Raw genomic sequence first — 576,716 nt, 5'->3', positions numbered from 1 at the left:
TGAATTTCATGAAAATCGGTTCACATTTAGATATAGCTCTCATATATATGTATCACCCGATTTTAACTTCTAGAGTCACAGCAAGCGTATTTATTGACCCATTCAGCCAAAATTTTGCAAAACGCTTTCCTTGACGACTGCCATAGTATCTGAGAAGTTTGCTCGAAATCGGTTCACTTTTTGGTATAGCTCCCATATATATGTTCGTCTGATTTTGAGAAATATTGACGGAAAGTGCTCAGTTTTTAACCGATTCTCTCGAGGATTTTCTCAAAAAGGATTTTCCTATGACTCTCGATATAAATCGTGAATTTCATGGAAATCGGCCCAGATTTAGATATATCTGTCACATATGTACTTCGTCAGATTTTCACCCCAAGAGCCAATGCAAGCGCATTGTTTGACCAATTTTGCACAACATTTTCCTTGATGACTATCACATTATCTTATTATTATTATTAGATATAGCTCCCATATATATGTTCGTCAGATTTTGGGTTATTTGCAATAATGTTGTCATTTGTCAGCCGTAGTTATTACAGTTTGAACATATTTGCTCACCGAGGTCCATCAAAATTGGTTAACAATTGGATATAGCTCCCACATTGTACTTTTAGGTTAGGTGTAGGGTATTATACAGTCGGCACCGCCCGACTTTTGCCCTTCCTTACTGGTTTTATTTGAATATTTTTTTTTTATCACTTAAATTGTTAATTCCCACTTTCATTGAAACCTCCAATAAATCTAACAATAGTATCTCCCAAGTGGAGTATAATCGCAGTCCACAAAAGTATACTATCTAGAATTTAATCACCATAATTAATAACTCTGCTTCCAACAAACAACACACATCTATGCCAATGAATAATCTCCTGTCTGTTGTGTAAATTGTCATTTAATTGTGCGAAAATGACTCAGAATTCACCCACAAAATGTTTTAAACTCTCATTATAGACTTTGTTTCAATGAACATCACCTGCAATTAGCTAAAATTATTATCCGATACTATAGAGACAAAAAAAGCTGACACAGAATACTTGCCAAACAATTTTATTAATGCAAATACAATTACAAAGTGACATTGAAATTTGTATTGTACAACCATAAATACCTGCTTACTATACAGACTGACAAGGCCTCGTTTTTTCTATTTTGCGGGGATAATATTTCAAATGACAATAAATTATAAACAAAATGAATTGTCATGGTGTTCCTTAAAACTCGATAATTAGGGGTGTCTAATTATTTATGTAGATTTTTTGAGTAATTTTCAAATGACTTCATTATCTATAGAACTAAATTTTGCCAAAAAAAAAATTTCAAAAGTTTTTTATTCACCCAACTGTTAACAGAAATTCATATAAAAACAAATTTTAAAATTTTTTTACCCTACACCACTATTGTGGTTCAGGGTATTATAACTTAGTGAATTAGTTTGTAACACCCAAAAGGATGAGAGATAGACCCATTGATAGGTATACCAATCGACTCAGAATCACTTTCTGATTCGATTTAGCTATGTCCGTCTGTCTGTCGGAGGCCACTGTAGCGCAGAGTTTAGCATGTCCACCTATGACGCTGAAGGCCTGGGTTCGAATCCTGGCGAAAAAAAAAATTTCAGCGGTGGTTTTCCCCTCCTAATGCTGGCAACATTTGTGAGGTACTATGCCATGTAAAACTTCTCTCCAAAGAGGTGTCGCACTGCGGCACGCCGTTCGGACTCGGCTATTAAAAGGAGGCCCCTTATCATTGCACTTATTGATATGTGAGAAGTTTGCCCCTGTTCCTTAGTGGAATGTTCATGGGCAAAATTTGCATTTTGCATTTTTATGTCCGTCTGTCCATGTTAATTTGTGTACAAAGTACAGGTCGCAGTTTTCAACCAATCATCTTAAAATTTGGTACAGATATGTTTTTCGGCCTAGAGACGAAGCCTATCGAAATCGGAAAAAATCGGTTCAGATCTGGATATAGCTCCCCTGGACCCCTAGAAACTTGGTCCCACATTTGGTTATCAGATTCGTATTCTACTCGCAAATACCTTTCATTTGAGTCCCATATTGCCATGGTCGGTAAATATGTCCGATTTAGGGGTGTTTTGGGGCTTGGGGTGGTCCCCCTAGCACTTGGTCAGACAATTGGATATCAGATACGTTTTCTTATCCTAAATACCTTTCATTTGAGACCCATATTGCCGTGATTGGTCTAAATATATGTTTGGTAGGTTTTAGGGTAGGGCGGCCCCCCTACGTACCCAATCCGAAATTTGGATACCAAATTTTTATTTTTAGGGTTCTATATGAGAGCACACAAAATTTGGCTTAAATCGCATCACCCATCTGCGAGATCTGACGTTTGTGAAAATTAGGGTTAGGGGGAGGGTCCGCCCCCCCTTCAAATTTCAAAAAATGTAGTACCCTATTTGCACCACGGGATCATTATGCACCTTCTATGATAATTAAAAGCAAATCGGTTCAACCGTTTCTGAGTCTAGGAACACACAAACAAACCTACAAACAAACACAAATTGATTTTTATACCCTACATCACTACTGTGGTACAGGGTATTACAAATTAGTGAATTAGTTTGTAACACCCAAAAGAAAGAGAGATAGATCCATTGATAAGTTTACCGATCGACTCAGAATCACTTTCTGATTCGATTTAGCAATGTCCGTCTGTCTGTCTGTCCGTCCGTCTGTCCATGTTAATTTGTGTACAAACTACAGGTCGCAATTTTCATCTGATCGTCTTCAAATTTGGCATGGACATGTTTCTCGGCCTAGAGACGAAGCCTATCGAAATCGGAAAAAATCGGTTCAGATCTGGATATAGCTCCCATATATATGTTCGTCCGATTTTCAGTAATAATGCAGTAAAATGGTCATTTGTTAACCAATTCTCTCGAAATTTGGCAGTAAGGATTTTTTTACGACTCTCGACATTACTGGTGAATTTCATGGAAATCGGTTCAGATTTAGATATAGCTCTCATATATATGTAAATCGCCCGATTTTCACTCCTAGAGCCACTGCAAGCACATTTATTGACCAATCTTCCCAAAATATGGCACAAAGCTTTCCTCGACGACTACTACAATATCTTGGAAGTTTGAACGAAATCAGTTCAGATGTAGATGTAGCTCCCATATCTCCCACATTAAGCGTAGTTATTACATTTTGAACATATTCACCCGAAACTTGAAACGGATTCTTTAATAACCCATCTGAAAACATTCGCCGAGGTCCATTAAAAATGGTTCAAAATTAGATGTAGCTCTCGCTTTGTACTTATAGGGTATTATTCAGTGGGCACCGCTTTTGCCTTTCTTTGCTGATTTTTCATAGAATTTTCTCTGTGCTTCCGACCGTCTATCGTTTATCAACAGCTGCCTGGTAGCAGTTGTGCTAGTGTGCCTGCCGTCCAAGCCTTAAGCGCCGTATTATAACTAGCCAGTCAATAAAAGAGCTCAATCTCTGCATCCACAATGTAGACACCAGAAACCTTTCTCGCCTTCGGCTAAGAACCATCCGTGCTGTTAAAGCTACCAGGTGGCATTCGGGCTGGGTTTCCTTCCGTTCATTCCAGCATTCTTGATATTCGTGTTTTACACTCCATCATTGTCCAATGTCGTCTCAGATATTTGGCACGTAACCCATTTCCCCTATGGTCACATCGTTTATCTGAAAATGGTATGCCATATAAACCGATCTTGGGTCTTGACTTCTTGAGCCTCTATGGGGCGCAATTCTCATCCGATTTGACTGAAATTTTGCACATAGCGTTTTGATATCACTTCCAACAATCGTGTGCGAAGTATGGTTCAAATCGGTCAATAACCTGGTATAGCCGCCATATAAACGGGGAAATCTTGGGTCTTGACTTCTTGAGATTTTAGAAGGCGGAATTCTTATCCGATTTGACTGAAGTTTTACACGTAGTGTTTTGATATCACTTCCAACAACTGTGCGAAGTATGGTTCAAATCGGTCCATAACCTGGTATAGCTGCTATATAAACCGATCTTAGGTCTTGACTTCTTGAGCCTCTAGAGGGCGCAATTCTTATCCAATTTGACTGAAATTTTGCACATAGCGTTTTGATATCACTTCCAACAACTGTGCGAAGTATGGTTCAAATCGGTCAATAACCTGGCATAGCCGCCATATAAACCGATCTTGGGTCTTGACTTCTTGAGCTTTTACTTCCAACAATTGTGCCAAGTATGGTCTAAATCGGTCCATAATCTGATATAGCTGCCATATAAACCGATCTTAGTTCTTGACTTCTTGAGCCTATAGAGGGCGCAATTCTCATCCAATTTGCCTGAAATTTTACACATAGCGTTTTGATATCACTTCTAACAATCGTGTGCGAAGTATGGTCTAAATAGGTCCATAACCTGATATAGCTGCCACATAAACCGATCTTGGGTCTTGACTTCTTGAGCCTCTAGAGGACGCAATTCTCATCCAATTTGACTGAAATTTTGCACACAGCGTTTTGATATCACTTCCAACAACTGTGCGTTCAAATCGGTCCATAACCTGATATAACTGCCATATAAACCGATCTGGGATCTTGAGTTCTTGAGCCTCTAGAGAGCGCAATTCTCATCCGATTTGGCACAGATTTTTACAACGGCTTCTCCCATGGCCTTCAACATACGTGTGCAATATGGTCTGAATCGATCTAAAGCTTGACACAGCTCCCATATAAACCAATCTCCCGTTTTTGCTTCTTGAGCCCCGAATCGGACTATAACTTGATAAAGCTCCACCTTCTCCTCCGTCCAGGTTCATTATTCTTTGTTTGCCTAGAAAGAGATACTGCGCAAAGAACTCGACATATGCGATTCATGGTGGAGGGTATATAAGATTCGGCCCGGCCGAACTTGGCACGCTCTTACTTGTTTTTCTATAAAAATAAGATTTTGCCAATCATTTTTATAGGAATAAAGTGTTGACAAAACTTTATGTAGAAACTAAAATTTTAGAGATTTTAATTTTACTCAATACTATGAGTTTCAAAACCATATGGTCCCACTTAGATATCGAAAAGCAATATCCATGTCAAATTGTAAGCTTCCTGTTACCAAAACCACCAGCACAACTTCAACAACAACAACAAAAATTAAAAGAACCTTTTTGGGGAGTTGCCCCAAGTCACATATCAGACATCACACAAAAAGGTCGATGTAATTTAGAACATTTCCTCTAATTTTCATGTAAGCTTACAAAAGGCATAAAACTCAAAAAAAAAACTTTAAAGTTTTTCTTTCCATACAACCACAAAAAAAAAAAACAATTTCCTGTATTCAGTCATTCAGGGGGCCACACCAAAAATAAATGGGAAAAAACAAACAAAAATGACTAAAATAAAGACTACGATAATCATTATAACATGCTACCCATTTTCTGGTTGTTGTTACAACAATTTGATGTAATATAATTATGTTGTTGACTCAATTGTAGTTGTTGTTCTTGCTATTGCACAGTGTGTTGCATTTGAAGTTGATGTATGGTGAATGACGTTGAGGCGATCAACAAGAGAGTGCAACAAAGTTGTTTGGCTTTTTTTACAGCCCATCATCGTCATCATCATCATCAGACAACGACGGATGGTTGTTGTTGTCTAGTTGCTTTTTTTTTGTATTGCTTCGATTTTGACTGACGTTTGAATGGAGTACCGCCATAGAGTCCATGCAACTGCCTACCTACCTACCGGGTGATCTACCTACCAACTGCAACATCATTCAATAGCTCCATAAAAGCACATTTCCTGTTTTCAAAACTCCTCTCTCCCTCTCCCTCTCTCGCTTTCCCTTATACCTCATTGATTTTTCACAAAATTTTTATATAAAATGAAAGAAAACAAAATTGAAAAATGATTTAATGAACCAATCATGCAGAACCTTTAGTTGCCAAAGCAAAGCCCCCCACTCAAACTCAATACGCATGCGCACTAGCTTATGCCCGCACCATTTGGCACATTACTGGCTGGCTGTGTGGGGTGGTAGCGCCACAAACATGATTAACGAAAAACGCTATGCTTTGAAAACACAGAATCCATTTGTGTTACTAAAAATAGATTGTTTTACCAATTTACTGTGTATTATGCTTCAAATATTGTTAACAAGAAAAAGGAGTTGCTTTTTCAAACTCCAACGAGTTAAATATTGATTTTCTAAAGCATTAAAGTACTTACGCCTAACGAGGTTGGTGGGCAAAGTTGGTGAAAATTTTGATTAAATTTTGTTTCTTTAAAAATATCTCCATTTATTCCATTCGTTTGTGGCATATCAAAATATTCATTTCTCACCCTCAAAAGTAGGTATTTATATTCTTGATTGTCGTAAAGACCATATTTCCATGTCTGTCTGTCCGGAAAGGTATTGGAAAGTAAACTACGAATATGGTAATGAAAATTTGGTCCAAGTAACCCGGGGCCACCCTAACCCCAAAAATCGCCCAAACAGACATATTGGGCGTGCATATCAACATGGGACTCAAATGAAAGGTATTCGGGAGTAGATTACGAATATGAAATAAAAAGTAGGTCCAAGTAATTAGGGGTCACCCCAACCCTAAAAAAACGCATTTCGGAGCAGATTACGAGCATGATATTATAATTTTTGTCCATATAAAATATGTTAATTTTATGAGCAGGAACCTCCTATAGACGCTCCCTACCAAACGGCTGCATACACCTATCACGACAATATGGGGTTCAAAAGATAACATAAGGTTGTGGACTGCGAATCTGATATCTTTAATCTGTAAAAGTTTTGCAAATGCAAATTTTTCCCACGAACATTCCATTAAGTGACAGGACCAATCTTCTTACATAACATAGAGTGCAGTCCGATTTAAGTTTTATGCTCAATGATAAGGGGCCTCCTTTTTTTAGCCGACGCCGAATGGCGTGCCGCAGTGCGACACCTCTTTGGAGAGAAGTTTTTACATGGCATAGTACCTCACCAATGTTGACAGCATTGGGAAGGGGAAAACCACCGCTGAGATTCTTTTTCTGATGCTCTAGCCAGGATTGGAACCCAGGCGTTCAGCGTCATAGACGGACACGCAACCCGCCCCACCCCCAAACCCTATCAAATATATCTATAGACCAATCACGGCAATATGGGACTCAAATGAAAGGTAATTAAGAGTAGGAAACGTATCATATATTCAATTTTCGGACGAAGTGCTTGGGCAACCACCCAAACCCGAAAATACCCTTAAATCGGACATATTTACCGACCATGGCAATATGGAACTCAAATTAAAGGTGTTTGCGAGTAGAATTCTAATCTGATATCCCAATCTGGGACCAAGTGTTTGGGGGGCCGCCCTTCCACAAAACACCCCCCAAACAGGACTTATTTACAGACAAAGGCAATCTATTTGGGGTGATTTTAGAGGTAGATCATAATGGGAGTAGATTGCCTACCGTCGATTTGATCCCCATATATCCATGATCGTTTCATATTCCCATTTTTGGAGGGAGGGTGGTTTCGGGAAATGGGCGACCCCCTATTACTTAGACCTCATTTTCAATGCAAACTCGTAATCTACTCCCGAATACTTTTCATTTGAGCTCCGTATTGGCAGTTTTGGACTCGGCCGGGCACCTAGGTACTTTGATTCAAATTTTCTCCAAATTTAAAATTTTATTTGTATAAAGTTTTTTTTTTTTAATTTCTATCTTAGGAATATGTTGTCAATATTTTTATGCCCTCCACCATAGGATGGGGGGGTATTCTAATTTCGTCATTCTGTTTGTAACTACTCGAAATATTCATCAGAGACCCCATAAAGTATATATATTCTTGATCGTCGCGACATTTTATGTCGATCTAACCATGTCCGTCCGCCCGCTGTCTGTGGAAAGTGCGCTAACTTCCAAAGGAGTAAAGCTAGCCGCTTGAAACTGTGCACAAATACTTCTTATTAGTGTAGATCGGTTGGTATTGTAAACGGGCCATATCGGACCATGTTTTGATATAGGGTCTTGGGTCTTGACTTCTTGAGCCTCTAGAGTGCGCAATTCTTATCCAATTGGAATGAAATTTTGCACGACGTATTTTGTTCTGATATCCAACAAATGTGCCAAGTATGGTTCAAATCGGTTCATAACCTGATATAGCTGTCATATAAACCGATCTTGGGTCGTGACTTCTTGAGCCTCTGGAGTGCGCAATTCCTATCCGATATGGCTGAAATTTTGCAAGACGTATTTTATTCTTACTTTCAACAAGTGTGTTAAATAAGGTTCAAATCGGTTCATAACCTGATATAGCTGTCATATAAACCGATCTTGGGACGTGACTTCTTAGCCTCTGGAGTGCGCAATTTCTATCCGATATGGCTGAAATTTTGCAAGACGTATTTTATTCTTACTTTCAACAACTGTTTTAAATAAGGTTCAAATCGGTTCATAACCTGATATAGCTGCCATATAAACCGATCTGGGATCTTGACTTCTTGAGCCTCTAGAGGTCGCAATTATTATTCGATTTGCCTGAAATTTTGTACGACGGATTCTCTCATGACCATCAACATACGTGCTTATTATGGTCTGAATTGATCTATAGCCCGAAACAGCTACCATATAAATCGATCTCTCTATTTTACATCTTGAGCCCAAAAAGGGTGCAATTCTTATTCGAATTGGCTGACATTTTACACAGGTCTCCAACATATAATTTAATTGTGGTCCAAACCGGACCATATCTTGATATCGCTCTAATAACAGAGCAAATCTTTTCTTATATCCTTTTTTTTTGCCTAAGAAGAGATGCCGGGAAAAGAACTGGACAAATGCGATCCATGGTGGGGGGTATATAAAATTCGGCCCGGCCGTACTTAGCACGCTTTTACTTGTATTCTTTAGAATATGTTCTTAAATTTAATTTCTGTCGCAAATGTTTTTGTTGAACATTTCAAATGACCCTCGTATATGTCTAAATCATAAAGGGTCAATGAATCGCCATAAAATGTTGGAAAATCCCAAAAAGTAAATCAAAATAACCCAACATCATAATAAGCTCGGACCGTTGAAATAAGAGCCTACCACAGTAGAACTCTTTAAATACTTTCAAACTCCAAACACGCACTTTCCACTATTTTGTAGTTGTTTTGTAAACATTTTTCATAAGAACCTCTTAATGGGCAGTACTAATACAAGGGAATATTGTTAGAGAACAATTAGGGAAAATATTGGAGTTTATTACCAACAATAACAAAGTCGAAATGCACTACTAATGCTGCGTGTCAGTAAAAAGTCATTGAACCCAACTTCCACCAGCAGTTTTCGATGGATATCCCCAATTGGGGTGGAAGCTAATTCCCATACCTGCCTGCCGCTTATTCATACTGGCTTTATGCCCAATAGTAGGAATCTTTACGCTCACTGCCCCTAGTAGATATTATTTAGAATTTGTGTTTTGTATTCAATGTTTGGCATAGAATGCCTTTTGTGTTTTGGTGACGAGTTTGTTGGACTAGCATTGATTTAAATGCGAGTCCATGGTAACCGTTATTATTGAAAAGCTTCAAATGCTAGCCAACCAGCCGCCCGTATAGTAGGGCTTGTAATAAAAACAAAATGTCGGTGAATTTGAAAGTTTGTCAGCGAACAAAGGAACATATTCACAACATTAAACAACTTCCGTCGTATTGACCCCCAACCCATCGGAAACATGGCATTTTATTCTGAAAGGTAGAGACAAAAGTTGAAAGTCAAACATTTTATTTTGTATAGAAATAGAATTCTGCACAATATTTTTGTTGTTGATTGTTTGCATGTTCTGTATAGACTCACATACGTTTGACCCTATATTCTTTAAATTGTCAGAGGTGGCGTAGAATGGTCCTGTGGCACAGTGGGATAAGAAAAAAATAAGTGTGAAAAAAAAAAATTCAAATTGAAAATATTATAAAACCAAAACTACTAAAGATATCGTTCTAATTTTTCACAAATTTGTACATGAATATCTTTTTTAAAAAATGAGTACAAATTTTGGCCACATTTCTTGATGAAAACACCCAAAATCTCCACAGGGGGGAAAGATGTTTGCAAAATTCTCATTTTTTTTTTTTAATGTTCGAAGAGATCTCAATCCTTGGATGGCGCAAAAAAATTTTTCCATGCAATTAGTTGGGGCAATGAAAATCTTATATCAAAAAATCAATTTGTGTTTGTTTGTAGGTTTGTTTGTTTGTTTGTGTGTTCCTTATATACTCAGATACGACTGAACAGATTTTCTTGAAATTTTCACAGATGGTGCATAATGATCCCGTGGTGAATACTACATTTTTCGATATATGAAGGGGAAGCGGACCCTCCCCTTAAACACAATTTTCAGAAACGCCAGATCTCGGAGATGGGTGGTGCCAAATATATATATAGATATATACATATATATATATATATATATATATATATATATATATATATATATATATATATATATATATATATATATATACATATATATATATATATATATATATATATATATATATATATATACAGGGTGGCTGATGAAAGCCGCTACCAAAAAAAAATGTAATAACTTTTTTTCTATTTAATAATAATAATTTAATAATTAATTTAATTAATTAATTAATTAATTTAATTAATAATAATTTAATAATTAATTTAATAATTTAATTTAACATGAATAAAAGAAAAATGTATTCCATACACCGAAAAAAAAATGTAGCAATATTCATCATTGTAGCAATATTCATCAGCCACCCTGTATATATATATATATATATATATATATATATATATATATATATATATATATATACACCAATCACGACAATATGGGACTCAAATGAAAGGTATTTCGGATAAGATAAGGAATCTGATATCCAATTCTCGGACCAAGTATTAGGGGGACCACCCCAACCCCGAAAACACCCCTAAATTGGACATATTTATCGATCATGCCAATATGGGCCTCAAATGAAAGGTATTTGCGAGTAGAATACGAATCTAATATACGAATGTGGGATCACGTTTCTGGGGGTCCACCCCTTCCCCAAAACACCCCCCAAACATGACTTATTTACTGACCATGGGAGTATGGAGATTAAATAAAATATATTTGAGTGTAGAATACGAATCTGATATCCAGATGTGGGGCCAAGTGTTTGAGGAGCAGCACGAATCTGATATCAATATTCGCCCCCACCCCCATAACACCACCCAAATAGGAAGTATTTGCCGACTATTGCAATAAGAGGCTCAAATAAGAGGGTTTTTAGAGTAGAACACAAATCCGATATATATTTTCAAGGCCAACTCACTGAGTTGCCGCCCATCCCTCAAAACACCCCCCAAGCCGGTCATGTTTGCCAACTATGGAAATATGGGGCTCAAATTAAAGGTATTGGAGAATAGTTTACCGACCATGTCAATGGGGAGGGTGAATGAAAGGTGCCCACGAATTGATACGCACTTTCGGGACCAATTTTCTGGGGGTCTACCCCTTTCCCAAAATATCCCCCAAACTGCCATATTTTACTGACCATCGCAATATGGGGCTCAAATAAATGTATTTGGGAATAGAATACGAATTTGATATCCAAATGTAGGACCATGTATTTAAGGCATCACCCCTTCTCCCAAAACACCCCCCAAAAGGTAAACATTTTTCGACCATGCCAATATGTGGCTCAAATGAAAGGTATTTGAGATTAGAAAACGAATTTGATAAACTATTTTGGGGCCATGTGTTTGGTGGTCGTCTCATCGTGTAAGCTCCCATTAACCAATGGTAATATGGGGTTTAAATCAATAGTATTTGAAAGAAGACTGATATTTTTCGGGGGACCTTCTCACCCCCGAAAACACCCCTAAATCAGATATCATGAGAATATGGGGCTGAAATAAAATATTTTAAGAATGGAGTACAACTTAAATCCAAACATTAAGTCTTCTTTACAGTACAGTAAAGAATAGGGCTGGGCCAAGTTTTCTGTATAGAGCCGAAACAATGAAATTGCATTTTTTACGGAAAAATTCCAAAAATTTACTTTTTTCACATTTTTTGATTTGTAAATCGCATAACTTTTGACTGCAAAATCAGACCTTAGTAGTAATAGTAAATTTTATTAGCTTTCTAAATGAGTTTAAAAGTTTGAAATCGGTTCAGAAAAGCTTTCACAAGTATCAAAATAAGAGACTAACCTCTGCGAAAATAAAAAAAAAAATTTTGTCAATTTTCTGGAACACTATATATGATATCTATATAAGATATCATTTAGACCTTTTTTATAGGGCTGTTTAAGCACTTTCCAACCAAAAATAAATTTTGAAATTCTGACCATAAATGCGCTTTTGATCGTTGTGGAGCCAAGGCGACCAACTTTGAAAGCCAATTAATGGGCCTCTGAGACGTCTAAAATTTTGCACATAAACTGGATAACACCTCAGCTATAACCATGTAAAATTTCATGATGATATCTGTATCCGTTCCAAAACGGCAGCCTTATTTCCACAAATTTTTTCCCCCATCCCACTGTGTGTAGGTAAACTGGGGTATCAAATTTTTCAATATCGGAGGGGTACGGAAATTCGAATATCCCCGAAATCAGTGGAGATATTGTATACCTCAAGCAGGTTTTTTTTTGATCATTCAATACTATCCAAAAAAAGAAGAAATTTGAAAATCGGACCACAAGTGAAGATTTAGCAGCCCAAACAATTTTGCGACAGCCGAAGTAACCAATTTTAAGGGCCTGCCAAGAGGCTGCCGGATAACCTTGAAATTTTGCATATTATCTCGATAAAATCTTAACTCTAACCATTTCAAATTTCAAAAAAATGTTCTCTATCCTCTTTCAAGTGACATAGTTTTTACTATTGGGTTGCCCAAAAAGTAATTGCGGATTTTTTAAAAGAAAGTAAATGTATTTTTAATAAAACTTAGAATGAACTTTAATCAAATATACTTTTTTTACACTTTTTTTCTAAAGCAAGCTAAAAGAAACAGCTGATAACTGGCAGAAGAAAGAATGCAATTACAGAGTCACAAGCTGTGAAAAAATTTGTCAACGCCGACTATATGAAAAATCCGCAATTACTTTTTGGACAACCCAATAGTTTTTTTTGATTCTATCCCACTGTGCAACTTCTACATATGTAGTGTATAGTTTTGAAAGATTGCAAAACATTTTTTTTGTGCAGCCGAAAATCGAATTCAATGCTTTTTTGTACCATTTTGCCGATTTGATGAGGGCTTTTTGTTTGACTGGGTTTACACCTCTGTTCGTCTAATGGCTGAAAGAAAAAAGAACTAAGTGTCCACGCATCCATGACCGACACATGTGTAAGGTTCACTCCAGACTTAGAAAGTACATCGGCCCTTTCATATAGTATAGTATTCCTGTAGACGCATCAGTAACTCCCGACAGCAGCTCAGGACTAATGTCTGAAAATTTAAATCGCCCTTTCTGACACTCCACCAATACCAATGTCCCTTATCCTATCTGGAACTCCCTATGAGATATCGCCGTGGTGCTATCCAATACGTGTGTGTCTCACTGGTTACCCATAGGCTGAATTCCCATCATTACCTCTAATGATCCAGTCACAGTAGTTCCTATAGCCCCAGAAACAAATCTAAAAGCGACTCTATTCAAATGGTTACGGACAGCCTTGGACCAATACTAGCTGCACCACTGCCGAAAATAACCCATGCATAAGCCTGGGCCTGGGCATAAGCCTGGGCCTGGGCATAAGCCTGGGCCTGGGCATAAGCCTGGGCCTGGGCATAAGCCTGGGCCTGAGCATAAGCCTGGGCCTGGGCATAAGCCTGGGCCTTTGTAATCTTTGACTCCATGTTCAGTCTCCAGTCTGCTGTTCAAAATCACCCCTTAAAACTTCCTCGACTGCGATAACTTCCACGCCATCCCTGCAGAGTAGATAGCCTAAATACCGGTTTCTTTCGCCTATACGTAAATAGAACCCGTTCCATCCTTCCCGCATTCACACCCAGTCCGCAATCTGTCGCCCATGTAGCTGTTCATCCAACGCACCATTCAACACTTCCGAAACCATGTACAACAAGTAAAAGCTTGCTAAGTTTGGCCGGGCCGAATCTTATATACGCATTTGTCGAGTTCTTTCCCGGTATCTCTTTTTAGACAAAGACATTGAATGTTGGAGCCCACAGTAGAAGTGTATGTGTAAAATTTCAGCCAAATCGAATAAAAATTGCGCCTTTTAGGGGCTCAAGAAGCAAAATAGAGATATCGGTTTATAGAGGAGCTGTATCGGGCTATAGACCGATTCAAACCTCATTTGACACATATGCTGGAGGTCACGGGAGAAGCCGTTTTACAAAATTTCAGCCAAATCGGAAAATAATTGCGCCCTCTAGAGGCTCAAGAAGTCAAGATCCCAGATTGGTTTATATGGCAGCTATATCAGGTTATGAACCGATTTGAACCATACTTAGCACAGTTGTTGAAAGTCATATCGAAAAAAGTCGTGCAAAATTTTATCCAAATCGGATAGGAATTGCGACCTCTAAAGGCTCAAGAAGTTAAGACCCCAGATCGGTTTATATGACAGCTATATCAGGCTTTGGACCGACTTTAACCATACTCAGCACAGTTGTTGGAAATCATAACAAAACACCTCATGCAAAATTTCAGCCAAACCGGATGAGATAGTGGCTCAAGAAGCTAATATCCAAGATTGGTTTATATGGCAGCTATATCTACATATGGATCGATATGGCCCATTTACAATCCCAACTGACCAACACTAATTAGAAGTGTTTGTACAAAATTTCAAGTGGCTAGCTTTACTCCTTCGAAAGTTAGCGTGTTTCGACAGACAGACGGACGGACAGATAAGGCTACATCGACTTAAAATGTCATGACGATCAAGAATATACTTTAAGGACTCTTAGATGGATATTTCGAGGAGTTACAAACAGTATGACGAAATTAGTATACCCCCATCCTATTGTGGAGGGTATAAAAATTTGCCCGTGTCCGCGTACGCAACCACTCCAATCTATCAAGCGGATTGTCTATCACGAGGATCCAGAGCAGGGGCGATATTACCCCTTCTTGAGCCATTTCCCTAATGACATTCACCTTCACCATCTCGGCACGAAAACTGGCCGCTACCTCCCTGCCCCGCGGCATACTTATTATCCAAGCAATCACACTAATCTCGAGATCATCCCCCCTAAGTGCTGCTCACATTGTTAAAAGCCCCTACCCCAAATATCCCACAACGCCGCCAGGTTGTAATCCTTCCAACCGATATCTCTTTTAACATGATGTGCACGGATTTGCCCTTAATATTGGCATGCTGACAGCGGAAGAAGTTAGGTTCCTCTCTTGCGTCTTGACACCAATTTCCACTGTTCTTTACTGAGGCTCTTATCTGGTTTCTTCTCGTCTACAATGGCACCTTTATGCAGATTCCTGTTGATTTTCATTTTCTTGAACATGGTGTCATCAGCTGAAAACGTATCCTTCTTTCTATCTCTCTTGAAGAACCCTGCTTCCTTGTATTCAAGGCGTAGTGGCCAACCTCTAGGTATTTCAGGCAGATTGGCCTGGCTGTCTCTTGTTGGCTGGCAGAGGGCTGGATGTTCCCAAGGAAATTGCCATATCTATTCCCTCGTTGGCTAAATCTTTGACTGATCCGGCTATGGCTAGATCGGGTTAATTATTTAAAAAAAGGAGACACTTATCTCTTTCATCTAACTAACCTTTCGTGGATGTGGGTGCTGCTCCGGCCATGGCTAGGAAGGCACTAATAGACACATGTTTTGAAATTATTTCGTTGTCCTGCTTACCCATGCTTGGGTTTACTGGTATACCAAGCTCTTTATTAGTTTGGTTTCATTTATTGATCGTGATCGATACCTTTCTCAGACTGCGTCTGCCATCTTCTGAGAGATCAGTCTTGGTTATTGACCCAAGCCTATTCTTAACCTTAAAAGCCTCCATGACCTTCAGAAAAAATGAGGATTTGGTAGACTTAATACCATTGATATCGCTGATCATGCCCACTCCTTTCATCGTATCGTGTTACTTTAATTTGCCACTTTTCTGTGTCCCATACTCCTCGATGATCTTCCTCGTGGAGGCAAGTCTACGGAACTTGCTCTCCTAAAGGGTGATTTTTTTGAGGTTAGGATTTTCATGCATTAGTATTTGACAGATCACGTGGGATTTCAGACATGGTGTCAAAGAGAAAGATGCTCAGTATGCTTTGACATTTCATCATGAATAGACTTACTAACGAGCAACGCTTGCAAATCATTGAATTTTATTACCAAAATCAGTGTTCGTTTCGAAATGTGTTCAAATTTTGACAAATTTTGTTCAGCGATGAGGCTCATTTCTGGTTGAATGGCTACGTAAATAAGCAAAATTGCCGCATTTGGAGTGAAGAGCAACCAGAAGCCGTTCAAGAACTGCCCATGCATCCCGAAAAATGCACTGTTTGGTGTGGTTTGTACGCTGGTGGAATCATTGGACCGTATTTTTTCAAAGATGCTGTTGGACGCAACGTTACGGTGAATGAACACATTTCGAACCGAACACTGATTTTGGTAATAAAATTCAATGATTTGCAAGCGTTGCTCGTTAGTAAGTCTATTCATGATGAAATGTCAAAGCATACTGAGCATCTTTCTCTTTGACACCATGTCTGAAATCCCACGGTATCTGTCAAATACTAATGCATGAAAATCCTAACCTCAAAAAAATCACCCTTTATCAAGATAGCAGTCTTTTGACTGCTATCTTGATTTTGTCGAACGGGTAGATGGTCACACGGAAGGACAGACATGGCTAGATCGAATCAGAATGACAAGACGTGCAACATTGTCGTTGGCGGTAACGTTTCTTCCAAGGACCTCTTTGAAGAAAAATGGACCATTGATAACACCATACTACACCAAACTGTCGTTTTTATACCCTCCATCATAGGAATGGGGTTATACTAATTTCGTCATTCTGTTTGTAACTCCTCGAAATATTCGTCTAAGACCCTATAAAGTATAAATATTCTTGATCGTCATGACATTTTAAGTCGAACTAGCCATGTCCGTCCGTCCATCCGTACGTCTGTCCGTCCGTCTGTCTGTCGAAAGCATGCTAACTTTCGAAGGAGTAAAGCTAGCCGCTTGAAATTTTGCACAAATACTTCTTATTAGCGTAGGTCGGTTGGGATTGTAAATGGGCTATATCGGTCCACATTTTTATATAGCTGCCATATAAACCGATCTGGGGTCTTGACTTATTGAGCCGCTAGAGGGCACAATTCTTATCCGATTTGGCTGAAATTTTGCATGAGGTGTTTTATTATGACTTCCAACAACTGTGCTGAGTATGGTTCAAATCGCTCCATAACCTGATATAGCTGTCATATAAACCGATTTGGGGTCTTGACTTATTGAGCCAATAGACGACGCAATTATTATGCGATTTGGCTGAAATTTTGCATGAGGTGTTTTGTTATGACTTTCAACAACTGTCCTAAAAATAGTTCAAATCAAACCAAAATTTTGTTTATTTTATTGGATGTAATGGGTTGCCCAACAAGTAATTGCGGATTTTTAAAGGAAAGTAAATGCATTTTTAATAAAACTTAGAATGAACTTTAATCAAATATACTTTTTTTACACTTTTTTTCTAAAGCAAGCCAAAAGTAACAACTGATAACTGAGAGATGAAAGAATGCAATTACAGAGTCACAAGCTGTGAAAAATTTGTCAACGCCGACTATATGAAAAATCCGCAATTACTTTTTGGCCAACCCAATACTTATTATTTTTAGCATTTTTTTTTCGATTTCAGCTACTTTCCAACAACTTTGAAAAATTGTGTTAATTTTTAAAACATGCGAATTTGTTGCTCTCACGTAAGCCTCAATTATATGAAAAGTTGCAAAAATAAATTCGAGGGTTGACTACTTGTTACCGTCCTGTGATTAACACACTCATGGTATGCTGTATTAAGAACGAGTGTTATTAAAACATATCAAATAGAGGTAATAATTATTCCGAAAAGTTCCACACGCAATGTTTGTAATTTAAAATATATGGAGCGACATTAATGTGTCGTTCTAGAAACATTTATTGCGTATTTTATGCAGCAATTGACTGAAAATGTGTGAGATTTATTTATTTTTTTGTGACACTATTTTTTATTACCCACCACAAATGGGAATGAAAGTACAGGGTAATTTTTCAAGTTGGTATACCCCCTCAGCCATAGGATTGGGGGTATACTAACTTCGTCATTCCGTTTTGTAAGACATCCAAATATTGGTCTAAGACCCTATAATGATCGGTCTGACATTTTAAGTCGATCTAACCATGTCCGTCCGTCTGTCCGTCTCTGGAAAGCACGCCTGCTTTTGAAGGCGTTTGAAACTTTGCATAAATACTTCCTATTATTGTAGGTCAGTTGGGATTGTAAATGGGCCATTCCAGTTCACGTTTAGATATAGCTCCAATATAAATCCATCTCACTATTTTACTTCTTGAGCTTCTAGAAAACGCAATTATTATCCGATTTTGTTAAAATTTTGTATTATGACGTTTTTTTACATTCAACATACGCGCCAAACGGTCCAAAACCTGATATATCTCCCATGTAAACCTGTCTTTAGATTATACCTTTTGAGCCCCTAGAGAGCGTAATTATTATTGGATTTGGTGGAAATTTTGCACAGTGACTTTTTCATGACCTTTAACATGCGTACCAAATATGGTCCGAATCGTTTTATACTGTATTAAGAACGACCTGATATAGCTCCATGCAAATCGATCTCTCGATGTCACTTCTTGAGCCCCTATATGTCGCAATTCTTATCGGATTTGGTTGAAATTTTGCACAGTGACTGTTTCTATGACCTCTAACATACTTGTCAAATATGGTCTGATTCGGTTCGTATGCTGATATAGCTCCAAAAGCATCGCAGTTCTTATTAATTTTCCTTTGTTTGCCTCTAAAGAGATACCAGGCAAAGAACTTGAAAAATGCAATCATGGTAGAGGGTATATAAGATTCGGCTCGGCCGAGTTTAACTTATAATACATCATACATCTGATTTTGCAATATTGTCGTTGGAGGTAACATTTCTTCCTAGGTCCTCTTTGAAGAAAAATGGACCATTGATACCACCGTACCACACCAAACTGTAGTTTTTATACCCACCACCGAAGGATGGGGGTATATTCATTTTGTCATTCCGTTTTCAACACATCGAAATAACCATTTCCGAACCTATAAAGTATATATATTTTTGATCAGCGTAAAAATCTAAGACGATCTAGACATGTCCGTCCGTCTGTCTGTTGAAATCACGCTACAGTCTTCAAAAATAGAGATATTGAGCTGAAACTTTGCACTGATTCTTTTTTGTCCATAAGCAGGTGAAGTTCGAAGATGGGCCATATCGGACTATAACTTGATATAGCCCCCATATAGACCGATCCGCCGATTTAGGGTCTTAGGCCAATAAAAACCACATTTATAATCCGATTTTGCTAAAAGTGTTAAGTCCTTCGACATCCCTCGTCCATTTGGCCCAGATCGGTCCAGATTTGAATATAGCTGTCATATAGACCGATCCTCCAACTAAGGGTCTTAGGCCCATAAAAGCCACATTTACTATCCGATTTTGCTGGAATTTGGGACAGTGAGTTGTGTTAGGCCCTTCGACATCCTTCGTTAATTTCGCCCGCATCGGTCCAGATTTGGTTATAGCTGCCATATAGACCGATCTTCCGATTTAGGGTCTTAGGCCCATAAAAGCCACATTTATTATCCAATTTTGCTGAAATTTGGGACAGTGAGTTGTGTATGGCCCTTCGACATCCTTCGTCTTTTTGGCTCAGATCGGTCCAGATTTGGATATAGCTACCATATAGACCGATCCTCCGATTTAGGGTCTTAGGCCCACAAAAGCCACATTTATTATCCGATTTTGCTGAAATTTGAGACAGTGAGTTGTGTTAGGCCCTTCGACATCCCTTGTCCATTTGGCCCAGATGTGGATATAGCTGCCATATAGACCGATTCTCCAATTTATGGTCTTAGGCCCATAAAAGCCACATTTATTATCCAATTGTGCTGAAATTTGGGACAGTGAGTTGTGTTGGGCCCTCCGACATCCTTCTTCAATTTGGCTCAGATCTGTCCAGATTTGGATATAGCTGCCATATAGACCGATCCTCCGATTAAGGGTCTTAGGCCCATAAAAGGCGCATTTATTGTCCGATGTCGCCGAAATTTGGGACAGCGAGTTAAGTTAAGCCCCTTGACATACTTCTGCATTATGGCACAGATCGGTCCAGATTTGGATATATCTGCCATATAGACCGATCTCTCGGTTTTAGGTTTTGGGGCCATAAAAAGCGCATTTATTGTCCGATGTCGCCGCAATTTGGGCAGTGAGTTGTGTTAGACCCCACGACATGCTTCTTCAATTTCACTTAGATCGGTCCAGATTTGGATATAGCTGCCATATAGACCGATCTGTCGATTTAATGTTTTGGCCCCATAAATGGCGCATTTATTGTCCGATGTTGCCGCAATTTGGGACCGAGAGTTAAATTTCTGCAATTTGGTCTAGATCGATCAAGATTTGCATATAGCTGCCATATAGACCGATATCTTCATTTAAAGTCTTGGCCCCAAAAAGGGCGCATTTATAATCCGATTTAACTGAAATTTGACACATTGACTTATGTTAGGCTTTTCGACATCCAACCAATTTTTTGTTATACACAATTGAACAATGACTTGTACTTATTAGTATTTGGTCCAAATCGGATCATATTTCGATATAACTACTATGGAACATAAGGTATGCAATTTTCACCGGATTTTGATGAAAGGTGGTTCACATATATACCCGAAGTGGCGGGTATCTAAAGTTCGGCCCGGCCGAACTTAACGCCTTTTTACTTGTTTTGATTGCATCGGTATCTCTTGTATGGCATGTGACTGTTCTTCACGACAGTGTTGCTTGTCTACGTAACCACTTAGCCAGAGCAAGAATTTTGATAATAAAATAAATTGTTGCTCGTTTGTGAGTTTCTCTCTGACGAAATGGCAGTGTATGTTGAACATTTTTCACTTTCACAGATGACATTTGGAGAAAATTATCAACCTGACATCCCGTGATTTTGTTTGAAATAAATCGAAATATTAATTTCCGGCGGGACTTAGACGACGCTACAGTCTTTAGACCCACCACCATAGCATGGGGGTATACTAATCTAATCATTCCGTTTGTAACGTAAAGGAAAGCCAAAGATAGCAACACACACCAACCATTATGGCACACGTTTCGTCTTTGGTTAGAAGACTTTTGAAGCATATTAGGTGTGATGGCTTCAAGAGCCGTACGTTACAATTACCACATTAACCACGCCTCGACAACCCTGTCTATTAGCTGTATTTTTTCCCAATGCATGTGTTTTTGTGTAATGATAGACTTTTTTTCTGTGGCAATTACACTACTTCCGTTGTAGACATGAATCTGTGCATCTGTTGAAAGTTGTGTAGATGACTTCGAACGCTAGACAACGGCAACTGCTCTCGCTGTTGCTCGGTGTGCCCAGGTTCGAATCCCAGCCAGGCTCTGCCGAATTTTTTTTTTAATTTTTTAAGATTTTTTTTTGCCTGTTAGGGCGAATATCATTAAATTTTACAATTATTTTATAAATTTTGTTTGTATGAATTTGTAGCAGAATCAGATTGGTGTATTTTCAAGATTTGGACCGGCCGAACTAAGCACGTTTTTACTTGTTTATTTTCATTTATTTTATTCGTATTTATTAGTTTTTATTTGTATTTATATTATATTTATTTCTTATCTTTATTTTAACTTTTTCTTCTCACTTTTATTACCTCTTGCCATGTGATTCATGCCAGTGCCATGCATAATCTCAATGGTGTCATTATTTAATCTAATGCGTTTTCTCGTCTTGTCTTGTATGCCTGGCCTTATCTTTAAAATTATTGGCAATTAGAAAAAAATGCATGCGGCTGGCATAAAAAAAAATTACCAGCCACACTAACTTCGCACAGATAAAGGCCATTTGCAAAATTTTTGGCCATTTCAAATTAATTTTTCTGCATCTCAGACAAAACCCAAAAAAAAAAACAACAACAACGACTCAAACTCATTTAGCACTATAAAAATTACTAGAAAATATTGCAGACCGGTGGCATGGGTCGTTAGACAGACAGATATGGTTGCAGCTGCATTTGTGGCCATTTAAAATTATTATTAAAACGTTTTTTCTAACGGCCTTGTCAAGGCAACTTCGATACAGTTTAAAAAGCATTCATGGTTCACATGTGGGTCCGTCGCATGCTGCTGTTTGAAGGAGACTTGGTTGGAGCTGCATAGGTGATGGTGGTGGTTGTGGTAGATAATAATGCGATCTATCAGCTATAAACATTTATTTCAATATTTGAAACACTATTCTATGAGAGACGGCAATTTGGTCTTTAAAAAGATTGCAAGAAAAGTTGTTTACTTGTCACATGGCTTGGCTGGCGGCAATGTCGAATTGCTGTTCTACTCTTAAAGTTTTTTTATGCAGCAGTCATAACAACATGTCATAAATTCAAAAACAAAAAACAGCCTTATTCTGGAGCAGCAATTTGTTGCTGTGGTACCCTACATCACTACTGTGAATTAATTTGATTTTCAGGCTAGATTTTGTCAAATTTTTTTATGGAAAATTTTAAAAAAATTTTGTTTTATGGAAAATTTTTCATAAAAATGTCATCAAAGTTTAATATTCGTAGAAAATGGCATCAAAGTTTGGTTTTCATAGAAAATCTCGTTGAAATGAAAAAATTGTCGAAATTTTATTTAAAACCAGCTGACCCGGCCTCGCTCCGCTGCGCCTTCTTTTACTTTATATGGAACAAAAGTTTCCTTGGAATATTTATTTTCGACAATTAAAGATCTTTTAGTGAAATATCATGGTACGAAAATAGTATATCGCTTGACTAACAGTTTAACAATATAAGGGCCTTTATCTGAATCCCCTATGAGTTAATTGGTCTACGAATTTAAGTTTGGATGTAAGGTGTACTCCATTCTTAAAATACTTCATTTCAACCCGATATTCTCATGATGTCTGATTTAGTGGTGTTTTCTAGGGAGAGGTGGTCCCCCAGATCTTGGCCCAGAAATAATCGTGCATCGTGCTCTTCTCTCAAATACCATTTATTTAAACCCCATATTGCCATTGGCTTAAGAGGAGTTTATTCATTTTGAGCCACATATTGGCATGGTCGAAAAATGTTTTTGCTTTGGGGGTGTGTTGGGAAAGGGGTGATGCCCTAAATATTATATTGTACAAGGTCTTACATTTGGATATCAAATTTGTATTCTACTCCCAAATACTTTTATTTGAGCCCCATATTGCGATGGTCACTAAAAAATAGCTGTTTGTGGGGTATTTTGGGAAAGGGGTAGACCCCCAGAAAATTTATCCCGAAAATGGGTATCAATTCTTACTCTTCCCCCCAATACCTTTCATTTAAGCTCCACATTGACATCGTCGGTAAATATGACCGATTTAGGGATGTTTTGGGGATTGGGTTGGTCCCCCAAACACTATGCCTGGAAAATATATCAGCAACGTGCTCTATTCTCATATAACTATATATAATTTATTTGAACCCCATATTGCGATTGGCCTCAAAATTGGATATCAAATTCGTTTTCTAGTCTCATTTAAACTCCTTATTGAAAAAGTCAGCAAATATGTCCGGTTTGGGGTATTGGCCCTAAAAACTATGAATATTTAGTTCCACTCTCTTTAAGACCCAAATTGTCTTGGTGAGCAAATACGTCCTATTTGGGGGTTGTTATGGTGGTGGGACGTCCGCTAGACAGTTGGCCCCTAATGGTGATATCACATACGTGGTATACTCCCACATACCTTTAATTTGAGCCTTATATTTCCATAGTCGGCAAACATGACTGGCTTGGGGGTGTTTTGGGGGATGGGCGGCCACTCAGTGAGTTGACCTTGAAAATATATATCGGATTCGTGTTCTACTTAAAAACCCTCTTATTTGAGCCTCATATTGCAATAGTCAGAAAATACTTACTATTTGGGTGGTGTTGTGGGCTTGGGGTGGCCCCGTAGACACTTTTCCCGAGTATTGATATCAAATTCGTGCTTTACTCCCAAGGAAGTTTCATTTGAGCCCCATATTGCTATGGTCGTAAATTTGTCCCCTTTGGGGATGTTTTCGGGGAGAGGCGGCCCCCCAATTTCTTGGTGCCATATTTGGATATCAGATTCGTATTCTACATTCAAATACCTTTTATTTAAGCCCCATATTGCCATGGTCAGTAAATAAGGCCTGTTTGGGGGGTGTTTTGAGGAAGGGGTGGACCCCCAAACACGTGGTCCCATATTTGGATATCAGATTCGTATTCTTCTCGCAAATACCTTTCATCTGAGTCCCATATTGCCATGGTCGGTAAATTTGTTCGATTTAGGGGTGTTTTGGGGCTTGGGGTGGTCCCCCTAGTACTTGGTCCGACAATTGGATATCAGATACGTTTTCTTATCCTAAATACCTTTCATTTGAGTCCCATATTGACGTGATTGGTCTAAATATATGTTTGGTAGGTTTTTGGGTGGGGCAGCCCCCTAGCCACCCCATCCGAAATTTGGATACCAAATTTTTATTTTTAGGATACTACATGAGAGCAAACAAAATATCGCTTAAATCGTACCACCCATCTCCCAGATCTGGCGTTTCTGAAAATTAGGGTAAGGGGAAGGGTCCCTCCCCCTCTTCAGATATCAAAAAATGTAGTACCCTATTTTCACCACGGGGTCATTATGCACCATCTGTGAAAATTTCAAGCAAATCGGTTCCGCCGTTTCTGAGTCTAACAAACAAACAAACACAAATTAATTTTTATATATTGGGTTGCCCAAAAAACTAATTGCGGATTTTTCATATAGTCGGCGTTGACAAATTTTTTCACAGCTTGTGACTCTGAAATTGATTCGTCCGTGTTACACTCATAAAGGCATGGTCACTACAATTTTCAACCGATTTACACGAAATTTGTAACGGAATGTAGTATTACCCATCTGAAAAGTTCAGCCGAATTTGATCAAAATCTTTTGAGATTTGCAAAAAGTTTTTTTTTTAGCATGGAACAGTCTTATATACATATATCCCAAATGGTGGGTATCCAAAGTTCGACCCTGAAGAACTTTATGCGGTTTTACTTGTTTGCCATGCTGTTTTGGTTCTGCCTGCCTACTCATAGAGCAGACGGTCCTAAGAATAGTTTTTTTTAACTAGTGCCAAAAAGTTGTTCCTTTTTTTGTCTATTGCAAGTGCAACCATTATTTGATGGCCAACATTAAAAAGATTTTGACGGCAAGCCAGACTAGTTGGAAACAAAACTGTTTGCTAAATGAAACATTGCCTACCATTATGGCCAACAGATCGTTATTGGTTGTGGTTAAAATAAATTCAAAGTTATATTTCTTTACCAATTATCCATGGCACTGTCGCAGTATGTGTACGTGGGTGGAAAGGTTGTAGGAGAGTCTGCGAAGTGAATTTCAAGGAGATGTGGGTCGAAGACACATAAATTTTCTAATGATGCACCATTATTCATTATTAGCAACAAATGAACTAGAATAAGGCTAACTTCATTAGACAGAAAATCTTTATTTATATATTTCATAAATAGACATTGACCGAGAAAACAAGCATAGATTGGATTTGGTATTTATTGTAGCTACGGAAACTCCTGTTGAAAACATCAAATGGAGAAAGACATCATGAAACTCTGTGTAAGAAATAGAGGAAAGCGTAAAGAATCAAGGCGCTTGGAAATCAATTCTGGGTTCAGTTAATGTAACTCATTAGGCGATGAAATTCAAATTGTTATATAATTTAATCTGACATACACATCAAACTCTTCCTAGGCTGGCCATTACTTTCATACTTTGCTTATATAAACCGATGCCACGATTCGACTACTTTAGCCCCTAAAAGTCGCAAGTTTTGTTCTAATTGTCAGCAATTGGCAAATGTCAGCAATGACATATTTAAGTTCAAATTATTCATAATAATATAATTTGTTGATATCGGAAGGGGGGGCGGACTCTCCCCCTTACCCTAAAAGTAAAATGCAAATTTTACCCATGAACATTCCACTAAGAAACAGGGGCAAAGTTCTCACATATCAATGAGTGCAGTTCGATTCAAGTTTAAGCTCAATGAAAAGAGGCATCCTTTTTATAGTCGACTCCGAACGGCGAGCCGCAGTGCGACACCTCTTTGTGGAGAAGTTTTACCTCACAAATGTTGCCAGCATTAGGAGGTAAAAACCACCGCTGAAAAGTTTTTCTGATAGTCTCGCCAGAATTCGAACCCAGGCGTTCAGACCTCTGCGCTACGGTGGCAAAAGTACCTCAAAAGTACTACCCAATAATAAAAGTGTACCAATGGGGACAATATGGAGCTTAAATGAAGGAATTCAGGAGTAGAGTACGAATTTTTTATAAAAAACTGGGTCCAAGTAACTGGGGGGCCGCCCCAACCCCAATACCCCTAAACTAGGTTTATTGGACGATCATGACAATATGGGACTCAAATGAAAGGTGTTCGGGAGTAGATTGCGAATATGGCCTGGAGGGAGGAACATGTTTTATAATTGGTTGATATTGGAAGGGGGGCAGGCACTCCCCCGTTACCACAAAAAACACCACCCAAAATCAAAAGAGGACCGATAAGGACAATATGGATATCAAAAAAAATGTTTTCAAGAGTAAATTGAAATAGATATGAACGTTCAATTTGTCTGCTTGGAGGAGTTTTGGTGTTAAGGCGACTTTCTGGGTACTTGGATCCAATTTTTAATATTATATTCGTATAGTATTAAAAATTGGGTCCAAGTACCCAGAAAGTCGCCTTAACACCAAAACTCCTCCAAGCAGACAAATTGAACGGTTATATCAATATGATGCTCATATCAAATGTATCCGGGAGTAGATTACGAATCTGACACAAAAAATCATTTCGAAGTGTAGGGGATCACCCCACCCCTAAAAAAACGCCGCAAATGGGCATATGACCCATCATGACTATGTGAGAATCGGTTTGTTTTTTTGTTTCGTAGAATCAAAAACGGCGGAACAGATTTTCTAAAAATTTTCGGATATTGTGCAGGTTGGTCTGGAAAGAAACATGGGCTATATAATTTTTCGGTATCGGAAGGGGGAAGGACCCTCCCCCTCACACAACCCAGTATCAAAAGTGAACCGATCGGGACAATATAGGTATCAAATTAAAGGTATGGGAGAGTAGAATACGAATATTAATTACCCATCGGGCCGCCCTTATCCCAAAACTCCCCCAAACAGACATATTGGTCTTTCATTTCAATATGAGGCTCAAATGAAAGGTATTCGGAAATAGACATCGAATTTGGCACCCAAAATCAGATCGAAGTATAGGGGGTCACGCCACCCCTCAAAAACGCCATTAGACCCATTATGACTACATGATACTTGGCTGAACCGATTTTCTTAAAATTTTCATAGATTGTGTACGTTTGTCTAGAAGGAAACATAGGCAATATTATTTTTTAGATATCGGGTGGAGGCGGACCCACCTCCTTAGCCCAAAAACGCCATCCAAATCCGAAAGTGGTCCGATGGGCACAAAAAGGGTATTAAAATTTGGCTTCAAGTACCCAGCGGAAGGCATTTGGAGTAGAGTACAAATTTGCCCAGGAACCGAGCAGGGGCAAACTTCTCACACATCAAAGAGTGCTTTTCGATTCAAGTTTATAAATGATAAGGGACCGTGCGACACCTCTTTAGGGAGAATTTTTGCATGACGTTGCATGGCATGGTGCCTCGCAAATAACGCCAGTATTAAAAGGGGATAAATGTTGTCCCATGTTTTCGCCAGGATTCGAACGCAGGCTTTCAGCGTCATAAGCGGATATAGGCTACAGTGGCACGAATTCGATATCCACATTCAAGGCGAAGTGTTCCCACCCTAAAATGATATTAGAGTTAGCTATAAATTTCATATTTATTTTATGACCATTTATGGTATTTATTGCTTAAATTGCTAACAAATGCGGAAATTAAAGTGAACTCCGCTATGCGGTGCCTTTGTTCACTTTAACTGTTTTTTACATCAAATTCAGTTTAGATATCGGGATAATAAAATGTTGACACATTTCATAGTGCGTTCATTGCGTTGCATTGCCTTTCATGCACTTTTATGACTGATATGTGAGTTGTTGGCTTTAATGTCTACTGACATTATTATGCTCGAGTTTTTAATTAAATACAATTTTTTTAATAGTTTTGCTGTACTTTTATGTTCATAGTTGTTGCTGTTGTTGTTTGTAAGGCCAATTTAGTTTATTTTACTATTATAAAGTGTGAACTGAGATGACAATCATTGTTGTGGGTTTTAGAAAATTTAATTCTAAAAATATTTGCGTTAGTAATTTTAACGATTTCAATTTGTTTTTATTTTACAAATTTTTTTGTTTATTTTTTTTTTTAAGTTTTTTCATTGTGTCATAACGGTTTGGCTATTTCAATTTTTTCCTACAAAAACTATTTTAAGCCGTGTTTAATGAGTTTGAAAATTGAACAATACCAACAATAGTAGCGGAAGTTGCTGGTAATTTGCGCTTTTTCTATTACAGTTTTCAGTTTTTTTCATGTTTTTATTTCTAGTCATATGAGCTAAGTTTTAGAACTTATTTCACACTTGATGAACACATCATTCTGATGTATTAATTGCAGAATGTTTCTATGACATGTATCGCCTGTGAAGCAGTAATTAGTCCTAATGAAAGACATTTTCCACAAATGAGATATATTTTCATTTTCCACAAGCAGTGATACAGAGCACAACATTTTAGTAACAATGTTGGTAAAACTCTGAGAACAAGTAGAAGAAGAAGAAGAGATACAACCTCCATTATGAGCACTGGAATATATTGGGTTGCCCAAAAAGTAATTGCGGATTTTTTAAAAGAAAGTAAATGCATTTTTAATAAAACTTAGAATGAACTTTAATCAAATATACTTTTTTACACTTGTTTTCTAAAGCAAGCTAAAAGTAACAGCTGATAACTGACAGAAGAAAGAATGCAATTACAGAGTCACAAGATGTGAAAAAATTTGTCAACGCCGACTATATGAAAAATCCGCAATTACTTTTAGGACAACCCAATATTTGTAGTTATAAAGAAGTTTTATACCCACCACCGAGGGATGAGGGTATATTCGTTTTGTCATTCCATTTGCAACACATCGAAATATCCATTTCCGACCCTATAAAGTATATATACTCTCGATTAGCGTAAAAATTTAAGACGATCTAGCCATGTCCGTCCGCCTGTCTGTTGAAATCACGCTACAGTCTTTAAAAGTAGAGTCATTAAGCTGAAATTTTGCACAGATTCTTTCTTTATCCATAAGCAGGTTAACTTCGAAGTTGGGCTATATCGGACTACATCTTGATATAGCCCCAATATGGATCGATCCGCCGATTTAGGGTTTTAGGCCTATAAAAGCCACATTTATAATCCGATTTTGCTGAAATTTTTGATAGTGAGTTCTGTTAGACCATTCGATATTCTCTTTCAATTTGCCCCAGATCGGTTCAGATTTGGATATAGCTGCCATATAGACCGATCTCTCGATTTAAGGTCTTGGGTTCATAAAAGGCCGATTTGTTGTCCGATTTCGCCGAAATTTGGGACAATGAGTTGTAATACGCCCTTCGACATCCATCTTCAATTTGGGCTAGATCGGTCTAGATTTGGATATAGCTGCCATATAGACCGATCTCTTGATTTAGGGTTTTCGGCCCATAAAAGGCATATTTATTGTCCGTTAACGCCCAAATTTGGGACAGTGAGTTGGGTTTGGTCCTTCGACATCCTTCTTTAATTTGCCTCAGATCGGTCCAGATTTGGTTATAGCTGCCATATAGACCGATCCCTCGATTTAAGGTCTTGGGCCCATGAAAGGCATATTTATTGTCCGTTATCGCCGAAATTGGGAACAGTGAGTTGTGTTAGGCCGCTGGACATCTTTCTTCAATTTGGCCCCGATCGGTCCAGATTTAGATGTAGCTGCCATATAGACCGATCCTCCGATTTAGGGTCTTAGGCCCATAAAAGCCACATTTATTATCCGATTTTGCTGAAATTTTGGACAGAGAGTTGTCTTAGGCCCTTCGACATCCTTCGTCAATTTGGCTCCGATCGGTCCAGATTTGGATATAGCTGCCATATAGACCGATCTCTCGATTTAAGGTCTTGGGTCCATAAAAGGCCGATTTGTTGTCCGATTTCGCCGAAATTTGGGATAATGAGTTGTGGTACGCCCTTCGACATTTATCTTTAATTTGGGCTAGATCGTTCTAGATTTGGTTATAGCTGCCATATAGACCGATCTCTCGATTTAAAGTTTTGGGCCCGTAAAAGCCGCATTTATTGTCCGATGTCGCTGAAATTTGGGACAGTGAGTTGTGTTAAGCTCTTCGACATCAATCTTCAATTTGGGCCAGATCGGTCTAGATTTGGATATAGGCTGATCTCTCGATTTAAGGTCTTGGGCCCATAAAAGCCACATTTATTGTCCGATTGAGCCAAAATTTAGGACAGTGAGTTGAGTTAGACCCTTCGACATCCAACTTCAATTTGGGCCAGATCGGTCAAGATTCGGATATAGCTGCCATATAGACCGATCCCTCGATTTAAGGCCTTTGGCCCATAAAAGGCACATTAATTGTCCGTTATCGCCGCAATTTGGGACAGTGAGTTGTGTTAGGCCAATGGACATCTTTCTTCAATTTGGCCCCGATCGGTCCAGATTTGCATATAGCTGCCATATTGCCCGATTTCTCGATATAAGGTTTTGGTCCCATAAAATGCGCATTTATTGTACGATTTTGCCGAAATTTTTGACAGTGAGTTGTGTTAGGCTCTTCGACGCCCAACTTCAATTTGTGCCCCGATCGGTCCACATTTGGATATAGCTGCCATATAGACCGATCTCTCGATTTAATGTCTTGGGCCCATACAAGGCCCATTTATTGTACGATTTCGCCGAAATTATTGACAGTGAGTTGTATTAGGCCCTTCGACATCCTTTTTCAGTTTGGGCCAGATCGGTCCACATTTGGATATAGCTGCCATATAGGCCGATCTCTCGATTTAAGGTCTAGGGCCCATTAAAGGCACATTTATTGTCCGATGGCGCCGAAATTTGGGACAGTGAGTTGTGTTAAGCTCTTCGAAATTTTTCTGAAACTTGACCCAAATCGGTCCAGATTTGGATAATGCTGGCATATAAACCGATCTCGATTTAAAGTCTTGGCCGTATAAAAGGGACATTTATAATCCGATTTCGGTCAAATTTGACACATCCGCGTCGTATATCGTTTAGATCGGACTATATTTGGATATGGCTACCACAAAGACCAATATTTTGTTCTACAAAATTGAACAATGACTTGTACTTCTTAGACCACTCAATGTCCGGGTTTAATTTGGTCCAAATCGGAGCATTTTTCGATAATGCTGCTATGTTTGGCATAAATTATAAATTTTTCATCGGATTATGTCGAAAGATGGTTTACATATATACCCGAGGTGTTGGGTATCCAAAGTTCGACCCGGCCGAACTTAACGCCTTTTTTTACTTGTTCTCTTCTGCGACGTATTTAGGCCAAGGAGCTTTAAGTTAAAGGGATAATCATCGAGGTTGCTAGACATGTATCCTTAAACCTAACCTGATTTAAGGGAATTCCCATATTTTAAAGTTTTGAAAAACAAAATTTAAATTAAAATAAACTTTTGTTATAGAACCACAATAATAGACAAGGGAGACTAAAATCTAATATTTTAAGATTGAGCTACACCTTAAAAAACCTATGGGATTGTATTTCAAATCTCCTATAAATCAAATCATGGTGTATAATACAAAAAGTACAAAACAAACTTTCAATTTAATTTATTTCAATATCACCGTTGGCAAGTAGCAAATGCAGTGAGTGAGTGAATGACAAATTTATTGTCTCAACGATATGGACCAAGTCGGATGCAGATGCAGATCCAGGCACCACCAGCCAGAGACCAGACCAGACCACACCATACCACACCACAGCACTCCATTTAATTTCTTGATCTTTATCAAGTCCAAATGAGTGAATGCAAAAGACATGTAAATTGCCCATCTACTCTTAACATTTATTGCCAATTATAGTTTATTGCACTTTAAAAGGCAGACAACGACAACATCGTCGTCATTGTTGTTGTCGTCGTAGTGGTCGTCGTCATCGTCAATGAGGAAAATTAAAAACAAATTAAAATAATTTATTCACTACAAACGCTGTCTGTTTACAAAAATAATGGGAGCAATAATTGTCCAGCAGATAGTGACAATCTCAACGTGATTGCAACCATTGGCTACCATTCATTCCGACTGTTGTTGCTGATGATTTTATTATAAAATGTGATTGGGTTTTATAATTTCCCAATGATTTAGATCTAATAAACCGTAATTAGGTGATGGCGACACGCTGCGCATGGGCAATAGCAACACAATTGCTGCTGCCAACAACTTGTTGGCCATAATTGTGGATTCATTAAAACAAATGTTGGAGAATGTTAAAGTTTTGGCATCATGATTACCGTTTTGTTTGTCAACAGAACAATAGTTTCATTAATTTGAGAATCGTTGAAAATTTACAATACTACACCCTCTTTTTCCTTGTTACTTGCAATTTGACAAGCTCCCAGCTTAGCAATATCAAATTTATATGCAAATTTAATAATTCCCATTTTAAATTGGTTTTCGTTGTTGGAAAATCTCCCAAACAAGCAGTTGTTCAGCTATGGGACAAAGTTTAAATCATTGTTTCGCCCGAAACAATGGAAAATGTAATCAGAAATATTGCATGCATTTAAATCATTTAATAAACCAAAACGACATTTCAACAATAGGCTCTGCATAAACCTTACAGGCAAAAAAACATTTAAAAAAATATTTATGGGGTATTTTTGTTCATAAAAACCTTGTCGTCGCTTGCTTTTTATAGAAAATCTCGTCGAATTTAGATTTTCATTGAAAATCAAAACTAATGTTCATAGAATTTTTTTTCGAAATTTGATTTTTATAGAAATTCTTGTCAAACGTTGGTTTTCATAAAAACTCTAGTTGAATTTCATAGAAAATCTAGTCGAAATTTTATTTTCGTGGAAAATCTTGTCGAAATTTGATTTTCATAGAAAATCTTGTCGAAATTTGATTTTCATAGAAATTATCATCAAAATTTGATTTGTATAGAAATTTTTATCAAAACATGCATTGCATAGCAAATCTCGTAGAAATTTGATTTTCACAGAAAAACTCGTCAAAACTTGATTTTCATAAAAAACCTTTTCGATTTTCAAAAAAAACTTTGCCGAGGTTTGCTTGTTGTAGAAAATCTCATCGAAATTTTGTTTTGATAGAAAAAACTATTGTCGAAATTAGATTTTCATAGAAAATTTCGTCTAAGTTTGGTTTTCATAAAAATTTTGTCAAAATTTGGTTTTAATAGAAAATCTTGTCAAAACTTGTTGTTCAAAGAAAATTTCGTCAAAATATGATTTTTAAAGAAAATCTTGTCGAAATTTGGTTTACATAAAAGTTTGATTTTCATAGAAAATGTCGTCGAAATTTAATTTTCATAGAAAATCTTATCGAAATTTGATATTCAAAGAAAATCTCGTCAAAATTTTGATTTACATAGTTGTCGAAATTTGATTCTTATAAAAAGTTTTGTCATTTCTCGCCGAAATTAGATTTTTATAGAAAATCTCGTCGAAATAAATTTTTTATAGAAAATCTCGTCGAAATTTTATTTTTTATAGAAAATCTCGTCGAAATTTTATTTTTTATAGAAAATCTCGTCGAAATTAGATTTTTATAGAAAATCTCGTCGAAGTTAGATTTTTATAGAAAATCTCGTCGAAATTTTAGTTTTTATAGAAAATCTCGCCGAAATTTTATTTTTTATAGAAAATCTCGTGAATATGTTATTTTCATAGTAAATCTGGTCAAATATTGATTTATATAGCAATTTTTGTCAACATTTTCAGAAAAATTTTGTTAAAATTTTCATTAAAAATCTTGCCAAAATTAGATTTTTGTTGAAAACTAGCTGTACAGGTTCCGCTTCGCTGCATCTTTTACTCCATTATTTTATCTGAGCCCCATACTGGTTCGGACAGGAAAGAAGTCCTGTTTGGGGTTGCTGGTACGGCTCTTCAGATATTTCGCCGCAGTGTGGATTTCATATTGGTGCTCTATCCCCAAATACCTTCCATTTGAGCCTTATGTTGCTGTGGTCTATAAATATATTCCATATTGTCAGTATTCGTTTATATTTCCATTTGTCGAGCTTTGGAGGTGGCGCCGCCTTCCCTAGATATCCCACCCTAAATAAGGATACCAAATTTCTGTTTTTGAATTATTATAAACAAAATAAATTTCTTTTAAATCGCCCCACACATTTCCGATATCTGGCGTTTTTGAAAATAGGGTAAGGGGAGTGTTCGCCCATTAAAGTTTGAATGTTAGATTTACTTCATTGTTTTGGTTTTGGTGGTGGAGTAGTCAAACCCATTACTCTGAAAGTGGATATCAGATTCATACCCCACTCCCAAAAACTACATTTGAGCTACATATATATGTGTGATTAATGGGGAGTTTATGAGGTGAGACGTCTCTGAAAAACTTGGCCATAAAACAGATATCTGATTTGAGCCCCTATTTGCCATAGTCCACAAATATGTCCAATTGGAGAGGTGGGACGGACACGCACACACTTAGCCCTGACAAAATATCAGCATCGTGCTGATATTTGTGTCCGTTTAAGGGGAGTTTGTGGGGTGAGACGACTACCAAACACTTATTGCCTTAGTAGGGAAACACGGTCGGTTTGAAGGGAGTTGAGGGGCCGGACCCTGAAATAATATCAGCATCGTGCTAGAGCACGCTTTTGTTTGAGCCCCATGGCGTCAAGTATTTTGAGCCCTATAATGTCAAGCATTTTGAAGGCGGCGATCAAGATATTCTGGGCTACGGGCCTCGTTCAGATCCACATGAATTAATTTGGTTTTTGTGTTGCTTATCTATCTTATATTTCAAAGCTACCACTTGGAATACGCCATTTTTAAAGATTCTCAAATCCTGCTGAGGGTAAAAAGTGTAATCTACTACCAAATACCTTTTATTTCTGTCCTATTATATCCTGATCGACCTTCACATATTTCTTTCAATTCCTCTTTTTGGCTAGGATAGGGGAGGGGATTGCCCTCTGACACATTCTTTTATTCGAGTACAATATATTATCGGTCGTCCTACATGACAGTTTAGTGTAGTTTTTATTGATCCCCCTGACGCTAAGACCCAAAAGACAATTTATATCATATACCTTTATTGTTGCGATATACATGATATGACCTAGATTCTTAAATCCTTATATCAACATTAGATTCGAACTCTACTGACATAGACCTTACTTTTAGTTCACATATCCCGGTCGAAGGGTAATTAGTGGGTGGGCCGGTCCCAGACTATCCCCAATATGTATACCAGATTCGTAGTCAACTCCCAAAAACCTTTCATTTGATACCCATTTTGTGACGTAGGACATCCATGCCCATGTAAGGGGTTTTGGTGTTGGGGAGGCCCGTAGACACCTTGAATCAAATTCTTATAACAGATGTGTACTCAACTTCCAAACACCTTTCATTTGATATCCATATTGTCTCAATTCGTAAATATGGCTTGTTGAGGAGTTTTGGGGGGTGGGGAGGCACCAAGGCATAAATTTTTATGTCAGATTTGTACTCTACTTTTAAATACCTTTCATTTGATACCCATATTGTCCAAAGCGGTGAAAGAGACCTGTTGGGGGGTTTTTGCGGGGTAGGGGCCTTTCGAACACATTGGGCGAAGTTTGTATACCAAATTCGTACTCTACTCTTAAATATTTTTCGTTTGATACCCATATTTTTGCGTGCGGGGGATTTTGAGGTGTGGGAAGGCCCCTCAGACACCAAGGAATATTTTTTTTATTTCAGATTTATACTTTGCTTTTATTTACCTATCATTTGATACCCATATTGCCCAAAGCGATGAAAGAGTCCTGTTGGGGGTTTTTTTGGTGGTCAAGGGACCTCCCGGGCACTTTAGGCGAAATTTTTATATCAAGTTTGTACTCTACTCTAAAATACCTTTCATTTGATACCCATATTGTTCCTATCGTTAAACATGACCGTCGGGTGGGTTTTGGGATGGGGCGTCCCCCTAGATTATTTGACCCAATTTCTTGTTTTTGAGGTACCATAAGATGGCATACAAAATTTCGCTTTAATCGGTATGAGTGCACCGATTAAAGCGAGATCTGGCGTTTATGAAAATTGAGGTATGGGGGAGGGTCCGTCCCCCCTTTGGTTATAAAATATTAAGTACCCTATTTTCACCGGGGGTCTAAACTCTACCATCTGTGATAATTTCATGGAAATCGGTTCGGCCGTTTTTGTGTCTATACGGAACAGACATACAAACAAATAAACAAAGCGCAACATTTTGATTTTTATATAATAGAAGATTTTGTAGAAATTAGATTTTCATATAAAATTTCGCCAAATTTGATTTTTCATTGGAAATTGCGTTAAAATGTGGCTTTCACGTGAAATTTTATCGCAATTTAGTATTTCTCGAATATTAACTAGATTTTTAAGATAAAAATTTTCACCTTTTTCCCACTGTGCTCCTTGTTTTGAACTCTTTCAAATGTAATTTGAGAGCGTTTGTTCAAAAATTAACAAAGTACTCGTTATGTGGTAATAAGCAATTTAACCGTTTTCTAAACAAGATTTTTTTTTCTCTCGTTTTTTCTTCAACAGCACTGCATTGCAACAACACAGCAGCAGTAACCAACTTCCAACTTCAATTCTATGAACATGACAGTGGCACTACCCGTATTGGAACTCTCATCGGCGGTAAGTAACCATAAACATGCATAGACATGTTAATATGTTAATTTCCGTTTAAGGCTGCCAAGTCAAGTCAATCCAAAGCAATTCAATGCAAACTTGGAAGAGAAATATCAAAGTCGCCACTAGAGAACGGCAAGAAAGGTACAATTTGCGTCGCGTACAAAATGCCGTCAAACGGCAATAGCGCAACAGTAATTACGGCAGCCGCAGCAGCAACAAAAACGGTTAGAGAGCTGCTAAATCGTCTGGGGTAATCTTAAAAGTTCCAGGCCGCGAAAATGCGGTAGCAAATCATTTTGAAAACACACAAAATAATCAGCCACAATGTGAATTCATATGCATGGCAGTATGTAAAACGCCTCGAATGATTAGGGGGTTATAAAAAAGGAATGACATTCGGTAAAATTTTTTACAAAAACTAAGTTTTGACGTAATTTTTATGTAACTCTAATCCCGACGATTTTGTTTTACGAAAGTCAAATTTCGATATGACTTTCTATGAAAATCTAATTTGACGGAGATTTTCTATGAAAATTAGATTTCGACGAGATTTTTATGAAAATCAAATTTCAAAGAGATATTTTTGAAAATCTAATTTCGACGGGATTTTCTAGAAAATTAAATTTCAACGGGATTTTCTAGAAAATTAAATTTTGATGAGATTTTCTATAAAAATCAAACTTAGACGAAATTTTCTTTGAAAATCAAAATTCGATTAGATTTTCCATCCAAAAGAAATTTCGACGAGATTTTCAACAAAAGACAAATTACGACGAGATTTTCTATGCAAAAGAAATTTCGACAACGTATGCTATGGTAGCAAATTTCGACGGATCTTCAATGAAGACCTAATTTTGATGAGTCTTCCTATGAAAATCAAATTACGACGAGATTTTCTACGAAATTCAAATTTCGACGAGATTTTCTATGAAAATCAAATTTCGACGAGATTTTTTATGAAAATTAAAATTCGATGATATTTTCCACCCAAAAGAAATTTTGACGAGATTTTCAACAGAAGCCAAATTTCGACGAGATTTTCTATTTAAAAGACATTTTGACCAGATATGCTATAAAAGCAAATTTGGACGAGATCTTCAATGAAAACCAAATTTTGCCGTGACTTTCTATGACAGTCGAATTTAGATGAAATTCATTTCATAGAAAACTGAAGCTTCGAAGAATTTTTTTTTGGAAACTAAACTTCGATGAGATTTTCTATCCAAAAGAAATTTCGACAAAATTTTTAACAAAAGCAAAAGTTCGAGAACATTTTCTATGCAAAAGAAATGTTGACGATATATTTTGTGAAAGAAAATGTTGACGAGATCTTCAATGAAAACCTAATTTAGACAAGAAAATCAAACTTAGACGAAATTTTCTTTAAAAATTAAAATTCGATGAGATTTTCCATCCAAAGGAAATTTCGTCGAGATTTTTAACAAAAGCCAAATTTCGACGAGATTTTCTATGCAAAAGAAAATTCGGCAACATATGCATGAAAGCAAATTTCGACGAGATCTTCAATGAAAACCTAATTTTGACGAGACTTCCTATGAAAATTAAATTACGACTAGATTTTCTATAAAAATCAAATTACGACGATGTTTTCTATGAAAATCAAATTTCGACGAAATTTTCTTTGAAAATCAAACTTGGACAAAATTTTTTATAAAAATTAAAATTCGATGAGATTTTCTATCTGAAAGAAATTCGACGAGATTTTCAACAAAAGCCAAAATTCGACGAGATATTCAATAAAAATCAAATTTCGACGAGTTTTTCTATAAAAATCAATATTCGACGATATTTTCTATGGAAGCAAATATTTTCTTTGAAAAACAAGTTTCGAAAAAATTTTGTATGTTAACCAAATTTCGACGAGATCTTCACTGAAAACCTAATTATGGCGAGACTTCCTATAAAAATCGAATTTCGACGAGATTTTCTATCAAAGTAAAACTTCGACGAAATTTTTTATGAAAATTAAAATGCGAAGAGATTTTTCATCCAAAAGGAATTTTGAAGTCAAATTTCGACGAGATTTTTTATGCAAGCAAATTTCGACGAGATCTTCAATGAATTTTGACGAGACTGCCTATAAAAACCAAATTTCGACGAAAACCTAATTATGGCGAGACTTCCTATAAAAATCGAATTTCGACGAGATTTTCTATCAAAGTAAAACTTCGACGAAATTTTTTATGAAAATTAAAATGCGAAGAGATTTTTCATCCAAAAGAAATTTTGAAGTCAAATTTCGACGAGATTTTTTATGCAAGCAAATTTCGACGAGATCTTCAATGAATTTTGACGAGACTGCCTAAAAAACCAAATTTCGACGAAATTTTCTATGAAAATCAAACTTCTACTACATCTTCTTATATATAAAAATCAATTTGTGTTTGTACAATAGGTTAGTTTGTGTGTTCCTTATAGACTCAGAAACGGCTGAACCGATTTTTTTGAAATTTTCACAGATGGTGCATAATGATCCTGTGGTGAAAATAGGGTACTACATTTTTTGATATCTGAAGGGAGAGCAGACCCTCCGCCTTACTTTAATTTTCAGAAACGCCAGATCTCGGAGATGGGTGGAAATTTTGTGTGCACTCACATAGTACCCTAAAAATAAAAATTTGGCATACAAATTTCGGATGGGGTGCCCAGGGGCCGCCCCACCCTAAAACCTACCAAACATATATTTAGACCAATCACGACAATGTAGGACTCAAATGAAAGGGATTTAGGATAAGAAAACGTATCTGATATCAATATGTCGGACCAAGTGCTAGGGGAACCACCCCAACCCCCAAAACACCCCTAAATCGGACATATTTACCGACTATGGCAATATGGGACTCAAATGAAAGGTATTTGCGAGTAGAATACGAATCTGATATCCAAATGTGGGACCACGTTTCTGGGGGTCCACCCCTTCCCCTAAACACCCCCCAAACAGGACTTATTTACTGACCATTGCAATATAGGGCTTAAATAAAAGGTATTTGAGTTTAGAATACGAATCTGATATCCAAATGTGGGATCAAGTGTTTGGCACGCCGTCCCTCCACAAAAACATCCCCCAATGAGGACAAACTTAAGAACATAGCAATATGGGGCTCAAATGAAAGGTCTTTGGGAGTAAAGCACGAAACTGATATCAATAATCGGGAAAGGGTCTATGGGCCCACCCCACCTCCATATTTGCTGATCATTGTAATATGGAGCTCAAATAAGAGGAAACGAAAATTTTAAGAAGAACACGAATATGCTTTGTACTTTCAAAGCCAAGTCAATGACCGCTCCATCCCCAAAACACCCCGAAACCGGTCATGTTTGGAAATATGGAAATATGGAGCTCAAATAAAAGTTATTTGAGACTAGATTACGAATCTGATATCAACATTCGGGACCAACTGCCTAGGGGACATCCAACCACCATAACAATCCAGAAATAGGACGTATTTGCTCACCAAGACATTTTGGGTCTTCAAGACAGTGGAGTACCCTTTCCCAAAATAGACCACAAACTTTGGCAAAATGTTTGAATTTTTATTTCCATTGTATTTTTGCTATACCCCTTTGCCATACAACGCATATGGACCATTAAAAATTGTAAAAGCTGCCAGTTTTTGGTTTTGAGAATTTATGTAAAAATCCACAATTTCGTCTAATGCCTGTTGGTCAGCCTATTATCCGCAATTGATTGGCTGTTGCGCATGCTCAACATCAGACACCATACACATGGCTGATATATGTGGTTGCCACACATTGTCGAAACCACAAATTGGTCAGTGTTGCAATTGTTAAAACGAAAATCCATGCTTTAAGGGTCTTCGTGGCCATTGTTTTCAAACATGAAATAACAAAATTTAAAATTTTTGTAATTGAAGATAATCATTTTTTAGTGTTACACTCCATGACGAAAAAGAAAATAAACAACAACAACAACAATAACAAACCAATAAAAACCCATAACATTTAAAGATTGTTGCTGTTTTATTGTTGTTGTCTCTACTCATAGAAAAGCTTGTAACCGATGCTTGTGTTTTTAATGCTTCTTTTGTAGGTTTTTGTTGCCAAATCTCAATTCAAATGCCACCACCGCCATAACCATGGCTCAAGCAAAATGTGTGGCATATATAGTATGTATAGAGGTGGCATTTTCCTTGCTTGCCACATCTGTGTTGCTACATTTGTTTTATGGCCGTTTTTTTTACGGAGTTGCTTTGCTGCTGCTGTTGTTCGTTTTGCAAATACATGCATAAATCAATGTGTAAATTGCAATAAATTCCAAAATTGACATTTCGATTTATTTGCTGAAAATCGTATTTATGCATTTCTTTCTTTTGTGAAACACTATGATGCGGACATGGCCAAATGCCATGATTTACACCAAGAATTCACACTTTGCACAACTGCAACTTTGTTAAAAACTCGTTGAGTATTTCAGGATTTTATCCATTAGCCATTGGCAAATAATGTTGGAAAATTTAATAAACCAATTTTATTGTGTTATTATGCCTTAGGTGGTATTTTTTGGTTGATATTTTTTGGTGTTGATGGTAATTTCCATGTGGTCGCATAAGGTTTTACAATGCATTTTTAATTTGATTGAGAAATTGAAAATTTAAATTATTTCCTGTGAAAAGTTTATCACTTCATAGGCCGAAATTAGTTTTTATTGAAAATCTCGTCAAAATTCTAACAGACAATAGTTCTTATCACAACTTATTAAATCCTTGACGAAGTCCATCGAAATTTTGAAGAAAAATGAAAGAAAGATCATTAAATATTTTTGTTATAATGGACCTATAGCCGAAACAATAAAAAAAATTGCAGATATTTGAAAACATTTCAACAATACCCTAACAGAGAAATTGGATTTTCGTAGAAAATCTCGCTGAAATTAGATTTTTATAGAAAATCGCACAGAAATTTGATTTTCATGAAAAATTTTGTCGAATTTGAATTTTTATAGAAAATCTCGTCGAACTTTAGTTAGAAAATTTCACAATTTTCATAGGAAACTTCGTTGATATTTTATTTTCGTAGAAAATCTCGTCGAAATTTGATTCTCAAGAAAAATTTCTTGGAATTTTTTTTTCATTGAAAATCTCTTTGAAATTTGATTTCCTAGAAAATCTTGTCAAAAGTTTATTGTCATATAAAATCTCGTCCAAATTTGATTTTCATTGAAATTCTCGTCCCAAGTAGATTTTTTTTTTTAATTCATTGAAATTTAATTTTCATATAAAATCTCGTCGAAATTTGATTATCATAGAAAATCTCGTCATAATTTTATTTTTATAGAATATATCGTTGAAAATTGATTTTCATAAAAAATCTCGTCGAAAGTTTATTTTCATATAAAATCTTGTCCAAATTTGATTTTCATTGAAAATCTCGTCCTAAGTTGATTTTTTTTAATTCATTGAAATAAAATTTTCATATGAAATCCCGTCGAAATTTGATTATCATAGAAAATCTCGTCCAGATTTTATTTTTATCGTTGAAAGTTGATTTTCATAAAAAATCTTGTCGAAATTGAAAATCTCGTCCAAATATGATGATATTTAACAAAATTCCCATTACAATTGGAGATTGTTGCTGTTGATGTTTTATTTTCGTAGAAAATCTCGTCGAATTTTGATTATCATAGGAAATCTCGTCCAAATTTGATTTTCACTGAATATCTCGTCAAAATTTTATACTCAAGGAAAATTTCATGGAACTTTTTTCATATAAAATCTCGTCGAAATTTGATTATTATAGAAAATCTCGTTCAAATTTTTTTTGTATAGAATATCTCGTTGAAATTTGATTTTTATCCAAAATTTTGTCGAAATTGAAAATCTCGTTCAAATATGATGATTTTAAACAAAATTCCCATTTCAATTAGAGATTGTTGATTTTTTATTTTTCTTGAAAATCTCGTTGAAATTTAATTATCATAGGAAATCTCGTCCAAATTTGATTTTCGTAGAATATGTCGTCGAAAGTTGATTCTCAAGGAAAATTTCTTGGAACTTTTATTTTCATTGAAAATCTCGTTGGAATTTGATTTCATAGAAAATCTTGTCGAAAGTGCGTCGAAATTTGATTTTCATTAAAAATCTCGTCCAAATTTGATTTTTATGGAATATCTCGTTGAAAGTTGATTTTCATAAAAAATCTTGTCGAAATTTTCATAGGAAAACTCGTCGAAAATTTAATAAAAAATTATGTCAAAATTATCATAAGAAATCACGTCGAAATTTAATTTTCGTCAAAATCTCGTCAAAATTTGATTTTCCTAGAAAATCTCGTCGAAATTAGATTTTCATTGAAAATCTTGTCGAAATTTTATTTTCATGGAAAATCTCGTCGATATTTGATTTTCATAAAAAGTCTTGTTGAAATTTGATTTTTATAGAAAGTCTCGTTGAAAGTTGATTTTCATAGAAAATTTCGTCGAACTGTTATTTTCGTTGAAAATTTCATCGAAATCGGTTTTTCGGAGAATTTATAGTCAAAAGTGGATTCTCATTGGAAATGTCGTCGAAATTAGATTTTCATAGAAAATCTCGTCGAGGTTCGATTTTCACTGAAAATGTCGTCAAAATTTTATTTTTATAGAAAGTCTCATCGAAATTTGATTTTTTCATTGATCACTTTCACCCTCCTCGAGATTTGATTTTCATAGAAAATCTTGTCGAAATTAGTTTTTCATTGAAAATCTCGTCGCAATTTGACTTTCATTAAGAATCTCATCAAAATTTGAGTTTCATTGAAATTCTGTCGAAATTTGATTTTCACTGAAAATCCCCTCAAAAATTTTTTTTTTCATAGAAACTCTTGTCGAAATTGTATTTATAAAAAAACTTGTCGAAATTTTTATAGGAAATCTCGTCGAAATTTTCATAGAAAATCTTGTTGAAATTATCAAGAAAATCTCGTCGAAATTTGATTTTCATCGAAATCTTGTCGAAATTTGATTTTCCTAGAAAATTTTATTATCATAGAAAGTCTCATCGAAATTTTGATTTTCATAGAAAATTTCACAGAAATTGATTTCCATAGATAAATTTGCCGAATTTTGATTTTCATTGAAGAACTCGTCGAAAATTGATTTTTTAACAAATTTCGTCGAAATTCAGTTTGTAAGAAAATTTAGAAATTTTGTCTGAATTTAACATTCATGGAAATCACGTCAAAATTGCATTTTCAGACGAAATCAACTTGAAATTTAATATGAATAAAAATTTCATTGACCTCTAATTTTCATAAAAATTATTAACAAATCTTAATTTTCAAAGAAAAATTGGTCTAAATTTTATTTTCATAGAAAATCTCGTCGAAATTTGATTTTCAATGAAAATATGGTCGAAATTTGATTTTCAAAGAAAGTGCCGTCGAAATTTGATTTTCATCGAAAATCCTATAAAATTTTATTTTTGTAGAAACTCTCGTCGCAATTTTCATAGAAAATCTTGCCGAAAATATCATAGAAATCTCGTCGAAATTTGATTTTCATCGAAATCTCGTCGAAAATTTGATTTTCATAAAAATTTTTGTCGAAATTTTATTTTCATTGAAAATCTCGTCAATATTTGATTTTCATGGAAAATTTCGTCGAAATTTGATTTTCATAGAAAGTCTTGTTAAAAGTTACTATTCATAGAAAATTTCCTGAACTTGAAAATTTTATCGAAATTTGATTTTCAGAGAAAATCTAGGAAATGATTCTCATAGGAAATGTTGTCGAAATTAGATTTTCATAGAAAATCTTGTCGAAATTTGGATTTTATAGAAAGTCTCGTCGAAATTTTATTTTCCTAGAAAATCTCGTCGAAATTTGATTATCATTAAAATTCTCGTCGAAATTTGATTTTCATAGAAAATTTCGCCGAAATTTGATTTTCATAGAAAATTTCGCCGAAATTTGATTTTCATAGAAAATTTCGCCGAAATTTGATTTTCATAGAAAGTCTCGTTGAAAGTTGATTTTCATAAAAAATGCCGTCGAACTGTTATTTTCGTTGAAAATTTCATCGAAATTGGATTTTCAGAGAAAATCTTTTCGAAAGTTGATTCTCATGACAAATTTTATTCTAATTACAAATCTCGTCGAAATTTGAGTTCATAGAACATTTTGTCGAAAGTTGATTTTTATATAAAATCATTTCGAAATTTGATTTTCATAGAATATCTTGTCGCAATTTGATTATTGTAGAAAGTCTTGTCAAAAATCCATTTTCGTAGAATATCTCGTCAAAATTTGGCTTTAATAGAAAATTTTGTCGAAATTTGATTTTTAATCAAATTTTTGTTGAAATTGATTATCAAAGAAATGTTCGTCGAAATTTGATTTTCAAACAAAATCTCAACGAAATTTGATTTTTATTGAAAATCTCGTCGAAATTTGATTTTCATAGAAAATTTAGAAATTTCGTCGAAATTTTAAAATTCACAGAAATTTAATCGAAAATGGATTTTTGGAGGAAATCGAGTTTAATTTTTTTATAGAAATTGTCATTGGAATTTTGCTTTTCATAAAAATTATTGACAAATTTGAATTTTCATACAAAAATTGGTCGAAGTTTGATTTTCATTGAAAACTTCGTCGAAATTTGATTTTTATAGAAATTTTCGCCAGATATTCATAGAAATTCTCGTCAGACTTTGATTTTTATAGAAAATCTCATCAAAATTGAAAATGATTTTTATAGAAAATTTTAAAAAGATGGTTAAAATTTGCTTTTCCTAAAATTTTCATTCAACTTGGATTTTCGTGATTAATTGTTGTTTAAGATTTCCTCTGGCTTTAGGGCCACCATTAGGCAAAGACATAACCAATTTTATAAAAAATATCATCTTTTCAATCGCTGTATATTTTTTGCTCTATGCCTCCTTCTCAATGACTTTGATATTTTTTCTCAGAATTTAATGCAACTCACAGCTTTGCCCTGTAGCCATAGTTTGGTTGTGATTAAATATTGACATTTGGCGTCTGGCCAAATATCAGCCAATATTGAAACTATTATTTCCTTTTTTGTTCATTAAGTAAATTAGCTTTAAATTGTGAGTTTTATTTGTGTTCTTAGCAAATGTTGAACAAATGATTCTGAGTACACATTAAAAAATATTGCCCAAAAAAAAAAAAACGAACAACAAGCAAAGCTCGCAAATAAAGTTCAAATCATGATAATAACAACTTTATTAAGGTCGCTTTATTACTGCATAATAATGCATAGTTGGGGCAAGTAAACACAAAAATTACAAAGAAATAGCACGCTAATAATAAAAATAATTTAATCGTATACAAATTATTTGCGGCACTCCTTGTACTTGGGCGGCATTAAGAATTAATCAAATGTTGTGTTTATTTACTTAAAACTCAACTGGGCATGAGCACGGAATATATTTTAAGAAATTGCACTCACGATATCACTTAAATCAATAAAAAATGGGGTTTTCCATTATGCAATCAGCCTTCGACATTCTAGTCTAGGAAAATGGAAGGACTATGTTTTTTAAAAAAAAGGCAAAAAAAAAACACTTTTTCACATTTTTTGACTTACAAACTGTTGAACTGTTAAACTGAATAATCAGATGTGGACACTTGTTGGGGCAAAGTGGTTGTAAATTTTGTTGCAAATCTAAATTATGCTTATAAATGTAAATAGATCCTCAAATGCTTTCGTAAATTGCAAAAAACGAAGCCAAAAATTCAAGAAATAAAACTAAAAACTCGTATATCCCCGAAACCGATGGTAAACGTCAAGCGTAATCTCAAAAGTAATCTCGCAAAAGAAAATTTTAAGTTGGGAATTCCGTGCTACTTACAAAATCCCTAATTGTTTTCGATACCACTCCCTTAAGTTGGTTCATATCTGGTATCGTGTCCCTACCTAAGTTCCGGTTTCTGTTAGCTGCAAAAGTCGGGCAATGACATAGGAAGTGCACCAACGTCTCATCATCTTCCCCACACATGTCATCGCCTGCCGCACCGATTTTGCATAAGTGAGCTCGTAGTCCTATGTGTCCCGTTATGACACCAAAAGCTATACTGACCTCCTTCTTACTTCTTTTCAATAATAGCCTCGTCCTCTCATGATTCGTATCACCCCACAGGATTTTCGTCGCTATTCCATAGTGCAACATGTTTCGCTATTCCATAGCGCAACATGCGCGTTTGTCGCCCACGTCCTTATATTGGACTGCGTCGACCCAAAAGGCTTTATCGACGACAGTTTTCTGGCCTTCAGTGCCAAATCGTCTGTCCTTTCATTCCCCTAACTCCGTTATGGCCCGGCACCCAAACGATGCGGACTATGCCATACACAGAGAAGACGTTAATCTCCTTTTTACACTCCAAGACTGTTCGTGACCTTACGGTCCTGGTTGGTATTGCCCTTATGGCCATTTTACTGTCCGTAAAAATGTTCACACTCGACATCCTCGCTTTAGTACCACACCACCTCACGCATTCCGTGATCGCCCGGATATCTGCCTGCAAGACCGTATTATGGTGCGGCAGTCTAAAACAGATCTCAGTCCCTGGGTTCTCATTGTAGACTCCCAGGCCCACTCTTTACCGTAGCTTTGATACAACCTTGTAATATGATCATCCAGAGGGCAATATTAGGGTTCCGTTTGTCCAAGACTGTGCCGCTGGCAGCAGTGCCTTGCACTCGATCTTAAGTGCCGTTTCAGGTATCCCATCGGAAACCTATTCCCTTCATTCCAGGTTTCCTATCGTTGCCTCGATTATACCCCGATAGTATGAGCTGCTCCCATTCTCAAACCATTCTCCCATCGGCTTAAGTCTCTTAGCCGCTGGGTTGTCTTACATTTAATCTGTATGTCAATGAGTGGGATATCTGGAATTGTCTCCAATGCCCTAGTGGGCGTGGTACTCTTTGCTCCGCCTATGCCTAGACAACATGTTCTCTGAACTTGTTGTATGGTCCTTACGTTGCCTTTTTTCTCCATAGCAGTCCACCAAACTACTGAGGCGTAAATAAGTATTGGTCTAATGACGCTCCTGTAGAGTCAGTGAACTATCCTCGGATTCAGACCCCATTTCGAGCCTACGGTTCGTCTATGTAGTGCCCAAAATCCTTCCAGTACGCTCCTGAATGTGACACTTCCAATTAAGTTTCCTATCCAAGATCACACCTAAGTATTTGACCTTGTCAGATATCGAAATCGTTTTATTAAGGAAACGTGGCGCGTCAAATTGGCCCACGTTCGCCTTTCTCGTGAACAGGCATATTTCTGTCTTCTCTGAGTTAACACTGAGACCCCTGGGTCTAGACCAGTCATATGTCATATGCAAGAACCTCTCGGCCCTTCTGCACAGCTGGTTCAGATCATTACACCTAAGAAGTATTATAACATCGTCGCCATAGCAGACGGTTTCAAATTCCTCCTCAGTCAGTATCCATAATAGGTTATTTATGGTGGTCACCCCACCCACCATGTTGCGAATCTCCCGGTCATCCAGCACTTTTCTTGGGCTAATTTCCTTTCTCGAAGAGGACAACTATTTTCGAAAGACTGTAATCCTGGTGATATTGTCGTCAATGTCTTCTATGCTTGGACAAACAAAATGATCATGCCCAAGTCTTTTTCTGAGTAGTCTTCCGAATTTTGGCCAGTTGGTTTTCAATTACGGAAGCCTATCTGTTTCGGCGTTGGCTGTGCTATTCTAAACCTAATATAGCGATGGTCTGAGAAGGAATGCTCCATGGAGACCCTCCAATCCTGAACCGCATCGATGAGATTTTCTTAACATATTGTCAAATCTAATACCTCCTCCCTAATCCTATTAACAAACGTAGCGGTGTTACCAATATTAGGTGTTAGTAGATCTTTGGTATTTCAGAATTCTGCCAGGGCTTGGCCCTACTTATTAATGTTGGTACTAACCCACGAAATGTGAGAGTTCGCATCGCACCCTATTAGTACCTCATTTCCTGCCCATTTTACTTTCCTCACCAATCGTTGCAGCTCCGACGCGGGTGGCGGTGTCGGAGAGTCGAAAGGCAGGCACATTTGACGAATACCAAAAAACGCATATAAATCCGGACTCTACTCATTATGCCACACAGTCACAGAGGTTAAGTCATGACCGACTATTACAGTAGACCCACCCTTACTAAAAACGTGTTGTCGAAACATCTGTTTTTTGAAACCTTGAAATATGTATCAACCTCTTCAGAGTCTTGTACACACAAAGGATGTCAGACTATTGGTACACTGGAAAAAAATTGCCCGAAATTTAAGATTTTTCCTTATGCGTAGGATTTTAGCAATGAAAACGAGCCAAGGAACCAAAACTTTAAAACTAAGATGCTATCTTTAAATTTAATTTTCAAATTACTTACGGACATGACTCTCCGTTTCAAAATTTGGTCGCCGGTAGATTCTTATTTTACTTCATAGATTAGTGTCCATTTATTATTTTTTTGCAAAATTCTTTTTTATACCCTGCATCACCACTGTGGTACAGGGTATTATAGATTTGTGCATTTGTTTGCAACGCTAAGAAGGGGAAGAGCTAGACCTATTGATAAGTATACCGATCGACTCAGAATCACTTTCTGATTCGATTTAGCCATGTCCGTCTGTCCGTCTGTGAGTCCATGTATTCTTGAAATCAAACTGCAGGTCGTATTTGTTGTCCGATTGTCACGAAATTTTGCACATGTCACTTTTTTTGGCCCTAGGACAAACGCTATTGATTTTAAAAAAAACATCGGTTCAGATTTAGATATAGCTCACATATATTTTTTTCAGCCGATTTGGCTTTTTAAGGCTATAGAAGCCACAACTTTTGTCCGATCTTCACAAAATTTGGCATTGGGTATTTTATTTGAGGTCTACATATGTGTGCAAAATTTGATAAAATCGGTTCAGATTTAGATATAGCTCCCATATATATCTTTCATCCGATAGCCATGTCCGATCTAGCCATGTAAGCGTGCTTTCGAAGGCTTAAATCTAAGCGCTTTAAATGGTGCACAAATACTTTTTATTAGTGTTGGTCGGTTGGGATTGTAAATGGGCCAAATGGGTCCATGTTTTGATATAGCTGCCATATAAACCGATCTCGGGTCTTGACTTCTTGAGCCTCTAGAGTGCGCAATTCTTATCCGATTTGAATGAATTTTTGCACAAAGTATTTTGTTATGATATCCAACAACTGTGCCGATATAGCTGTCATATAAACAGATCTGGGGATTTGACTTTTTGAGCTTCTAGAGGGCGCAATTCCTATCCGATTGGGATGAAACTTCGCACAACGTGTTTTGTTATGATATCCAACAACTGTGCTTAGTATGGTTCAAATCGGTTCATAACCTGATATAGCTGTCATATAAACAGATCTGAGGACTTGACTTCTTGAGTCTCTAGAGGGCGCAATTCTTATCCGATTAGAATGAAATCTTGCACGACATGTTTTGTTATGATATCCAACAACTGTGCCAAGTATGGTTCAAATCGGTTCATAACCTAATATAGCTGCCATATAAACCGATATGTCATCTTGACTTCTTGAGCCTCTAGAGGGCGCAATTCCTATCCGATTAGAATGAAATTTCGCACAACGTGTTTTGTTATGATATCCAACAACTGTGCTAAGTATGGTTCAAATCGGTCCATAACCTGATATAGCTGTCATATAAACCGAATTTGGGTCTTGACTTCTTGAGTCTCTAGAGGACGCAATTCTTATCCGATTTAGCTGAAATTTTGCATGACGTATTTTATTCTTACTTTCAACAACTGGATCAAATAAGTTCAAATCGGTTCATAACCTGATATAGCTGCCATATTAACCGATATGGCATCTTGACTTCTTGAGCCTCTAGATGTCGCAATTATTATCCGATTTGCTGAAATTTTGTACGACAGATCCTCTCTTGACCATAAACATACGTGTTTATTATGGTCTGAATCGGTATATAGCCTGATACAGCTCCCATTCAAAGGGCGCAATTCTTATTCGAATTGGCTGACATTTTACACAGGTTTCCAACATATAATTTAATTGTGGTCCAAACCGGACCATATCTTGATATCACTCTAATAGCAGAGCAAATCTTTTCTTATATCCTTTTTTGCCTAAGAAGAGATGCCGGGAAAAGAACTCGACAAATGCGATCCATGGTGGAGGGTATATAAGATTCGGCCCGGCCGAACTTAGCACGCTCTTACTTTTTTTAGTCTACAATATTTCTACTACTAAAATGAAAAATAACTCCATATATGTTGATATAATTTTTTTTTAGAATATATTTCCCTCTCTATCTCTTCCATGGAATGACTTATATCGCATAGAATTGTTAAAAGCATTATTGATGAAGCAGGAACCGAATAATAGCAAAAGTCATATGCTGATCCATGTGCGAAAGGGTTGAATGCAAACCAAAGTCCATGGAAACTTCTTAAACGTTTCATGCAGAACAAACACTAGAAAACGCTAAACATAAACGCCCATAAAGTGGATAAAAAATATAAAAAAAAATAAAAATAAATTAAAAATATGAAAAAGAATCGAGATAAGCTCACGACTAAGGCATAAGAAATCACAACAATGGACAAAATAATGAATTACAATGTGTTTAGAGTAAAGACCACAAGATAACACAAAAAAGGAACACAAGGGACACTATGAATGCCACAAAACAACATCAAAGACTTCAAAAAATGTTGTGTGTGTGTGTTTGTTTTTTTTTTGTTTCAATATTATAATTAATAATGGCATGGTAACAAAACTCTAGCTGTCTGTCTCTTTGTCTATTGGCTTGTCTATCTATTTGGACAAGGTGATTCAGAGGCAGACATCATCTGAACATCTATCATATATTCATGTTCGCATGGATACGGAATATACAGTTGTATGTTAATTAAATGATTTGAAGTGTGTTATAACAAAAGAAAGCCAATTCAGCAGAAACTAAATGAATGAAAATCGAAATCATGTTCAAAAATTTGTTTTGTCTAATTGTTACTTGGAATTTGAAAAAAAAAAACAAAAAAAAAAAAATAACGTTCCGCAATTATGAAGAGTTGCGTAGCATAAAAGCAAATAGGAAATTAGTTTTTTTTTTAATTGTTCAATTAAAAAAATAAAGCATTGAAATTGAAATTTGTGCCATTGTGTTGAAGGCGCAATGCATTTTGTTTTCGCCTGACTCTGAACATCGAAAGATTTATTGAGGTATCAAAATACAATCCATCTCATTAAAATTGCTAAATAAACACAAAAGATCAGTGGGTAGTCCCAAACTATCCCGAGACAACTTAATCAATGTGGTGCCTCATCTTTAGTTTCACTTCCGTTTTAAAAGGTGATTTATCATCTCAATAAAATGGGAGCTTCAAATTGATACAATGAATGGAGAGAAAATGTTACAACCGCTAAGTTAATGGGAATTGACCGTAATTTAAATGTTATGAGGAATACACCTAATTATTTCTGTATCCGAAACTGGAATATGGGATGGTTTTGGTTTGGACCACAATTAAATTACATGTTGGATATCTGTGTAAAATGTCAGCCAATTCGAATAAGAATTGCACCCTTTGGGGGCTCAAGAAGTAAAATAGAGAGATCGATTTATATGGAAGCTGTATCGGGCTATAGACTGATTCAGACCATAATAAACACGTATGTTGATGGTCATGAGAGAATCCATCGTACAAAATTTCAGGCAAATCGGATAATAATTGCGACCTCTAGATGCTCAAGAAGTCAATATTCCAGATCGGTTCATATGACAGCTATATGAGGTTATGGACTGAAGAAGTTTTACAATGAAACAAAACACGAGACGTGCGTGAGCTGTTTAAACCAATGTTGCCGAAAGATAATAGCTTAAAAATCAGCCTAGTAATATAAATTGTACATGACATCCTTTGGTTTCGGTTGAGTATTGAACAGTAAGCGAACTTTTGGACTGCCGTCCACCTGATAATAACACCATATAACATGATGTCTCTGGCATGTTGTTTAAATATCTAAAATTTTTCACTATCCCTTTTTGTTACCTTATATATTGTATTTTAGCTTCAATTTGACACCAATACACTATGCTTATCAAAAGACCCACCTAGTGTTTCCCATTCCTTGATGATGGAGTTCCATTTTCACACAAATATTATGCTGCGTATGCATGTTCAACTGACCCAAATTCGAATCTAAACAACCAAGTTAGTGGGCTTTTGTTCCCATTTACCTATTTCCTCTTTCAATCTTGAATAGTCTAATATTACGGACTTTTCTCACTTCACAATACTCATTTAGTAAAAAATTCCCATTGAGATGCGTTTAAAGTCTTCCTTATGTGTAAAGTAATTATTTCGACAACACTTGCCAATACAAAAAGTTGTGCAACAAACGAATTTCCAACTGGCGGAAAATAAACTAAGCAAAAAGACTGCACTGAAGATTGTCCAACTGTGCGCATGCGCATGGGCCAAACAATGAAAGTGGTGGCACATATCGCACCTCATCACACATTTGAAGTGATATAAGAAAAAAAAAAAAAAAACAAGGAATAGACTGTCATGTCATGTTCCAACTCCATATTGAAGGTATCCATTGAGCCCCCTACTCTCTAGCAACTTACCATGAGTTGGAGCTACTACGGGGATAAATTTATGGAAAATTTAAAGGCGTAAGCAACAATGTTGCCGCTATGGAATATTTATGAATGATTTAAATTTATGTTTGTTGAGATAATTTTTCATTTCATTCGCCCCTCTTTGCCGCAAAGACAACAGCAAGACTAAAATATCACTTTAGCTCTTTGGCATCACCAAGTGTATGATAAATCTGTATTTAAAACCAGCAAAAAAAATAAGAAATATTGTTTAAAAAACGCACACACACAGACACACATATTCAGCCAAAGTGATTAAATTGCATTTTGTCTCGGGCATGATTTCTTGCCACCAATCCATTTGTGAACAATGGTGATGACGTTTGCGTGATGCCAGTTGGCTGTGAATATAACGCTGATGTTGGTTTGCCGTATAGTTGGTTATTTATATGTCCGTTTTGCAAAATTTCACAATTGTCATTGCAGTGGGATGGACAATGCGCTTCAGCGCAGGAGGTTCAGGAACAAGAAAACAACTCAAGCTTTCCTGATTTATTTTTTGTCTGTCAATCGGCGGTAATGATGACATAAACAGAATGTATGGGAAAATATTGATGATTATGAGATGAAATTATTATTGACTAGAGCTTGGGTAAATGACAAGAAAAAAACGAATAAGAATTGCGCCCTTTGGGGGCTCAAGAAGTAAAATAGAGAGATCGATTTATATGGGAGCTGCATCGGGCTATAGACCGATTCAGACCATAATAAACACGTATGTTGATGGTCATGAGAGAATCCGTCGTACAAAATTTCAGGCAAATCGGATAATAATTTCGACCTCTAGAGGCTCAAGAAGTCAAAATCCCAGATCGGTTTATATGGCAGCTATATCAGGTTATGAACTGAATTGAACTTTATTTGACGCAGTTGTTGAAAGTAAGAATAAAATACGTCATGCAAAATTTCAGCCAAATCGGATAGGAATTGCGCCCTCTAGAAGTTCAAGAAGTCAAGACCTCAGATCTGTTTATATGACAGCTATATCAGGTTATGAACCGATTTGAACCAAACTTGGCACAGTTGTTGGGTATCATAACAAAATACTTCGTGCGAAAATTCATTAAGATCGGATAAGAATTGCGCACTCTAGAGGATCAAGAAGTCAAGACCCAAGATCGGTTTATATGGCAGCTATATCAAAACATGGACCGATATGGCCAATTTACAATACCAACCGACCTACACTAATAAGAAGTATTTGTGCAAAATTTTAAGCGGTTAGCTTTACTCCTTCGGAAGTTAGCGTGCTTTCGACAGACAGACGGACAGACAGACGGACGGACGGACGGACGGACAGACGGACGGACATGGCTAGATCGACATAAAATGTCGCGACGATCAAGAATATATATACTTTATGGGGTCTCAGACGAATATTTCGAGTAGTTACAAACAGAATGACGAAATTAGTATACCCCCCATCTTATGGTGGAGGGTATAAAAAGGAACACAAGGGACACTTCAAAAAATGTTGTGTGTGTTTTTTTGTTTGTTTCAATATTATAATTAATAATGGCATGGTAACAAAACTCTAGCTGTCTGTCTCTTTGTCTATTGGCTTGTCTATCTATTTGGACAAGGTGATTCAGAGGCAGACATCATCTGAACATCTATCATATATTCATGTTCGCATGAATACGGAATATACAGTTGTATGTTAATTAAATGATTTGAAGTGTGTTATAACAAAAGAAAGCCAATTCAGCAGAAACTAAATGAATGAAAATCGAAATCATGTTCAAAAATTTGTTTTGTCTAATTGTTACTTGGAATTTGAAAAAAAAAACAACGTTCCGCAATTATGAAGAGTTGCGTAGCATAAAAGCAAATAGGAAATTAGTTTTTTTTTTTTAAATGTTGAATTAAAAAAATAAAGCATTGAAATTAAAATTTGTGCCATTGTGTTGAAGGCGCAATGCATTTTGTTTTCGCCTGACTCTGAACATCGAAAGATTTATTGAGGTATCAAAATACAATCCATCTCATTAAAATTGCTAAATAAACACAAAAGATCAGTGGGTAGTCCCAAACTATCCCGAGACAACTTAATCAATGTGGTGGCTCATCTTTAGTTTCACTTCCGTTTTAATAGGTGATTTATCATCTCAATAAAATGGGAGCTTCAAATTGATACAATGAATGGAGAGGAAATGTTACAACCGCTAAGTTAATGGGAATTGACCGTAATTTAAATGTTATGAGGAATACACCTAATTATTTTTGTATCCGAAACTGGAATATGGGATGGTTTTCCCCTCACTAAGTAGAGAAAATTTCATATCAATTTCGTTTTTAAAGAAAATTTCATTGAAATTTGGTTTTACTCACAGATTGCCCACTAAAATAGTAAAAACAAGTAAAAGCGTGCTAAGTTCGGCCGGGCCGAATCTTATATACCCTCCACCATGGATCTCATTTGTCGAGTTCTTTTCCCGGTATCTCTTCTTAGGCAAAACAGGATATAAGAAAAGATTTGCTATGCTATTAGAGCGATATCAAGATATGGTCCGGTTTGGACCACAATTAAATTACATGTTGGATATCTGTGTAAAATGTCAGCCAATTCGAATAAGAATTGCGCCCTTTGGGGGCTCAAGAAGTAAAATAGAGAGATCGATTTATATGGAAGCTGTATCAGGCTATAGACTGATTCAAACCATAATAAACACGTATGTTGGTGGTCATGAGAGAATCCATCGTACAAAATTTCAGGCAAATCGGATAATAATTGCGACCTCTACAGACTCAAGAAGTCAATATTCGGGATCGGTTTATATGACAGCTATATCAGGTTATGAACCGATTTGAACCATACTTGGCACAGTTGTTGGAAATCATAACAAAACACGTCGTGCCAAAATTCTTTCAAATCGGATAAGAATTGCGCCCTCTAGAGGCTCAAGAAGTCAAGACCCAAGATCGGTTTATATGACAGCTATATCAGGTTATGGACCGATTTGAACCATACTTGGCACAGTTGTTGGATATCATGACAAAACACGTCGTGCACAATTTCATTCCAATCGAATAAGAATTGAGGACTCTAGAGGCTCAAGAAGTCAAGACCCAAGATCGGTTTATATGGCAGCTATATCAAAACATGGACCGATATGACCCATTTACAATACCAACCGACCTACACTAATAGGCAGAATTTGTGCAAAATTTCAAGCGGCTAGCTTTACTCCTTCGAAAGTTAGCGTGCTTTCGACAGACAGACGGACGGACGGACGGACATGACTAGATCGACTTCAAATGACATGCCGATCAAGAATATATATACTTTATGGGGTCTCAGAGGGTGGAGGGTAAAAAGGAATCTTAATCAGGAATTCCGTGCTACTAACAAAACAGTTTTGAATGGAAAAGTCTCGAATTTAGGCTCATTTCCCCTTAGGAGACATAGTTTAGGATATATACAGCCATTTTCAGTTTTCAATGGAAAATTTGATTTTTAACGGATTTTTGATAGAGTCACGAATTATAGTCCATATCCCTCAGAGTTTACTATTGACTATCAACGTGTGCGGTAGTTAATTAAACAGCTGATACAAAAAGGAAAATAAATAAAACAAACCAATTTGTTGGAATTTATTTCCATTAAAATGAACAATAAACGTAAACAATATTGGGGAAACAACCCACGATTCAAAGTTCCTAAGACTATGGATAGAAACTCTAATCGTTTCAGTTGTTTATCTGATCTCGACGAAAGTGACGACGACAGTTCCATAATGGATGCAAACCAAAACATTTCTATTGAAGATAAGATTCCACCAATTATTGTAGATAATTGCCATAGCTTCAGTTCAGTTATCAAACTTTTTGGTACCAAATGCAATTATAAGAGGATGTCAATTGGAACAAAACTTGTGCCGAGTACCCTAGCATATTATGATGAAATCATAAAATATCTGAAAGAAAAGAAAATGAAATTTTATACTCATCCAGTATTGGATAGAAAAGCTTTTAAACTGGCCTTATTTGGGCTTCCACAGCTGGAGACTGCTTTCATAATTGAAGAGTTCAACACGAAGTACAACATTCAACCAACGAAGGTTACAGAGGTTAAAACCGCTCGTTCCAACGTCGACGACGCATTATACATGCTTGAGTTTGATCGCACTAAAATTTCGAAGAGAGAAGTTCGTAAAATACGCTACGTTTGTGGAATCGTCGTTTACTGGCGAAACCCACAAAAAAGATCCAGGGGCCCCACACAATGCTCCAAATGTGCCATGTTTGGCCATGGTTCCTCAAACTGTTTTAGAGATAATGCGTGCTTGGGTTGTGGTGGGCCCCACGACTATTCAGTATGTCAATTACAAAAAGCCCCCAAGGATGATGCTGTTGTGTACAAATGTTTTAATTGTGCTAAGAGGAATTTAAAACATGTAAACCATCGTGCGGATGACCCACGTTGCCCTTCTCGAAAGGAGTATATGGAAATTCGACAAAAGGTAACTGCAAACCGAAAATATAACAAATTTATTCCGTCTCAAGACTTTAGCATGTCAAATGACGACTTTCCATCTACGAGTCGTCAAGCTGCGCAATTTCAAGTGCCTTCCTGGCCCAAGAATGACCACAACAGTAAAAATGTTCCATTATCGAACTCGAACAATAGAACTAATGACGATTTGTCAAACGATAAAATTATGGAAATATTTTTCGAAGCAATAGATGCATTGGAAAAATGCACAAATAAATTTGATAAAATGAGAGTACTAGGAAATATGCTTCGTCATGTCATATAATCCTAATATAATAAATCGATTAAATGTTATGCACTGGAACTCACAAGGCATAACGAATAGAAATTCTGTTATTGAATTGGAACACTTCTTGCACCAAAAGCAAATCCACATAGCCTTAATTAATGAGACTTTTTTAAAAGAGCATCATAAATTCAAAATAACCAACTATAAAATATACAGAGCCGACAGACCAACGCACGGTGGAGGCGTACTAATTGCAATTAAAAACAAAATACCACATCAAATATTGCCTCATATCCCAACATACGAATTGGAAAACATTTCGATACTAATTAACATTGACCATAGACCAATAAGATTAATTGCAGCTTATAGCCCGAAATATACAGCCAATTTTGCTCATGACATAGATAAAATGACGTCTATATCAGAAGATTATTTAATTTTTGGAGATTTAAACGCGCATCATAAAAGCTGGAATTGTTTCCACAACAATTCTGCCGGAAACTGTTTATTCAATAATCAACTTCAATCGAATTTTTACATCTATGCGCCTACAGAATTCACCAGATATCCACAGGGAACATTGGCGAAGCGCCCATCAGTTGTTGACATTTTATTAACAAATTCCAGCATTAATATTTCACCGCTTGAGACACATCCAGGTGAGCTCCAATCGGATCATGTTCCCATCACATGCCAAATATACGGCCAAGCTTCTGAAAGACGAATTTTAGTACCACAACTAAAACTTGCTGACTGGAATGCCATACAAAACTGGGCTGAAAATAAAATACAAAGCCTTAGCATAGAGCCTTTAAATATCTCATTAACAAATATTGAAATTACCTTATCCCGAATAACGAAAATTGTCCAAGGCGCCGCAGAAAAGGTTCCAAAAGTCGAAAAACAAGCTTGGCAGCAACGATTGTCTCGATTAACTATATATTTAATCGGGCAAAGACGAAGATATACCAGAAAGTTACAAAGATCCAATAATGTTCAAGAAAGAATCTACCTTACATGTGTCTTGAAACAGCTGTCGAAACTGATCAGCCGGCACACTTGTCAAGACAGAAATAACAGCTGGAATAATTTTCTACAAGGGTTGCCACCTGGTAGGAAAAAGTTTTGGGCAATAACGAAGGCCATAAAAGGGAAAAAATGCTCAGTTGGAAATTTAAAATCAAACGGAACTGATGTCTTATGCAACACAGATAAAGCAAACCTTATAGCTGACTCGTTTGAAAATGCACATAAAACCACTTTGAGTTCACATTCCTCTGTTGAAGGTAAGGTTGAAAAACATATTCAATGGTTAAATTCACAACGAATTCCAAACACTGCAAATGAAGCACTTACGACTAGTAATGAAATCAAATTAATAGTTAGCCAATTAAAAAATAACAAAGCCGCTGGAGTCGATGGCATAAAAGCAATATTTTTAAAAAAAATGCCTGAAATATTTTTTCATAAACTGGCCATCATTTTCAACTGGTGTATTTTAAACGGTTATTTCCCAATGCAATTTAAAAAGGCGAAAATTGTTCCAGTCTTAAAGGCTGGCAAAGACGCAAAGCAAGCAGCTAGCTACAGACCAATCAGCATTTTATGTGGTCTAGATAAAGTATTTGAGAATGTTATACACTCCAGAATTGTAGAGTATTCGGAGAACAATCGTATTATTAATAAGGAGCAATTCGGATTTAGAAGAGATCATTCTACTATTCACCAACTTAAACGAGTTTTAAATTATATTAAAACTAACAAGGAAAATCGGAAATCAACGGGTGTTGTTTTTCTTGATATAGAAAAAGCATTTGATTCTATTTGGCATAATGGACTTATTTTTAAGATGAACCAGTTTGGATATCCTATTTATTTGCAAAAAATGATACAAAGTTTTCTATTGGGAAGATCATTTATTGTAACAGTAGGTGAAGGAATATCCACAGAACGTTCAATTCCAGCAGGTGTCCCCCAGGGCTCAATTCTCTCGCCCCACTTATACTCCATCTTTACTGCGGACTTTAGTATCCCAAGAAATCAAAAGGCAGCGTTTTATGCGGATGACTCTGCCCTAATCACTTCTGGAAAAGTTTCGAATGCTTTAGTCAAGAACATGAAAAAGGCGATAACTGTTTCTCAAAAATATTTTGACAGATGGAAAATCAAGATCAACTCCGCCAAAACAAAAGCAATAATTTTTCCTTATAACAAATCGCCAAAAAGAATTCCTAGTATTCAGTTGTCGGTGAATAATGAGATCATTCCCCTGGAGGATTCGGTGAAATATTTAGGCGTGTTATTCGACAAAAAACTCAACTTTAATGCCCACATATCTTATATTTCTGGGAAAGCTATAAAATGCGGACGAGCATTGTTTCCGCTGTTAAACAGAAAATCAAAACTAAATGTCAAAAATAAAACACTAATTTATAAAATGTGTATCCGGCCGATCATTACTTACGGTTGCCCAATTTGGTCAACACAGATGACACAAACTAATCTCAAAAAACTTCAAGTCATTCAAAACAAAAACCTAAAATGTATCTTAAATCTACCAAGAAGATTTCCAACGAATACATTACATTCAAGATTTAATTTTAAGTTGTTATCTGAAATATTTAATGAAATTTCACAAAGATTTGAAGATAGATGCAGATCTTCACATATCCATTTAATAAGACATTTGTACGGTTAACCATATTTACATCTTTTATAACAAAAAGATGATTAAAGTGGTTGACTGAAAATTTCTTTAAATTTTGTAGATTATCAAAGGTTTTGCCTATCTTTTTCCTTACATGGCTCTTTTACTAGGTATTTATTTTTCTATTATATTATAAGCCTTACTTGATGCAATACTATATGTAAAATCTCATAATATGTTATATTGAAAATCTTATATTTTAACTTTGTAACATGGATAGTGATAAATAAAAAAAAAAAAAAAAAAAAAAAAAAAGTCCATATCCCTCCGTGACGTATAGTTTAGAATACACAGCCATTTTAAGTTTTCAATGGAAAATTTGGATTTTTAACGGATTTTCGATGGAGTTTCGAATTATGGCCCATATCCCTCTAGGACGCATAGTTTGAGAGAAATGACCATTTAAAATGGAAAATTTAGATTTTTGATGAAGTCACGAATTATGGCCCATTTCCCTCTAGGACGGATTATTTTGGGAGAATTAGCCATTTTAAGTTTTCAATGGAAAATTTGGGTTTTTAACGGATTTTTGATGGAATCATGAATTAAGGTCCATTTCCCTATCGGAGATACAGCCATTTTAAATGTTCAATGGAAAGTTTGGATTTTTAACGGATTTTAGGTCAGGTGAGAGGTCAGTCGTTTACGGACTCAGACAAATGTAAGTCCATTTTTGTTGTTGTAGCAGTTTGTTGTGTTCTATATTTAGTCTGCTTGATTCTGTTGAGTATCTAGATCTGTAATGGCCTGAGTAACTGGTCAGGCAGAGCTACAATCGATATTCAAGAATTTTACAAAATGACTCAGACGATGTCCTCCGGTTTTGATACACAGTCCGGTTTTGATACACAGACTTTTCCAGACCAAAACACCATATAGTCTTACACCATATTTATTAAGAGCTGTAGGAAAGTTAAAAAAAAAAAACATAATTCGGAAAAATGCATAACATCTTTGATAGTACGGTATTAATAATTCAATGTTTGAAAATTATTTCATGTAAATGTTGACCGCAACAGCGCCTCAAATGGTCCATCCGCTTAGTCCAATTTTGGCATACTCTTTGCAACATTTCGGCTAGTATCTCACATATAATTGCTTCAATGTTGTCTTCCAATGCGTCGATTGAAGCGGGTTTGTTTGTATAGACATGAGCTCTAACATAGCTTCACAAAAAATAGTCTAAAGGCGTTAAATCGCACGATCTAGATAGCCAATTGACCAGTTCCGAAGGTAAAATAAAATGTTCACCGAACTCGCCTCTCAATAAGTCCATTGTTACGAGTGCTGTGTGGCATGTGACACCGTCACAATCAAGCTCTTGCATTCACAGTCACATTGCGATTCGCATCGTCTTTGAAGAAATACGGTCCAATGATGACACCAACCCATAAACCGCATCAAACTATGACTTTTTATAGATGCATAGGTAGCTCCTGGAATGCTTCTGGCTGATCTTCACTCCAAAAATCGACTATTCTGCTTATTTACGTATCCATTGAGTCAAAAATGAACTTCGTAGTAAAATGGAAGAAACGCGCCGTGAACTTTCTTAGCAGAGCACGCATTTTGTAAAAAAAAATCTATAATATTCGAGCGTTGTTCGTTTGTAAGACGATTCATGGTTAAATAATATACCAAACTGAAGAAGTTTTACAATGAAACAAAACACGAGACGTGCGTTAGCTGTTTAAACCAATGTTGCCGAAAGATAATAGCTTAAAATCTGCCTAGTAATATAAATTGTACATGACATCCTTTGGTTTCGGTTGAGTATTGAACAGTAAGCGGACTTTTGGACTGCCGTCCACCTGATAATAACACCATATAACATGATGTCTCTGGCATGTTGTTTAAATATCTAAAATTTTTCACTATCCCTTTTTGTTACCTTATATATTGTATTTTAGCTTCAATTTGACACCAATACACTATGCTTATCAAAAGACCCATGTTTAATTAGTTTCGTCTTCATATATGTTAGCCATTACATTTATATTAGCACCTAGTGTTTCCCCTTGATGATGGAGTTGCATTTTCACACAAATATTGTGCTGCGTATGCATGTTCAACTGACCCAAATTCGAATCCAAACAACCAAGTTACTGGGCTTTTTTCCCCATTTACCTATTTCCTCTTTCAATCTCGAATAGTCTAATATTACAGACTTTTCTCACAAAACTCATTTGGTAAAAAATTCCCATCGAGATGCGTTTAAAGTCTTCCTTATGTGTAAAGTAATTATTTCGACAACACTTGTCAATACAAAAAGTTGTGCAACAAACGAATTTCCAACTGGCGGAAAATAAACTAAGCAAAAACACTGCGCTGAAGAACGTCCAACTGTGCGCATGCGCATGGGCCAAACAATGAAAGTGGTGGCACATATCGCACCTCATCACACATTTGAAGTGATATAAGAAAAAAAAAAAAAAACAAGGAATAGACTGTCATGTCATGTTCCAACTCCATATTGGAGTTATCCATTGAGCCCCCTACTCTCTTGCAACTTACCATGAGTTGGAGCTACTACGGGGATAAATTTATGGAAAATTTAAAGGCGTAAGCAACAATGTTGCCGCTATGGAATATTTATGAATGATTTAAATTTATGTTTGTTGAGATAATTTTTCATTTCATTCGTCCCTCTTTGCCGCAAAGACAATAGCAAGACTAAAATATCTCTTTAGCTCTTCGGCATCACCAAGTGTATGATAAATCTGTATTTAAAACAAGCAAAAAAAAATAAGAAATATTGTTTAAAAAAACATACACACACACACATACTCAGCCAAAGTGATTAAATTGCATTTTGTCTCGGGCATGATTTCTTGCCACCAATCCATTTGTGAACAATGGTGATGACGTTTGCGTGATGCCAGTTGGCTGTGAATATAACGCTGATGTTGGTTTGCCGTATAGTTGGTTATTTATATGTCCGTTTTGCAAAATTTCACAATTGTCATTGCAGTGGGATGGACAATGCGCTTCAGCGCAGGAGGTTCAGGAACAAAAAAACAACTCAAGCTTTCCTGATTTATTTTTTGTCTGTTAATCGGCGGTAATGATGACATAAACAGAATGTATGGGAAAATATTGATGATTATGAGATGAAATTATTATTGACTAGAGCTTGGGTAAATGACAAGAAAAAGAGGTTTAATAAAAACGAGTTCTATTCCCGGCATCTCTTCTTAGGCAAAAAAGGATATAAGAAAAGATTTGCTCTGCTATTAGAGCGATATCAAGATATGGTCCGTTTTGGACCACAATTAAATTCTATATTGGAGACCTGTGTAAATGTCAGCCAATTCGAATAAGAATTGCGCCCTTTGGGGGCTCAAGAAGTAAAATAGAGAGATCGATTTATATGGGAGCTGCATCGGGCTATAGACCGATTCAGACCATAATAAACACGTATGTTGATGGTCATTAGAGAATCCGTGGTACAAAATTTCAGGCAAATCGGATAATACTTTTGACCTCTAGAGGCTCAAGAAGTCAAAATCCCAGATCGGTTTATATGGCAGCTATATTAGGTTATGAACTGATTTGAACTTTATTTGACGCAGTTGTTGAGAGTAAGAATAAAATACGTCACGCAAAATTTCAGCCAAATCGGATAGGAATTGCGCCCTCTAGAAGCTCAAGAAGTCAAGACCTCAGATCTGTTTATATGACAGCTATATCAGGTTATGAACCGATTTGAACCATACTTGGCACAGTTGTTGGATATCATAACAAAATACTTCGTGCAAAAATTCATTAAAATCGGATAAGAATTGCGCCCTCTAGAGGCTCAAGAATTCAAGACCCAAGATCTGTTTATATGGCAGCTATATCAGGTTATGGACCGATTTGAACCATACTTGGCACAGTTGTTGGATATCATAACAAAACACGTCGTGCAAAATTTCATTCCAATCGGATAAGAATTGCGCACTCTAGAGGCTCAAGAAGTCAAGACCCCAGATCGGTTTATATGGCAGCTGTATCAAAACATGGACCGATATGGCCCATTTACAATACCAACCGACCTACACTAATAAGAAGTATTTGTACAAAATTTCAAGTGGCTAGCTTTACTCCTTCGGAAGTTGGCGTGCTTTCGACAGACAGACGGAGGGGCGGACAGATGGACGGACATGGCTAAATCGAGATAAAATGTCGCGACGATCAAGAATATATATACTTTATGGGGTTTCAGACGAATATTTCGAGTAGTTACAAAAAATATGACGAAATTAGTATACCCCCCATCCTATGGTGGAGGGTATAAAAAACAAGTAAAAATGCACTAAAATCGATCTGGCCGAATCTTATTTAGCCTCCAGGATCCCACGTTCTTTGGTTGATTTTTTTATACATATAGGAAATAAAGGGTGATTTTTTAGCTTTTATCTTTTTGACAACCCTGGTGTAAACAGCTCACGCACCTTTCGTGATTTGTCTCACTGACAAACATCTTCAGTTTGGTCTATAATTTAGCCATGAATTAAAAACGAAGAACGCTAGCAAATTATTATAACATCCACCATAGGATGTGGGTATACTAATTTCGTCATTCTGTTTCAAACACCTCGAAATATGCATCTGAAACCCCATAAAGTACAAATATTCTTGATCGTCATGTAAGGCATGCTAACTTTCGAAGGAGTAAAGCTAACCGCTTGAAATTTTGCACAAATACTTCTTATTAGTGTAGGTCGGTTGGGATTGTAAATGGGCCATATCGGTCCATGTTTTGATACAGCTGCCATATAAACCGATCTGGGGTCTTGACTTCTTGAGCCTCTAGAGTGCGCAATTCTTATCCGATTAGAATGAAATTTTGCACGACGTGTTTTGTTATGATATCCAACAACTGTGCCAAGTATGGTTCAAATCGGTTCATAACCTGATATAGCTGTCATATAAACAGATCTTGGGTCTTGACTTCTTGAGCCTCTAGAGTGCGCAATTCTTATCCGATTTTAATGAATTTTTGCACGAAGTATTTTGTTATGATACCCAACAACTGTGCCAAGTGTGGATCAAATCGGTTTGATATTGCTGCCATATAAACCGATCTTAGGTCTTGACTTCTTGAGCGTCTAGAGGGCGCAATTCTCATCCGATTTGACTGAAATTTTGCACTTGGGGTTTTGGTATCACTTCCAACAACTGCGCTAAGTATGGTTTAAATCGGTTCACGTTTTGATATAGCTCCCATATAAACCTATCTTGGGTCTTGACTTCTTGAGCCAATAGAGGCCGCAATTCTCGTCCGATTTGGCTTAAAATTTTGCAAGTAGTGTTTTGTTATGACTTCCAATAACTGTGCTAAGTATGGCTCAAATCGGTACATAACCTGATATAGCTGCCATATAAACCGATCTGGGATCTTTACTTCTTGAGCCTCTAGAGGGCGCAATTCTCATCCGATTTGGAAGAAATTTTGTACAACGGCTTCTCTCATTACCTTCAAGATACGTGTCCAATATGGTATGAATCGATCAATAGCTTGCTACAGCTCCCATATAAACCAATATCCCGATTTTGCTTCTTGAGCCCCTACAAGGCGCAATTCTTATCCGAATGAACTGAAATATTACACAATAGCATACTCTTATTCAATATTCTTTGTTTGCTTAAAAAAAGATACTGCGCATAGAACAAATGCGATATATGGTGGAGGATATAAAAGATTCGACCCTGCCGAACTTAGCACGCTCTTACTTGTTGAATTTTATTATCAGAATGCGTGCTCTGTTAAGAAAGTTCATCGCGTCCTTCTTCAACGACGAAGCTCATTTTTGGCTCAGTTGGTACGTTAATAAACAAAGTTGTCGATTTTGGAGTGCAAGAGCTACCAATGTATCCAGAAAAGTCACAGTTTGGTGCGGTTTATGGGCTGGTGGCATCATTGGACCGTACTTCTTCAAAGATGATAAGAAACGTAATGTAATTGTGAATTGTGAGCGCTACCGTGAGATGATATTCAACTTCTTTTTGCTCAAAATGCAAGAGCCAGACTTGCATGACATGTGATTTCAGCAAGAGGGTGCCACATGCCACACAGCACGCATAACAATGGACTTATTGAGAGGCGAGTTTAGTGAAAATTTTATTTCACGTTCGGAACTGGTCAATTGGCTATATAGATCGTGGGAATTAACGCCTTTAAACTTTTTTGGTGGAACAATGGGTTGTCTATACAGACAACCCCGCTTCAATTGACGCATTAGAAAACAACTTTAAGGCATTTGTTCGTGAGATACCGTCCGAAATGTTGGAAAGAGTATGCCAAAATTGGACTAAGCGGATGGACCATTTGAGGCGCAGTCACTGACAACATTTCCTTAAAATAATCTTCAAACATTAAATTATATAGACCGTACTATCTGAAAATCACCCTTTACAACTAGGAATACAGATCACACGTATTTGTCATGACTATTTGGTTAGGTAAGGTAAGGTTCAAACAAGTAAACGCGTGCTAAGTTCGACCGGGCCTAGTCTTATTTACCCTCCACCATGGATCGCATTTGTCAAGTTCTTTGAATTTCTTTTTCAAGCATATATGTGCTGTATCAAGTTCTTGGCGGATATGGACCGTACTTGTCATGCCGTAAAAGTCACAGAAAAATATCACCTCGAAAATTTCGAAAGGCTGAGAAAGTCAAATTTGGAGATCGGCTTATATGACAGATATATCAGATTATGAACCGATTAAGATCATACTTGCCACAGTTGTTGGAAGTCATACCAAAACGACATTCAGCCATATTAGATAAGAATTGCGCTCTCTTGAAGCACAAGAAATCTAATTAACATATCGGTTCATATGGAAGCTAAATCAGAATATGGACTGATATAGACCATACTTAACACAGTTGTTGGAAGTCACCAAAACGATATGAGCAAAATGTAAGCCAAATCGAATAAAAATTGCGCCCTCTAAAAGCTCAGGAAGTCTAACCGGGAGAGCTTAAGAAGTCTAATCGGGAGATCGGTTTATATGCCAGCTAAATCAGGTTATGGTACTGATTTAGACCATACTAAGCACATTTAGAGAAGTCATAACAAAATATCTCATGCAAAGTTTGAGCCAAATTAGATAAGAATTGCGCCCTCTAGAAGTACAAGAAATTTAATTAGGTGATCGGTTCATATGGAAGCTGTAGCAGGATATGGACTGATTTAGACCATACTCAAAACAGTTGTTGGAAGTCATACCAAAACAATATTAGTGAAATTTTAGCCAAATCGAATAAGAATTGCGCACTCTAGAAGCTCAAGAATTCAATCGGGAGAGCTTAAGAAGTCTAATCGGGAGGTCTGATTTAGTCTATACTTAGCACAGTTGTTAGAAGTCATAACAAAACATCTCATGCAAAATTTCAGCCAAATTGGCGAAGCATGGCGCCTTCTAGAAGCTCAAGAAGTCAAAAGCCCACCTAGCTTTTTACTCTCTCGAAAGTTAGCGTGCTATTTCAGTACAATATATTCTCGGTCATCCTACATCACAGCTTGGCGTTGCATTTATTGGGAGGAGAGGGTCGGCCCCCCGACGCAAAAACCAAACGACAATTTATTTGGGTCTTTTATTGTCGCTATACTGTCCTGCGGAACGGTAGGACGTGACCCAGATACTTGAATCCTTATACCAACATTAGATTCTATGACAGTATATTTCAATTGATACCCATATTGCCCAAGGCGGTGAAAATGTCCTCCTGGGGTGTTTTTTAATACCCATATTGCCGCAATCAGTGAACAAGTCCGTTCGGGTAGGTTTTGGGATGGGGCGTCCCCCCGATTATTTATTTGACCGCCAAATTTTTTACCAATTTCGTGTTTTTGGGGTACCATAAGGTGGCATACCAAATTTCGCTTAAATCGGTGCACGCATCTTCGAGATCTGGCGTTTTTGACAATTGGGATATGGGGGAGGGCCCGCCCTCCCCTTCGGATATCAAAAAATTTTGTATCCTATTTTCACCGGTTCTGGTTTTTAAGCCTATACGGAACAGACAAACAAACTAATAAACAAACAAATAAAAAAAAAACAATTTCATTTTTAAATATAAGAAGAAGATACTTTATAAGGTCAGAAATGGATATTTCGATGTGTCTGAGAAAATGAATATACCCTCGTCTTTCGGTGGTGAGTCTAAAAAGTCGTTACATAGGGAATGTTTAAGCCTTAAGGCGATCAAATTTGATCCTGGACCCAATGCCGTTAATGATACTGGGTCATTTTCCCATGTTTAAGTTTTCCTTATATTATTCAAACACTTTCTACCAAATGGAATAAAACAAAACGCTAAAAATGCCTACAAATGAGTTTTATATCTCCCCGCTTAATAGCTCGTTGAGATTAATATTTCATTCATTAGTGCATAACATGAGCTCCGTTTCATTGACTGGCAATACATTTTTTTATACCTTACACCACTACTGTGGTACTTAGTGCATTTGTTTGTAACACCCAAAAGAAAGAGAGATAGATCCATTGATAAGTGTACCGATCGACTCAGAATGACTTTCTGATTCGATTTAGCTATGTCCGTCTGTCTGTCGGTCTGTCCGTCCGTCTGTCCATTTTAATTCGTGTACAAACTACAAGTCGCACTTTTCACCCGATCGTCTTCAAATTTGGTACGGGCGTGTTTTTTGTCCTAGAGACGAGGCCTATTGAAATTGGAAAAAATCGGTTCAGATTTGGATATAGCTCCCATATATATGTTAGTCCGATTTGCAGTAATACTGCAAAAAAATTGTCATTTGTAAACCGATTCTCCCGAAATTTGACAGAATGGATTTTCTTATGACTTTCGACATTACTGGTGAATTTTATAGAAATCGGTTCAGATTTAGGTATAGCTCCCATATATATGTTCGTCCGATTTTGAGAAATATTGCCATAAAGGGCTCATTTGTTAACCGATTCTCTCGTAATTTGGCAGAAAGGATTTTCTTATGACTCTCGACACTACTGGTGAATTTCACAGAAATCGGCCCAGATTTAGATATAGCTGTCATATATGTATATCGCCCGATTTTCGCTTCTAGAGCCATTGCGAACGCATTTTTTGAGTAATCTTGCCAAAATTTTTCTACAACGCTTTTTTCGACGAGTACCACCATATAGCTTCCACATTTATGTTCATCAGATTTTGGGTAATCTGACATAGTGTTGTCACATGTGAATCGTAGTTATAACAATTTGAACATATTTGCTCGAAATGTAATACGGATTGTTTAATAACCCATATAAAAAACATTCGATGAGTTCGATCAAATTTGTTTCAGAATTAGATATAGCTCCCACTTTGTACCTATAGGGTATTATAAAGTCGGCACCGCCCGACTTTTGCCTTTCCTCACTGGTTTAATTATATTTTATTGCCCTTGTTTTAATTATATTTTATTGCCCTTGTCTACGCATGCTATTCATTTCCAACGAGGGATAACAAAATCCATTTCCATTATTATTTCCATTACATATGCCACCCCTTATTACCAATTTTATAACTTTTCTTTGAAAAAAAAAAAAAAAAACAAATTATGCAATGCCATACAAACAGATATTAGCTATAATCAAAAATTTGTTATTGCTATTTAGTTATTACTTGTGATTGGGTTCACCGCCATCAATGGAGCATTAAATTCGCTGGCTAACAAAAATATTAGCCATACTTTCATTTTTTATTTTGTTATCCAACTTTGGCTATTTTTCTTTTCTTTTCTTCTTCTTTTTTTTGTATTTCACGGCCAATTAACTTCAAGCATCCGCCAAAAAGGCAACAACTTCATGGCCCAAGTATCGTTTTACTTACTTGGCACTTCACCACCTGCCAATTATTTTATTGTTTGCCAATCTTCATTCATGCGATTGTATTTGAAATAATTGGAATAACCACCACCATCAGGGTTCAACCGCTAAATCCAAAGAAAAAAAGAAACATGGCCTAGCCATCATTATCTTGCTCGTGAATGGCTAAAGTTTATCAAATTTTCAGCATTCAATGAATGCCTATAGAGAAATGCAAAAATCATATCTATCATGATTTGATGTTACAAAATGCCATTTTCACCGAATATGGTAATATTTGAATGGTTTAAGCGTTAATGGGCATAAATTGAAGAGAAAAAGTGGATAAACTGAAAATAATTTCTTTATTTCTAGGAAACTTTGGCTTTAAAGAAAAGTGATTTTTTCGAGGCCACCGCAGCGCAGAGGTTAGCATGTCCGCCTATGACGCTGAACGCCTGGCATCGAATCCTGGCCAGAACATAAGAAAAAAAAATTCAGCTAAGGTTATCCCCTCCTAATGCTGGTGATATTTATGAGGTACTATGTTAAAACTTCTCGCCAAAGAGGTGTCGCACTGCGGCACGCCGTTCGGACTCGGCTATAAAATGGAGGCCCCTTATCATTTGGCTTAAAATTGAAATCGGACAGCACTAAGTGACATGTGAGAAATTTGCCCCGGCTCCCACGTGGAATGTTCATGGGTGAGTTTTAATTTTTTCGATTTTTCTAATTTTATGAAATTTTCAGTAAACAATTTTTTTTGAAGAAAAGATTTTCTATGAAATATTCTCTAAAAGTGGAATTTCTAAGAAATTTCATTAAGGAAAAAATTTCTTTAAAATTTTCTCTAAAGAAAAAATTTCTGTGAAATTTTCTTACTTTTACTTTAATTGGCTATGACAGAATATTTGTTCCACTAGCGGAACGTATAATAGCGTTCCAAGCGCCTAGATCTTCTGCGCTCAATCTAAAATCTCTGACTGTGAAATCTTCAATAAGGACGAAATTTCTAAGAAATTTTCTCTAAAGTCAAAATTTTTATGACATTTTACAGATTTTCTGGGCGAGCTTGGCATTAGCATGGAAAAAGGTCAGGGTGGTATTTACCCCGCCCAATCCGTCCATACTTTGTCATTTTTATGCTTAAAACACTGGAAAGACTAGTGGACCTGTAGGTAAGGGAGGGACTGACTACTTCGATTTTCAGTGGAGCACAAAATGCATACCTCAAGGGGAGGTCGGTAGAGACGGCCCTTCATAAAGTGGTACGAGGGGTCGAGATGTCCCTCCAAAAGAAGGAGAACACGATGACGGCTTTCCTCGACATCGAGGGCTTATTTAACATCGTGGAGATAGGGTCGATAGTCGCGTTCCAGGACTGTAAGGGGATCCACTAGTCTCCCGACATATGTATAAATGACATCGCGGTGAGACTATTAATGCGGACTAGGGAGAAAGTGTGTTCAGAAGGCGGCTGACAAGGGGAACGTCTCAATTAGCGGGTGTTCTCCCCAATTCTCTGGAACCTTGTGATAAACGAAATCCTATTGAATCTCAACGGATATGCATACCTCAAGGGCAGGTCAGTAGAGACGGCCCTTTTAAAGTGGTACGAGAGGTCGAGATGTCTCTCCAACAGAAGGAGAACACGATGACGGCTTTCCTCGATATCGAGGACTTATTTAACATCGTGGAGATAGGGTCGATAGTCGCGTTCCTGGACTGTAAGGGAATCCATTAGTCTCCCTACATATGTATAAATTGCATTGCGGTGGGATTATTAATGCGGACTTAGGAGAAAGTGTGGTCAGAAGACGGCTGACAAGGGGAACGTCTCAATTAGGACTGTTCTCCTCAATTCTCTGAAACCTGGTGATGAACGAAATCCTATTGAATCTCAACGGATATGGCGTGAGACTGATCGTACATGCGAACGACGTTGTCATATCGATTCGAGGCAGATTTCTGTAGACGATCAGCTTGATTATGGAAAGGTCACAGTGGAGGCTATTGAAATGGGCTATGGGAAATGGGTTGTGGACCAACCCAAAGAAGACAGAGCTGGTGCTCGGAGATATAGATACTGGATTTTAGACTCCCGTCTTTGGACGGGACCACTCTACAATTGTCAAAGGGGGCGAGGTACCTAGGCTCGTTTAGAAACTGTCCTGGAAAAGCAATACGGAGGAAGATGCCGAAAGGCGATGTGCGCTTTCTACTTCTGCAGAAGTATTTTCGCATGTACACAACCCAAGGAAGTCAGAGCTGGTGCTCGGAGATATAAGAGACTGGATTTCAGACTCCCGTCTTTGGATGGGACCACTTTACAATTGAAGTATTTTCGCATGTACACAGCTATTATGGAGGACTGTGTAGAAGAGTAGACGGACCACTTAACTTGGGAAGGTACAGAAAATGGCCTCCGTCGGGATCACGGGAGGATTAGATCAACACCGCCTGCGGATCTGCAGACGATAATGAATTTACAACCAGGTGATGTGCGCTTTCTACTGCCGCAGAAGGATGTTCGGATGTTCACAGCCATTGTGAGACAAGTGCTGATGTATGGAACACTGGTATGTTGGAGGGCTGTAGAAATGAGTAAACGGATCAAGGAACTTCGGAAGGAATAGAGACTTGCCGGCGTCAGAATCACGAGGGCGTTAAGATTCATACCGCAGGCGAGGTATATATTCGAGCCTGTGCTGCTAAGTTGGCGCTTATGCCGAGGGATCATGGCAGGCTGAAAGAAGGCGGACACTGCCACTGTTTCATTCTGGAGCCCATGGATGCAGCAGAATCACGGAGATCACGGGAGCGTGAAGATGCCCATCCTAAGATCCATACCGCAAGCTGGTCTGGAGGTGATGCTGAATTCGCAAACAGTTGAGGTATATATTCGGGGCTGTGCCGCTAAGTTGGCGCTTATGCCGAGGGATTGTGGCATGCTGAAAGAAGGCGGACACAGACACTGCTTCATTCGGGAGCCCATGGATTCAATAGGGTCACGGGGATCATGGTGGCGTTAAGTTGGACACCGCGGTCGGGTCTGGAGACGATGATGAATTTACAACCAGGTGATGTGCGCTTTCTACTGCCGCAGAAGGATGTTCGGATGTTCACAGCCATTGTGAGACAAGTGCTGATGTATGGAACACTGGTATGTTGGAGGGCTGTAGAAAAGAGTAAACGGATCAAGGAACTTCGGAAGGAATAGAGACTTGCCGGCGTCAGAATCACGAGGGCGTTAAGATTCATACCGCAGGCGAGGTATATATTCGAGCCTGTGCTGCTAAGTTGGCGCTTATGCCGAGGGATCATGGCAGGCTGAAAGAAGGCGGACACTCCCACTGTTTCATTCTGGAGCCCATGGATGCAGCAGAATCACGGAGATCACGGGAGCGTGAAGATGCCCATCCTAAGATCCATACCGCAAGCTGGTCTGGAGGTGATGCTGAATTCGCAAACAGTTGAGGTATATATTCGGGGCTGTGCCGCTAAGTTGGCGCTTATGCCGAGGGATTGTGGCATGCTGAAAGAAGGCGGACACAGACACTGCTTCATTCGGGAGCCCATGGATTCAATAGGGTCACGGGGATCATGGTGGCGTTAAGTTGGACACCGCGGTCGGGTCTGGAGACGATGACGAATTTACAACCAGGTGATGTGCTCCTTCTACTGCTGTAGAAGGATGTTCGGATGTTCACGGCCATTGTGAAACAAGTGCTGATATATGGAACACTGGTATGATGGAGGGCTGTAGAAAAGAGTATTCGGATCAGGGAACTTCGGAAGGTATAGAGACTTGCGGGCGTCAGGATCACGAGGGCATTAAGATTCATTCCGCAGGCGGGTCTGGAGAATGATGTTCTGAAGTACACGGCCATTGTGAGTTCAGTGGTGACATAAGGAGCACTGGCATGATGGAGGGCTGTAGAGAAGAGTGCATGGACCAAGGAATATGGAAAGGTACAGAGACAGGCCTGCGTCTGGATCACGAGGGCGTTAAGATTCATACCGCAGGCGGGTCTGGATGTGATGCTAAATTTACATACAGTTGAGGTATATATTCGGGGCTGTGCCGCTAGGTTGACGCTTAGCTAGAGGGAACTTGGCATGCTAGAAGAAAGTGGACACGGCCATTGCTTTATTCCGAAGGCCATGTATGTAGCAGGATCACGGGGGGCGTTAAGATGCCCACCGCAGGAAGGATGTTCAAAAGCACAAGGCCATTGTGCGACCAGTGCTGACATATAGAGTCCTGATATGGTGAAGGGCTGGGAGAAGAGTACACGGTTCAAGTAACATCGGAAGTAAGAGAGGCTGGCCTGCGTCAGGATCACGAGGGATCCTCGCGTTAAGATCCACAATGCAGAGGGGTCTGAAGGTGATGCTGAATTTACAACCAGTTGAGGTATATATACGGAGATGTGCCGCTAAGTTTGCGCTTAGGTAAAGGGAACTTGGCATGCTGAAAGAAGGCGTACACGAGCACTGCTCTATTCTCGAGGCCAGGGATGCAGCAGGTAGGCTGAGGAGGGTCTCAGACTACCTGTCGCTCCGACCGATTCGGGAGATGTTGTGCCGGATACGATTTCCCGGCAGGAAAGTGAAGTCAGGAACGGCTCTAGGATGGAGTCAGGAACGGGTCTGAGGTTTACTCGGAAATACTCGACATTGGTATGTCGGTTAGACAGCCAGACGAATGCATGATCTTTCAGGGCGACGTCTGTGCCATTGCGAGGGAGATTATTTCGGATTCGCTTTGCCGGAAGGGAGAAGTTGGACGCCGCTGCTTTTTTATGAGTTGGATGAGACTTCGTTCTTCCCTGGCGGCTCAGGGTGGAGCCAGAGTAGGGACTGGGGTTTATCAAGGAAACACTCGATGTCGGTATTTTAGTTAGACTGGTGGACGAGTGCACGAACTTTCAGGGATCTGTGCCATTGCGTTGGCCACTAAGGATAACCGGAGGATGGACCTGACGCTTTCGAAACTCAAAATATATGTGGACAATATGGCGGTCCTCGAGGCTTTAGATTCGAGACAAGGAGGTTGATGTGCTCGACGTAAAGTTTGGGAGCCCTATACGGGCTCCCGGCTCATGACGTTGTGTTGGCCTTGGTTTCCGGGCACATCGGTGTTATAGGAAATGAAAAGGAGGACGAGGATGTCAGGAGGAGATGCTCCGCGGCAAGCAGACCTATGGCCGGTCTTGCACTCGTGGCTTTTGTCGAACAACTGAATAGATAGTATTGAGGCATTGGCAGGGTGGTAGTCTGTGGATAGATGTCGGATTTCGAGGGGGCTCTGGCCAGCTATTGAGCGGAAGAAGACGAAAAAAATGCTGGCCCTTGATCAAGAGTCACTGAGTACCATTACAGGAATCATAACCGGACACTGTTCGATAAGTCATATATAAACCTGGGAGGTAACCCTTTTTCTAACACCAACACAAATAGGTTAATCAAAAGATTGTGAGTGGTTAATCAAGTGAGAGGTATTTTTAAGTAAAGCACAAACCTGAGATCCAAGTTTGTGCTAAAGGTCAAAATGAGAGCAGCAACAAACTTTGGCAGAATCAAAGCTATTGGCTCACGACGTTGTGCTGCTCCTGACTATTGGCTCAGGTCTTGTACACGTGGCTTTGTTGAACTTCGAAACATATTAAAGGTGATGGCCAGTGCAGAGGCGGTCGCAAAGTGGAGTTCTGTGCATGGATATCTGATTGCATGGACACTTTGGCCAGTTTTTGAGCGGAAGAAGATTGCTGGCCTTGATAATGGGTCACTGAGTACGATTAAAGGAGTCATAACCGGACACTGTGCCATATGGGCTATTGGCTCACGACGTTGTGCTGCTCCTGACTATTGGCTCATGACTGACTACTGGCCCATGACATTGTGTTGGCCTGTATTCCTGAACACATCGGTGTTCTGGGAAATGAAAAGGCGGACTAGAATACCTGGAGGGCATCCGCTGCGGCAAGCAGATCTGTAACAGGTCTTGTGCACGTGGCTTTGTCGAACTTCGGAACATAGTAAAGGAGATGGCCAGTGCAAAATGGGTCGCAAGCTGGAATTCTGTGGATGGGTGTCTGATTGTCTGGACACTTTGACCAGCTGTTGGCTAAAGTAAGACAAGGGAATTGCTGGCCCTTGATAAGGAGTCACAGAGCAAGATTACAGGAATCATAACCGGACACTGTGTGACAGGCCATATGGGCGCGCACATGGCAGTCCAACACAACGACTACTGACGTCGCTGTCTTGATGAGCATAAGGAGGAGACGATCAAACAACTGCTCTTCTCATGCCATCCTAGGCAGGCAGTTTTTCTCCGATCTCGGCGAACTTGCAGATGTGTCTCTAAGAAGTTTCCAGAGAAATGTGGATAAGACAGATTTGATTCAAAGAGAGAAGCGAATAATTAAATATGCACGGACAGATGTGGAGCATCAATGCTTAGCATTCGTCGAGTGAATACTTGAGCGATTGTGAGCTTGCAAAGGCAAATTTGCCCATGATCAGTGACAAACTTCTCACATATCAACGACTGCTGTCCGATTCAAGTTTAAACTCAATAACAGGGGGCTTCCTTTTTATAGCCGAGTCTGAAGGGATTGTCGCAGTGCGATGCCTCCTTGGGGACAAATTTGTACATGGGAAAGTACATCACAAATGTCGCCAGCATTAGGAGGGGATTACTACCACTGAAAATTTTTTCTGATATCCTCTCCAGGATTCGAGCCCTTGCATTCAGCGTGATTGGTGGACATGCTAACGTCTGCCCCAAGGTGTGGGCCTACGCTTTGAGAATGCACCCGCATTGTGGTGTGATGGATAGGCGCTTGCTCCCTTTTCCATTCCTATGTTTCTCATACTTTTCACATCTCGTCATCTTCGTCTCTCGCGTTAGGGACGAAGGGGGACGAGTGTATTTCGTCATCATAATTTTTCACCAAGCCTTCCTTTTTTCCTTTGCTTCTTTTTCACAATGACCAGGACGGACTGCAAGAAACCCCATTTCTCGAGATGGTTACCCATTTAACCTAAGCCTACCAATATATATTGGGTTGCCCAAAAAGAAATTGCGGATTTTTCATATAGTCGGCGTTGACAAATTTTTTCACAGCTTGTGACTCTGTAATTGCATTATTTCTTCTTTCAGTTATCAGCTGTTACTTTTAGCTTGCTTTAGAAAAAAAGTATATTTGATTAAAGTTCATTCTAAGTTTTATTAAAAATGCATTTACTTTCTTTTAAAAAATCCGCAATTACTTTTTGGGCAACCCAATAATTTCATGCCAGCCTCTACAATCATTATATCTTATTCCATCTTTCATAGCGCCTCAAAGTGTTTTTGTTTTGCCTCTCCATCTTATCATGGACATATTTGGCAAATGTTGTTGAAGATAAGACACTACAACTCAATGTCCATGTTTGGTTAATCTCAAAATATTTTTAATTTTTTGTTTAGACAAAAACCTACTCCATCATTTATAAATTGTTCCGCATCATATTGCGGATATTAGCGAAGTTTCTTTGTACATTTTCGCTTTAATTGAATTAAAGCTCCTATAAGCGTTTTCACAATTAGCTCCTTTTTGGGATCATAACAAAACGATATCAGCAAGCAAGCATTTGCTTGTACAAAATGCGGAAAACAAAATGTGGAACATGCCATAGTTTTCACTCTTCATGATAGAGCACCATACCCATAGCCAAACAACTCATGTTCATAATGCTAAGCAAGCTTCCTGATGTTTAACAATTTGAAGACAATTTAATTGCTGGAAAACGAGAAGCAACTAAGTAACAACAGTAACAACAGTGAAACTGAGTTAGTGGTGGCTGCAAGCAAAAGAGTGAAAAAAAAAAAACAAAAAAATACAACAACAACTATGGCAATCTACAAAAACAACAACAATGTAGATAACAAAAGCCATAAATTGTTATAACCATTATTTGGATAAACTTTGTAAGGTTCTTGGATTACAAAACAGCAGGCCTTACCATAAAACGAAAGACTTAACACACGAACTTGTTTTATGCAAACTCCCAAGGAAAAAAAAAAACAAAAACGAAAAACCTGTTGCAAAATGATGCGACCATTTCGGTGTCACAGATTTCAATTGAAGCGAAAGCATTGATGAGTTCTACTTGCTTTTATAAAGAAAAAATTCTCACACCAAAGTGTGAAAATTTCTTACAAAATTCCTTAAATTTCAAACACATTGTAAGAAACTCAAAAACATTTTCCTTCACATCCTTGGAATTTTGTCTCAACTTTACTCTCTTTCAAGCTTTGAATTACAATCATGTAGAACCATTTATGTTTTGACAAGCCTTGAACATGTTCATTGGCTCGCTAACTGTCCGTTGGGTCTCTGACATTGTTGTTGATGGGGCCATTGCTTGGACACTCCAAACATTTGCGGTATTTGTCAGAGTCCAGACAACAGATACTGACAAAAAAAAATTACTGAATTTCTTTGTCTCGCTTTGTGTGTGCAATTACAGGTGCGCGTGCTAACATTCAACTTTATCACCTTCAATCTCCCTAACACAAAAGGCTGAAAAGAGTCAACAAACCTTTTTGCCGTTGCCTCTGAGTTTTTTATTTTTGTCTTCCTTTTTAAAGGAAAATTAATTGCTGTTTGCTTTGTTGGAGTGGAGTGCTGCAGTGCAATGCCTTTATGTTTGTGTCAGTTATGCTTTGTCGTCTCAACTCCATCAAAAGCTAATAAAGACTTTATGTAAAATTTTCTCATATCTTCGCTTACATAAATATGCTTTGATGTTTTGGAGACAAAAGCAATATATGACGGAGGATTTAAAATTCAAAACATATTCATGGACTAAAGTAAGAGACATCAATGGCACCGTTGGAGGTACGCTACTATTGAAACGGAACTGTTTATTGGGTTGCCCAAAAAGTAATTGCGGATTTTTCATATAGTCGGCGTTGACAAATTTTTTCACAGCTTGTGACTCTTTAATTGCATTCTTTCTTCTGTCAGTTTGCTTGCTTTAGAAAAAAAGTGTAAAAAAGTTATTTGATTAAAGTTCATTCTAAGTTTTCTTAAAAATGCATTTACTTTCTTTTAAAAAATCCGCAACTACTTTGGAATTTTTTAAAAAAAATATGAAAATTTTAAATTTCCCAAAAATTTGAGTTGAATTTTGATAATCTTACTTAGGGGCGTGGTATGGAAAATAATTAGGAATTGTTGTAAGTAGCACGAAATTCCTAACTGGGAATTCCTTTTTCGTGGTTACTTTTTATTAATTACAAGCCGAACCGGGCCCGCTCCGCTGCGCGTTCTTTAACTCTCTAATATCTCTTTAGGGTGGGGACACTTCGCCCTGAATGCGGATATCGAATTCGTGCCATTGTAGCCTATGACGTCGAACATGTCCAAATCCTGGCCAGAACATCGAACAAAGCGGTGTTTATCCCCTCTTAATGTTAGCAACATTTGCGAGGTACAATGCCATCCATGGTAATTTAAACAAGTAAAAGCGTGCTAAGTTCGGCCGGGCCGAATCTTATATACCCTCCACCATGGATCGCATTTGTCGAGTTCTTTTCCCGGCATCTCTTCTTAGGCAAAACAGGATATAAGAAAAGATTTGCTCTGCTATTAGAGGAATATCAAGATATGGCCCGGTTTGGACCACAACTAAATTATATGTTGGAGACCTGTGTAAAATGTCAGCAAATTCGAATAAGAATTTCGCCCTTTGGGGGCTCAAGAAGTAAAATAGAGAGATCGATTTATATGGGAGCTGTATCGGGCTATAGAACGATTCAGACCGTAATAAACACGTATGTTTATCGTCATGAGAGGATTCGTCGTACAAAATTTCAGGCAAATCGGATAATAATTGCGACCTCTAGAGGCTCAAGAAGTCAAGATCCCAGATCGGTTTATATGACAGCTATATCAGGTTATGAACCGATTTGAGCCATACTTGGCACAGTTGTTGGATATCATAACAAAACACGTCGTGCAAAATTTCATTCCAATCGGATAAGAATTGCGCACTCTAGAGGCTCAAGAAGTCAAGACCCAAGATCGGTTTATATGGCAGCTATATCAAAACATGGACCGATATGGCCTATTTACAATACCAACGGTTTATATGACAGCTATATCAGGTTATGAACCGATTTGAGCCATACTTGGCACAGTTGTTGGATATCATAACAAAACTCGTCGTGCAAAATTTCATTCCAATCGGATAAGAATTGCGCACTCTAGAGGCTCAAGAAGTCAAGACCCAAGATCGGTTTATATGGCAGCTATATCAAAACATGGACCGATATGGCCTATTTACAATACCAACCGACCTACACTAATAAGAAGAATTTGTGCAAAATTTCAAGCGGCTAGCTGTACTCCTTCGGAAGTTAGCGTGCTTTCGACAGACAGACGGACGGACGGACGGACATGGCTAGATCGACATAAAATGTCACGACGATCAAGAATATATATAATTTATGGGGTCTCAGACAAATATTTCGAGTAGTTACAAACAGAATGACGAAATTAGTATACCCCCATCTTATGGTGGAGGGTATAAAAATGTACCCCAAAGAGGTATCGCAATGTGGGACGCCGTTCGGACTCGGCTATAAAAATAGGTCTCTTATCATTGGGTTTAAACTTGAATCGAAAAGATGTGGAGAATTTGCCCCTTTGCAACGTTCTTCCTTAGGGTAATGTTCACATAAGGGGAGGGATGGCACCTCAGACATTTCGACTTAAATATGGATATCAAATTCGTGCTGCACTTCCAAATCCCTTTAATTTGAGCCTCATATTGCCAGGTTCGGTAAATATGAACCGTTTGGAAGGTGTTTTGGGGCGTGGACAGCCACCGGCACTTTGCACTGAAAATATTGGGTTGCCCAAAAAGTGATTGCGGATTTTTTAAAAGAAAGTAAATGCATTTTTAATAAAACTTAGAATGAACTTTAATCAAATATACTTTTTTTACACTTTTTTTCTAAAGCAAGCTAAAAGTAACAGCTGATAACTGACAGAAGAAAGAATGCAATTACAGAGTCACAAGCTGTGAAAAAATTTGTCAACGCCGACTATATGAAAAATCCGCAATTACTTGTTGGGCAACCCAATAGATATCAAATTCGTTTTTTTTTTCCAACGGAAATGAAATTCAGTTTAGGGGGTGCTTTAGGGCGTACCCCAAAACGCTTGGCTCCAAAATTGGATATCAAATTCGTTTTCTACTCTCAAATGCCTTTCATTTGAGTCCCATATTGTCGTAATGGGTCAAATAATCCCCAATTGGCGTATCTTTAGGAGAAAAAGCGCCACCTAGACTTGAACGCAAATACTAATGTCATATTCGTAATCTACTCTCTAATACCTTTCATTTGAGTCCCATATAGCCATGGTCGGCTAATATGCTCATTAGGGGGTATTTGGGGGTAGAAGACCTCCCATTACTTGGACCTAATGTTTTATGCCATATGTGTAACCTACTGCCTAATACTTTTCATTTGAGTCGCAAATTGAAATGAACTTCAAATACATCTGTTTAGAAAAGTTTTGGGGGGGGGGGGGGGGGGACTGCTGGGTGCTTGGACACAAATTTGAATACCATATTCGTTTTCTGGTCTCCATTACCTTTCATTTCATACCCTTATTGTGCCCATCGGACCACTTTCGGATATATGTGGCGTTTTTGGGGTTAGGGGGAGGGTCCGCCTTCACCCGTTATCCAAAAATTGTATAGCCCATGTTTCCTTCCAGACAAACGTACACAATCTATGAAAATTGTAGGAAAATCGGTTCAGCCAAGTATCATATGGTCATAATAGGTCTAATGGCGTTTTTGAGGGGTGTCGTGACCCCCTACACTTCCATCTGATTTTGTATGCCAGATTCGAAATCTACTCCCGAATACCTTTCCTTTGAGCCCCATATTGAAATGAACGTCCAATATGTCTGTTTTGTCTGTGGGGGGGGGGGGGGGGGGTGGGTGATGGGTACTTAGACTCAAATTTTAATACCATATTTGTATTCTACTCTCCATTGAGGTTTTGGCATAAGGGGGAGGGTCCGTTCCCCTTCCGATACCGAAAAATTATATAGCCTATGTTTCCTTCCAGCCCAACCAACACAATCTGTGAAAATTTCAAGGTAATCAGCATGAATTTGTATGCCAGATTCGTTATTTGCTCCCGCATACTTTTCATTTGATACCCATATTGTCCTTATCGATCCAATTTTGATTTTAGGTGGTGTTTTTGGGGTAACGGTGGAGAGTCCGCCCCTTTCCGTTATCAACAAATCATAAAGCCTATTCCTACTTCCTACTTCCTGACCATGTTCGTAATCTACTCCCGAATACCTTTCATTTGAGTCCCATATTGTCATGATCGTCAAATAAACCTATTTTTTTAGGGGTTTTGGGCCTGGGGCGGCCCACCCAGGTACTTTGACCCCACTTTTATTATAAAATCCGTACTCTACTTTTGAATACCTTTTATTTGAATTCCATATTGTCGTTTTTTCACTTTTATTTTTGGGTTGTACTTTTTAAACCCATCACCGAAGGATGGGGGTTTATTCATTCTGTCATTCCGTTTGCAACACATCGTAATATCCCTTTCCGACCCTGTAAACTAGGTAGGTTGAAAAGAGGGTGCCGAAATTAATCCACCCCATGTCGCAATGGACATACACCTATTGGACATTGATGTGCGATCTAAGAAGAAAGAAGTAACCTCGAAAACGTAAATTTAAGTTAGGAATTCCATTCTACTTACAAAATCCTTAATTGTTTTCCATGCCACTCCCCTAAGTTGGTTCATGTCTGGTATAGTGTCCCCACATAAATGCCTTTATCTGTTAGACGCGAAAGCCGGGCAATGACAAAGGAAATGCTCCAACGTCTCATAATCTTCCCCGCATGCCCCACACATGCTATTACTTGCCGCACTGATTTTACATAAGTGAACTCGTGTCCCGTTATGATACCAATAGCTATACTGACCTCCTTCTTACTTCCTTTCAGTAATAGCCTTGTCTTTTCACGATCTGGATCCCCCCATAGGATTTTCGCGTGCTACCCACCATTTCGCTGTTTTACAGTACCATCATGCGCATTCGTCGTCCACTCCCTAAACTCGGACTGCGTTTACCCGAAAGGCTTCGGGTTAATCAAGGTTTTTGACGGCAGTCCTCTGGCCTTCACTGCCAAATCATCTGCCCTTTCATTCCCCTTTACTCCGTTATGACCCGGCACCCAAACGATGCGGATTTTGCCATCCTCAGAGAAGGCGTTAATCTCCTTCTCACACTGCAAGACTGTTCGTGACCGTACCGTCCTGGTTGTTATTGCCCTTATGGCAATTTTACTGTCCGTGAAGAGAATCATACTCGAAGTCCTCGCGTTAACACCACACCACTTCACGCAATCCGTGATCGTCCGAATCTCCGTCTGCACGACCGTATTATGGTCAGGCAGTCTGAAACACATCTCAGTCCCTGGGTTCTCAATGTAGACCAACAGCTCCACTCTGTCCTCTAACTTTGATCCATCCGTGCAACATGATCTTCCAGATGGTAATACTAGAGTTCCGTCAATCCAAGACTGTGCTGCTGGCAGCAGTGCCTCGCACTCGACCTTAAGCTTCATCACAGGTATCCAATCGGAACCTCTTCCCTTCCTTCCAAGTTTTCTATAGTCGCCTCGACTATACCGCGATGGTATGAGCTGCTCTCATTTTCAATCCATTCTCCCATCATCTTAAGTCTCATAGCTGCATTGGCTGCCTCACATTTAATCTGTATGTCAATGGATCGAATATCTAGAATAGTCTCCAGTGCCCTAGTGGGCGTGGTTTTCATCGTTCCGCCTTGCCGAGACAACGTGTTCGCCGAACTTGTTGTATGGTCCTTATCTTTGCATTTTTTCTCCATAGCAGTCCACCAAACTTCTGAGTCGAAAGTAAGTATTGGTCTAATCATGCTTCTGTAGAGTCAGTGGACTATCCTCGGATTCAGGCCCAATTTCGAGCCCGTCTACTTAAACCTTCTCAGTACGCTCCTTAATGTGACACTTCCGATTAAGTTTCCTATCCAAGATCACTCCTAAGTTTATGACCTTGTCAGATATCGAAATCGTTTTGCTGAGGAAACGTTTGCGTCAAATTGGCCCCACCTGCGTCTTCCTCGTAAATAGGCATATGTCTGTCTTTTCTGGGTTAAAATTGAGACCTCTGGGTCTAGTCAAGTCGTATGCCATCTGCAGAATCCTTTCGGCCCTTTTGCATAGCTGGTTCGGATCCTTACCCCTTAGAAGTATTATAACATCGTCTGCATAGACGGGCTCAAATTCCTCCTCGTCAGCATGCGTAAAAGTTTTTTTATGGTCGTCACCCATAAGAGTGGCCATAAAATGCCCCCCTGTGGCATGCTCTGTGCCACTTTTTTGTTTCTTTGCATATGGTAAACAGGCATATGTCTGTCTTTTCTGGGTTAAAATTGAGACCTCTGGGTCTAGTCCAGTCGTATGCCATCTGCAGAATCCTTTCGGCCCTTTTGCATAGCTGGTTCGGATCCTTACCCCTTAGAAGTATTATAACATCGTCTGCATAGACGGGCTCAAATCCCTCCTCGTCACCACCCTTAAAGGTTTTTTTTTATGGTCGTCACCCATAAGAGTGGCCATAAAATGCCCCCCTGTGGTATGCCCTGTGCCACTTTTCTGTTCCTTTGCATATGGTTTATCCAATCTCTAAGGACCTGGTCCACTCTGTACTGGTCAAAGGATTACAAAGTGTTACCAGTATTAAGTGTTATTAGGTCGTTAGTATGCAAGAACTCTACGAGGGCTTGGCTTAGCTTATTAGTTTTGGTACTATCCCACAAAAAGTGGTAAGAGTTCGCATTGCATCCTATTAAGCCCTCGTTTCCTTTCTGTTTTGCTTTCCTCACCAACCGTGGGAGCTCCGACGTTTTTGGTTTACCATAAGGGCGCATACAAAATTTCGCTTAAATGGGTGCACCAATCTCCGAGATCTAACGTTTTTGAAAATTTTGGTAAGGGGGAGGGTCCGCTCTCCCCCCCTTCGCCCCTTTATTTTCTTTGAAAATCTCTTTGAGTTTTTTTTCATGGAAAATCTCGTCGAATTTTTATTTTTCTAAAAAAAATTTTTTCCAAATTTGATTTTTTCGGAGAATAACTCGTTGCAATATGATGTTCATTAAAAAATTCCCCAAAAACTATATTTTTTAGAAAATTTCATTGAATTTAGATTTTCCTGGAAAATTTCGTCAAAATTTGATTTCAATATGGCATCAAAATATGATTTTCAATAGAAAGTCATATAACTTTACATTAATGGGTTTGTAGTGCTTTTCCATTTCGTTGCAATCTAACTAACCCCAAACGACACATTTTCATTTTCCTCACTTATTTACTTAGCTTATCGCCTTCTCTTATAGCATTTTGCCTAATAACTAAAACGGTTTTCATGCATGCACAACACTTTCCATTTCGATTCTTTCAAGCATAACCATCAACATCAGCATTGTTCGACGCTGCTTACTATTCGATCGATTCGAGGAACAATCGTTCGTAATCCTTTAATTTATGTCAGCATTTGTGCAATTTCGTGCATACTGCGACTTCAAACGGCCACAAAACCCATGGCTTGTACCATGAGTTTTGTTGGTTCATGGCAAAAACCAGTGTTATGAAGTTTGTCCAAGTGTTTTGGCATTTATGAATAGACCAGCAATGCTTATTAGCCTTTTAACGAATATCTTGGACAGTGTCTAAAGGAGATTAAAAGGTTGAAGGGGTCTGAATAATAAGTTATGAAAATAATGTTTTAACCTCCAACCGTAGCATGGGGATAAGGGTGATTTTTACCAAGAAATCATATGGCTAAAATCATAATTGAGCTAACGGGTTTTTTATGGCAATGTTGATTTTGTTGTTCAAATTGGGGCAAAACTTGTTAACGGTTGTTGCATCGAACGAATTTTGTAAACTGCAAAAATTTACCCTACCGGTCCCGGCGGTCTACTAAAGTGGTCATTTCGTTTTGATTTCTTTAGCCCTTAGAAACCTTCAATTCTTGTAAACTGAGCTATTCTCAATCAAACTGAGCTATTCTCAATTAAACTGAGCTATTCTCAATCAAACTGAGCTATTCTCAATCAAACTGAGCTATTCTCAATCAAACTGAGCTATTCTCAATCAAACTGAGCTATTCTCCATCAAACTAAGCTATTCTCCATTAAACTGAGCTATTCTCAATCAAACTGAGCTATTCTCAATCAAACTGAGCTATTCTCATTCAATGTTTACCTAAACTTCTAGTAAGATTCGGTACATTTTTATTATCTACACCTACAACCCACTGTGTTCTGCCACCATCGCCTGTGCCAGACTATGCAGCGTCAAAATAGCCCAACAGACTTCAACAAACGACTGAACTGAACAAATGCCACTTTGGCAGTGAGGCGGTTTTTTGTAAAAGACAGCTGTACTCAAAGAAAAATCACTTGGAGTTGTTGGTAAACAATTTTGTTTTTTTATACCCACCACCGTAGGATAGGGAGTATATTCATTTAGTCATTCCGTTTGCAACATATCGAAATATCAAGTTCCGACCCTATATAGTATATATATTCTTGATCAGCATAAAAATCTAAGACGGTCTAGCCATGTCCGTCCGTCTGTCTGTTGAAATCACGCCAGAGTCTTTAAAAATAGAGATATTGCGCAGAAACTTTGCACAGATTATTTTTTTATCCATAAGCAGGTTAAGGTCGAAGATGGGCTATATCGGACTACATCTTGATATAGCCCCCATATAGACCGATCCGCCGATTTAGTGTCGTGGGCCCATAAAAGTCACATTTATTATCCGATTTTGCTGAAATTTGGGACAGTGAGTTGTGTTAAGCACTTTGACATCCTTCGTCAATTTGGCTCAGATCGGTCCAGATTTGGATATAGCTGCCATATAGACCGATCCTCCGATTTAGGGTCTTAGGCCCATAAAAGCCACATTTATTATCCGATTTTTCTGAAATTTGGGACTGTGAGTTGTGTTAGGCCCTTCGACTTCCTTCGTCAACTTGAACCAGATTGGTCCAGATTTGGATATACCTGTCATATAGACCGATCCTCCGGTCTTGGGCCCATAAAAGGCGCATTTATTGTCCGATGCCGATGAAATTTGGAACAGTAAGTTGTCTTAGTCCTTTCGATGTCTTTTGTTAGTTTGGCTCAGATCGGTCCAGATTTGGATATTGCTGCTATATAAACCCATCCTCCGATTTAGGGTCTTAGGTCCATAAAATCCACATTTATTATCCGATTTTGCAAAAATGTGGTACAGTGAGTTGTGTTAGGCCCTTTGACATCCTTCGTCAATTTGGCTCAGATCGGTCCAGATTTGTTTATACCTGTCATATAGACCGATCCTCCGATTTAGGGTCTTAGGCCCATAAAAACCACATTTATTATCCGATTTTCCAAAAATCTGGTACAGTGAGTTGTGTTAGGCCCTTCGAAATCCTTCGTCAATTTGGCCCAGATTGGTTCAGATTTGGTTATAGCTGCCATATAGACCGATCCTCCGATTCAGGGTCTAAGGCCCATAAAAGGCGCATTTATTATCTGATTTTGATGAAATTTGGTACAGTGAGTTGTGTTAGGCCCTTCGACATGCTTCGTCAATTTGACCCACATCGGTGCAGATTTTGATATAGCTGCCATATAGACCGATCCTCCGATTTAGGGTCTTAGGTCCATAAAAGCCGCATTTATTATCCAATTTCGCTGAAATTTTGGACAATAAGTTGTCCTAGGCCCTTCGACATCTTTCTTCAATTTGGCTCAGATCGGTCCAGATTTGGATATATCTGCCATATAGACCGATATCTCGGTTTTAGGTTTCGGGGCCATAAAAGGCGCATTTATTGTCCGATGTCGCGGAAATTTGAGACAGTGAGTTAAATTAAGCTCCTTGACATCTTTCTGCAGTATCGCACAGATCGGTCCAGATTTGGATATAGCTGCCATATAGACCGATATCTCGGTTTTAGGTTTTGGGGCCATAAAAGGCGAATTTATTGTCCGATTTTGCTGAAATTTGGGCAGTGAGTTGTGTTAGGCCCTTTGACATCCTTCGTCAATTTGGCTCAGATCGGTCCAGATTTGAATATAGCTGCCATGTAATCCGATATCTCGATTTTAAGTCTTGGCCCCATAAAAGGCACATTTATAATCCGATTTCAATGAAATTTGACACAGTGACTTATGTTAGGCTTTTCGTCATCCGTGTTGCATATGGTTCAGATCGGTTTGTTTTTAGATATAGCTACTGTACTTATTAGTATTTAGTCCAAATCGGAACATATTTTGATAAAACTGCTATGGGACATACGGTATGAAATTTTCACCGGATTTTGATGAAAGGTGGTTTTCATATATACCCGAGGTGGTGGGTATCCAAAGTTCGGCCTGGCCGAACTTAATGACGTTTTACTTGTTTTTTACTTGTTTTTTCCTTTTTTTTACCAATATTACATTTGCCATAACTTTTATACGTTTTAGGTTTTGTCTTTTACATTTGTTTGGCTTATATGAGTACAATTATGTTTTTATTAGTTTATTTTTATGCATATTATGACCATTTTTGCTTGTTTTTTTTTGGTTTCCTAGACTTATAAGGCGCATTTTGCTGATGGCTGTTATAACTGCCAACCATAATCTTTGAATTTTTGTTTTTCACTGAGGTTTGTTTATTTGGCTATGGGCCGCACGATAATTTTGTGCGGTTTTTGGCCTATGACTGTATATAAAAAAAAGTCTGTCCGTATGTCTATTTGGCCCACGGCTAGGCCGCAAGTGTCTGCTGCATGTGTGTCTGGATCAGATAACCAATTAAAAGGATGTAAATTTGCATGTTAAACATTCATAGAGCGCCTTCTTTCGTGAGCCCATGTGCGAAGGAGTTGGCCCACAACTGAGTGTTGGCTGGCGGCTAAGTGGGAGTCTGTTGACTGTCTGCCTTCCTTTAAAGTAATTAAAAATTATGTCGTTGCCGTAATTGATACTTGCCATAAGTGAGTGAGCGAGCGATCGACCGAACCAACCTTTCCTTTTCTTATCAGATGCCATTAAAAGAGCAAAATTAAATGTTCAAATCTTTTCAAGCAACATAGGAATTTTCACACAAAATTCAAAAGTCATAAATGAAGGATATTTTTGTATAAAATTCAAATTACAAAATTATGCAGCAGTCATAGTTATGGCCATTTGGTGGTTTAAGAGTTCGCCATATTTGTCGTTAATGTAAAAGGAGCTGCCCTGAGTCATCATTGTTATCGTTGCCATCATCATATCCTTATTAGATTTTTATTTGTTTGTTATGGCATCGTTTTGGTAAATTTTATTTCGATATGTCATTAGCATTGCTAAGAGCGGGAATATCTGTAGGTGGTCATTATTGAAATGAGATTTGAAATCACATGAAAGTTTTAGTATAAGGAAATAATCCTGCTGATTTTAGTTTAATAGGATAGATGAAGTGCGATTAGGCTCCTCTTAAATGGTCACAATTGATGCCATGTAAATCCAAAGTGGCATACAATTTTTTATAGGTGGTATTCGAAGGATAAATTTAAATTATTTTCATATCATGTCTGAAATGATAAAAAAAATTCCTTAAAAACTAAAATACAAAGTTGAAGAAAATATTATCTCGAGACAAGAAATCAATGAAATTTGCAGAAAAGTCTAAAAAAAATTTGTTTACAAAAAAATTTCAAAAAAAGTTTATTTAAATCATAGAATATTTACGGTCCGCTTCACTACCCATGTTTTAGTAAAAGACTTTCGAAACCCATGCGGACACCCAGTTCGGCTACTGCTACTGACGTCCTCCGCGCACCGATTTTGCATAACTATATCCCGTTATGATACCGAAGTTAAACCTACCTCCTTCCTTCTTCCTTTCAGTAATAGCCTCTTCTTCCCCCTATCTGGATCTCCTCACAGAATTTTAGCCGTCCTATGGACCGTTTCGCTTTTCTACTGGTTTACTTGCGCATTCGTCGCCCACCCCATTCAATCGGACAGCGTTGACCTGAAAGGCTTCGGGTTAACCAAATTTATTGCCGGCAGTTCTCTGGCCTTCACTGCCAAATCGTTTGCTTTCTCATTCCCAGTCACTTCGCTATGGCCCGATACCCAAAAGATGCGGATAATGGCATCCTCAGAGAATAAAGCCTTCTCTGAGGATGGCATCTCCTCTTTACATTTCAAGACTGTTCGTGATCTTTCCGTTCTGGTTATTATTGCCCTTATGGCCCGTTTACTGTCTGTTAAGACAGTAAACGCACAATTTATCCACCTGTTCCTTAGCGAATGGTTTATCCAGTCTATAAGGACCACCCGATATTGGTCTAACGATTGGGTCAGCGTGTCGGTTCGCACATTCTTAAAAGCCCCCTCCATGTCAATGCAAACCGCCAGTGCACAACCTCGTGCAGGGCTGTCTCCACCGACGTTCCCTTGACATAGACATGTTGTTTATATTTGAGCAGTTCGCTGGATGTCTTACTCTTTACCATGGTGTCCACAATACCTTTCCTGGTTTTGAGTAAAAGGGACGTAAGGCTTATATGTCTGTTGGCCTTTTGTGTGGCATAACTTGCCTTGCCTGGCTTGGATATAAATACCACCCTTGCCTCCTGCCAGGCTTTCGGAGTATATGCAAGTCCTAGGCACGCTTTGAAATATTGGCCATGTTTGGCGCCGGCCTCCTTCTTCAGCGGAAATATTCCATCAGGTCCGGTTGACAAAAATGGTTTGCAATATTCCATCAGGTCCGATTGACTTAAATGGATTCCTTCGATTCAACCTCATTATTCCAAGATTCCTTGAGCTGTGTGTAATACACATCCCAATCAACTTCCACTTTTTTACGACGTGCTCTGTTAAAAAGTCTGCGGACCTCTTTCCCAATATTGCGAATCTCCCCGGTCATCCAGGGTGTTTCTTGGGCTGATTTCATTTCCCGAAGAGGACAACTATCTTCGAAGGACCCCACCAGAGCAGTCGTAATCCTGTTGACATTTTCATCAATGTTTTCTATGCTTGGACAATCTAAATTATCTTGCCCAAGTCTTCTTCTGAGTGGCCTTCCGAATTTTGTTCGGTTGGTTTTCAACTTATTACGGAAGCTTATCGGATTCGGCGCTGTCCTTGCTATTCCAAACCTAATGTAGCGATGGCCAGAGAATGAGTGTTCCATGGAGACCCTCCAATCCTGAAGCTCATCGATTAGATTTTCCGAACATATTGTCACATCTTAAACCTCCTCCCTAATCCTATTAACAAAGATAGCGGTGTTACCAATGTTGAGTGTTATTAGGTCGTTACTATTCAAGATTTCTGCCATGGCTTGGCCCCGCTTATTAGTGTTGGTACTATCCCACGAAATATGGTGAGAGTTCGCCTCGTACCATATTAGTTATTCATTCCCTGTCCGTTTTGCTTTCCTCACCAGCCGTTGCAGCTCCAACGTGGGTGGCTATGGCGGAGAGTCGAAAGTTATATAAAGTGATGCCAGGTATGCTCCACCGTCTCCCTGTCTCACCACTGTTGCATCCGACATTGACAACCCTGGGGAAAATATATAATTTAAATTTTTAGGACAAATAACGCAGGTTCTCGGCCGAGTACCAGTGTTAGCATAGCATAATTGGTAGTTGATATGGTTTAGTCCAGAAAATTTGTTCCGGGTCGTCCTTGGCTCCTGAATTACGCCAATATGTATCTTGCCTTTGCTGATTTTCTCCATCAGAGCGTGTGTAGCAATCTCGCTTCGGTGGAGGTTTATCTGGATTACCTCAATCATTGGTTCTGCAGTAAATGGGCATCTTGGGAGTAGATGATGATCTCATCGTCTGCTCCCTGTTCTGCATTGACTTTCCTGTTACTGCACTGCCTGATGTCATCGTTTTAGGTTCTTTGCCTAGTCTAGTCTTCCGACTCTTTATAAAGTCGGTAATGGTTCCATCGTCGGGTTCCTGTTCGTTAGGCTGCATTGAGTTTCCATTCCCTAAACTGCCTGATGTTTCAATACTAAGATCTTTGCTTATCTTAGTCTCCAAATCTTAAATAAATGGGCTTCTTGGGAGTAGGTGATGGTACCATCATCGGCTCCCTCTTCGTTGGTTCGCATTGAGACTCCTGTCGCTGCGCTCCCTAATGTTTCAACATTAGGATCTTTACCTATCCCAGTATTCCGAATCTTGGTGTCGGGTCCCTGTTTGTTAGGCTGTGTTGGGTCTCTCGCCACTGCAAACTGCAATTTTTGCCCATGAACATTCCACTAAGGAACAGGGGCAAACTTCTCACATATCAATGAGTGCAGTCCTTTTTATAGCCGAGTCCGAACGGCGTGCCGCAGTGCGACACCTCTTTGGAGAGAAGTTTTACATGACATAGCACCACACAAATGTTGTCATCATTAGGAGGGGAAAACAACCGCAGAAAATTTTTATTTATGGTCTCCCAAGGATTCGAACCCGGGCGTTCTCTGCGCTACGGTGGCCTCCCTGTTCTTTAGACGAACTCTCCCCACTGCACTTTCTGATATTTTAGTAGCTTATCCTAGTCTTTGAGAGAGGCCTGATTGTCTCGTTGTCAGCGCCCTGTTCGTTGGGCGTTGTTGAGTCACCTACCACTGCACGGCCTGATGTCTCAAAATGAGAATTTCTGTCTATCCTAGTCTTCCCAATCTTGAAAACACAGCTTTGCTCCCGTAGTGCGCCATGCCTTTGATCTTAGCCAAACTCGTCACGGAGACTTGATCAATGACAACCACAAGGAGAGTTCCTTCTTCCTTTTCCTCCCTGTGGAAGACATCCCACTTATCTGCAACCGAACCAAGAATCCCAACATGCGTTTCGTCGCAAATTTACTGCCCCATCCCTTAATAAAGACCTTCGCCTTTGGAAGCTGGGGGATATACATCTTTATCACCAGGTCGAGCTTAGCTCCCTCCCAAGGAGCCTGACTACCTCTGTCGAGCTGTTTGACGGTATCAATACATTCCGCTGACACAAAACGCAGCGTAAAGATGTCCCCTCTATACTCGCAGCTCATAATTTGTGTGGGTGGACCCTCTACAAAGTTTCACACATTTTTTGAAAATCCGATTGTCAACCAGATCCTCCATTTGGGACCGATGATCTGGTGGAATCCTACCGGATGCACAGCCGATATTGATGACTGTATAAATCAGCTCATCTCTGTTGTGCTTCCTTGCCACTATGGCGTAAGAGCGCGGCTCCTTACCATTCTCAGCGACCATCTTCCCCTTTCGTGATGGCTTTGGCCTCAATTTGGAAGTCACAGTCCTCCATGAAAACTCAGGGGCCGTGCGCGCTTCTGTTCCGACTTTGTCTACCTCTGAAGGACCCTTTCTGGAGTCTCCATTGCGGGATGGCTGGCTTGATTTTCCCAGAGTACTTGAAAGCGGGGAGCTCTTTTTCTTCTTCAGCAATTTAGCAGTGTTATGCTCTTCAGAGAGCATCCTCAACTTTCGCCCGATTACGCTGCCGGTACATACTCCTTCGTCGTGCACCGGATCGCTTTTTCTCGGTCTGCTTGTGAGCTTAGCAAAGGCATAGCTCATTTCTGCCGTCATTCCGATGCCCTCATCTCTCGATTCGGCTGCGATGACTGTTGACACCGTCGCTGTCTGAATCCGAGTCAGAAACACCACCTTTACTTAAAGGCTGGGGACGAAGTGTCCATCCCTCTGGTTTATCCGTCTCCTCCTCACTAATTAGTCTGACGACTAGTTGTGCGCTTGAAGCATTAATCTTGACTGCAGGTGCCAAGGCACCCACACCTAAAGGAGGGGAGGACAACACGCTACGGTCTGACGCCACCACCGCAGATGCTGAGTCCCTGGAGTCCATTTCAAGCCTACTCCAAAAGGCTTAAAAAATGTTTTGTAATAGGTAGTACCTATTCCGAGATACGGATATATTTTCTCTTTCATACCCACCACCGAAGGATGGGGTATATTCATTTTGTCATTCCGTTTGGAACACATCGAAATATCCATTTCCGACCCTATAAAGTATATATATTCTTGATCAGCGTAAAGATCTAAGATGATCCAGCCATATCCGTTTGTCTGTTAAAATCTATAGTCTTTAAAAATTGAGATATTGAGCTGAAACCTTGCACAGACTCTTTTTTTGTCCATAAGCAGGTTAAGTTCGAAGATGGGCTATATCGGACTATATCTTGATATAGCCCCCATAAAGACCGCTCCGCCGATTTAGGGTTTTAGGCCCATAAAAGCCACATTTATTATCCGATTTCGCTGAAATTTGGGACAGTGATTTGTGTTAGGCCCTTCGACATCCTTCTTCAATTTGGGTCTGATCGGTCCAGATTTGGATATAGCTGCCATATAGACCGATCCTCCGATTTAGGGTCCAAGGCCTATAAAAGCCACATTAATTATCCGATTTTACTGAAATTTGGGACAGTGAGTTGTGTTAGACCTTTCGACATCCTTCTTCAACTTGGGTCTGATCGGTCCAGTTTTGAATATAGCTGTCATATAGACCGATCCGCCGATTTAGAGTCTTAGGCCCATAAAATCCACATTTATTATCCGATTTTGCTGAAATTTGGTACAGTGAGTTGTGTTAGGCCTTTCGACATCCTTCGTTAATTTCGCCCGTATCGGTTCAGATTTGGATATAGCTGTCATATTGACCGATCCGCCGATTTGGGGCCTTAGGCTCATAAAAGCCACATTTATTATCCGATTTTGCTGAAATTTGAGACAGTGAGTTGTGTTAGGCCCTTCGACATCCTTCTTCAATTTGGGTCTGATCGGTCCAGATTTGGATATAGCTGCCATATAGAACGATCTCTCGATTTAAGTTTTCGGGCCCATAAAAGGCTCATTTATTGTCCAATTTCGCTTTAATTTGGGACAGAGAGTTATGCTAGGCCCCTCGACGTCTTTCTGCAAAATGGCATAGATCGGTCCAGATTTGGATATAGCTGTCATATAGACCGATCTCTCGATTTAAGGTATTGGGCCCATAAAAAGCGCATTTATTGTCCGATTTCGCCGAAATTTGAGAAAGTGAGTTTTGTTGGGCCCTTCAACATTCTTCTTTTATTTGGCTCAGATCGGTCCAGATTTGGATATATCTGCCATATAGACCGATCTCTCGATTTAAGGTATTGGGCCCATAAAAAGCGCATTTATTGTCCGATTTCGCCGAAATTTGAGAAAGTGAGTTGCGTTACGCTCTTCGACAACTTATTTCAATTTGGCCCAGATCAGTCCAGATTTGGATATAGCTGCCATATAGACCGATCTCTCGTTTTAAGGTTTTGGGGCCATAAAAAGCGCATTTTTTGCCATAATAGGCACATTTATAATCCGTTTTCGCTGAAATTTGACAGTGACTTATGGTAGGCTTTTCGACATCCATTTCGACATATATATCGTACCAATATTTTGTTCTACAAAATTGAACAATTTCTTGTACTTGTTAGGCCACTCAATATCAGTGTCAAATGTGGTCCAAATCGGACCTTTTTTCGATAAAGCGGCTATGGGGACATAAATTATGCATTTTTCACCGGCTTATGACGAAAGGTAGTTTACATATATACCCTATGTGGTGGGTATCCAAAGTTCAGCCCGACCGAACTTAACGCCTTTTTACTTGTTTTTCTTTGAGGAGCGAAATAAAACCTCGACCGCTCCACTCAACGGCTTCGTTAAGATTGAGTTGATTTTGTTGTTTATTAGTTAAATTAAAACAAATCAAAATAAAGAATTATTGAATTGAATCATTTTATTCTTTGGAAATCCCTTTGTTCTGTTTGCCATGCCTATCTAGTACCAACCTTCAATCTGTCAGGATGCCAAATAGGCAATTTCAATAATTATGCTGGCTGACATTTGGCTATGAAATCTGACGAGATTGAACAAAACAGTAGCATCATTAAGACCATATGATTGTTTGGTAGCACGAATCAGCCAAAGGCTATAGACACAAGACGAAGAAAAGATGAAACTATCATTGGTTCTACGCCACCGGCAATTACATTTGTAAAATTCCCCCAAAAACGATCATCATGACTCAACATGGCGACGAGAAGATGACTAATTGAACAAAAGGAAAACAAAGTAGAATTAAAATGTTAACCATATGATGAATGTCGAAGAACAAAAGGAATTGGAAGTAGAAATGCTTGTTACGTGCGGATAATTCCATTTTGTGTCATTGATATCCATTAAAGTGGGGATTTACCAGAAAAACTCATCATCATGGAAGTTAGGTTATAAGTATTCGTTCAGGTAATGTTTAATAAAGAGAACGTAGGGCAAGTGATATACAGCAATGTTATGGAGTATAGGCTATTACAAAAGATGCTTCATATGATATTCAAAAGGTTTCTTTCATTACCCAAAGATAGAACAAATGAAGTTAAGTTATCTGCCAATCTTTTCATATGCTGAGAGATAATCGAAAAAAAGAAATCTTCAATTCTTCTTCTCTCATTATGTCCTTTTCCCTGACCTAACATTAAATCCTAGCAAAATTTATTGAGGGACTTTTTTTTTTCTTTCTTCCATATTTCGATCCAACTTTTGAGCATTTCTCGCTTCATTCCATCTTAGCGAATGATTCAGGCTCCCAATGCATAATATCCCACTCATATCATATTCCATGGAAATCAGACCTTCACAACAACTCTTCTCAATCAGAACAATTCAGATGTTGGTCTTATTACTTCCACGTAAAATGCTTCAAATCATTGGAGGCTTATGAATTCTCATTTATTTTCTTCGTATTTCTTGGTACTTAACTAAAGTACAATGAAGGAGGCAAGGCTATGATGAGTATGAGGAGGAGTTGGAACAATAATTCATGAAATTATTTGTAGTCGAATTCTAACTGTGGGCAGTATGGATAGTAAAGCAATAAAGAGTCGGGTGATATGATCGAGAAATGTATTCTGGTCAGACTGCACTAAAATGATGATAATGATGATGACCATAAGAAGAGTGGTCTGCAGACTATCGATAATTATCCAACCCTTTACACGTCCGTCCATCCGTCTGTCTGGGTGTTTAGCTTGCCATCTCAATTCATTCATTCCAAATCGTGGGCCTTAGGTTTTGCTTTCCTTCTTGTTTGTTGTTGTTTTTGTTTTGTGGGCTTGAAATTACCAATGAACATCCCAATCCCACGCATCTTCTTTTCATTTACAGTGCAAACGTGTTGTACTTCATGAAATTAAATCGTTTTTGATCTTCTTTTTATGGGTTTTTGGGATTTTAATACATTTTTGTTTTTCATTCTTTTTATTTAGTAGTCTTCGAGAATGCGTTCTTTTCGTTAACAACCAACATTCACACGCAGTGTCAGAACACAAATTGAAGAGGGTTTTTTTTTAAGTTTTCGGTGGCTTTTAAATCATGCCATACGTCCATTGTCTGCTCTTCGTTTTAGATTGAAGTATTAGATGTTGAAAAATATGATAAAATTGCTTGAAGTGTTTTTGGTTTTTTTTTCATATTTTCGGGTATAATATGTGAAATAAAATTTTATTGCTCGACTTTAGATTTGCCGATGATAAGTGACTGGTGTTTTATACGAACTAAAAACGTTTAAATGTTTTAAAAGAATAGATGGCATGAAATACTTAAGGCACGCCAACGCTATAAGCAGTTGTATAGAAGAGCAATAAAAATGGGGTTTAGTTTTGATGGGAACTCAGAATACAATGCGGAACCCAGAATACGATTCTGTTTTCAACTTCTGTAATAAACTGAGACATTTTAATACAATTTTACTTATAATATGTAAAAACGGGGACACGGATGTCGAAGAACCTAACATGGCTCACTGTGTCGAATTTCAGCGAGTCAAATCATGGTTGGTGCGGTGTATGTCCTGTGGCTTTCATTTTTCTATTGTATAAAATGTTGATATTCTTCAGGAAGCTCTACGTTGTTGTTATTGTTGTAACCCCATTTCTTGTGGAGATGGCCATCCTCGTCAAGCTCCTGTAGGTGTGCAAGCTCGTTCTAGTCCAAAGGTCCGATCGCCGCTGAAATAGGGTGACCATTGGTCATTTAAAGGCGCCAATAACTTGCCTTGTCATATCGAGCATCATAGGCACTCAGTATTTGTGCAAGAGCCGGTGCCACCCGACCTCTCACTGAGACTCTCCACTCGATACCGCTGATTGTCCGCGACTGCCGTTGCAGCTGCTCCGTGTGAAGCATTCCACTAATCGCAACCTGTGGACGCGCCCGGTAGTTCGCAGCTAAGCTTCTCGTGGCAGCAATGAACACCACACAGATCGAAACTCAATGTGCCAGCTTGTGCGGTGCTCACAGCTATCCCGTGCCGGGGGAAGCTCTACGTGCCACAGCAAAGTGCGTACCGAAACTGGTCTAGGCGTAAATTCGTGAAAGAAAGAAGTGGTTCTTTTCAGCAGGGGATAAAAGTCACCTACAGTGGCACCTGTCTCCTTGAATGGAGAGTATGTTTCATTTACAGAAAGCGTAAAATACCTGGGTGCTGTGCTGCACAGGAAATTGAACTTCAAATCCAACATTTTGGAAAGTGCAAGAAAAACAACTCTTGCCCTATACACCTGCAAGAGAGCCATTGGTAAAAGTTGGTGGTTGGTGGACCGTGCGTCATGCATTGGGTGTATATTGCAGTTGTCAGACCTATAATGCTATATGGTGTTGTAATCTGGTGGATGGCCCTTCAAAAGTCCACATACTGGGTTATTTTTGCATCACAGCCACACTGAGGACGACACCATCTGATGCACTGAATCTAATGCTGCATCTAAAGCCTCTGGACATTGTGGCTAGACAAATTTTTGGGAACACTGCCGTGGGGCTAAAGAAACTTTCACTTTGGTCATGTGGCGGCTACGGTCACAGTGTTATCCTTCATACAATGTCCGATGTGCCAGACAGTGTGGATTACACTCTACCTGAGCCGCTTTTTGATAAAAAGTACTGTATCACTATTCCTGATAGAACCGATTGGAACTACGTTATCCGTGGTAATAGAAGTTACAAAGACTTCTACATGGATGGTTCCAAACTAGACGACCTGGTGGGCTTTGGGGTGTACTCTGAAAAACTAGAGCTGGTCATAGCAAGAAGTTTACCCAACCACTTCAATATTTGTCAAGCGGAGATCCTTGCAATTGAAGAAGTGGTGGAATGGATAAGGTAAATTTCAACGAAAACTGGATTAAATATCTTCTCAGACAGCCAGACAGTCATTTAATCTCTGTAGAACGTATTTCTGAACTCAAAAACTGCCCTCGACTGCCGTAGATCTCTTAACTAGATGGCTGAACAGTTCTATATTCACCTGTTCTAGGTGCCGGGCCATAGAGATATTCCAGGTAATAAAAAGCAGAAAAGTTTGCGAGACTAGGAACTACCATCATTAAATCTCTGGAGAACGTATTTCTGAACTCAAAAACTGCCCTCGACTGCCGCAGATCTCTTAACTAGATGGCTGAACAGTTCAATATTCACCTGTTCTGGGAATATTGAACATTACAATTCCCTGAGATATCCCAGGGAATTGTAAAGCGGACGAGTTTGCGAGACAGGGAACTACCATCATTAAATCTATAGAGAACGTATTTCTGAACTCAAAAACCGCCCTCGACTGCCGCAGATCTCTTAACTAGATGCCTGAACAGTTCAATATTCACCTGTTCTGGGTGCCGGTCCACAGATATATCCCAGGAAATTGTAAAGCGGACGAGTTTGCAAACTAGGATCTACCTTACACATTCCGGGGGAGTTGGAATCTGTGGGTATGCCACTAGCGACATGTTAGCTAAGTCGTCAGGATCAGTTCCGAAGAGGCTTGGGAATATTCCACAACTATGTGGCCTAATCTAGACTTGAAGAGGTCTACCGCTTTGCTGTCACGTCTCAGTCATTGTGTCCTTCATGACAGGTCATTGTCTGACAGACTGAACGTTGCCAATAACGACTTTTGCCGAAGCTGTGAGGACGTCGGTTGAGAAGAGACTATAGAATATCTGCTGTGTGTGTATCCCAGATTGGCAATCAGAAAGAGTTCCATTTTGGGTTCTCATTTCTTCGAGAACTTGTCTGATTTTGCGGATGTGGACATTCGCAAGTTGTTGGGCTTTTTAAAACGATCTGGATTATTCAACGGTAGGAACTAGAAGGTATCTTCCTTCTCCTGTTCCTGTGGTATCACAATAGACGAAAACGTCTAAGTGAGTCAGTTGACAGACTGCCACTATAACCCAGCCGCAAAACGATATCAGACAGCAAATAAGGACAGAAAAACGAATCTGACGCATAAAACAAGAGGAAAAACTCACCGTCGTGAGTATGACTCAGTCAGCCAATTCAGACCTCTATAGAACGCCAGAATAGCAAGGGAGCTAAGAGCCTGTAGGTAATCCAGGCTCGGAAACAGGTGTTCACCCTTTATCTTTTCCTTGCAATTGCGGGGCAGTGACACAACAGATATTCGACCGTCGCCAACTCCTCCTTGTCATGGCACATCCTGCAGAAGCCTATCTTTACCTACACCCAACGCGCCGTCATAGATCTGATGTTGCAATGGCCAGTCAAGACTTCTTTTGCAGTCCTAAGTAATGCTTTCTCAGCCCCAGCAAAAGGTTAAATTAGGTTAAGTTGAAAAGGGTGTGCGGATGTTAATTCGATCCATACCGCTAAACATGCTATCACTTGCAACATAAGTGAGCTCATAGCCATATGTCCCGTAATTGTACCCAAAGGTATATTGATCTCCTTCTTACTTCCTTTTGGTAGCCTCGTTGTTTTACCATCCGGATCTCCCCATAGGATTTTCGTCATCCTACCGATCGTTTCGCTGGACCGTTTCTCCAGGATACCCGACCATTTCCCCAGGATAAGTTATAGACCGATTTAGACCGTACTTGGCACGAATGTTGGAAGTCATAACAGCACGCTGCGTTTAGCCAAATCGGATAATTATTGCACCATATAGGGGCTCAAGAAGTGTAAACGGGAGATCGGTTTATATGAGAGCTATATCAGGTTATGGACCGATTTGAACCATACTTAGCGTGAATATTGGAGGTCAAAGGAGAACTCAGTGTTCAAAATTTTAGACAATTTGGATGATAATTACGTATTTTCCTATTAACGGCCAATTGCTGTAGTTCAAACTAGATAATAGTTAAGGCTTATAAAATTACCTTTCAAACAGTATAAATATTTGGTCGGACGAGGACGAACGAACAAATTTGTTTGGCGTGAGTGTTAGCGGTCATAGGAGGGGCCAGTATGCAAAATTTTAACCAAATCGGATTTATTCCGCCCTGTAGAGGCTGAAGAAATCAACTCGGAGGAGATTAATAAATCAATTATATAGACTCACAATTTTGTCAGGTAGTTTTGTCACAATCGCTGTTGTAAAATTTTAGAGCCCTAGATGCTTCCTGCTATTTGTTGCCTCTAAAATTGGTGCTTGGGTCCATAGTGCATGGGTGAGTATTAATCGAACAACCGTAATCGTAAATATTAAGTGCACCGTCCCCGACCTTAGGCCCATCTCCTTCCTATCGAGTAGCGACGTTTCTTTCCCTATTTAATTTTTGGTCAAGAATCACGCCCAAGTACTTGGTCTCCGATGAAAGCGGTAGCTCCACCCAATCCAGGACAGGTTTCTTAAATACACCCAGCTTTCACCTCCCGATGAAAATGACCAGTAAAGTCTTTCTAGGATTTATGCCAAGCTCGTTGGTCTTCGCCTTTTCGGGGAGCTTTCTCAAAGCTCCTTGAACGAGGTCCGTAATAGTAGAGAGGAATCGACCACCTACCATAATGACGACGTAGTTCGAGTAGTCCAATGACCTTCACCCTTTCTCTCTCTCGAAAATTATCAGAATCCTATTGATCATCAAAAGCCAAAATGCAGGAAACAAATCTCCTCTTTGTGGAGTTTCTTTTGTTACGATCTTCCTTATCGAGTCATTTGGCTTAGGCTCCAACTCCTTCATATCGAGATGCGACAGGAGTATAGCACATTCAGTCCCCTTTTGGCCCTTCTTTGACGTTTCTTCTCCAACGTAGTTTCTGTTCATAAACCACACCCAAGTACTTGGTCTCCGAAGAGAGCAGTAGCTGCACCCCATCCAGGACAGGTCCTTTAAAAACACCCAGCTTCCAGTTCAGTTAAAAAGGACCAGTTCAGTCTTTTTGGGATTTATGCCAAGCTCGTTGGCCCTTGCCCATCCGGACAGTTTTCTCAAAGCTCCTTAAACGAGGTCCGTAATAGTAAAGAGGAAACAGCCACGTACCATGATGATGACGTCGTCCGTGTAGGCAACGACCTTCACCCTCTCTCTCTCTCTCTCGGAAGAACTCAGAATCCCCATTGATCACCAAAAGCCACCCCCAGAGAAGATAAAGCAACTTCTTGCGGAGTTCCTCTGGTCGCAATCTTCCTTATCGAGCCGTCTGCCAGTGATGCGTCGATAATCAGTCCTTTCAGCATCGTCCGACCCTTTTTTTATACCCTCCACCATAGGATGGGGGGTATACTAATTTCGTCATTCTGTTTGTAACTACTCGAAATATGCGTCTGAGACCCCATAAAGTATATATATTCTTGATTGTCGTGACATTTTATGTCGATCTAGCCATGTCCGTCCGTCTGTCTGTCGAAAGCACGCTTACTTCCGAAGAAGTAAAGCTAGCCGCTTGAAATTTTGCACAAATACTTCTTATTAGTGTAGGTCGGTTGATATTGTAAATGGGCCATATCGGTCCATGTTTTGATATAGCTGCCATATAAACCGATCTTGGGTCTTGACTTCTTGAGCCGCTAAAGTGCGCAATTCTTATCCGAGAAAAAGACAATTTTTTTCTCTAAACCCAAAATGTCCATGGAATTTTGTCCAAAGACAAAATTTCTCTGACTTTTTCTGTAAAGATAAAATATTTGTGAAATTTTCTCCAAAGACAACATTTCTTTGAAGTTTTCATTCAACAAAAATTTCTATGATTTTTTTTTGTAAAAATAAAATTTAATTTTTCAAATTTTTGCCTGTTAGAGCGAGATCATTAAGTTTTACAATTTTTGTTTGTTTCTCTTTCGAGACGAGCTCAATGACCGGAGTTGCAAATGGAACAAAAATTGTAAAATTTAATGATCTCGCTCTAACAGGCAAAAATTTGAAAAATGAAATTTTATTTTTACAAAAAAAAAATCATAGAAATTTTTGTTGAATGAAAATTTCAAAGAAATGTTGTCTTTGGAGAAAATTTCACAAATATTTTATCTTTACAGAAAAAGTCAGAGAAATTTTGTCTTTGGACTAAATTCCATGGACATTTTGGGTTTAGAGAAAAAAATTGTCTTTTTCTCATGATAAATGTATTCCGCGAATTAATGGTTCGAAAACAACTTTTGTTAAAAAAAAACAAAAAAAAATTACACCCGGGCTTTATGTTATACGATGTAAGACCTTGCGAGAACTAGGAATCATAATTTAAACTTAAAAATACAATAAAGACAATATTTGTCAACAGGCCTTTAAAAACAATTTGACTTTTGGAAAGCCACGGACAAAAGGCAGCTTATACTGTTTCGATTATGAAAAACGGGGTACAACCATTACTGGGTTTTAGGGAAAGGAAGTTTTTGAAATTTTGATAAATGGACTCAGCATGTGGAAAATTCCAGACAACCAGTTGGAACTATTATTTTCCCCAAATATTAAAATAGCTAAGAGCGTCTACCAGACAGAAAATAGTTGCGAGTATATTTTTCCATTCTTTTGATTTTTTTTTATTTCCCTCTAATCTTCTTGGTGGACAGTGTTAATATTTTATTACCACATCGATTTGATTCTTTTATGCATCATTTAACCTTCACGCCTATTTTTATGTAACAATGAGAAAATTAATTCTCCACGCTGCAACTTAAAGGCAAGTTGGAACAGGTTGAACAACAACAACAAAAAAGAAACTCTTTTATAAAAAAAGTAAAAAATTAGTTAACCTGCCAGCCGAAGGCATTAATCCAGGGATTACCTAATAACAGTCCTTTCATTTGCTCTGACATTCATTGTCTTGTAAATCTAACACCTTTTTGACTGCTTGTCTGTCTGGCTGTCTGTCCACTCGTTCGTTTGTCTATTTTTGTATGTTGGCCTTTGTATTCAGAATTCTATAGGACGCCATGTGATCGAATGAACATGCAGGGAATCTCTACCTCTACCTCTACCTTTTTTTGTTTGGTTCTGCAGAGTTCCCATTGTCGCTCCTGAAAACATTGTAAACGATTATCACCTGCAGCGTGTGATTTTCCTATGCTACTACCAAATCAAACTGACAACCTTTGCCATTGGCTGACTTGTGGCGCAGTCTGCTGCTGTTTGGTATGACTATGCCTGGTGAGCTTCCCTTTTCTGCTGCTATTCAGAGACACTGTTGTTTAGAACAACTGCAAGTTGGGTTGTCTTACAAGTGTCCACACAAAATATTGGGAGTCTAAGGTTTTGATCATCTTACAATACAATAATGGTAATGTGCATCGTCGAGCAGCACAGTGGGATGGATTTCTTTTAAAATAAAAAATGTTTAACGAAAATTTCAATCAATGAATTTTCTAAGAAAATCACGGCTTAACGAAATTTCCCACTTAAAAAAGCCAACTATCCAGCCATGACCAACCCAAATCTAGTTTCAATCCCCTGATTTTCACCGTTGGACCCATAGTTAAATATATTTTTATAAAAATATTTTCATCTTTTTCATTTCATAACACTGTGCCACTCATTTAGATTGACCAGACTACAATGCAGTCCATACAGAGACAGTAGAGTGAAAGGATGATGACGCCACAGGGGTATTACCCTAAAATTTTTTCTAAACAAATAGCTTGACATTAAGGCAGGGATGTATGTAGAATGGTAAATGGACACTTATTTGTTCAGTTGTTGCTACTACTACTACTACTACACACACACACATGTATCTCAAAGATAGTTAGAACACAAAGTTCTCTGCCGTATGAAATGATAACGAACAAGGCGGCTTGCATGTAAGATCGCCGATGCTTCAATGAATGAATGAAAATTTCCCATATGTCTGAATGAATGATCGCATTTGGGATTGTGATGGAGGGCCAATATATGTATCGAATGATATGGGATGGGATGCGGTAAGAGTATTTTTTGCTTGTTAATCAAATGGGATGGGTAGCTGCTGGGACTGATGGCGTTGCTGCCATTGCTTACCAAAGCGCGCTATCACTACTTCAGAGTACGAGTGTAACGATACGCTAATCAAACGTACATTAGAAAATTATTTATGTAAATAATTCAAACAAAATACAAAAACAAAACGCAAATAGACCCTGAACTTGATTTGCCTACAACGCTTACAACAAAAATAAGTGTTAACATGAATTTCAACTTAGAAAAAAGAAGAACTGGAGGCACAGTGGGTAAAAAAAAGCAATTTTCGTAGGAAATAAAATTTCTTTTTAAGTCAAAATTTCTATGAAAAAAATATTCCATGAAACTTTCTCTAACGAAAAAATTTCTATGAAATTTTCTCTAACGAAAAAATTTCTATGAAATTTTCTCTAACGAAAAAATTTCTATGAAATTTTATCTAAAGACAAGATTTCTATGAAATTTTATCTAAAGACAAAATTTCTATGAAATTTTTTCTTAAGACAAAATTTCTATGAAGTTTTCTCTAAAGACAAAATTTCTATGAAATTTTCTCTAATGACAAAATTTCTATGAAATTTTCTCTAAAGACAGAATTTCTATGAAATTTTCTCTAAAGACAGAATATCTATGAAATTTTCTCTAAAGACAAAATTTCTATGAAATTTTCTCTAAAGACAGAATTTCTATGAAATTTTCTCTAAAGACAAAATTTCTATGAAATTTTCTCTAAAGACAAAATTTCTTTGAAATTTTCTCTAAAGACAAAATTTCTATGAAATTTTCTCTAAAGACAAAATTTCTATAAAATTTTCTCTAAAGACAAAATTTCTATAAAATTTTCTCTAAAGACAAAATTTCTATGAAATTTTCTCTAAAGACAAAATGTCTATGAAATTTTCTCTAAAGACAAAATTTCTATGAAATTTTCTCTAAAGACAAAATTTCTATGAAATTTTCTCTAAAGACAAAATTTCTATGAAATTTTCTCTAAAGACAAAATTTCTATGAAATTTTCTCTAAAGACAAAATTTCTATGAAATTTTCTCTAAAGACAAAATTTCTATGAAATTTTCTCTAAAGACAAAATTTCTATGAAATTTTCTCTAAAGACAAAATTTCTATGAAATTTTCTCTAAAGACAAAATTTCTATGAAATTTTCTCTAAAGACAAAATTTCTATGAAATTTTCTCTAAAGACAAAATTTCTATGAAATTTTCTCTAAAGACAAAATTTCTATGAAATTTTCTCTAAAGACAAAATTTCTATGAAATTTTCTCTAAAGACAAAATTTCTATGAAATTTTCTCTAAAGACAAAATTTCTATGAAATTTTCTCTAAAGACAAAATTTCTATGAAATTTTCTCTAAAGACAAAATTTCTATGAAATTTTCTCTAAAGACAAAATTTCTATGAAATTTTCTCTAAAGACAAAATTTCTATGAAATTTTCTCCAAAGACAAAATTTTTATGAAATTTTCACTCAAGACAAAATTTCTATGAAATTTTGTGTCAAGATAAATTTTGCGAATTAATTTCCGTCAAATTAATGTCTTTTCAAATGAAGGACCACTCCTTGGGGGCCTTCCTGGATTTTTAAGGTCATTTAATAATGTGGAGATAAGTCGAGCGCCGCCTTGAACCGCTAGAATATCTCCCAGTGAATTAGTAATGTGATGTGGGCAGGATTAACAATGCAATTCTGAAAAATGTTGGGTCAGAAGATGAGTGATATGGGTAACGACCTAATGGGAGGTATTTTCGCAGATTCTCTGTCCTATTGGATCTCAGCAAGGATGGTCGAAATGGATTAGCGGTCATGCGATGCGGACGATGCCGCACTGCCGATCCGAGAGAATCTGCTGTCAAGCAACTGCGGGTGCCTCTTCATTCGTATATGTAAGATATCGGATTCTGTACTTCCGTCCTGGAATGGGGATTCATCAGAGGTTAACATGTCTGCCTATAGAACATGTTTGATTTCTGGCGAGAGCATCAGAAAAATAATGTTCAGCATTGGTTATCTCCTCCTTATGCTGGCGTGGTATACTATTCCAAGTAAAAGCTTTTCCCCAAAGATGTGTTGCACTGTACACGCCGTTCGGACTCTGTTATAAAAAGGAGGACCTTATGATTGAGATTAAACTAAAGCCGGACAGCACTCATTGATATGGGAGAAGTTTGCCACTGTTTCTTAATGCAATGTTCATGGGCAAATATGCAAATTTGCATTTTTCCTAGGCCTAGTCCTCGATTTGCAACTGTCCTGGATGAGGAATTCGGAGGAAAGAAGACGAAAGGCCTTTTATTCCTGTAAAAGGATGTCAATAGAGAGGAATACCTACATCAGAGAGGTCGAAAAGTTGCAAATATTGGTGTGCATAAAAATCAATGGTATCGCTGAAATCCACTTCCATACAGGTGCGGAAGCTATACTGAATAGGCATGCTATTGAGGTCTATAATCGGGATTGTAATGCCAAGGTTGAGCTTAGGCTGAGGGCCTCCGGCAAGCTGAAAGAGAACGACTACATTCAACTTTCCCTTCTGGACCCAAATGGTGCTGAAGGTAGACCGTGGTAGATCTAAGACTACTTGTCACCGAGACCGATTCGAAATCGGATTTTCAGGATTCGCTTTACCGAAACATGGGATCTAAACACGAATGCTTTAGTTGAAGAAGTTGAGGTCTGGATCTTCATATATGACTTCTAGACACAATCAAGGACGGGATCAAAGGTCTATTCCGAGACACTCGATTTCGAAACTGAAGATTTATGTGGGCAGTAATAACGGCCATCCCGGTACATATGGTAGTCATTCGCCTATGACGCTGACAGCATAGCCCTGGGAAGAAAATCGGCATTTTTCTGCAATGGTTATGGAAGGGAATTACCAAATCAGACAAGAACTGTGCCTTCTAGGGTCTCAAGAAGTGCAATCGAGAGATCGGTTTATAAGGGAGCTATACCAGGATTTCGATCGATTCAGGCTATATTTAACACGCATGTTGGAAGTCATTGCAGAAGAAATTGTTCAAAATTTCTGCAAAATCGCAGGAAAATTGATCCCTCTAGAGGCTCAAGGAGTCAAATCGGGTGGTCGGTTTACATGGGTTCTTGACCAATTCAAGTCATATTTGGCACATATAGTGAAGGTCATAAAAGAAGTCATTATGCAACATTTCAGCTAAATCAGATAAGAATTACGCCCTATTTGGAGGCCACCCTAGCGCAGAGGTTAGCATGTCCGCCTATGACGCTAAACGCCAGGGTTCGAATCCTGGCGAGACCATCAGAGAAAATTTTTCCTATTGCTGGCAACATTTGTGAGGTACTATGCCATGTAAAACTTCTCTCCAAGGAGGTGTCGCTCTGCGGCACGCCGTTCGGACTCGGCTATACAAAGGAGGCCCCTTATCATTGAGCTTAAACTTGAATCGGACTGCACTCATTGATATGTGAGAAGTTTGCACTTGTTCCTAAGTGGAATGTTCAAGGGCAAAATTTGCATTACGCCCTATTGTTCAAAATTTCAGCAAAATCGCAGGAAAATTGAGCCCTTTAGAGTCTCAAGGAGTCAAATCGGGAGATCGGTATACATGGGTTCTGACCGATTCAGGCCATATTTGGCACGTATAGTGAAGGTCATAAAATAAGTCATTGTGCAACATTTCAGCCAAATCGGATAAGAATTACGCCCTCTAGAGGCTCAAAAAGTAAAATCGGGAAATCTGCATATATGGGAGCTATATCAGGTTATACACCTATTCGAATCATATTTGGTACATCCATTAAATGTCATTGAAAATGACATTTAATGGAATGTTATCCAAAGCGTAAATGTTATCCAAAGCGGATAACAATTACGCCCTATAGAGGCTCAAGAAGTAAAATCGGTAGATCGGTTTATATGGGAGCTATATCACGTTTTACACCGATTCAGACCATATTTAGCATATTTGTTAGAGATCATAGATACAGTGACTGTGCCAAATTACAGCAAAATCGAAAAATAATTGCACTCTCTAGAGGCTCAAGAATTCAAATCGGGAGACCGGTTTATATCGGAGCTATATCAAAACATGGACCGATATGGCCCATTTTCGAACCCAACCGACCAGTATTTGTGCAAAATTTAAAGCGCCCACCTTTACTCCTTTGAAAGTTAGCGTGCTTTCAACAAACAGACAGACGGACGGACGGACATAGGTAGATCGACTTAAAATGTCAAGACAATCAAGAATATTAAGGGTAATTTTTATGTTAAGAAAGTTCATCGCGCACTTCTTGTTCTCAGCGACGAGGCTCATTTTTGGCTCCATGGGTACGTAAGTAAGCAGAATTGTCCATTTTGGAGCGAAGATCAGCCAGAAGCATTGCAATAGCTACCAATGCACCCGGAAAAAATCACAGTTTGATGCGATTCATAGGACCGTACTTCTTCAAAGATGATGCGAATCGTAACGTAACCGTGAATGGTGAGCGCTACCCTGGGATGATGGGATGGATGGGAACAATGCAAGAGCTTCACATGCACGACATGTGGTTTCAACAAGACGGTGCCACATGCCACACAGCACGCGTTACAATGGAATTATTGAGAGGCGAGTTCGGTGAATGTTTTATTTCACGTTCGGGACCGGTCAATTGGCCGCCTAGAATATGCGATTTAACGCCTTTAGTCTATTGGGTTGCCCAAAAAGTAATTGCGGATTTTTCATATAGTCGCCGTTGACAAATTTTTTCACAGCTTGTGACTCTGTAATTGCATTCTTTCTTCTATCAGTTATCAGCTGCTACTTTTAGCTTGCTTTAGAAAAAAAGTGTAAAAAAAGTATATTTGATTAAAGTTCATTCTAAGTTTTATTAAAAATGCATTTATTTTTTTTTTTTAAATCCGCAATTACTTTTTGGGCAACCCAATATTTTTTGTGGGGGCTTTGTTAAAGCACATTGTCATGGACCATTTGAGGCGCAGTCACGTTCAACATTTGCATGAAATAATCTTCAAACATGAAATTATATGGACCATACTATCGATTCAAATAAAGATTTCATTATTTTTTCTTAATTTTGAGTTTTTTTCTTTTTGAAAAACTTTCCTATAACTCTTAAAAAATCAGCCTTTATATACTTTATGGGGCCTTAGATCAATATTTTGAGGTGTTAGAAACGGAATAGAGGAGTTAGTATAGCCCCATCCTATCGTGGAATGACTCATTCACGTTCTTAGGTAGTATACAAATCGGTCTGTTACCAAATATAGTTTCCATATAAACCGATTTCACGATTAGTTTTCTACAGCGCCAAGAAGGTTAAATTTGTCGCTGATTTGGCACAAATCGGTCTAACCAAATATATTTGGTTGCCCAAAAAGTAATTGCGGATTTTTCATATAGTCGGCGTTGACAAATTTTTTCACAGCTTGTGACTCTGTAATTACATTCTTTCTTCTGTCAGTTATCAGCTGTTACTTTTAGCTTGCTTCAGAAAAAAAGTGTAAAAAAATTATATTTGATTAAAGTTCATTCTAAGTTTTATTAAAAATGCATTTACTTTCTTTTAAAAAATCCGCAATTACTTTTTGGGCAACCCAATAGTTCCCATATATACCGATTTCACGATTAGTTTTCTACAGCGCCAAGAAGGTTACATTTGTCGCTGATTTGGCGCGATCTTTGCATTTGTGTAAATTTTTAGTAGAATCAATGGTTTCGAGTTCTCAAAATTCGGCCAAAATTCGAGTTCAAAAAATTTTATTACCTTCTGATTCTTATTTTCCTACCTACTGTAACCTCATTCGATATTCGATACAACCGGACATTTGTTTATATTACAAACAAGTTTTCTGTTGCTCTCGATCATCGTCTCCATCTCCATCATAACCATCATCAACGCCATCGTGTATGGGATTCTTCATGTTTGCCGTTGACTGCTGTGAGCTCATCAACACCGTCCACTTCATAGTCTTCTTCTTCGTAGTCATCATCATCATCATCATCATCGACCGTCACACGCCGCCACTTTGGCCTGAGAAAAATCAATATTTGAATACAACATTTGATCGCATTTTAATAAGTAATCAAATATAATCAAATCGAATGTAATCGAAACCATTCGGTGTTGGCAGCTACAGGGCAACCAACAGACCCAACTACCAACTCTACCAATACCATTCTGGTCGGCATATGCCAAGGGGGACACTTTGAGGAAAGGAACAATTCTAGGCTCTATGGTAGTCGTCATCGTCAGCATTGCAACTTCTTGTTGATGGCTTTTTGAAATCCAACACACAACATGGGGTAGGGTACCCCACCCATCTCCCAAAAACACCTCAACGTTAGAAGTCATGAAGAAGTTGTTCAGCGGTGGCGGAAGACTTTCTGGGGGTATCGCTGCATTCTTTGCCTAATGCGTTGTAGCATTGCTTGTTGTCTTTGTGTATGTTTTTCTCTCTTTATGACATTTCAGTGGGCCCTCGCTCAGTTTGACTGTGCCTTGGCGTCTTGACAGTTCTCCTAGGCGGCTGACTGTCATTTGTTTACCTTTTCGTTATTTGATGATTATAAATCTGCGCGCCGTGTTTGTTGTTTTATTTAGATTTTCTGTAGCTTCGCGCGCTGGCTATTTATGCTTCTAAGACCGTCACTAACTGTCAGCTATAGGGGCTACATACACACCACAATAGGGAAAGTTGCCACAGGGGGGCAAGGGAATAGTAGTCACACCGTCCCTTTGTGAGATATCAGAGTATCTGTTACTATTTTTTTTTATTTGTTTACCTTTTGTCTCTAATGCAGAGTGGGTTTTTGTTGTTGGTTTTTTTTTTGTTGCCAGCATTTCGAATGCATTCCCAGTTCATTATGTTGATGAAGTGTAGATACCTTCATATTAGTCAACTTTTATGTCTGTGGGATTCTTTTTTATTTTGCCTGTGTAAAACAAAAAAATAAGACAGGAAAGAGTTGTAAAGGTGATATAGTGACAGTATTGCAGTGGACCCTACCAGCTTAAAGAGTCTCACCTAAAAAAGCACGTTAATAAAAGTCCTTTTATTTGATTTTTTTACAGAAAATTTTTTAAAAATTTGATGTCATAGAAAGTATTCTCAACTTAGAAATTTAAGAAAAATGCAAAAAATCTTATAAAGTCTTATATTTTAAAAGCTATAGGAAAGTTAAAAAAACAAAACATAAAATTCAGAAAAGTTCATCAAATCTTTATTTGAATCGATAGTACGGTCCATATATATTGGGTTGCCCAAAAAGTAATTGCGGATTTTTTAAAAGAAAGTAAATGCATTTTTAATAAAACTTAGAATAAACTTTAATCAAATATACTTTTTTTATACTTTTTTTTCTAAAGAAAGATAAAAGTAACAGCTGATAACTGACAGAAGAAAGAATGCAATTACAGAGTCACAAGCTGTGAAAAAATTTGTCAACGCCGATATGAAAAATCCGCAATTACTTTTTGGGCAACCCAATAATTGAAATTTTCAAGATAATTTCTTGCAAATGTTGACCGTGACTGCGTCTCAAATGGTCCATCCGCTTAGTCCAATTTTGTCATACCCTTTCCAACATTTTCTCCAATATCTCACAAATAAATGCTTCAATGTTGTCTTCCAATGCGTCCATTGAATCGGGCTTGTCTGTATATATGTGAACTTTAACATAGCCCCATAAAAAATAGTCGTAAGGCGTTAAATTGAACGATCTAGGCGGCCAATGGACCGGCCCCGAACATGAAATAAAATGTTCACCGAAATCGTCTCTCTATAAGTCCATTGTTACGCGTGCTGTGTAGTATGTGGCACCGTCTTGTTGAAACCACATGTCATGCAAGCCAAGCCCTTGCATTTTGGGCAAAAAAAAATTGGATATCATCTCACGGTAGCTCTTACCATTCATAGTTACGTTACGATTCGCATCTTCTTTGAAGAAGTACGGTCCAATGATGCTAGCAGCCCATAGACCTCTACAAACTTGGTGGCATTGGTTACTCTTGCAATGCTTCTGGCTGCAAATGTGGTTCGTTTGTAAGACGATTCATGGTTAAATTATAAACCAAACTGAAGATGTTTGACAGTGAAAACGTGCCTGAGCTGTTTAAATCAGTATTGCCAAAAAGATAATAGCTAACAAATCACTCTTTATATAAAAATAAAGTTGTTTTTCTTTGATGGCTTATTTGTTTGTCCGCATAGAATCAAAAACGACAAAGCCGATTTTCTTAAAAGCTTCACAGATGGTGCATAATGATCCCGTGGTGAAAATGGGGTACTAAATTTTTTGATATCTGAAGGCGAGCGGACCATCCCCCTTACCCTAATTATCGGAAACGCCGGATATCGGAGATGGGTTAGGAGATTTAAGTGAAATTGTGTGTGCTCTCTTTCAGTAGGTTAGGTTGAAATGCGGTTGCAGATATTAACCTGCCCCATGCCACTATGGACATATTCCTAAGCCAGTAATCGGCTTTTTGTGCGCTCTTAAAACTATAAAGTAACCTCTAAAAAGAAAAATTTAAGTTAGGAATTCCGTGCTACTTACAAAATCCTTAATTGTCTTCAATACCGCTCCCCTAAGTTGGTTCATGTCTGGTATTGTGGTTCCCACCTAAGTGACGGTAATCGTTAAATGCGAAAACCGGGCAATGACAAAGGAAACGCTCCAGCGTTTCATCATCTTTACCACACGCCCTACCCATGCTATCTGGAGAAAAAGCTTGCAAAAACTCTGCCTATTTATAATCCGATTTGGATGAAATTGGAAACGTGGAGTTTTATTAGACCTATCCAAAACTTATTTGCTGGTGCTTTTTCATCCATGGCCTACCAACGCAAACGTAGTATTTTGATGCGTTTAACTATGCTAACGTAGTCAAACAGCTCATACAGCTCGTGGTTCATACGACGCCTATATTTTCCATTAACGCAAACTGGTCCATATATTTTTCAAAGAATTTTTCTCTCAAACACTGGAAGTACTGCCTAATTTGCTTTCGCAAGATCCCATGCTTTGGAGTGATACAACAGCACGGGTAGCATCAGAGTCTTGTATAGTGCAATTTTTGTCTGTCGAGAGGTGGCTTTGCCACCCCATCTGCTTGCTTAGTCCAACAACGTTTGTTTCGTTTACGGCGGTACTAAGGTAGAGATGAAGTTTTTGAATATTGAAAAGTTGTAGTTCCCAACTTTGTCCATTTATAGAGGGTATAGAGGGATTTGTGGGAGTTGATATCATCGTATCTCTATTAAGCGCCAAACCCACTTTCGTTAATTCTCTTTTGATACTTTCAATATCGATGTCGTCGGAATAGGCAAGTACCATATGTTCTCTTGTGAGTAGTGTGCCATGCCTATCTACACGTGCATCTCGTATAATCTTCTCCAGTAGGATATCAAAGAGATCACATCATAGGCTGTCTCTCTGTAATTGTAATTTAAGTAGTTTCCAAAAAAAAAACAAATTTGTTAAAAAGTTAAGTCAAGTGATGAAGAAACATGGTCTTTAATGACCAATTTAGTCGTTAAAATTTACATGCTTAAACAATTAATATTCAATTTTTGTTAATTAAACGAGACTCTTGGACAAAACACCATTTTCCATGCATGCTGGTGTCCAATTGTCTGTTCGGCTTTTGCTGCTGCAGCAGTGGCTGCGACAACCTCCCCAATAATGAATACGATGATGGTGTATAATTTTATATACAATTATGAATTATCGTCCCGTCCGTCATCTTTGCAATCGCTAAAAAAATTAATGGATTTTTTTAATGTTGATTTCAACACCCACCACAACGCCGCTAACAACCCTAAAAACCCCCCTCTGTGAGGAGAAGTACTACTATCGAATGTTTATAATTTTTGATTTTTTGTTGTTGTTTTCGTTTTCTTCTAAAACAAAATGTAAACAAATAACAAGTGTTTTTGTGTTGTTTTTTTTTTATCCACCTAAACGACACTCAAATTACGACTCACTCAAATGGTAAAGACACTTGTTGCTTAGCCACTGGGGGAGAGACCCAAAACAAATAACGACACATTCAGACACACTCATAGGCTTACTGAAGCAAAACCACTCAATCGCATTGTGGAGAGAGGGAGAGCTAATGAGAGAGTCAACTCACAGATGAATACAAACAGCATGAGTCCCCAAAAAGTGCTGCCGTTGAAGCGGATTTTTTTGATTTGTTTGTTTTGTTAATTGGCAAAGGTAATTTGAATAAGTGGAGGAACTCTTTTTAATGGTTAACGCTATGTTCGCTTTTTGCGAAGCATTATAATCTGCAATAAAACTTGCAGATTTCATTCAGTAGGACATTCCTCCATAATTTATGAAACAATTCTAATAAAAGTTTTAAGTTTTATTGAGTGGAAATTTGGCATTCATTAAAAGCGTGGACGAAACATTTTTCAACATTCGCACTTTGCATTTTCCTTCATTTTCGTTTAAATATTGTAAGAAAATATAGTTCTTTCACTTTTTTCGTGATAATACTACGCAAACAACACAATTTACCAAAATAATGTTGATGGTATAACATATGATGGGAGTGTTGCATGTACGTCTTTTTATTATAGAAAACGCTTTTTTGAGGATTTTTACAATAAGGAAACAATGTTTTGTGATATCTTTCCACAGTGAACGATCTTAATACCTACCTTTAAAGAAGAAACGAAATAACAAAAAGTTTAGAGTGGGTTCATTTAAAGCACAAACAAAAATTCGCATCACTGGGTCCACCCATCTCTAACATATCTCGAAATATGAGGACCCTACGTCTTTATATAAGGTTTTGTATAAAAGGACCCAAGGACAGTGGTTGAGTCCGCAGCCATTGTAATGGTTGAAATGGTTTCGAAAGCCATGGAGCACGCCAGGTTCTACACTGCGAGGTCCAACCCCAGAGAGGAGAGAGTGCGATTCAAACGAACTATACATGGACCACACGAGAGGATACTATCGAGACATGACAAGGAGGTGCTTGCGTCTACTTATCCGATGGACGGATGTGAAGAGATAGCAAACACTGTGAAGTCAACGATTACGTTACATACATGTTGGCAGACCATGGAAACAGCGATTGGCTATGTTTTGCCTTGGATAATTGCCCAAAGGATGTTGGAGAACTATAAAACTAAGAGTCGGCGATGAGATACACCGAACAAGATTGCAAATTGCAAATTTTGCCCATGAACATTCCATCTAGTATCTCACAAATATTGCTTTAGGAGGGGAAAACCACAGCTGAAAATTTTTTCTGATGGTCTCGCTAGGATTCGAACCCATGCGTTCAGCGCCATAGGCGGACATGCTAACCTCTGCGCTACGGTGGCCTCCTAGATTAGCATTTTTATTATGTTCAGCATATACATTTAAGTTTGTGAAACGATTTTGTTAAACAACTACTTAATTTTATAATTTCAATAAGAAATTGTCAGATGTTAAGAAAAAGAGCTGCCCAAAAATCCCAATAATAACCGGTATTCAATGCAAACGCAGTGTTGCATTTGAATTTGGAAGGAGATTTGCTGCAAATCTCCTCAAATAAGTAGATTTGCTCACATTGAAAGTGTATGGGAAACCTCGTTGCAAAACACGAGATTTTCGAAATCTTGTTGCGAATCTAGATTTGCTCCAAGTGGAAACATGGTTTTAATTATATTTTTAATTGTTTTTTTAATAAAAACCCTTACAGAGTTCTTCCTTATTCCAAACATTGGCAACCCTACACACTCAATGCCCCCATGCCTGAGTACAAAGCAAAAAATATGGTTTGTTTACATTTCTCAGTGAAGTTAAGCCCCCATATGGAGAGAGTTATTCAGCCAAGCTAAGTACTAGAGAGCAATAGACCACAAATTCAGCAATACTCCCCAAAGAAAATAAACATATGGTGAATAAGAACCCCCATTCAAACAACAATACGTAAACAGAACTACAAACAGTTACCAGCCGAAGAGTAAGAGAGCGCAGAGACACAATACACACACACACAACACTCCATGGCAGCAGTAGCAGCTACATGGGCTATCTTCAAAGTTGAAAACGAAATCAACGAATACAAGAAAGAGCCTCCTAAGTGAGAGTGTATGGGTGTTATTCGATTTCATATTCATACGTATGCATTGTTAACATTTGTTTCAGTTGCTTTACGCCGGTCGTGAGATCAACGTGTGACATCATCACTGCGATAGTAGAATCCCAAAAAATTAAAGTTTTTTTTACAAAAATCGAGTATTTAACGAGTTTTTTTTTATGCTGTTTAGTATTGAGCTTATTTGAATAAAATTTAAATAAATCTTATTGAAAACAAAAGAACCCTCCAAACGATACGAAGTGTTTTGAAATAAATAAGAATTAAACAAGTTCAAAAACGTAATATTGTCATAAAAAATTATATGACAGATATATAAGGTATAAATAAAATCGAGAAATAATAAATAAAAGAGAAAAAAAAAGCTGAAACAAAATTGTGTCGAAAACGTGCTTTGAAAAAATATACAACAAGAGAATCAAACAAAAAAAATCCATGTAAAAAAATATTTTACGATTTGAATATAAACAAACCAAGGTGCCAACAAAACAAAGAAATTTTTATAAATCCAGTCTGCTGTAGCGAGTTTTATTTTGTTTGCAAATTAATATCAGCCGCAATATAATCAAGAAAGAAAAAAAAGGAGAATTAACCTATCTCTGGGCCAGTTATTGATTCAAATTGCTAAAATAAAAAGTGAGCGCATTATTATTTGTTGTTCATTTTATCGTTATTGCTGTCGTTTTTGTACATGTGGTGTTTAATTCCAAGTGTTGAACGATTTCCATCACATGTTGTTGTTGATTTTGTCTTGAGTGTTTTTGTTTGTGTTTTCGTCGTCTCATGCATTAATTCTGTTGTTAACAAATAAACCATAATTCAAACTCTGTGAAAGATAATTATACGTTTATTTTGTTTTTTGTTTTTTTTTTTCAAAGTGAGTATTTTTCTTTTCAAACATTTACGTTTTTTTTTGCTTAATTACGGCATAATTTTGCATAGTTGTTTGTTTTTGTTTCGCTTCTCTACTCTATAATGTGTTAAAATGTTGTTGTTGCTGTTGTTATTGTTATTATTCTCTGCGGTTAGTTAACGGTAGTTTTGCCCATACACGTGAACCTGTCTGCCTGCCTGCTTGCCTGTTGTTATAGTTAAAGCTCTACTCCGTAGTTCATACATAAACCATCTCATCATTTCTCGCCATCCATCTGTTCATCTATCCAGCAATCCATTGGGGTATTCGTCTGTCTGTCTGCCTATTGGTTTTGTGAATATGAATGAGTGTTGCTCCACTAACTACTCTTTTTTGCTACCGGTAAGCTGTCTTATGTTTGGTTGGGGAGGAAGAGGGGTTTAATTCTTCTTTGCACTTAATTTGCCACTTCACTTCAGTGAGTATTGGCGATACCCTACAAAGCCTTTAGCGGCAACTCTTCTCTTTGTAATGTGAGAATTGTTTTTGGGTTGCCACCTATTCGTTGTATGGTATGGTAATAACATTAGGGTTGTAGACAATTTGAATGAAAAAAAAGGGAATATGCGAATATAAGGCATGTTTTAGGTAATTTTATGGGGACAATGATAATATACAGTGAATCAAAGTATGTAATGGAAGGAAATTCTTTAAATTATGTTAAAAAGAGCTACGAAATTTTAAATTTCGACGAGATTTCAAGGAAAGTTATATTTTAACTAAATTTCCTATGCAAATCCAATATCTTCGATATTTTCAAAGATTCGGAGATATCTTTTATATGAAAATGAAAGTGTTGCGCTTTGTTTGTTTCCATCTTTACTATAGACTCAAAAACGACAGGACCTATTTTCATGAAATTTTCCTAGATGATAGAGGATGACCCTGCGATGGGTATGGGTTAACCCATTTTATGAAATGCGCGAGGAGGGCGAATACTCCCTCTAACATCAACTTTCAAAAGCGCCAAATCTCGTAGATGGGTGCATCGATTTAAGGAAAATATTGGGCGCCCCGGTAGCCGAGTTGGTAGCGTGCTTGGCTTACTAGTGCAAGGGTCGTGGGTTCGATTTCCGCCAGAAGCCTTGGTCTGTCGCTACTGTGGTATCACATTGCACTTGAAATTGTCTAAGTGAGTCTGTAAAGGACTGCCACTCTTACCTAACCTAACCTAAGGGAAATATTGGATGCCCCCTTATAGTAACTCAAAACCACAAAATTGGTATAAAACTTTGCGGTCAAATATCCGTGGGGGACGCCCTACCCCAAGACCCACCCAAATGGACATGTTTACCGATTGTGACAATATGGGTATCAAATGAAAGGTATTTAAAAGTAGAGTACGAACTTGATAAAACAATTTGTCGGACGCCCACCCCAAGTGTCGGGCGCCCAATCCACCCTCAAAAAACCGACCCAAAAATATTTACCGATTGGGGCAATATGGGATTCAAATGAAAGGTACTTGGGTATAGTAGACGAAATTTATATACAAATTTGAGGTCTATTCCCAGGCGGGACGCCTCAACCCAATATTATGCCCCAAACGGACATGTACAACAAAAGGGTCAATGTGGGGCTCAAACGAAAGGTATTTGAAAGAAGAATACGAAACTTTATAAAAATTTTGGGTCAAGTCCCAGGGTGGGCCTACCTCAAAAACTATCCCCAAACGGACACGTAAGCCGATCAGTACAATATGGGATTCAAATAAAAGGTAGTCCCAGCCCAACTCAAAAACCACCCCAAACGAACATGTAAGTCCATCAGGACAATATGGGATTCAAATGAAAGGTATTTGAGAGTTCAATACGAAACTTATACAAAAATTGGAACCACTTCTGGGGAGAGGTCACTCCACTCCAAAAATGTGCCGAAAATGGACATGTATACCAAATGGCACAATATGGGATTCTAATTTGTATATGCGAGTTAAATTATTTTCAAATTTGGAACATTTTAAAAGGTGTAGCGAAGCACATCAGGCCAGCTAGTTTTCTATAAAAATTAAAATTGGACGATATTTTCAATAAAAATCAAATTTCTACCAGATATTTTACGATGGACAAACTTCGACGAAATTTTCAACGAAAATCAAAATTTAAACGAGATTTTCTACGATAATACTACTTTGATGGCATTTTCAACGAAAATAAAGTTTTGACATAATTTTCTATGAAACTCAAATTTGGACGATATTTTTTACGAAATTTCCGCGAAATTTTTGTGTTAAAATAAATTTTCGACGAAATTTTTCAAAAAATCTACTTTCAAGAAAATTTTCTATGAAAAAAAAATATCAATGCCATTTTTTTAATGAGATTTTCTATGAAGATAAGATTTTCATAGAAGATCGAATTTCGATGAAATTTTTTATGAAATCCAAATTTCGATGATTTTCTATGAAAATTAAATTTCGACAAAGTCTATTGAAACCCAAATTTGACGAGATTTTCTTAAAAATTAAACTTCGAAGCATTGGTTATGAAAATCTAATTTTTACGAAATTTCCTATAAAAATCAAGTTTTTGGCGCGATTTTCAATAAAAATCTGGTTTAGACGAGATTTTTTATGAAAATTTAACGAAGGATTTTCTATGAAAATTTAACTTTTCAAAATTTTTTAAAAAAATGCATTTTACCACATTTGTATAGAATCAAATTTTGACAAAAATTTTCTATGAAAACAAATTTTGAGAAAAATTTCTTTGAAAATCAAGTTTCGACATAATTTTCCGAAAAAATCAGCTTTTGTGGAAATTTTCAATGACAATCAAATTTTGACGAATTTTTCTATGAAAAACAAATATAGATAGTATTTTCTAGGAAAATCAAACGTCGATGAGAATTTCAAAGCAGATCGAATTTCTACGAAAATCAAATTTTGACGAAATCTTCCCCAAAACATCCACTTTAGGGGATATTTTCTATGAAATCAATTTCGTATAAAAATTTTCGTTGAAAATCAAATTTCGATGAAATTTTCTATGGAAAACAAATATCGTTGGAATTTTCTTGATGAGATTTTCTATGGAGATCAAATTTTGATGAGATTTTCTATGAAAATCAAATTTCGATGAAATTTTCCATGAAAATCAAATTTCAATGGAATTTTCTATGAAAATCAAATTTCGGCGAAATTTTCACCAGATTTTCTAAACAAATTAAATTTTGACTAGATCTTCTATAAAAATCAAAGTGATTTTCTATGGAAAATAAATTTCCCAAATTTTTTATGAAATTAAAATTTAAATTTTCAAAATCAAATATCGAATTGATTTTCTACGAAAAATGAATTTTAACCTAAGTTTCTCTGGAATATTAAATTTCGACGAAGTTCTCTATGAAGAGGAAATGATGACCAGATTTTCTATGGAAATAATAATTCGCAAAACTGTTTATGAAAATTGGAGACCGTCGTGGCGCAGAGGTTAGCATTTCGCCTGAGTTCAAATTCCGGCGTGAACATCAGAAAAAATGTTTAGCGGTGGTTATCCTCTTAAAAATTCTGGCTACAATTGTGAGGTTTCCTGTCATGTTAAACTGCTCTACCAAGTGGTGTCTACTACCAAGTGGAACGGTACGCCGTTCGGATACGGCATAAAAAAGGAGGCCCCTTATCACTGAGCTTAAACTTTAAATGAACTGCACTCATTGATATGAGAGAAGCATACCCTGTTCCTAAGTGGAATGTTCATGGGTATTTTAGTTTTTGGTTTGTCTATGAAAATCAAATGTCGACATGATTTTCTATGATAATTAAATTTCGACTAGTTTTACTATAAAAGTGTAGTAGCGCAATCGAGTGGTACAGATCCCCCCAAACGGATAGGTTTACTGATTGAGACAATAACAAAATCAAATTGTAGGTATTTGGGAATAGAAATTTTATGGTTACTGAAAAACCAGAAATTGTTTAAAAAATTTAAATTAACCACCAGGGGGGAACGCCCCACCCCAAAATCCGGAACGGACTTGTTAACCAATTGGGACAATATGGGTATCAAATTAAAGGTTATTGGCAGTAGAGTGTTAATCCGGTATAAATATGTGACCTAAAGTGCCTGGGGAAACGTTCCACCCAAAAACCTCCCAAACGGACATGTTCACTGATTGAGTCAATGTGGTGTCAAATGAAGCATATTTAGGAAACGAGAATATATCGGATATTTATACTATTGACCTATACATCGGATATTTATACTACAACCTCCCCTTTCCACAAAAGACACAAGTTTGCTTTAAAAATCAAATATCAACGGAATTTTCTACGTCGACTTCAGATTTTAATCTCTCACACAGTATGCTTGAAACTGCATTTTATGCGAAGGAAAGAAGACTTATTTCTCTCCAATTGCAATTTCATGGTAAATAAAAATCTGGAATTTGTTTTAAAAATTGAGGTAAATCAACAAGAGGTAAATCAAGACCTTAAATCTCGATTTAAGGTCTTGGGTCCATAAAAAGTGCATTTATTGTTCGATTTTGCTTAAATTTGGGGGCAGTGAGTTGTGTTAGACCCTTCGATATCCTTTATTAGTTTGGCTCAGATCGGTCCAGATTTGGATATAGCTGCTATATAGACCCATCCTCCGATTTAGGGTCTTAGGTCCATAAAAGCCTCATTTACTATCCGATTTTGCTGGAATTTGTGACAGTGAGTTGTGTTAGACCCTTCGATATCCTTCGTCAATTTGGCTCATATCGGTCTAGATTTGGATATAGCTGCCATATAGACCGATCCCCCGATTTAGGGTCTTAGGCCCATAAAAGGCGCATTTATTGCCCGATGCCGATGAAATTTGGAACAGTAAGTTGTCTTAGTCCTTTCGATGTCTTTTGTTAGTTTGGCTCAGATCGGTCCAGATTTGGATATTGCTGCTATATAAACCCATCCTCCGATTTAGGGTCTTAGGTCCATAGAAGCCTTATTTACTATCCGATTTTGCTGAAATTTGGGACAGTGAGTTATGTTAGGCCCTTCGACATCCTTCGTAAATTTGGCTCAAATCGGTCCAGATTTTGATATAGCTGCCATATAGACCCATCCTCCGATTTAGAGTCTTAGGCCCATAAAAGCCACATTTATTATCCGATTTTGCTGAAATTTGTGGCAGTGAGTTTAGTCAAGCCACAGATCGGTCCAGATTTGAATATAGCTGACATATAGACCGATCTCTCGGTTTTAGGTTTTCGGGTTATAAAAATCGCATTTATTGTCCGATGTCGCCGCAATTTTGGGATAGTGAGTTGTGTTAGGCCCTTCGACATCCTTCTTCAATTTCACTCAGATCGGTCCAGATTTGGATATAGTTACCATATAGACCGATCTCTAGATTTTATGTTTTAGGCCCATAAAAGACGCATTTATTGTCCGATATTGCCGAAATTTGGGACAGATAGTTAAGTTAAGCTCCTACTCATATCTCTGCAGTTTGGTCTAGATCGATCAAGATTTGCATATAGCTGCCATATAGACCGATATCTCTATTTAAAGTCTTTGCCCCCAAAAAGCGCATTTATAATCTGATTTAACTGAAATTTGACACATTGAATTATGTTAGGCTTTTCGACATCCATGTTGTATATGGTTCAGATCGGTTTAGTTTTAGATAAAAAAGATAAAAAGACCATATTTTGATATAACTGCTATGGGACACAAGGTATGCAATTTTCACCGGATTTTTATGAAAGGTGGTGGATAACCAATACACTGCAAATCGAATTCAGACACAGGCTTTCAGCATCATAGGCGGACATGCTAAACTCTGTACTACTTAGGCCTCCTTAAGTTTTCCACATTTGGAGTAGCGATAAGACGTCATTGCAAAAATGATGACTGTCAGCTAATCCAAAGAATGCAATCAGACTCGTAAATACATATGACGATGCTATATAAACAAAACATTATTTTGTGACTTCCATATTTATTTATTTATTTTTTTTTTTTTTTTGGCTAAAATTACCAAAAGCCAACAAGTGAACGAACTCATATTCTCTAAAACAAAGAAACTCCTACACTTATGATGATTCAACTATTTATATGGTCCGTTGAAAAAAAAGCAAAACGTTGTGCAAACAAAGATTATTTTCAAAATAAAAAAAATTAAAGTATTTATTATCATTAAAAGTGATTTCGATATCGTTTTGTATATTTTTTTTAAAGCTCAACTTACTTAGACAAATTGCTATGCAACAATCGAGGAAGAGAGAAAAATAAATCGTACAAATGATTGACTATAAAGTTTTGTTATATCAGCAAAGATAAGTGAAGAAAAGTGCTGGGGAGATTATTTTATTTAAAATAAAAACATACCACAATTTGTTGCTAGAAATACTGTTGCTAGATAAGACTGCAAAAAAATATATACAAAATTTTTCCTATCTATTGGGTTGCCCAAAAAGTAATTGCGGATTTTTCATATAGTCGGCGTTGACTAGTTTTTCACAGCTTGTGACTCTGTAATTGCATTCTTTCTTCTGTCGGTTATCAGCTGTTACTTTTAGCTTGCTTTAGAAAAGAAGTGTAAAAAAAGTATATTTGATTAAAGATCATTCTAAGTTTTATTAAAAATGCATTTACTTTCTTTTAAAAAATCCGCAATTACTTTTTGGGCAACCCAATAGTATTTGGAACAAATCTGAAGGAGAGTTTAAATGGCTAGGCAAAAAATATTTACAAATAAAAAACAAAACAAATAACACGTTTATTAAATATTTACAGAAAAAAAAACTGCATTCAAATAAAGTGAGTACAGTGTAGAGCCCAGAAGGCTTTAAATACGAAAAAACACAAAATTCTAGATTTTCCTTCTATTTATTTGCCTTGCTAGGCATTTGTGTTATCTTTTAGCAATTTATCGGCTTAAGTAAATTTTGCGATTTTTTTTTCTTTCTTTCTGGAAAAATATTCCGTCACATGCTTTTTTTGCCTGTGCTGCCTTCGATTTGTTGTTAGCAGCAGGTATTTCCTTTTTATCTCTTCTGTTTTGTTTACCAAATAATTTTGGTTTATCTTTTCTGCTGTTTTGGAGAGGTGTTTTTAAGCCATGCTTAGCATTCATGGCTGTTTGGGGCCAAAAGAATTGCCCAAACATGCAGACATAAAGAAAGAGGGAGAAAAAGACAGTGTATGGTTGGCCTAAAATACAAAATCTTTATGGGTTCTTGAGAATTTGTGGTTTTTGTCGCACAGACATTACATTTAATTTGTTGTTAGAATTTTTTGTGGTTTCTTTTATATCTCTTTAAACACTTTTGTCAAAATTGGGTTTTCGTAGGGAATGCCAAACATATATTTTATTACAAATTTGCCAAAGTTGGGTTTTTTTAATTTAAGTTTAAGGGAAAAATGTTTATTGAACTTTTAATTTTTATACCCACCACCGAAGTATGGGGGTATATTTATTTTGTCATTCCGTTTGCAACACATCGAAATATCCATTTCCGACCCTATATTGTATGTATTGGGTTGCCCAAAAAGTAATTGCGGATTTTTCATATAGTCGGCGTTGACAAATTTTTTTACAGCTTGTGGCTCTGTAATTGCATTCTTTCTTCTGTCAGTTATCAGCTGTTACTTTTAGCTTGCTTTAGAAAAAAAGTGTAAAAAAAGTATATTTGATTAAAGTTCATTCTAAGTTTTATTAAAAATGCATTTACTTTCTTTTAAAAAAATCCGCAATTACTTTTTGGGCAACCCAATATATTCTTGATCAGCGTAAAAATCTAAGACGATCTAGACATGTCCGTTCGTCTGTCTGTTGAAATAACGCTATAGTCTTTAAAAATAGAGATATCGAACTGAAATTTTGCACAGATTATTTTTTTGTTGTTAAGTTCGAAGGGTTCGAACGTGGGCAATATCGGACTTTATCTTCATATAGCCCCCATATAGACCGATCGGCGGTTTTAAGGGTCTTAGGCCCATAAAAGCCACATTTATTATACGATTTTGCTGAAATTTGAGACAGTGAGTTGTGTTAGGCCTTTCGACATCCTTCGTCAATTTGGCTCAGATCTGTCCAGATTTGGATACAGCTGTCATATAGACCGATCCTCCGATTTAGGGTCTGTGGCCCATAAAAGCTACATTTATTATCCGATTTTGCAAATATGTATTAACTACGGTTGACAAATGACAACAAATTACCCAAAATCTGACGAACATATACCTGAAAGCTACATCTAAATCGATTTTGACCAAACTTCTTAGATATCGAGGAAAGCGTTGTACAAAATTTTTGGGAAGATTGGTCAATAAATGCGCTTGCAGTGGCTCTAGGAGTTAAAATCGGGCAATATACATACATGGCAGCTATTTTCACCAAGGGCTCAAACTCTACCATCAGATAATATTTCACGAAAATCGATTCGGCCGATTTTGAGTCTATAAGGAACAGACAAACAAACAATTCGGGGTATACTTACTTAGTCATTTCGTTTGTAACACCTCGAAATGCTGATCTGCTGCCCCATAAAGTATATATATTCTTAATCGTCTCCTCATTCTGAGTCGATCTATCAATGCCCGTCCGTCCGTCCATCTGTAGAAATCACAATAGCAGTCGAACTCGTAAAGCTAGCCGCTTGAAATTTTGATAGGCCATATCGATTCAGATTTGGATATCGCTCCACTATAAACTGATCTTCCGATTTGACTTCTTGAGTCCCTACAAGCCGCAATTCTTATCCGATTGGGCTGAAATTTTCCAACACAAAGAATGGTCCAAATCGGTCTATAACCTGATGTAGCTGCCATATCCCTGTTTTTGTCTGGTTTGCTCTTCAACAAAATTTAATTTATGTAAAGTTTCAGCAGAATCCATGATTGTGGATCCAAAGGTTCGGCCCGGCCAAACTTTTCACGTTTTTATACCCACCACCATAGGATGAGTGTATACTTATCTAGTCATTCCGTTGGTAACACCTCAAAATATTCGTTAACGACCCCATAAACTATATATATTCTTTATCAACTCGACGTTCTGAGTCGATCAAGCCATGTCCGTTCGTCCGTCTGTCGAAATCCCGATAAAGGTCGAACGCGTAAAGTCGCAGCCGCCTGAAGTTTTGCACAGATACTAAATATCGATGTAGATCGTTAGGGCCATATGAGTTCAGATTTGGATATAGCTCCCATATAAACCGATCTCCCGATTTGACTTCTTGAGCCTCTGGAAGTGCCAAGTGCGGTCTAAATCGGTCCAAAACCTGGTATTCCTCCCATATAAACCGATCGCCCGATTTGACTTCCTGAGCCTTTACAAGCCACAATTTTTGTCCGATTTGCATGAAGTGTTTTATTATGACATCCAACAACTGTGCTCAGTACGATCCAAATCGATCTATAACCTGGTATAGCTCCCATATAAACCAATTTGAGTTCTTGAGCCCCTGGAAACCGCAACGTTCAACCGATTTGGCTTCTTGAGCCCCTGGAAGCCGCAATTTTCAGCCGATTTGGCTGAAATTTTGCATGTAGTCTTTTGTTATGACTTCCAACAACTCTGCCAAGTACGGCCAAAATCAGTCTGTAGGCTGATATCGCTCCCATATAAACCGTTCTCTCGATCATCCTTGTTCGGTACCTCGAAGCTTTAATTTTTGCTGGTTTGGCAGGAGTTTGGTATGTAGAATAAAATTATGCCCAACAACTTAAATTATTTTGTATAAGTTTTTAGCAGAAGCCATGGTGGTGGCTTCCCAAGATTCGGCCCGGCCGAATTTAGCACGCGTTTACCTACGCCACCACTGCCGTACAGGATATTATAACTCTGTGCATTTTCATGCAACGCTAAGGAGAAGAGCTAGCGCCATTGATAAGCATATCGATCGGATTAACATCACTTCCTGATTGGATTTAGCTATTTCTGTCTATCAGGCCACCGAAGCGCATAGGTTAGCATGTCCTCATAGGCGGACTGAACACCTGGGTTCGAATCCTGGCGAGACCATCAGAAAAAATGTTCAGTGGTGGTTTTCCCCTCCTAATGCTGGCAACTTTTGTAAGGTACTATGCCATGTAAAAACTTCTCTCCAAAGAGGTGTTGCACTGCGGCACGCCGTTCGGACTCGGCTATAAAAAGGAGGCCCCTTATCATTGAGCTTAAATTTGAATTGGACTGCTCTCGTTGATATGTGAGAAGTTTGTCCCTGTTCCTTAGTGGAATGTTCATGGGCAAAATTTGCAATTTGCAATCAGACCCGGTGGTGTAGGGTATAATATAATTTAATTTCATAAAAAAATTTTAACGTTTGTTAAAAAAATTTTTTAAAAATTCTTTTACTGAAAACAATTTTCTAAAATTTGTTACAATGGACAAATTTTTTTTTTATTAATGTTTTGGTGTTTTTTAAACCATGAAACGTAACTGTATTTTGTTTTAGATTTCTAAGCCAACTTCAAGCCTTTCCCAGCCTTTTCAGCCAATGTCTCTATGGCTAGCCATAGCAAGGCCTAGAGAAACACCGGCAGACGCACTAAACAGTATCGATGGCCTGAAATACGAAATTTTATGGAGATTCTTGGGGTTTTGCGGTTTTTTGCCATGAGGAAATCACTTTTAATTAGTTGTTAGATTTTGTACTGTGGTTTTCAATTCTATTGAATAAACTCACAACCCGTCCGTCCGCCTGTTTGTTTTCTCAATTTTTCAATTAACACTTTGCATCTATGCCACTCCATCGTAGTAGTTTTTGTTTTTTTTTTTTATTTTGGATAGCACCAATAAAAGATGTGTTTTTTTGTATCTTTTTCTTCGGTCATAAAGCAAGCTATTCTCACGCATTTGCTGTGTTTTCTGATGGTCTGTTGTGCGGTGTGAATTACTCGAAAATATTTCACACTTGTTGAGATCGAGCAGACAATTTGGAGGGTTTGTGTTATTTAACACCACTTTGCCATGAGTATGAGAATTAAATTATTGTAGTTAAATAAATAAAAAATAGATTAAATTCAAAGGGAAAAAAACCGAACGGCACATGTTAAATGGCTATCTGGGTGAAACGATGATACTCTTTAGGGTTTCAGGGTTAGCAGGTGAAAAGGTGTTTTTATTAGCACAATATTTAATAAATAAAGTCGAAATATACATAAATAAGAAAATTTGGTTTCAAAAATAAGATTTTTTTTTAGGAATTCTATCTCTATTGAAAATTTTATCTACTTTTTTTTGTCGTTTCTTGCAAAATTTTCTCAAACCTATATTTCTATAACAAAATTTTTAAAAATTTTATTTCTATAGAGAATTTTTTAAAAATTTTATTTGTATAGAAATTTTGGTAAAAATTAAACAAATATGTTTCAAAAAATTATTTCTATGAAGCATACAACCAGGCGTCAGACTAACAAATGAGGAAGATACGGATAAACCAGACGGATGCACAGTTCGTCCCCAGCCTTTAAGTAAAGGTGGTGTTTCCGATTCAGATTCAGACAGCTACAGTGTCATCGAAACAGTCATTGCAGCCGAATCGAGAGAAGTGAGCGTTGGCTTTGCTAAGCTCACAAGCAGACCGAGTAAGCGAGACAGAGGAGTGTGTACCAGCAGCGCAATCGAGCGAAAGCGCGGGATGCTGGAGGTGATATAACTGATATTCCAAGCACTTCTACGGAAGCTATAAAGAGAATCAGATCTTCCGAAGAGTAAAACACTGCCAAGACTTTGGAGAAGAAAAAGGGCTCCCCGCTTTCAAGTAATCTGGGAAGACCAACACAGTCCCCCCGCAATGAAGACTCCAGACAGTGTCCTGCGGAGGGAGACAAAGTCGGAAGAGCAACAAAGGAATCGCACACGGCCCCTGAGTTTTCATGGAGGACTGTGACTGTACCTCAGAAGGAGAAGATGTCGCTGAGAAAGGTAAGGAGCCGCCCTCTTACGCCGGAGTGGCAAGGAAGCACAACAAAGATGAGATGACTTATGCAGTCATCGATATCGGCTGTGCATCCACAGTCATCGATATCGGCTGTGCAGATCATCGGTCCCAAGTGAGGCATTTGGTAATTAAACGGGTTATCGAGAAGGTGTTGAATTCTAAGGTATTGAACATACGAATTATGAGCTGCGAATATAGAGGGGACATCTTAACGCTGCGTTTTGCATCAGCGGAATGTATTGATACCGTCAAGAAGTTTATTGTAGGTACTTAATCACCCTGGAGCGCAAAACTCGACATTGTGAGAAAGATGGACATCCCTCAGCTCACAAAGTCTTCATGAAGGATGTGGGAGGCGAAATCGCTACGGAACGCATGATAGAAGTCTTAAAAAAGGAAAACCAAGATTTGGCGATGGAGAAATGGCAGGTTTTCCACAGGGAGGAGACGGAGGAAGGAACTCGCCATTAATCAAGTCTCCGTGACAAATTTGGCCAAGAATAAAGGCATGGCTTACTACGGGGCCATGGCCATTTTTTCCGGATTTGGATGCCTAGGATAGACAAATATCCTCATATTGAGCCATCAGGCAGTGTAATGGCGGGACACTCAATAACGCCTAACGGGCAGGGGGCCGATGACGAAACAATCGCCTAATCTTTCAATATTGGGAAGACTAGAATAAGCAAAGATGATAATACTGAAACATCACGCAGTGAAGGGGCGATAGTCTTAACACAGCCTAACAAAAAGGGACCCCACGACGGAAACATCAACGACATTCTCAAGATTAGAAAGACTAGGATGGATAAGGAGCCTAATTCAGAAACATCAGGCAGTGCAGTGACAGAGAACTCAATACCACCTAAAGCTCTGGGAGCAGACGATAACCTACTCACAAGAAGCCCATTTACTCAAGATTTGGAAGGCTAGTATAGGCAAAGATCCTAATGTGGGATCATCAGGCAGTGCAGGAACAGTAGACTCAATACAGCCTAACGAACAGAGACCGACTTTCTCAAGATTCGGAAGACTAGGATAGGCAAAGGTCCTAATATTAAAACATCAGGCTGTGCAGTGACGGGAAACGCAATGCAGCCTAAAGAACAGGGAGCAGACGATGAGACTATCACCCACTCCACTTAGTCTATGTTAACACTGGAACTCGGCCGAGGACCTGCATTATTGTCATAAAAATTTTAAATATGTATTTTCCCCAGAGTTGTCAACGTCGGACGCAACAGCGATTTATTTATCTTTTATCTGCCTTTTGACTATCCCACATCGCCATCCACATCGGAGCTGCAACGGTTGGTGAGGAAAGCAAAACAGGCCTTAAATGAGATACTAATAGGGTGCCGATGCGAACTCTCACCACATTTCGTGGGGTAGCACCAACACTAATAAGCGAGACCAAGCCCTGGCATAATTGTTGAATACTAACGACTTAATAACACTTAATATTGCTAACACCGCTACCTTTGTTAATAGTATTAGGGAGGAGGTTTTAGATGTGACAATATGTTCGGAAAAGCTGGTCAATAAGGTTCAGGATTGGAGGGTCTCCAAGAAGCACTCCTTCTCTGACCATCGCTACATCAGGCACGGCCAGCGCCAAATCGGATAAGTTTCCGTAATAAGTTGAAAACTAATTGGCCAAAATTAGGAAGACTAATCAGAAGAAGACTTGGGCAAGATAATTTAGTTCGTCCCAGCATTGAAGACATTGAGGACAATGTCAACAGGATTACAAATGCAATAGTGGGGTCTTTTAAAGATAGTTGTCCTCTTGGGGAAAGGAAATCAACCCAAGAAAAACCCTGGATGACCGGGAAGATTCGCAATATTGGGATAGAGGTCCGCAGACTTTAAAAGAGGGCACGTCGTATAAAAGCGGCTCAAGGAATACAATAAGATTACCAGAGTGGCAAACGGCATGGGAGCGAGAGCAGAGACAACGGAGGGCATGTTGAGGCTTTTAATGAAAACGCATTTTCCACAGGATACGACGAGACTCAAGGAGACACCGGAATCTGGGAATAGTGAGGTTGATCGAAGGCTTATCATAACGGAATTTATGGTCAAGGAAGCCTTCAGGAGCTTCAAGCCATTTAAGTCACCCGGATCCGGTGGAATATTTCCGGCGTTACTACAAAAAGAGACCGACTATCTCGCTTCTCATCTGGCCACTATTTTCACACCGTGCCTAGGACTTGCATATACTCCGAAAGCCTGGCAGGAGGCAAGGGTGGCTTTTATACCCAAGCCCGGCAAGGCAAGTTATGCGACACCAAAGGCCTACAGACCTATAACCCTTACGTCCTTTCTACTTAAAACCATGGACATAGTTTGGTTACCATGATAAAGAGTAGGCCATCCAGCGAACTGCTCAAATGCAAACAGTATGTCTGTCAAGGGAAGGTTGATGGCGATGGCCCTGCACGAGTTTGTGCAAAAAATAGAAGAATCCTTCGATGCCAAGACGTAAACATTGACGGTTTGCATTGACCTCGAGAGAGCGCTTAACAATGTGCGGACCGACACATTGATCCCATCCTTAGACCAGTACCGGGTGGGCCGGATCCTTAGAAAATGGATTAACCATATGCTAAGGAACAAGTGGATAAATTGCGGGTCCCATGGCCTAAATATAAAAGAGAAAGTGACACAGGGCACGCCACAAGGGGGGTATTTAATCGCCACTGCTATGGGTGATCACCACAAATAACCTCTTACGGATGCTGTCTGAGAAGGGGTTTGAGCGCGGTTATTATGCAGACGATGTTATAATACTTCTAAGGGGTAAGGATCCGAATCAGCTACGTAGACAGTACGAAAGGGTCTTGCAGATGGCATATGACTGGGCTAGACCTAGGGGTCTCAATGTTAACCCAGAGAAAACTGAAATCTGGCTGTTCACGACGAATACGAAGGTGGGTCAATTAAACACACCACGTTTCCTCAATAAAACGATTTTGATATCTGATGGGGACCACGCCCACTAGGGCACTGTAGACTATTCTAGATATCCGACCTATAGACATACAGATTAAGTATGGCCAAGCCACTGCGCCTGTGGGATTTAAGGCAATGGGAGAATGAGTAAAGGATGGATGCAGGCCATACCATCGCGGTATAATCGAGGCAACGATAGGAAACCTGGAAGGTATGTGGGAGACAACCGATCGGATACCTGAGACGAAACTTGAGTCTTGGATTGGTGGAAGCTTATGCTATACAGATTGATCAAGGCTAGAGGACAAAGTGGGCCTGGGGGTCTATATTGAGAACCAAAGGACAGAGAGCTGTTGTAGACAACCTGTCCATAACACGGTCCTTCTGGCTAAAGACCCGTAATGCTTGAGGTATTGTGGTGTTAACGCGAGGACATCGAGTGTGAACATCTTTACGGACAGTAAGCTGGTAAGGTCATGAAGTCTGTGAGTAAATGAAGGAAATTAACGTCTTCTCTAAGGATGGCATGAGCCGCAAAGCAGAGTGTCGGTTCAAAGCAGAGAGAAGGCCAGAGGACTGCCGTTAATATACTTGGTTAACCCGAGGCCTTCCGACTCGACGCAATCCGAGTTTGGGACGCGGTCTACGAACGCCCGTTGAACGTTGTAGAACAACGAAACGGTCGCTAAGACGACGAGAAACCTATGAAGAAATCCAAATTGTGAAAAGACAAAGGTCCGTGGACACCCGTATAAAAAAACTACACCGCGGGGGTTCTCTAAAAAACTTCGGATGTCGAGAAAAGGTGCCCTATAGACTTGTTGTTGTTGTCGTAGCAGTGTGTTGTGTACTGAGTCGGTAGCCCTTGGCCAATGAAGGACACCAATGGATTAATTCGGCACGTAGAACCGGCTGCCATGGTATTGCTATACAGTTGTCGAAATGTGGAACGCATGGGTCTTTAAAATCTCTTTTCCGTAGGGGCCAAAATAACCTTTAATTGATTTAATTTAAGCACCATATTTGAAAATTTTTTAAGGCTCGATTAAAAAATGTTGAATCAATTAATTTTTTGATTGAAAATTACATAACTTTCAAAAGGCTTCAGATTCAATAAAAAAATGTAATCAATAAATTTTTTAATTGAAAATGGCAGAAATTTCCATCACAACTGTACTGTAGTTGGAAAATTGATATTCAATTTCAAAATGATTGAATCAATTAAATTTTTTAATTGAAAATTGTTTTATTTTCAATTAAATTTTTAGTTGAAAGTTTTTTTGCGATTTTTTTCTGTATGTTCAAATGGTATGGTATGCTAACTAAGGTTTTGCTGGGACTGATTCCTCAGACCATTTACAATGGGTTTAAGCTAGATTTTGGGAAACTTTCAAGTAATCGACAGAAACCGTAAGGCTTTTCCAAATTTTCTTCACATGTTGGGAAAGGTCCTCTGAACATTACAGGCGATATCGCGATCATTTATTCCTTAAATGCGAATTTCCCCGTGAACATTCCATTAAGGAACGTTTTTTAAATACAATAATGCAAAAGGATGTTACAGTGACGCAAAGTTTTGCATGTCCTCCTATGACACTGGGTGCTAATCCTAGCGATAATTTACAGCGGTGGTTATCGTCTCCATAAATCTGGCGATATTTGGGAGTTATCTAGCAATGTGCAACTTCTCTATAAAGAAGTGTCGCATAGCGGCACCCTCTCCGGCTTGAAAGAGATGCCTTACCGTTTAACAAACAGCATAAATCCGACAGTTCCCCTTGATATGCTGAAAGTCTCACTCTGTTCCTTGATGTAATGAGCATGTCCAGTCAAACTAGAAGGCATTCCGCTTATCTAAAGTGTCTTTCAGCTACAACGCCTCTTTATGATCAAGCGCTTATACTCTCTTTCAAATAGAAGAGACACAAAAGGCAAACAACGTAAACGAATCATCATTTTTGTGTAACAATGCGTCTTTTACTGTAAACAAATAATTTTTGCCTTAAAAGAATTTTACCATGTAAAAGGGTCATCCTTTTATACAGACGGAGTTTCTAAAGGTTTTAGCACACACGAGGCTATTTTTACATCTTTACTATGCCAAATTAAAAATCAACGTTCAACCGTGGATGGAAATGTTACCCAGTTACTATAAAAATAATACTTCCCCAATAAAATAGGTTTGTTTGTAGCAAAGACATTCCAAAGAATGTAAGGTCCTTTGTCCTTTTTAATATTTTTTTTATTAATTATCTGAACAAATATTTTAATTTAATTTTCATTTATTCTCTCTTTCTAGGGTATGTCTTGTTCTTAACAACTGTAAGTAATATTAAGATTAATTTTTTACTTATTTTCGAATGAGGTTTGTTTGACAAATTTGACTTGGCCATAAGAATGTCAAGTTTTAATGTGTTTTAGATTTTAAATCACTACTCGATGTCAATGTTATAGTCTGTTACTCAATATTTAAAACCATTTAAGGCCTTAATCTTGCTCTGACATTCTCGGCATTGATTTTTCAAACTGTTTTTCCCCCTTCCAAAAAAAAAAGCTTTTAATACTTTTTTAATCATATTTTCAATAGCGAATAACAAATACCCCAACACCCAATGTTCAATGGAATTGGTCAATATTTGAAGACAACAAGACGAGTGCTTTAAATATTTGAGTTTAAATCTAAGGCCATTTATGCTAACCGTTATTCGCCACATAAATCCATTTAGGAAGGCCAGCTACCGCGGTGATGGTCTGTGATTTTCTTAGCTTAACTTGACTTGACTTAACTTGGCTTCGATAGCCAATGCAGGTTTAAGTAGCCACAAAGATCGTTAAACCTGACATTTGACAATTTGATTGCATTGCTCTAAATTCGCAAAACAAATTACCAAACGAGCGACCGACAAACAGACATACGAAAGGAGCACCAGACGAGACGCTGAACCATTCACTCACTTATTCACCTGCTGCTGATGGACCATCAAAGATCCACTGAAACGGGAAAAATCTCAGTGTGGGGAACTTGGCACATGTTCGTCTCTCAGACGCAGGCAATAAACATTCAAATTTCCACAGATGGTTGCGAAAAAAAGGCTATGAATTTTCAATTGATTTTAAGTGAAGAAAAAATGAGTCTCAATAGCATTCATCTCCCCCAGTCTTTTTGGCACACCCCTCACCATAACTACTCAATTAGCCACAATCAGAGTTGCCACCTTCATGTGATGATGAAAACAAAAAATGAAAAATTTGAGAAAAATTCATCAAAAATCAATTAAAAAAAAATAGAAAATAAATAGTTAACATTAAATCTTTAAATACAAAATTCTCTAATTATACTAAATCTAAGATTGTGTACTACCCTTATTATGAACATATGTTTGCTATATGTTAGGTAGATCAGCTCTTGAACAGCTGTAGTTTCGAGGATTGTTGTTACTTAGGCGTAGACTAAGTACCGTTTTTTCATATGCATAACGGCGACAACTGTGATGATCAGAAGTGATACTGACGAGTAACCATCTCTTCTTCCTCCAACCATCCAAAAAGGTTAGCTTAATTGAATTTTTCAACAACAACCCTTTTTCTGCCAGTGATATTTCTAAGCACAAACCTCATTAGGCAGACTCTAACTCCACAACCCCTAACACTGGGTTGTTAAGGGTGATTTTTTTCAGAGCTATAGTTTTTCACGAAAAAAACGCATAAAATTCAGAAAAATGCATGAAATTTTTATTTGAATCGTCAGCACGGTCCTTAAAATTTAATGTGTGAAGATTATTCCGTGACTGCGCCTCAAATGGTCCATCCCCTTTGTCCAATTTTGCCAATGCTCTTTCCAACATTTCGGCCAGTATCTCACGAATAAATGCTTCAATGTTGTCTTCGAATGTGTCAATTGAAGCGGGCTTGTCTGTATACATAGATCGGCCCTGAACGTGAAGTAAAGTGTTCACCGAACTCGCCACTTAATACGTCCATTCTTACGCGTGCTGTGTGGCATGTGGCACCGGCTTGTTGAAACCACATGTCATGCAAGTCAAGCTCTTGCATTTTGTGCAAAAAAGTAGTATATCATCTTACGATAGCGCTCACCATTCACAGTTACGTTCACATCATTCACATCGTCTTTGAAGAAGTACGGACCAATGATGCCACCAGCCCATAAGCCGAACCAAACTGTGACTTTTTGTACCCACCACCAAAGGATGGGGGTATATACATTTTGTCATTCCGTTTGCAACACATCGAAATATACATTTCCGACCCTATATTGTATATATATTCTTGATCAGCGTAAAAATCTAAGACGATCTAGTCATGTCCGTCCGTCTGTCTGTTGAAATCACGCTACAGTCTTTAAAAATAGAGATATTGAGCTGAAACTTTGCACAGATTCTTTTTTTTTTTGTCCTTGAGCAGGTTAAGTTCGAAGATGGGCTATATCGGACTATATCTTGATATAGCCCCCATATAGACCGATCCGCCGATTTAGGGTCTTAGGCCCATAGAAGTCACATTTATTATCGGATTTTGCTGAAATTTGGGATAGTGAGTTGTATTAGACCAGTCGACATCCTTCTTCAATTTGGCTCAGATCGGTCCAGATTTGGATATAGCTGCCACATAGACCGATCTCTCGCTTTAAGGTTTTGGGCCCATAAGATGCGCATTTATTGTCCAATTTTACCAGAATTTCTGACAGTGAGTTGTGCAAGGCCCTTCGACATCTTTCTTCAAATTGGCGTAGATCGGTCCAGATTTGGACATAGCTGCCATATAGACCGATCTCTCGGTTTCAGTTTTTGGGCCCATAAAAAGCGCATTTATTGTCCGATGTCGCCAAAATTTGGGACAGTGCGTTAAGATAAGCGCCTCGACATCTTGCTGGAATAAGGCACAGATCGGTTTAAATTTGGATATAGCTGTCATATAGACCGATCTCCCGATTTAAGGTCTTGGGCCCATAAAAGGCGCATTTATTATCCGATTTCGCCGAAATTTTCGACAATGAGTTGTGTTAGGTCTTTCACCTTTCGTTATTAATTTGTCCCACATAGGTCCAAATTTGGATATAGCTGCCATATAGACCGATCTCTCGATATAAGGTTTTTCGCCCATAAAAGGCGCATTTATTATCCGATCTCGCCGAATTTTGAGACCATGAGGTTTGTTAGGTCCTTCGACATCCTTCTTCAATTTGGCCCAGATCGGTCCAGATTTGGATATAGCAGCCACATGGACCGATCCCTTGATTTCAGTTTTTGGGCCCATAAAAGGCGCATTTATTATCCGATTTCGCCGAAATTTGGGACAGTGAGTTGCGATAGGCCTTTAAACATTCGTCTTTAATATGGCTTAGATCGGTCCAGATTTGGATATAGCTGCCATATAGACCGATCTCTCGATTTAAGGTTATTCACCCATAAAAGGCGCCTTTAATATCCGATTTCGCCGAAATTCGGGTCAGGGAGTTGCGTTAGGCTCTTTGACAACTTTCTGCAATTTGGCCCAGATCGGTCCAGATTTGGATATAGCTACCATATAGACCGATATGTCGATTTAAAGTCTTGGCCCCATAAAAGGCACATTTATAATCCGATTTCGCTGAAGTTTCGCACAGTGACTTATGTTAGGCTTTTCGACATCCGTGTGGTACATGGTTCAGATCGGTCTATATTTGGATATGGCAACGAAAAAGACCAATATTTTGTTCTACAAAGTTGAACAGTGACTTATACTTATTGGACCCCTCAATATCCGTATCGAATTTCGTCCAAATCGGACCATATTTCGATTAAGCTGCTATGAGGGCATACAGTATGCAAATTTCGCCGGATTATAACAAAAGGTGGTTTACATATATACCCAAGGTGGTGGGTATCTAAAGTTCGGCCCGGACGATCTTAACGCCTTTTTACTTTTTCTGGATGCATTGGTGGCTCTTGCAATGCTCCTCGCAGATCTTCACTTCAAAATCGACAGCTTTGCTTATTTCCTTTATTTCAAAGCTATGCTAAAGTTGCCATAGTATGTGGATGGTGTTTCTTCTTCAGCTCTTCCTGGTGTTTGCACTTGGCTTTTTGCTATGGCAACACTATTCCCCATATTCCTTGGGTTCCAATCTCAGCATACGAAGCCCCATTTAATCTGATGTTAATTTGGTAATTACAATCTTTTTTTGTGCTTTCGACGCCTAAATTACCCCAAGACATGTGACATTTTTCAAAGTTGCGTGCCACAACTTCTCCTCTGGCTGGCTATGAAGCTGCTGCAACTGCTGTCATAGCTTCCTCTCTCTACCTTCAATCGTCAAGGAATTCAGGTATTCCTTCGTCAAAGAGGCAACTTGTTACTCCTTTAACGGTTAGATGCTGGAAAAAAGAATATTTATCTCACTTTTTATGGATCAACTGTGAACAGAGAGACAAAAAGAACTTCAAAAGCTGTCAGAAAGGTGGCTTAAGTGGTACGACTTTTGTTTCTTGTTTTCCTTTTTTTTTTGGTTGGTTGGAAGTAGTTTTCCTTGAAATTGGTGGTAAAGGCTGGCCATAGTTTTCTGATGTGTTTAAAGCTTGACTTGGCTTTTGTGCCTGATTTCAACTTCAACTGGGTTTTTGCCAAAGCAGCCAACCAAACAGCCAGCTAGCCAGCCTTTATTGTCTGCTAACTGACTTTGCGGTCTCTAAAAGAGTTTTGCTCTTTTGGTGTTTTTTTTTAAGAATGACATGCGAACATTGCCTTTGACGTTTTGTGTTTACTTCATTTGAGGCTCATTCATGCCGCATGTTGATATTATTTCACTTCTTTGCTAACTCTAATATTTGTCTGTCTGTTTGTCTGTCCGTTCGTCTGGCTGCCTGTTTGCCTTTCCGAGTTTTGTGGCGGGAGACCTCAACATAAATGATGGCAAATAATAGTTTGCTTTGTCTGGCCGCTTATGCAGTTTATGTTTTATGCTTAAAAAATTAATCCATAAAAACAAAATGGTACCGTGTTGCTGTTTTGCTTTAAGCTGGGCTTAAATAACTGCTACAATCCTTCAAACCTCCAATGGCAAATTAGTCATAAAACAACTTTTTTAAGAACAATTTTGTCTTGTGAAAAATTTTTAAAGAAATTTTAAACAAAATTTTGTTTTAGAATAAATGGTGTAACGAAAGTTTTCTAAAATAATGTAGTAATGAAACACTTTAAGAAAATATGTGTCATGAGAGAAATTTTCTAAAAAAATGTGTCATGACATTTTTTTTTTGTGAAAATGTGTGAGAGGCATTATTTTTCATAGATTTTATATCGTCACAACATTTTGCTGGGAAAACTTTTAACGTGAGGCAAATTTTCAAAGAAAATTTTGGCCGCGTGAAAAATTTTGCAAAAAAATGAGAAAATTGTTTAAATTTTTTTTAGAAGATGTGTGCCACCAATCACTGTTTTAAGAAATTGTTTGTAGTAAGAAATTACTCCCTACTGTACCACAATTCCTGATAGAACCGATTGGAACTACGATATATCTTGTAATAGAAGTTACATAGACTTCTATACGGATGGTTCCAAACTAAGCTACCGGGTGGGCTTTAGGGTGTACCCAAAAGATCTAGAACTGGTCATATCGAAAAGGTTACCCGATCACTGCAGTCTGTATCAAGCGGAGATCCTTGCAATAAGGGAAGTGGTGGAATGGCTAAGATATAATGTCATTACGACGATAGGCATAAATATCTTTTTAGACAGCCAGGCAGCCACACACAACACCGAACACAACCGCCCTCGACTGTCGAAGATCTCTCAACGAGATAGCTGAACAGTTCAAAATTCACCTGTTCTGGGTGCCAGGCCACAGAGATATCCCAGGGAACTGTAAAGCGGACGAGCGGACGAGGGGTCTGTGAGCATTCCAAAACTATGTGGCTTAATCTAGACTTGAAGAGGTCTACAACTTTGCTATCATTGGCTAGAACAGATTTCTCAATCATTGTGTCCATCATGACAGGTGCTATCATTGGCTAGAACAATCGTCTCAGTCATTGGGACAGTGAGTTGTGTTAGATCCCTCGACATTTTGTATGCAATAAAAAAAAATTCAAAGAACATTTTTTAGCGACACGACTTTATGTTTTCCATTCCAATTGTTTGCTGGGTTCTATACTCCATACCAGAAACTGGCATTTGTCTATGTCCATTTTGACTTCAAAAACCCTGTTCTCTCTTGCAAAGCATTTCTATATATGTCACTTCACTGATCCATGTCTCCGACCAGCTTTAACCATAGTGGGATTGCCATTGCAGTTGTATTTTTTTTTTTTTTTATTAAGAACCGCGTAAGAACTTTTCATCATCAACATCATCATCATCGTCGTCATTGTCATGATCACCAATAGCCGCTTCATCATCTACCGCATATGATTGTGTGGAAGAATGAATGGCCACTTTTAACTCTTCAAGATGCACAATGCAGCCACTAGAGTCAAGTCTATGGCCTAAGGAATTGGAATGGGAAAACTTTTGCTTCATCTTGCCATGGCATGCGGTCATCACTTGTTAACATTTTACAAAAGAAAAGGGGGAAAAAAAGTTGACAGAAAAGAAGGAAATATGCCGTTGTTTGTTCCACTAACTTCAATATCTGTTTTAGGGTTAATACCAGTTGGCCACAAAGTTGTCGCTAGCATTTGAAGTACGCGTAGAGAAAAGAGAGAACTCCAAATCATCATGCCCTTTTGGTAGAAATAATGACTATATAACAAAAAATTTTGTTGCAAGACAAAATTTCTTAGCAAATATGATGAGAGAGAAAAATTTTTACCCAAAATTTTTTTGGATGAGAGAAATTTTCTTAAAAGTTCTCTGTCGTGGGAGAAATTTTTTTAGAGTATTTTTGGGTGAGAGAATTTTTTTAGGAAATTTATTCGAGGAGTCAAGAATTTGTTAGGTGAGACAATGTTTTAGAAAATTTTTGTCATGGGACTAATTTTCCTAAAAAATTTATAACATGAGACAAATTTTCTCAAAAATCTATGACGTAAGATAACGTTTTGAGAAATATTGGGCGTGAAATAATTTTACTTAGAAAATTATTGTTATAAGACAAATATTCAAAGAAATTTTTTTTTGTGAAATAAATTGTCTTTAAAAATGTCTATCGTGAGATACATTTTCTTAGAATAATTTTGTTGTAAGACAAATTTTTGCTAATGTTATTTTCGATTTATATGCTGCATAGCCCATTTTCTAATTTTCCTAAAAAATTTATAGCATGAGACAAATTTTCTCAAAAATCTATGACGTAAGATAAAGTTTTGAGAAATATTGGGCGTGAAATAATTTGACTTGGAAAATTCTTTTTGTAAGAAAAATATTCAACGAAAATTTGTTTCCTCAAATAAATTGTCTTTAAATATGTCTATCGTGGATACATTTTCTTAGAATAATTTTGTTGTAAGACAAATTTTTGCTAATGAGATAAAGTGAACTAGTTTTTCGTAGCGTATTGACCAAATTATGTTCGATTTATATGCTGCATAGGCCATTTTCTAATTTTCCTAAAAAATTTATAACATGAGACAAATTTTCTCAAAAATCTATGCCGTAAGACAAAGTTTTGAAAAATATTGGGCGTAAAATAATTTTACATAGAAAATTCTTGTTGTAAGACAAATATTCAAAGAAATTTTTTTTTGTGAAGTAAATTGTCTTAAAAAATGTCTATCGTGAGATATAATCAATAATCAACAAAAATTTGTTTTCTCAAATAAATTGTCTATCGTGAGACACATTTTCTTAGAAAAATTTTGTCGTGAGACAAATTTTTGCTAATGAGATAAAGTGAACTATTTTTTCGTAGCGTATTGACCAATTTATGTTCGATTTATATGCTGCATAGCCCATTTTCTAATTTTCCTAAAAAATTTGTAACATGAGACAATTTTTTTTCAAAAATCTATGACGTAAGATAAAGTTTTGAGGAATATTGGGCGCGAAATAATTTTACTTAGAAAATTCTTGTTGTAAGACAAATATTCAAAGAATTTCTTTTTCCTGAAGTAAATTGTCTTAAAAAAATTCCTGTCGTGAGACAAATTTTTTTGGAAAAAATTTGTCGTGCGACAAATTTTTTGCTAATGAGACAAAGTGAAATATTTTTTTCATAGTGTACTGACCAAATTAGGTTCGATTTATATGCTGCATAGCCCATTTTCTCCGCGTGCTGTAGCAACTGCGTTTCGAAATGTCTTTTTAATGTCTTCTTTTGTTTTAGCCTTTGTTTTGCTACAACCAAATGCTTCTTTTTCTATATTCTGGCACAGAAATTCTAATTGTGGTTCTAAACTCTTTGACAAGTTTAAAACTACAAAAAGAGTGTTCATAAAAAAACAACCTAAAAACATTTAAGCCAAACATGTTCTTCCAATTTTTTTTCTGGTTCGTTTTCCTTCTAAAACAACATAAAACCTCGAACTTTTACAAAAGGTTTTTTTTTATTTCTTCGTTTTTTTTCATTATTTTGTATATGGGCCCCTTTTGCATTTGAATCGTTGATTTGTGTGGTTAGTTGTTTTTGGGGTTTTGTTTTGGTTTGTTTTTGTGTTTCAAAAAAGGTCGTTGGGTCTGTTTTTTGTTTTGAGTTTTCGTCTCTGTGTTTTTTCTTTTTGGCTTCCATTAATTTATATGTAAATTTACCTTGTTTGGTTTTCGTTGTATTCCATTTCAATGAGCGATTGCTCTTTTTTTCCCCAAATCGATAGAAAATGAATGCTTTGTTGTTTTTGTTTTTTCGTATGGTGATTTCTTAGATAAAATGGGAATATTTTAACAAACGCCCCATTACAGATCTTTCTCTGCACCTTCAAATAAATCTTTGTTTTTGGCCACCCGCCGCTATCTGTTTGGGGTGCCAATTGAAAGTTGTTGTAAACGATCGGAATACCAAATCAATCTAAGTTTTTGTTTTTTTTTTAAAGGCGAGGCCCCTAATCGTTTCTCTAAGTCTTCTGTCATAATCTCATTTTCTCACTAAATTGTGGAACATTTCAATTAGGTTTTGCTGCGAGTTTGCTCTAGTTTCTAAATTTTTAAGGTGTTTTTTCCGTTTTTGTAGTCTGTGTGCTAGTTGAATGACATTTCAGCTCAATAAATTGAGAATTTTATGGTTCATTACAATCAATGATTTAGAGGCATAAAACAATCATTGGTAAGGTTGGTTGGTTGGTTGGGGATAATATTCATTTATTAATTTTGTCGTTCCATTTGCAATACATCGAAATATCCATCGTTCGTAGATGGTCTTCCAAAGTGGAGTCGAGCTAAATAACCCTGAGAATTATGTCAGGTGGGATGAATTGAATGTTGAAAAGTTACTGAAGAGAAATTGTCAAATCAACAGAACTAGCCGCGTCCATCCGTAAGAGGGTGCTAAGTTCGACAGGGTCGAATCTTATATACCCTCTACCATGTATCCCATTTGTTGAGTTCCTTGCCCGGCATCTCTTTTTCGGGAAACAAAGAATAATGGATAAGAATTGTTATGTTATTGGAGATATATCAAGTTATGGTCCGATTCGCACCATGAGTGTATTGAATATTGAAGACCTTAGTAGATGTCATTGTTTAATATTTCAGTCCATTCGGATAAGAATTGCGCCTTGTAGGGGCTCAAGAAGCATAATCGGGAGATCGGTTTATATGAGGGCTGTATCAGGAAAAAAATCGATTAAGACCATATTGTACACGTATGTTGAAGGACATGAGAAAAGCCGTTGTACAAAACTTCAGCAAAATCGGATAAGAATTGCGCCCTCTAGAGGCTTGAAAAGTCAAGATCCCAGATCGGTTTATATGCCAGCTATAACAGGTTATTTACCGATTTCAACCATACTTAGCGTAATTGTTGAAAGTCATAACAAAGCACCACGTGTGAAATTTCAGCCACATCGGATAAGAATTGCGCCCTCTAGAGGCTTAAGAAGTTAAGATCCCAGATCGTTGTATATGGCAGCTATATCAGGTTATATACCGATTTGAACCATATTCATCGCAGTTGTAGGAAGTTACAATAAAATACTTCATGCAGAATTAAAAAAATAAATAAAAAAAAAAAATTTAAAAAAATTACAATTAAAAAAAAATCGAATAAGAATTGCGCCCCAGTGGCTCAAGAAGTCAAGAGCTAAGATCGGTTTATATAGCAGCTATATCAAGTTATGGACCTATTTGAATCATACTTAGCACAGTTGTTCGAAGCCACAATAAACAAGTTCACAGAAAATTTCAATCAAAACGGATGAGAATTGCGCCCCCTATTGGCTCAAGAAGTCAAGATCCAAGATCGGTATATATAGCAGCTATATCAAAACATAGACCGATTTAAACCATACTTAGCACTGTTGTGGGAAGTCATAACAGAACACTTCATGCAAAATTTCAGCGAAATTGGATAAGAATTGCGCCCTCTAGTGGTTTAAGAAGTCAAGACCCAAAATCGGTTTATATCGCAGCTATATAAGTTTATTTACCGATTTCAACAATACTCAATACAGTTGTTGAAAGTGATATCAAAGCACTACGTACAAAATTTCAGCGAAATCGGATTGGAATTGCGCCCTCTAGATGCCCAGGATCGGTTTATTTGGCAGCTATATCAAAACATGGACCCATGGACCGACCTACAATTAAAAGAAGTATATGTAGAAGTATAGAAATTGCGTGTGACGTCCAAATATTTGTGCAAAATTTCATCTAAATCGGTTCAGATTTACATATACCTCCCATATATAACTTTCGTCTGATTTGACCTATAAATGCTGTAGAAGCCACAATTTTGGTCCGATCTTTTAAAAATTTAGCATGAGGTGCTTTATTTAACATCCTCATATGTGTGCTAAATTTCATCATAATCGGATCAGATTTATATATATCTCCCAAGTATATCTTTCATCCTATATGCTCGTTTAATGCTGTAGTAGCCACAATTTTCGTCCGATTTTGCATGAGACGTATAAATCGACGTTCCAATACGTGCGCAAAATTTCATTAAAAATCGGTCCTAATTTAGATATAGCACCAATGCGCATATTTCACTCGAAATGGACTTTTAAGGCAGTAACATCCATAATTTTGGTCACATCTCTGCAATAGATGAGATGTTCTATTTCATGTCCCAGTATATGTCATTAAAATTGGCAAAGGTTTCGATATAAATGCCATATAATCTTTTATCCGATATGGCCTTTTTAAGATGTGGAAATCCAAGTCTCTTGTCTTCTTCCTATTTCAATTGGTATCCAAATTAAAGTCTGACTAGATTTCGAGATAAGTTTTACCAAAAAGTAATTGCGGATTTTTCATATAGTCGGCGTTGAAAAATTTTTTCACAGCTTGTGACTCTGTAATTGCATTCTTTCTTCTGTCAGTTATCAGCTGTTACTTTTAGCTTGCTTTAGAAAAAAAGTGTAAAAAAAGTATATTTGATTAAAGTTCATTCTAAGTTTTATTAAAAATGCATTTACTTTCTTTTAAAAAATCCGCAATTACTTTTTGGGCAAGTCAATAAAAAGTACTATATGCACTAGGTGGTGTAGGGTATTATATAGTCGGCACCGCCCGACTTTTGCCTTTCCTTACTGGTTTTTTATTCATTTTGTTTCATTCACTTCACTTAATTTTTATTTTACTTCAAATTCTTTTAGTTTTTGTTAAATTTGAAAATTGTCTTTCTTTTAATATTTTCATATAATTTCATCGAGTTTCAGCCTTTTTTATTATTTTTATATTTTTTTTTAACTTTGCTCAAAATCACTCTTCTCTTAAGCCTTAATCACAATCACTTGTCAATTAACAATTTCAAATTAGATTGTCACAATATTGTTTACCATGGTGCCAAGAGTGACCTTCTGTCTGCAACCTTTTCCTCCAGTCATGTTAATAATCATCTATCCATCATAAATTGTACAACTCATAGTTCCATGCCTTTCTCTGTCATTGTTTCCCCCATTGCACCCCCGCAGCGCCGTTTATATTACGTCCAATTCATTCCATCATTTAACATTTGTATGCCTATAAATTTCAATTAAAACCATTTCAATTCATAATTTTCTATGGTCTTCACGATTGCGAATATGTCGCCCCCTGCTATAGATGTCGATTTTTATTAGTCTTCTCATATTCAGGCAACCATAACATAAAGTTGTCATTCACTTGAGCTGGGGGTTTGGGCGGAATAAGAGTGCTGAGGCAGCATAAATGCGAGCAAAAAAAAAAAAAAGCAAAAAATAAAATAAACTCAAATACTATATCTAGAAAATGTCAATTGTCCAATGACCGTTTCGCGTGTCAATTCATTTAGCCCAAACTGTAAAAAAAAATGTTTTTACTTGAAATGAAAACAACATAATACGTCCACTTTTGCTCTGCTTCAGTTTTTGCTGATGTTGAGTTTGTTTCTTATTTCATTGGGGCAGTTTGAGTTGTTGTTGTCAGTTGCCTCTCAATTTTATTGGCTTTAAATGTCTGTATTTCAATTAAGTTTAATAAAATGTGATACGAACTCAACTCAAGGAGATGGAAAAAGGTTTCCCATGTCTTTTGTCATTTCAGTTGCATGACAAAATGCCTTAATTAGCAAAAATAACATAAATGTTTTGAATGTTGTGTGAGTGTGTGTGTGTGTGTTTGTAATGTGAAGAACTCGTTTTGGGGTGTTATGACAGATAACAAGCAACAGTGTGAACTCAATTTGAAATGGCATTTTATTGCCCCAAATATTACAGAAAATTATTCCTAATAATGTAAATGAGAGTCCAACATGCTAACCACTGCCAAATAACTGTTTACCTGAGAGCCCTTAGTGGGTTAAGGTTTTGCCTCCATGCCTGCTACCACCACCACCACCACGGGTACTTGCACATTTGTTCAGTTCAAGATTACAGCAACACCTATGACCACAAATCACCCCACAAGGTTCTTCTTATAACGTGTCGTGAAAAATCCACATCGTTTATATTTTGCTGTTTTTTTTTTTTTTCTTTTACTTTTTATTCTCGATGGATTGTCAAACATGAGTATTCATTTAGCAAAGCTGATATATATTTGTTACCGGTTTGTTATTTATTAGGGGATTAAATAAAAGCTTTTGAAAAAGATTTATAGATTTTAATAAATATTGAATTTTTGTTATTTTTTTCCCAACATAAATATCAAATGTCATGTTTTCTTGGCCTCAACTTTTACCGTTTACTGCCTTGATACTGCAAATGCAATTTTTGCGAGGAAAATTTTAGTAGGGAACAGGGGAGATGTTGCTCTCATATTAATGGAAGCTATCAGACTCCATTTTAAGTTCAGTCATTACGGATCTTCTTATAGTCGGTGTAACGTAAAGCGACTGTACTTAGAAAAGAGGTTTTTACCATCTGAATGCCTTAAAAATGTTGTCAGTATAAGTAAAAGGATAAACAACGCTGATATTTGTTCATATCCTCTAACACTAGCAACTCGAAATATTCGTCTTCTTGATCGTCATTACATTTTAAATCGATCTAGCCACGTCCATTCGTCTGTCGAGAGCACGCAAACTTTTGTAAGAGTAAAGCCAGCCGCTTGAAAATTTGAACAAATACTTCCTATTAATGTAGGTCGATTTGGATTGTTAATGGGCCAAAACAAGCCATATTAAGGTATAGCTGCCATATAAACCGAACTCCCGATTATACTTCCTGAGCCTCTAGAGGGCGCAATTATTACACGATTTGGCTAAAGTTTTTTCCATTAAGTTGTTTATGACCTCCAACAGATGATCCAAGTACGGTTCGAATCGGTCCAAATCCTGATATATCTCCCATATAAACCGATCTCCTGATTTAACTTCTTCAGCCTATAGAGGGCGCATTTTTTTTATCTGATTAGGCTGACATTTTGCACAGCACCCTCTACAATGACCTTCAACATAGGTGCTCAAATGGTCTGAATCGTTCCATTACCTCATATAGCTCTCATATAAACCGATCACCATATTGTTACGGTTTGCCTTAATGCAGCGGAATGACAACTATTGTACCAACTAGCCTTGATCGCTCTTAGGGGGACCTCCCCTACCATCCCGTTGTCCTTGCCCAGGGCCGTATCAATAAAATTGCATCATTTTCCTCAAAAAAAAAAAAACATTCTAACACTACTGTCCACAATCTGATATGTTGGGAAGCAGATGGTAACTTCCAGTTGCCCTTCCTACCATGGTCACTTCGTCTCCAAAACATTCTGTAGTGACTTCACAAAAAACAAAAGCTTTTCCGGGGGGTGCTCAGCCCTGTTAAGCAACTTGAAATCCGGGCAAGATTTGATCCATATCGGATCATATTTGGAATTAACTGCCATATTGAACTGTTATCCGAATTAACTTTTGGCTTCACAAATGGTGCTATTAAAGCGGAATTTTACGAATTTCGTTAATTTGTATATGTCTAAGGTGGTGGATAACCCAACTTCGACCCTGCCGAACTTAATGCCTTTATTGTTATTTTTTAAAACAAAATTTTATATCAAAATTTAAATTAAATTTAATTGTATTTAAATTTTTTTTTTTTTAGATACTGTGTTGATAAGTGCAATTGTAAGTACACAGACAAAAATAAAAATCGGTTTCAATCACAAAATTAATTGCTTCAATTAAATTTTAAATTAAAACTGCTTCAATCACGAAAATAATAATATCAATCACAGTTTCTTAAAACGGTAATTAAATATTTTTTCAATTAAAAAAACTGGGTATTCAATTAAAAAACTGTTTGAAAATTTTTGAAATTTCCTATTATTTTTAAGTTAATCCAATTAAAACAAGTAAAAAGGCATTAAGTTCGGCCGGTCCGATCTTTAGATACCGACCACCTCGGGTATATATATGTAAACCTCCTTTCGTCACAATCCAATGAAAATTGGATAACTTATGCAACCAAATTCGGCACGGACATTGAGTGGTCTTATTATATAAGTCACTGTTGAATATGAGCTTCAGATGTTTAACCTGCATATCGGTCTATATGACGGCTATATCTAAATACAATCCTATTTTTACCATATTTGGGTCAGATGGCGGTTGGTCTAAAACTACTTACTGTTTCAAATTTCAGCAAAATCGGATAAAAAATAAAGCTTTTATGGGCTTCAGACCCTTTATCGGGAGATCGGTCTATATGACAGCTATATCTAAATATAGTCCGATCTGGACCATATTTGGGCCCTATGTTAGGTGGCCTAAAACTACTCATTGTTTCAAATTTCAGCGAAATCTGTTAAAAAATAAAGCTTTTATGGGCTTCACATCCTTTATCGGGAGATCGGTCTATATGGCAGCTATATCTAAATATATTCCGATCTGAACCATACTTAGGTCAGATGTCGGGAGGCTTAAAATAACCCAGTGCTTCAAATTTCAGCGAAATTGGGCAATATATAAAGCTTTTATGGGCTTCAGACCCTTTATCTGCAGATCGGTCTATATGGCAGCTATATTTTAATATAGTCCGACCTGAACCATATTTGGGTCAGATGTAGGGAGGTCTAAAACTACTCTCTGTTTAAAATTTCAACAAAATCGGATGGAAAATTATGTTTTTATAAGCATTAGACTCTTTATCGAAAAATCGGTCTATATAGCAGCTATATCTGATTTGGCGCGTTCAAGAACTTAACCAGAGTGCATCAAAAAGACGTATCTGTGCCAAATTTCAGCTCAATATCTCAATTTTTGAAGGCTGTAGAGTGATTACAACAGACGGACGGACAGACACACGGACATCGTTAAATGGTCTTAGAATTTTACGACGATCCGAAATATATATACTTTGTAGGGTCGGAAATTGACATTGCGATGTCTTGCAAACGGAATGACTAAATGACTATACCCCCTATCCTACGGTGGTGGGTAGAAAAATGAATGAAATTTTTGAAAACTTCAATTAATTTGTTAATCGATCTAATATCCAAATAATCTTTTAATTGGAACAAATAAAAATTTAATTGAAAAAATACAAATGTTATTTTAAAATTTTTGCAAAACGCGAGTGGTATAGGACGCATCTTCGATTTCGATGCAACATTGTTCACATATGTAAAACTCCTGGAACGCGGATTTGTGATATATGATTGGGTCCTTGATCACTCTTAAGAAACAAAGCACATTCAGAGATTTTTCCAAAAATGCGACGGAAAATATTGTTTAATTAATTAAGAAAAGAAAGAGTAGCTACTGATATAGACTAACAGTAATTAATATATTTTTATTACAGTAACTTTATGAAAAATTATGAATTACCTGCATTGGTAAAATTTATCTTGAATGAGTTATAATTGGATCGATGCTGAAGAATCGATTAGTGGTGGAGTTTTATCTTCCATATATAGAAAGAATTTATTAAAATTTTAAGCGATTAGACTTTCCAAAACCCACAGTCATAACAGTGCTTTTGGATCTAAAAAACTTTCCGATACAATTAAAACAAGATTGAAAGAACTTACTGTCTAGACCACTAACATCTTTTTCTTTTTGTCACTCGATTTGTTTGCCAATTCGATGGAAACAGCTGTTTTCCTTTAATAAAATCATCTGTTTTCAATAAATTGGCGAATTAATCGAGTGACAAGAAGAAAAAAAAGTAAGTGGTTCAGGTCGTAATTGAAAAAGATACAATTTTCAATTACTTTTTATATTTTGTAAGCTTCAATTAAAAAAATTGTTAAATCAATTAACTTTTTAATTGCAAATTTCAATCACGATTGTAACTGAAAAACTGTTCACTCTAAATTAAAAAAATTATTGAATCAACTAATTTTTTGATTGAAAATGACAAATATTACAATCATGATCGTAATTGAAAAAAAGTTCAGATTCAATTAAAAAAATTGTTGAATTAATTAATTTTTATTGAAAATTGCCTAAATATCAATAACGATCGTTATTGAATAAAAGTCGGATTCAATTAACAAATGTTTTATTTAATTAATTTTTATAATTGAAAACATTTTTTTTTTCAATTAAATTTTTAATTGAACTCCAAGTATCTCCGCATGAGATAGATATATCTATTTTCAAAGCCCTTAAAAATCTTATAGGTGATAGATTGATTTTTCAATTTGAATTCTTGGGAGCTTTACCTTGTCATATTTTTACCATGGAGCTCATAGCGGAGCACTATGAAATTTCAGCCTAAACCGTTAAATATTGCACTCTCTAGAAGTCAACGACCGTTTTATGTGATATCTATGTTAGAATATGCACCTATTGAAACCAACTAACTTAAATGATAAAATTCATAACGGAACTCCAGATTCAAAATCTCAGCCATGTCGATAAAAACTGCGCCCTGCCGAAGTTTAGTTCGACAAATGTAGAGTTCGGCTTATGTGTAAGCAATATCTAAGCATGGATCGATGTGGCCCATTTACGATCCCAACTGAACTAATCGTTAAGCATTTTTGGATCTTTTGAGCGGTTAGCTTTACTTAATCGTTCAAAAAAAGAAGGAGGGACAACATTAGGTCCACCTTAAATATTCTGATGGCCAAGAATATAAATGATTAATAGGATCTTCGACGAATATTTCGAGATGTTACTAACGGAATGATGAATTAAGTACAACCCTATGCTATGATGGATGGTACAATAAATTGTTCTTCGATGATGGTACTATCCACTTTAATTTTGACATATCGTTTCCGGCATATCTTTCAATTTATTCTAAATCGACCCACATGACAATAGGTATTTGCTTTCATTTACCCAAAACCCATTTTCACTTTTCTGCTTCAGCAGTTTCGGATCCAATTACAGTTTGACACTCATTACATATTTACTTCATAGATTTTGGTACAACTAACTTAAAAGCAACATAACATAACAATATCAACTAAAAGCAGGTTCAATATTGAAATAAATACCTTACTAAGACTCACCTGAAATAGATTCTATAACAGTGAACTAATTTCAACTAAACTGTACAACTCTGTAATCAAAACACCATTCTACCACCATCTCAACTCAGCAACTCAACTCATGTAACCTTATATCTTAGCATATAAATTACAGCTATTGCATATTCATTCTTGCAACATGTTGCAACATTTTCGATTGCATTCATCGATCAATAAATCCAAAATCGATATTACATTCGAAACGTGTTGCAAATGTTAATGCTAAGCTTTTGTTCGTTTTCTTGATTGTTTTTTTTTTAACTGTTGTAAATAAACTCAGCTCTCAAAGGGGCGTTTCATTCACCCATCATTCTGTCCATCAAAATGATGATTTACTGCGCTGGCAAAACCATTTCACGTTTATTAACAAAACACCATTTCTCATCACCCCATAAAAATGGGGGAAAAAACAACAGACATTTCGCACAAATATTATGTAAAAGTTGATTCTCATGGATCATTTAATAAGGCTGCCATCACAAGTGGAAGCAAGATCATTGAACTCTTAGGTCTATGGCTTGAAAGAAGAACAACCTCGTGGTCTTGTAATCGCTGATTTAAGTTTGTTTTTTTTTTTTTTTTTTGCTGCACTCTTATTGAATCTGTGGGCAATACTTTCAGCTGACTCTTACAAATGTACCACATGTTCAGCTGATATAAATAATAACAAATTTAGTATTATTCAGTTTTGTGTTTTGGTGCCTTATCTTTGGTGTCTTCTATGCCATGGCTCTCTTTTAGTCGTGATACATGGTTTGTAAGAATGTCTTGCAGTCGTTTTGAAGTGCACCACAGCTTAAATTGGTGTTCTTAAATAACTCTTACTGTCTAAGAGTAGAGAAACAAAATTTGTGAAAAATATTTTGATTTACGTGGGTAAGCAGAGCTGGGGTATCCGAGGCACTCGCCAATAATTTGTGTTCAATTCATCAATATTTCGATGAGATATAATCGTAATGAAGAAGTTGGTATACTCTCACTCCCTAATGGAGGGTAAAAAAATGCCGTAACAATAATTTTAGAGCATTTGTAATGTGATATGGTTTCACAAGCGGAATTCTAGTATTAACTCGTAACTTAACATTTACGATACGTTTGGATTAATTGTGGGCAACGTTACGTTTCTGAAACGCTATTGATACTTTTAGTGACTCTTGAAAACTTGACATTATTGATCGGCGGCTCTTTAACATTTACGTAGCAATACAACAACGTAAAGTTTTGATTGCTATAGCGTTACTTTGTAATGTTCATAGGTTATCGTTATGATTATCCTACTTATATGTTGCTTACACTATCTAATTTTGTGATTATCGTTACGCGTAAATCACGTTTTCTCTACATCTTGGCATCACGTTATTTAGTAACTGGCATTTAAATTACTATAAGGGATTGAATAATTTTTAGCTAATTCTTTAATGGCAACACGATAAGATTGCATTACTACATTACGTTACTACGCTACATTACGTTATTACGCTACATTACGTTACTACGCTACATTACGTTACTACGCTACATTACGTTACTACGCCAAGTATGGTCTCTATAGTTTCATAACCTGTATTCGTTAGGTTAGGTAAGGTTTAAGTGTCAGTCTGCCATCAGACTCACTTGGACGTTTTCGTCCATTGTGATACCACAAGAACAGGAGGCTGAAGATGCCTTCTAGTCAATACCGTTAAATCATCCAGATCGCTTTAATAAGCCCAATAACTTGCGAATGTTCACATCCGCTAAATGAGATAGGTTCTCAAAGAAATGAGAACCTAAAATGGAACTCCTTCTGACTGGCAGAGCGGGACACACACACAGAAAGTGTTCTATAGTCTCTTCTTTTTCGATGTCCTGCCAGCTTCTCCATATGTCGTTATTGGCAACCTTCAGTCTGACCTCTTCAAGTCTAGATTAGGCCACATAGTTTTGGAAAGCTAACAGCCCCGTCTTTGTGACCATCTATCATTCGTTGTCCTTCAGGCCTAGTTTTGAAAGCTTAGTTTACATGTCGCTAGAGTTATACCAACAGATTCCAGTTTCCCTGGAATGTGTAGGGTAGTTCCTAGTCTCCCAAGCTCGTCGTCTTTACAATTCCTTGGAATATCTCTGTGGCCCGGCACCCGGAACAGGGAAGTCTGCGACAGTCGAGGCCGGTTTTTGTGTTCAGAAATAAGTTCTCCAGGGATTTAATGGCTGCCTGGCTGTCTGGAAAGATATTTGTGACAATCGTCGTTATGAGATTATATCTTAGCCATTCCACCACTAAATTGCAACGATCTCTGCTTGATATACACTGCAGTGGTCGGACAACCTTTTCGATATGATCTTTAAAGTACACCTCAAAGCCCACCAGGTCGCCTAGTTTGGAACCATCCATAGAAGTCTATGTAACTTCTATTACCAGGAATATCGTAGTTCCACAATGTTCAGAGCATAAGATGTATCATTAAATTCAGTGCATCAGATGGTGTCGTCCTCAATGCAGCTGTGATGCACAAACAAGCCATCCTTTGAATCCGGTTTTCTATTGAACAGAAGATGGATTTTTGAAGCGCCGTCTATCAGACCACAAAACATATAGCATTATAGGTCTGACAACTGCAGTATATACCCAATGCATGACGAGCGGTCTGAACCCCCCAAATTTTGCCAATGGCTGTCGTGGAGGTGTATAGTGCAAGTGTTGTCTTTCTCACCCTCTCCAAAATGTTGTATTTAAAATTCAAGATCCTCTCCACCAAAACACCCAGGTATTTTTCGCTTTCTGTAAATGGAACATTCTCTCCTACCAAGTAGACAGGTGCCACTGTAGGCAACTTGTATGTCCTGCTGAAAAGAACATCATATGTCTTGCAAGGATTTACACCTAGACCTTTTTCGTTAACCCACTTTGCTGTTGCACGTTGAGCTTCCACGAAGTGGGCCTGCTGAAAAGAACTACTTCTGTCTTGCACGTATTTACACCTAGACCACTTTCGTTAGCCCACTTTGCTGTTGCACGTAGAGCTTCCTCGAAGTGGGCTAGCGAAAGTGGTCTAGGTTTAAATCCGTGCAAGACAGAAGTAGTTCTTTTCAGCAGGAGATATAAACTGATATTGCTCCCATATACACCGATTTCGGATCTTGACTTCTTGAGCCACTAGAGGGCATAAGTATTATCCGATTGGGCTGCAATTTTGTATGAAGTGTTTTGTTCTAACTTCTAACAACTGTGCCAAGTATGATTTAAATCGGTTTATAACCTGATATAGTTCCATATAATTCGTTCTCGGATCTTAACTTTTTGAGCCTCTTGAGGGCGCAATTATTATCCAATATGGCTGAAATTTTGTATGAAATGTTTGGGTTTGACCATCAACAACTGTATCAACCAACTTGGTTAAAAACCTGTTATAGCTCCCATATAAACCAATCTCCCAATAATCCATAATCCCAATTGCGCCGCGAGATGGCGCATTTATTATACTTGGCTGAAATTTGGCATAAAGTGTTTTGTTATAACTTCCAATAACTGTGCTCAGTATAGTCCAAATCGGCTTATAACCTGACATAGCTCCCATATAAACCGATTTCGGATGTTGACTTTTGGGCCGCTAGAGGGCGCAAGTAATATCCGATTTGGCTGAAATTTTGCAAATTATGTTATAACTTCCAATAACTGTGCTCAGTATGGTCCAAATCGGGTTATAACCTGATATAGCTCCCATATAAACCGATTACGGATCTTAACTTCTGGAGCCGCTAGAGGGCGCAAGTAATATCCGATTTGGCTAAAATTTTGCATGAAGTGGTTTGTTTTGACTTCTAATAACTGTGCCAAGTATGGTCTAAATCGGTTCTCAACCTGATTTAGCTCCCATATAAACCGATCTCGGGTATCGACTTCTTGAGCCGTTAGAGGGCGCAAATATTGCCCCAAATGGGCCGTGTATGGTCTAAATCGGTTCATCGGTTGGTACTGTAAAACTGAATTGCGTGAAACAAGGATTTAGAGGAATTTAAATTCTGTTTACATTAGGCTTTGGTAACTTTTGCTCTATTTTTATACCCTCCACTATAGCATAGGGGGTATACTAATTCCGTCATTCTGTTTGTAACTACTTGAAATATTAGTCTGAGACCCCATAAATATATATATTCTTGATCGTCGTGACATTTTATGTTGATATAGACATGTCCGTCCGTCCGTCTGTCTGTTAAAAGCACTTTCGAAGGAGTAAGGCTAGCCGCTTGAAATTTAGCACAAATACTTCCTTTTAGTGTAGGTCGGTTGGGATTGTAAATGGGGGATATCGGTTCATGTTTTGATATAGCTGCCACATAAACCGATCTTGGGTCTTGACTTCTTGAGCCTCTAGAGGGCGCAATTCTTATCCGATTGCAATGAAATTATGCACGACGTGTTTCGCTATGACTTCTAACAACTGTGCCAAATGTGGTTCAAATCGGTTCATAACCTGATATAGCTGTCATATAAACCGATCTTGGGCCTTGACTTCTTAAGCCTCTAGAGGGCGCAATTCTTATTCGATTTGGCTGAAATTTTGCATGAAGTATTTTATTATGACTTTCAACAACTGTGCCGAATAAGCTTCATATTGGTCCATAACCTGATGTAGCTGCCATATAAACCGATCTTGGGTCTTGACTTCTTGAGCCTCTATAGGGCGCAATTCTTATCCGATTGGAATAAAATTTTGCACAACGTGTTTCGCTATGACTTTCAACAAATGTGCCAAGTATGGTTCAAATCGGTGCATCACCTGATATAGCTGCCATATAAACCGATCTTGGGTCTTGACTTCTTGAGCCTCTAGAGGACGCAATTCTTATTCGATTTGGCTGAAATTTTGGACGTGTTTCGCTATGACTTCCAACAAATGCACCAAGTATGGTTCAAATCGGTTCATAACCTGATATAGCTGTCATATAAACCGATCTGGGGACTTGACTTCTTGAGCTTCTAGAGGGCGCAATTCTTTTTCGATTTGGCTGAAATTTTGCATGAAGTATTTTATTATGACTTTCAACAACTGTGCCGAATAAGGTTCAAATCGGTTCATAACCTGCTATAGCTGCCATATAAACCGATCTTGGGTCTTGACTTCTTGAGCCTCTAGAGCTCGCAATTCTTATTCGATTTGGCTGAAATTTTGGACGACGTGTTTCGCTATGACTTCCAACAGATGTACCAAGTATGGTTCAAATCGGTTCATAACCTGATATAGCTGTCATATAAACCGATCTGGGGACTTGACTTCTTGAGCTTCTAGAGGGCGCTATTCTTTTTCGATTTGGCTGAAATTTTGCATGAAGTATTTTATTATGACTTTCAACAACTGTGCCGAATAAAGTTCAAATCGATTCATAACCTGCTATAGCTGCCATATAAACCGATTTTTTCGTTTATCCTTTTTTGCCTAAGAAGAGATGCCGGGAAAAGAACTCGACAAATGCGATCCATGGTGGAGAGTATATAAGATCCGACCCGGCCGAACTTAGCACGCTTTTACTTGTTCCCACTAAAAAGAATACAGGGGATCTTTTTCCAATGCGGTTGTCAGGTTTACCATTAAGATTTTGTAAAGACATTGCATTTTGCCCCCAATATTCCCCATTTCAGTTTTGCATTGCATTGTGTAGTCTATTTGTGCTCTCGTTATCAATTTTTCTCTTTCTCAGCTTGTGTTAATGCAGTTTGTGTAAATATTCTTCAACTTTAGATATGAATGTATGAACGTGTTTATGTAAAAAAAAAATAAAAATATTTATATGTACTCTTAGATGTGCTATAGTAAAGTAAATTCTTGCCTACTGAACGACCGAAAGACCCAGCGACTACTTGTTTGTCTAGCTGCTGCTGCTGCTGCTACAGCCTCTACTACTGCTGATTGCTAATGTTGTTGATATAACGACAACAACAGAGGAGACTTTGACGACAACTAGGAAACATCGGCAGCAGCAGAGCATTTTGGCCTACATTTAATCATGAACTGGTTGTAGTTGTTGGTGCTCTGCTATATTTTTCGCAGCCAAGATAGTAGTGCAGTGATGATGTTGCTTCTTCTTTTTTCTGATTTGGTTGTGGACACAAGACAATGCAGCAACAACTAAAGGCTGGCAGCAATTATGTGACTTCTGGGAAAAATAGTAGTGCAAAACAAAAATCATAGGGCCATGTAGTGGAATCTTCTTCCTTGACTTGGGGCCATTTGTTTTTGACTTAGTTTTCAGTTTCTTGTTTGTCTTTGGCTTTGTTTTTGCTTTAGTCAACTAGGAAATACAAAGAAGACAATGACTTTTTGATATTACTTTTGAGTTGGTTTTTTTTTGCCATTTGGTTTTATGTGCTGTGTGACAATTTTGTTAAGTTGACATTTTTATTAGAAATTTTCACAACTGAACTAAGCTTTGTCATGCCTTGAGAAGTTGAACAGTAGTTGTTCTGGACTTTTGCCAATTTTAGTTGTTGGCACAGTTTCTCGCAACTGTAAAGAAAATCACAAGCAAAGGCTTTTATTTGAAAGGGTTTGGCATAGGGAATTTCCAAATTTACCCACGAACATTCAATTAAGGAACAGGGAGGCAAATTTCTCAAATATCAATGAATGATGGTCGATAAAAATTTACGCTCAATGGTGGGGTACCTTATTTTTATAGCCGAGTCCGATAGGCGTCACTCAGAGTGACACCTCTTTAATTCATCACAAATGTGGACTGCAATAGGTGGGGATAACCACTGCTGAAAAATTTTTCGGATGTTCTCGCCAGAACTTGAACCCATGCATTTAGCATCTTAAGCGCACATGCTTATGCGCCTCGTGGAGCTCCGCACTCAAGAAGTTAAATTAGGAGTTTGAGTTATATGGGACCTCTAAAAGGTTTAGGACCGATTTGGACCATACTTGGAATATAAATTTGAGGTCATAACAGAGCATTACATGCATAATACTGGCTTTTAGTAGTTGTCTGTTTAAGCTGTTTAAAAACCCAATCCTTTTAAAAATGAAAAAAAAAACATCCCTATATGATCTTAAAATGTTAAACGAAAATCGTTATAGTTTTGCAAAAAATTCTATGTAAATTAAAACTGAATTCTATGCAAATTAAGTGACCGCTGTCAAAATAATGCACTAAAAAACTAGGGCAATAGTGACACTTTTTTCCTTGACTTGGGCGGCATACAGTATCTTTTCATAGTTTCTGCTTTCAGTTTCTATTTTGGTCAAATAGAAAATCAAAAGAAGACAATGACTTCGTTTTATTCGTGTGTTTTCTTGCCTTTAGATTTTTTTATTGCTGAAACAATTGTTTGTTTTGTTTTTAACAATCATGCTGAAACTTTTCACACATTCAGAAGATGTTCTGGGTCTTTGCCAAACTATTTGACCCAGATTTGACAATTTTTTAAGAAAGTGTATGCAAATAAAATGAAACCATTTGCTACGCAATTAAAATTTGCAAAATAGACGATTTGGTTGCCGATTGATTTAAAAAGAGGTGGAAACGTGCTAGGTTTGGCCTGGCCGAATCTTGCTGTGGATCACATTTGTCAGATTTTTGCACGGTGTTTCTTTTAAGGCAAGTAAAGGATAAAGAATAAGAATTGCTATGCTATTGGAGCTATATCAGGTTACCATAGTAGAGGTTATTGTACCAAATTTCAGGCAAATCGGAGGAGCTGCATCAATTAATGGACCGATGCTCAATGATGCACAATGACCCTGTGGTGAAAATAGGGTACTACATTTTTGGATATCTGAAGGGGGGGGCGGACCCTCCCCCTTACCCAAATTTTCAGAAACGCCAGATCTCGGAGGTGGGTGATGCGATTTAAGCGAAATTTTGTGTGCTCTCATATAGTACCCCAAAAATAAAAATATGGTATCCAAATTTTGGATGGGGTACCTAGGGGGCTGCCCCACCCTAAAACCTACCGAACATATATTTACACCAATCACGACAATATGGGTATCAAATGAAAGGTATTTAGGATAAGAAAACGTATATGATATCCAATTGTCGGACCAAGTGCTAGGGGGACCACCCCAAGCCCCAAAACACCCCTAAATCGGCATATTTCCGGACCATGTCAATGTGGAGCTTAAATGAAAGGAATTGGGGGGTAGAGCAAGAATTGATATCCATATTCGGGAGTACACCTTACATCCAAACTTAAATTCATAGACCAATAAAGATCATGTGGGATTCAGATAAAGGTACTCATATTTTGTCTGTTAGTTAAGTCGAAAATAAATATTCCAAGGAAATTTTTGTTCCATATAAAGTAAAAGAAGGCGCAGCGGAGCGGGCCCGGGTCAGCTAGTTAAATATATATTTTTTTATTTTAAACAAATTCTTTTGTCGGGTTAGTTGTTAAAATATGCATCCTACCATGTAGCACACAAGATTTATTTTATCATAACGGAGATGATGTCGGTAGGCTAGAGGATGCGTCCAAGACTACCAAACACTTAATCCTCCGCGGCGCCAAAATTATTGAAAATTGTTTTTAACGAGCAAGACAAACATCGCGAGCCGAACAAAAAAACAAGTCAAAAGGCGTTAAGTTCGGCGGGGCCGAACTTTGGATACCCACCACCTCGGGTATATATGTAAACCATGCCCCCATAGCAGCTATATCGAAATATGGTCCGATTTGGACCAAATTCGACATGGATATCGAGAGGTCCAATAAAGACAAGTCATTTTTCAGTGTTGTAGAACGAAATATTGGTCTTTTTGATAGTCCGATATCCGATATGAACCATATACGACATGATGGGCGAAGAGCCTAACATAAGTCACTGTGTCAAATTTCAGTGAAATCCGATCATAAATGTGCCTTTAATGGGGCAAGACTTTAAATCGAGAGATCGAAATGTATGGCAGATATATGAAAATCTGAACCGATCTGGGGCAAATTGAAGAGGGGTGTCGAAGGGCCTAACACAACACACTATTCCAAGTTTCGGCGAAATCGGACAATAAATACGCCTTTTATAGACCCAAGACCCTAAATCGAGAGATCGGTCTATACGGCAGCTATAACTAAACTGGACCGATATGGGCCATATTGCAGAACGATGTCGAGGGGTTTAACTTAACTCACTATCCCAAATTTCGGAGAAATCGGACAATAAATGGGCCTTTTATGGGCCCAAAACCTTAAATCATGAGATCGGTCTATATGGCAGCTATACCCAAATCGGGACCGATCCGCGCCAAATTGAAGAAGAATGTTGAAGGGTCTAACACAACTTACTGTCCAAAATTTCGGCGACATCGGACAATAAATGAGCCTTTTATGGGCCCAAAACCTTAAATCATGAGATCGATCTATATGTCAGCTATATCCAAATCTAAACCGATTTGGGCTAACGTGAGGAAAGATGTCGATTGACTTAACAAAACTGAAAATCGGATAATAAATGTCGCTTTTATGGGCCTAAGACCCTAAATCGGCGAATCGGTCTATATGGGGGCTATATCAAAATATAGTCCGATTTGGCCCATTTTCGAACTTAACCTGCTTATGGACAAAAATGAAATCTGTGCAAATTTGCAGCTTAATATCTCATTTTTATAAAATCTGTAGCGTGATTTCAACAGACAGACGGACGGACATGGCTAGATCGTTTTTACTTTACTTTTTAGGGTCGGAAATGGATATTTCGGTGGTGGGTATAAAAACAAAAAAAAAATTCGAAAATTTTTTTTCATAAAAATTGTTTTTAAATTTTTCATTTTCATGGAAAATCTCGTCGAAATTTGATTTTCATAAAAAATTTCACAGAATTTTGATTTTCATAGAAAATCTCTACGAACTTTTATTTTCATTAAAATTCTCGTCCAAACTTGATTTTCATTGAAAATCTCGTCTAAACTTGATTTTCATAATCGTCAAAATTTGATTTTCATAGAAAATCTCGTCGAATTTTGATTTGCATAGAAAATTTTCCAGAATTTAGATTTATAGAAAATTTCGCAGAATTTTTATTTTCATAGAACATCTCGTCAAATTTTGATTTGCATAGAAAACTTTGCAGAATTTAAAATTTCCAAGTAAATCTCGACGAACCTTTATTTTCATTGAAAATCTCGTCGATATTTGATTTTCAGAATTTGATTTTCCAAGAAAATCTGGTTCAATCTTGATTTTCAAAGAAAAGTTCTTTGAACTTTTATTTTCATTGAAAAATCTCGTCGCTATTGGATTTTCGTAGTAAGTCTAGTCCAATTTTGGTTTTCATAAAAAATTTCACAGAACTTTGAATTTCATTGAAAATCCTATCGAAATTTGATTTTAGTTCTAAGTCCCATTGAAATTTGATTTTCATAGGAAATCTGGTCGAAACTTGATTTTCTTTGAAAATCTCGTCGAAATCTTGCTTTCATTAAAAGTGTCGTCGAAATTTGATTGTCATAGAAAATATCGTCAAAATTCGATTTTCGTAGAAAATTTCAAAAAAAGATTTGAGTTTCATAGAAAATGAAGTCGGACTTTGAGTTTCATTGAAAATTTAATCAGGCTTTGATTTTCATAAAAAAATTTCGAGGTTTTTGATTTTCATACAAAAATTTCGTAGGTTTTGATTTTTATAGAAAAATTACCACAAAATTTGATTTGGGCTGAAACGGGCCTGTTCCGCTGTTTCTACTCTCAGCGTTTTGGGTGATATTTTGTAGATGACGTATCCACCTATCCCTTTGATATGACATTCGTGCTTTATTCTCAAACACCTGTTATGCGAACCCCATATTACCATGGTCAGTAATTAAGTCAAGTTTGTGGGTAGTTTTGGAGGTGGGGCTGTCTCCCAGACATTTGGTTCGAAAGTGGGTATCAATTTCATCCCGCACTACTAAAGAATTTTTTTTTTTTGAGACCCCAATTGCCATGGTCGTTAAATATGTCCGATTTTAGAGGTATTTTTGGTGGTGAAGCGACTCTTGGACCCAAAATTCTTTCTACTCCCTAATACCTTTCATTTGAGTCTTATATTGTGCTGGTTGGTGCATGTATTCATTTGGGCGGGGCTTTGGAGATGAGGCGATCGGTCCCACCATGTATTTCCCCCCAAAATTTGTATACCAAATTTTAGTTTTTAGGATCCTTTAAGTTTGCTAGCAAAATTTCGCTGAAATCACTCATTCATCCCCGAGATCGGGGTTTCTAAAAAATAGATGGGCGGACTCTCCCCGCACTGTCCCCCTTCACCGGATAAAAAAAAAAACGGGTGGTAGACTCTCCTTACACACCTGACCATAAATTTGACTGTCCCATTCTTTTATTTCTACCAAAGGACTTTCATTTGGCTGTCATATTGGCTGGATAGGCTTTCATATTCGCTTAAGAGCTTTGACATCTAGAGTATCCTGTAAGATGCCCACTTAGAGAGGAATTGGTCTTTCTTGATCCTTTTCTCCGAATAAAATATCAAATTTGTACTTTACTCCCGACTATCATTTCAGTCCCATATTACCTCGATTCGTCTACATGCCCGTTTGGTGAGGGTATGGGGACGGGCGTTCCCCCTAGTTAAATAAATTTTCTAAAAACTTGGTTTCCATTCAAAATTTTCTAATAAACCATATTTTTTAAGTTTTATGATTTCAAATTTATTTAATAACTATTGGTTCCTTTGTTTCTGTCAAATATATCAAATGCCTGTACTCCCTACTAGATGGCGCCAATTTACTCATGTTTCTATTTCTATTGAAAAAAAAATCAACATTCAAATTGAGGCCATAAGTTATGTCAAAATGGTTTCCTTATGCAAATCTTACATTATTTATATCCATTCCACTTTATTGTTTCTTGCCACATGCATAACTCCATAGCGGCGGCACGGAGTTCATGTTTCCCCCTCCATGCGAACATGGCAAAGTGAAAGGGAAAACTTTATTTTGTTTCTGTTAAGGCAGACAACTTAAATGGGGTATCCTTAGAAACTGAAACTGTGAAACGACAAAACCAAAACAAAACAAAGTGTGGCATAAACACATCTCCTCCAACTATGTGGAGGAATGATTTTTATTGTCTCAGCGATTACCTCACAAAACATTTGGAATTGAATTGAAGTTTCAATTTCAGTTTCATTTGGAATTGTTTTGTGGAGGCTCGAGAAGAAGTAGAAGCGGATACGAGAAAACCAAACAACCAGGGACTTGCTTCTTATCTCATCTCATTGTAGTTAGTTCACAATGACGATGGCGACGACAAAAGAAACAATGACAACGGCCACCAGAAGTAGAGACTGCATTTGCTGCATAACTAAACGAAAGGCGGACTGTCTGACGGTTTGGCTGGCTTTAAGTTCATAATACATATTTTATGTATCTGCATGTGCATCTGTTGCCTCCTCTAATGCGCTTGCCGCCTTTGCAGATGATGGCAAAGTTTTGTTTACTAAGCCACACTGCTACTTTTCCATTGGGTTTGTGTAAGACAAAGACCTTCTTATTCGCCGTTACACAAAAGAATTTTGATAAAACGATGCAAAAAAAATCGTCCCATTCATTTTCGTTTTCATTTCAGCAACTGTGTTTTTTTCCAAAGCCCATTTTTTCCTTATTTCAATGATTTAAAGTTCATTTGCCTAAAAATATCACTGCGCTGCTTTCAGCTTCTTCTACTTTTTTCTATGCGGGCTTTTGTTTTCCCGCAGAAAGTTAAAATCTATGGGTGGAGGCCAGAGTTGCCATTGCAATAAAAATAAATTGGGATAAAAATTTGCAAATTTTTCACTACTATTCACTTTTGTCAAATAGACAAAATTTTCCATGAAAATCAAATAAAGACAAAATTTTCCAAGAAAATCAATTATTGACAACATTTTCTAGGAAAATAAAATTTCCACAAAGTTATCTTTAAAAAGAAAATGAAAATCAAAGAAAGTTTATCGAAGACCTCCAGAAAAAAATTCTAGAGAACTTTTTAAAAAAAAGTTTTGAAAAAAATTTCCATAAAAGAAAATTTCTAAAAATTTTTATAAAATTAAATTTCTTACGAAAGTTCTATAAAAATCACACTTCTAAGTTTTTTTTTTTTTTGAAAATAAAACTTTGAAACAATTTTTTATGAATTTAAAGTTTTGACTCAATTTTATAAAAAAAAAGGTTTTAGAGAAATGTGGCAACACTGTCTTCAGTGCAGTGCATGGCTATCTTTCAACCTAGCTTCTTGTTGCACACTTGCCTTTGCCATATGCCACCGATATGAGACAGGCCGCCCGACTATTGTCCATAGGACAGTTTGCTGTTTTGTTGTGGTGTAAAGTAAAAGTGAATGTTGTAAGTATTTTATCGGCAACAACAGAGTTACAAAGAGTTTGGTCTGTTAGTTTGTCTGTCCATCTGACTTCTGGCTGGCTTTCCTATCTGAACCAAAGTCTTGTTTGGCATTTTTTTTTGTTTGTTTGTTTTTATTTTATTCCAATTCCTTGAGCTCACTGAACTCATGTGTCCATTACTATGAAAATTATTGGATTTTTTCTGTTGGCTGTTGTTTTTTTTTAGCAGTTTCTTTTTTTTTTTTTTGTATGAAAGTAAGAGTTTTGTTTGTTTTGCATTTTTGCTTTTGTATTTATGATATCACCAACAGTCGGTCATACTTACTTTTCTCCCAACTGTCTGACAGTGAGCATACTTTATTTCAACTACCACCATTCATCTACTTTTTATCTCATTCATGGCGATTTTCAATAATGAATTTTGAAGTTTTGTGTATTAGGGTGGGGGGGCGAAAAGAAGATTTTTGATTACTAAGGAACAGAGAAGGAGTAAAAGTGTGCTAAGTTTGGCCGTGCCGAATCTTATATACCCTCAACCATGGATCGCATATGTCGAGTTTTTTGCCCGATGTCAGTTTAGAAAAAATTCGATTTTGATATTCAAGGCTGTGTTTATTCAGCATAATTTAGGCATTTATTTGAATGACTCGTTTTTGTGGCAAACGAGTCGTTTTGTTCTTAGATATTATAAAGGAAAAGCGTGTCGTTTTCAGAGCATTATAAAGGGAAAACCAGTCGTTTGCTCCAAACAGCCTTGGTCTGAACATAGTATAACTATTGGGTTGCCCAAAAAGTAATTGCAGATTTTTCATTTAGTCGGCGTTGACAAATTTTTTCACAGCTTGTGACTCTGCAATTGCATTCTTTCTTCTGTCAGTTATCAGCTGTTACTTTTAGCTTGCTTTAGAAAAAAAGTGTAAAAAAAGTATATTTGATTAAAGTTCATTCTAAGTTTTATTAAAAATGCATTTACTTTCTTTTAAAAAATCCGCAATTACTTTTTGGGCAACCCAATATAAGTCGACATTCGGAAGCTCATTTTCCCACTTTTGATTTTCAATTTTTTTCCTCATTCCACCCTAATATACAACACATGCAGTTCATTTACTCACATGTCCATTGATAATTTATATTAAATTCACTTTTCGAAGTTTATGTTTGACTTTTGAAGTCATGATTGAATGCGAATACTTTGTATGAGGGGCACTTGGCTTGTTTGTTGTTAAGTGATCATTGAACTCAGGTTACCTTTTTGCCAAGACACAAAGCTCCTTTAGCCTCCTGCAGATTTTTCGAATATGTAGATAACAATAAAAGTTGGGAATGGGCATTCAAACAATTTTTTGAAAAATACCAAGCAGACAATGCAGGTGAAAGATATGCGGAATATGGGATCAATGAATTTCAACTACATTTTCAATGATAATCATAAGCAATTGAGGGTTGCAAAGAATAAGAAACTGCTACAAAATTTTCTAGAAAATAAAAATTTGCAGATTTTTTAACAAAATTTAATATGAATATCAAATTTTTGATGGTCCCTCCCCCTTACTTTAATTTTCAGAAACGCCAGATCTCGGAGATAGGTGGTGCGATTTAAGCGAAATTTTGTGTGCACTCATATAGTACCCAAAAAAATAAAAATTTTATATCCAAATTTCGGATGGGGTACCTAGGGAGGCCCCCCATCCTAAAACCTACCAAACATATATTTACACCAATCACGACAATATGGGACTCAAAAGAAAGGTATTTAAGATAAGAAAACGTATCTGATATCCAATTGTCGGACCAAGTGTTAGGGGACCACCCGAAGCCTCAAAACACCCCTAAATCGGACATATTTACCGACCAAGGCGATATGGGACTCAAATGAAAGGTATTTGCGAGTAAAATACAAATCTCATATCCAAATGTGGGACACGTTTCTGGGGGTCCACCGCTTTCCCAAAACACCCCCCAAACAGGGCTTATTTTCTGACCATGGGAATATGGGGCTTAAATAAAAGGTATTTGAATGTAGATTACGAATCTGATATCCAAATATGGAACCAAGTGTTTGGGGGGCCGCCTCTCCCCAAAAACAGCCCCCCAAGGGGACAAATTTACAACCATAGCAGTATGGGGCCCAAATGAAAGGTCTTTAGGAGTAAAGCATGAATCTGATATCAATATTCGGGAAAAGTGTGTATGGGGCCACCCCACGCCCCCCCAACAACACCACCCAAATTGGAAGTATTTGCTGACTATTGCAATATAAGGCTCAAATAAGAGGGTTTTTAGAGTAGAACACGAATCCGATATATATTTTCAAGGCCAACTCACTGAGTGGCCGCCCATCCCCCAAAACTCCCCCCAAACCAGTCACGTTTGCCGACTATGGAAATATGGGGCTCAAATTAAAGGTATTTGAGAGTAGACCACGTATCTGATATCAACATTGGGGACCAACTGTCTAGGGGACGTCCCACCACCATAACAACCCCCATTTTGTAATTTTAGCTTCGTAGTCTACTTCTACAACCCCCGCGTAATTGAGTACCACCTTATAATGATCGTTGGTTTTAGAAGCTGGGATGTGACCTCAAGCACTTGATATGTGACGCCATATTTCTATATCAGATTCGCTTTATTTTCCAATTAAGACACCATATTGCCATGACAGCGTCTTTCGCCTAACAACATCAAAACGGATATGTACTTTTTGGAGTTGTTAGGGGAAAGGCGACCTCCCGTATATACCGTTTTTATACCCTATACCCTACACCACTATTGTGGTACAGGATATTATAACTTAGTGCATTTGTTTGTAACACCCAAAGGGAAGAGATAGACCCATTGATAAACATACCGATTGACTCAGAATCACTTTCTGATTCGATTTAGCTATGTCCCTCTTTCTGTCCGTCTGTCTGTCACTCTGTCCATGTCGATTTGTGTACAAATTACAGGTCGAAATTTTCATCCGATTGTCTTCAAATTTAGTACAGGCATGTTTATTGATCTAGAGACGAAGCCTATTGAAATTGGAAAAAATCGGTTCAGATTTAAATATAGCTTCCATACATATGTTCGTCCGATTTGCAGTAATGAAATGGCGATTTGTTAACCGGTTCACTAGAAATTTGACAGGAAGACTTTTTTTATGACTTTCGACATTACTGGTGAATTTCATAGAAATCGGTTCAGATTTGGATATAGCTTCCATATATATATATATATCGCCCGATTTCCACTTCTATGGTCAATGCAAGCGCATTTATTGAACAATCTTGCCAAAATTTTGCATATCGCTTTCCCCGACGACTTCCATAATATCTAAGAAGTTTGCTAGAAATCGGTTCAGATTTAGATATGGCTCCCATGTATACGTTCGTCCGATTTTGAGAAATATTGCAATAAAGTGTTCATTTGTTAACCGATTCTCTAGAAATTCAGCAGGAAAGATAATCTTATGACACTCGACATTACTGGTGAATTTCATAGAAATCGGTTCAGATTTGGATATAGCTGCCATATATATATATATATACCGCCCGATTTTCACTTCTATGGTCACTACAAGCGCTTTTATTGACCAATCTTGCCAAAATTTTGTACAGCACTTTCCCCGACGACTACCACATTAGCTAAGAAGTTTGCTAGAAATCGGTTCACATGTAGATATAGCTCACATATATTTGTTCGTAAGATTTGGACTAATATTTCAATAAAGTGCTCAATCGATTCCCTCAAAATTTGGCAGCAAGGATTTTCTTAAGTCTTTTAATATTCCTGAGAATTTCATAGAAATCGGTACAGATTTCAATATAGCTGCCATATATAAATAACGCCCGATTTTCACTTCTTTGGTCACTGCAAGCGCATTATTGGCCGATATTGTCAAAATTGTGCACAACTCTTTCCTCGACGCCTACAATATCTAAGAAGAAAATCGGTTCAGATTTAGACGTAGCTCCCATGTATAAGTTCGTCAGGTTTTGGCTAATTTGCAATAATGTTGTCATTTGCCCACGGTATTAATTACAGCTTGAGCATAAATGCTAGAAATTTGATACGGATTGTTTAATAACCCATCTGAAAACATCCGCCAAGGTCCATCAAAATTGGTTCAGAATTAGATATAGCTCCCACTTTGTACCTATAGGTTAGGTGTAGGGTAATATTAAGTCGGCACAGTCCGATTTTTGCCTTTCCTTACTGGTTACTTCTACATTTGAATACAGTAAGTGACACCCACCCACCTCTCCCTTAATTTGATTAAAGTGGCACCCATCCACCTCCTCCCTTAATTTTTGCATACAACCTGTATTGTTGTCATAAGATTTTTTGTCTTGTTGTGCAGTCTCGCAATATAAATACAAACAACAACAAAAATGCAAATCCCAAAGACGAGCTCTTAGCAACACCACCTGCATGCCAAGTAGCACATCACACAGCAACAACACTTTCATATAAATAGTGGTACTCTTTCCCTCGCTTCTCTTACCCTCACCAGTTGCTTCTCTTGCTCTCACTCATGACATAATTACCAGGTAGATTACCTGGTAACAGCTGAGTACAATTTTTTCTTGCGTAGTTACTGTCTGCAAGCTTTGGTTGTCGGTGTGTATTATAGTTAAGAACGATACACACACAAACAACGAAAAAATATACGCAAAATCAAATTTGCCCTTATCACTGATTTTGACAGATAGTGCACTCAATATTTTGTTGTTGGGCAACTGCCTGTACCTGTAAATGAATATATCTTGCTCTCACTTATCATATGCTCCCACAATATAGCATACCATTCCCACAAATAACGGATGCTTAACTAGAAAGCAACAAAAATTTGCTGTGTTCCTGCTTCTTCTTGTTTTATTGAAAAATAATTTCTCATTTTCAGCGTTTTTCTTTACTGAAAATTCCTTTTCTTATATATTCTGCACATCTCTGGGATTGATGCCAATTTCATTATTCTGTGTTATTATAATTGGAGATTTTTTCGGCTTCTTCATAATAAATTATGCTTTGATCATGCACAATGCAATTAATTGTTTGTACAAAATATTGGGTTGCCCAAAAAGTAATTGCGGATTTTTTAAAAGAAAGTAAATGCATTTTTAATAAAACTTAGAATGAACTTTAATCAAATATACTTTTTTTACACTTTTTTTCTAAAGCAAGCTAAAAGTAACAGCTGATAACTGACAGAAGAAAGAATGCAATTACAGAGTCACAAGCTGTGAAAAAATTTGTCAACGCCGACTATATGAAAAATCCGCAATTACTTTTTGGGCAACCCAATAATACTTAAATATAATAAATCCCTACTTCATCAGCCAATAAGAGTGGAATAATGAACCAACAAATTTATCATTTTAATCACCACCAGTACTGGCCTTTAAAGAAAATTCTATTGAAATTGTGTCTCTGTGGAAACGTAAGGCGTATAAAATTGTTGAACGTTTAGTCAATTATAACTTAAATAGATCAAAGCTTCCTTTTATGGTAATGCATTAAAACTATGAATTGAAACTATGAGTCTGCTAAGACTTGGCAACAATTATAGCGGATACAATCGAAACGTCTGCGAACAACAGACAATTACAACAAAAGATTGCATATCAATTTCGTATTATTATGAAATAAATTCAATTTGTACTTTTCTGCATGTATTTCCCTTAAAGGGGCAATAAAGTGACAGTGAATGTTTTCCTCTTAAAGGGAGTGTAGCTCATTTTTATCTTTTTTTGTAATTAATCACCATTTTTAATCAAATTCTTTTTTTTTAATTTTTTTGCAGAACTCCTGAATTTGACTGATTCATCATTTCTCGCGTAATAATATCTTTATGGTAAGTTTTTTTTCAGATTTTTTTTTATGATTTGTAAATACAATGCGTAGGTTTTATACATTTTTTTTTGTGTAATCATTCCAAATTTCTATGTCTAAAGATAAGCCTACATTTAAAGGCGCCTCATTGTTTTGTGTGTGTTTTGGGTAACGCAATTTGTTGCCATTACTCATACATCAGCTACTTAGTGATTTTATTTGCCTTAAAAAAGTCATATAGAATTAATTCAAATAGATTATTTTTAAATTCACCATAAAACGGAAATAATGGTTAGCCAATTGAAAATCAAAATAAAAAAAAAATATTGAAATAAAATAAACAATTGTGAAACCCACAACATATGTGGGGCCCATGCCAGCAATCACGTTTGAAATCGAAACAATTGAAGTCCATAGTGACAAAAAAAAAAAGAATAAACGGCATTATATGACAAACATAAAGTGGTGGTCACGTTTTCAGCAAACTCATGTTGACATTGTGGGACTGTGGAAATTTTTCAAAAAAAATAAAAAAAATCAATAACAAACATGCAATGTCATTGGTATAAGACCCCTTATAACAAAATGGGCTTAATTTTATAACATTTTTTCTTTAAAAAAAAAATCCAAAATCCCAAAACTTTCTTTTTCACTTGCCATAAAACCTTAACAAAGCAATGCATGAAGTGTAAACACCATTTGACGATAAAAAAAAAACCACAGCTTTACTAAAATACTTAATTTTAACACTAACTAACTTTCATTATTAACTACTTTGGGTTGGTAAAGAAAAACGCCTTAAAAAATGCAAAAAAAAAAAAGTTTTTAAAAGCCATTTACAGCTGCTGTCCCCAAACTGGGTGTGCTTGTGTTTTTGTCACTATCTCATTCATCGCTTGTGGTGTTAATGGCCCCATAATTCTTTTCATAATTTGTGTTCATCATATTAGCGTCTGCTAACATTTCGTTTTTTCTTCTTCTTCCTTGGATTTAAACATCATTTATTACATTTCACCAAATTTATCATAGAGACTTAACCATCTGCCACCCAATGTTTAAGACTCACTTACACTCCTCTTTATCTTTTTGATGGTTTATGCTGATATTTGCCATTGCTGCATCCATAGCGCCTAAGTGATGTGATGTGAGTTGACGTGACACAACTTGAGTTTCTTGTTAACATTTTTGTGACATTTCCTGTTTTGTTTTCCCAACAACTACAACAAACAAGATGAGGAAGAAAACCTACGCTAATTATTCATGGCTATTTTTTCATAGATAAGATGATTTTTATTAACTTGGCCATAACTAACATTTGAAGAAAGTTTTCCTACTTAGTTTTTTGAAACTAGGAGAATTTTTGTCAAAACTTGCCCAAAATAATTATTTCAAGAACTTTGTGGGTCAGTTATGGGAGAATTATTCTGCAATGGTCATTACCTTAAACAAGTAAAATCGTGCTGAGTTCGGCTAGGCCGAATCTTGGGTACCCACCACCATGGATTCCCTTATTAAGTCAGTTTGTATTTAAATTATTTTGTAGCAATCAAATCCGGAATTGGTTCAGGCTTCAATGGCCTCAAGAAGTCATATCGCAATATCGGTACTTAGGGGGCCAATATCACCATATTGACCAATTCGGATAAAACTTGGCATTGTTGTTAATAATCAAAATAATATGACATTTTGGGCTAAGTTTCAGCCAAATCAGGTGAAAATTTAGGCTTCTAAGGACTGAAGAAGTCAAATCGGGGGGACGGTTTATATGGGGGCTATATCTGTTTATAGACCGATTCGGATCATACTTGACATGAACATTGGAAGTCATAACTCAAGTGTTTGTTTCAAATTTCGGATGAAAATTGAGGCTTCTAAGGCCTCAAGAAGTCAAATCTGGGAATTGATTTATAAGGGGGCTATATCTGTGTATAAACCGATTCGGATAATACTTGGCATGAATGTTGGAAGTCATAACCCAAGTCTTTGTTCCAAATTTGAGCTACATCGGATGAAAATTGAGGCTCCTAAGAGCTCAAGAAGTCACATCCGGGGATCGGTTTATATGGAGGCTATATCTGTTTATAAACCGATTCGCATCATACTTGGCATGAATATTAGAAGTCATAACTCAAGTCTTTGTTTTAAATTTCAGCCAAATCGGATAAAAATTAAGGCTTCTAAAGGCTTAAGAAGTCAAATCCGGAGATCGGTTTATATGAGGGCTATATCTGTTTATAAACCGATTCAGATCATACTTGGCATGAATATTGGAAGTCATTCCTCCAGTCTTTGTTTCAAATTTCAGCCAAATCGGATAAAAATTAAGGCTTCTAAGGCCTCAAGAAATTAAATTCAGGGGAATCCGAATCGGTTTATAAACAGATATAGCCCCCATATAAACCGATCTCCGGATTTGACTTCTTAAACCTTTAGAAGCCCCAAAATTTTCATCCGATTTGGTTGAAATTTAAAACAAAGACTTGAGTTATGACTTCCAATATTCATGCCAAGTATGATGCGAATCGGTTTATAAACAGATATAGCCTCCATATAAACCGATCCCCGGATTTGACTTCTTGAGCTCTTAGGAGCCTCAATTTTCATCCGATGTAGCTCAAATTGGTTTATAAGGGGGCGACTATATCTCTTTATAGATTGATTTGGATAATACTTGGCACGGATGTTGGAAGTCATATCCCAAGTCTTTGTTTCCAAATCGGGTGAAAATTGAGGCTTCTAGGGGCTGAAGTCAAATCGATTTATATAGGGGCTATATCAGTTATAAACCGATTCGGATTTTACTTGGCATGGATGTTGAAAGTCAAAACCCAAGCCTTTGTTCCAAATCTTAGCTAAATCGGATTAAAATTTGGGCTTCTAAGGGTTCAAGAAATCAAATCCGGTAATCGGTTTATATGGGGGCTAAATCTGAACAATTCGGATCATACTTTTCAATAATGTTGAAGTCTTAGATCCAAATTTCAAATCGGATGAAAATTGAGGCTTTTAAAGCCTCAAGAAGTCAAATTCGGGGATTGGTTTATATTTGAGCTATATGTGTTTATAGATCGAATCGGATCATACTTGGCATGGATGTTGCAAGACACATTGGATGAACATTGAGGCTTCTCAGAACCGTCGGAGGTAGGTTCTATGGCATCCTCCTTGCCACCCATAGTAGATACCAACACATCATAAGCTTACTATTGGAAACTGTTACCAGATATCCTCCCTCAGTGCATCTGGCAAACGATCGGCTCTTGCTGCCTTCTTGTTCTTGAGCAGGGTTAATGATAAGCTGATCTCATTTAGACTAATTTGTATACATTCTACACTATCATCAGGGGTTCGCTCCGTTGCATCCATGTTGTCGAATTTCTTCTTTATAAAGGCAATTTAGCAGATAATTAAATTATTCCACATATGAACCGGGTCTGTTTGCTTCAATTCTAACAAAAACCCATGGTGTTGGTTGTCCCAGGTTCGTCTTCCTAGATTAGATCTTTTCTATTTCTTTAACTTGCAAATGCAAGGGGCAAACACCTCACATGTAAATGAGTGCTGCCCGATTCGAGTTTAAGCTCAATGAAAAGGGCCTCCTTTTTTATAGCCGAGTTCGAATGGCGCACAGCCGGAGAAAATCGAAAAAAAAATTAGTAAAAAATATGGTCAGAGTTGAGGTGATAACGAGATAGTGGGCAAAATTTCAAGACCCGAGATTGTAGGTGCGCCTTTTGGTCAAAAAAGTATTTTCATTGATTATACTTGGAAAAACTTGTAAAAAAAACAGTAACAAAAATTTTACACATCAGACCATAAATGAAGATTTGACAGCCCGAACAATTATTCGAAATACCGACGTGACCGGTCCCTAAAGTTGGTCACGTCGGTATTTCGAATAATTGTTCGGGCTGTCAAATCTTCATTTATGGTCTGATGTGAAAAATTGGTGTTACTGTTTTTTTTACAAATTTTTTCCAAGTATAATCAATGAAAATACTTTTTTGACCAAAAAATGCAAAAAATACACTTTTTCTCATTTTTAATTTCCAAACTGTTTAACTGAATAATCAGATGTGAACATTTGTCTGCAAAGTCGTTGTAAATTTTGTCACGCATCCAAATCATGTATAAAAATGAAAATCGAACTGCAAATGCTTTCGCAAATTGCGAAATACGAAGCTGATCTCGGTCAAAATTGCACAAAAAAATTAAAGTAGAATATCTCCGAAACCAGTGGAGATATTGTAGACCTCAAGCGGACTTTTTGTAGGGGTTTTCGAGCACTATCCAATAAACAAATTTTAAAAATCAGACCATAAATGAAGATTTGGCACCCCGAACAATTTTTCGAAATATCGAGGTGACCAATTTTAAGGGCCTGCCAAAAGGCCCCCGGACAACCAACGGCCCTTAAATTTCGCACACGATTATCGTTAACATCTCAGCTCTAACCATTTCAAATTTCAAGGGGATATCTCTACCCGTTCTCACACGACATATTTTTTACTATTTTTTTTTTTGATTTTCTCCCACTGTGCGGTGAATAGTGTTACCCCGGTTCCGGCAAAATTGCAAAAATCGAAAATGAAAATGTGTATGAAATTTTTAACAAATCTTGCAAATCGTCTGGGTAATAATTGGGACCTCTGGAGGCTCGAGAAGTTAGATCGGGTGATCGGTTTATATGGGAGCTATATCAGCTTATATACCGATTTGGACCATACTCCATTTTTTTCTATATTGCACTCAAATATACCTCTGTTCAAAATTTTAGAGCTCTGTGTTAAGTCTAACCATTTTTGTCCAACAAATACATGAACAGGCAACACTGTGCGGCTTGCCGCAATGCAACACCTCTTTCGGAGAAGTTTTTATATGGCTGCCATACGAATGACGCCAGATGCCAAACTTCTTAGATATTGTGGTTATCATCAAGGAAAGCGTTGTCCACAATTTTAGCAAGATTGGTTAATAAATCCAATGGCTTTAGAAGGGAAAATCGGGCGATATACATAAATGGCAGCTATATCTAAATCTGAACCATTTTTCTATGGAAGTCACCAGTAATATTAAGAGTCAAAAGAAAATCCTTCCTGCCAAATTGCATTATTTCTCAAAATCGGATAAACATATATTTGGGAGCTATATCTAAATCTGAATCGATTTCAAGCAAAGCCTCTTGTATATTGTAGTGGTCATTGAGAAAAGCGTTGTATAAAATGTTAGAAAGATTGGTCAATAAATGCGCTTGCAGGGGCTCTAGGAGTGAAAATCGATCTAAACATATATATAAGAGCTTTATCAACATCTGGACCGATTTCTATGAAATTCACCAGTAATGTCGAGAGTCAAGAGAAAATCCTTCCAAAAAACCCAAATTTCGAGAGAATCGGTTAATAAATGACCATTTTATTGCAGTATTACTGCAAATCGGACGAATATATATATATATGGGAGCTATGTACAAATCTGAATCGATTTTTTCCAATTTCAAAAGGCTTCGTCTCTAGGCCGAAAAACATGACTGTACCAAATTTGAAAACGATCGGTTGAAAATTGCGACCTGTTATTTGTACACAAATAAACATGGACAGACAGACGGACAGAATGATAGACTTAGCTAAATAGAATCAAAATTGATTCTGAGTCGATCGCTATACTTACTTATGGGTCTATCACGCTTCCTTTTGAGTCTTACAAACAAATGCACTAAGTTATAATACCCTGTACCACAGTAGTAGGGTAGGGTATAAAAATGGTCTAAAAATCTCAAAACAGCCTAAGCGACTGTAATTCTCAAGATGGTAACTAGTGTGAGGTCACTGCCCATATTGGCTTGCAGCAATTTAAATTCGATTATATATGATTGATAATAATCTTCCGTTGGCATTGTGACGGACTATTCGAAACTACGGAAATGTCATAAGAGCCAAAACATAAGTAAAACAAGTAAAAGCGTGCTAAGTTCGGCCGGGCCGAATCTTATATACCCTCCACCATGGATCGCATTTGTCGAGTTCTTTTCCCGGCATCTCTTCTTAGGGAAAAAAAGGATATAAGAAAAGATTTGCTCTGCTATTAGAGCGATATTAAGATATGGTCCGGTTTGGACCACAATTAAATTATATTTATGTTGGAGACCTGTGTAAAATGTCAGTCAATTCGAATAAGAATTACGCTCTTTGTGGGCTCAAGAAGTAAAATAGAGAGATCGATTTATATGGGAGCTGTATCGGGCTATAGACCGATTCAGACCATAATAAACACGTATGTTAATGGTCATGAGAGAATACGTCGTACAAAATTTCAGGCAAATCGGATAATAATTGCGACCTCTAGAGGCTCAAGAAGTCAAGATCCCAGATCGGTTTATATGGCAGCTAAATCAGGTTATGAACCGACTTGTACTTTATTTGACACAGTTGTTGAAAGTAACAATAAAAAACGTCTTACGAAATTTCAGCCAAATCGGATAGGAATTGCGCCCTCTAGAAGCTCAAGAAGTCAAGACCCAAGATCGGTTTATATGACAGCTATATAAGGTTATGGACCGATTTTAACCATACTTGGCACAGTTGTTGGATATCATAACAAAACACGTCGTGCAAATTTCATTCCAATCGGATAAGAATTGCGCACTCTAGAGGCTCAAGAAGTCAAGACCCAAGATCGGTTTATATGACAGCTATATCAGGTTATGGACCGATATGAACCATACTTGGCACAGTTGTTGGATGTCAGAACAAAATACGTCGTGCAAAATTTCATCCCAATTGGATAAGAATTGCGCACTCTAGAGGCTCTAGAAGTCAAGACCCAAGATCGATTTATATGGCAGCTATATCAAAACATGGACCGATATGGCCCATTTACAATACCAACTGACAAACACTAATAAGAAGTATTTGTGCAAAATTGCAAGCGGCTAGCTTTACTCCTTCGGAAGTTAGCGTGCTTTCGACAGACAGACGGACGGACGGACAGACGGACGGACATGGCTAGATCGACATAAAATTTCACGACGATCAAGAATATATATACTTTATGGGGTCTCAGACGAATATTTCGAGTAGTTACAATCAGAATGACGAAATTAGTATACCCCCCATCTTATGGTGGAGGGTATAAAAAAGACAGAAAAATAGCTACAATGTTGTGGCGCATTACAAACATAGCAGAAAATCCGTTAGATATCCATATGGGCGTTTGAACCATCCATTTAATCATATATCGCTGTATCTGCGAATGTCCATGCATAACTAAGTGATACGTAACACACACAACGAATTTGATTAACATAAATTAATGGCAAATTATTTTTGGCAAAATTTGATTTGCCAAAAAACAAAAATAAAAAAATCATGTAAAATAGTCTAATGGCCCAACGAAAAACCAAAAACAACAACAACAACAAAATAGCAAAATGTTAATGAATTTTGAAGATATGGGGAAATAGTATGCGCCAAAAGATACCATACCTGGTATCGGACACAGGCTCTGGAGTGAAAGAAGAAATGCCGGCTTATACAAAATATAAAAAAATGCTTGCATGTGATTATCTAATCTTTGGAATAATATGTTCACACACTCATATGTATGTGCACACATGCACACATACATATGTATGATCATAATTCTAATTAAGAAAACACTGAATTAAATGCTAATGAGCAATGGAATTAGATAATATTTCACAACAACAAGTAATCGCACCAAGTAGTGTAGTGGCAGCATAAACGAAGTCAGCCACCTCTGACGAAATGGCCAAACAACAAAACGCCGGTATTAACGAACTTTGAAGAAAGACTTGGATGACTTGGAATGGGATGGTTTTCAAGTGTGATTCACCACCTGCCTTGGTTAATGACATTCAAGTCGCAACAAAGAGATACACATATGACGAACAGACGGACACACAGTCCAATATAAAAGCCAACCTTTAATTTCTAAACAATTGTTGCAAATCTAAAGACTATAATTAACCTTAAAAACAAAAACAACAACAACAAGTCCTATACACCACCATACATCAGCATTTGAAGTTCGCAACTGCTCACTGCATATGGCACATGAACAATGACTTTACAAAATTCGCTTAAATGTCGGCATATGAAAAAAACCATAGACAACAAAAAGTAGAAAAAAAAAAATAAAAAAAACTATATACGGTTAAAACTTTAAACAAATTCATAACAATAAATGTTGACAGACTGTCACATCACATTAAAAATATTGTTAACCCGAAAAAACAGACAATAAAAAAAAAACTTTGAGGACAGACAACTACCATTTTTGCCAGCTGGAGCTTCGTAATCGCTATCATCGTTTTTATACCCTACACCTTTACTGTGGGACAGGGTATTATAGATTTGTGCATTTGTTTGCAACGCTAAGAAAAAGGAGAGCTAGACCCATTGATAAGTATACAGATCGGCTTAGAATCACTTCCTGATTCGATTAAGCTATGTCCGTCTGTCCGTCCGTCTGTCTGTCCATGTATTCTTGTAATCAAGGCGCAGGTCACATTTGTTGTCCGATTTTCACAAAATTTTGCATAAGTGTCTTTTTTGGTCCAAGGACAAACGCTATTGATTTTGAAAAAAATCGGTCCAGATTTAGATATAGCTCCCATATATATCTTTCATCCGATGTGCCCTTTTTAAGCTGTAGAAGCCACAATTTTGGTGCGATCTCTACCAAATTTGGCATGGAGCGTTTTATTTAACGTTCTCATAGGTGTGCAAAATTCCATAAAAATCGATTCAGATTTAGATATAGCTCCCATATATATCTTTCATCCGATGTGCCCTTTTTAAGCTGTAGAAGCCACAATTTTGGTGCGATCTCTACCAAATTTGGCATGGAGCGTTTTATTTAACGTTCTCATAGGTGTGCAAAATTCCATAAAAATCGGTCCAGATTTAGATATAGCTTCCATATATATCTTTCATCCGATGTGCCCTTTTTAAGCTGTAGAAACCACAATTTTGGTGCGATCTCTACCAAATTAGGCAAGAAGTGTTTTTTGTGACGTCCTAATATGTGTGCAAAATTTTATTGAAATCGGTCCAGATTTAGATATAGCTCCCATATATATCTTTCATCCGATGTGCCCTTTTTAAGCTGTAGAAGCCATAATTTTGGTGCGATCGCTGCCAAATTTGGCACGAAGTGCTTTTTGTGACGTCCCAATATGTGTGCAAAATTTCATCTAAATCGGTGCAGATTTAGGTATAGCTCCCATATATATCTTTCATCCGATGTGCCCTTTTTAAGCTGTAGAAGCCATAATTTTGGTGCGATCTCTACCAAATTTGGCACGAAGTGCCTTTTGTGACGTCCCAATATGTGTGCAAAATTTCATCTAAATCGGTTCAGATTTAGGTATAGCTCCCATATATATCTTTCATCCGATATGCCCTTTTAAAGCTGTAAAAGCCATAATTTTGGTGCGATATCTACCAAATTTGGCACGAAGTGCTTTTTGTGACGTTCCAATATGTGTGCAAAATTTCATCATAATTGGATCAGCTTTATATATAGCTCCCATGTATATCTTTCATCCGATATGGTCTTTTAAGGCTGTAGAAGCCACAATTTTGGTCCCATCCTTACAAAATTTGGCATGGAGCGTTTTATTCAACGTTCTCATTGGTGCGCAAAATTCCATAAAAATCGGTTCAGATTTAGATATAGCTCCCATGTATAACGTTCGTCCGATTTGACCTATAAAGGCTTTAGAAGGCACAATTTTGGTCCGATCTATACAAAATTTGGCACGAAGTACTTTGTGTGACGGCCCACTATGTGTGCAAAATTTCATCATAATCGGATCTGATTTATATATATCTCCCATGTATATCTTTCATCATATATGGCCTTAAAAAGCTGTAGAAGCCACAATCTTGGTCCGATCTTTACAAAATTTGGCATGGGCCGTTTTATTTAACGTCCTCATATGTGTGCAAAGTTTCATAAAAATCGGTCCAGATTTAGATATAGCTCCCATCGAGCTATATGGCCTTTTAAGGATGTAGAAGCCACAATTTTGGTCCGATCTCTTTAAAATTTTTCATTAGATGGTTTAATTGACTCCCAATACATGTGCAATATTTCATCAAAATCGATTTAGATAAAACTCCCATATATATCTTTTATGCGTTTCGACTTTTAAGGCTGTAGAAGCCACAATTTTCGTACCATCGTAAGAAAATCGTATAAGGTTCTATTCGATATTTCAATAGGTATGCAAAATTAAAGTCTCACTAAATTTGAATACAAGTGCTATCTTCTAAAAGTATTACGTATTCTCGGTGGTGTAGGGTATTATATAGTCGGATCCGCCCGACTTTTGCCTTTCCTTACTGTTTTTTTTTTTAATATTTTTTATTGTGCTCTATGCTGTTAAGCGTTTTGGCCAATCACAAAAGCCCCTCAAACATACATAGAAGACTGATTACGCACGCTTTCACTTGTGACAATCAGTTTTTAATAACCTCTCCACAAAACAAACCAACAGCCGACATCCAGCCAGCCAGCCAGCCAGTCATTTACCAAAAAAAAAAAACATCGCACTGTTTGAAAATAAACAACAATGACAATGAAAATTTGCAATGCCTTTTACAGGTCACACAAAAAAAGCGCGACGAATGTGCAAAAGAAACATTTAAGCCCCATGTGGAAATGTGATAAATAGGAAATTTGTACCATAACATCAAACTATAAGAGTGTTAAATTTAAAGATTAACAAAATTAAAAAAAAAAAATTATAACAATACTGTTTTATATAACTTCGCCGTTTCAAATTTCATCAAATAGGAGAGCAGACCCGTGTAGACATTAAGCAATTGACAACTCAAGTTTTTATATAACTAATCAATCAAATTTAAATAAACATAGGACGACAGGAAATGAAAAGAAAAAAAATTGTATACCACCATCCTATGCTAAAAGCGTGCTAAGTTCGACCAGTTCGAATCCATGGATTCTGCTAAAAAATTACACTAGACTAGAGTTAGTTAAAGGGCATAATTTTATTCTACAATACATACGAAACTCCCCTCAAACCAGCAAAAATTAAAGCTTCTAGGAACCGAACAAGGGTAATCGAGTGACCGATTTATATGAGAGCTATATTAGTTTATAGACTGATTATTTGGCACAGTTGTTGGAAGTCGTAACAGAACACCGCATGCAAAATTGCAGCCAAATCGGACAAAAATTGCGGTTTGGAAGGACTCAAGAAGGCAAATCGGGCCGGGCAATGACAAAGGAAATGCTCCAACTTCTCATCATCTTCCCCGCATGCCCTACACATGCTAGCACTTGCCGCACCGATTTTACATAAGTGAGCTCGTAGTCCTATGTGTCCCGTTATGATGCCAATAGCTATACTGACCTCCTACTTGCTACCTTTCAGTAATAGTCTCGCCTTCTTACGATCTGGATCCCACCATAGGATTTTCGCCGTCCTGCCGACCGTTTCGCTGTTCCACAATGTTGCATGGGCATTCGTCGCCCACTCCCTTAACTCGGACTGCGTCGACCCGAAAGGCTTCGGGTTAACCAAGTTTATTGACGGCAGTCCTCTGGCCTTCACCGTCAAATCGTCTGCTCTTTCATTTCCCCTTACTCCGTTATGGCGCGGCACCCAAACGATGCGGCTTTTGCCATCCTCCGAGAAGGCGTTAATCTCCTTCATACACTGCAAGACTGTTCGTGAGCTTACCAGGAGGGTAAGGAGGGTTGCTATTGCCCTTATGGCAATTTTACTTTCGGTAAAGACGTTCAGACTCGACGTCCTCGCGTTAACACCACACCACTTCACGCATTCCGTGATCGCCCGGATCTCCGCCTGCAGGACCGTATTATGGTCAGGCAGTCTAAAACAAATGTCAGTCCCTGGGTTTTCAATGTAAATCCCCAGGCCCACTTTGTCCTCTAGCTTTGATCCTTCCGTGTAACATGATTTTCCAGATGACAATACTAGGGTTCCGTCAATCCAAGACTGTGGCGATGGCAGCAGTGCGTCGCACTCGACTTCAAGGCTCATCTCGGGTTAACCAAGTTTATTGACGGCAGTCCTCTGGCCTTCACCGCCAAATCGTCTGCTCTTTCATTTCCCCTTACTCCGTTATGGCCCGGCACCCAAACGATGCGGCTTTTGCCATCCTCAGAGAAGGCGTTAATCTTCTTCCTACACCGTCCTGGTTGTTATTGCCCTTATGGCAATTTTACTGCCGGTAAAGATGTTCAGACTCGACGTCTTCGCGTTAGCACCACACCACTTCACGCATTCCGTTATCACCTGCAGGACCGAATTATGGCCAGGCAGTCTAAAACAGATGTCAGTCCCTCGGTTTTCAATGTAAACCCCCAGGCCCACTTTGTCCTCTAGGTTTGATCCATCCATGTTACATGATCTTCCAGATGGCAGTACTAGGGTTCCGTCAATCCAAGACTATGCCGATGGCAGCAGTGCCTCGCACTCGACTTCAAGGTTGATCTCAGGTATCCGATCGGAAACCTCTCCACTTCCTTCCAAGTTTCTCATCGCCCGCCTCGAATATACCGCGATGGTATGAGCTGCTCCCATCCCCAATCCATTCTCCCATCTCCTTAAGTCTCATGGCCGCAGTGGCTGCCTCACACTTAATCTGTATGTCAATGGGTCGGATATCTAGAAAAGTCTCCAGTGCCCTAGTGGGCGTGGTCCTCATCGCTCCGCCTATGCCAAGACAACATGTTCTCTGAACCTGTTGTATGATCCATATGTTGCACTTTTTCTCCATAGCAGTCCACCAAACTACTGAGGCGTAAGTAAGCATTGGTCTAATCACGCTCCTGTAGAGTCAGTGGATTATCCTAGGATTCAGGCCCCATTTCGAGCCTACGGCCCGTCTACAAAGGGCCCAACATCTGTGAGCCTTCTCAGTATGCTCCTGAATGTGACACTTCCAATTCAGTTTCCTATTTAAGATCACATCTAAGTTTTTGGCCTTGTCAGATATCAAAATCGTCTTATTGAGGAAACGTGGTGCGTTAAATTCGTCCACCTTCGTCTTGCTCGTGAACAGGCATATTTCAGTCTTCTCTGGGTTAACATTGAGACCTCTGGGTCTAGCCCAGTCATATGCCATATGGAGGACCCTTTCGGCCCTTCTGCATAGCTCGTTCGGATCCTTATCTCTTAGAAGTATTATAACATTGTCTGGGTAGCAGACGGGTTCAAATCCCTCCTCAGTCAGCATCCGTAATAGGTCATTTATGGTGGTCAGCTATAGGGGTGGCGATAAAATGCCCTCCTGTGGCGTGCCCTGTGCCACTTTCTCCCTTATATTGTATTTATGCCATTGGACACACAATTTATCCACCTGTTCCTTAGCATATGGTGTATCCAGTCTCTAAGGACCGGGTCCACCCGGTACTGGTCTAAGGATTGGATCAGTGTGTCGCTCTGCACATTGTTAAAAGCCCCTCGATGTCAATGCATACCGCCAGTGTGCACGTTTTGGCATCGAACGATTCTTCTATTTTATGCACAACCTCGTGCAGGGCAGTCTCCATCGACCTTCCCTTGACATAGGCATGCTGTTTGTATTTGAGCAGTTCGCTGGATGTCATACTCTTTATCATGGTGTCCACAATGGTTTTGAGTAGAAAGGACGTAAGTCTTATGGGTCTGTAGGCCTTTGGAGTCGCATAACTTGCCTTGCCGGGCTTAGGTATAAACACCACCCTTGCCACCTACCAAGCTTTCGGCTTACAGGGCTTCAAGAATTGGGAGATCAGTTTATGTGGGGGCTTTATCAGGTTATAGACCGACTTGGACCGTACTTGGCACAGTTGTTGGAAATCATAACAGAACATTACATGCAAAATTTCAGCCAGAAATCGGACAAAAACCAATCCTGGATCTTGACCTCTTGGAACCTATGTAAACCAATCCTAGATCTTGACCTCTTGATCTTCTAGGCAGCGCAATCAGTATCCGATTTTGTTGAAATCTTGCGAGAAGTGTTTTGTTTTAACTTTCAACAACTGTGCCAAGTTTGGTGTATGTAAATGTTAATGTTAAATGTTTTATTTTAATTTCGAACAACTGTGCCAAGAATGGTTCACATCGGATCATAACCTGGTATAGCTCCCATATAATCCGATCTCGGGTCTTTACTTCTTGAGCCGTTAGAGAGCGCAACTTTTTCCCGATATGGTTGAAATTTTGCATGAAGTGTTCTGTTATGACTTCTAATAAATGTGCCAAACATGGTCTAAATCGGTTCATAACCTGGTATTGCTCCCATTAAAACCGATCTCGGATCTTGACTTCTTGAGCCGTTAGAGAGCGCAATTTTTTTCCGATTTGGTTGAATTTTTGCATGAAGTGTTCTGTTATGAATTCTAATAAATGTGCCAAGCATGGTCTAAATCGGTTCATAACCTGATATAGCTCCCATATAAAACGATCTCCCGATTATACTTCTTGAGCCTCTATAGGGCGTAATTCTTATCCGATTTTGCACAACGACTTCCACTTTAGTCTCCAACAGCCAAACCAAGTATGGCCCCAATCAGTCCCAAAAGCATTCTAATCCATTATCCTTTATTTGCTTATGAGAAAATATCGGTCAAAGAACTTGACAAATGCGATCCATGGTATATAAAATTCGGCCTAAATTGGTCGAATTTTCATTGGTTTCTCATCCATTGAGCATAAATTGACCGCAGGTATACCCGAGGGCTCTGTTCTTTCTCTTTCTCCTTCTCTTTTTCTTATTTTCATCAACGATCCATAGAGCCAGACAACGAATCCGATCTACGCATGGAATCCGATCTACGCATTTACAGTAAACTGTGTCATTCTTACTCATTCGACCATAGGCCAAGTCTTCGAGAGATTGAGGACAAGAGGCGGATTATGGACGATACACTCTACCAGGATTTGCAAGCCATTTTTGGGTGGGGTCGAATGAATCGAGTACATTTTAAAGCATGCAAGACTTAGTGCTGTTTGTTGCTACACAAACGATTCGCCGACCCATTACGATCATCTCTGTTGTCTATCAACGATGTAAATGTTGAGCAATCAGAATCTCCTGATGTTCTGGGCATGAAGATAAAAAGTGATGTCCGTTGGTGCTGAACATGTATTCGAAGTGTCGAAAGAAGCATTCAAGTGCTAAGGCTTCCCTTAATGAAGTAATAATCATTACCTTCTGATCTTCTTAACGTCTTTACCACTTTCATAAGGCCAAAAATGGAGTACAACTCACATGTACGGGCTGGAGCTTCAAAATCATCCCTGGAGCTACTGGACGGTGTACGGAGGAGAACAATGATGTTGATTGGAGATAGTATGGTATTCAACTCTATTGCCTCCCTTGAACATCGTCGCTATGTAATGTGGGTTGTTTGGCACTGTTCCAGCGGTACTTTCATGGTTTGTGTTCATCTGGTATTAGTCTTCTTATTCCTGATGTAAGAAGGACTAGCGGACCGGACAATGCATTACAGAGAGAAATCTCATTTCGCCGGACCGTTCGTATATGGAACCGACTTCCGACTAATGTTTTTCCTACCCACAATGGGTGCGACACTGGATTCACTGAAAGAAGGTTAGGTCACTTGCAAAATTATATAATGGAAAGGCCCCATAAATATCATTAACATAGGTTGTCAAATCTGCCGATTAAAAAAGTCATCAAATAGGAGAAATCTTAAACAAAGAATTAATGTTAAAAAAGAGAACACGTTGACATCCTCAATGCCAAGTACTGCCAAATATTAGAAAATTGTATGTCGACTGATCGCTTGGCTTAATCTTGTTCAGTGAATCCTGGGTGGGACATGACATTCAGGAATTTAGGACAAATGTCAGTAAACATTACATCCTTTTCCCTCCCTCCTATTCCTAATATCCATTCGCCAAGGCAATGCACTGCATTCATAGGGGACATCCCCTGCGTGTTGGTTGATAGAAAAAAATTTAAGCCGATACTCTGTTTCCGACTATTCTATGTTAAGTTGGGAGATCTTTTAATTTACCAATTCTCTGCATGCTAAAAATTCCACTTAAGTCGGCGAAATTATTCATCTATTATTGGTTGTGCATAACATTGTAAAAATCGATATTATATGTCAGTATCCTGCTAATAAAGTTTCCTAGCTTCTTTACCATAAAAAAGCTATGTTCCCATGTTTTACTCCATATTTTCCAGTCTTCTTTTTATATCCTTAAAATTGGTTGACAAGCTTTTATATCCCAATTTTTCTCTCAAATTTCACAAACTAGCATACAACACCTGCAACTCACAAAACAGATAATCTGTAAAGACATTTTTCCTGCCATGCATGACTTAACCTGTTATGAATTACTAGATCGATGTTCACTGGTATGTCACTCATTGTCTATGGCGAGATAAGATCTTGAAGTGTTAACAACTCATATGGCATATATCAATGCAAGAGTAGTCCCCATCATCAATCATGTTGCCATGATGCATCATAATGAGAATATCTTTAATGCATTTGCAACAATGTTGTAAATAATGTCAAATAGTTATTGGTGTGGAAACAGGTTGAAAAGTCTGTCAATGAAATGAAAAAAAATTTAAAAATTCTCCAAAGATAAATGTAGTTTTACGTACTCTTCAAAATGTAACTGTCAAATGATATTTTAACGATAGATATTGAATTGCAAGTATTCAGTCAGTTAGTCAGTCAGTTTGACAAACATCTTATCGCTAGGCCTTTGAGGAAAATCTTTAGGGGAGAAAATTGAGTTTTGTCGGAACAATACAGAAACACAAACTTGGCCTACTTTAACCAATGTATTGTATATGAATGAGTGAGTGAGTGATTAAGTCTCTGGCAACATTGTTGTATTCAATTAGTCTTTGGTTTTCTATACATGGCATATGAGGATGTATTTATGCAATGTTGAAAAAAAGCGGGAACTAGAAGTGGTTATTGAATAGCTGTGTTACGCCTAGTGCTCTACACACCTTTCGAAAGAGTTTATAGCTTTTACCATCTATAATTTATTTCAAGTTTCTTTATTTAATACAATAATAATTTTTTTTTATACAATATCATTGATTAGTTCAAAAATTTGTCCACCATCAATTCTGTCAATATATAAACGCCCACCCGAACTGTGATTGATCCACCATCAATTCCATTCTTCTTGGCCTTCTTTAACAACCTGTTTGTCTGATCCCTTTTTACTAATAAATCTCCATTAATCTCTGGGCCCACCATCCAAAACGCCCATGGCCATGACTCATCTTGAGGACTTATATAACGCCATTACAAAGTCATCTTCATGTTGTACTCTTGTACTTCATCTTCATTAACTTATTCTAAACTTTAAACTTACAACACTAAGAAGCAGCCACAACAAAGAAAGAAGAATTGAAGAAGAAAACCTACCCATGCTCATTCAATCTTCTTTTTTTCTACTTCTATATTCAAATTTGTTTGCGGTTTCACATTTTGAAGTGAAGAAGTGAGTGAGTGAATGGCTTATTCGCCGAAGATCTAGGGGCATATAGAATGGAAAAGGTTTCATTAGGATTTCCTTTAAAGCGTAGAGAACAACCTGAGTTTCTTTTAATGGTAAAATGCAATCCATTCATCATCTTTGGCTAAACAAATATGTGTGTTCTTCTTCAGGGAGTTCAAATACGAAAAATCCCCATGAACAACTCTCGACTTTTGCTTAAAAACCAGACGATGAAGATGCTAAATTGACTGGGATTGGGGCTGAGCAGAAGCAGCGGAAGCATTATGAATAAACAACAACCACATGACGCATTATTGTGGTTAAATGTGACCGACTACAACAGAACCAAAAAAAGAGATTGCAAACAAAGACCGCCAATAATTATTGTCAATTGGCACAGTGCTTAGAAGACAAAAGAAGAGTAAGATATTGAGTATGAGGTGATAGATTTATGTTATTAGAGAATATATCAGGAATATATGATAAGTTATAGTCTTCTTTTCACCACACCTGTTTGTTATGAGTTTATGTTAATTTTGACATTTGAAAAGTTTAAGTGAGTAGTTATCAAAATTGTGCCACGAGGGAAGACATCTTCAATAGTCCAGATATTATCAGTCTTTTAATGAAACGCTTAAAAAAAACCAGTGTCAGTATTCTGAGTCATCGCTCCTGTGGGTGACTACTAGAATCAGTCTACTAACTATTCTCAAAAAGCTGGATTTGAACCATGTTCTTATGCCAACATTTTTATAACCCAAGGGTTGCAACTTTAGCTCTGAAAAAAGAAATGCTCACTAGGAAAATTATGATTGGTCTATTACTCATTACTATTACAATTACTCATGCTTCCTAAACAAAATCATCTCATTTTAGGATAGAGTTAGATATCTGAGAGTAATCTTAGACAAAAAACTGAACTGGAAGTGGCGCATGCAGAAGTTTATCAAAAAAACCAACATTCAGAAGAGCCATATGATTGATTTGAGTAGAGAATCTCAAGATGGTCCATTGCTTCAGTAGTATGTTGGATAGCGATGAAGATACAAGTCAATACAGTAATACTACAAAAAAGTGAAAGGACTTCTGTCTTTACATAAATGGGCTTGTCAGAACCACCCAGATTGGAGACTATATTGAATGTACCAAGCTTGATTCGCAGCTAAAAGATGGAGAATTGATGAAAAGTGGGAGTAGATCGCACCATGGGTAAATAATCAAGATAATGACAGGCTCGAACCTCCACAATTTCGGACCGCATGCTTGAGTGGACGATGTTGATCGAGTATGAAACATGAAACACAGTATAGAAGAGCCATTCGTTCAATATGGAAACTGAATTTCTAGATGATACACTGTCTCTACGAAAGTACAGTAAATGGTTTCTGATGTATCGCTTATCGCTAAGGGGATCGCGATGAAGATTAAATGAAACATAAGAATTTACAAGTAAAGCTGTTATACCACGATATGTGCATTGCCTATTTATGTGCTGTCACTCCCTGTATCCAGAAAACTTTCCTTATGAATGTCAAATAATGGCGCTCTAATCAGCATTTATTTTCATAGGTTATGTATTTTTTATAGACATGTGTGAAATAACGTTTAACCAAACAGGTTTCATACTTATCGAAGATCAATTTTTATACACTCCACCATAGAGTGGGGTTATACTTATTTCATCCTCGCAATATTGATCTGCGACCGTCATGACATTTTAAGTTGATCTAGCCATGTCCATCCGTCTGTCTGTCGAAAGCACGCTAACTTTCGAAGGAGTAAAGGTCGGTTGGGATTGTAAATTGGCTATATCGGTCCATGTTTTGATATAGCTGCCATATAAACTAATCTTGAATCTTGACTTCTTGAGCCCCTAGGGAGCGCACTTCTTATCCGATTTGGCTGGAATTTTGCGTGAAGTGTTTTGTTATGATTTCCAACTACTGTGCTAAGTATTGTAGAGATCGGTCCATAACATGATATAGTTGCCATATAAACCGAACTGGGGTCTTAACTTCTTGAGCCTCTGGCGATCGCAACTTCTATCCGATTTGGCTGAAATTTAGCATGACGTGTTATGACTTCCAACAACTGTGCTAAGTATGGTTCAAATCGGGCCAAAACCTGATATAGCTGCCATGTAAACTGATCTGGGACCTTGACTTCTTGAGCATATAGAAGGCGCAATTATTATCCAATGAACACCTGAAGGGCGCAATTCTCATTCGATGTGGCTGAAATTTTACAAAATGACTTCTACTATGGTCTTCAACATTCGAATCAGACTATAACTTGATAAAGCTCCAATAGTATAGCAATTATTTTCTTTTATCCTTTGTTGGCCTAAAAAGAGATACTGGTAAAAGAACTCGACAAATGCAATCCATGGTGGAGGGTATATAAGATTTGGCCCGGCCGAAGTCATGCAAGTCAAGCTCTTGCATTTGGGAAACAAAAACAAAACGATTCGCATCATCTTTGAAGAAGTACGGTCCAATGATGCCACCAGCCCATAAGTCGCACCAAACTCTGACTTTTTCTCGATGCATTGGCAGCTCTTGCAGTGCTTCTGGCTGATCTTCACTCTAAAATTTAGAATTCTGCTTATTTCCGTACCCATTGAGCCAAAAATGAGCTTGGAAAAAGAAGCGCTGAAGAAGAAGAAGCGCGCGATGAACTTTCTTAACAGAGCAAGCATTTTGATAATAAAATTCAATAATTTGCAAGCGTTGTTCGTTTGTAAGACGATTCAGGGTTAAATTATAAACCAAACTGAAGACGTTTGACAGTGAAGCAAAACAAGAAACGTGCGTGAGTTGTTTAAACTAGTGTTGCCAAAAAGATAATAGCTTAAAAATCACGACAATATAGGACTCAAATGAAAGGTATTTAAGTTTTAGAAAATGTATCTGATATCAAATTGTGAGACCAACTATTTGGGTGACTACTGCAACCCAACATTGAACATATTTATCGATCATTGCAATATGGGGCTCAAATACTTAGAGGTATTTGGGAGTAGAGCATGAAATTGATACCCATTTTTGGGACAAAGTTTCTGGTGTTCCCCCTTTCTCCGAATCACCCCCCAAGCAAGACTTATATACTGACCATGGCAAAATGGGACTCATATAAAAGGTTTTTGAGGGTAAATTACGAATCTGATGTCCAAATGTGGGACCAAGTGTTTGGGGGTCGCCCCTCTCCCAAAGAAGACAGATTTACCGACCTTAACAGTATGGGGCTCAAATGAAAGGTCTTTGAGAGTAGAATACGAATGTGATATCAACATTCGGGGAAAAGTGTCTATGGGACCCCCATAACACCCTCCAAATAGGACGTTTTTCCTGACCCTTGCAATATGGGGCTGAAATAAAAGGTATTTTGGAGTAGAACACGAATCTAGTATATATTTAGTTGCCCAATCCCCTAAGAGCACGAATCTAATATGAAGAGAGAACATGATGTTGATTATTTTTGGGGCCCACCACAAACCGGACAGATTTACTGACTTTTGCTATAAGGGGCTCAAATGAAAGGTATTTGAAATTAGAAAATTTAATTTCCTACACTGTGCCATTTTCCAAGATCTAGGTAAATCTCATAAGGAAAAGAAATTCAAAATTTTTTCAAAATTTCGGATTTATAAAAATTTTGTCAAAAAAAATATACCCAAAAATCTTTTTTTTTAATTTTTCACACAGTGCACTTTCCTAAGATCTATGTAAATATCTTTAGGAAAAGAAATTTATGTTATTGCAACTAATTGCCTTTCCTCACGAATATCGCTGTTAGCCATAACATCGTTTTAATGGGTTTTTAAAACCCCCTTAACGCAAAGTGAGAGTTAGAAGAGCAATCCAAATAAAGTTAAAACCTTTAACATAATCAACTATCTCTCGATTCTTGAAAGTGATAGAAACCCCAGGCAAGTCAAGTAACTTGTAACTGTAGTGAACTGTTACAAATCATATCATCATCAACTTTAGATTTTTAAGTTTTATTTACTTTTTACATTTGTTAAACACAATAATTATCTTGTTTCCTCTTGGGGGGGAATTTTGTTGTTGGTGATTTTTTTTTTCTCAAACTTCTAAAGCTCCAGCTGCTTCTGGGCATTGGGGCTTTATTAATGGTCGGGGGTTTTGTTTTTCATCTTCCTCTGAACTGCGTTTGCAGAACCAATAAGAGAAAGTGTATTTATTTAATCACAGTGTTAACTGAGTTGTGAAAAACAAATAGATTTTCTTTAAAGCACAACAAAGCAACGCACTACAAACAATAACAACAAAACAAAAAAACAAGGCAAAAGTTGTTAAAGATAAGACAAATATACGCGTTGGCCAGCTATCGCACTCTATATCAGCAGCACCAGCAGCAGTCATGCCGGTGTTGAAAATTGAAAATAACAGAGTAACTTATCACCGCCAGGCATTGATTGCTGCTCTCTAACCACCAACCACTTCAACGACCCACCACTGCCATCATCATCACCATGAACGTCTATCTGTGCGTCCCAGCGTACATAGATTGCTGTTGGTGCTGGATGGATGAATGCTTGAACGCTTGCATGGCATTGCTGAAGAACTACCATAGAGTCGCCATGGTTGATAGCTTGCTGTGGATTTGTGTTAAGTTGTTATATCTTTTAATCTGTAGCTCGATATCACTCTGGGAATCTACAGATGAGATCTAGATGTGTAATGCAAGATATGAACATTTTGAAATTTGTAGAGTCGATGTAGAATAATTAGCTTCTGAACTCTTATGTAGTAAGACTGCTAAAAGAATTCAATTTAAACAAGTAAAAATGTGCTAAGTTCGGCCGGGCCGAATCTTGGGAACCTACCACCATGGATTCTGCTAAATATTTAAACAAAATAAATTTAGTTGAAGGGCATCATTTTATTCTACATACCAAACTTCTCTCAAACCAGCAAAAACTAATGCTTCTAGGAACCAAACAAGGATGATCGAGAGCAATATCAGATTATAGACCGATTTGGACTGTACTTAGCACAGTTGTTGGAAGTCACAACAGATTACTCCTCGAAAAAATGTCAGCCAAATCGGACTAAAATTGCGGCTTGTAAGAGCTCAAGAAGTCAAATCGGGAGATCGGTTTATATGGGAGCTATATCAGATTAAATACCGATTCGGACCGTACTAGGCACAGTTGTTGAAAGTCATAACAGATTACTACATGTGAACTTTCACCCAAATCGGACAAAAATTGCGACTTGTACGGGCTCAAGAAGTCAAATCGGGAGATTGATTTATATGGGAACTTCATCAGACTATAGACCGATTCGAACCGTACTTGGCAAAGTTGTTGGAAGTCATAACAGAACACCGCATGCAAAATTTCAGCTAAATCGGACGAAGATTGCGGCTTGTACGAGCTCAAGAAGTCAAATCTGGAGATCGGTTTACATGGGAGCTATGTCAGATTATAGACCGATTCGGACCGTATTAGGAACAGTTGTTGAAAGTCATAAAAGAACACTACATGCAAAACTTCACCCCAATCGGACAAAACTTGCGGCTTCCAGGGGCCCAAGAAGTCAAACGGGAGATCGGTTTATGTGGAAGCTATATTAGGTGCTAGACCGATTTGAACTGTACTTGACGCAGTTTTTGGAAGTCATTCCAGAACACTACATGTAAAATTTCATCCTAATTGGACAAAAATTGCGGCTTGTAAGGGCTCAAGAAGTCAAATCGAGAGATCGGTTTATATGGTAGCTATATCAGGATATAGACCGATTCGGACCGTATTAGGAACAGTTGTTGGAAGTCATAACGGATTGCAAGTGCAAATTTTGCCCATGAACATTCCACTAAGGATCAGGGGCAAACTTCTCACATACCAATGAGTGCAGTCTGATTAAAGTTTTAAGCTTAACTTTTTATAGCCGAGACCGAATGGCGTGCCGCAGTGCGACACCTCTTTGGAGAGAATTTTTACGTGGAATAGTACCTCACACATGTTGCTAGCATTAGGAGGGGAAAACCACCGCTGAAATTTTTTTCTGATGGTCTCGCCAGGATTCGAACCCAGGCGTTCAGCGTCATAAGCGGAAAAACTCTGCGCTATGTTGGCTTCCAGTCATAACAGATTGCTACACGCAAAATTTCAGACAAATCGGACAAAAATTGCAGCTTGTAAGGGCTCAAGAAGTCAAATCGGATGATCGGTTTATATGGGAGACTAGCCGAACCGGACCCACTCCGCTCCGTCTTCTTTAAGTCTCTAATATCATTTAGGGTTGGGACACTGCGCCCTGAATGTGTATATCGAATTCGTGCCACTGTAGCCTATGTCCGCCTATAACGCTTAACGCCTGCGTTCAAATCGTGGCGATAACATCGGACAAAATTTAAAGCGGTGGTGATACCCTCTTAATGCTGGCGACATTTGCCATGCATGGTCATGAAAGAAATTCTCCCCAAAGAGGTGTCGCACTGCGGCACCGCATTCGGACTCGGCTATAAAAAAGCCCCTTACCATTAAGTTTAAACTTGAATCGAAAAAAAGGGGATGGCACTCAGACATTTCGACTCAAATATGGATAACAAATTCGTGCTACTCTCTCAAATCCATTTAATGTGAGTTCCTTTGTACTTTTCATTTGAGTCCCATATTGACATGAACGACGAATATATACCTATATTGTGCCTATCAATCCACTTTTGGTTTTGGATGGCGTTGTTGGGGTATGGGAAGGGATCACCTCCATGCGATATCTAAGAATTATATAGTCTATGTTTTCTTCCAGACAAACTTACACAATCTGTGAAAATTTTATTAAAATCGGAACCCCTATACTTTGATCTGATTTTGTAAGCCAGATTCGTAATCTACTCCCGAATACCTTTCATTTGAGGCCTATATTGACATGAACGCCCAGTATGTCTGTTTGGAGGAATTTTAGGGTTGGGGCGACCCGATGGGAACTTAGATCCAAATTTTAATACCATATTCGTATTCTATTTTCCAATACCTTTCATTTGATACCCATATTGTCCCGATCGGTCTACTTTTTATTTTGGGTGTTGTTTTTGGGTTGGGTGCGCCCTCATCCTATTTCTCGCAATCTACTCCCGAATACTTTTCCTTTGAGTCCTATATTGTCATAATCGTTAAGGGAGTTTTGGGGAGGCCCCCAGTTACTTGGACCTAAATTTTATTAGGAAATTCGTTCTCTACTCCTGAATACCTTTCATTGAAGTCCCATATTGTCCCGATCGGTCCACTTTTATTTTTGGGGTAAGGGGGAGGGTCCGCCCCCCGTCCGATATCAAGAAGTTATATAGCCTATGTTTCTTTCCAGACCAACCTACACAATCTGAGAAAATTCCAAGGTAATCGGTTCAGTCGTTTTTGAGTCTATATGGAACAAACAAACAAACCGACAATAATTGGTTAATAAATGCGCTTGCAGGCGCTGTAGGAGTGAAAATCGGGCGGTATATATATATAAGAGCTATATCTAAATCCGAACCGATTTCTATGAAATTCGCCAGTAATATTAAGACTCATAAGAAAATCTTTCCCTCCAAATTTCGATAGAATCGGATAAACAATGACAACATTATTGCAATATTAGTTCAATCGGACGAACATATGTACATATGGCAGCTATATCTAAATCTGAACCGATTTTCTCCAATTTTAATAGGCTTCGTCTCTAGGCAGAAAAACGTGTCTGCATCAAATTTGAAGACAATCGGACGAAATTTGCGACCTGTTTTTTGTACGCAAATTAACATGGACAGACGGACAGATAGGCAGACGGAGACACAGACAGGTGAACACAGCTAAATTGAATCAGAAAGTGATTCTGAGTCTATCGGTGTACTTATCAATGGGTCTAGCTCTCTTCCTTCTGGGTGTTACAAACAAATGCACTTAGTTATAATACCCTGCACCACAGTAGTGGTGAAGTTTGTAACAACTAAAAGCGTGCTAAGTTTTGCTGGGCCTCACCTTATATACCCTCCATGGATCACATTTGTTATGTTCATTGTCCGGAATTTCTTTATAGGCAAACAAAGGATAATGGATAAGAAATGCTATACTATTCGAGCTGTCATGTTATAAACCGATTGGCTTGGATGTTAAAGACAATATCAGATCCCATTGTGCAAAATTTCAATCAAATCGAATAAAAATTGCGCCCTAGAGGGACTTAAGAAGTAAAATTTGGAGATTGGTTTGCATGGGAGCTATATCAAGTTATGGATTGATTCAGACCATATTTTACACTTTTATTACAAGTCATAGAAGTTTCCATTTCTGCTGTTTTATTTGTGAGATGCCATTGCGGCATGATATCCGAAAAGTAGTTATCTTTGTGGGAACTAAAATTAAAGCTGCCCAATTTTCCTTTACTTGATATTAAGAAATTTGTATCTTAAATAGCAGTACATTAGATCTTTAACTTAATCTTAGCCATTACTTAGTTTACACGTTTGTTAGAAGTCATAGAAATTTCTATTTCCGCTGTTTATTTGTGAGATGCCATTGGATAGCATGGTATCCGGATAGAAGCTGTCTTTGTGGGCACTAAAATTAAAGCTGCCCAATTTTCCTTTACTTGATATTAAGAAAATGATATCTTAAATAGCATTATATTAGATCTTCAACTTAGCCCTAGCCATAGCTTAGTTTAGAAAATGGATTTTGCGGAAAAAAAAGAAATTGTGAGTCACTTTAAATGAGATTACTTACTTTAATTGGCTATGACAGAACATTTGTTCCTCTAGCCGAACGTAGAATAGCGTTCCAAGCGGCTCGATCTCCTGCGCTCATTCTTAAATCTCTGACTCCAATTTTCGAAGTGTCTCCCACCACTTGATCTTTTCATCGGGCTTTTGGTCTTCCCAGTTTGCGTGTACCACCGAGTTTCCCTTCAAAAGACTTCTTCGCTGGAGGTTCTTCATCTATTCTGTCAACATGACCTAGCCAACGCAGTCGTTGTATTTTGATGCGTGTAACTATGCTATCGTCGTCATACAGCTCAAACAGTTCGTGGTTCATATGTCGCCTATATTCTCCATTAACGCAAACAGGTCCATATATTTTACGAAGAGTCTTTCTCTCAAATACTTCAAGCACTGTCTCATCTGCTTTCATAAATATCCATGCTACAGAACCATATAAGAACATGGGTAGTATCAGTGTCTTGTATAGTGTAATCTTCGTCTGTCAAGAGGTGGCCTTGTTTCTAAACTGCTTACTTAGTCCAAAGTAGCATCTGTTTGCCAGTATTATTCTATTCTTCTTTAAATGAGATTAAGTCAGCGAAATTTGAAACGTGTCCAATAAACGTAATGACTTAAATTGAAAAAAATCCCTACTTTGATGACTTATATTTTTTGAAATTAGTACCGAAATACTTCTATTAAGTAAAAACTATCTTAAGTTTTAAATCATTTTTGTTTTTTGAGTGCGTGCATGTGTTTATGAATATTCATACATTTTGGATCAAACTTAAGTTTCTACATTGACTTAATCACCTATAGTTACATATAATTTGGTGATTGATGAAAGTCCAACATTGAATATTTTTCTTTAAAAATTTTGTAAAAAGTTTAATTTTCTTAATTAAAAGATTGTTCTTCCTAAAATGTCATTGATTTCAGTATTCCGTTAACCATTTTCTATTGTCATTCATCATCTTTGATTGAAAGAGCTCCCACCCATCTAATCACTGTTTTACTTTTGCTTTTATCTTTAGATATTGTTGAAAATAGTTGTATTGAATTGATTAAAAAAATATTTTTACTAATTCCCAAAAATCTCTACACATTAACACTTTCATTAGTTATCTTAAGCAACTAATCAAAGATATCGATTAAACATTTCAATGGATTAGAAAACCAGCATCAAAACCACACACACATAATCTGTTCTGTAAGTCTCAAATATCAAAATGATTTATGATACAATTATAAATGATGAGGAGTAAGATGTAGATGATGCATTGACAACGAAAAAAAAGCATAACCTGACCCCCAATAAAAGCGATTTTATAAAAATAAAGATAACATAAATGTGTGTTGTTCCTTAAATGTGAAATTAAAGAAGATATGACTTTGTTTTGGCTTTAGACTGTCAGACATTTATACCAGCATGACTTTCTCCCCCATCAAATCACAAGAAAGCCCACATGTTGTCCCTTAAAGTAAAGTTGGCTTACAATCAATTCTTCTGTCCGTCCATCTGTATGACTATGGTTCTGCTTTTGCAGAAAAATCTAAAAATAACAACTTAACCACAAACCATCAACTATAGTCAAGGCATTTTATTTGGTATACATCGAACGTTTTGTGCTGATCGTTTTTTTAAAGAAGCATTCACTAATGAAAAACGTCATCGTTTTTGACTTCAAGAAGTCTGGGCGAGTGAACACTTTGCCGCATACCTAATTCACCAAGTTGTCTCGTTTCTTTACTTTATTTTCACAATTCAAAAACTAAAATCAACTGAAAAAAGAGTTTCTTATATATAAAAAAATCTAAGCACGTTTTATTTTTTATGCAAATTTTGAATTGATTGCAATGAGTTGGTGTGGTATTTGTATTTGAAGTTGAGACTTTGAAGTTTTCGTTTTTTTTCGCTGCCGCTTTAAGGTATTGTTTTTATTTCTGCTTAACTTATTGACATTTTCTAAAGAAATATTAGCGCTTCTTTTTTTTTCTTCTCTCATTTGTTTGTTTTTCGTGATTTAAAATGTCATAGCGAAATGGGAGGAGGATATGCCTTACAATGTATTGGCATATTGCTTTGAAGAGTTTCGTCTTTGAATAGCGCTTCAATTGAATGTTAAATGAGTTAATTATGCGGATAGATGTAGTATAAGTTGTGTTTTAATGGAAAAAGGTAAAAATGTCGTTAGGTTATTTAAAATTACACATGCTTTACTAATTAGCTTACTAGGATTGAGTACAACATATTAAAAAGAAAAATATTTTAACTTAACTCGTTAAGTTCAGCGAGACAAAATATTATATATCCTCGGTCGGTCCTGGTTATATCCAAACTCGAAATTTGGATATAATTATTCCTACCACCATAGGATGGGGATATACTATTCTAGTTATTCCGTTTGTTACACCTCGAAATATTCGTCTAAGACTTCATAAAGTATATATATTCTTGATCGTCTCGACGTTTTGAGTCGTTCTAGCCATGTCCCTCCGTCCGTCCGTCTTTCGAAATCACTAAAGATGTCGTACGCGTAAAGCTAGCCACTTGAAATTTTACACACATACTAAATATTGATGTAGGTCGTTGGGGATTGCAAATGGGCCATACCGGTTCAGATGTAGATATAGATCTCATATAAACCAATCTCCCGATTTCACTTCTTGAGCCCCTGGAAGCGGTAGTTTTTGACCGATTTGGCTGAAATTTTGCATGTAGTGTTCTCTTATGACTTCCAATAACTGTGACTAGTACGGTCCAAATCAGTCTATAACCTGATATAGCTCCCCTATAAACCGATTTGACTTCTTGAGCCCTTACAAATCGTAATTTTTATCCGATGTGGCTGAAATTTTGCATGCGGTGTTCTGTTACGACTTCCAACCAATGTGCTAAATACGGTCCAAATTACCTGATATAGTTCCCTTATAAACCGGTCACTCGATCCTCATTTAAGTCTTGTAAACACAAGTCTAAGAGTCATAGACGATTCCCCCGTCATGAGTAGTTACGTCATCACGACGAATCTTCTGGAAGAGTGTTCTGCTTATCGTCGATATGAGCTGCCAAAGAGTAAGTCAAAAAAGTCTGGGAAGATCTTACAATCGCCAAAGAATCGTGTGGGCGAGTAACAAATTAGTGTTTTGGGAGATTAATAAAATACTCTTCTAGAAGAGTTGCTCATTATTCGCCTGGACGAGTAACAAATAAGTATTGTGGAATATTTAATAAATATTGCTTTACAAGGGTTGCGCGTTATTCGCTTAGAAGATCTAAAAACGCATATCAAGATTAGTTGTTCATCAAGAACATAACGACAAAACTATAAGAAAAAACTCAAAAAATAAAGTTTGTGTTACTCGTCTTATTCATCATATAAGTATCAATCGTCATAAGCTAAGTGAGAATTCTGTTTTATGTTTTGGAAGTTGTCCATTCAAAACAACACATCGAATAATTTAATTCCATACAAGTCCCAAACGCAACTGGCATGAAAATAAAAACATTCGCTAAAAGTAAACTCAGGTGATAAATAAACAAATCTTCTGGAAGAGTATAACGCAATGGCTTGCATAATAATCGCCACGAAGAGTTGTTAAAACTTCCGCACACTCAAAGGATTGTCTCATTATAACCTAGAAGAGTGTTTTACGAATCATACGAATGATCATAACGCAACTGATTGTAAGAGAATCGTCGTAAAAAGTTGCTAAAACTTCCGCACACTCAAAGGATTGTCTCATTTTAACCTAGAAGAGTGTTTTACGAGTCATACGGATGATTATAACGCAACTGGTTGTAAGAGAATCGTCGAAAAAAGTTGCTAAAACTTCTGCACATACAATAGATTGATTGTCTAATGATAACCTAGAGGAGTGTTTCACGTGTTATACGGACGATTCTAATTCAAAGGGTTGTAAGAGAACCGAAAGAGTTGCTGAAACTACCGCACACGAAATGGATTGTCCAACGATATCGTAGAAGAGTGTTTCACGAGTCATACGAACGATTATAACTCAATGAGAGGTAAGAGGAACGTCGCAAACAGTTGCTTAAATTTTCGCACACGCAATGGTTTGTCTAATGGTAACCTAGAAGAGTGTTTCGTAAATAATATGGAAGAACAATTGCTTAAAAATATTCCAGAAGATTGTTTTATTCATTGCGGGGATAGAATAACAACAGATGTACGATACTTGTGGTTGTTGATGTTCACGCAAATCGAGGTAGAACAAGTAAAAGCGTGTTGGACATGGCTGGATCAACTTAAAGTGCCTGTACGATCACGAATATATATATACTTTATGGGCTCTTAGACGCATATTTCGAGGTGTTACAAAAGGGAATGACGAAATTAGTATACCCCCATCCTATGGTTAATGGTGTAATAAGTTGACCACTTAATGTTATAAGGCCCCCCTTCGCGGGGGATTTTAATCTGATGCTTCTACGATTACTGTGTCTTCGTGAATGGGTAAGGAACTCATAATCAGAATAACTTTAATCTCGCTGCTTTGTCAATCGAACAAGCTATCGATATTCAGCGATATAACGAATAACATCAAAAGGATCAGACAACAAGTGACACAGAGCAAATGACGGAGGGTAACTTGTCCATGCACAGCCAGTCAGTGTTGTCAAACGACAACACCCACTATAGTTAACCATGGCTACACTTGAACATGGCCCATTTATTATCCGATCTGGCTGAAATTTGGAACAGTGACGTCTCATTGAGTTTTGTCGAATTCGGACCATTATTCGATATAGCTGCCGTAGTTTCGTAGATGGGGCATTATTCATCAAATTTTTAAAAAGGCGTTTAATTTATTATTTATACCTTTGCATTCCCATTATTCTCTCAATTGGTATATATTTCAGCTTGACCTGTAGGGTGGCTTTTAACAAAATTTAAATATCGTTTTCGTAGCCTAATCTCAAATACCTTTCGTTTAAGCCTCATAATGTATCTATTGGTCTACATGCCCGTTTGGATAGGACGTTCCCCCTAGTTTCTTAATCCCAAAAATTCACCTTAATCGGTTGACCCAATTTTCACGAAATCTTTAATTTTTTAAAAATTAAGGTAAGTGGACAAATTCTCCACCTCTTCAGATGTCTGCCGATATTGTAAGTAAAAATGTCAAGAAAATCGTTTCAATAGCTTTTGAGGCTATATGTAATGGCCTTCACTATGTAAATTTGCCATGAACATTTCATTTAGGAACAGGGGCGAACTTCTCACACATCTAAGAGTTCTGTCCGATTCAAGTTTTTAAAGCTCAATAATAAGGGGCCTCTTTTTTATAGCCGAGTCCGAACGACGTGCCGCAGTGCGAAACCTCTTTGTGTAGAAGTTTTTACATGGCTGTCATACCAAATGGTACAGTACCTCACAAATGTCGTCAGTTTAAGGAGGGGAAAACCACCGCTGAAAATTTTTATGATGTTCTCGCCAGGATTCGAACCCAGGCGTTCAGCGTCATAGACGGATATGCTAACCTCTGCGCTATGTTGAGCGGATATGCTAACCTCTTCTTCCACCATACTATACCACATCATAATTGCTATAGGCAAGAAACTGAACGTCCAGGTTCAAATCCTTGTAGTAAATCAAAACTATTTTTGGTTATCACCACATGAATGGGGGAAATTTTAGAGGAAATCTTTGGAAGTAATATTATTTAGTGGCTATAAAAAGGTCCTTTGCCATATCACCAAAACTTGAAGCAGACAGCACCCATTTACATGAGAGAAGGCTCCGATGTGCCTTAATGGGATGCTGGTGCCCAAAATTGCTTTCTCCAAACCTATGTTGAAAAATGTAAGATTTTTATACCTACCACCGAAAGATGGGGGTATATTAATGTTATCATTTCGTTTGCAACACATCGAAATATCCATTTCCGACCCTATAAAGTACATATATTCTTGATCAGCGTTAAAATCTAAGACGATCTAGCTATGTCCGTCCGTCTGTCTGTTGAAATCACGCTACAGTCTTTAAATATTGAACTATTGAGCTGAAACTTTGCACAGATTCTTATTTTGTCCATAAGCAGGATAAGTTCGAAGATGAGCTATATCGGACTACATCTTGATATAGTCCCCATATAGACCGATCCGCCGATTTAGGGTCTTAGGCCCATAAAAGCCACATTTATTATCCGATTTTACTGAAATTTGGTACAGGGAGTTGTGTCAGGCCCCTCGACATCTTTCTGCAATATGTAACAGATCGGTCCAGATTGGGATATAGCTGCCATATAGACCGATCTCTCGACTTAAGGTATTGGGCCCATAAAAGGCGCATTTACTGGGACAATGAGTTGCGTTATGCCCTTCAACATTCTTCTTCAATTTGGCTAAGATCGGTCCAGATTTTAATATATTATAGCTGCCATATAGACCCATAAATAGCTGCAATGGGCCCATAAAAGGCACATTTATTGTCGGATGTCGCCGAAATTTGGGACAGTGAGTTTTGTTAGGCCACTCGACATCTTTCTGCAATAAGGAACAGATCGGTCCAGATTGGGATACAGCTGCCATATAGACCGATCTCTCGATTTAAGGTTTTGGGCACATTAAAGGCGCATTTATTGTCCGATTTCGCCGAAATTTGGGACAGTGAGTTGTGTTAGGCTCTTCGACAATTTTATGCAATTTGGCCCAGATTGGTTCAGATTTGGATAAACCTTATATCTCTCGATTTAAGGTTTTGTGGCCATAAAAGGCGCATTTATTGTCGGATGTCGCTAAAATTTGGAACAGTGAGTTGTGTTAGGCCCCTCGATACCTTTCTGCAATATGGAACAGTTCGGTCCAGATTGGGATATAGCTGTCATATAGACCGATCTCTCGATTTAGGGTCTTGGGCCCATAAAAGGCGCATTTATTATCCAATTTCGCCGAAATTTGAGACAATGAGTTGCGTAAGGCCCTTCAATATTCTTCTTCAATTTGGCTAAGATCGGTCCAGATTTGAATATAGCTGCCATATAGACCGATCTCTCGATATAAAGTTTTGAGCCAATAAAAGGCGCATTTATTGTCTGATTTCGCTGAAATTTGGGACAGTGAGTTGCGTTAGGCTCTTCGACATCTTTCTGCAATACGGAATAGATCGGTTCAGATTTTGATATAGCTGCCTTATACGCCGATCTCTCGGTTTGAGGTTTTCAGCCCATAAAAGGCGCATTTATTGTCCGATTTCGCCAAAATTTGGGACGTTGTGTTAGGCTCTACGACAACTTTCTGCAATTTGGCCCAAATTGGTTCAGATTTGGATATAGCTGTCTTATACACCGATTTCTCGATTTAAGGTTTTGAGTCCATAAAAGTCGCATTTATTGTCTGATTGCGCCAAAATTTGGGACAGTTAGTTGTGTTTGGACCTTCGACATTATTCTTCAATTTGGTAAAGATTGTTCCAGATTTGGATATAGCTGCCATATAGACCGATCTCTCGATTTAAAGTCTTGGCCCCACAACAGGCACATTTATAATCCGATTTCGCCGAAATTTGACACAGTGGCTTATTTTAATCTTTTCGGCATCCATGTCGTATATTGTTCAGTTCGCTCTATATTTGGATATGGCTACCAAAAAGACCAATATTTTGTTCTGCAAAATTGAACTTATTGGACCGTGTCGAATTTGGTCCAAATCGGACCATATTTCGATAAAGCTGCAATGGGGTGGTTTACATACCCGAGGTGGTGGGTATCCAAAGTTTGGCCCGGCCGAAATTAATGCTAATTTATGCGGTTTAGCAAAATTTTTATTTGCACAGTGGGAGCTGGTCTTTAATGAATCATTTTTTACGATTTACGATTTTTATTGGAAACATCCCGCTAAAACAAATTGTTTGTGTTTATGGCTTTGAAAGATGGTAAACAGTATTTAAAATGTCATTTGAAAAAACTGCTAAAATTTGATATTCATTTCAAATTGACAATAAACTAATATTTATATTTTTTTTTTGTTATTTCTTTGCAGCTAGACCAGAAAACAATAAATTTTATTGGTGCTCTACAAAAGAAGAAGAAACACGGAATTAAAAGCAAAAAAATCCCATAACTGCCATCTAAAAAATAAATAATAATCGTATATCTCATCGATAATAATTAAACGCGTGCCTTTATTCATACCAATTTCATTTCATAGTTTAAACAGCGTTTAATTTCTTTGGCAAATATTTGACATTTGAGACAAATCAAAGCCAACAGTGTAACAAACCAAAATAAGAGTCTTTTTGACCTCCTCGCCCCATAAGAAAATCGCATACAAAAGTATTTGAAGAAAAAATGGCTGAACGTCGTGGTACAAAAGCTTTGGAATTATGGTGCCGTCGCATGACAGAAGGCTATCCAGGTGTTAAGGTTGATAATATGACAACATCATGGCGTGATGGGCTTGCGTTTTGTGCAATGATACATCATTTTAGGCCAGATTTAATGTGAGTATTCGCTAAGTTATCACTATTATATTTCAAAGATATGTGTAGATATATGGACTTGTGAAGGTAAATAGGCTAACGGGCTTCATCTATATTTTATGTATGCGACAGCAGATTTATGACGATTTTTGGTAGATGTAAAATAATATCTTTAACTTCAATCTTTTTTAACTTAAAACCAACATTTCTTTATTATTCTGCATTTATTTCATTTTTATTTTTCTCTTCTATAAAACATAACCACAAATCCGCCCAAGGCTTGTTAACAGTATTATTTTTCGACCATAAATTTAAACTATGGCTATTTTCTAGTTTCTACGAATTAAGGTAATTTAACCAATGGTTAAATATGAGCAAAAGGTCAAAGACTTGGCAATGCCCCTCCACATATGCATGCATACATGCCATGACTAAACATGAAATGGGAAATATTAATAATTTTGCTTAAGCATTGGGTTGTCCCCAGAATTTATCTTAGATTTAACAACAGAAAAAGGCAACAAAAGTCTGTAAGCTTTTGTGTTAATATTTCTAACCCATAATATTTATTGCTTTTCTAATTATTGGTGTCGTGTCTCCTTTATGATAATCGCTTTTAACAATGATTGAAAATAATCACACTTGCAGTTGTGGTGGTAGTAGGGAATTTTTGTGGATGGTGGTGCTGCTGATGGTGTCGATTGTGATGTTGTTGATTGTAATAACTAGAAAAATTAATAATGTATGACACAGTGTCGTTTAGTTAATTGTTTATGTTTTCTTGATGCTCAAATGTCATTTTGACAAATTACTCATGCATGGCTTAAGCATATAGCCCCATTATGTTTCTGAGTAATTTATTAAAGCCAAAAAAAAAAAACAACACAAGAAAATATTGATGATATTATTTATACCTCACAAAACATTAAGGTCAGCCACATGTCCAATATGGTTGGTTTGACTTTATTAGGTTGAATGTTGATTTTTTCTAAATTTGTTAATGCTAATAAAAAAACTTAAATTTTAAAATTAATGGTATAAAAGAAAACTATATGTCAAAACGATTATCAAGGTCTGTTAGGTTGTTAACTAGGCAGGTGTTGAATAAAAGGGTGTATTACTATAAATAGCATGAAAGGGTGTATAACTTAATTTGGTCAAAAACCGGATGAAAATTCCGCCCTCTGTAAGCAAAATTGCAAAATAAGCCCACAAACATTCCACTAAGGAACGGGAGCCAAACTTCTCACATATCAATTAGTGCAGTCCGATTCAAGTTTTAAGCTCAATGATTAGGGGCCTCCTTTTTATAGCCAAGTCCGAACGGCGTGCCGTAATACGACACCTCTTTGAAGAGAAGTTTTTACATGGCATAATACCTCGCAAATGTTGCCAGCATTAGGAGGGGAAAACCACCGTTGAAATTTTTTTCTTATGGTCTCGACAGGATTCGAACCCAGGCTTTCAAGGTCATAGTCTGACATGCTAACCTCTACGCTATGGTGGCCTCTGCAAGCAAAAGATGTAAACTCAAAAGAAAATCCCGTGGAAGTCCAATCCTGTATGTCTGCTGAGCATGTTTGTTTCTTAAGTCTTTTGTTCCAGCTATTTATTATACCAACCACCACATAGTGTTGCCAAATCGAAAAATCTGGGAAATAATTCTGGAACTTTTGAACGGATAGAGATATCTACACGAAACTTTACATAGTCAACGTTAAGGTGTTTTCCAATAAGTACGCAAAAATTTGGGGAGCCTAGTGGGTCCAGAAACTGATCCATGGGGTTGAAAGTTGGTCGACGTCGAGTATGTCAAATTTTGTATTGCTTGCCGAACAGTCATTTATGGACCGATCGGCTTGATTCTTTGTTTCAAAGATAGAGCTCGTAAAACTTTACAAAAAACAGGCGGAAATGTCCAGTACATCTATAACGGTAAATAGGTTATTGGACTTATAAAAATTTTTTTTTATTGCATTTGTCTTGGCATCGTCGGTATTTCTTAAATTTTTAAACCGATTGAAACATTTTGACAACGTTAGTATGGTTATAAAATTCTATGAGTATTAAAAAAAATTGTGCAAATTTCCCCTTCGTAAATGCAAATTTTTGCAAATTTTGCCCATGAACATTCCACTAAGGAACAGGGGCCAACTTCTAACATATCAATGAGTGCAGTCCGATTCAAGTTTAAGCTCAATGATAAGGGGCCTCCTTTTTATAGTTTTATAGCCGAGTCCGAACGGCGTGCCTCAGTGCAACACCTCCTTGGAGAGTAGTTTTACATGGCATAGTACCTCACAAATGTTGCCAGCATTAGGAGGGGAAAACCACCGCTGAATATTTTTTCTGATGGTCTCGCCAAGATTCGAACCCAGGTGTTCAGCGTCATGGGTGGACATGATAACCACTGCGCTACGGTGGACCACGTTCGTATCAACAGTTATTCGCTTCTAAACTCTAAAATCTCCGAAAAAAATCAAAATTTTGCACTTTTTTTGCAAAAAAACGTAACATCATTATTTCCTACATAACTTTTTTACACCCTCCACCATAGGATGGGGGTATACTAATTTCGTCATTCTGTTTGTAACACCTTGAAATATGCGTCTAAGACCCCATAAAGTATATATATTCTTGATCGTCGTGACATTTTAACGAACTACCCATGTCCGTCCGTCTGTCCGTCCGTTTGTCTGTCGAAAGCACGCTAACTTTTGAAGGAGTAAAACTAGCCGCTTGAAATTTTGCACAAATACTTCTTATTAGTGTAGGTCGGTTGGGATTGTAAATGGGCCAAAGCGGTCCATGTTTTGATCTAGCTGCCATATAAACCGATCTTGGGTCTTGACTTCTTGAGCCTCTAGAGGGCGCAATTCTCATCCGATTTGACTGAAATTTCGCAAGTAGTGTTTTGATATCACTTCCAACAATTGTGCCAAGTATGGTTCAAATCGGTCTATAACTTGATATAGCTGCCATATAAACCGATCATGGGCCTTCACTTCTTGAGCCTCTAGAGGGCGCAATTCTCTTCCGATATGACTGAAATTATGCACATAGTGTTTCGATATCACTTCCAACAACTATGCCAAGTATGGTTCAAATCGGTCTATAACCTGATATAGCTGCCATATAAACCGATCTTGGGTCTTGTTTTACACTAATTTCGTCATTCTGTTTGTAACTCCTCGAAATATTCGCCTAAGACCCCATATATTCTTGATCGTCATGACATTTTAAATCGATCTAGCCATGTCCGTCCGTCTGTCGAAAGCACGCTAACTTTACAAAGATTCAAGTTAGCCGCTTGAAATTTTGACAAACACTTCTAATTATACTAGGTCGGTTGGTATTGTAAATGGGCCATATCGGTCCATGTTTTGATATAGCTGCCATATAAACCGATCTTGGGTCTTGACTTCTTGAGCCGCTAGAGGGGGCAATTCTTATCCGATTTGGCTGAAATTTTGCATGAGGTGTTTTGTTATCACTTCCAATAACTGTCCTAAGTATGGTTGCAATCGGTCCATAATCAGACATAGCAGTCATATAAACCGATCTGGGGTCTTGACTTCTTGAGCCTATATAGGGCGCAATTCCTATCCGATTTAGCTGAAATTTTGCACATATCGTTTTGTTATAACTTTCAACAACTGTGTTGAATATGGTTCAAATCAGTTCATAAACTGATATAGCTGTCATATAAACCGATCTTGGGTCTTGACTTCTTGAGCCTCTAGAGGGCGAAATTCTTATCCGATTTGAATGAATTTTTGCACGAAATATTTTGTTATGATATCTACTAACTGTGCCAAGTATGGTTCAAATCGGTATATAACCTGATATAGCTGTCATATAAACCGATATTGGGTCTTGACTTCTTGAGCTTCTAGAGGCCACAATTCCTATCCGATTTGGCTGAAATTTTGCATGACGTATTTTATTCTTACTTTCAACAACTGTGTCAAATAAGGTTCAAATCCGTTCATAACCCGATATAGCTGCCATATAAACCGATCTGGGATCTTGACTTCTTGAGCCTCTAGAGGTCGCAATTGTTGGGTTGCGCAAAAAGTAATTGCGGGTTTTTCATATAGTCGGCGTTGACAAATTTTTTCACAGCTTGTGACTCTGTAATTGCATTCTTTCTTCTGTCAGTTATCAGCTGTTACTTTTAGCTTGCTTTAGAAAAAAAGTGTAAAAAAAGTATATTTGATTGGGGTTCATTCTAAGTTTTATTGAAAATGCATTTACTTTCTTTTAAAAAATCTGCAATTACTTTTTGGGCAACCCAATATTATCCGATTTGCCTAAAATTTTGTACGACAGATCCTCTCATGACCATCAACATACGTATTTATTATGGTCTGAATTGGTCTAAAGCCCGATACAGCTCCCATATCTCTCTATTTTACTTCTTGAGCCCCCAAAGGGCGCAATTCTTATTCGAATTGGCTGACATTTTACAAAGGTCTCCAACATATAATTGAATTGTGGTCCAAACCGGACCATATCTTGATATCGCTCTAATGGTAGAGCAAATCTTTTCTTATATCCTGTTTTGCCTAAGAAGAGATGCCGGGAAAAGAACTCGACAAATGCGATCCATGGTGGAGGGTATATAAGATTCGGCCCGACCGAACTTAGCACGCTTTTACTTGTCTAACTTGCTTGCTTGCTTACAACAGGGTATAATAACTTGGTGCATTTGTTTGTAGCAGCCAAAAGGAAGAAAGATAGACCCATTGATAAGTATACGGATCGATTCTGAAACACTTTCTGATTGGATTTGGCTACATATGTGTGTCTGCCTGTCTTTCTATTTGGCTGCCTATATGTTTATTTGTGCGTCTGTCTGTCCATCGATCAGTTTATCTGTCTGTCGGTCTTGCCTTCTATCTCTTTCTCAAATACCTATTTTGGATACTTCTCACATATCAATGAGTGCTGTTTGCTTCAAGTTTAAGCTCAATGACGAGGGGCCTCCTCTTTGTGGAGAAGACTTTACATGGCAAAGCACCTCACAAATGTAGCCAGCATTAAGAGAGGACTACCGCAGCAAATTTTTTCTGATATTCACAAACATCAATAATTTTTGCTCAAATTATTTACCATAATTCCCAGTATTATAATTAGTTAAAATATTGGGTTGCCCAAAAAGTAATTGCGGATTTTTTAAAAGAAGGTAAAAGCATTTTTAATAGAACTTAGAATGAACTTTAATCAAATATACTTTTTTTACACTTTTTTTCTAAAGCAAGCTAAAAGTAACAGCTGATAACTGATAGAAGAAAGAATGCAATTACAGAGTCACAAGCTGTGAAAAAATTTGTCAACGCCGACTATATGAAAAATCCGCAATTACTTTTTGGGCAACCCAATATTAAATTATACATTTAAATCATTTAACACACATGGGTACATTGGTTATTTAAGCATGAAAATCCATACAACAGGCTTCCAGACCAATTTCAATCAAACTGAATTGAAACATTCACACCAAACAAAATAGGCAATAATTTCCATAACTTCTCCAATATAACAACACAAAAAAACCTAAATTTGCCTATCACTCCCATCAAAATCACTTCAAATTAAATATCGAGGTCATTTCTTTCTAATTTCGATTGCAAGTTAATCAAAATATGCCGGCGGGAGGATACCATGACCCATAAACCATACCATAAGGTTAGGAAAAATGATTTGTAACTCTCTTGAGCTCTTAAAACAAAAGAAGATTTATTTGACACAAAGCCATCAGTGCTAAGGCGGGCTCATCTTCTCCACTTAGTGCTGTGAGTGCACAAAAGAAAAGGGTCGTAGAAACACCGTTTGCCTTTGTTTTGTGAAATTTATAATTGCCTGTTGCTCTAGTGTGTGCTTGGTTATTGAAGTCAATGTCAATAGTTTTTCAAAGCTGGACTCTTCTTCTTCTTCTTCATGGGTTTGTGAAGATTTATTGATGGTTGGCCACCACTTCAAATGTTAAATCTTAATTGGCTTTTGTTTACATGTGGTGGGGTTTTTTGTTTTTGTTGTTGTTTTTCTCTTGCCTTTTGTTATTGAAGCAATTGCAAATGAAATTGATTGTCTATGACCTTGAATGTTTGTACACGTGCTTTAGGTTTTTTTTTTTATTTTTCCCATAACTAATTTGCTCCAATTTTTTTATGGCATTATTATGCAAAATTAAAAACGAAACGCCCACATACAATATTCAAATTAAAAAGGGGCACCTAATGATTTTGTGGGGAGATGATTTATAGGCACTGCATAGGGGATTTAATAAAGTTTAGATGAATTTGATTAGAAAATTACCATTTGCTTATTTTGGGTATAGCAAACATGTTTTTGGTCCAAAAAGACCCTAAAGTTGAACTTTAATTCAGGTCTTCATTTCAAATGAAAATAATGCTAAGCTTGCAACAAGATGTCACATTTAATATGAGAGGTTCGTTATTATTTAAAAAAAAATGTTATTGGGTTGCCCAAAAAGTAATTGCGGATTTTTCATATAGTCGGCGTTGACAAATTTTTTCACAGCTTGTGACTCTGTAATTGCATTCTTTCTTCTGTCAGTTATCAGCTGTTACTTTTAGCTTGCTTTAGAAAAAAGTGTAAAAAAGGTATATTTGATTAAAGTTCATTCTAAGTTTTATTAAAAATGCATACATTTTTCACGTTCGTTTCTTAAGTCTTTTGTTTAGTTACAATGTACTGAAGCATATACTGGGCACTACCGTAGCGCAGAGGTTTGCATGTCCGCTTTTGACGCTGAACGCCTGAGTTCCAATCGTGGCGAGAACATCAAAAATAAGTAAAAGCGTGCTAAGTTTGGCCGGGCCGACCCACCACCATGGATCACATTTGCCAAGTTCATTGCCTGGTATCTCTTTATAGGCAAACAAAGAATAATGGATAAGAAATGCTATGCTATAGCAACTATGTCAGGTTATGAACCTATTCGGCCCATATTTGGCTTGGATGTTATAGACAATAGTAGATCCCGTTGTTCAAAATTCTAACCAAATCGGATAAGAACTGCCCCCTAGAGAGACTTAAGAATTAAGAAGGGGAGATCGATTTTCATGGGAGCTATATCAGGTTATGGACGGATTCAGAACATATCTAGCACGTATTTTAGAAGGCATAGAAGAAATCACTGCAAAATTTCAGCTAAATTTTCCAGTGAAAGAAATCACATAGAAGAAATCACTGCAAAATTTCAGCTAAATTTTCCAGTGGAAGAAATCACATAGAAGAAATCACTGTGCAAAATTTCATCTAAATCGGATAAGAATTACGCACTCTAGAGGCTCAAGAAGTAAAATCGGGAGATACGTTTAAATGGGAGCTATATCAAGATATGGACCGACTCAGAACATATACGACAGGTTTTTTAGTGGTCATGGATATAGTGAGTGTACCAAATTTCATCAAAATCAGATAAGAATTACGCCCTCTAGAGGCTCAAAAAGGAAACTCGGGAGAACGATTTGTATGACAGCTGTAACAGGTATAGGACCGATTTAAACTATACCTGGTGCGTCCATTATATGTCATAAAAGACGTCGAAGTAAAAATTTTCATCCAAATCCGATAAGAATTGTGCCCTCTAGAGGCTTAAGAAGTCAAATCGGGAGGTCGGTTTATATGGGAGCTACAATATATCAGGTTTTGGGCTGATTGGGACGCAACTTGGAGGTCATTGGAGAAGTCATTGTGCAAAATTACAGCCAAATCGGATAAGAATTGCGCTCTTTAGCGGGCCAAGAAGTCAAGATCCATGATCAGTTTATATGGCAGCTATATCAAGACATGGAGCGATATGGCCCACTTACAATCCCAACCGACCTACACTGATAAAAAGTATTTGTGCAAAATTTTAAACGCCTAGCTTTACTCCTTCGAAAATAAGCATGCTTTCGACAGACAGGTCGGACGGATAGACGGACGGAAATGGCTAGATCGACTTGGAATGTCAAGACGATCAAGAATTTATATACTTTATGGGGTCTTAGATCAATATTTCACGGTATTACAAATGGAATAGCGAAGTTAGTATACCCCCCCTAAAAAAGTTCAGCGGTGGTTATCTCCTCCTAGAGTTGGCAACATTAGTGAAGTACTATACCATGCAACAACTTCTCCCCAAAGAGATATTGCATTGCGGCACGCCGTTCCGACTTGGCTATAAAAAAATCCCCCCATCATTGAGCTTGTATTTGAATTGTACAGCAATCATTGATATGTGCGAAGTTTGCCCCTGTTCCTTAATGAATAGGTCGTCTTGACATTTTAAGTCGATTTGACCATGTCCGTTTCTCCGTCTGTCGAAATCACGATCGGGGTCTAACGACTGAAGATATCCGCTTGAAATCTTCCTCAGAGACTTCTTATTGTTGTAGGTCCTTGGGGATAAAAAATAGCCCTTATCGGTTTAGATTTGAAAATAGCTCCCATATAAACTCGACCAGCTGATTTGACTTCTTGAGCCTCTGAAGCCGTAACTTTTCCGGTCCGGTATGGCTCAAAATTTGCATGGAGTATTTTGATATGACTTTCAACTACCGTTCCATGTACGGTTCAAATCAGTCAACAACCCCTAGTCTCGACAACTCATCCGCTCTACAATTCCCTAGGATATCTCTGTGAAATGGCACCCAGAACAGGTGGGAGATTTGCTATAGTAGAGGGCGGTTTTTGTGTTCAGAAATAGGTTCTCCAGGGATTTAGTGGATGCCTGTCTGTCTCAGAAGATATTTATGCCGTCGTTATGACATTACATCTTAGCCATTGCACCACTTCTTTAATCGCAAAGATCTCAGCTTGATACACTCTGTAGTGGTCTGGTAACTTTTTCGATATGACCAGTCCCTTTTCTTTAGAGTACACCCAAAAGCCCACCAGGTCGTCTAGTTTGGAACCATCCTTATAGAAGTCTATGTAACTTTTTCTACCAGGGATATGGAAGTTCCAATGGGTTCTATCAGGAATGGTGTTACAGTACTTTAGTACACCCAGCATCTCAGGCAGGGTGTAATCCGCGCTGCCTGCGATGTCGGCTATTGTATCAAAGATAACACAGTGTCCGTAGTCGCCGCATGAACAAAGAAAAAGCTCCCTTAGCCTCACAGCGGTGGTCAGCCACGATCTCAAGAGGCATTAGGTTTAGCATTACATTCAGTGCATCAGATGGTGTCGCCCTCAAAATGGCTGTGATGGACAAACAAGCCATTCTTTGAATCCGGTTGAGTAATGAACAGTAGGTGGACTTTGGAAGCGCCGTCCACCAGACCACAATACCATATAGCATTATAGGTCTGACAACTACAGTGCATGACGCGCGGTCTAAACCCCAACTTTTGTCAATGGCTCTCTTGTAGGTGTATAGGGCAAGAGTTGACTTTCTTGTCCTTGCTAAAATGTTGGATTTAAAGTTGAATTTCCTGTCCAGCAAAACACCCAGGTATTTTGGGCTTTCTGTAAATGGAACATAGTCTCCTTCCAAGGAGACAGGTGCCACAGAGGTAACTTGTATCTCCTGCTGAAAAGAACTACTTCTACCTTGGCTGCACTTACAACTAGACAACTTTCGATAGCCCACTTCGCTGTTGCACGTAGAGCTTCCTGAAGTATATTTCCTAGAGTGTTGGGAAATTTTCCCCTAACCACAATAGCCACGTCATCAGCATACGCGACCACTTTTACACCTTTGTTCTTACAGAGACAATAATAAATTGTTAATGGCTATATTCCAATGTAGAGGAGACAGTACACCTCTTTGAGTTAATGACCCTTCTTTTTAGATCTACAGATCCCAGATCCTGACGGTATTGTTGATGCCAAGAAAGACCAGCTCCTTTATGATTTACATCACACAGTGGGAGAAAATCGACCACTTCTTTAATTGCAAGAGTCTCCGCTTGAAACACAATGTAGTGGTCGGGTGTCCCCCTCAAAGCGGCTGGGATGCACAAACAAGCCGACCTTTGAATCCGGTTGAGTATTGAACAGTAGGTGGACTTTTGAAGCACCGTCCACCAGACCACAACACCACATAGCATTATAGATTTGGCAACTACAGTATAAACCCAGTGCATGACACACGATCTAAACCCCCAACTTTTGTCAATGGCTCTCTTGTAGGTGTATAGGGCAAGAGTTGCCTTTCTTGCCCTTCCTGAAATGTTGGATTTGAAGTTAAATTTCGTGTCCAGCAAAACACCCAGGTATTTTGGGCTTTCTGTAAATGGAACATTGACTCCTCCCAAGGAGACTGGTTCCACAGAGGTAACTTGTATCTCCTGCTGAAAAGAGCTACTTCTACCTTGCCTGGATTAACAACAAGACTACTTTCAATAGCCCACTTCGATGTTGCACGTAGAGCTTCCTGAAGTATATCTCTTAGAGTGTTGGGAAATTTTCCCCTAACCGCAATAGCCACGTCATCTGAAGATTTAGCAGCTCGAATAATTTTTCGGAATACCGAGGTGACCAACCTTAGGGGCCTGGCAAAAGGCCCCAGTAAAAAATATGTCATGTGAGAATTGCAAAAGTCGCCCAGACAACCTTGGGCTTGACATTTTCACACGATCGTCGGGTTAGCGAGATCGTGTAAAAATTTGAAGGCCCTAGGTTGTCCGACGCCTTTCGACAGGATGCCTTTTGCCATTCTCACACGAAATATTTTTTACTTTTTTTTTATTTTTTCGATTTTCTCCCATTGTGCTTTGGTTTTTCATTATTGAAAGGACCTTCAATGTCAAAAAATACTACCATTGTATATTCCTTGACACCAAGAGAACCCTGTATGTAGGCGGCTAAGTCGTGAAGCGCTGTTTCAGTGGATTTGCTTTTACTATATGCCAGTTGTTGCCGAGATTGGCGTTGGTTCTATCAACCTCTCTAGAGTCTTCAGCATAAAGGTTGACAGACTAATAGAACGAAAACCTCCGTGTGGTATGCTTTTCCTGCTTTTGGAATGAAAATGACTTTTGTGTCAATCCATTCCACAGGGATATATGACATGCTGATACAAGCATAGTATGTCTACCTAAGCCAAGGAGCCAGTCTGTCGAACACAGCTTGTAATTCAACCGGTGATACATCACCAGGGACTGCCGATTGTAAGGAGTCGCAATTTTTTATCGCCCAAAGGATTTTTGACTCAGACACCCCAATAAACTCCGACGAAAGCATACCAGTGACAACCTCTTCTGGTGCCACGTTGTCCGTTGGAGAGTTTCCCGGGAAATGAGTATCAACGAGTAGTTCTAGGGTATGGGCTTATCTGGATGATATTTTTGGATTCAGGTACCGAAAATCCTTACACAAAGTTTCACCGAAATTAAGCAATAACGACGTTTACATGGGATTAAGACCCTAAATTGGAAGATGGGTCTTTATGGCAGCTATATATAAATACGATCTGAACCGGATCATATTCTGGTCAGATGACGGGAGGCTTAAAACAATTCGCTGTTCCAATTTTTAGGTAAACCGGGTATTAAATACGGCTTTTATGGGCTTAAGACTTTACATCGGCTAAATCACAATATGGTCCGATTTAGACCATTTTCAGTTTGGATGGCGAGAGGCTTAATAAAACTCACTGTTCCCAATATCACCAAAATCGGTTAAGAAACGCAAGATTAATGGGCTTGAGACCCTATATCGGTTTATATTTTAAATATGGTTCCGTTTCAAACAATGGAAGGCCTAGTACAACTCACTGTTCTAAATGTTAGGGATATCAGGTAATCAATGGGGCTTTTATAGGCTTAAGGTCTAAAAACTGCTTATAAATGCTGGAGTTATGAGCTTGAGACCCTAAATCGGTATATAGTTATATGCCAGCTATATCAAAATATGGTCCGATGAGGACCATTTCAAGTTCAAACAACGGGAAGTCCAAGTCCATTTCAGTGTTCTAAGTTTTAGCGAAATCGGATAATAAATGAAGCTTTTATAGGCTTAATACCCTAAATCGGCAGATTGGTCTATATGACAGCTGTATCACAATATGGTCAGATCTAAACCATTTTCAGTTTGGGTGTCGAGAGGGCTAATACAACTCACTGTTCAAGATTTCACCAAAATCGCTTAATAAATGCAGAAGTTATGGGTTTAAGACCTTACATCGGCAGATCGTTCTATATGACAGCTATATCTAAATAAGGACCATATTCGAGTCGGATGAGGGGAGGCTTTAAACAACTCGCTGTTTCTAATTTCACGAATTCGCGTAAGTGATGCAGCTTTTATGGACTTTAGACCCTAAATCGGCCGATCGGTCTTAATAACAGCTACAACACAATATGGTCTGATCTGAACCATTTTCAGTCCGGATGGCGAGAGGCTAAATAAAACTCACTGTTGCCAATTTCACCAAAATCGAATAAGAAATGCAGGATTAATGGGCTTGAGACCTTATATCGGTTTATATTTTAGCTATTGGGTTGCCCAAAAAGTAATTGCGGATTTTTTAAAAGAAAGTAAATGCATTTTTTTATAAAACTTAGAATGAACTTTAATCAAATATACTTCTTTTTACACTTTTTTTCTAAAGCAAGCTAAAAGTAACAGCTGATAACTGACAGAAGAAAGAATGCAATTACAGAGCCACAAGCTGTGAAAAATTTTGTCAACGCCGACTATATGAAAAATCCGTAATTACTATTTGGGCAACCCAATATATTGAAATATGGTTCCGTTTCAAACAATGGGAGACCTAGTCCAACTCACTGTTCTAAATTTTAGCGAAATCAGTTAATAAATGAGGCTTTTATAGGCTTAAGACCCTGAATCAGATCGCCAGATCGCTCTATATGGCAGCTATATCTAAGCTTGGTGTGATATGGACCATATTCGAGTCGAATGACGGCAGGCTCCCTGTTTCTTATTTCGGGGATATCGGGTAATAGTCGCTGATTTTATGCACTAAGACCCCAAATCGGCATATCTGTCTATATGGCAATTATATGAAATTATGGGCCGATTGGGCCCGTTCAACAACGTAATCTGCGTTTGGAAAAAATAAGAATCTGTGCCAAATTTAAGCTCAATATCTCAATTTGTCAAAGCTCTAGCGTGATTACAACACTCACAGGGACATAGTTGAATCGTCTTAGAATTTTACGACGATCATATATATTTCTGATCGTCGTAAAATTCTAAGACCTTGTAGGGTCGGAAATTTATATTTCCATGTGTTGCACACGAAATGACTTAAAAAAACAAGTAAAAGCGTGCTAAGTTCGGCCGGGCCGAATCTTATATACCCTCCACCATGGAGCGCATTTGTCCAGTTCTTTTCCCAAAATCTCTTCTTAAGCAAAAAATGATATAAGAAAAGATTTGCTCCGCTATTAGAGCGATATCAAGATATGATCCGGTTTAGACCCCAATTAAATTATATGTTGGAGACCTCTGTAAAATGTCAGCCAATTCGAATAAGAATTGCGCCCTTTGGGGGCTCAAGAAGTAAAATAGTGAGATCGATTTATATGGGAGCTGTATCGGGCTATAGACCGATTCAGACCATAATAAACACGTATGTTGATGGTCATGAGAGGATCCGTTGTACAAAATTTCAGGCAAATCGGATAATCATTGCGACCCCTAGAGGCTCAAGAAGTCAAGATCCCAGATCGGTTTATATGGCAGCTATATCAGGTTATGAACCGAATTGAATCATACTTAGCACAGTTGTTGGATATCATAACAAAACATGTCGTGCAGAATTTCATTCCAATCGGATAAGAATTGCACCCTCTAGAGGCTCAAGAAGTCAAGACCCAAGATCGGTTTATATGGCAGCTATACCAGTTTATGGACCGATTTGAACCATACTTAACACAGTTGTTAGAAGTGATGCTAAAATACTTCGTGCAAAAATTCATTCAAATCGGATAAGAATTGCACCCTCTAGAGGCTCAAGAAGTCAAGACCCAAGATCGGTTTATATGGCAGCTATACCAGTTTATGGACCGATTTCAACCATACTTAGCACAGTTGTTAGTAGTGATACTAAAACACTATGTGCAAAATTTCAGTCAAATCGGATAAGAATTGCACCCTCTAGAGGCTCAAGAAGTCAAGACCCAGATCGGTTTATATGACAGCTATACCAGGTTATAGACCGATTTCAACCATACTTAGCACAGTTGTTAGCACAGTGATACTAAAACACTATGTGCAAAATTTCAGTCAAATCAGATGAGAATTGCACCCTCTAGAGGCTCAAGAAGTCAAGACCCATGATCGGTTTATATGGCAGCTATATCAAAACATGAACCAATATGGCCCATTTACAATACCATCCGACCTACACTAATATTAAGTATTTGTGCAAAATTTCAAGCGGCTAGCTTTACTCCTTCGGAAGTTAGCGTGCTTTCGACACACAGACGGACGGACGGACAGACGGACGGACATGGCTAGATCGACATAAAATGTCGCGACGATCAACAATATATATACTTTATGGGGTCTCAGGCGAATATTTCGAGTAGTTACAAACAGAATGACGAAATTACAATAGTATACCCCCCATCCTATGGTGGAGGGTATAATATACCCCCTATCCTATGGTGTTTGGTAAAACAAAAGACTTAAGAAACAAGCACCTAAATTGTATAAAATTTATATTGGCTTCATTTCACAATGGATTATCCTTTCAAATCGCTTTTTTTTGAGCTTTCAATTTCTTTAAAAACTTTAAGCCATACATTCTCACTCAATCACTTCCATTCTCATGAAATCATGACATTTTCACTTTAACCTTTTGTTTATGCATATCTCTTATCACATCAATGTAGTTTTTCGATTTTTACAACAACATTCACGGTTTTGTCATATCTCTCCCCCAATCAGTGTCCATCAACCATATGTTAGAGTTCAACATCAAAGCCATTTGTGAATGTAAGCAGAGTTAAACTCTAACTCTCATTTGTTTAGCTAAACCCTCATTAAGTCTTAAATGCAAGGGAAATCGAGATAAATCTTTGAGACACCAGCCATTGAGCTGCTGTAATACGCTGTGTGTGTTTCTTGAACGAAACGTGTTTTTCTACATGGAAAAATAATAAAAAACCAAGAAAACAAAAGCTGAAATCAAACACCTGAAAATCAAAACAAGCGTTTAAATGCAAATACTTTTAAATGCTGTTTTCTGTTTAAATTTACAACAATTATCGGTGTATCCGTTTGTCTGTCTGTCTGTCCATGCAACCATCCATGCAATTGGTTTGAACTTTTTCTCTATGCTCCGAGTGCTTAAAACGTTCTATTGTTTGTTCCCTTTTAGCTCTTGAATATCAGTTAATAAATCATCGTTCGTTCAAAAGAGCTCCATTGTGTTACGAAACCTTGACAAGGTCATAGCTACAGCAGAGTTTTCCATTAAAATCGAAAAGGAAGTTTCAAATGTGAAAATCGTGATCCATTGGCAAAAAAACACAAAACCAATGAAAATTTGGGTCAATCACAAATCTAAAGACAAAAAAATGAAACCACCGACAAATATCAAGCCAATAGCTAATTAAACTGCGAGTATAGCTAGCCGCAATGCTATTAAATATTGGAAATGTAATTGCTTAACAATGTGTTTCCATAGCACTCTGCTGCTGTAGTCACACTATGAAGCAAGGTTGAAAATATTATCAACCATTTTCAGCAATAATTTCAAGCAAAATTGGCCGAATTAGAAAAATTTGAAAAAAAAAAATAGTCATTAACTTGGAAGAGGTTATGGTCAGAAGATGTGAGATAAGGGGAACGCCTTAAAGAGGTATATCCTCGAAGAGGTGTGTAATTCGACTTTGATAGGGATTGCGCGACATAAATCGCATATGGGGACAATGTCGTACTGCTGGTATAAAATTCAATTTGTGTTTGTTTGTCGGTTTGTTTGTTTGTTCCGTATAGACTCAAAAACGGCTGAACCGATTACCTTTAAATTTTTAAAGATTCTGTAGGTTGGTCTGAAAGGAAACATAGTCTATATAATTTTTCGATATCGAGAGGGGGCGGACCCTCCCCCTTACCCTAGGTTAGGTTGAAAAGAGGGTGTAGATATTAATCCACCCCATGCCACTATGGACATATACCTAAGCCCCAGAATCAGCGAGCTGAATCTGGAAATAAACAGGGTAGTCAACGAACATAAGCGGATTTTTTGGCTAGAACACTTGGAGCAATGTAACTTAGGCACCGGTGTAGGTAAACTGTGGGCTACTGTTAAGTCACTCTCGAACCCCGGTAGACGGGATGACAGGACCTCAGTCAATTTTGGCGAAATAACCGTGACTGATCCGAAGAGATGTGCCAGGTTGTTCAACCGTCAATTTATTGTGCCTTTCGAGAGAGACAGGGCAAGGAGGAGAGCCATTCGCCGTATTCGTGGTCTCCGAGCCGATGAACAGCCATCACAATTTACCGTGGGCGAAGTTAAGAATGTCATCCGTGGCGCTAAATCTTCTAAGGCGTTGGACCCCAACGGAATCTCTACATTGATGTTGAAGAATTTGTATTCACCTGGAGTTGAGTACCTTACCACTGTCCTCAACCTGTCATTGAACAGAGGGCAGAGTGATCCCGCTACTGAAGCCTGGAAAAGACCCGAGTTTGGGGCAGTCGTACAGACCGATCTCCCTTCTCTCACCAGTGGCAAAGACGCTTGAGGCATTACTCCTCCCGAGCCTCCTAGGAGAATTTCCATTCGCCGAGCATCAACATGGATTTCGGAGAGTGCACAACACAACAACAACAGCTTTGCATGCCATCACCGCACACATTTGCCGTAGCTTCAATCAGCCTAGGCCATGTCCTCGTAGCACTGGACCTATCGAAGGCATTCGACACGGTCAGCCATGCCAAATTATTAGAGGACATCGCCAACACGTCCCTCCAGCCAGGCCTGAAACGATGGGTCGCGAATTATCTGTGTGGTCGCCAGTCATTTGGGGAATTTAGGGATAAGAAGTCGAAACACCATAGAGTGAAACAGAGAGTTCCCCAAGTTGGGGTGATATCTCCGGCACTGTTTAACCTCTACCTATCCTCCATTCCACCCCCTCCAGACGGCATAGAGATTGTATTATATGCGGACGATTGTACGATCATGGCATCAGGCCCCCCACCCATTGATGACATCTACGATAGGTTGAACGTCTACCTCAACGAGCTTGCCTCATATTTCGCTGCAAGAAATCTGAAGATATCCGCCACCAAATCTTCAGCCACATTGTTCACCACAAATACGCGTGAGGTGAATGCCGAGCTGACTATGTTGGTCGATACAGAAATGATTCCGACCACCAAGTGTCCCAAAATACTTGGCGTCACATTTGACAGCTCTTACTCATTTTCCTCACATGCCACAGCAATCTGCGATAAAGTCAAAAGTAGAAACAAGGTCCTCAAGTCACTTGCTGGCAGCACTTGGGTGCAGAAACCTTGTTGACCACGTACAAACCAATTGGCCAATTTGGGGAGTAATATTCAGATCTGTCAGAATGCCGCCCTCCGAACTGCGACGGGCTGTTTCCTCAGTTCTCATGTGGACAACCTCCATCAGGAGACAAAGATCATTCCAGTGCGAAGACATAACTACATGCTGTCCAAGCAATACCTTTTGGGCTGTTGTCGCAGAAACCAGCCAAATCATCATCTTGTGAATAGATACCCACCGCTTAGAAGCCCTAAGGTAGATCTACACGATCTAGAGCGTGAGATTCAGCGCTACAAGAGAGAACCTCTAGATTAAGCGGGTCTAAACAAAATTCATGCAGACACGGTAGCAGATGCGGTAATTGGCTACCGGGTGAATGTAGTCCTAGGAGAACAACCGCCTCCCATTGCACCTGAAGAAATTGACCTGCTCCGGCAAACCAGAGTAGTTCTGGCTTAATTACGTTCCGGCAGATGCAGCCGCCTCAATTCCCACAGAGCTAGGATTGATACTGACGTGCAAGAAGTATGTTCTGATTGTAACCAGGGACCGCACGATACACGTCACCTGTTTAGCTGCCCGGCCAGACCCATTCGACTCAGACCCAGATCCCTGTGGACGCACCCCATCCTAGTCGCAGAGTTCCTGGGTCTTGACACTCAACAGAATCAAGCAGACGAAAGATAGACAACAATAAACTGCTAAAACAGCAACAACAACAACCTAAGCCAGTAAAAGGCTAAAAAAACGCCTAAAAGTACTACCCACAAATAAAAGTGAACCGATCGGGACAAAGTGGGATTCAAGTAAACGGTGTTCAAGAGTAGAGTACGAATTTCACAATAAAAGTTGGGTCCAAGTTCCTGGGGGGCTGCCCCTGCCCCAAAACCCCTTAAAATAGGTTTATTTGATGGTCATGACAATATGGGACTCAAATGAAAGGTATTCGGGAGTAGATAACAAATATGGTCACGAAGTAGAAAAAGGCGTTATAATTTGTTGATAACGGAAGGGGGCGGACCGTCCCCCGTTACCCCAAATACACCACCCAAAATCAAAAGTGGACCCATAAGGACAATATGGGTATCAAAAAGTATGCGGGAGTAGATAACGAATCTGACTTACAAATTCATTTCGAAGTATAGGGGGTCACACCAACCCCACAAAAACGCCCAAAATGGTCACATTAGCCAATCACGGATATAGGGGACTCGATTTGTTTGTTTCGTATAGACAGAATAACGGCAGAACCGATTTTCTCGAAATTTTCGCATATTGTGTAGGATGGCCTGGAAAGAAACATAGTCTACATAATTTTTCGATATCGGACGGGGGAAGGACCCTCCCCTTTATGCCAAAAACACAACCCAAAATCAAAAGTGGGCCGATCGAGACAATATAGGTATCAAATGAAAGGTATTGGAGAGTATGGTATTAAAATGTGTGTCTAAGTAACCATCGGGCCGCCCAACCCCAAAACTCCCCCAAAAAGACATATTGGACGTTCGTTTCAATATTGGTCTCAAATGAAAGGTATTCGGGAGTAAATTTCGAATCTGGCATACAAAATCAAATCTAAGTATACGGAGTCACGCCACCCCTCAAAAACGCCATTAGACCCATTATGACAATAAGATATTTGGCTGAACCGATTTTCTAAAAACGTTCACAGATTGTGTACGTTTGTCTAGAAGAAAACATAGGCAATAAAATTTGTACATATCGGGTGGAGACGGATATATTCATAGTTCATGTCAATATGGGACTCAAATAAACAGTATTAGGTAGAAGATTACAAATATGTCATAAAACATTAGGTCCCAGTAAGGGGAGGTCTCCCACCCCCAAATACTCCCAAATGGGCATATTAGCCGACCGACTATATGGGACTCAAGTGAAAGGTATTTGTGAGTAGATTACAAAGATGACATTAAAATTGGCTTTTCCTCCTAAAGATACGTCTATTGGGTTATTTGATCCATTATGACAATGTGGAACTCAAATGAAAATAGAAAACTAATTAGATAACCAATTTTGGAGCCAAGCGTTTTGGGGTACGCGCTAGAGCACCCCCTAAACTGAACTTAATTTCAGTTGGGAATAAAGAACGAATTTGATATCTATTTTCAGTGCAAAGTTCCGGTGACCGCCCAGCCCCAAAACAACCTGCAAACAGTTCATATATACCGGTTCACTTCTCATTACCTTAATTTTTTAAAACACCAGGAATCGAGCACTGGGCGAAATTCTCACACATCAATGAGTGCTTTCCGATTCAAGTTGAAACTCAATGATAAGGGACCTTTTTTTATAGCCGAGTCCGAACGGCGTCTCGCAGTGTGACACCTCTATGAGGAAAATTTTTTTAAATATCCATGCATGGCATTTTGCCTCGCTAAATACCGCTTTTCCGGTGTTCTCGCCAGGATTCGAACGCGTTCAGCGTCATAGTTTACAATGGCACGAATTCGATATCCGCATTCAAGGCGAAGTGTCCCCACCCTAAACAAATATTAAGGAGTTAACGAAGGCGCAGCGGAGCGGGCCCGGTGCGGCTAGTATGATAGATTAAGGGAGGTCGAGAAGCTTTAAACACTGGCCAGAGATGAAATCACGGTAACGTTCCACGCCGCAGGCAGCTTGGAATTGTTGCTAAATATTGAGCATTCTTAAGTATTGGGTTGCCCAAAAAGTAATTGCGGATTTTTCATATAGTCGGCGTTGATAAATTTTTTCACAGCTTGTGACTCTGTAATTGCATTCTTTCTTCTGTCAGTTATCAGCTGTTACTTTTAGCTTGCTTTAGAAAAAAAGTGTAAAAAAAATTATATTTGATTAAAGTTCATTCTAAGATTTATTAAAAATGCATTTACTTTCTTTTAAAAAATACGCAATTACTTTTTGGCCAACCCAATATTTGGAGTATTCGGTGGCCTAAGTGGCGTACATGACTTACCACGTACGCCTGTTCTCGAGTACTGGCAAGAGTCTCTGAAAAAAGTTTACTGTGGTAGTTACCCCCTCCTTATACTGGCGATATGTGTGAGGCATTGTGCCATTTGAAAATTTGGTATGGCAGCAATGTTAAAACTTCTCCACAAATAGATGTCGCACTGCGATACGCCGTTCAGACTCGACTATAAAAAGAGGTTCTTCATCATTGAGCTTAAACTTGAATTTAATGTGTGAGAATTTTATTGCCCTTTTCCTTAATGAATTGTTTGTGGTAAATTTGCAATTTGAATGCGAAGTATTGCGAAAACTGTGGATGCGAAGGGAAGGCTGAGGATAGTCCTAGGCCACCTGACATTCACTTCAATGAATTTTTTTATCGGTATGTCGTTAGGACTTCCGAACAAATATATGGTCTTTTAGGCAGAGATGCGATAGCCGCAATAGAAATCCTATGAAAAGATCTCTCTCACTCTCAAGATTCATGTAGACAGCCTAGCTGCTCTCTATGTCTTAGATTCGAGGACACAAAGATATGCCGAGAAATGTATGGGCCGACAAAAACGCCAGGGAGAGGTCCTCAGTGAGCGAACCAGTATCATTTGTCCAGTTACTGAACCTAGTCAAAGCAATGGCGATGCCAGAGGCGATTGTAAGGTGAGAGTCTACACACATCGACCGGAAAACGGAGGACCAACTATTTGCCTTCGACAACAGGTCACTAGGTTTTATGATAGGAGCATTAACGTCCTTGGGCCCAAAAAATGTGATTCGATGAAAATTTCGTGACGATTGAAAAAAAAATGCGTCCTGTACCTTTATTATATAAACAAAGAGACAGTCAGACATGCAGGCAAACATACAGTCAGTCAGACAGGCAGACAGACGGTCAAACCGAGAGACGCTCTGACATATCTTAAGTAAATCAGTCGATGGTTCTCAGCCAATCGTTGCACTGTAATAGAAGAATATCTCCAAGGCATTTGATAGGGTCCGACATGGTGCACTACTATTAAAGCTCGTCGCATTTGGTGTCGGTAATGGCATCGTTCGATTTATTTTGAGCTTTCTCAGAGATCACATTATACGAGTCGTTATAGATGGGTTCTCATCCAAAGAGCATAAATTGGCCGCAGGTGTAACCCAACGGCTCTGTTCTTTCTCCTTCTCTTTTTCCTATTTTCCTCAACGATGGATTTGAGTCAGACATGGAATCCGATCTACTCACTTGCGAATGACGGTGATCCCTGTCATTCGTATTCATTCGACCATAGGCCGGATTTTCGAGAGATTTAGGAGGAGGGTTGTGGACGATACGCTCTGCCAGGATTTGCTGGTCATTTCTGAGTGGGGTCGAATGAATCGAGTAGATTTTAATGCACGGAAGACTCAGTGCTGTTCGTTGTCACAGAAACGATTCGCTGGCACATTACGATCATCTTTGTCTATCAACGGTTTAGATGTTGAGCAATCAAAATCGCTTGATGTTCGGGGCATGAAAAAAAAGTGATATCCTTTGGGCCAAACATGTATTATTTGAAGCGTCGAAAGAAGCATTCAAGTGCTAAGGCTTCCTAAAACGGTGTAAAAATTACTTCACTCCCTCTGAACTTCTTTACAACTAAGTCAATTTCATAAGGCCGAAAATGGAGTACAACTCACATGCATAGGCTAGAGCTTCAAAATCATCCTTGGAGCTACTGGACTGTGTATAGAGGAGAGCGATGACGTTGATTGGGGTATCCAACTCTATTGCCTCCCTTCAACATCGTCTTAATGTGGGTTGTTAGGCGTTGTTCTATCGGTATTTACATGGTGTGTGTGTTCGTCTGATATTCGTCTTCTAATTCCTGATGTAAGGATGTTTGTCAGAAATACACACCCGTTTGTAATTGATTTTTTTAGCTATTATCTTCTTGGCCACTCTGGTTTAAACAGCTCACGCACGTTTTGTGTTTTGTTTCACTGTCAAACATCCTCAGTTTGGTCTTTAATTGAAACATGAATCGTCTTGCAAGCGAACAACGCTTGCAAACTATTGAATTTTTTTTTATCATTTTTGGATCAATGGTTACGTAAACAAGCAGAATTGTCGATTTTGGAATGAAGATCAGCCAGAAGCATTGCAAGAGCTAACAATGCATTCAGAAAAAGTCACAGTTTGGTGCGGTTTGTGGGCTGGTGGCATCATTGGACCGTACTTCTTTAAAGATGATGCGAATTGTAATATAACTGTGAAAAATGAGCGTCACCGTGAGATGATATCCAATTTTTATTAGCCAAAAATGCAAAAGCTTGACATGCATGACATGTGGTTTAAACAAGACAGTGCCACTTAACACACAGCACCCGTAACAAAGGACTTATTGAGAGACGAGTTCGGTGTAGATTTTATTTCACGCTAAGGACCGGTTAATGGCCGCCTAGATCATATGATTTAACGCCTTTAGACTATTTTTTGTGGGTCTATGTTAAAGCTCATGTCTATACAGACAAGCCCGCTTCAATTGACGCATTGGAAGACAACATTGAAGCATTTATGCGTTAGATACCGGCCGAAATGTTGGAAAGAGTGTCAAAATTGGAATAAAAATTTCATGAATTTTTCTGAATTTTATGTTTTTTTTTTTTTTTTGAAAAACTTTCTTATAGCTTTTAAAAGTCACCCTTTATATATCATTTAGAGTACATATGTTGAGGAAACGTTTTTTTTAAATTTTTTTTAACTTAAAAATTTTATTTAAGAATTTTTTTTATGGTTGCGGATTTTTCATACAGTCGGCGTTGACAAATTTTTTCACAGCTTGTGACTGTAATTGCATTCTTTCTTCTGTCGGTTATCAGCTGTTACTTTTAGCTTGCTTTAGAAAAAAAGTGTAAAAAAATATATTTGATTAAAGTTCATTCTAAGTTTTATTCAAAATGCATTTACTTTCTTTTAAAAAATCCGCAATTACTTTTTGGGCAATCCAATAAATTCATTATAGCCTCCACCATAGGGTGGGGGTGTACTTATTTCCTCCGTCAGCATGTAAAATATTGAAATATTGATCTGAGACCCAAAACAAAAGAATGTATATTCGTGATCGTCGTGACATTCCGAGTCGATATAGCCATGTCCATCCCTCCGTATGTCGAAAGCACGCTAACTTTCAAAGGAATAAAGTTAGGCGATTAAAATTTAGCACAAATACATCCTATTAATGTAGGTCGGTTGGGATTGTAAATGAGCCATATCGGTCTATGTTTTGATATTGCTGTCATATAAGCCGATCTCGGATGTTGACTTCTTGAGGCACTAGAGGGCGCAATTATTGTCCGATATCGTTTTGGTGTGACTTCCAACAACTGTGCCTAGTATGATCTTAATCGGTACATAACCTGATATAGTCGCCATATAAACCGATCTCCTGATTTGATCTCGATCTCTCCGACTTGGCTGAAATTCTGCACATAGTGTTCGGCTATGACTTCCAACAACTGTGTTAAGTACGGTCCACATCGGTCTATTACCTGATATAGCTCCCATATAAACCGATCTCCCAATTTGACTTCTTGAGCGCTTACAAGACGCAAGTTGTGTCCGATTTGTCTAAAATTTTGCAAATTTTTCAAAAACATTGAGTAGTGGGGTAATTTTTTTTTTTTTTAAAAAAAAAACATTGCTCTTCAGGCAAAATTTTTTGCAGCCAAGTGTAATATTAAGCCACGCTGTTTTTTTTCTAGTCTTATTTTCCATTGAATAATATAACATGATACCAAGATATAGTCTTATCGCAGATTGTGGCGTTTTTCTGAGGAAAATTTACAACCGCAATAACCCAACATCAAATTAACCAACCAACCAAGCTGCCAACAAGCCAATTGCAGCAACAACAAGTTTTCTTTTTGAATCACTCGGTACATTATTTTGTTGTAATTAAATATGAAAATTTATTCTAGTTAAACATTTTTATGTTTGTTTATAACGTATTAAATAAATAAAAAATAATATAAAACGTATTAACAATATTAGTTACGTGGCTGTAGTGCTGCTGCTTGCCTGCATTGATGGTGCACAGTGGGAAAAAACCGCAAAAAATATGAAATTAAAAATTACAAAAAAAAAAAATAGAAATTTTATTTAGAGATATTTCACAGCAATTTTGGTCTTAAGAGAAAATTTCATGAAATTTGAACTTTGGAGAAATTTTCAAAGAAATTTTGTATTTAGATTTTTTTGGGTCTAAAGAGTTATAGATTATTGTTTCTGGAAGAAAAAGGTGTAAAAGTGGTCGCGTATGCTGATGACGTGGCAATTGCGTTTAGGGGAAAGTTTTCCAGCACTCCAGCAACAGCCAAGTGAGCTACCGTAAGTGGTCTAGGCGTAAATCCGTGCAAGACAGAAGTAGTTCTTTTCAGGAGGAGATACAAGTTGCAGTGGAACCTGTCTCCTTGGGAGGAGAGAATGTTCCATTTCCAGAAAGTGCAAAATACCTGGGTGTTTTGCCTGACAGGAAATTTAACTTCAAATCCAACATTTTTGGAAGGGGCAAAAACGGCAACTCTTGCCCTATACCCCTGCAAGAGAGCCATTGGCACAAGTTTGGGCTTTAAACCACGTGTCATGCATTGGGTATATACTGCAGTTGTCAGACCTATAATGCAATATGGTGTTGTGGTCTGGTGGACGGCACTTCAAAAGTCCACCTACTCTTCTACACTCAAGACAACTCTTGCCCTATACACCTGCAAGAGAGCCATTGGCACAAGTTTGGGATTTAAACCTTATGTCACATACTGCAGTTGTCAGACCTATAATGCTATATGGTGTTATGGTCTGGTGGACGGCACTTCAAAAGTCCACCTACTCTGCAGTTGTCAGACCTATAATGCTATATGGTGTTATGGTCTGGTGGACGGCACTTCCATAGTCCATCTACTCTTCTATACTCAACGTGATCCAAAGGATGGCTTGTTTGTGCATTACAGCTGCACTGAAGACGACACCATCTGATGCATTGAATTTAACGCTACATCTAATGCCTCTGGCTATATCTAGCCACAATGTCCAGAGGCATTAGTTGTAGCGTTAAATTCAGTGCATCAGATGGTGTCGTCCTCAGTGCGGCTGTAATACACAAACAAGCCATTCTTTGGATCCCGTTGAGTATAGAAGAGTAGGTGGACTTTTGAAGTGCCCTCCACCAGACCATAACACCATACTGTACTGTACCACTGTTCCTTATAAAACCGTTTGGAACTACGATATCCCTGGTTACAGAAGTTACATAGACTTCTATACGGATGGTTCCAAACTAAACGACGAGGTGGGTTTAGGGGTGTACTCTAAACATCTAGAACTGGTCACATCGAAAAGGTTACCCAACAACTGCGGGGTGTGTCAAGCGGAAATCCCCTCAATTAAGGAAGTGATGGAATGGCTAAGATATAATGTCATAACGACGATTGGCTTAAATATCTTCTCAGACAGCCAGGCAGTCATTAAATCCCTGGAGAACATATTTCTGAACACAAAAACCGCCCTCGACTGTCGCAGATCTCTCAACGAGATGGCTGAACAGTTCAAAATTCACCTCTTCTGGGTGCCGGGCCACAGAGATATCCCAGGGAATTGTAAAGCGGACGAGTTTGCGAGACTAGGAACTACCCTACACATTCCAGGGAAACTGGAATCTGTGGGTATGCCTATAGCGACATGTAAACTAAGCTTTCAGGACCAGGCCCAAAGGACAACGAATGATAGATGGTCACAAAGAGGGGGCCATGAGCATGGCAAAACTATGTGGGCTAATCTAGACTCAAAGAGGTTTACCTCTTTGCTGTCATTGGCCAGAACAGATTTCTCAGTCATGACAGGTCACTGTCTAATCGGAAAACATGCTGACAGACTGAAAGTTGCCAGTTGACTTTTGCAGAAGCTGTGAGGACATCGAAGAAGAAGAGGCTATAGAACACCTCCTGTGTCTGTGTCGCGCACTAGCCGTCAGAAGGAGTTTTACTAACGGTTCCCATTTCTTTGAGAACCTGTCTCATTTAGCGGATGTGAACATTCGCAAGTTATTGGGCTTTTTAAAGCGATATGGATGGTTAAAGGGTAGGAACTAGAAGTCATCTTCCTTCTCCTGTTACTGCGGTATCCAATGGATGAAAACGTGTGAGTCTGACGGCACACTGCCACTTTAACCTAATCTAGAACCTAGCACATATCTTAAGAGAAAATTTTTGTGAAATTTATTTTTCTAGAATTTTTTTTTATAAATTATGTCTTAGAGAATATTTATTAAACATTTTATCATTTTAAACAATTTTATAGATGTTTTGCCTTCAGATACAGTTTAATAGAAGTTTTGTCTTTGGAGAATATTACAGAAATTTTGTGTTTAAAGAAAATTACAGAAACTTTGTCTTTTACGAAAATTTCATAAAAATTGTTTCTTTGTAGATAGTTGCAGAGATTTCATTAAATTTTTTATTTGTGGATATTTTTTTTTTTTTGAAAATTGATTCTTTAAAATTTTCTCTTTGTACATGAGTTTTGTTTTACACTTCGTCCCACTGTGCATCTGTTAATTGTGTTTTAATCGCGTACATCGTTTCTTTCCTAGCTCTGATTTCTGTACATTTACTCTCTCACTTTGTTGTTGGTTTGGCTAAATTTTGTTGTTGTTGTTGTTATTGTATTACCATTCCCCCACTAAAAGTAGGTTAAGTGCAATCGCTTTAATTGCGTTAACACAAATTAACGAAAACCAAAATAGACAACACAAGCACGAAAATAAATGAAACCCTCACTCACTCACTCACAGAGTGCGCACAGAGCTACTAAACAAAATCGAAACTTAAGATATTTAGTCAATGAATGAAATGAAAAACCATAACTAATGGTTTGTCGAATTTGTGTTACAATGCTATTGGGTCACTTCATATGATTTTGCCTAGATGGCTAGGTTTGCTACAATTCCTACAACGACTGGTACTGACTCAACTGCCATAATTTGATATGGCATTGAATAGAATTAAGAAATTTAGAACAAACGGAAGTGCTTTATGGCGTCTAATTCAAAACACTTTCAAAGCAATTATGGCAAATTTCAAGAATGGTTGTTAGTATGCCCATTGGTGTTGGTTTGAAAATAACACACACCACTACAAAATGTTTTTAAGATATAAACAATGGTTGAATATGTCTGACCGGAACATTTACCGTATTACAAAATGTATTAAAGTTGACTGTAACAAAGGAAGCAAAGTTCTTACAAAAGCGATTGGTGTTCTCTAACCAAAATCCAATGTTAATCCGAAGGGTACATCTGAAAGTAAGTGGCAGTATGCAAATTTGATCTGAAGCATTTCATTGAAAACATTTCATTGAATGACTAAATGAGAAAATTCATTAGTCATTCCGTGTGCAACACATCGAAATATTAATTTCCGATCCTACAAAGGATATATATTTCGGATCGTCGCAAAATTCTAAAACGATTTAACGATGTCCGTGTGTCCGTCCGTCTGTTGTAATCACTCTACAGCCTTAAAAAATTGAGATATTGAGCTGAAATTTGTCACAAATATCTCTTTTTGATTCACGCTGGTTAAGTTCTTGAACTGGCCAAATCGGACCATATTTGTATATAGCTGCTATATAGACCGATTTTTCGCCCATAAATGCTATTTTTCATCAGATTTCGCTGAAATTTGAAACAGTGAGTATTTTTAGGCCTGCCGACATCTGATCCAAATATGGTCCATATTGGACTTTATTTATATATAGCTGCCATATATACCGATCTGCCGATAAAGGGTCTGAAGCCCATAAAAGCTTTATTTATTACCCGATTTCGCTGAAATTTGAAACAGAGGGTTATCTTAAGCCTCCCGATATCTGACCGATATATCCCGATATCTATTTCGCTGAAATTTGAAACAGTGAGTATTTTTAGGCCTGCCGACATCTGATCCAAATATGGTCCATATTGGACTTTATTTATATATAGCTGCCGTATAGACCGATCTCCAGATAAAGGGTGTAAAGCCCATAAAAGCTTTATTTGTTAACCGATTTCGCTGAAATTTGAAACATTGAGTAGTTTTACGCCTCCTAACATAGGACCCAAATATGGCTCAGATCGGACTATATTTATATATAGGTGCAATAAAGACCGATCTCCAGATAAAGGGTCTAAAGCCCATAAAAGCTTTATTTTTAACCGATTTCGCTGAATTTTGAAACATGGAGTGGTTTTACGCCTCCTAAGATACGACCCAAATATGGTTCAGATCGGACTATATTTAGATGTAGCTACCATATAGACCGATCTCCAGATAATGAAGGGTCTAAAGCCCATAAAAGCTTTATTTTTTATGCGATTTCGCTGAAATTTGAAACATGGAGTGGCTTTACGCCTCCTAACATAGGACTCAAATATGGCTCAGATCGGACTATATTTAGATATAGCTACCATATAGACCGATCTCCAGATAAAGGGTCTAAAGCCCATAAAAGCTTTATTTTTTCACCGATCTGCCTGAAATTTGAAACATGGAGTGATTAACGCCTCCTAACATAGGACACAAATATGGCTCAGATCGGACTATATTTAGATATAGCTACCATATAGACCGATCTCCAGATAAAGGTGTGAGGCCACTGCGGCTATGAGACTTAAGACGATGGCAAAATGGATAGAGGATAGGAGCAGGTCATACTATCCCGGTATAATCGATGCAACGAAAGGAAACCTGGATTAAATGGATGAGGTTTGGGATCGAATACCTGGGAACTCTTGAGGTCAAGTGTGACAGTGGCACAGTCTTGACGAAACTCTGTTAAAGCTAACAGGAACTTCGTGCTATATGGATAGATAACAGCTAGATGGCAGAATGGGCGGGGAGGTTTACATTGAGAACCGAGGACTGAAATGTGATTTCGACTGACAGATCGTAATACGGTCCTGAAAGTGAGGATCCTACGATCATGGAATGCGGGAGGTGGTGCGGCTTTAACTCGATTACGTCGAGTGTGAACATCTTTACGGACATTTAGCTAGCCATCAATGCTATAACAACCAGGTCTTTAAGCTCACAAACAGTCATGAAGTTTAAAAGGCGGTATGCACCTCACACGAAGTTTTCGTTGCCATAAGAAATTCATTGATCCTATCGGAAATTTTCGTTTTGCTTTGTGCTACAGGAGGATGTGAGAGCATTGTATACTTTTTTTTTTTGTTTCTTTGCATGAAAACGAATGCAAAGTTTTAGTCACCATGTGTTTGCTACCGAAAATTTCGCTTGAAGTGCATACTAAGCCTAAGAAGAAAATTAACGCCTTCTCCGAAGATGGCACTATCCGCGCATCGTGTGGGTGGCGGACCACAGCTTAGTATGGGGGAACGAATTGAACGTAGTGCTCAGAGGACTACCATCACTAAACTTGGTGAGTGTGAAACTTTTCAGGGAGACGCGGTCTGAGTTCAGATCTGAGCAACAACACTGTGGAACAGTAAAACTGTCCGTAGGACAACGAAAATCCTATGAGGCGATTCGGATTATGAAAAGACGAGGCTTTTATTGAAAGGTTGCAGGAAGGAGGTTAGTATGGCCTTCGTTATTATTATGGGTCCCATAGGACTACAAGCGCATTTGTATTCGCCGAAATTTGGCACATCGAGCTATATTAAAACCCTTAACATCCGTACCGAAAATTGTGTAGATTGAATTGTATTTGGATGGATTGTCATCAGGGAGGTAGGTAAGTTTTTACTTGGAGGGGGGGTCATATCGGAAGTACACGCCAACATTCGAAAACCAGTAAGGAAAGGCAAATGTTGGGCGGTGCCGACTATATAATATCCTACACCTAAAGTGGAAGCTATTTCTTGTTCTGAACCAATTTTGATGGACCTCACCGGATGTTTTCAGATGGGTATCACATTTCAAGCAAATATGTGCAAACTGTAATAACTACGGTTGACAAATAACAACATTACTGCAAACTACACAAAATCTGACAACATATATATGACAAAGCGTTGTGCAAAATTTTTGCAAGAGTGGTCAATAAATTACGCATGCAGAACCTCTAGAAGTGAAAATCGGTCGATATACATATATGGAAGCTATATCTAAATCTGAACCGATTTCTATGAAATTCACCTGTGATATTAAGAGTCATAAGAAAATCATTTCTGCCAAATTTCGAGAGAATCGGTTGACAAACGAGCACTTTATCGCAATAATTCCCAAAATCGGACGAACATATATATGGAAGCTATATATAAATCTGAACCGATTTCTATGAAATTCTCCAGTAATGTTGAGAGTCAAGAGTAAACCCTTCATGCCAAATTTCGACAGAGTCGGTTAAAAAATGACGATATATTTGCAATTTTAGACCAAATCGGATGAACATATATATGGAAGCTATATCCAAATCTGAACCGATTTTTTCTAATTTCAATAGGCTGTGTCTCTAGGCCGAAAAACATGCCTGTGCCAAATTCTAAGACGATCGGACGAAAATCTCAACCTGTACTTTGTACACAAATTAACAATGGCAGGAGGACAGACTGACAGACTGGCAGACGGACAGACAGACATAGCTAAATCGAATCTGTGAAAGTGATTCTGAGTTGATCGGTATACTTAGCAATGGGTCTATCTCTCTTCCTTCTGGGTGTTACAAACAATGCACTAAGTTATAATTCCTTGTACCACAGTAGTGGTGTAGAGTATAAATAGCAATTGGGTGCTCGGGTTCGATAGCCTCCCCCCTGGCTACGTCCATGACTGCTATATATATTCAGATCTACTGTTTTAAAGTATAGGGCCCGCACTTGTTGCCTGAGATCACCGAAATTTGACACATCGAGTTATGTTAACCATTCTTGACATCCGTACCGAGTATGGTAAAGATCGGACTATGCTTGGAAACAGCAGCTATCTCTCGATTTAAAGTATTGGGTTGCCCAAAAAGTAATTGCGGATTTTTTAAAAGAAAGTATATGCATTTTTAATAAATCTTAGAATGAACTTTAATCAAATATACTTTTTTTACACTTTTTTTCTAAAGCAAGCTAAAAGTAACAGCTGATAACTGACAGAAGAAAGAATGCAATTACGGAGTCACAAGCTGTGAAAAAATTTGTCAACGCCGACTATATGAAAAATCCGCAATTACTTTTTGGGCAACCCATATTATGCCCATAAATGAATGAAAGTTGGCACAACGAGTTATGTTAGACTTCTCGACATCCGTGCAGAGTATGCTCTAGACCAGACTACATTATATCTCCCGATTTTAAGTCTTGGGTTCAAAAAAGGGCCTTTATTGTCCTATTTCGTTTGAATTTCGTGAGCATAGTAAAACTCTTGGGCATCATTACCGCATACTGTTCAGATCGGACCATATTTGGATATAGGTGCCACATATAGCGATCTGCCGATTTCAGGTTTTGGGTTTATAAAAGACGCACTTATTACAGGACTAAACATGACGCAGCGAGTTATGTTGAACGCCTCTACATTAGTACCGAAAATGAGGAATTATTGGCGCCTTCAAATAACCAATGGCCAACATCAGCGTCTGTTTCCAGGTTAGGGGCGGCTGGAGGCGAGCGTCAGATCTTGGAGCAAGTGGCTCCCCACAACGAGGGATACATGTGCAATCCCTCAAAACCCATGCGGTTGGGGCGCTGGTTCAGTAATTCGCCCCCGGAAAACTATGATGAGAACTACGATGAGAAACAAAGGAAATTAAAAACGAAAATGGTCATGATGTGACTTAATTTGGATATAGCTGCCATACATGCTATTTTCCAGATTTAAGGTCGTGGACCCATAAAACGCTCATTTATTTCCCGATGTCACTGAAATCTAGCACAGTAAGTTGTGTTAGAACCCCAAACATCCGCACTGAATGTGATTCAAATCGGACTGAATTTGGATATAACTGTCATAGTAACCAATCTTCAGATTTAAGGTCTGAATTTTGGCACAGTGATTCGTGGCAGACCCTTCGTCGTCCGTTTTAAAATCAATCCATATTTTTTGTGAAGCTGCATAATGCTTTTTTGACAGGATTTTTAATATGCATATATGTCCGACGTGCTTTGTGCCCAAAGCTAGCCCCGGCCAAACTTGTTTAACTAAATTTTTACTCTCATACATATTTGTTGATTTTTTTTCTTTCTTTTCCATTTCAGTGATTTCGATAAACTAAATAAAGCCGATGTCTACTACAACAATGCATTGGCCTTCACAACAGCTGAAAAATATTTGGGTATCCCTGCACTGCTTGACGCCGACGATATGGCTGCCTATGAAGTTCCCGACAGATTATCCATCCTGACCTATTTGTCACAGTACTATCAAGCGTTTGCAGCACAAAGTAAGTTGACATTTGTGATTTAAAATAAAAAAATATCAAAAAAAATTCTGGGGAAGAGGTCTGAAATGAATTTTGATACAAATTCATAATTTTTCTAAGTTTTCTTAAAACAAAATTTCGTTACAATTTTTAAAAACGCTTCTCAGATGTGGATACATGTATAAAGATTAACTTGGCGTCCAAATAGTTAAAATAAAAAGTTGTTTATAATTTTAGGTTTGTTTAAAATTTTCTCAACATAAAATAGAATTTAGGGCCCCCATGACTCTCTATGTGTTTATTTTTTTATTTTATTGTCTGTTAAGTGATTGTTTTGGCGGAAATTTGTGTCTGCTTTTTTTATCAAATCTGCATTTTATTTCTTTTTTTTAAATTTTTTTTTTGTATGTTTTCCTCTTTAATTAGCATTGCATTTTTATGTTGATTTTTATTTTGAAAATCCAAAAGACTTAGCCTCCCCAAACTAAACGCAAACCCATGAAAATATCCAAAATCTACAAAAAAGGGGGAAAACTGATTTATGGAGAGCAAGAAGCTTTGAAATGATGGTGTTGCCATTTGGTTAGTGGTTGTTGTCCGGCGTTGGTTGGTATCCATAAAATGCATTAAAGTTTGCACTTAAAATTCATCATTTGTTTCTTTTTCATTTTTTTTTCTTTTCAAAATTCAGTTTCAAAAGACCAGCCGCTAATCCCCAGGCCCTCTGCAATGGTCGTTTAAATCGTTGCTTGCTTAGTTGGTTGCTCTAACTATACAAACCGTTGGCTAAAGTTTCTTTTTTTTCGAATGGCGCGATTGCTGTGTTACTGCTGCAGCTATAACCATTTGAGTTCCACTGACTGCACACCCAGTGATGCATGCCTCACTTGGCAGCCACATTAGCTTGAGTGTTAATTTTTATTTTCAGTTTTAAAGTTAATTTCAGTAGTTTTTTAGATTTTCTTCTCTTCTCTTCTATTCCGTTTTTTTTTTGTATTTTTTGCCTTCTCTTACTAAATAGCCCGCATTTGTAGTGGCTTCATTTCGAAATTGGGTGTGTAAATTTGAAACCGTAACGACTAGGCAACACAAAAAGTAACAGCTGTAGTTAAGGCACTTCAGAGGTTCTTTAGTAACCGTATCAATTATTTTTTTTTGTGATATGTGGTAGTTTTGTAAATTTTATGCATGAAATGGTTATGTGACGCATTTTTATTGCGACAAAAAGTTTGTAAAGCAATGCAAGAAATTTCCATGAAATTTTCTCTAAAGACAAAATTTCCATGAAATTTTCTCTATGGACAAAATTTCCATGAAATTTTCTCTAAAGACAAAATTTCCATGAAATTTTCTCTAAAGACAAAATTTCCATGAAATTTTCTCTAAAGACAAAATTTCCATGAAATTTTCTCTAAAGACAAAATTTCCATGAAATTTTCTCTAAAGACAAAATTTCCATGAAATTTTCTCTAAAGACAAAATTTCCATGAAATTTTCTCTATGGACAAAATTTCCATGAAATTTTCTCTATAGACAAAATTTCCATGAAATTTTCTCTAAAGACAAAATTTCTCTAAAGACAAATTTCTCTAAAGACAAAATTTCCATGAAATTTTCTCTAGAGACAAAATTTCCATGAAATTTTCTCTAGAGACAAAATTTCCATGAAATTTTCTCTAGAGACAAAATTTCCATGAAATTTTCTCTAAAGACAAAATTTCCATGAAATTTTCTCTAAAGACAAAATTTCCATGAAATTTTCTCTAAAGACAAAATTTCCATGAAATATTCTCCAAAGACAAAATTTCCATAAAATTTTCTCTAAAGACAAAATTTCCATAAAATTTTCTCTAAAGACAAAATTTCCATGAAATTTTCTCCAAAGACAAAATTTCCTTAAAATTTTCCCTAAAGACAAAATTTCCATGAAATTTTCTCTAAAAACAAAATTTCCATGAAATTTTCTCTAAAGACAAAATTTCCATGAAATTTTCTCTAAAGACAAAATTTCCATGAAATTTTCTCTAAAGACAAAATTTCCATGAAATTTTCTCTAAAGACAAAATTTCCATGAAATTTTCTCTAAAGACAAAATTTCCATGAAATTTTCCCTAAAGACAAAATTTCCATGAAATTTTCTCTAAAATCAAAATTTTTATAAAATTTTCTCTAAAGACAAAATTTCCATGAAATTTTCTCTAAAGACAAAATTTCCATGAAATTTTCTCTAAAGACAAAATTTCCATGAAATTTTCTCTAAAGACAAAATTTCCATAAAATTTTCACTAAAGACAAAATTTCCATGAAATTTTCTCTAAAGACAAAATTTCCATGAAATTTTCTCTAAAGACAAAATTTCCATGAAATTTTCTCTATGGACAAAATTTCCATGAAATTTTCTCTATGGACAAAATTTCCATGAAATTTTCTCTAAAGACAAAATTTCCATGAAATTTTCTCTAAAGACAAAATTTCCATGAAATTTTCTCTAAAGACAAAATTTCCATGAAATTTTCTCCAAAGACAAAGTTTCCATGAAATTTTCTCTAAAGACAAAATTTCCATGAAATTTTCCCTAAAGACAAAATTTCCTTAAAATTTTCCTTAAAGACAAAATTTCCATAAAATTTTCTCTAAAGACAAAATTTCCATGAAATTTTCCCTAAAGACAAAATTTCCTTAAAATTTTCCTTAAAGACAAAATTTCCATAAAATTTTCTCTAAAGACAAAATTTCCATGAAAATTTCTCTAAAGACAAAATTTCCATGAAATTTTCTCTAAAGACAAAATTTCCATGAAATTTTCTCTAAAGACAAAATTTCCATGAAATTTTCTCTAAAGACAAAATTTCCATGAAATTTTCTCTAAAGACAAAATTTCCATGAAATTTTCTCTAAAGACAAAATTTCCATGAAATTTTCTCTAAAGACAAAATTTCCATGAAATTTTCTCTAAAGACAAAATTTCCATGAAATTTTCTCTAAAGACAAAATTTCCATGAAATTTTCTCTAAAGACAAAATTTCCATGAAATTTTCTCTAAAGACAAAATTTCCATGAAATTTTCTCTAAAGACAAAATTTCCATGAAATTTTCTCTAAAGACAAAATTTCCATGAAATTTTCTCTAAAGACAAAATTTCCATGAAATTTTCTCTAAAGACAAAATTTCCATGAAATTTTCTCTAAAGACAAAATTTCCATGAAATTTTCTCTAAAGACAAAATTTCCATGAAATTTTCTCTAAAGACAAAATTTCCATGAAATTTTCTCTAAAGACAAAATTTCCATGAAATTTTCTCTAAAGACAAAATTTCCATGAAATTTTCTCTAAAGACAAAATTTCCATGAAATTTTCTCTAAAGACAAAATTTCCATGAAATTTTCTCTAAAGACAAAATTTCCATGAAATTTTCTCTAAAGACAAAATTTCCATGAAATTTTCTCTAAAGACAAAATTTCCATGAAATTTTCTCTAAAGACAAAATTTCCATGAAATTTTCTCTAAAGACAAAATTTCCATAAAATTTTCTCTAAAGACAAAATTTCCATGAAATTTTCTCTAAAGACAAAATTTCCATGAAATTTTCTCTAAAGACAAAATTTCCATGAAATTTTCTCTAAAGACAAAATTTCCATGAAATTTTCTCTAAAGACAAAATTTCCATGACATTTTCTCTAAAGACAAAATTTCCATGAAATTTTCTCTAAAGACAAAATTTCCATGAAATTTTCTCTAAAGACAAAATTTCCCTGAAATTTTCCCTAAAGACAAAATTTCCCTGAAATTTTCCCTAAAGACAAAATTTCCATGAAATTTTCTCTAAAGACAAAATTTCCATGAAATTTTCTCTAAAGACAAAATTTCCATGAAATTTTCTCTATGGACAAAATTTCCATGAAATTTTCTCTAAAGACAAAATTTCCATGAAATTTTCTCTAAAGACAAAATTTCCATGAAATTTTCTCTAAAGACAAAATTTCCATGAAATTTTCTCTAAAGACAAAATTTCCATGAAATTTTCTCTAAAGACAAAATTTCCATGAAATTTTCTCTATGGACAAAATTTCCATGAAATTTTCTCTAAAGACAAAATTTCCATGAAATTTTCTCTAAAGACAAAATTTCCATGAAATTTTCTCTAAAGACAAAATTTTCATAAAATTTTCTCTAAAGACAAAATTTCCATGAAATTTTCTCTAAAGACAAAATTTCCATGAAATTTTCTCTATGGACAAAATTTCCATGAAATTTTCTCTAAAGACAAAATTTCCATGAAATTTTCTCTAAAGACAAAATTTCCATGAAATTTTCTCTAAAGACAAAATTTCCATGAAATTTTCTCTAAAGACAAAATTTCCATGAAATTTTCTCTAAAGACAAAATTTCCCTGAAATTTTCCCTAAAGACAAAATTTCCCTGAAATTTTCCCTAAAGACAAAATTTCCATGAAATTTTCTCTAAAGACAAAATTTCCATGAAATTTTCTCTAAAGACAAAATTTCCATGAAATTTTCTCTATGGACAAAATTTCCATGAAATTTTCTCTAAAGACAAAATTTCCATGAAATTTTCTCTAAAGACAAAATTTCCATGAAATTTTCTCTAAAGACAAAATTTTCATAAAATTTTCTCTAAAGACAAAATTTCCATGAAATTTTCTCTAAAGACAAAATTTCCATGAAATTTTCTCTAAAGACAAAATTTCCATGAAATTTTCTCTAAAGACAAAATTTCCATGACATTTTCTCTAAAGACAAAATTTCCATGAAATTTTCTCTAAAGACAAAATTTCCATGAAATTTTCTCTAAAGACAAAATTTCCATGAAATTTTCTCAAAAGACAAAATTTCCATGAAATTTTCTCTAAAGACAAAGTTTCCATGAAATTTTCTCTAAAGACAAAATTTCCATGAAATTTTCCCTAAAGACAAAATTTCCTTAAAGACAAAATTTCCATAAAATTTTCTCTAAAGACAAAATTTCCATGAAATTTTCTCTAAAGGCAAAATTTCCATGAAATTTTCTCTAAAGACAAAATTTCCATGAAATTTTTTCTAAAGTCAAATATTCCATGAAAGATTCTCTAAAGACAAAATTTCCATGAAAATTTCTCTAAAGACAAAATTTCCATGAAATTTTCTCTAAAGACAAAATTTCCATGAAATTTTCTCTAAAGACAAAATTTCCATGAAATTTTCTCTAAAGACAAAATTTCCATGAAATTTTCTCTAAAGACAAAATTTCCATGAAATTTTCTCTAAAGACAAAATTTCCATGAAATTTTCTCTAAAGACAAAATTTCCATGAAATTTTCTCTAAAGACAAAATTTCCATGAAATTTTCTCTAAAGACAAAATTTCCATGAAATTTTCTCTAAAGACAAAATTTCCATGAAATTTTCTCTAAAGACAAAATTTCCATGAAATTTTCTCTAAAGACAAAATTTCCATGAAATTTTCTCTAAAAACAAAATTTCCGTGAAATTTTCTCTAAAGACAAAATTTCCATAAAATTTTCTCTAAAGACAAAATTTCCACGAAATTTTCTCTAAAGACAAAATTTCCATAAAATTTTCTCTAAAGACAAAATTTCCATGAAATTTTCTCTAAAGACAAAATTTCCATGAAATTTTCTCTAAAGACAAAATTTCCATGAAATTTTCTCTAAAGACAAAATTTCCATGAAATTTTCTCTAAAGACAAAATTTCCATGAAATTTTCTCTAAAGACAAAATTTCCCTGAAATTTTCCCTAAAGACAAAATTTCCCTGAAATTTTCCCTAAAGACAAAATTTCCATGAAATTTTCTCTAAAGACAAAATTTCCATGAAATTTTCACTAAAGACAAAATTTCCATGAAATTTTCTCTAAAGACAAAATTTCCATGAAATTTTCTCTAAAGACAAAATTTCCATGAAATTTTCTCTAAAGACAAAATTTCCATGAAATTTTCTCTAAAGACAAAATTTCCATGAAATTTTCTCTAAAGACAAAATTTCCATGAAATTTTCTCTAAAGACAAAATTTCCATGAAATTTTCTCTATGGACAAAATTTCCATGAAATTTTCTCTAAAGACAAAATTTCCATGAAATTTTCTCTAAAGACAAAATTTCCATGAAATTTTCTCTAAAGACAAAGTTTCCATGAAATTTTCTCTAAAGACAAAATTTCCATGAAATTTTCCCTAAAGACAAAATTTCCTTAAAATTTTCCTTAAAGACAAAATTTCCATAAAATTTTCTCTAAAGACAAAATTTCCATGAAATTTTCTCTAAAGACAAAATTTCCATGAAATTTTCTCTAAAGACAAAATTTCCATGAAATTTTTTCTAAAGTCAAATATTCCATGAAAGTTTCTCTAAAGACAAAATTTCCATGAAAATTTCTCTAAAGACAAAATTTCCATGAAATTTTCTCTAAAGACAAAATTTCCATGAAATTTTCTCTAAAGACAAAATTTCCATGAAATTTTCTCTAAAGACAAAATTTCCATGAAATTTCTCTAAAGACAAAATTTCCATGAAATTTTCTCTAAAGACAAAATTTCCATGAAATTTTCTCTAAAGACAAAATTTCCATGAAATTTTCTCTAAAGACAAAATTTCCATGAAATTTTCTCTAAAGACAAAATTTCCATAAAATTTTCTCTAAAGACAAAATTTCCATGAAATTTTCTCTAAAGACAAAATTTCCATGAAATTTTCTCTAAAAACAAAATTTCCGTGAAATTTTCTCTAAAGACAAAATTTCCATAAAATTTTCTCTAAAGACAAAATTTCCACGAAATTTTCTCTAAAGACAAAATTTCCATAAAAATTTTCTCTAAAGGCAAAATTTCCAGAATTTTGTTTGTTATGTATAGACTCAAAAACGGCTTAACTGATTACCTTGAAATTTTCACAGATTATATAGGTTGGTCAGGAAGATATGATATCGTGAGAGGGGCGGATTCTCCCCCTTACCCCAAAAGTACTACCCAAAAATAATAGTGGACCGATCGAGACAATATGGGATTCAAACGAAAGGTATTCAAGAGTAGAGTACGAATTTTATAATAAAGTTGGGCCCAAGTACCTGGGGCGCCGCCCCAGCCCCAAGACCCCCTAAAATAGGTTTATTTGACGATTATGACAATATGGGACTCAAGTGAAAGATATTCTGGAGTAGATTACGAATATGGTCAGGAAGTAGGAATAGGGGGTGGACCCTCCACCGTTACCCCAAAAACACCACCCAAAATCAAAAGTGGACCGATAAGGACAATATGGGTATCAAATGAAAAGTATGCGGTAGTAGATAACGAATCTGGCTTACAAATTCATGTCGAAGGAAAGGGGGCCACCCCACCCCCACAAAAACGCCCAAAATGCGCACATTAGCCAATCACGGATATATGGAACTCGGTTTGTGTCTTCCGTATAGACTGAAAAACGGCAGAACCGATTTTCTCGAAATTTTGGCTTATTGTGTAGGTTCGTCTGGAAGGAAACATAGGGTATATAATTTTTCGGTATCGGAAGGGGGAAGGACCCTCCCCCTTATGCCAAAAACACAACCCAAAATCAAAAGTGGACCGATCGCGACAATAAAGGTATCAAATGAGAGGTATTGGAGAGTAGAATATGAGTATGGTATTAAAATTTGAGTATAAATACCCATCGGGCCGCCCCAACCCCAAAACTCCTCCAAACAGACATGTTGGACGTTCATTTCAATATGGGGCTCAAAGGAAAGGTATTCGGGGGTAGATTTCGAATCTGGCATACAAAATTAGATCGCCATTAGACCCATTATGACTTTATGATACTTGGCTGAAGCGATTTTCTTCAAATTTTCATAGATTGTGTACGTTTGTCTGAAAGGAAACACAGGCTAAATAATTTTTAGATATCGGGTGAAGGCGGACCCTCTCCCTTATCCCGAAAACGCCACCCATATCCGAAAGTGGTCCGATGGGCACAGTAAGGGTATGAAATGAAAGGTATTGGAGACCACAAAACGAATATGGAAATAACATTTGGGTCCAAGTAAACAGTGGGTTATGGGCTCAAATTTAAGGGATTCGGAAGTGCAGCACGAATTTGATATCCACATTTGAGTCGACATGTCTGAGGTGTTATCCCTCACCTAATGAGAACATTACCCTAAGGAAGAACATTACCACCAGGAACCGAGAAGGGGCAAATTTTCACACAACAATGAGTGCTTTCCGCTTTAGGTTTAAACTTAATGATAAGGGACCTTTTTTTATAGGCGAGTCCGAACGGCGTACCGCAGTACGACACCTCTTTGGGAAAATTTTTTAAATGACCACCGCTTTGTCCTATGTTCTCGCCATGATTCGAACACGTTCAGTGTCATAGGCTACAATGGCACGAATGCGATATCCGCATTCAAGGCGAATGGTCCCCACCAATTAAATTTTGTATAAATTTTTCGCTTAAAACTAAATTTCTGTAAAATTTTCTATTAAAACCAAATTTTTATGAAATTTTCTCTAAAGACAAAATTGCCATTAATTTTTTTTTTTTCATTTTTTCTCCAAAAAATTATTAAAACCATCTCAGCTGCCAAGAAAAAACCCCTCTTACAAAAAATCTATAAAAATTTGTTTGCCATTCTGCTGCATATTAAATAAGTTATAAATCATTGTGATACGTTTTTTTTCCCTCCCCCCAATGTGTCTAAAGGAAAATAACATTTATTTCATTTGAAAAGTGCAATTATAACTTTTAACACTTTGCGCCATACCCCCACATTTGTTCAACTTCAAGAGGAAAACATAAAAAATTAAAAAAAAAAAAATTGGAAGTGGAAAAGAAATAAAATTTACAAATTACTACCTAGATCACCTTTGGCTTCAACTTCAATGGTTCAAACAGCCAAAGAACATGAATGGAAAACCCAAATATTCCTTAGCAGATAGTAACTTGTCTTCGATTGGCATTGGGGCGTATCATAAATCGTTTAGACAATTGTGTCTTAGAACTGAAGAATCAGCGTTCCAGAAGTGGTGTTGGCTTTTGTCTTTGTGGCCTTTGATTATCTCGTCGTCGTCGTCGTCGCTGTTGTTGTTACTCCTTCAATTTTCATTTCATAAAAATTTATTACAAATTTCATTGGTATGATTTATGGCTTAAACTAAGAGAACAAAAATCACCATTTTAGCCTTGAGAAAAAGAATAAAAAACAAGAAAGAAAGAAGTTTTTCTTTGGGTGTTTGCTATGAATACTCTGTTGGTTATGGGGGCATTTTTAATTTATTTATTTATTATTTATTTTTTTTTTTTGTTGATTGGTTGGATTTTTATTAGAAGTCTAGAGGTGATCGGTGCTAACATTTTTATGAATAATAAAAAAATAATAAAAATCAACAATAACTTCTGTATAGGATTTTCTTGGAAAGCCTTAAACTATAAAAATTAAAAAAAAATCATAAAACCTGTCTTGGGAAAATATTTCTTGTTGATGATTTATTTAAGACAAATTCTTACTACGCTTTAGTAAAAAATTAATAAAAGTGAAAACGACCCCTTTATGAGCCACCTGAGGGTTAAAGTATACTACAAAAATGTTTCTAGCGGTATTGTTATGGGTTGCCCAAAAAGTAATTGCGGATTTTTCATATAGTCGGCGTTGACAAATTTTTTCACAGCTTGTGACTCTGTAATTGCATTCTTTCTTCTGTCAGTTATCAGCTGCTACTTTTAGCTTGCTTTAGAAAAAAGTGTAAAAAAAGTATATTTGATTAAAGTTCATTCTAAGTTTTATTAAAAATGCATTTACTTTCTTTTAAAAAATCCGCAATTACTTTTTGGGCAACCCAATAGTAATATTTCTAAGGATACTGTATATCTGAACTGCATTGATTTCAAGAAGTGTTAAGTCAAATATTTTCAAAAATTCTCAAATGGGGCAGAATGGCTTACTTTTTATGGAGTTACCCTACGATGTCAAATTCAAAACTCCCATGTGTTCTCTTTCTTGTTTTACCTCTCTCTCTCATAATACACTTATATTTTTTTTAAAATTATTTGTTGCTGTTGTAGCAGTTTGTTGTGTTCTATCTTTCGTCTGCTTGCTTTTGTTGAGTGTCAAGATCCAAGAACTCTGAGACTTAGATGGGGTGAGTCCAGAGGGATCTAGGTTTAAGACGAGTGGGTCTGGCTGGGCAGTTGTACTGGTGGCATGTATCGTGTGGGCCCTGGCCACAATCGGGACATACAGCTTGCACGTTAGCATCAATCCTTGCTCTGTAGGAGTTGAGGCGGTTGCATCTGCCGGAATGTAATCGAGCCAGAACTTCTCTGGTGTGCCAAGGTAAAACAATTTTTCTTCAGGTGCAATGAGAGGTTGTCGTTCTCCAAGGACTACATTCACCCGGTAGATATTAACCTCATCGGCTACTGTGTCTGCATGAATGTTGTTCAGACCCGCTTGATATGCCACTTGATCTTAAGGTTCTCTCTTGTAGCGCTGAACCTCACGCTCTAGATCGTGTAGATCTACCTTAAGGCTTCTGGGCGGTGGATATCTATCCACAAGATGATGATGTGGATGGTTTCTGCGATAACAGCCCAAAAGGTATTGCTTGGGCAGCATGTAGTTATGTCTTCGCCCTGGTAGGATGACATGAGAACTGAGGAGACAGCCCGTCGCAGTTCTGAGGGCAGCATTCTAACAGATCTGGATATTATTACACTATGTGTCAAAAAACTAACGAGACCACACTGGCGCTGCATAACTTACCACAGACCGACTAATTGCTTGCAAGAAGGTTTCCTTGCCTGCACCCCAAGTGCTGCCGGCAAATGACTTGAGGACCTTCTTTCTGCTTTTAACCTTATCGCAAATTGCTGTGGCATGTGAGGAGAATGTGTAAGATCTGTCAAATATGACGCCGAGTATTTTGGGACACTTGGTGGTCGGAATCATTTCTGCATCGACCAACACAGTCAGCTCGGCATTCACCTCACTCGTATTTGTATTGAACAATGTGGCTGAAGATTTGGTGTTCAGATATCTTCAGATTTCTTGCAGCGAAATATGAGGCAAGTTCGTTAAGGTAGATGTTCAACCTGTTGTAGATGTCATCAATAGTTCGATGGGGCCTGATGCCATGATCGTACAATCGTACGCAAAAGATAGTATCTTTATGCCGCCTGTGGTGGTGGAATGGAGGATAGGTAGATGCTAAACAGTGCCGGAGATATTAACCCGCCTTGAGGAACTTCGACTTCTTATCCCTAAATTCCACAAATGACTGGCGACCACACAGATAACATGCGACTTAGCGTTTCAGGCTTGGCTGGAGGGACGTGTTGGCATGGCTGAATGCGTTTGATAGGTCCAGTGCCACGAGTACCGTCCTATCACATGGCCTGGGCTGATTAAAGCCACGGCAAATGTGTGCGGTGATATCATGCAAAGCAGTTGTTGTGCTATGCAGTCTTCGTGCTGATGCGCGGCGAATGGAAATTCTCCTACGAGGCTCGGGAGGTATAATGCTTCAAGCATCTTTCCTACTAATGAGAGAAGGGAGATCGCTCTGTACGACTCCCTCAAACTCGGGTACTTTCCAGCGGAATCACTCTGCCCTCTCTGCTCCTACGAGGCTCAGGAGGAATAATGCTTCAAGCATCTTTGCTACTAATGAGAGAAGGGAGATCGGCCTGTACGACTCCCTCAAACTAGGGTCCTTTCCAGCGGAATCACTCTGCCCATATTCCAGACATTGAGAAATATAAGACTGTTCAAAGACAGGTTAAGGACAGTAGTAAGGTACTCAACTCCAGATAATCCAGATTCTTCAGGATTTATCTGGAGTTGATTTGGCGCCACGGATGACATTCGTAACTTAGCCCACGGTAAATTGTAATGGCTGACCATCGGCTCGGAGACCACAACAGATACTGCGAATGGCACTTTTCCTTGCCCTGTCAATCTCGTTTGGACAACCTGGCGCATCTCTTCGGATCAGTCACGCTTACGTTGCAAAAGGTGACTGAGGTCCAGTCATCCCTTCTACCGGGTTTCGAGAGTGACTTAACAGTATACCACAGCTTGTCTTAACCGGTGCTTAAGTTTCACTGCTTCAAGTGTTCCAGCCACAAATTCCTCTTATCTATGTTGACTATCCCGTTTATTTCCAGATGCATCTCGCTAATTCGTCTGCGAGTTCGCTCTGCCTGCGCCAGTAAATTGGGCCGCAGTTGGGGTATTCGACCGGCTGGTATAAAGCGAGCGCCTACTGCGTTAATGATGTATCGACAAGTAGCACATCCGAGGGGGGTGTCAGTTCACTGAAGCGGCGATTGGTGTACTCTCTGATTGCTCCAAGTGTTCCAGCCACAAATTCCGCTTATATTCATTGACTACACTGCTTATTTCCAGATTCAACTGATTCTGGGGTTAGTGGGATCCTTACAACGAATTCCATCACGCTCGTCTGCGAGTTCCACTGCCTGCGGCAGGAAATTGGGCCGCAATTGGGGTATTCGACCAGCTGGTATAAAGCGAGCGCCTACTCCGGTTATGATGTATCGATATTTCTCGGCAAGTAGCACATCCGAGGGGGTTGTCAGTTCACTGAAGCGGCGATTGGTGTACTCTCTGAAGCACAATCGGCCTTCTTCTGATTGATAAACATCCGGCGCAGGTTATTAGATCGGGTGGTTGGTCGATGGTAAGAATTATGGGGAGATGGTATGACCACAAAGAGATGAGGGTTGGCCAGGCTACGTCGCTCACGAGATGTAATGGAAATGTCTGGCGAGCTGCTACACCTTCTCGTTATCCTAACGGGGGCATCCTCATTCATCGTGCAAAAGGTGAAGCCTTCAATCTACTCTGCCAAAGCTGGACGAACACGTACACTGAGGTGGCGACCCTTGCCGATGAAAGATTCCATCGGGTCATTCCTGTGCGTAGAACCGGCTGCCATGGTTGTGCTCCTTTGTGTAATTTGTCACTGATTTGGTGTATGTGTCTTAAGTCTTTTGTTTTCGTTGCCAATGTTTTTAAGAAAATATAACTTTTTCGCTGATTTAGTGTATGTGTCTTAAGTCTTTTGTTTTCATTGCCAATGTTTTCAGTATTAATAGGAAATATAACTTTTTATACCCAACACCATAGGATAATGGGTATACTAAGCTACTCATTCCGTTTGTAACACCTCGAAATATTGATCTGTGACCCTATAAAGTTTATATGTTTTTGATAGTTTGGACATTTTGAGTCGATGTCCGTCCGTCCGTCTATCGAAATCACGATTGCCGGCGAACGCATAAAGGTAGCAGCTTGAAATTTTACACAGATACTTGGAATTGATGTGGGTCGTTGGGGATTACAAATGGCCCATATCGGTTCAGATTTAGATTACCTCCCATATAAACCAGTCTCCCGATTTGACATATTTAGCCCTTAGAAGTCGCAATTTTTATCCGATTGGAAATTTTGAAATTGAAATTTTGCATGTAGTTTTCTGTTATGACGTCCACTAACCATGTCAGGTGCTGTTGAAATCGGTCTTTAACCTGACATAGCTCCCATATAACCCGAACTCCCGATTTGACTTTTTGAGCCCCTGCTTCGATTTGCTGACTGCGATTTGGCTGACTTCGATTTGGCTGACTTCGATTTGGCTGACTTCGATTTGTTTAAAATTGTACATGTAGTGTTCTGTAACTACTAACACCAACGGTTTAAATCGGTCTTTAACCTAATGTAGCTCCCATATAAACCTATTGGGTTGCCCAAAAAGTAATTGCGGATTTTTTAAAAGAAAGTAAATGCATTTTTAATAAAACTTAGAATGAACTTTAATCAAATATACTTTTTTTACACTTTTTTCTAAAGAAAGCTAAAAGTAACAGCCGATAACTGACAGAAGAAAGAATGCAATTACAGAGTCACAAGCTGTGAAAAATTTGTCAACGCCGACTATATGAAAAATCCGCAATTACTTTTTGGGCAACCCAATATCTTCCGATTTGACATATTTAGCTCCCAGAAGCCGCAATTGTTATCCGATTGGGCTGAAATTTTGCAGATAGTGTTCTGTTATGAGTTCCAACAAATGTATGAAATCGGTCAATAACCTGATATAGCTCCCATATAAACCGATTTCTCATCTGGATCCCCTGAAACCCCCATTTTTTCCGATTTGGCTATAATTTTGCAGGTGATGTTCTGTTACGACTTCCAACTAGTGTGCCAAATACGGTCCAAATATGTCTTTAATCTGATGTAGCTCCCATATAAACCAATCTCTCTATTATCCGGTTATTCGGTTCCTAGAGGCTTTAATTTTTACCTGGTTGTGGCAGAAATTTTATACATACAGTAAAATTTTGTCTTTCAATTTATTTTGTTTTGTGTAAATTTTACGCAGAATCCATGATGGAGCGTTTCAAAGATTCGGCCCGGCAAGACTGCACGTTTTTACTTGTTTCTTTACAATTGTAAGCTTTATACCTAAACTGTAATATTCTGATTAAATTATATTCTCCCACAAAAAGGTGTTATTTTTGTTGAAAAACGTTCATTATGCCGATAACAACTCAACCTTAATTACATCTTTAACAAAAAAAAAATGTGGCTTAAAACATAAAACCTTTCACTTCTCTGACTTGATTAGACATTGAAATCTACACTCAATCACTTAATTTAGCAGATGTTAACTAGCTCTTTTTCATTCACCGCTTACACATCAATCTGGGCTTAAATACAAAACACCAAATTACTATAACCGGTCAATATGGGTTAATCGATTTCCTTTCATCGTACCCCCGTTTGGTGCTGGACATGACTCAAGATTTACTTCAGTTCAGCGAAATGAAGAAAAAAAATCACATTTTGAGTTCATTGCCATCAATACAGTTTTTTTTTTTTGTTGATTACAACAGAAACGTGCTATGGCTCATATTACACAATATTATAAAAAGAAGAAGGAGAGACAAAAAAAAGCGACCAAGTTTAGCATCCACCAACCACCACCAGCATCATTGTCTCTGTATCGTTATTGCCATCAACCAGCCATTTCGAAGGAGAGAAAGTTCACAAGTACTTAATGAAAAATCAAGAAACTAAGAAACTTCAATGTGTCTTTCTTTCGTTTGAACTTCCAATTTCTTTTTTTCTTCACTGTCGTCGTCATACCTTTGTATGCAGACAACGTCATCGTTTTCGTCATCAACAAAGTCACACAAAACTCCAGCGAAACCTTTATGCACTTTTATTGCCGTTTGATTTGCTGGCAACAAAGCAAAGACCAAATGTTGAGGGGAAAATCGACTTAAAATACGGAAGACCAGTTGCCGCCACGTAAATCTTGTTGGTAATAAAAATTTGTCTTTATTGTATGATGGTCAAATGATTTTATTGCATTTTCTTAAATCTTTTATTGGTCTTGGATAAATGGATGTTTAGCTATGGACTTTGGTATAGAGTAAATTCTTTCCTTACCCTCAAGACATTGAAGGCAATAAACCAAGAAAATAAATAAAATTAAAACAAGTAAAAGCGTGCTAAGTTCGGCCGGGCCGAATCTTATATACCCTCCACCATGGATCGCATTTGTCGAGTTCTCTTCCCGGCATCTCTTCCTAGACAAAAAAGGATATAAGAAAAGATTTGCTCTGCCATTAGAGCGATATCAAGATATGGTCAAGTTTGGACCACAATTAAATTATATGTTGGGGACCTGTGTAAAATGTCAGTCAATTCGAATAAGAATTGCGCCCTTTGGGGGCTCAAGGAGTAAAATAGAGAGATCGATTTATATGGGAGCTGTATCGGGCTATAGGCCGATTCAGACCATAATATATACGTATGTTGATGGTCATGAGAGGATCCGTCGTACAAAATTTCAGGCAAATCGGATAATAATTGCGACCTCTGGAGGCTCAAGAAGTCAAGATCCCAGATCGGTTTATATCGCAGCTATATCAGGTTATGAACCGATTTGAACCTTATTCGACACATTTGTTGAAAGTAAGTATAAAATACGTCATGGAAAATTTCAGTCAAATCGGATAGGAATTGCGCCCTCTAGAAACTCAAGAAGTCAAGTCCCCAGATCTGTTTATATGACAGCTATATTAGGTTATGAACCGATTTGAACCATACTTGGCACATTTGTTGGATATCATAACAAAATACTACGTGCAAAAATTCATTCAAATCAGATAAGAATTGCGCCCTCTAGAGTCTCAAGAAGTAAAGACCCTAGATCGGTTTATATGACAGCTTTATTAGGTTATAAACCGATTTAAACCATACTTGGCACAGTTGTTGAATATCATAACAAAACACGTCGTGCAAAAATTCATTCAAATCAGATAAGAATTGCGCCCTCTAGAGGCTCAAGTTAGTATAAAAACGTATTTTTTTGGCTCAAGACCCTAAATCGACAGATCGTGTCCGTGTCTCATACCGTGATAAATGCAGCAATATCGTCAGCATATCCTACGAGAAAGGTTTCGTCTGGCATTTCTGTTCGCAGTTTTCCGATATAGTCCATCTTCGAACTTAACCTGCTTATGGACAAAAAAAGAATCTGTGCAAAGTTTCAGCTCAATATCTCTATTTTTGAAGACTGTAGCGTGATTTCAACAGTCAGACGGACGGACATGTCTAGATTGTCTTAGATTTTTGCGCTGATCAAAAATATATATACTTTATAGGGTCGGAAATGGATAATTCGATGTGTTGCAAACGGAATGACAAAATGAATATACCCCCATCATTCGGTGGTGGGTATAAAAAGAGTGAGAGAAAGGTCAGAGCCTTGTGGTACTCCTGCGGTCAATCTATATTTGTCAGATGAGAACCCATCTACAACAACTCTTATAGTCCAAACTCTGAGAAAACTCGATATAAATCGAGCAAAGTTATTACCGACACCAAAAGTGACAATCTTTGAAAGGAGTGCACCATACCAGACCCTATCAAATGCCTAGGAGATTTCCAGGGCCACGACCTTACTCTCACCCAACTGGTGAATAGAGTGACTCCAATGTTCAGACAGGAATTCTATCAGGTTACCCGTGGAACGATTTCTGCGGAACCCACACTGTCGGTCGCTAAGAAGCCTCTAAGTATATCACAAGATGATAATTGACCATGCTCTCTATACTTTTGAAAAGCCCGGATCATAACTCTATTGGTCGAAAATTTGCAGGGTCGGTTGCCTCACCCTTCTTGGGGATAGGCTACACGTTCGCAATCTTCCAACACGCCGGGAAAATACCCCCACGGTAAGCAAGGTTGAAAAGATTGCGTAAAGGACGAGCGAACGTCGAAGAACACTTGTACGAAACCAGTGACGATATGCCATCCGGGTCCGGGGACTTATTTAACTCGAGATCGGCAAGAACCCTTTTGACTGTGACTCCCCAAATTTGGGTACACGATTTCGGCTCAACATTCGAAGGCTTTTCATCACTTACTAACTTTAATTGGGAGGCCACCGTAGCGCAGAGGTTAGCATGTCCGCCTATGACGCTGAACGCCTATGACGCAACATTTATGAGGTACTATGCCATGTAAAACTTCTCTCCAAAGAGGTGTCGCACTGCGGCACGACGTTCGGACTCGGCTATAAAAGGGAGGCTCCTTATCATTGAGCTTAACCTTGATTCGGACTGCACTCATTGGATATGTTAGAAGTTTGCCCCTGTTACTTAGTGGAATGTTCATGGACAAAATTTGCTATTTTACTAACTTTAATTGGCTATGACAGACCACTTGTCCCATTAACCGAACTTAGAATAGTGTTCCAAGCTTCTGGATCTTCTGCGCTCCTTCTAATGACATCGCATATTGTCTCTAGCTCTGGTCTTATTAAAGTCCATTTGAGATTTGTTGTTTAGGTGGACGGCCCACTCAAATTTTCTCCAATTTGAAAATCACATTCATGCCCTTCTCCCATAGACCCTTTATTTGAGTATCATAAATGTTGATTTGGGATTTATTATTTGTAATTGGCGGCATCCCAGAAAATTGCCTCAAGTTTTAATATCAGATTTATTTCCTACACTCATTGGGGAAAATTCCCATTGGCGCTTTTTGGGGGGAGGGTAGGCTCTCTAGATACTTAGTCCTTAATATAGATATTCAGATTTGCATCGTTATCTCAGAGACTGTTCATTTAAGACCCACATGGTCCTGATCAGTTCTCATGTTCTTTGGGGGGACTTTTTTGGTGTGAGACAGCCCCTAGACTTTTGGAGGCAGATTAGTATCAAATACCTTTCATTTGACACCCATATTGTCCCAATCTGCTTATATTGCCGTTTGGATGGCATTGGGGTGGGCCATTCCTACAGCTTGATTCACCCTAATTTCGCTTCAACTTCATTTGTTTTCTGAAAAATGCAAGACTTAGATACCACACCACTGGAGGACGCGTTTCGATTACTAGTTTAATTATCATTTTTAACACCATCGTGAATCAGAGCCGTCCGATTCATCTTCCCAGCTCTTTAATTGTAGCACTGTAAAAACTCCCAATCAGCTTATATCGCTGTTTAGCTGGTATTGGGTGGGGCATTCCCACAGCTTGCTTCACCCTAATTTCGCTTCACCTTTATTTGTTTTCTGGAAAATGCAGGACTTGGATATCACACCACTGGAGGACGCGTTTCGATTACTGGTTAGATCATCATTTTTAACACCATCGTGAATAAGAACCGTCCGACTCATCTTCTCAGCTCTTTAATTGTAGCACTATAAAAACTCCCAATCAGCTTATATCGCTGTTTAGCTGGTATTGGGGTGGGCCATTCCTACAGCTTGCTTCACCCTAATTTTGCTTCACCTTCATTTGTTTTATGGAAAATGCAGTACTCAGATATCACACCACTGGAGGACGCGTTTCGCTGTTATAGCTGGTATTGGGGTGGGCCATTCCTACAGCTTGCTTCACCCTAATTTCGCTTCATTTCGGGAAAATGCAGGACTTGGATATCACACCACTGGAGGACGCGTTTCGATTAATAGTTAGATTATCATTTTTAACACCATCGTGAATCACTGTAAAAACTCCCAATCAGCTTATATCGCTGTTTAGCTGGTTTTGGGGTGGGGCATTCGTATATCTTGCCTTACCCTAATTTCGCTTCACCTTCATTTGTTTTCGGGAAAATGCAGTACTTGGATATCACACCACTGGAGGACGCGTTTCGATTACCAGTTAGATTATCATTTTTAACACCATCGTGAATCATAACCTTCCGACCAGCACTCATCGTCCCAGATCTTTAATTGGAGTTCTGTAAAAATATTATTTGTTCCGTCTTTGGAGGGTGCATAAAAATCATCATTACCTAACGAAATTTTATTATTTGTACATGTTACTATTTTTTTTTATTGTTTATTTAATTTTGTCTATCACACAGTACGTGATCTTTTTTTACGTTGAAGATAGTCCAGAGAAATGCAAGCAGTTGTTTAAGTAACCATTACTTAAACTTATTCATAAAATGGTAAAAGATAGCTGTTTAAAAGTTAAAAGCCGTAGTTTGAGATGCTTGAAAGACATGCTCGTATTTGGGGAGTGTAAATAGGTTATCATTGTCTTGCTTGCAATTGTTTCCAAAAAAAAAAAAAAAACATTTTTCTGACGATTTTGTAATGCAAGAAACATCCATTTAATGTTTTCGGTGCTAACTAACATTTGACAAGAAAATGGAAATGAAAATGGAATTTGGTTTTTTATCTTCTTGCATTGTTATGTTTTCTTTCAATTATGTAAATTTTTTTTCTCTTATTTTTCTTCTTTCTTGCTTAACTCCAATGTGTCTACAGCATTGGTTCGAGGTCAAACATGCCCCATGGCATGTTTAAAGAAAGTAAAAGTTTGCCATGGGGGGTATGGGGTAGTTCATTTTTGTTTTTGTTGTTCGTTGTCGTAGACAAACGTTGTGGCTCTTAACAAGAAGTACGATCTTGGAAATTTAAGCAGCTAGAGAGTTGAATGGAATGCATTTTGGAAAACAGAGATTTGATGGACAAGACTTGCATACAAAAGAGACATTATCTGGGAGGTGGTGGTGGCAATAAATGCATCACCAATGATTCAATTGGTGGAATGGTGGGCAATAAAAAAAAAAACTTAACTATTTAAAGATTATTTTAAGCAATTTGTAGCACACACCTCTTTTTTCCTTTTTTTCCTCCACAATGTGTCATAAGGCGGCAAATATTTTCTTATGCTCACCAAATTTCGTTGGGAAAAGTGTATGGCCATTGATGGACCCTCCAACTATCTTGTAGCCAGGAATGTGTCACATCGTCTGCTAACAGCTTTACCAGTGCAAACAATTTCAGTGAAAAAAATCTTCTGGGCGACTTATTTTCACCTGTTTGTCTTATTCCACAGTGCTACGACACTTTTTGGCTGGCACAGACACAAAACGGCTCCATTCGCCGAGCTCAGAATAGGTTGCCAAACGACTCGATCTTCTCAGCTCTAGAGCAATTGAATTTGTCTATTTACATACCATATGTAGATGATAGAGATGAATATCACTAGGATTTCAACATGTGTGCGAGGTATGGTTCAAATCGGTCCATAACCTGATATAGCTGATCTTGGGTCTTGACTTCTTGAGCTTTTAGAAGGCGCAATTCCTATCCGATTTGACTGTAATTTTGCACGTGATGCTTTGGTATCACTTCCAACATTTATGCAAAGCATGGTCCAAATCGGTCCATACCCTGATATAGCTGCCATATAAACCGATCTGGGATCTTGAGTTCTTGATCCTCTAGAGAGCGCAATTCTCATCCGATTTGACAGAGAATTTGTACAACGGCTTCTCCCATGGCCTTCAACATACGTGTGCAATATGGTTTGAATCGATCTATAGCTTGACACAGATCCCATATAAACCGATCTCCCAATTTTGCTTCTTGAGCCCCGAATCGGACTATAACTTGACATAGCTCCACCTCCTCCCCCGTCCATATTCATTATTCTTTGTTTGCCTAAAAAGAGATACTGCGCAAAGAACTCGACAGATGCGATCCATGGTGCAGGGTATATAAGATTCGGCTCGGCCGAACTTAACACGCTCTTACTTGTTTTTTTCTAATTTTTTTCACAGATCCTTCATTCAGATTTCAAAATCAATAATTGTGTATAAAATTATTTTTATATACATTTTTTTTTTGTTTGTTTTTCTGTTTTGTTAATATTCCACATTGAATATTATCTATTGCCAATCTCAAATTATTGGCCAACATTTCTACGAAATACATTAAAATCTTTGTTTTCATAAACAGACGTAATCATTGTTGCATCTTGTCTTGGCCTTATTGCACAGTCTGGGGTTCAACTCTACATAGACAAAGAGTTCTGCATTATTGCCAAACAACCATACAAGGAAGAAGACACAAAACGTGATAGACCAAAAGTGTTTTGTTATTAATGTCTTCGAAAGGTGAACGTTGCTACTAAAAAACGCAACAACAATAGCAACAACAAGCGCAACCAAAACCTCCGAAACCCCCAAAATTACAGCCAATCCCTCTGTGTGCTTTAGCCTCTCTAGCTCACTGTTAAGTCAAAATGTGGTAAAAATCAACTGCCAAGAAAAACGAATGCAATATTAACGACCAAATGGGATTGTCACTCATTCGACACCAGATTTGTGAAAAAAAAATAATAAAAAAAACTACAAAAACGAAAAGCAAAATTGTTTAGATGCAGATATAAACCAAACACGAAGTGTGTCATCTTAAGTAAGACTTACAATCCTTAACCACTAACAGCTGTGCTGGGTGCTGGATAGAGTTGCCATTAAGAAACATAACCAAAATAAAATATTTGTAAAATTTGTATGAGCTTTCCAAAGTTTGCAACGATTTTCTATGAACAAAAAAAAATTACACAAAATTTTTGAATAAAATAAAATGTTGACAAAATATTTTCATGAAAATAAATATTAAAAAAATTATTATTAAAACATAAATTTTAATAAAAACATTTCTTATATATTCGCGCGTTTCTATTCGAGCTAAATGACCAATCGAATATTCCACACACACGGAGAGATTACTTAAATCAGTTTTGAAAATAAGAAATTTGCAGTTTTTTCAAACAAATCAGGATACAGATACCACACCACTGGTGGACGCGTTTCAATTATTGTTTAAATAAAACTTACTACATAGCTAAATAAAAACAAACGGTGCGATGTGAACTGCATGTTGCTCAGATAATCGGATTTGATCCATGATGGTGTTGAAAATGAAATCCACATAAACTCGTATTTTCTAATTTGCGAAGACATTTGTAAACCGATCTTTAAGTTATTTAGTTTGCTTACAAAATTTTTTATACTCCGGTTCCGCCCGACTTTTGCCTTTTTTTACTGGTTGTTGTTGCTGTAGCCACATGGAGGTGGTGATCCTCGCCTAATTCCTATAGGTGAGCAATCTCGTTCCGGTCCCAAGGACCAATCGCCGCGGGAACAGGGTTTGGTTATTTAAAGGTGCCAATAACTCGCCTTGTCATATCGAGCATCGTAGGTGCTCAGTAGTTATACGAGAACCGGTGTCGCCCGGCCACTCGCTGAGACTCTGCACTCGATACCGCTGATAGTTCGCGACTGCAATTGCAGCTACTCCATATGATGCGATAGTCCGCTCGATACCGCTGATAGTCCGCGACTGCAATTGCAGCTACTCCATATAGAACATTCCACTATCCGAAACTTGGGGACGCCCCCGGTAACTCGTAACTAAGCTTCTCGTGATAACAATGAACTCCACACAGATCAGAGCTCAAAGTTCCAGCCGGTGTGGTGCTCATCGTTATCCCTTGCCGGGTTTTTAAGTTTAGTTCTTGAACGTGTCAAATCTCCTGATTAAAGGGTCTTAAAACCAATAAATCCGCTTTCATTGGCCGATTTCGCTGAAACTCGGAGCAGTGAGTTGCCCTAGGCTACCCCAAATCCAAAAGGAATGTGAACTAGAACGCACCATATTTAGATATAGCTGCCATATAGATCGATATCCCGGTCTTTGACAGCCCAATGACTGCCGCATATAATGCCCGATTTTGCTGGAATGTAGAACAAAACGTTGGACTATTCCCCCGTTGTCCGAAGTTAAGTTTTTGAAAGTGCCAAATTGCACCATATTTGGATATAACTACCATATAGTCCGACCAGCCGAATTAGTATCCATAAAAGCCGCATTCATTGCTGATTTGGCATAAATTTAGAACAGAGTGTTAGACTAGTCCCCTCATTGTCCAAAGCGGATATAATCCACATAGGACTATATTTCGATGCAGCCATATAGACCGAATCGGACTATATTTTGATATAGCTGTCATATAGACCGATCTGACGATTAAGTGTCTTAAGCCCTTAAAAGCCAAATTTTTTGTCCGATTTCGTTGAAATTTAAAACATGAAGTTCTACTAGAGACCGGATATTCACACCGAATATGGCCCACATCGGTCCATTTTTACATATAGCTGTCCTATAGACCGATATACCGGTTTTAGGTCTTAAGCCCTAACAGGCGCATTTATTATCCGATTTCGATGAAATTAGAAACAGTGAGTTGTGTTAAGCCTCCCGACATCCGACTCAAATATGGTTCACACGGGACCATATTTAGATATAGCTGCCATATAGACCGATCTGCCGATTGAGGGTCTTAAACCCATAAAAGCCGCAATAATCATCCGATTTTGCTAAGATTTGAATCAGTGAGTTGTTTTAAACCTCCCGACATCCTACTCAAATATGGTACCAATCAGACTATATTTAGATATAGCTGCCATATAGACCGATCTGCCGATTTGGCGTCTAAGGCCCATAAAAGCCTCAATTATTATCGGATTTCGCTGAAATTTGAAGCGATTTGATTAGAGCCTCCCGATATCTGACTCTAATATGGTTCAGATTGGTGTTTATTTAGTTATAGCTGCCATATAGATCGATCTTCCGACTAAAGCTCATAGTAGCCACAATTATTATCCGATTTCGCTGGAATTAGACACAGTGAATTGTAAAGGGTGATTTTTTTGAGGTTAGGATTTTCATGCATTAGTATTTGACAGATCACGTGGGATTTCAGACATGGTGTCAAAGAGAAAGATGCTCAGTATACTTTGACATTTCATCATGAATAGACTTACTAACGAGCAACGCTTGCAAATCATTGAATTTTATTACCAAAATCAGTGTTCGGTTCGAAATGTGTTCATTCACCGTAACGTTGCGTCCAACAGCATCTTTGAAAAAATACGGTCCAATGATTCCACCAGCGTACAAACCACACCAAACAGTGCATTTTTCGGGATGCATGGGCAGTTCTTGAACGGCTTCTGGTTGCTCTTCACTCCAAATGCGGCAATTTTGCTTATTTACGTAGCCATTCAACCAGAAATGAGCCTCATCGCTGAACAAAATTTGTCAAAATTTGAACACATTTCGAACCGAACACTGATTTTGGTAATAAAATTCAATGATTTGCAAGCGTTGCTCGTTAGTAAGTCTATTCATGATGAAATGTCAAAGCATACTGAGCATCTTTCTCTTTGACACCATGTCTGAAATCCCACGTGATCTGTCAAATATTAATGCATGAAAATCCTAACCTCAAAAAAATCACCCTTTATTATGCCTCCCGTCATCCGACCAGCATATGATCCAGATCAGAGTGTATTTAGATATAGCTGCCATATACGGAGGTGGGTATCAAAAAATCGGCACGGCCGATCTTAATACGTTTTTACTCTTTTTTTTTCTATGAATTTCAACCAAATTTTTATGTAAATTAAATTTCAATTGAATTTTTTTAAGCAAGCTGAATTTTTAATAGAAAAATCTGTTTTTGTAGTTTTTAATTTTATAAAAAATATTGTCAGAACTTTTAATTTATTAAAAAATATGTCAAAATTCATGTTTTCCTAAAAAAATTTTGCTAAAATTTATTTTTTATAAAAACTTTTGTTTGTCCCCGAAAAAACTTCCATGTATGCCCCATATTGCTATGAACGGTCAACATGTCCTGTTTGAAGGATGTTTTGAACTTAGACAGCCTTCAGACACTTAACCCCTAAATGAATATCAGATTCGTGCTCTACTCCTAAATACCTTTCATATTGCAATGTTCGATACAATTGACCTAATTGAAGGTTGCTATTGGAGTGGGGCGGCCTCCTAAACATTTGTAATATCTTTAATTTGATGGCCATTTCATACTGATCGGTCTATACATATGTTTGGGGGTTTTTGCGTGGCAGCCCTCTGACACCTTACCCCAAATTCGAAATAAGTATCCAAACCAAAAATTCGGGTCCGAAGAAATTTGTTATAGAAAAATTGAGTACCATAGTCTACACACACCGTAGATCACCGTAGCGCAGAGGTTAATATGTCCGCCTATAACGCCGATCGCTTGAGTTCGAATCCTGGTTAGAGCATCAGAACAAAATTTTTCATCGGTGGTTATCCACTCCTAATGCTGAGGTACTATGCCGTGTAAAATCGTATCCCCAAAGAGGTGTTGCACTGCAGTACGCCGTTCAGACTCGGTTATAAAAAGGAGGCCTCTTATCTTTGAGCTTAAAATTGAATCGGAGAGCACACATTGATATATATAGTTTGCCCCTGTTTTTTAAGCGAATGCTGCATGGGCAAATTAGCAATAGTTCACATCTGTTAAAGTTCCAAAAAAATCAATTCAGTCGTTTTAGAGTCTACGCTGAATATACAAATCTAGTTTTGGAAAATTTGGATTTTCAATGATAATGTTGCAGGAAAAATATCTTTTTTTTTTTGAAAAAGTTGGCAACCCTTTTTTGTAGATACCTCACGAAGAAGACCCATTTGAGCTGTTAAGCTCACATATTGTTTAAATAAACACAGCTGCTAATATTTAACATTATTTTTTTTGTTTAATTTTTTCCTTCATCGCTGGAATAACGATCTTTGGGGTAGAGGAAAAAACGTAAACATAAAGAAAAAACATTTGTGAAAAACATTTTCCTTCATTCAAAAACAAAAATCTGCCAAAGGAGAGAGAAGAGAGGAGAGGGGGTCCTTTCAAACAAGGCTATGGGTATTTCTTAATCAACGTCATGGAGTCTTAAGCTTTATATACGACACATAAACAATCTTTTGTTGTAAGTTTTTCCTTTTTGTTGTTGCTGTTGTTATTGTCATACTGTCATATTACATAACCATTATAAAGATGAGGTAGATGATGTTTTGCCTTTACGCTGGGGAGGTTTTTGTCATTAGGTTCCCACAGACTTTTCCATGGCACAGACAGAGACCGTAAAAAAAACAATGAATCTGCCATGACACCACCTCCAACAACAAAGTCACTTCTTAGATGTTTTTTTTCTATTTAGTTGCTTGATATTTGTTGCATGCAACATTATTGCCTCTTCTGTGGTGTTCTGTTGCTGAGGCTAAATAATGAAACCGTTTGGCGAAAAAAACAAAACAAAACACAAAGCAAAAGGCAAGACAGCATTAGAAGTAATTGTTTTCAATTTTTTTTTCCATTTTCCAGCCCCCAAGTGGTTTCGTTGTGGTTTTCAGCCAAATGATATTCCATGAAAAAAATAACAGTCAGTACAAAAACATAACACAATAAAAACCATAAATAAATTAACAAATTATGGCATGGCCCATGATGATGGTGGAGATAAGAAAAGTCTTAGGCAATTGCAGTTTTTTTTTGTTCGTCTATACCAGCTCCCATAAAAGGTTTGAACTTAAGGTCTTTGACCTTTGATATTTTTTGGAAGTATCACGATGCACATGTAACTTCAAGAAACAAAGTTGCAGATGGGAATAAAAAGGGGTTGGCATGGAATACAAATCATAAGAAAATTCTATCATATTTTCAAATAAAATTTTAAACAAAAATCTAGTTTTCTTTTTCTTTGCTTTGGTTTTAGTACCTTGGTTTTGTTATATAAGTAACTGCAAATTATTATGAAATCTTGAAAAAAGAAACTTTTTTCCCCAAAAAAAAAAAACAAAAATTAAATGAAAACTGGTTCAATACTAAACCAAGCTGAACACATAGCCACAACATATCCATCTTGCCTGCATTTATGTTATGGCAAAAACATTAAAGAGTCCGTCCAACGTAGCAGCCTCAGCCTGAATTTCAGCTCATTTTTAATTGTTTCTGTTGTCGTTTTTCGTTTTTCTCTGGTTTTTTTTTTGTTGGTTATCTTTTAGAGTTTCGGTTAACTTAAAGCAATTTTTGTGGCAATCGTCGCCAACAACATGTTATTAATGAATGATAAATGACTTCAATTTTCAACAATCAATCATTTTGTTGCGGGAAAATTACATGGTATCTTTCACCTACGGAGTACGCCTGATATTGCTCAAATGTAATTGTATATTTTGTGAATTTTTTCCTTGGAGCCTGTCAACAAATTTTAGTCAAATTTTAATAAATGTTGTAGATCTTTTTTCCAAGAGCCAGAGGAAACAGGACTTTCACTTTCTAAGATAAAGTTAAAAAAAAAAAAAAATTTACTATGCCCAAAACCAAGAGTTAATGGAAAAGCAAAACATAATAGTCTAAATCGATTTTGCCAAAAATGTCCGATGTGTCATACCCAGGCTAAGTTGTCATTTTGTTTAATATATGTGACGTTTTTCCTTATTTTGTCAAATTTTAGCTTGAAACTTCCAACTCTCCCAGATGGAGGCCTTAGCTTAGCTTCTCAGCTTACTTTTTTTCTGCTTGACGAATTATCCTCTGCCTTGTGACACTTTGAAGTTTGTTATTTTGTTACTTAATCATTAGTTAAGTCAGTGCCGCATTCTTGACTTGACTCCTGGCTAACAAAGTCATTTTGTCATGCATTCCTTTGTTGCAGGTATTTTAAAATTTTCACAGTCTATCTTGATGGGAGGTGGTATTCAAGCTAAAGGAAAGGAAATCGAAATAAAAACCAGTAAGGAAGGCTAAAAGTCGGGCAGTGCCGACTCTATAATACCCTACACCTGCTGCAAATTACCCAAAATCTGACGAACATATATATGGAAGCTATAACTAAATCTGAACCGATTTCGAGCAAACTTCTCAAATATTGTGGTAGTCATCAAGAAAGGCGTTATACAAAATTTTGGCAAGATTGGTCAATAAATGCGCTTGCAGTGAGTCCAGAAGCAAAAATCGGGCGATATACATATATGACAGCTTTGTCTAAATCTGAACCGATTTCTATGAAATTCACCAGTAGTATTAAGAGTCATAAGAAAATCCTTCCTGCCAAATTTCGAGAGAAGCGGTTAGCAAATGCGCACTTTATTCGAATATTTCTCAAAATCGGACCAACATATATATGGGAGCTATATCTAAATCTGAACCGATTTTGAACAAACTTCTCAGATATTGTGGTAGTTGACGAGGAAAGCGTTATACAAAGTTTTGGCAAGATTGGTCAATAATTGCGCTTGCAGTGGGTCTTGGGATGAAAATCGGGCGATATATATATATGACAGCTATATCTAAATCTGAACCGATTTCTATGGCAGCTATATCTAAATCTGAACCGATGTCTATGAAATTCACCAGTGGTATTAAGAGTCATAAGAAAATCCTTCCTACCAAATTACGAGAGAATCGGTTAACAAATGAGCACTTTATTTGAATATTTCTCAAAATCGGACAAAAATATATATGGGAGCTATATCTAAATCTGAACCGATTTCGAGCAAACTTCTCAGATAATGTGGTAGTCGTCGAGGAAAGCGTTATACAAAGTTTTGGCAAGATTGGTCAATAAATACGCTTGCAGTGACTCTAGAAGCGAAAATCGGGCGATATGCATATATGACAGCTATATCTAAATCTTAACCGATTTCTATGAAATTCACCAGTAGTATTAAGAGTCATAAGAAAATCCATACTGCCAAATTTCGAGACAATCGGTTAACAAATGAGCATTATATTTGAATATTTCTCAAAATCGGACAAACATATATATGGGAGCTATATCTAAATCTGAACCGATTTCGTGCAAACTTCTCAGATATTGTGGTAGTTGTCGAGGAAAGTGTTATACAAAGTTTTGCCAAGATTGGTCAGTAAATACGCTTGCAGTGACTCTAGAAGCGAAAATCGGGCGATATGCATATATGACAGCTATATCTAAATCTGAACCGATTTCTATGAAATTCACCAGTAGTATTAAGAGTCATAAGAAAATCCTTCCTGCCAAATTTTGAGATAATCGGTTAACAAAATCGGACAAACATATATATTGGAGCTATATCTAAATCTGAACCGATTTTTTCCAATTTCAATAGGCTTCGTCTCTGGGCCGAAAAACATGCCTGTACCAAATTTGAAGACGATCGTATGAAAACTGCGACCTGTAGTTTGTACACAAATTAACATGGGCAGACAGATGGAGAGACAGACGGGCAGACAGACGGATATAGCTAAATCGAATCAGAAAGTGATTCTGAGTCGATCGGTATACTTATCAATGGGTCTATCTCTCATCCTTTTGGGTGTTACAAACTAATTCACTAAGTTGTAATACCCTGTACCACAGTTGTGGTGGGGAGTATAACAAGTAAAAGCTTGCTAGGTTTGGCCAAGCCATATCCTATAAACCCTCCACCATGGATCGCATTTGTCAAGCTCTTTGCCTGATATCTCTTTAGAGGGAAACAAAGAACAATGGATAGGAATTACTATGTTATTGGAGCTATATCAGGTTATGGACATATTCCAACCATACTCGGCTTGGATGTTGCAGCCCCTAGTAGATGTCATTGTGCAAAATTTCAGCCAAATCGAATAAGAGTTTTACCCTACAGCGCCTCATGGAGTAAAATCGAGAGATCGGTTTATATGGGAGCTATATCAGATTTTGCACCGACCAATCTTTAGCATGTATGTTGAAGGTCATAGGAGAAGTCGTAGTGCACAATTTCAGCCAAATCGGACAAGAACTGCTCCCACTAGGAGCTTAAGAAATGTAATCGGGCAATCGGTATCTATGGCTGCTATATTAGGTTTTAAACCGATTTTGCCCATATCAGGCACGTATGTTGAAGGTTATAGGAGAAGTCATTGTGCAAAATTTCAGCCAAATCGCATAAGAATTGCGCCATATAGGGGCTCATGTAGTAAAATCAGGAGATCGGTTTATATGGGAGCTATATCAGGTTTTGCACCGATTCGAACCATATATGCCACGTATGTTGAAGGTCATAGGAGAAGTCATTATGCAAAATTTCAGCCAAATCGGTAAGAACTGCGCCCTCTAGAAGCTCAAGAAGTCTAATCGGGTGAACAGTTTTCATGGCACTTTATAAGGTTATGAACCGATTTGAACCATATGTGGCAGAATTGTTGAAAATCAGGTTGCTATATCAGGTTATAGACCGATTAGAACTTACCACAGTTTTGTTGGAAATCATAACAAAGTGCAACCTGCTAAATTCCAGCCAAATCGGATAAGAATTGCGCCTTGTAGAAGGGGAGATCGATATTCATGACGGATATATCCACATATAAACCGATCTTTATCATACCTGGTACGAATGTCGAGGAGCTTAATGCAACAATCTACCAGATATCGGGAAATAAATGCACCTTTTATGGCCTCAACCTTAAATTTGAGATCTCGCCCGTATTGAACAAAGATATCGACAGTCCTAACAAAACTCATTGCGCAAAATTTCAGCGAAATCGGATAATGAATGTGGCTTTAATGGACACGGAAAGGACCTACGGGGTCTTGAGAATTTTCAACCCTGTTAACATAGCAATATGGGTATCAATTCAAAGGTACAAAGGAGTAGATCGCAGGTGGGGTTTGGCTCCTAGGTGGGTGCAGGGGCCTTTGCCCTAAAACGAACTTTAAATTCGTGTCCCTGGGATCAAAATTAAGGAGGAGTGGAAAAAATTAAAAATTTCGGGGCCCTATGCCCTTTAAAGTGCATTTAACTTACAAAGCCCTGTAAACCCGATCAGATAAAGAAAATGGAGGAAGTTGGAAACTACAACTTTGAGATAGTCAGCAACTTTATCTTCCTCGGCACCGCCGTAACTGAAACAAACGACACTAGTTGAGGAGCAAAATAACCTCTCGATAGACAAAAATTACACTATACAAGACTCTGATGCTACCCGTCCTGTTATATGGCTCCGAAGCATGTATACTTGCGAAAGCAGATTAGGCAATACTTGGAGTGTTTGAGAAAAAAATACTTCGTAAAATATATGCACCAGTTGCGGATGAACCACGGGCTGGGTGAGCTGTATACTACCGCAGAAAACGGGTTTCTTTTCTTGTTCTCGCCAGCGTCATAGACGGACATGCTAACATCTGCCCTACGGTGGCCTGCGACTTACATTAATATGAAGTGTTTGTGCAAAATTTCGAGCACGGACGGACAGGCAGACGGGCGCAGAGACAGTCATGGCTTTTTTTTAATAGCAGACATGGCAACTTCGCTTGGTCAGATGAAAATCCACATGTGCTTCACTAATCAAAACTTCAGCCACAAAAGATAACTGTTTGGAGCGATTTGCGTGTCGGTGGCATCATTGGGCCATACTTCTTCGTCGACGATGCCAATATAACCGTTAATGGACAACGTTAACGCACAATGCTCACTGATTATTTTTGGCCTGAATTGGAAGATATGAACCTGGAGGACATGTGCTGACATAAGCTTCACAGCAAAAATCGATTTATTGAAAAACAGTATCAGGAAAACCTGATACTTTATGGGGTCTTATACCAATATTTCAATGTGCTATAATCGAAACGACGAAATTAGTACAGTCCATCCTATAATGGAGGGTATAAAAAGGTAATACATTTCGAATATTGAAAGAGGGTTAGATTAGGTTAGGTTCCGTTGAAAAGAGGATGCAGATATTAATCCTCCCAATGCCACTATGGACATACATCTATGCCAGTAATCGGTTTTTTGTGCGTAAAAAGTAACCTCAAAAAAGAATATCTAAATCAGGAATTCCTTGGAACTACTTACAAAATCCCTTATATTGGGTTGCCCAAAAAGTAATTGCGGATTTTTCATATAGTCGGCGTTGACAAATTTTTTCACAGCTTGTGACTCTGTAATTGCATTCTTTCTTCTGTCAGTTATCAGCTGTTACTTTTAGCTTACTTTAGAAAAAATGTGTAAAAAAGTATATTTGATTAAAGTTCGTTCTAAGTTTTATGCATTTGCTTTCTTTTAAAAAATCCGCAATTACTTTTTGGGCAACGCAATAGTTTTCCATACCACGCCCCTACTTTGGTTTATGTCTAGTATTATGTCCCCTCCTAAGTGCCGCTGTCTGTTAGCCGCGAAAGCCCGGCAATGACATAGGAAATGCTCCAACGTCTCTTCGTCTTCTCCATATGCCCTACACATGCCATCACTTGCCGCACCGATTTTCCATAAGTGAGCTCGTAGTTCTATGTATCCTGTTATGATACCGAAAGCTTGACTGACCTCCTGTTTGCTTCATTTCAGTAATAGCCTTGTCTTTTCACAATCCAGATCTTGCCATAGGAGAGACCGTTTGTCGCCCACGCCCTTAACTCGGACTCGTTGACCCGAAGTTTATTGACGGCAGTCCTCTGGGCGTCAGTGCAAAATCGTCACCTCTTTCATTCTCCCTTACTCCGCTATGACCCGGGTCCCAACCTATACGGATCGTGCCATCCTCAGAGAAGGCGTTAATCTCCTTCTTATTTACATTCCAAAACTGTGAATTTACTGTCCTGGTTGTTATTGGCCTGATCGCCAGTTTACTGTCCATATAAATGTTCACACTCGACGTCCTCTCGTTAACACCACACCATCTCAAGCATTCCGTGATCGCCCGGATCTCCTGCAGAACCGTATTATGGTCAGGCAGTTGATAACAGATTTTAATCCCTGGGTTCTCAATGTGGACCCTCAGGCCCACTCTGTCCTCTAGTTTTGATCCATCTGTCTAGCATGATCTTCCAAATGGCAATACCAGAGTTCCCTCAATCCAAGACTGTGCCGCTGGCAGCAGTGCCTCGCATTCGACCTCACGTGTCGTCTCAGTCATCCGACCTCTTCCATTCCTTCCAGGTTTGCTTTCGTCGCCTCAATTATTCTGCGATGGTATGACCTGCTCTTATCCTCTATCCAGTTGAAAGAGACTAAACGAATTTTTTTCTAAAAAATGAACAAAAATTTTTCTTGGTCTAATTTTGCTACCTTCATTTTTTTCAATTTCCCCCTAAATCTCCCCTACCTACAATATTATGCAATATGATTGACATAACCCCATCTTTGGTGGTCATACAAATTGACCAGCTCTTTAAACTCCTTGCAAAACAATCAAAATTTTTGCACAACCAGTTTTCAATCTCTCACTCTTTTCCCTTTTTCCCTTAATGGCACACATATTTGAAGGTCTGGGAAGAGCAACCAAAAAAAATGTTTTTTTTTTTTGAATTTTCTTAAAAAACTACATTATACAGACGACAACATATCTTTAAGGTTGTTATGACTTGGTCCGGGTTTGTTGCTTGTTTAGTCTGCTTTTGCCAAAATTCAAAATGCAGGGAGTTTGTTTCTTTCTCCTTTGTTGCTGATGTTTGGCGGCATCAGCAATAAATCTTCCAATAACTTATGCAGTTTCTTGAAATCTGCAAACCAGACAAAGAAGGATCTGGGTTTTTTTTTTTTTTTTTATTTTGGTTTTGAAACAAGTTTTGGGTTTATTTTGCAAAACGATGTCTTACGTATTAATTGCGTAATTTAAGCCTGAACAATATGGGTTTCCTTTACTTGGAAAAAGGCTTCCCAGCATCTCTCTAGAGCCCTTGGCAATAATGGGGCTGTATGCGTTCAAGTTCCAAGGATTCTGTGGCTGTTTTTTTTTTTCGTCTTTTTTGCTTGGAGGGAGTATTGCTTTACTTTGATACACTGAAATCAGTTTATGTTTCCTGTATATCAATGCATTATTATTTTCTTATTTTGTTGTTTTTTGGTTTTTGGGGAGTACACGTTGTTGAATAAATTTTAAATGTATTGCGTTTTATGCTGTCTCTTTTACTTTATTTTGTATGGGCTCCCCTCTTTTTTGATGTTTTGCGCGGCATTACAAATTTTGTTTCATGTGACGAAGTTTAAGAAAAAAATCTTTTTAATATGCTAGTGAGTGTGCGCACACCGTGGGGTATTGTCAAGAAAAGGGGAATGAAACCTAGAGAACTGTTGACATTTATAAAGACATCTTCTTCTTATAGATAAAATTCAATTTGTGTTTGTTTGTCGGTTTGTTTGTTTGTTCCGTATAGACTCAAAAACGTTCACAGATTGTGTAGGTTGGTCTGGAAGGAAACATAGGTTGTATAATTTTTTGATATCGGGAGGGGGGCGGACCCTCCCCCTTAACCCAAAAGTACTACCCAAAACTAAAAGTGGACCGATCGAGACAATACGGGATTCAAATGAAAGGTATTCAAAATTAGAGTACGAATTTCATAATAAAAGTTGGGTTCAAGTACCTGGGGGGCCGGCCCAGCCCCAAAACCCCTTGAAATAGGTTTATTTGACGATCATGACAATATGGGGCTCGAATGAAAGGTATTCGGGAGTAGATTACGAAATAGGAATAGGCTTTATAATTTATTGACAACGGAAGGGGGCGAAACCTCCACCATTACCCCAAAAACACCACCCAAAATCAAAAGTGGACCGGTAAGGACAATATGGGTATCAAATGAAAAGTATGAGGGAGTAGACAACAAATCTGTTATACAAATTCATGACGAAGTAAAAGGGGTCACCCCACCCCCACAAAAACGCCCAAAATGGGCACATCAGCCAATCACTGATATATGGGACTTCCGCTTGTTTGTTCCGTATTGACTGAACAAGAAAAAGGCGTTGGATACCCACCACCTCGGGTATATATGTAAACCACCTTTCATCAAAATCCGGTGAAAATTGCATACCTTATGTCCCATAGCAGTTATATCGACATATATTCCGATTTGGACCAAATATTAATAAGTACAGTAGCTATATCCAAAAATAAACCGATCTAAACCATGTACGAGACGGATGTCGAAAAGCCTAATATAAGTCAATGTGTCAAATTTCAATGAAATTGGACTATAAATGCGCCTTTTATGGGGCCAAGACTTTGAATCGAGATATCGGTCTACATGGCAGCTATATTCAAATCTGGGCCGATTTGATTCAAGTTGCAGAAAAATGTCGAGGAGCCTAACACAAAGCACTGTCCCAAATTCCAGCAATATCGGATAATAAATGTGGCTTTTATGGGCCTAAGACCTTAAATCGGAGGATCGGTCTATATGGCAGCTACATCCAAATCTGGACCGATCTGGGCCAAATTGAAGAAGTACGTCGAAGGGCCTAACACAACTCACTGTCCCGAATTCCAGCAATATCGGATTAAAAATGTGGCTTTTATGGGCCTAAGACCCTAAATCGGAGGATCGGTCTATATGGCAGCTATATCCAAATCTGGACTGATCTGGGCCAAATTGAAGAAGGATGTCGGAGGGCCCAACACAACTCACTGTCCCAAATTTCAGCAAAATCGGATAATAAATGTGGCTTTTATGGACCCAAGACCCTAAATCGGCGGATCGGTCTATATGGCAGCTATATCCAAATCTAGACCGATCTGGGCCAAATTGAGGAATGATGTCGACTGCAATAACACAACTCACTGTCCCAAATTCCAGCAATATCGGATAATAAATGTGGCTTTTATGGGCCTAAAACCTTAATCGGAGGATCGGTCTATATGGCAGCTATATCCAAATCTAGACCGATCTGGGCCAAATTGAAGAATGATGTCGAAGGGCCTAACACAACTCACTGTCCCAAATTTCAGCAAAATCGAATAATAAATGTGGCATTTATGGGACTAGGACCCTAAATCGGCGGATCGGTCTATATGGCAGCTATGTCCAAATCTGGACCGATCTGGGGCAAATTGACGAAGGATGTCGATGGGCCTAACACAACTAACTGTCCCAAATTCCAGCAATATCGGATATTAAATGTGGCTTTTATGGGCCTAAGACCCTAAATCGGAGGATCGGTCTATATGGCAGCTATATCCAAATCTAGACCGATCTGGGCCAAATTGAGGAAGGATGTCGAAGGGCCTAACACAACTCACTGTCCCGAATTTCAGTAATATCGGGTAATAAATGTGGCTTTTATGGGACTAAGAACCAAAATCGGAGGATCGATCTATATGGCAGCTATATCCAAATCTAGACCGATCTGGACCAAATTGAGGAATGATGTCGACTGCAATAACACAACTCACTGTCCCAAATTTCAGCAAAATCGGATAATAAATGTGGCATTTATGGGACTAGGACCCTAAATCGGCGGATCGGTCTATATGGCAGCTATGTCCAAATCTAGACCGATCTGGGCCAAATTGAGGCATGATATCGGAGGGCCTTACACAACTCACTGTCCCAAATTTTAACAAAATCTGATAATAAATGTGGCTTTTATGGACCCAAGACCCTAAATCGGTGGATCGGTCTATATGGGGGCTATATCAAGATATAGTCCGATATGGCCCATCTTCGAACTTAACCTGCTTATGGACAAAGAAAGAATTTTTGTGCAAAGTTTCAGCTCAATATCTCAATTTGTCAAGACTGTAGCGTGATTTTAACAGACAGACGGACGGACATGTCTAGATCGTCTCAGATTTTTACGCTGATCAAGAATATATATACTTTATAGGGTCGGAAATGGATATTTCAATGTGTTGCAAACGGAATGATAAAATGAATATATATACCCTCATCCTTCGGTGGTGGGTATAAAAACGGCAGCTCCAATTTTCTCGAAATTATCGCATATTGTGTAGATTAATCTGGCAGGAAACATGGGCTATATAATTTTTCCGTATCGGAAGGGGAACGGACCCTCTCCCTTATTCAAAAAAAACATCCCAAAATCAAAAGTTGACCGATCGGGACAATATAGGTATCAAATGAAAGGTATTGGAGAGTAGAATATGAATATTTTATTAAAATTTGAGCCTTAATACCCATCGGGCCGCCCAACCCCAAAACTCCCCCAAACAGACATATTGGACGTTCATTTCAATATGGGACTCAAATAAAAGGTATTCTGAGGTCGATTTCGAATATGGCATACAAAATCCCATCGAAATACAGGGGATCACGCCACCCCTCAAAAACGCCACTAGACCCACTATGACTATATGACACTTGGCTGAGCCGATTTTCTTAACATTTTTATAGATTGTGTACGGTTGTCTGGAAGGAAACATAAGTTATATAATTTTTAGATATCGGGTGGAGGAGGACTCTCCCCCTTACCCCAAAAACGCCACCCATATCCGAAAGTTTTGCGACAGGGACAATAAGGGTATCAAATGAAGGGTATTGGAGACCAGAAATCGAGTATTGTATTAAAATTTGGGTTCAAGCACCCAGCGGGCCCCCACCGCAACCCCAAAACTTCTCTAAACAGATATATTAGAAGTTTATGTCAATATGGGACTCAAATAAATGGTATTAGGCAGTAGATTACAAATATGTCATAAAACATTAGGTCCAAGTAATGGGAGGTCGCCCACCCCCAAATACCCTCAAAATGGTTATATTAGCCGACCATGGCTATATGGGACTCAAATGAAAGGTATTAGGGAGTAGATTACGAATATAACATTAAAATTTGCGTTCAAGTCTAGGTGCCGCTTTTCCTCCTAAAGATATGTAAAATGAGTTATTTGACCCATTATGACAATGTGAGACTGAAATGAAAGATATTTGAGAGTAGAAAACTAATATTATATCAAATTTTGGAGCCAAGTGTTTTGGGGTACGCCCTAAAGCACCCCCTAAACTGAGTTTCATTCCTGTTGGGAATAAAAAACGAATTTGATACGTATTTTCAATGCAAAGTGCCGGTGGCCACCTCAGCCCCAAAACACCCTCCAAACTGTTCATATTTACCAGCCATGGCAATATGGGGCTCAAATTAATGAGATTTGAAAGTGCATCACGAATTTGATATCCATATTTGAGTCGAAATCTGCCCCTAATGAAAACATTACCCTAAGGAAGACAATTACCAATAGGAACCGAGAAGGGGAAATTCTCATACATCAATGATAGTGCTTTCCGATTCAAGTTTAAACTCAATGATAAGGGATCTTTTTTTATAACCGAGTCCGAAGGGCGTTCCGCAGTGCGACACCTCTTTGGGGAAAATTTTGTAAATGACCATGCATGACATTGTACCTCGCAAATAACGCCAACATTAAGAGGGGATAAACACCGCTTTGTCCGATGAACTCGCCAGGATTCGAACGCGTCATTCAGCGTCATAGGCTACAATGGCACGAATTCGATATCCGCATTCAGGACGAAGTATCCCCACCCTGCAAAGATATTAGAGAGTTAAAGAGGGCGCAGCGAAGCGGGCTCGGATATATACAAGCCTTGACAGTTTTAGACAAAAACTTAAACCTTGCCAGGATTTTAACCCCAGCATTTAGCATCATAGACGGGCGTACTCATATCTGCACCAAGGTGGCCTGCTTCTGTAATCATGGCTTATATCTTAGCCAATAACCTCGAATTTTCTTTGTTGTTTCGTCCATGGGGACTCATTCCCCATTTCCAAGAAAGAGATTTTTTGAAAAGTTATTGAACTTGCCTTCGGAGAAATATTAGCTCTTAGTCTCCCCTGCCTTTAGCGTGTGTATGGAAGCATTTTATGTTCAGGAACACAATTTGGGAGTTTATTTATTTTTTAGGTGGTAAGCATTTATTTGAATTTATTTGCTTATCGATAATCTTTGCATACTTTATGCTTAAGGAGGGAGTTTTTGTTTTTTCTTAAAACAAACGAAAATCAGAAAAAAACCCATCACGTCGTAAACGAAACAAATAAAAACGCCACACCTTTGAAAAAAAAAAACTGAAAAAACAAGATTTTGTAGAAAATTTCCAACAAGGCCAACCTACCTCAGAAAGCGTCAACAAATTGTTGTTGTTGTTTTCTTTTTGGGGTGAAATTTTTCAAAACTTAAAAAATAATTAACAAAACTTCTGAGATTATTTTAATGAGCAGTGAAATGAAATCATTTTATAACTCTTCTCTGTTTTATTAGCCTCAGTCATTCATCACATACACATAGGCCGAGTCTAGAAAATAATTTAATTAAATTTTATTACCATTGCGTGTTGTGCGATAGTTTGCATTGCATGGATGAATGGTCTTTCAGAGAGTGCCATCTTTCCAGCCACTATTCGACTCTAAACCCATAACACTTGACTTTGGCCCATTAACTTGCCACCATATTCCATATTGGGTCGAGAATATCATCTGCTTTCATCATAGGGTTCTGCATCATTGTTTTGCTTAGCTGTGTCTTGTCTTTGTAGTTTGCTGAAGATGTTCTTGAAAATCATGGGAACCTTTTTTTTCCTGCTCATTGCTTACCTTGTACTTTATGGGTACTTTTATTACTTTATTGTTGTTGTTGTGACTCATAATCTGCAAGCGTTGTGGTGGATAAGAAAAAGTTGAAAATAAGTACAATTATGAGTTTCCTGTGCGGTGCCATGATGGATGACAGAGTTGAACGAAGCGGTGAGATGTAGTGGCCGTCTACATTGGCCACTTGCTTAGTGCTTATTTGTCTGCAAAAACAGATGCAAAATCAAGTGTGTGTGTATAATTCGAAGGACTGTTTTCGTAGTTTTTTTATGAATGCACTGTGAAAAATATTAACACCTAGGTAACATTGTTCTTTACTAGTACTGAGTAAATCCAAGTTTCTGAAAAATAGAGCTATTGGTCATCTTTTGGGATTTATATGGCGTTTCCTGCAGTGTTTCTTCATACAACAGTTGGCAACCCAATAATGCTGCATGGTGCCTAGGGGTCGCCCCAACCCCAAGAAATCCAGCAACAAGAAATTAGTCAATGCTTTGAGACCAAAATAAGAAGCAACAAGCGACATGGTCGAATCTTATATATCCTCCTCTATGGATCGCATTTCTCATGTTCTTTGCCCGTTATCTCTTAATAGGCAAACAAGTAAATACGCACAAGTAAATACAAACTTTGTATACCCACCACACATGAATAATTTTATCAACCTTTTTTATTATAACTCTACTAAATCCATATTGAATTGATCTGGACATATTTGTTTCAGCTACCAAAAAGCCTTATAAAAGTTATAGGTTAAAATTTTAGAGAAATCGGTTAATAAATGAGGCTTTTATGAGCGTAAGAGCCTACAGCGTCGGTTCGGAATAGACGGCAGCTATACCCAAATAAGGTCTTAATCTGTTCGGATATTGATTGGCATTGTGCAACTCACTGTTCCAAATATCAGCCAAATCGGGTGCTAAATGCGCTTTTTATGTGATTATGACTTGAAATCAGCATATCGGACTATATGCCCTAACGACCAAGAATTTTCGCTTTACTTGTCCATTGTATTGCTCATAAAATTTAATGTTTGAAAATTATTTGATACAAATGTTGATCGTGACTGCGCCTCAAATGGTCCACCCGCTTAATCCAATTTTGGCATACTCTTTCCAACATCTCGACCGGTATCTAACGCATAAATGCTTCAATGTTGTCTTCCAATGCATCAATTAAAGCGGGCTTGTCTGTATAGACATGAGCTTTAACATAGCCCTACAAAAAATAGTCCAAAGGCATTAAATTGCACGATCTAGGCGACCAATTAACCGGCCCCGAACGTGAAATAAAATGTTCTCCGAACTCGCCTCTCAATAAGTCCATTGTTAGGCGTGCTATGTGGCTTATGGCACCGTCTTGTTAAAACCACATGTCATGCAAGTCAAGCTCTTGCATTTTTGGCAAAAAAAAAAAAATTGGATATCATCTCACGATAGCGCTCACCATTCGCAGTTACGTGATACAATTCACATCATCTTTGAAGAAGTACGGTCCAATGATGCCACCAGCCCATAAACCACACCAAACTGTTACTTTTTCTGGAAGCATTGGTAGCTCTTGCAATGCTTCTGGCTGATCTTCACTTCAAAATCGATAATTTTGCTTATTTACGTTCCCATTGAGCCAAAAATGAGCTTCGTCGCTGAAGAAGAAGAAACGCGCGATGAACTTTCTTAACAGAGCACGCATTTTGATAATAAAATTCAATAATTTACAAGCATTGTTTGTTCATAAGACTAATCATGGTTAAATTATGGACCAAACTGAAGATGTTTGTGAAGCATCTTCAGTTTGGTGAAACAAAAGACGAAACGTGCGTGAGCTGGTTAAACCAGTATTGCCAAAAAGATAATAGCTAAAAAAATCACCCTTTATATGCTTAAGACGCTATGTAGGTAGATCGGTCTATATGGTGTAGTGTGATATGGACCAAACTCGGTTCGGATGTCGGGAGGCCCAATCTAACTCACTGTTTAAAATTTCAACAAAATCGGGTTATACATGGGGTTTTTATTGGCTTAAGATCCTGTATCTGCGGTTTAGTGAAATTTGAGGTAAATATGGTAATAAATGGAGGCCATCCAATCTCGACCATACTCCGTTCGGATATCGGATGCCCTACTGCAACTCACTGTGTGAAATTTGAGGTAAATAGGGTAATAAATGGAGGCCACCGTAGCGTAGGGGTTAGGATGTTCACCTATGACGCTGAAAGCCTTGGTTCGAATTCTGGCGGGTACTTCAGAAAAAATTTTCAGCGGTGGTTATTCCTTCGTAATGCTGGCAACATTTGTCAGGTTCTATGTCATGTAAAAACTTCTTCCAAAGAGGATTCGCACTGCGGCACTCCGTTCAGCACTTATTGATAAGTGAGAAGTTTGCCCCTGTTCCTTAATGGAATGTGCATGGGTAAATTTGCAATGCGCCTTTTATAAGCTTAAGGCCCTGAATCGGCAGATCGGTCTATTTGACAACTATATCTGAATGTGGTTTGATGTGGATCACTCTCTCTTCGGATATTGGGTCGCTCAATCCAACTCACTGTTCTAAATTTCGGCAAAATTGGATAATAAATACACCTTTGAAGTACCCTAAAACGGCAGATCGATCTATGTGACAGCTATATCCAAGTGTAGTCTGCTATGGACCATACTCGGTTCGAATATCGAGTGGCCTTGTCCAACTCACTGTTCCAGATGTCAACAAAATCGGGTGATAAATGCGGCTTTTATGGGCTTAAGTTCCTGAATTCGCAGGTCGGTTTGTATGACAACTCAATCCAAATATGGTGCGAAATCGACAATACTTCATTCGAATATCGCATATATTATTGGCTGAAGACCCTGAATCTGGGGATCGGTATTTATGGCAGCTAAATTGAAATATGGTCTGATCACGACCATACTTCTTTCGGATATCAAAACAAATATCGAATGCCCTACTGAAACTCACTGCTCCATATTTCAGCGAAATCGGATAATAAATGCGCTCAAGATTCTAAATCAGAACAGCGGTCTATATGGTACCTATGGGTTGCCCAAAAAGTAATTGCGGATTTTTTAAAAGAAAGTAAATGCATTTTTAATAAAACTTAGAATGAACTTTAATCAAATATACTTTTTTTACACTTTTTTTCTAAAGCAAGCTAAAATTTGTCAACGCCGACTATATGAAAAATCCGCAATTACTTTTTGGGCAACCCAATATATACAAATATTAAACGGGCCAAATTTGGCCCATTTAAGAACTCTTTCGTCTCAATTTTTGTAGGCTTTAAAGTCATTACAACTGAGGGAAAGACCGAAAGACACATGGCCATCGTTAAATTATTTTACACAGAAAACAAGTTTGGCCGGGCTGAATCTTATATACCCTACACCATAGATAGCATTTGTCGAGTTCTATGCGCGGTATCTCTTATTATGGAAACAAAGAATAATGAATAAGAACTGTTATGCTATTGAAGCTATATCAAGTTAAAGTCCGATTCGGACCATAAATGAATAAAATGCTGAACATTGTAGAAGTCATTGTGTAATATTTCAGTCTATTCGGATCCATTCGCTCCTTGTTGGGGCTCAAGAAACAAAATCAGGAGATCGGTTTATATGGGAGCTGTATCAAGCTATAAATCGATTCAGACCCTACATCACCGCGGTGTACAGGGTATAATAATTTTGTGAATTTGTTTGCAACGCTAAGAAGGAGACGGAGGCGCAGAGGTTAGCATGTCCGACTATGATTCTGAACGCCTGGGTTTGAATTCTAGAGAGACCATCAGAAAAAATTTTAAGCAGTGGTTTTTCCCTCCTAATGCTGGCAACATTTGCGATGTACTACGCCATGTAAAACTTCTCTCCAAAGAGGTGTCGCACTGCGGCATGCCGTTCGGACTCGGTTATAAGAAGTAGGCCTCTTATCATTGAGCTTAGTCTTGAATCGGACTGCACTCATTGATATGTGAGAAGTTTGCGCCTGTTCCTTAGTGGAATGTTCATGGGCAAAATTCGCAATTTGCAAAGAAAGAGACGAGGTAGACCCATTGATAAGTATACCGATCGGCGTAGAATCACCTCCTGATTCCATTTAGTTATGTCCATCTGTCCGACTGTCTGTCTGTCTGTCCATGTATTCTTGTAATCAAGGTACAGATCGTATTTGTTGTTCGATTGTCACAAAATTTTACACAAGTCACTTTTTTGGTCCAAGGACGAACGCTTTTGATTTTGAAAAAAATCAGTTCAGATTTAGATATAGCTCCCATATATATCTTTCGTCCGATATGGCCTTTGAAGGCTATATAAGCCACAATTTTAGTCTGATCTTTACAAAATTTGGCATGAGATGTTTTATTTGACGTCCCAATATGTGTAAAAAATTTCATAAAAATCGGCTCATATATAGATATAGCTCCCATATATATATATATATCATCCGATATGGCTTTTAAGGCTGTTGTAGCCCCATTTTTGATCCGATCTTTAGAAAATTTTTAATGAGATGTTTTATTGACGTCCCATTTGATGTACAAAATGTCATAAAAATCGGATCAGATTTGGATACAGCTCCCATTTATACCTTTCATCCGATATGGTTTTTGAGGCTACTGAAGTTACAACTTTGGTCCGATCATTACAAAATTTGGCATGAGATGTTTTATTTTACGTCCCAATATGTGTACATAATTTCATAAAAATCGGCTCATATATAGATATAGCTCACATATATATATATATATATCATCCGATATGGCTTTTTAAGGCTGTTGAAGTCACAATTTTGGTCCGATCTTTAAAAAATTTTTAATGAGATGTTTTATTTGACGTCCCAATAGATGCACAAAATGTCATAAAAATCGGATCAGATTTGGATACAGCTCCCAATTATACCTTTCATCCGATATGGCTTTTTGAGGCTACTGAAGTTACAATTTTGGTCCGATCATTACAAAATTTATCATGAGATGTTTTATTTGACGTCCCAATATGTGTACAAAATTTCATAAAAATCTGTTCAGATTTAGATAAAGCTCCCATGTATATCTTTCATCCGATATTGTCTTTTAAGTCTGCAGTAGCCATAAGTTTAGTCCGATTTTGAGAAAATTTAGCGCGATATGTTTCATTTGACGGCCCAATACGTGTACAAAATTTCATAAAAATTGGATCTGTTGGGAACTATATCTACTCCCATATACATCTTTCATCCAATATGGCCTTTTAAGGCTGTAGAAGCTACAATTTTGGTTCATTCATTATAAAATTGGCGTGAAGTGTTTTATTAAAAATCCTTGCACATATTCTTAATTTCATCAAAGTTGGTCCAGATATAGATATAGCACCCATATATATCTTTCATTCGATATGGCCCTCTAAGGCTCTAGTAGACACAATGTATAGGTCCTATTGATAGAAAATCTTAAAAGGGTTCTATTCAATATTCCAATAGGTATGCTAACTTAAAGTCTGACTAGATTTCAGCATAGGTTCCATATTTTAAAAGTATTACGTAGACTTCGTATTGTAGGGTATTATATAGTCGGCTCGGCACAACTTTTGCCTATCCTCAATGGTTTTTTGTTTGGTTTTATATCTTAAAACTTTTTTTGTTTTTAAGTGTATCATTCAGCGATAAGCAAATCATCATACATACATATTTTTGTTTACTTATGCTATTTTGTGCGGTTTGAAACCCTCTTCCTCTTAGCGGTTTTGCAAACTTCAGTTCAATGTAAATATTTAAGTATGTAGACTCATATGTTGGTAATAATAAACCCACCGTTATCATTTGCCATACTCATAAAGATATGATATGATATGATATGTAATTGTTATATTTAAGGTTCCCATCATGCCATTGATACCAACGCCGCTGTCGACGTCGTCATCATCGTCATCGTTGCTGTTGTAGTCGTTGATGGTGATTTTTTGTGTCTTCCACTATCTTCGCCATCACCATAACCATAATGGTGGTGGGTAATGATATTCATAATTAATTGAAATCTCTGGTAATACATGTCAACACCCCTCTTAAGTGTTTCATGGGCTTAATACAAAAATTGTTTTACCTTTTTAACTATTAAATACCGTTTCTCATATAAATATGAGAAAAGCAAAAACCAAATTATAGGTCATTTATACCTTGGGATGTGTTTTCTTATTTGTTTTTTTTCTGTCTTTTTTTTATATGAGTACTTTGGTTTATAAGAAATTTATATGAAACCAAATGTAGCAGAGGGGTTAAACTTGTCATATTTTGTAGTTGGTTAATGTTGTCGATGCATGTATGGGGTACAGTGTTTAGTGAACGACAGAAATTTTAAAAATATATTAAAAAAAATTAAAATAAACATCAAATTTTATATCATCCAAAAAAACATGAAATTATTATGGAAAATGGAAATATTCATAAAAATTAAATTTTATATTTTAAGATAGAAGATCTTTTATTTAGTCATTCCGTTTGCAACACATCGAAATATAAATGTCCAAACCTACAAAGTTTTATATATTGGGTTGCCCAAAAAGTAATTGGCGATTTTTTAAAAGAAAGTAAATGCATTTTTAATAAAACTTAGAATGAACTTTAATCAAATATACTTTTTTTACACTTTTTTTCTAAAGCAAGCTAAAAGTAACAGCTGATAACTGACAGAAGAAAGAATGCAATTACAGAGTCACAAGCTGTGAAAAAATTTGTCAACGCCGACTATATGAAAAATCCGCAATTACTTTTTGGGCAACCCAATATTATAGATCGTCGTAAAATTCTGGCACGATTTATCGATATCTGCGTGTCTGTCCGTTTAGTTGCAACAGTGAGCGTTATTAGGCCCGTCGATATCCGAATCGTATATGGTCCAGATCGGACCATATACTGCCGGCAATTGACTTGAGGACCTTGTTTCTATTTCTGACCATATCGCAAATTGCAGTGGTATGTGTAAGAGCTGTCAGGTGTGACAAAAATTATCCAGTGGTAAAACTAGTAAGGCCTACGTAAATCAGGTCTGATAACAGCGCTTCAAAGCCTTCCAGTGGAAAATGGATGGACCGTATGCTTTCCAAATGAAGCTTCCAAGAGGACTACCTTGCAATTCCTAAAAGTTTGAAAAGGAAAAATTGTGGCTTCTACAGCCTTAAAGGGTCATATCGGATGAAAGATGTATATGGGAGCTATATCTTAATCTGGACCGATTTTTTCCCGACGCAGGCAGTGGTACTCCTCGTCTGTGAGTACCACTGCCTGCGTCGGGAATGTGGGCAACCCTTGGGCTATTCGAGCGGCTGCTGTGTTAATGATGTCTCAGAATACCCTCTCGGTAACTGGCACATTTCAGGTGGGTGTCAACTCACTGAAACAGCGATTGGTGTTCTTTCTGAAGCCGATCCAGTCGGCCTACTTCTGGTTGATAAACGTTCGGCGATCAGAAGTGATGAAGTCGTGTTGTCGGTCGATGGTGAGTATTATTGGTGGAAACTATAGCGCAGATATCAACATGTCCGCCTCTGGTTTCGAATCCTGGCGAGAACATCAGGAAAAAATTTTCAGCGGTGGTTACCCCCGCCAATGCTGGCGATATTTGTTCTTCCCAAAGAGGTGTCAAGCTAGGGCACGATGTTCAGACTCGGCCATAAAAGGGTGCGGCTTATCATTGAACTTAAACTTGAATCGGACAGCACAAATCGATATGTGAGAAGTTTGCCCCTGTTCCTTAATGGAATGTTAATGGGTAAATTTGCATGAGTATTATGGGGCGGTGGTCTGATCCCAAAGAAATGACAGCCTGCCAGGATACGTCATTTAGGAGATCAGGTGATGCAATGAAAATCTCTGGCAAGCTGCTCATTCACCATGCAGAGCGTACAGCCTTCAAACTGCTCTACTAAAGCTATGCCCCGCTTGTCGTTATCTAGGGAAAAATGCCATAAAACGTGATGCGCATTAAGATCTCCTAAAACCAGACGATTATGGCCAGACAGTAGACCACTAATGTCGGGCCTATAAACTTGGTCATTTATTGGGTCACAACAACCAACCGTCGATATTTACACGTTGTATTGATCTATCTCGGCAGTACCGGACTTTACTGCTATTCCCATACATTTCATGTAGGGGTCACTAGCGCCAGGCGCAGGCGAGATGGGTCTGTACTGCACGAAATGCCGTATCATGAAGGCTAATCGTCCACCTAATGCGATCCTTTCGTAGCACATTGTATCCGTGACAACTGCGCAGGCTGCGCGTCTTGGTCAGTTTTGTCTCCTGGGAGCCCGGGAAAGGTCGGAGGGTCGCATAGTTCGACAACGAGGACGCCAAAGGCGACCACGCTTGCTATGTTCGCACAGCAATTTGCAAAATATTTAGTGCGACTATACTCCCATAAAGCGGGAAATGCACCCACCCCATGCGCCGGTTGCACCTCATCGATTCCGACCGTTGATGGATGCAAAAAATGAAAATTTTGCCCATGAACATTCCACTAAGGAACAGGGGCAAACTTCTCACATATCAATGAGTGCAGTCCGATTGAAGTTTAAGTTCAATGATAAGGGGCCTACTTTTTATAACCGAGTCCGAACGGCGTGCCGCAGTGCGACACCTCTTTGGAGAGAAGTTTTCACATGGCATAGTACCTCACAAATGTTGCCAGCATTAGGAGGGGGAAAACCACCGCTGACATTTTTTTTTCTGTTGGTCTCGCCAGGATTCGAACCCAGGCGTTCAGCGTCATAGGCGGACATGCTACGCTACGGTGGCCTCCTCCGTTGATGGATGCGGTCCTGCCAAATCGAACCGAACCTGGGTCGGGGGTTCTTTTTGCTTGTGGAGAAGGCACTCCCGGATGTACCTCTCCCATGACCTAAAAAGAACGAACACGCACACTGAGGCCACAGCCCATGTCGATGAAGGACTCAATCCGGTACGCGCAACTGGCTGCTATGGGATGTGGATCGTTGGGCATTGCCAGATCGGTTCAGATTGGGATAAGGCTCCCTTATAAATTGGTCCTTCGACCTGTATTCTTGAGCCCCTAGAAGCCGTAATTATTATCCGATTTGGATGAAATTTTCCACAGAGTGTTTTGTTGCGACTTCCAACAACTGTGTGAAGTATGGTTAAAATCGGTCTTAAACCTGATGTAGCTCCGATATAAACCGATCTTACAGATTGCCATTTCGAGCCCCTAGAAACCGTTGGTGAATTGGGATGAAATTTTGCACACAGTGTTATGTTATGACTTCCAATGATCATGGCAAGCATTGTAAAAATCGGTCCTTTACCTGATATAGCTCCCATATAAACCGATCTTCCGATTTGACATATTGAGCCTCGGGGAACCGCAATTGTTGTTCGATTTGGCCGAAATTTGGAACGTATTGTTTTGTTAAGACTTCCAAAGTCGATGGTAAGTTTTGACCAAATCTATCTAAAACCATATAAACCGTTTCCCCGATTAGCCTTCACGGCCCTGGTTTGGCAGAATTTTGGTACATAAAGTGCTACTATGCAGAATCCATGGTTTGGGTTCCCAGGATTTGGCCCTGCCGAAGGCTTTACTTGTTTTACATAATTTAATGTTGTAGGTATATTTTTTAGATTTCATATAAGCTTCCTTTCGTTTACCTAACACTGTTCCACACTTCGCTTTACTTCTCATTGATGGCAACATATACCAATTTTTTGTTGTACTTTTGAGCCAACAGCCAACACAAAGCAATATTGTTGACGTAGGGGTTTTTCTTTTCATTCGCTTTTGAACTTAAATGCAGTATCATTTTTCTTTGGTTTTGTTGCTAGCTTTCATTCTTGTATTTATTGCTGCATTTGTTTTTGTTGCTGTTGTTGTTATTTATGAAATGCATTTCTTTCAACACTCACTGGAACTCTGAAACCTATCTTGGCTTCATAAATGAAGTTCATGATATTTGTGGGGTAATTGTTGTCATCACTCGAAACCAGCATTTCACATGACAAACATTTCATTCATACCCGTAGAAGTCGTTGCAAGCGAAGCCTCAATCTAATGTAATACCAAGGGGGAATACAGCGAATTAGGGACAACACAGTGGATTTAAGATGTTTGTATTCGATATCACAGGCTTATGCGATGAGATATGGTGGGCCAGATAAGTAAGCCTGCTTTAAAACTCAGTCTACCGCCTGAAACATTTTTCTTCAAAAATTAACTTTAACGAAATTCGCTCTTAAAACAAAATTAAAGAGAATTTTTTTTAAATAATTTTTTTCTAAATGATATCGAAAGGGGGGCGGACCTTTCCCCTTACCCTAAATTTTCAGAAACTCCAGATCTCGGAGATGTGTGGTGTGCTTTAAGCGAAATTTTGTGTGCTCTCATATAGTACCCTAAAAATAAAAATTTGGTATCCAAATTTCGGATGGGGTACCTAGGGGGTCAGCCCCACCCTAAAACCTAACAAACATACATTTAGACCAATCACGACAATATGGGACTCAAATGAAAAGTATTTAGGATAAGAAAACGTATCTGATATCCAATTGTCGGACCAAGTGTTAGGGGGACCACCCCAACCCCCAAAACACCCCTAAATCGGGCATATTTACCGACCATGGCAATATGGGACTCAAATGAAAGGTATTTGGGATAAGAAAACGTATCCGATATCCAATTGTCGGACCAAGTGTTAGGGGAACCACCCCAACCCCCAAAACACCCCTAAATCGGACATATATACCAACCATGGCAATATGGGACTCAAATGAAAGGTATTTAGGATAAGAAAACATGTCTGATATCCAAATGTCGGACCAAGTGTTAGGGGGACCACCCCAACCCCCAAAACACCCCTAAATCGGACATATATACCAACCATGGCAATATGGGACTCAAATGAAAGGTATTTGGGATAAGAAAACGTATCCGATATCCAATTGTCGGACCAAGCGTTAGGGGGACCACCCCAACCTCCAACACACCTCTAAATCGGACAAATATACCGACGAGGGCAATATGGGACTCAAATGAAAGGTATTTGCGAGTAGAATACGAATCTAATATCCAAATGTGGGATAACGCTTCTGGAGGTCCACCCCTTCCCCAAAACACCCCCCAAACAGGACTTATTTACTGACCATGGGAATGTGGGGCTTAAATAAATATGGGACCAAGTTTTTCGGGGGCCTCCTCTCCTCAAAAACATCCCCCAAAGGGGTCAAATTTGCGACCATAGCCATATTGCTATGGTCGTATGGTCAAATGAAAGGTCTTTGGGAGGAAAGCACGAATCTGATATCAATATTCGGCCAACTCACTGAGTGGCCGCCCCAAAACACCCCCAAGCCGGTCATGTTTGCCGACTATTGAAATATGGGGCTCAAATTAAAGGCATTTGGGAAAAGGCCACATATCTGATATTAACATTCGGGACCAACAGGGGGCGTATTTGACAATTTGGGTCTTAAAGAGAATGAGGAGTTTACATGATATTAGAAAACGAATTTGATTTGACCTATTTTGGGGCCATGTGTTTGAGGGACGCCTCATCCTGTAAACTCTTCTTAATCCAATGGCAATATGGGGTTTAAATATTGGGTTGCCCAAAAAGTAATTGCGGATTTTTTAAAAGAAAGTAAATGCATTTTTAATAAAACTGAGAATGAACTTTAATCAAATATACTTTTTTACACTTTTTTTCTAAAGCAAGCTAAAAGTAACAGCTGATAACTGACAGAAGAAAGAATGCAATTACAGAGTCACAAGCTGTGAAAAAATTTGTCAACGCCGACTATATGAAAAATCCGCAATTACTTTTTGGGCAAACCCCAATAATTGGTATTTGAAAGAAGTGAACGATGCTGATATTTTTTCAGGGCCAAGTGTCCGGGGGACCACCTCAGCCCCGAAAACGCCCCTAAATCAGATATCTTGAGAATATCGGGTTGAAATAAAGTATTTTATGAATGGAGTACACCTCACATCCAAACTTAAATTCGTAGACCTATAAAGATCATATGGGATTCAGATAAAGGCATTTATATTGTTAAACTGTTAGTCAACAATTTTGTCCAATTTTTGTAGCATGATATTTCACTAGAAGCTCTTCAATTGTCGAAAATAAATATTTCAGGGAAAATTTTGTTCCATATAAAGTAAAAGAAGGCGCAGCGGAGCGGGCCCGGATCAGCTAGTAGACATACTATAAACAAACAAATTTTCTTTAGGGACAAAATTTCTTTGAAATTTCTTCGAAAGTCGAAATTTTTATGAAATTTGCACTAAAGACAAAATGTATATGAAATTTTTTCTAAAGTTTAAATTTCTATGAAATTTTCTCTAAAGACAAAATTTCCAATAAATATTCTGTACCACAAAATTCTCTCCCAAAAAATGTATATGAAATTTTCTCTAATGACAAATTTATAGGAAATTTATTTGAAATTTTTCTTTAAAAACAAAATTTTTATGAAGTTTCCCCTAAAGGACAAAATGTCTATGATATTAGGTTTTGATTTTTTTTGTCTGTTGTAATTGAACCATTTATTGAAAATTAATCGCTTTGAGAAACAGCCTACGTCATCGCCTTTAGGTTGTCAGCAATGTATAAAATTGTTGTTGTTGTCAGCTTTTCATCCCGATGATGATGATGGAGTTGTTTGGAAAGTGTGACAATTTTTTTTCACCTATCTTGAAAATGCTGCTTTATTTCTATTGATTGGGGTTTTTTTTACATTCAAAGATGTATTGTATTTTTGTCCGTCCGTCCATCCATACTTAGGAATCCAGCAGTTTGTCCCCTCTGTATATTTTTGATAGTGATACATCAACCAACAAAACGATTATGTTAATGATTTTCTTTGTGGTTTGAAAGTTTGTAAATCAATTTCTATGCATTGAATCTATGTGTGTGTGTGTGTCTGCATCTGTCTGTTTTCAAAGTACTATCTGTGAATCGGTAATAAAAGTTTTCTGAGAAAATTGCGTTGTTTGTTTTTTTTTTTTCATCACAAGAAGTAAAAAAAGTCAAATAAACAATCAATGGATGCGAGAGGGGAAATAGAGTAGAAGTAGGAAAAAAAAACTAAATTAGGGCAATCGTCTGTTGTTGTCTTGGATGCTGGGAAAGCTAAACTTGAGAAATTGAAACATAACATCTAATAAAGTAGATTCATTGTCAAGATAAGAGAAAATATTTAAATTTAAGGTTTTCGGGTTTCCTTCTTCAATGTACACAGCACTTTGTGGGTTGGCTTACAGAGGTTCTTAAGTTGCACATTGCAAGGCCAAAGACTTGATGGAAAAAGTTCTTGTAGAAGGAAACAATGAGAAGAATTTTTTGAAATTTTATGCATTAGACCATATTTATGAGGTGATATAAGCATTAGCATTAAGAAACCAGTAGGGAAAGGCAAAAGTCGGGCGGCGCCGACTGTGTAATACTCTACACCTGCCCGTGAAGTGCAAAGTTGAAGCTTTATCTAATTCTGAATCAATTTTGATGGACCCCGGCGGATGTTTTCATATGGGTTATTAAACAATCCGTATCAAATTTCTAGCAAATATGTTCAAACTGTAATAACTGCGGTTGACAAATAACAACATTATTGCAAATTATCCAAAATCTGATGAACATATATATGGGAGCTATATCTTAATCTGAACCGATTTTAACCATACTCATTAGATATTGTGGAAGTGTGTGGAAAGGGTTGTGCACAATTTTTGGCAAGATTGGTCAATAAAGGCCCTTGCCGTGGCTCTAGAAGTGAAAATCGGGAGATATGCATATATGCCAGCTATATCTATATTTGGACCGATTTTTATGAAATTCATCAGTAATGCTAAGAGTCATAAGAAAATCCTTCCTGCCTTTCGAGAAAATCGGTTATAAAATGAGCTCTTTATTGCAATATTTCTCAAAATCGGATGAACATATCCAAATCTGAACCGATTTCGAGCAAACTTCTTAAATATTGTGGTAACCTCCGAGGGAAGCGTGGTAAAAGATTTTGGGAAGATTGCTTAATAAATACGCTTGCAATTGCTCTAGGAATGAAAATCGGGGGATTTATACATAAACGAGAGCTATATCTATATTTGAATCAATTTCTATGAAATTCATCAGTAATGTCGAAAATACTTCCTGCCAAATTTCGATAAAATCGGTTAACCAATGACCACATTATTGCAATATTAGTTCAAATCGGACATATATAGGGGAGCTATATTCAAATCTAAACCGTTTTTTCAATAGGCTTCAACTCTAGGCCAAAAAGCATGTCTGCACCAAACTTGAAGGCAATCGGACGAAAATTGCGATCTGTAACATGGACGGATAAACATACAGCAAGACAGACGGACCTAGCTAAATCGAATCAGAAAGTGATTCTGAGTCGATGGGTTTCCTTATTAATGGGTCTAGCTCTCTTCCTTCTGGGTGTTACAAGCAAATGCACTCAGTTATAATACCCTGTAAATCTGTGGTGCTGTAGGGTATAAAAATGCAAAGGGCCTCATTTTTCGTTAAAATTTTTAAATTTTGTAAAGAAACACATTAACGAGGAATGAGTAGAAAAATTCCCCAAAATCGAGCTGACATAAAAGTTCGTATATGCTCTTATTCTGTGATTATTTCGAAGGTTAACTTTTATATTTCGAGATTGGGAAACCTTTGTGTTGCAATCTGCCAACTGACAGCTCTATCGGAAAGCTTGACATTTTTAAGGTTAAACGTTCTCAGAACGTTTTGACATACGAGCGCTATTTATGTTGTTTACAGTAACTTGATCTCACCCAAAAAATTGAATTACATCGTGAACATTTTCGTGCGATCATTTTTTACAAATTTCGACGTGGGTTAACTCAACAACAGTGCATCGATGAACTTAATTCAATTTTTGGCGATGAAGCTCCGTCAAGGACCAGTGTTTATCGATGGTATGGTGAGTTCAACCGAGATCGTAGTTCACTCCAAGATGAATTTCTTGAAGGTCGTTCAAAATTAGTTGTTGTTCCACAAACCATTGGTACTGTGCGCCAACTGATATTGCAAGATCATCATGTGAGCTTTCGTGGGATTGAGACATGCATAGGCATTATCGGGACCAGCATACATTCAATATTGCATGAATATTTGACCGTTAAAAAATGTTTTCGCGTTGAATCCCAAACAATTTGCCAATCGCTCAAAAAAAGGCTCGTATCGAAGGTCGAAAGAAATGCTCCAAAAATACGATCGCGGTGCTTCGAAACACGTCTATGACATCAAGACAGGTGATGAGTCGTGGATTTACGCGTATGAGCCCCGAAGTAAACAGCAGTCGACTGTATGAGTGTTTCAAAATCAGCCAAACCCAACAAAAGTTGCACCCACATGAAGCACTTTCAAGCATATGATCGCCTGTTTTTTTCGGAAAAACTGGACATGTCGCAATCGCACCACTAGAACAACGCAGAACAGTCAATTCTGAGTGGTACACCACCATTTTTTTGCCAGTTGTCTTCCAAGAAATCAGGAAAACCAACCGCCAAAGACGGATCGCTCTTCACAACGAAAATGCAAGCTCCCACACATCGACTCAAACAACTGAATTTTTGAGCACTCAAAACATCGATTTGATGAGTCATCCGCCGTATAGTCCTGACTTGCCACCGAATGACTTCTTCTGTTTCTCGTACGTAAAAAATAAAATGAGAGGTCAACGTTTTTCGACACCTGAAAAGGCGGTTGATGTGTTCAGAATGCAAGTTTTGAAGATACCTTTTATCTCAGTGGCAAAAGTGCTTCGGCAGTTCGGTTAGTCCCAAGGCATGCATCAGTGTATAAATCTTAATGTGGAATATTTTGAAAAACAAAAAATCGATTTTCGATAAATAATATTTGTTTTTGTTCTCTAATCCCGAAATATAAAAGGCAACCCTCGTAAATGAGCCTTTTATGCTCTTTAGCCCCTTAAGGCTGAAGATCGGTCTATATGTAAGCTATATCTAAATAAAACTCGATCTGGACCATACTCAGGGAAATCGGATAATTATTGTGCTTAAACCCAAAATCAACAGATTGGTCTATACGGCAACTATATCGAAATATGTTTCGATCGAGACCATATTTAGTTCGAATATCGACGGATCTAATAAAAATCACTATTCTGAGTTTCAGCGAAATCGGGCAAAAAATATGGCTTTAATGACCCTATCCTTTATTATCCCATTAAAGGCCTAAAACCCAAATTAGGGGTCTATACGTCAACTATATTTATAGTCTCCAACATATAATTTAATTGTGGTCTAAACCGGACCATATCTTGATATCGCTCTAATAGCAGAGCAAATCTTTTCTTATATCCTTTGCCTAAGAAGAGATGCCGGGAAAAGAACTCGACAAATGCGATCCATGGTGGAGGGTATATAAGATTCGGCCCGTCCGAACTTAGCACGCTTTTAATAGTTTTTTTCTTATTATCTCATGTTAAAGATCGGTTTTTAATGTTTTTGTCGTAAATATAACATATAAAATGTGTTTTGTCACATTTCGGCTAATGACTTATCTTTTTTGTATCGTGCAGTAGTTCTCTGTCTGGTTTTAGTTTCATTTTTGTTTCCATTGTTTTGTTTTGTTTCTTCATATCCATCTTAATTTAAAGAAGCTTAAGCCAATTTGTTAATTAAAAAATATAAACAAAAATATACCCAGACATGTTCAAAAATGAAGCATCAATAATAATTAAATATAGAAATTTCACTTTTCACTCCAGAAAACAATGCCAATGAGTTTTAAATCAGATTAAAAATTTAATTTAGTTAAAATTATGCACGCACACACACACACACACACTACGATCAAAGATGGGGTAGAAACATTTTAATTAAAAACGCAAAAGAGAAATTCATCATTATATTTTCAATCAAGGCCTAAAGATAAAAACTTGGGGGTAAATATTGATTTTGAGCTCCTTATAGTTAAAAAAAACAAACTACACGCATTTCTGTAAGAAGAGGTAGCAAAGAAAATTGATATGTTAGCTGTTAAACTACTACGTACACATATTAAGCTTTATGGCCTTGCAGTTGCCTAAGATCATCCTTATAGGCTCTGAAGACTAATTGACTCGCAGTCGTCTCATTCTCTCCACAGTAGGGTTTTTCTGTGGCAAGTGATAACTTCTCTTCTGGCATATCTTTGAATTTGATTGATATTTAAGTATTATGCAAATTATGTAAATTATGTTTTTAGGCTTTAAACTAAGACAAATCAAACCAAAAAAAAAAAAAAACAAAAATAACGAAAATGATGATGCTTGGTAACAGGGTTGCCATGATCACAGTACTACTACTACTAAATTTTCCATGAACGTTCCACTAAGGAACAGGAGTTACCTCTCTCAGTGGAGTGGAGTCCGATGAAAGTTTAAGCTCAATTATAGGGTCCTCCTTTTTTATGCCGAGTCTGAACGGCGTGCCGCATAGCGACACCACTTGGTAGAGAAGATTTAACATGACAGGATATCTTGCAAATATAACCAGCATTGTAAGGGGATAACCAACGCTGAAAATGTTGTTGATGTTCACACCGGGACTTGAACCCAGGCGTTCGGCGTCATAGGCGAATATGCTTACCTCTATGCCACGGTGGCCTCCCATGATCACAGTATTACCACTACTAAATTTCCTATGAACATTCCACTAAAGAACAGAGGATACTTCTCTCATATCAATGAGTGGAGTCCGATTAAAGTTAAAGCTCATTGATAAGGGGCCTCCTTTTTTATGCCAAGTTCGAACGGCGTGCCGCAAAGCGAGGATAGCCACCGTTAAAATTTTTTCTGATATTCACGCCGGGGTTTAAACCCAGGCGTTCGGCGTCATGGGCGGACATACTAACTTCTGCGCCACGGTAGCCGATAACTGTATGGTAAAAAAATTTAACTACATAAAATAAAACAAGTAAATCAAGCATATCCGCTTCTTAAGCTGAACGCCTGGGTTCGAATCCGTTGAAATTTTTCTGATGTTCACGCCGGGGTTTGAACCCAGGCGTTTGGCGTCATAGGCGGACATGCTAACTTCTGCGCCACGGTGGCTGATAACAGTATGGTAAAAAAATCTAACTAAATATAATAAAACAAGTAAATCAAGCATATCCGCTTCTAAAGCTGAACGCCTGGGTTCGAATCCTGGCGAGAACATCAGACATTTTTTTTTTCTGCGGTGGTTATCCCCTACTAATGCTGGCGACATTTTTGAGGTATCCTGCCATATTAAAACTTCTCTTCTTCTTAGGAGTGGATAACCTAATGCTGGCGACATTTGTGAGGTACTAGCCTTGTAAAAACTTCTCCCCAAAGAGGTATTGCACTGCGGCATGCCGTTCGAACTCGGCTATAAAAAGGAGGTCCCTTATCATTGAGCTTAAACTTGAATCGGGCAGCACTCATTGAGAAGTGAGAAGTTTTTCCCCTGTTCCTTGGTGAAATGTTCTTGGGCAAATTTGTAATATCAAGTTATTGACCGATATGGACCAGTCATAGAAAAATACCACCTCCAAAATTTCAGGCAAATCGAGTAATTATTGCGCCCTCGAGAGGTTCAAACAGTCAAATTGGGAGATCGGTTTACGAGTATAGGGCAGCTGTATCAGGTTATGAACCGATTTTGATCATACTAACCACAGTTGTTGGAAGTCATACCAAAACGACATTTGCGAAATTTCAGCCAAATCTGATAAGAATTGCGTCCTCTAGAGGCTCAACAAGTCAAGATCCGATCTCTATTTATATGGCAGCTATATCAGGTTTCTACCCGGTGTAGACTCTTCTTGCGACAGTTATTGGAAGGTGGAACCGAACACCTCATGTGAAATTTCAGCCAAATCGGATAAGATTTGTGTCCTCCAGAAGCTCAAGAAGTAAAGATCCGAGATTTGTTTATATGGCAGCTATATCAGTTTATGAACCGATTGGAACCATTTTTGGCGCAGTCGGAACAGAACACTTCATACGAAATATCAGCCGAATCGGATAAGAACTGCGTCCGCCTGAGGCTCAAGAATGCAAGATCCGATATCTGTTTATATGGCAGCTATGTCAGGAGATGAGCTTTGGTACCCCTTTTCATCTTTTTGTTGAATATCGTCCAGATCGGACCATATTTGGATACAGCTGCCATATAGACCGAATTTCCAGTATAGAGTATTGAGTGTATAAAAGCAGCATTATTCATCTAATTTTGAAGAAATTTGGCACATGAAGTTCAGGTGGACTTACCTTACACCTATTTGTTGAATGTGGTCCAAATCGGACCATATTTGGATTTAGCTGTCATATCTTTCGATAAAGAGCATTGAACTCTTAAGAGGAGTATTTTTCATCCGATTTCGATTAAACTTGGCACAGAGTTTCGGTAGACCTCTACCCATTGGATCATAGATATTTATTGGGTACTAACCCAATAAAGAGGCCACTGTAGCGCAGAGGTTAGCATGTCCGCCAATGATGCTGAACGCCTGGATTCGAATCCTGGCGAGACCATCACAAAAAAATTTTTTCAGCGGTGGTTTTCCCCTCCTAATGCTGGCAACATTTGTGAGGTACTTCACTATGCAAAACTTCTCTCCAAAGAGGTGTTGCACTGCGGCACTCCGTTTGGACTCGGCTATAAAAATGAGAGCCCTTATCATTGAGCTTAAACTTGAATCGGACTGCACTCATTGATATGTAAGAAGTTTGTCCCTGTTACTAAGTGGAACGTTCATAGGCAAAATTTGCATTTACCCAATAAATACTTTAGCATTGGGATTGTACCCGGTAGAAACCCATCTCTATTCATGGGTTATCGGATAGATATTTCAAGGTGTTACAAACACAATGACTAGATAAGTATACCAATGGTGATGGTTTTGTTAACCTGTACCCCACATTCTCACATTTTGTTTAACTAATCAAAATTTTTCATTGGCAACTCTGCATGGAAATAAATGATTGACTATTTCCCCTGCAAATACATCTGCAGTGGCGACTACAGTCTCGTGTCACGGCATAATGCAGCCTTCGGTCAATGTTAAACAGCGGATGTGTTTGAGGCCTGTCTGTTGGCTTGATGTTTTGGATATTTTCTTCTTTGAACAAAGCTTGTCATTGGTTTTTTTTCCTTACATTTGTTGTTTTTCTTATTATATTAATTTCATTTTAATAACTTAACAACCTATAATCGTCTCAAAAAATCACCTTCCACCGGTCAGTTTGTCTGTTGGCAGTCAAGCAAACAGCCGACCGCACTTACACTCAACAATAATAGCAACACTATGGTTGGGAAGGGGGAGGCTACTCTTATTCGTGTGATACCGATCTAACTTGGTCTCATGCAATTTCGTTTCTCTTGAAAGCACCTTCGATTAAACGAAGTGCAAGACTCTTACCAGTGTGTGTGTGTGAGAGAGAGAGAGAGAGGGAGCGAAAGGGGGAGACAAAAATCAATTAAAGTGAAATTAATAATAATCAAATGTATGTGAAATTATGGGTTAAGCTACTTTTTCTTTGTGTTGTTGATTTTTATGAACGCCATAAATTGTTGTTGCCGCTGTTGTTGTTGATGGTTGGCTGGCAGCACTGTGTGGGGAGTGTTGAGCATGAGCCCCTGTAAAAGAATACCTACAAACGCACCATTCGCATCATACACTTCACTGAATAATGATTGTGTTAATTTTTTTTTATATCACTATTGATATTATACGATCATCGGTGGGATTTAATATGGGCGGCACAGTGGGTTTATAATGGAAAGGAGTTGAACTCCATCAACTGGAGATCTAATGAAGAAACTAAATTAGACAAAAATTCTAATGCTTCGCTTCAGTGGCATTTCGACACTCCTGGTCACAATATTGGTTTCTTTAGATAGAAAAATTAATAAAAAAATCACAAAATTTTTTAAATTACTAAAAAAGAAAAATCAAATTAAAAACAATTAAAACGCTTGATTCTTTAAAATATTTTTAAAAATTCGGTCCATTTTTAAGAAACAATTTTCAATCTCAATTTTAATTTTCCAAAATTCGCCGCAGTTGAAATATTCCTATATACCTTGTATTCGGTGTCATTTCACTTGGGTGGATGACATATTTGGGGAGACGCCAGAACTTCATATTCGTGTTCTTAGGGTTTTTTTGAGGGGAAATACAAAAACTTTGTTTTGTTCGCGATTTTCCCTGTTAAATACCTATTTAAATTTAAATTCCTAAAATAAAAAGATATAGCCCCCATATAAACCGAGGGGTCTCAGGCCCATTTATGTCACTTTATTACTCGACTTCGACGAAATTTGGCGCAGTGAGCTGTGCCAGATATAGTCCAACATCTGTACCAAATATAGTCCAGATTGGACTATATTAAGAAATAGATGCCATATATACCGATCTCCCAGTGTAATTTCTTGGGCCTATAAAAGGCACATTTTTTATTCGGTTTCGCTGAAATTTACCACAGTAAGCTGCATTAGATCCCTTGACTTATGCATTTTTTACGGGATTTTGACGAAATGTGGTTATTATATTTCCATCACTCGGTTTCACTGAAATTTACCACAGTGAGCTGCATTAGACCCCATGACTTATGCATCTGGTTGTTATATTTTTATCCGAGGTGGAGAGTGTCCCAAATTCGGCCCAGCCGATTTCAATGCCTTTTCACCATTGTTTTTTATTTTTTCCTAGAGAAATAGATTTCTATACCCTCCACCATAGGATATACTAGTTTCGTCATTCCGTTTGTAAAACTTCAAAATATTAATCTGAGACCCAACAAAGTATATATAGGGTGATTTTTTAAGAGCTATAGGAAAGTTAAAAAAAAACACATAAAATTCTGAAAAAAAAATAATCAAATTTTTATTAGAATCGATAGAACGGTCCATATAATTTAATTTTTGACAATTATTTTATGCAAGTGTTGGCCGTGACTGCGCCTCAAATGGTCGAATCAATCTCACGAATAAATGCTTCAATGTTGTCTTTCAATGCGTCAGTCGAAACGGGCTTGACGGTATAGACAAGAGCTTTAACATAGCCCCTCAAAAAATAGTCTATAGGCAATAAATCATACGATCTAGGCGTTCAATTGACAGGACCCGAACGTGAAATAAAATATTCACCGAATTCGCCATTCAATAAGTTCATTGTTACGCGTGCTGCGTGGCATGTGTTGAAACCACATGTCATGCAAGTCAAGCTCTTGCATTTTGGACAAAAACAGTTGGATATCATCTCACGATAGCGCTCAACATGCATAGTTACGTTATGATTCGCATAACCTTTGAAGAAGTACGGTCCAATGATGCCACCAGCCCATAAACCAAACCAAACTGTTACTTTTTCTGGATGCATTCGTAGCTCTTGCAATGCTTCTGGCTGATCTGCACTCCAAAATCGACAATTCTGTTTATTTACATACCCATTGAGGCAAAAATGAGCTTCGTCGTTAAATAGAAGAAGCGCGCGATGAACTTTCTTAATAGAGCACGCATTTTGATAATATAATTCAATAATTTGCTAGCGTTGTACGTTTGTAAGACGACTCATGGTTAAATTATAGACCAAACTGAAGATCTATGACAGTAAAACAAAAGACGAAACGTGCGTGAGCTGTTTAAATCGGTGTTGCCAAAAAGATAATAGCTAAAAAATCACCCTTTATATTCTTAATCGTCTTGACATTCGAAGTCGTTTAGCCCTGTCCGTCCATCTGTCCATTTGTTGAAAGAACGCTAAGTTTAAAATAAAAAAAGCTGGCGCTTAAAATTTTTCTCGAGTACTTTCTATTAGTGTAGATCGGTTGGTATTGAAAATGGGCTATATCGGTCCATGTTTTGATATAGCTGCCACATAAACCGATCCTGAGTCTTGACTTCTTGAGCCTCTTGAGGGCGCAATTAATATCCGATTCTAACTTCCAACAACTGTGCTAAGTATGGTTAAAATCGGTTCATTAGCTGATGTAGCTTCCATATTGCGCCCTATAGCGGCTCAAGGATGGGGTTAAATAAAAACATGTAAAAGCGTGGTCAGATCAGCTGGGCCGAATCTAATATGCACTCCACGATGGATCACATTAGTCCACCATGGGATGGGATGTACTAATTTCGTCATTCCGTTTGTAAAAGATCGAAGTATTGATCTGAGACCCAACAAAATATATATTCTTGATCGTCTTGACATTCGAAGTCGTTTAGCCCTGTCCGTCTGTCGAAAGCACGCAAACTTTAGAAGGAATAAAGCTTGGTACTTGAACCTCTAGAGGGCTCAGTACTTATCCGATTCGGCTGAAATTTTGTATGAGGTGTTTTATTACTTCCAACAACTAAGCCAAGTATGGTATGAATCGGTTTATAACCTGATATTTTTCCCATATAAACCGATCACCCTATTAGACTTCTCGAGCCTCTAGAGAGCGAAATTTCATACAAAGACTTATACTATGACATTCAACATATATGAAAATTATAGTCTGAATTTACTTGTTGAACCCCTATAGGGCGCAATCCTTATCAGATTTGGCTGAAATTTTGCACAATGACTTCTACTATGGTCTCCAAAACAATTATGACCTGAATCGGTCCATAACCTAATGAAGCTCCAATAGCATAGTTATTTTTATCCGTTAATTGGCAAACAGCGTATTAGGAAATACCAGGCAAGGTTATGTTAGGTTTAAGTAGCAGTCTGCCATCAGCCTCCTTTATACGTTATCGTCCTTCGGATACCACAGGAATAGGAGGAGGAAGATGCCTTCCAGCCTTAAACCATCATGATCGCTTTAGAAAACCCAAAAACTTGCGTATGTTCACATCCGTTAAATCCGACGAGTTCTTAAAGAAATGAGCATACGAGACACACACAGCAGATGTTAGAAAACCGAAAAACTTGCCAATGTTCACATCCGATAAATCCGACAACTTCTTAAAGAAATTAGAACCTAAAGTGGAACACCTTTTAACTGCCAGTGCGGGACACACACACACAGCAGATGTTCTATTGTTCCTTCTTCTTCGACGTCCTCATAGATTCGGCAAAAGTCGTTACTGGCAACCTTCCGTCAGTCAGCTTGTTTTTCGATCAGACCGTGACTTGTCATGACGGATACTATGACTGAGACGTCTGTTCTAGCCAGCTACAGCAAAACAGCAGACCTCTTCAAGTCCTGATTACGCCACAAAATTTTGGAATGCTCACATCCCCGCCTTTTCGACCATCTATCATTCGTTGCCTTTGGGCCTGATCCTGAAGGCTTAGCTTACAGGCATACCCACAGATTCCAGTTTCCCTGGAATGTGTGAGGCAGTTCCTGGTCTCGCAAGCTCATCCGCTCTACACATCCCTCTGCATCGCGGCACCCAGAACAGATGAATTTTTTAACTGTTGAATAATCTCGTTGAGAGATGTGCGACAGTCGAGTGCGGTCTTTGAATTCAGAAATACAGGAAGTTAATGGCTTCCTGGCTGCATAGCTGTCTGAGAAGATATTTATGACAGTCGTCGTTATGACATTACATCTTAGCCATTCCACTACTTCTTTATTCACTATTTGATTAACACTGCAGTGGTCGGGTAACCCTTTCGATATGGCCAGTCCAAGTCTAGCACCCCAAAGCCCACCTGGTCGTCTAGTTTAGAACCAACCTTATAGAAGTCTATGTAACTTCTATTACCAGGGATATTGTAGTTCCAATGGATTCTATCAGGATAGTGGTACAGTTTTTTTTTATCAAAAAACGGCTCAGGAAATGTGTAATCCACGCTACCTGGAACTTTGGGCATTGTATCAAGGATAACATAGTATCCAAAAGACCAAAGAGAAAACTCCCTTAGCCTCACAGCAGTGATCGCAGCATTCTGTCTAGCCACAATGTCCGGAGGCATTAGGTATAGCATTAAATTCTATGCATCAGATGTGGTGTTGGCCTCAGTGCGGCTGTTATGCACAAACAAGCCATCATTTGGATCCGGCTGAGTAATGAACAGTAGGTGGAATTTTGAAGTGCCGTCCACCAGACCACGACACCATATAGCATTATGGGTCTGACAACTACAATATATATACCGAGTGCATAACACGCTGTTTAAACCACCAACTTTTACCAGTGGGTCATTTACAGGTGCATAGGGCAAGAGTTGCCCCTCTGGCTTTTTCTAAAATCTTGAATTTGAAGTTCAATTTCCTGTTCAAAAAACCACCCAGGTATGTTGCGATTTCAGTAAATGGAACATTCTTTCCTCCCAAGGAGACAGGTGCCACTGAAGATAACTTGTTCAACCTGTTCAACAAACCACCCAGGTATGTTGTGCTTTCAGTAAATGGAACATTCTCTCCTCCCAAGGAGACAGGTACCACTGAAGGTAACTTGTATCTCCTTTTGAAATGAACTACTTCTGTCTTACAATACCAGGCAAAGAACTTGAAAAATACGATCCATGGTGGAGGGTATAAATGATTCTGTCCGTCCGTCTGTGGAAATCACATTAGCGCCGTCGAACGCATAAGGCCAGCCGTTTGAAATTTTGCACTGATACTTTTTATTCATGTAAGTCGTTGGGGATTGCAAATGGGCCAAACCGATCCCCGGTTTTGATTTCTTGAGCCTTCAAAGCCTCAATTTGCCTCCCATTAAGCTGAATTTTGGCACCTGTTTGGACTTCCAACATTTATGATAAGTCTGATCCTAATCGGTATTTATTTTAATATATCCCCCATATAAATCGCTTCCCGGCTTTGCCTTCTTGAGCCACTGAAAGCCTCAATTTTCATCCGATTTGGATGAAATTTGGCTCAAGGACATATTTTACAGCGTCTAACCAAAAATAATCGTCTGTGCCAAAAATGATACGTCTCGGTATATAAACTCATATAGCGCCCATATAAACCGATCCCCTGATTTGACTTCTTGAGACCATAGAAGCCTCAATCAATACCTGATTAGATTTTTACAAAATAATGCAAATATTGGGTTGCCCAAAAAGTAATTGCGGATTTTTTAAAAGAAAGTAAATGCATTTTTAATAAAACTTAGAATGAACTTTAATCAAATATACTTTTTTTACACTTTTTTTCTAAAGCAAGCTAAAAGTAACAGCTGATAACTGACAGAAGAAATAATGCAATTACAGAGTCACAAGCTGTGAAAAAATTTGTCAACGCCGACTATATGAAAAATCCGCAATTACTTTTTGGGCAACCCAATATAAACTGAGTGAGGTCTATTGTTAGCAGAATCCAAGATTCGAACCAGCCGAACTTGGCACGCTTTTACTAGTTTCTGTTTTTTATTTTGTATTGTACCCAAAAAATTTATTTTCATGTTCGTTTCTTAAGTCTTTTGTTTTCGTTTTGTTTTTAAGCCTTACAAAAAAAATTTTGTTTCTTAAGTCTTTTGTTTTTCTTTAACATTCTTCAACATTTTCCTCCACTGTTCAATTAAATGATACAGGGGTCTTGTTTTTTGTATTTAATTTCATTTTCATTTCTATTTTGTTTATATTTTGTTGTTGTATTTTTTCTCTTCGTTTGTTTTGTCGAATAGTTTTTTATGATTTTTATTTTTTTTTCCCAGACTTTTTGGAATGCTTTATTTTTGTGTCTGCAAGCTAAGGCTGCACTTCGACACATGACTAAGAGGCGTACGCATTTTGGTCTGATATAATGATGATGATGGTCAATGCGATAGAGAAACCAATCAACAAATAATTAACCCAACAAAAAAAATCATGGTTTTTGCCCCCAAAATTTTCTATTTGTATATGTTTTTGACCAATGGTAACTGTATGTTTGTTTGCTTGACCATTATAGTTTTCTGTTTTCTGTTTTTTTTTTTCTTCGCCAGTTGTACAAAAAGTAGCGATTTTACCTACACTTTAATAACTAAATCACGTATATCCGTGTGTATTGTTTCGCGATATAATGATAATGATGATGTATAGGAGTAGTCCATATTCATTCATTTGTATGTGGTTGCTGCTATTGTTGTTGTTATTAAGGTGCGTTTACTTTTTATGGTTGAAAGTGAAAATATTACTATAATGATTTTTATTGATTTTTTTTCTCTTTATTTGTTCGTCATTGAGGAACTTTCTTTGTTGTGGACTTAACTAAATTATCATTTTGTTTTTTTTTTTTTAGATTCCCACAATCGTCTGAAGCGTCCTTCATCATCTGCCACTGAAAAGACACAAATTTCCAAACCCACTGGACCACCGCCCAAAGTAAGTTTGACATTTTTTGTATTATTTTGTTGTTGTTTCTTTCGTACTTATCCCTTGTAATTTATGAAATTTTGTTATTAGTAGAAATTTGTAAATAATTCGTTCATTCATTTGAAATCATTTTGCAATGTATAATAATAAAGGAAAAGTTCATCTTTGGAATCATTATCAAGGTGTTGGTCATAAAGTATTTTAAGCTTCACCATAGTATACGAGCATTTAAATTCACATTCACTTGTGTTGCATTTAAAAATCCTCACACAAACTAAGAAAATTATAAACATTAAGAAAATGTTTCTTAAGAATTTTTCTTTCTCAAAAATCCTCACACAAACTAGGAAAATTACAAACATTAAGAAAATTTTTCTTAATAGAATGGTTATACTTAAAAATACAAAAAAAAAAAACAAAACTGGAGTAAGGCCTCAGATATTTTAAATGTCATTGTATATTGCTGTCGATATGGATATGAACCTTACCACTAGCAGCATAAATCCAAAAAAATTTTGTCCACGAGTTACACCTTCATTCTCATATGGTACCTGGGCAAGAAACAACAACCACCCAGTTAAACCCCAAATTATTCAAAAGAGTGACTGAACCTTACAAAATTCCAAGGTTAGGTTAGGTTTGGTTAATGTGGGAGTCTGCAATCATACTCACTTAGACGTTTTCGTCCATTGTGATACCCACAGGAAGAGAAGAAGGAAGATGCCTTCCAGTTCCTACCGTTGAACCATCCAGATCGCCTTAAAAAGCCCAATAACTTGCGAATATTCACATCCGTTAAATCAAACAGGTACTCAAAGAAATGAGAACCTAAAGTTGAACTCCTTCTGAATGCTATTGCGGGACACACGCACACAGAAGGTGTTTTATAGTCTCTTCTTCTTCGATGTCCTTACAGATTCTGCAAAATTCGTTGCTGATAACCTTTTCAGTCTGTCAGCATGTTTTCCGATAAGACAGCGACCTGTCATGACGGACACAATGACTGAGACGTCTGTTCTAGCCAATGACAGCAATGCGGTAGACCTTTTCAAGTCTAGATTAGGCCACATAGTTTTGGAATACTCACAGCCCCCTCTTTGTGACCATCTATCATTCGTTGTCCTTCGGGTCGGGTCCTGAAAACTTTGCTTACATGTCGCTAGAGGCATACCCACAGATTCCAGTACCCCTGGAATGTGTAGGGTAGTTCCTAGTCTCGCAAGCTCGTCCGCTTTACAATTCCCTGGGATATCTTTGTGGCCCGGCACCCAGAACAGATGAATTTTGAACTGTTCAGCCATCTTAGGAGATCTGCCACAGACGAGAGCGGTTTTTGTGTTCAGAAATACATTCTCCAGGGATTTAATGGCTGCCTGGCTATCTGAGAAGATATTTATGCCTATCGTCCTAATGACATTATATCTTAGCCATTGCACCACTTCCTTAATTGCAAGGCTCTCCGCTTGATATATATTGCAGTTGTCAGGTAACCTTTTCGATATGGCCAGTTCTAAATCTTTAAAGTACACCCCAAGGCCCACATGGTCGTTTAGTTTGGAGCCATCCCTATAAAAGTCTATGTAACTTCTGTTACCAGGGATATCGTGGTTCCAATCGGTTCGGCGGTTTTTGTGTTCAGAAATAGGTTCTCCAGGGATTTAAAGGTTGCCTGGCTGTCTGAAAAGATATTGGGTTGCCCAAAAAGTAATTGCGGATTTTTCATATAGTCGGCGTTGACAAATTTTTCACAGCTTGTGACTCTGTAATTGCATTCTTTCTTCTGTCAGTTATCAGCTGTTACTTTTAGCTTGCTTTAGAAAAAAAGTGTAAAAAAGTATATTTGATTAAAGTTCATTCTAAGTTTTAATAAAAATGCATTTACTTTCTTTTAAAAAATCCGCAATTACTTTTTGGGCAACCCAATATTTATGCCAATCGTCGCAATGACATTATATCATAGCCATTCCACCACTTTCTTAATTGCAAGGATCTCCGCCTGATACACACTGCAGTGGTCAGGTAAACTTTTCGATATGGCCAGTTCTAAATCTTACAACCCAGTACTTATCTTAGAACCCAGAGTACAACCCAAAGCCCACCTAGTCGTTTAGTTTGGAGCCATCCCTATAGAAGCCTATGTAACTTTTGTTACGAGGGATATCGTAGTTCCAATCGGTTCTATCAGGAATAGTGGTACAGTTCTTTTATCAAAAAGCGACTCAGGTAGGGTGAAACCAACACTGCCTGGAACATCGGATTTTGTATCAAAGATTAGACAGTGTCCGTAGCCGCCACATTTCCAATAAGAAAGCTTCCTTAACCTCACGGCAGTGGTCGCTGCAATTTGTCTACCCACAATGTACAGAGGCATAAGATGTAGCATTAAAATTCAGTGCATCAGATGGTGTCGTCCTAAGTGCGGCTGTGATGCACAAACAACAAACAAGCCATCCTTTGGATTCGCTTAAGTATTGAGCAGTTGGTGGACTTTTGAAGGGCCGTCCACCAGATCACAACACCATATAGCATTATAGGTCTGACAACTGCAGTATATACCCTATGCATGACACGCGGTCTAAACCCTCCAACTTTTGCCAATGGCTCTCTTGCGGGTAGACGTGCAGAATTTGTGCCGAAGTGTATCCCAAACACATGAACATTCCACTATGGAACTGGGGCAAACTTCTCACATATCAATGAGTGCAGTCCGATTCAAGTTTAAGCTCAATGATAAGGGGCCTCATTTTCATAGCCGAGTCCGAACGACGTGCCGCAGTGCGACACCTCTTTGGAGAGAAGTTTTACATGGCATAGTACCTCACAAATGTTGCCAGCATTAGGAGGGAAAAAACCACCGCTGAACATTTTTTTTCTGATGGTCTCGCCAGGATTCGAACCCAGGTGTACAGCATCATAGGCGGACATGCTAACCACTGCGCTTCGATGGCCTCCTCCCAGTCGCATATTCTTCCACTTATATCTTCCGATACAAAGGTAATATCTAGTACCTCCTTCCTCTTTTCCGGTACAAAGTTCCAAAGTTTGTGCATTTTTTATGCTACGAAGATTAAGGAACAGGGGCAAACTTCTCACATTTCAATGAGTGCTGTCCGATTCAAATTTATGCTCAATGATCAAAGGCCTCCTTTTTACAGTTGATCGAACTGCATGCCGCAATGCTACACCTCTTTGGAGAGAAGTTTTACATGGCATAGTACCTCACAAATGTCGCCAGCATTAGGAGGGGAAAACCACCGCTAAAAAAAATGTTTCTTCTTATGTTCTCGCCAGGATTCGAACCCAGTTATTCACCGTCATAGGCGGGCTTACTAACCTCTGCGCTACGGTGGCCACCACCTTTTCAAAATATTCCAACAGCATCTATTTGCTATAATTTCCCCTCAGCCCAAATACGTTATCTTCTTTTCTTCTGTATTTTAATCACAGCTATTTGCTATAGACTCTCCACTTTCAAACGGTGGTTCAAATTATGGCATCCATAAAACACCCACCAGGAAGCAATACATAGTGCCTCTCCATCTACACTCCAAGTGTTGTAAGAAAGATAAGAAAGTCTTTGAATTTTCATCGCCACAAGAACATTTCAATTCATTTACAAGGATAATAAAACAAATTCCGCAAATGGCAACGATGAAAGGAACTTCAATTCATAGATAATTGAATTGAGCCTCTATCTGCTCAAAAAATAAGCAACACACAAACACATACTCAATTCTAGCGCTTAAGCGAAATGATGTCAATTGCCGATATAAAAAAGCAAACAATTTTCATTTTATAACCAAACATACTCAAGTAAGTTGCAGCGAAAAAAATCGAACGGAAAAATGTGGCATAGTATATTTGCCTTGCAACAAAATATACTGGTTCGGCCAATAATGGCCAAGGGGTCTTTGTATTGTAGCTGGTCTTCTCTTAGTGGGTTATATGGAAAGACCGGCCACTGGTGAGTCAATACAAATATAGAAATGTTGTCAGTCAGACCAGACCAGGCCAAGTCAATTGGCCTCACTTACCACTCGCTTGGCAATGATTGAAAAGGAAAAAGCGAAAATCAAAAATGCAAGTTCAACGCTAGAACATCATTATGGTCATACCCCCTACTACTGCTCATAAGAGTTAGTCACAAAGAAAAAACACACAATTAAGGAATCCCACTCAACTCAAGAATAGCCTTATGCTGCTTTTGTTGTTAATAATGATGGTTATGAGAGGGAGGTCATTCTTTTTGGTGGCAGAGTTCTGAAGCTAGAAACTTTATAATGCCACACAGGCTCCAAAGATGAAAAGTCATATTTTGGTACATTTGGAGCAAAATAGAAAAACTAAAGTACCAATCCTTAATATTCGAAGAAAAAATCGAAAAAATTGTCACTATGGATACTTTTTTATTAAAGTCATTTACTTACAAAATTTTTCATGGATTTCGCATGAAATTTTCTATGAAAAACTAATTTTATTGCAATTTTTTACAAAACTAATTTTTTTCGAAAAATTTTTTGCAGCTCACTATTTAGTGAGAAGTTTGCCTCTGATATGTGAGAAGTTTGCCTCTGTTCCTTAGTGAAATGTTCATGGGCAAAATTTGAAATTTTTGCACTACTTAGTGTGCAAAAGTTGCAAAAATTACATGCTTCCAGCATGTAATTTTGTGGGTCTTCGCGGACTGATGATGAAGCTTTGGTCAGCTTCGAAATCGCGATTTCCGCAGCCTGTCCAATGTATTTCAAGTACACCACCTTAACTTTTTAAAAAGGTTTTTGTTTTGCTTTCTATTCTAAAACAAGTTCGGCCGGGCCGAATCTTATATACCCTCCACCATGAATCGCATTTGTCGTATTCTTTCCCGGTATCTCTTTTTGTTTATAGGGAAGCTGTATCAGGCTAAAGACCGCTTCAGACCATATTTGACACGTATGTTGGAGGTCATGAAAGAAGCCGTTGTATAAAATTTCAGCCAAATTGGATAATAATTAGGCCCTCTTGAGGCTCAAGACGTCAAGATCCCAGATCGGTAGCAGCTATATCAGGTTATAGACTGATTCAAACCATATTTGTCACAGTTGTTGAAAGTTATAACAAATCAACTCATGCAAAAGTTCAGCCAAATCGGATAGGAATTGCGCCCTCTATCGGTTAAAGATGTCCAGATTCAAGATCGGTTTATATGGCAGCTAAATCAGGTTATGGACCGATTAAAACCATACTTGGCATAGTTGTTGGCAGTCATAACTAAACACGTGATGCAAATTTTCAGCCCAATCGGATAAGAATTGCGCCCTCTAGAGGCTCAAGAAGTCAAGACCCCAGATCTGTTTATATGACAGCTATATCAGGTTATGGACCTATTTGAGCCATAATAGGCGCAGTTATTGGAAATCATAACAAAACACCTCATGCAAAATTTCAGCCAAATCGGATAAGAATTGCGCCCTCTAGAGGCTCAAGAAGTCAAGACCCCAGATCAGTTTATATGACAGCTATATCAGGTTATGGACCTATTTGAACCATAATTGGCGCAGTTATTGGAAATCATAACAAAACACCTCATGCCAAATTTCAGCCAAATCGGATGAGAATTGCGCCCTCTAGAGGCTCAAGAAGTCAAGATTCCAAATCGGGTTATATGGCACCTATATCAAAACATGGACCGATATTGCCCATTTACAATCCCAACCGATCTACACTAATAAGAAGTATTTGTGCAAAATTTCCAGCGGATAGCTTTACTCCTTCGAAAGTGCTTTCGACAGACAGACGGACGGACATGGCTAAATCGATACGTCACCGAGATTACGTGAGACCTGCGTCGCATGTGACTTCCACTTATTCACTTCGCTTGTTTGCTCTTTGAACTTATCATTACTTTGACATACCTTCTTCGATGCTGGTCTCTGGCTCCTGCTTGCACACTGATCCCTATTTTGCTCGCGACCTTACTTAGATAGGCTTGGCGATCCCATAAAGAATATACGAGGGCTGCTATATAAGTTTGTGGCCTAGGCAACTACAAGTGAGTCCAGGTGCAATTTGACATTTCCGTTGGAAAGTTTGACGTTTTCCAGCTATCGTACTCAGAACGTTTTGACGTACGACCCTCATTCGGGTAAACAACACAAAGAAAAAATTAATTTCACAAATTTTTGTGCGACCATTTATCAAAACATTCGGCGTAGATTATTACGACAAGAGTACATTAATGAATTTAATCTTTTGTGTGGCGAAGAAGTACCAACCTACAGCACTCTTTGAAACTGGTTTAATGAATTCAGTCGTGGCCAACGCTCGCTTAAAGTCGGCCGTTGTACCAGAGAACTTGATGCCATGCGTGAACTTGCTATGCAATATCGTCATGTGATATACCGTGTGATAGAGGCATCCTTAGACAATTCTTCCACCAGCATATATTCGGTACTGCATGTACAACTTGCCGTAAGACAGGTTTGTTTTCGTTGGATTCCGCACAATTTGACAATCGCTCAAAAAAAGGCTCGTGTCGATAAGTTCTAAGAGATGTTGAAAAGGTATGATCGCATTGCCACCTCACAGGTGGTGAATGGGTGATTTTAGCGTATTAGCCCGAAACAGAACAACAATCGACAGTGTGGGTCTTCGATGAGATGAGGCATATCTAACGAAAGTTGTTTCGAAGCAAATTGTCGCCTGTTTCTTCCACATAACTGGTAATGTGGTGATTTGAGCTACTAGGAACTCAATTTTGAGTGGTAAACTACCATTTGATTGCCTGCAGTCTTGGGAGAAATTCGAATTATGAACTAGAGAAGACAAACTATTATTCACCATGACAATGTGAGCTCTCACACATCGCCTCAAAGCAGCCTCTGTTTGAAACCCCAAAACGTCGAATCGTTGGGTCATCCGCCGTACAGCCCTGACTTCAATTGAAATTACTGAAAGGAAACATAGGCTATATAATTTTTTGATATAGGGGGGGAGGCGGACCCTCCCCCTTACCCCAAAAATATTACCCAAAAATAAAAGTGGACCGATCGGAACAATGGGTATCAAATGAAAGGTTTTGGAAAATAGAATACGCATATGGCCTCAGCCCCGAAATTCCCCGAAACAGACATATTAGACGTTCATGTCAATATGGGCCTCAAATCAAAGGTATTCGGAAGTAGATTAAAAAACTAGCATTAAAAAATCAGTTCGAAGTATAGAGGGTCACTCTACCTCCTAAAAATGCCTTAAATGGGCATATGAACCATCATGACTATATGGAACTCGATTTTTATACCCTCCACCATAGGATGGGTGTATACTAATTTCGTCACTCTGTTTGTAACTACTCGAAGTATTCGTCTGAGACCCCATAAAGTATATATATTCTTGATCGTCGTGACATTTTATGTCGATCTAGCCATGTCCGTCCGTCCGTCTGTCGAAAGCACGCTAACTTCCGAAGGAGTAAAGCTAGCCGCTTGAAATTTTGCACAAATACTTCTTATAAGTGTAGGTCGGTTGGTATTGTAAATGGGCCATATCGGTCCATGTTTTGATATAGCTGCCATATAAACCGATCTTGGGTCTTGACTTCTTGAGCCTCTAGAGTGCGCAATTCTTTTTCGATTGGAATGAAATTTTGCACGACGAGTTTTGTTATGATATCCAACAACTGTACCAAATATGGTTCAAATCGGTTCATAACCTGATACAGCTGTCATGTAAACCGATCTTGGGTCTTGACTTCTTGAGCCTCTAGAGTGCGCAATTCGTATTCGATTGGAATGAAATTTTGCAAGACGTGTTTTGTTATGATATCCAACAACTGTGCCAAATATGGTTCAAATCGGTTCATAACCTAATACAGCTGTCATATAAACCGATCTTGGGTCTTGACTTCTTAAGCCTCTAGAGTGCGCATTTCTTATCCGATTGTAATGAAATTTTGCACGACGTGTTGTGTTACGATATCCAACAACTGTGCCAAGTATGGTTGGAATCGGTCAATAACTTGATATACCTGCCATAAAAACTGATCATGGGTCTTGACTTCTTGAGCCTCTAGAGTGCGCAATTCTTATTCGATTGGAATGAAATTTTGCACAAGGTGTTTTGTTATGATATCCAACAACTGTGCTAAGTATGGTTCAAATCGGTCCATAACCTGAAACAGCTGCCATATAAACCGATCTTGGGTCTTGACTTCTTGAGCCTCTAGAGTGCGCAATTCTTATTCGATTGGAATGAAATTTTGCAAGACGTGTTTTGTTATGATATCCAACAACTGTGCCAAGTATGGTTCGAATCGGTCAATAACCTGATATAGCTGCCATATAATCCGATCTTGGGTCCTGACTTCTTGAGCCTCTAGAGGGCGCAATTCTTATCCGATTTGAATGAACTGTGCCAAGTATGGTTCAAATCGGTTCATAACCTGATATAGCTGTCATTAAACAGATCTGGCGACTTGACTTCTCGAGCTTCTAGAGGGCGCATTCCTATCCGATTTAGCTGAAAATTTGCATAAAATATAAGAGAAAATCTTTTCTTTTATCCTTTTTTGCCTAAGAAGAGATGCCAGAAAGAGTACTCGACAAATGCGATCCATGGTGGAGGGTACATAAGATTCGGCCCGGCCGAACATAGCACGCTTTTACTTGTTTTTTATCAAATAGGTTAATTGACCCATTATGACAATATGGGACTCAAATGGAAGGTATTTGAGAGTAGAAAATGAATGTGATATCCAATTTTGGAGCCAAGTGTTTGGGGGGATATGAAGTTCAGTTTAGGGGGTGCTTCAAGGTATCACCCCCTAAACTGAAATTCATACCCGACTATGGAAAATTGGTATTTGGGGGTAAAGAACGAATTTGATATCTTTTTTCAGGGCAAAATACCGGTGGCCGCCCAGCCCCAAAACACCCTCCAAACGGTTCATATTTACCGACCATGGCAATATGTGGCTTAAATTAATGAGATTTGGGAGTGTTGCACGAATTTTATATCCATGAATGAGTTGAAATGTCTGAGCTTCCATCGCTCCCCCAAAAAAGCACTTCTCATTACCCTAATTTTTAAAAATACCAAATCTCGGAGATTGGTCATGCATTTCGTTCGAAATTTGTTTGCATTCTTACAGTCGCCAAGGAGTGTAAGAAGGAGATTAAAGCCCTCTCTGAGGATGGCACAATCCGCATCGTTTGATTGCCGGGCCATAACAGAATAAAGGGGAATGAAAGGGCAGACGATTTGGCAGTGAAGACCAGAGGACTGCCGTCGATAAACATGGTTAAACCGAAGCCTTTCGGGTTAATCGCGTGGGCGACAAACGCATGTAACACTGTGGAACAGCGAAATACTCGGTAAGACGACGAAAATCCTATGGGATGATCCGGATCGTGAGATGACGAGGCTAATTCTGAAAGGTAGTAAGAAGGAGGTCAGTATTGCATTTGGTGTCATAACGGGACACATATGACTACGAGCTTTCTTATTCAAACTCGGTGCGGCAAGTGATAGCATGTGTAGGGCATGTGGGGAAGATGATGAGACGTTGGAGCATTTCCAAAAAATTTAAATTTTCATCTTTGAGGTTAAGTTTTAGTTTTTAGAGCGCACAACAAGCTGATTACTGGCTGAGGTGTAAGCCTATAGTGGCATGGGGCAGATTAATATCCGTACCCCCTTTTCAACCTAACCTACCGTCACCAAAAACAAAAAAGGTTTCTATTGTTATAGTCTGGTGCCTCGGGGGCCGCCCAAAACCCTCCAAATGGAAATATAGACCAATCACGACAAATCAGCGTCATAGGCGGACATATGCTACAATGGCACGAATTCGGTATTCATATTCAGGGCGAAGTGTCCCCACCCTTAAAAGATATTAGAGAGTCAAAGTAGGGGCAGCGATGCGGGCCCGGTTCGACTAGTTTTTTATAAAAATAATCTCCTACACAATTTTCTACGAAAAAAATCTGGGTGAAAATTTTCATAACATTGAAGTTTAACAAAGTTTTTTATGAAAACCAAAATTCTGAAAAAAATTGAAATTCGATGAGATTAGATTTTTTTCTAAATCTGAAATGTTTTTTTTTTCTAAATTTTGTCCCTAGCTCATTTAGTCCCCTTTCAAGATTCCTTTTTATCATCCCTGACATAGACCACCAACGACAGACAACCAAACGGATGGACGTTCATTTCTCGTGCAGACCATTCAAAAAGTAAAAAAAAAAAAACTTACCAACAATTGCTGCGTACTGCTAACACATTGGCACAATTCCCTCGATAACGTAAAAATAAACAAACGAAACGAATTGCGAATTGTTTAGTTTTTCCAACATCAGATGATGAGGCTCGACCATTACTAGGCATAAGGAAAATAATGTCCAGAGGGCGAGTGCGCGTGGATGGTTATAGAACGGCATTCAAAGCAATGCGGAAAACGACACCTTTAAACACAGACATGCACACGCAAACAAGAATGCTGGGAAAAAGCGTGGAGGAAGATACAGAAAACCAAAAATAGCAGATAGTTTGTGTTACACACACACACACACACAATAGTTACAGCTTGTAGAACTAAAAACTTTATTTTCTTGCTGCCACAACTGGTTGTTTATGGTCATAATCCTTTTTTGGTTTGTGGTCATTCAGTTACTACCAACTACTCGCTCCCATTACTTCCTTTGTTTCCTAGACTCTTTCGAATTTGGAGCATCCATAGACAATTGTGGGACAAGACGTTTAGAATTGTGGCAAATACTTGAGAGCACAATCGTCAAAGAAAATGCTCCATATCAAACTTTTTTTTTTTTGCTTTAGCTGTAGATGATTATCTGTACAAGTTGTGGTAGTGTGTTTTGTGGGCTTTTGAAGAGGGATGGTTGGAAAATTTCAAAAATTAAATTTTTGAATAAAAAATTATCCTCACATCAATGAGTGATGTCCTAGTCAAGTTTTTACACAATAATAGGGGATCTCTAGCATATAGCCGAGTCTAAAAGAAATGTCGCACCTCGAAATCGCTTAGTTGTTCCGTCTTCTCTTCTTAAGGAGCTTGGCGTGTAGGATCCTTTGCGCAATCTAGATGCCTCAAGTTCTAACGCAATGATAAAGGCCTCCCTCTTATAGCAGAGTCCGAACGGCGAGCCGCAGTGCGACAACTCTTTGGGGGGAAATTTTTTGTGTTGCCTAGTACCTCACAAATGTTGCCAGCATTAGGAGCGAATAATCTGCTGAAAATAATTTCTGATGTTCTCGCCAGGTTTCGAACTCATGCGTTCTGCGTCATAGGCGGACATGCTAACCTCTGCCACACTAGTACCCTCTAATCCTCCCCAGAATTTCGCCCAGGAAATCCTCTTCGCCTCGGCTCCTTTTTGAACCTACCCAGGGCTTCACGATATTCGCTCAGGAATTGAGTGATGTCCGATTTAAGTTTTAACGCAATGATTAGGGCCTCCCTTTTATAGCAGAGTTCGATCGGCGAGCCGCAGTGCGACAACTCTTTGGAGCGAAGTTTTTGTACCTCACAAATGTTGCCAGCATTAGGAGCGAATAACCTGCTGAAAATATTTTCTGATGTTTTCGCCAGGTTTCGAACTCATGCGTTCTGCGTCATAGGGGCGGACATGTTAACCTCTGCCACACTAGTACCCTCTAATCCTCCCCAGAATTTCGCCCAGGAAACCCTCATCGCTCTTCTCGTCTCCTTCTTGAACCTGCTCAGGGTTTCACTATATTCGCTCAGGAACTCCTCGTCGCTCTCCTCGTCTCCTTGAACCTATCAAAGGTTCCAGATATTCGTTCCAGTGTTCTTTCTCTCTCTTTTCGCCCATTCCGCCCTTTCCGTTGGCTGCCGATAGAGCTCGCATACCTTCTACTCAATCATCATTTATCTCCCAATGGATTATCGACGCTAGGGATTGCTACGGTCCAGCATAGCCATTTGTAGTTCGGGCCCTGATGACTACCTTGTCGATTTCTTGACTCGCTGCCCTCAAGTGACAGTGCCTGCACCTTTCCACTAGGGCACCTTACTTATCAAAGTAAGGTACCCTAGTAAAGTGTGCACTCTTCTCACTACCCTTGGCGGCAGAATATATGAAAGGCCTAACCCTTGCGGTTATACTCCTTTCTGCTTCTATTACAGGCCGCAAGGACCTTTCATTTGCAGACTCGACATCGCTTAGTAGAAAAGTCTTACATGGGGAAATGCCTCAAAGAAAGGCGGCATCATAAGTGAGGGAATAACCACCATTGACAAAATGTTTTTGATGTTCTTGCCAGGATTCCTGAAAAAAAGCCGTCATCATAAATAAGGGAATAACCACCATTGACAAAATGTTTTTGATGTTCCAGGATTCGAACCAAAGCGTTCAGTGTCATGGGCGGGCATACTTACCACTACGCGGTGGCCTCCAGTGACATTTCTAACAGATAAAAACAATTTCAACCTAAAAGACTGCTTACTACCATGTATTAAAATTTTCAAAGCATACTTTTAGGATGAAAAAATTTTTAACAACAGATAAATGTAAATATAAATATTCACTATTTTTGTTTTTTGCACTTTCTATAAAGATAAAAATTTAACAAAATGAAAATTTAACGAAAATTAAATTGTTTGGTTGTAAAAAATTCCCTCACAACAACAAAACAAAAATGAAATTTTTTTTAAAAAATCATATTTACCACACCAAAGATTTTTATTCAATCGCTTTTTAAAAGCACCTCGTTTATTCAGACTCTCCCCAGAATCGCCAAAACAAGATGAAAGATGTTGAGGTTATGTTGTTGCAACAACCTTCCATTTATGCTCGTGTGTACATATATATGTATGTATGGATGTGGTTCATGCCGTCTTTGTGGGCTTCGCCATAGGCATGTCTAGGAGCGATTTCAAGTTTCAGTTTTCCGATGGTTATGATGTTGTTCTAGTTGGTAGTTGTTGTTATTGCTGTGATATTTGCCAGAAATTCTTAAGCTGGACAACATTCTTAGTATGCCAGTTATACGCGTTATTTTTGCAAAAACAACAACACACAAAGCTAACTTGTTTAGTGGTAGCAGAATGAGCGGCTATTCCTTGGCGACCGTTCCTATCTCACACAAAGATGGAGGATAATGGACACAGAGTAATGGTGATGGTGGAGTTGGTACATATAATAAAAGCTGTCGTCATCGCCTTAGGCGGCTCGTGCTTAAGTTTTGTGTGATTTTTTGTTCAGTTACCTTGCTATTTGTTCTTTTCCCTTCCTTTGGGGGCTAAGTTGGGCCTCTGCAAAGCAAGAAAAAAATATGTTATGTGTTTATGTGTAGTTCTGGTTTTTGTGTTCATGTTCTTGTTCTGGGGCTGGTCGCTTATTTGTTGGTCGGTGGAAAATGTTCCAGCCATAGATGTAGGAAAAGAACGCATCATCATCATTGCTGGAATTACAGTTAAGTTTTTGCAACGGCCTTGCATGCTGTGTACTTGTTTAGATCAGCATGTGTGTGTGTGTGTGCGCGCGAGTGTATGAGGCAGCAAGGCAGTATGCAATCTGTGGCATTCAACATGGAAACTGCTTCATGAATTCACTTGAGTCTTGTAGGGAAGGAATGAGTGTGCTATGCGGCTAAACCTGTAATCAAATTTACATTCTAGGCAACATTGTATGCCAGGAACAGTAACGTTTTGTGGGGTTGAATGGGCAATAAATTTTAAAAAGGCTCATTTACATTCTTTCCGCAGCAGACAATGAAAGCAATTTTAGCGACCAAGAGAATTGAAGGAAAAGTGGTGAATAAATTTGTAATAAATTAGAAATATCACGAAAAATTAATTAGAAGTAATCTAAATGTATATGAGTATAAAAAACCATACATTTTATTTTGCGTAATTTCATTTTAAATTAACTCTATTTTATTTTTCGTTTGAGTTTGATTGTATTTCAGTATTTATCTTAAAAAACGACATTTTAAAATTGCCTACTATAACGTATTGTCACAATTTTTTTATGTGGCAATACCATTTATTATGATTGGTTATACTTACCACAGAGTGGCTACTCACCATGCCGTCGGGTGGCTACTCTTCAAGCGGTCAAGTGGTTACTCACCCCCAAGTGGCTACTCCTTACCTCGGAATAGTGTGTAGCCAATCTGAACAACGTTGAGTGGTGCGTAGCTCTGATAACTTCACCACAGTTTAGCATATAAAAGAACCTTGTATGTTTTCAGAACATTTAGCTGTTAGTGAACTTCGCAGTTGGTAACTCAGATAAAACTAAACACAGCTTAAAGCGGTAAACCGCTCAACCTACAGTTGCCAACAATTATCTTAATCACAATCATTGATTTTTTTGTTTTTTTTTTATTAAAATAGTCACACACTGGAATTCTATAGAATGGGGTTATGAGCCTCTATTTATTTTTAAGAAATTTATAATTACAAAAAAAAAAAAATCAAACAGAAAACACTAAAAAATTAGCAAAATATAACTGATCAGATTTCCTATAAATATAAAATGAATACAAAAATTTTTTGAAATAACTTTCAATAGCTAAATATAAGTTTAAATAAAACTTTACTACAATTATCTGTAGAAAAAAAAAAATAAATTTCTGTGGAAATATTATTTGATAAAAAAATACTGAAAAACAAAATATAGAAACAATCATTAAAAATTTTACTTTAGATCAATATTCTGAAAATATTTTTTTTTTTTTTGTTTTTTGAAAAATTCTCTTTTACAATAAAAATTTTGGAAACATTGTTCAGAGAAAAACATTAAACCACATTTTTGGAAATTTATTATGTAGTATATATTCTTTATCGCCATAAAAATCTTAGACGATCGAGCTACGTCCGTCCGTCCCCCAATCTGTTGAATCATGCTAGGCTTTTAAATTGATAGGTCTTTTCGCGTACTGTTCCAGTGACAATTTGCAGGCAAAAACTTGTAGGGGAGTAAGAATTAAAGGTCTTGGGCCCATAAACGGCGTATTTATTACCCGATTTCTAGTTGTCTCACGAACGGAGTATGTGGTTGTTCCGAAAGATACGTATATGTAGTTTTTTTATATGGTTCACAATTTGCTCTGAATAAAATATTTTTCAAGTTGTTCGTTAACTTTAAATTTTTAAGCAGATTTAGATTTTGTGGCTTTGTTATATTAATTAATATTATTTGTAAAGGTTTTGTCTAAATATTCTTTCCACTTGCATTCAAAATTATTTTTAACTTGGTATAGTTTTTTTTTTTTTTGTTATATTTATCTCTTTTAAATTCAGCAACATTCACTAAAACGCTAACGCCGACAACCGCTTTTGTGTTCTGCCTTAGCATAGTTTCCTTCTTTTAAACACACAAATGGTTGGCAACGCTCACATTTAACGTTTCTTTCGCATTCTCTCGCTACCTCTCTGACTTGACAACACTAAACCAAGCATTTCACTTCCAACTCTTTCGCAGAAAACTTGTACGGTCGGTTGCAATTTTTTCTTTTTTTTCATTCGTTTTGTATAAAAAATCGGAGTCTATCTGTTCTAAATTCCATCTAGACAAAAAAAACCACACGCACGTCACATAATGATGATGTGCCGTGTAAATTTGTGAATGTTATGTGAACGTCCGCACAAGATGTAAAATGTAGTGCAAATTACTACTTTATTGCTTTTGTTTATTTGATTTTGTTGTTGTCATCGTTTTTAATGAAAAGAAAATTTACAAAGATTTATTTATGCCTCAAAGAATCGTCCAAAAAAGCAAAATAACAATAATCGATTTTTAACAGTCTTTAAGTACTCACTCGTTCGTCTCCAGTTGGACATATCTTTCAAACAATCACCGAGTGTAATGAAGTGAAACCTTGTGCTGTGTGTAATTGTGTTACTTTTGGGCGAAATGTGTATGGGGTGGTGAAGAAGAAGAAGAAGAAGAAGGGTCACTCTTAAAGCGGCGGTCCGTTTAATTTTGTATTGCCAAAATTGAAGCCAAACACGCTGTGTGAGTGAGTGTTTTATGCGGCTGTGACCAATTACATAGATTGTACAACAACACACTGTATTGGCATTCAGCAAAACAACAAAAATCGAAAGAAGCCACAACGCGAAGAAACAACAAAAACAAGATATTAAAGAAATTCCAAAGAGTTGGTTCGTGAGTTCGTGTTTTAATGACAAATACGTTTTGCTTTTGATTATAGTTAAATGTAAAGCTCTTCTACACACAATTCATTTAGTGGAAGTGTAATTTATTGTTATTGTTGCTTCGTTAACCTACCGCAAAATTGCTGAAAAAAGTGAAAATTATATTTTTTTGCTTTAATGTAATATGTCTTAATAACAAAACAGCAACAACACCAGTGCCAAAGACATAAAATAACAAAACCTCGCCGTAGCCGTCGCAGTCGTCGTCATCGTTAGCAGCGTGGTCGACAGGGAAAGGTGAGCACCCAACACAACACCCAAGCAGAGCAAACACAAGTTAAAGTACGACAAAACATTTCTCTTGATGTACTTTTCCTTGACTTTCATGTTTTTCTTGTTGGAATTACACACTCATGTTGTTGTTGTTTTTGTCATGCATCTTTCACTAAGTCTACAACAAAAACACCGTAGCTCATTGTACGCTGAGCGTCTGTTCAGCTGTTTTGTCTCAGAATCAGGGTTGCCTAAGGCATTTTTTTACGATTATAATCTGGGAGTAAATTAGATTTTTGTTGTGAAAATCTACGATTTTAATTATTTGAATGATTAAACCAAAACAAACTGATATCACACATTGGGGCAGTCTCTTACAATTTGTATAGTGGGGGCAAATGAGGTGATTATAGGTATGGATAAGGGCAGGTTTCTGATCGCATACCAGAAATGGCAAAAAATTTTCCATAAACGCAAATTTTTAATAAATTCTTTACTAAAAATATATCTCAAGCAAAAATCGTCAACCTTAAAAGGCCAAAGGCTGTGTAAGCGTCAGATACTGGTATCGATATCGAGTGCACAATAAAGCTGGCAAAATATCGATGCTATCGATATTTAATTTTTTGGCCGAATATCGATTGATATTTTTCCGATGGATACCGCAAATTTAATTTTTCTGCAAAACTAAACAAAAATAAGCAATCCGATACAGAATGTATTCTTTAAGATACATAGCGCCTATAGAGGGCGCTATGTACGGGATCGCAGTGCAATACCTCTTTGGGGAGAAGTTTTAATAGGGCGTAGTACCTCACAAATATCACTGGCATTAGGAGGGGATAGCCACCGCTGAAAATTTCTGATGTTCTCGTTAGAATTCGAACCAAGGCGTTCAGCGTCATAGGCGGACATGGTAACCTCTGCGCTACGGTGACCTCCGCTAACTTTATTAACCTTGGTTTTATTTGGTCTGTGCATTGATATTGTTTCTATATAAATCGATCTCCTGATTTTTACTTTTCGTTTGAAATATAGGTGATGGGAAATTTACGATAGTATCGATACTATCGATATTTATTACTAAAACTTTCGAAAATATCGAATGTTGCGATTATCGATATTTCGCCGGCTCTAGTGCACACGCAGCACTTTAGTACGAAGGACGACGATCGGGATCGAGACGAAACGAGGCTACTACAGAAAGGACCTAGGAAAAATATTCATATGGCTTTCGGTAATATAAGAGGACGCATAGAGCTACGGACGCATTTGTGCAGAATAGGCACATTTATGCAGATTAGTGACAGCTTGCGTAGATACACTTAAGCTTAATTTTAACCTTACCATGAGCAATTTTAACCTTACCATGAACGTTATTCGTATTTTGTCCGGGCCTGTTCACCAAATACTAGCTTTTTTCTTGCACAATTTTATTTAGCAATTCTCCCAACCTTGATCAGGTTTAATTATTTGTCTTTAATAAGGGTTTTCATTGCTTCTATTGCATAAGCGTTTTTATTTTTATACTCTCTACCATAGGATGGTCCGATTCGGACCATAACTACATAAGCTCCAGTAGCATAGCAATTCTATTCTTTTATCCGTTCGTTTCCTTTGTTTGCCCTAAAAGAGAGACAGGGAAAAGAACTCGACAATTGAGATCCATGGTGGAGGATATATAAGATTTGGCCCGGCCGAACTTAGCACGCTTTTACCTTTTTTTTTTAATTATAGTTTTATAGTTTTATAGATTTTTTTATTCTTTATTTTATTATATTTTATAAAGTTATTTATTCAATTTTTTTAATTAACTCTATTTTTACTTTATATTTTTCATATTTTACTGTTTATTTTTTTTTTTTTAATTTATTAAATTTTTCTATTATTGTGTATAATTATATATTTATTATATATATTATCATAGTTGTTTTTTTTTATACTATTGTACTGTTTTTTAAATATTTTTATTGCATATAAAACCGTATGTTTTGTTTTATTTTTTCTAGTTTATTTTTGAAATTTTTGGTTTATCTTACTTAACTTGAGTAGATTTCTTATCAATTTATCATTTTTTTTTTTGTTATTTGTTACTTCAATGTTTTTGTCCAAACCATGCGACCAATTACCAATCTTGTCGATGAAGGACTCTATCGTGTCAATTCGGTACAAACAACCGGCTGCCAGTCTTAGATGTACCCTTGCAATTTTGCTTAATATATAACAAATTGGCAACCCTAATTTGTATGTCCATCTTTATCAACATCATCATCATTTCATTTTGCTCATTAAGTGTCGATATATGAGAATATTGCGAGAGACAGAGAAAGAACGGTGTTGTCATATTCCCCATATGGAATTTAATGCTATACCACATTGTTGCTAGCATTATGATGTTTATTCAGGTCTTTGGTCAAAGAGCAAATTTGTCAGATGCATTTCCTTCCTGTTTTCGAAAAGCACATCATTATGACTATGACAATGACAGCAGTTGTTGCTGATGATATTTCTTCATGAAAAATGAAATCATTAAAAGTTAATGTTTCATTGAATTTAGGATATCATACGATATTCTTTTTGTGTGTGTTTATTCTTTTCTCAATGACTCATGCAATGGTTTTGTGTTATTTATTGTTGTAATATTTATTGTGGCATTTTGAAGTTTTGTTCTCCTTTTCTTCAATCCGTATTGTGTCACCCACCACATCCCCATTGGGAGCCCTTATCAGTAGTATGGTGACGTGCGCTTTTTTTTGTTTTTGGATATAAACATATGTGTTGTTACTTGAAGTAAATAAAGCACAAATACTCGCCCGCTTAAACCAATATAAAATTATGTCATAATACTCAAATAATAAGGAAGGTTAATAAGCTTTGCGGTGTAATTTAAACATTTATAAATATAAAAATTGAATTATCGATTAGAAAAAATTTCAGGGGCAACACTTAAAGAAGGGAAATTTTTCTTGACGATAGTGGGAAAGTTACAAATATTTGCCGACAGTGTAAATGATAACAACAGATTTATTTTCGAACGATCAAAGCTTCTGGTGAACTACATTGATAGTATATCTTCAAATCGAAACGTTTCTGTTAACTGTCATTTTACGTTTAAGAACATTTTTTTTGTTCTAATGGCTTTAGTACTTGCTATTTCTGTTTGGAAAAAAAATAGCCTTAGTGTTCTTTTCTACAGGAAAAGGCAGTTTTAATTTACTTGCTTGGAGAAGTTGTAGTTTTAGTGCTTTCCTCTAAGAAAAGGTTTCTTTAGTAACATTTCCCTTGGGAGAGGGTATTTTTAGTACTCTTTTCTTTAGGAAAGGACGGTTTTGTAACCTATCTTTTAGGAAAGGAATGGTTTTTAGGTCACTTTACTTTGGGAAAAAGTATTTTTGGTAACCCTTTCTTTAGAAAAGGGTGGCTACACGCCACTGTAGCGCAGAGGTTATCATGTCCGCCTATAACATTGAACGCCTGGGTTCGAATCCTGGTTGTAATATCATATAAAATTTTCGGCGGTGATTATCACTTTCTTTGGGAAAGGGCAGTTGTAGTATCCTTTCCTTTGAGAATAGTAAGATTTAGTGCACTTTCCCTTTGAGAAAGGGTAGTTTATTACACTTAATTTTGGGAAAGGGTAGTTTTAGTACACTTTCCTTTGCGGAAGTGTAGTTTTAGAACCCTTTCCTTTGGAAAAAGTAGCTTTGGAATCCTTTCCCTTGGGAAAAGGTAGTTTTTGTAACCTTTTCTTTGGGAAATGGTACCCTTTCAGGTGGGAAATGTTACGTTAAGATCCTTTTAATTTGGGAAAGAATATTTTTAGTATCCTTTCCTTTGGGAATAGGTGGTTTTAGTACCCTTTTTCTTGGGAAAGGGTAGTTTTAGTACCCAATCCTTTGGGAAAGGATCGTTTTAGTACCCAATCCTTTAGACAAGGGTAGTTTTAGAACCAGTTCCTTTGGAAAAGGGTAGGTTTAGTACCCTTTCCTTTGTAAAACGGTAGTCTTAGTACCCTAGCCTTTGGAAAAGCGGTAGTTTTAGTACCCCTTCCTTTGTAAAAGAATAATTTTAGTATCCTTTCCATTGAAAAAGGATAGTTTTAGTACGCTTTTCTTTGAAAAAGGGTAGTTTTAGTAACCTTACCTTTGGAAAATGGTAGTTTTAGTATCCTTTCGTTTGGGAAAGGGTAGTTTTGGAACCCTTTGCTTTGGAAAAGTCCAGTTTTTATATCCTTTCCTTTGGGAAAGTGTAGTTTCAATACCTTTTCCTTTGGGAAAGGGTAGTTTTAGTAACATTTCGTTTGTAAACGGGTAGTTTTAGTGCTCCTTTATTTGGAAAAGGGTAGTTTTAGTACCCTTTCCTTTGAAAAGGGTAGTTTTAGTACCCTTTCCTTTGGAAAAGGGTGGTTCTAGTATCCTTTCCTTTGGGAAAGGGTAGTTGTAGCACCGTTGCGTTTGGGAAAGAGTAGTTTTAGTACACTTTTCTTTGGGAAAGGGTAGTTTTAGTATCCTTTCCTTTAGAAAAGGCTAGTTTTAATACCCTTTCCTTTGTGAAAGCACCTTTCCCTTGGAGAAGGTTAATTTTAGTACCCTTTCCTTTGTAAAAGGGTAGTTTTCGTACTCTTTCCTTTGGAAAAGGCTAGTTTTAGTACCCTTTCCTTAGGAAACGGGTGGTTTTATTACCCTTTCCTTTGGATAATGGTAGTTTTAGTACCCTTTTCTTTGGGAAGTGTAGTTTTAGTATCCGCTCCTTTGGAAAGGGTAGTTATAGCACCGTTTCCTTTGGGAAAGTGTAGATTTAGCACCCTTTTTTGGGAAAGGATAGGTTTGGTAACCTTTCCTATGGGAAAAGGGTAGTTTTAGTACCCTTCATTTCGATAGGGTAGTTTTAGTACCCTTTCATTTTGATAGGGTAGTTTTAGTACCCTTTCTTTTGGGTAAGGGTGGTCTAAGTACCCTTTCCTTTGGGAAAGATCCTTTGGGAAAGGGTTTTGTTAGTACCCTCTCCCTTGGATTAGGGTAGTTTTAGTACTTTTTCGTTTGGAAAAGGGTGGTTTTCCTTCCTTTGGGAAAGAATAGTGTTAGTACCCTTTTTTTGTAAATGCACTTTAAGTTCCCTTTCCTTTGGCAAAGGGTACTACCCTTTCCCAAAGGTTTTTTAGTACTTAGTACTTTTAGTTTTAGTACTTTTTCCGTTGGGAAAGGGAAGTGTTATAACCCATTACTTTGAAAAAGGGTGGTTTTATTGCTATTTTTATTGGGAAAGGGTAGTGTTATTAGATTCATTGTCTTTGGGAAAGGGTAGTGTTGTTAGAATCCTTTTCTTTGGGAAGGGGTTTTCTTGTTAGAAACCCTTTCTTTGGGAATGGGTTGTCTTCTTCCATTTCCGTGGGAAAGGGTAATTTTACTACCTTATTCTTTGAAAAAGAGTCGATTTAGTGCCTATTTCTTTGCGAAAATTTCGGTTTAGTACCTTTTTCTTTGGGGAAGAGTCGACTCAGTACCTGTTCCATTTAGAAAGTCTGTCTTATCAACCTAGTTTGGAGCTCTTTTTGTCTTTAATGGGCTATACCTTACAAAAAATTTCAAAAAGGTTGATTTTAGTACAATGGGACCGGAAAAGTGATTCATATTCAGCGGTATTTTTTGCAAAATAAATTAATTTAAAAATAAGTTTTAAAGCTTAATTTTCTGTGGTTCTTGCCATTAGTTGGATAGATTACATAAATTTAGCAAGCAAAAATCACACAGCATCTGGTGGATACTTTAAACCACCTCCCTCAAACCACATAAACTCTGCGATTTAGTACTGAAAATAAATTTTCAGTATGTGGTTGCTCATTGTACCACAAAATGGTGGTGTATACATCAACAAATCTTTATGTAGTTGCAGTAGCCTGACGGCAAAACAAAACCTTTGATATTAAAACCAAAAGCCAACACAAAAAACTATTTTTATCATCAAATATTTAGCAACATGGTATAAAAAAAAACTTTACAGTTCCCTACTGTAAGACACAAACAAAGACTTCTTTCTTTCTTTTCTGCCAACAAAGATGTTGCATACATTCCTTCCATACAATGGAACAATTCCGATTTTCATCATCATGCACAACCTTGAATGGTGTGAAGTAAGTCGTTTGAATATACCAAATAAAAACATATTGAGAGTAGAAAAACAAAAATGTAGCACACAAAATTGACAAACGAAACACCCCGAACATTAAAAACTTTAATGACCAATTGCCCTTATTTGGGGGGGAACACAACATCAAAATTTACATGCAACTCAAACAATCGAACCACGAATTCGGTCAACTTCTTCAACCAAAAACAGAAATTTACACAACAATTTCGTTTTATTCACTGCAGTAACTGAAAAAAAAACAAAAAGCAGCTATTGAAACGAAACAAAAACGTGAATTGGATATGGTACTACCAATATGAGGAACCAAAAACGTGCCAAACTGGCGGCGTCTTGCAGTCAATCAATCCGTGCGCCAGTAATCTGAGGCAATAATGCCTCTCAAACATATTGTTTAGGTTGTGTATTGGATATCTATTAAAAAGAAGCCGCTGCTTGTTATACAAATTCACTTCAAGGAAATGTTTGAAGTGGCTGGTTGTGGCTACAATTGATCGAAATAGTTGAGTGATGTATAATCGATATCCATGACCTTTGCCAAAATGTTGGAACACCAAGTGGAAATTGTGAGTCATAAGGCAAACAAATTTTGCATTGAATTTTGTTTGATATGAGCCACATTATTGGCATTGAAAAAGAGTTACACAAATGTGAAAAAAGGGCATGGCTGGGGAAGAGATGTAAAAATATTCTATGTCGAAATCCGTATTAAAACAATCCATATTAAAAAAAATAATAATATTCTTTTACTAGTAAAATTTCTAGAAAAAATTTGTATGAAATTCACATTTTAAAAGAATTTTCTGTATAACAAATTTCTAAAAAAACTTTCTACAATTTTTTTTTCAATTTTTCCTTAGTGAACCCTGTCTCTTTGTCATCTCCTAATTTCTAGCCTCTATACCCCTAAAATATTGCCTACATGTATTTGCTCGTTTTTAGTACTTTTTTAAATGCCAAAAACAAATTGTAGCAAATATTGTTAGACTAATGATTGGACTATAAATCAGATCATGGTTAATTGCTAATATCACAGAAACACGGCACTGACTGTGTTTTTGTATATGTGGCAAAAGTGTCTTTGACTTGGTGAATATTCAGGGTACGCGCCCAATTCAAACAATAATGCCGTGTCAGACAACAGTCAGCCAGTCATCATTCAATAGCCACCGTATAACACCACTCCCAAGAGTTTTGAATCACTTCACTCATGAAATTCTTCTCTGGGTCGTTTGGTCGATCAGAAATAAAATAAAATAAAAATATGGCTTATTTTCCCTTCACAATCAACAGCCGCCACCGCTGTTGCTATTGCTGCGGCTGTTACTCCTGCTATCGCGCTAATTTTACACGGCATTTGCGATTTTTTCGGTCGAATGAACAAATGAAAGAACATATAAATGAATGAATAATGGTTGCTTTAATTATTTTTTACACTTTAAGCTGTACAAAATGAATGTAAGGCTTTGTGACCTAGGGTGGAACGAAAAATAAGAGGCTTTTGGATTGAAATTTGGAACAATCTCAAATATTTTCAGTAAAGAAAATGTTAAGATAAATAGGAAATGGTCGCAATTCGCTTTTAAACGCACCTATTTTTTTGTAAATTAGGGTGGATCCAAAAAAATTATAATTCTAACAGATTGACGATTGAACAAAATAAAGGTAGGCTTAGGAAATACAAAACTTAAAGAAATCGTTTTTAAGATAAATGTTCTCCAAAATTATGTTTATTGGGGTGGAACAATAAAATTGTTTTCTCTCAAGTATATTAAAATAATTTGTGTAAGTCATAAGTATTTTAGAATTAAGAAAACAAACTTTAACATTTAAATAACTTAATTTTGAGCTTCGTGGATTAGGGTGGTTCGATAGATATTAATATTTAAGGTGGAAAAATTTACATATGTGTTGAAACATATGGACAAAAAAAACTTTAAATGCATACTTAAAACAATTGTCGTGTAAACTAGGGTGAAACGATAGGTAGATGAGAAGATATAAAAAGGAAGTATGTAAATTTTGGTGAAAAAATTTACATATGTGTTGAAACATATGGACAAAAAATAAAGCTTTATATGCATACTTAAAACAATTGTCTTGTAATCTAGAGTGGTTTGTTACGTAGATGACGAGATATAAAAAGGTTGAGCGTTCACCCAGACGTCACACCCACAAGTATGTGCATCATCGGAGGACCACCGGTCCACTCCCAGCTTAATTATGTACTCGGTGTGTGTCAACCAATGTAACTGTGCGTCTACTCACATGCAAAATTTCATCGCGTAAAAAGAAATACATATTCAAGATCAACCTCAATAGACCCATATGTATGGCCTATATCACAGTGCCCACAGGTATAACTTCTTTAATAGAGTTCAGTGACCTATTATCAAAGCCAATAGTTTCTTAATTTTCCGAGGTCATTTGGTGTGTGCTAACCGTGTACAGATGTACAGATTTTCGCCCCACTAACGACTCTCCACTGGCCTTGTATGTTAAACCAGCGACTAGTGCGATCGGCGGGGATGAGCCCTTCCTGGTATATTCCCTCTTTCCGAAATACCATGGCGTCCGGAAATACAATAAAGCGCTATGTCATGAGCACGAAGTTAATTTTAGTATCCCTTTAATACCGCCACACACCTCGGCCTTTGTTTCCTCGAAACTAAGGCCTTTAGTGCCACTATACTTTCAACATAAATGTTGAGTTTTCAAATCGCTTTTCCGAGATTTCATTTGCTGTTATCATAATGCCCCAAATATCTTTCTGAAAGATCGCACACTCATTCGGTTGTCTCAACTACCCCGACTTCAACTTGGAGCCAACAGTGAAGAATGTGTTCTTATCTCTCCTTAACTAGTTGCTCCCTTTATCATCATGTCTCTTTCTTTATTTTACTTTTAACCCTAGTTCTAAATTAAACACATAGTATCTGCTTTCCAAACTTCTCTTCCAGAATAGCAAACACTGAAAATCTTATCTCGAATTCGTTTTGGTGCCAAGTCTTCCTCAGTCAATCTTTCGTATCTATAGTATCCAACATAGAAATGTGGCCGTACATGTCCTCCTTCAGCATGGCGGGCTCCCTCAGTCTGAGCTCAATCTTGGCGCAACAGTTCTGAACACACCCGCAAAAGGTAATAAGATGAGACCGTGGCGGAGGTGTGCATGTCCGCCTATGACTCTGAACGCCTGAGTTCAAATGCTGTCTAAAACATGAGAAAAAATTTTTAGAGTTTGTAGTTCTCTACTAAAGCTAGCTACCTTTCTGAGGAATTCAGCCGTGTTAATTTTCTCCATTAAGTGGTGTCGGTCAACGGTACCCCGCTTGGACTTGGAAATAAAAAGGGGGTTTATTTCGTTCAGCTTAAATTTGAATCGGACAATTCGGAAGGTGAATTACTACATTCGATTAAACTCCCCACTAGCTACCGAACATCCTCCTGCAGAAGTAGAAGAGACACGTGTCTTAAGCCTTTTTCCCTCCATATTTCTCTTATAGTACAACTAGAATAGAGGAAATTGCCTCCTTCAGAAAACTTTTCCAGACCGAATTCTTAAATCTGTTATCTCCGAGTTAAAAGCGTCTTCCTTGGGTAAGGCTTCAACCCATTTCTCTGAGTGTAGTATCTGGGCAGTCACCTCAGTGAATTAGCCTTAAGCTCGCTCATTATCGTCAGAAACTTGGCTCGGATATGTAGAACGAATTCGTCGGCATATGCGATTAAGTTCATGTCATTCTTGTTGGTTTCCAATAAGACTTCGTTTATCAGAGTTTCTAGAGATTCGTCTATCACATAGCCAATCACTACAGTCTCATCAGTGCCCTATCCCTGACCTCGCCGATTGTCGACAAAAACTTGCCACTGATAAGTAGCACGACATCGTCCGCATATGGGATTAGTTTCGTGGCATCCTTTTTGAGGTCTAATAGTAAATGCAAATTTGTCCATGAACATTCCGCCGCTGAAGAGTTTTCCTGCTTGGATTCGATGCCAGATGTTCAGCGTCAGACATGCTAACCTATGCTCTTCGGTAAACTCTAGAGGTCTTACAGTAGTGAGGTCGTTTATCAAAATTTTTCAGAATTGAAAAGCACAGCCCCTGTAGGCGTTCCTCTTGTCACCGCATTCTGACGATACTCTTCCAAGTCCGCATTTATAATCTTGAAACTTTACATATTCGTTCAGCGCGAGGTATATGGTAGGACTCCCGTGAGGTTCAGGGCGGCGATTATCGTCCCATCTTCTCATTGTTTAATGCCCCTGGATAGCCAGAGAGATCGCCATGGCGTAATCCTTTAGTTAGAGAAACGTCCTGGCCTCTCGTACCACTTCGTAAAGGGCCGTCTCCGCCGACCTACCCTTGAGAAATGCGTGCAGTGCCCCATTGAAGTTCTCCTCTGTCAGTCTTTTCCTAGCCTTAAGGTCTATCAGTCTTACCAGTGTTTTGGGGTAAAAAGATGCCACACAGAAAGTCAATAATCCTTTGTCGCAAAGTGATTTATTTTCACCCTGATCTGTCAGTCTTACCAGACTGATGTGATGTCTTCGACCTGAACGCCTGGGTTCGAATCCTGGCGAGAATATAAGAAAAAAATTTCAACTTGTAAAAACTTCTCCTGAAAGAGGTGTCGGTCTGCGGCACGCCGTTCGGACTCGGCTATAAAAAGGAGGTGCCTTATCATTGAACTTAAATTTTAATCGGACAGCACTCATTGATATGTAAGAAGTTTGTCCCTGTCCCAAATGAAATGCTCATGGGCAAATTTACATTTGCAGACTGGTGTGCCCATAAATCACGATGGAGATAAGGACCACCCTGACCACCCTCTCTCTATGCCCTGGTGTACCCATAATCCACCATGGAGGTAAAGACCACCCTCTCCCCATGCCCTCGGTATGCTGGACTATACAAGATATGCTCTGAAAATCTGTTTCATACAGAGCAATGTAGCTCCATGTGACCCCTGTTGCAGCGCCGGGTCAAATTCATTGACTGGAATTCAATTTCAAGGGTTGAGAAGTGTGAATCGCCTACAACACTATCTTCTCATCTTTGACAATCTTACCGATGAGATCTTCCTTAAAGGCATATCTTGTGGTTAATATCATGGTATTACAAAGCTTACTTTGCTCAAATTAGATGCCCCACTAGTGGGTTTCAATTCTCCATAGAATTGCGAACTTTTCTTCGCTCTTCTCGTCTCATACTTGAACCTGCCTGGGGCTTCCCGACATTCGTCCCCGCTCTCTGCAGTGTTCTCCCTTGTTGCCTTATTAAAAAGCCTTCTGATATCCTTTTTGAGTAACTTCTGTTCCTTCATGTCCACCATGACTGTTTGGTCATACGCGGCGGTACCAGCTCTGGACATGTCCTCAGAGGGGTTTCGTTCACCCAGTCCGTAATAAAATCCTTTATTGACTTCAGTTCTCTTGCGTCCGATGACGGCTCCCAGGGACTTTAACTGCCTATGATATCTGATTTTCTAAGTCGTTCCGGTAGCCGATTTGGTAGTGTGCTTAAATTACCCATATGTCATGGGTTCGAATTCCACAAATGGCCTGATCTGCCTCTACGTGGTATCGTAGTGGACTTGAATTGTCTAAGTGAGTCTGTTTAGACTAGACTGCCTCTCTAACCTAACCTTACCTTCTCTGAACCTTTCCCAGTTGGCCTAACTTTGAAGCAGGGCTGAGGAGTCTGATCCTCGACTCCGACCCTGGCTGGAGATTAAAGCGGAGTCGGAGAGCGGTTCGGAGTCGGGGCAAATGTGCTAAACTCCGAACCGTAGTCCGACTCCGGCTCAATAGTCCGACTTCGGCTCAAAGGTCCGACTCCGGCCTCAAAAACGTCGTCTAGGTAGCCCTGCTTGAAGTCTTGCTTCTTTAGCTCGAAATCATTAACAAAATTCTTCGATCAAGGAAAACATTTGTAATTTAAAGTTATTTTTTTGCGTGTAGCTTGTCTTTAAATGCGTTTCACCCTAATATACCAATATGTAATTAATTCATTAAAACCACCAATAAATTAATTTCTTCTTTTATTCTTTCGTTTGATTCTAGTACAAGTAGCTACACAGTTTTCTATGAAAATTGTATTTAGCACTTTCCGTTTAGCATGATGCGGAAATTGAATATAAAAACGCTATTATAGCTCCAATATACGCTTGGCCTTAAAATCGTAATGAAAAATACCATATTAACACGAAATAGCCGTGTAAAGAAATAAGCCTCTCTTTTATGTATGCCAAATTGTCTGATGATGATGATAGTCATGAACAACTGGAACTCACAAAAAATTTAACTCAAATCAAAACCATTTTTTTTTTAATTCAAATTGTTTGTTCAGTAGAGAGTATCTGAACCATTAAGCATAAAACATCAGCTTAGCTGTAATTGTTTGCTATGCCCATATTATAGCAATTTGCAATTACTACTATTTTGTGAGTGCATGGTTTTTTTTTTGGCTCCATGTTCGATAAGAGTACAAAAATTGGAGCATCACTTTGGTTTAGTGTAGAGCGTGTTTTTTCCATTCAGTAGCACTTTTTTCTATTGAGGTTTCCTTTCATGCTTCACCGAATATTTTGATACGTTTCAATGAATTGAGTTTAAATTTGTTGACAGTCATGGCGCGTTTGATGGTGATGATTATGATGACGATGATAATAATGATTGACTTGACTTGATTCTATTAGAGATTGACATTTGTTGACTTATTTTGCTACCGATTTTAATTGCTATCATAGAATATGGGTTAAAGTTTTTATTTTGTAGTTAGAAGTTAGAAGCGGCATGTTGTAAATAGAATGCTTCAAGGTGACTTTTTTAATGAGTCTATTATTTAATTAAAACAAATTGATTTTGAACTTTTTTTTTACCTTAGCTTTTGGAAAATTTCTGAATGTGGTAAAGGTGACTGTAATTTAAGAGAGTGAAGACAGAGTAATTTGGTTATAGACATTTTAACACGTTGAACACCCCTTTTGCAAACTGTTATATTGTTAAACTGTTGTACAGCAATATAGTTGAATATATTTTGGATCAAAAAAAAAAAATATATATATATATAAAAATATCAAAAATACGTAGATCTAATACCAAACTCCTCAACAGAGCGAAAGCCACAAGAGCACCACACGATTGGGACATCTATAAGGCTGAGCTAAGAAAATAAAAGGCTGAGAAAGGCTCAGAACAAATCCTGGACAGAATTCTGCAGCTCCGTGGAGGATACATCTGAGGCCCCTAGGCTAAGGAAGATTCTGTCCTTGAGATCTATTACAAAAACAACAAATGTTGCCCATGAACATTCCACTAAGGAACAGGGGCAAACTTCTCAAATATCCATGAGTGCAGTCCGATTCAATTTTAAACTCAATGATAGGGGGCCTCTTTTTTATAGCCGAGTTCGAACCGCGTGCCGCAGTGCGACACCTCTTCGGAGAGAAGTTTTACATGGCATAGTACCCCACAAATGTTGGCAGCATTAGGAGGGGAAAACCACAGCTGAAAATTTTTTCTGATGGTCTCGCCAGGATTCGCACCCAAGCGTTCAGCATCATAGGCGGACATGCTATCCTCTGCGCTACAGTGGCCTTCCCTTGAGATCTGTCGGAAGTCAGAGAATGTATGGACCACGTCTAGTGAGGAAACGCTAGAACTACTCGTTGATACACATTTCCCAGGAAATTCTCCAATGGATAACGTGGCGCCAGAATAGGTTGTCGTTGGTATGAATTCGTCGGAGGTTATTAGGGAAATTGTGTCAGAGCCGAAAATTCTTTGGGCCATAAGAAGATTCGACTCCTTTAAGTCGCCAGGCCCTGATGATGTATCACCGGTTGAATTACAAGCTGTGTCTGATAGACTGGTTCTTTGGCTTAGGGATGTACTCTACTTGTATCAGCATGTCATACATACCTGTGGGATGGAGGGACACACGTCACAGTCATCTTCATTCCGAAAGCAGGAAAACCTCACCACACGAAGGCGAAAGATTTTCGTCCTATTAGTCTGTCATCCTTTATGCTGAAGGCTCTTGGGAGGTTGATAGAAACATATTTTAGGGCAAAGATCTCTGGAGATCGCCTGTCCCTGGAGATCGTCTGTCAATGGTAGCATTTCTTGACATTGAAGGTGCTCTCAATAATGCAAAACCGACGTCAATCATATAGGAGTTGGAGTTTCTAGGCATCAACACTGCAAATGCAAATTTGACCATGATCATTCCATTTAGGAACATGGGCAAACTTCTCACATATCAATGAGTACTGTTCGATTCAAGTTTAAGCTCAATGATAAGGGTCCCCTTTTTATAGAGGTTAACCACTGCTGAAAATGTTTATGATGTTCTCGCCAGGATTCGAACGTTCGGCGTTCAGCGTTATGAGCGGACTAGCTAGCCTCTGCGCTACGTTGGCCTCCTCTCATCATCATCAACATAACCGAAAGAAAATTTATTAATAACATACTTAAAAAATGCATTACGACAGGTTTGTGATATGTGGATCTAAAAAGATGGGTCAGCAGAGAAACATAGCCATTAACTGGAATATAGCCATTAACAATATATTATTGTCCCTGAAAGAAAAAAATGTAAAAGTGGTCGCGTATGCTGATGACGTGGCACTTGCGGCTAGGCGAAAGTTTCCCAGTACTCTAAGAGATATACTTCAGAAAGCTCTACGTGCAACAGCAAAGTGGGTTACCGAAAGTGGTCTAGGTATAAATCCGTGCAAGACAGAAGAAGTTCTTTTCCGCAGGAGATATAAGTTGCCTACAGTGGAACCTGTCTCCTTAAGAGGAGAGAATGTTCCATTTACAGAAAGTGCAAAACGCCTGGTTGTTTTTCTGGACAGGAAATTGAACTTTAAATCCAACTGTTTGGAAAGGGCAAGAAAGTCAACTCTTGCCCTATACACCTGCAAGAGAACCATTGGCAAAAATTGGGGGTTTAGACCGCGTGTCATGCATGTATATACTGCTGCGCATGTATATACGGCGTTCAAAAGTCCATCTACTGCCCATTACTTAACCGGATCCAAATGATGGCTTGTTTGTGCATCACAGCAGCAGTGAGGGCGACACCATCTTATTCACTGATTTAATGCTACATCTAATGCCTCTGGACATTGTGGATAGACAAATTTCTGCGACCACTGTCGTGAGGCTAAGGGAGCTTTCTCTTTGATTATGTGGTGGCTACGGACACTGTGTTATCCTTGATACAATGTCCGATGTTCTAGACAGTGTGAATTATAACCTGAGCCGCTTCTTGATACAAATTACTGTACAACTACTCCTGATAGAACGGATTGGAACTACGATATCCCTGGTAATAGAAGTTACATAGACTTCTATACGGATGTTTCCAAACTAGACGACCAGGTGGTCTTTAGGGCGTACTCTAAAGAACTAGAACTGGTAACATCAAAGAGGTTACCCGACCACTCCAGTGTGTATCAAGCGGAGATCCTTGCAATTAAGGAAGTGGTTGAATGGCTATGATATAATGTCATAACGACGATTGACATAAATATCTTCTCAGACAGCCAATGCAGCCATTAAATCCCTGGAGAACGTATTTTTAAACACAAAAACCGCCCTCGTCTGTCGAAGATCTCTTAACAAGGTGGTTCAACAGTTCAAAATTCACCTGTTCTGGGTGCCGGGCTACAGATATATCCCAGGGAATTGTAAAGCGGACGAGTTTTCGAGACTAGGAACTACCCTAAAAGGATACTGGAATCTTTGGGTATACCTCTAGCGATATGTAAGCTAAGTGTTCAGGACCAGGACCGAAGGACAACGAATGATAGATGGTCACAAAGAAGGGGCTGAGAGCATTTCAAAACTACAATATGTGCCCAAATCTAGACTTGAAGAGGCCTAGCGCTTTGCTCTCACTGGCTAGACCGATCAGTCATTGTGTCCGTCATGATAGGTTACTGTCTAATCGTAATACATGCTGACAGACTGAGGGTTGCCAGCAACGACTTTTGCAGAAGCTGTGAGGACATCGAAGAAGAAGAGACAATAGAACACCTTCTGTGTGTCCCGCACTAGCAATCAGAATGAGTTCCACTTTAGGTTCTCATTTCTTTGAGAAACCTGTCTGTTGGGGTTTTTAAAGCGATCTGGATGGTTCAACGGTAGGAACTAGAAGTCATATATCTTCTTCTGTTCCTGTGTTATCACAATGGACGAAAACTTCTATGTGAGTTTGATGGTAGACTGCCACTTAAACCTAACACCAAATTTTAAGAAGCTCATTGCGCGTGGAAGTTTTCAAAAACTAAAGATTTAACTAGAATCGATCGCAGCCACAGTCAGGCGAAAATAACACTAATTATAAAAGCACATGTATAACACTTGGTCTGAGTGCAATATTGCATCGCATATATAAAACGAATCTGGAATTTTTCAGTGGTCTATGACCATTTTTTAGAAAGCTCAGTGATTAAAGTTTGCACTTAAAATGCAACAATTATGACAACGTGTTATAATTTTGCCACTGTATATTATTTTAAACAAACAATAAATCCCATGGTTTTCTATAAATGTTCTTGAACGTTTACAAAATGAAAAGTGGCCTTAATATTGTAACCCTGATATCAGTTTGCAAATTGACATTTGAATACAGGTCATTAATCATGCAAAAATGAAAGTCAAAGTTTCTCTATACGCATTTAAATATTCTTTCCACTTGAAATAGTTTCAAATGATGTTGATTAATGTCAAGGCTTGGATGGCCTTTTCCATAAATCCACAAACACAAAAACCAAAAATAAGTGCTCCAATAAGCAACATTCTACATAAGCTCTTAAAAAATGCATATTTCCGCAATTATCAATGACAAATCCCTCAAAGATTTAAAAACTCAGAAGAACAATGAGCGCCATTCAATGATGTGTAATGGGAAACCTTTAATCACACGTTCAAGACTCAACAAGCTTTTCAACAGTGGGTTGTAGTTTTCATATGGCAGACCATTTGAATAGGCACTTATTTGTGTCAAACAAGAGTCAATGCCTTCTTAATGAATAACCCAAACCAGCGTGGGTCGGTTTGGTCTATTGGTTGAATAGTTTTCCTCATTCTTTTGTCGTTCTTCATTGCTTCACACCTCTCTTCTTCTGGTAAGGTTTTAGCCTACATTTTTCATTTGAGGTTTCTGGGTTTTGTTTTGCTCAACCAATCGTTGTCGTTGTTTGTAGTCGCTACGTGTTTTAGTGAAATCTGCTAAGCCCACTAGGTGTGTGTAACGATGGCCCAGAAGTTGGACAACCCAACTGCCAGTCACTAAGTTAGTTAGCTAAGTGGACACTAACTGTCTATCATTAGCATGTTTTCCCTTCATTAGTCAAGAGTTTGATGTTCGATCTTGTGTGGAAAAATGCATTTGGTCTAAATTAACATCTAATTTTCTAACTTCCATCACATCCATTCACACTTGTGTAAAGAATAGAGTTTCTTTGAATGAATTGTTTATCTCTTTATCTTTTTTACATTTTTCTTCTATTTAATTATGAAGATAGTATTTGTTTATTATGTTTGTCTGTGGGTTTGGAAAAAACTAACTGTGTTTCTGTTAAAATTTCTGATCTCTGCGTGTTCGAAACCGGTCGTTGGTATAGGCTATAAAAAACCGTTTGTTCTGTAACCTGAGATATTTTGTTTTTCTTATGTTTATTTAGGCTAATATTGGTTTAGGATATCTTCTCAAGAGCTGGGAATTAACAGTGGTTATAAAATAGCAAATTTATGTTTTATAATAAGTTTAGTAACTATTTTGCAAACTGTTATACTGCTATACTAAAATATGATAGAATTAGAATTAAATAGAATAAAATGATAGAATAAAAATAAAATAATAGAATAAAAACTCTTTAAAGCTCAAAGTGTGTAGAATTAGTAAAATTTATATACTTTTCATAGTTGGTCAAATAATTTGAAAAAATTCTCAACTATTTAAAAGTGCATCAATTACACATGTTCATATTTCAATATTGGATCGCTTGTAGAATGATACTCAAAACTTTTCCAGGGATCTACGAGCACTTGTTAAAAGTTTAGAAAGTTTAGAAACAGGAAAAATTATAGACTTTGCCACATGCTCTCATTACTCCCCAATATGAATGTTCACGAATAACAGATGATTATAGGGCACAATTGCATCGCTTGTACAAAAATGCCCTAATTTAAAAAGGAGTCTACGATTTTTTTAATTTAATTTTTTAATAAATTTTTATCATATAACGCAGAAAAGTTGAATCTAAAAACTTAAAATCGCACATGTTTCAAACAGTAGGCTTATCGCCATAAATTTATTTTGTAATAAAGAAACCATCAAGTGCAATAATGCAATAATAATAAATCTCACTACCAAGAAATTTCAAAATTTTTTCTAGTTGCCGATTCTCCTAAAGTAGTACTAAATGTACCCTTTCTCGTTTTCCGTACGACTTTTTCTATCCTTTTGTTTAAGATGCCATTGCGCCATTGTGGACTAAGATAAATCATAATGTCTTATTTTGTAATAGTACCCAAAGGTACGAATTTCAGAAAACTCTTCTATTGCCTAATATATACTGGCAAGGAGAAACTGTATCCTAATTGTGAGAGCTTTAGCTCAATCCTTAAAGAAAGCACCAATTTGTAAGATATAGAAGGTAGATGTTCTAATTTCAAAACAATCTTCTAGTCGCCCGATATATTCTATTAAGGAGTTACTGTATGAGAGCTGTTGCTTAATCCGTAAAGAAAGTGCCAATTTGTACATTCTAGTACCTAGATGTACGAATTTCAAAAAAATGTTCTAATCGCCCGGTTTATTCTCTCAATGTGTACTTTTATCGAAAATTTCAGACCTCTAACACAGTCCGCAATAAAAGAGCAATTTTGTACGTCTTAGTATTCAAATGTACGAATTTCAAACAAAATGTCTTCTAGTTCCCTGATATGTTCTATTAAGGAGTAACTGTATCCAAATTTTAAGAGTTATAGCTCAATCTGTAAATAAAGTGCCATTTTGTACGTTTTAGTACCTAAATGTTTCTTACATCAAACCAATCTCTAAGTCGCCCGACATATACTGTCAAGGTGTGCCTGTACTCCAAATTTTAGAGCTCTAGCTCAATCCGTAAGTAAAGTACCTTTTTGTACGTTTTAGTACCTAAATGTACGTATTTCAAAAAAATCAGATTTGTTTCTAATACTCTCATGTTCGCTTACCATTGCATGGTCTTTCGTTCGATAAATTTCGTGCCAAAACATAAGAACAATACTCCTACACAGGAGTACAACTCTGTATGCGAAGGGTGAAGCTACAGCTTACGCTAGTGCACCGAAAATGCGCTAGTTTCAGCACTACAATATTTTGTATCGGAATAATAATCCACGAGTTAGAATAAGTAAACTACAGGTGTTACGCTCTCAAGTTTATTGAGAGTCTTGGTACGATCTCTCAGGCTCTCATTAGCTAGCGAATTGGTCTCTGATTGTCGTAAACTTTTAAGACGATTTAACGATGCACAGTGGTGAGAAATCGAAAAATCTTGGAAACAATTATAGAACTTTTGAACGGATCAAAGGTAATGTTTTTTAATATTTATGCAACAATTTGGGGGCCCTAGTGAGTCCAGTGGCTTAAAATTTGGTCACCTCAAGCATGTTAAGTTTTGAATTGCTTGCTAAACATTCAAGTCGATCAGCTTGGAATATGTCTAAATGTCTGGAATATCTCTAACAATTTATGAGTTACTGGACAATTTTTTTTTGCAAATTGCTAACTTCTTTTGAAAATTTCATCCTGAGGTATCTAAAAATCTTGTAGGTTGACCACGTATTTTGTGAAAAGATCTGTTAACCGATTTTTTAATTGTATACAGATTTACATAGTTTAAAAATTTTACAACAGTTTTTCCGTATTGTGTTTTAAAATCCGATCATTCAGTCAAAAGTTATGCGGGTTAGAAATTGAATTTTGTAACCTTTTGTAAAAATAATCTTGTGGAGATCAACTCCTGTCTGACTCAGGGTACGAGACGAATGCGTCATTGCTGGTGAATTAGAATTCTGATCATGAGTCGGTTTTTTGCAAACTTCCTTTTGATGGAAGGAGGAGTTGACGTTCTTCTCCTAAAATTCTATACAGTGTTATGGTGTGGAGGACGACACTTCAAAAATCCATCTACTGTTTAATACTCAACCGGATCCAAAGGATGGTTGGTTTGCATAAGAGCCACACTGGGCTCGCCACCATCAGTTGAAATGGTGTACCTTGCTCAATGTGGCTGGACAAATTGCCACTGCCGTGAGGTTATGAGTACTGTGCCACTATACCTCTGGTCGTCCCGGTAGCCAAGTTGGTGCCGTGCTCAGACTATAGGTACAGGAGTCATGGGTTCAATTCCCATCAGTTGTTCGCAGGGTATCACAAGGGACTTAAACAAGTACCTGATAGAACATGTAGCAACTACAATATCACTGATTTTTATCAACATTTTGAAAGCTTACGAGTAATTACGCATTAACCATGTTTTTTGCCTGAGCCCAGTTTAGGAGACATGACTGTTTTAAGGTTTAAACTACAAAATTCAACTTTCTGCCAATTTCTATCAAATTAATGCATTTTATCGGTGTTATTAAGAGTATTTTTGGTCTTGGTTAGGAAGATATAATCATATAAATCTTTCAAATTGAAAAATGCAACTTTCTGCGGTTTATCATCAAAAATTTGAGTTTGTTTTGGAGTTATCTCAAATAAGGCTAATTTTAGCTCTGGGAACCATAGTTTGGGACATATTGTCATTAAAAAAATTCGATATTTTTCGTAATTTTATCAGTAAAAACGAATACAACTTAAGCTAGTTGTATATATCCTCCTCTTTCTTCTCTTGTTCCTTTGGTGTCACAATGAATCAGATTGCTTTCAACGAAACTGAAGCCAGGTTACCACTAGTAAAACCTAATCAAAACCACAGTGCACTGACCTCTTAAAAATAAACGTGCTTCTACACCATAAACTATCAAAACTACCATTGGTCAGCTTTTTCTCTCCGATAGTTTGTTTGTCTGCAAATATTTGCTTAGTTTCCCAAGCGAGTTCATTGTTGTCTTTCATAAAAATTTTGACCATCATCACTTTCAACCTTTGGCTTTAGCTTTGACTTTAGCTGGTCAAGTAAAACAATGATCGTCTGTTGTGTTGAGTTGGTTGGATCTTTTCGAATGCAGTTTGCTGCCTTGTTGTTTAGTATCGCTTCAAACCCCATCCCATCCATTGTTGGGACGAACTTTTATTATATCTCAAGTGTTGTTGGTTTTCATAATAAAAAAATTTACATTTTTATATGGTCTAAGTTAGGAAAATGGGGGGATGGGTTTGGGAATATACAAATTTAAATTTTTATAGCCACTTTAAATGAAAATGCATCACGTTCATTTTTTTATTCTTGATAAGATTGTTTGCTTTATTGCTTGCTGATTTCTTCTTTTTTGGCTTTAAATCAAACATTCAAAGTTAGTTTTCAATCTGTCTCTGGGACTCTGGCGCATTTTCAAGTTTTTTTTCCACATTTTATTATTATTTTTATTTCTTTAAGCCAAGGGGGTTTGCATGAATGACTCACATTCTCGTTTTGTAGTGTACGTATGCGAATACAACACGTATTGATTTTTTGCTGCAGTATGACTTCATGTGCTGTGTATATTTTCGTTGAATGCATACTGTTTGAAAAACATTTTAAAAATAAAACAACAACTAAAAAAAAAAATAGCAACAAATCTCTTTGGAGTCATGAAGGTTTGTCATTGTAATGACGTTGGCCAGGGATCCGCAAATTATAATTTTAAAAATAAAACATAAAATGCCAAGGAAAAAGCAAATATCCGGTCGATTGGCGAGCCATGCTTGCAGACATTCTTAATTTATGAGAAGTAGGAAAAAAATTCAGCAACCAGCTTAGGATGGAGGTTTACTAATCTCGTCATTTAGTAACATTTCGAAATTGTGATCTGTGACTCCCTAATAAGCAAAGTCAGTCCAGCTTTTGGGGCGGGCTAACGCCCTCTGAACAGCAATAAAATTTGCAAATTTAATCGAAAACAATAAAATTTTTGAAATTCTGGGGGGGGGAGGGTTCTAAACCTTTTCTGGGGGGTGCTCACCCCACACCCAAAGGCCTTTCTACGTTAAGATTTTTCCAATCTACTCATGTCCGTCTCTTAAAATCACGAATTTCCGCACATATACTTTTTTTCCCCCAGAAGCCTCAAATTTTACCTCATTTGACTGAAAAATGGTATGTGAAGCACACTAAAAACCTTCCACACCCACACCAACTAAAATTTAGATAAGTTCATAAATGAAAATAGCCTCCACATAAACCTATTTAAAATTCCTTTGCCCCTAGAAGTAGAGCTGGCAAAATATCGATAATCGCAACATTCGATAATTTCGATAGTTTTTAAAAAATAATATCGATACTATCGTTAATTTTCCATCACCTATATTTCAACCGAAAATGAGAAGTACAAAATAAGACATCGATGATATAGAAGCAATATCAATCCACAGTCCGAATAATAACAAATTTAAAAAAATCTGAAGTCATGAGGGATATCATTGTTCAAAATTTTAACCCAATCGGCTGAAGATAGCGCCCTCTATAGGCGCAATGTGTCTTATAGATGCATTCAGTGTCGGATCGCTTATTATACCCTACACCACTACTGTGGTACAGGGTATTATAATTTAGTGCATTTGTTTGTAACACCCAAAAGGAAGAGAGATAGACCCATTGATAAGCATACCGATCGACTCAGAATCACTTTCTGATTCGATTTAGCTATGTCCGTCTGTCTGTCTGTCCATGTTAATTTGTGTAGAAACTACAGGTCGCAGTTTTCATCCTATCGTCTTCAAATTTGGTACAGGCATGTTTTTAGACCTAGAGACGAAGCCTATTGAAATTGGAAAAAATCGGTTTAGATTTAGATATAGCTCCCGTCCGATGTTCGTCCGATTTAAAGTAATTGTGCAATAAAATGGTCATTCTTCAACCCGGTTCTCTCGAAATTTGGCAAGAAGGATTTTCTTATGCCTCTTGATATTACTGGTGAATTTCATAAAAATAGGTTCAGATTTAGATATAGATCTCATATATATATCGCCCGATATTCACTCCTAAATCCACTGCAAGCTCATTTACTGACCAATCTTCACAAAACTTTGTACAACTCTTTCTACGACGACTTCCACAATATCTACGAAGTTTGCATGAAATCGGTTCGGATTAAGATATTGTTCCCATATGTATGTTCGTCCGATTCTGAGAAATATTGCAATAAAGTGCGCATTTGTTAACCGATTCTCTCAAATCTCGGCAGGATCCTTATGACTTTCGACGTTACTGGGGAATTTCATAGAAATCGGCTAGATATATCTGCCATATATATATTACCCGATTTTCACTTCTATGGTGACTGCAAGCGCATTTATTGCACAATCTTCCCAAAATTTTGTATAGCGCTCTTCTCGACGACTACCACAATATCTAAGTAATTTGCTCGAACTCGATTCAGATTTAGATATGGCTGCCATAGATGTGTTTCGCCCGATTTTTTACTTTACTGCAAGCCAATATTGCTAAAATTGTGCACAACTCTTTCCTCGATGCCTACCACAATATCTACCCATCTCTCGATCATTACTAAATTTCACATATAGAAGTCGCTTTTTTCTTCTCCTCAACGATAGTGAATCACTGCTACTTTATTGCTTTAGTAAACTCTCCCAGGCTGTTTTATTTACTACAAAATTTTCCAAGTTCATTTTCTGTTCGTTTTATTTAAATACGACAAAAGCCTGAAATAAAACTGAAATAATGGTATAATGGTCATTGTAAGCACACAAAATTGAGGTTGATTGTTTTTGTTCTTTTTGTTTTTAATTTAGACTTTGCGCGCATTGGACTTTTAAACGTGTTTTCTGATATAACGAAAACAAAATAAATAAAATTGCAAATAGTTTGCGCGTATGTATATCAATGATGACTGAATTGGTCACTCCTTGTTTAGCCACGAAAGCCTATAGTACTTATACAACCTTTTTGTACCGCAATTGGGATGTTGGAAATAATTAAATGATATATGATAACAAAACTTTAGATTATATATGTAACTGTTTGAACAGAAAAAACATTGCCATGGGATTAAAAAATCTTTTTCCAATGGAAAAAATTTCAATGAAATTTACTCTGACGATCAAAATTTCCTAGAATTTTTCTCTAAAAGCCAAAATTCTAGGAATTATTCTCTAAAAAGAAACATTCTAAGAAACTTTCTCTAAAGAAAGTGCCATTTCGGACTAATTTGTCCTTTTGAGTGTATAATGTAGAAATTTCAGAAAAATCTTGTAGTCGTTCAATATTTACTGTCAAGGTGTACCTGCTTTCTTAGTTTGAGAGCTCTAGCTCAATCCGTTAAGAAATTACCTAATGGTACCTATTGCGGCACTAAACGTACATCTCCCACTTTCGGTACGAATCTTTAATACCTCAATGTCCGCATTTTAGAAAATTTTTCTAGCCATTCAAAATTTGGATACAGCTATCCAAATTTTTAAAGCTCTAACTCAATCCGTAAAGATAGTACCATTTCGTACTTTTTATACCCACCACCATAGGATGGGGGTATACTAACCTAGTGATTCCGTGTGTAACACCTCGAAATATTGATCTAGGACCCCATAAAGTGTATATATTCTTGATCGTCCTGACATTCTGAGTTGATCTAGCCTTGTCCGTCCGTCCGTCCGGCTGTCAAAATCACGATAACGGTCGAACGTGTAAAGATAGCCGCATGGAATTTTGCAGAGATACTTAATATTGATGTAGGTCGTTGGGGATTGCAAATTAGCCTAACCGGTTCGGATGTAGCTCCCATGTAAAACGATCTCCCGATTTGACTTCCTGAGCCCCTGGAAGCCCCAAGTTTTGTCCGATTTGGCTGAAATTTTAAACAAAGTTATCTGTTATGACTTCCAACAATTGTGCTTAGTACGGTCCAAATCAGTCAAGAACCAGATATAGCTCCTATATAAAACGATCTCACGATTTGACTCCTTAAGACCCTAGACGCCGCAATTTTTGTCCGATTTTGCTGAAATTTTGCACAAAGTTATCTGTTATGACTTCCAACAACTGCGCGAAGTACGGTCCAAATCGGTATGTAACCTGATATAGCTCCCATATAAACCGATCGCCTGATTTGACTTCCTGAGCCTTAACGATCCGCAACTTTTTTTCGACTTGGCCGTAATTTCACATATAGTGTTTTGTTATTACTTCCAACAACTGCGCCAAGTACGGTCCAAATCGGTCTATAACCCTTACAAGGCGCAAATTTTTTTCCGATTTGGCTGAAATTTTTCGTGTAGTCATTTGTTATGACTTTCAACAACTGTGCCAAGTATGATCCAAATCAGTCTATAACCTGATATAGCTCCCATGTAAAGCGATCTCTCGATCATCCTTGTTCGGTTCCTACAACTTAATTTATTTTGTATAAATTTTTAGCAGAATCCATGGTGGTGGGTTCCCAAGATTCGGCCCGGCCGAACTTAGCACACTTTTACTTGTTAGTACCTAAATGTACGAAATGTAAACAAATTCTTCTAGTCGACCAAAATTTGCTGCCAAGGTGAACATGAGTCCCAATTTTGAGAGATCTAGCTCATTCTGTGAAAAAGCACCTTTTCGTACTATTTTATACTTTTTAATACCTAAATTTTTTTGGAATTTCGAAAAAATCTGGTAGCTGTCCATTATATACTTTCAAGCTGTACCTGTATCCCAACATAGAGAACTCTTAGCTTAATCCATAAAGAAAGTGCTAAATGGTACCAACTGCATGACTAATCATTACTCCCTCTTCCAATACAATATTTTTCAACTTTTTCATTTTGAGAGGCCTTGCGTTTACGCTCGGCAAAAACTTTCACTATTTTTGTACTATTTGGTAGTTTTTAGTACCTAACCGTACGAACCAGTCTTATCTTGCGCCTATGAGCCAGGATCAACATTCGTGCCAAATTTAATGTTTCTAGCTTTAGACTTTTTAGGCTGCCCTGTGATTCGCTTTTATATCAGATTCGTGCTGAACTTTAATATATGTACCTTCCATTTTAATCCCATATTCTTCTGTGTGGCCTACACTTTCGATTCGGCCATTTTTGCCTAGACCTTTAATTTGAGTCTCATTTTATCACAATCGGTTTAGATATCCATTTGGGACTTTCAATATGAGTGTCATTTGGCCCTAGTTGGCCGACATGTCCATTTGGGACCCTTAATTTGAGTCTCATTTAGTCCCTATCGGCCTGCATGTACACTTGGGTTTTTTTGGTTTTGGGGCTCTTGGTCCCCTGGTGCTACATTTTTATATCAGATTCGTAATCTGCTCTGAAATACTTTTCATTTGATACCCATATTGTCTTAATCGGTAAACCTGCTCGTTTGGGTGAGTTTTGGGGTGGGACGTTCCCCTAGGTTGCTTGATCTCAAAATTGTTTGTTTGTTTTGTCCACAAATTCGGGTTACCATAATATTGCAAACAAAATTTTGAAAATTAGGTTTTCTTAAGAGAAAATTATATAGAAAATGTTTTTTTTTTAAGAAAATTTCATTGAAAGTTTTTCTTTCAACAAAATTTTATATAAACGTTTTCTCTGAAAAAAAATTATAGAAGCTCTTTCTAAGGAAATTTTTCTTTAGAGAAAATTTCATAGAAAATTTTTCTTTAGACAAATTTTCATAGAAAATTTTTCTTTACACAACATTTCATACAAAATGGTTCTTTAGAGACTATTTCCGGGAAATCTTGTCTAAAGAGAAAATTTCATTTAAAATTTAAAATATGCCACTTTAGTGAAATTTTCCTATTTGCCACCTCACGTCTTCTGTCCTATCTCATCGAAATGTTCAGAAGACTGTTCTAATTGAAAAACTGACACATTACATGTCTTCATAATTAGCATCATTTTGTAATGGCGTTTTGGATTATATATTTGAAAACGTTGCAAATTGAGAGAAAGGTTCATTTTATTATCTTACTATGTGACGATGACTAATTAACACCATGATTTGGGTAAATTTCATCTTTTTTTTGGTTTTTCACAATTCTGTGCCACTTAACTACTTTGTTGTGTACATGCATGTGAAAGATTTTAATTTCATTATCTTAATTGACAAGTTTTAAGAGATGCTTCTTTTTTTGAAATCTCTCTTTTTATATATAATTCACAAATTTGTTTGTTCTTCCTCCTCATACTTCTTTAATTGGACACTCAAGGTTGTAGACAGCTTTCCTCCAAAAATCCCAAAAGAAATTTAAAAGCATTTCCGCTAAATGATATGTTCTAATAATAAAATGTTTAGTAGAAACTGGCATTGCCAAATATTTACTTTAAAAAAAGTGCTTTGTGTTAATGATAATTGCCATAAACTTATCATCTTAGATTATAAATGATAATAGAAAAAACTTGTATTACTTTAATTGGGGCGTATGAAATCTAAGAAAACATTCATGTTCAGAAATCAAAAGATGTTATACATCTGGTGAACGAATAGGATCTGAGAAAGAACAAGTGAAAACGTATTAAGTTCGACCGTGCCGAACTTTGGATACTCACCACCATGGATATTTATATAATTATCTTTCATTACAACTCGGCTACTATTTATATCCATACTTATATCCAATATTCGTTATATATGATTCAGGCGCCGAAAAGAGTTATACAAATCTCAATTTCATCGACATAGGACATTTAATCCGCTTTTCATAAGACTAGAGCCCTTTAGCGATGTGGTCGATAGTTCCTCAGGCAAGTGTTTAGCAACAACTGCTAAGTCGTCTCCTAATTCTCCAACCCCACCGCTTCTATAGACCTTCAGTTTCAACTTGTTGAATCCGTGAATACAATCCCTTCAGACTTGTTGAGGTCTGCGAGACAGCCGGAGTTTAGTACGAATACTGCATGTCTCCGGTCACCATCAGGCTCATTCAATCTACCAATCTTCCAGTCGGTGATAGAAAGATTGGGATTACATTCCCTTAGTCTTCCAAGTATCGCCTCAGGATCTGAGGCAATCCTTGGTATCAAAGCATGCGCCATAGGTCGAGAAGGAATATCTTCCTTCTTGACTAAATCTAGTGCTGCACCTGGCCAGACCTCACAAATCTTTTTTAGCGCACAACGATACATTTCAATTGAACGTTGATCGCCGAAGGCAATGAGTCTGTATTGGCTTCGATACCATCCTGCACAAACTGGAAGAGACCCAGGAAATTCCGCAAGGACATCGGACTATACTGATGACAGTCCATTGACTATCCCACCCTAATTATTCTTCTCCATTGTCGACAACTGCCATCACCAAACTGTCCCTAGCGACATTAGCGAAGGTTCTTGGACCCATCTTACTATTGTTCACCTTAGTTCTTTTAGGCATGGGATGCCCTCCCGGTGACCGCAGCCTTTTGGCTGACTGCGGTGCAGTTTCCGAATTTAGACGTGTAGTCTTTTGGGTAGCCAGTGCAGCGAATTCCCGAGCCCAATTTAGGGAATATCTCTCCCTATCAGTGAGAGTCTAAGGATCATTCGCACCAAGCCTCTCAATAAACCTGAGAGCGATGGGTCTTCTATTATTCTATCTTCTTAAAGAGCGTGTTAGGCAAATTATAGGCATGCGAAGAAAGAATAGGTTCGGCCTTGTCCAGATGTCATCGTCAAAAGCCCCTGCTGACCAGTCGTCTGTCGGCTAGTGGAGCCTGGAGCAGCCGCTCCACCAGTCGAGGTTTCAGTAGCAGACAACATGCTACGGCCTGATACCACCACCGCAGCTGTTGGGTCTTTGGAGTCCATTCTAAGCCTACTCCCGGGCTCTAGATCTGCCGCTCCACTGGAAACAGACGAAGATCATCAACCGCCTAATGGATACCTCTATCGCAACTATCCTTGAGTGAATTAAATTTTTCTTCCAAAAATAATGACCTATTATGAGTAACAGGAAAATTCTTGCGGAGTGAAATAACAATACATCCGCTCCGCTCAACGGTTCAAAATGATTCCTTTTTTGAAGTGGTAAGTGGCCAATAATTGGCACTTATCCGACTCGCTTAACCTGTCACAAAATTAGCTCCTAACACCTCGTAATATGCATCTAAGACCCCATAAAGTATGTATAGTCTTGATCTTCATGACATTTTAAGTCGATCTAGCCATGTCCGTTTGTCTGTCGAAAGCACACAAACTTACGAAGGAGTTAAGCTAGGCGCTTGAAATTTTGCACAAATACTTCTTTTTAGCGTAGGTCGGTTGGGATTGTAAATGCGCCAAATCGGTCCATATTTTGATATATCACTTCCAACAATTGTGCTTTATGTGGTTCAATCGGTAATGTAATATAGCTGCCGTATAAACTGATCTCCCGATTAGACTTCGTTTTAGCATGACTTCCAACAACTGTGCCAAGTATGGTCTAAATCAGTCCATAACCTGATATAGCTGCCATATAAACCGATTAGACTTCTTGGGCTTAGAGGGAGCATTTATTATCCAATTTGGTTGAAATTTTTCATATGTCGTTTTGGTATGACTTCCAACAACTGTTCCAAGTATGGTCTAAATCGGTTGATAACCTGATATAGCAGCCATATAAACCGATCTCCCAATTTGACTTTCTGATCCCCTGGAGGGCGCGTTTATTGCTCGATTTGCCTGAAATTTTTGAGGTGGTGTTTTTCTATGACTTCCAACAGCCATGCATGACAAGTACGGTCCATATAGGTCAATAACTTGATATGGAGGGTATGAATCTTTCAATCGCTTTTACTTGTTGGTTTTTTTTGTAGTTGGCACAAAAAATATTGAGACAAAAATAGAGAAATCTTTCCAATTATTATACCCACCACCGAAGGATGGGGGTATATTCATTTTGTCATTCCGTTTGCAACACATCGAAATATCCATTTCCGACCCTATAAAGTATATATATTCTTGATCAGCGTAAAAATCTAAGACGATCTAGACATGTCCGTCCGTCTGTCCGTCTGTCCGTCTGTCTGTTGAAATCACGCTACAGCCTTTAAAAATTGAGATATTGAGCTGAAACTTTGCACAGATTCTTTTTTTGTCCATAAGCAGGTTAAGTTCGAAGATGGGCTATATCGGACTATATCTTGATATAGCCCCCATATAGACCGATCCTCCGATTTGGGGTCTTAGGCCCATAAAAGCCACATTTATTATCCGATTTTGCTGAAATTTGGGACAGTGAGTTGTGTTAGGCCCTTCGACATCCTTCGTCAATTTGGCTCAGATCGGTCCAGATTTGGATATAGCTGCCATATAGACCGATCCTCCGATTTAGGGTCTTAGGCCCATAAAAGCCACATTTATTATCCGATTTTGCTGAAATTTAGGACAGTGAATTGTCTTAGGCCCTTCGACATCCTCCGTCAATATGGCTCAGATCGGTTCAGATTTGGATATAGCTGCCATATAGACCGATCCTCCGATTTAGGGTCTTAGGCCCATAAAAGCCACATTTATTATCCGATTTTGCTGAAATTTGGGACAGTGAGTTGCGTTGAGCCCTTCGACATCCTTCGTCAATTTGGCTCAGATCGGTCTAGATTTGGATATAGCTCCCATATAGACCGATCCTCCGATTTGGGGTCTTAGGCCCATAAAAGCCACATTTATTATCCGATTTTGCTGAAATTTGGTACAATGAGTTGTGTTAGGCCCTTCGACATCCTCCGTCAATTTGGCTCAGATCGGTTCAGATTTGGATATAGCTGCCATATAGACCGATCCTCAAATTTAGGGTCTTAGGCCCATAAAAGCCACATTTATTAGCCGATTTTGCTATGATTTGAGACAGTGATTTGTGTTAGGCTCTACAACTTCCTTCGTCAATTTGGCAGAAATTGGTTCACATTTGGATATAGCTGCCATATAGACCGATCCTCCGATTTGCCGAAATTTGGGACAAAGAATTAAGTTAAGCCCCTCCACATATTTCTGCTATGGGACATAAGTTATAAGTTTTGCACCGGATTTTGACGAAAAGTGGTTTACATATATAGCCGAGGTGGTGGGTATCCAAAGTTCGGCCCGGCCGAACTTAACGCCTTTTTACTTGTTTTTGGTTCAAATACAACATGAACAACAGAAAAAAAAATTTTTCAGCCGTGTTTATCCTCTTCTAATGCTGGCAACATTTGTGAGGTACTTTGTCATGTAAAAACTTCTACCCAATGTGGCACGCCGTTCAGACCTGGCTATAAAATAGAGGCCCCTTTTTATTGAGCTTAAATTTGAATCGGACAGCACTCATCGATCTGTGAGAAGTTTGCCCCTGTTCCTTGATGACATGTTCATGGGCAAAATAGCATTTGCCAATTAGGAGGCCATCGTAGCTCAAAGGTTAGCATGTGCACCTATGCCACTGAACGCCACATTTAGAATCCTGGCGAGACCATAAAAAAAAAATTTTCAGCGGTGGCTTTCCTCTCCTAATGCTGGCAACATTTGTGAGGTACTATGCCATGTTAAACTTCTCCCCAAAGAGGGATCGCATTGGGACACGTCGTTTGGACTCGGTTATAAAAAGAGGCCCCTTATCAGTGAGCTTAAATTTGAATCAGACAGCACTTATTGAAATGTAAGAAGTTTGCCCCTGTTCTTAAGTGGAATGTTAATGAGCAAAATTTGCAAATACAATTCGCACTTAAATGATTTGTCGTAAATTTTTGTCTCAAATATTTACCTTCATAACAAGGGAAGCATATAAGTTTCTTCATTCTGGTCAAACAAACAAGTTGCACACTTTTTCTCCAAAATTGAATATCTAACTCGATTTCCAAGAACCATAATAAACACAACTGAATAACTCCAAAATAAAATTTTATATGAAACACAAGGCCATAAGCTTCAAAACAACTATAATACTTCATTGATGTTCAATCATGTTACGTAAAATTGAACGATTATATGTACATATATCATACAACTAACCCGGCTTAGTTAAAAGCTGCTAGAATTGCTATTAATCCCCCTTCCTTCGTTAACAATCCAGAATAACATTGAGTTTTCAGCTAACATTTTTGATGTTTCGAATTTTTCCCAACTAACAAAACGGTACTAAATCCCTAAAATTTGTTTTGGTTTAAACCAAATAAATCTGTGATATACATATATATATACTACCTTCTCTCTATATAAGTTTTGTTTTTTCTCTTATTTTTCTTTTTTCTAAAAACGCAGGATGATAAAAGTCTGGACATTATGGGACAATATAAACCTGAAATATTCTGTTAAGGCAGTAATCGAAAACGATATCGATAAAAACAATTGTATGCTAATCATTATTCAAAGAGTCAACAACAAATAACAACATCAGTTTGTCGTCGTCGTCATCATCGTTGTCGTCGTATATATTGTTTTGTGTATTATTTAAAACAAAAAAAAAAAAACAAAGAAAAGTATTGGAACAACAATTATTATTTTAATCCAAAGGATCAAACTACAAAGAACATAAGCCAACAATACGAACAATTCTACTTGTTACTGCTCTAATCATTCAAGAGTACAGCATCTTTGGGAATATTACAAAAACTCTGTAATCTAAAGAACTTGCTATTCGCATTGCAATGTTCTGATCCTGCCAAAAAGCAACAAAACGGCAACAATATTATCTATTATATAAAGCATTATAAACAAAAGTATCTCATACATCACTCTAACAATTTAAGGATATTTTCATATACATCCATACATCTTATATATATATATACAACAACGTTAAACTAAAGAGAAAAATCGTTAAAGAGTCGTCTATACTGCAGCATAGAATGAGAAGAAGTTGCGTAAAAAAGACAACCGAAGTTATTTTTATATAATATTGAGGAAAAAGAGAAGAAATACACTTATTATTGTGTTTTGTTTTATATAAATATCATATAGAACTCTATATACTTCTATATATTAAAACAAAAGAAATTGTTTGTATGCGTTAAGAAGAATCTCTTTTCTACATTGTCGTCCGTCAAGTTCAACGTTATTCGTTACAAAACAACGAATATACATTTTGCTATCTTCAACATCATCATCACTATCATCGTATTTATATCTCGCAGCACCACATTATCTTCAAACCCAGTGTCCATGTGTAATTCTATAGATAGCTGATTTTCGTTTTTAAAAAAACATACAAATTCAAAACAGGTAAGACTCAATCAGTCATGTTTATTATTTTTTTTTTTAATTATTTGTCATACGATCTATAACAATAAGGTCAATCCGTTATACACTAACAATACAGTTACTAACTCAGAAACTATTAGGTTTCTCTTTTTTAGTTTCTTTAGTTTGTCTCTAATGTGTCCGTCCATTCATTCTTTTTCTCCTACAATTGGCTTTTTTATAGAATCTGCTTTAGTGAGAATAATTATGCTTTTATTTTAAGAACACATACTCGTACACACCAACATATACATAATTTATTTTAAGAAAATTACTTTCATATCTGTCACAACATACATGCATCAGCCTATACATATGCATAACACTAATACGAAAATGAGCGCCTTAATGTATACAACACTTTTAGTATAAAAGTCATCATTTCAATACATAATGACATTGTTACAAAATTATAACCAAAGCATTTCATTTACAAATATTTTTGAAGAATTTAATTAATTATAAATTTTATGCAAAGAAGCCTCTTAAGTTATGCTGTAGCACATAGCTTTACAATTGACATTATCAAAAATTGGCACTCCATTATACGCGAGCACTACTCTCAGTCATTTCGAACAAATCGTTAAAGCTGCCATATTGCATAAAATTATTCCTCAAACACTTCATTACAAATTTAGATGTCAGATTTGAACTGTGCTGCCAAAAACTTTTGGAGTGAACTCACGGTCTGGAGGAGGATTTTTTTTTTGTATGAAAACCCATTTTTCTTTTTATTCTTCCAATCTCAAAGAGATTAGAAGAATAACCTCTACCACCGTAGCGCAGAGGTTAGCATGTCCGCCTATGACGCTCAACGCCTGGGTTCGAATCCTGGCGAGACCATCAGAAAAAATGTTCAGCTGTGGTTTTCTCCTCCTAATGCTGGCAAAATTTGTGAGGTACTATGCCATGTAAAACTTCTCCCGATCTCCCGGCATGGCATAGCTGTGAGCACCACACAGGCTGGAACATTGAGGTCCGATCTGTGTGGGTTCATTGCTGTCAAGAGAAGCTTAGCTGCGAGCTACAGGTTGCGAATAGTGGAATGCTCCGTACGAAGTAGCCGCAATGGTAGTCGCGGACAATCAACGATATCGCGCGGAGAGTCTCAATGAGAGGCCGGGCGGCACCATCTCTTGCACAAATACTGAGTGCCAATGATGCTCGATACGACAAGGCGAGTTATCGGCGTCTTTAAATAACCAATGGCCACATTGTTCCCGCGGCGATCGGTCCTTGGATCGGAACGCGCTCACATACAGGAGCTTGATGAGGATCGCCACCTCCACATTATAAACCGATCTGAACCATATACAACACGAATGTCGAGGAGCTTAACACAAACAGATCACTGTGTCAAATTTCAGCGAAATCGAGTAATAAACGTGCTTTTATTGTCTTAAGAATTTGAATCGGGAGATCGGTACATTTGGCGGCTATATCCAAATATAGCCCGATCTTGACCATATTCGGTACGAATGTCGAGGGTCCTAACGCAACAATGGGTTGCGTTATAATTTAAGCAAATTAAGCAAAATCGGGTTATAAATTCAACTTTAATGGGTCATAGTTTTGAGGTGGGGCGGACCTACGGGGACTTTTCCCCTAATTGTGTATATAAGATCCGTACTATACTCCCAAGTACTTTTTAATTTAGACCTTCATAGTTCCGATCGGTCTATATATCCCTTGTGGAGGTGGGATGACAACTTTCACACTTGAAGGTTGCCACACTCTATTCGCAAATACCGGTCGGTCTAATCGCCGTTTGGTGGTGATTTGGGGTGGAACCTTCCCCCTAGATACTTGTCCGATATTGTACCGATTGGTCTATATGTTTCCTTGGAGGGTTTTTTTTGTGGTGTGATCTCTAACCTAAGTACTTGACCCCAATTAAGAATATGTGATTTGAGTATTTGGGTTACAATAAAGGTACAAACAAAAATTCGTACAAATCGGTCCATTCATCTCAGATAAATTTCGGTTATAAAACAAAATATCAGGATCCTTCCTATTTGTATCAGGTCATATTTTTTATAGGGCTCTAAAAAGTTTTTCTGCGAATTTTAAACCTCAATTTCAAACCAGCCCAAAGAATCGAGAAAACTCACCAGGTTACCCAGACAGGACTCCATTATTAGGGCGCCGTTTTACTAGTGCTAAGCGGAAGTTTACTGGAATGTATACTACACACGGCTCAAGGAATACAATACGATTACCAGAGCGACAAAACGTGCCTTGGAAGCTTTTCTGCGAACAGATAGCGTTAATGACGCCGTTAAAATGAAAAAGTTTCTCTCAAAAGCCCATGTCCAAACTGAAACGTTAGTAGACGACATGAGATTGAGAGCAGAGACAACGTTGTGGACTGTTTTGGAGAAAAGTGCAACATAAGGACCATACAACAGGTTTAGAGAACATGTTGTCTTGGCGTAGGCGGACCGATGAGGACCACACCCACTAGGCACTAGAGACTATTCTAGATATCCGACCCATTGGCATACAGTGTGATAGCCACTGCGGTTATGAGACTTAAGGCGATGGGAGAATGGATTGAGGATGGGAGCAGCTCATACCATCGCGGTATAATCGAGGAGACGATAGGAAACCTGTTAGGAAGGGAAGAGGTTTCCGATCGGATACCTGAGACGACACTTGAGGGAGGGCACTGCTGCCATCGGCACAGTCTTGGACTGACGGAACCCTAGTATTGTCATCTGGAAGGTCATGTTACCCGAATGGTTTAAAGCTATAGTGGGCCAGGAACTGAGATCTGTTTTCGACTGCCTGACCATAATACGGCGATCACGGAATGCGTGAGGTGGTGTGGTGCTAACGCGAGCACGTCTAGTGTGAACATCTTTGCGGGCAATATAAGCAGGGCAATAACAAGCAGGACGGTAAGATCACGAAAAATCTTGGAATGTAAGAAGGAGATTAAGGCGTTCTCCAAGGATGGCATAAGTAAGGAATAAGGAGGAATGAAAGGGCAGACGATTTGGCAGTGAAGGCAAGAGAACTGCCGTCCATAAACTTAGTTAACCCGAAGCCTTTCGGGTCGACGTGGACGTGGGCGGCAAACGCGCATTTAACTCTGTAGAACAGAGGACAGCGATGTTGGGTGTTAGAGACGATATTAGAAGCCATTGTGCAAAATTTCAACGGATAAGAATTGCGCCCAGAATTTGAATCGGAAAATCAGTTTATATGGGAGCTATATCAGGTTATGGACGGATTCAGACCATATTTGGCAGGTATGTTGAAGGTCATAGGAGAAGATGTGCAAAATTTTAGCCTAATCAGATAATAACTGCGCTTCTAGGAGCTCAAGAAATGTAATCGAAAGATCGGTTTATATGGGAGCTAAATCAGAGTTTAGACCATACATGACAAGGTGGCCATTGGTTATATAAAGCCGCTAATAACTCGCCTTATCACATCGAGCATCATAATCACTCAATATTTGTGAAAGAGCCGGTGCCGCCCGCCCTCAGTGAGGCTCTCCGCTCGATACCGCTGATTGTCCGCGACTGCCGTTGCAGTTTCTCCGTACGGATCATTCCACTATCCGCAACCTGTTGAAGCGCCTGGTAGCTCACAGCTAAGCTTCTCGTCAAAGCATTGAACACAGATCGGTCCTCAATGTTCCAGCATGTGTGGTGTTCACAGCGACCTCGTTACGGGATCTACATGGTATTTGTCTTCTGCAACCTAAAGCCCTGCTTTTAGACATGGCGCTGGTTGTCACAATCTCATCTATGGTACGATGTGGATTTTTTGGCCCTGTTCTTTAATATCTTTACAGGCGAAGGATTGCCGGCCCTTGATCGTCCACAGAGGAAGCACGGGCTACCGAATTTCGAATTTTTCTCCACTTCTGGCGGTATCTTCTCATGTCGAAAAATCACTTTCCGGTTAAATCTGATTAGTTCGCTCTTCCTTTGGTATAAAGTCGTTCTCGGTCTTACCGACATCACTTCGTAAGTAAGGCAACGCTCTTTGCAAGGCATTCCTCGCTTTCTTAGCCTTTGACTTGTTAAACCTTTGAGGTGACCTTCACTTGCCGAGATCTGAGGTACTCTGCCTTTAGAGAACAGAGTCTACGGATTTGGATCGCTTGGTATCTCTCTCGTCGGTTGCCTATTACTTTAGAGATGGCGCACTCGTCATGGCGGTATTGTGCACCTTTACCGAAGATACGCTCCCCTTTTTGCAGGATTTGTAGGTTATGACTTTACAGAAGAGGGAGCTGAGATTAAAGTTCTTATAAGATCCTCGTTTGGCAAGACCAGATGATTTATTATTACCACAAGAACACTCCTGAACACTCCTCTCCAAAGCAAGAATTATCGTATTCCATTTCAAAGACACGCTTCTCAAGCTTGCGTTTCGAGGTCTTTCAGGACAGTTGATTAAGATCTTAGTAAAACACCGGTTTTGAGATCGAGTTGTATCAATCTTTATTTTTCAAGCGCACAAACTACAAAAGGGGTAGGGTTTAGACCTTTAGATTAATAGTTGTGGACGGACAGGTCGTTGGTGTTGAAACAATTGCATATTTGGTACTCGTGGGACCTCGTAACCTTAATGCACCATGGACTTGGTAGGACTTAAGCCTTATTACTCGCTCAGCCGCCAAGGCTTTGTTCGGACTAAGTCGAATACCCCTGACTACAAATCATGTAAATAAACTCGAAAGTCGGATAACACCTTAACCTTAGGGGCACTCTTTTAGGGTAGTATCGCTGCCAACTCCAGCAGCCGAGTTTTGTTAAGGTTACAACCCATTAGTTCAGGTAATAACCCATTAGTTCAGGTAACAACCCATTAGTTCAGGTCACAACCCATTAGTTTAGGTAACAACCCATTAGTTCAGCTAACAACCCATCGGCTACTGCTGCCTTGTTGTTCTTTATGCTATCCTCATTCTGACTAGTTCTAGATAGATCTTCGATGCCTTCACCATGCTTAAGTGCTCGGGTATCCTTGACGCCGCCATTATCGGGTACCAGTAGGAAGGAAAAATTTATTTTCCATATCACAAGACATCCGTTGCAAATTTACCCATTAACATTTCATTTAGGAGCAGGGGCAAACTCCTCACATATAAATGAGTGCTGTCCGATTCAAGTTTAAGCTCAATGATAAAGCCCCCTTTTTATAGCCGAGTACGAACGGAGGGTATAACCACCGCTGAAATTTTTTTTGCTGATTTTCACGCCAGGATTCGAACCCAGGATTTCAGCGTTATTGGCGGACATGCTAACCTCTTCGCCAGGGTGGCCTCACTAGACATTTTTTGTGATGAAAAACCGGTTACCGACTCTGCTTAAATATTTGCATTGCATTTTTTAGGAATCTTAATATTTTGAAGAAATCGGTTTAATGTAAGGCACTTGAACGAAGTTCACTTTTTTTTGTAAATAAGAAATTTTGCCTTATATTTAAAACCTTGTTATTAATATGACTAACAACTTAAAATTGTTTGTGTGTCTATACAATCTCTAACTCTTTTTTTCCCTTCTATCTTTCAGATGGCCCATGTGGTCGGCGTCCCCAGGCGCGATCCCTGTCGTAAATGCCAACTGCCTGTCTTTCTGGCAGAACGTCTCCTGGTAGGCAAAAAAGTCTATCATCGAACATGTCTAAAATGTGCCCGATGTGGATCCCAATTGACACCAGGAAGTTTTTATGAAACTGAAGTGGATGATCAATACTGCTGTGAGACATGTCCCGATGAAGAGATCACCGCCACAAATGTGGATGGTGGAGGTGATGTTGCTGCTGCAAGCAGTGTCCCACATCCATCGCCGCCTTCGGCTGAAATTTCCACAGAAGTTCAATTAAGAAGTAAATTGGATGGTGATGTATCACCCACCATAACACGTTCGGTACGCAGTTCCATAAGAGATCGTTTGGCATTTTTCGAACAAAAACAACAACAAACAACGGAAAAGCAGCGAGAGGGTTCTGCAGAGAGCGATAGTAAACTTTTACAAAAAAGTCTAAGCGATGAGGAAAAATCCAAAAGTCTACAAAGAATGGAGAATAATTCATCGGCCATGGCTACTACATCTTATAAAATGAATTCAGCTTTAAGTAATTTTCTCAATGACACAGTGGATAATGAGCCTGAGGATCAAAATCAGGCAGAAGAGGATGAGGAAAGCCTGTCATTGACATCATCGGCACAAAATTCCAAAATGGATACTGATTCAGAGGAAACTGATGATTTAACTTCGGTATCACTGCCTCCGGAGTTACCCAAATCTTTGCCACCCTTAGTGGTGGAACAGGAATCAGCTGATGAGAAGCAAAAGAAAGAGGAGAAAGAGGAAGCCAAACGTTTCACAGCCTCAGCTCAATTGATATTGGGGGGAAATTCCACCACAGATTCCTCCCATTTGAAGGCTGATGAAGAAGAAAATATCATACGTTCAAGATCGCAATCCCGCTCCCCCACCAACTCAACAGGCAGACAAACCTCGGAATTGAAAATTAGTCTTAGATCCTCTTTGAAGTCCCACGATAAAACGAATAATAATACTGAGCTGGAAGATAATGATGATAAAGCAAAAACTATAGCTGCCCAGCAAATGGCCCCTCAACCAAACTTAACATCCCAAATGACGGAGACAATACAGCAAATAGAATTAGAAAATAATTTAGCATGTAATGAAACTAATGATAATGATTGTGTTACCAAAGACAAAGCTAAGGTGAATGATTCCATGATGGCAATGGAAACAGAAATCGAGGCTGCACAGCAGTTAGAGAGCACAACTACAACCACAACAACGGCACTTGAAGAAGTGAACAGCACTAAGCCTTCTGGAGAGAAAATTGAAACCAGTGACAAACCAATTGGAGAAACCGAAAATGAGGTTGAATTACGCACAAAATCTTTGAAGGATAACCACAACACCCTACATGCTTCGACACCTTGCGTGGAGGATAAGGAGACCACCCAAAGGCTTAGTGTGGTACGTGCTCGCCTGCAACAATTTGAAGTAATTACAAATAATGAAAAAGCAAAAGAATCATCACCTATATCAGCCGCTACTAAGGCAAAGGAAAATTTGAATATTTCAACTCCACCATTAACAACACCACCAAAAACACCCATAGCACCAATGCCAATTATAACAACAACAGCACCTACAACACCCCCTATGGAATTAAAAGAAGATGAGTCTTTAAGCCGCTCAATGGAAGATGAGCAAGTGTGTGCTACATCTATAACACAGAAAGATCCAAATGAAGATACAACCATGGTGCAAATGGATGATGACACCAACACTGAAACTGTAACTGAAAGTCTGGAAAAGCCGCCTAATGAGAAACCAATACAAGAAGTGCCTTTAGTAATGGAAACAAAAGACAATGAACTATTAGAAGATAAGCACAAGTCAATTGAAAAGGAAGAAGCGAAAGAAGAAGAGGAAGAAAAGGAAAGCGCAAAAGTTGAGCCAAAAGTCTCACCACCTTCTTCTTCACCTCTCAGAAATAGCTCTACACCCAATAAACCACCCTTGGAAGAATATCCTGAAGATTTGAATCCCTTCAAGTCGGACGATGAAGATGAGCCCAACGAAGAGAATAAAGAAAATGTGGTTTTACGTAAACCTCCCATACCCAAACAACCAGCCAAGGTCATAAGTTGTAATCCTTTTGATTCCTCAGATGATGAAATTGAATTGGATAAGTCGCAAAATTCGACTATATCAACTCCCAAGATTCCACCACCCAGGCCACCACCACCACGCATTTCTAGGAATCCCTTTGGCAGTGAGGACGAAGATGAGGATCTATCCAAAGCATCACAATTGCGGCGGTCTTCATTGACAGCGTCGCAAAGTAAGCGAACACCGGTGCCCACACCCAGGACCAATGTGTAAGTATCCAAAATCAAACAAAAAGTTCAGATACTTCTTAAGACACACTTCCAAACTCATTCATTCATATGTGTAAAGACCCTTATCCCCCCTCCTATAACTCAAAACATTTGCACAATTTTGATTGTAAAAGTCTAGATAGATAGATAGGAAGAGCTCTTTAACTCCCACGACCAACTAACTATGCACAAGAGAAGGCAAACATATGATGACATGAAATATTTCTATTTTAGTTTTTTTTTTCTTTTGAAGCGCCCATCTCATCGCTTTCGTTATATGACACCCACTCTGTTAAATATGGTGTTGATGTTACGTGAAATGAATTCATTCACATTTATCTCTCGGTGGTATTCATCATCTACACATCTCAATGTCAAGAGCTCTATAATTATTGTCATTTTTTTGTTTTTGCCGTCTGCTTGTAGCCATATTTGATGAAGATGATAGTTTTACAAGTACAGGCGTATGATGATTTGAATGTTATGTAAAGTGCCATGGTGGATTGTACCCAAATGAGATGATTCATTGGGCAAGTGGGTATAAATTGAAGGCACGAAAAAAAAGTTAAATACTAAGGTCTCCTATATGCATGAATTAAAAAGATCCACTTAAATACGTTTACTTCACAAATTGTAATGTCTATATTATGTTTTAAAAGTAGCAACCTTGCATGTTACAAAACCAACATATGATTTCAATTTTATATCATTGTGCATTAGATTTGATATTAACAATTTAAACGTTATTTGGGTGTCATTGATTGATTAATATCAAAATTTTTAAAATTTCTTAGCATACTTTTAGGCTGTATAAAACATTAGATAAGTGATGAAGTTAGGTATGCCAAGTTCTTAGGGTTTCCATAGAGTGAAATGGTCTTTTAATTAACAATAAGTACTAAAAACACGGGTCGAATCTTGGGAATCCATGGCAGTGGATAACAGTTCAACAGTTTGCAAATATCTATGCATGACTCTTTTTGAGGTCCATTTAGTAAAATACAAATTTGCATGAACATTCCATTAAGGAACTGAGGCAAACTTCTCACAAATCCAATGAGTGCCGTCCGATACAATTTCAAGCTCAATGATAAGGGACCTCCTTTTTATAGCCGAGTCCGAACGAAGTGCCGTAGAGTGACACCTCTTTGGGGAGAAATTTTTACATGGCAAAGTATTAGCATTAGGAGGTGATACCCACCGCTGAAATATGTTCTTATGTTCGTGCCAGGATTCGAACCCAGGCATTCAACGTCATAGGCACATGCAAATCTCTGCGCTACGGTGGCCTCCATTTAGTATACTACTAAATTTCCCATGAACATTCCTTTAAGGAATACCAGTGAGTGCTGTCCGATTAAAGTTAAACCTCTATCTCGTGATTTTACGGACATCGACTAGCTCGAGATCATATTTAAAGCTTTCTATTTAATGAATAGCATAGCAAAGAGCTTATAAAAGTTGGGGAAGTGTCTGTGATAGTTGAAAACACTTTGACTGGCATGGTGGATGGCGATTTATGATATCCCATGCTTCTTCATTTCTGATATCCCATGCACCTTTGTCAAATTGATTAAGGTACCCCTCATACCCAGTGCCTATTGAGTACGGTCTAGGACACGCTTTTGTTTTGAAACAGGGCTCAATCAGTCCTCTAACTCTCCCTAGTGCAGTAAGAGAGAAGAAAGCCTTACTTTCCACTATTCCAATACAAACTACTAATCATCAATGTTAAGAACAAAAACACATCAACGTTGCCAAACCCTTTTGTTGTGCACTTTAACATTCTTTGAATGTCACTGCAAGTGCTTTTCGTGCTTAGGCCACATTGACCTACAGCACAGCGACGGGCCAGTTCGTTTGTTTGCGCTCTTTTCCTTTGATCTTTAAAATCTTTTCGCGATTTTTCAAACATGGTCCAGCTCGAGATCATATTCAAAGATTTATATTCAAAGAATAGCACAGCAAAGAACTTATAAAATTTGTACAAGTGTGTGATATTGAACAATCTTTGAATGTCACTGCAAGTGCTTTTCGTGCTTAGGCTGCATTAACCTACAGCACAGCGACGGGCCGGTTCATTTGGATTTTTTGTTTTTGCTTTTTTAAAAGCAAAACCTCACGTGGTCATTTACCATTCGTATGTAAGAATCAACCGTATGTAAGTCAGAAAAGCCATCCTGCGAGTATTGAGGAAGTTAGGTGGATTTTTAAAATACCGCCCAGCAGATCCCAACACCATATATCCTATTATATGTGGCAACAGCATTACACAGCTAGTGCATGAGAAGCTGTCAAAATCACCAACGTTTACCAAAAGCTCTCTTGCGGGTACGTAGGCCAAGAGTTGCCTCTTTCGCCTAAAGATAGTGTGCAAATGTGTTAGTGTGCCTGTCACTGCTCTACTTTTTAATACTTCTTTTAGAAGGTTATTAATTAATAAACTTTTATATGGTAAATTTTCAGTTTCGTTATATATTAAAGTTAACCACAATTTAACAAACTTAAAGCCTAAATAGAATGAGCGCATTGAGGATCGTCGCCTTAAAAAATGCAACTCTGAAAACAAATGTTAAAGAGCAACTCGCAAAAGTTGAACAATTTTTAATTTTGATGACCAAAAACACTACTTCAAGTGTGGCAACATCGAATGGCGCTCGTTTCCAAGCGTCAAAGTTGAAGATTTTTTTACTTTTCCTCGTTGCTTTTGTGGAATTTGCAACGCGACGCTCAACACCAAAGCTCAACGAGCACATTCAGTTTTGACCTTTATCTGGTTTAGGTGAGAGATAAGTAAAAGATGTAAAGGTCCCATAGTAATCAGTTTTGCTTGTAAATTCACCACATAACTAAAATATGAAGCATACTTTATGGGGCAACATCAACAATATTGAAATGGTTATTGTTCAGGGGTGGGGTGAGAATTGAAGAAAATTTAATAAAAACAGTAAAAAATGAGGTTTTTTTGGCACAAGCCAAAGTCTCGATGGGAGGTCACGTCTAGGGAATTGAATCGATCACTTTTTGGCTTCAATTAATGTTAGTCATGGTAATGATAATTGCCATAGAAACTTCAAACCATTATGAGTCATTTTTCGATCATCTTTGTTTTCCATCAGGTGCATTAAGATGGCTTTGATTTTTTTTCTATAAATTCTATCAAGGAAAATCTACATCTGAATTAAGAGTTTTTAATTAATCTAAGATTCCAAAGATAGGCATCACTTTTTTTGGGGATTATAATAATAAACCCAGATTTGAATCGTTAAAGATTTTATTTTGAGTTTTATTTTATAAAAAGTAGCAATAAAATGGATATTGCAGTAGTTGATCATTGTTTTAATAGCTCTTGACTTCGTTTTCAATTCAAATAAGGCACAACAACTCCAAAAAAAATATGACCAATGTGTTAAATAATCTACTAACATTTAAACAATTAAAAACCAATGAAAGCAGTTAAGTAAATCATTGTATGCTCATTGTGTAGCAATGATTGAGTTCCAAAGCAAAAACCCACTCATCTAATTCTAGTATTGTGCAATTATAAAATTAACTTGTTTTCTAGCATGAGAACTATTAGAAAATTGTATCTAGAAGCTAATTGGTTTGGAATGGCTATTATTTGGTTGCGGAAAAGAAATGATATGACGTGCGTAGGGGTAGCTAATTTAAATATTGAAGAAAATATGTTCAATCATAAAATATTTAACTAAAAAAATTAAAACAAAAAAGTTTTAAATTAAAATTTAAATAGGGCTTTAAACGCCTAGACTAATACTGACAGGTCGCCGTAGAGATCTTGTCAAAATGAGATTCCTATAAATTTTATAGACATTTTATTTCTACAGAAAATTTTCGGAAAATTTTATTTCTATAGAAAATTTTCGGAAAATTTTATTTCTATAGAAAATTTTCGGAAAATTTTATTTCTATAGAAAATTTTCGGAAAATTTTATTTCTATAGAAAATTTTCGGAAAATTTTATTTCTATAGAAAATTTTCGGAAAATTTTATTTCTATAGAAAATTTTCGGAAAATTTTATTTCTATAGAAAATTTTCGGAAAATTTTATTTCTATAGAAAATTTTCGGAAAATTTTATTTCTATAGAAAATTTTCGGAAAATTTTATTTCTATAGAAAATTTTCGGAAAATTTTATTTCTATAGAAAATTTTCGGAAAATTTTATTTCTATAGAAAATTTTCGGAAAATTTTAGTTCTATAGAAAATTTTATTTCTATAGAAAATTTTCGGAAAATTTTATTTCATAAAATATTTATTTGTGCAGTTTTTGTTTTTGTTTTTTTAAGTGTATTTTACTTAACACCCGTCCACTATGAAAATGTAGTTCAAATAGCTTTACCGAAATGCTGTTTTCTCGCATCATTTTCTACTGGTGGTCGTTGGTGATACCTGAAATGACGACGTGCTCAAATTTCATCGAGATTCTATTTCATAGCCATTGCACATTGTATATGGTGATGAATGTTTAACATTTCTAAAATATTTTACAAATGACCATAAATGTTAACTAAAGTTGACTGAAACAAAAAAAAAAACCGATTAGAAAAAAATCACTTAACTAGTTGTGAAGACCACACCACAAGTGCAATATCACACGAATATTGTGAAATTCCGTTAAGGAAATCCAAGAAGAAAAATCTGTGTCACTGTCAAAACGAGCCGAAAAACAACTTAAAAAAATTAAAAACAAAATCTAATCTCTAAAATGGAAAATCACACTCAAGAAGCAACATGCAATGCCAGAATTGACCAAAATTAACAAAAAACAAAAAATGGACAGCAAATGAGAGCCAATTTTTTAAGGTTTTGAGATTCGAAAATAACTGAAATACTAACACGCATGTTTAAATACATAAAACTTTATGTTACACTACATCAAGAGACATATAAATTTTAACGTACAAAGGTGTAATACCCATTGAGGTTCACCTTCCACTTGCGTTTTTTGTACTGACTTTTGGCCCAGCCAAAGAGTTTTGTTGGCAATTTCAAAAAACCGGAAGTCGCAACAAAGTTGGCTGTAATGCAAGACGAGTTGCCTGGGTTACATATGCTGCAGGCAACAGAGTTGCCATGCAAACAAAAATTTTTTAAAGGCCTTTTCAGGTTTTCCAATATCCAAAACGGAAAAATTTTCAGATTGTTCCATCTGGCTAACGTTGCAATATCTATTTTGTAAAAGGAATTTCTATATTGAAGATGATTTCAAACCGAAGAAGACTTCGAAAATATAGACAAAACATTTTTTTCGTTTTCCGAATTCGAAACCCGGAACAGGCCTGATAAAAGTAAAATTTTCTATAGAAATTAAATTTTAACAAAATTTTGATCAAATATTTTGACAAAGCTTTTTTTAAAAAGATTTATTAAAATTTTGAAAAAAATTCTATAGAAATTAAATTTGGAAAAAAAAAAATTCAATAGAAATAAAATTTTGACAAAATTTTTATAAAACAAAATTTTCTATAAAAATAAAATGTTGACAAAATTTTTTACGAAAATAAAATGTTGACAAAATTTTCTGTAAAAATACAATTTTGACAAAATTTTCTTTAAAAATAAAATTTATCTGTTTGCGCTCGTTTAGTAGTAGATCCCATTGTGCGAAATTTCAACTAAATTTTGAAAAAATTTTCTATTAAAATAAAATGTTGACAAAATTTTCTATAAAAATAAAATTCTGTCTGTTTGCGCTTGTTTAGTAGTAGATCCCATTGTGCGAAATTTCATCTAAATCGGATAAGAATTGCGCCCTAGAGGGGCTTAAGAAGTAAAATGGGGAGATAGGTTTAAATGGGGGCAATATCAGGTTATGGACCGATTCCGACCATATTTGGCACGTTAATTAGACGTCATGGATACTGCGACTGTGGCAAATTTCAGAAAAATCGTATAAGAATAACATCCTCTAGAGGCTCAAGAAGTAAAATCAGGAGATCGGTTTATAAGAAAGCTATATCAGGTTTTGGGCTGAATCGACCCTTTTACTTTACACGTAAGTTAGAGGTTCGTGGAGAGGTTTTTGATCAAAATTTCTGCCAAATCCGATAAAAATTGCCTCCTCCAGTGGCCCAAAAAGTAAAATCGGGAGATCGGTTTATATGGATGCTATATCAGGTTTGGGCCGATTTGAACGATACTTGACGAAAAAGTTGAAGGTTATTGGAGAAGTCATTGTGCAAAATTTCAGCAATCGGATAAAGATTGTGCCTCTAGAGGCTCAATAAGTAAAATCTGGACATTGGTTTATACGGGAGTTATATCTAAAATGGGCCGATATGGCCCATTTACAATCCCAACCGACTTACACTAATAGGAAGTATTGTGCAAATTTTCAAGCGCCTAGCTTTACTTCTTCCAAAGTTAGCGTGCTTTCCACTGACAGACGGACGGACATGGCTGGATTGACTTAAAATGTCAAGACGATCAAGAATATATATACTTTATGGGGTTTAAGATCAATATTTTGAGGTGTTACAAACGGAATAGCGAACCAAGGCAAAATTTTGATATTTTATAATTAAACTATGCATACTTCCTTAACGATTTATGATGGCATGGTACATTTTCCATCTTTTTTAGACCTCGTCAAGCTCTTCTTCCAAATTATTATATATAGACCAACTGCATTATATATAGACCAACAACGCCATTTTACAGAAAGCCTATGTCTTTCTCTGGAGGCCACCGTAGCGGAGAGGTTAGCATATCTGCCTATGAAGCTGAACGCCTGGGTTGCATTTGCTATGTCTTTTTCTACAAATGACTGGAACAGTTTTTTTCCGTTCAGATCAACAAATAAAAAATTGTGGAATATTTTCCAATTTCTTTGCTGTTTGTCCCACTGTGCGTCGTTAAATCCGCCGATTATTACCTATGGTGTGGCATCAGGTTCAGAACAACTGTGCGCTCCGCAGGCTGATCGAGAAGTTACAGGGGAACGCAGGAGCAAGAAGGTCCCGAACGAGGAGCTGAATGCCATGTTCGATCTTAAGCTGTTGGGTATTTGGACACGAAGATCGCCTTTTATCAGAGGGAGTAAGAAACGTAGCGCTCCTTAAACTTTGAACATTTTTGTATTGTGCTGCCTTTTCTATTGTGAATGCCTTCGAATCGTGGAATCTCATAGCCTTCTGAATGGGTGTAACGAAATAAAGGAAAAGATCTTTGCTCTTTTAAAATTTTGAAAAATTTTTTTATAAAATAAATTTTGACAAAATTTTCTATAGAAATAAATTTTTGAGAAAATTTTTTATAGAAGTAAAATTTTCTATAGAAATAAAATTTTGAAAAAATTTTCTATAGAATTAAAATTTGACAAAAATTCTCCCCTTCAAATTTCAAAAACACCAGATCACGGAGATGGGTGTACCGATTTAAGCGAAATTTTGTATGCCACCATATTTGCAAATTTGCCCATGAACATTCCACTAAGGAACCGGGGCAAACTTCTCATATATTGCTGAGTGCTGTCCGATTCAAATTTAAGCTAATGCTAAGGGGCCTCCTTTTTATAGCCGCGTTCAAACGGCGTGCCGCAATGCGACACCTCTTTGGTGAGAAGCTTTAACATGACATAGTACCTCACAAATATCGCCAGCATTAGGAGGGAATAACCACCGCTGAAACTTTTTCTGATGGTACCCCAAAAACACAAAATTGGTGTAAAATTTTGGGGTCAAATAGGGGGGACGCCCCATCCCAAAAGCCAACCGAACGGACATTTTTACCGATTAGGACAATATGGGTATCAAATAAAAGGTATTTAAGAGTAGAGTAGGAAATTGTTATACAAATTTCACCCTAAGTGTTCGGGGGGTCCATACCCCCGAAAAACCCTACAGCCCCACAGCAGGGCATATTTATCATTTGGGACAATATGGATATCAAATTAAAGCTATTTAAAAGTAGAGAAAGAACCTGATATATAAATTTATTCCTTTGTGTCTGCGTCGCATCCCCATCCCCCAAAATCACTCAACAGTACATATTTACTGATTGGGACAATATGGGTATCTTATGAAAGGTATTTGGAAGTTGAGTACACATCTGTCAAAAGAGTTTGGTCCATGGTGTCCACGGGGCCTCCCCTACCCCAAAAACTCCTAAAACAGGCATGAATATCCTGTTTTAGGACAAAATGGATATCAAACGAAAGTTCTTTGGAAGATGACTAGGAATCTGGTATACACATTTGCGATAGAGTCTGGGACCGGTCTACACACTAAATACCCTTCAATAGGACGTGTAGATCGAGAGGGATAATAAAAAGAAAGTCTATGACAGTAGAGTTCAAATCTAATATTGATATAAGAACCCAGGTTTCTGGGTCACGTTCAGCAGAACATGTAGATAGTGACAATAAAGGACTCAAATAAATGGTCTTTTGGGCCTCAGCGTCGGGGGGACCGACCCTCTCCTCCAAATATAAACAACACCAAACAGTCTGGTAAGATGATAGAGAACATATTTTAAACAAATGAAAGGACGTGTCAGTGGGCAATCCCCCTCGCCCATTCTACCCAAAACAAAAAGGAATTAATATAAAAATCAATTTATATATAAAAATCAATTTGTGTTTGTTTGTCGGTTTGTTTGTTTGTTCCGTATAGACTCAAAAACGTCTGAACCGATTTTCACAGATTATGTAGGTTGGTCTGGAAGGAAACATAGGCTATATAGTTTTTTGATATCGGAAGAGTGTCGGACCCTCCCCCTTACCCTAAAAGTAACACCCAATAATAAAAGTAGACAGATCTAATGAAAGGAGTAGAGTAAGAATTTCATATCAAAAATTGGGTCCAAGTAACTGGGGGAGCCGCCCCAAGACCACCTCAAATAGGCTTATTGGACGATCATGACAATATGGGATTCAAATGAAAGGTTTTCGGAAGTAGATTACGAATATTGTCTGGAAGGGAAAAGGCTATATTTATATATAATTTGTTAATATCAAAAGGGGACTCAGCCTCACCCGTTACCCCAAACACATCACTCAAATCAAATATGGACCGATAGGGACTATATGGCTATCAAATGAAAGGTATTGGAGATTAGAATACGAATATGGTATTAAAAATTAGGTTCAGTTACGCAAGGGGTTGCCTAACCAAACAGACATATTGCCTAACTCCCCCAAACAGGACATACATATCAATATGGGACTCCAATGAAAGGTATTCGGGAGTAGACGACGAATTGGAAATTGCAAATTTTGCCCATGAACATTCCACTAAGGAACAGGAGCAAACTTCTCACATATCAATGAGTGTAGTCCGATTCAAGTTTAAGCTCAATGATAAGGGGGTCTCCTTTTTATAGCCGAGTCCGAACGGCGAGCCGCAGTGCGACACCTCTGTGGAGAGAAGTTTTACATGGCATAGTACCTCACAAATGTTGCCAGCATTAGACGGGGAAAACCACCGCTGAAAATTTTTTCTGATGGTCTTGCCAGCATTCGAACCCAGGCGATCAGCGTAATAGGCGGACATGCTACCCTCTGCGCTACGGTGGCCTCCGAATATGACATAAAAAATGAGGTCCAATTAATTGGGGGTCCGCTCAAATGAAAGTTGTTTGGGAGCAGATTTCGAATACGACATTAAACATTGTTTCGACGAATCTAGGTGGTTCTTTACCTCCTAGGTTATTTGACCAATTAAAACAATGGGGCTCAAGTGATAGATATTTTTCAGTGGAGTGCGTCATTCAAATTTGTGGTGTGGCGCATAAGCCTCTTGCAGACGCCCTTCACCAAACGTCTCCATACACCAATCATGATTGTATATGGGGTACATATGAAAGGCATAAGGCTGTGGACTGCGAATCTGATATAATTATTCTGCTCATATAGCTCAGCCTAAAACAGTCGATCAATAATAATGACCTAATAGAACACTGTGTGATTTAATTAATTTGGGGTCTCAAATAAATATAGGCCGCTATACCCCCAAAATTATGACGATTCATTCAGCGTGATAGGAGAAGATGTAAACCTTAACGTCAATGTGGCTACCATTTATAAGGGGCCTTCTTTTCCCTGACAAGTCCAAACGACGTGCTGCTGAGCCACACTTTTCTCTTTAAAAGTTGTACATGGTTTAATTACCAAGAACTGTCGCCATCGCACCAATAAATAGACCGGCAAATAAGTTCTTTAGCACAGAAAATCGTTTAATATGGCAATTTGACTTGATTAAAAAAAAAGACTAAATTATGGCTATTTATAAGGTAGTCATTTATAGTTATAGGCGTTAAGCCACTCCAAGCGAGTACTACTAACATTTAATTTAGCGCCATCTATAGGCTGTTTACAATTGGATCAACTGAATGGAGACGCCAATACGAGCAAAGCGAGGGCAGAGTGGTCAAAGTTGATCATGTAGCATTCATCTTTGGTATGGCAACTTGTCGGTACTTAAAATAAAGAAAAATATTGGGCTGCCCAAAAAGTTATTGCGGATTTTTCATATAGTCGGCGTTGACAAATTTTTTCACAGCTTGTGACTCTGTAATTGCATTCTTTCTTCTGTCAGTTATCAACTGTTACTTTTAGCATGCTTTAGAAAAAAAGTGTAAAAAAAGTATATTTGATTAAAGTTCATTCTAAGTTTTATTAAAAATGCATTTACTTTCTTTTAAAAAATCCGCAATTACTTTTTGGGCTCCCCAATAGAATATAAGAATTTCGTTGTAGTCGTTTGTGGAATAATTTTTTGACTTTCTAACCCTAAGACTGCCCTTAACAATGGGTGTTTTAGGTAGTTTAAGTGCCTATCTTTGGCAAAGATAAGAAAAATACTTTGACAAAATTTCTATAGAATAAAGAATTTTGAAGAAAAAATCTGTATAATTAAAATGTTGCCTATCCTCTGTATAAACTAAGAATAAGATACATATTTTTCGCATGGTGTAAATTAAGGCGCAACTGAGCGGGCCGGGCTCTGCTACATTCTATAAAAATGTTGACAAAATTGTCTATTAAAATTAAATTTTTGATATTTTCTTTTTATAAAAAGTTTTTTTTTTTACAAAATTTTCTATATAAATTAAATATGACAAAATTATCTATAAAAAAATTGAGAACATTTTTGTTTGGAAATAAGATTTTTAAAAATTTACCTATTACTACCAAATTTTGAAAACATTTTCTGTAAACTTTTAATTTTTCAGTTTTTTTATTTCTTGTTTTTAGTGGCACCCCTGCCACTATCTTAAGCGGGCCATTTATGTCCAAGTGCCACTGCACTTAGCACAATTAGACCCTACACGACAATCTTTATTTAAGAGGTTAACAGCTTACAGCAGAAAGATAGCAAGTTTTATTAACCTCATAACATGGCTTTTGTAAGCCCCACAAGTTTGTAACCTGCCACAGCACCCTAGCCTGGTTAATAAGTGTAACACGAATTTGTACTTTAATATTTTTTTTTGTGTGAAATTAGAACCCAAAACGCCTGGGCACAAGTCCGTCTCTCTTTATTTTCTAGGCTTCCCATTATTTTCCCTATGCACTGCTCTGACAACAATGAAGAAAAGTCGATGGCTTATACTGTGTGATGTGTCCAAAGAAATTGGAGTTAATTGTAACGAGACAAAAAAAGTATGAATGGATGGATGAATGAATGAATGAATGGATGGATGGACGCTTGAATGGGTAACAAGAGACACCAGCCATCATCGCACACACTAGACAATGTCTATAGAAAAGATAGTTAGACGACTAGCTAAAGAATTTGAAAAATTAAACATGTTGGTCATTGGTTTGTTCTCTTCGCATCAGCTTATGAACCATTGGGTCAATTATAATAGTTTGGGAAAAATTACAGATTTTGTTGTATTATACAGAATTTAAGGTTTTGTTCTTTGAAATATTCTTTATAAGAAACAGAAGAGTTTATGGCAATTTTCCAACACATAGAAATGAAGATTTGTTACAACCTACGACATAACGGAATAGTGGGAACTACACTAAAGTTCTACAACTTAGTTTTCTTTTTGTTAAAGTAAGACTATTAAGTAGGCAGCATTGTTTAGAAATGTTAGAAAGGAGAATGTGTGGGAATAGATGTGTTTGATTAAAAGTGGTCAATATAATGCAGGTGTTTAGAAATTTTATTAAAAACTTGGTTGAAAGTTTATTGTATTTATATGATTTTATAGATAATTATGTAAAAATTTTATTTTTATAGTATATTTTAAGATTTTGCTCAAACCGTAGAGAAAGTACCAAATGGTATCAATTTCGGTACAAATTGTACCAAATAGATGTGTTTTATTAAAAGTGGTCAATATAATGCAGGTGTTTAGAAATTTTATAAAAAACTTGGTTGAAAGTTTATTGTATTTATATGATTTTATAGATAATTATGTAAAAATTTTATTTTTATAGTATATTTTAAGTTTTTACTCAAACCGTAGAGAAAGTACCAAATGGTATCAATTTCGGTACAATTTGGTATTACCAAAATCTGTTTTTCAAAAATTTCCTTCCACCCCCATTTGAAAGCAACAGCCCCAATAAAGCTGAATTTCGAAGATTCAGCTCAATTCGTCCGAAAATCCTTTGGGCGATAAAAAGTTTCGACTCCTTTAAGTCGCCAGAACCTGATGATGTATCACCGGTTGAATTACAAGCTGTGTCTGATAGACTGCTTCCCTGGCTTAGGGAGATATACTCTGTTTGTATCAGCATGTCATATATACCTGTGGGATGGAGGGACACGAAAGTCATTTTCATTCCGAAAGCAGGAAAACCTTACCACACGAAGGTGAAATATTTCCGTCCTATTAGTCTGTCATTCTTTATGCTGAAGACTCTTGAAAAGTTGATGGAAATATATCTTAGGGCAAAGATCACTGGAGATCACCTGTCGCGGCAGCATATAGTAAAGGCAAATCCACTGAAACAGCCCTTCACGACGTAGTCGGCTACCTAGAGGGTTCTCTCGCTTTCAAGGAATATACAATGGTAGCATTTCTTGACATTGAAGGGGCTTTTAATAATATAAAACCGACGTCAATCATGAAGGAGTTGGAGTTTCTAGGCATCAACTCTACCGTAAGAAAGTTTATTGATAACTTACTTACTAAAAGATGCATTACGGCAGGCTTGGGATCTGTAGGTCTAAAAGATGGGTCAGCAGAGGAACACCCCAAGTAGGTGTACTGTCTTCTCTACTTTGAAATATAGCCATTAACAATATATTATTGTCTCTGGAAGTAAAATGTGTAAAAGTGGTCGCGTATGTTGATGACGTGTAGCAATTGCGGTTAAAGGAAAGTTTCCACGCACTCTAAGAGATAAACTTCAGGAAGCCCAACGTGCAACAGCAAAGTGGGCTACCGAAAGTGGTCTAGGTATAAATCCGTGCAAGACAGAAGTTGTTCTTTTCAGCAGGAGATACAAGTTGACTACAATGGAACCTGTCTCCTTAAGAGGAGAGAATGTTCCGTTTACAGAAAGCGCAAAATACATGGCTGTAAAAGTTGGGGGTTTGGACCGCGTTGGGTATATACTGCAGTTGTCAGATCTATAATGCTATATGGTGTTGTGGTTGGTGGACGGCGCTTCAAAAGTCCACCTACTGCTCAATACTTAAACGGAATCAAAGGATGGCTTGTTTGTGCATCACAGCCGCACTAAGGACGACACCATCTGATGCACTGAATTTAATGCTACATCTAATGCTTCTGGACATTGTGGCTAGACAAATTGCAGCGACGACTGCCGTGAGGTTAAGATTGCTTTTTCATTGGTGATGTGGCGGCTACGGGCACTGTGTTGCCGTGAGGTTAAGGGAGCTTTTTCATTGGTCATGTGGCGGCTACGGGCACTGTGTTATCCTTGATACAATATCCGATGTTCCAGGCAGTGAGGATTACACCCTACCTGAGGCGCTTTTTGATAAAAAGTACTGTGCTACTATAAAACCGATTGCAACTACGATATCACTGGTAACAGAAGTTACATAGGCTTCCATACAGATTGTTCCAAACTAAACGACCAGGTGGGCTTTGGGCTGTACTCTAAAGATCTAGAATTGGTCATATCGAAAAGGTTACCCGACCATTGCAGTGTGTATCAAGCGGAGATCCTTGCAATTAAGGAAATGGTGGAATGGCTAAGATATAATGCCATAACGACGATTCGCATGAATATCTTCTCAGACAGCCAGGCAGCCATTAAATCCCTGGAGAACGTATTTCTGAACACAAAAACCGCCCTCGAGTGTCGCAGATCTCTGAACGAGATGGATGAACTGTTCAAAATTCACCTGTTCTGGGTGTCGGGCCACAGAGATATCCCAGGGAACTGTAAAGCGGACGAGCTTGCGAGCGTAGGAACTACCCTAACCATTCCAGGAATACTGGAATCTGTGGGTATGCCTCTATCGACATGTAAGCTAAGTTTTCAGTCCCGAAGGACAACGAATGATAGATGGACACAAAGAAGGGGCTGTGAGCATTCCAAAACTATGTGGCCTAATCTAGACTTGAAGAGGTCTATCGCCTTTCTGACACTGGCTAGAGCAGACGTCTCAGTCATTGTGTCCGTCATGACAGGTCACTGTCTAATCGGAAAACTTGCTGACACACTGAAGGTTGCCAGCAACGACTTTTGCAGAAGCTGTGAGAACATCGAAGAAGAAGTGACTAAAGAACACCTTCTGTGTGTGTGTCCCGCACTAGCAGTCAGAAGGTTCTCATTTCTTTGAGAACCTGTCTGATTTAGCGGATGTGAACATTTCCAAGTTATTGGGATTTTTAAAGCGATCTGGATGGTTCAACGGTAAGAACTAGAAGGTATCATTCTTCTTCTGTTCCTGTGGTATCACAATTGACGAAAACGTCTAAGTGAGTCTGATAGCAGACTGCCACTTAAACCTAACCTAGCCTAGTAGTTAAATGTTCAAAAGCCCAAAAACTCCAAAATTTAGAGCTCTAGCTTAATTTGCAAAGATTGTACCGAATAGTACTGAATGTGTCATTTCTCCCTCTGCCGGTATGATTTTGGGAAATATATTTTTCCTTACCTTATTTTCTCCACACGCCCTAGCCCTTTTCGTTGGCCCTCTACAAACATTATCTATATCATACTATTTGGTACTTTTTATTATCTTAACGTTGAATTTCGGCAAACCCCGTCTTATCCCGTGCCTATGACCCATTATTTTTATAAAATTTCATGATTTAGCTGTTTGGGCTGGGCGATGATCAGTCAGTCTCGGCTCTCTTTTATGCATAGACATATTTCCTATAAACTTATCAATATATACGCCTTCTTGGCGTTTATGCCACAGCTCAAGTGGCAACCCATCGGCTCTTACAGCCTTACCTCAACTGAGATACATATTCATTGATGTTTGATTGGTTTTAGGAGCATTGGTTGTGTATGTCATTGGATTGTTGTCGCTGCTACAGCTCGCATCTCTGTCATCAAGAGGTTTCTGTTACAAACTCAGCCCTTGAAATTACACAATTTCTGACTTCATTCTTAGTTTTGTATGATTTACTAGCTTAATTTCATGTTTTTTTTTTTTTACAAAAGTATAGTTTCTCCTCATTTGGATGCGTTTAAAATTCTGTTAAGACAAAACTCATTAACTCCAAATCTCAAACAAAAAATGGTTTATAACTCAATCTATTAAATATTCATCAACGTTCTGTCATAACAATTGCAGTTCTTTTAAATTTCCCAGAATGCATTCTCAATGCGTTTCTATTTATTTTCACACATGTATGGAAAAAAGGGGAAACCTATGGAACAATTCCCTGTTCTAGATTTCTTTCTTTCAGCCTTCAGTTATTTCTGTGTCACGTAAAAAATTAGTTTTATCTTGGAAATCGCTAGAATAACATCTTGTGCTTACCCATATAGTTGGTTGTAGGTTGGTTGGTTGTTTATCGCTTTATTATCTCCCTAGAAATTAATCAGCAAACCCAAAAGGGGCAAGATAATAAAATTTTAAGAATATTACGCATTACATTTTGGAAGGAAATATAAGTTTACTTGCCTTAGATATGGCAAGTAAGTAATGTAAGATGTAAATCTATCAAAAATAGAATAGTAGTTTTGCTCGTCTCTCTGGCCGGCCGTCATTTCAATAATTTATACTAGATCAAGTCTGTCCATTTATCCATTCATATGTCCGTCTGTCCGGCAGTTTTCCATCAAAGCAAGTTCGTCAATCCCTCCTTCCAACCATCCGACCGTCCGTTTGTCTAGTCATTTGTTCCATCACTTGTGTTTCCTACACCTCTTCAACTGTTTTAACCAACCTACCACACCATTAAAGTTGTGAATACCGACAGCAGCAACAAAAACACATGCTAAGCATTAGCTACAGCTATACCCAACCAACTCAAACTGCTAGAAGGTACCATAGGCAGCAGCAGCCAGCTTCAAGCAGCAAGCCCCACATAGATACTGCATGCATATGAAACAATCCGGGTTTCCATAGAAGTCAATACAACCATGCTCCTCAGTTCTAAATTAGCTGCGAACACAAAAACAACAACTTTTAGCCGTGTTGCGTTGTCGTGTCAGTCGATCGATCTGTCGTCTTCGTTGCGCGTGTTTTTCCTTACCAAAACATCGTTTGTCAAATTAATACACTCAGTTTTTTTCGAATTTTCGAATTCCGTCAGTTTTCCATAATAAATACAAAATTTCGATCTCAAACTTCGTTAGTTATTAAATATTCAATTTTTTTTCTAATAAAACTATAAAAAGAAGAAAATAATAATAAAACCTTATTAGAAATTTAATTTGTTTAGTGAATGATTTTTTTTGCAATTAACCGAAGAACTAACTAACGTCGGCCTGTCTGTCTGTTTGTTTTGTGGAAAAAGAGTGGGTGTCATATGTCTTTATTTGTTATGTTATGACGGCACAGTGGGATGACAGTGAAGGAAATAAGAAAAATAATAAAAATACAGCGAAAATAAATTAAAAAAATTAAATAAGCAAATAAAAACAAAACAACGTATAAACAAGTTCAAACAATAAGAAATGTTATATATAAGAAGGAATTAATAGAAAATAAAAAAATTGAAACTTACAAAAATTTAAAACCTTTAAATAATTACAAACATATTTATCTTAATAAAAAATTTAAAAATTAATAATTAAAAACACCATAAGAAATTGTAAATAGTTGGGAATAAAATTTAAATAATAAAAATAAATTTGAAAAATCATAACTAAACAAAAAAATAATAAAAAAATAAATAAACAAAAAATATGAGATTTTAAGAAAAAGATAAAGCAAGTCAAGGATAATAGTAAAAATATAATAAGAAAAAAATTTAACAAATAAAAACAAAATAAAAAAAAAAAATTAACAAATTAAAAAAAAAATAAAGAAAAAATAAAAATATGTAGGAAAATAGAAAAAAAGAAATAAAAAAAAATAAAAAAATATAATAAACGAAAAATAAAAAATAAATAAAATTACGAAATGCAAAATGCAAAAGGAAAAGAATAGAAAAAGCAAAAAAAAAAAAATAAAGGATATTTAAAAAAAGTATTTTAAAAAGAAAATAAAAAATTAAACTTTAAATAAAAAAAAAAAAAATAGAAAAGAAGTAAAAATACTAAATGCAAAAAAAAGGAATTGGAAAGTAAAAAAAAAAATTAAAAATCTAAAAAAGTTTTTTAAAAAGAAAATAAAAAATTTTAAGAGTCAAAAATAATAATAAAGAATTAAAAAAAGTAAAATAATCAATATAAAATATTGAAACAAATAATAAAACATTAAAAAAGAGGTTAATAAAATAAATGGGAAAATTAGACAGAAATGTAACTAAATAAAAGCAGTAACAAAAAAATTAAAAAATAAAAATACATGAAAAATAGTACAAAACAAAAAAAAAAAAAAATTAAACTCAAAATAAAAAATTTAAAAAATACATCAAGATGCAACAAGCAAATAACATAATGGTTAACAATAAAGAGTAAAATATTTTTTTTTATTAAGAAGTAATAAAAAAGAGGAAATATAAACAAACAAAGAAAAAAGAAATTAATAAACATGGATAACAATAATAATAATAAACCATAAGAAAGGAGAAAAAACAGGTGAAAAAACAAAAAAAAAAGTTTGTTTCAAAATATTGAAACAAATAATAAAAAATTTAAAATAAAATTAAATAAAAAATTAGAAAACATTGAAAAATATTGAAAAATAACAAAAAAAACATTAATGAAAATAAAAAAAATTTAATTATAAAAAAAATCACAAGTACGTTAAAAAAGTAAAAAACTAAAACAAATCAAAATAAAAATTTAAAACAAAAACTAACCAAAAGCAACTTAAAAAATGTCAAAAGTGAAAAATTAAACAAATAAAAATTTTAAGAAAGATGAGAAAGTTGAAAATATTGAAAATAAATTGAAAATATCAAAAAATAATGCTAAAAAATACAAAAAAGAAAATTATTCGTTTTTATTAAAACAACAAAAAAAAAATATATAAAGATAAATAAAAATTGAAAAATAAAGAAAAACTAGTAAAAATACGTTAAGTTAGGCGGGCCGAACTTTGGATACCCACCACCTCGGGTATATATGTAAACCACCTTACGTCATAATCCGGTGAAAAATGCATAATTTATGCCTCCATAGCAGCTATATCGAAATATGGTCTGATTTCGACCAAATTCGGCACGGACAATGAGTGGTCTAATAAGTACATGTCTTTGTTCCATTTTGTAGAAGAAAATATTGGTCTTTTTGGCAGTATATTTAAATACATACCGATCTGAAGCATATGCGACATGGGTGTGGAAAGCCCAACATAAGTCATTGTGTCAGATTTCAGCGAAATCGGATTATAAAAGCGCCATTTATGGGCCCAAAACCTTAAATGGAGAGATCGGTCTATATAGCAGCTATATCCAAATCTGCACCAATCTGAGCCAAATTGACGAAAAATGTTGAAGGGTCTTACACAACTCACTGTTCCAAATTTCGGCGAAATCGGACAATAAACGCCCTTTTTATGAGCCCAAAACCTTAAATCGAGAGATCGGTCTATATGGCAGCTATATCCAAATCTGGACCGATCTAGGCCAAATTGCAGAAAGACGTCGTGGGTTCAAACACAATCCCAAATTTCGTCGAAATCGGACATAAATGCGCCTTTTATGAGTACAAAACCTTGAATCCAGAGATCGGTTTATCCAAATCTGAGCCGTAATTTAATACGAATGTCAAAGGGCCTAACACCACTCACTGTCCCAAATGTTATCAAAATCGGATAATAAATGCGCCTTTTACGGAACCAAGTCTTTAAATCGGGAGATCAGTTTATATGCCAGCTTTAACCAACTTTGGGCCAACCTGGACCTAATTGAAAAAGGATGTCGAAGGGTCTAACACAACTCACTATCCCAAATTTTAGTAAAATCGGAAATTAAATGTGGCTTTAGTGGGCCTACGACCTTTAGTCGGCGGATCGGTCTATATGACAGCTATATCAAAATCTGGACCAATCTGGCCCAAATTGAAAAAATATGTCAAAGGGCCTAACACAACTCACTGTCCCAAATTTTGGCGAAATCGGACAATAAAAGCGCCTTTTATATGGGCCCAAAACCTTTAATCGAGAGATCGGTCTATGTGGCAGCTATATTCAAATCTGGACCGATCTGGGCCAAATTGAAAAAGAATGCCGAAGGGCCTAACACAACTCACTGTCCCAAATGTTCGCAAAATCGAATAATAAATGTGGCTTTTATGGGCCTAAGACCCTAAATCGGCGGATTGGTCTATATGGGGGCTATTGCAAGATATAGTCCGATATAGCCCATCTTCGAACTTAACCTGCTTACAGACGAAAACAATCTGTGCAAAGTTTCAGCTCAATATCACTATTTTTAAAGACTGTAGCATGATTTCAACAGACAGACGGACATGGCTAGATCGTCTTTATAGGGTCGGAAATGGATTTCGATGTGTTGCAAACGGAATGACAAAATGAATACACCCCCATCCTTCGGTGGTGGGTATAAACAAATTTAAAAATGGGGTTTTTTAAATGAAAAATAATTAAAAAAAATTAAAAATTAAAGAAAAAAATAAAAATGAAAAAATAATTAAAAATAAAAAACTTTAACAAATTAAAACAAAAAAAAAATAAAGAAAATTATAAAAAAATTAGTACAATGATCAATTGATCAAGCGCACATTGCCTTGTGAGGCCGAAGTTCCTAATTTCCGATGTCCCACCCTTTTTGAAATGTCTGACACGTCATGTCATGTATATATACAAATGGAATGGTTTCTGTTTGTTGTTGTGTTGTATTCACATGTGTGTATGTGTAGGTAGCGATCCTCGCTAAGCTCCATAATTGAGGATGTTTGTTCCGGTCCATAGGATCAATCGCCGCGGGAACGTTGTGGCCACTGGTTATTTAAAGATGCTAATAACTCCCCTTGTCATATGGAGCGTCATAGGCAGTCAATATTTAAGCAAGCGCCGGTGCCGCCCGGCCTCTCACTGACACTCTCCAATCTATACCGATGACTATCCGTGACTTCAATTGAAGTTACTCCGTATAGAGTATTTCACTATCCGCGAACTGCGGACGCGATAAAGTTGCCTAGTACTCCTGCCAAGTAAATGGCAGGCTCCATTTTCTACATATAGTCGAATACCTTTGACGGCGGGCCATTTCGGGCCCCAATGCTAAAAAAGCCCAAAACCAAAAAAAAGACTCCAAACTTTTAAACTGGAAACAAAAACAAGGGTTTTATTTAATTCTTGGAGTTTATTTCATTTATTTAATTTTTGGGGTTTTATTTAATTTTAAAAATTTGGGCTTATTTTATTCCTAAGTTAAAAATTAAACAAAGCCCCAGACCTAATTTTTGGGGCTTTATTTCGTTTTGCAGAAATTGAGGACTCTCTTCATAAGGGAGCCAAAAATCTATTTACTGTAACCATTTATCGAGAGATTATTTCATTTTAAATTTGGGGATTTATTTCATATAAAATAAGGCCCCAAAGTTTTTAGTTTTAGGTGTTTTTTAGTTGCGGCTGTATTTTATTTTAAAATTGGGGCTTTATTTCATATGAAATAATGCCCCAAATCTTGGGCCTAATTTCATCGTAGTTTGGGGTGTTTTTCCATTAAGTTGCGGCTTTATTTCGTTATAAAATTGAGACTATATTTCATATGACATAATGCCCCAAATTTTGGGCCTTATTTCATAGTGCCACCTTTGACCAATAATTATCTTAAGATAGTCCCATTCACATCGTAGCTCAGAGGTTAGCATGTCCGCCTATGACGCTGAACGCCTGGGTCCTAATTCTGGTGAGACCATCAAAAAAAATATTTTCAGCGGTGGTTTTCCCCTCCTTATGCTGGCAAAATTTGTGAGGTACTATGCCATGTAAAACTTCTCTCCAAAGAGGTGTTGCACTGCGGCCCCTTATCATTGAGCTTAAACTTAAATCGGACTGCACTCATTGATATGTGAGAAGTTTGCTCCTGTTCCTTAGCGGAATGTTCATGGGCAAAATTTGTTGTTGTATTTGTTATACCATTTACATGGGGAAACACTACGTTTCACTCCTGCCTATGGGTTAACATTTGTTAGTCCTATTTTTTTTAATGTAACCCACTGTGCTATGCTACTTCTTAGTCTTCCCTAAGTTATTGTGTCGTGTTTGGCCAAGCATAACAAAAAGTTTGGAGTCATATTTTACCCAGTTTTACCATAAAGAAAACAAAACTAAACTTGTGATGGACATGATGTCCAGCCAATGTCTTGTTAGTTAGTAGTGGCTAAGACGCGCTTGGTTCTTTTTATAAATTTTAATTGCTTACGGTGGTGGTTACGCATGCGCACTTTCATTACTTTGTCATCGTTTGCCGTTGCCGTCGTCGTCGTTGCCGTCTTTACCGTAGTCATCAGCGGTCAAAACATTTGTTGGCAGTAAAACTTATATGCTGCATATGTTATGCTAATAAACAAATGAAATAACGGTTTCAGTTCCGTTTTTAAAGAAAAAATATAAATAAAAAACAAAAAAAGTGTCCCACATTTTAATTTTTTTTTTGAAACTAAAGCCATTGTGTCGCACCTTTAAGGCAGTATTTCCTTAAATGAAAAACCCCCAGAAAACAACAAAAAATATTCTTACAAAGGCGATTTTTGGCATAAGCTTTAAACTGTGGTCAATAAACTTCATTTGCAAAATTGTTAAAATAAAACTGTCCTCCTTACTGATATCAGTTTTCAAGTGCTTTTCAAAGTGAATACCGCTCAGAGCTCTAATATCTGTAAAAAAAAATCGAAATTGTGCAAAAACAAGAAAACCAACTCAAAATGTGTTGAAGAAATCTTAACATCTCATTCAATATTTCACAGTCAACACCAACATATTCTGCATACAACTCCTTATCATCTTAGCAGCATCTTTATTAGAATTATATCACAAAAAATCACAAAAAAAACTTTTTCTCCACCATGTTAAAATATAAATATATTCCACCACACAAACAACTTAGATCGCAATCCCTGAATCCCACACCCGAGCCAACACCACGTCTCAGCACAAAGATCAATAGCAACGGCCTCCACAGCAATAGCAACACCAACATCATCTCGTCGTCCAACACCACATCGAATTCATTTGTTTTACAAAATTCCAGTGATTTCTATGGCAGCGCCAATTCATTGCACAGCAATCACAACAACTCTGCATCCACAACAACAACACCTAATAATTTCTTGCGTAATTCCGATATCAGATCCTCCAACAATTCCCTGAATCTCTCGGCGGGAGGCACCATAAGGTCGAGAAAGTCTCGTAGGGCCCCTCTGCCACCGGCTCCCGTCAAGGAACTGTTTCCCTCTTCGGAGACCTTGAATACCAGTTCCAAAGCCTCCACACCCAGTTCCAGCACTGTGGGCACTCCCAAGTCAGGTCGCAAGAAGAGACCTGCCCCTGCTCCACCAAAGCCGGCCAGATTGGATCCCTCAACAGCCATACCCCAGATACAAGCACCCGAATCACTAAACCTCAATACACAGTCAAAAAACTTGCTTAGTTACCCTCTGCAGAGTGAATTGGACTCGAAATTATCCGACGAAGAGAAAGCTTTGTTGGAGGGTAAAACTAATGCGGCAGAACTTGCAGTTCTCTCCCAAGACGAGGATAGCAGGCGTAACTCCAAGCGTCTCATACCCCTGGACAAGGAGCTGCTGGAGGAGCATGCCAATGAAAGTCAATGTGATGACTTGAAACATCAACAACAACATTTACAAAAATCCCATCACCATGTTCAAGAATCCGAACCCAATGTGGTATATCGCCGTCTGCTAATACCTCACAACTTGGATACTCCCACTCATGAATCGAATCCTTTGTTGGATGAACTCAACAACTCCTCCATGCTGGGTGAGCGTCAACTGGAGAAGCTCAAAGATAACAAAGAGGCCAATAATCGCAATAGACAATCTCAAATATCCGCCGCCTCTTCCGGTAATGAGGACAATGATCCCCTCTTCAATAAATCCGTCCATGGCAAATGGAAAAGGCGCAAAGGTCCCGCTCCTGCCTTACCCATACCCCCCAGGCGCGTATTGCAAATGCTACCCCTGCAAGAGATCAAACATGAATTGGACATCATTGAGGTGCAACAACAGGGTCTGGAAAAGCAGGGTGTCATTCTGGAGAAAATGATTCGTGATCGTTGTGAAGGCGAGAATGGTGAACCTTTAAATGCCGCCGGTGAAATACCACCCACCTTGGACGGTACTAGTGGAGGTGTTGGCCATCAATCGCCTGCTTTGGAAAACTCCAAAGAGGTGGAAAATCTTATACTTCAACTATTCGAGTTGGTCAATGAGAAGAATGAATTGTTCCGGCGGCAAGCTGAACTTATGTATCTGTAAGTACCAAAAAAATCGTTTTTTTTTAACAATTTACCAATAATTATTGACATACTGCTAGTTTAAGGGGAGGGTTTTTTCTTAACATTTGTAATTATTGTTCAACACATGCACACAACAATTAAAATCCCTTTAGAGTAGGGAGTTGAAAGTTATTCATCAATCATTTGATGATTTTAAAAGGGGCGTTTAGATAGGCTGCATACAAGTTGAACTGTAGGGCTTGTAGACTATGAAAATTTTTTTTTTTTTGATTTTTTTAACGAATCAACATTTAGATTTTAAAATTGGAGTGATATATAACAAACATTTTGTTACATTAAAAATTCAAGGCATTTTTTTTAAATTTTTAATTTCATAAACAATTTTAACTTTTTATTGAGATTCCATTGCAGGATATTGTCTGGCTTGAGGCCATTGTTAAATTCTTTCTATTCAATATCATAGCATAAAACATAAAAGTCAGCAAATGTGTGTTGTTGCTAGAATCATTTGACTGGCTATCCGTATCGTGATTTCAATTACGACCAAGAAATATCATCAGCGGACGATGTCAAATGGATCATGGTGCTTTACAACCATTCCAAATTTCGAGAGAATCGGTTAACAAATGACCATGTTATTGCAGTATTACTGCAAATCGGACGAATATATATATGGGAGCTATATCCAAATCGGAACCGATTTTTTCCAATTTCAATAGGCTTTGTCTCTAGGTCGAAAAACATGCCCATACCAAATTTTAAGACGATCGGATGAAAATTTCGACCTGTAGTTTGTACACAAATTAACATGGACATACGGACAGATAGACAGATAGACAGACGGACAGACAAACGGACATAGCTTAATCGAAACAGAAAGTGATTCTGAGTCGATCGGTATACTTATTAATGGGTCTATCTCTCTTCCTTCTGGGTGTTACAAACAAATTCACTAATTTTTAATATCCTGTACCACAGTAGTTGTGTAGGGTTTAAAAATCACGATCATTGTAGCCTGTCAAATGCATTTTGCAATACCACATTTTGCAAAAACTTTCTACAGGTTATTATTTAGCTTTTCTATTCTTAATAGAAATTACAAATAAAACCATGCTAAAATCGTCTTGGGAACCCCTCCCCCCAGCAAGGATTCTGCTAAAAATTTATGCAATATAAATTTTGTTGAAGGGCATATTTTATTCTACATACCAAACTTCTATCAAATCAGCAGAAAATAAAGCTTCTGGGAATCGAGCAAGGATGATAGGTAGACCGGTTTACATGGGAGCCATATCATGTTATAGACTGATGTTGACCGTATTTGGCTCAGTTGTTGGAAGTCGTAACAGAACACCGCATGCAAAATTTCAGCCAAATCGGACAAAAATTGCGGCTTGTAAAGACTCAAAAAGTCAAATAGGGATATCGTTTTATATGGGAGCTATATCAGGTTATAAACCCATTTGGACCGTACGTATAACATAACACGTATAACAGAGCACTTCATGCTAAATTTCAGCCAAATCAGATGAATATTACGGCTTGTAAGGGTTCTAGAAGTCAAATCGGTAGATCGGTTTGTGTTTTGTACTAACTTCTAACAACTCCGCCAAGTATGGTTTAAACGATTCATAATGTGATATAGCTCCCATATAATCAGATATTCCAATTTGACTCCTTGAGCCCTTACAAGCAGCAATTTTTTTCCGATTTGCCAGAAATTTTTCCATGCGGTGTTCTGCTACAGTTTGCAACAACTGCGCCAAATACGATCCATATCAGTCTATAACCTGATATAGCTCCCATATAAACCGATTTCCAGATTATACTTCTTAAGCGCAATTCTTATCCGATTTGGCTGAAATTTTGCCCCAGGTGTTTTACTCTGCCAAGTATAGTCAAAATCGGTCCTTAACTTGATGCAGATCCCATGTTATCCGATCTCGGATCTTGACTTCGTGAGCCTCTAAAGGCCGCAATTATTATTCGATTTGACTGAAATTATGCATGATGAGTTTTGATTTGATCTTTAACAACTGCGCCATGTTTGGCCCAAAACGGTTCACAACCAGATATAGCTCCAATATAAACCGATTTCCCGATTATACTTCTTGAGCCTCTAGAGGCAGCAATTCTGATCCGATTTGACTGAAATATTGCACAATGAATTCTCTAAAAGCCAAACTAAGTATGGTCCCAATAGGTTCATAACTTTGTTTAGCTCCAAAAGCATAGCAATTCTTATCCATTATCCTTTGTTTGTCTATAAAGAGATATCGGCCAAAGAACTTGACAAATGCGATCCATGGTGGAGGGTATATTAGATTCGAACTAAGCACGCTTTTATTTGTTTTGTTTTTTATTTTTTTTTTAATTTTTATATATTTTTTAGTTTTATTTATTATTTTTTAATATTTAGTTTTTCATTATTATTTTAAATTTTTGTGGCATTTTTTAACTTTATTTATTTAGTTTTTTTTTTTAATTTTATTTATTTAAAATCTTTTTTTAATTTTATTTATTTAAAATCTTTTTTTCTTGTTTCGTAAATATTAATCTTTTTTTATTATTTGTAATTTGTATGTGCTTTTTTTAAATTTTATTTTTAACAAAATTTGTAAGATTTTTGTATTTTTTATATCTTTTTATTTTTTTTTGTTTTTATATATATATTTTTTTTTTTTTAATTTTTAAGTTTTATTTTTTGTTATTTGTATGCTTCTGTAATTTTTTCAACCAATTATCTCTAATTTTTTATGGTTTGAACGATAATTTGTATACCCTACACCACCACTATGGTACAGGGTATTATAACTTTGTGCATTTGTTTGCAACTCTAAGATTGAGAAGAGCTAGACCCATTGATAAGTATACCGACCCATTGATAAGTATACCAATCGGCTTAGAATCACTTCCTGATTTGATTAAGCTATGCCCGTCTGTTTGTCCATGTATTCTTGAATTCAAGGTACAGGTAGCATTTAATTTTCGATTGTCATGAAATTTTGCACATGTCGCTTCTTTGGCCCAAGGACAAACGCTGTTGATTTTAAAAAAACTCGGTTTAGATTTTGATATAGCTCCCACCAATATTTTTCATCCGCTATGGCCTTTTAAGGCTGTAGTAGCTATAATTTTGGACCGATATTTACAAAATCGTTTTATTCGACGCACTAATATGTGTGCAAAATTTCACAAAAAACTTTCGGTCCTTACAAAATTTAGCACGAGGTATTTTATTTGGCGTCCTAATATGTGTGCAATTCATAATTTCAATAAAATCGGTCCAGATTTGGATACAGCTCCCATATATATATTTTATCCGATATGGAATTTTAAGGCTGTAACAGCCACAATTTTGGTCCGACAATTTTTGATGAGGTGTTTTATTCGACGCTCTAATATGTGTGCAAAATTTCATACAAATCGGTCCAGATTTAAATATAACTCCCATATATATCTTTAACTGATTTTGGTCCGATCTTTATAAAATTTAGCACAATGTGTTGTATTTGACGTCCTCAAATGTCTGAAAAATTTCCTAAAAATCGGTCCAGATTTAGATATAGCTTCCATAAATAGCTTTCATCCGACATGGACTTTAAAGACTGTAGCAACCACAATCCGATCTTTACAAAGTTTAGCATGAGCAAGCTCGTTCCGGTCCACAGGATCGATCGCCGCGGGAACAATGTGGCTATTGGTTATTTAAGGCGCCAATAAATCGCCTTGTCATATCGAGCATCATAGGCACTCAGTATTTGTGCAAGAGCCGGTGCCGCCCGGCCTCTCACTGAAACTCTCCGCTCGATACCGCTGTTTGTCCGCGACTCCTGTTGCAGCTACTCCGTATGGAGCAGTCCACTATCCGCAACTTGTGAACGCCCGATAGCTCGCAGCTAAGCTTATCGTGACAGCAATGAACACCACACAGATCGGACCTCAATGTTCCAGACTGTGTGGTGCTCACAGCTTTCCCGTTCCAGGATGTTGTTGTAGCAGTGTGTTGTTTACTGAGGCTGCACCCCTTGCCGATGAAGGACTCCATCGGGTCATTCCGGTACGTACGGACGGCTGTCATGGGATTGGCTTTTGTTGTCGTTGTAACCACATTTGTATGGGGCGGTGGCGATCCTCTTCAAGCTCCATATGTGAGTAAGCTCTTTCCGGTTCATATTTAAAAAGGTGTCTATAACTCACCTTGTCATATCGAGTATCATAGACCCTCATTATTTAAGCAAGAGCCGTCGCAAGCCATCTTTTCTCTGTGACTCTCCTCTCGATACCGCTGATTGTACGCGACTGCAGTTACAGCTACTCCGTATGGAGCATTCCACTATCCGCATCCTGTGGATGCGCCCGGAACACCATCCAGATCGGACCTTAATGTTCCAGCTTGTGTGGTGTTCACAGCTATCCCGTGCTGCTTCTACATCAGTGCCAAGTATGGGACACAAAGGTTCAACTTTCGATATTGTCCTCATACAAACGGAGCTCAAAGAGTATATTTTCCTCCGTTTTCAGCACATACAGCTTCTGTCCATTAGCGAAGCCAGCCTAGCTTTTTGGGGGCTAAACCCCTTTGAAAAGCAATAAAATATTGGGTTGCCCAAAAAGTAATTGCGGATTTTTTAAAAGAAAGTAAATGAATTTTTAATAAAACTTAGAATGAACTTTAATCAAATATACTTTTTTTACACTTTTTTTTTAAAAACAAGCTAAAAGTAACAGCTGATAACTGACAGAAGAAAGAATGCAATTACAGAGTCACAAGCTGTGAAAAAATTTGTCAACGCCGACTATATGAAAAATCCGCAATTACTTTTTGGGCAACCCAATATTAAGTTTTTGTCCAAAACAATGTAATTTTCAAAATTTTGGGGAGATCGGGACGGGCTTAAACATTTAAGGGTGGTGCTTAGCTCACCCCTTTTACGCTTATGGTTCTGCCTAAAACCTAAGCATCCAAATAATGATTTACAAACTATAAAGTATATATTGGATTGTCCGAAAAGTAATTGTGGATTTTTCATATAGTCGGCGTTGACAAATTTGTTCGCAGCTTGTGACTCTGTAATTGCATTCTTTCTTCTGTCAGTTATCAGCTGTTACTTTTAGCTTGCTTTAGAAAAAAAGTGTAAAAAAAGTATATTTGCTTAAAGTTCATTCTAAGTTTTATTAAAAATGCATTTACTTTCTTTTAAAAAAATCCGCAATTACTTTTTGGGCAACCCAATATGTATTCTTAATGGTAATGGTATATCAAGTGGATTTAGATATGCCTGTCCGTCCGTCTGTTTGTCGGAAGCGTGTTAACTAGGGGTAAAACTAGGCACTTGAAATTTTGGAAGAATACCTCTACTTATTCGGTTTGGATTCTAAATGGCCCAAATTTGACAGAGCTCCCATATAAACCGATATCCCTATCTGACTTCTTAGCTCTATGACGACGCTATTGTAATACGATTTGGGTGAAATTTAAGACATGGCGCTTCGCTATGACTTTCAACATCCAAGAAATGAAATTCCAAAGAAGTGAAAGTGCTAAATTTTTAGATGATTTAACCATAAACCACGGAAAGTATGTCCTAAAACGTTTTATAATAGGATATATAACCTAGATATAATCGCCAGATTTGCCTACGACAATTTGTTGAAAGAGCTTAAGAAATTCGATCCGTGGAGGAAGTATATAATAAGATTCGGCCAAGCGCTCTTTCTTTATCTTCTTCTTCTTATATATAAAAAGGAATTTGTGTTTGTTTGTTTGTATGTATGTTCCGTAGAGACTCAAAAACGACTGAAACGATTTTCTTGAAATTTTTACAGATGGTGTATTATGGACCCGTGGTGAAAATAGGGTTCTTTATTTTTTGATGTCCGAAGGAGGGGCGGACCCTCCCCCTTACCCTTGTTTTCAGAAATGCCATACCTCGGAGATGGGTAGTGCGATTTTAGCAAAATTTTGTGTGCTCTCTAATAGTAATCTTAAAACAAAATATTGGTATTCGTATTTTGCATGGGGTACATAGGGGGACCGCCCCACCCGCAAAACCTACCAAATATATATATTGACCAATCACGACAATATGGGATTTAAATGAAAGGTATTTAAGAGTAGCAAATGTATCTGATATCCAATTGTAGGACCAAGAGTTTGGGGGACCACTCTAAACCCCAAAACACCCCTAAATCGGACATATTTACCGGCCATGGCAATATGGTACTCAAATGAAAGGTATTTCCAAGTAGAATACGAATCTGATATCCAAATGTGGGACCAAGATTCTGGGGTCCATCCCTTCCCCAAAACACCCCCAATCAGGGCTTATTTACTGACCATTGGCAATATGGGGCTCAAATAAAAAGTAGTTGGGTGTAAAATACGAATCTGATATTCAAATGTGGGACCATGTGGTTGGGGGGCCGCCCCTCCACAACAACACCCCCCAAAGAGTACAAATTTACGACCATAGCAATATGGGGCTCAAAGGTCTTTGACAGTAAATCACGAATCTGATATCAATATTCGGGACAAAGTGTCTGTGGGGCCACCCCATCCCCAAAACACAACCCATATAGGACGTATTTGCTGACCATTGCAATATGGGGCTCAAATATGAGGTATTTCAGAGTACAACACGAATCTGATGTATATTTTCAGGACCAAGTCACTGAGTAGCCACCTCATTCTCCAAAACACCCCCCAAACCGAACATGATGGCCGACTATGGAAATATGGGGCTCAAATGAAAGGTATTTGGAAGTAGACAACGAATCTTATATCAATATTCGGGACCAACTGTCTAGGGGACGTCCCACCCCATAACAACCCCCCTATAGGACGTATTAGCTCACCATGACAAATTGAATCTTAAAGAGAGTGGAGCTCGATAGTGATTGTTTTTAGGGTCCATACCCAAACCGGACATATATACTGGCTTTTGCATCAAGGGGTTAAAATGGAAGATATTTGAAATTAGAAAACGAATTTGATATCCAGTTTTGAGGCCAATGGCAATATGGAATTCAAATAAATGATATTTGGAAGTAGAGCATGATGCTGATATATTTTCAGGGCTAAGTGCTTGGGGGACCAACCACTCCCCAAAACACCCCTAAATCGGACATATTTACCGACCATGTCAATGTAGGGCTCAAACGAAAGGTATTGGGGAGTTGAGCACGAGACCACAGCATCCCCAAAAACACCCCTAAATCAATCGGACATACATATTTACCGATCGTGGCATGTATACAGTATAACAATACTGTTAGTCAAGCGGTATACATGTACTGTTTTCGTAGGCTGATATTTCACTGAAAGCTCTTTAATTATCGAAAATAAATATTCAAAGGATAAGTTTGTTCCACATAAAGTAAAAGAAGGTGCAGAGGAGTGGGCCCGGTTCAGCTAGTTTGCTAATAAGACCGAATTTTAAAATTTTAGAAGAATCCTCACTCATAAGTGTGAGTTTCCCTAATTCCTGCTTTGAGCACCAGACAAGCCTAGTTCCAACCCGTCTGGTGCTCATAGTCATCCCGTGCCGGGAATACTTTTGGCTATTTAACGTTTGCTTGTTTAATATTTCAATAGCTTTACTCGAGTATTTTAGGAAAGAATATTGCCGTTTAAAGTCACTGTCAAATAAAATGTCTATTAGTTTGTCTCTCTGAAAAGATTTTAAATTAAGTCATAAATTTTTCTTTATTACTTTATATCAATAGAAATGATGTTATGATGCCGTCCACAATGTGGGTGTTTTTGTTATGGGGTAATTGTTACCTCTGTCAACAATGTGCACCCAGCTGATGTCAATGTTTCCCTCTATACCTTTACAAAACGAATTTGAAGGTACCAACAAACGACACAACAACATTCGATAATTGTGTTCCATATAGAAATATGCGGGTTAGGGGTGAAACAAGTTCTGTTTCATTTTAGATTACCGTAATAATTTCCTGATGTTTCCACTTTTTCTGGGTGGTCTCTTTATCAAAAATATGTTTATTTCTAAATGGATGGTGTTGTACTCGTAGTATTTTTTGTGTGTTTGGGTCTAATTAATTGGTTACCACAAAATTCTTTGATAAGGATTTCTTTTATAGAAACAATAAAGTCACTCCTACATTATATTATTGGAAGGAAATCAATGTTTATCCGATTAAAATTGTTGGGAATATACGCCTTATGGAAGCAATTCTATGCGAGTAATATAAAGAATTCCAATTACACTCAAATCATTGGTTGTGTGTCTGCCTAATTCAGCTCCGAAATGGAAGTGTCAATCCTATGTTTCATAATGAAGCTAAAAGGAAAACGAAATTTTTGTCACTCATTACTGATAAGGGTTTAATTAAAGGTCTTTGCACTTTGGGACTAATAGTCCTTTAGAAGTGGGTAAGACTTAAATGAAAAAATTAATATAAAACTAAAACAAGTAAAAGCGTGGTAAGTTCGGCCGGGCCGAATCTTATATACCCTCCACCATGGATCGCATTTGTCGAGTTCTTTTCTCGGCATCTCTTCTTAGGCAAAAAAAGAATAAAAGAAAAGATTTGCTTTGCTATAAGAGCGATATCAAGATATGCTCCGATTCGGACCACAATTAAATTATATGTTGGAGACCTGTGTAAAATGTCAACCAATTCGAATAAGAATTGTGCCCTTTAGCGGCTCAAGAAGTAAAATAGAGAGATCGATTTATATGGGACCTGTGTCAGGCAATAGACCGATTCAGACCATAATGTTTATGGTCATGAGAGGATCCGTCGAACAAAATTTCAGGCAAATCGGATAATAATTGCGACTCTAGAGACTCAAGAAGTCAACATACCAGATCGGTTATGAAACGATTTGAAACTTATTTGGTACAGTTTGTAGATACCATTACAAAATACTTCGTGCAAAATTCATTCAATCATTCCAATCGGATTAGTATTGCGCCCTCTAGAGGCTCAAGAAGTCAAGACCCAAGATCGGTTTAGCTATATCAGGTTATGGGCCTATTTGAACCATACTTGCCACAGTTGTTGAAAATCATAACAAAACACGTTGTGTAAAATTTCATTCCAATCGGATTAGAATTGCGCCCTCAGGAGGCTCAACAATTCAAGACCCAATATCGGTTTATATGGTAGCTATAGCAGGTTAAGTACCGTTTTGAATCATACTTGGCGCAGTTATTGCATATTATAAAAAAAACACGTTGTGCAAATTTCATTTGGTCTAATATATATGTCACTATTCAATTTTGTAGAACAAAATATTGTTTTTTTTGGCAGATATATCCAATTATAAACCGATCTGAACCATATTAAGGTCGGATATCGTGAAGCTCAGAAAAACTCACTGTGTCGAATTTCAGCGAAATCGGGTAATAAAAAAAAGCTTTTATGGGCTTCAGTCTCCTTATCCGCAAATCGGTGGCAGCTATAACTAAATATAGTCCGATCAGAACCATATTTAGGTCGGATGTTGGCAGGTCTTAACCTACTCACTGTTTCAAATTTCAGCGGAAAAGAGTAATAAATAAAGCATTTATTGGCTTCAGACCCCTTATCGGCAGATCGGTCTATATGGCAGCTATATCTAAATATAGACCGATCTGTACCATATTTAGGTCGGATGTTGGGAGGCTTAAAACTGCGCACTCTTCCAAATTTCACCGAAATCGGTTAAAAAATAAAGCTTTTCTGGCCATCAGACCCTTTATCGGGAGATCGCTCTATATGACAGCTTTATCTTAATATAGTCCAATCTGAACCATATTTACTTCAGATGTCGGTAGGCTTAAAATAACCCACTGTTTCAAATTTCAGCGAAATTGGTTAAAAAATAAAGCTTTTACTGGCTTCAGACCCCATATCGGCAGATCGGTCTATATGGCAGCTATATCTAAATATAGTCCGATCTGAAACATATTTAGGTCGGAAGGCGGAAGGCTTAAAAAAACTCACTGTTTCAAATTTCAGCAAAATCAGATGAAAAATAAAGTTTTAATGGGCATTGACCCTTTATCGGAAAATCGGTCTATATAGCAGCTATATCCAAATAAGATCCGATTTAGCCCGTTAAAGAACTTAACCAGCATGCATTAAAAGGACGTATCTGTGCCAAATTTCAGCTCAATATCTCAATTTTTGAAGGCTCTAGAGTGATTACAACAGACGGACGGTCAAACGGACGGCGGACGGATGGACGGACGGACATACTGACAGACGGACATAGTTTAATTGTCTTCGAATTTTACGAAGATCCAAAATATATATACTTTGTAGGGTCGGAAATTTATATTTCGATGTGTTGCAAACGGAATGACTAAACGAATATACCCCCTATCCTATGGTGGAGGGTATAAAAAACATATAATCAGTGGCCATCAGCACTATGAGCTGTTCAATTTGCCAGTGACCAGACTATACACGAACTAATCTAGATATCTTGTCTCTAACAAATAGAGTTTTTGTTCTCTCTAAAAGCCTTCAATAACTCTTCTTCTCTCCTCTTAATTGTATTTTAGACGCCGTCAACATCGCTTGGAACAAGAACAAGCCGATTTGGAATATGAAATACGTGTGCTAATGGCACAACCGGAACGCAATAAAACTGATTCGGATAAGGCCAGAGAGGAAGCCTTCATCGAACGTCTAATTGAAGTAGTGCAATTACGTAATGAAGTTGTGGAATGCTTGGAAATGGATCGCATTCGAGAAGCCGAAGAAGATCAAGTAAATTTGCCTTGAGATATCTTTTAGAGTCACTTAACTCATTTCTTCTTTCTTTACTTTCCCCATAGAGTATAAAACAACGTTTGGAATCACACATAGCCAATAAGAGGGACGATGAACCCGAAACTAAAAAGTCCTCTACATCGAAGCTATCGAAAAAGGAAAAGAAAAAACAAAAAGAATCCAAAAAATTGGCGAAAAATAAAAAATTAGATGCTGATAAGGTAAGAATACTAAAATTTTACAATTTCTGGAAAACTATTTAGAAGATTAACTTACCCTTTAACTTATGATTTTGTGATTCGGTACGAAAAATGCACAACGCACAAAATTTATTTTGAGCATCAAATATCTTAGGTTAGGTTAGGATGAGTGGGTTGCCCACTAAAGGTGAGTTCACTCGGAGGCCAGTCTGGCCCATTGCGGTACCCTAGAAAGAAAGGGAAGAGAAAGAAAATGTGAGACCTCGGACTAGAGGTTATACATGAAACGCCCACGCAAACTAGGGTGTACCTACACTAGAGCCTATGGCACCCCGCGTCGGAACCATCCTGTTCCTTCAACAAATCTCAGGAGACTTACCAGAGGTGTGTTCTCAATATAATCCAGATCACAAAAGAAAAGGCTCCTCAGAAAGGAGAGCCTACGTGCCTGCAGACTCGGACATGAACTCCGCAAGGGCTCAATAGTCTCATTTTAATCCTCATCGAGACATCATTGTGTGGTATTCCCATGCGGCCTATGTTACAGTGTCCAGTTATGACCCCCGTCAAGGTTCTCATCGACTTCTTATCGTACGCCAGCAACTCTCTCGTCCTCCTCCGGTCGATTACCGGCCATAGCGCCTTTGCAGTCCGGCAACCATCCACCGAGTCCCATCTCGCCACCGATGGCGCTCTAGCCATCCCCTTTACTGTGTTGACTAGCTCGAGCTACTCCTACTCCTACTTGAGCGTCGCCATACTATCCACATAAATTCGGGCAATATGTATTTGAGAGCTATACAGCGGTCAAAAAAAGTATTCATCATTAGCAAAATTGATAATAAATTCACTTATTTTGGGTAATTGAAGAAAATTTAAAGTAAACAAATAATGCAGTTTTATGCAATAGTTTATTTTTCGTAATATGTTTTAAAATAAATTCAAAAAATAAATTTAATTAGCGCAAAAAATGCAATTTTATATAATAACACCAAAAACAGAACAAAAAAGTATTCATCATTGATGTGCTATCATCAAAGTCAAATTCAAATATTATTTGGGAATCCCCCTTTTCTGTTTTATTTAGTAAAGGAGGCTTTGCCCTTGACAGCAAATATTTAATTTCATTGAAAATATAGTTTTTGTCAAAATGGGTCGTAAGCAAAACGAGGTTTCTGATGAGGTAAAAGTTTTGATAATAAAACACCACAGGAATGGTTTAACTCAAAAAACTATCAGTGAAATATTAAATAGACCACGATCTACTATACAATCCATCATCAGAAAGTGGACAGAAACGAAAACTGTTGACAATAAACCAAGATCTGGTCGACCAAAAGCACTTTCAGTTGGAGATGTGCGTTGGCTAGTGCGGCAAGTTCAGAAAACTCCGAAGACAAATGCGACCATTCTTCGTAAAAACACTATGGAATATTTAGGGAAGGAAGTTACTACACAAACAATTCGAAATACACTCAAAAGGCATAGTTACAGAGGAAGAACTGCACGTAAGAAGCCCTTTATAAATAAAATAAACCGAGTGAAAAGGCTAAACTTCGCAAAAATGTATGTAAAACAGCCCGAATCATTTTGGAAAACAGTCATTTTTGCAGACGAGAGCAAGTTTAATCTTTTTGGGTGCGATGGAAAGGTCATAGTGTACAGAAAACCAAATACAGAGCTTGAAGAACGAAACACAGTTGCTACTGTAAAACATGGTGGAGGTGGTTTAATGGTTTGGGGGTCTATGGCGGCTTCAGGAGCGGGAAATCTTGAAATTATTAATGGAGTAATGGATCATAAGTATTACATTGACATTTTAAAGAGGAATTAAAAAGATAGTGCTGTAAAACTTGGGCTTGGTAATAACTTTCAATATTATCAAGATAATGACCCCAAACATTCTGCTTTAAATACCAAGATGTGGATGCTGTATAACTGCCCCAAAGTCATTAAAACTCCTCCTCAAAGTCCCGACTTGAACCCAATTGAACATCTTTGGGAACATCTCGAACGCAAATTGAGAACGCGCAATTTTTCGAGCAAGAGTCAAACAATGGTGATAAACAAACAGGTGATAATGGAGGAATGGACTAATATAGACCAAAATATAACCGCTAAATTAGTCCAATCGATGTCAAACCGTTTAAATGAAGTTATAAGACGCGGTGGTCGAATAACAAAGTATTAATTTTTTTAAATTATGTTATTTATTTTTTTGTTTTTTTGCAATGATGAATACTTTTTTTGTTTAATTTTTTGTGTTCAGCTGTAAAATGGCCCTTTTTGTTCCAATAAATACTATTTTTTTCTTTAAAAACAATGAAATTGTGTACATATATATCACACAAGCACTACTGCATCATTAGTTTAATATGTTTTTATTCCAATTGTCTTTTGTAGACTTATTAAAAAAAAAACATTGAATGATGAATACTTTTTTTGACCGCTGTATCTAAATCTGAACTGATTTCCATGAAATTCACCAGTCATGTCGAGAGCCAAGAGAATAATCCTTCCTGCCAAATTTAGGGAGAATAGGTTAACAAATGTCTCGGCCGATTTCTATGAAATTCACCAGTAATGTCGAGAGTCATAAAAAAATCCTTCGTGCCAAATTACGAGTGAATCGGTTAACAAATGAGCACTTAATTGCAATTTTACTCAAAATCGAATGAACATATATATGGAAGCTATATCTAAATCTGAACCGATTTCAACCAAACTTCTCATTATGGTAGGCGTCGAAAATGCGTCATGGTCAATAAATGCGCTTGCTATGACTCTAGAAGTTAAAATCGAGCGCTATATATATATGAGATCTATATCTTAATCTGAACCGATTTCCAGTAAGGTTGAGAGTCAAGAGAAAATCTTTCCTGTCAAATTTTGAGAGAATCGGTTAACAAATGACTATTTTATTGCATTATTACTGCAAATCGGAAGAACATATGGGAGCTATATCCAAATCTGAACCGATTTTTTCCAATTTCAACAGACTTCGTCTCTAGGCAAAAAAAAATGCCTCTACCAAATTTTAAATCGAATCGGAAAGTGAATCTGAGTCGATCGGTATACTTATCAATGGGTCTATTTCTCTTCCTTGTGGTTGTTACAAACAAATACACTTAGTTATAATACCCTGTACCACAGTAGTGGTGTAGGGTATGAAAATTCTAAAAACCAACGTGAGTTTGCATTTGCTGTAACTTCCTTAGTTTTGCAAACTTTAGAATTTTTCGGACACCGTTGGATTCGTAAGGACAATCGCTAGTTGTGCTGGATGAAGCAATACTGTAAAGTTTTCTGTAAAATAACATCGCAAAAACTAAGTTTTTTGGGCGCAAAAAAATTAAGGTCATTTGCAAGGCCAAAAACGCTGTAACTCCTTAATTTTTTCGAATTTCGAAAAATTTTCAGCATTCCACAGTTTGAAATTCGAGAAGATTCATAAAATTACCAGAATTACTTAAAAATTCATTTTTTTTTTTGCATTTTTTAGCTAAGGTTAACCCCTTGTGAAAATTATGAAAATTTTTGATGCGAAAAAAAATTTCGAGTTGAGTATACAGTATTGAAGATTACGGAAAAAAATGCCGATAAGTGCAACTTCTATGATTCGTGAGGAAAATCTTTTTCCCTAGCTGTGCTGTATAAGGCAATACTGTAGTTTTCTGTAAAAAAACATTGGAAAAAAACATATTTTTGGGCGTAAAAATTTAAGGTCATTTTCAAGGCCAAAATCGCTGTAACTCCTTCATTTTTCCGAATTTTGAAAATGTTCCAGTATTCAGCAGTTCAAAATTCGAAGAAGATTCGTACAGAGTTACTTAAAGTTCACATTTAATTTTTTTGCAAAGGATAACCCCTTATGAAAATTTGCAATTTTTGATGCAAAAAAATTTTTCGAGTTGAGTATACAGTATTGAAGATTATGGCATAAAATACGGATTAGTGCAACTCCAATGGTTTTTCTTAAAAAAACAAGCTCAAAATCGCTTAATTAATATCCGAAAAATGCTAAAAAAATCAAGGTGAATTTGAAATTGCTGTAACATCTTTTGTTTTGCGAATTTCAAAATTCTGAGGACACCGTTGGATACGCAAGGAAAATGTCTTTTCATAATGGTACTCGACAAAGCAATACTCTCTTCTGTTTCCTTGAAAACTTTACAGTATTGCTTCAAGATCGCATAATTTATATCCAAAAAATTCAAAAAAACCAACGTGAGTTTGCAATTGCTGTAACTTCCTTAATTTTTCAAACTTCAGAATTTTTCAGACACCGTTAGATTCGTGCGGAAAATATCTTTCCGCCGAGGTGCTGGATGAAGCAATACTGTAAAGTTTTCTGCAAAAAGCATTGGAAACAAGTAAAAGCGTGCTAAGTTCGGCCGGGCCGAATCTTATATACCCTCCACCATGGATCTCATTTGTCGAGTTCTTTTCCCGGCATCTCTTCTTAGGCAAAAACGGATATAAGAAAAGATTTGCTCTGCTATTAAAACGATATCAATATATGGTCCGGTTCGGACCACAATTAAATTATATGTTGGAGACCTGTGTAAAATTTCAGCCAATTCGTATAAGAATTGCGCCCATTGGGGCTCACGAAGTAAAATAGAGAGAACGATTTTTATATGGGATCTGTATCGGGCTATAGACCGATTCAGACCATAATAAACACGTTTGTTGATGGTCATGAGAGGATCCATCGTACAAAATTTCAGGCATATCGGATAATAATTGCGCACTCTAGAGGCTCAAGAAGTCAAGATCCCAGATCGGTTTATATGGCAGCTATATCAGGTTGTGAACCGATTTGAACCTTATTTGACACAGTTGTTGAAAGTAAAAATAAAATACGTCATGCAAAATTTCAGCCAAATCGGATAGGAATTGCGGCCTCTAGAAGCTCAAGAAGTCAAATCCCCAGATCTGTTCATATGACAGCTATATCAGGTTATGGACCGATTTCAACCATACTTGGCACAGTTGTTGGATATCATAACGAAATACTTCGTGCAAAAATTCATTCTAATCAGATAAGAATTGTGCCCTCTAGAGGCTCAAGAAGTCAAGACCCAAGATCGGTTTATATGGCAGCTATATCAGGTTATGGACCGATTTAAACCATACTTGGCACAGTTGTTGGGTAGCATAACAAAACACGTCGTGCGGAATTCCATTCCAATCGGATAAGAATTGCGCCCTCTAGAGGGTCACAGAAGTCAAGACCCAAGATCGGTTTATATGGCAGCTATATCAGGTTATCTACCGATTTGAACCATACTTGACACAGTTGTTGGATATAGTAACAAAACACGTCGTGCAAAATTTCATTTCAATCGGATAAGAATTGCGCACTCTAGAGGTTCAAGAAGTCAAGACCCAAGATCGGTTTATATGGCAGCTATATCAGGTTATGGACCGATTTGAACCATACTTGGCACAGTTGTTGGATATCATAACAAAACACGTCGTGCAAAATTTCATTCTGATCGGATAAGAATTGCGCACGCTAGAGGCTCAAGAAGTCAAGACCCAAGATCGGTTTATATGGCAGCTATAACAGGTTATGGACCGATTTGAACTATACTTGGCACAGTTATTGGATATCATAGCAAAACACGTCATGCAAAATTTCATCCCAATCGGATAAGAATTGCGCACTCTAGAGGCTCAAGAAGTCAAGACCCAAGATCGGTTTATATGGCAGCTATATCAAAACATGGACCGATATGGCCCATTTACAATACCAACCGACCTACACTAATAAGAAGTATTTGTGCAAAATTTCAAGCGGCTAGCTTTACTCCTTCGGAAGTTAGCGTGCTTTCGACAGACAGACGGACGGACGGACGGACGGACGGACGGACAGACGGACGGACATGGCTAGATCGACATAAAATTTCACGACGATCAAGAATATATATACTTTATGGGGTCTCAGACGAATATTTCGAGTAGTTACAAACAGAATGACGAAATTAGTATACCCCCCATCTTATGGTGGAGGGTATAAAAACAACTTTTTTGGGCGTAAAAATTTAAGGTCTTTTTTATGGCCAAAAACGCTGTAACTCATTCATTTTTTCGAATTTCAAAAATTTTTCAGCATTCCGCAGTTTGAAATTCAAAGAAGATTCGTACAATTAACAGAATTACCTAAAATTTAAAATTTTTATTTTTTTGCATTTTTTTAGCAAAGGCTAACCCCTTATGAAAATTTGCAATTTTTGATGCGAAAAAATTTTTCGAGTTGAGTACACAGTATTGAAGATTCTGGCATAAAATACGGATTAGTGCAACTCCCATGTTTTTTCTTCAAAAAACAAGCTCAAAATCGCTTAATTAATATCCGAAAAATGCTAAAAACAATCAAGGTGAAATGGAAATTGCTGTAACATCTTTTCAAATTCTGAGGACAACGTTTGATTCGCAAGGAAAATATATCTCCGTAATGGTGTTGTTTTCTTGAAAACTAGAGTATTGCTTCAAAATCGCATAATTCATATCCAAACGAGCAAATATGTTCATTATGTAGCTCCCATATAGACCGATTTCCCGATATAGAGTATTAAGCCCACAAAAGGATCATATTTTATCCGATTTGGATGAAATTTGAAACAGTGAGATTTGATAGACCTCTACACTTGTTTGTTGAATATCGTTCAGATCGGATCATATTTGGATATAGCTGCCATATAGACCGATCTCCCAATATGGAGTATTGTGTAGAGTATCTGGTCCACATTCCCTATATGGCCCAATCTGGACGATATTCAACAAAAGGGTTTACTGTTTCAAATTTCATCAAAATCGGATGAAAAATGCTCTTTTTATATTCAACAAAAAGGTTAAGAGGGGTACCGGAACTCGCTGTGCCAAATTTCATTGAAATAGGATGAAAGATACACCTTTTATAGGCTCATTACACAATATCGGGAGATTGGTATTTATGGCATCTATATCCAAATATGTTTCGATCTGGACGTTATTCAACAAACAGGTGTACAGGTCTATTAAAACTCACAGTTTTAAATTTCATCAAAATCGGATGAGAAATGCTCTTTTTATGGGTTCAATACTCTATATCGGAATATTGGTCCAAATATGGTCCGATTTGGACGATATTCAACAAAAAGGTTAAGAGGGGTACCGGAACTCGCTGTTCCAAATTTCATTGAAATACGATGAAAATGCGTCTTTTAGGCTCATTACACAATATCAGCAGACTGGTGTATGTATATGGCAACTATATCCAAATATGGTCCCACCTGTACCACATTTGAAAGGAATGAACACACTGTGCTAAATTTCATCGAATTCGAGTAATAAATGGATCTTTTATGGCCTCAATAACCTATATCGGTAGATAGGATGGTCGGTCTAGGGACAGCTATATCCAAATAAAGTCCGATCTGAACCGCACTTCCCAGAAATGAATAGTCTACCAGAACTCATTGTGCCAAATTTCATCGAAATCGGATGAAATATGACCAATTTATTGCCTCAGGACTAGAGATCAGTCCACATAGCGGCTATATATTACTAAAATCCGTTTTTAATAGATCAGAAGGTCAGGTTTATATACAAAGAATACCAAATCCTCAAAAATTTTTTGAAAAATGTTTTTATACCCAAGATATCTGCAAAATTATAAATACCCAGCTTTTGGGTATAAATGGGTAAATACCCGGGAATTTACCCAATTTACCGGGTAAATACCTTTTGGGTATTTACCCATTGCCCATCACTTATCATTGTCAATATCCACAGCTTAAGCTACTGACTGACCTTCATGCCAAAAAACACGCATTACACCACCATACACCCGCAGTCTGATAGTGACCTCTTTTAGCATATTCTCACACACTAATACTCCCATCTCCCCAATCTCACCACTAATACTCCCATCTATGACATTACATAACGAATGCTTAAATAAAATGTTTTTATACCCAAGATATCTGCAAAATTATAAATACCCATCTTTAGGGTATAAATGGGTAAATACCCGGGAATTTACCCAATTTACCGGGTAAATACCTTTTCGGTATATACCCATCGCCCATCTCTGATCATTGTCAATATCCACAGCTTAAGCTACTGACTGACCTTCATGCCAAATAACACTCATTTCACCAACACACACCCGCACCCTCATAGTGGCCTCTTTTAGCATTCCCTCACACACACACTAATGCTCCCATCTTCCCACTCTCACCACTAATACTCCCATTTATGACATTGTATTTACACTTATAACGAATGCTTAAATAAAAAGCAACAACAATTTGCTGTGCTTGTGCTTTTGCTTCTTTTATTGACAATTAATTTCTCATTTTCATGGATTTTCAGAAAGCTTTGCGTCTTGAGACATATGTAATTCGGCGAAAAATCACATGCCGAAATTTAGTGCCCCTAACGTTTTTTCTTCTTTTTTTTTTACAAAAATTTTTATTAACATAAGATATTTTTTGTATATTGCCTAAAACTTTCTTTTGTTTTTATATTTTCAGGATGCTGATGAATCCGAATTGAGTTTGGACAAACAAAAAACCAAAAAGAAAAAGAAGCTCTTAATCTTCTAAACAACTCAACTCAGCAGCTCAGCTCCAAAACTCTGGGTAATTCCTTCAACTAAGTCGTTCGTTCTCTTCTCTGTATTTTATGTGTGATAAAAAACAAATTCTAATGGCCAATCTTGTTTAAACAAAGAAAAATTATATATTGTCATTACTTTTAGTTGTCTTAACAGTTTTAGTGTGTGAAAAAAAACCTAGTTTTTTGTGTTTGGATTAATTATTTATTTAGATCTTAGAGCGGCGCTCATTATGTCACTTGAAATTAAAAATTCCTGTTCTCAACACTTGTAGTATTTTTAATGTAGTCCTCACCACACCACTCCACCACTAAAATTTATAGCATTATAGCTTATTTTGTTATTTGAAATTAAAAATTTCTTCAAATGTTTTTTCTTTTTTTTTTCTTAAAACAAAAGAAATAAAAATTAAAAGCTCCATAATTATTTGCAATACATATATTTTTTTTACATATAAATATTCTATCTATATTTAGTATTTACTTTCTTATTCATAAGTCTAATTTAAATCAAAAAAAATATGAAATTCATTAATTTTTTTATTTTTGTTTTTCAAAATCTCAATAAAAAGATTACAGTAATTTTTCTCTATTTGGATTTTTTTATATGAAAATGTTCTATTTATTTTTTTTTTGTATAATTCTAAGCATTAATGTTCCCCTCTACGAGGTCTCTGCACTGTATGTCCTTTAGCTGTTAACGCCCTTATATTTGCATTTTGGGAGCTATAAGCGTGCATTATTCTCGTTTCTTATTCTTTGTTTTGATATTCTATTACTGCATATACATATGATGATTTCATCGAAATGTGTGTTTATTTTTATTATTATTGAAAAATATAATAAAATAGAATGCTTTGCTTTGATATTCAAGAGAGAAATATTATTAATCGTTTATGAATACATATATTTTTTATGTTAAATATTTTTAATAAAAACAACAATAAAAAATATTAATTGAAAAAAAAAAAAACGAAAAATGTTTTATTTAGTCTTTCGTCTGGTTGGTTTTGCTGAATGTCCAGGTCCAGGAACTCTGCGACGAAGTTGGGGTGCGTCCAGAGGGGTACAACAACAACCCACTCGACTCAGACTCAAATCCGAGTCGAGTGTGTTGTGGTTGTAGCCACATTCTGTGGGTGAATAAGCTCGTTCCGGTCCAAAGGACCGATCGCCAAAGGAACAGGTTGGCCATTGGTTATTTAAAGGCGCCAATAACTTGCTTTGTCATATGGAGCATCCCGTCTTCTCATTGAGACTCTTAGCTCGATACCGCTGATTGTCCGCGACTGCCATGGAGCATTCCACTATCCGCAACCTGTGGACGGCTGGGCTAGGCACACATCCTGCACCAACCCTTGCTCTGTAGTAGTTGAGATGGGTGCATCTGCGAGTTCGTAATGGAGCCAGAACTGTCCTGGTTTGACAGGGGAGGTCAATTTTTTAATCCGGTAGCTATTCACGGCTTCTGCAGTGAAGACTGCATGAATGTTGTCCAGACCCTCTTACGCTGGAGGTTCTTTCTTGTAGCGCTTAACCTCTCACTCTAGATCATGTATATGGCCGGTGATGGCTTCTGGCCGGTGAATACCTATCTGCAAGATGATGGTTTGGATGGTTCCTACGACAGCAGCTATTGCTTGGACAGCAAATTTTTATGTGTAGTACTGATAAAAAGTAGAACATCCAGCGAATAGCTCAGATACAAGCGGCATGCCTATGTAAAAAGGAGATCGGTGGAGACCGCTATGCATGAGCTAAGGAACAGGGCTAAACTTCTCATATATCAATGAGTGCTGTTCGATTCCAGTTTAAGTTCAATGATTAGGAGCCTCCTTTTTATAGCCGAGTCCGAAAGGCGTGCCGCAGTGCGACACCTGCTTGGGGAGATGTTTTTACATGGCTGCCGTACCATTTATTTTCAAATGGCATAGTTCCTCAGAAATGTCGCCAGCATTAGGAGGTAATAATCACCGCAGAAAAGTTTTTTCAGATGTTTTAACCGGGATTCGAACCCAGGCGTTCAGCGTCCTATGCGGAAATGCTAACCTCTGCGCAATGGTGGCCTACAACGTTGTGTATAAAAAAAGAAAAATTATTCGTTGCCAAGATGACACACTGACAACGAGGGTTCTTTTAACAATGTCAGAACCGACACACTGATCCAATGCTTTGACCAGTACCGGTACCGAACTGTTCCTTAGATACTGGATAAACCATATGCTAGTAACAGGTGGATAAACTGAGGGTTTCATAACATAAATATAAGGGAAAAAGTGGCAAAGAGCACGCCTATGCAGAAAAGCTGTAAGGTTCTTACAAATGGCATACTACTGGGCTGGACCTAGGGGTCTGAATGTTTACCCAGAGAAGACTGTAATCTGCCTGTTCACGAGAAAGTCGAAAATGAGCCAATTTGGCGCGCCATGTTCCCACAACAAAAACTTTGGATCTTGAATAAGATACTGAACTGAGAGTGTCACGTTCGAAGCATACTGACCATTCTAAATTTTGTTGAGCGCTCTATAGATGAGCCGAGGGTTCAGAATTGGGCCTCAATTGGAGGATAGTCTTCTGGCTCTACGGGGCCTGATAAGCCCAATATAAACTTTTTAACTTAAACCTCATTGTATGATGAACGTCGATGGGGAAAATGTGCAATATAAGGACAATACGACAGTTCAGAGTCATATTGTCTTGCCATCGGCGGGGCGATGAGGAGCACACCCACTAAGGCACTGGAGACTCTTCTAGATATCTGTCATAGAGGACACGTAGCGAATAACTATCAAAATGCAAATTTGCCCATGAATATTCTATTAAGGAACAGGGGCGAACTTTCCTATATCAATGAGGGTTGTCCAATTCAAGTTTAAGCTCAATGATAAGGGGCCTCCTTTTTATATCCGAGAAGGCCCACCGCTGAAAACTATTTCTGATGTTCTCGCCAGGATTTGAAGCCAGGCGTTCAGCGTCATTTGTGGACATGCTTACCTCAGCGCTACATTGGCCTACCGTAACTACCGAACTATTCGGTGTAAACATTAGTGTAAGCCATAATAAATATTAGTCAATTGATAAGTAGAACTCAAAGCGATCGGTTATATTATTTCAAGGAATAGAGTTACAACAATATCGGAAAAACATACGGTCCTGCAGGTGGAGATGTGGGAGATTACGGAATGCTTGAGGTGGTACGGTGTTAACGCGAGAAAGTCGAGTGTGAACATTTTTACGGACAGGGCCGTAAGAACCAGGACGGTAAGGTCACCAACAATATTCGGGTGTAAGAAGGAGGATGACACTATTGGATAGCAGACCAATTTTTTGGAGCCTTTTATCATCTTTGTTATTAGGCGTTATTAGGCGTTATGTCTGCCTCTATGTAGGTCACAACGGTAAAAAACTGCTCTCTCTTCCTTCTGGGTGTTGCAAACAAATGCACTAAGTTATAATACCCTGTGCCACAGGGTATATAAATTAAAAAAAAAACCAACGTGAGTTTGCAATTGCTGTAACTTCCTTAGTTTTTCAAACTTTAAACACCGTTGGATTCGGAAAGAAAATCGCTTTCCGTAGTGGTGCTGGACAAAGCAATACTGTGAAGCTTTCTGTAAAAAACATCGCAAAAAAACTGTTTTTTGTCGTAAGAATTTAAGTTCTTTTTCAAGGACAAAAACGCTGTAACTATTTAATTTTTCCGAATTTCAAATATTTTCCAGCATTCCGCAGTTTGAAATTCAAAGAAGATTCGTAAAAATAACAGAATTACTTAAAAATTCGCATTTTATTTTTTTTTAATTTTTTTAGCAAAGGCTAAAAAAGATACAAAGTTTTGATGCGAAAAAATTTTTCGAGTTGAGTATACAGTATTAAAGATTATGACAAAAAATACGGACTAGTGCAACACCTATGTTTTTTCTTCAAAAAATAAGCTCAAAATCTCATAATTAATATCCGAAAAATGCAGAAAAAATCAAGGTGAGTTTGAAATAGCTGTAACATATATTGTTTTGGAAATTTCAAAATTCTGAGGGCAAAGTTGGATTCTCAAGGAAAATCTCTTTCCGTAATGGTGTTGAATGATGCAATACTCTCTTCTGCTTCCTTGAAAACTGAAGAGTATTGCTTCAAAATCGAATAATTCATATCGAAAAAATTCAAAAAAACCAACGAGAGTTTGCAATTGCTGTAACTTCCTTAATTTTGGAAAATTTAGAATATCTCAGACACCGTTGGATTCCTGAGGAAAATCGCTTTCCGTGGTGGTGCTGGATGAAGCAATACTGTAAAGTTTTCAGTGAAAAAGGTCGCTGAAACCAATTTTTTTGGTCGTAAAAATTCAAGGTCGTTTTCAAGGCCAAAAACGCTGTAACTCCTTAATTTTTTCAAGTTTTGAAAATTTTCCAGCATTCTGCAATTCGAAATTCAAAGAAGATTCGTACAATTAACAGAGTTACTTAAAAATTCACATTTTATTTTTTTTTGAATTTTTTTTGCAAAGGCTAACCCCTTATGAAAATTTGAAATTTTTGATGCGAAAAAAAATTTTCGAGTTGAGTATACAGTATTAAAGATTATGGCAAAAATACGGATTAGTGCAACTCCTATGTTTTTTCTTCAAAAAACAAGCTCAAAATCGCATAATTATATCCGCAAAATGCTAAAGAGTCAAAGTGAATTTAAAATTGCTGTACCATCTTTTGTTTTGCGAATTTCTACACTATTGTACTCTATTCAACTCTACTCTACCCTACACTACACTACTCTACTCTACCCTACACTACTCTACTCTACTCTACTCTACTCTACTCTACTCTACTCTACACTACTCTACTCTACTCTACTCTACCCTACTCTACTCTACTCTACTCTACTCTACTCTACTCTACTCTACTCTACTCTACTCTACTCTACTCTACTCTACTCTACTCTACTCTACTCTACTCTACTCTACTCTACTCTACTCTACTCTACTCTACTCTACTCTACTCTACTCTACTCTACTCTACTCTACTCTACTCTACTCTACTCTACTCTACTCTACTCTACTCTACTCTACTCTACTCTACTCTACTCTACTCTACTCTACTCTACTCTACTCTACTCTACTCTACTCTACTCTACTCTACTCTACTCTACTCTACTCTACTCTACTCTACTCTACTCTACTCTACTCTACTCTACTCTACTCTACTCTACTCTACTCTACTCTACTCTACTCTACTCTACTCTACTCTACTCTACTCTACTCTACTCTACTCTACTCTACTCTACTCTACTCTACTCTACTCTACTCTACTCTACTCTACTCTACTCTACTCTACTCTACTCTACTCTACTCTACTCTACCATCCTTTGTTTTGCGAATTTCAAAATTCTGAGGACACCGTTGGATTTTCAAGGAAAGCTCTTTCCGTAATGGTGTTGAACGATGCAATGCTCTCTTCTGTTTCCTTGAAAACTGAAGAGTATTGCTTCAAAATCGAATAATTCATATCCAAAAAATTCAAAAAAACCAACGAGAGTTTGCAATTGCTGTAACTTCCTTAATTTTGCAAACTTTAGAATATTTCATACACCGTTGGATTCGTGAGGAAAATCGCTTTCCGTGGTGGTGCTGGACGAAGTAATACTGTAAAGTTTTCAGTCAAAAAGGTCGCTGAAACCAATTTTTTTTGGTCGTAAAAATTCAAGGTCGTTTTCAAGGTCAAAAACGCTGTAACTCCTTAATTTTTTCAAGTTTCGAAAAATTTTCAGCATTCCGCAATTCGAAATTCAAAGAAGATTCGTACAATTAACAGAATTACTTAAAAATTCACATTTTATTTTTTTTTGAATTTTTTTTGCAAAGGCTAACCCCTTATGAAAATTTGAAATTTCTGATGCGAAAAAAAATTTTCGAGTTGAGTATACAGTATTAAAGATTATGGCAAAAAATACGGATTAGTGCAACTCCTATGTTTTTTCTTCAAAAAACAAGCTCAAATCGCATAATTATATCCGAAAAATGCTAAAAATCAAGGTGAGTTTGAAATAGCTGTAACATCTTTTGTTTTGCGAATTTCTACTCTACTCTACTCTACTCTACTCTACTCTACTCTACTCTACTCTACTCTACTCTACTCTACTCTACTCTACTCTACTCTACTCTACTCTACTCTACTCTACTCTACTCTACTCTACTCTACTCTACTCTACTCTACCATCCTTTGTTTTGCGAATTTCAAAATTCTGAGGACACCGTTGGATTTTCAAGGAAAGCTCTTTCCGTAATGGTGTTGAACGATGCAATGCTCTCTTCTGTTTCCTTGAAAACTGAAGAGTATTGCTTCAAAATCGAATAATTCATATCCAAAAAATTCAAAAAAACCAACGAGAGTTTGCAATTGCTGTAACTTCCTTAATTTTGCAAACTTTAGAATATTTCATACACCGTTGGATTCGTGAGGAAAATCGCTTTCCGCGGTGGTGCTGGACGAAGTAATACTGTAAAGTTTTCAGTCAAAAAGGTCGCTGAAACCAATTTTTTTTGGTCGTAAAAATTCAAGGTCGTTCTCAAGGCCAAAAACGCTGTAACTCCTTAATTTTTTCAAGTTTCGAAAAATTTTCAGCATTCCGCAATTCGAAATTCAAAGAAGATTCGTACAATTAACAGAATTACTTAAAAATTCACATTTTATTTTTTTTGAATTTTTTTTGCAAAGACTATTGCAAAGACCCTTATGAAAATTTGAAATTTCTGATGCGAAAAAAAATTTTCGAGTTGAGTATACAGTATTAAAGATTATGGCAAAAAATACGGATTAGTGCAACTCCCATGTTTTTTCTTCAAAAAACAAGCTCAAATCGCATAATTATATCCGAAAAATGCTAAAAATCAAGGTGAGTTTGAAATAGCTGTAACATCTTTTGTTTTGCGAATTTCTACTCTACTCTACTCTACTCTACTCTACTCTTCTCTACTCTACTCTACTCTACTCTACTCTACTCTACTCTACTCTACTCTACTCTACTCTACTCTACTCTACTCTACTCTACTCTACTCTACTCTACTCTACTCTACTCTACTCTACTCTACTCTACTCTACTCTACTCTACTCTACTCTACTCTACTCTACTCTACTCTACTCTACTCTACTCTACTCTACTCTACTCTACTCTACTCTACTCTACTCTACTCTACTCTACTCTACTCTACTCTACTCTACTCTACTCTACTCTACTCTACTCTACTCTACTCTACTCTACTCTACTCTACTCTACTCTACTCTACTCTACTCTACTCTACTCTACTCTACTCTACTCTACTCTACTCTACTCTACTCTACTCTACTCTACTCTAATCTACTCTACTCTACTCTACCATCCTTTGTTTTGCGAATTTCAAAATTCTGAGGACACCGTTGGATTTTCAAGGAAAGCTCTTTCCGTAATGGTGTTGAACGATGCAATGCTCTCTTCTGTTTCCTTGAAAACTGAAGAGTATTGCTTCAAAATCGAATAATTCATATCCAAAAAATTCAAAAAAACCAACGAGAGTTTGCAATTGCTGTAACTTCCTTAATTTTGCAAACTTTAGAATATTTCATACACCGTTGGATTCGTGAGGAAAACCGCTTTCCGTGGTGGTGCTGGACGAAGTAATACTGTAAAGTTTTCAGTCAAAAAGGTCGCTGAAACCAATTTTTTTTGGTCGTAAAAATTCAAGGTCGTTTTCAAGGCCAAAAACGCTGTAACTCCTTAATTTTTTCAAGTTTCGAAAAATTTTCAGCATTCCGCAATTCGAAATTCAAAGAAGATTCGTACAATTAACAGAGTTACTTAAAAATTCACATTTTATTTTTTTTGAATTTTTTTTGCAAAGGCTAACCCCTTATGAAAATTTGAAATTTCTGATGCGAAAAAAAATTTTCGAGTTGAGTATACAGTATTAAAGATTATGGCAAAAAATACGGATTAGTGCAACTCCTATGTTTTTTCTTCAAAAAACAAGCTCAAATCGCATAATTATATCCGAAAAATGCTAAAAATCAAGGTGAGTTTGAAATAGCTGTAACATCTTTTGTTTTGCGAATTTCTACTCTACTCTACTCTACTCTACTCTACTCTACTCTACTCTACTCTACTCTACTCTACTCTACTCTACTCTACTCTACTCTACTCTACTCTACTCTACTCTACTCTACTCTACTCTACTCTACTCTACTCTACTCTACTCTACTCTACTCTACTCTACTCTACTCTACTCTACTCTACTCTACTCTACTCTACTCTACTCTACTCTACTCTACTCTACTCTACTCTACTCTACTCTACTCTACTCTACTCTACTCTACTCTACTCTACTCTACTCTACTCTACTCTACTCTACTCTACTCTACTCTACTCTACTCTAATCTACTCTACTCTACTCTACCATCCTTTGTTTTGCGAATTTCAAAATTCTGAGGACACCGTTGGATTTTCAAGGAAAGCTCTTTCCGTAATGGTGTTGAACGATGCAATGCTCTCTTCTGTTTCCTTGAAAATTGAAGAGTATTGCTTCAAAATCGAATAATTCATATCCAAAAAATTCAAAAAAACCAACGAGAGTTTGCAATTGCTGTAACTTCCTTAATTTTGCAAACTTTAGAATATTTCATACACCGTTGGATTCGTGAGGAAAATCGCTTTCCGTGGTGGTGCTGGACGAAGTAATACTGTAAAGTTTTCAGTCAAAAAGGTCGCTGAAACCAATTTTTTTTGGTCCTAAAAATTCAAGGTCGTTTTCAAGGTCAAAAACGCTGTAACTCCATAATTTTTTCAAGTTTCGAAAAATTTTCAGCATTCCGCAATTCGAAATTCAAAGAAGATTCGTACAATTAACAGAATTACTTAAAAATTCACATTTTATTTTTTTTGAATTTTTTTTGCAAAGGCTAACCCCTTATGAAAATTTGAAATTTCTGATGCGAAAAAAAATTTTCGAGTTGAGTATACAGTATTAAAGATTATGGCAAAAAATACGGATTAGTGCAACTCCTATGTTTTTTCTTCAAAAAACAAGCTCAAATCGCATAATTATATCCGAAAAATGCTAAAAATCAAGGTGAGTTTGAAATAGCTGTAACATCTTTTGTTTTGCGAATTTCTACTCTACTCTACTCTACTCTACTCTACTCTACTCTACTCTACTCTACTCTACTCTACTCTACTCTACTCTACTCTACTCTACTCTACTCTACTCTACTCTACTCTACTCTACTCTACTCTACTCTACTCTACTCTACTCTACTCTACTCTACTCTACTCTACTCTACTCTACTCTACTCTACTCTACTCTACTCTACTCTACTCTACTCTACTCTACTCTACTCTACTCTACTCTAATCTACTCTACTCTACTCTACCATCCTTTGTTTTGCGAATTTCAAAATTCTGAGGACACCGTTGGATTTTCAAGGAAAGCTCTTTCCGTAATGGTGTTGAACGATGCAATGCTCTCTTCTGTTTCCTTGAAAACTGAAGAGTATTGCTTCAAAATCGAATAATTCATATCCAAAAAATTCAAAAAAACCAACGAGAGTTTGCAATTGCTGTAACTTCCTTAATTTTGCAAACTTTAGAATATTTCATACACCGTTGGATTCGTGAGGAAAACCGCTTTCCGTGGTGGTGCTGGACGAAGTAATACTGTAAAGTTTTCAGTCAAAAAGGTCGCTGAAACCAATTTTTTTTGGTCGTAAAAATTCAAGGTCGTTTTCAAGGCCAAAAACGCTGTAACTCCTTAATTTTTTCAAGTTTCGAAAAATTTTCAGCATTCCGCAATTCGAAATTCAAAGAAGATTCGTACAATTAACAGAGTTACTTAAAAATTCACATTTTATTTTTTTTGAATTTTTTTTGCAAAGGCTAACCCCTTATGAAAATTTGAAATTTCTGATGCGAAAAAAAATTTTCGAGTTGAGTATACAGTATTAAAGATTATGGCAAAAAATACGGATTAGTGCAACTCCTATGTTTTTTCTTCAAAAAACAAGCTCAAATCGCATAATTATATCCGAAAAATGCTAAAAATCAAGGTGAGTTTGAAATAGCTGTAACATCTTTTGTTTTGCGAATTTCTACTCTACTCTACTCTACTCTACTCTACTCTACTCTACTCTACTCTACTCTACTCTACTCTACTCTACTCTACTCTACTCTACTCTACTTTACTCTACTCTACTCTACTCTACTCTACTCTACTCTACTCTACTCTACTCTACTCTACTCTACTCTACTCTACTCTACTCTACTCTACTCTACTCTACTCTACTCTACTCTACTCTACTCTACTCTACTCTACTCTACTCTACTCTACTCTACTCTACTCTACTCTACTCTACTCTACTCTACTCTACTCTACTCTACTCTACTCTACTCTACTCTACTCTACTCTACTCTACTCTACTCTACTCTACTCTACTCTACTCTACTCTACTCTACTCTACTCTACTCTACTCTACTCTACTCTACTCTACTCTACTCTACTCTAATCTACTCTACTCTACTCTACCATCCTTTGTTTTGCGAATTTCAAAATTCTGAGGACACCGTTGGATTTTCAAGGAAAGCTCTTTCCGTAATGGTGTTGAACGATGCAATGCTCTCTTCTGTTTCCTTGAAAATTGAAGAGTATTGCTTCAAAATCGAATAATTCATATCCAAAAAATTCAAAAAAACCAACGAGAGTTTGCAATTGCTGTAACTTCCTTAATTTTGCAAACTTTAGAATATTTCATACACCGTTGGATTCGTGAGGAAAATCGCTTTCCGTGGTGGTGCTGGACGAAGTAATACTGTAAAGTTTTCAGTCAAAAAGGTCGCTGAAACCAATTTTTTTTGGTCCTAAAAATTCAAGGTCGTTTTCAAGGTCAAAAACGCTGTAACTCCATAATTTTTTCAAGTTTCGAAAAATTTTCAGCATTCCGCAATTCGAAATTCAAAGAAGATTCGTACAATTAACAGAATTACTTAAAAATTCACATTTTATTTTTTTTGAATTTTTTTTGCAAAGGCTAACCCCTTATGAAAATTTGAAATTTCTGATGCGAAAAAAAATTTTCGAGTTGAGTATACAGTATTAAAGATTATGGCAAAAAATACGGATTAGTGCAACTCCTATGTTTTTTCTTCAAAAAACAAGCTCAAATCGCATAATTATATCCGAAAAATGCTAAAAATCAAGGTGAGTTTGAAATAGCTGTAACATCTTTTGTTTTGCGAATTTCTACTCTACTCTACTCTACTCTACTCTACTCTACTCTACTCTACTCTACTCTACTCTACTCTACTCTACTCTACTCTACTCTACTCTACTCTACTCTACTCTACTCTACTCTACTCTACTCTACTCTACTCTACTCTACTCTACTCTACTCTACTCTACTCTACTCTACTCTACTCTACTCTAATCTACTCTACTCTACTCTACCATCCTTTGTTTTGCGAATTTCAAAATTCTGAGGACACCGTTGGATTTTCAAGGAAAGCTCTTTCCGTAATGGTGTTGAACGATGCAATGCTCTCTTCTGTTTCCTTGAAAACTGAAGAGTATTGCTTCAAAATCGAATAATTCATATCCAAAAAATTCAAAAAAACCAACGAGAGTTTGCAATTGCTGTAACTTCCTTAATTTTGCAAACTTTAGAATATTTCATACACCGTTGGATTCGTGAGGAAAACCGCTTTCCGTGGTGGTGCTGGACGAAGTAATACTGTAAAGTTTTCAGTCAAAAAGGTCGCTGAAACCAATTTTTTTTGGTCGTAAAAATTCAAGGTCGTTTTCAAGGCCAAAAACGCTGTAACTCCTTAATTTTTTCAAGTTTCGAAAAATTTTCAGCATTCCGCAATTCGAAATTCAAAGAAGATTCGTACAATTAACAGAGTTACTTAAAAATTCACATTTTATTTTTTTTGAATTTTTTTTGCAAAGGCTAACCCCTTATGAAAATTTGAAATTTCTGATGCGAAAAAAAATTTTCGAGTTGAGTATACAGTATTAAAGATTATGGCAAAAAATACGGATTAGTGCAACTCCTATGTTTTTTCTTCAAAAAACAAGCTCAAATCGCATAATTATATCCGAAAAATGCTAAAAATCAAGGTGAGTTTGAAATAGCTGTAACATCTTTTGTTTTGCGAATTTCTACTCTACTCTACTCTACTCTACTCTACTCTACTCTACTCTACTCTACTCTACTCTACTCTACTCTACTCTACTCTACTCTACTTTACTCTACTCTACTCTACTCTACTCTACTCTACTCTACTCTACTCTACTCTACTCTACTCTACTCTACTCTACTCTACTCTACTCTACTCTACTCTACTCTACTCTACTCTACTCTACTCTACTCTACTCTACTCTACTCTACTCTACTCTACTCTACTCTACTCTACTCTACTCTACTCTACTCTACTCTACTCTACTCTACTCTACTCTACTCTACTCTACTCTACTCTACTCTACTCTACTCTACTCTACTCTACTCTACTCTACTCTACTCTACTCTACTCTACTCTACTCTACTCTACTCTACTCTACTCTACTCTACTCTACTCTACTCTACTCTACTCTACTCTACTCTACTCTACTCTAATCTACTCTACTCTACTCTACCATCCTTTGTTTTGCGAATTTCAAAATTCTGAGGACACCGTTGGATTTTCAAGGAAAGCTCTTTCCGTAATGGTGTTGAACGATGCAATGCTCTCTTCTGTTTCCTTGAAAATTGAAGAGTATTGCTTCAAAATCGAATAATTCATATCCAAAAAATTCAAAAAAACCAACGAGAGTTTGCAATTGCTGTAACTTCCTTAATTTTGCAAACTTTAGAATATTTCATACACCGTTGGATTCGTGAGGAAAATCGCTTTCCGTGGTGGTGCTGGACGAAGTAATACTGTAAAGTTTTCAGTCAAAAAGGTCGCTGAAACCAATTTTTTTTGGTCCTAAAAATTCAAGGTCGTTTTCAAGGTCAAAAACGCTGTAACTCCTTAATTTTTTCAAGTTTCGAAAAATTTTCAGCATTCCGCAATTCGAAATTCAAAGAAGATTCGTACAATTAACAGAATTACTTAAAAATTCACATTTTATTTTTTTTGAATTTTTTTTGCAAAGGCTAACCCCTTATGAAAATTTGAAATTTCTGATGCGAAAAAAAATTTTCGAGTTGAGTATACAGTATTAAAGATTATGGCAAAAAATACGGATTAGTGCAACTCCTATGTTTTTTCTTCAAAAAACAAGCTCAAATCGCATAATTATATCCGAAAAATGCTAAAAATCAAGGTGAGTTTGAAATAGCTGTAACATCTTTTGTTTTGCGAATTTCTACTCTACTCTACTCTACTCTACTCTACTCTACTCTACTCTACTCTACTCTACTCTACTCTACTCTACTCTACTCTACTCTACTCTACTCTACTCTACTCTACTCTACTCTACTCTACTCTACTCTACTCTACTCTACTCTACTCTACTCTACTCTACTCTACTCTACCATCCTTTGTTTTGCGAATTTCAAAATTCTGAGGACACCGTTGGATTTTCAAGGAAAGCTCTTTCCGTAATGGTGTTGAACGATGCAATGCTCTCTTCTGTTTCCTTGAAAATTGAAGAGTATTGCTTCAAAATCGAATAATTCATATCCAAAAAATTCAAAAAAACCAACGAGAGTTTGCATTGCTGTAACTTCCTTAATTTTGCAAACTTTAGAATATTTCATACACCGTTGGATTCGTGAGGAAAATCGCTTTCCGTGGTGGTGCTGGACGAAGTAATACTGTAAAGTTTTCAGTCAAAAAGGTCGCTGAAACCAATTTTTTTTGGTCCTAAAAATTCAAGGTCGTTTTCAAGGTCAAAAACGCTGTAACTCCTTAATTTTTTCAAGTTTCGAAAAATTTTCAGCATTCCGCAATTCGAAATTCAAAGAAGATTCGTACAATTAACAGAATTACTTAAAAATTCACATTTTATTTTTTTTGAATTTTTTTTGCAAAGGCTAACCCCTTATGAAAATTTGAAATTTCTGATGCGAAAAAAAATTTTCGAGTTGAGTATACAGTATTAAAGATTATGGCAAAAAATACGGATTAGTGCAACTCCTATGTTTTTTCTTCAAAAAACAAGCTCAAATCGCATAATTATATCCGAAAAATGCTAAAAATCAAGGTGAGTTTGAAATAGCTGTAACATCTTTTGTTTTGCGAATTTCTACTCTACTCTACTCTACTCTACTCTACTCTACTCTACTCTACTCTACTCTACTCTACTCTACTCTACTCTACTCTACTCTACTCTACTCTACTCTACTCTACTCTACTCTACTCTACTCTACTCTACTCTACTCTACTCTACTCTACTCTACTCTACTCTACTCTACTCTACTCTACTCTACTCTACTCTACTCTACTCTACTCTACCATCCTTTGTTTTGCGAATTTCAAAATTCTGAGGACACCGTTGGATTTTCAAGGAAAGCTCTTTCCGGTGTTGAACGATGCAATGCTCTCTTCTGTTTCCTTGAAAATTGAAGAGTATTGCTTCAAAATCGAATAATTCATATCCAAAAAATTCAAAAAAACCAACGAGAGTTTGCATTGCTGTAACTTCCTTAATTTTGCAAACTTTAGAATATTTCATACACCGTTGGATTCGTGAGGAAAATCGCTTTCCGTGGTGGTGCTGGACGAAGTAATACTGTAAAGTTTTCAGTCAAAAAGGTCGCTGAAACCAATTTTTTTTGGTCCTAAAAATTCAAGGTCGTTTTCAAGGTCAAAAACGCTGTAACTCCTTAATTTTTTCAAGTTTCGAAAAATTTTCAGCATTCCGCAATTCGAAATTCAAAGAAGATTCGTACAATTAACAGAATTACTTAAAAATTCACATTTTATTTTTTTTGAATTTTTTTTGCAAAGGCTAACCCCTTATGAAAATTTGAAATTTCTGATGCGAAAAAAAATTTTCGAGTTGAGTATACAGTATTAAAGATTATGGCAAAAAATACGGATTAGTGCAACTCCTATGTTTTTTCTTCAAAAAACAAGCTCAAATCGCATAATTATATCCGAAAAATGCTAAAAATCAAGGTGAGTTTGAAATAGCTGTAACATCTTTTGTTTTGCGAATTTCTACTCTACTCTACTCTACTCTACTCTACTCTACTCTACTCTACTCTACTCTACTCTACTCTACTCTACTCTACTCTACTCTACTCTACTCTACTCTACTCTACTCTACTCTACTCTACTCTACTCTACTCTACTCTACTCTACTCTACTCTACTCTACTCTACTCTACTCTACTCTACTCTACTCTACTCTACTCTACTCTACTCTACTCTACTCTACTCTACTCTACTCTACTCTACTCTACTCTACTCTACTCTACTCTACTCTACTCTACTCTACTCTACTCTACTCTACTCTACTCTACTCTACTCTAATCTACTCTACTCTACTCTACCATCCTTTGTTTTGCGAATTTCAAAATTCTGAGGACACCGTTGGATTTTCAAGGAAAGCTCTTTCCGTAATGGTGTTGAACGATGCAATGCTCTCTTCTGTTTCCTTGAAAATTGAAGAGTATTGCTTCAAAATCGAATAATTCATATCCAAAAAATTCAAAAAAACCAACGAGAGTTTGCAATTGCTGTAACTTCCTTAATTTTGCAAACTTTAGAATATTTCATACACCGTTGGATTCGTGAGGAAAATCGCTTTCCGTGGTGGTGCTGGACGAAGTAATACTGTAAAGTTTTCAGTCAAAAAGGTCGCTGAAACCAATTTTTTTTGGTCGTAAAAATTCAAGGTCGTTCTCAAGGCCAAAAACGCTGTAACTCCTTAATTTTTTCAAGTTTCGAAAAATTTTCAGCATTCCGCAATTCGAAATTCAAAGAAGATTCGTACAATTAACAGAATTACTTAAAAATTCACATTTTATTTTTTTTGAATTTTTTTTGCAAAGGCTAACCCCTTATGAAAATTTGAAATTTCTGATGCGAAAAAAATTTTCGAGTTGAGTATACAGTATTAAAGATTATGGCAAAAAATACGGATTAGTGCAACTCCTATGTTTTTTCTTCAAAAAACAAGCTCAAATCGCATAATTATATCCGAAAAATGCTAAAAATCAAGGTGAGTTTGAAATAGCTGTAACATCTTTTGTTTTGCGAATTTCTACTCTACTCTACTCTACTCTACTCTACTCTACTCTACTCTACTCTACTCTACTCTACTCTACTCTACTCTACTCTACTCTACTCTACTCTACTCTACTCTACTCTACTCTACTCTACTCTACTCTACTCTACTCTACTCTACTCTACTCTACTCTACTCTACTCTACTCTACTCTACTCTACTCTACTCTACTCTACTCTACTCTACTCTACTCTACTCTACTCTACTCTACTCTACTCTACTCTACTCTACTCTACTCTACTCTACTCTACTCTACTCTACTCTACTCTAATCTACTCTACTCTACTCTACCATCCTTTGTTTTGCGAATTTCAAAATTCTGAGGACACCGTTGGATTTTCAAGGAAAGCTCTTTCCGTAATGGTGTTGAACGATGCAATGCTCTCTTCTGTTTCCTTGAAAACTGAAGAGTATTGCTTCAAAATCGAATAATTCATATCCAAAAAATTCAAAAAAACCAACGAGAGTTTGCAATTGCTGTAACTTCCTTAATTTTGCAAACTTTAGAATATTTCATACACCGTTGGATTCGTGAGGAAAATCGCTTTCCGTGGTGGTGCTGGACGAAGTAATACTGTAAAGTTTTCAGTCAAAAAGGTCGCTGAAACCAATTTTTTTTGGTCGTAAAAATTCAAGGTCGTTCTCAAGGCCAAAAACGCTGTAACTCCTTAATTTTTTCAAGTTTCGAAAAATTTTCAGCATTCCGCAATTCGAAATTCAAAGAAGATTCGTACAATTAACAGAATTACTTAAAAATTCACATTTTATTTTTTTTGAATTTTTTTTGCAAAGGCTAACCCCTTATGAAAATTTGAAATTTCTGATGCGAAAAAAAATTTTCGAGTTGAGTATACAGTATTAAAGATTATGGCAAAAAATACGGATTAGTGCAACTCCTATGTTTTTTCTTCAAAAAACAAGCTCAAATCGCATAATTATATCCGAAAAATGCTAAAAATCAAGGTGAGTTTGAAATAGCTGTAACATCTTTTGTTTTGCGAATTTCTACTCTACTCTACTCTACTCTACTCTACTCTACTCTACTCTACTCTACTCTACTCTACTCTACTCTACTCTACTCTACTCTACTCTACTCTACTCTACTCTACTCTACTCTACTCTACTCTACTCTACTCTACTCTACTCTAATCTACTCTACTCTACTCTACCATCCTTTGTTTTGCGAATTTCAAAATTCTGAGGACACCGTTGGTTTTTCAAGGAAAGCTCTTTCCGTAATGGTGTTGAACGATGCAATGCTCTCTTCTGTTTCCTTGAAAACTGAAGAGTATTGCTTCAAAATCGAATAATTCATATCCAAAAAATTCAAAAAAACCAACGAGAGTTTGCAATTGCTGTAACTTCCTTAATTTTGCAAACTTTAGAATATTTCATACACCGTTGGATTCGTGAGGAAAACCGCTTTCCGTGGTGGTGCTGGACGAAGTAATACTGTAAAGTTTTCAGTCAAAAAGGTCGCTGAAACCAATTTTTTTTGGTCGTAAAAATTCAAGGTCGTTTTCAAGGCCAAAAACGCTGTAACTCCTTAATTTTTTCAAGTTTCGAAAAATTTTCAGCATTCCGCAATTCGAAATTCAAAGAAGATTCGTACAATTAACAGAGTTACTTAAAAATTCACATTTTATTTTTTTTGAATTTTTTTTGCAAAGGCTAACCTTATGAAAATTTGAAATTTCTGATGCGAAAAAAAATTTTCGAGTTGAGTATACAGTATTAAAGATTATGGCAAAAAATACGGATTAGTGCAACTCCTATGTTTTTTCTTCAAAAAACAAGCTCAAATCGCATAATTATATCCGAAAAATGCTAAAAATCAAGGTGAGTTTGAAATAGCTGTAACATCTTTTGTTTTGCGAATTTCTACTCTACTCTACTCTACTCTACTCTACTCTACTCTACTCTACTCTACTCTACTCTACTCTACTCTACTCTACTCTACTCTACTCTACTCTACTCTACTCTACTCTACTCTACTCTACTCTACTCTACTCTACTCTACTCTACTCTACTCTACTCTACTCTACTCTACTCTACTCTACTCTACTCTACTCTACTCTACTCTACTCTACTCTACTCTACTCTACTCTACTCTACTCTACTCTACTCTAATCTACTCTACTCTACTCTACCATCCTTTGTTTTGCGAATTTCAAAATTCTGAGGACACCGTTGGATTTTCAAGGAAAGCTCTTTCCGTAATGGTGTTGAACGATGCAATGCTCTCTTCTGTTTCCTTGAAAACTGAAGAGTATTGCTTCAAAATCGAATAATTCATATCCAAAAAATTCAAAAAAACCAACGAGAGTTTGCAATTGCTGTAACTTCCTTAATTTTGCAAACTTTAGAATATTTCATACACCGTTGGATTCGTGAGGAAAATCGCTTTCCGTGGTGGTGCTGGACGAAGTAATACTGTAAAGTTTTCAGTCAAAAAGGTCGCTGAAACCAATTTTTTTTGGTCCTAAAAATTCAAGGTCGTTTTCAAGGTCAAAAACGCTGTAACTCCTTAATTTTTTCAAGTTTCGAAAAATTTTCAGCATTCCGCAATTCGAAATTCAAAGAAGATTCGTACAATTAACAGAATTACTTAAAAATTCACATTTTATTTTTTTTGAATTTTTTTTGCAAAGGCTAACCCCTTATGAAAATTTGAAATTTCTGATGCGAAAAAAAATTTTCGAGTTGAGTATACAGTATTAAAGATTATGGCAAAAAATACGGATTAGTGCAACTCCTATGTTTTTTCTTCAAAAAACAAGCTCAAATCGCATAATTATATCCGAAAAATGCTAAAAATCAAGGTGAGTTTGAAATAGCTGTAACATCTTTTGTTTTGCGAATTTCTACTCTACTCTACTCTACTCTACTCTACTCTACTCTACTCTACTCTACTCTACTCTACTCTACTCTACTCTACTCTACTCTACTCTACTCTACTCTACTCTACTCTACTCTACTCTACTCTACTCTACTCTACTCTACTCTACTCTACTCTACTCTACTCTACTCTACTCTACTCTACTCTACTCTACTCTACTCTACTCTACTCTACTCTACTCTACTCTACTCTACTCTACTCTACTCTACTCTACTCTACTCTACTCTACTCTACTCTACTCTACTCTACTCTACTCTACTCTACTCTACTCTACTCTACTCTACTCTACTCTACTCTACTCTACTCTACTCTACTCTACTCTACTCTACTCTAATCTACTCTACTCTACTCTACCATCCTTTGTTTTGCGAATTTCAAAATTCTGAGGACACCGTTGGATTTTCAAGGAAAGCTCTTTCCGTAATGGTGTTGAACGATGCAATGCTCTCTTCTGTTTCCTTGAAAATTGAAGAGTATTGCTTCAAAATCGAATAATTCATATCCAAAAAATTCAAAAAAACCAACGAGAGTTTGCAATTGCTGTAACTTCCTTAATTTTGCAAACTTTAGAATATTTCATACACCGTTGGATTCGTGAGGAAAATCGCTTTCCGTGGTGGTGCTGGACGAAGTAATACTGTAAAGTTTTCAGTCAAAAAGGTCGCTGAAACCAATTTTTTTTGGTCGTAAAAATTCAAGGTCGTTCTCAAGGCCAAAAACGCTGTAACTCCTTAATTTTTTCAAGTTTCGAAAAATTTTCAGCATTCCGCAATTCGAAATTCAAAGAAGATTCGTACAATTAACAGAATTACTTAAAAATTCACATTTTATTTTTTTTGAATTTTTTTTGCAAAGGCTAACCCCTTATGAAAATTTGAAATTTCTGATGCGAAAAAAATTTTCGAGTTGAGTATACAGTATTAAAGATTATGGCAAAAAATACGGATTAGTGCAACTCCTATGTTTTTTCTTCAAAAAACAAGCTCAAATCGCATAATTATATCCGAAAAATGCTAAAAATCAAGGTGAGTTTGAAATAGCTGTAACATCTTTTGTTTTGCGAATTTCTACTCTACTCTACTCTACTCTACTCTACTCTACTCTACTCTACTCTACTCTACTCTACTCTACTCTACTCTACTCTACTCTACTCTACTCTACTCTACTCTACTCTACTCTACTCTACTCTACTCTACTCTACTCTACTCTACTCTACTCTACTCTACTCTACTCTACTCTACTCTACTCTACTCTACTCTACTCTACTCTACTCTACTCTACTCTACTCTACTCTACTCTACTCTACTCTACTCTAATCTACTCTACTCTACTCTACCATCCTTTGTTTTGCGAATTTCAAAATTCTGAGGACACCGTTGGATTTTCAAGGAAAGCTCTTTCCGTAATGGTGTTGAACGATGCAATGCTCTCTTCTGTTTCCTTGAAAACTGAAGAGTATTGCTTCAAAATCGAATAATTCATATCCAAAAAATTCAAAAAAACCAACGAGAGTTTGCAATTGCTGTAACTTCCTTAATTTTGCAAACTTTAGAATATTTCATACACCGTTGGATTCGTGAGGAAAATCGCTTTCCGTGGTGGTGCTGGACGAAGTAATACTGTAAAGTTTTCAGTCAAAAAGGTCGCTGAAACCAATTTTTTTTGGTCGTAAAAATTCAAGGTCGTTCTCAAGGCCAAAAACGCTGTAACTCCTTAATTTTTTCAAGTTTCGAAAAATTTTCAGCATTCCGCAATTCGAAATTCAAAGAAGATTCGTACAATTAACAGAATTACTTAAAAATTCACATTTTATTTTTTTTGAATTTTTTTTGCAAAGGCTAACCCCTTATGAAAATTTGAAATTTCTGATGCGAAAAAAAATTTTCGAGTTGAGTATACAGTATTAAAGATTATGGCAAAAAATACGGATTAGTGCAACTCCTATGTTTTTTCTTCAAAAAACAAGCTCAAATCGCATAATTATATCCGAAAAATGCTAAAAATCAAGGTGAGTTTGAAATAGCTGTAACATCTTTTGTTTTGCGAATTTCTACTCTACTCTACTCTACTCTACTCTACTCTACTCTACTCTACTCTACTCTACTCTACTCTACTCTACTCTACTCTACTCTACTCTACTCTACTCTACTCTACTCTACTCTACTCTACTCTACTCTACTCTACTCTACTCTACTCTACTCTACTCTACTCTAATCTACTCTACTCTACTCTACCATCCTTTGTTTTGCGAATTTCAAAATTCTGAGGACACCGTTGGTTTTTCAAGGAAAGCTCTTTCCGTAATGGTGTTGAACGATGCAATGCTCTCTTCTGTTTCCTTGAAAACTGAAGAGTATTGCTTCAAAATCGAATAATTCCGAATAATTCATATCCAAAAAATTCAAAAAAACCAACGAGAGTTTGCAATTGCTGTAACTTCCTTAATTTTGCAAACTTTAGAATATTTCATACACCGTTGGATTCGTGAGGAAAACCGCTTTCCGTGGTGGTGCTGGACGAAGTAATACTGTAAAGTTTTCAGTCAAAAAGGTCGCTGAAACCAATTTTTTTTGGTCGTAAAAATTCAAGGTCGTTTTCAAGGCCAAAAACGCTGTAACTCCTTAATTTTTTCAAGTTTCGAAAAATTTTCAGCATTCCGCAATTCGAAATTCAAAGAAGATTCGTACAATTAACAGAGTTACTTAAAAATTCACATTTTATTTTTTTTGAATTTTTTTTGCAAAGGCTAACCTTATGAAAATTTGAAATTTCTGATGCGAAAAAAAATTTTCGAGTTGAGTATACAGTATTAAAGATTATGGCAAAAAATACGGATTAGTGCAACTCCTATGTTTTTTCTTCAAAAAACAAGCTCAAATCGCATAATTATATCCGAAAAATGCTAAAAATCAAGGTGAGTTTGAAATAGCTGTAACATCTTTTGTTTTGCGAATTTCTACTCTACTCTACTCTACTCTACTCTACTCTACTCTACTCTACTCTACTCTACTCTACTCTACTCTACTCTACTCTACTCTACTCTACTCTACTCTACTCTACTCTACTCTACTCTACTCTACTCTACTCTACTCTACTCTACTCTACTCTACTCTACTCTACTCTACTCTACTCTACTCTACTCTACTCTACTCTACTCTACTCTACTCTACTCTACTCTACTCTACTCTACTCTACTCTACTCTACTCTACTCTACTCTAATCTACTCTACTCTACTCTACCATCCTTTGTTTTGCGAATTTCAAAATTCTGAGGACACCGTTGGATTTTCAAGGAAAGCTCTTTCCGTAATGGTGTTGAACGATGCAATGCTCTCTTCTGTTTCCTTGAAAACTGAAGAGTATTGCTTCAAAATCGAATAATTCATATCCAAAAAATTCAAAAAAACCAACGAGAGTTTGCAATTGCTGTAACTTCCTTAATTTTGCAAACTTTAGAATATTTCATACACCGTTGGATTCGTGAGGAAAATCGCTTTCCGTGGTGGTGCTGGACGAAGTAATACTGTAAAGTTTTCAGTCAAAAAGGTCGCTGAAACCAATTTTTTTTGGTCGTAAAAATTCAAGGTCGTTCTCAAGGCCAAAAACGCTGTAACTCCTTAATTTTTTCAAGTTTCGAAAAATTTTCAGCATTCCGCAATTCGAAATTCAAAGAAGATTCGTACAATTAACAGAATTACTTAAAAATTCACATTTTATTTTTTTTGAATTTTTTTTGCAAAGGCTAACCCCTTATGAAAATTTGAAATTTCTGATGCGAAAAAAAATTTTCGAGTTGAGTATACAGTATTAAAGATTATGGCAAAAAATACGGATTAGTGCAACTCCTATGTTTTTTCTTCAAAAAACAAGCTCAAATCGCATAATTATATCCGAAAAATGCTAAAAATCAAGGTGAGTTTGAAATAGCTGTAACATCTTTTGTTTTGCGAATTTCTACTCTACTCTACTCTACTCTACTCTACTCTACTCTACTCTACTCTACTCTACTCTACTCTACTCTACTCTACTCTACTCTACTCTACTCTACTCTACTCTACTCTACTCTACTCTACTCTACTCTACTCTACTCTACTCTACTCTACTCTACTCTACTCTACTCTAATCTACTCTACTCTACTCTACCATCCTTTGTTTTGCGAATTTCAAAATTCTGAGGATACCGTTGGATTTTCAAGGAAAGCTCTTTCCGTAATGGTGTTGAACGATGCAATGCTCTCTTCTGTTTCCTTGAAAACTGAAGAGTATTGCTTCAAAATCGAATAATTCATATCCAAAAAATTCAAAAAAACCAACGAGAGTTTGCAATTGCTGTAACTTCCTTAATTTTGCAAACTTTAGAATATTTCATACACCGTTGGATTCGTGAGGAAAATCGCTTTCCGTGGTGGTGCTGGACGAAGTAATACTGTAAAGTTTTCAGTCAAAAAGGTCGCTGAAACCAATTTTTTTTGGTCGTAAAAATTCAAGGTCGTTCTCAAGGCCAAAAACGCTGTAACTCCTTAATTTTTTCAAGTTTCGAAAAATTTTCAGCATTCCGCAATTCGAAATTCAAAGAAGATTCGTACAATTAACAGAATTACTTAAAAATTCACATTTTATTTTTTTTGAATTTTTTTTGCAAAGGCTAACCCCTTATGAAAATTTGAAATTTCTGATGCGAAAAAAAATTTTCGAGTTGAGTATACAGTATTAAAGATTATGGCAAAAAATACGGATTAGTGCAACTCCTATGTTTTTTCTTCAAAAAACAAGCTCAAATCGCATAATTATATCCGAAAAATGCTAAAAATCAAGGTGAGTTTGAAATAGCTGTAACATCTTTTGTTTTGCGAATTTCTACTCTACTCTACTCTACTCTACTCTACTCTACTCTACTCTACTCTACTCTACTCTACTCTACTCTACTCTACTCTACTCTACTCTACTCTACTCTACTCTACTCTACTCTACTCTACTCTACTCTACTCTACTCTACTCTACTCTACTCTACTCTACTCTACTCTACTCTACTCTACTCTACTCTACTCTACTCTACTCTACTCTACTCTACTCTACTCTACTCTACTCTACTCTACTCTACTCTACTCTACTCTACTCTACTCTACTCTACTCTACTCTAATCTACTCTACTCTACTCTACCATCCTTTGTTTTGCGAATTTCAAAATTCTGAGGATACCGTTGGATTTTCAAGGAAAGCTCTTTCCGTAATGGTGTTGAACGATGCAATGCTCTCTTCTGTTTCCTTGAAAACTGAAGAGTATTGCTTCAAAATCGAATAATTCATATCCAAAAAATTCAAAAAAACCAACGAGAGTTTGCAATTGCTGTAACTTCCTTAATTTTGCAAACTTTAGAATATTTCATACACCGTTGGATTCGTGAGGAAAATCGCTTTCCGTGGTGGTGCTGGACGAAGTAATACTGTAAAGTTTTCAGTCAAAAAGGTCGCTGAAACCAATTTTTTTTGGTCGTAAAAATTCAAGGTCGTTCTCAAGGCCAAAAACGCTGTAACTCCTTAATTTTTTCAAGTTTCGAAAAATTTTCAGCATTCCGCAATTCGAAATTCAAAGAAGATTCGTACAATTAACAGAATTACTTAAAAATTCACATTTTATTTTTTTTGAATTTTTTTTGCAAAGGCTAACCCCTTATGAAAATTTGAAATTTCTGATGCGAAAAAAAATTTTCGAGTTGAGTATACAGTATTAAAGATTATGGCAAAAAATACGGATTAGTGCAACTCCTATGTTTTTTCTTCAAAAAACAAGCTCAAATCGCATAATTATATCCGAAAAATGCTAAAAATCAAGGTGAGTTTGAAATAGCTGTAACATCTTTTGTTTTGCGAATTTCTACTCTACTCTACTCTACTCTACTCTACTCTACTCTACTCTACTCTACTCTACTCTACTCTACTCTACTCTACTCTACTCTACTCTACTCTACTCTACTCTACTCTACTCTACTCTACTCTACTCTACTCTACTCTACTCTACTCTACTCTACTCTACTCTACTCTACTCTACTCTACTCTACTCTACTCTACTCTACTCTACTCTACTCTACTCTACTCTACTCTACTCTACTCTACTCTACTCTACTCTACTCTACTCTACTCTACTCTACTCTACTCTACTCTACTCTACTCTACTCTACTCTACTCTACTCTACTCTACTCTACTCTACTCTACTCTAATCTACTCTACTCTACTCTACCATCCTTTGTTTTGCGAATTTCAAAATTCTGAGGACACCGTTGGATTTTCAAGGAAAGCTCTTTCCGTAATGGTGTTGAACGATGCAATGCTCTCTTCTGTTTCCTTGAAAACTGAAGAGTATTGCTTCAAAATCGAATAATTCATATCCAAAAAATTCAAAAAAACCAACGAGAGTTTGCAATTGCTGTAACTTCCTTAATTTTGCAAACTTTAGAATATTTCATACACCGTTGGATTCGTGAGGAAAATCGCTTTCCGTGGTGGTGCTGGACGAAGTAATACTGTAAAGTTTTCAGTCAAAAAGGTCGCTGAAACCAATTTTTTTTGGTCGTAAAAATTCAAGGTCGTTTTGAAGGCCAAAAACGCTGTAACTCCTTAATTTTTTCAAGTTTCGAAAAATTTTCAGCATTCCGCAATTCGAAATTCAAAGAAGATTCGTACAATTAACAGAATTACTTAAAAATTCACATTTTATTTTTTTTTGAATTTTTTTTGCAAAGGCTAACCCCTTATGAAAATTTGAAATTTCTGATGCGAAAAAAAATTTTCGAGTTGAGTATACAGTATTAAAGATTATGGCAAAAAATACGGATTAGTGCAACTCCTATGTTTTTTCTTCAAAAAACAAGCTCAAATCGCATAATTATATCCGAAAAATGCTAAAAATCAAGGTGAGTTTGAAATAGCTGTAACATCTTTTGTTTTGCGAATTTCTACTCTACTCTACTCTACTCTACTCTACTCTACTCTACTCTACTCTACTCTACTCTACTCTACTCTACTCTACTCTACTCTACTCTACTCTACTCTACTCTACTCTACTCTACTCTACTCTACTCTACTCTACTCTACTCTACTCTACTCTACTCTACTCTACTCTACTCTACTCTACTCTACTCTACTCTACTCTACTCTACTCTACTCTACTCTACTCTACTCTACTCTACTCTACTCTACTCTACTCTACTCTACTCTACTCTACTCTACTCTACTCTACTCTACTCTACTCTACTCTACTCTACTCTACTCTACTCTACTCTACTCTACTCTACTCTACTCTACTCTACTCTACTCTTCTCTACTCTACCATCCTTTGTTTTGCGAATTTCAAAATTCTGAGGACACCGTTGGATTTTCAAGGAAAGCTCTTTCCGTAATGGTGTTGAACGATGCAATGCTCTCTTCTGTTTCCTTGAAAACTGTAGAGTATTGCTTCAAAATCGAATAATTCATATCCAAAAAATTCAAAAAAACCAACGAGAGTTTGCAATTGCTGTAACTTCCTTAATTTTGCAAACTTTAGAATATTTCAGACACCGTTGGATTCGTGAGGAAAATCGATTTCCGTGGTGGTGCTGGACGAAGTAATACTGTAAAGTTTTCAGTCAAAAAGGTCGCTGAAACCAATTTTTTTTGGTCGTAAAAATTCAAGGTCGTTTTCAAGGCCAAAAACGCTGTAACTCCTTAATTTTTTCAAGTTTCGAAAAATTTTCAGCATTCCGCAATTCGAAATTCAAAGAAGATTCGTACAATTAACAGAATTACTTAAAAATTCACATTTTATTTTTTTTGAATTTTTTTTGCAAAGGCTAACCCCTTATGAAAATTTGAAATTTCTGATGCGAAAAAAAATTTTCGAGTTGAGTATACAGTATTAAAGATTATGGCAAAAAATACGGATTAGTGCAACTCCTATGTTTTTTCTTCAAAAAACAAGCTCAAATCGCATAATTATATCCGAAAAATGCTAAAAATCAAGGTGAGTTTGAAATAGCTGTAACATCTTTTGTTTTGCGAATTTCTACTCTACTCTACTCTACTCTACTCTACTCTACTCTACTCTACTCTACTCTACTCTACTCTACTCTACTCTACTCTACTCTACTCTACTCTACTCTACTCTACTCTACTCTACTCTACTCTACTCTACTCTACTCTACTCTACTCTACTCTACTCTACTCTACTCTACTCTACTCTACTCTACTCTACTCTACTCTACTCTACTCTACTCTACTCTACTCTACTCTACTCTACTCTAATCTACTCTACTCTACTCTACCATCCTTTGTTTTGCGAATTTCAAAATTCTGAGGACACCGTTGGATTTTCAAGGAAAGCTCTTTCCGTAATGGTGTTGAACGATGCAATGCTCTCTTCTGTTTCCTTGAAAACTGAAGAGTATTGCTTCAAAATCGAATAATTCATATCCAAAAAATTCAAAAAAACCAACGAGAGTTTGCAATTGCTGTAACTTCCTTAATTTTGCAAACTTTAGAATATTTCATACACCGTTGGATTCGTGAGGAAAATCGCTTTCCGTGGTGGTGCTGGACGAAGTAATACTGTAAAGTTTTCAGTCAAAAAGGTCGCTGAAACCAATTTTTTTTGGTCGTAAAAATTCAAGGTCGTTCTCAAGGCCAAAAACGCTGTAACTCCTTAATTTTTTCAAGTTTCGAAAAATTTTCAGCATTCCGCAATTCCAAATTCAAAGAAGATTCGTACAATTAACAGAATTACTTAAAAATTCACATTTTATTTTTTTTGAATTTTTTTTGCAAAGGCTAACAACCCCTTATGAAAATTTGAAATTTCTGATGCGAAAAAAAATTTTCGAGTTGAGTATACAGTATTAAAGATTATGGCAAAAAATACGGATTAGTGCAACTCCTATGTTTTTTCTTCAAAAAACAAGCTCAAATCGCATAATTATATCCGAAAAATGCTAAAAATCAAGGTGAGTTTGAAATAGCTGTAACATCTTTTGTTTTGCGAATTTCTACTCTACTCTACTCTACTCTACTCTACTCTACTCTACTCTACTCTACTCTACTCTACTCTACTCTACTCTACTCTACTCTACTCTACTCTACTCTACTCTACTCTACTCTACTCTACTCTACTCTACTCTACTCTACTCTACTCTACTCTACTCTACTCTACTCTACTCTACTCTACTCTACTCTACTCTACTCTACTCTACTCTACTCTACTCTACTCTACTCTACTCTACTCTACTCTACTCTACTCTACTCTACTCTACTCTACTCTACTCTACTCTACTCTACTCTACTCTACTCTACTCTACTCTACTCTACTCTACTCTACTCTACTCTACTCTACTCTACCATCCTTTGTTTTGCGAATTTCAAAATTCTGAGGACACCGTTGGATTTTCAAGGAAAGCTCTTTCCGTAATGGTGTTGAACGATGCAATGCTCTCTTCTGTTTGCAATTGCTGTAACTTCCTTAATTTTGCAAACTTTAGAATATTTCAGACACCGTTGGATTCGTGAGGAAAATCGATTTCCGTGGTGGTGCTGGACGAAGTAATACTGTAAAGTTTTCAGTCAAAAAGGTCGCTGAAACCAATTTTTTTTGGTCGTAAAAATTCAAGGTCGTTTTCAAGGCCAAAAACGCTGTAACTCCTTAATTTTTTCAAGTTTCGAAAAATTTTCAGCATTCCGCAATTCGAAATTCAAAGAAGATTCGTACAATTAACAGAATTACTTAAAAATTCACATTTTATTTTTTTTGAATTTTTTTTGCAAAGGCTAACCCCTTATGAAAATTTGAAATTTCTGATGCGAAAAAAAATTTTCGAGTTGAGTATACAGTATTAAAGATTATGGCAAAAAATACGGATTAGTGCAACTCCTATGTTTTTTCTTCAAAAAACAAGCTCAAATCGCATAATTATATCCGAAAAATGCTAAAAATCAAGGTGAGTTTGAAATAGCTGTAACATCTTTTGTTTTGCGAATTTCTACTCTACTCTACTCTACTCTACTCTACTCTACTCTACTCTACTCTACTCTACTCTACTCTACTCTACTCTACTCTACTCTACTCTACTCTACTCTACTCTACTCTACTCTACTCTACTCTACTCTACTCTACTCTACTCTACTCTACTCTACTCTACTCTACTCTACTCTACTCTACTCTACTCTACTCTACTCTACTCTACTCTACTCTACTCTACTCTACTCTACTCTACTCTACTCTACTCTACTCTACTCTACTCTACTCTACTCTACTCTACTCTACTCTACTCTACTCTACTCTACTCTACTCTACTCTACTCTACTCTACTCTACTCTAATCTACTCTACTCTACTCTACCATCCTTTGTTTTGCGAATTTCAAAATTCTGAGGACACCGTTGGATTTTCAAGGAAAGCTCTTTCCGTAATGGTGTTGAACGATGCAATGCTCTCTTCTGTTTCCTTGAAAACTGAAGAGTATTGCTTCAAAATCGAATAATTCATATCCAAAAAATTCAAAAAAACCAACGAGAGTTTGCAATTGCTGTAACTTCCTTAATTTTGCAAACTTTAGAATATTTCATACACCGTTGGATTCGTGAGGAAAATCGCTTTCCGTGGTGGTGCTGGACGAAGTAATACTGTAAAGTTTTCAGTCAAAAAGGTCGCTGAAACCAATTTTTTTTGGTCGTAAAAATTCAAGGTCGTTCTCAAGGCCAAAAACGCTGTAACTCCTTAATTTTTTCAAGTTTCGAAAAATTTTCAGCATTCCGCAATTCCAAATTCAAAGAAGATTCGTACAATTAACAGAATTACTTAAAAATTCACATTTTATTTTTTTTGAATTTTTTTTGCAAAGGCTAACCCCTTATGAAAATTTGAAATTTCTGATGCGAAAAAAAATTTTCGAGTTGAGTATACAGTATTAAAGATTATGGCAAAAAATACGGATTAGTGCAACTCCTATGTTTTTTCTTCAAAAAACAAGCTCAAATCGCATAATTATATCCGAAAAATGCTAAAAATCAAGGTGAGTTTGAAATAGCTGTAACATCTTTTGTTTTGCGAATTTCTACTCTACTCTACTCTACTCTACTCTACTCTACTCTACTCTACTCTACTCTACTCTACTCTACTCTACTCTACTCTACTCTACTCTACTCTACTCTACTCTACTCTACTCTACTCTACTCTACTCTACTCTACTCTACTCTACTCTACTCTACTCTACTCTACTCTACTCTACTCTACTCTACTCTACTCTACTCTACTCTACTCTACTCTACTCTACTCTACTCTACTCTACTCTACTCTACTCTACTCTACTCTACTCTACTCTACTCTACTCTACTCTACTCTACTCTAATCTACTCTACTCTACTCTACCATCCTTTGTTTTGCGAATTTCAAAATTCTGAGGACACCGTTGGATTTTCAAGGAAAGCTCTTTCCGTAATGGTGTTGAACGATGCAATGCTCTCTTCTGTTTCCTTGAAAACTGAAGAGTATTGCTTCAAAATCGAATAATTCATATCCAAAAAATTCAAAAAAACCAACGAGAGTTTGCAATTGCTGTAACTTCCTTAATTTTGCAAACTTTAGAATATTTCATACACCGTTGGATTCGTGAGGAAAATCGCTTTCCGTGGTGGTGCTGGACGAAGTAATACTGTAAAGTTTTCAGTCAAAAAGGTCGCTGAAACCAATTTTTTTTGGTCGTAAAAATTCAAGGTCGTTCTCAAGGCCAAAAACGCTGTAACTCCTTAATTTTTTCAAGTTTCGAAAAATTTTCAGCATTCCGCAATTCGAAATTCAAAGAAGATTCGTACAATTAACAGAATTACTTAAAAATTCACATTTTATTTTTTTTGAATTTTTTTTGCAAAGGCTAACCCCTTATGAAAATTTGAAATTTCTGATGCGAAAAAAAATTTTCGAGTTGAGTATACAGTATTAAAGATTATGGCAAAAAATACGGATTAGTGCAACTCCTATGTTTTTTCTTCAAAAAACAAGCTCAAATCGCATAATTATATCCGAAAAATGCTAAAAATCAAGGTGAGTTTGAAATAGCTGTAACATCTTTTGTTTTGCGAATTTCTACTCTACTCTACTCTACTCTACTCTACTCTACTCTACTCTACTCTACTCTACTCTACTCTACTCTACTCTACTCTACTCTACTCTACTCTACTCTACTCTACTCTACTCTACTCTACTCTACTCTACTCTACTCTACTCTACTCTACTCTACTCTACTCTACTCTACTCTACTCTACTCTACTCTACTCTACTCTACTCTACTCTACTCTAATCTACTCTACTCTACTCTACCATCCTTTGTTTTGCGAATTTCAAAATTCTGAGGACACCGTTGGATTTTCAAGGAAAGCTCTTTCCGTAATGGTGTTGAACGATGCAATGCTCTCTTCTGTTTCCTTGAAAACTGAAGAGTATTGCTTCAAAATCGAATAATTCATATCCAAAAAATTCAAAAAAACCAACGAGAGTTTGCAATTGCTGTAACTTCCTTAATTTTGCAAACTTTAGAATATTTCATACACCGTTGGATTCGTGAGGAAAATCGCTTTCCGTGGTGGTGCTGGACGAAGTAATACTGTAAAGTTTTCAGTCAAAAAGGTCGCTGAAACCAATTTTTTTTGGTCGTAAAAATTCAAGGTCGTTCTCAAGGCCAAAAACGCTGTAACTCCTTAATTTTTTCAAGTTTCGAAAAATTTTCAGCATTCCGCAATTCCAAATTCAAAGAAGATTCGTACAATTAACAGAATTACTTAAAAATTCACATTTTATTTTTTTTGAATTTTTTTTGCAAAGGCTAACCCCTTATGAAAATTTGAAATTTCTGATGCGAAAAAAAATTTTCGAGTTGAGTATACAGTATTAAAGATTATGGCAAAAAATACGGATTAGTGCAACTCCTATGTTTTTTCTTCAAAAAACAAGCTCAAATCGCATAATTATATCCGAAAAATGCTAAAAATCAAGGTGAGTTTGAAATAGCTGTAACATCTTTTGTTTTGCGAATTTCTACTCTACTCTACTCTACTCTACTCTACTCTACTCTACTCTACTCTACTCTACTCTACTCTACTCTACTCTACTCTACTCTACTCTACTCTACTCTACTCTACTCTACTCTACTCTACCATCCTTTGTTTTGCGAATTTCAAAATTCTGAGGACACCGTTGGATTTTCAAGGAAAGCTCTTTCCGTAATGGTGTTGAACGATGCAATGCTCTCTTCTGTTTCCTTGAAAACTGAAGAGTATTGCTTCAAAATCGAATAATTCATATCCAAAAAATTCAAAAAAAACCAACGAGAGTTTGCAATTGCTGTAACTTCCTTAATTTTGCAAACTTTAGAATATTTCAGACACCGTTGGATTCGTGAGGAAAATCGATTTCCGTGGTGGTGCTGGACGAAGTAATACTGTAAAGTTTTCAGTCAAAAAGGTCGCTGAAACCAATTTTTTTTGGTCGTAAAAATTCAAGGTCGCTTTCAAGGCCAAAAACGCTGTAACTCCTTAATTTTTTCAAGTTTCGAAAAATTTTCAGCATTCCGCAATTCGAAATTCAAAGAAGATTCGTACAATTAACAGAATTACTTAAAAATTCACATTTTATTTTTTTTTTGAATTTTTTTTGCAAAGGCTAACCCCTTATGAAAATTTGAAATTTCTGATGCGAAAAAAAATTTTCGAGTTGAGTATACAGTATTAAAGATTATGGCAAAAAATACGGATTAGTGCAACTCCCATGTTTTTTCTTCAAAAAACAAGCTCAAATCGCATAATTATATCCGAAAAATGCTAAAAATCAAGGTGAGTTTGAAATAGCTGTAACATCTACTCTACTCTACTCTACTCTACTTTACTCTACTCTACTCTACTCTACTCTACTCTACTCTACTCTACTCTACTCTACTCTACTCTACTCTACTCTACTCTACTCTACTCTACTCTACTCTACTCTACTCTACTCTACTCTACTCTACTCTACTCTACTCTACTCTACTCTACTCTACTCTACTCTACTCTACTCTACTCTACTCTACTCTACTCTACTCTACTCTACTCTACTCTACTCTAATCTACTCTACTCTACTCTACCATCCTTTGTTTTGCGAATTTCAAAATTCTGAGGACACCGTTGGATTTTCAAGGAAAGCTCTTTCCGTAATGGTGTTGAACGATGCAATGCTCTCTTCTGTTTCCTTGAAAACTGAAGAGTATTGCTTCAAAATCGAATAATTCATATCCAAAAAATTCAAAAAAAACCAACGAGAGTTTGCAATTGCTGTAACTTCCTTAATTTTGCAAACTTTAGAATATTTCATACACCGTTGGATTCGTGAGGAAAATCGATTTCCGTGGTGGTGCTGGACGAAGTAATACTGTAAAGTTTTCAGTCAAAAAGGTCGCTGAAACCAATTTTTTTTGGTCGTAAAAATTCAAGGTCGTTTTCAAGGCCAAAAACGCTGTAACTCCTTAATTTTTTCAAGTTTCGAAAAATTTTCAGCATTCCGCAATTCGAAATTCAAAGAAGATTCGTACAATTAACAGAATTACTTAAAAATTCACATTTTATTTTTTTTTGAATTTTTTTTGCAAAGGCTAACCCCTTATGAAAATTTGAAATTTCTGATGCGAAAAAAAATTTTCGAGTTGAGTATACAGTATTAAAGATTATGGCAAAAAATACGGATTAGTCCAACTCCTATGTTTTTTCTTCAAAAAACAAGCTCAAATCGCATAATTATATCCGAAAAATGCTAAAAATCAAGGTGAGTTTGAAATAGCTGTAACATCTTTTGTTTTGCGAATTTCTACTCTACTCTACTCTATTCTACTCTATTCTACTCTACTCTACTCTACTCTACTCTACTCTATTCTACTCTATTCTACTCTACTCTACTCTACTCTACTCTACTCTACTCTACTCTACTCTACTCTACTCTACTCTACTCTACTCTACTCTACTCTACTCTACTCTACTCTACTCTACTCTACTCTACTCTACTCTACTCTACTCTACTCTACTCTACTCTACTCTACTCTACTCTACTCTACTCTACTCTACTCTACTCTACTCTACTCTACTCTACTCTACTCTACTCTACTCTACTCTAATCTACTCTACTCTACTCTACCATCCTTTGTTTTGCGAATTTCAAAATTCTGAGGACACCGTTGGATTTTCAAGGAAAGCTCTTTCCGTAATGGTGTTGAACGATGCAATACTCTCTTCTGTTTCCTTGAAAACTGAAGAGTATTGCTTCAAAATCGAATAATTCATATCCAAAAAATTCAAAAAAACCAACGAGAGTTTGCAATTGCTGTAACTTCCTTAATTTTGCAAACTTTAGAATATTTCACACACCGTTGGATTCGTGAGGAAAATCGCTTTCCGTGGTGGTGCTGGATGAAGTAATACTGTAAAGTTTTCAGTTAAAAAGGTCGCTGAAATCAATTTTTTTGGTCGTAAAAATTCAAGGTTGTTTTCAAGGCCAAAAACGCTGTAACTCCTTAATTTTTTCAAGTTTCGAAAATTTTCCAGCATTCCGCAATTCGAAATTCAAAAAAGATTCGTACAATTAACAGAATTACTTAAAAATTCGCATTTTATTTTTTTTTGAATTTTTTTTGCAAAGGCTAACCCCTTATGAAAATTTGAAATTTCTGATGCGAAAAAAAATTTTCGAGTTGAGTATACAGTATTAAAGATTATGGCAAAAAATACGGATTAGTGCAACTCCTATATTTTTTCTTCAAAAAACAAGTTCAAATCGCATAATTATATCCGAAAAATGCTAAAAATCAAGGTGAGTTTGAAATAGCTGTAACATCTTTTGTTTTGCGAATTTCTACTCTACTCTACTCTACTCTACTCTACTCTACTCTACTCTACTCTACTCTACTCTACTCTGCTCTACTCTACTCTACTCTACTCTACTCTACTCTACTCTACTCTACTCTACTCTACTCTACTCTACTCTGTCCGCAGTTCGAAACTCGAAGAAGATTCATAAAATTAACAGAATTACTTAAAAATTCACATTTTATTTTTTTTTGAATTTTTTTAGCAAAGCCAAAGGCTTGGAAAAAGGTTGCGCTAAACGTCATCGTAAAGTGTTGCGTGATAACACCCAAGGTATCACCAAGCCTGCAAACAGACGTTTGGCTCGTCGTGGCGGTGTAAAACGTATCTCTGGATGGATTTACGAAGAAACACGTGTTGTCCTGAAGGTGTTGTTGGAAAACGTTATTCGTGATGCTTTCACCTACACTGAACACCCTAAGCGTAAAACCGTCACCGCTATGGATGGTCTATGGTTTGAAGTCTATGCTTTGAAGAGACAAGGCCGCACTTTGTACGGTTTCGGCGGTTAAACATTATCTTGACGCTATTTTGGAGAACATTTTAAAAACTAAAACAATCGGTCCTTTTCAGGACCACAAAGCATATTTAAAAAGAGATATTTCTTGTTACAAATTCTTAATAAAAAAAAATTAATAAAATTTATTTAAATTAATAAATATTACCATATTTCAATTTGCCGTCGGCAAAAATGTAACTTCTATAATATACAAACATGACAAAACAAAAACCAACCCCATTAGAACAACACGATGAAACGATGGAATACAACACTAAGAAGCATACATACACACAGATACTAAAATGCATGCATATACTACCATTACATTTTTCCTTTACTTGGAGCTGCTAACTTTGTCACAAATGCACGAAGAGGGACGATCGTAGATACTTCGTTCCGATGTTTTGTTATTACATTGTGCCAAGTTTTTTTTCAGCATCAGAAAATGAACAATGATTACTAACTATGTGATATTAAAATGTAAAATAAATAGTTTTTACAGTACCCTTATGGTAACATTGATCCTATTAAATGCCGATAATCTTGAGTAGGTAGGGTCGACAAAACTAAATTCTTGTTATGTTAATGTATGCAAAAAGGCGAAATGTTGATGCATGATAGTTGCTAACTGATAATTATGACATCTATATTAAAATATCTGCAACAGCACGGTCGATAAGATGAAATTATATTTGAAAATTGCGAAATGGTTAAAAATAATAAACTGTTGTATTTTGTTTTTTTTTTGTTTTTTTTAATTTAGCAACAATTAAATTTTTACTTATTATTCAAAACTATTTTGTAAGTAAATTTACTTTATAAAATAATGTTTGATATAGTTTTTTCTCTTTTTAAAAATTGTTTGTCGTCCTGAAAAGGACGGATTGTTGTTGATTTATACAATGGCCTGTATTTACATTTTTTCTTTCATGCTCGTAGATAATTTAAGCCTTCTTTTCGATCTTCTTGGGCTAGAGAACAGCTTGGATGTTTGGCAATACACCACATTGAGCAATGGTGACACCGGACAGCAATTTGTTCAATTCTTCGTTATTACGGATAGCCAATTGCAAGTGACGGGTGATAATTATGAAAATTTTGTGAAAAAAAAATTGTTGTGAAAATTATGAAAATTTTTGATGCGAAAACAATTTTCGAGTTGAGTATACACTATTGAAGATTAAGACAAAAAATATAGATTAGTGCAACTCCTTTGGGTTTTCCTTAAAAAACAAGCTCAAAATTGCTGTATCATATGTTGTTTTGGAAATTTCAAAATTCTGAGGGCACCGTTAGATTCGCAAGTTCTCTCTCTTCTGTTTCCCAGAAAACTGTAGAGTATTGCTTCAAAATCGCATAATTCATATTCAAAAAATTAAAAAAAGAACTTCTCTAAAATTTCCTTAGTTTTGCAAACTTCATAATGTTTCAGACACCGTTGGATTCGTGAGGAAAATCTCTTTCCGTAGAGTTGCTGGGTGAAGCAATACTGTAAAGTTTTCCGTAAAAAAAGCACAGCCAAAACCAATTTTTGGGCGTAAATATTTAAGGTAATTTTCAAGGCCAAAAACGCTGTAACTCCTTCATTTTTTCGAATTTCAAAAATTTTCCAGCATTTCGCAGATTGAAATTCGAAGAAGATTTGTACGATTAACAGAATTACCTAAAAATTCAAATTAATTTTTTTTGCATTTTTTTAGCAAAGGCTAACCCCTTATGAAAATTTAAAATTTTTTATGAGAAAAAAATTTTTGAGTTGAGTATACAGTATTAAAGATTATGGCAAAAAATATGTATTAGTGCAACTCCTATGTTTTTTCTTCAAAAGACAAGCTCAAAATCGCATAATTAATATCCGAAAAATGCTAAAAAACAAGGTCAATTTGAAATTGCTGTAACACCTTTTGTTTTGCGAATTTCAAAATTGGAGGGCACCGTTGGATTCGCAAAGAAAATCTCTTTCCGAAATGGTGCTGGACGATGCCATACTATCTGCTGTTTCCTTGAAAGCTGTAGAGTATTGCTTCAAAATTGCAAAATTCATATAAAAAAATTCAAAAAAACCAACGTGAGTTTGCAATTGCTATAACTTCCTTAATTTTGCAAACTTTAGAATATTTCAGACACCGTTGGATTCGTGAGGAAAATCGCTTTCCGAGGTGGTGCTGGATGAAGCAATACTGAAAAGTTTTCTTGTGAAAAAGGTCGCTGAAACCAATTTTTTTGGCGTAAAATTTTAGGGTCATTTTCAAGGCGAAACAAGTTGTAACTCTTTAATTTTTTCGAATTTCGAAAATTTTCCAGTATTCCGCAGTTTGAAATTCGAAGACGATTCTTATAATTAACAGCATTACCTAAAAATTCACATTTTATTTTTTTTGCATTTTTTTAGCAAAGGCTAACCCCTTATGAAAATTCCCAATTTTTGATGCGAAAAAAGTTTTCGAGTTGAGTATACAGTATTGAAGATTATGGCATAAAATACGTACTAGTGCAACTTCCACGTTTTTTCTTCAAAAAACAAGCTCAAAATCGCATAATTAATATCCGAAAAATCTACTCTACTCTTCTCTACTCTACTCTACTCTACTCTACTCTACTCTATTCTACTCTACTCTACTCTACTCTACTCTATTCTACTCTACTCTACTCTACTCTACTCTACTCTACTCTACTCTACTCTACTCTACTCTACTCTACTCTACTCTACTCTACTCTACTCTACTCTACTCTACTCTACTCTACTCTACTCTACTCTACTCTACTCTACTCTACTCTACTCTACTCTACTCTACTCTACTCTACTCTACTCTACTCTACTCTACTCTACTCTACTCTACTCTACTCTACTCTACTCTACTCTACTCTACTCTACTCTACTCTACTCTACTCTACTCTACTCTACTCTACTCTACTCTACTCTACTCTACTCTACTCTACTCTACTCTACTCTACTCTACTCTACTCTACTCTACTCTACTCTACTCTACTCTACTCTACTCTACTCTACTCTACTCTACTCTACTCTACTCTACTCTACTCTACTCTACTCTACTCTACTCTACTCTACTCTACTCTACTCTACTCTACTCTACTCTACTCTACTCTACTCTACTCTACTCTACTCTACTCTACTCTACTCTACTCTACTCTACTCTACTCTACTCTACTCTACTCTACTCTACTCTACTCTACTCTACTCTACTCTACTCTACTCTACTCTACTCTACTCTACTCTACTCTACTCTACTCTACTCTACTCTACTCTACTCTACTCTACTCTACTCTACTCTACTCTACTCTACTCTACTCTACTCTACTCTACTCTACTCTACTCTACTCTACTCTACTCTACTCTACTCTACTCTACTCTACTCTACTCTACTCTACTCTACTCTACTCTACTCTACTCTACTCTACTCTACTCTACTCTACTCTACTCTACTCTACTCTACTCTACTCTACTCTACTCTACTCTACTCTACTCTACTCTACTCTACTCTACTCTACTCTACTCTACTCTACTCTACTCTACTCTACTCTACTCTACTCTACTCTACTCTACTCTACTCTACTCTACTCTACTCTACTCTACTCTACTCTACTCTACTCTACTCTACTCTACTCTACTCTACTCTACTCTACTCTACTCTACTCTACTCTACTCTACTCTACTCTACTCTACTCTACTCTACTCTACTCTACTCTACTCTACTCTACTCTACTCTACTCTACTCTACTCTACTCTACTCTACTCTACTCTACTCTACTCTACTCTACTCTACTCTACTCTACTCTACTCTACTCTACTCTACTCTACTCTACTCTACTCTACTCTACTCTACTCTACTCTACTCTACTCTACTCTACTCTACTCTACTCTACTCTACTCTACTCTACTCTACTCTACTCTACTCTACTCTACTCTACTCTACTCTACTCTACTCTACTCTACTCTACTCTACTCTACTCTACTCTACTCTTATGTATTTTTTAACGTTTAAAGCAGCAAAGAGGACTTTTAAGACCCTGTTTTCATTACGTTTACAGCAGCTTCCGTCTCCTAACCATCTACTACTACTATTGTACTATGCAAATCATTGAATTTTATTACCAAAATCAGTGTTCGGTTCGAAATGTGTTCATTCACCGTAACGTTGCGTCCAACAGCATCTTTGAAAAATACGGTCCAATGATTCCACCAGCGTACAAACCACACCAAACAGTGCATTTTTCGGGATGCATGGGCAGTTCTTGAACGGCTTCTGGTTGCTCTTCACTCCAAATGCGGCAATTTTGCTTATTTACGTAGCCACTCAACCAGAAATGAGCCTCATCGCTGAACAAAATTTGTCGATAAAAAAGCGGATTTTCTGCCAACTTTTCTAGGGCCCATTCACTGAAAATGATTTGCAAGCGTTGCTCGTTAGTAAGTCTATTCATGATGAAATGTCAAAGCATACTGAGCATCTTTCTCTTTGACACCATGTCTGAAATCCCACGTGATCTGTCAAATACTAATGCATGAAAATCCTAACCTCAAAAAAATCACCCTTTATATGTTCTTCCGACTTTGAGAAATATTGAAATAAAGTCCTCATTTGTTACCCGATTCTCTCGAAATTGGCTCGAAGGATTTTTTATGACTCTAAATGCTATGGATGAATATTATAGAAATCGGTTCAGATTTAGATATAACTGCCATATATGTATATCGCCAGATTTTTACTTCTAGAGCCACGGCAAACGCATTTATTGACCAATCATGCCAACATTTTGCACAACGCTTTACTCGACGACTACTGCAATATCTATAGTGTTTGAAATCCGTTCAGATTTATTTATAGCTCCCATATATATATATACACGCTCCCATATACATGTTCGTCAGAATTTGGGTAATTTGCAATAATGTTGTCATTTGTCAACCGTATTATTACAGTTTGAAATGTGATAAGGAATGTTTAATAACCCATCTGAAAACATCCGGCGAGGTGCATCAAAATTGGTTAAGAATTAGATATTGCTCCCACTTGGTACTTACAGGGTAGGAGTAGTATATTATACAGTCGGCACCGCCTGACTTTTGTCTTTCCTTACTGGTTTTTTTTTTACCCACCCCCAAAGGATGGTGGTATACTAATCTAGTCATTCCGTTTGTTATATCTCGAAATATTGGTATGCGATCCCATAAAGCATATATACTCTGGATTGTCTCAACATTCTGAGTCGATCTAGCCATGCCTGTCAGTCCGTCCGTACGTCTGTGAAAATCACAATAGTGGTCGAACGCGTAAAGCTAGCTACTTGAAATTTTGAACAGATATTTATTATTGTTATAGATCGTAGGGGATTGTAAATGGGCCATATCGGATGGTCCCCATATAAACCGACCCCCGGTTTTGACTTCTTGAGCCCCTAGAAGCATAATTTGTCGTCAGATTTGGCTGAAATTTGGAACAAAGACTTGTGTTATGTCTTCCAACATCCATGCCAAGTACGATCCTAGTCGGTCTATAAACTGATATAGCCCCCATATAAATCGATCCCCGGTGTTGATTTCTTGATCTCCTAGAAGCCTAAGCTGTCACCTGATTTGGTTGAATTTTGACCCTAAAACCTTTCCTATGACTTACAATATCAGTGCCCAGTTTCATCTGAATCGGTCAATATGGTGACATGGGGTGATAAGTATCGATATCCCGATATGACATTTTAAAGCCATTGAAGCCTCAATCAATTCCCGACTTGATTGCTACAAAATAATTCTCATACAAACTCACTTAATAACGGTACAGTTTTAGCGGAATCTATGGTGGTGGGTACCCAAGGGTATACTAATTTCGTCATTCCGTTTGTAACACCTCGAAATATGCGTCTAAGATTTTATAAATTATAGATATCCTTGATCTTCATGACATTTTAATTCGATCTAGCCATGTCCGTCCGTCCGTGTGTCTGTCGAAAGCATGCTAACTTTTGAAGGAGTAAAGCTAGCCGCTTGAAATTTTACACAAATACTTCTTATGAGTGTAGGTCGGCTGGGATTGTAAATAGGCCAAATCGGCCTATATTTGATATAGCTGCCATATAAACCGATATTGGGTCTTGACTTCTTGAGCGTCTTGAGGGCGCAATTCTTATCCTATTTGGATGAAATTTTATCAAGTATGGTCTTAATCGGACATTTGCCAGAACAGAATAGCGTTCCAAGCGCTCGATCTTCTGCTCTCATTCCAAAATCTCTGACATCAAGTTTCGAGATGTCTCCCACCACTTGATTTTTCCATCGGGCTTTTGGTCTTACCGGTTTGCATATACCACCATGTTTGCCTTCAAAAGACTTCTTTGCTGGAGCTTCTTTATACATTCTGACAACATGACCTAGCCAACGCAGCAGTTGTATTTTGATATGTGTAACTATGCTATCGTCGTCATACAGCTCGTGGTTCATACGTCGCCTATATTCTCCATTGACGCAAACTGGTCCATATATTTTACGAAGAATCTTTCTCTCAAATACTCCAAGCACTGCCTCATCTGCTTTCACAAGTACCCATGCTTCACAACCATATAACAGCACAAGTTATCAGTGTCTTGTATAGTGTAGTCTTCGTCTGTCGAGAGGTGGCCTTGTTTCTAAACTGCTTACTGAGTCCAAAGTAGCATCTGTTTGCCAGTATTATTCTTCGCTTTATCTCAAAACTGCGGTCATTCGTTTCGGTTACGGCGGTGCCGAGGTAGATAAAGTTACTGACTGTCTCAAAGTTGTGGTTCCCAACTTTCTTCATTTTCTTTATCTGCTCGCTTGTACAAGGCGTTTTGGGAGTTGAAACCATCCATTTCGTCTAATCTCCATTTACTTCCAGACCCATTTTCACTGACTCTCTTTCGATTCTTTCAAATGCTGCAGTCGATATAATGTCGATATCATGGAACACAGGCGAGTAGCATGTGTTCCATTGTGATAAGTGTGCCATATCTATTCTCATGTGCATCTCGTATAATCTTTTCCAGCGGATATTAAAGAGATCACACGATAGGCTGTCTCCTTGTCTGAAACCTCGGTTGCTATTGAATGGTGATAACCTGATATAGCTGCTATATAAACCGATCTCCCAATTTGACACTCTGAGTTACTGGAGGGCGCAAGTTTTACTTGATTTGCCTGAAATTTTGGAGATGGTATTTTTCTACGGTCCATATCGGTCAATAACTTGATATAGCTCATATATATATTGAAAAAGTAATTTAAAGAACTTGACGAATGCGAGCCATGGTGGGTGTTGTTACTTGTCAATTCTATTTCTATGAAGTAGCTTTCTTAATTATGTCAATATTTTGAATTTGGAGTTCGAAAAATTTTAAATTTTAAGAAATAAGGAATCAATTTAAGCCCAAAATTTTTATCCAAATAAAAAGTAAAATTGTATTTCGCATTAAAATTTACAAAAGTTTCTTTTTTACATTTTTTTTTGTTTACAAAAAAAATTTTTTTGCAAAATGTCATACGAAATCAAATCGACGCCCCATTTTCGACGCATGCTGACAAAGAGTAAGAAAAATGGAGAATATGAAAAACTTAGGGAAGAATATGAACGCATTATGGAATTCGATGAGAAGGCCGTAGAGAGAAGACTACGCCAAGTTCGCTTACAAAGACTTTTCAAGGAAATTGAAGACATTCGAGTGGCAGATGAGAAAAGAAAATGTCAAGAAGCACAAGAAAAGCAGGCCAAAAAGAAACTCATAACCAATTTAATACGTGCCAAAGAAGTGGGTCAATACTATTCAAGACTTAATGGCTTAGGTGAGAATGCCTTAAGGTCTAGGGAACCTTTTCCAACATCGCATGGGCGAGTTGATATACTCAACAAGCAGGAATGGAGAAAGCAGCAACGCGAAAGACATGAACATCTTAAGGCCCAAGTTAACAGGCGCAACAATTATGGCAACGAAATTTCCAATTGGAATATGCAAAACATGTTAATGGGAAAATTGAGCAACCAGTTGAAGGAGGGTATCAACCAGAAAGCGTTCAAAAGGGAAGTGAACTCCTGCCGATCTAGGCATAGCAGAGATTTGCAAAGTTCCAGTGAGTCCTCATTCGATGGAAAAGCGAGATTATTGCAAAGGATTAATTATGGCAATGCTATATCCCATATGAATATCCAGCAGAAAATGTTGAAGCAAAGGAGGAAAAGTGATGCAGGGCCCAATAATGAAAAAGAAATGCAGCCCTTAAATCTCGAAACTAATAAAATTTCGGCAAGAGGGCAAACGTTTATTGATTCTCTATCAATGGATAGGCAGTCACATCAGGACCCCATGGATCAGCAGAATTTTATGGCGTCAAACAATGCATTCCTTCAATCCTCAGGCCATGTTGAGGCTTTGAAACAAAACTTGTCTGCACAAAAGCAATGGCGAAAACTAAAGATTTTAATAAAATTTTGTTTTATAAAAACAAAATATCCTCATAACCCAATGGGCCTTGAACCAAGTCCAAGTACATCCAAGGCAATTCAAATGGTTATTGACGAGAAAGACATGATGGATAATATTTCTAAGAGTAATTCCTTTGAAGACTTGTCTGCACATACCCTTGATTTAGATCAGTCACCCAGTCTTGAAACTCTTTGCAATCATCCATGGGATGATGTAAAAGAAAATGATATGGTGGAAAATATTTCTCGCAGTAAAAATTCCACCGAAGACTTGCCTTCCCATACCCTTGGCTTAAGTCAGGCAGCCAGCCCACCGCTTTTGGACCAACCTCTATTAATGCAGAATGATTTCGGAACATTAATCAAGGAACAGAAAATCAACAAACTACAGCAGCATTCGATGAATATTCATGCATTATGTCAAATTTTCGAACATAAAAATTATTAATTTTTAAATTTTTTTATCAGTCCTGAAATTTAAGTTTTTTTATTCTAAAATTTAATTTTTAGAAAAAAATTACGGAATATTTAATGTATTGAAAAGAAATTTGTTTATACTTATTGGGTTCAAGATTTAAATGAAGGGTTCATATAGTATAACATCCATTACAATCGTAGATCAAATATTTATAATTAACCAAAACTTGTTTATCAATAATTTATTTTATTCTTAAATAAAATAAAAAAAGTTTTATTTAAATTGAAAATGTACAATGGGGTTTTATTCCTATACAAAAGCAGAAACTTACAAGTAAAAACTGATTTAGTTCGACCGGGCCGAACTTTGGCCATCGCAGGATTAATATATATTTCCGTATTACACCTGCGATGCCCAAAATGAAAATGAGACTGTATGAGTGAAATACTCTCTTTAAGTATGTACTCTGAAATACTCGCTCTCAATATGTAAAATATAATTTTTGGACTAAATGATTGACGTTTTGCAAAAATAAACGTAAACAAGTAAAAAGGCGTTAAGTTCGGCCGGGCCGAACTTTGGATACCCACCACCTCGGGTATATATGTAAACCACCTTTCATCAAAATTCGTACCTTATACTCATATATCTCATACCGATCTGAACTATATACGACACGGATGTCGAAAAGCCGAACATAGGTCACTGCGTCAAATTTGAGTGAAATCGGATTATAAATGCGCCATTTAAGGGGCCAAGACTTTAAATCGAGATATCGGTCTACATGGCAGCTATATCCAAATCTGGACCGATTTGGGCCAAGTTGCATAAACATGTCGAAGAGCCTAACACTAAGCACTGTCCCAAAATTCGGCGAAATCGGACAATAAATGCCTCTTTTATGGGCCCTAAACCTTAAATCGAGAGATCGGTCTATATGGCAGCTATATTCAAATCTGGACCGATCTGGGCAAAATTGAAGAAGGACGTCGAAGAGCCTAACCAAACTCACTGTCTCAAATTTCAGCGACATCGGACAATAAATGCGTCTTTTATGGCCCCAAAACCTAAAACCTAGATATCGGTCTATATGGAAGCTATATCCAAATCTGAACCGATATGTGCCATATTCCAGGAATATGTCGAGGGGCTTAACTTAACTCACTGTTCCATATTTCGGGGACATCGGGCAATAAATGAGCATTTTATGGGCCCAAAACCATAAATCGAGAGATCGGTCTATATGGCAGCTATATCCAAATTTGAACCGATCTGGACCAAATTGCAGAAATATGTCAAAGGGCCGAACACATCTCACTGTCCCAAATTTCAGCAAAATCGGATAATGAATGTGGCTATTATGGGCCTTACACCATAAATCGGAGGATCGATCTATATGGCAGCTATATCCAAATCTGGACCGATCTGAACCAAATTAACGAAGGATGTCGATGGGCCTTACACAATTCACTGCCCCGAATTTCATCAAAATCGGATAATAATTGTGGCTTTTGTGGGCCTAAGACCCTAAATCGGAGGATCGGTCTATATGGCAGCTATATCCAAATCTAAACCGATCTGAGCCAAATTGAGGGGGGATGTCGAAGGGCCTAACACAACTCACTGTCCCAAATTTCAACAAAATCGGATAATAAATGTGGCTTTTATGGGCCTAAGACCCTAAATCGGCGGATCGGTCTATATGGGGGCTATATCAAGATATAGTCCGATATAGCCCATCTTCGAAACAAACCTGCTTATGGACAAAAAAAGAATCTGTGCAAAATTTCAGCTCAATATCTCTATTTTTAAAGACTGTAGCGTGATTTCAACAGACAGACGGACAGACGGACAGACGGACGGACATGGCTAGATCGTCTTAGATTTTTACGCTGATCAAGAATATATATACTTTATAGGGTCGGAAATGGATATTTCGATGTGTTGCAAACGGAATGACAAAATGAATATACCCCCATCCTTCGGTGGTGGGTATAAAAAAGAAAACTGAAATACTTTTTTTTTCTCAATGCGTTTAATCAAAGAAAATCGTTGTATTTAAAATAAAACCAGAAAAACTATGTGTGCTGAGTGCCGGGCCACAGAGATATCCCAGGGAACTGTACAGCGGACGAGCTTGCTAGGAACTACCCTTTACATTCCAGGGATACTGGAATCTGTGGGTATTCCTCTAGCGACATGTAAGGTAATTTTTCAGGACCAGGCCCGAAGGACAACGAATGGTCCAAAAGAGGGGGCTGTGAGCATTCCAAAACTATTTGGCCTAATCTAGACTTAAAGAGGTTCACTGCTTTCCTGTCATTGGCTAGAACAGACGGCTCAGTCATGACGGACACATGTTATCGGAAAACATGCTGACAGACTGAAGATTGCCAGCAACGACTTTTGCAAAAGCTGTGAGGACAACGAAGTAGAAGAGACTATAGACATTTATGGGCCCAAGAACTAAATTCGGGAGATGGGTCTATATGGGGGCTCTATATTGTCTATATTGTCCGATATAGCCCATCTTCGAACTTAACTGTCTATGGAAAAAAAGGAATCTGTGCAAAGTTTATGTTCAATATATCTATGTTTAAAGACTGTAGCGTGAGTTCAATCGGCAAACGGCCTTATGGGGTCGGAGTTGATATTTCGTGGCGGATACAAAACAGTATCATGCATACAATATTAGTCCCGAAACGATTTCAAGAATTCGAATCGGACTTGCTTAAGGTCTATACAGTTCTCATATTTTCTACGAGGAACATGAATTCTCTTATGAAATTCTGTGTGATTTTATCGTTTGTGAGTCTTGTAGCCTTTCTCTCTTCGACTATCTGAGAGTGTTAACCCATAGAAGACTGAATGTTGCCTGCTCACGAGAAGACGGAGGTGGACCAATTCGACGGACCACGTCTCCTCAATAGAACGATTTCGATATCTGCCAAGTCAAATATTTAGGAGTAATCTGCAAACTGAATTTGAGGTGTCACATTCAGGAGCGTATGGAGGAGGCTCACACCTGTTGGACCCGTAAACTCGGAATAAGGCCTGAATTCGAAGATAATCCACTGGCTCTACAGCAGCGTGATTAGACCTATACTTACTAACGCCTCAGTAGTTTGGTGGACTGCGATGGAGAAAAGTGCAACATAAGGATAATAGAACAGGTTGAGAGAAAGTGCAACGTGGAAAATCTTATGGGGAGATCTAGATCGTGAAAAGGCGAGACTATTACTGGAAGGAAGTAAGAAGGAGGTCAGTATAGCTTTCGCTATCATAACAGGACAGGACATAAGACTACGAGCTCATTTATGAAAAATTGGTGGGGCATGTGATAGATTGTGCAGGGCATATGGGGAAGATGATGAGACGTTGGAGCATTTCCTATGCCATTGCCAAGGTTTTGCGGAATTCCTTTTTTATACCCTCCACCATAAAAGGGGGGTGAACTAATTTCGTCATTCTTTTTGTAACTACTCGAAATATTCGTATGAGACCCCATAAAGTATATATATTCTTTATCAGCGTAAAAATCTAAGACGATCTAGTCATGTCCGTCCGTCTGTTGAAACCACACTACAGTCTTTAAAAATAGAGATATTGAGATGAAACTTTGCACAGATTCTTTCTTTGTCGATAAGCAGGTTTGTTTCGAAGATGGGCAATATCGGACTTTATCTTGATATAGCCTCCATATAGACCGATCGGCCGATTTTGGGTCTTAGGCCAATCAGAGCCACATTTATTGTCTGATTTTGCTGAAATTTTGGACAGTGAGTCGTGTAAGGCTCTTCGACATCCTTCATCAATTTGGCTCAGATCGGTTCAGATTTGGATAAAGCTGCCATATGGACCGATCCTCCAATTAAGGGTCTTAGGCCCATAAAAGCCACATTTATTATCCAATTTTGCTGAAATTTGGGACAGTGAGTTGTGTTAGGTCTATCGACATCCTTCGTCAATTTGGCTCAGATCGGTCCAGATTTGGATAAAGCTGCCATATAGACCGATCCTCCAATTAAGGGTCTTAGGCCCATAAAAGCCAAATTTATTATCCAATTTTGCTGAAATTTGGGACAGTGAGTTGTGTTAGGTCTATCGACATCCTTCGTCAATTTGGCTCAGATCGGTCCAGATTTGGATAAAGCTGCCATATAGACCGATCCTCCGATTTAGGGTCTTAGGCCTATAAAAGCCATATTTATTATCCAATTTTGCTGAAATTTGGGACAGTGAGTCGTGTTAGGTCTATCGACATCCTTCGTTAATTTGGCTCAGATCGGTCCAGATTTGGATAAAGCTGCCATATAGACCGATCCTCCGATTTAGGGTCTTAGGCCTATAAAAGCCATATTTATCATCCGATTTTGCTGAAATTTGGAACAGTTGGTTGTGTTAGGCCCTTCGATATCCTTCGTCAATTTGGCCCAGATCGGTCCAGATTTGGATATAGCTGCCTTATAGACCGATCCTCCGATTTAGGGTCTTAGGCCTATAAAAGCCATATTTATCATCCGATTTTGCTGAAATTTGGAACATTTGGTTGTGTAAGGCCCTTCGATATCCTTCGTCAATTTGGCCCAGATCGGTCCAGATTTGGATATAGCTGCCATATAGACCGTTCCTACGACTTAGGGGCTTAGGCCCATAAAAGCCTCATTTATCATCAGATTTTGCTGAAATTTCGGACAGTGAGTTGTGTTAGGAACTTCGACGTCCTTTGTCAATTTGGCTCAGATCGGTTCAGATTTGGATATAGCTGCCATATAGACCGATCCTTCGATTTTGGGTCTTAGGCCCATAAAAGCCATATTTATCATCCGATTTTGCTGAAATTTGGAACAGTTGGTTGTGCTAGGCTCTTCGACATCCTTCGTCAATTTGGCTCAGATCCGTTCAGATTTGGCTATAGCTGCCATATAGACCCATCCTCCTATTTAGGGTCTTAGTCCCATAAAAGCCGCATTTATTGCCCGATGTCGCCGAAATTTGGGACAGTGAGTTAAGTTAAGCCCCTCCACATATTTCTGCAATTTGGTCTAGATCGATCATGATTTGCATATAGCAAATCTTGGCCCCAAAAAAGGCGCATTTATAATTCGATTTAACTGAAATTTGACACATTGACTTAGTCTTTTCGACATCCATGTTGTATATGGTTCAGATCGGCTTATTTTTAGATTTAGCCACTAAAAAGACCAATATTTTACTATACACAATTTAAGAATGACTTGTACTAATACGCATTTGGTCCAAATCGGATCATATTTTCGATATAACTGCAATGAGACATAAGGTATACAATTTTCACCGGATTTCGATGAAAGGTGGTTTACATATATACCCGAGGTGGTGGGCATCCAAAGTTCGGCACGGCCGAACTTAACGCCTTTTTATTTGTTTCTTTCTTTTTTCTGTCCACAGGCAGTTTAAGTTCGAAGATGGGCTATATCGGACTATATCTTGATAAAGCCCCCATATGGACCGATCTTCCGATTTAAGGTCTTAAGCCCATAAAAAGCGCATTTCTAGGCAGATTTCGCTGAAATTTGGAATAGCGAGTTGTGTTCACTGTGCCACTCGACATCCCAATTCAATATGCCCCAGATTGGTCCAGATTTTGGATATACTGAAATTTGGTACAGTGAGTTCTTTTAAGCTGTCTGATATTTGTGTCGTATTATGACGAAAGGTGGTTAGTATATACACACATATTACAAAGGTGGTGGGTATCCAAGATTTGGCCCGGCTGAACTTAGTACTCTTTTACTTGTTCTTCTTCCAAATTCACCTGTTTTATACGATCTTTACAAAATATACCACAACTTTACATAAATTTCATATATATTTATTTAAAATTTCAAAAATGGGCACAGAGTTCGAAGCACAGCTGTTAAAATAATCTACTACACAGTTTATAACTTGTCCTGGGGGGTAGGGGGTGTAAGGGGTTGCAAGGGCGACTATAGGAAACCACTTAAAGAAAATGCCAGATTTTCTTTAGGTTTCCCATGAAATAAGACTCTAGAAGCAGCGACATTTATCAGTGGGGCAAACCGATTCATAATTGAGACATTCATCCATGCAATAGGTGTCGGCACCTTCTTTTCCCTCCAATTCACCAATGGCAACACATTCTTGACTGAAAATAAGAGGAAAATATACAAAATTTAATATTTGTGGTTGAGGTTTGATGGACTTTTTTTGCTTATGTTACTTACGGACAATGACAAGCTGATTCAGGACAATTGGGAGGATAACGCAAACAATTGGTCTCACACCAATTATCCATGCCCGGCAAGACCCTGAAGGCAGGTGATGCAATACATTTTTGATCTCTGTAATTAAAAAGAAAGTGGTTATAAAGTTTGTTAATGTAGTAGATTTGTTTCAAATGTCAATATGTTTAATTAATTAATTATAATTTTTTTCAATTGAAATAAAATTATTCAGACGATAGAAAGATATATGTGTTTTTTTTCTAAAATATTGATTATTTTATAATTTCTAAATTGTAAAAATAATCTGAAGATATTCTAAAAAAGATTTTCAATGAGCCACCATAAAAATAAATCTAATGGAAAGTTAACCGATGCTAGGTGAGTAAGAACACTAAAATGGCAGTTCTACAGTATGAAGACATTGTCCTTCAAATTACTTTAAATGATATTGGATAAGCATTATTTTATAGCGGGAAATCAAATAATGTCTTCCAGGCAATTGGTTCTTCTATAAACTAAATTCTCATCATTTGTATACCCTCCACCATAGAATTGGGGTATACTATCATCGTCTTTCTTTTTGTAACTCTTTGATTTGACTCTTTGAGCCTTCAGAGTGCACAGTTATTATGAAGTTTCCTATGACATTCAGTAGATGCTCAAGTATGGTTTGAATCCGTCCTTAACCTGATATAGCTCCCAAATAATCCGATTTTCGATTGCCTAAACCTGTGCCTAAGTTACATTGCTCCAAGTGTTGCAGCCACAAATTCCGCTATGTTCGTTGAATTAGCGAGCTGAATCTGGAAATAAACATGGTATTATTTCCAGATTCAGCTTACTAATTCTGGGATCACGCTCGTCTGCGAGTACCATTGCCTGCGGCAGGAAATTGGGCCGCGAGCGGTTGATGAGTTAATGATGTCACCGAAATTCCTCTCCGCAACTAGCATATGCAAGGGGGGTGTCAGTTCACCAAAGAGGCAATTGGAAGCCGACCCAATCGGCCTTCTTCTGATTGATAATCGTCTGATTGATAGTCGGGTGGTCGGTCGATGCTGAGAATTACGTGAAGGTGATCTGATCTCAATGAAATAACGGCTTGGCAGGATACGTCACTCAGGAGACCAGGGGATGCAATAGAAATGTCTGGCGAGCTGATACACCTCCTCGTAATCCTAGTGGGGATATCCTCATTCACCTTGCAAAACGTGGAGCCTTCAATCTGCTCTGCCAAAGCTATGCCCCGCTGGTCGTTACCTAGGGGAGAATGCCATGAAATGTGATGCTTATTAAAGTCGCCTAGAACCAGACGATTATGGCCAGATTTTTGTTGTACCAGTGTGAAGAATACCGAGACTGCAGCTCTTGCCGATGGAGGAATTCATCGGGTCAATTCGGTACGTACAACCGGCTGCCATGGAATAGGCCAGATAATAGCCCACTTATGTCGGGCTTGTAAGCCTAGCCGTTAATTGGGACACAGCCACCAACTGGCGGTATGTACACGTTCTGTAGCTCTATCTCGGCAGTACCGGATCTGACTGCTATCCCCATGCACTCGATGTAAGGGTCACTAGCGCCAGTCGAGATGGGTCTATACTGCAAGGAGTGGTGTATCACGAAGGCCAATCCTCCACCTACATTCCTTAAGAGATTCTTACGTAGCACATTGTATTCGAGACAACTGTGCAAGCTGGAGGCGTTGGTCAGCTTTGTCTCCTGGATCTTGTTCTTTCATCTCATTAAATCCACAAACTCGTCGCGACTTTGCCTCGGAGACCGTTGCAATTCAATTGCAAAAATTGGCTGGGATGGGGGGTCACATAGTCCAACGACGAAGACGCAGAAGGCGATGACGATGACATTTGTGACCTGCTGTTTATGTTTGCACAGCACCTTGCAACAAATTCAGTGTGACTATACTTCCATAGTGACGTAAGACCAGAGCAAGATCGGAAATGTATCCACTCCATGCACCGGCTACATTGGCAGAAGTTTTTGGACAATGACTTCTTCAATGAGTTCCAATATACATACTAAGTATGGTCTGAATCGGTTTAAAACCTGATATAGCTTTCATACAAACCGATCTCCCGATAGCACTTCTTGAGCCTCTAGAGGTCTCTCAGGTTTTTGCCTGATTTGGATGAAATTTTGAACAAAATCTCCTCCTATGGCCTTTAAACTACGTGCCAAATATGTCTATAACCTGATAAAGCTCCCATATAAACCCCTCTCTTGATTTTACTTTTTGAGCCCCTATAAGATTTCCCTGAAACATTGCACAATGACTTCTACTAGGATCTCCATTGTCCAAACCAAGTATGGCCCGAATCGGTCTATAACCTGATATAGCTCCAATATCATAGCAATTCTTATCTATTATCCTTTTTCGGCCTACATAAAAAGGAGGCCACCGTAGCGCAGAGGTTAGTATGTCCGCCTATGATGCAGAACGCCTGGGTTCGAATCCTGGCAGAAACATCAGAAGAATGTTCAGCGGTGGCGACATTTGTGAGGTACTTTGCAATGTAAAAACTTTTTCCCAATAGGTGTCGCTCTACGGCACGCCGTTCGGACTCGGCTATTAAAAGGAGACCCCTTATTATATAGCTTAAAATTGAATTGCACAGCACTCATTGATTTTTGAGAAGTTTGCCCTAGTTCCTTAATGGAATGTTCATGGGAAAATTTGCATTTTTCCTACATAAAGTTATCGGGCAAAGAACTTGTCAAATGCTGTACATGGTGGAGGGTATATAAGATTCGGCTCGGCCGAACTTAACGGGTTTTTACTTTTTTTTTTAATTTTTTCCATTTTTCTAGAAGAGAATCAGCATGGGATCAACTAACTAAGGTACGCAAAACTCCAACTACAGGGTCTCGACAGAATTCCATGAACCGAACAATGCAGCGTTTTCAGCTCATGAAAAAATTAGCAGCAAATCACAATCATCAAGAATTATTGCGAAAACAACAACTACAAGAAGAACAACGCCATCCAAATACTCCTGAGCAACGTGAAAGTCCTCGTGGTCCTTTGACAGGTACGAATCCTATTGGGGACAATCGCAACTTTGATCTACCATCACCGAGTCCTATGCTAGAAAGGAATAATCAGGGATGGAACAAAACATCCAAGATTTTGTCAAACCCAAAATCAAAGCGTCACCATTCATACAATGCTAAATTTCCTAGAAGCCCTCATCGTAGTTTGCCACATCCTAAACGGAATGACCATCTACAGTTGTCTTGTGTAAAGCCGGAAATGGATAGTCAAGGATATTTCAAACCATCCAAATCCTCAAAGCTCATTAAGGAAATGCTCAATGCCAGAAGTTTGAAAAATACCAAAAGCTCTGTGGAAAAGGAGACATCACTACATCAGCATGGTACCAAAAGAATAGCTTTACCTGAACAATTTGAGACTTCGAGCTCTAAAACTCTTATAGGCAGCAACCCTCATAATACTGACCCCAATGAAAATGTAGAGAAATCACCTACTCGAATTAGTAGGAAGAATAGAATTTCACCTACCCTACAAAAGCCTATAAGCCCCAAGACCTATATAGGCGATATCAGCAATAATACTGGGCTCGAGGAAGGTCTGGAGGAAACCGAGGATGAATACAAATTAGCCCCTTTGATGTTCTCATCCGCCCATTGCGACTTAAACAGCAGCCAACATATTTTGCAAAGCTTTCAGGAAGTTCTTCAACAGCGAGGCGAAAGCTCCATGGCAGCTGAAGAGTTGAAGATAGTAAAGCAGGTCATAAAACATGATGAACGTTATCATCAGGTGGATAAAAATAATACTTCATTGTTAAAGGATATACTCAAGACCCAATTGCAGGATATCCTTAAACAGCAGAAGGTGGTTAAGCAAGCTTTAAGAAAATTGGACTCGGAGGTAAGCATAGCAAGTTGTGAAGTGCTAGACTTAGAGCCTCTTAACAATAAGGCAAATGATACTCAAAACCCTGAAGACGAAGACACCAAGATATTAAAAGTTGACGAGGTTTCTAAAAATTGTTCCTCTCTAGAAAGGGAAATTCTCATACTCAAAGCTTTGGGAGAAAAGCTTGAGCTCAATTTAAATCGTGTAAGCTCACAAAGGAACTTTTATTTCAAAACCCCCCAAGACCACCAGATAATGGAGAAACCCCCTTTACAAGAAATACCTACCCCTAGAGACAATAAGATGCCCTTGATCCAAATGAAAAAGAAAAGTTTCATTTTGCTCTTCGAGCACTATGCCCTAAGCGAAGTACATATCCAAGGTGTGATAGTAATAACCGCTGTAGCTCAAGAGTTTCGCATAGCTCAAAAATCCTTAGTCGATCTTAAACAGGAGGCCAAATGTCCATTTTATATACCCCTGAATACAAATACAACGATTGAATTGAAGAAGACTTCCTTTGAGCAGCTGAGGGAAAACCCCGATATGCTTTTAAAACAAATCAAGCCAAAAAGTCCTAAGGTCAACTTTAATTTTCTGGACCACGATCCCTTATTTTTCCATGACATATTGTTTAACAATAAGAAAAATGTGCAAGAAGCTTTAAATGTTGATGCGGCGGAAGATGCAATAGAGAAAGTGGAAGAGAGACCATTATTGAATGAAAAAGTGGAAACTTCCAATGTAAATTCTTCCATTGCATTGAATTTGGCAGAAAATGACAAACACATTGAAATATCCCCTGAATCTGATCATCAAATGATGGTGAAAAGTAAGAAGCGCTCAAGAATTACACGCCGCTATGTTACCCCTTTGCCTTTGGATAAGCCTAATATCAGTCCAAAGAACAACCTCTGCAAAACCATTCTTATAGGTGGAGTACAAATTTCCTGTTTTCTGCTTTTGATTATTGCCTTTACTTTACCAGATGTTAAGTGCTAAAGCTTAGACTAGCCAAATTCGAATTTTTTCTTAGCACTTTTTTTTTTTAATTTGAAATTTTTATATAACAATTACTCAGCTTAATCACATGAATTAGATTTTAAAATATCATTTAATAAAGGATAATTGACCCAGAACATTGATTTTTTTTATAAAAATGTTTAATAACGGCCACACGGGCTGGAACTTTGAGCTCCGAACTGGTGTCGTGTTCATCGTTATCAAGCGAAGCTCAGCTGAAAGCTACCGGGCCACAGGTTGCGAATAGTGGTAAGCTTTGTATAATGCAATTTGCAAATTTTGACCATGAACATTCCATTAAGGATCAGTGGCCAACTTCTTACATATCAATGAGTGAGTAAGGGACCTTCATTTTATAGCCGAGTACGAACGGCGTGCCGCAGTAGGACACCTCTTGGGAGAGAAGTTTTTGCAAATTGAAAATTTTGCCCATGAACATTCCACTAAGGAACAGGGGCAAACTTTTCACATATCAATGAGTGCAGTCCGATTCAAGTTTAAGCTAAATGATAAGGGGCCTCCTTTTTATAGCCGAGTCTGAACGGCGTGCCGCAGTGCGACACCTCTTTGGAGAGAAGTTTTACATGGCATAGTACCGCACAAATGTTGCCAGCATTAGTAGGGGAAAACCACCGCTGAAAATTTTTTTTGATGGTCTCGTCAGGATTCGAACTCAGGCGTTCAGCGTCATAGGTGCTAACCTCTGCGCTACGGTGGCCTCCAAGAGAAGAAGTTTTTACGTGGTATAATTCTTACAAATGTTGCCAGCATTAGGAGGGGAAACCACCGCTGGAAATTTTCTCTGATGGTCTCGCCAGGATTCGAACCCAGGCGTTCAGAGTCACAGGCGGACATGCTAACCTCTGCACTACGGTAGCCTCGTATTATGCGATGTAACTGGAAATGAGGCCGCTCTCGCATTCCTCTAGATTTCGAGAGGAGAGTCACAGTGAGTGGTCAGGTGACACAGACTCTTATCCAAATACTGAGTGCCAATGATACTTGAAGTGAAAAGGCGAGTTATTGGCACCTTCAAATAACTAATAGCCAGCAACGGCGTCTGTTCCCAGGTTAGTGGCGACTGGATGCGAGCGTCGGATCTTGGAGCAAGCGGATCAGCCCATTGAGGGATGCAAATGCGACCTCACATAACCTATGCGGTTGGGGCGCTGGGCTAGTAACCCGCCTTCGGAAAATTATAAGGATTACGCAATTCCTTTTTGGGCAACCCAATGTTCTGTTGAGGAAACATGGTGTTTAAAATTCGGCCACCTTCGTCTTCCTCATAAATGTGCGGATCTAAACCTTCTCTGGGTTTACATACATACCCCTAGTCTAGGTGTGATCTTGGACAGGAAACTGAATTTGAAGTGTCACATTCAGGAGCGTACCGAGAAGGCTCCCAGATGTTGGACACTATGTAGACGGGCGGTAGGCTCGAAATGGGGCTGAATCCGAGGATAGTTCACTGGCTCTACAGGAGCGTGATTAGACCAATACTTACTTACGCCTCAGTAGTTTGGTCGACTGGTACGATTTAGAGAACATGCTGTCTTGGCATAGGCGGAACGATGAGGACCACGCCCACTAGGGCTCTGGATACTATTCTAGATATCCGATCCATTGACATACGGGCATCCACTGCGGCTATGAGACTTAAGGCTATGGGAGAACGGATTGAGGATAAGAGCAGGTCATACCATCGCGATATAATCGCGGTGACGATACGAAACCAGTTAGGAAGGGAAGAGTTTTCCGATGGGATACCTGAGATGAACCTTGAGGTCGAGTGCGAGGCACTGCTGCCAGCGGCACAGACTTGGATTGACGGAACCCTAGTATTGCCATCTGGAAGATCATGTTACACGGATGGATCAATGCTAGAGGACAGAGTGGGCCTGGGGGTCTACATTGAGAACCCAGGGACTGAGATCTGTTTTAGACTGCCTGACCATAATATGGCCCCGCAGGCGGAGATCCGGGTGATTACAGATGTGGTGCTAACGTGAGGGTGTCGAGTGTGAACATCTTTATGGACAGTAAAATTGCCAAGGGCAATAACAACCAGGGCGGTAAGGTCACAAACAGTCTTGCAGTGTAAGAAGGAGATCAATGCCTTTTCTGATATTGGTAAAATCGGCATCGCATGCAACCCTCTGGAACAGCGAAAAGGTCGGTAGGACGGAGAAAATCTTATGGGGGATCCAGGTCGTGATAAGACTAGGCCCATACTGAAGGCAAGAATGCGGCATACAGAGCAACACTGCAATCAGTAGCAACGCGGCAGGCGAAGGAGAGGTATCGGGGGGAAAGGAAGAGAGGAAAAACGTCTATTCCTCAGAAAGAAAAAGGAAATGGATTAATGCGATGAGTAGCATCGCGCCTGATGAAGGAGAGGTATTGGGAGTAAAGTAGAGAGGAAAACGTCTATTCCGCAGAATGGAACAGGAAATAGAAAGACTTGATTGTGAGCGAATTAAGATGTACAGGAGTCAGAATTAAACATCAAATCGATAGCTTTGGTGGCGTCATATCCTCCTGCAGAGTCAAAATAGGATAGCATGCTGAGAATATGGAAATAACATTTTACCAGCTGCTAGCGTCCAACGATGGCGTCGAAGAGGATATCGGGGAACCAATCTCCGTTGATGGTATAGAATGTTTACCTTCTAGTCCGAATGAGGTCCAAGTAGCAGTGACCCGACTGAAGAACAACAAGGCAGCAGGAGCCGATGGGTTGCCCACTGAACTATTTAATACACGAGACGATACGCTAATAAGGCGTAAGCAACAGTTTGTCTGCGCGATTTGGCTTGTAGAACGCATGCATTATGCTTGGAACCTCAGGATATTATGTGCCGTACACAAGAAAGGAGAAAAGACGGCATATATCAACTACAGAGAAGTAAGTCTCCTCCCCATCGCATACAAGATACTTTTGATCGTACTGTCTGGAAGATTAAAACCTAAAGTCAATGAGATAATTGGTTTCTATCAATGCGGCCTTATACCTGGTAAATCCACCATACACCTGATATTCATACAGGACCAAATGCTGGAAAAAACTCGTGAGGGACAGTTGGCTGCAAAAAGTTTCGACGATTTGAATAGATACAGCACGCAATTCATAAGAGAACACATGCTACTTGCCTATGACGAGTACATCGATGCCCTGGGTTTGTCGCCGGAATAGGGCAACTGCAGCATTTTAAAGAATTGAAAAAGAATTAGTGACAGTGGGTCTGGCAGTAAATGGAGATAAGTCAAAATGGATGAACTCCCACAACGCCTTGTACACCCGAGTGCCCTCAGGCACTTACAAACGAAAGTTAATATCAAATTCGTGATTTACTCCCAAATAAATATCATTTGAGCCCCATGTTACCAGAGTCGGTGAATGTGTCCTCTTCAAAAGGTGTTTTGGGAGGTTTTTGGGTGCTCCTCCAGTTGATTTTACACCACAGATATACACATTTCTGAAATTTAACGTTTTTAAAAATTGTGGTGAGAGGTAGAGGCATTGAGTTCATCCGAGCCGAACATAATCGCCAAATTTCGGGATGTTTTGGGCGATATTTTTGGGTGCGCCTCCAGTTGATTTGACCCCAAAGATCCACACATTTCCGAAATATAACCTTTCTAAAAATTGTGGTATGGGGGAGAGGCATTGAGTTCGACGGAGCCGAACTTTGTATACCCATTACATTCACCATATCTTACATAAAAAAATCTTTCAAAAAATTTATTGGGTTGCCCAAAAAGTAATTGCGGATTTTTCATATAGTCGGCGTTGACAAATTTTTTCACAGCTTGTGACTCTGTAGTTGCATTCTTTCTTCTGCCAGTTATCAGCTGTTACTTTTAGCTTGCTTTAGAAAAAAAGTGTAAAAAAGTATATTTGATTAAAGTTCATTCTAAGTTTTATTAAAAATGCATTTACTTTCTTCTAAAAAATCCGCAATTACTTTTTGGGCAACCGAATATATGCCACAATTTGAAGTTTCCAAACCCCCAAATATACTTTGCTATATAAATTTGAAAAGTTTCTGAAAAATATGGACACTTCCTTAAACTATTTTTAATCGAGCTTTATATGACATTTTGTTGATGTGTGAAATTTTAATTTGTTTTGTTGCTTTTAATTTAAATTCATAACATTTATGTAAAAAGTTAAATCTCCATTTATTCAAAATTAACCTTTATTAACTGCACTTGGTGAGCATATTTAGTGATTTTTTTCATATATCTGGTTATTATGTAACACCCTGTGTTTGTGTTGGTGGCAAGCCAAATATTGATGTCGCTGTGAGTCATTGCAAACAATGTTAGCAAGTGGTTTGAGTTTCTATGAGGCTATAAGTGTTGCTAGACATTGACAGATGGCGCCAGTGAGATGGTTAATGCTGCCATATTTTTGTAATTAACCGTTAATTTTAAATTTGAGAATATGAAATATTTACAAAATAAAAATGAAAATTAAACATAAATGATTATTATGACCATAACCAAAAATTACTTTTCAATAAAACAACAATGATATAGAGTTTAGCATTATGCATTTATTGTTTGTTTATTTATTTTAAAAATATTATGCAAACTTAACTTTGTGAACCCAAGCCGATTAATAGTAAAATTTACAACTAAAAAAAAAACAATTTCAAACCATGAGCAGTACAAGTTTGGCGTTAAATGCTGTAAAATTTTTTACATTTCACTAAATCAATAAATTGTATGTGATATTTGGTAAAGATGGGTATTGGTTTTGGTAAGATTTTTACAAAAAAATGCTTATAGGTATAAGTGGAGGGATGAGAATAAAGGATATATTACATTCTAAGCCAAAAAATGAGAGTGTCGTAGTTCGTCTATGTTGGTGTTGGTGTGTGAAATATGTGTATGTATGTGCAAAAGTTGGCATGTGTGTGGGATGTTGGCGTGATTGAGATTAAAGCAACTAAGGCAGTTTGCTAATCAACTGTGATGCCACTAAAGTTTGGCTTTTGCGCTAGAGAAAGAAAGCTTTAAAGAGAGAAGAGAAGTTTTCATAAAAGCGTTGCCCTTATAAACGCTCCATCGTTCAGACACTAGTGTCTAGAGGAGTTTCTATAAAAAGCCAAAGAAAGCATGAAATATATAAAATCATCTGAACAAAAAGAAAAAGGAGGATTTTTATTAACTGCCGCTTTTCTTTAAACTCACCTGACAATAAGGGGAAAGACATTGCTCTCTTCGGGTGCTCTGTAATCTCTGTAGTACAGAAGATAGGGATTCTTTTTGTTAACAAAGAGTGGTGGCAGACCGCCGCCGGTGTTGGAAACAATGGCAATGTCAGCACAGTTGCGGAAAGTTTCTGAAATGGTAGATTATAAAAAATAGCCCAAATTATTGACATTTAATAGATTTTTACCGGTTTCCTGTTTTTTTTTCTCTACATGTCTGCTCTCTCTACTTACCAGCCCTGCCACATCCCACAGCTTCAGTACCATTTGAACATGTACCCCACATATTCGCCGTATAGTAGGTCCATTGCAATACACATTGTGTACAGGTCACATAGGGTGGCAAGCGCACACGATAACGGAAAATATCCTTCTTTTTGGTATCACGAGGTATCAAGAAACGATGTTCCCTGCTGCCAGAGATGTACAGAGGATAACGATCGAAACACTCTTGAGTGGCTTCCTTGCGGGGATTATTGTTGGGACACAAAAACATTTCGAAACGTCCATAATGATTAGCGGTCAATTCAACTTCGACATCGATTTCCTAAAAAAAAAAAATAAAAGGAAAGAAAAAAACAAATGTCCATTTATTATCCTACTTGTCTGAAATATTGCATCTTGAGTTCTGTTATGAACCCCATTTAAGCATTTTTATACCCACCACCATGGGATGGAGGTATACTAATTTAGTGATTCCGTCTAAGACCCATTAAAGTATAGTCGATCTAGCCATGTCCGTCCGTCTGTCGAAATCACGATAGCGGTCTAACGCTTAAAACTAGACCCTTCAAATTTTGCACATATACTTAGTATTAATGTAGGTCATTGGGGATTGAAAATGGGCCATATCGGTTCAGATTTAGATATATCTCCCATATAAACCGATCTCCCGATTTGACTTCTTGAGCCCCTGGAAGCCGCAATTTTTATCCGATTTTACTGAAATTTTGCACGTAGTGTTCCGTTATGACTTCCAACAACTGTGTCAAGTACGGTCCAAATCTGTCTACAACCTGATATAGCTCCCATATAAATCGATTTCCCGATTTGCCTTCTTGAAGCCGCAATTTCCGTCCGACTTGGCTGAAATTTGGCATATGGTGTTCTGTTATGATTTCCAAAAATTGCGCCAAGTACGGCTCCAATCGGTCTATAACCTAATGTAGGTCCCATAAAAACCGATCTTACGATTTGACTTCTTGAGCAGCAATTTTTCCAACAACTGTGCCATGTATGGTCCAATTCAATGACCTGATATAGCTCCCCTATAATCCGGTCTCTCGATTATCCTTGTTTTAAGCAGAACCCATGGTGGTGGATTCAGCCCGGCCGAACTTAGCAGGCTTTTACTTAAAATATTCTTTCTTACCTGACCAGCAGCATAATATCTTGAAATAATGCCTTTGGCATACTCTCCTCCCGCTTCGTGTGGTCGTGGCGTCTTCAGATGATACGCATCACCACACACTCCACAATTTCCCTTATTCTGTTCCCATTGAACGGCATAACCACCACAAAACAGTTCGTTATCATTGTAGTTGACAGGATTTGGATAACCGAAACGCCACATGGCATTACGGGCAGGAGGATCCATGAGGCGACCATGACCCGTCACTAGAGAGGGCAATATAAGACTGCAAACGAGCAGTAAGGCCTTTATGGGGGAGGCAGAGAATGAGAGAGGGTAGAGCAATTAATTATTTCCTACGCATCAGTGGTATGAAAATAACATCTTACCATAGAGACTAGCAGGGAGTAGGACATATTGCTTCAGCTCTTCACAGGATGGCAATAATCTCTGAAATGAAATAAAAAAAACAAAATTATGGTCAACAACGAACAGTTATAACAGGTTTATGTGATCAAAGTTGGACCAAAAGTCAATAACATAAAATTGAATGTGGCTTAAAGATAGAGTCGATTGTAAACAACTGTACTGTTAAGCTGGCTAAAGAAAAAAAGGGGAGAGGTATGATAAGTTTGGAAAACAAATCACTACATGCTCAATTTTTCGCCAAATCGGACAATGATTGCGGTTTGTAGGGGCTCGAAAAGTCAAATCGGGAGATCAGTTTATATGGGAGCTATATGAGGTTGTAGACTGATTGGGACCCTACTTGATACAGTTGTTGGAAGTCATAACGGAACACTACGTGCAAAATTTCAGCCATATCGGACAAAAATTGCGGCTTCCAGGGGCTAAAGAAGTCAAATAGGGAGAACGGTTTATATGGGAGCTATATCCAAAATTGAACCGATATGACCCATTAGCAATCCCCAATGACCTACATAAATATTGAATATCTGTGTAAAATTTCAAGCGTCTAGCTTTACGAGTTCGACCGCTGTTGTGATTTCGACAGACGGACGGACGAACATTATTACGGACAGTAAATTAAATTCGTCAATTCGCTGGCAACACTTAACGTATATATACCTCATAGCTCTGGTATTCTAATCTTTTTCTGTTTTTATTCTCTGTTTCTACAGGAGACCATCGTAGCGCAGAGGTTAACATGTCCGCTTATGACTCTGAATGCCTGGGTTCGAATCCTGGCGAGACCATCTGAAAAAATTTTCAGCGGTGGTTTTCCCCTTCTAATGCTGTCAACATTTGTGAGGTACTATGCAATGTAAAACTTCTCTCCATAGAGGTGTTGCACTGTGGCATGCCGTTCGGATTCGGCTATAAAAAGGAGGCCCCTTATCATTGAGCTTAAACTGGAATCGGACTGCACTCATTGATATGTGAGAAGTTTGTCCCAGTTGCTCAGTGGAATGTTCTTGGGCAAAATTTGCATTTGCATTCTCTGTTTCTATACCCTCCACCATATCATGGGGGTATACTAATTTCGTTATTCAGTTTGTAAGACCTCGAAATATACGTCTGGATCGTCATGTTCGTCCGTCCGTCCGTCTGTCGAAATCACGATAGCGGTCGAACGCCTTACAGATACTTCTTATTGACGTAGGTCGTTGGGCATTGTAAATGGGCCAGTTCGGTTCAGATTTGGATATAGCCCCCATATAAACCGATCCCCCAATTTGACTTCTTAAGCCCCTACAAGCCTCAATTCTCCTCCGATTTGGCTGAAATTTGGAACAAAGACTTGAGTTATGACTTCAACATACATGCCAAGTATGATTCGAATCGGTCTGTAAACAGACGTAGCCCCATATAAACCAATCCTTGGATTTGACTGCTTCAGCCTTTAGAAGCCTAAACTTTCACCTAATTTGGCTGAAAGTTGGAACAAAGTCTTGTGTTATGACTTCCAACATCTATACCAAGTATGATCCGAATCAGTCTAAAAACAGATATAGGCCCATATAAACCGATCTCCGGATTTGACTTCTTAAGTCTTTAGAAGCCTCAAATTTCTTCCAATTTCGATGAAATTTGGAACAAAGTCTTGTGTAACGACTTCCAATATCCGTCCCAAGTATGAGCCGAATCAGTCTATAAACAGGTATAGCCCCCTTATAAACCGCTTCCCGGATTTGACTTCATGAACCCTTAGAGGCATCAATTTTCATCCGATTTGGCTGATATATGGAAAAAAGACTTGAGTTATGACTTCTAACATTCATGCAAAGTATGATCCGAATCGGTCAATAAACAGATATAGCCCCCATATAAACCGATCCCCAGATTTCACTTCATGAGGCCATAGAAGCCTGAATTTTCATCCAATTTGGCTGAAATTTAGAACAATGACTTGTGTTATGACTTTAAACTTCCGTGCCAAGTATGATCCAAATCTGTCGATAAACAGATATAGGGGTTTGAGCCCTTACAAGCCTAAATTTTCATCTGATTTGTTGAAATTTGGAACAACGTCTTGTGTTATGACTTTCAACATCCATGCCATGTATGATACGAATCGGTCTATAAACAGGTGTAGCCCCCATATAAACCGATCCCCGTATTTCTTTAGCCCTTAGAAACCTAAATTTTCATATGACTTGGCTGAAATTTGGCCCAACCCCCCATCCTATGACTTACAACATCCATGCCAAGTTTTATCGGAATTGGTCAACATGGCGACATAGGTCCCCCTAAGTACCGATTACCCGATATGACTTCTTGAGACCAAAATAATTCTAACACAAACTAGTTAATAAGGGTACATTTCAGCGGAACTCATGGTGGAGGGTATATAATATTCGTCCCGGCCGGATTTTGGCACGCTTTTACTTGTTTTATTATACCCTCCACCATAGGAAGGGAGTATACTAATTTCGTCAATCCATGTCCGTCCGTCCGTCTGTCTTTCAAAAGTACGCTAACTTTTGAAGGAGTAAAGCTAGCCGCTTGAATTTTTGCGGTTGGGATTGTAAATGGGTCCACGTTTTGATATAGCTGCCATATAAACCGATCTGGGATCTTGACTTCTTGAGCCGCTAGTGGGCACAATTCTTATCCGATCTGGCTGAAATTTTGTACGAGGTGTTTTATTATGACTACCAACAACTGTGCTGAGTATGGTGCAAATCGGTCCATAACCTGATATAGCTGCAATATAAACCGATCTGGGGTCTTGACTTCTGAAGCTACTAGAGGACGCAATTATTATCCGATTTGGCTGAAATTTTGTGCGAGGTGTTTTATTATCACTTCTAACAACTGTGCTGAGTATGGTGCAAATCGGTACATAACCTGATATAGCTGCCATATAAACCGATCTGAGATCTTGACTTCTTGAGCCGCTAGAGGGCACAATTCTTATCCGATTTGGCTGAAATTTTGTACGAGGTGTTTTGTTATGACTTTCAACAACTATGCTAAGAATAGTTTAAATCGGTCCATAACCTGATATAGCTGCAATATAAACCGATCTGGGGTCTTGACTTCTTGAGCTACTAGAGGACGCAATTATTATCCGATTTGGCGGAAATTTTGCATGAGGTGTTTTGTTATGATTTTCAACAACTGTGCTAAGAATAGTTTAAATCGGTCAATAACCGGCTATAGCTGCCATATAAACCGATCTGGGGTCTTGAATTCTTGAGCCACTAGAGGTCACAATTATTATCCGATTTAGCTGAAATTTAGTACATCGGCTTGTCTTACGACATTTAACATACGTGTCAAAAATGGCATGAATCGGTTTATAGCCTAACAGATCTCCCAAAAGTGCGCAATTCTTACTAGATTTGGCTTAAATTTGACACAATGACTTCCACTATGGTCTCCAATATTCAGTTCAATTATGGTCCGAAATGAACAATAACTTGATATTGTTCCAAATAACACAGCAATTCTTTTCTTTTATCCTTTGTTTGCCTAAAAAGAGATACCGTGGCAAGAGCTCGACAAATGCGATCCAAGGTGGAGGGTATATAAGATTCGGCCCGGCCGAACTTAGCACGCTTTTACTAGTTTCATTTATAATTTTTAAAATTATTCCCAACTGCCTTTACCCCTCATCATAAGCAAACATTGCCTTAAATGCCTTCAGCCCATTGCAATAAATAACGATTATTGATTTAAGCTGAAATCAATACCATTTGTTGTCCCACAACACCTACTACCTTTGCCAAAGACACCTCGTTTCCTCGTTGGCCATTTAACAATAATTGCAACATAAATTCATAGCAAGGAAGTGCAAGGACGTTTACCGCATGAATCCAAGAAATACAGTAATGGAAATGAAAACAACAAAATCACGCCTCTACCAGTTATCACTGCACGACCACTGATGAATGGATTTTAATTGCCTTGGACTACAAAAATACAACCAGGGCCAGGGGCAACGTAGACGAACACCACAACATGTCCCATGATAACAGGCTGCCAAATCAAGTTCGTATATTATTGTTGACTATCACTATCAGACATTGTCACATCAAAATGTAAAAAAAAAACAGAAAAAAATCCAAAATCGTTTAATACAAATCGCACAGTAAAAAAGCCTTGCCACCAGTTGATGAAAATGTGAATCGAAAAATTCAAATCGAGATGGTAGAGCAACAACGCTTGTCTTCTGCATGTCTCCTGTCGACATGGCTGTTGAACGGTGACAGGCATATTGGATGGAAGCCAAAGTCATCATTGGATTTTTGTTCAAGTTTATATACCCTACACCATCACTGTGGTACAGGGTATTACAACTTTGATCAGTTGTTTGTAACGCTAAGAGGGAAACTAGGTAGACCCATTGATAAGTATACCGATCGGCTTAGAATCACTTTCTGATTTCATTTAGCTATGGCCGTCTTTCCATCTGTTTGTCTTTCCATGTATTCTTGAGATCAAGGTCGCATTTGTTGTCCGATTGTTATGCAATTTTGCGCAAGTCCTTTTTTTGATCCAAGGACAAACGCTTTTGATTTTGAAAAAAAAAATCGAATCAAATTTAGATATTGCTCCCAAATATAACATTCATCAGATTCGGCCTTTTAAGGCTGTAGTCGCCATAATTGTGGTCCGATTTTTACAAAATTTTGCTCATTATGTTTTAATTGACATCCCAATACGTTTGAAGAATTTCATAAAAATCGGTCTAGATTTAATTCTAGCTCCCATATATACCTTTAAAACGATATGGCCTTTTAGGGCTGTAGAAGCCACCGATATTTACAAAATTTTATTTGAAGTCCTAATATTTTATTTGAAGTCCTAGTACCCGTACGTGTTCTTAATTTCATCAAAGTCGGTCCAGATTTAGATACAGCTCCCATATATTGGGTTGCCCAAAAAGTAATTGCGGATTTTTTAAAAGAAAGTAAATACATTTTTAATAAAACTTAGAATGAACTTTAATTAAATATACTTTTTTACACTTTTTTTCTAAAGCAAGCTAAAAGTAACAGCTGATAACTGACGGAAGAAAGAATGAGATTACAGAGTCACAAGCTGTGAAAAAATTTGTCAACGCCGACTATATGAAAAATCCGCAATTACTTTTTGGGCAACCCAATATGTCTTCCATCATATATAGCCCGATAGTAGCCACAATTTACGTCCCATCATAAGAAAATCTTACAAAATCGTACTATTCAATATTTCAATAGGTATGCAAAATTATATTCTAACTTTATTTCAACATAGGTCCCATAAATTAACAGTACTTCGTAGACTCGGTAGTGTAGCGCATTATGTAGTCGTCTTCGTCCGACTTTAACCTTTCCTTACCGGTTTTTCATAAATATGTACCTATTGCATCAGGTTGTGAGCCTTCAGTTGTATTACACATGTTAAGATGATGTCTCATTTCATATGATGGTTGATAGTTATCAAGATGTAAGAGATATTGAGAAAATTAAATCAAATATTTTAGGGGTATTCTTTTGGAAAATAAACTAATCCCAGAACGGTTAAAGGTCCATGTTCTAAAAATCTGCAATGTCTAGGCCATCTATTGAGAAGTTGGTATTTATTCAAGGCGGAATTTCTTTAGATTGATATATGCATCATGAACAGCTTCATAAAGGGACTCTCCGTATTGAAAGTGCTGTGGAAAAGGCATCGGTATTTAGGTTAGGTTGAAAAGGAGATGCGGATATAAGTCCGCCCATGCCACAAAGGACATACTCCTAAGCGAGTAAATGGCTAAATTTGTCAAGTTTTTTTCCCGATATCTCTTTATAGGCAAACAAAGCATGATGGATAAGAATAGCTCTGCTATTGGAGCTATACCTAGTTATGAACCGATTGGGACCATACATGGTTTGGCTGTTGGAGACTAAAGTGGAAGTCATTATGAAAAACATTAGCCAAATTGAATAAGAATTGCGCTCTCTAGAGGCTTGAGAAGTACAATCGGGAAATCGCTTTATATCAATGGTCTGCATAAAACCATTCATTGGTGATTGTTTTTGCTAAACCCAAATGATGTTTCAAGACTACTGAAGAGCAAGGCACTGAATATAGAGTAAAACGCAAAATTTGCTGTTGAGTAGATAATTTGGAAGAATAACCACAAATCAGTGCTTGGAAGTATTTTTATCTCGAATGCATCACCCCTACAGTGAGATGTATGAAATTACACGCTGTCATATGAAGGCATCACGCTGCCATTTTCAAAAGATGAACTGATCACACAAATCATTCGCAAAATGTTTGTTGTCTCATGTAAAAAAAAATTCGCGGGTGTGTGTGTTTACCCATACTTTTGCAAAATCAACCACGTTGCCTTCATACGAATATCGTACTACTATAGGCAGACGACAAGAAAAGTACTTTACTGAAGCAAAATGTACCGATTACATGAATTGTACGACGTGCAATCACTGAAATCTGAATCAATCTTTCTCTTTGATGAATGGCTCTTTTTTTGTATTCACTCATCTCGTTGCCTTGATGTCTTATTATCTGCTTTACTGAGTTCTCAATTGTTTCATACAATGTTGTATTTTTAAACGATTGATTATGATTGCAAGTGTGTATTAAAAGCTGAAATGAGTGGTCTTGCGCAGGCCTTTGGTTTATATTGGAACTGTATCATGTTATGAAGCGATTTAGACCATATTTGACACTGTCTGAGACCCAACAAAGCATATATATGGTTTTTTATCGTTTTGATATCCGTCCGTCTGTCTGATTGTTTTGTGGGTACATATCAAGGTATAGTCCGATGTGGTCCATCTTCGGACTTCACCTGCCCTTGGGCAAAAAAAGAATGTTTAGAATGTTTCGGGTCATTAGCTTTATTTTAAAAGACTGTAGGTTGCTTTCAACCGACAGACGGACAGACAAGGTTAGATCGTCTTAGATATTTTCGACAACCAAAAACTTATAGATTTTATAGGTTCCGAAATGAATATTTCGATGTGTTGCAAACGGAATGGTTAAAAAAATTAAAAAAATTGCGGACAGCCATGTATCACAAAATGTAGAGTTTGACCTGACCGGCGTGAAAATTTGGCTCCTCAATTTATGAGGATATTCAAATTTAGGGCCAATCATCAGGGAGCCACCTCATCAAAAAAGAAAAATCCACAGCGGACATGTGGTTGTTCGGGACCATAGGAGTATAAATGAAAGGTCTTTCAGATTGGAATACAAATTGTATACCCAAAATTTTGCCAAAATATCGGGACCATGTATCGCAGAATATAGGGTTTGGCCTGACCGGTGTAAGAACCAGGCGCCTGAATTTATGATATTGAAATTTGGGGCGAAACATCTGGGGCCACCCCACCAAAAAAGAAAAACCCAAAGCGGACATGTGGTTGTTCAAGACTATAGGAGTATAAATGAAAGGTTTGTCAGAGTAGGATACAAATTGTATACCCAAAATTTGGCCAAAATATCGGGAGCCACTCTACCGCTAAAAAATCTTATGTGGGCTAATGGGACAACATGGGGGTCAAAAGAATACAAATTGTATACTCAAAATTTGGCGAAAATATCGGGAGCCACTATACCGCCAAAAAATCTTATGTTGGCTAATGGGACAACATGAGGGTTGGGGCCAACCAAAACCATAATATAGCCTAGGTAGACATATGAACCGGTATTTCAAATGAGAGGTGTCCGATATTTATATTCGGCTGTAAGTGCCTGGGGGAGCTTGATTTTTAAAAATCGCTAAACAGACATTTGGGACCATGGAGACAATATGGGTCTCAAAAGAAGGGTTTTGGATGTATAATCCCTGATATTCTGGGTCACCTCAATCCCTAGAACACCCCACAACGGTAAATGTGGGCCTATAGGGACAATATGGAACTCAAATAAAATGTCTTTGATTACAGGTTATCAATTTGATATAAATATTTCGAACCCTGTCGTACAATTTTTCTAAAAAGGTGGCACTCTCAACATAGGCGGAAAGTTCAGTGCTCTTTATTACAAGTACCACACCATGTTAAGGTTGGATGACGGAAGGCTTAAAAAAATCACTGTTTCTAATTTCAGTGAAAACGCATGATAAACACAGTTTTTATGTTCTTAAGACCCAAAATTTCCAGACCTGTCCATATTGCAACTTTATCCAAATACCGAATCTGTGCCAGATTTAAGCTCAATATCTCGATTTTTGAAGGCTGTAGTATGAATACAACTGGTGGACAGACGGACAAACACACGGGCATCGTTTAATCGTCTTGGAATTTAACGAAGATCAAGAATATATATACTTTGTAAGGTCGGAAATGGATACTTTGATGTGTTGCAAACATTAACGCTTTGCAAAAATTCACTTTTTATGGATCCATAGTGGCCATATCGAAATATTGTCCAATATGGACCAAACTCTATACAAACGTCGAGGAGTCTAACACAACTCATTGTTCTAAGTTTTACCGAAATTGAGCAAAAAAATTTTCTTTTTTATACCCAGCACCGGAGGATGGGGGTATATTCATTTTGTCATTCCATTTGCAATACATCGATATATCCATTTCCGACCCTATAATGTATATATATTCTTGATCAGCCAAAAAATCTAAGACGATCTAGACATGTCCGTCCGTCTGTCTGCTGAAATCACGCTACAGAATCACGCTACAAACTTTGCACAGATTCTTTTTTTTGTCCATAAGCAGGTTAAGTTCGAAGATGGGCTATATCGGACTATATCTTGATGTTGCCCCCATATAGACCGATCCGCCGATTTAGGGTCTTAGGTCAATAAAAGCCACATTTATTATCCGATTTTGCTGAAATTTGGGACAGTGAGTTACGTTAGGCCCTTCGACGTCTTTCGTCAATTTGGCTCAGATCGGTCCAGATTTGGATGTAGCTTTAGCATATAGACCGATCATCCGATTTAGGGTCTTAGGTCCATAAAAGCCACATTTATTATCCGATTTTGCTGAGATTTGGGACAGTCAGTTGTGTTAGGTCCTTCGACATCCTTCGTCAATTTGGCTCAGATCGGTGCAGATTTGGTTATACCTGCCATAAAGACCGATCTCCAGATTGCAGGTCTTTCACCCACAAATGCCCTACACATTCTGCGTTTTATACAAATATGGTCCGATTTGACGACAATTGGCACGGACTTCGAAAGACTTAATAAAGTTCATTGTATTAAATTTCATGCATAAATGTGAATTTTATCGGCCCAAGACCATAGTATTACATGTCAGCTATATCCAAATCTGGTTCATATTCGGAAAGTATGTGCAGCGGTCTAATATAATAAAATCTCCCAAATGTCAACGAAATTGGAAAATAAGTGTCGCTGTATGGGCCCCAGCCCTCTAATGGGGAGATTGGTCTATATGACAGCTGGTTCCAAATATGTAATGGTCCAATCTGGGCCATTTTTGATGGGTCTTCTATATCACCTTGTTCCAAATGTCAGGGAAATCGGTTTATAAATGCGTATTTTATGGTTCTCAGACCTCAAAATATTGTGCGATAAGGTATATCTTTGAACTGTGCAAAGTTTCAACGAACGGACATAGCTACATCGTGTCACTACGATCAAGAATATACTTTGTAGGGTCGGAAATGTGGACCATTGGATGGAGGTAAGCAACCGAAGACATTGCCAAATGCTATGTAGGTTGAAATTATGTTCCACCCACAATTGTCAACCATATGTCTCGACCAACTACTTTATTTTGTCCATATAGATTTCTAGAGCCCTTCTAGGGGATGGTGCATTTACAAGATCGATATTTTCGGAAAAACAATTCCTAACCAATTTTGCCATTGGGGTGTTCGGTCAACACATCTTCTTCATGACATCATTTTCACCCTGCTTGAACTGCATTTTTCCCTTGTGATAGTAAATTAGTAAAGTAGTGGTGAGTTCAACCGGGATGAATATTTTATACTCTCCATGGAAGGATTTGTTTAGATCTTTGCATGGTTTGCCTTTATTGGTAGTGTTATAGAAAATAATGCGATGTCAGGCAATAATTAATTTGTCTCTAACGTACATACATACATTAGTTTGACTTACTTTTGTTGTCTAGTGTAAATGTTTTACAAATTTCTCTCACATTTTCATTAAGAAAACAAATTCATTTACGCCAAGCAGTTGACACAAATTTCTACTTCCTACTATGGTAATTGAATTTAATTGGAAAATAATTGGTTGGTGCAATTTAAAGTCGAAAACAAAAGGGATTCGCATAAGTTATGTTTTTCTTAATTCAATACATACAACATTTATCATTATAATCCTTACAAAGCGATCTGTCAGAGATTCCTTTAACCAGACTACGAAACAAAACAAAACAAACAATAACAAGTACGATTGTTAATTGTTTCGAAAATCGGTTAAGACAGGTAGTTATAAATTATTTTAAGTGTTATTTCTTTTGTTCGTTGCTGGTGGTGCAGATGTTGTTGCTTCTGTATCTGATTTCACATTCAAACCAAATTGGTATTGCATTAATCTTTAGCTATACAAAAATCATTGAGAATGGAGATATGGTTTTGTATACTCAAAAAAATAAAATTGTAATAGTTTTGATAGTTATTTTACCAAAAAAGTAATACAAATCAATTAGATTAAAAATATTTCTCTTAATTTTTTCTAGGTGGGATCAGTCAGATTCTGGGACTTCCAGCAGGATTGACCTTAATACAGTATATGAAGATATCAAACTCATATTACCAAACAATAAAACATAACAATCCATGAACAATAAATAACATACTTAAATTACAACAATATGGAAACGTATGCGCATGTTACCAAATAGATCTATTTACCATCATTGCCTGTATAGATGTCGGTGTTAGACAGGTGGAACATAGAAGAATACCTTAATATTGAGGACATTAAACCAAGAAAACCATCGGGTTTATTTTTATACTCACCACCATTACAAGGGGGTATACTAAACTAGCCTTTACGTTTGTAACACCTCGTAATATTGACCTCCGAACCCATAACATATATATATTTTTTATTGTCTCGATATTCTTAGTCGAATTAGCCATGTCCGCCCATTTGACGTTCGCAGATACCTTCTATTGAAGTAGGTCGTGTGCTATTGCAAGTGGATATAACTGTCATATACACCGATATCTTGATTTGAGCCCCTATCAGATCCAATTTGTATCTGATTTGGCCGTACCTTGCCACTGAATGTTTCGTTATGACTTCTAACGTTCCAAAACGGTCTATAATCTGAATGGCTCCCATCTCAACCGATTTAATTTGTTTATTAAATGTAATATTTTTGGTTATTTGAAGTGCTATGAAGGGGGGTATATTCATTTTGTCATTACGTTTGCATCACATAGAAATATCCATTTCCGACTTTGTTAGGGGGCCATGTCGGTCTGTTGAAATCACACTACAGTCGTTAAAACTAGATATATTGAGCTGACACTTTGCACAGATTCTTTTATTGTCCTTAGGCAAGTTAAGTAAGAAGATGGTCTATATCGGACTTATCTTCATATATCCCCAATATATGTCGATCTGCCGATTGAAGGTCTTAGGCCCATTAAAGCCACATTTCGCTGAAATTTGGGAAAGTGAGTTGTATTAGACCTCTTGACATGCCCGTTCAATATAGCCCAGATCGGTCCAGAACAAGATATAGCAACCATATAGACCAATCTCTTGGGCCCATGAAAGCCACATTAGTCATTCAATTTCCTTGAAATTTTGGAAGTAAGTTATATTGGGTCCCTCGATATTTTTTATTTATTTTGGTTTATTTTAGTCTTAATTTTCAAGAGCCATTAAACACGAAAGATACTTGGAGACAAATTAAGTCAATTGGAATAGAAAGTAATAATGCACCAATTGGCTGTTATGTTGATTTGGGTGAAATTAATAGGAGTTTCTTGAACATATCGTTTCCTGCGCCAAACGTACATTTCAAAGACAGTGAATTTAGTAACGTAGACCATAATAGTAACAACACCTCACCAGACCTACGTTTTGATCTTGAGCGTTTTGCACAAAGCGATATCGATAGCGATATCGATAGCGCTGTAGAATCGGTAAAGTCTAATGCCATTGGTTCTGATGGTATTGACAAGAGATTTTTTAGGCTAATTCTAGCCTTTATTCTTCCGTATATGTGCCATCTTTGTAACAATATTATTTTAAGGTGTTACTATCCGCAGTCTTGGAAACGGGCAAGGATAGTCCCAATACCAAAGAATAACCAGGAATTTAAGCCAATAGCAATACTTCCAAACATCTCTAAGATATTTGAGACTCTAGTCTACCGGAAAATATCATTCGAAGGCATTTGATTCCGTTGATCCCAATATACTTTGCCTTAAACTGAAAGATTTATTTAAATTTTCTGGAAGAACAAAGGATCTTATATTTTCCTATCTTTCGAATAGAAGCCAATCGGTATGTGTTGATAGCTGTTTTTCTAGTTATCTTCCAGTCTCAAGAGGTGTTCCACAAGGGCAAACGCCAACGGACTACTTTTAAATCCAACAAAGTCAAAATGCTTTGTAATTGATAGGAATCGGGTAACAATACCGCCCAATCTTGATATGACAATTGCTGGAGGCCAAATTGAGATTGTTTCATCTGCAAGAAACCTTGGGGTGAAGTTTGATGATAGACTTTCATGGAAGAATCATGTCAGAACGATAGTGGGCAGGACCTATGCCGTTTTACGGATCTTATATATGAGGCGACAGTACACCTCTTTGTCCATAAAAATGCTTTTGGCTAGGACATTTATTCTGCCGAAACTACAATAGAATACACTTGCGAGGTTTTTTATGGTTGTGTTGGTACTCATAGGAATAAATTGCATGTAGCCTTTAACGATGTCGTTAGACAGATTTTTGGTTTGTGTAGAAGAGACCGGGTATCCGAATTTGCCAAACAAGTATATGGTGTCTCATTTAATTAGTACCTTAAGATAAGCTTATTGCCAATGATCTGTAGTGCGTTTTGACAACTTTACGAGAGGTAAACAAGTTATACAAATACGACATCAATATCGTGTATCTGAACAACAGTTCTTTGTTAATGCTATACGTCTCTGGAATAATCTTCCCAATAGTATTCAAATTATAAGTAATGAACGACAGTTCAAATCTTCGATTTACAATCATTTTAATTAATTATTGGTTTTGTCTTTTTTATTATAACATTTTATACCCTCCACCATGGGGGTATACTAATTTCGTCATTCTGTTTGTAACTACTCGAAATATTCGTCTGAGACCCCATAAGTACAATATATATACTCTTGATCGTCGTGACATTTTATGTGAATCTAGCCATGTCCGTCCGTCCGTCTTTGCGTCCGTCCGTCCGTCTCTGCGTCCGTCCGTCTGTCCGTCCGTCCGTCCGTCCGTCCGTCTGTCAGTCTGTCCGTCTGTCCGTCTGTCCGTCCGTCCGTCTGTCCGTCTGTCCGTCCGTCTGTCTGTCCTTTCGTCCGTTCGTCTGTCGAAAGCACACTAACTTTCGAAGGAGTAAAGCTAGCCGCTTGAAATTTTGAACAAATACTTCATATTAGTGTAGGTCGGTTGGGATTGTAAATGGTTCCTATTGGCCCATGTTTTGATATAGTTGCCCTAAAAACCGATCTTGGGTCTTGGCTTCTTGAGCCACTAGAGGGCGCAATTCTTTTCCGATTTGAATGAAATTTTGCACGACGTGTTTTGCTATGACTTCCAACAACTGCGCGAAGTATGATTCAAATCGGCCCATAACCTGATATAGCTGCCATGTAAACCGATCTGGAGGCCACCGTAGCGCAGAGGTTACCCCTCCTAATGCTGGCAACATTTGTGAATCTGTCGTGTAAATCTTCTCTCCAAAGAGGTGTCGCACTGTGGCACGCCGTTCGGACTCGGCTATAAAAAGGAGGTCCCCTATCATTGAGCTTAAACTTGAATCGGACTGCACTCATTGATATGTGAGAAGTTTGCCCCTATTCCTTAGTGGAATGTTCATGGCCAAAATTTGCATTGCAAACCGCTCTGGGGACATGACTTATTGAGCTTCTAGAGGGCGTAATTCCTATCAGATTTGGCTGAAATTTAGCATGACGTATTTTATTATGACTTTAAATAACTGTGCCAAATATGGTTCAAATCGGTTCATAACCTGATATAGCTGCCATATAAACCGATCTGGGATCTTGACTTCTTGAGCCCCTAGAGGTCATAATTATTATCCGATTTGCCTGAAATTTTGTACGACGGATCCTGTCATGACCATCAACATACTGTTTTTATTATGGTCTGAATCGGTCTATAGCCTGATACAGCTCCTATATAAATCGATTTCTCTATTTTACTACTTGAGCCCCCAAAGGGCTCGAATTGGCTGACATTTTACACAGGTCCAATTTAATTGTGGTGCTAACCGCACAATATCTTGATATCGCCCTAATAGCAGAGCAAATCTTTTCTTTTATCCTTTTTTTGCCGAAGAAGAGATGTCGGGAAAAGAACTCGACAAATGGGATCCATGGTGGAGGGTATATAAGATTCGGCCCGGCCGAACTTAGCACGCTTTTACTTGTTATTTATTTATTTTAACAGTAACTTTACTTAAATTGTTAAATATTTTTAACCAATTATTGTTCTATTTAAATGAACACTTGTAAATATTGTACTTATCAATCTACCAACCCATGCTTTATGTAAGACATTGTCTTTTTTATGGGTTTTATCATAATAAAATACACATACAATGAGTTGCGTCAGGCTCTTCGACATTTGTGTTCAATATGGCCCAGATCGATCCAGATTTGGATATATCTGCCATATATTCCGATCTCCCGATTTAAGTTCATGGGCCCACAATAGACGCATTTATTGTCCGCTTTCGGTGAAATTTGGGATATCGAGTTGTGTTAGACCACTCGACATCCTAGTTCAATACAGCCCAGATCGGTCTAGATTAGGATGTAGCTGTCATATATACCAATCTTCCGATTGAAGGTTTTAGGCGCATAAAAGGAGGATTTACTAACCGATTTCCCTGAAAATTATAAAAATGAGTTGTGTTAGGCTCCTCGACATCCCTGTTGAATACGGCCCAGATCGGTACAGATTTCGATATATCTGCCGTATATACCGATTTTCCCTATAAGTTCTTTGGATCATGAAAGCATGCTGAAATGCTGACAGATTTATGGTTGCAAGTAACAACTTTTGCAGAAGCTGTAAGGACATCGAAGAAGAAGAGCCTATAGAACATCTGAAGTGTATTTGTCACGCATTGGCAGTCTTGAGGTTCTCCCTTGTTTGAAAACTTGTTTGATTTAGAAGTGATGTGAGCTTTGGGAATTTATTGGGATTTTTAAAGCGATCTGGATGCCTTCTTGGACGGTGAGAACAAGAAGGCATCTTCCTTCTCCTGTTTCTGTGGTATCATAATGGACGAAAACCTCTAAGTGAGTCTGATGGCAAACTGTCACACAACCTAACCTTACCTATATTTAACTAAAATTTCTCCTCGAGTGTACTAAGTAATAAATGTTTTAAATGATCGTAATTTTGATTAACAATATTACCTGATGTATATAAACAATGTGGATTTGTTTACTTGAAACAGCGGGAATTTGAGTAAGATGTCTCAGCGCTTACTTAATAATACTTTTAATTGTCAAAAACCTAATGTATATGATAAAATAAATTCAAATTTAAAGGAGTAATACAAGAAATTTCTTCAATTGCCATGTCCTATTAAAAATAACTGTTATTGCTATTTTGTTATTGATGGTAATTGTGCTTGTATGGTGTGGTTTTTGTTTTCTTGGCTTTGGTTATCAGCCAATACGGTACTTTCATGCGGGAAAGCAGTTAATAAGCGTTCTGACAAATAGTACCAAATTATAGGTCTTTGTTAATGGGTAACCGATTAAGCTTTAAAATTTTATTTATTTCTTAATTAGCAAAATCGATTCCAGGGTAAGGGTCTTTGAAGCATTTTTTGTGGAAATTAGATGTAAATATTTCTCTTAAAAATATTTGCTTAAAAAAGATGTTGTTAACACTTTGAATAACGCCACGGTGAAAAATATTTGTCGTTAATTACGAAACAATAAATTGTATGTTATCTTTTATACCCTCCAATGAAGGATGGGGGAAGGATGGACTATATCGGACCGTACCTTGATATAGCCCCCATATCGACTGATCTCCCTTTAAATCTACATTTATTGTCCGATATCGCTGAAATATGGAACAGTGAGTTGTGTTAGACCTCTCGATATCCCAGTTCAATACGGTCCAGGTCGATACAGATTTGGATACAGCTGCCATAAATACCGATCTCTCGATTTAAGGCCCATAAAAGGCGCATTTATTGTCCTATTTCGTTGAAATTGGAGACAGTTAGTAATGTAAGGCCCCTCGACATCCTTGTGTGATTCGCCCCATATCGGTCCAGACTTGGATATAGCTGCCATATATACCAATCTCTTGATTTAAGGTCTTGGGTCCCTAATAGTCACATTTATTGTTCGATTCGCTGAAATTTAGAGTAGCGACTTTTGTTTGGCCTCTCCACATCTTAGTTCAATACGTCCCAGATCGGTTCAGATTTAGATATAGCTACCATATAGACGATATCACGGAGTTTTAAATTGAATCGAACAGCACTTATTGATTTGTGTTAAGTTTGCTCTTGTTCTTTAATGGAATGTTTATAAGCTAATTTGCATTTTTTACCATATAGACGGATTTCTCGACTTAAGGTCTTGGGCCCATAAAAGGCGCATTTATTGTCCGATTTATTGTCTTGGATCTTGACTTCTTGAAACTCTAGAAGGCGTAACTATTATCCAATTTGGCTGAAATTTTGAAAAACGGCTACCCCCATAGCCTCCAACGTACGTGTCAAATGCGGTCCGAATCGGTCTATAGCAATTTTTGTTTTTTTTTTTTTTTATACCCTCCACCATAAGATGGGGGGTATACTAATTTCGTCATTCTGTTTGTAACTACTCGAAATATTCGTCTGAGACCCCATAAAGTATATATATTCTTGATCGTCGCGACATTTTATGTCGATCTAGCCATGTCCGTCCGTCTGTCCGTCCGTCCGTCCGTCCGTCCGTCCGTCCGTCCGTCCGTCCGTCTGTCTGTCGAAAGCACGCTAACTTCCGAAGGAGTAAAGCTAGCCGCTTGAAATTTTGCACAAATACTTCTTATTAGTGTAGGTCGGTTGGTATTGTAAATGGGCCATATCGGTCCATGTTTTGATATAGCTGCCATATAAACCGATCTTGGGTCTTGACTTCTTGAGCCTCTAGAGTGCGCAATTCTTATCCGATTGGAATGAAATTTTGCACGATATGTTTTGCTATGATGTCCAACAACTGTGCCAAGTATAGTTCAAATCGGTCGATAACCTGATATAGCTGCCATATAAACCGATCTTGGGTCTTGACTTCTTGAGCCTCTAGCGTGCGCAATTCTTACCCGATCAGAATGAAATTTTGCACGACGTGTTTTGTTATAATATCCAACAACTGTGCTAAGTATGGTTCAAATCGGTCCATAACCTGATATAGCTGCCATATAAACCGATCTTGGGTCTTGACTTCTTGAGCCTCTAGAGTGCGCAATTCTTACCCGATCAGAATGAAATTTTGCACGACGTGTTTTGTTATGATATCCAACAACTGTGCCAAGTATGGTTTTAATCGGTCCATAACCTGATATAGCTGCCATATAAACCGATCTTGGGTCTTGACTTCTTGAGCCTCTAGCGTGCGCAATTCTTACCCGATCAGAATGAAATTTTGCACGACGTGTTTTGTTATGATATCCAACAACTGTGCCAAGTATGGTCCAAATCGGTCCATAACCTGATATAGCTGCCATATAAACCGATCTTGGGTCTTGACTTCTTGAGCCTCTAGAGGGCACAGTTCTTATCCAATTTGAATGAATTTTTGCACGAAGTATTTGGTTATGATATCCAACGAATGTGCCAAGTATGGTTGAAATCGGTCCATAACCTGATATAGCTGTCATATAAACAGATCTGGGGATTTGACTTCTTGAGCTTCTAGAGGGCGCAATTCTTATCAGATTTTTCTGAAATTTTGCATAACGTATTTTATTTTTACTTTCAACAACTGTGTCAAATAAGGTTCAAATCGGTTCATAACCTGATATAGCTGCCATATAAACCGATCTGGGATCTTGACTTCTTGACCCCTAGAGGTCGCAATTATTATCCGATATGCCTGAAATTTTGTACGACGGATCCTCTCATGACCATCAACAAACGTGTTTTTTATGGTCTGAATCGGTCTATAGCCCGATACAGATCCCATATAAATCGTTCTCTCTATTTTACTTCGTGTGCCCCAATGGGCGCAATTCTTATACGAATTGGCTGAAATTTTACACAGGTCTCCAACATATAATTTAATTGTGGTCCGAACCGGACCATATCTTGTTTTTTTTGCCTAAGAAGAGATGCCGGGAAAAGAACTCGACAATGCGATCCATGGTGGAGGGTATATAAGATTCGGCCTGGCCGAACTTAGCACGCTTTTACTTGTTTTTATTTATTTTGTCCTTTTTATTAAGATTCATTTTATTTCATTTGTATATTTATTGTAATATTTTTGGTATTTTTTTTTTATTTTTTTTGCATTTTTTTAGGTTATACTCTACGAGTGTATTGAGTGATAAATGATTTAAATCATCGTTATTTTGATAAACAATATTACCAGATGTATATAAACAATGTGAATTCGTTTGCTTAAAACCGTCGGTATTTGAGTAAAATGTCACCGCGTTTACTTAATAATACTTTTAATTGTCAAAGCCTAATGTGTATGATAAAATAAATTAAAATTTAAAGGGGTAATGCAAGAAATTCCTTCAATTACCATGTCACATAAAAAATAACTGTTATTGCTACTTTGTTATTAATGGTACTTGAGGTTGTATCGTTTTTTTGTTTTCTTGGTTTTGGTTAAAAGCCAATATGGTGCTTTCATTCACTTAATAAGAGTTCTGACAAATGATTCCAAATTATAGGTTTGTGTCAATGTGTAATCAACCGATTGAGCTTTAAAATTTTATTTATTTCTTAATTAGCAACATCGATTCCAGGTTAATGGCCTTGGAAGCATTTTTTGTGGAAATTACACAGTAAATATTTTTCTAAATAATATTTGTTTTAAAAATTTGTTGTTAACACTTTGAATAAAGCACTGTAGAAAATATTTGTCATTAATTAGAAAACATAGATTTTTATGTTACCTCTTTTATTTTGTATACTTGTATGTATAGCATAGTGGCGACGACGAAGATTTCTTTGAAGCCAACCCTGATGATGATGTATAATGTATAGCGCCTACTCAGAATCAGAATCGCCTACTAAAGAATTACAAAAGAGAAGGAACCTGAACTATTCAAGATTCGAGGCAACACACTGATGAACCTCAGCCTACTATTTGCAGTACAAAAGACAGCAGACAAGACAGTGTGGGCCAATTACAGAGGAATTATTGTCTTTGCCTTCTCATACAAGATATTCTTGATCGTACTGTGGGAGAGATTAAAATCTAAGGTCATCGAGATAATTGGGCCCCATCCATGCAGCTATAGATCTGGTAAATCCACCATAGACTAGATATTCGCACTACATCAAATCCTGGGAAAGGCCCGAGAGAAACAGATTGAAACAAAGCCGCTTTTCACAGATCTACATAAAGGTATTTGAAGCCATGTCTGCTATTTGTAAAAATGAAACTAATTTGCAGTACGATGATAGCTAGCACGCATGCTTCAGTTAGGATAGGAACAAGTAAAAGCGTGCTAAGTTCGGCCGGGCCGAATCTTATATACCCTCCACCATGATTCGCATTTGTCGAGTTCTTTTCCTGGTGTCTCTTTTGAGGTAAACAAAGAAAAGGGAAGGATAAAAGAAAAGAATTGCTATGCTATTGGAGCTATATCAAGTTATAGTCCAATTCGGACCATAATGGAATGGATGTTGGATGCCATAGTAGAAGTCATAGTATAAAATTTCAGCCAAATCGAATAAGAATTGCGCCCTTTAGAAGCTAAAAAAGTAAAATAGGGAGATCCTTTCTTAGGGGAGCTGTACCAGGCTAAAGACGATTCAGACCATAGTTGACACGTATGTTGATGGTCATGGGAGAAACCTTTATTCAAAAATTCACCCATTTAGATCCCCTCCTAATGCTCCCTTGTGAGATACTGCACCATCTGGTATAGCAGCCATGTTAAAACTTCTACACATCTTCTGCACTCGGCTATAATAGGGAGATCCCTTGTCGGACAGCACTCATTGATGTGTGAGTAGGGTGTCTCTGTTCCTTAATAGAATGGTAATGGGCAAATTTGCGTATGCATCTTGGGCAGTAACCGGCGTCTTTGAAAAGGTCGACAAAAGTTTCAAAGTTTTAATTTTAAAATTTCGGTGCCTATTTTTAAATTGTTTTGATTTTCTTCTTAAAAATACCTCACATTTGTATGCCAAATTTTAATGATTTTAATTTATGTAAATACTTTTGTTTTTATTTTTACTAAATGAAATCAAATTTAATTTGAAATGAAAAATCAAATAACAAGATTCAGATAATAATAATTTATCGATGTAATCAAAAATAAATTGCTTGGAAAAAGTTATTTTTAGTTTTTGGGTGAACATTTTGAACTTTGTTATTGTACATAACTAATCAAAGCTAATTAAAATTGCAATAAAAAAAATCTTTAATGAATAAATATTTATTGTTTTCTGAAAACTGAAGGAAAACAATGTAATAAAAGTCTCCAAAATTGATATTCATATTCAAATCGAAATATTTTTCCATTACTTATTATTGGATAATGAAATCAATTATTTTCAATCGCAGCTCAAATCAAAATATTTTTACATTAATTACTATTGGTCATCTGGAAGCGATTGACCAGTTTTCAAAGGTGGCCTACCTCAATTTACATTTCCCTTAAAACAAAACCAAAAAACAAATATTTGATTTTATTAAGTAAATAATTGCACAAGGTGTCACTCTGTCAGCCAGTCACTTACGACTGCCTTAGCATCTCCAGATATCGAGATTCATGTTTCATTTGTTATGGCGCTATTTTTTTAATCCCCAATTTTATTGGTTGATTACCATCGTTAATATCACCAATGCGTAATTAAATCAACAATAAAATAACACTTAATTCAAAGCACTTAGCGTTAAGGTTCAATGGATTTTAACATTTTGTGTTAAATTTTTGGTAAGCACAAATAAAGAAATAAATTTTGTGACAAAATGTATACCAGCCCACGTTTGCACGCTCCGCTGTGCCTTCTACAATATGCAGAATAACAATTTATTTATATTTATAATCTAATGTATCCTGACTTCAAATATACTCCATATTGTTGGCACACATAACTTGCCAACACCTTTCGGTTAAATGCAGTGCATTTTGCAAAATGTTGTGATTGTGGAGCCGTACAAGCACTATCCCAAATTTCGGCGACATCGGACAATAAATGCGCCTTTTATGGGCCCAAAACATTCAATAGAGAGATCGGTCTATATGGCAGCTATATCTAAATCTTAACCGATTTGGGCTAATTTGAAGAAAAATGTCATAGCGCCTATGACAACTCACTGTCCCAAAATTGCAGCATAATCGGTTAATAAATGTGGCTTTTATGGGCCTAAGACCCTAAATCGGAGGATCGGTCCATATGGCAGCTAAATCCAAATCTTGACCGATCTGGGCTAAATTGACGAAGGATGTCGAGGGGTCTAACACAACTCGCTGTTCTAAATTTCAACAAAATCCGATAATAAATGTGGCTTTTATGGGCCTAAGACCCTAAATCGGAGGATCGGTCTATACGGCAACTGTAACCAAATCTGAACCGATCTTAACCAAATTGAAGAAGTATGTCGAAGGGCCCAACACAACTCACTGTCCCAAATTTCAACTAAATCGGATTATAAATGTGACTTTTATGGGCCTAAGACCCTAAATCGGAGAATCGGTCTATATGTTTTGTACAAATACTTCTTACTAGTGCTAGTTGAGATTGTAAATGGGCTATATTGGTCCATATTTTGATATAGCTGCCATATAAACCGATCTTGGATCATGACTTCTTGAGCCACTACAGGGCGCAATTCTTATCTGGTTTGGATGAAATTTATTGGGTTGCCCAAAAAGTAATTGCGGATATTTTACAAGAAAGTAAATGCATTTTTAATAAAACTTAGAATGAACTTTAATCCAATATACTTTTTTTACACTTTTTTTCTAAAGCAAGCTAAAAGTAATAGCTGATAACTGATAGAAGAAAGAATGCAATTACAGAGTCACAAGCTGTGAAAAAATTTGTCAACGCCGACTATATGAAAAATCCGCAATTACTTTTTGGGCAACCCAATAGCATGAGGTATTTTGCTATGATTTCCAACAACTTCGCTTAGTATGGTAGAAATCGGTTCATAACCTGATACAACTGTCATATAAACCGATTTGGGGTCTTGACTTCTTGAGCCTCTAGAGAACAGATTATTATTATTTCAAACAACTGTGCCAAAAATGGCTCGAATCGGTTCATAATTTGATATAGCTTCCATATTAACCGATCTGGGATATTGACTTCTTGATCCTCTAGAGGACGCAATTATTACCCGATTTGGCTGAAATTTTGTTTTGTCCCATAATCTTCAGTATACGTGCATATATGGTCTGAATCGTTCTATAGGCTGTATCGGGCTCCAATATAAACCGATCTCGCTAATTTATTAGTTGATCCCCTAAATGATGCAATTCTTATTCGAATTGGCTGAAATTTTACCCAATAACTTCAACTATGGTCTCTAACATAACTTTAATCCATTGTTGCCCTAAAAAGAGATACCGGGTAAAGAACTCGAAAAATGCGATCCATGGTGGAGGATATATAAGATTCGGCATGGCGGAACTTAGCACGCTTTTATGGGGGGCGATTGCCCTCAGACACGTCTTTTCATTTGAATATATTCTCGGTTATCCTCCATGACAGTTTGGTTTTATTTTCATAGGGCGTAGAGGGTCGGTCCCCCCGACGCTAAGACCCAAAAGACAATTTATTTGAGTCATTTAATATCGAGATCTACATGTCCAGCTGAACGGCAAGACGGCAGGACATGACCGAATACTTGAACCCTTATATCATTATTAGATTCAACTCTACTGTCGTAGACCTTTTTTATACCCACCACCGACGGATGGGGGTATATTCATTTTGTCATTCCGTTTGCAACACATCGAAATATCCATTTCCGACCCTATAAAGTATATATATTCTTGATCAGCGTAAAAATCTAAGACGATCTAGACATGTCCGTCCGTCTGTCCGTCTGTCTGTTGAAATCACGCTACAGTCTTCAAAAATAGAGATGTTGAGCTGAAACTTTGCACAGATTCTTTTTTTTTTTCCATAAGCAGGTTAAGTTCGAAGATGGGCTATATCGGACTATATCTTGATATAGCCCCCATATAGACCGATCCGCCGATTTAGGGTCTTAGGCCAATAAAAGCCACATTTATTATCCGATTTCACTGAAATTCGGGACAGTGAGTTGTGTTGGGCCCTTCGAAATCCTTCGTCAATTTCAGATTTGGATATAGCTGCCATATATACCGATCCTCTGATTTAGGGTCTTAGGCCCATAAAAGCCACATTTATTATCCGATTGTGCTGAAATTCGGGACAGTGAGTTGCCTTAGGCACTTCGACATCTTCCGTCAATATGGCTCAGATCGTTTCAGATTTGGATATAGCTGCCATATAGACCGATCCTCCGATTTAGGGTCATAGGCCCATAAAAGCTACATTTATTATCCGATTTTGCTGAAATTTGGGACAGTGAGTTGTGTTAGGCTCTTCGACATCCTTCGTTAATTTGGCCCAGATCAGTTCAGATTTGGATATATCTGCCATATAGACCGATCCTCCGATTTAGGGTCATAGGCCCATAAAAGCCACATTTATTATCCGATTTTGCTGAAATTTGGGACAGTGAGTTGTGTTAGGCTCTTCGACATCCTTCGTTAATTTGGCCCAGATCAGTTCAGATTTGGATATAGCTGCCATATAGACCGATCCTCCGATTTAGGGTCATAGGCCCATAAAAGCCACATTTATTATCCGATTTTGCTGAAATTTGGGACAGTGAGTTGTGTTAGGCCCTTCGACATCCTCCGTCAATATAGCTCAGATCGGTTCAGATTTGGATATAGCTGCCATATAGACCGATTCTCCAATTCAGGATCTTAGTCCCATAAAAGCCACATTTATTATCCGATTTTGCCAAAATTTGGGACAGTGAGTTGTATTAGGCCCTTCAACATCCTCCGTCAATTCAGATCGGTCCAGATTTGGATATAGCTGCCATATAGAACGATCTCTCAGTTTAGGTTTTGGGGCCATAAAAAACGCATTTATTCTCCGATGTTGCCGAAATTTGGGACAAAGAGTTAAGTTAAGCCCCTCCACATATTTCTGCAATTTGGTCTAGATCGATCAAGATTTGCATATAGCTGCCATAAAAACCGATCTCTCGATTTAAAGTCTTGGCCCCATAAAAGGCGCAGTTTTAATCCGATTGCACTGAAATTTGACACACTGACTTATGTTATGCTTTTCGACATCTGTGTCGTATATAGTTCAGATCGGTTTATTTTTAGATATAACTACTAAAAAGACCAATATTTTGTTATATACAATTGAACAATAACTTTTACTTATTAGTATCTGGTCCAAATCGGAACATATATTGATATAGCTGCTATGGGGCATAAGGTATGAATTTTGCACCGGATTTTGAGGAAAGGTGGTTCACATATTTATCCGAGGTGGTGGGTATCCAAAGTTCGGCCCGGCCGTACTTAACGCTTTTTTACTTGTTTTTAAATCCCATATATAATGGGTTGGCCGGTCACTGACTCTGCCCCAAAAGTGTATACCAGAATCGTAGTCAACTCCCAAAGGCCTTCCATTTGATGCCCATTTTGCGACGTTGGACATTCATGCCTGTTTTGGGGTTTTTGGGATTGGGGGAGGCCCCGTAGACACCTCGGACCAAATTCTTGTAACAGATGTGTACTCAACTTCCAAACAACTTTCATCTGATACCCATATTGCCCAAAGCGTTGAAGTGTCCTGTTGGGTGGTATTTTGGGATGGGGGATCCCTGGAGGACTTTGGTTGACATTTATATACCAAGATCTTACTCTACTCTTAAATACCTTTCATTTGATACCCATATTGCCCAAAGCGTTGAAAGTGTCCTGTCGGGGTTTTTTTGGGGGTGGGGGACCCCCTCGAGTACTTTGGTTGACATTTATTTACCAAGTTCATACTCTACTCTTAAATATCTTTCATTTGATACCCATATTGCCTAAAGCGTTGAAAGTGTCCTGTTGGGTTTTTTTAGGGGTGGGGACCTTCTCGAACACTTAGGTGAAATTTTGATACCAAGTTCGTACTCTACTCTTAAATACCTTTCATTTGATACCCATATTATCCCCATCGCTGAACATGCCCATTGGGGTGGGTTTTGGGATGGGGCGTCCCCCCAGGTTATATGATCCTAAAATTTTATAAATCGGTACAAAGATCTCCAAGATCTGGGGTTTTTGAAAATTGGGGTAATTTCAATAGATTATAGCAAATTTTATCATTTTTTAAAAACTTCCTTATGGTTGAAGGATATTAAAATGCTTTCAGCTAAATTCTTCGTTAATTTTAGGTATTCCATTTTATTGCTGTGTAAACAAATTGAAGCTGCTCTAAATGTTTTTTTTTGTTTAAAGAAGAGAACTGCAATTAACAATCAATAAGATTTTATTGTAATAGGGGCGATTTAGTTTCTTGCATATGGGAAAACAATCCAAGGTTAAATTGCTGTTACACAACTTTCGTGTATATTTTACCGTCTTCAATGTATTTTTGATTTTACTTATTTTCATGTTAAGTAGTCAGTCACATTACCACACACAATAACATTAACAATACGATAGCAAATCTTAAAACTTCTTTCTTGTTTAGGGTAAAGCAAACAAGAAGGAGCAGAAAAAACAATCCTGTATTCTCCCAGTTACTCAATTACATATCTTTAATTCGAAGATGGGAGGGAGCACAAACAAAAATCACACATTGATATGTTGTAAAGCTTCCCGTGCTACAGGATTTACCTTACCATCGCACGTGGTGGCATGCGTCATTGGAACTTATTGAGAATGAATGCCATCTGAGGGCAGTATGGTGCACGCATGTGAAAAAAACGACTCTTACAATGATGCACTAATGATAGAGGTTTTTATTTTAAGTGAATAAAAAAAAACTATTTAAACTGGATCATATTTCAGGTATTTGCAGCAAAAGGATGGTTTCTGCTACTGGCTGCTGGTTGGCGAATACCATTTTTTTTGTATATTCGCCACCATGAGGGATGGAGGTATGTCAATTTTGTAATTTCGTTGGTAACATTTCGAAAAGGTTATGTATTACTATATGAAGTCAATTTCATCAGATTTCCAAATCAGTTAAAAATTTTTAAATCGGTTCAGAAATGCCTTCATAAGCAACAAACTAAGGGATCAGCCTTTGCGAAAACTAAAAAAAAACCAGTAAGGAAGGGCAAAAGTCGGGCAGTGCCGACTATATAATACCCTACACCTACCCTATGAGTACAATGTGGGACCTATATCCAATTCGGAACCAATTTTGAAGGTCCTCGGTGAGCAAATATGTTCAAACTGTAAAAACTACGGTTGACAAATGGGAGATTACACAAAATCTGACGAATGTATATAAGGGAGCTATATCTAATTCTGAACCGTTTTCGAGCAAACTTCTCAAATAATATGGTAGTCGTCGAGGAATGTGCTTGCAGTAGCTCTTAGGGTGAAAATCTGGCGGTATACATATATGACAGCTATATCTGAATATGTGCCGATTTCTTTGAAATGCACCAGTAGTATCGAGAGTCATAAGAAAATCCTTCCTGCAAAATTTCGACAGTATTTCTCAAAATCGGACGAACATATATATAGTAGCTTTATGTAAATCTGAACCGATTTCGAGCAAACTTTTCAGATACTGTGGCAGTCGTCGAGGAAAGTGTTTTACAAAATTTTGGCAAGATGTATCAATAAATGCGCTTCCAGTGACTCTAGAAGTTAAAATCTGGCAATATATATATATGAAAGCTATATCTGAATCTGAACCGACTTCCATGAAATTCACCAGTAATGTCGGCAGTCGTAAAAAAATCCTTCTTTCCAAATTTCGAAAGAATCGGTTAACAAATGACAATTTTATTGCATTATTACTGAAAATCGGACGAACATAAATATAGGAGCTATATCCAGATCTGAACCGATTTTTTCCAATTTCAATAGGCTTCGTCTCTAGGCCAAAAAACATGCCTGTACCAAATTTGAAGACGATTGGACGAAAACTGCGGCCTATACTTTGTACACAAATTAACATGGACAGACGGACATAGCTAAATCGAATCAGAAAGTGATTCTGAGTCGATCGGTATACTTATCAATGGGTCTACCAATTTTCCTTTTGGGTGTTACAAACTAATTCACAAACTTATAATACTCTGTACCACAGTAGTGGTGTAGGGTGTAACAAGTAAAAAGACCTTAAGTTCGGCCGGGCCTAACTTTGGATACCCACCAACTCGGGTATATATGTAAACCACCTTTCGTCATAATCTGGCGACAAATGCATAATTTATGACCAATAGCAGCTATATTGAAATATGGACCGATCTGAACCATATACAACACGGATGTCGAAAAGTGTAACAAAAGTCACTGTGTCAAATTTTAGCGAAATAGCATTAAAAATGACTTTAAATCGAGAGATCGGTCTATACGGCAGCAATGTCCAAATCTGAACCGATCTGGGCCAAATTAAAGAGGGATACCAAATTTCGGCGAAAACGGACAATAAATGTGCCTTTTATTGCTCCAAGACCTTAAATCGAGAAACCGGTCTATATGGCAGCTATATCCAAATCTGAACTGATCTGGGCAAAATTGCAGAAGGATATCGAAGAGCCTAGCACAACTCACTGTCCCAAATTTCAGCATAAGCAAGCAGTAAATGCGCATTTCATGGGCCCAAGACCTTAAATCGAGAGATCGGTATATAATGGGGCTATATCAAGATATAGAACTTAGCCTGCTTATGGACAAAAAACAAAAATCTGAGAAAAGTTTCAGCTCAATATCTCTATTTTTGAAGACTGTAGCGTGATGTGAACATACAGACGGACGGACATGGCTAGATCGTCTTCGATTTTTACGACGATCAAGAATATATATACTTTTGGGTCGGAAATCGATATTTCGATGTCTTGCAAACGGAATGACAAAATGAATATACCCCTATTCTTCGGTGGTGGGTATAAAAAATTGTGAGTCGAATTTCTTGGACTCTAAAGTAAAATATTTACCCGCACATTTAAGCATGTTGGAGTTTGTCTTGCCAGCCCGAACAAAATTTTGAAAGGCCGAGGTGACCAAATGTGAAGGCCCACCAATGGACCCTCGGGCGCTCTGAAATTTTGCACATAACACCTCTGCTATAACCATATAAATTTTTATTATGATATCTTTATTCGTTCAAAAATGACAGATTTATTTCCACTTATTTTTTTCTCATCCCACTGTGCGTTGGTATGTTGTACTTGTATCCCATTTATTGAGCTCGTCTTAAAAGAAAAACAAACAATATTTGTAAAATTAAATGATCTTCCCCCTGAGAGGCAAAAAGATTTGAAACGAAAAGTTTGACGGAGCTCTGCCGGGATGCGAACCCAGACACACGGAGCAGCGGCGATAGCTGTTGCTGTTGTCTGGCATTCGAAGCTATCAATACAACTTCTAAAAGATGCACAGAATCATGTGCATGCCATTGGAGTAGTGTAATTCTGTAGACAGAAAATCTGTCATTACACAAACACATGCATTGGGAAAAGAACGGTTAATAGACGGGGTTGTCGAGCGTGGTAAATTTGATATGTATATCATAGAGGCTTGGATATATCATAGAGGCTTGGGAAAAGAACTCGACAAATACGATCCATGGTGGAGGGTATATAAGAATCGGCCCGGCCGAACTTAGCACGCTTTTACTTGTTTTCATTAATTTTTTTCAATATTTTTTCTTATTTTTGGTTTAGAGTAGTCAAAGATCATCTTTGACCGTCTTTCATCTTCACCATCTTAATTGTCTCTGCACTTGCAGCACAGTGGCACTTACGAGTATCGTTTTTTAGACACTAAGCTTTAGTGAGCTACACTTTATCTTGATTTAAAAAAGAGCGACGCTATTATTGCTTAAACAAGTTGCCTTACCATCGATTGTATCTGCATACGCATTGTTTTTCGTAACTCCCTTGTGTTTTTGTTTTTCGCGTTTTAATTTAAATTGCGTATCTTTCAACAGCATTGATAACCATTGTGTTTTGTGTGGTAATTTTCTTTGAAAATTGATAAACAAGCAAAAAAGGACATTCAACTTAAATGCTGTTTACAACGCAGTAGCTTAATAAAAATAAATTTTCGCATCGGTCACATTGAAGGAATTTAAATAAATTATAAGCTTTCATTGATGTACAAAGAAAACAAAATAATGTTTACGATGTTTTGTGCATCAATTACGATTAAAATTAGAAGCACAAATAAAATATGATATCAAAACATGACAAAGATGTCAGGAAAATATTTAAAATTTCTTTTCGGTAAACAACATACCAAAATTCAATAACAGCAATGAGAAATATCCCAGCGAATTGGATAAATACTCAATAAATATCTTTTTGGTATTTAATTGGGTACTTATAAATTTTCAGATATTCTGGTGGTTGAAATCGTTTTCAAATAAAATTTTGATGATTTCGTATTGTTTGAATATAAACCTGACCTTCTGATCTCATAAAATCGGAATTTGGTTATATATAGCCGCTACATAGACAGATAATTTTTCATCATTTCATTCCAGTGAGTTCTGGTAGACCCCTACCTATTTCTGTGAAGTGTGGTCTAGATAGGACCATATTTGGATATAGTTTCCTATAGACCGGCCGCATGATCTCCCGATGTAGGGTAATAAGGCATTAAAAGACCCATTTTTACTCGCTTTTAATGAAAATTGGCTCAGGGAGTTCTGGTAGACCCTTACCCATTCCTGTCAAATGTGGTCCAGATTGGACAACATTTGGATATAGACCGATCTCCCGATATAGTGTATTGAGTCTATAAAAGGAGCATATTTCATCCGATTTCGAAGAAATTTGAAACCGTGAGTTTTGATGCACCTATACACCTTTTTATTGAATGCCGTCCAGATCGGAACATATGCATCTAAGACCCCATAAAGTATATATATTCTTGATCGTCGTGACATTTTAAGTCGAACTAGCCATGTCCGTCCGTCTGTCAGTCGAAAGCACGCTAACTTTTGAAGGAGTAAAGCTAGCAGCTTGAAATTTTGCACAAATATTTCTTATTAGTGTAGGTCAGTTGGGATTGTAAATGGACCATATCAGTCCCAGTTTGGATATAGCTGCCATATAAACCGATCTTGGGTCTTGACTTTTTGAGCCTCTAGAGGGCGCAATTCTTATTCGATTTGGTGTAATTTTGCACGTGGTGTTTTTGTATCACTTTCAATACTTGTCGCTAGACCGCGCAATTCTCATCCAATTTAGCTAAAAATTAGCATGAAGTGTTTTGTTATGACTTCCAATAACTGTGCTAAGTATGGTTTAAATCGGTTCATAACCTAATATAGCTCCCATATAAAGCGATCTGCGATCTTGACTTCTTGAGCCTCTAGAGGGCGCAATTATTATCTGTTTTGGGTGAAATTTTGACAACGGTTTCTCTCATGACCTTCAATATACATGTCTAATATGGTCTGGATCGATCAATAACTTGATACAGCTTCCATATAAACCGATCTCCCGCTTTTGCTTCTTGAGCCCCAGCAAGGCGAAATTCTTATCCGAATGGATTGAAGTATTACACAATGACTTCTACAATGTTCAGCATTCATTTATGGTCCGAATCGGACTATAACTTGATATAGCTCCAATAGCATAACAGTCCTTATTCATTATTCTTTGTCTGCCTTAAAAGAGATACTGCGAAAAGAAGTCGACAAATGCGATCCATGGTGGAGGGTGTATAAGATTCGGTCCTGCCGAACTTTTATCTGATTTTGATGAAATTTGAAACAGTGATTTCTGATAGACCTCTACACCTTTATGTTGAATATCGTCTAGATCGGACCATTTTGGATTAAGACGATATTCAAAAAAAGGGGTAGAGGGGCCAATTTTCATTAAAAGCGAGTAATAAATGGATCTTTTGTGGCCTTATTACCCTATATCGGGAGATCGAGCGGCCGGTCTATAAGGCAGCTATGTCCAAATATGGTCCGATCTGGACCTCACTTCATTGAAATGGGAAGGAATCCACCAGAACTCATTGTGCTAAAATTTATCGAAATTGGATGAAAATGACTAATTTATTGCCTCAAGAATTTAAGTCTGGAGATCGGTCTATTTAGCGGCTATATATAACGAAATTCCTATTTTATGAAATCAGAAGGTTAGGTTTATATACAAAGAATACGAAATCGTCAAAAGTTGTTTGGAAAATGAAATTATAAAATCCCAGCTTTTGGGTATATAGGTATTTATATTTACCCAATTTACCGGGCGAATACCTTTTAAACTATGCATGAACTTTTTATTTGAATCGACAGTTCGATCCATATAATTTATAGCTTGAAGATTATTTCGTGCAAATATTGACAGTGACTGAGCCTTCAATAGTATTTTCGCTTAGTCCAATTATGGGATACTCTTTCCAACATTTCGGCCAATGCGTCAATTGAAGTTGGTTTTGTCTGTATAGACAAGAGCTTTAACATAGCCCCACAAAAAATAGTTTAAAGGAGTTAAATCGCACGATCTAGGCGGCCAGTTGACCGGTCCCGAACTTAAAGTAAAATGTTTACCGAACTGACCTCTCAATAAGTCCATTGTTACGAGTGCAGTGTGGCATGTGGCACAGTCTTGTTGAAACCACATGTCATGCAAGTCAAGATCTTGCATTTTGGCCAAAAAAAAAAAAAAAATTAGATATCATATCACGATAACCATTTACACCATTTACATTTACTTTACGATTCGCATCATCTTTGAAGAAGTACGGTCCAATGATGCCACCAGCCCATAAACTGATCGAAACTGTGACTTTTCTGGATGCATTGGTAGCTCTTGCAATGCTTCTGGCTTATCTTCACTCCAAAACTGACATTTTTGCTTATTTACGTACCCGTTGAGCCAAAGATGAGCTTGGTCGATGGAATCGAAGAAGCGCGCTATGAACTTTCTGAACAGAGCATGCATTTTAATAATAAAAGCTTTGTAAGACTATTGATGTTTAAATTATAGACCAAACTGAAGATCTTTGAAACAAAATAAGAAACGTGCGTAAACTGTTTAAACCAGTGTTGCCAAAAAGATAATAGCTATACATGTAAAAGCTTTTTAAGTTCGGTCGGGCCGAATCTTATATACCTTCCACCATGAATCGCATTTGTCAAGTTCTTTGAATGACATTTTCAAATAGAAAAACACCAGTCACAGAAAAACACCATCTCCAAAATTTCAGGCAAATCAAGTAAAAATTGCATCCTCCATTGCAGTCTAGTCGGGAGATCGGCTTTATGTATTGATTTGGGCCATACTCGACACAGTTGTTGGAAGTCAAAACAAAACATTTCATGCAAAATTTCGGCCAAATCGGATAGGAATTGCGCCCTCTAGAAGCTCAAGAAATCGAGACCCAAGATCGGTGTATATGGCAGCTATATCAGGTTATGGACCGATTTAAACCATACTTAGCACAGTTGTTGGAAGTCGTAACGAAGCATGTCATGCAAAATTTCGGCCAATTCGGTTAGGAATTGCGCCCTCTAGAACCTCAAGAAGTCAAGATCCCAGATCAGTTTATATGGCAGCTATATCAGGTTATGGACCGATTTAAACCATGCTTAGCATAGTTGTTGGAAGTTGTAACGAAACTCGTCACGCAATGTCGGCTAAATCGGTTAGGAATTGCTTCCTCTAGAGGCTTAAGAAGTCTAATAGGGAGATCGGTTTATATGGCGGATATATCAGGTTATGGACTGATTTAGACTATACTTGGCACAGTTGTTGGGAGTCATACCAGAACCAAATCGGATAATAGAACGCCCTCAAGAAGCTCTAGAAGTCAAGTCCCATGGTCGGTTAATATGGCAGCTATATCAGATTATCAACCGATTTAGACCATACCAGGCACAGTTATCGGTGATTCCAAAACACCATGTGCAAAATTTCAGGCAAATCGAATAAGAATTGCGGCCTCTAGTAGCTCAAGAAGTCAAGACCCAAGATCGGTTTATATGGCAGCTACAACAAAACTTGGACCGATTTGGTCCATTTACAATCCCAACTGACCTACCCTAATAACAAGTATTTGTGCACAATTTCGAGCGCATAGCTTTACTCCTTCGAAAGTTTGCGTGTTTTCGACAGACGGATGGACATGGCTAGATCGACTTTAAATGTCATGACGATCAAGAATATTTATACTTTATGGGATCTTAGACGCCTATTTCGAGGTATTACAAACGGATTGACAAAATTAGTACACCCTCCATCCTATGATGGAGGGTATAAAAATCACTCTTTATAATTAAGCACAAGCTTTATTATAACATCATCAAACACTCAAAGAAGTTAAATATCCACGTTGTCATTGGAGAGGATGAAATGATTGCTCTGAGCAATGTTGATTGGATATTCATTTTTTTCCAGTGTGTCTTTATGCATTTGGGTAGTCATACAGAACTACACATAGTTCTTCAAAATCTTCGGCGCTAAGCAATTGACTACTGAACCAATGATCAGCCCATGAGTAGGAAATGAATGAACAGATTTTACGCAACCTTTTCCAGGTGTCGAGCATCAGAACATTTCGTGTTAGCTACCCTGGGAAGTCCATTTTTTGATTTTGCTACTAAATGCATCAAATCCTCAATTTTACCCATTCATTCCAAACATTCATAAAATTTCTATGAAATTCGAAGCGGTGAGTTATATTAGTGGGGTTTTGTATTATCTAATCCAGCCTCCCTTTTACCCATTGAATTCATACCATGTATGAATTCTTTCTTCAATATCAAGAATCCTTCAATTAAATCCGACTATAAAAGCAATTGTCGTACAATTTTCATTAAAAGCTAATTAAAATTCAAATGAGAGCTATAATGTATGAAGAATTTGTTTTTGGATTTTTTTCCAAACGTTTATGTGTTCTACTTCACCATCAATTCATAAGAATTACTGAATCACTCCTAATTAATACCAAATCGAAATAAAGAAGAAAAATCCATTGTCCTGGGTAAGAGGCAAAAGTATTATAGCATACCAATGCAATTTTTAATTCAACCTTTCCATCATTGTTGTTCCAACAAGGGAACTTAAGAAGCTGGAAAAAAATTTACAGAACATCAGACATAACACTTGGCAGAGGCAATGCATGAATAAATATTTGAATCACTTGCCTTCCCCTGAGCAAGGATTCAAACAAAAAGCTTTTGATTGTTTTCCATCCCAAACGCAGGATGTCTCTTTGACTACTGCAGTCTGGTTCGTCCTTTATGTTTGATTGATAGTTCATGTTTATAAAAAGTTAAAAAAAATTAAATGGCAGTAGAATAGACTCATAACCGTAGACAATGTAAACGTCTCTGATAACCAGTTATTAAATTCCTTTGGGGTGTTGTCTTAATTATTTACGCATTGATGTAACGCACCAATTTATAATTGGATTTTTCAGCTACCCTCAGAATATCGATTTCTTTGTCAGCACTTTTTTCCTGATTGTTGTCACAATTATGCCTTGTGGGAGTACTGAGTAATTAATTTGATTTCTTTTTGTCATTAATAACTTATTTGGGGCTATGTGATATGCGACAAAATATGTTCCGGCTTTGATATGTATAAATTCAGTATTTCTATGAAACTCATGAAGTCATTAAATTATTCTACAAATTTCGCGTTAGGGTTGTCATTATTTTTGGAGTATTTTCTTAGAACTCGTGGTTCATATCATACTTCTGGTGAGAATGGCGACCTACAGTGGCTCAAGAAGTCAAGATCGGTTTATATGACAGCATTATAAAAACATGAACCTATATGCAAATGCAGACTTGCCAATTCCAAATGCAGATTTGTCCATTCCAAATGCAGATTTGCACATTCCATTAAGGAACAGGAACAAACTTCTCACATATCATTGAGTGCTGTCCGATTCAAGTTTAAGCTCAATGATAAGGAGCCTCCATTTTATGGCCTAGTCCGAACGGTGTTCCGCAGTGCGACACCTCTTTGTGGAGAAGTTTTTACATGGCTGCCTTACCAAATGGTACAGTACATCCCAAATGTCGCCAGCATTAGGAGGGGATAACCACCGCTGAAAATTTGCACGATGTTCTCGACAGGATTCGAACCCAAGCGTTCAGCGTAATAGGCTAACGTTCAGCTAACCTCTGCGCTATGGTGGCCTCCATGAACCTATATGGCTCATTTAAAATTCAAACTGACCTCCTTCGAAAGTAAGCGTGCTAGCGACAGACAGACGGACGGACGGACGTGGCTAGATTGACTTAAAATGTCATGACTATCAAGAATATATATATATATATATATACTTTATGAGGTCTTAGACGAATATTTCGAGGTGTTACAAACGTAATGACGAAATCAGTATACCCCCATCCTATGGTGGAGGGTATAAAAAGTAACTTTGAAAAAAAAAAATTCTAAGTTACAAAATCCTTGATTCTTTTCCATACCACGTCCCTAAGTTGGTTTATGTCTGGTATTGTGTCCCCACCTAAGTACCGGGGTCTGTTGGCCGCGAAAGCCGGGCAATGACATTGGAAATGCTCCAACGTCTCTTTCTGCACCGATTTTGCATAATTAAGCTCCTAGTCCTATATGTCCCGTTGTGATAACGAAAGCTATACTCCTTCTTACTTCCTTTCAGTAATAGCCTCGTCTTCTCACTCACTCAATACTGTTCGCGATGTTACCGTCCTTGTTGTTATTGCCCTTATGGCCTGTTTACTGTCCGCAAAAGATGTTCATACTCGACGTTCTCCCGTAAACACCTCACGCAATCCATGATCGCTCGGATCTCATCCTGCAGGTTCGTATTATCGTCAGGCAGTCTAAAACAGATCTCAGTCCCTAGGTTCCACACTGTGCAGCTGGCAGGAGTATCTCGCACTCAACCTCAAGTGTTGTCTGAGGTATCCGATCGGAAACCTTTTCTGTTCTTTCCATGATTCCTATCGTCGCCTAGATTACACCGCGATGATATGAGCTGCTCCTATCTTCCAATCATTCTCCCATCGCCTTAAGTCTAATAGCCGCAATGGCTGCCTCACACTTAATCTGTATGACTATAGGTTGGATATCTAGAATAGTTTCCAGTGCCCTAGTGGTCGTGGTCCTCATCGCTCCGCCTATGCTAAAAAAATATGTTCTCTGAACCTGTGGCATTATTCAAACGTTTCACTTTTTCTCCACCGCGGTCCCCCTAACAACTGACTCGTAGACAAGTATTGGTCTAATGACGCTCCTGTATAGCAAGTGGACTATCCTTGGATTCAGGCTCCATTTCGAGCATACGGCACGCCTACATAGTGCCGAACATTTTTGAGCCGCCTCGGTACGTTTTTGAATGTGACACTTCCAATTCAGCTTCTTTTCCAAGATCACACCTAAGTATTTGACCCTTTCAGATATCGAAATGGTTCTATTGAAAAATCGTGGTGCTTTATTGGCCCACCTTTGGCTTGAGACCCAAAACTCTTTCGGCTCTTCAGTATAGCTGTTTCGGATCATTACCCCTTAGAAGTATTATAACATCGTCTGCGGAACAGGGTTCAACTCCCTCCACAGCCAGCATCCGTAATAGGTAGTTATGGTGGTCACCCATAGGATTGGCCATAAAATGTCCCCCTGTGGCTTGCCCTGTGCCACTTTATCCCTTATATTTATGTCATGGAACCCACAATTTATCCACCTGTTGCTAAGCATAAGTTTATCCATTCTCTAAGAACCCGATCCACTTGGTATTGGTCTAAGAATTGGATCAGTGTGTCGGTCCGCACATTGTTAAAAGCGCCCTCGATATCAACGCATACCGCCAATGTGTACGACTTGGCATCGAAGTATTCTTCTATTTTATGCACAACCTCGTGCAGGGCAGTGTTCACTAACCTTCCCTTGACACAGGCATGCTGTTTGAATTTGAACAGTTCGCTGGATATCCTACACTTTGTCATAGTATCGACAATACGTTCCATGGTTTTGAGTAGAAAGGACGTAAGTTATAGGTCTGTAGGCCTTTGGTGTCGCATAACTTGCCTTGCCGGGCTTGGGTATAAATACCACCCATGCCAGCTGCCAGGCTTTCGGAGTATATGCAAGCCTTAGGGACGCTGTGAATACACAGGCCAGATGGGGCTCCAGATAGTTAGCTCCTCAAAGCCTCTTTTACCATAAATTCTGTAACGATGAGTCTTCGATCGATCTCATTATTGCAAGATTTTTTTTACTGCTCTAAAGGAAAAAATTGACTAACAAGATCAAACGTTTCATTCGATCTTGTTGCAATGCTCACAATTTAGTGAGTAGGTAGAAGCATGTAATCTTTTGGTGGCATTGCAATCTGATGAAGCCTCTGGTAAAGGCCGAAATCACTATCATTGCAGCCCACATTGCTGAGACTCTTTAAAGTGTTTTTATACCCACCACCGAAGGATGGGGGCATATTAATTTTGTCATTTCATTTGCAACACATCAAAAGATCCATTTTCGACCCTATACAGCATATATATTCTTGATCAGCTTAAAAACCTAAGACGATCTAGCCATGTCCGTCCGTCTGTCTTTTGAAATCATGCTATAGTCTTAAAAAATAGAGATATTGAGCTGAAGCTTTTCACAGTTCGTTAAGTTCGAAGATGGGCTATAGCCCGAACTATATCTTGATATAGCCCCCATATAGACCGATCCGCCGATTTAGGGTCTTAGGCCCATAAAAGCCACATTTATTATCCGATTTTGCTGAAATTTGGTATGGTGAGTTGTGTTAGGCCAGTCGACATCCTTCTTCAATTTGGCTCAGATCGGTTAAGATTTGGATATAGCTGCCATATAGACCGATTTCTCGATTTAAGGTTTTGGGCCAATAAAAGGCGCATTTACTGTCCGATTTTGACAAAATTTGGGACAGTGAGTTGACATCCTTCTTCATTTTGGTTCAGATCGGTTAAGATTTGGATATAGCTGCCATATAGACCGATCTCTCGATTTAAAGTTTTGGGCCCATAAAAGGCGCATTTATTGACCGATGTCGCCGTAATTCGGGACAGGAAGTTAATTTAGGCCCCTCGACATCTTCCTGGATTATGGCACAGATCGGTTCAGATTTGGATATAGCTGTCATATAGACCGATCTCTCGATTTAAGGTCTTGGACCCATAAAAGGCGCATTTATTGTCCCATTTCGCCGAAAATTGGGACAGTGAGTTGTGTTAGGCCTTTCAACATTCTTCTTTAATTTGGCTCAGATCGGTCCAGGTTTGGATATAGCTGTCATATAGACCGATCTCTCGATTTAAGGTCTTGGACCCATAAAAGGCGCATTTATTGTCCCATTTCGCCGAAAACTGGGACAGTGAGTTGTATTAGGCCCTTCAACATTCTTCTTTAATTTGGCTCAGATCGGTTTAGATTTGGATATAGTTGCCATATAGATAGATCTCTCGATTTAAAGTTTTGGTCCCATAAAAGGCACATTTATAATACGATTTCGCTCAAATTTGACAGAGTGACTTATATTAGGCTTTTCGACATCTGTGTCGCACATGGTTCAGACCGGTATATATTTGGATATGGCTACCAAAAACGTCAATATTTTGTTCTACAAAATTGAACAATGCTTTTCTCCTTTGAAATAAAGGCAAAAACAACGAATAAATGAAAACAATATTAGTCTAAGCTGGATGTATGGCCACCCTGCACCTCCACCTTTGCATGGAATATCAATTATGTACACATATTTCGTTGACAGTACAATCACCCGATTCGTTATGGTTATTTGTAATAATAAACAAATTCCCGATCGTTATAAAAACGTATATGTCACCTTAAGCAACAACAATAATAAAAAACAAATAGCCACGAAGAAAAAAACACAGACAACATAATGAAGCAGTGAACGAAATAATTAATATTCTATAAAACATAAGTCGAACAACAACAATAGCAGAAGCTCAATCTTGTCTTTTATCTTTGTGTGCCATGGTGGTGGCTCTAAAACACAATCTACCAGTCACGATTCCAGACAAAAACCTAAATATCGATACTGGTGAAAAGAAGAAACTACTATGTGCCTTTGTTGATATGTACCAACCATGATTTGTTCCATATGGAAAGACAACATCATTAAGCTGCGTTGAGTGCTGGTGTGCGCCAACTGTCCTCTATGAGCAGCAGCAGCAGCAGCAGCAGCACCCATAGTAATCCATGGCACTTTCGATCATCCAGCCTATCAAAGAATATTAATTTTTGTGGTACTCAATACAAAAGCGATAAAATGACAAATCGCTTTTATTCCCATTCCAATGTTGAAGTTGATAGTTGTGTTGATGATGACGATGATGATGATGTGGATTTAAGGAAATACTTGAGATACACTCGAATTTGTATAAAATGACATTGTCACGTTATCAATTTAAATAATTGCCCATATTGAATTTTTGATTCACATAATCGGATAAATGTAGAAGGAGCAATTCATATGAGTCATTACACGTTTGGTAGAACATTAATCAAAACTTTGATGTCGAAGGCATTTAGGAAAGTCTAAGTACACTAAGAGGTGGTATATACACTCTGTCATGGATTTAGTCATTATGGAATGGAAAATGGGTGGTCATAACAAGCCCCCTAAAGGCTTAAGAAGTAGAAATGTTGTCGGTAAGAAGTGATAATGCAAGAGTTCAGACAAATCGGATAACCATTGTGTTCCCTAGGGTCTTAAGAGGTCAATTCCGAGATTAGTTTATATGGAAGCCGTGTCAGGTTGATAATGGAATGGATGTAAAAACTAGACGAGGAGCCGACAAAGTGATCACTCTGTGGCCGCCGTGAATAGGGCTCAAACAAAAAGCACAAACTTCAACCTCTTTTGCCTAAAAAACCCCGAAACCGTGCCCGAATACAGAGCAGCATCAACTGAGAAGCTACAAAATATCACCCAGACATATGCCGACATAACAACAACTTGTACGGAGACAGCTACCTATATAGTAGACACCGCTATCGATGAACACCGGCAACGTCTACGTAAGGATTTGATACGGGCTAAATGAAGTGTAAGAAAAACCACAGCCAGGACTGAATGTCGCTCCTTCGCCTCGCTGGTCAAACGCATAGTTCACACGGATAAGCGAATATATTTTAATATGCTGGCAGAGCAAGCCAAAAGTGCAGCAAACATGCGTAGTGTTTACGAGTCAATAGAAAAAATTAGCGGCAACAATATAAGGCCAACGGCAATAATCATAGATAAAGGCGGATCGGAATTAAAAACAGCCGAATAGCAATTAGAGCGATGGAGGGGGGTTTTCAGCTCTGAAGGACCAGCAACCGATGACGTAAGCTTCGACTTTCTTAATCCCCCTGTGTGCCGAAACCCATGCAGGGATTTATCTACAGCGACCTACCTGCGAAGAAATTGAACCCGTTCTGGTCTCATTCAAAACTGCAAAAGAGTCGGCCCTGACAACATACCTGCAGAACTGTTGCGGTATGGGGCACACCTCATTGTTCAAGTGATCACTCCAACGATTAGAGAGGCCTGGGATACAATCGTTCGGAATGGAAGAGATGGATCATGGTCACAATCCCAAGGAACGGTGACTTCATTCAGTTTTAAAACTAGAGGGGGATTACATTGCTTAACGCAATAAATAAAGTGATGGCAAGTTTTCTTTTGCATCGTATTTCGCCTGCACTTGACAGCATTTTGAAGAAAGAACAGGCAGGTTTTCGGCCTGGACGCTCTTGTGCCTACCTTGTTAATAAACCAAAACTCCTATGAAAAGTGTCAGTGCAGTCCTGAAAAGACGAGAAACTAGATGTCAGAAATCGTAGAAGAAGAGATTACGATTGAGGTTTTCTGAGTTCGGCTAATTAACCAATTGAGCTGTAGAGCCAAGTAGGTTTGGTTAGGTTGAAAGAAAATGGAGCCAAGATTTATGCCTTAGCATCCGCGTAGGCCATCATGGGACCCATTGTAATTCCTCTTGAACTTTTCCTCTTCTCTGATCAGTAAGAACCGAAGACAGGTTTCCATGCACTTTCTCATACCACTTTGATGGAGGTCTTGTATTTGACTTGTTTTACATCTCTGAGTTCACCTAGTGCCTAAAAGAAAAAAGAGCCAAGTATTTTATTTCTACTTTGGAATAGAGCAAGGCTTTGGCATAGGAAATTTAAAGTTTTCTCTGTAGCGTCGATATCCTGACACCAGTGGCAAATACCATCATTTCTAACGTCTTTGCGAGACATGTGTTTACTTAACTTGTTGTGTCCAGTTATGATCCCAATGGCTGCACTTAAATTCATCTTCCCCATTGACAATAGAGCATCTCTGTTCTGCCAAAAACATTCGTACCATATCAACTTCGTTTGCTCACAGCCTTCGCCTGCATTCCAGAGATTTAACCAGGTTTCTTTGAGACAAAAAAAAAAAAAAATATGCGAGAGGGAAGGATACACATCCGCAACCGACACAAGGGGGTGGTTCCCTCCGGTCCTAGCAATAACATCGGCCCCTTCATTTCCCTCTATGTTGTTTTCCTCTAGACTCATCAGTAGCTCTCGACATCGACAATGGACCTTGGTTCTCAAACACGAACTGTTTAACGCCTTCAACGTCGCCTGATTGTCGCTGAAAATATGTATTGGGTTGCCCAAAAAGTAATTGCGGATTTTTTAAAAGAAAGTAAATGCATTTTTGATAAAACTTAGAATGAACTTTAATCAAATATACTTTTTTTACACTTTTTTTCTAAAGCAAGCTAAAAGTAACAGCTGATAACTGACAGAAGAAAGAATGCAATTACAGAGTCACAAGCTGTGAAAAAATTTGTCAACGCTGACTATATGAAAAATCCGCAATTACTTTTTGGGCAACCCAATATTACCGATCTGTCTATATCCATAGGTAACACGAGCTCCGCTGTTATAGCCATCGCATACACCTCTGCTTGAAAAATGCAGCAATAATTCGTAAGATGTTGATATCGCACTTACTGCTATACATACCACATCCTGTTCCATACATTGGATACCACACCCTGCTCAAATAAATAAATATATGTATACTCGATCTATGTCATGATCCATAGTAGTTCCATATACAAAATTTAGCCTAGCATAGTTTACATGCACCATTTAAGCATAAAATCCCTCATATGTGCTTTAAACTTTTGCAACACTACAATTCTCAAATGTAAATGACCACAGAGTCCATACATCAATTGTTATACTTGATAGAGGCCTTTTTAAAGTGTCTGATATTTGGTTACTATTGTTGAATTTTAATAGGCATTTAAAACTGTCAGGTGCTGAAACAATGAACTACTTGTAAATTGTAACAATTCAATAGATTCTTATGTACGAGCTGTTACAATTTGTTTGTGTCACCATTGAATATGGTCAAATCGAAGTTGATTGAATTTGTAGCCTTGAAGTGACATTTTGTCAATATTAATTGGCTTAAACTGTGAATGTACTTAAAGGGCTATCAAGAAAACTTGTACATAGAAGAATGTATCAAACATAAGTAGAATACAAACAAGTAAAATCGTGCTAAATTCGGCAGGGCAAACCAGCAAAAATGTGTGCTTCTAGGAACCGAACAAGGATAATCGAGAGACCGGTCGACATGGGAGCTACATCAGGTTATAGAGTGATTTGGACCGTATTTGGCACAGTTGTTGGAAGTCGTAACAGAACACAGCCAAATCGGACAAAAATGCGGCTTGTAAGGACTCAAGAAGTCAAATCGGGAGATCGGTTTACATGGGAGCTATATCTGGTTATAGACCGATGCAGACCATACCTGGTACAGTTGTTGGAAGTCGTAACGGAACATCACATGCAAAATTTCAGTCAAATCGGACAAAAATGCGGCTTGTAAGAACTTAAGAAGTCAAATCGGGAGATCGGTTTATATGGGAGCTATATCAGGTTCAGAAGTCAATCGGAGATCGGTTTATATGGGAGCTTTTTCAGGTTATAGACCGATTTAGACCGTCCGTGGCACAGTTGTAAAAAGTCATAACTAAACACAACACTACAAAAATGCTGCTTGTAAGGACTCAAGAAGTCAAATTGGGTGATCGGTTTATATGGGAGCTATATCAGTATACAGACCGATTTGTTGGAAGTCATAACGGAACACCACATGCAAAATTTCAGTCAAATTGGACAAAAATGCGGCTTGTAAGAACTCAAGAAGTCAAATCGGGAGATCGGTTTATATGGGAGCTATATCAGGTTATAGACCGATTTAGATCGTACTTGGCACAGTTGTTAAAAGTCATAACAAAATACTACACGCTCAATTTGAGAAGTAAAATCGGGAGATCGGTTGATATGGGAGCTATATCAGGTTATAGACCGATTTAGACCGCACTTGGCATAATTGTTAAAAGTCGCAACAAAACACTACACGGCTTCTAATGGCTCCAGAAGTCAAGTCGGGAGATTGGTTTATATGGGAGCTACATCAGGTTATAGACCGATATAAACCGTACGTACTTGCCACAGTTGTTGGAAGTCATAGCAGAATACTACATGCAAAATTACGGCTAAATCGGACAAAAATTTCGGCTTTCAGGGGCTCGAGAAGTCGAATCGGGAGATTGGTTTATATGGGAGCTATATCTAAATCTGAACCGATATGGTCCATTTGCAATCCCCAACGACCTACATCAATGTTAAGGATCTGTACAAAATTAAAAGTAGCTAGCTTTACGTGTTCGACCTCTATCGTGATTTCGACAGACTGAAGGACACGGCTAGATCGACTCAAAATGCCGAGACGATCAAGAATATATATACTTTATGGGGTCTCAGACGTTTATTTCGAGCTGTTACAAGACGGTAGATATAAAAACACGTAAAAGTTCATAAAGTTTGGCCGTGCCGAAGTTTTCACACCCACCACCATGGATATGTTTATTATCCAAATTTATTATACCACTACTATATCCATATTATTAGTATCCTTATATAGGCCGATCTCAATCATATTTGGTTCAGATGCCGAGAAGATCTTAACAAGTAACAATTCCAAATTTCAGCGGAATCGGGTAATAAATGTGCCGTTTATGTGATTAAGCCCTAAATCGGATGACCGATCTATATGACAGCTGTATTTAAATATGGTCTGATTTGGACCATATTTGGGCACGATGTAGGGAGTTTTAAAGCACCTCAATGTTAAAAATTTTAGCAAAATCAGAGAATCAATGCGCTTTTTATGGTCTTTAGACCTAAAGCTGAAGATCGGCCTCTATTGCAGCTATATCTAAATATAGCCCTATCTGGATCATTTTAGGGACAGATGTTATGAGTCTTAATGTAACTGACTGTTCTAAATTTCAACGAAGTCAGGTAATAAACAAATATTCGGGTCGGATGTCGGTGGCCCTAGTGCAACTCACTATTCCAAAATTAAGCAAAATCGGAGAATAAATGTGCCTTTTATGGTCTTTAGACCCTTAAGGTGCAGATCTATCTCTATGGCAGCTATATATAAGTATAGCCCTATCTGGATCATATTCGGGATAGATGTTGGGAGTTTTGGTACAACTTATTGTCCCAAATTTCAGTGAAGTCAGATAAAAATTGCGCCCGTCATAGGTCTAAGACCCAAAATCGGCAGATCGGTCTATATGGCAGCTTTTGGTTCGGATATCGGTGGGCCTAATAAAACTATGCCAAATTTCTGCGAAATCGGTTAATTAATGCGCTTGTTATAGGCTTAAGACCCAAATTGCAAATTTTTGCACATTTTGCCCATGAACATTCCACTAAGGAACAGGGGCAAACTTTGATCGAAAGATCGATCTATACTACAGCTATATCCCAATATAGTCCGATGTGACCCATTCATGAACTTAAGCTGCGTATACGAGTCTGTGCAAAATTTCAACTCAATATCTCGATTTTCGAAGACTGTAGCATGATTGCAACTGACGGACACACGGACATCGTTAAATCGTTTTAGAATTTAACGACGATCCGATTTTTATATACATCGTAGGGTCGGAAATGGATATTTCGATGCGTTTCAAACGGAATGACTAAATGAATATACCCCCTATTCGATGGTGGTGGGTACAAAAATTGGTAGGTAAAGTACAATTCGGTGCAGTTCTTTGAAAGTTAAGAGCATTTTAATGTTGAAACAGCGAAAAGTGGTTATTTAAAGGCATGTGCTATCTCATGCCGTATTGTAACAGAGTGATATGATTTCTTGTTATACCCTCCTCCATAGGATGGGGGTATAGTAACCTAGTTATTCCGTTTGTAACAACTCGAAATATTGATCTGTGACCCCATAAAGTATTGGGTTGCTCAAAAAGTAATTGCGGATTTTTCATATAGTCGGCGTTGACAAATCTTGTGACTCTGTAGTTGCATTCTTTCTTCTGTCAGTTATCAGCAGTTTCTTTTAGCTTGCTTTAGAAAAAAAGTGTAAAAAAAGTATATTTGATTAAAGTTCATTCTAAGTTTTATTAAAAATGCATTTACTTTCTTTTAAAAAAATCCCCAATTACTTTTTGGGCAACCCAATATATACATTCTTTATCGTCTCGACATTCTGATTCGATCTAGCCATGTCCGTCTGTCCGTCCGGCGAAATTATGAAAGCGGTGGAACGCGTAAAGCTAACCGATTGAAATTCACTACAGATACTTAATATTGATGTAGGTCGTTGGGGATTGCAAATGGGCCATATAGGTATCGATTTAGATATAGCCCTCATATAAACCGATCTACCGATTTGACATCTTGAGCCCCTGGAAGGCGCTATTTTTGTCCGATTTAGCTGAAATTTGGCTTGTGGTGTTCTTTTATGACTTCCAACAACCGTGCTTAGAACCGTCCAAATCGGTCTATAACCTGAAAAAGCTCCCCTATAAACCGATCTCCCGATTTGACTTCTTGAGCCCCAGGAAGGCGAAATTTTTATCCGATTTGGCTGAAATGTTGCACATGGTGTTCCGTTATGACTTTCAAGAACTGTGCCAAGTATGGTCCAAATTGGTCTGTAACCTGTAATAGCTCCCATATAAACCGATCTCCCGATTTGACTTCTTGAGCCCCTGGAAGCCACAAATTTCGTCCTTTTTATCTAAAATTTTGCAAATAGTGTTCTCTTATAACTTCTAATAACTGTGATAAATACGGTCCAAATTGGTCTTTAACCTGATACAGTTCCCATATAAACCAATCTCCCGATTTGACATCGTGAGCCTTTACAAGCCAAATTTTCTCCACTAAGTGGTGTTGCTCACAGCAAATTTCGGATTTGGAGTTCATTTATTATTGAATTAAAAACATGAACCAAACTGCAGATATGCATAAATGAATGTATGCAATGTATCCCCAGTGAGGATTCCCCACAGTTCGTTCTTAAAATCCTAGTGGGCAAATTTGCAATTTTTCTTCTTATTGTCTGATTTCCATGCTAAACTTCTTTAGGTTAGGTTAGGTTGAAAAGAGGGTGCAGATATTAATCCCCCCTATGGCACTATGGACATACACCTAAGCCAGTAATGGGCTTGTTGTGCGCCCTAAAAGCTATAAAGTAACCTCTAAAAAGAAAATCTTAAGTAAGGAACTCCGTGCTAGTTACAAAATCCTTAATTGTTTTCAATATCACTCCCCTAAGTTGGTTCATGTCTGGCATTGTGTCTCCACCTAAGTGCCAGTATCTGTAAGACACGAAAGCCGGGCAATAACAAAGGAAATGCTCCAACGTCTCATCATACTCCCCACATGCCCAACACATGCTATCACTTGCCGCACCGATTTTACATAAGTGATCTCGTTGTCCTATGTGTCCGGTCCTTTTTGCTTCCTTTCAGTAATAGCCTCGTCTTCTCACAATCTGGATCCCCCCATAGAATTTTCGCCGTCCTACCGACCGTTTCGCTGTTCCACCAAAACTTCTTTAAAATCCCAATTTTTTAAGGAAACTATGTTTAAAATTTTAGTTTGTTCTCACCGTGGCGTAAAGGTTAGCGTGTCCGCCTAAGACTCCGAACGCCTGGGTTCAAATCCCGGCGTAACCATCAGAAAAATTTTCAGCGGTGTTTATCCCCTACTAATGCTGGCAACATTTGTGAGGTATTCTGCCATGTTAAAATTTCTCTACCAAGTAGTGTCGCTAAGCGGGACGCCGTTCGGACTCGGCATAATGAAGCAGGCCTCTTATCATTGAGCTTAATCCTTAATCGGACTGCACTCATTGATATGAGAGAATCCCCTATTCCTTAATGGAATGTTCATGGGTTAGTTTAGTTTAGTATGTTAGTTGTTCTCACCTTGTTTAAAACATTTGTCATTAACAAAAGAACAGTCAACGACTTGTCGTTTGTCAAATATTAAAATTTATTGTCCACGATCGAACTACAAGTAAAAGCAATTAATACAAGCTTTCAATTATTGTATCATCGTTGCATCCGGAATGTTTCTCATGCAGTCAAACAGAGACACAGACGCACGCACTCACTAACTCCGGATGTGGAGAAATAACTTTCACACGATTGTCATCGTAATCCAATTAAATACCAATTTCAGATAGTTGACAAGTGCTAAAATATGTTGCAGCCGAAGACTAAGAATAAGAAGAACAAAAAAACCAGGTGATGATACCAAACCGACTTGTTCTGCCACTTTGGGTTCTCACCAAATTCAGGCAATGCATTGGGCATTGCCAGCGCCCATCGAACCATCTATTCATTGACAATGTGGTGAGTGTTTTTCATGGTACTGCTATCTCTACAATGCAAATCAAATTTGCGGTTAAACATTTCAAGAATGGCATTAATGTTCGTTCAATTATTTTTAAAACAATTCGATTTTTATTTAAATTTCTTTTAAGAAGTGTCATTTAATTATCTCAAGGCTTATTGGAACAAGATGAGTAAAAAATCAATTCTGTTTAACTAGCATTGGCTTTTTGGTTTATCAACTTTTGTTGTTATTGGATGCAAAACATTCATGCATTATCGCCTTGCTGACTTATGGGATACATATGTATGTGGTGCTTCTTTTATTTAACGCATTCAAAGGGTTGCCAACCCTTAGTGATTTTGGAAAAATAAAAATTTTGTAAAAAAAATATTGTCAAGAAGGAAATTTTTACTCTATTTCAAATTATGACTAACTTTTTTATGAAAATAAAATTTGGATAAAATATTCTACGAAAATAATAAGAAATGGTTGAATATCTTCACTGGTAGAAATATATGAGGTGGAGTTGTTTTCTTTCTTGCTGCGGTACAAAAGGAATATACTCTTAAGAGCATAGATGTTGGAAGTCATAACACAAGTCTTTTTGTTCCAAATGTTAGCCAAATCGAATGTGTATTACACACGGCTCAAGAAATACAATACCATTATCAGAGAGGCAAAACGTGCCTACTGCAAGCTTTTCTGCGAACTGGTCGATAGCGTTAATGACGCCTCCAAAATAAAAAAGTTTCTCTCAAAAACCCATGTCCAAACTGATACTTTAGTAGACGACATGAGATTGAGAGCAGAGACAACGGAGGACATGTTGAGGCTTTTGACGAAAACGCATTTTACACAGGATACGACGGGACTCATGGAGACACATAAATCTTGGAATAATGACATTGATCGAAGGTTTATAATTACAAAATTAATGGTGAAGGAATCCTTGAGGAGCTTAAAACCATTTAAGTCACCCGGACCTGATGGAATATTTCCGGCATTACTACAATAATAGGCAAACTATCTGGCACCTCATCTGTCCAATATTTTCACAGCGTGCCTATGACTCGCATATACTCTGAAAGCCTGGCAGGAGGCAAGGGTGATGTTTATACCCAAGCCCGGCAAAGCATGTTATGCGACACCAAAGGCCTTTACGTCCTTTCTACTGAAAACCATGGAACGTATTGTGGTCACCTTGATAAAGAGTAGGACATCCAGCGAACTGCTCAAATACAAACAGCACGCCTATGTCAAGGTAAGGTCAGCAGAGACTGCCCTGCACGAGGTTGTGCATAAAGAGACGAATCCTTCGATGCCAAAACGTACACACTGGCGGTATGCATTGACATCGAGGGGGCTTTTAACAATGTGCGGATCGACACATTGATCCAATTCTTAGACCAATACCGGGTGACCAAGACCCGGTCCTTAGAGGTTGTATAAACCATATGCAACATTGAGAACCCAGGGACTGAGACCTGTTTTAGGCTGCCTGACCATAATACGGTCCTGCAGGCGGAGATACGGGCGATCACGGAATGTGTGGTGTTAACGCGAGGACGTCGAGTGTGAACATCTTTACCCACAGTAAGATGTTCGGATAAGAATTGCTCCTTATAGTGGCTCAAGTAATAAAATTGGGTGATCTGTTTATATGGCAGCTATATCATGTTATGGACCAATTCAGGCCTATGTTAAAGGTCATGCATGAAGTCGTTGTGCAAAGTTTTAGCCAAATCGGATAAGAATTGCTCACTCTAGAGGCTCAAGAAGTATAATCGGGAGATCGGTTTATATTGGAGCAATATGAGGTTGAGAACCGATTTGGGTCATACTTGCTGTAGTTGGTCAAACCAAAACACTTCATGCAAAAATTCATCTGGATAATAATTTCGCCCTCTAGAGGTTTACAAAGTCAAGATACGAGATCGGATTATATGGAAGCTACATCAGGCTTCTGCACTTCGTTAAAAATTTCAGTCAAATCAAACCAAACATTTCATGTCAAATGTCAGCCAAAAAGGATAATAATTGCGCCCTCTAGAGGTCTACGAAGTCAAGATTCGAGATCGAATTATATGGGAGCTATATGAGTTTATAAAGAAGATAGAACAAAATACTTCAAGCTAAATTTCAGCCAAATCGGATAATAATTGCGTCCTCTAGCGTCTCAAGAAGTCTAGATCTGAACTCGTTTTATATGGGAGCTATATCAGGCTATTAACCGATTTGAGCTATACTTGGCACAGTTGCTGATAATCAAACCAGAACACTTCATGCAATTTTTTAGCTAAATCGGATAATAATTGCGCCCTCTATCGGCTCAAGAAGTCAAGATCCGAAATAGGTTATATTGGGTCAGGTTATGAACCGATTTGCACCATATCAAGTTATAAAACCGATTCGAGCCATATTTGGCATTGTTGTTGAAGGAGCAAACCAAAACACTTCATGTAAAATTTTATCCAAATCAGATAATAATTGCGCCCTCTAGAGGTTTACGAAGTCAAGATCCGAGATCGGATTATATGGGAGATATATCTGGTTATAAACCGATTTTAACCATACTTGGCACAGTTGTTAGAAGTTAGAACGAAACCCTTCATGCTAAATTTCAGCTAAATCGGTTAATAATTGCGCCCTCTAGCGGCTCAAGAAGTCAAGATCTGAGATAGGGTTATATGGGAGCTATATCAGGTTATGAACTGATTTCATACGTGGCACTTGTTGGAAGTCAAAATAAAACACTTAGCAAAATTTGTAAAATGTCAACCAAATCGGATGGGAGTTGCTCCCTCTAAAGGTCAAGAATCAAGATCCGATATCGGTTTATATGGGAGCTATATCAAGCTTGTTGGAAGTCATAATAAAACACTTGGTGCAAAATTTCAGCCAAAATAGGATGGGAATTGGTCCCTCTAAAGCTCAAGAATCAAGATCCTATATCGGTTTATAAGGCAGCTATACCAAAACATAGACTGATTTGGCCCATTTAAACCATTTAAACCATTAAACCAAATTTTAAGCAACTAGCTGTACTCCTTCGAAAGTTAGCGTGCTTTCAACAGACAGACGGACGTACGGACAGACGGAAGGACATGGCTAAATCGACTAAGAATGTGAAGACGATCAAGAATACATAAACGTTGTTGGGCCAAAGTTCAATATTTCGATGGGTTGCAAACAGAATGACGAAATTAGTAGACCCCCATCCTATGGTGGAGGGTATAAAAAGCCCTATGGCTTAGTTTCCTGGCCTTTTGTTCCACTTTACTTCTCTACAGCCTGCTACCCAAACAATGCGGATTGTGATATTCCTATCTCGAGTTTTTAAGATGGTCCCAAAATTTCATGCAAAGTCCAATTTCAAAGAAATTAAAACTGGAAATTAAAAATAAAAAAATTTTCGACTCAATTTTATTTTAAAATCAATTTTTCACTAAATGTTCTATTAAAAATTAAATCTTCAAATAAAATAATAAAAACTAATTTTTCATCATTTTTGTCAACTAATTCTCAATTTTGACTTTGTTTTAATTTTTTTGGATACGCTTTGTCAACACTGGTCATTTATGATGATGAAGAGCATTTTTGGGTACTGCTGCTGTTGCTGCCGCTGGTGCTTGTGCCGGTGCTGGTGGACATTAACAGCAGTTTATCAGTAATTCATGGCTTGTTTCGTTGTTACCTTGATAATCGATACCCTTTTTGGTGAGCGTATGAATTTCTGGATTTTTTTTTTTTATTGGAAATTTATTGAAAAATTGTGTCCGCAGTGTAGCACCAGCAAAAAACCAACTTTGTCAGTAAATCCCAAAAATGTATGCATGCGCTTAGTTTGTGGTGTGGTTATAGGATTCCGTGAAAAACAAAAACAACAACCTCACAAATGTTAAATAAGACAAGACGTACAGGTCTTATTTTATTTTTACACACGATTGAAATTTATAGCACATTTGTTGTGATTTGCTCTTCATTTGTCAGTCATCGAATTTTATGGCGAATTTCACACTCCATTGAATTGGATAAATGTACGGCCCCCTACCATTAATTACATATATAACCACATATGTGATTTGATTTGCTTAGAATCCAATTGTTATTGAAATTCAGCGATTTCATTTTCGATTGGTGGTAACACACAAATTTAGGTGAATGTTTAGCCTAATTGTTACTATGTATAATGAATTTCAATGATCATGTATGGCTATTGAAATGGAAATGCCCATAACATATGAATGTAAAAAAAATCTTACACCTATTTTACTTTTACTATTTTGGGTTTTTGTACCTTTTTTTTAAATTTTCATCTTTCTTGAAGAAGGATATACATAGCATCTTTTTGACTCACCAAATTCAACTAAATTTAGTCGTGGAGCTACCGCAAAATTTGTAAATTTCTAAAAGAAGAAAGAAACATTAGTTTTTATTTTTAAGTATCAAGGTTGATTAAAATGCTCTGTGCAACACCTCTACCCCCTGAGAAGAGAGAGTGGTACTTTAACATGGAATGTATAAACTAATTTTTTCATGAACAATCCATTAATCCTGTAAAGTCACCCTTATTTTTTGTTACTAACGTCATCCTTCCTCATTTTGACTTAAACAAAATTTCGCTAATGATATAGGAGAAATTAGACCAAACCAAATGAAAACAAGAAAAAGCGTGCTAAGTTCGGTCGGGGAACCCATCAAATCTTGGGTAGATTCTGCTAAAAATTTATACAAAATAAATTTACTTGAAGGGCATAATTTTATTCTATTGTGTTGCCCAAAAAGTAATTGCGGATTTTTTAAAAGAAATTAAATGCATTTTTTGACTGATTTGGACGGTATTTGGCACAGTTAGTGGAAGTTATATTAGAGCACTACATGAAAGATTTCAGCCAAATCGGATAAAAATTGCGGATTTTAAGGGCTCAAGAAGTCAAATCGGGTGATCGATTTATATGGGATCTGTATCAGGCTATAGACCGATTTGGACCGTACTTGACACAGTTATTGGAAGTCATAGTAGAACACAACAAGCAAAATTACAGCCAAATCGGACAAAAATTGCAAGGGCTCAAGAGGTCAAATCGGGATATTGGTTTATATGGGATCTATATCTAAATCTTAACCGATGTGGCGCATTTGCAATCCTCAACGGCTTTCAGGGGCTCAAGAAGTCAAATCGGGAGATCGGTTTACATGAGAGCTATCAGGTTATAGACCGATTTAGATCGTACTTGGCACAGTTGTTGGAAGTCATAACAAAACATCACATGCAAAATTTCATCCAAATCGGACAAAAATTGCGTCTTCCAGGGACTTTAGAAGTCAAATCGTGAGATCGGTTTATATGGGAGCTATATCTAAATCTGAACCGATATGGCGCATTTGCAATCCTTAACGACCTACATCAATGTTAAGTATCTGTGCAAATTTTCAAGCTGCTAGCTTTATGTGTTCGACCTCTATCGTGATTTCGGTAGACGGACGGATGCTACAATAACAACAACAACCATTATGCTGGTGGTAGGTCCTCTCAAGGATTTTCGAGCACTATTAGTTTAAACGAGTAAAAGCGTGCTAAGTTCGGCCGGGCCGAATCTTATCCAATCTCCCCCACGGATTCCGTTAAAAATTTACCCTTATTAATTGAGTTTGTAGTTGAATTATTTTGGTCTCAAGATATATCGGGATATCGCTACTTAGGTGGGCCTATATCACCTTATTGACCGAGTCGGGTAAAATTTGGCACTGATGTTGTAAGTCACAAGATAGGTTTTTGGGCCGAATTTCAGCCAAATCAGTTGAAAATATAGACTTTAAAGGGCTCAAGAAGTCAAATCTAGGGATCGGTTTATATGGGGGCTATAATTGTTTATTGACCGATTCGGATCATACTTGGCATGGATGTTAGAAATCATAACTCAAGTCTTTATTCCAAATTTCAGTCAAATCGGATGAAAATTGAGGCTTCTAAGGATCAAGAAGTCAAATCCGGGAAGCAGTTTATATGGGGGATTTACCTGTTTATAAACTGATAAGGTTCATACTTAGCATGGAAATCGAAATCAAGTCTTTGTTTCAAATTTTAGCCAAATCGGATGAAAATTGGAGCTTCTAGGGGCTCAAGAAGTCAAATAGGGGATCGGTTTATATGAGGGCTATACCTTGTTATTGACCGATTCGGATTATACATGGCATGGACGTTGGGCCATAATTCAATTCCTTGTTCCAAATTTCAGCCAAATCTGATTTAAATTGAGGCTACTAAGGACTCAAGAAGTTAAATCCGGAGATCGGTTTATATGAGGGCTATATCAGTTTATAGATCGATTCGAATCATACTTGGCATGGATGTTGGAAGTCATAACTCAAGTCTTTTTTCACCATTTCAGCCAAATCGGTTGTAAATTAAGGCTTCTAAGGGCTCAAGAAGTCAAATCCAGGGATCGGTTTATGTTGGGGTTATATCCAAATCTGAGCCGATATGCCTCACTTGCAGTCCCAATCGACCTACATTAATTAAAAGTTTGTGTGCAAAACTTAAAGCGGCTAGCTTTGCACGTTCGACTGCTATCGTGATTTTGACAGACGGACGGACAAGACTAGGTCCACTCAGAAAGTGGAGACGATCCAGGATGCATATGTACTATATGGGGTCGCAGATCAATATTTCGATGTTTTACAAACGGAATGAGTAGATTAGTATATCCCCATCCTATGGTGGTGGGTACAAAAAGCATACAAATTGGGGAATTTTCTATAATTTTTCTACGCTGACCCAAAGGATGGGAGAATACTTATATTGTCATTTGGTCTGTAACCTAGAAATTTGTTTTTGATTGCCATGATATTTTACGTCTATCTAGCTAAGTCTAGTTCCTTTTGCCGAAAGCATGATTACATTCGAACCAGAAAAACTTTCAACAACTTTGTTAAGTATGATCTACATCTACCTGATATAGCCGCTAGATTAACCAATCTCTTAGTTTGACTTCTTGAACCTCTAGAAAGCTCATATAATTGGCTGAAATTTCGCAGGGTTTAAATTACCGAGTCATGTATGTTTCAAAAAGCATATAACCTGATATATGTAGCTCCCTAAACCTACCTTCCGATTAGACTACCAGAGCAATTGAGCTTAAATTTTGATCGACTTCCAACAAACCGCTTTCCCGATTTGATTTTTTTAATCTGAAAAGTTAATTCAATGAACTTGTTAAATGCAATCCTTCGTGAAGGATTCCGCCCGCCCGAACTTGACGCGGTTTTGCTTTGTTTGCTTATAAGAATTTCATACTAGAAAGTTTTTCAAACTCTTCTTTGCCTTTATTAAGTTGGACTTGAGTAAGTGTGCTGAGTTTATGTTGACCATCGTTACTAAGAGTATCAGTAGCTGTATTACATTTGCATACTTTATCTGATGGTATGGCTTTATGCTGTCAATATGTTATGTTTTGGACATTCGATACGAAGCTGTTTGTCACTGCTTCACCTTATTCTGCTGCTATGGTGCTTTAATGAAATCCTCCATCCCCTTAGTATCACTTCACTCCAGTGCTGACATTAGTGGCTTCTTCTTGTCATTCCACTTTGTTGACAAGCCATCATGGTGTTTAAAAGCTGGCATTAGATAAGAATTCATGAAGTAGGGAGAGATTGGAGTGGAACTAAGTTGGGATGCTGCCGTTAAGAATTCTTGCGATGACTTGGAAATAGAGCAAATCGGTCTCACTTTGTATATAAATCACATGGAAGATTCCATTCTCTTGGCTTTTGAAATCGTGTGAATTTAGTGGCATTTCTCAAAGGCTTAATTGGTTTGAAGATGTATACCCTGTATAGAATTTTAAGTTGGAACAAGAAGAATAACAATTCCTGGTGGCTTCTGTCATCAATTCATTTTCGTTGGAGTAAAAGGTGTGAGATTGACAATTTGTAGTCATTTGCTGTTAATTTTGTGCACTTTGTTGATAAGACTGGTTATTTATTCTAGACCCTTGAAGAAAAAAGGAGGCCGCCTCCAAGGCAAGAATGCAGATGGGATGCGTAAAACAGGTTTTTTGATATGCTGTTGTTTTCTTTCAATGGAATTTTGTACAGTGTGGTATAGGTGCATACGCATGCCTTTAGCATTCCCATCAATTATTCTTTTTAATGAACATGTAAAACATGCTCCAATATTTAAGCGATCGAAGGAATCAATCCATTGTAGTAAATTTTGTAAAAGATTTTTTTTTGAGTTTATTCTGTGATATAAATCGCCATGCGACAGACACTTTTGATTAGGGTTTAAATTTAAAATTGCTAATCGTATATTAAGCGATATTGAAATCTAGGGTATATTAGGAGGCGCCGAAAATTATTATATCGACATTTTGGGATGAATTTCATATGAATCGATTAGGATTTAGATATGTATCCCATATATATCTTTCATCTGAAATGGGTTTTTAGGATTGTTTAAACCACAATTTTGGTAGTGTCATTACAAAACTAAGCATGAAGTGTTTTATATAATACTAGCTGACCCGGACCCGCTCCGTTGCGCCTTCTTTTACTTTATATGGAACAAAATTTTCATGGAAATATTTATTTTCGACAATTAAAGAGCTTTTAGTGAAATACCATACTACGAAAATAGTATATCGCGTGACTAACAGCTTAACAATATAATTGCCTTTATCTGAATCTGAATTTTGGGGAAGGTGTGATGCCCTTAATACATGGCCCTACATTTGGATATCAAATTCATATTCTACTCCCAAATACATTTATTTAAGCCCCATATTGCGATGGTCAGTAAAAAATTGCTGTTTGTGGGGTATTTTGGAAAAGGGGTAGACCCCCAGAAAATTGGTCCAGAATCTGGGTATCAATTCTTGCTCTGCCCCAAAATACCTTTCATTTAAGCTCCACATTGACATGGTTGGTAAATATGCCCGATTTAGGGGTGTTTTGGGGATTGGAGTGGTCCCCCAAACACTAAGCCCGGAAAATATATCAGCAACGTTCTTCATTCTCATATATCTATATATCATTTATTTTAAACCCATATTGCCATTGACCTCAAAATTGGATATCGAATTTGTTTTCTAATCTCATTTAAAATCCTTATTGCAAAAGTCAGTAAATATAACCGGTTTGGGGTATTGGTCCTAAAAACTATAAATATTTAGTTCCACTCTCTTTAAGACCCCAATTGTGTTGGTGAGCAAATACTTAATATTTGGGAGTTGTTATAGTTGTGGGACGTCCCCTAGACAGTTGGTCATTAATTGTAATATCAGATACGTGGTCTACTCCCAATACCTTTCATTTGAGCCCCATATTTCTATAGTCGGCAGACATGATCGGCTTGGGGGGTGTTGGCCTTGAAAATATATATCGGATTCGAGTTCTACTCTAAAAAACCATTTATTTGAGTCTCATATTGCAATAGTCAGCAAATACTTCCTATTTGGGTGGTGTTGTGGGGGTGGGGTGGCCCCATAGACACTTTTCCGAATATTGATATCAGATCGTGATTTACTTCCAATGAGTAGGCCTTGAAAATATATATCGGATTCGTGTTCTACTCTAAAAACCCATTTATTGCAATAGTCAGCTAATACTTCGTATTTGGGTGGTGTTGTGGAGTGGGGTGGCCCCATAGACACTTTTCCCGAATATTGATTTCAGATCCCAAAGACCTTTCATTTGAGCCCTATATTGCTATGGTCGTAAATTTGTCCCCTTTGGGGGATGTTTTTGGGGAGAGGCGGTCCCCCAAACACTTGGTCCCATATTTGGATATCAGATTCGAATTCTACACTCAAATACCGTTTATTTAAGCCCCATATTCCCATGGTCAGTAAAAAAGTCCTGTTTGGGTGGTGTTTTGGAGAAGGTGTGGACCCCCACAAACGTGGTCCCACATTTGGATATTAGATTCGTATTCTACTGGCAAAAACCTTTCATTTAAGTCCCATACTCCCATGGTCGGTAAATATGTCCGATTTAGGGGTGTTTTGGGGGTTGGGGTGGCCCCCCTAACACTTGGTCCGACAATTGGATGTCCTAAATACCTTTCATTTGAGTCCCATATTGTCGTGATCGGTCTAAATATATGTTTGGTAGGTTTTAGGATGGGGCGGCCCCCTATCTACCCCATCCGAAATTTGGATACCAAATTTTTATTTTTAGGGTACTATATAAGAGCACACAAAATTTTGCTAAAATCGCTCCGAGATCTGGCGTTTCTTAAAATTAGAGTAAGGGGGAGGGTCCGCCCCACCTTCAGATATAAAAAAATGTAGTACCCTATTTTCACCACGGGATCATTATGCACCATCTGTTCAGCCGTTTCTGAGTCTATAAGGAACACACAAACAAACACAAATTCATTTTTATATATAAGAATAAAAAGATGTCCGCAAAATTTCATGAAAATCGGTCCAGATATAGATGCAGCTCCCATACATATCTTTAAAGTCAGACAAGATTTAGGTTGTATATATTATAAAGAGGCCAACGGTTTTATAAAGGCGATTTTGTGGTTCTTATTATGGCCAATCGGCTGAATGGATTTAAATGATATTGGCATCATCGAAAAAAAATTTTCCAGATAAGCGACGAATATATATGAAAATTAATTTTCCTTTAAGAGGAATTAATTTTCAATAAAAGAAGAAACATAAACATAGCAAATTCTTTTTTTTTCTAAAATAGTCGTTATATGTGTGAATGCAAAGCCATAAGTAAGAGTATTAGAGGTGAGACACCCTCACTATTTAGGTGCGTGGTCCTACCATGGCGTGCGAGGTATTTGCAGCTTTTTCGACTAACTTAACTCAGCTCGCTACGCAAAATTTCTGTCAAATCGGACAATAAATGATCCTATTGTGGACCCAAGTCTTTAAATCGGAGATCGGTCTAAATGGCTATCAAATATACGCGAAATCTGACAATAAATGCGCCTTTTATGATCCTAAGACCTTGAATCGAGACATCGGTCTATATGGCAGTTAAACCTAAATCTGGACCAAACTGATCTGTATCCTATATCCGAACACAATTCAATGTTCAAGATTTCAACTAAATCGGATAATAAAAATGACGTTAATGGGTCAAAGACCTTAAATCGACAGATCGGTCTATATGGAGGCTATATAAAGTTATAGTCGGATATAGCCTATCTTCGAACTTAACCTCCATATGGACAATAAAATAATCTGTGCAAATTTGCAGCTCAATATCTCTACTTTTATAGACTGTAGCATTGTTGTTGCAGTAGTTTATTTTGAACTGAGACTGCAGCCCTTACCGTTAAAGAACTTTATCGGGTCAATATTGAGCTGAAACTTTGCACAGGTTCTTCAATCGCCCATAGGCAAGTTAAGTTCGAAGATGGACTATATCGGACAATATCTTGATATAGCTCCCACATATAACCGAGTTGCCGATTTAAGGTCTTAGGCCCATAAAAGCCAAATTTATTCCGATTTCGCTGAAATTTGACACAGTGACTTATGTTAGGCTTTTCCGCATCCAATCTTTATATGGTTCAGATCGGTATATATTTGGATATAGCTGCCAAAAAGACCAATATTGGACCAAAATTGAACACTGAGTTGTATTTTTTTAAACCACTCAATGTCCGTGCCGAATTGGATCCAAATCGGGCCATATTTTTAGATAAATCTTCTATGGGTGCATAAATAATGCATTTTTCACCAAATTATGCCGAAAGGCGATTTGCATATATATCCGAGTTGGTGGGTATCCAAAGTTCGGCCTAACCGAACTTAATGCCGTTTTCTCTGTTTTTTTTCGATTCTATCTCACTGTATGTCGTCTGTTACTTGATAGCCTTCTTGAGATAATGGAGTTATGTTTGGGTGACCTGATGAAATTGATCGACTTTTCGGGCTGGATATAACCACTACAGGAGTTAGTGACCATAACACGGGTGGTGTGGTTTTCAAAACGGTATTTTGATACAATAATTGAGATTATATGGGGATTATATCCACAATTTCTTGGTGGTTAAACAAAATGTTCTTTTTTTATACCCTCCACCATAGGTTGAAGGTATACTAGCTTCGCTATTACGTTTGTAACACCTCGAAATATTGATCTAAGACCCCATAAAGTATCTATATTCTTGATCGTCTTGACATTTTAAATCGATCCATCCGTAATTCTTATCTAATTTTGCTTTGTATGAGGTATTTTGTTATGTCTTTCAACAACTGTGCTAAGTATGGTCCAAATCGGTCCATAACTTGATATAGCTGCCATATAAAAGGATCTCGGATCTTGAAAAAAACGGCGCAATTCTTATCCGATTTGGCTAAAATTTCGTATGAGTTGCTTTGTTATGACTTTCAATAACTGTGCTAAGTATGATCTATATCGATTGATAACCTGATATAGCTGCTTTATAAACCGATCTCGGATCTTGATTTAATTAAAATCTAGACGGCGCATTTCTTATCCGATTTGGCTAAACTTTTGTATGAGGTGTTTTGTTATGACTTTCAACAACTGTGCTTAGAATGGTCCAAATCTGTTCATAACCTGATATAGCTCCTATATAATCCCATCTTCTGATTTTAGGTCTTGAGCCCATAAAGGATACAATTCTTATCATTATTCTCTGTTTGCCTATAAAGAGATGTCGGGCAAAGAATTTGACAAATGCGATTTATGGTGGAGGGTTATAAGGTTCGGCCCGGCCGAACTTACCACGCTTTACTTGTTACTTGTACTAAGGATGCTCTGGAGGTTATCTCTCGACTTAAAGGTAATACATTTTAGATTACAGAGGTTCACCCTAATATAAACGCATTTTAGTACACAGTATGACATGCTAGCAAATTGAAGCTACAAATCTTGTTTATTGTAAAAATGTAATGACTTGCCTGGGGAGTATTTTTAGATTAAAGGATTACCAATTTATATCCCCTTCAAGGTCACACGCAATAAATTTTAAATTGTACGACATAAAAAAATACAGATTTATAACTCTTAAGATGCCGTATAAGTACCAAATGTCACAAAGGCTGACACTTATTAAGGGAACCAGATCATAGATAAAGAAGTTTTATTATAAAATAAAACATTTAAATATTTGTATGGGTTCGCCACAATACGCAATAAATTAAATTACTAAGGGAAACAATTAAGTGTTCTTTTTCGAGATTAATTTTAAGTATGTAGAGTGCACACACAGGCGATCAATGGTCAGTGGTGGTATGGGGCGGATTAATAACCGCACCCTCTTTTCAACATAACAAACCTTACCTAAAGGAAATAGTTATTCAGATAAAATCAACGTAATTGGTTTATTATTTTATATACCAGCTCCCATAGGATTGGGGATTTACTAATTTTCTCATTCATTTCCACCACATCGAAATATAGATAGTCTGTCTGTTTAAACAAGGCTAGCGTTCGAACGAATAAAGCAATTCGCTGAAAACTTTGAGCAGATTATTGCTATTGATATAGGAAGTGTAAGAGGTTCTAAATAAGTTAATATATGCATAAAACTTCAACATAAACTGATCCTATAATTTGAGCTCTTTTGTCTCTAGAAGTCTAAAATTTTATACGTTTGAGGAATTTCATAGATTTCACCTGAAATGAAATCAATAACAAGTAAAAGCTTGCTAAGTTCGGCCGGGCCGAATCTTATATACCCTTCACCATAGATCGCATTCGTCGAGTTCTTTTCCCGGTGTCTCTTTTAAGGAAAAACAAAGGAAAGGAAACGAAACGAAAGGAAAGGAAAAAAAAAGAATTGCTATGCTATTGGAGCTATATCAAGTTATGTTCCGATTCGGACCATAATGGAATGAATGTTGGAGACCATAGTAGAAGCCATTGTGTAAAATTTCAGCCAAATCGAATTAGAATTGCGCCCATTAGGGGCTCAAAAAGTAAAATAGGGAGATCGTTTTATAGGGGAGCTGTATTAGACTATAGACCGATTCAGACCATATTTGACACGTATGTTCAAGGTCATGGGAGAAGCGGCTGTACAAAATTTCACCCAAAACAGATAATAATTGCGCCCTATAGAAGCTCAAGTAGTCAAGATTATTATATATAAAATTCAATGTATGTTTGTTTGTCGGTTTGTTTGTTTGTTCCGTCTAGACTCAAAAACGGCTGAACCGATTACCTTGAAATGTTCACAGATTGTGTAGGTTGGTCTGGAAGACATAGGCTACATAATTTTTTGATATCGGGAGGGGGGCGGACCCTCCCCTTTACACCAAAAGTACTACCCAAAAAATAAAAGTGGACCGATCGGGACAATATGGATTTCAAATGAAAGGTATTCATGAGTAGAGTACGAATTGCATAATAAAAGTTGGGTCCATGCGCTTGGGGGGCCGCCTCAGCTCCAAAACCCCTTAAAATAGGTTTATTTGACCATCATGACAATATGGGACTCAAATCAAAGTTATTTGGGAGTAGATTACGAATATGACCAGGAAGTGGGAAGGGGATGGACCCTCCCACCACAAAAACTCCCAAAATGGGCACATTAGCCAATCACGGATATATGGGACTTGGTTTGTTTGTTCCGTATAGACTGTAAAATGGGAGAACCTATTTTCTCGAAATTTTCGTAATTTATTGTGTAGGTTGGTCTGGAAGGAAACTTAGGTTATATAATTTTTCGATATCGTAAGGGGGACGGGCCCTCCCGCTTATGCAAAAGACACAACCCAAAATTAAAAGTTGACCGATGGGGACAATATAGGTATCAAATGAAACGTATTTGAGAGTAGAATACGATTATCGTATTCAAATTTGAGTGTAAGTACCCGTTGGGCTGCCCCAACACCAAAACTCCCCCAAACAGACATATTGGACGTTCATTTCGGTATGGGGCTCAAATTAAAGATACTCGGGAATAGATTTCGAATCTGCCATACAAAATCAGGTCAAAGTATAGGGGATCATGGCACTCCTCAAAAACGCCATTAGACCCATTATGACTATATGATACTTGGCTGTACCGATTTTCTTAAAATTTACAAAGATTGTGTACGTTTGTCTGATAGGAAACATAGGAAATAAAATTTTGAGGCATCGAGTGGAGGCGGACCCTCCCCCTTACCCCAAAAACGACCTCCCCCATATCAAAAAATGGTCCGATTGGCATATGATGGTATTGGAGGTATTTTAGATCAGAAAACTAAATATGGTATTAAAATTTTGGTCCAAGTACCCAGTGGGCCCCCCAACGCCAAAACTCTTCTAAACAGATAAATTAGAAGTTCATGACAATATGGGACTCAAATGAAAAGTATTAAGCAGTAGATAACAAATATGGCATGAAACATAAGATCCAAGTAATAGGAGGTCACCCACCCCAAATACCCCCAATGGGCATATTAGCCGACCATGGCTATATGGGACTCAAATGAAAGGTATTACTGAGTACATTACGAATATGACATTAAAATTTGCGTTCAAGTCTAGGTGGCGCTTTTCCTCCTAAAGATGACTCAAATGGTTTATTTGTCTCATTATGACAATATGGGACTCAAATGAAAGGTATTTGAGAGTAGAAAACGAATTTGATATTCTATTTTGGAGCCAAGTGTTTTGGGGTACGACCTAAGGACCTAAATGGAGCTTCATTTCCGTTGGGAATAAAGAACGAATTTGATATCTATTTTCAGTGCAAAGTGCCGTTGGCCGCCACAAAACATCCTCAAAACGGTTCATATTTACCGGCCATGGCAATATGGGGCTGAAATCAAAGGGATTTGAAAGTGCATCACGAATTTGAAATCCATATTTGAGTCGAAATATCTGAAGTGCCATCCCTCCCCTAATGAGAAAATTATCCTAGGAAGAACATTACCACCACGAACCGAGAAGGGGCAAATTCTCACACACCAATCAGTGCTTTCCGCTTCAAGTTTAAACTCAATTATAAGGGACCTTTTTTTATAGCATAGTCCGAATGGCGTCCCTACACCTCCTTGGGGACAATTTTTTAAATTACCATGCATGGCATTGTACCTCGCAAATGCCGCCAACATTAAGAGAGGATAAACAACGCTTTGTTCTCGTCGAGATTCGAAAGCGTTCAGCGTCATAGGCTACAATGGCAGGAGTTCGATATCCGCACTCAGGGCGAAGTGACCTCACCCCTAAAAAAATATTAGAGAGTTAAAGAAGGAGCAGCGGAGCGGGCCCGGTTCAGCTAGTGCATAATAAAATAGAATATCGATGTGTTACAATTGGAATGACAACGTTTTAAGGCCACCCACCGCATGGTAAAACATATAAATAAATATTCTATTCCAAAATTGTTTATTACGGAAGAAATATTTTGATATTCAAACCTCTACTGATTGTGGTATTCATATAATGCCTTAAGTGTTTTCATAAATGTATGATTTAATACTCTCTTCAATCTCAAGGTTAAGGCAAATGCTTGCTTTGGAATAGGCAATAAAGTCCATGTTGTAATGAAAGTAAAATGCCAACTAATTTATTGCATAATATCAACGCCATGTATATAAATGTCATAATTTCCCATGAACAATAAAATCACAAATACTATTAATTTGGTCAAGTAGACACTTTTACTTTTCGTTTTGTGTAATCCACCAATTGAATGGGTGGCATAGTGTTTACTACCAAATCGACTGATTGTTGAATCGAATGACATTTATGGAAAATTTACCATTCGAAGAATAGTTAAGGCCCCAAAAATAGATAGAAAGTTAAGATTAAGGTGTTTCACGTTGAAAATACCGAAAATAACAATCGTAGCGTAAATCAATGCTAAACCTATGTTATTTAATTGCACGTCATGAATGCATTTTGAAGATTGTATAATTTTATGCAGATTGTGTAAATTTTATGCAACAATGTATAATGGCCGAAGGCCGTGAGACTATACCAGCTAAAGGTTAATTTTTTATAAAATTTAAAATGACATATTTTTCGAAGAAATTTCCGGAAATTATATTTATTAGAGGCTCATGAAATAATATCGGGAGATCGGTTTAAATTTGAGCTATATCAGGTTACGGACCAATTCAAACCACGTATGATGATGGTCATATGGGAAGTCGTTGCGAAGACAAGAACTGGACCCTTTAGGGGCTCAAGAAGTTCATTCGGCAGATCGGTTTATATGAGAGCTATATCAGATTATGGATCAATTCAGACCATAGTCGCTACGAATGTTATGCAAAATTTTAAGGATTACTCAAGAAGTATAATCGGGAGCTATATCTAAATATGAACTGATATGATGCTTTTGCTTACCTACACTAATAGAAATTATTAGTGCAAAATTTCAAGCGCCTAGCTTTACTACATCGAAAATTAGAGTGCTTTCCACAGATGGACGGACGGATAGACGAACGTACATGGCTAGATCGACTTAAAATGTCATGCCGATGTAGACTATATATATACTCCATCGGGTCTTAGACCAATATTTCGAAACGGTTACAAACGGAATGACGAAGTTAGTATATCACCATCTCAAAGTGGAGGGTATAAAAAACGAAACTGTGCAGCGTTCGAAGTAACGAAAAATTGAGATTACGTTATACCGATGGTTAATGAAAATGAGAGACAAAAGGATTCATGTAGGTGGATTTATATTAAAAGAAAAGGCGAAAGACTTTCATAATGATATTAAAACAAGTAAAAGGGTGCGAAGTTCGGCAGGGCCGAATCTTGGGAACTCACCACCAAGGATTCTGCTAAAAATTTCTAAAAAAGGTGAATTGGACAAAAATTGCGGGTCGTAAGGACTCAAGGAGTCAAATCGGGAGGTCGGTTTATATGGGAGTTGTATAAGTTCGGGTACTTAGAATTAAATTTTAATACCATATTCTTATTCTACTCTCCAATAACTTTGATTTGATACCTTTATTGTCCCGATCGGTCAACTTTTGATTTTGGGTTGTGTTTTTTGTATAAGGGGGAGGGTCCGTCCCCCTTCCAAAACCGAAAAATTATATAGCCTATGTTTCCTTCCAGACCAACCTACACAATAAATTACGAAAATTTCGAGAAAATGGGTTCTGTCGTTTTTCAGTCTATACGGAACGAACAAACCGAGTCCCATATATCCGTGATTGGCTTATGTGCCCATTTTGGGACTTTCTGTGGGGGTGAGGTGACGCCCTATACTTCGACATGAATTTGTATGCCAGATTCGTTATGTATTCCCGCATACTTTTCATTTGATACCCATATTGTCCTTACCGGTCCGCTTTTAATTTTGGGTGGTGTTTTTGGGGTAAGGGAGGAGGGTCCAAATCTGAATCCAATATGATCTCTAAGTTTGGATGTAAGGTGTACTCTATTTCTAAAATACTTTATTTCAGTCCGATATTCTCATGATATCTGATTTAGGGGTGTTTTCGGGGGTGATTTGCTTCCCCAGAAACTTGGCCCTGAAAAAATATCAGCATCGTGCTCTTCTCTCAAATACCATTTAATTATACCCCATATTGCCATTGGTTTAAGGGAGTTTACCCGATTACGATGAGGCGTCCCCCAAACACATGGCCAAATTGGTTATCTAATCTCAAATATCTTTCATTTGAGCCACATATTAGCATAGTCGAAAAATTTTTACCCTTTGGGGGGTGTTTTGGGGAAGGGGTGATGCCCTAAATACATGGCCTTTGAGCCCCATATTGCGAAGGTCAGTAAAAAATTGCTGTTTGTGGGAACCCGAAAGTGGGTATCAATTCTTGCTCTACCCCCAATACCTCGTATTTAAACTCCACATTGACATGGTCGGTAGATATGCCCGATTTAGTGGTGTTTTGGGGATTGGGATGGTCCCCCAACAATGCAAATGAAAATTTTGCCCATGAAAATTCCACTAAGGAACAGGGACAAACTTCTCACACATCAATGAGTGCAGTCCGACTCAAGTTTTTAAGCTCAATGATAAGCGGCGAGTCCGAACGGCGTGTCGCAGTGCGACACCTCTTTGGAGAGAAGTTTTACACGGCATAGTACCTCACAAATGTTGCCAGCATTAGGAGGGGAAAACCATCGTTGAAAATTTTTCTGATGGTCTCGCCAGGATTCAAATCCAGGCGTTCGGCGTCATAGGCGGACATGCTAACCTCTGCGCTACGGTGGCCTCCAACATTATCCAACCTGGTCCCCCAACATTAAGCCCTGAAAATATATCAGCAACGTGCTCTATTCTCATATATCTATATATCATTTATTTGAACCTCATATTGCCATTGGCTTAAAAAATGGATACGAAAATCGTTTTCTAATCTGATTTAAGCTCCTTATTGCAAAAGTCGGCAAATATCTCCGGTTCCGGAACGTCGCCTAGACAGTTGGTCCCTAATGTAGATATCAGATACGTGGTCTACTCCCAAATACCTTTAATTTGAGCCTCATATTTCCATGGTTGGTAAACATGACCGGCTTGAGGGGTGTGGATGGGCGGCCACTCAGTGAGTTGGCCTTGAAAATATATATCGGATTAGTATTGGGTATCAGATTCGTATTCTACACTCAAGTACCTTTTATTTAAGCCCCATATTCGCATGGTCAGTAAATAAGTCCTGTTTGGGGGGTGTTTTGGGGAAGGGGTGGGCCCCCAGAAACGTGGTGCCACGTTTGGATATTAGATTCGTATTCTACTCGCAAATACCTTTTATTTGAGTCCCATATTGCTATGGTCGGTAAATATGTCCGATTTGAGGGTGTTTTCGGGTTTGGGGTGGTCCCCCTAGCACTTGGTTCGACTATTGGATATCGGATACGTTTTCTTATCCTAAATACCTTTCATTTGAGTCCCATATTGTTGTGATTGGTCTAAATATATGTTTGGTAGGTTTTAGGGTGGGGCGGCCCCCCTTGATACCCCATCTAAAATTTGGATACCAAATTTTTATTTTTAGGGTACTATATGAGAGCACACAAAATTTCGCACCACCCATCTACGAGATATGGCGTTTCTGAAAATTAGCGTTAGGGGGAGGGTCCGCCCCCCCTTCAGATATCAAAAAATGTAGTACCCTATTTTCATCACGGGATCATTATGCAGCATCTAAGGAACACACAAACAAACAAACAAACACAAAATTGATTTTTATACCCTCCACCATAGGAGGGGGGTATACTAATTTCGTCATTCTGTTTGTAACTACTCGAAATATTCGTCTGAGACCCCATAAAGTATATATATTCTTGATCGTTGCGACATTTTATGTCGATCTAGCCATGTCCGTCCGTCTGTCCGTCCGTCCGTCTGTCTGTCGAAAGCACGCTAACTTCTGCAGGAGTAAAGCTAGCCGCTTGAAATTTTGCACAAATACTTCTTATTAGTGTAGGTCAGTTGGTATTGTAAATGGGCCATATCGGTCCATAGTTTGATATAGCTGCCATATAAACCGATTTTGGGTCTTCACTTCTTGAGCCTCTAGAGTGCGCAATTCTTATTCGATTGGAATGAAATTTTGCACGACGTGTTTTGTTATGATATCCAACAACTGTGCCATGTATGATTCAAATCGGTCTATAACCTGATATAGCTGTCATATAAACCGATCTTGGGTCTTGACTTCTTGAGCCTCTAGAGGGGCAATTCTTATCCGATTGGAATGAATTTTTGCACGTAGTATTTTGTTATGATATCCAACAACTGTGCCAAGTATGGTTCAAATCGGTTCATAACCTGATATAGCTGCCATATAAACCGATCTGGGATCTTGACTTCTTGAGCCTCTAGAGGTCGCAATTATTATCCGATTTGCCTGACATTTTGTACGACAGATTCTCTCATGACCATCAACATACGTGTGTATTATGTTCTGAATCGGTCTATAGCCGTTACAGCTCCCATATAAATCGATCTCTCTATTTTACTTCTTGAGCCGCCAAAGGGCGCAATTCTTATTCGAATTGGCTGACACATTTTACACAGGTCTCCAACATATAATTTAATTGTGGTCCAAACCGGACCATATATTGATATCGCTCTAATAGCAGAGCAAATCTTTTCTTTATCCTTTTTTGCCTAAGAAGAAATGCCGGGAATAGAACTCGACAAATGCAATCCATGGTGGAGGGTATATAAGATTCGGCCCGTCCGAACTTGGCACGCTTTTACTTGTTATATATAAGAAGATAGCTGCCAGAAAGACCAATATTTTGTTTTACAATATTAAACAGTTACTTATATTTATTAGACCACTCAATGTTCGTGCCGATTTTGGGTACTTAAGTTCTCCAAGTTTCACTGGATTGTGATGAAAGGGGGTTTACATATATACCCGAGGTTGTTGGTATCTAAAGTTCGGCCCGACCGAAACTAATGTCTTTTTTTTGTTTTTTTTTCATTTTTTAATAAGCTATTGCATTTTTTAGAAAGTTAGTTTTTTAAAGTTTAATTTCTCTTCCTTGTTTGTGTGCATGTTTCATATTTTTACGCGGAATGAGGAAGTCTTAAACCTCAAAGCGAATGACCTATGGAGGAATTCTGTTGATGTTTAAGGAAATGCCGAGCCTCTGAAAAATGTAAACAAAGCCTAAATATTTTTGTTTTCAATGAAGATCGAATAAAAGAAAGAAATCAATCAAAGAATATTCTCTAAATCACCACAAACACTCAGTGAACAATTCAAAGAAAAAAGAAACCGAAAAAGTTCGTTTTAATGCTCACTAACATACACACAGAGACGAATAAATATTATGACCGTCGATTCATCGTCACCTGAGACACAGGCGACCATTTAATTAAAATTCAAGGCAGGGTCTACAATTTGTCGTTACACTCACTCACTTAGTCGCACACTCACGCATCTACTCACTCAGTCACTTTGTCGCCCAGTGGCAATGTTAATTTCGAATGGCAATGGGGATGGCTGATGGATGGTTTGGCTGGTGACCAAAAATTCACGATCACATTAAAAAAAAAAAAAATACTTTCAGAGATTCCAAAAAAAGGCGTTTGACTTTGAGCTTGAGGTACTTTCAAAGCAAGACGTGGACGTGGAATCAATAACACTTGCAAATTATAATAAAAGTAATTGTAAATTTGGATTTTTAACCAATAAAAATCAGTTTTATTATAAGGACCACTTTTAATTCTGTTTTTTTTTTTTATTAAATTAAATATATTGTTGTTTTGCAGTTTTGATGCACTTCAAATATTTCAAGAATTATTTTTATTTTTTTTTTTATTTTTTACCTTTTTTTCTTAAATCTTCGTTTTAAAATTTCCAATTTGTGTTTTTTCTTTATTCTCAATTTTTCTGTTTTCTAAATTCACTTAGAAATTCCTTTTGTTTTCTTTTTTAATTTTTTTGTTCTTTTCTAGTTTTCCGTTACTTCACTGCGATCACTCACTGAGTTCTTTACTCGTTTCGTTTTAACTTGGTTTACCGTGCGCGTTAACGTTGTTTAGGGTTTGCGCAACCGCAACGTTCTGCTGCTCCTGGGAATGGTGCGCGAAATTTTTGTTTGAATCGCTTCGTGTGTTCGATTTCCGATTTGGGGATATTCTTGCCGGCCGTAGTTTGACGTTGACTTTGAGTTGATTAAACGCGTCCACGAATATTCCAATAATTAAACACACACGACCACAGACTGCTGGTTAAGCTCTTGTTGTTGTTTTTGCTTGTTTTTATTTTCTTTGGTATGAGCTCTTCATGGCAGGGGCAAAAAATAAAGAAAATAACAATTAAACAATCCGATTTCGATTTATGCACAGTGGTAACAACAAGTTGAAATTGGATTAAAATTTAACTTTTCGTATAATAAAGAATTTCTAAAAAAATTAGGGATTCAGAGACAAGAAGATGGGCTTAAGAAATCTAAAGATATATTTAATAAAAGAGAATAACAGGGTAGCTGATATGGAATGTTACTAAGTTCGCTTATATGTCAAATTAGAAATAACAATGAAATATTTGTTTATATTTAAAGGGTGATTTTTTTGAGGTTAGGATTTTCATGCATTAGTATTTGACAGATCACGTGGGATTTCAGACATGGTGTCAAAGAGAAAGATGCTCAGTATGCTTTGACATTTCATCATGAATAGACTTACTAACGAGCAACGCTTGCAAATCATTGAATTTTATTACCAAAATCAGTGTTCGAAATTTTGTCTAGTATGGTCCAAATCGGATCATAACCGATCTCGGATTTTGATTTCATGAGCCATTAGAGGGCGCAATTTCCATCCGAGTTGACTGAAAATTTGCACGAAGAGTTTTTGTTTGTCCACCAATAACTGTGACAAGTAAGCCTCAAATCGGTTCATAACCTGATATAGCTCCCATATAAACCGATTTCGGATCTTGACTGTTTGAGCCCCTGGAAGGCGTAATTATTATACGATTTGGCTGAAATTTTGCATGAAGTGTTTTGTTTTAACTTCTAACAACTGCACCAAGTATGGTTCAAATCGGTTCATAAACTGACATATTAGCTTCTATATAAACCAATTTTGGATCTTGACTTTTGGAGCCTCTAGACGGCGCAATTATTATCCAATTTGGCTAAAATTTAGACCCAAATGTTTCATTCTGACTTCTAACACCTCTGCCGAGTATGGCTCAAATCGGTTCATAACCTGATATAGGTCCCATATAAACCGATTTCGGATCTTGACTTTTTGAGCCGCTAGGGGGCGTAATTATTATACGATTTGGATAAAATTTAGCATGAAGAGTTTTATTTTAACTTCTAACAACTGTGCCAAGTATGGTTCAAATCGGTTCATGATATAATATAGCTCCAATATAAACCAATCTCGGATCTTGACTTCTTGAGCCGGTAAAGAGCACAATTTTTATCCGATTTGTCTGATTTGCATGAAATATTTTGGTTTGACCGTGCTAAGTATGGTTCACAACATGATATAGCTCTAATATAGACCGATTTCCCCATTAAACTTATTGTGCCTCTATGTGATACGTGTTAAATTTGGCATGAATCGGTCCATAGTCTGATATAGCTCACATATAAACAGATTTCCCTATTTCATTTCTTGAGCCACTATAGGGCCCAATTCTTATCCGATTTGGCTGAAATTTTGAACAATGTTGGTCTCCAACAGCCAAACGAAGTATGGTCCCAATCGGTTCATAACTTGGTATAGCTGAAATATCATAGCAATTCTTATCTGTTATCGTTAGTTTGTTTATAAAGAGATATCGGCCAAAGTACTTGACAAATGCGATCTATGGTAGATGGTATATAAGATTCGGCCCTGCTGAACTTACTAGCTTTTACTTGTTTTTACGGGGTTTTTTCCGATTCTATCCCACTTGTGCGAGATGGTTCATATCGGCCTACATTTGGATATATCTGCAACAAAGACCAATCATACGATTTATGGTTTAAAGCCCATTAAAGGCACATTTATTACTCAGTGTCACTGAAATTTGGGACATAGGGCTGTGTTGTGTCTATAGACATTCATGTCAAGTATGTTCAGATCGAACCATATTTGAATATAGTCCAAAACGAGACCGATATCCCAGTTGAAGGTCCTTAACCCATAATTGAGGTATTTGCTATCCAATCGTTTCTAAAAATTTGGATCGGATCATATTTGAGTATAGCTGCCATATAAACCGATCAACCTATTTTGGCTGAAGTTTGGAACATGGGGTTTTGATAGTGGGATACATTTGGTCCAAATCTTCCACCGAATACTTTTTATTAGATTCCCATGTTGCTCCGATTGGTATACCTTTCCTTTTGTTGGTTTGTTTGTAGGGGAAGGGTGGCTCTCGTAAGATTTCGCAGCATATCTTCATATCTAATTCGCATTCTACTCCCGAATGCCTTTCAGCTGAGTCTCATATTGTCCCGATCAGTCTACATGTCCACCCTTGTTTTTGAATAGATTCAGGTTCTACTTCTACTTCGGGTACGTCTAATAGACATCGGTACTTAGGTGGGGACACAACACAAGCCATGGACCCATAAGTTGGTCCATATCTGGTATGGAAAACCATTAGGATTGATTTTTTAAGTATCACGGAATTCCTGACTTAGATTTACTTTTTCGAGGTTACTTTTTAGTATTAAGGGCACACAACAAGCCGATTATTGGCTTAGGTGTATGGGACGGAGTAATATTCGCACCCTCCTTTCAACCTAAACTACTTCAAAATATTGGGTTGCCCAAAAAGTAATTGCGGATATTTTAAAAGAAAGTAAATGCATTTTTAATGAAACTTAGAATAAACTTTAATCAAATATACTTTTTTTACACTTTTTTTCTAAAGCAAGCTAAAAGTAACAGCTGATAACTGACAGAAGAAAGAATGCAATTACAGAGTCACAAGCTGTGAAAAAATTTGTCAACGCCGACTATATGAAAAATTCGCAATTACTTTTTGGGCAACCCAATATAAGTGACCCGTACTGTTTCAATCGGTTTGCTTTTCAGTTTGGTAGGAGGTTTCGGACATTGGGGAGGACACGCCACCTGCAGACATCGAACACTTTTTTAGCCTGTTATTCATTTCGTACCAATCTTAAAATTTATGAAAATTTCCATATAATATCAGCCGTTTTTAAGGCTTTACAGAACTAATAAACAAAGTAGTACATTTTGGCTTTTTTTATAACAAAAGATGCAACATTTGTTGGTAATTGTACATAAGCACGCTCAAATTTTTCAGTTATCCTTTCCAGGAATTTGTAATTTGCGTGTTTATTTTTAGTTTAAACTTTTAGTAAATTTGTATAATTATTTTCTTGCCATTTTTATTTTTTACAGATTTTTTGTCTAGTAATCACTAGCAAAAACAACATAGAAGAACAAACCGCACCCCAGTTTGCTTTTTCATAACCACTGTTTTATTAATAATGCGTTATTTTTTTTTGATGATTTTTTTCGTTAAGCTGCCAAACAGTCACTCAATAGCAAGTTACAAGTTCAAGTCGCGTTTTAATGGCATTGCCTTTGTTATTGTTCTGTGCGCCTGCGCGTTGTCACTTCGAATATCGTTGTTCAACTGAACGCACGCAAATGACGATGGGTTGCGTTAAGTGCGTTGGTTGTCGGTTCGTTGGCTGGCTAATAGTTTGGTGGCTATTTTAATCAATAATCGCATGTTGTATACAGTACTCAAAGAAGAAGTCTTGCATAGAAAAGTGGCTCTTGGGCTCTTTGACGTATTCCTTCTTCTTGGTGGCTCATTTCATTGAAAAGTAAAAAGTTATTGGCAACCGCAAACAACTATGCCAAGGAATGCCCAACATAGCAATGAAGAGCAACAGCTCTTTGTATTTTGTTTGTCTTCTTTCTTTTCTTTCTTGTTCACAATATCGTCTTTGTAATTGTTTTCATTACACAGCTCCAGGAGTGTTGGCTGTATTAGTTATGCGCACTGCGTGCAACATGGGCGACAAAGTGAACGTAGGTCGACTGCACCGCATCGATCTTATTCATGAATATGACTTTTCGATTGGACAACTATTCTCGGCTTGAGGATGGATGGCTTCCTTAGTTTTCCTTAGTTTTCATTCCAAATACAATGTTAGAATCCATGCTTTGTGGTGTATGGTTATTGACTTTAATATAAGATTTTTTTGTTGGATTATGAAAGGAATCATAAATTATATCTAGGCTAATCAAATCTACAACAAGTAAATGAAACAGTGGGAAAAGCTGGAAAGTGGAAACTTGAGTTTTTCGATATAAGGCTTAAAATGTTTGTTTTTGTTTCAGATCTTTAAGAAATTAATGATTTTTAACAAAAATGAAGGCCACTGTAGCGCAGAACGCCTGTGTTCGAGTCATGTCGAAGTCATCAGAAAACAAGTAAAAGCGTGCTAAGTTCGGCCGGGCCGAATCTTATATACCCTCCACCATGGAGCGCATTTGTCAGTTCTTTTCCCGGCATCTCTTCTTAGGCAAAAAATTATATAAGAAAAGAAAGAAAGAAAAATCTGCTATTAGAGCGATATCAAGATATGATCCGGTTTAGACCACAATTAAATTGTATGTTGGAGACCTGTGTAAAATGTCAGCCAATTCGAATAAGAATTGCGCCCTTTGGGGGCTCAAAAAGTAAAATAGAGAGATCGATTTATATGGGAGCTGTATCGGGCTATAGACCGATTCAGACCATAATAAACACGTATGTTGATGGTCATGAGAGGATCCGTCGTACAAAATTTCAGGCAAATCGGATAAGAATTGCGCTCTGTAGAGGCCCAAGAAGTCAAGACCCAAGATTGGTTTATATGGCAGCTACATCAGGTTATGGACCGATTTGAACCATACTTAGCACAGTTGTTAGAAGTGATACTAAAACACTATGTGCAAAATTTCAGTCTAGTCGGATGAGAATTGCGCCCTCTAGAGGCTCAAGAAGTCAAGACCCAATATCGGTTTATATGGCAGCTATATCAGGTTATGGACCGATTTGAACCACACTTGGCACAGTTATTGGATATCATAACAAAACACGTAGTGCAAAATTTCATTCCAATCGGATAAGAATTGCGCACTCTAGAGGCTCAAGAAGTCAAGACCCAATATCGGTTTATATGGCAGCTATATCAGGCTATGGACCGATGTAAACCATACTTGGCACAGTTATTGGATATCATAACAAAACATATCGTGCAAAGTTTCATTCCAATTGGATAGGAATTGCGCACTCTAGAGGCTCAAGAAGTCAAGACCCCAGATCGGTTTATATGGCAGCTATATCAGGTTATGGACCGATTTGAACCATACTTGGCACAATTGTTGGATATAATAACAAAACACGTCGTGCAAGAATTCAATCGATCGGATAAGAATTGCGCACTCTAGAGGCTCAGGAAGTCAAGACCCAAGATCGGTTTATATGGCAGCTATATCAGGTTATGGACCGATTTTATCCATACTTGGCACAGTTGTTGGATATCATAACAAAACACGTCGTGCAAAATTTCATTTCAATCGGATAAGAATTGCGCACTCTAGAGGCTCAAGAAGTCAAGACCCAAGATCGGTTTATATGGCAGCTATATCAAAACATGGACCGATATGGCCCATTTACAATACCAACCGACCTACACTAATAAGAAGTATTTGTGCAAAATTTCAAGCGGCTAGCTTTACTCCTTCGGAAGTTAGCGTGCTTTCTACAGACGGACGGACGGACAGACGGACGGACATGGCTAGATCGACATAAAATTTCACGACGATAAAGAATATATATACTTTATAGGGTCTCAGACGAATATTTCGAGTAGTTACAATCAGAATGACGAAATTAGTATACCCCCCATTTTATGGTGGAGGGTATAAAAAATTTCAGTTGTGGTTATCCCAATGCTTACGACATTTGTGAGGTACTATGCCATGTAAAAGTTCTCCCCAAAGAGATGTCGAACTGGTAAACACCGTTCGGACTCGGCTATTATTGGGTTGCCCAAAAAGTAATTGCGGATTTTTCATATAGTCGGCGTTGACAAATTTTTTCACAGCTTGTGACTCTGTAATTGCATTCTTTCTTCTGTCAGTTATCAGCTTTTACTTTTAGCTTGCTTTAGAAAAAAGTGTAAAAAAAGTATATTTGATTAAAGTTCATTCTAAGTTTTATTATAAATGCATTTACTTTCTTTTAAAAAATCCGCAATTTTTTTTTGGGCAACCAATAGAAGGTCCCTTATGATTGGGCTTAAAACTTGAATTGCACTGCACTCATTGATATGTAAGAAGTTTACTCCTGTTCCTTAATGAAATGTTCATGGGCAAACTTGCATTTGCATTAACAAGAATGCAATGTAAATAACACATTACAAAACTTAGAATAGAAGCTGTTGACAAATAGGGTGTATACTGACGTCGCACAGTGGGATAGTTTTAAAAAATTAAACTATTTGGTTGCCCAAAAAGTAATTGCGGATTTTTTAAAAGAGAGTAAATGCATTTTTAATAAGACTTAGAATGAACTTTAATCAAATATACTTTTTTTACACTTTTTTTCTAAAGCAAGCTAAAAGTAACAGCTGATAACTGACAGAAGAAAGAATGCAATTACAGAGTCACAAGCTGTGAAAAAATTTGTCAACGCCGACTATATGAAAAATCCGCAATTACTTTTTGGGCAACCCAATAGTAACAAATATGACATTTGGGCAAGGATACACATAATTTTTTGAAATTTTAGATGGCTTGAGCCGAGATGGTCTCATCGAGATCATGAGCAAAATTTCGAGGCACTAGATGGTCCGGGTGCCTCTTGGCACCGAATTTAAATATTTATTTTTTGAAAATTTGGCTTCGTATTTTGAGATTTACGAAAACATTGCAGATTTGTTTTTCATTCCAACGCATGATTCGGATTGGTGAAAAGATTTACAATAAGGGGATTCTATGTGATGTTGTAACATTACAACATGTTCGGAAATTTTAACGATGAGGTCCAGGATTGAGCGTCTCCATGGAGCATTCTGGACAAATTTCGAAAGACTACTCACAAGAAGACGTGAACAAGATAATTTAGATTGTTTAAGCGTAGAAGACATTGACGGCAATGTCAACAGGAATACGACTGCACTAGTGGAATCTAACGAAGATAGCTGTCCTATTCGGGATAGGAAATCAGCCCAAGAAAACCCTTGGATGACTGGGGAGATTCGCAACAATGGGAAAGAGGTCCGCAAGCTTTTTAACAGAGCACGTCGTAAAAAAGCGGAAGGATATTCAAGGAATGCAATAAAATTAACAAAGCGGCAAAACGTGCCTTCTGGAAGCTATTCTGCGACCAGGTCGATAACGTTAATGACGCCGCCAGGATGATAAAGTTTCTCTTAAAAAACCATATTCAAACTGAAATGGAGGGCATGTTCAGGCTTTTGATGAATTTTCTACATGCTACGACGGACCCACGGAGACATTGGAATCTTGGAATAATGAGGTTGATTGGAGGCTTATCATAACGGAATTTAGGGTCAAGGAAACCTTGAGGAGCTTTAAACCAGATAAGTTACCCGAAACTGATGGAATATTTCCCGCATTACTACTAATGGAGGCCGACTATCTGGCGGCAGGAGGCAAGGGTGGTATTAATACCCAAACCCGGCAAGGTAAGTTATGCGACACCAAAGGCCTTTAAGCCTTACGTCTTTTCTACTCAAAACCAGGGAACGCATTGTGGATACCATGATAAAAAGTAGGACATCCAGCGAAATGCTTAAATACAAACTGCATGTCTATGTCAAGGGAAGATCAGTGAAAATCGGCGGGATCGGCCGATAGAAGAATCCTTCGATACCAAGACGTACACATTAGCGGTTTGCATTGACATCGAGGGGGCTATTAAAAATGTGCGAACCGACACATTGATCCAATCCTTAGCCAGTACTGGGTTGACCGGGTCCTAAGAGACTGGATAATCCATATGCTAAGTAACAGGTCGAAAATTTGCGGGTCCTATGACATAAAAAAAGGGAGAAAGTGGCACAGGACACGCTAAAGGGGAGCATTTTATCGCCACTAGTTTGGGTGGCAACCATAAATAACCTATTACGGATGCTGACTGAGGAGGGATTTGAACCCGTCAGCTAAGCAGACGATGTTATAATACTTCGAAGGGCTAAGGATCCGAACGAGCTATGCAGAAGGACCGAAAGGGTCTTGCATATGGCATGTGACTGGGCTAGACCAAGAGGTCTCGATGTTAATCCAGAGAAGACTGAAATATGCCTGTTCACGGGGAAGACGAATCTGGTCCAATTTGACGCATCACGTTTACTCAATAAAACGATTTCGATATCTGACAAGGTCAAGTACTTAGGTGTGATCTTGGACAGGAAACTTAATTGGAAGTATCACATTCAGGAGCGTACTAAGAAAGCTCACAGATATTGGGCACTATGTAGACGGGCCGTAGGCTCGAAATGGGGCGTGAACCCGAGGATAGTCAACTGGCTCTACAGGAGCATGATTAGACCAATACTTACTTACGCCTCAGTAGTTTGGTGGTCAGTGATGGAGAAAAAGTGCAACACAAAGAACCATACAACAGGTTCAGAGAATATGTTGTCTTGGCATAGGCGGAGCGATAAGGACCATGTCCACTAGGGCACTGGAGAATATTCTAATTATCCGACCCATTGACATGTAGATTAAATATGAGAAAGCCATTGCGGCTATGAGTCTTAAAGCGATGGGATAATGGATTGAGGAAGGGAGCAGCTTATACCATCGCGGTATAATCGAGGGAACTATAGATAACCTGGAAGGACGGGAAGAAATCGGCGAAAATCCTATGGGGTGATCCATAATAACTTTATTTTTTAACCGATTTCGCTAAAATTTGAAACAGTGCGTTATTTGTAGCCTCCTAAATATGGTTCAGATCGGAGTATATTTAGATACAGCTACCATGTACACCGATCTGCATATAAGGGGTCTGAAGCCAATATATTTATTTTTTACCCGATTTCGCTGAAATTTTTTACCCGATTTCGCTGAAATTTGAAACAGTGATTAGGTTAAGATCTCCCAACATCTGACCTAAATATGGTTTTGATCGGACTATATTTACATATAGCTGCCATATTCACGAGATCTGCCGATAAGCCGACTGAAGCCCATAAAAGCTTTATTTATTACCCGATTTCGCTGAAATTTGAAACAGTGAGTTTTTCTGAGCCTCATGATATCCGACCTTAATATGTTTCAGATCGGTTTATAATTAGATATATCTGTCAAAAAGACCGATATTTGGTTCTACAAAATTGAATAGTGATATATATATTAGACACTCAATGTCCGTGACGAATTTGATAGGCTAAAGTTATTCAATTTTCACCGGATTGTGACGAAATGGGGTTTACATATATACCCGAGGTGTTGGGTATCCAAGGTTCATCCCGACCAATCTAAATGCCTTTTTACTTGTTTTTGCATATTTTCTATAAATGCCGCATTGTATAAACATTTTAAGTATACCCTCCACCATAGGATGGGGGAATACTAATTTCGTCATTCTATTTGCAACACCTCGAAATGTGCGTCCAAGACCCCATAAAGTATATATATTCTTGAGCGTCATTTCATTTTAAGTCGATCTAGCCATGTCCGTCCGTCTGTCTGTCCGTCCGTCTGCCCGTTCGTCCGTCTGCCCGTCCGTCCGTCTGCCCGTCCGTCCGTCTGCCCGTCCATCCGTCTGCCCGTCCGTCCGTCTGCCCGTCCGTCCGTCTGTCTGTCGAAAGCACGCTAACTTTCGAAGGAATAAAGCTAGCCGTTTGCAATTTTGCACAAATCCTTTTTATTAGTGTAGATCGGTTGGTGTTGTAAATGGGCTAAATCGGTCCATGGTTTGATATAGTTGCCATATAAACCGATCTTGGGTCTTGACTTCTTGAGCCTCTAGAGGGCGCAATTCTTATCCGATTTTATTGAAATTTTGCACGTAGTGTTTTGGTAGCACTTCCAACAACTACGCTTAGTATATTTTAAATCGGTCCATGTTTTGATATAGCTGCCATATAAACCGATCTTGGGTCTTGACTTCTTGAGCCTCTAGAGCGCGCAATTCTCCTCCGATTTAACTGCAATTTCGCACGTAGTGTTTTGGTAGCACTTCCAACAACAACGCTAAGTATATTTTAAATCGGTCGATGTTTTGATATAGCTGCCATATAAAACGATCTTGGGTCTTGACTTCTTGAGTCTCTAGAGGGCGCAATTCTTATCCGATTTGGGTAAAAGTTTGCATGACGTGTTTAAATTTGACTTCCAACAACTGTGCTGAGTATGGTTGAAATCGGTCCATAACCTTATATAGCTCCCATATAAACCTATCAGTGGTCTTGACTTCTTGAGCGTCTAGAGTGCGAAATTCCTATCCGATTCTGCTGAAATTTTGCACGTCGTGTTTTGATAAGACTTCCAATAACTGTGCTGAGTGTATTTTAAATCGGTCCATAACTTGATATAGCTGCCATATAAACCGATCTGGTATCTGGACTTCATGAGCCAATAGAGGGCGCAATTCTTATCCAATTTGAATGAATTTTGGCACGTAGTATTTTGTTATGATATCCAACATCTGTGCAAAGTATGGTTCAAATCGGTTCATAACCTGATATAGCTGTCATATAAACCGATCTGGGATCTTGACTTCTTGATCCTCTAGAGGTCGCAATTCTCATCCGATTTGGCTGAAATTTTGTATAATGGCTTCTTTCATGACCTTCAATATACGTGTCTAAAATGGTCAGAATCGATTTATAGCTTGATACAGCTCCCATATAAACCTATCTTCCGATTTTGTTTCTTGAGCCCCTACAAGGCGCAATTCTTATCCCAATGAACTGAAATATTACACAATGACTTCTATAATGTTCAGCATTCATTTGATATAAATAGCTCCAATAGCATAAAAGTTTTTATTCAATATTCTGAAAAGAGATACCGCACATAGAACTCAACAAATGTGATCAATGGTGGAGAGTATATAAGATTCGTCCCGGCCGAACTTAGCATGCTCTTACTTGTTTTTATACAACTTCGTCTGCCTATGTTAACTGTTATCTGTTATTTTAGGGAAATTCTTTCTTAAAAAAAAAAGGTTTTTTCTGTGTTCTATTATCTGAAGCTAAATTAACTTATTCTGTTGATTTGATTTCTTGGCTATGGCAGAACATCACGTATGATACTTACTCATAAGATTGATATTCGTCAGTAAAGACAATATATGCGGGTATGTGTCTGCCTGTGATAGATGCGTTTGTTTATGAAAGCATTTATGTCTAGATTTTATTTATTTTGTTTATATATTTTTTATAAGTCAATGGTACGCATGTGCCTACGCACATTTTTTTGCATATTTAATTTAAGCTGTTAAAAGGCTTTAGTTTTGATATACTCGTTCACCCAAAAGCCCAAGCTTATCAAACTGACGGGAGAGTCTTAAAACTGACAAGCTAACGGCAATCATGGTTCAAACAAAAACAGGAATCAAATCAAATTTAGAAATTGAAATACACAATAAATAGACAGAAATCCCTAAAAATCAAGGTGGCTATTAAAAGGAGATTAAGCGAGAAAAAAATCAACTAAAAATGGGAAAAAATGGAAGTGTGAACTTCATTTCATTCGGCAATTCATTCGTTATGTTTTTTTTCTTCTATTATACGTACAATGACTATAACAACAGTTGTAAATCATTGTCTCATAATTCCAGCCTTTTTTGTAAGTGTCAACAAAAAAGAAAAGATCTTGGGGGCGATTCTGTAGAAAGATGCTTAGCCATAACCAAACACATGTTCCGATGTCATTTCTAATGGTTTCTCTATTTTATAGACAGTTATGAAGATTTATCGATATTCTCAAGAGTTTATCTAAAAGCCACTCATTTATGGGCCTTGTTTTAAAGAAAATCGTGACTTGAAATAATTTTGAAATTTTGCAAATTAGATTCGTGACTAAGAAATTCAAATCAAACCGCACTAGTTTAGGGTGATTTCGGTTATCTATACTACGGAAAACATATGTTTGCATACACATACATATACACATATGAATCCATGTATCGATAATAGTATGGAAGATGCTTTCTAAATAATAATGATGCTTTTGGATACATTGAGAGGTTTGTTTTGGTTGGCATATTTTTAGGAAAGAGGTCAATGCTTTTTGCTGGTTTGACATTTGGGCATGGTCGATGAATAGCCTAGACTGTTAGCGAATGATGATTGCATTAAGATTCTCATTGGGTAGCATAGTAAATTTATTCGATTTTTTTTCAAATTAGAAAGAATTAATAACAAGTGGGAACACATCAAGATATATGTCTTATAGGGCTATATATAGAGCCATATCCAAACATAGCTCGACATAGCCAGGGGTCTGAAACAAAACACTGGTCTAAATTTCATGGATACTAGGTAACTAATTCCTTATATAGGACCAATACCTTAGATCGAGAGATCGGTCTATGTGGTAGCTGTATGCCCGTGAAAGGCGTATTTATGTATAAACCGGCTACTGATGAGTTTGGTGTGATCCCAAGCGAAAACGCAATCTAGGAAACCAGTTTGCTATTTCAAAGCGAGACTTCACGTTCTGCCTAACTTTAAAAAACAAGTAAAAGCGTGCTTGGTTTGGCCGGGCGGAATCTTGGGTACCTACCACTATGGGTTCCGCAAAACGTGTACCCTTATTAACCGAGTTTGTATTTGAATTATTATGGCCTCAAAAAGTCATATCGGGATATCGGATAAAACTTGGCACTGATATTGTAAGTCATAAGATAGGGTTTTGGGCCAAATTTCAGCCGAATCAGGTGAAAATTTGGGCTTCTAAAAACTGAAGAAGTTAAATCTGGGGATCGGTTTATATGGGGACTATATCTAGTTACAGATAGATTCGGATAATACTTGGCATGGATATTGGAAATCATAACTTATGTTATTGTTCTAAATTTCAGCCAAATCGGATGAAAATTGAGACTTCTAGGGCCTCATGAAGTGAAATCTGGGGATCGATTTATATGGTGCCTATATCTGTTTATGGACCGAGTCGGATCATGATTGGCATGGATGTTGAGAATCATAGTTCAAGTCTTTGTTCCAAATTTCAGCCAAATCTGATGAAAATTAATGCTTTTAGGGGCTCAAGAAGTGAAATCTGGGGATCGGTATACATGAGAACTATATCTGTTTATTGACCGATTCGGATCATACTTGGCATGGATGTTAGAAGTCATAACTTAAGTCTTTGTTCCATATTTCAACCAAACCAGATGAAAATTGAGGCTTCTAGTGGCTCAAGAGGTGAAATCTGGGGATTGGTTTATATGGGGGCTATAACTGTTTATAGACCGATTCGGATCATACTTGGCCTGTATATTGAAAGTCATCACTCAAGTCATTGTTCTAAATTTCAGCCATATCAAATGAAAATTGAGGGTTCTAGGGGCTGAAGAAGTGAAATCCGGGGATCGGTTTACGTAGGGGCTATACCTGTTTATAGAGCGATTCGGGTCATACTTTTTGAGACTTTTAGGGCCTCATGAAGTGAAATCTGGAGATCGGTTTATATGGTGGCTATATATTGGGTTGCCCAAAAAGTAATTGCGGATTTTTCATATAGTCGGCGTTGGCAAATTTTTTCACAGCTTGTGACTCTGTAATTGCATTCTTTCTTCTGTCAGTTATCAGCTGTTACTTTTAGCTTGCTTTAGAAAAAAAGTGTAAAAAAAAGTATATTTAATTAAAGTTCATTCTAAGTTTTATTAAAAATTCATTTACTTTCTTTTAAAAAATCCGCAATTACTTTTTGGCAACCCAATATGTTTATGGGCCGAGTCGGATCATACTTGGCGTGGATGTTGGAAGCCATAACTCAAGTCTTTTTTCCAAGTTTAAGCCAAATCGAATGAAAATTGAGGCTTCTAGGGGCTCAAGAAATCTGGGTTAAATCGGTTTATATGGGGGCTATATCTTTTTATAGGCCGATTCGGATTATACTTGGCATGAATGATGGAAGTAATAACTCAAGTCTTTGTTTCAAACTTCAGCCAAATCAGATAAAAAATGGGGCTTCTTAGGGCTCAAGAAAGCAAATCGGGGGATCGATTTACATGGAGGTTATATCCAAATCTGAATCGATATGGCCCATTTGCAATCTTCAATTAAAGTATCTGTGCAAAATTTCAAATGGCTAGCTTTACGCTTTCAACAGCTATCTTGATTTCGACTGACAAACGGACGGACGGACATGCCAAGATCGACACCGAATGTTGAGACGATCTAGAATATATATACTTTATGGGGTCGCAGATCAATATTTCGAGGTGATACAACGGAATGACTAGATTGGTATACCCCCATCCTATGGTAGTGGGTATAAAAAGGGGTTATATACTCACCACCGAAAGATGGGGGTATACTCATTTTGTCAATCTGTTTGGAACACATCGAAATATCCATTTCCGAACCAATAAAGTATATATTGGGTTGCCCAAAAAGTAATTGCGGATTTTTCATATAGTCGGCGTTGACAAATTTTTTCACAGCTTGTGACTCTGTAATTGCATTCTTTCTTCTGTCAGTTATCAGCTGTTACTTTTAGCTTGCTTTAGAAAAAAAGTGTAAAAAAAGTATATTTGATTAAAGTCCATTCTAAGTTTTATAAAAAATGCATTTACTTTCTTTTAAAAAATCCGCAATTACTTTTTGGGCAACTCAATATATTCTTGATCAGGGTAAAAATCTAAGACGCTGTAGCCATGTCCGTCCGTTTGTTCGTCTGTACGTCCGTCTGTCTGTTGAAATCACGCTACAGTCTTTAAAAATAGAGATGTTGAGCTGAAACTTTGTACAGATTCTTTTTTTGTTCATAAGCAGGTTAAGTTCGAAGATGGGCTTTATCGTACTATGTCTTGATATAGCCCCCATATAGACCGATCCGCCGATTTAGGGTGTTAGGCCCATAAAAGCCACTTTTATTATCCGATTTTGCTGAAATTTGGGACAGTGAGTTGTTTTAGGCCAGTCGACAACCTTCTTCATTTTGGGCCAGATCGGTCCATATTTGGATACAGCTGCCATATAAACCGATCTCTCGATTAAAGGTTTTGGGCCCAAAAAAGGCGCATTTATTGTCCGATTTCGCCGAAATTTGGGACAGGGAGTTGTGTTAGGCCCTTCAACATTCTTCTTCAATTTTCCTCAGATCGGTCCAGATTTGGATATAGCTGCCACATAGACCGATATCTCGATTTAAAAGGCGCATTTATTGTCCGGTTGCGCCGCAATTTGGGACATTGAGTTGTGTAAGGCCCCTCGACATCTTCCTGTAATATGGGCTAGATCCGTCCAGATATGGATATAGCTGCCATATAGACCGATCTCTCGATTTAAGGTCTAGGACCTATAAAAGGCGCACGTATTGTCCGATTTCGCCGAAATTTGGGACAGTGAGTTGTGTTAGGCCCTTCAACATTCTTCTTCAATTTTCCTCAGATCGGTCCAGATTTGGATATAGCTGCCATATAGACCGATCTCTCGATATAAGGTTTTGAACCCATTAAAGGCACATTTATTGTCCGATTTCTCCGAAATTTGCGGCAATGAGTTGTGTTAGGCCCTTCGTCATCCCTCTTCCATGTGGCTCAGATCGTTTCAGATTTTGATATAGTTGCCATATAAACTGAACTTTCGATTTAAAGTCTTAGCCCCATGAAAGGCACATTTATAATCCGATTTCGCTCAAATTTGACACAGTGACTTATGTTAGGCTTTTTGACATTCGTGTCGTATATGGTTCAGATCGGTCTCTTTTTGGATATGGCTACCAAAGTGACCAATATTTGGTTCTACAAAATATAGCACTGACTTGTACTTAATGCAATGCAAATTTGCCCATGAACATTCCATGAAGGAACTGGGGCAAACTTCTCACAAATCATTGAGTGCTGTCCGATGCCGAGTCCGAACGGCGTGCCGCAGAGCGACACCTCTTTGGGGAGAAGTTTTTACATTGCAAAGTACCTCACAAATGTCGCCAGCATTAGGAGGGGATAACCACCGCTGAAAAATTTTCTGATATTTTTGCCAGGACATGCTTACCTCTGCTCTACGGTGGCCCCCCTTGAACTTAATAGACCACTCAATATCCGTGTCGAAGTTGGTCCAAATCGGACCATATTTTGATAAAGCTGCTTTGGGGACAAAAAATATGCATTTTTCACACGATTATGACGATAGGTGGTTAACATATATAACCTAGGTGGTGGGTATTCATAGCTCGGCCTCTAAAGAACTTATGAGTTATATATACCAAACCATTAGTTCGAAGTATTACAAACAGAATAACAATGGTTTGGTAATACCCCACCTACGGTTAAGATAGAAAAAAATGCGTACACCTTTAAGTTAACCACAATTGAGTTTGCAAAAATTCTACTTGTCATCCAAAAACAAATAGTTTGACAAATGAATTTAACCACATTTTGATTGATTGTTATGACATTTTCGGTATAATACCTTGTATTCAAACTTATGAACTGATTTTGATTGTTTCATTTATCATTGTTGTGGGAGGATTGTTATTATTCGAAACAATGCGGTAATTGACTGGTCATCTAAAGACAAGTGTTAATTTACAAATGGAATGCGGTTATGAAACTGACAAATATTGGATATTTTTTCTAACAATGGGTTAATGTTACCGTTGCTCATATAAACTTTTGATAAGACAGGTGCCTGAAAACATAATGATACACATATATCCTGCAGTAAGGCGGAGAGACTGAGACATGTCCAGCTTCAAAGTTTTACAAGCAGTAAAACATTTATGTTGTGAACCAATATTTTGTCTTCATTTCTAGCGAATTTATTCAAACACATTCAAATATTAATTTTATATTCAAATTGATGATTCTTCAAATGTCCCGATGGTACTTATTTATGTTGCTAAAATTGGTCGCATGAAATTTCGAAATTTAAAACTGTTATACTCTGCATATAACAATGCCCCCTAAAATATCCTTTTACAACATGACACATGGAAGCTATGCATCAATGAAAGCTTTAGTTTGTTTAACTCTGTACGAGGTACATTAACATATAAGATAAAGTTCAAAAAAGCTTCTACAGGTGTATAAGCTTTGGCGAAAGGAAGAAAGTTTTTTATATCTTTTCTGTAACGGCTGCAAAGGAAACCCTTAACAACAAGCTAACTTATACTAGGGAATATCAAGCAAAAATTTCACCACCGTCACGTTTTAAAAATCATAATTATTTTATATCTATATGAGAACCCACCACCATGGATTCTGCTAAAAATTTATCCAAAATAAATTTATTTGAAGGGCATAAATTTATTCTACATACTAAACTTCTGCCAAACCACCAGAAATAAAAGCTTCTACGAACCGAACAAGGAAAATCGAGAGACTGGTTTATATGGGAGCTATATCAGGTTATAGAACGATTTGTACCGTAGTTAGCACAGTTGTTGTCGTACCAGAACATCGCATGCAAAAATTCAGCCAAATCGGTACAAATTGCGGCTTGTAAGGGCTCAGGAAGTCAAATCGGAAGATCGGGTTATTTGGTAGTTAGCACAGTCGTTGGAAGTCATAACAGAATACTATTTGCAAAATTTCAGCAAAACATAACAAAAATTACGGCTTCCAGGGGCTCAAGAAGTCAAACCGAAAGATGAGAGCTATATCAAAATCTGAACCGATATGGCCCATTTGCGATTTCCAACGACCTAGATCAATACTAAGAATCTACGCAAAATTTCAAGCGGCTGGCTTTACGCGTTCGACCCATATCGTGATTGCGACAGAAGGACGGTAACACGCAAGCACGTATGTGCATTCGCCGGATCTAATCGCATCTCCCATCCCATCCACGAATCGCGGGAGAGAGGAACGTTCACCCAGTGGAACGTTCACCCAGAGGAACGTTCACCCAGATCACAGAAAAACCGCCTCTTCAGAACATGACCCAGACATGAACAGGGCAAGTGCTCTCTAGTCTCCACCTCATCCTCATCAAGGCAACTCCTGCAGAAGTTATTGTGCTGTATTCCGCCAGTGGCACAGTGTCCTGTTACGACATCTTATCGAACGCTAGTAACTCCTCTTGTTGATGACAGGCCAAAGCTACCTGGCGGTCCGGCACCCAACAATTGAGTCCCATCTCGCCACCGACCCCGCACCATTTTATCTTCTATATCCAGTAGCTCTACAAATGACACGTAAGCAAGACTGACGGCTTTTTCGTCCAGCAAACATGTACCTCTAACAGAGCAATCTGTCGAAAGCTCGCTAATTTTCGAAGGAGTAAAGCTAGCTGCTTGAAATTTTGCATAAATATTTCTTATTAGTGTAGGATTGGGATTGAAATTCTTGAGGATCTTGACTTCTTGAGGCAATAGAGCGCGCAATTCTCATCCGATTTGGCTGAAATTTTGCATGAGATGCTTTGTTATGACTTCCAATAACTGTGCTAAGTATGGCGTAAATCGGTATAGAACCTGATATAGCTGCCATATAAACTGATCTGCGTTCTTGACTTCTTGAACCTCTAGAGGGCGCAATTCTCATCTGATTTGGCAGAAATTTTGTTCAACAGCTTCTCTCATGACCTTCAGTATATGTTCAGCATTCATTTATGGTCCGAATCGGGCTATAACTTGATACAGCTCCAATAGCATACCAGCTCTTATTCAATAATCTATGTTTGTCTAAAAAGAGATACCGCGCATAGAACTCTACAAATGCGATCCATGGTGGAGGGTATATAAGATTCGGCCCGGCCGAACTTAGCACGCTTTTACTTGTTTTCTTTTATCCTTTTCTTTACTTTGTGTACCTAAAAAGAGACACCGGACATAGAACTCGACAAATGCGATCCATGGTGGATGGTATATAAGATTTGGCCCGGCCGAACTAAGCAAGCTTTTACTTGTTTGCTTTATTACTGTAAATCGGACAAACATATATACGGGATCTATATCTAAATCTGAACCGATTTTTTCCATTTTCAATAGCCTTCGTCTCTAGGCCGAAAACCATGCCTGTACAAAATTTGAATTTGAAAACTGCAACCTGTAGTTTTTACACAAATTAACATGGATAGACGAACATAGCTAAATTGAATCAGAAAGTGATTCTGAGTCGATCGGAATACTTATCAATGGGTCTATCTCTTTTCCCTGTAGCACAATAATACAATAGGTGTGGGGTATAAAAAGCGTAAAGTGCCTTACGGCTTCTTTCCCGTATTCCTCCTCCAGGACAGCTTCGAATAGAGGACTATGCCAAGGTATTTCACTTCCTATGACAGCTGCTGTGTGATCCCGGCAAATGACGGAAGTTTGAACTCCGTTTTCCTATGTCTGTGAGTGAATAGCACAACTCCGTCTTTCTCAGATTGGTTCTCAATCCAATTTTGGTAGCCTCTCCCTGATCGTCGACTGAAACCCGCATCGAACCAGCAGCATGACGTTGCATAGTGTTGCCCTTCGAATAAGAAGATTTAAAATAAAATATTTAAATGTCAGGTCCTTCTTCATCTAATCGATGTTTTCGTCCGAAGATTTTGAAACAAATGAAAGCTACATATTTTTTCCATAAAATTATTTTTTTTGGTTTATGTAAGCAAAATGGATTTTTTTTAATTGAGCTACCAAATATCTCCCGAGTTTGCATTAATAATTCGGTCACATAGTATATGATTACTCCATTTGGAGATAATAGGGTAAATCACCGAGCGGTCCAGGGTGGCGACTATTGATCCTATTTACAAGTTATTTAAGGCCCTCTCAATATCCAAGAAGGCCGCCATGGTGTACTCCTACTGCCAGAGGGACATTTCAATCTCTCGTCCCACTAGGTGGAGGGACGTGTCGACTAAGTTTCTATTTTTGTTAAAATATAACTTCTGCTGAAAATCGACTTATCGATATGTTGAAAAATTCATTTAAATCAATTTGTAATTAAAATTGGCATTCTTTCATCGATTTTTTTATATAAAGTGTAAATTAAAACCTTTACCAATATCAGACATGAAACAACTTAGGGACGTGTTATGAAAAACAATTAAGGATTTTGTAAGTACTACCTGTTAGGAGTTTGAAAGATCCTATCATGAATTGCTCCTAATATCCTTTCGATATGTATAAATGTACCGTGTCTGTCATACTTGAAATCGGGTAGATACAGCTACTATGGGTCTCTAAACATTAAAACCTTTGAAGGCTGTAGAGTGATTACAACCGACGGATGGACTCGTCTTAGAATTTTACGACGATCCGAAATATATATACTTTGTAGGGTCGGAAATTAATATTTCGATGTGTTGCAAACGGAATGACTAAATGAATATACCCCCTATCTTACGGTGGGGTATCCTGCTTTACTCCTTTGTCGATCTTGAACGGTCTGCTCCCTGCATTTCTATACAGCTCCCTAACTAGTGTAACGATTTTTTCAGGGATGCCTTTTTCGACAGCGTGCTCCACATTGAACTTCGCGAAATTGTGTCAAGAGCACGATCAAAGTCGATGAATAAAAGATATAGGAGTGTATTAAGTTCTGCAGACTGTTCAATTATTATGCGCAGGGAGTTAATGTGGTCAGCACAAGAACGTTCTGGCCAAACTCCTGCCTGTTCCTTCCTCAAAATGCTGTCAAATGCAGGCGAAATGAGCTGCAGAAGAAGACTTGTTATCACTTTTTTTATTGCGTTTAGCAATGTAATTCCCCTCTAGTTCCTACACTGGGTGAGGTCACCCTTCTTTGGCATTGTGACCATAATCCCCTTCTTCCATTCCGTGAGGACAGCTTTTGCATTCCAGGCCTCACCGATTATTGGTTATACCCTATACTGCAACAGTTCAGCAGATATATTATCAGGGCAGGCTGATTTACCGTTTTTGAGTGAAACCAGAAGGGCCTCAATTTCTTCGCAGGTAGTAGTAGTAGTAGTAGTAGTACAATCTTTATTTATTTATTACATTTCTCATTATATAATTTAACAGTGATTATAAAAATTAATTGAGTGAGTGTAAGAAGAAAAATCAAAAAATGATAAAGATTAATCGGCTATGACTTGTGTCGTCAGCCGGATATTTATGAGTTATCCATTTTAAAATTTGTAGTATAATGAACTTATTCAGTTAAAAAAGGTCTAGGCAAACTCCGTTGTTATCAATTTACGGTAGTGTAGAGCCGCTTTTATATATCCGATAAGATTTTTCCAGTCTTGGGTGTCTGTTCCATCTAATATTCGTATGATGGCGTCCTCATTTAATGCAGATCTACCGAAAAAACCATTCCTTAAATGTCGATATATTGGGCAAATACCTAAGAAGTGATGAAGCGTTTCTCTTTCTTGTAGGTTACATATCGTACACTGGTCGTTGGCATTTGTATGTGTGGCAAAGTGGTTAGCGTTCAAAAATATTAGGTCACATCTGGCCTTAAATATCCATGCAATTTCTTCATTGGTATAGTTTCCACTGAGGTACATATGACTTCTCGTGTAGTCCAAATATTTATATAGTCTAGTGCTACTTTGCTGTGCTCTTTGAATAGCAATACTTTTGTTGCGTAAACTCATTTCTTCAATTAAATTTGCTGCCATTGCATTCCAGGAAATCAGACTAAAGTTTTCATCAATGTGGGGTATGTTATACTGGCTTAAAAGATTGTTTAAGTGATGTGCCCAAAATAGTTTTTTTTGTATTATTTTTTGGGTTAACTGGTAAGGCAGCCTTTCCCTTTTGTATTGAAATTTTGTTCTAGTGATATAATGCAAATGCATCTGCATCATATAAATGTGGCCTTCTTCGACTCCAGTCTCTAAAGTTATTGCGTAGTTGGGTGTAGAATCAGGCAACTTTAGTACCTTTTTTAAAAAGAACCGCTGCAACTTATCAGCTTCATCGAAACAGCCAAATCCCCATACTTGTGCACCATAAGATTGGATTGATCTGCATACTGCCATGTAGAGATTCCATTTTTGATTCATGGATATATTGTTCTTGCTTAGGAAGTTTTTCCAGGTCATATTTAAGGCAAGTTTTGCTTGCGTTGTTCTGGCCGCGACATGTTGGTTGAATTTCATTTGAGGTGTCAGTATGAATCCTAAGTAATTGTACTCTGACACTACTTCAATTTGTTCATTATTCAGTGTCCATCTTTCTTGCGCCGATAATCTACCACCGTTTCTAAAGACCATTATTTTCGATTTGGCTAAGTTTACGATAAGGTTCCATTTCACACAGTAATCTTCTAGATTGTATATCATTCTTTGAAGAACGTCCTTGTCTTCAGCCAAAATGACTATATCGTCAGCATAAAGAAGTACTCGTATATTGATGTCATCCACCATTATGCCTCCTCCCAGAGAATCATGTATGTCATTGACATATAAGGTGAAAAGTAATGGCGACAGCAGGCAGCCTTGTTTTACTCCTGAATTCGTGTTAAAATATTCGGACAATTCATTCCCAGTCCACACTGCTGTTTCTGTCCTCTGATAGGCACTTTCAATTATTTTAGTTAATTTATATGATAAACCCAGTTCGTATAATTTGTAAAGCATTAGGTTTCGTGATATGTTATCAAAGGCAGCTTTGAAATCTACGAAAAATGCATATGTTTTTTTCTTCTCTGACAATTTAATGTTTATTATCGCCGATAGGTTGTAAATATTATCCGTGGTCGAATAATTTTTTCGAAATCCGGCCTGATATTCTACAATTATACTTCTTTCTTCTGCCCAAGCATATAATCTTTCATTTAAGATACCCATAAAAATTTTGGCTATCGCATTCATAAAAGATATCCCTCTATAATTTGCGGGATCATTTAAACTTCCTTTTTTATGTATAGGGAAAATTATCGTTTTTATGAATACTTCATCTATGGTTCCGTTGCTGTACATTCTGCTGTATGTCCTAGCCAATTCTGTCAGAAACTCTTCCGATGCGTTGGCAAAAAACTCATAAGGGGTCCTGTCTTCACCAGGTGCTTTGTTCATTTTAACTTTGGACAACATGTTTTTAATATCATCCACAGAAATATCCTTATCGAGCTTTTCGTCAGCGATTAACAGTGGAGCATATGGTATGAATCTTGATCTCTGCTCTAAGTTAAGCAGTTTTTTAAAATATTGTTCAAATTCACGTGCAGAGACACTGGAGCCAATGTTAAAATCCTGACCATTTAATTCTCTAGCTATGCTCCACCACTCTTTAGCATTAGATACTTCATTAATTCTTAGGCTGATGCTGTTGTAGTAATTTTGTTTGCTACTCTCGCATATCTCCTTAAACTTTTTCTTTGACTCCAGATATGTTTTCTTGTGCTCTTCAGAATTGGTTTTCCTGAATTTCGCTAGAGATTTAAATGACTTTTTCCTTGCCCAATAACAATTGCTATTAAACCACTTATTTAATGGGTTAAATATCGGCTTATTGCCCCTTTGCTGGGCAGAAATAATAATTGTATTTGTCAAATCCTTGAGAGTACATATCGTATGGTCTTCCAGAGCTTTTCTCAAATGGCAATTGAGGTTTCTTTGATAGTTACTCAAATCTGACTGCCTCCACAACAATTTGGGTAGGAGGCTTAGTTTTTTAACATCAGTTTCTACTACATCCAGCTTAAGGTCAAGGACTATGGGAAAATGATCCGACCATATACAATCTTCAACAGAAAAACTTGTGACATATTTTAGCATACTATACGATACAGCACAGATATCATTTACTGACTCGCCGGCTGAACTCAAAAATGTAAATTTGCCTTCTTCATCTCCTTTCGTATGTCCGTTTAGAACAACAATGCTATGGTTGTTACAATGGTCCAGGAAAACTCTGCCTTTGTGGTTTACTTCCTTGTCCATAGATTTTCTGATTTCTGTGGCAGTTAAGAACGTGTCTTGGTGCATCGAGATATCTTGTTGCAGCTCTCCAATTCTTATATTCATATCTCCTATTAATATAGGGTTTTCACCTGCCATCTCATTCATAAATTGCTTTACCAACGAAAAATCCTGCTCCCAGTTCGCGCTTCTCAAATATAGTGGGAGTAGTGTTATCCTCTTATTATTTACCTTAATGCAAAGTGCGTTAATTTGATATGCTGTTACCAGCTCGTAGTACAGATTTAGGTTTTTTAAGGATTTTTTAATTCCCAGCATTTTGCCCCCTATAGCCCTTCCAAATCTGTTAATTTTAATTGCTTCTGTCCAAAAAATATCAAAGCCCGGAAAATACTTTTCTGCTTGTTTTGTTGATTCCTTCATTAAATGAGTCTCGACCAGTATTATAACATCAAAAGATTTTAAATAGGTAAAAAAAAGAGGATACAAGTATTTATTAGCTAATCCGTTAACATTGTATGACACTATTTTTAAATTCAAATTCACTACTTCTCCAGCGGTTGTTTCTTTATTGGCATTGGCTTGGGGCTTCTTTAGTTTTTTGAGTCTATTTGCTCAAAAATGTTATCAAATGATACGTTTTGTAGCTCATTTCCATAAAGCATCTTAAGTGCAACTTCAGCATTTTCTCTTCCACACACTAGTTTTCCATTAACTGTCCAAGTAAACCATTTGTCCTTGACTTTCAATTTGTCATCCCTGACCATTATTTTATGTTTTTGGCTTTCTTCCAAGATCTTCTTTCGTATTAAAAGCATCGCCACTTTATTTCGTTGCCTTCTTGGATTTAAGTCTCTTTCTATTGAAATTTTGGTTCCAGCTAGATGCTTTGTGTTCCTTAATACCAATTTAATAGCATCTTCATTTTCAAATTCAACAATCGCTGATTGTGTGTGCTGTTTTTGAAAAATTGTTTTAGCCGAGATAATCTTCGGTGTAATTTTAAGGTTTTCTGTACAAATTTTTAAAACTGCATTTAACACCGGTTTTTCATTTGGAATTTCTTCGCAGGTGGGTGGGGCCGTAGATATATCCCAGCGTGGATTTCGGCGCACAGGGGGACACGAAAGGTCGGAGCTTATCTCCTCGGTTGATGGTCCATCGGAGCTAAAGAAACCGCGCCATCGCTCTAATTGTTGTTCGGGTGTTGTTAATTCCGTTGGTCTTATATTGTTGCCGCGCATTTGTTTTAGTGACTCGTAGATACCACGCATGTTTCCAATATTAGCTGCATTTTTGGCTTGCTCTGCCAGCATATTAAAATATATTCGTTTATTGCTTGTTGATTTTCTTAAATTTTCCTTTTGGTAATTTTTTTAATTTCAAGGAAAAAAGTTAAGTTCTTCCATTTTTCCTGTTTTTTTTTGAGTTTCTTAAACATGTGGTTTATGCACCTGCTTTGCCTAAAGCTTATAAAGTGCTCACGTTTTGCCAAAGCCTAAAAGTTAGCCACAAGACCCTTTTGCATAACAAACACATCATCATTTCAGCACCATAAAATCACAGACGCCTAAAACCCATACATGTGGGTTACCTCTTCATGGAGGAGCAAAAGGACATGAACAAATGAACGAAAGGCAACAGCGTCTACATTACTGAAAGCTAAGGCTATGATTGTTTGAATGAGTCGTTTTGTTCTAAGTTCTTTTGGCTTTCCTTCAAAGTAGAGGGGCAGAGATTTTTTGTGCTATCCCTTACTTTGGAATGTCTAGGTTTTCAAGGACTGTGGCTTGTTTTCACATTACCACGGTTGATGTTTGTTTCTTTTTCGGTGGCAGGAGTTTTCTTTGCGTCTTTTTCACCTTCTGTCTCGAATATGCTTTCCTTGGTTGCTAGTAGACGTTTCACTGGTTTTCTTTTATATCGTCTCTTTTCAACTTTAACACTTCCCATACCTAATGGCATTTAAAAATTAAATCAAAGGACAATAATAAAGCTTAGTTAGGCGAGACCTGGAATTGAAGTGTTGAGTTAACGTCTATGATTTTGGGAGGTCCTACTGGGTGTACTCTTTCTACTTTCAATTCTGTTTACGTATACTGTTAAGAACGCAACAACAATGGCAGTAAAATTTGTTCTTAACATGCGATTGTAATGGTTATGTAAATGTGTTTTGTGCATGTTTTAGTATAGACTATAGGTGTGTGAGTCTGTACATACTTTAGGTGTGTGCCTTAAGGTTACATCGAACTTTTCTTTTCACGTCTCACCACCTTAATGCTCACACTACACGGCATGAATAAGCGCTTTTCAATTTCCTGCTTGAAAATCTTTACAGTTCGAAAAGCTTTCAACAGACAGTAAAGTAAACAGTTATTAATGTGCCGTTTACGATTTGTAAATAAACGAGGGGCGAACTTAGTTATTGGGAAATATCATACGGGCTCATTGAAGAAGGAAAATTCCATTGAGATCGATACAAAAATTCTGCTATACTCCACTCCGACGTGTATGTGCATTCAGATAATTTTCAGTAATCATTACGCTGGAATCCTTTGTGCGCGGCCATATGGTTATTCAATTAGTACTCAATGACTCTTATCGAAATACAACAACTCCTACCTCATATGGTCGATGGTCATCGGGATGATAGTCCAGGCATATACTGATTTCTATTACAATACCGACTCTACGTTCAGTAGCTCATCGAACGAATCCTTTCTACCATATTCGTCCTTCTTCTTATATCCCGGATAACTATTCTATTGGGGAACCCAAGGCAGAGCTTTGTTATGGGCAGGCACTTTCTTCGGGCATTCTAAATATTCCGCTACGTACTTCTGCCTCATTGTCCTTGAATCCAATGCCTTAGATGGTGCAGAAGCTTCTGTCCACATAAACCCTGTATTACGAAAGTCTTAAGTTCCATACCAGAATTTTTGCCATCGTAACGGCACAGACGTCTGCCTGAAAGTACACCCACTCACCAGACAGTCTCAACAACATACCGATTTCGGCTGCATGATTTCATCTTGGAGATGTAAGCGAAAATCTAGGTCTCATTATCTTCAAATTCAGCACAGGCTCTCCAATCTTTTTCTCCATACGATTTCAGGAACGCGTATACTAAAGATTTAATCTGGAAGCGAACACCTTTTAAGGTAGTCTCAGACCTTCTTCAGTCTACCCTCAAAAACTGTAGGAATACCTGTTCGCCGTACAGACCATACTTGGCGCACAAATATAGACCACAATAGGCAATCATTTCACATTGATCCAAAACGGTCAATGGTGGTGATATCATCGTTGCCGTGATGCTGAAGCAGCCCAAAATTTTGACTTTTTCGAACTACCTAGTAAATACAGCCTTCCAACATCCATGTGCCCCAAACATCAGTACTGGTTTAAGTAAATTCTCGTTGAGTCGTTTCTCCACCTCCAAAAAACTTCTTCTTCCTAGAGTAGAAGAAGCACAGTGTCCTCACGGTTTTTCAGGGCAATTTGGTATAAAAGGCATTTCACCTTTTTGACTATTGGAGAGTGATCTATTGCAGAATCGGGAGGCTAAATTTCTTACTTTAGACCTCCGTGTCAATATCAGCAGCTCAACTTCTGCTTATCCTCAATACATCACTACAAGTCAACCTCGACATTCTGGACAGTGATCTTGTCATTAATCGTGGACAAACATTTTGTCTCAGCTTTCAAGCTGCATGCACCCAAGATTCCGAAGCAGGCCAGTTTTTGCTCTTTCTCCTGGTATGAGTCTTCCATTATACCAGTGCCCTATATGTCAGCACTGATCTCACAATGGTGGCGAACATTCATTTAACCATCGTTGGGTATCAGTCTCAGCAACTTACTGATATTGAGTGTCTCGGAGTAGACCCCCAATTCAGACTCCATCATGGAACCATCAGTGAAGACTGATATTAATCTATCTCAGAGATAGCATTCACCTCTCAATCAACTCTATCAGGAAAGCGAATATAGCAAATCTTAGTTTGAATAAGTCTGGGTGCCGCGTAATTTGAGATTTTCTTTTGCCTAAGCTCCACGGTCCCTTCCTTCTTTAGTATTCCGAGCTCCCTCAACTTAAGCACAGATTTGTTCTGAATACAGACTTCCATAGGTTCCATATCCAGCTACATCGCCAAACCTCCCTACGGTGTGGATCTCAACTCTCACCTTCTCGAGCTCCCTGGTATGGGTTCTCTTCTCTACAGTCTTCTTCATACCAGTGCCCCACAATGTAAAACATCTCGGAGTAGATTTCAATCTCACCTCTGACTCCAACCATCCATCGGTGTAAGTTGAAGTCTATTCTTCCTCGAACAAAGAATCCCCATCCCAATCCTCTTTTTCGGAGAAGGAAATCTTGATGACTTCATTTCGAATCGGTCTCGATGGCAGTGGGTTTGGGACCTTACTAACTCTACTCCCGGAACGGTGAACGTGCCCTAGGCGGCACACATTCCGAATATAGACCTCAATAGGCGATACACCCTTTTCCCTTCAGCATTTTATGCTCAACCTTGGCGGCACAGTTCCGAGTGACTTCACTAGTAGGCGTATTCAACATCGCTTTCGTTATTATAAGGCAGGTCAGTCTTTGGACCATCTATGACTCCTTGGTAGGAGTCCTTTAATTTAGAGCCCTCCACGAAACCAGTGCTCCCATAAGTCAGCACTGGTTTTACAACGGCCATTTTCATGCTGTGAATTTGATCATTAGTACAACATCATCTATATTAAATTTAGTATTTTCCCTTTTGACACCTCACCATCCCGATGTTTACCTCATGTGTAGGGAAGATGATATGTAGGGAAGATGAGTCTTGGCACAGCTGGATAGAACCGAAAAAAAAAACTAGTAAAAATATCCGTGTTAGATAGGGTAAAGATATCTCTTTGAAATTTGGAATGATTAGACATGAGGTGTTAGCGAGATCGTGTACAAAATTTCAAGAGCCTAAGTTGTCTGGGCGCCTTTTGGTAGACCCCTAAAGTTGGTCACCTCGATATTTCAAAACATTGTTGGGGCTGTGTAATCTTCATTTGTGGTCTGATGGGGGGCCTGTCAAAAGGCACCCGGGCAACCTAGGGCCTTGAAATTTTGCACACGATCTCTTTAAACCCTCAGCTATAACGGCTCAAGAACTCAAATCAGTGATAAATTATATGGGAATGCCTTCTGTAGGCTCAAGAAGTCAAATATGAAGATTGATTTATGTATACATCAGCTTTGTCCGGTTATGTACTGATTTGCGCCATTCTTAGCTCAGTTGTTGAAAGTCCTAACAAAACCACTCATGTACAATTTTTGACAAATCGTATAAGAATTGGGCCCTTTAAAAGTTTAGGAATTCAAGATCCGAGACCGATTTATATGGCAGCTATAACAAAACATGGACCGATATGGCCCATTGACAGTCCTGAATAACCTGACATAGCTTTACTGCTTCGAAAAATTTTTCATCAAAATTTCAGCCAAATCGGATGAGAATTACGCCCTCTAGAAGCTCAGGAAGTCAAATTGGGAGATCGGTTTTTATGGCAACTATGTTAGGTTATAAATCAATTTGCACCATTCTGGGCACATTTATTGGAAGTCAAAACAAATCAGCTCATGCAAATTTTCGGACAAATCGAATAAGAATTGCGCCACCTATAAGTTTTAGATGTTCATATCCGAGTTAGATTTTTATGGCAGCCATATCAAAACATGGGCCGATAAGGCCCATATACAGTCCTGACCGGCCTATCCTGGCTTTACTGCTTCGACAAAATTTCAGCCAAATTGGATGAGAATTGAGCCCTCTATATGCTCAAAAAGTCAACTCGGGAGATCGGTTTCTATGGCAACTATGTTAGGTTATTAATCAATTTGCACCATTCAACTATTTGCAACTATGTTAGGTTATTAATCAATTTGCACCATTCTGGGCACATTTATTGGAAGTCAAAACAAATCAGCTCATGCAAAATTTTTGACGAATAAGAATTACGCCTTCTAGAAGTTTAGGAAGTCAAGAGCGGAGATCGATTTTTATGGCAGCTATATCAAAACATGGGTCGATATGACCCATATACATGAGGTGACCGACCTAGCCTAGCTTTACTGCTTCGACAAAATTTCATGAAAATTTGAGCCAAATCGGATGAGAATTGCGCCCTCTAGAGGCTCAAGGCCCGGGAGGCCACTGTAGCGCAGAGGTTAGCATGTCCGCCTATTACACTGAACGCCTGGGTTCGAATCCTGGCGAGACCATCAAACCAAATTTTCAGCGGTGGTTTTCCTCTCCTAATGCTGGCAACATTTGTGAGGTACTATGCCATGTAAAATTTCTCTCCAAAGAGGGTCGCACTGCGGCACGCCGTTCGAACTCAGCTATAACAAGTAAAAGCGTGCTAAGTTCGGCCGGGCCGAATCTTATATACCCTCCACCATGGATCGCATATGTCGAGTTCTTTTCCCGGCATCTCTTCTTAGGCAAAAAAAGGATATAAGAAAAGATTTGCTCTGCTATTAGAGCGATATCAAGATATGGTCCGGTTTGGACCACAATTAAATTATATGTTGGAGACCTGTGTAAAATGTCAGCCAATTCGAATAAGAATTGCGCCCTTTGTGGGCTCAAGAAGTAAAATAGAGAGATCGATTTATATGGGAGCTATATCAGGTTATAAACAAAATTTCAGGCAAATCGGATAATAATTGCGACCTCTAGAGGCTCAAGAAGTCAAGATCCCAGATCGGTTTATATGGCAGCTATATCAGGTTATAAACCGATTTGAACCATATTTGGCACAGTTGTTGGATATCATAACAAAATACTACGTGCCAAAATTCATTCAAATTGGATAAGAATTGCGCCCTCTAGAGGCTCAAGAAGTCAAGACCCAAGATCGGTTTATATGACAGCTATATCAGGTAATGAACCGATTTGAACCATACTTGGCACAGTTGTTGGATATCGTAACAAAACACGTCGTGCAAAATTTCATTCCAATCGGATAAGAATTGCGCACTCTAGAGGCTCAAGAAGTCAAGACCCAAGATCGGTTTATATGGCAGCTATATCAGGTTATGGACCGATTTAAACCATACTTGGCACAGTTGTTGGATGTCATAACAAAACACGTCGTGCAAAATTTCATCCCAATCGGATAAGAATTGCGCACTCTAGAGGCTCAAGAAGTCAAGACCCCAGATCGGTGTATATGGCAGCTATATCAGGTTATGGACCGATTTAAACCATACTTGGCACAGTTGTTGGATGTCATAACAAAACACGTCGTGCAAAATTTCATCCCAATCGGATAAGAATTGCGCACTCTAGAGGCTCAAGAAGTCAAGACCCCAGATCGGTGTATATGGCAGCTATATCAGGTTATGGACCGCTTTGAACCATACTAGGCACAGTTGTTGGATATAATAACAAAACACGTCGTGCAAAATTTCATTCCAATCGGATAAGAATTGCGCACTCTAGAGGCTCAAGAAGTCAAGACCCAAGATCGGTTTATATGGCAGCTATATCAGGTTATGGACTGATTTGAACAATACTTATCACAGTTGTTGGATGTCATAACAAAACATGTCGTGCAAAATTTCATCCCAATCGGATAAGAATTGCGCACTCTAGAGGCTCAGGAAGTCAAGACCCGAGATCGGTTTATATGGCAGCTATATCAAAACATGGACCGATATGGCCCATTTACAATACCAACCGACCTACACTAATAAGAAGTATTTGTGCAAAATTTCAAGCGGCTGTCTCTACTCCTTCGGAAGTTAGCGTGCTTTCGACAGACAGACGGACGGACGGACGGACAGACGGACGGACATGGCTAGATCGACATAAAATTTCACGACGATCAAGAATATACAGGGTGGCTGATGAAAGCCGCTACCAAAAAAAAAATGTAATAACTTTTTTTCTATTTAATAATAATAATTTAATAATTAATTTAATTAATTAATTAATTAATTTAATTAATAATAATTTAATAATTAATTTAATAATTTAATTTAACATGAATAAAAGAAAAATGTATTCCATACACCGAAAAAAAAATGTAGCAATATTCATCATTGTAGCAATATTCATCAGCCACCCTGTATGTACTTTATGGGGTCTCAGACGAATATTTCGAGTAGTTACAAACAGAATGACGAAATTAGTATACCCCCCATCTTATGGTGGAGGGTATAAAAAGGAGGCCCCTTATCATTGAGCTTAAACTTGAATCGGACTGCACTCATTGATATGTGAGAAGTTTGCCCCTGTTCCTTAGTGGAATGTTCATGGGCAAAATTTGCAATTTGCAGAGGCTCAAGAAGTCGAATCGGGAAATCGGTTTATATGATAGATAAATCATAACATGAACCGATATGGCCCTAAAAATCCTACACTACACTGACCTACACTCTTAAGAAGTGTTTGTGCAAAATATCAGAGTTTATCTTTTGTACTTCGAAAGTTAGAATGCTTTCGACAGATAGACGGACGGATAGACGGATAGAGAGACGGACGGACACGTGGACGACGGACATGGCTAAGATGATCAAGAATATACATATATACTTTGATGGGTCTCAGATCAATATTTCCATTTTGTTTCAAAGTGAAAGACGAAATTTGTGGAGGGTATACTAATCCAAGGTATTTACTTATTGCATGACATCTAATTAGCGGGTTTTAAGTTTCTGCCTTTAAAGAAAAACTGTTCAAAGAATTGCATTCATGCGATCCATGGCGGAGGGTATATAACATTTGACCCGGCCGAACCTTCCATATTTGTAACTGTTTCTCTTACACAGATTTCCCTCAAATTTTCTCACCTCACCTGCATCGTTTGGTTTGATGCGCTTCACTGTCTAAGTATTTGTGTTTCAAGTTTCCTCTTGAATTTTGGAATACACTTACCTTAGGTGCTTTTAATTATAACAGCTTTAATTAGCAATAGTAGCAACCTCAAGGAGCGGAAGTTCTTTTTCAATTTCTTTTGAATGCAAAAACAAACTTTGTCATCTTTTTGCAAGTCTTCTTCACTGGACCTTCTGGTCTGCCCTGAGAGATAACAACGAAGACAACATTGCTTGAATGCTTACAACTTGAATGGGTTGATTACACATGGATAGGTCCATGGTTGGTATGACATTTCATGGTGCTCCGTATTGTTGTTGTGGTAATTGTTTTTCTATTTGTTTTGTGATTTTTTATGAAAGAAAGAAAAAAGGACTTTTGGCTTGTTCTTTGAAAAGTATTGAAACTTGTTGGCGCTGTCTTGGGTTTTGGCTCCTTTGGTCCTTTTTGTCCTATGATGTTAATGCAAATGTCGTTGTTATGGCGGGAGTTCTTGACAACCTTGAAGAAAAGGGTAACGTTCTACGTTTCATACCTTAATCAGTTATTTACGAATTTCTTAGAAGGAATAGTCTATTCGAGTGTTTTGCTTCCCCATTTTTGTGTTTATTTGGTTTGTTTAAATTGGAATTTGTAAACTGAGGGATATAATCGCTTTTTTTGGGGTACATGTTCTTGGACAAGTTACAACGAGATTGAAGGAAGGATACTAATTCATTTGATTTTTGTTGAAGCTTTAGGAGATACATATAAAAATAACCTTTTTATTGACAGCACTTATGCTTTGGGTGTGTATTAATGGAGAAAAATATGAAATAATAGTAAACTATTAATAAAAGTTTACAATTCGTTCACCACTTGGTCAGTGATTGAAGCTTCATTTTGGTCTCCTCTGTATAAAATGAGTTTTTTCCGCAGCTGGCAGTTGGCGACAGTAATTTGCCTAAAGTTGCCCAAAAAGTAATTGCGGATTTTTTATATAGTCGGCGTTGACAAATTTTTTCACAGCTTGTGACTCTGTAAATGCTTTCTTTCTTCTGTCAGTTATCAGCTGTTACTTTTAGCTTGCTTTAGAAAAAAAGTGTAAAAAAGTATATTTGATTAAAGTACATTCTAAGCTTTATTAAAAATGCATTTACTTTCTTTTAAAAAATCCGCAATTACTTTTTGGGCAACCCAATATTATCCTTTAACATAAATATCCCCTGAATAATTTGGACATTCATTTCCTGCATAATTATCACAATTACTTTTACAATACCAATGAGTTTATATTCTCAGCTATTTGCAGACAAACGTTCGATAAGTATTTCAGACAAAGGACTTTTACTATCTTTCGTTACTCAAATAAATATGTGCTCAATTGGTGCGTAATTCCTTGTAAATGGTCATTTGCATGTGCATTTCATAGTTGCATTGGCCATTTTATATGTCGTTATGAATTGTTACTATCGTCATTAACATCATTAACAGCATAATACTGAAAGTCATTGCTCTCATTAACATCATTAACATCATTAACTTGTACATAATCATCCGCATGCATACATGTAACGTATGTAATGTTGTGCATGCATTTATGCGAGTGTATTATTCTCTCGCCTTGACGAGTGATAGCGATTTATACGTTCGCTGTCCTTAACATTCATCATCCACATAATCGAGCAATTGAGTGAATGGCAAAGGATTAAATTCAACCATCCAAGAACGCGATTTGCCTCAGCACGTTGCCAATTAGAGGAGCAAAAATCCCTCTTGGCCTTTTTAGTGTACACCAAGGCTGGAGTGCTAATAACATTCATATCATCATGTCATAGAATAGGCGTATACGTAGTACACTCTCTCGCTATGTGGTATGTGGTAACATTTGCAATATTGTCTAATGCTATCGGCAAGCGCTGTAAGCAAGGTAATAGTAATAAAGGAACGAGGTAAATATAATAAGTCGAGCGATGACACATACGAGAACTATGAAAATAAAACAAATAAAACGTGTTCTTC

The 576,716-nt window shown here is 37.6% G+C and overlaps 5 protein-coding genes and 1 long non-coding RNA gene across 13 annotated transcripts; 4 read left to right on the top strand and 2 right to left on the bottom strand.

The window, feature by feature from the left end:
* Nucleotides 1-58,968: 58,968 nt before the first annotated feature.
* LOC131997365 (uncharacterized) lies at nucleotides 58,969-59,543 on the bottom strand. Its single transcript, XR_009398219.1, has 2 exons — nucleotides 59,350-59,543; nucleotides 58,969-59,282 (listed from the first exon to the last, which is right to left on the bottom strand). It is a non-coding gene; the product is annotated as an uncharacterized LOC131997365 (long non-coding RNA).
* A 113,695-nt stretch (nucleotides 59,544-173,238) lies between these two features.
* Nucleotides 173,239-409,519, top strand: LOC106088340 (MICAL-like protein 1). 5 transcript variants are annotated; one of them, XM_059366425.1, is made up of 9 exons: nucleotides 173,239-173,291; nucleotides 207,490-207,949; nucleotides 240,542-240,726; nucleotides 307,364-307,446; nucleotides 362,834-365,193; nucleotides 387,985-389,127; nucleotides 399,636-399,843; nucleotides 399,912-400,067; nucleotides 408,572-409,519. In XM_059366425.1, the coding sequence occupies exons 2-9, from the start codon at nucleotides 207,798-207,800 to the stop codon at nucleotides 408,641-408,643; spliced, it is 4,359 nt and encodes a 1,452-aa protein (XP_059222408.1). In that variant the 5' UTR covers nucleotides 173,239-173,291; nucleotides 207,490-207,797; the 3' UTR covers nucleotides 408,644-409,519. The 5 variants fall into 5 exon arrangements, with proteins under 5 accessions (XP_059222408.1, XP_059222407.1, XP_059222406.1 ...); XM_059366424.1 differs by having other exon boundaries at nucleotides 387,886-389,127; XM_059366423.1 differs by having other exon boundaries at nucleotides 387,742-389,127.
* Nucleotides 409,520-441,023: 31,504 nt separating this feature from the next.
* Nucleotides 441,024-444,197, top strand: LOC106092654 (histone H4). Its single transcript, XM_059367287.1, has 2 exons — nucleotides 441,024-441,073; nucleotides 443,891-444,197. Exons 1-2 carry the CDS (start codon nucleotides 441,024-441,026, stop codon nucleotides 444,195-444,197), a joined length of 357 nt encoding a protein of 118 aa, XP_059223270.1.
* Nucleotides 444,198-451,546: 7,349 nt separating this feature from the next.
* On the top strand, nucleotides 451,547-453,097 carry LOC106092657 (uncharacterized). Its single transcript, XM_013259568.2, has one exon. It carries the CDS (start codon nucleotides 451,691-451,693, stop codon nucleotides 453,080-453,082), a length of 1,392 nt encoding a protein of 463 aa, XP_013115022.2. The 5' UTR covers nucleotides 451,547-451,690; the 3' UTR covers nucleotides 453,083-453,097.
* Nucleotides 453,098-458,890: 5,793 nt separating this feature from the next.
* Nucleotides 458,891-541,826, bottom strand: LOC106092656 (uncharacterized). 3 transcript variants are annotated; one of them, XM_059367003.1, is made up of 8 exons: nucleotides 541,697-541,826; nucleotides 523,844-523,892; nucleotides 471,163-471,223; nucleotides 470,795-471,079; nucleotides 469,657-469,969; nucleotides 469,403-469,553; nucleotides 459,280-459,396; nucleotides 458,891-459,200 (listed from the first exon to the last, which is right to left on the bottom strand). In XM_059367003.1, exons 3-8 carry the CDS (start codon nucleotides 471,187-471,189, stop codon nucleotides 459,083-459,085), a joined length of 1,011 nt encoding a protein of 336 aa, XP_059222986.1. In that variant the 5' UTR covers nucleotides 471,190-471,223; nucleotides 523,844-523,892; nucleotides 541,697-541,826; the 3' UTR covers nucleotides 458,891-459,082. The 3 variants fall into 3 exon arrangements, with proteins under 3 accessions (XP_059222986.1, XP_059222987.1, XP_059222989.1); XM_059367004.1 differs by lacking the exon at nucleotides 541,697-541,826 and adding an exon at nucleotides 541,317-541,365; XM_059367006.1 differs by lacking the exons at nucleotides 458,891-459,200; nucleotides 459,280-459,396 and adding an exon at nucleotides 468,948-469,306.
* On the top strand, nucleotides 459,523-464,228 carry LOC106092655 (uncharacterized). Of its 2 annotated transcripts, none has more exons than XM_013259565.2 (2): nucleotides 459,523-459,657; nucleotides 462,112-464,228. In XM_013259565.2, exons 1-2 carry the CDS (start codon nucleotides 459,611-459,613, stop codon nucleotides 464,180-464,182), a joined length of 2,118 nt encoding a protein of 705 aa, XP_013115019.2. In that variant the 5' UTR covers nucleotides 459,523-459,610; the 3' UTR covers nucleotides 464,183-464,228. The 2 variants fall into 2 exon arrangements, with proteins under 2 accessions (XP_013115019.2, XP_013115018.2); XM_013259564.2 differs by having other exon boundaries at nucleotides 462,109-464,228.
* Nucleotides 541,827-576,716: the final 34,890 nt, after the last annotated feature.

The sequence above is a fragment of the Stomoxys calcitrans genome, chromosome 4, assembly GCF_963082655.1.
Source record: "Stomoxys calcitrans chromosome 4, idStoCalc2.1, whole genome shotgun sequence".
NCBI lineage: Eukaryota > Metazoa > Arthropoda > Insecta > Diptera > Muscidae > Stomoxys > Stomoxys calcitrans.
Note: the sequence above shows the minus strand (reverse complement) of the source record. Positions and strands in the feature narration are given on the sequence as shown.

Bases quoted from the DNA above. Each gene is read 5' to 3' on its own strand.
- LOC106088340 (XM_059366423.1), top strand. From the start codon at position 207,798: ATGGCTGAACGTCGTGGTACAAAAGCTTTGGAATTATGGTGCCGTCGC. The intron at 240,727-307,363 runs GTAAGTTGACAT...TTTTTTTTTTAG, and splicing joins TCAAGCGTTTGCAGCACAAA to ATTCCCACAATCGTCTGAAG. The intron at 400,068-408,571 runs GTAAGAATACTA...TTATATTTTCAG, and splicing joins AAAAATTAGATGCTGATAAG to GATGCTGATGAATCCGAATT.
- LOC106092654 (XM_059367287.1), top strand. From the start codon at position 441,024: ATGGTGTTGAACGATGCAATGCTCTCTTCTGTTTCCTTGAAAACTGAA. The intron at 441,074-443,890 runs GTATTGCTTCAA...GAATTTTTTTAG, and splicing joins GTTTCCTTGAAAACTGAAGA to CAAAGCCAAAGGCTTGGAAA.
- LOC106092657 (XM_013259568.2), top strand. From the start codon at position 451,691: ATGTCATACGAAATCAAATCGACGCCCCATTTTCGACGCATGCTGACA.
- LOC106092655 (XM_013259564.2), top strand. From the start codon at position 459,611: ATGAGCCACCATAAAAATAAATCTAATGGAAAGTTAACCGATGCTAG. The intron at 459,658-462,108 runs GTGAGTAAGAAC...CCATTTTTCTAG, and splicing joins GGAAAGTTAACCGATGCTAG to AAGAGAATCAGCATGGGATC.
- LOC106092656 (XM_059367003.1), bottom strand. From the start codon at position 471,189: ATGTCCTACTCCCTGCTAGTCTCTATG. The intron at 469,554-469,656 runs GTAAGTAGAGAG...CTACCATTTCAG, and splicing joins TGTGGGATGTGGCAGGGCTG to AAACTTTCCGCAACTGTGCT. The intron at 459,201-459,279 runs GTAAGTAACATA...TCTTATTTTCAG, and splicing joins GAATCAGCTTGTCATTGTCC to TCAAGAATGTGTTGCCATTG.